Source organism: Equus caballus, chromosome 7 (genome assembly GCF_041296265.1).
Source record: "Equus caballus isolate H_3958 breed thoroughbred chromosome 7, TB-T2T, whole genome shotgun sequence".
Lineage (NCBI taxonomy): Eukaryota > Metazoa > Chordata > Mammalia > Perissodactyla > Equidae > Equus > Equus caballus.
Window position 1 is genome coordinate 13,288,781 of NC_091690.1, and position 576,716 is coordinate 13,865,496.

At 36.2% G+C, this 576,716-nt stretch overlaps 3 protein-coding genes, 1 non-coding gene and 1 pseudogene across 13 annotated transcripts; 2 read left to right on the forward strand and 3 right to left on the reverse strand.

Moving 5' to 3' along the window:
• Positions 1-45,187: 45,187 nt before the first annotated feature.
• Positions 45,188-56,966, reverse strand: MMP13 (matrix metallopeptidase 13). The gene is given in 10 exon segments (NM_001081804.2): positions 45,188-46,564; positions 47,251-47,354; positions 49,137-49,296; positions 50,257-50,390; positions 51,399-51,516; positions 52,926-53,087; positions 55,360-55,485; positions 55,669-55,817; positions 56,492-56,733; positions 56,820-56,966. Coding segments are annotated over 10 exon segments (1,419 nt in total). The 5' UTR covers positions 56,943-56,966; the 3' UTR covers positions 45,188-46,463.
• A 59,690-nt stretch (positions 56,967-116,656) lies between these two features.
• LOC100061423 (proteasome activator complex subunit 3 pseudogene) lies at positions 116,657-119,247 on the forward strand (annotated as a pseudogene).
• Positions 119,248-151,965: 32,718 nt separating this feature from the next.
• Positions 151,966-178,328, reverse strand: DCUN1D5 (defective in cullin neddylation 1 domain containing 5). Of its 6 annotated transcripts, none has more exons than XR_011440432.1 (8): positions 177,873-178,328; positions 175,640-175,731; positions 170,460-170,530; positions 169,956-170,047; positions 155,121-155,229; positions 154,930-155,034; positions 153,234-154,555; positions 151,966-152,305 (listed from the first exon to the last, which is right to left on the reverse strand). XR_011440432.1 is itself a non-coding variant. In XM_001498937.7 (8 exons), exons 1-8 carry the CDS (start codon positions 177,956-177,958, stop codon positions 152,250-152,252), a joined length of 714 nt encoding a protein of 237 aa, XP_001498987.2. In that variant the 5' UTR covers positions 177,959-178,328; the 3' UTR covers positions 151,966-152,249. The 6 variants fall into 6 exon arrangements, 5 of the variants coding, with proteins under 5 accessions (XP_001498987.2, XP_070128827.1, XP_023500488.1 ...); XM_001498937.7 differs by having other exon boundaries at positions 153,234-153,336; XM_070272726.1 differs by lacking the exon at positions 177,873-178,328 and adding an exon at positions 156,572-156,657 and having other exon boundaries at positions 153,234-153,336.
• A 12,787-nt stretch (positions 178,329-191,115) lies between these two features.
• DYNC2H1 (dynein cytoplasmic 2 heavy chain 1) lies at positions 191,116-483,477 on the forward strand. 5 transcript variants are annotated; one of them, XM_023644714.2, is made up of 90 exons: positions 191,116-191,645; positions 195,347-195,517; positions 195,939-196,074; positions 197,796-197,914; positions 198,924-199,068; positions 199,845-200,077; positions 202,073-202,207; positions 202,313-202,426; positions 202,545-202,656; positions 203,003-203,127; positions 204,494-204,669; positions 206,688-206,883; positions 210,775-210,870; positions 214,538-214,690; positions 215,306-215,404; positions 216,531-216,670; positions 216,755-216,983; positions 218,381-218,508; positions 222,471-222,586; positions 223,248-223,375; positions 226,382-226,531; positions 227,269-227,474; positions 228,401-228,556; positions 228,650-228,764; positions 229,347-229,517; positions 230,512-230,894; positions 232,508-232,640; positions 232,744-232,861; positions 234,508-234,620; positions 236,382-236,501; positions 239,566-239,716; positions 241,463-241,668; positions 242,841-243,023; positions 243,392-243,574; positions 245,249-245,472; positions 246,210-246,325; positions 248,923-249,122; positions 249,932-250,196; positions 251,526-251,733; positions 254,449-254,578; positions 257,213-257,368; positions 258,533-258,792; positions 259,606-259,852; positions 260,787-260,938; positions 261,977-262,121; positions 263,353-263,455; positions 264,034-264,201; positions 269,389-269,519; positions 270,998-271,246; positions 271,837-271,945; positions 274,575-274,688; positions 275,772-275,914; positions 280,427-280,511; positions 282,559-282,713; positions 284,212-284,349; positions 289,199-289,312; positions 289,896-290,056; positions 290,962-291,085; positions 291,867-291,988; positions 294,718-294,804; positions 297,264-297,390; positions 304,858-304,999; positions 305,579-305,688; positions 310,766-310,786; positions 312,206-312,304; positions 313,235-313,358; positions 319,654-319,817; positions 321,471-321,590; positions 322,412-322,546; positions 324,087-324,230; positions 327,929-328,018; positions 335,756-335,821; positions 337,606-337,656; positions 338,482-338,559; positions 340,835-340,966; positions 342,266-342,338; positions 353,158-353,318; positions 356,285-356,410; positions 358,805-358,915; positions 363,279-363,434; positions 368,062-368,137; positions 371,740-371,948; positions 374,916-375,020; positions 396,274-396,390; positions 418,583-418,792; positions 428,790-428,879; positions 450,925-451,034; positions 453,960-454,041; positions 473,895-474,011; positions 482,931-483,477. In XM_023644714.2, exons 1-90 carry the CDS (start codon positions 191,451-191,453, stop codon positions 483,087-483,089), a joined length of 12,945 nt encoding a protein of 4,314 aa, XP_023500482.2. In that variant the 5' UTR covers positions 191,116-191,450; the 3' UTR covers positions 483,090-483,477. The 5 variants fall into 5 exon arrangements, 4 of the variants coding, with proteins under 4 accessions (XP_023500482.2, XP_023500484.2, XP_023500483.2 ...); XM_023644716.2 differs by having other exon boundaries at positions 264,055-264,201; XM_023644715.2 differs by lacking the exon at positions 310,766-310,786.
• On the reverse strand, positions 464,646-464,833 carry LOC111774474 (U2 spliceosomal RNA). The gene has a single exon (XR_002809478.1). It is a non-coding gene; the product is annotated as a U2 spliceosomal RNA (small nuclear RNA).
• Positions 483,478-576,716: the final 93,239 nt, after the last annotated feature.

A 576,716-nucleotide genomic window follows, 5' to 3' on the forward strand; every position in this document is an offset into this window, starting at 1 on the left:
GAAAAGTTAACTAAAGTAACAGTTTTCAACCTTTCAACACTTTCAACACAGTTTTAACACTTTCAACCACAAATGCATCTACACTCAGTAAGGAAACATGAACAGCCTGGAGAAGAGCTGATGTTGATGGCAGAGACGGCTCATAGAGTCTCCTCTCACCTTCTTCCAGAATGAGCTGGAACTTGACTGTCCATAAGGCAGAGAATGTCAGAATAACTGCTAGAAATCTGCTGCCTTCCAAACTAGTGCTCAGTCCAAAATTGTATCAGGGAATTCCTTAACCCCAAAACATTCTTCCAAAGGGGAAAGTTGTAGAATGCTGGTGAAAAACCTAGAATGTGTAGGGTTTGGGAGTGAGGACCATAACACTGGGTGTAGCCCAGAGAAAAGAAGTAGAGGGAGAAAGTAGGGAGAGTAAAAGTCACCCTGGTTTCTTTGTCTTATCCCTTTTCTCCCCCTAGCAAATGGCTTTCCTTCAAACAACTATAAACTCAGACATAAATGCAGCAGGAAGCAGATGTTGTATGTGTACATCACAAGGCAGAGACAATGTGATGACATCCACATACGTATTATTAGTCAATTGCTCTCCAACAACAAGGTAAATTCCTGAGGGCAGAGATAATGCCTCAGATATCTCTCAACTGATTTTGATTTTGACTTTGCAGCCTGGTTTAATAGGAAGAGCGAAGCTTTGACTTGGCCTCAAACCTCAGCTACGCTACCTATGAACTATGTGGCTTTGGACAAGTTATTTAAGTTCAGTTTCCTCATCCATAAATGTCTGTTTTGAGGATTAAATAAGATGATGTATGAAACTGCTCAGCACTGTGCCTGGCACATTAACAGCCTGTCCCTAAGTGTTGATTCTCTTTCTTTTGTAACACCTAGAGATGTTAATCTCAACATTTCCTTCATTCTTGCCCCCCATAAAGAGGCATTTTAGACATTCTCCCCATGAAATTTTAACATCAGAGATATATTACATATCTATTTATGTTACTATATGCATATCTATCCTCTATACATAAAAAGATAAGATTTTTTTTTGTCTCCAATGACAAATTTTCCCTCACTTTGGGGTGATATCACTCCCACTGAAACTGCATGCACTATGGTAGCATATACACTACATCACTGGGTCAGTAAATGACCTATGGCACCATTCTGCGTGGCCCGACATAGCTTCTCACCAAGGGACTGGTAAAAGGCACAGCTTGTGGAAGACGTCCATAAAGCCAAGAGATCTGTATTTCAGAGACATCAGACACTGTATTTTAGATCATAGAAGGCAAGTCTGTTGACCTTTGTGTCAGTAAAAAGTAGTGGCATTCTCACAAATGATTGACCAGCTATGTTTGTGGGTTAGAGCGACTCAGAGAGAAAACAAATCAATGGCTAAAGCTGAGGAGACAAGTCAGAGAGAATCTGCACAATTCTCTTCAAAGGCGAGGCAAGATGATTTTTAAATTACTCAATTATTTTTTCCTATCCTTCTCGCCTTTCCTTCAAGCTCCACTCAAGCAACTAGCCGACTCTGTCTCTTGCCTCAATGTTTGTGACCCTGAGCACATTATTCACATTCTGACTTATTTTCAAGAGCATAAATTCACTGAAGTGGATATGGTTTGAGAAGAGAGGGATTTTTTCCTAAACTGAGCCAATGCTGAGAGTGGTGGAGGAGTCTGTGGGTTCTGGGTGCCATGAAGAACTGGACGCCACTCACAGTAGCACTGCAAGGATGTGGGTGTGACCACAGAAGGAATCATCACAGGATGCAGCAGGCCTGGGTCTGGTGCTTCTAGCTTCTTTGAAGCGGGCATGCCACAGAAGCAACAGTCGCAGAACTGAAAGAATATACAGGCTAGGAGAATCAGCATGGAGGAGACGGGGCACCAGAACGATTGAAGTTGAATTTCCTGCCAGCCCAATGAGTTGGATGCTCAGAACTGATGTTAAATTTTTTAAAAAATGCATTATTTCTGTCACAGCTAGACTGAGAGTCATACATAGTACATATACAGGCTACCTAACATGGTCCTTTCTCCATAGTGGGTATGCTATATTATCATTATTATGATTAATATCTTTTAAGTACAATCTTCTAAATGTTTTGTCTCATTTGTCCAGAAAGTGTATAAACTTTATGAAGTAGCAATAATTGTGGACCCTTTTTTGGGCCTTCAGAGAATGCAAAGGGATAGTATTACCAGGCAGTTAATACGTAAGTGTTTGACTCTAATTGAATTGAAATAAAAACATGGAGATGCCACCACTGGACCTAGCACAAGCTGGTGCTCACATTTCTGCAGCAGGCAATCTCTTTTCTATTTTGTACTCAAATCAGGAATGTCTAACGCAAATTTATGAAATATTTAAATGCCCCCCCTACCTCAATTCCTGAGCCATTCCTATCCAAACAAATCAGAGCTCCCAAAAACCTCTCTTGCTCTCAGCTGCCTTTCAGCAAATCTTTCCACAGGGTATTGTCTGATGGCTCCTTAGAGAGTTACCTATATCATGGGCATTTGCCATAAAGAGCTCTGAAAACATAAAGGATTTCAAAATACTGAGGTAAAGCTCTCTCCTGGAAAATGTGGAGAGCCATCACTAGTTTCTACTGGAAGACTCTGAAACATCACGGCTAGCTTGTGAGAGAGAGAGTTTTCTAGTGAAGTCTGTTCCACTGGAAACCTTCCTATTATCCAAAGTTGGGGTATAATGGGGTCTTGACCAAAAGTAAACCATGTGGGTTTCTGCTGGAGAATCACACAGACCCATACGAAGGAAGAGAAGGTGGGCAATCCAGGAAACGGAAGGCAAAAAGAAGGAAACACACCCACAAAGAAACGCACCCACACAGAGGAACAGAATGAAACCACATGGATGTTCCTTTACAAAATCGGAAGTAGAATTCTCTCTGCTGCAGGATGGTTAAATGGTTACCTAACGTATCTCAGGGACAAACACAGATAAAGAAGAGAGGCCCTTCCTTAGCACCAAGGAAATTCGTGAGCTCAAGTTTCACATCTTAGTTTCATAATGAACAACAAAGCTCTTGGGCTTTTCCAGCCAAAATCAGCCTAAGAAGATCCACTCTGTGGAGACAGCAAGGAACTTCCTCCTTTCTAATACCAAGTTCATTGGATGATTAATAAACCATGCAAAGAAGTGTGAATCATACTCAGAATTCATTTTATAAATGCAAAATTTCTCCCGATGAGTGAGAACAATGTCTAAACAACCTTGTTTTAGGCATAATTCAAAGAAGTTGAAGGAAGTCTGGCGTGCATTTAGTCACGTTCTTGTCTGCTTTGGGAAAGACTCTGATCTGCTTTTTATTAATCCAAGTGGCAGCCTGTCTTCCAGGTAGGGCCCAATTCTGCTAACACAGCTCCCTTAAAGCCTATTCCTTTGCTTCAAGCCCTGTTCAGGCAGCTGGCAGGCTCTGTGCTTTTTGCTTCAGCATGTGATCCTGAGCAGATTGTCCGCGTTCTGATTGCTTTCCCAGAGCCTAAATCCACTGAAGGAAACCAGATTATGTCACCCTAAAATATGTCTCTTTGACATAAAAATTATTCTGAGCCGAAGACAATTAAGAAGCTGCAAATACAGAAAAAGCTCCCCCTTTTTCTGCCTAAAGGCAAGAAATAAATTCTTCTTTTACTGGAGACAGACTCTGAGCCCAGAGAAGGCACCAGAACAATCTGCAGACAAACCTTACTCTATCAGTTTCCTCATATATATTTACCTTCCCACAGTTTGCTGTCCTTGGAAGCCTAAAATTGTTTTCCTTTGTCTTATAATTTCCCTACACACTTATTGTTCTTTGTTGAAGACGCTATGTAAGCTGGAATTCTACACCGCCATTTTGAGTTACTTTTTGTTTAGGTTTCTCCCTGGCGACGTGCACTGCATACATTTAATAAACTGCTTTTCTCTGTTAATCTGTCTTGAGTTCCAGACGAAAAGTTCAGATGGGTACAAGTGAAGTTGTGCCTCCCCTACACCACTAAAGTGGACTCAGTGTGCCTCTTTCCTCTCAACTTCTAAGCCACTCCATTGGTGCCACCCACACTGACACCTACCCACATGCCGTACCCTTGTTGAATCTGCCCAAATAAGGTGCATGATATAGAGACTACAATTTGTGTGCTTTTTATGAGTTATTTCTGAGAAGAATTGATTTAATGGCTACTGGAATTATACACTGAGAATGAGAACTGCCACCTAAAATAAAAATAAGAAAATATTTTTCTTTTTCGACCATGAAATTTTAAAAATTTTCTCAGGTTATGTAAATAATATAGGCTAGTCATAAAACATTTGAATCATAAAAGATATAAGAAAAAGAGTAAGGAATCAAGTTTGTAAAATATAAAGAACAGAATAAAATATAAATTAATATTCCACTAGTGAGATAACTGCCATTAGAGTTACCATTCTTTTATGCATCTCTTTACGCATATATGCACATAAAGCTAATTTTATATAAATGAGTTCATATCATGCATGCGGTTTTTTATTATGGACAACTTCCTTTTTCAGTACAGTGGTTCTTTTCGTTGTGGTTAATTTGTTCCTTTGTTTTGCACACATCCCTCTTCTCTTTTTCTCTCTCCACTGAATAACTCATCTCACCCTTCTCTCTGGTTCCTCTTCATTAATAATCTGGTATATAGTCTTCTATATTTTTTCACTTTGCTCATATTGTGTGTACACACACAGGCATACACATATATACATACGTAAGGGGGAAGGAGGTTTGTCATGATTTGTTCTATAAGATGGAATTGTACTACATAGATTTTTGATTCTTGCTTTCCTTACTTAATGATCACATCATAGAAAAACCTCCAAATCATCCAATATAGATCTATCTTGTTCGTCTGAAAAAATCTCTCTATCATATTCTGCAGTTTAGAAATACCATGGTTTTCAAGGCTTTTCTTATTGTTGGATATATACTCTGTTTCAGGTGTTTACCTCCACAATACTTGGTAGGGAATCTTAAGCCTACTCTGCTCTAGCACTTTTCTTCTCTACCTTTGCAGATTTGTTAAAGTAATTTTCTGTTTCTTCTTTTTTGTACTACTAGTCTAGTGACTTGAATGCAGCAGTGGGTCAGAATCTTTTGGAGATTATGGGTCTCTTCAAAAATCTCATGAAAGTGGTAAAGCCTCTCCAGAAAAAATGCACTTAAATTTTTAAAAATTGCTTATAGTTTTAGTGGCCTTGGGTGCAAGTGAAGAATCTCTGAATTTGAGAAAAGTTCTGCATAACAAAGAAGATTTTTCTCCTGGTTGTAATCATCCCCCAAATCTCCAGACCTCTTCCTCCTGATGGTGACCTGTAAACGATTAGGGAGTAAAGGCAGGCAACCGAGAAGGCGATGTTCGCATTCTGCTCTGTAGAAGCTCAGGGTACCTCAAGGCCACTGACTTTACATCCTGACTTGTGTGAATTTGGGGGCTACTGTGGAGGCGATTGCTGCCCTCCATACGGCTTAATTATTAAGTGCTTATCATTCATGTATTTATCATTCACATTCACATATTTATTCTCATAAACTTATTTGTCATTGTTAATGTTGTCTTGGTTCTCATTCTTATAGAAATAATGGGTGTAATGATTCCTTAGACCCAGATCTTTGAATGATGCATGCAATATAAATTCCCTACACCTTTTATGCTTGCTTATTAGGCCAACATTTGAATGGCAGAAGTCAGTCCCAAACTCCAGCCAAGAGCTGCCTTCACTCGCCTGTTCCCATGTACACAGAATAGGAAGAGCAATTGTATCATATGCTCAGACTGAAGGATGAGAGACCAGAAGCCTTTTTTTTTTTTTTTTTAAAGATTTTATTTTTCTCCTTTTTCTCCCCAAAGCCCCCCGGTACATAGTTGTATATTTCGTTGTGGGTCCTTCTAGTTGTGGCATGTGGGACGCTGCCTCAGCGTGGTCTGATGAGCAGTGCCATGTCCGCGCCCAGGATTCGAACCAACGAAACACTGGGTCGCCTGCAGCGGAGCGCGCGAACTTAACCACTCGGCCACGGGGCCAGCCCTGAGACCAGAAGCCTTTTTGAGTGCCAGCCCCTGTTTCTGTAGTAACAGTTGAGAAAGGGGCTGGAGATGCTGAGGCTAGAGAATCAGACTCCACATGTCACCTCTCCTGTATCTGTTTCTCCTTTCTCATCTGTCCCCTAATGGTTAGAGGCCAGTCCAAGGCCATAAGACATCAGGGACAGACAAGGTCAGATGTTCTACTGAGCCAAGGCTGGAACCTTACCACCAATGATGCATATAGTATCACATTCGGAGTATATTTTGCATTTTAGCAATATATAGTTGTAAATAGCAAACTTCCTCTTTAAGTGACAAGTTGATGGGATCATTACTTTACATTTAAGAAATACACAAAGAAGAAAATACAATCCTCATGAGTCTAAGGTGGCATAGTATTCATGGAAACCACAACCTCCTCATACCAAAGAGGTGAGATATTAATGAAGGAATACTGAACCATTTATGTGTGATGAGGAAGGGATCCCTAAGTTACCAAACAAGCACATTGAAGAGCAGCCTTAGGCCAGGCTATCTGTGACACGAAGAAGGCACCAAAGAACGGAGATGATTAAGGCCAGTGGGTGGTCCCTGAAGCAAGGAGGTAGGAACTAGGGGAAACTTTAGAGTTAATGACCATGCAAATTCAATTACTAGATGAAGCTTCACCAGGTTACCTTAGGCACCAAACTAGGGAGAAAGGAAAACTAAGGGAATACCATTTTAAGAAAAGCAAGTTAATGCCACATGCTGCTAGTAGCAGACTATCTCAGTTCCCCAAAATCCTGTGTCAGAAGATCGCATGCGAAAATAGCCATCAATTGGATTTTAATGAGTCAACCAATCATTCCTGTAAGACTGGTACCAAAAAGTAAACCCAAATTCCCTGGTATAATCATTCCACGGGAAAATCCACTGTTTGAATATTTCATATTGCTGTCTGTTTGACTTACCCCTCTATTTTTCCGTGGGGAAAACCTGTGCAGTGAGCAAATACTGTAATTTCAATTTGAAGTTCCCTTATTTTGGTTGGCACCTCAGCAGCAGTGTTTGGCTGGGTTTCAATCATGACAGGGATTCCTTCACATTTTCCCTGTTACTTAAGAGTACCAGGGCCTGGCTGGCTTTGGCTTCTCCTAGAGCCTCTTCTGCTTTTCAGCGTTTGGCATGTCTGACCCAGTAGCATCTCTTATTGACTATTGGGAGCTCAAACCTAGGAAAGCTTGTGAAAATATAAAAGAGGGGGGTTGTTGGAAAAAATGACATTAATAACGTTAACGAGGGCATTCTCTGTGGCAAACACTAAGCCAGACACTTTCTACACATTGTGTCATTCAAGCTCATAATGACTCTAAGACGTTGGTATTATTCCCATTTTGCAGATAAGGAACATGAGACTCAGAGAGTTTTCATAATTTGCCTGTGGTCAACTAGCTAGTTAAGGAGGTGGAATTTGAATGCGGTATGTCCACAGTTGTGAACTCCAGAGTCTGAGGCCTTGAAAGTGCTCCTCAGAGCCTACCCTAAGATCGTGTCCTGATATTACGAATGCTGAAATCATCCTCCTTATCAGACAGAAACAGAGAAGGATTTTCTTATTATGTTTTGTTCTTGTGTTTTAGAAAGAGCTGGATTTGGAGCAATTTTTCTTTTAAATAAAATTTTGATTGATATATAATATACATACAGAAAAGTGTAAAAATTATAAATGTTGATCTCAAGGTATTTTCGCAAAGTGAACACAATCATGTAACCATAATTGAACTATTTTATTTACTTACTGTCTTTTCTTCAGGAGTTTCTTAAGTTTCCTGTGGCTTTTCTGGTTATTGACTATTAATGGAATTTTTTATTAGGGGATGTCTCTTTGGAGAGAAACTAATTCTCAATTTTCATCAAGAAGGAATTCAGCCCATCCACATCTGGCACCAACCAAAACCCAGCCATTGCATAAGTAGGGATTTTTTTACACCTCTCTGAAGCAACCATCTTCTTTCTTCACTGGCCAAAAAGACCACAACTTAGTGCTCTGTGATGGCCCTGAATATGCTTTATTCCTCTCATTACATACATATGTTCAGGGAAGTGAAGGGATATACGTCCTCTTTAAAAACTCTTCCAAGAACTTTTTGATTTTCTTTGATTATCTCCCAGTCTAAATCCGCCTGTTCCTCTCAATGGTACCACACTCCCCACCCCCAGGACTGAAACTAAGGAGGGCCAGGGGTTTTTTTTTTAATTCACTGATATAGCCCAGTAACTAAACCAGTTGGCCTGGCATAGAGTAAGTATCCAACAAATATTTGATGAAGGAATAAATGAGTGAAGAATACTTGCATTCACCCAATCTCAAAACCTTTTAGTTATTTAACAAATATTTTATTAACCTTCAGGGTGATCTGACACTCTTCCTTTACTCTCTTCCCACTCACCATCACCTTAAATCAATTTGCAAGCTGTATTATTTCATGTACTATTTGTCACATTCATCCTAGTTCTTCTTTTTCTAGTCACATCTAGTCCATACACTTATCCTCTTATACCTAGAGTCTCAACACCCTTTTCATTAGCCTTTTAACGCCATTCTCTGCAAGACACATTATTGCCAGAAATTTTCTCCTACGTTCTACCTTTTCTTTTTTTTTGAGGAAGATTCACCCTGAGCTAATATCTGTTGCCATTCTTCCTCTATTTTGTGTGTGGGTCACCACCACGGCATGGCCAATGACAAGTGGCATAGGTCTGTGCCCAGGAACTGAACCTGACCACCAAAGCAGAGTGTGCCAAACTTAACCACTAGGTCATGGGGCTGGCCCTACCTACATTCTCCTTTTTATATAGTATCCCCTTTCTCAAAAATTCTTAAACTAAAAAAGGTCATCTCAGAGTAGGAGGATTACAAATGATTTCTAATTCCTTCTTTGTATGTTTCTGTATTTTCCAAATTGTCTAGAATAAATTTTTTAATTCAGATTTCCAATACATATAATTCTTTTAAAAGATAATATTCTCTCAACCACTAATTCCACAAGTATTTACTGACTGTGTGCCAGGCATGGTTTCAGGTTCTAGAGAAATCGTTCTTGTTCTCGAGGAGCTCACAGTGTAATAGAGAAGACAGAGAAGTAAACAGATATGTACAACCAACCTTACAGGAATCAAGCAATGACTATACAGCCACACAGCCTAGGGGGTAAAAACAGAGGAGGGACACACGATCTTTCTTCTGAGTCAGGAAAGGCTTCCCAGAGGAAGTCTAAGAGGAGTCTTAAACTCTCACTTGAAGTGAGAGTATAGTGTAGAAGCCAGGGGTGAGGAAGGTGAGGCGGGGAGAGAATGCGCAAAGCCCAAAAGAATGGTTGGAGCGGGGGCGGGGGGGGGGGGGTGCCTGTGTGTGTGTGTGTGTGTGTGTGTGTGTGTGTGTGTGTGTGTTGGGGAGGGCGAATATCTCTAGAGAAGGGACTGCAGAGGAAAGCCAGGGCCCGGATTATGCTAAGGAATTCTAATTCTATCCAGAGAGACTACGAAGCGCTTCCTCTTCTCTCTTTGATTTCTCCAATTCATAACCTTCTTCTTCCTGATGGATACTCCTAGCAATTGTCCCATCTCCCTTCTTCTCTCTGTAGACTACACTCCTGGAAATTGTGCCTTTGCTTTATACTTTCTTGTAGTTCCAGTTAGAGCCAAACACACAAATCAGACCTCGGGATGTGTTTATTCAATTGATGGTGGTTTAAAAACAAGACCCAGGCAGAGTTTTAATACTTTAATACCTGCCCTGAGATGGATGTGTCCACATGTGGTGGGTGTGGCTGGGATTGTGTAATTTCCTGGGGGGAAAGCTTGTTTTCCACCAAGGTAAACCCTGAAATTCTTCCTAGAACGTCATTCCATTAGCTTACAAAATTATACCCCCTCTTAAAGGCTAATTCCTTAATGTAGAACAAAGCTTTTCTTCATTTGTTTTTACTTCAATTTGAAACAATCTCAGATCCTTTTTTGGTGGTTTGATCCTTTTTGTCCTAGCCAGAGGACAACGATGATGTGAGGCTGAGATGAAAAATCAGGAGTCTGGGATTGGCAGGAGTCTGGGATTGGCAAGGGAAGGTTGATAATAAGGATGGAAGCCACCAAGTCAGAAGACAAATTTTCAGAACTACTTAGTGGTATAGGGCAGTAATAGAGCTAATCTACTAGAGCACTCGTTCTCAAAGTGTGATGCCAAGCCAGCAGCAGCAGCCTATTCTGGGAATTTGTTATACTTGCAAAATTTTGGCTCCTTTCCCAGCCTGACTTAATGAGAAACTCTAGGGTGGGGTCCAGCAATGGTGCTTTGGGGACCACTGCTCTAGAATTTGAAGGGAGGATCTACAAGAGATTTGCACTAAAATCTGAGTTTAGTTTTCTTCTCTTTCTTCCCCTCTTCCATGCTCCCTAACAACAAAGATAAAAATAGGTAAAAACTAGGCATTTCTGAGATCTATGAATGACTGGATTTAAAAAGGTTCTATTTAAAAGTCCCACTCAAAAACAAAAACAGTTTCTCGGTACCTATGATGTCCCAGCCACTACCTGAGGCAGGGTAGATACAAAGATGAATGACTATTCCTGCCCTAAAGGAGGGCTGCCAGCCTGTGTCTGTGTGTCTGCGTGCATGCATGTGTGTCTGTGTGCGTCTGTGTTGGGAATGAAAGTGAGGAAGACTTTTTGGAACTGATGAGTCAGTTGGGAGACTATGTCAGTGAGAAGGTGCACTCCAGGCAAAGGACCAGCCTGAAGAAAGCCACAACAATTTCCTTTTTGGCATCTTAATCCTTAAAGATACAGTGGAGCTTTGCAGGAGTCAAATTGGATAGGTGTTTACTTTTTTCTGCTTGGTTTCACTTTGATTTCACCTGGATGAAAAGGAGAAAATTGCTTCCTAATTCCTCCCTAATTCCTCTTCATTCTAATCAAAGTGCAACCTTGCATCCAACTCCTTTTTTTTTGAGGGAGATTAGCCCTGAGCTAACATCTGCTGCCAGTCCTCCTCTTTTTGCTGAGGAAGACTGGCCCTGAGCTAACATCCGTGCTCATCTTCCTCTAATTCATATGTGGGACGCCCACCACAGCATGGCTTGCCAAGCGGTGCCATGTCCACACCCGGGATCTGAACCGGCGAACCCTGGGCCGCCAAAGCAGAACATGCGAACTTAAACACTGCGCCACTGGCTGAACCCCAACTCCATTTTTCCAGCTGTCCTTGAAGAATTTCCCCAGGGCTGCTGTTCCCTCTGGTTCTTCCTGAATCTCTCATCCACTTAAAGGACCAGTTCCTCTCAACCTACAGTTTCCTCAAGCCAGGCTAATCCTGAGCAAAAGCATTTTTCCTAGTCAACATTTACTGTGCTTGCTTTTTGCCAAACAATGAACTTGGTCTCCAGGAGGTTTCCAAAACAGTATAGGATACCTGCCCTCAGAAAACTTACAACCTAGTAGGGACATAACACCTTGACAAAAAATAACAATATAGACTGCAAATAGTTCGTCAAAGAATTATACAAACCTTAAACACTGTAGGAAGACAGGGGTCGACAAGCTATGGGCCAAGTTGAATCCAGCCTGCTGACTGTTTTTGAATGGCCTGCAAGCTAAAAATGTTTTTTCTTCTTAAAAAGGTCAAAAAGTCAAAAGAAAAATAATACATTGAGAGACATGAAAATTATATTCAACTCAAATTTCGACATTCTAAATAAAGCTTTATTGGAACACAGACATATTCATTCAGTTATATGTTGTCTACAGCTGATTTCTTGCTACAGTGGCAGAGTTGAGTAGTCATGACAAAGACTATATGGCCTACAAAGTCTAAAATATTTATTATCTGACTCTTTACAGACAAAATTTTCTGACCCATGCTATAGTACAGGGGTTTCCAAATTATTTTATAAGAAAATAATATGTTAAACAGAAAAGTAGACCTACTTGCTCAACCATCACCAACATTTTTTCCTCGCTCTTCATCTTTCTTACTTTCCCAGCTTCCCAGGCACCTTCAAGAAACCCTAAGGCTCCAAGTTGCAAAACACTGCTATAGGAGTTAGGAGCAGGAAGAAATCTTCTGGGGTAGTTAAGCAAGCCTTCTTTGGAAAAAATGAGCATTGAGCTGGGCTATGAAAATTGGATAAAATTAAGAAAGGAGAGAGTCAAAGCTTAGTTTTCAAAAAGTTAAAAAAGTGACTCATATAAGGATTTATTCCATTCATTAAGAGAGAATCAGTAGGATGGTAAAACTGGTCCAAAGACTGTTTGAGAAATTGTGTGTTTAGGCATTGGAAAGAGAATGTTAGAATAAGTTTAGGTTAGGGACAAAACTGGTTAATATCCTTGAAGGCAGGAAAACCATAACCACCAGGGTTACCTTTTCTACTGGACAGAAATCCTTGATATTGCCAATAGGCAAAAACTTACAAATTAACATGTAGTTTCACAAAGTCTAGACTTTTAGTCAATAGTGAATAACAAAGCAAATAAAAATGCATTCTTCTACATGATTAATAACCCTTAGGTGGACTAGTTCAACAATGCTCTGATAAGACATTGAAAGGACATGCTGTCCTCTCTTCTCATTAGTTGTAAATTTGTCTACTTTTTCTTAACAAGAGGTAAAGGAGAGTATTCCTTTAAGATTTTGTTCCCAGTAATTGTTGAGAGGCAAGAATGTACATGAATTTTTGGGTCTATTTTGGATGCAGGGCATTGAAAAACAGCAGCCAAAGACACCTGGGTTCTATTCTAGGAGTGGGAGTGAGAGGACGGGGTGGAATTTGTATTTTTAAGCAGAGCTTCTTTCTTTTCTGTCAGGTCTCTAACCTACACTATTTACTTGAAGGTCTCAGCTAGCAGTCCTTCAGCTCCTAAAGGAAGTGTTAAGTTTTAATTTAGCCTTTAAAACATCTCTAAAGGGATGATCCAAAAAGCCCCAAAGAACCAAAGAAATGAAAAAGTGAATTCATTTTGCCAATCTTATTGATACAATAATGGCATCTGATTATTGTTTTGATTTGCATTTTCTTGACTGCTAGAGAGGTTCAACATCTTTACATATGTGCTTTTCTTTGAATTTCCTGTTCATATCTTTAGCCCATTTTTCTATTGAATTATTTTCTATCTTATTAATCTGTAAAAGCTCTTTTATATTTATAAAGGAAATGGACTCTTTGTCTACTATATTCACTGCAAATATTTTCTCCCAGTTGTCATGTGGACTCTATTTATGATGTCTTTTGCCATTCCAAACTTTTTTTTAAAAAAATTTATCTAATAACATCCGTCCATCTTTTCTCTGTTGGTTTTAAGAGTTACTGTGCTGCTAAAGCACGTCTCCCATACCCTTAAACTTACAGGTATATTCTCCTAAATTTTCTTCTAACATCTTTAATATTTTCTTTCATACATTTGGATCTGTAATTTATCCAGAATTTAATTTTATACGTGGTGTGAATAGAAAGTTAACATTCTTTCCAGTACTATTTTTCAAATTAACCGTTAAGTCCCCAATAGGATTAAAATGCCTCCATTGTCATATATCAAGTTCTCTTATATACTTGGCTCTTCCTCTTACTGTTCATTCTTTTTCATAGATTAATTTCTAAACTCTTATTAAAATTCATGTTTTGATTGCAGACTAAACTTCCTTCCAGTTCCTGTAACTGGGTATATGATTCAGCTACTGACAGCCGTCTAGACATCTTCATTGGAAAGAGGCTGTGGTATTCCCCAAAGGCCTGGGAACTGCTGCATAGCTGTACAGCTCCCTCCCAGGATACTGTCAGTGTGGTTTTCCTTTTCACATACATCTTTAAGTGGGCTCTTTATACAGGCTCATTCTGTCTAAACAAGATTTAACTAACCAGCAAAATTTTTGAAGGAAAGTGGGTAAAACATCAAAGTCTGGCTTGTGACTACTGGAGGGTGCTGTTTCCATACAGAAACTGAGCAGGTACACTTTCATTAATACAACATTCATTCAGTATTGGTCACCTTGCAAATCAATGTGACAGGTACCTTCTAGACACTGAGGATACAACAGTAAACAAAACAGACAAAAATCCATACCTTAATGGGGAAAGTTGAAGGAGATTTTTTTTTTCCTTAAAAATTGTTTTTTCAATTGGGGTATAACATATTCAGTGAAGTATACAAGTTTGAAGCATACAGCTCAATTAAATTTACATGTGTATATACCTGTGAAACCACCACCCAGATCAAGATAGAATATTTCCAGCTTCCCAGAAGGCGTCCTATTCTCCCTCCCTCCAAAGGTAATAAGCCTCCAGAGGCAACTGCTATTCTGATTATGATCAATATATATTAATTTTGCCAGTTTTTGAACTTCATATAAATAGAATCATAGTATGTCCTGTTGCATCTGATTTTTTTCACTCAAAATTTCATCTGTGAGATTTACCATGTTGTTTCATGTAGCTGAAATTTATTCTTTGTGTTGTGTGGTATCCCAGATTATGAATATAGCATCATGTTTTTTAAATCCATTCTCCTGGATATTTCATTATTTCTGGTTTTTGGATACAGGGAATAAAGTTGGTATGAACATTCATATACATGTGTATGGGTGATCATATTTCATTTCTCTGAACTCAGGAGTGGATAGACTGGGTCAATTTACTATATATATTTTATATATAGTCTTTTATATATTATGGTGTCTTTGGCCATTCTGAACATTAAAAAAATTTTTATATGTGATAGTATCCATCCATCTTTTCTCTTCTAGTTTCTAGATGTCCTATGTTGTTCCCATATATGTTACATATATAAAATATATATACATATGACAAAGAATTCATGTACAGAATACATAAAAAACAATTCAGGCTTTCTTCTTTTAACATGCAAAAAACTTAAACAGTTACTTCACAATAGAGACTATTGAAATGGTCAATAAGCATGTGAAAATGTGCTAATCAGGAAATGTGCATTAAAATCATGGAGAAATACCACTACACCAGGCTACAAGAATGGCTATGATTAAAACGACTGGACAGTTCCAAGGGTTGGCAATGATTTGGAACAGGTTAGAATCTCATATATTCCTGGTAGCAGTATAAATTGGCAAAACCATTTTGGAAAATTGGTCATATCTATTAAAGCTGAATATAAGTATATCTTTCATCTGAGTAATAAACCAAATTTTTAAAATTAAAAAAAATATAGTATGTTGGAGGCCTAAGCACTGTGAAGAAAAGTAAAACTAAGAGAATGAGGAGAAGTTTTGCAATCTATTTTCAGTTATTCAGCATTTACTACGTGCTGGGTCTTGTGTAAGTAACTGGGTATGCAAAAGAGGAAAAAGATGAAGCTTCTGCCTTGAAAGAGCTTCCAAAATGAGATGTCCATGTAACCAGCTAATTGTGGTAGCAGAGCACGGGTACTCTTGTTTCTCCCAGGTCTGTGCTATGAGAGGTCGCATTAGGAAGGAATGGAAAATTCTGACTAGATCAGTCCAATCTCAACTCTGAAACTGAGCAGTGGAGCACATGGGGAAGAGGACTGAGCTTTGCAAGGGAAACTGAAGGCATAAAGTAAGAGACAATGTAGCTGAGTCTATGGAACCATGAGGGGTAGTATATCTTAGTGGTTAAGAGCTCAGAATGGATCCAGGATGCTTGGGTTCAAATTCTGGCTTTGCTACTTACTAGTTGTGTGACCTTAAGTACATCCCTCAACCTCTTGAAGCCTACTTCCTCCTCCATAGGATATAGTACCCTATTCACTGGGTTGTTGGGAGGAGCACATGAGTTAACATCTGTAAAGCACATAGTACTTGGCACAGAGGAAAGGCATTGTTACTACTGTGGGGATGAATGTCTGCCTGAGTTACACAGTATGTTCCTTATACAAATTCAGCTTTATAAATATTGGTCTATAGGCACACGATAAAATTTTAAAAGGTGACATAAATTTTGTGTTAAAAATGGGATCACAAAAGCTGAAAGTATGCAGCAAGACCAGGATTGTATCAACAAGAAAGCCATTTTGTTTTCAATCTTCAGTTGTCTCTGTTAGTTTGATTCTTTTTTACTTTTATTTTTTTGAGGAAGATTAGCCCTGAGCCACCATCTGCCACCAATCTCCGCTTTATTGCTGAAGAAGACTGACCCTGATCTAACATCTGTGCCCATGTTTCTCTACTTCATATGTGGGATGCCTGCCACAGCACGGCTTGGTATGCAGTGCGTAGGTCCATACCTGGAATCTGAACCAGTGAACCCCAGGCTACAGAAGCAGAACATGCGAACTTAACCACTGTGCCACCAGGCTGGCCCTGTTGGTTTGATTCTTGATCAGTCAGTTCACGGGATTGCAGTCTTATTTGTGCTTTTTCCTTCTTTATTGCCATCTAAAACTGTCCGGGAAGTGATCCAAGCAAAGACCAGTGATAAAGGGCAGCTGAGGCTCAGATAGCTTAAGTTAGATGCCAAGAGTTATATTTTTTGAGCACAGGTTAAAAGATTTTAAGGGAATTATAGTAATCTTAGTGCAATGTGTAACCCCTTAGTTACATCAATAGTATCTGGGAGCTCATAGAGATTCATTATCCCCCAGAGTCTTACATTAGTCATTTATGCGTAGACCTGGAGTACTGAGATTGATGTACAACAGTGGTTGTGCATCTCAAGGTGTGGTCCCCAGACCAGCAACATCGGCACCTTCTGACAATTTGTAAAGTGTTAATTCTTCAGTGGCCCTAGACCTAAGACTTCAGAAACTCTGGGGGTGAGGCCCAACCATCTGTGTTTTAATGAATCTTCTGAGTTATTCTGATGCAGAATTAACATATAAATATATTATTAGAAATAAAATTATTATAAAAATAGTAAATGTAACAAGTTATTATAACATACATTGAATACATATTTAATAATATATTATACATAAATATATATAATAAATTATTGTTATTAAAAATAAACAAACAGCAACAACAGCTTGAAGCAAATATAACAAACCCAGATTATCTAATAGCATACTCACTGCTGAGGCTTGCAGGATATCAACTGGAGTTTGCCTTTTATGACAATGGATCGTGGGTGAGAGGTGAACGAGGGAAGAGTGGCATGACTCGACAGTGGTGGTGGTTGTGAGGCAAGCCAGGATGAGTAAGTCAAGAGAATAGAGTCAGAGGCTGGATCCAAAAGCTGCCTCCAAGATATTAGAACTAAAGAAACAAGAGGAAACCAAAACACGAGACTGCTAGGGTCAGAATTGTGGAGAGGAAAGCAAATGGAGTAAGACATAAATGATGAGATGAGTTTGCTCCACCAAGGTTCCACTCTAATATGGTTCTTGTGAACCCACTTGACCAAGGATAGATCTTTGAGAACATGAAAAGCAGTGACTATAAATATGTGATTAAAGCACATAACATTTATTAAAGGCATAATTTATGTTAGGCATTACGAGGCTCTATCAAACACTAAAAATGGAAACGAGCAGCATAAATAGATTTGAGGGGAAAAGTATAAAGTTTCAAAGAAACAGTCTAGTATTTCAAATCTCTTGAATGCAGAGTAGAATTGACACAGATTATCAGTAATTGCCAATTAAGATTATTAGGTAGAAAAGAACTAATGAGAAATTATTATTTGGATAACTACACTCAGACAATGGGAAGCTGCCATTTCTTAACCTCTCATTAAGCTCACTTAACATGTGATTGAGTATTGTTATTATTCCTTATTGCCTGTGGAATAATGAACCTCAGATGTCTAAAACTATACAGCTTCTAACTGGCAAAGTCAAGATTCAAAAACAGAATTTGACTCTAAAGCCTAGTTTTTGTAACCATTTTGACAGTGAATTGTCAATGAACATTTTATTTCCTCAAAAAAATATTACTGAATATCTATTATGAATCAGACTTTTTTAAGGTGCTGAGAATGTAATGATGTATGTAGGATGAAACTTACTTTTTATTTAGAAATGGTGAACCCTATGTGACTTCTCCATCATATTAAAAAATATAGAGTCTTGTTGGAATCAATCTTGAGAATAAAAACAAAACAAACAAACAGTAAAATTAAGCACAGACCATATATCTGAAAATTTTACCTCTACGAAACTGTGTTCTAAGTGGAATTTAATGATATATAAATTTTTGAGTATTGAAGGAGAATATCTAGGAGCAGTTCAGGCCATATAGTTGTTTGTTTTAAAGTAATTTTTTTGGTTACATTAGTTTTTTATTAATTTTTATCAGCTTCATTGAGGTATAATTTACATACATAATTATATTGAGGAATAATTTGCATACAGTAAAATGTATATTTTGGTGAGTTTTGGCAAATGTATACAAACTACCTTCACAATCAAGGTATAAACCATTTGAGAAGTGATGTTAATGAGATAGTAGAATAGGAAACTTCAAACTCTCCTTCTCCCCAGACAGACATTGATTCAATGATAAAACATGAACCAATTCTGGTTTTGAAAATCCAGAAAGCTGTGACGAGATTTCTGTACCCTAGGCGAGTGCAAAACTAGCCTCATCAAAGCCAGTAGCAAAATTTGTGGCACTCACTCACCATAATGCCTCCTCCTGTCTCCGCACAGTGGATAGGGAGAAAACTCACAGATCCCTCCTTCTCCCTGAAGAGAAAAAGAGAAAATTGGACTCCACATCCATTGTTCAGACTTTCCAGGGAGCTGCCCAAGTAACTGGTTTATATGTTGCCTGAATTTAAATGCTAACAAGAAAAGGCATAAGATTTGGGGCCTCTGAGAACAAAGGCAATAGTTTAGAGCACTCACTCACCATACTCTCTCCCTCAATCTCAATGCAGAACAAGTGGGAGAATAGCTCCAACTTCTGGCTTTTCCCAGGGGAGGGAAAGTGTTGGAGCATGTGCCCAATCTTCTAGCTTTTCATGGGGCTGCCTGAGGGACTGGTTTCTGTCTTGTCTGTCTCAGAGCACAGATAAGACCCAGTAATATAGATGCACAGGGGCCTCTGGGAACAAAAAAGAGCTTGGCAGCATGCTGCTGCTCCGGAAGACCCATGGTACAGCAAACAAATGTTACAGTTTGACAGACTTTCCCTTTGTTGGGGAAAGTGAAGAGGGGAGCATAAATTTAACATTTCAACCTTTGATGGTACTGCCTGTGGAACTAGTTTATGTCTTCTTGCCCAACTCAGTGCTTATGAGACCCAGCATACTCTAGAAGCCTAGGAGCCACCAAAAAAAAGAGATCTAGTGGATTGATGTAGCTCCAGAAAACCTGCATTACAGCAGGCAGAACCTGAGGAAACAAGGGATTACAAGCTCTTGGGGAAAAAAAGCCAATCTAATTCAGAATTTCCATGCCCAAACCCAGAGAAGACACATTCACAGAAAAGGCTTGAAAGGCTCCCAGTATTTCTAGCAGAGCTGATTGGTGAATGTTTTTACCTGTACAAATCCAGTCCATAAATACTGGGAGAGGTAGCTATTTTTGGAAATGTGTGGATCCCAACACAAAGTTACAATGTACATGAAGAAACAAGGAAATGTGACCCAATCAAAGAAACAAAATAAATCTTCAGAAACCCTAAAGAAACAGAGGTATGTGAATTATCTGACAAAGAATTCAAAATAACTGTCATAAAGATACTCAATGAGCTCAGGAAAACAATTTGTGAACAAAATGAGAATATCAACAGAGAGAGAGAAAATATAAAGAAGAATCAAATGGAAATTCTGGAGCTGAAGAATGCAGCAACCGAATTGTAAAATACGCTAGATGTGTTCAACATCAGATTAGATCAAGCAGAAAAAGAATCATTGAACTTGAAGACAGGTCATTTGAAGCTATCCATTCAGAGAAACAATTAAAAAAATAAATGAAAAGGCATGGAGAAATTCTAAGGGACTTATGGGACATCATCATGAGGATCAATATACACATTATGGGAATTCCAGAAAAACATGAGAGAGAAAGAGGCAGAAAGCATATTTGAAAGAAAAAAATGGCTGAAAGCTTCATAGATCTGGGGAAGTAAATGGACATTGAGATCCAAGAAACCTACAGATTCCAGGTAAGATGAACCAAAAGAAGTCTGTACTGAGACACATTATAATCAAATTGTCAAAAGTCAAAGACAAAGTGAGAATTTCGAAAGCAGCTAGAGAAAAGTAACTCATCACATACAATGGAGCCCCCATAAGACAGTTGGTGGATTTCTCAACAGAAACATCACAGACTAGAAGGGAATGAGATAATATATTCAAAGCACTGAAAGAAAAAACTGCCAACCAAAAATACTATATCTGGCAAAACTGTCCTTCAAAAGTGGAGAAATAAAGACTTCCTCAGATAAACAATAGCTGGTAGAGTTCATCATCACTAGATTGGCTTTGTGAGGAGTGTTAAAAGGCAATTCTTTAAGATGAAGCAAAACGAAGCTAGACAGCAACACCAAAGCATATGAAAGTGTAAAGCTCACTGTTAAATGCTAACATATAGACAAATACAGAATATTGTAATATTGTAAGAGTTGTGTGTAAATCACTTAATTCTGGGACAAAAGGTAAGAACAAAGTATAAGGGCCAGCCCCGTGTCTGAGTGGTTAATTTCACTCGCTCCACTTCAGAGGCCCAGGTTTTCATGGGTTCAGATCCTGGATGCAGACCTAGCACTGCTCATCAAGCCACGCTGAGGTAGCATCCCACATAGCACAATGAGAAGGACCTACAACTGGAATATACAGCTATGTACAGGAGGGCTTTGGGGAGAAGAAGGGAAACAAAGTCTAAAAATAACTATAACTATAAAAATATATTAATGGATACACAATACAGAAAGACGTAATTTGTGACATCAGTAACATAAAGTGAGGGGAAAGTAAAAATGTAGAGTTTTTGTATGCAATTGAAGTTAAGTTTTCAGCTTAAAATAGGTTGTTGTAACTATAAGATGTTTTGTGTAAGCCCCATGGTAACCACAAGGAAAGTACCTATGGAAGACACACAAAAGAAAAGGAGAATAGAATCAAAGCCTGTCACTAAAAACATCAATGAAACACAAAGGAAGACAGCAAGAGAGGAAAACAGGGACAAAACAACTACAAGACAGATAGAAACAATTAATAAAATGGCAATGGTAAGTCCTTCTCTATCAATAATTACTTTTAATGCAAATGGATTAAACTCCCAAATCAAAAGACATAGAGTGACTGAAAGGATAGAAAACAAGATCACTTTACATTCTGTCTACCAGAGACTCACTTTAGATTTAATGACACACATAGGCTGAAAGTGAAAGGATGGAGAAAGATATTCCTTGCAAATGATAACCAAAAGAGAGCTGAGGTGGTCATACTTATATCAGAAAAAACATACTTTAAGTAAAAAGTTGACACAAAAGACAAAGAAGGGCATTACATAATGGTAAAAGAGTCAATTCACCAGGAAGATATAGCAATTATAAATATATATGGACCCAACATCAGAGCACCTAAATATATGAAGCAAATATTGACAGAACTGAAGGGAGAAATAGACAGAAACACATCAATAATAGGAGACTTCAATACCGCACTTTCAATAATGTGAAAACTAGATTTCTACAAAGAATGAAAGTGGACCCTTATCTTACACCAGCCACAAAAATCTCAAAATGATTAGACTTAAATTTAACAAGTGAAACTATAAAATATCCAGAAGAAAACATTGGAGGAAAGCTGCATAACATTGGTCTTGGCAATGATTTATTGGATACAACACCAAAAGCACAGGCAACAAAAGCAAAAAGTAGACAAGAGGGATTATGTTAAACTAAAATGCTTCTGCATAGCAAAGGAAACCATCAATAGAGTGAAAGGCAACCTATGAGGTGGGAGAAAATATTTGTAAACCATATATCTGATAAGGGGTTAATATCCAAAGTGTGTATGTACAGAACTCCAACAACTCAAAATAACAAACACTAATAACCCAATTAAAAAATGGGCAAAGGACCTGAATAGACATTTCTTCAAAGAAGATATACAAATCACCAACAGATATATGAAAAAATGTTCACTACTCGTCAATGAATAATCAGCACCACTAATGACCAGTGAAATGCAAATCAAAACTACAATGAGGGGCCGGCCAGCGGTCGAGTGGTTAAGTTCGCGCACTCCACTTAGACGGCCCAGGGTTCACCGGTTTGGATCCTGGGCGTGGACCTAGCACCATTCATCAGGTCACGCTGAGGCGTCCCACATGCCACAACTAGAAGGACTCACAACTGAAAATATATACAACTACGTACCGGGGGGGCTTTGAGGAGAAGAAGGAAAAAAAAAAGATTGGCAACAGATGTTAGCTCAGGTGCCAATCTTTAAAAAAAAAAAACTGCAATGAGACATCACATCCACTTGTTAGGATGACTATTATTAAAAAACAAGACAAAACAGAAAACAAAGTTGATGAAGATGTGGAAAAATTAGATGCCTTGTATACTGTTGGTGGTAATATAACGTGATGCATCCTCTATGAAAAATGGTATGAAGTTTCCTCAAAAAATTAAAAGTAGAACTACCATGCGATCCAGCAATACCAATTCTGGATATTTATCCAAAAGAATTGAAAACAAGATCTTGAAGAGATATATGCTCTCCCATATTGATTGCAGCATTATTTACAGGAGTCAAGAAGTGGAAACATCCTAAATGTCCATCAAAGAACAATAAGAATAAAGAAAATGAGGTATATATACATACAATGGAGTATTATTTAGCCTTAAAAAGAAGAAAATCCTGTCATACACTCAACATAAATGAACTTGGAGGACATTATCCTATGTGAAATAAGCCAGTCACAGAGGGGCAAATACTGTGTGAGGTATTCCACTTATATGAGATATCTAAAATAATCAAACTCCTAGAAGCAGAAAATACAATGGTGGTTTCCAGGGGCTTGTGGGAGGATGAAATGAGGAGTTGCTGTTTAATGGGTATAGAGTTTCTGTCATGCAAGATGAAAAAGTTCTAAAGATCTGCTGTACAGCAATGTGGATATAGCTAACAATACTGCACCATACACTTAAAAGTTTGTTAAGAGGATAGATTGCATGTCATATGTTTTTTACTACAAAAAAAAAATGGAAAAAAATAGACATTTCTCTCACTACAGGACATTTTTGTCTTTAGAAATATTAATCGCCACAGCAATATTTTTTGTCTTTCCCTGTGGGACAGAATGTATCCGTTCTATCCAGAGTATTTCAACCCCTCACTCCTGGTATGAAATACAATCCCAATCCCAGTATTGAAACTTTATATGATAACCAACCATTGTTCAAAAGTATGGGCCATATTGTCCTCTAATAAATGTAATGTACTAGAAAAAAAGAGACATAAACCATTTCTATTACCTAAAAAAATTCCCTTTCTCTTTTGCATCAATCCCCCTCCCCCACTCTCACTCCCTGGAAATCGTTGATCTAATTTCTGTTTCTGTACTTTTATCTTTTCTAGAATGTTATAGAAACGACTCATGCATTATGTAACCTTATGTGTCTGCTTTCTTTCATTTAGTATGTTTTTAAGATTTATCCATTTTGTCACATATATCAGTAGTTTGAGGGTTTTTTTATTATTACTGAACAGTATTCCAATTTGTTTTGACTTTTTAAAGAATTTGGTTGCAATCCTGCTTGCAATAGTCTACCCAAAAGACCTGATATCGATGCTTCCCAAAAGCAAACTCAACACCTAGGAAACAGAAGTTGTATTGAATCATGAACAGGTTTGGAGGGAAGTGAATATCCAAAGTCAAGCAGACCTCTTTGCTGGATGATTTCTGCTTTGTTGATTCTGCACACTCCTCTTTTAAGGCCTGTGGTGGATTAAGAAGGTTACTGTGTAATCCAACTTTTCTCCTTCAAAGCAAGAAGAACATCAGCGTGCAGTCTATCATTTAGTGAAATGAAGCTCTTGCTCACTGGTGGAGGGGGAAATAAAAGCAAATTTTAAACTTATCATCCAAATAACTGGTTTTGAATCTTGCCTGAGCATAAAAGTATCATTAGAAACTTAAAACATATACACACACCAATCCCCATCCCTGACTTTGACATTAGAATCTTCAGGTTGGTCCTGGAGTGTGAGTATTTTAAACATGGTGATTGATTCCAATGAATAAACAGAGTTGAGAATCCCATGTTTGAAAGTCTCCTCGAGTCTGTGAACTTGAATTCTCTAGTGTAGAAGAGGCTTAAGATTCACCTTTTCTCATCTATTTCCTCCTCTTTTCCCTAGATGAGGCGAAGACAAATCATCTGTGGAGAAGCTTGTGACATCCACATTCACATTTTGTAGGAGTGGGGGCAGGAAGCCAGGAAACACAACTCTACAGGGCGAGAATCCCTTATTCCCTAGATGTGGCCCTCCTAGGCTGGAGGCCAGAGAAGCTGCCCCCGCTCTCTCCCACTTTCACCCCCTCCCATCCCAGCAGCCTGTAAGCCTGACTGGTAGTGTGGGGCTACTGAGCCAGGTTGGAAACTGGATTCTGTCCTACTGCATCCATTGAGAGGGAAGGCCAGTAAGGAGCCAATGTCAGTCATGAAGAAAGGCTGAGGACAACTTATTGGTTTACTTTTAGGCATAGCACAGCGCTCAGGGTGGTACAAGCCACACAAGATTGTGAGGGATAATTAGGTCTATGTGACCAAACTGCTGGACTGCAGTGTTCAGTGTTTGGCCAGCTCAACGAATGGACTCCATAAGCTCTGTAACTAATCTTCTGCATAAATTATACAAAAATGGCCGCTAAAATTGCTCCCAGATTATCGCATAATAAGGAATTGATTTGTTGTTGGCATATAGACACAGATTTTCTTTTATCACTGCCTTAATTTTATGGTTACTATTACTGACCATTATAGAGGAAATGAAACCGTTTCCGGATACATGAGGCATTGCTGCAACCAGACTAAATTTACAGTGAAATAGCTGACCACATCTTCTTAATTATTTGAAAAGTTCTAAATCATGCACCAAAGGTTGAAGAGTTCTTATTTTCTCTTCCTCTTTTGCAGAAGAGTCAGAATGATTTAATTTAGACTTTCCCATGTTTTCTTAGCTGACATGGTTTAGGTAGAAATGAGGGTAAATGCAGAAATGACTTCTTAAAAAGTTAATACAAAAGTAGCATTCAACAACGTAAGTAGCAGCATGAGATTTGGGAAAGAGCATGTACTGGGCATAGAGCTCTCAGTGCCTGCTCTGCTCAAAGCCTCTTCAGAGTCAATGCCCAGAGTGGTCTCCTCAGCCAAAAGTCACCATGCGTCTGTGGAAAATGTGACCTGCCATTATGGCTACATATGATTAGCTCAGAGAGGGATGCCTCTCCCAAGGTGCTCATGGGCTGGCAGACAGTCTCTAAGACATGGACATAAAAGTTCTGTCCAACAGTGGGGCTCTACAGAACAGTGACTAGCCAATGTACTGGCTCCTCTCTCAGAGGGAGTTTGAAATGTGAGCAGGTCCATTAGTCAGTAGAGACAGAAGTAGAATCAATATAAGCACACATTAAACTTTGAGTCACTCCTTGAATAGAAAGTTAAAGTAGGGACTCCAAGGAGTCAATTAGCACGAGAACCTTTGACTATGAAGCCAGACAGTGTGCAGGGTTATCCCAACCATTGGTAGGGAGTAAAGGGGAAGGTTCCAAGTGGAAACCCACTTACAATACATCTAAATATTTAGAAATTATAAAACAAACCATGTCCATGGCTCAGATCTTATTCTCACCCAACAACCTGCAGCTTATTCCTCAGATGTGGCCCTAACAGACGGGAGACCAAAGTAGCTGCCCTCCATTCTTTCCCACTTCCACTCCCTCCCATCCCCAGCTGCCTGTGAGCCTGAATGGTAGCGTGGGTCTGCTGAGGCAGGGTGGAAGCTGGACTCTGGCCAGGACTCCTTGGCATGACTGGCCCTGTTCAAACCTAGCATGGGGACTCCTCAAGTCAAGCGTCCTACACTGTATAGGTGGCCCTCCCCATTGCCTCACTTTTCTGACTCAAGATTTCCAGGTAGTTGTAAGCACCTCTCCAAACTACATGACACCAACAGAGAGGAGCAAAGGAGAAAAGGTACCCAGGGAGCCTCATCAGCAAAGACACCCACATCACACGATTTGGAGGAGACATCCTTCTCACCCAACCCCACCGCTCACATATATATGCTGCCACACCCTCAGCTTTGCCTGTGCTGACTTGGTGGGCCAATTCAACTTGTGCATTCTTCTGCCACGATGCCGTTCATTCAATGGGGGAGCAAAATATCAAAAAGCCTTCTTAGAATATCAAATAGAAGAAAATGTTTTATACTTCAATGTTTTTGATATGCAAGACATCCTAAGGTATGGGATCCAGTTTGGGGAACCTTCTTGCCCTGCTCAAAGAGTGGCACTAGCTGTATGCCTACAGAGCTTCTGCCTAACTTCCTCATGTCCACAGGCATCCTCACCATGAACTCCCATTATTGGACGACCCAGAGTTTTCCTGTGCCCTGTACTTGAAAGAACCTAATTACAGGGCACTAGATCACAAGAAATGAGACAAATGACGGTACCTCTTTCCTGCTCAATTTGTCTATATATGCATGTCTATGTGTGTATATAAGCTCATATATGTGTATATATATATCTATATATGCAAACAAGGTTTTCATTTCCCTGCCATCCACTGAATACAGAAAAGAAAACAGATAATTATGATGCAAAAAAGAGAGTCATGCTCCTAACCCAGACTTGGGGTCAGGGAAGGCTTCCCAAATGAAGTGACAATTAAAATGAGATCTGAAGGTTGAAGAGGAAGTTAGCCAGGATGGGAAGAATGGTATATACTAAAGCCAGAAAGAAGAAAGAGTATGACATCTTCAAGGAACAGAAAGAAGGATGATTGGAGCATAGAGTACAATGGAAAGGGGGAGGGGGAGACAGGGAATGGAGGGCCACAGAGGGAAAGACTAGGTTAGAGTGGCATTTATGGGCATGAGGCCAGACCAGGCGATGTTTGTAAGCCGCACTGAGGAGTTTGGAACCATTTGTGGGTTTTAAGCAAGGAAAAGACACTTTGTTAAATAAGGAGGAACTGACTGGACCCTTCTGTCTCTTCCCTGAACAAATGTCTTATGCTACTAGATGACTGGCCTCTGGTGTATGTTTGCACTCTTGACTAATTTGGAACTAATCTGGAATTTTGCTTTCCTGTGAATATTAATAAAAGAAAGCAATGAATATGTCCTAAGTATAGAGTAGGAGGAAGTAATATTTTGACTTCTTTAAATAATGTTCTAAGCAAAATTAACTGATTAAAAATACCTCTAAAAAACAAAAAGATTTTAAAATTCCACATCCTGTTTCTTTCCCGGTGTGTTTTGAGTCATCTGTATAAACTTGTACTGGAAAACCTTATATATTTCTTTCTGATTGATTCTTCAACCTAGAACGTAATTCTTTCCCATTCAAAGCCATCCCTGACATTCGCATGCTGGATGGGCATAGAGAAACATTTTCTGTTAACTTTTGTTCAATCATGAACTCCTATGTACACTGTAAACATGTGAGTTACACTCTCAGAGGTATTGGAGAAAGAAAAGATGCACCTTTTGATCGAAACGATTATGACCTAATCAGGGGGAAGACCAGTTAAAAGGAGAGAGAAGCTCAAGCCATGAAAGCAACATTCAAGCAGGTATGGAACGATATCACAAAAAAGCTGAGAATGGGAGTTAGTGTGTCTCAGTGCATGGTCTGCTGGCATCTACTGAATCAGAATCTCCAGAAGTGTGACCTAGAATCTGTATTTTTAATAAGACGCATTTAAGACACACGCTATAATTTAAAAGCTACTAATACGTGTTGCAGAGAATGAAAAGAAAGGAACGAAGATTTCATTTTCCTTTCATTCAAAGAAGAGCCTGAAGACCTCAAGGAAATTTAATCAGGACATGGGTTGGATGAGTCACAGTGTGGAGGAAGCCACTGACTTTCATGGAACAAGTTCCCTTCTCTTGGATTGTCATCTTTTTAAGATTTGGCAGGCCACGGGGGATGCCCTCAGCTCAGATTCTTTTGGTGGGACACAAAAAAGGAGTAAGACCATGATTCTTTGTTGTGAAAGCCAGTGTACAGGACATGGCCACCTGGATTCCTAAAAGTATTTGGATCCATTCATTTCAGATCTGTTTTGCCCATGATGTCTTCTTCCCCTCCCCAGGCCTGCATTTTAAAAATAGAAAGGTTTCACTTGAGATCTCCTTGAAACAAACTTGTCCCTTCAGTGGACGTGTCCAGCAGCAGCTTGAAAAGCCTGGTAGTTTCACTTCTTGGGGGGCCTGAGGAGAGTCACATTCTAAAAATACGAGGATTGCCAAAATGAGCCAAGTTCAAATTCCCTGCAGCCCAATCAGCAGGTCAAGGGTGGTGGTGGAGAGCTCCACTGACTTCAACATGCAAGAGTAGGGGCAACAGCAGAGTGCCTTAGCCATCGTATGAACTATAAATTTCTTTAAAACTTGTTGATTTTATTTACATTTCAATCTGTTCTATGTGTTAGAGTAAAAATAATCACATCTTCTCTTTACATAGAACCTGTCAGTCTACAAAAAGTGCTCGTAGAACGTCTCATTTATTTTTCATAACTTGGGATGTCCCTTAGTCCATGGACACTGGAGTTGGCTTGACCAGGTGATATGGACACTGATATCAGTTTCCCTACATTAAACCCAGCATATATGGGGTTAAAACCAAAACAGTGATTCCCTACTTGCTCCCTGGCTTCCTGGCTCCAGAATCCACTATTCTCCATGGAGACAGACACTGCCAAGGAAGAGCACATGGATTCATTATCTCCTCCCAGCAAAGAGATACAGGCTGGTGGGAAAGCTGCTGACCAGCAAGGTCACGGGCTCCCTCTTCTCTGCAAGTAGTCTCAAAGCCAAAGATAGGCTGGTGGGAAAGCTCCAACCAGCAAGGCCATATGCTCCCCCTCCCCTACCTAAAACCCCAAATAAAAACCCTTCCTTTTAGCTTTTTGGGGAGTTTGGGATTTCAGTATTAGCTGCTCTGTCTCCTTGCTCAGTACTGTGCAATAATAAAATTCCTACTTTCTTCTACCACACCCGGTGTCAGAGATTGGCTTGCTGTGCAATGGGTAAGCAAACTCACTTCAGGTTCAATATCACAGGTACTCTGGGGTTTTTCACTTGAAGGTCATAATTTTTTTTCAGATTTTCTTTCCTTAGCCATTTCTCTACTACCAGGCTGTCTCTCAGCGGCTTTTCCCTAAGTCTTTTCCAGCTCTTTAAGTCTTAGTGTGAACTGCTATGTCCAGAACTGCATGAATTATTAAAAGATATTTTGCACAAGCATGGAAAAATACTTTTATTAAAAATATGCCTCAATCATCTCATATACTGTAGAGTCAACATGTTGGAGTGGTTAAGAACCTCAGCTTTGTGGTCACACAGACCAAGCCCTAACTCTATTTCTTACTGGCTGGGTTTTTAGGAAACTTCTTAACCTCTTCAAGTCATGGTTTTCTTGTCTGTAAAGTGAGTTTAATAACAGACACACTGTATATGTCTGCTGAGAGAATCAAATGAGATAATGGATATAAGACACTCAGCACAATGCGTAGCTCATGGTGTGCTCAATAAATGTTAGATACTAATTATAATATTGTGATTATTAAAGGATAAAATAAAATTAATGAATAAACCCTGTCTTCAAGAGGAAAATCTGTTACTTGTCCCCTTTAAGATGGAGACAAAAACAACTGCAAATAATCATAAAATAGAGGAGGGCGTGTACTGCACATCTGGCTTTGTTTTGTTTTGTTTGTTTGCCTGCACAATATCCTCTCCTCTTTCTTTTAGTAAAGAGCATCTCTCATTACTTTGAAGAAATCTCTCTTCCCTGTCTCATAGGATCACTGTGTTATGGAACTGTGTCAGTCCAGTTCAGGCCCAGTGCCACCCATCCCTACCAAGGGTGACCAAGGGTCTTAAGCTGAGAGAACTCAACTCTCTTCCTGAAGATTGGCTCTTGAGTGGAGTAACACAAGACGGAAGCAGTTGAGTAGAATCATTTCAGTGGCCTTTCCCACAGAAAGTCTGGATTCCTCCTCCTGAGATATCAGGACTGTGTTGGAATCTATCCTTTCTGATGTCTAGGCATTCAGCTTTTCTTTCAATTCTGTGAACTACCGTGAATCGTTAGCCAGAGTCAAGTTTTATATTGTTTGCACTCAAAGAACCCTGAGAGACCCAAAGTGGAATAAAAGCCAAATTAAAGGGAATAAGCGTGGAGCTCAGAGGGCAGAAGGAGAAAGTAGCATATCCAACAGGCATCAATCTAGATGGATCAGTCACTCCCTATCTCCATTTCCACTTCTACTCTTGCCATAAAAGGACTCCCTCTGCTTTCCTTTCTGCATGATGGTCTCTGCCCACTCATAACTTTCCTGCCTCATGGCTTCTGCCCAACACCTCTTCTCTGTTTGTCCACGTTCTTTTCCACCCTGAAGTCTGCAGATTCCCTCAAATCTTGCATTTAAAATTCTCTGTAATTAAATTTAAATTACAGGAGAAAGTATCTGATTGGTTAATCAACTGCCATCTAGTGTAGAATACCTATTAGACAAAGTTCTTGCCAGATTGACTTAAAAGTCACTGCCCAGGCTATAGATGTCTAGCCAGATGCTTTGACCATGAGAGTGGGATCCTATGTCACAGAGCATGGTGCTCCCGTGTATGGAACTGTGAGGAGAGGGCTGTGGATTTAGTAGACACGAATAGTGCTGTGTCCAGGACAGGCTCCAGGGTAAGTCATTTAGATTTATTTTATAGGCAATGAAAAGCCACTGAAGATTTTTAACAAAGGCTAACCACTAGAATATTGTTTAGAAAGATCAGTGAATAATTGTGTGAGGAAAGGATCACCAGCAGAGGCCTCAGGGAGAACAGTGTGGAGGTGACTGTAATCGTCCAGGTTAGAGGCTATCCGGTCTTGACCTGGGGCTTAGGCAGGGCCTTACTTCCCTCCTTGGGGAATAGAAAAAAGAAGCTGTTGAGGATGGCATTTAGAAAACTAGGCAAATGGTTGGAGGAGGAAAGGAAGAAGGAACTGTCAAAAATAACTCTGAAGTTTTGAATTTGTATGACAATACCAAAAATAGTCATAGAAATTTCAAACTGGCTTATGGGAGGATAGGAAGGATGAGTTCAGCTTTGGACATAGTCATAACTCAAGAAGGAAGGGGCCCTGGAATGATCAGAATCAGTGATTTCAAAACTTTATGCTTTTAATTTTAGTGTGGATACTTTTCTTCAAATGAAATCTTAAGTGGAAGTCCAAATGAAAGCAAAATTATTCTTGTTGAAGTAGGATTGGGTAGGAGGGTCCCAGAGCCTTCCCACTCAGGTCTCCTTTTACTACTTCCCTACTCTTAACACATACCTAAGGGGGCCTCTTTCATGGTGCATGGAAATGGTTGGAAAAACAGTGCTTCAGGACCTGGCTGGTGATGCAATGGTTAAGTTCGCACGTTCTGCTTCAGCAGCCCTGGGTTCAGATTCCAAGTGTGGACCTACATACTGCTTATCAAACCATGCTATGGAGGCATCCCACATATAAAAAAGTAGAGGAAGATGGGCACGGATGTTAGCTCAGGGCTAATCTTCCTCAGCAAAAAAGAGAGGAGGATTGGCAGCAGATGTTATCTCAGGGCTAATCTTCCTCAAAAATAAATAAATAAATAAATAAGATTAAAAAAAATAGTCCATCTTTTACAAGTGAGAAAACTACTGTCCAAAGAGGCAAAGTGAATTGCCCAAGGGTACACAACCGGTCAATGACAGATCTAGGATGAAAACCCAGGCTTCCTAATGCACAATTTATTAATGGACCCTGAAGCAGAAATGAGCTTGATAAGTTTAAAGAACAGAAAGGCACCAGTGTGGCTGAAGGGCAGTGATATGATGATGAGGAGATAAATGGTAAGAGGTGAGTGATGTCATGGAAGCAAACTGGGGCCAATCAAGTACCCTCTTGCTTTGTGAATTTGGTGTGCCAGCAAGACCTTTGAATGGAGAGGTCCAGCAGACCCTGGAAATTCGGATCAAAATCAGGCTAGGGATACATGTTTTACAGGCTATATCTTCTCAAGGAAGAGCCATCTGAAACTCTGGAAGTGCATTAGGCAGCCAAAGGCAAGAGTTCAAGCAGACAAAAAAAAGGGCTGATTAGAGAGACTTAGGGGACATTTATGGGAAAGAGGAAAAATATCACAGAATTAATAGAGCTAAGAGAAACAGCAGCTAAGTGCAAGCTCACAGAAGCCATGGATGCCATGACCTTCAAAATTGGGAGAGTGTCAAATGCTGCTACGCCCACCTAACCAAAGTCAAAGACATGAGGGATAAAGACTCTAGGCTCAGCAACCAGGAAAACACAGGTGCCCAGGAGACCTGAGAACACAGTCTTCAGAGTACTGTGGTGCTTTTGGTTGAAGCCAAATACCAAGAATTTGAAGAGTGAATTATGGGTCAGAACAACTCAGTGCCGTTATAAATTATGCTCTGGGCACTTACGTATGCTGTAGCAGCTCTTGGGTTTGGGAATAGAGAGGTAAGTAAAGAATCATCAATGATAAGGGATGAGTAAACACTCCCCTACCCTCAAGCAGCATATTGCCTTGTGGAAGAGACAGGAAGAGGAACAATCTAGGACAGTGTGTTGGAAACAAGTGTATTCACTATTGATCACACCAGAAGTTTAACATTAAATGTGACAATGATGCAACTTCTCAGGATTCACTCATTTAGAAACATTGGCACAATCATTGTGTTATCAAACCTGGGTGATGTGGAGTCCCATAGTTCCGCATTTGGGTCAGCTTTCAATTTAATTTGGCTAACATTTCTTCAGAACCTTCATGTGTAAGGCACAGCTCTAGGCACAAGATACGATCCCAACCCTCAGGACTTCTACAAGCTAGTGGGAAATGGGTATACTGTAAGAAAAACAAAAGTAATGTGCTCTGCAAGTTCACAAGAGGGAGAGCTCAATTCTAGCTGAACTCTAGCTGAATTCATCAAGTAGTAGCATTTCAGCTGCATCTAGAAGGTTGGGTAGGCCTTTGCTAAGCGCTCATGTTCAGTCATTAAAACCAAAAGAACACAACTTCACAATGGCTAACAGGCTGAGGGGTCCCCGCCTATCTTACTCATTCAACTAGGCTTAAGGACAAACTAGGGGGTTCCAATGAATGTTTGCCCACTGAAATAGGAGCAGCATCTTGGAGTGACACTACACTCGGGGTATATATGCCTCATCATCATCTTCCTCTGAATCTTCTGGATCACAGTACATTTACTGGAACTAGCTTGATGGCAGCACATCTTCCAGAGTGGTGAATAAATTACATGTACCATCACAAGAAATGCTGTGAGTGGAGCAAGAACATCTGGGTTACGAATTAGGCGTTTGCCTTAAAGCTCTTCTCTATAATAAAATTTCTTTATAATATAATGGGTTTTCCTTTTGCCACAGATTAGTCATTTTTAAAACTACAAATGAAACACAAGATCCAGCTTGTTTCAGAGCTGTATTCCCCGTCAAGTTTATACTGGCTTAGCCATCATGTAATAACAGAATTCTAAATTTATTGGCATAACACCTAAGAGATTCCAATTCAAATGTCGAGGCTTTAAAGAAATAGGTTTTAAAGGACTACTGAAAACTAAAGGAAAGGATAAAATATTTCTCAGTCTGGAAAATACAAAAGATGCTTTTCTATACAATAAATCAGCTCTAAATGCAATGTGTGAACTTAACGTGGCTTTCTTTCCTATCCATTAGTATTTGTTACTCGATGATTCCTTGGGTTTAAACGTGGGGAAGTATAAGCTAATTCACTCAGAGTGAGATAATTTAAACAACAATTCCCATTGATGGAAACCGAACTCCCCACTGCACAGATCTTAGCCCTTAGAGATCGTTGAAGATTGCAGGAATGTTTGTGCTCTTACTGTGGCCTATGCTGTAGGAGAATAGGACTAGATGGTTACAGCATCTCCCTTCCTGAGTACACCCACATACACACACAACAGACAGCATATTCCACTTCTATACTCTTTAATTTGTGTCCCACTTTGGGAAGACAGGTTTCCCAAGTGTCCTTTGGGCACAGCAGTTTATAGCAAGATAAACAGCTGCAAAGGACATAGTCTTTCCTTTCCCCAAGGCTCCTCATTTCCTCCCAATTCCCCTTCCCTCTCTCCCTGCCCTTTGTAATCCCAGCTGCTGCTGGGCAAGCCCTCATTTAGGCCAGTGAGTGGCATTTCATACATGAGGTTGCTTCCGAGTCAGAATAAGACCATGAACCTGGGAAGTTTTTTCATTGTTATTATTAAATGTATTTATTCAACATAAACCCTTCTGGATCAATTAATTGTTGAATAACAAGTTGTAAATTTAAGGAAATCCTACATTCCAGTCAAAAATATTTTGTTTCAAATGCATATTTTTTTCTTTAAAAAAAGCAAGAGAATGTTTCCTATGATCAGATTCACAATGGCACCGCTCTGAGGTCAGCTCTCACCTCACCTAGGGTCCTCTGCTAGCAGACCCTCCCTCTAACTGGCAGGGCGGGCTGGCTGGTGAGGATTCCATCTCCACACTCCTGTTCATGAGCGTTGAACCCAAGACACGGTTCAACATGACTGTCTCTGGAGCAGAATGACTGAAAGATTCATTCAAGGTCATACAACTGACCCTGGCCTGCAAGGGATGTCATCTAGTCACGTCCTCCAAACAGCCAGGGCTACAGGAGCCACCACTCGTGGGGACCAGCACCCACAGAAAGACGCATTGAAGTCGCTGCCCTTTGTTGTAGGTAAAGACTGAAACTACTCAGCACCACAAAGATAAAATGAACATCTGTCTTTACTTTTCTTAATACAGTGACTGGAGATTACAACAGAACTGCACCACCCCAGACAGCTGCTACATAGGGAGTCTCTGGAACTTTTGGCACTTTCATTAGGGATAAGAAAGGCGACCCAATCGATTTCAGGAACCCATTATTTCCCAATCTACTCTGCCCCTGCTCACCAATTATGTTCCCAGTGGGTCAAGGACCACGAGCATTTACCTACTCTGTCATGGAAGATTGTTTAATTGCTATTTGTAAAATTACACAGATCAAATAACCTGGTATTTTGTAACTATAACCTGCTAATCAAGTCACATGATTAAATAACTATGTCCTGGCATTTTTTACTTAAATTTCTTGCTTGGGTGGCTTGGCTCAGTTTTATCCCTAAACCTAATTTCAGTTGCTCCCTGAGAAATACACCAACAACCTCAGTAAGCAAAATTAGTCTGCTGTTTACACAGAATCACAATGTTTGGTGAATGAGGAAGTGATGAACAAAAACCTAAGCAGTTAAATTTTATTCTGAGAAATTTGGAAGACAATCTTATCAGTGGTAACTTGCCAATTTCTTTGAGAGACTCAACCCTGACAGTTAGTCTTGAGGTCAAACACCGAGAGCCTTCTCAAGCTTGACTCAATTCTGATTGTCATGATTTCGTGTTCAGTAATAAGCATTCAGCTGGCATAAGACCATTCTTCCACAGGGTGTGTTTTCACCCCCTAGGTTCAAAGTCTTAATTCTTCTTCACTAAGTAAAGAATCATCAATGATTACACTGCCAAAAGGAACACTTTAAACTACCTTCTTTCTTTGCCCTAGGAATTATTGCGAGTTGATAGCGCCCACTGTCAGTTGGGGTTGAAGATGGGCAAAGAGGTAGGTCAGCACATCCTCCGGGAGCATCAGACACACTTGTAATGCTGTAAACTAAGGGTGTGGCTGTGTCCATGTGCTTTCTATGAAATGACCACACCCACTCCATATGGTTTTAAAACAATGGATTCAGGCCTAGAGGATTTAGCATTTTCAGTTACGATGTGAATACTCAGAGCTGATTCAATTACTGATGCAGAAACAAAGTCAGGCACATGGCTGGAAAAAATGACTGCTGCGCTTCAGCTGACTGGGTCATGCGACATGGTTAAGTTGTGTAAGTATAGGAAGAAACAGGTTTAGGAAAGGACTGGATGTCAACAGTTTCTATCCATGCCCACGCTGAGGATCCAGCAGAATTTTAATCAGATGGCTACACTCCAGAATGCAGTGACTCTGTCAGCCCATCTAGTCCTCACTTTTCCTTGGAAGAGATCCCTGAAGACTGGCTAATCTTCCTTGCAATTTAGAAGCCACTAGGTCTTTCCCCTAGGTTTTGTGTGTACTCAGGAAATACACAAAAATTTTAAAACTAGCCTAAATAAAACCTCTAGTAAAGAAAAACTAGTTCTTCCAATAAGCCTTAAAATGTATTCCATGGACAAGTAATAATGAATACTTGTCAGGTGCTCCTTCCTTTTTTCTAAACTCCTGCATTCCCATGCTAATCGCCACTATTAGTACGGATGGTACAGCAGTTGACTAGATGGGCTTCATGGAGGGTAGAAGGGCCTTTTGATGCCACCACCACACAGGAAGAACCCTCTGTTTGCCCAGAACCCAACAACGTCAGGCAAGGCTTATGAGCTGTAAAGAAGTGGATGATTGATGTTTTTATTTTTAATTTGAGAGAGCTCCTTCTTGGAATTTTCAAAGCAGACTTCCACATCTTCGAGGAGCACAGCAGATATACAGACACTTAGTCATTGACTAAACTGAAGAGGGGTCCCTTTAGGTTGTGTGAGCAGAGGAAGTGCTTAAGGATTACAGCTGTAAACCTGAACGAATGACTTCAGCTATTGGTTTTGAGGGTGTGTTTCCTGTCTCTGATTGAGTTAGACCCATCACTCCATCCCTCTACCAGCCATGACCCACCCCTACTGCAACCTTCAGCATTGTTGATCGGTAGCAGCTGTTCTTGACTGAGCACTTGCTCTGTGCCCGTGAGTCTACTAAGTGCTATATGTGCATTATTTCAGCTTAGAACATAGCTCCAGAGATGGACTATCTGGGTTCAAATCTCAGATCTTCCTCATACCAGCTGTGTGACTTAGGACAGTTTCTTAACCTCTCTGTTCTTGGTTGCTCACTCATAAAATGGGGACAAAAATAGAACTTTTGTGACAATAAGTAAATTAATACACATGAAGTAGACAGCTTTGGCACATAGAAAAGTATAAATGCCCAATACTACTATTACCAACCACACTTTAGAAATGAGGTTTATGATTGAGACTCAGAGAGTTTGAGTCTGTCTCAGGGTTTCACACCAGTATCCCGGGTGCAGGTTAAGTACTGCCTTGAGGCACAATGTTTTATAGGTAGTTATTTGTACATATTATAGCATCGGCTCCCATTTCTTCCCTGCAGCCCCCGACATAGCCTCCCGGTCATCAAACTAACTCTCCTGAGGGTGGAGACGACACATTCAGACAGCTGTGCAGTTTCTGCCAACAGTCTCTCCATGCTCCATACCTTGGAAAGAAATAGCAAAGGTTTGGTGGGCTGGAGTGGTGAAAAGGACAAAAGAACTGGGGAGCTGAGTGTTCTCAAGAGGTCTGGGTTAGATCTGAAATAAAGTGAAGGGAAAAGGAGGTTAACAGATTGAGAAGAAGCGAAGGGACTGACAGTACCTACCCCACTTCAGGGGGTCCTCTTCGCTCTCCTCAGGCTGAAGTCTTCCAAGGAGCAAGGAGGTGGCCATCTAGCTCCTGTGTCCCCTCCCTTCCTGCTCTGTTCCTTTCCGTAGCCTCCAGCTACAGGTGGCTACTGACCACTGGAAAAGTGGGTAGTCAGAAGTGAGATATGCTGTAAGTACAAAATGCACACTGGATTTCAAAGACTTCACATGAGAAACAGAATATAAATGATCTCATTGTTAATTTTTTAAAATATTAATTATATTTGAAATATTGATATTTTGGATATATTGAAATAAAAGATATTAAAGTTCATTTTTACCTGTTTCTTTTTAATTCTTTTTTTTTTTTTTTGAGGAAGATTAGCCCTGAGATAACTACTGCCAATCCTCCTCCTTTTGCTGAGGAATCCTGGCCCTGAGCTAACATCCGTGCCCATCTTCCTCTACTTTGTACGTGGGATGCCTACCACAGCATGGCGTGCCAAGCGGTTCCATGTCCGCACCCAGGATCCGAACCGGCCAACCCCAGATCACCAAAGTGGAATGTGTGCACTTAACTGCTGCATCACCGGACCAGACGCCTCTTTTTAATTTTTTAATGTGGCTACTAGAAAGCTGAAACTTACATATGTGAATTGTGTTACAGTTCAATTGTAACACAATTGAACACAATTGAATGGGAGGCTGCTCTGGACCATGGGTCTCCCGAATTCCTCCCTGCCAAGGCCTGAATGGCCTCTTCCATCAGCCTGTTTTACCAAAGGTAGAACCCTCAGTGGTGTGCAGACCCTTAGTGGTGCCCAAGGGGCTACCGGATGCAGTGGATGTGAATGGATCTACAGGTTGGGGTGTCCATACCCACATGTGTGAGGTCCCTTGCAGTGCCAGACAAAGCCAGGGACAAGAAGAGAAGATGAAGTGGGGCCTTATAAGTGTTAGTGACAGACCTGGGCTCTGGGTAAAGGTGGCCTTGAGGAGGACGTCAAAGAACTTGTATAGTTCTAGGAGATGACGATGAGACAGCTGGAAGGAACAAAGGTTTTGATTGGCTTTTGTGCTGACAATGTTCAAGGTGAGGCTATGGGGTTGGGGCTCAAGTGCTGTGGTGGTGCAGGTCTTTGTAGTCGACAGCTATTCTCTTTCTGAAGAAGCCAACTTGTTGGATGAGAGTGAGAAGTAGAAGAAAGATCCAAGATGTTTGGGACGGACCAAACAAAACTGAGATAGTTGTTTGTATTTGTCTCGATATTTATATCTTCGCCGAAGGAAGAGCCCAGCCCCTCATCAATAAATAGTGGGACGCAGCCTCTGGGCTGAGGCAAGGACCAGAAGAACTTAGCCCCTAAAGTCTGGCAAAAAGACGGCAGTATCCACTGGGCACAGTTTTAAAAAGCAGGGAGTCTGGCAAAGGGAACAAAGGAAGGGTACAGTTTATAGCAAAAGTAAGGCCTCAATCTTGAGCAAAACACAGAAATTAAATTGTCAAAACAGGATGGAAAGCCAAAGTTATCCTGGCAAAGAAAATTTTTTTTCTGAGTCCCAGATGCTTGAACTGGAGCTCAGCTGTCAGAAGAGGATGGCTACTTGAAGCTGAGAACCTGGTGGGGCCTGACAATTATCCAAGGTAAAACAGAGGCACCGACTCAACTCCCCCTGTACCGTGAGATTAGTGGTATCCTTCTGATTGAATTAAGTGTATTTCACGACCTCTGATGAATAATGGATGTCTAAACACATAGTGTCCTGGTAGAGGAAGGGAGTAGCGGAATTAACAAACTGGAGGGAGAGGAGTGGGATGATTTTGAAGGTCCAATCTCCAACATTATTGTATGATCTTGGAGATATCATTTCCTCTCTCTTGGCCTCAGTTTCTTATTTGTAAAATGGAAGACTTGAATCAGATGATCTAATTGGTTCCTCTAAGTTTTTTCATCTTAAGTACACACAGGACACACAACATTGCCATATCCTTCTACTCCCTGAATTTGCCACATTGAAAGATTTCAGGCAATGTTTTGAACTTAGATGTAAATATTGAGCAGAAGCATATTACGTATATAGAATGTATAACGCAAGTCTAGTAAAATAGTTCTGAGTTCTTAATTCATCTTCCAGTTAATCCCAAAGAATTCCTGGGTAATTTGTTGCCTATGGACTCTGCTTCCATCACCAGGACTGCAAAATACTGCCCGTTGTTCCACTTCCTCATTCCCTGCTTCCTTGTCCTTTATTTTACCTTGCTGTTATTCAAACCATAAACCAGTTTAGATGTTCCTTATGAAACTGGGAATACAACTACTTAGGCGGTATCTTAGTTATTTAGGAATAAGTTTTGATGAGCGGATTCAGAAAAGTGAGCCTGGCAGGAGGCAAAACAGGCACTGTGCTCAGCTCAAAATGATCCAAACTGGAGTTTGCCAGAAGCAGAGCCAGCATAAGCATACACACTGTACCCTATGTGCTCAGAGGTACTTAGAGCTCATAGAACTTCTTTCCTGGCATTGCTTTGGGAGCAAAATCACAAGCCACTGGGCACTCGTTAAACTGAGGTACAGGCTGGCCAAAGTACAGGAACCAGAAAGGCCGCACCTTCAGCTGAAGAAAGCAACACTCCTTTTTAGATAGAATTGGAAGGGTCACATGAACCAGTTTGCTTGCGACCTGTCCTGTGCTGGCTGTTAGTGCCCAGGCTCTTAAAGGCAAGAAAAGGTTGTCAAGAAAAGGAAGGTTATTGTGTCTGTAAATATTAAAAAACAAATAAACCAAAACACTTTTAGCTACTAATTTTAAATCCTTTTGGCACAGCAGATGAGGACATAGCTAAGGATGCTTGGATGATGTTTTTGAATTCAGCACAAAAGTTAGAAAATGGAAACAAAAATTAAAGAACTATAAGATACAGCAGGTGGGTTTTGAATAATGTGAGTCCAATTCCATTACAATCCAGATTTGAAAGTCACAGATTCACTGGATATCAAGTACTTATCATTGTTCCTTGCTCTGTTGATATGTGGTGACATTATTGAATGATTGTTTTTAGTGGGTTATAATGATTTTAAATATATGGAAGAGAAATTTTCATTCTCTCAACACGTAATTTTAGGGACTAATTTTGACCATTCAAGTCAGATAAGATACCATAATAAATTCTTACAAAAATGGCCATGCTGTTGTTATAAACACAGCACATCTTTGATTTTCCAGAGGTCCTTAATAGCTGTAGTCCAATTTGAGTGCATGTGAGCAGTGAAATAGAGAAAAGTTAAGAAATCCTAAATCAGTATTTCCTGTGCTCTAGAATACCAGGCAGGTATAAAAGTCCAAAAAGATTAGAAAAACTAAACCATGTGAGAAAGAAACTGTGGAAACCTTAAGCATTCTCTTCCCCTAAACTTGACATTGTCCCCAGGTAATAGGCCTGGTCACTTGGTGTTTTCTTCCCTCTGCTGCCAGCTAGTTTGGTTGCTCTTGGAGTGCCATTGTGTTCTCTGTGTACATTGCGTGTTTTGTGGTTCACGTTGGAGTCTGTCACCTGAGATGATGTACAAGCCCTAGCTCCAAGGGACCTGCCGCAGGTCTCGGAGGCTTGGCATGACACAACATCCTGACTCTCACCTCCATGAAGGAAGCTTTAGAGTTGAGGAGATAAGTGACAGGAGCACATAATGACTAAGGAAACTGGAGCAAGCTGTTCTTGAATTCCTGCTATTCAACCTTATTTGAAAGTCAATGGCATAAAGTCGAGAATTAAACCATCAGTGATTTGGCCAACTTCCCCATCTCTACACTAAAGAACAAAGCACTGCTTTTGTGACATTCAAATTATCTGACATTTCCTCATTTTCAAAAAAGTCTTGCTGGTGCCACCTAGTGGAACGATTATGAACCTCATAACTTCGTGATGAATCCTTAAAATCAAGGTATTTTCTGTGACTGGCAATTAAACTTGGTAGCTAGGTCTGGTGGCTATCTTTCCATGAAGTCTGCTATATATGTATTGGTGTTTTTATTCTGACATGAGGATGTGGAGATCAAAACATTATTTTTAATTTAACATGAAAGTTCTCCCAGGATAATTTCAGGGGCAAAATCTTGTTACATCAGCATGGGATCTTGTCAATTGCTCCTATTTCAAAAACATGTGGACTATTGGTTCAGTTTGAGGGGTTTTTCAAACTTTTCACCCTCATGATCTGATAAAGAGCCTACTACCAGCTGCAATTCAACTTGAGTGCAGTGCATTTGCCAGGAACACTAGCTCTGGGAAATGCACTCCAACATTTGTGGACATTGTATTACTTCTCATAAGACATTCATTTGGTCTCCTCACATCATTCATGAACATCTGTGTGAACAAGCTACCTATATTTTAACTGTAACTTATTTCCTAGCAGACCCTGTGAGACCAACTGCTCAACTCATAACGAACTCTTTTTAAGTACCACCCTCCCCTTTATTGGTAAGCTCCAAATAGACATTTGGTATAACATGAATTCGCTGTTCTGGCCACAATGGAAGGACATTGATCTAGGTAACACCAATCAGATTGGAATTTGGTATTGAGACTGGAGCAGAGATGCAAGTTGGGAAATAATCCTGACAATGTATCTTTATCTATCCATTTATCTATCTATCCATGCATGAGTGGGAGACTATGCAGACAAATGATAAAGCAAATGAGAAAAATTTTTCTGAAATCAAGTTGCACATCTTTTTAAAAATTAGAGTAAAAGAAAGTAAATGATGTTCCATGTTCAGATATGTTTGGAAAACCTTGTTTAACAAAGTTAAACAGCTTCTTTGCCACAAGACTGCTTGTAGCCTTTAATATGCTGGTATGCACTGTGAATCTTCTGGGGGACACAGTGTTCCCCAAGATCTTACCAGGAAGCTTTGAGTACCGTTGACACCTGTGTAATCTCCCTCAGAAAAGGAGTCACAAGGAACACTTCTTTAAACATTCTCTCAGGGACCGGGGGAACTGAGGGACCTGAAGAACTTGTTAAAACACAGATTTCTGGGTCCCAAGCCAGAATTTTTCATGCATTAGGTCTGGGCACGGAATATGCACTTCTAACAAGGCTCCAGGTGATGCTGATGCTGCTGGTCTGCAGAACACACTTTGAGAAGTACTGCTCTATGCAACCTTGCCTACGCAGAGAGGAATTAGAAACCATCCACCTGGAGTTTCCCTGACTGCTAAGTCGTCTGCTTGAGACTGGGCTGGTGACAGTGTGTGGCCTTTTCCTACACCAGGGCAATTCACTGGGCTCCAGGCCAAGAGAGAGGCCTTCACTGGGGAAGTACTTCCCAGGACTTGTAGCGAGACAGATGCTGACCTTTCAGAATAATGTTGATAAAAACACCTATATGCTCCAAAAGTTAATGCTTCCATCAACTGACTCAGTTACCAGGCACTAGCTATTCCCATGCCAATCCCTAGAATAATCCATGATATTTTTTTGTTGCTGTTTCTTGATGTACTGCTTTTCATTTGTCATTGTGAAAGATAGGAGACACATGGTTGGATCTAGGGGCTTCCTGGGTACAGTTTAGCCATTCACACTCTGCCAAATCATCATAAAACACTCCTGTAACTCTCAACTAGGCTCCAACAAATCCATTCCAGTCTGTAGAGATGAGCTTGGAGCCCTTTCCCTGATCCCCTTCACTGTCCGAGGTCACTCATTCTTCATGTTGGTTCCAGTATCTCTTCCATTGTAAAGCTTTTCTTTTCTTTTCTTTTCGAAGATTGGCCCTGAGCTAACATCTGTTGCCAATCTTTTTTTGTCTCTTTCCACTCCCCAAAGTCCCCCAGTACATAGTTGTATATTCTAGTTTTAGGTCCTTCTAGCTCTGCTGTGGGGGACACCACCACAGCATGGCTTGATGAGTGGTGCTAGGTACATGCTAAGGATCTAAATCAGCAAAATCCTGGGCTACCAAAGCCGAGTGCACGAAGTTAACCGCTCGGCCACAGGGCCGGCCCCTGCAAAGGCCTTTTTTTTTTTTTTGAGGAAGATTAGCCCTGAGATAACATCTGCCACCAATTACCCTCTTTTTGCTGAGGAAGACTGGCCCTGAGCTAACATCCATGCCCATCTTCCTCTACTTTATAAGTGGGATGCCTACCACAGCATGGCTTGATAAGCAGTGCATAGGTCCACACCCAGGATCTGAACCTGCGAACCCCGGGCTGCTGAAGCAGAGCAGGCAAACTTAACTGCTGCGCCACAGGGCTGGTCCCCTGTGAAGCCTTTCTTGACTGCCCTCCTGTGCCCGACCATGCTATATATGCAGTAGGTAAAATCCCTCTTAGTAAAGACTCTCAGAGCATCCTTTTTCTTTTCTTTATCATAGCTGTAATTTACTTACTTGATTAATATCTGTCTCCCCAGTTAGACTGTGAGCTCCAAGAAAGTAATGAGGTTTTGCTCTTCAATGTATCCCCAGCATCTACTTAGGTTCTTCACACATGATAGGAGCTCAATTAATATTTATTGGATGGATTGATGGTTGGATGAACTATGTTCCACTCCACGTGCAAACCTTAGACATTAAGAATCCTATGAAATTGCCAAGGAAGATGAAATGTGCATAGAATGATGTTGGGGGGTACACTGGGAGGAAGAAATCAGCAGTCCTCTCTGCACCCACAGCAAGTGGTCGTTGCTCCCCTAAAAGAGCACTTAATTTACTGAATTTTGATTGCTTTATCTCCATAGTAGAATACAAAATTTTCAGGGGTAGATGTCAAGTTTTTCTGGTTCATCTCAAGATCTTAGGTGCCTTAACAGACACTTATTAAATGTTTGGGGATGGGCAGTGCTTAAGAAAACAAAAGAGACCTAAGGTCTTAAGCTCAGCGGACCCTGATGTTTCCAAATAGCTAGTGTTTGCCTTCCTCATTAGAGTTCCCTTTCTCCCAGTATTTCTTCAGCTTTACCAAAGCTGCTCATCCTCTCGTTTTAGACATCACAAAATTAAAGCCCAAAGAGATTAAATGACCTGCCCAAATTCACATGCAACATTCAAGGCAGAGTAAGCGTTAGAACTCAGTCTTCCTCACTCCAGATCCATCGCTCATCCCACTGCATTATCTAGTAATACTCTCACAGGGAAGACTCTGAGGACCCCATGGAGCTGATCTAGGGAAGCTGGCCCAGAAAGCAGGGCTCATCAGCTCCAGGCTGACCAAACTCTACCAGCACTTTAGTTACCTAGCCTGGTACAACTAATTCTGAATTCTGAACTTAGTCTTCTTACAAATGAACAAACGAAACAAAAACAATGCGTGAGCTACATTCACCAAGAAACATTGGCAAGCAAAAGGAGTAATTTAAATGAACTCTTTTTGTGTGAAGAAAGCTTAAATTTACACGAAAAGACAAAATATACCGTATAACACTGTCCATTGAAAATGTCTTTTTTTTATTATAAACGATATAAACACTTCCTAAGACATTTTGCAAACAAAATACATTTTCTTTTATTTGCCTGAGTCATTATGAACAAGATCTCTCAGTACAATGATTCTTCCCTCAATGGCCATTCATATACTCAGTAGGTGCCCAGCTCCAGGCACTGTAAAAAGTGCTGAGGGACAAAAGAAGGAGAGAAAAAAGACACTGTTCCACACCCTCAGGAGGACCAAATTTACGAACTACTTTCATCATTTTGCATGTCTCGTTTTTAACATATGTACTTCCAATTTATAAGATATATTTTAGTCTATATCTTTAAGAAATAGCCTATATATCCAAGGTACACTGGACAATTAAAACAAATATCTTGATAAAATAGGGTTAAAACACTACTTTTAGTCTTAAATAATCAAATGTTTTTCTAAAAAGTGATGCCGTGGTCTTAGATCATTTTGATAACAATATTAATTCTTTACTTTGATATTTTTGAAATACCTGAAAAAATTGATGCAAAGAGAGATTTTCTTTCTTTATCTTCTATAAATATGCAAAAAAATATTTGTCTTCTTTGAGAGTAGCCCTTGAGTCATTGTCAACAGTGAAAAATTAAAGAGAATCCAAATGCCACATCTACTGTCCTCAGCATTAGACCTTGTTTCCTATCATTAGTGACTTTATACTTCCCTAATGTGTATATGAAGAGGGACATGTACATCCAATATTTTCAATGCAAAACCCAAGTCATTTCTTTGGAAAGTCGTTTACAATATATTTATTACAGACATTTCCCCTTGATTTATCTTTGTTGGTGTAAGGCTACCATATGCTCCCCCCAATTCCATTTTTATACTTTTCAATAAAGATGATTCATTAACTATATAAATGTGATTTACTTTTATGTCTTTGCAAAGTTTCCTTATAAATATATTAAAAATATGCTAGCTCTCTTTGACAGACCATATGTCCCATGTTTAATGTGGGAAATACTGTCAGCTGCTGCTTCTGTATGGCACACAAGAATTAATGATCCTTAGAGATACTGAATTTCATTATTTTAAAACTCAATGTGGTTCCAGCCACGCATAGCTGTATAGATACTACATATTCAAAGATAACTTACTAAAGCTCGTTCACAGAACTAAGCTTTCCTCTGATACCTCTTCTTCTCCCTGCACACCACCCCCCCCATATCCCCCCCCATATCACTGGAAGTATTATCCCAAATGCTTTCCATGATTTAAATAACAATATTTAAAAGACATTTAACACCACAATAGAGAATTTGTTGGCATGACGCGAACAATACGGTTACTCCAGATGCTATATTCAAACTGTATGGGCCCGTTGAAAAAATAGATATAACCTATAAGAAAAAGACCAAAAAGAAAATTTGAGAGTTTGAAAATAATAAAGGTTTCCTCCAGCTGACATTAAAAGTCCAATCTGGTAGATTACACCTTTTTTTTTAGCATGTCAACAATTATCTTTATAAACCCTGCTAATTCTTTAATATGTTGCGTATAGTTTAAAGGGGGGAAAAGGTATAAAGGTTCCCAGCTCTCCTAAATTGTCAACTTGAATTAGTTGTTGTTTTGCCATGAGTTCTTGTTTTGGTGCTTGAGGTATTGATATGAATTACTTCTTGTACATTAGGGATAATATCTTTTTTCATATATAAGCAAAAATCATTATATAGCTATGATAGTTATTGGTCTTTATATGTAAATTATTCCCCACTCTACCCCTGATTTGAATTACTGCAATACTCTTTGCATCTTGACATCTTTAAGCATAATTTAAGGTAGTATGAAAAGTTTGGCATCTTTTATTCATAGAATTAGCAATCATTAAGTAAAATGCTCATTTATTCGAAGCATGCTATTTTTTTGTTTGCTGCCTGTGTAAGTAGTCACACAAGAATGACTAGTTCCTTAACTGCCATACATTTGTTAGCACATCTAAGTCCTGTATAAAAATCCCTTATAAGGGAAAAGAGTTTGAAGGGCTACAGAAACCCTCTATTAAGGTCAATGTAATGGAACTAGTTACCATTTTTCTCGTAGACAGCATCTACTTTATCACCAATTCCTGGGAAGTCCTCTTCTATTAGTCTGGGGTAGTCTTTATCCATCATACGGTTAGTATCATCATACCTATTTAAAAAAGAAAAGAAATTCTTAAGTACGTTGTATTTCTTAGAAATCACCTTAGAAATGATACAATGGCTATAATGGCACCTTCAAAAGTTGACAAGAATTTTAAAATTTTAAGTACATTTAAAACATCTGGTAGCTTTTGAAAATTGAGACTTGTACTACTGAGTGTATAGTGGATGCTTGGTGAGTATTTTTTGACTTGCCTAAAGGCCATCTTTGTAAAGACAATTACAAGTTCATTTTCATTTCACAAATTGCATATATGTTATAAAAGTATGCTATTAGGAAAGTGTTCTTAGAGTGAAATAAGTAGGTTTATGCATTGAACAAGTATCTTTTTATCTCCCTTACACTACTATGTGTAAGACAACTTGCTAAATGCAGTAATGGATACAAAAATATTTAAGGTTTAATTTCTGTACTAAAAAGTTATAGGGCCATATGGTGCTACTAAAGCTAGAAGGGGAGCATAGCTTTCCCCTTCCATAAGTACATATTCCATCCTCCTCCTCCTTCGCGCACACCCACACCCCAGCCAACCAAACACATTCTGAAATTAGCCTAGGAGAACAGCCTCCCATGATGTCCTACTGTTACTGTTAATGATGAGAGTTTTATATGTCCTTGAGGAATCTTCCAAAAGGTAAGAACCACTGAACTATCAAGAAATCTAAGACAAGTACACACATAACTGCAGCACTAGACAGTAGAAGCTAAGCATCACGAGAGAGTAACAGGAAAGGTCATGAGAGTGTAAGAGAAGGAAGATAACCTCAGAATGAGATGGTCAAAAAAGACTTCGTAGATGAAATGGTGTTTCAAGTTAAGTGGGATTCCAAGAGGGAAAGATTCAAGGAATGACCTCCCAACAAAGAAAATTGCATAAGGGAAGGTTATGGGGAGATCAAAGCACAGGGCATTTGAGATATGATAAACAATTCATCTTGAATCAACCACAGACCTCATATAGGATATGAGGACTGGAAGATAGAATCTGGAAGAAATTTTTAGAGCGGTATGAATGTTATTATCTGAAATAAAGAAGTCAAAAGACAAAGATAATATATGCAGGAATGTGTGTGGGTGTGTGCATGCGTGTATATAGAGAAAGTAAAGCTATCATATGAAACATTTCAAGTGTTGGGTACCTGTGAGATACTCTCATCTTCTAATATAGACATGGATCTGGGCTCTTAAATGTTGTCGATGTCAATGCTGTTTTAAACTCTACATATGTTTTTAATATTCCAACTCCACTAGTCCTTCAAAAAGGGCTGACTTTCAAAACTACAAGTCTAGCAGCTTCCTGGCTATCCTTTCCAATGGATCAGCAGACTGCAGAAAAGGTGGCCGTCTCTCATTCAGTCTGTTCCTGTGTCTATCCGTGTGTCCTTTCTGGCCACAGAAGAGGGAGCTATGCGTAAATCATGAGAGGATGTTAAGAAAGTGAATCCAGGAGAAATATCAGAAGGAGTGAAGATGTCAAAGTAAAAGAAATGGTTGTAGCAGGGTCAAGATACAACAAATGGCTAGGAAAGAAAAGAGAGGCTCAGAAGAGATGAAAATTCTATATATACATGTGTATTTTCAAGAGGACTTGAGACTTTTAAATACCTGTCTGAGGAGCTACTTGCAGGAGCTGACACGGAAGAGAAATTAATGTGACTGGCTTGACATTTTAAATAATGCATGAGATAAGAATTTCAGTAGTGAGAGCTGTTCGAGACTCATTTCCCTGTATGACACCAGATGGCGGGTCAGTAAATAAGGCTGCCATACCTCCAGACCTGGTTTCCTGAGAAGAAGAGAGTCTTCCCTGTGTCCTCAAAGTGAACAGCTGCACTTATCTTTTTAACGTCTTTTGGAAATCCCAGTTCAGATATTTTTTGAGGATAACCTTCCAGAATGTCATAACCATTAAGAGCCCAAAATTTTCGGCCTAGAAAAAGTGAAAGAAGGTTTTATTATCCAAGGAAATCTATTAGGACTTGCACGTGTAGACATTTACTTTAGCAAAGAAAGATTCATCTTATACATTTATAAATAAATTAGTGTTTGCAGTCACCATGTTTATGAAACATAGAAATAGCATTCTTCAAACAAAAAATAGGATTTAAGATCTTAATTTCCTAATTATGAGTACAGCCTACCAAATATCATATTTAATTTGGCAACTTATAGCCTCTGAACATTAAATTGGAGCTGGGTGAAAAGTACATTGATTTCTACAAGAATAAGGAACACAGTAGGAACAGTAAATTAGATTGAAAACTCAAATTTTATACCAGATAGAAAGCTATTTCCTTCTCCAAAAAGTAATTTCATTACAGCATTAATTATAATAGTCAAACAATAGAAACAATTTCAGTAGAATCTTATATAGTCATTATAAATTATAAACATAAAGATGGAGTAGCAATTTGGAAAATTTTCCAGGATGTCAAGGGAACAAGTACAATATTTAAATGTATATACGCTTAGGAAAACAAATACTTAAAAACAAGTATTATACATGATGGAAGGGCCAGAAAAGAAACTGAGAAAATAAAATACATTGACTTTTCAAAAAGGAGAATTACGGATAATTCTTTTTCAATTTTTCAAAATGTACATTGTTATGTTTGATCAGTAAATAATTTTTAAGAGGAAATGAAAAAAACTGACATGATTGTTATGAAACAAAGAGTAAATATGTTAAGTAATAGTGTCGAATTTTTACTTGTCAAATTTGGGGACACTTGGTAGAAAGGTTTCAGGTGCTTTCTGATTTTCCTTTTGTTGTATTTGGTTCTAATTTAGGGATATTTTCAGGAGTGATCATTTTACTAAGTCTCTGGTAGTGCCGAGCTCTTCACTGCCTGCTTTGGATATGTGGGAGGCTCACCGGCAGAAAGCTTACCTCTAAAGATGAAGATAAGGTCTTTGGAAGGATGCTCATAGGCAGCATCAATACGGTTGGGTAGTTCTGGCCAAAATGATTTTGTTAAAAACAGCTCTGCATCAACCAGCTGAGGATGTAGGCGCCAGAAGAATCTAACACAAGTATAAATACAGAGTTTGCTGTCACATTTTTAAGTGCAATAAATAATTGTTATTTATTCTATCCTGCGAGCTACCTGTCTCCACATCCATACAGATAAGTTAGAGACCACCATTCCCTATCGCCTGTGAAGGGGGAAAATTTTTCATTTCCCATTAAGTGCCAGTTAAACAAGCTATTGCTATCCTAACTCTGGCCTAAAGTATTAAAGTTTAAAATTTCACAGGGCCTTTGGGAAGGCCAAAAGTCCTTTGTAGGTTGAGATCATGCTTTGTTCAATTTTGCATATCTTGCAAGTGACAAGTAAATGTATCAGACACCGTGTTGGGCTCTGGAAAGAAAACATGAGTTACACAAACTATGTCTTCAAGATCTCACGGCCTGGGGAAACTGATACATGAGAAAACAGCTGGACTACAATGTAACTAGAGCTATAGCAGAGGAGGTGGGAATGCTGCTGGGTCACAGATGAGGGAGCAATTAATTGATGAATGAATAAAGGGACAAATAAGCATATTAGAACAATGTCAAAATTAAAAATTAATATTTCAATTTTTGTTACCTACAGGATTACGTGGTAAAGCCCTCCCTCTCTCAAACTTCAACATAAGTTACCAGAACCAAAGTCTTTTCACACCAAAAGGAATTTGGGTGGACATTACGAGTAACAGTTTACTAACATGATAATCGATTTCAACATTCGTCTGTTCTTTAAATAAATAAATTGGATTTCTATATTTACTTGATTATCTTTATAAGAAAAACTACCATCAAAGGTATAAAAAGAAGCTGCACAACACCAAGATTATCCATTGAAAAGTAAAATATTTATCCGTTATTTATTTCATCTGAAATGTGTAAATAAACTGCCCAAAGGTCTATTATTTTCACTGTTAATCTCACTTTTCCTTGGAAACTTGACCAGATGTCTTGGCAATTTGCAGACATGGCTTCACAAATGTTTGCTGCATGCAGGTTTTATAAAATAATATCAAGAGTACCTGTCTTTAAAGACCATTGTTTCTCCTCGAAGACTGGTGATGGCATCAAGGGATAAGGAAGGATCGCATTTGTCTGGTGTTTTGGGATGTTTAGGGTTCGGGTCTTCATCTCCTGGACCTGTAGTGATAAAACGAACGAAAGAAGTTACTGAGGATGATCTTACTGGTAACCTGATCCTGTTACTGGAGAGGGGGAGAGGGTGCCCTCCAGGGAGGGCAGGAAGTCCTGCCTCTCCTACATAGTAGTCCCGATACCCTGCAATCCTGCCTCCTGCCTCAGGGCTAATGAGATCTTGCCAGTGGGCCTGCACCTTCTGCTTTCATCCTTCAAGACCCCCTGAGAGCCACATCAATTGCAAATTTAGATTTCTTGAGATGTAATAGAAATGGGGTGAGAGGGGAGCAAAAAAAGACTTTGAGGAAATTTTCCCCATACTTTGCACAACCTATTGACAGAATGCTCTTGAGAAACACTTTCCTCTTAAAACCATTTCTGATGGTACATCGTCTCTGTGGGAGCCTTCATCTTGGCTCTTTCTCTTGCCTATTTTATCAGCAGTCAGCATCAGCTTAATGTTGCTTCACCAGTTTTCCACAGTGCAGCTGCATCTCAGTGACGAGCCAGGCAGGCCTTCAGCAACTCTGACATGACTCGTCACAGGTCTGGAACTTCTTCACCAGCTCATAATGAGAGCAAAAGGATTGCGGGGCACAACAGTAATTCCAAACAGCTTTTTCTCTCCCTAGTCCCTATTAGTTCAATCATCAAGTTCCTTGGTGACAATACTGTAGAAGTAATAAGAATTGTAAAATACTTGTGCATATTTACACTAACTACTACAGTAAATTTAAATCTAGAGGGTGAAATAATGGGTAGGGTGACATGAGCAAGTTTTCTGAGCTATGTGCTCTAGAAGTATTTTTACTGATGACTGTGCACTGTGGCTTTAACTCTATTTATGGCAGGTAATGTTGCTTCTTTGGGTTGGAGTTTAATTATTTTGTAAATATTATTAAAAATTTGGAAGGAAAACAAAAAGGAGAGATTCTCACAATGGTCACTGTAGATGTCGATTAAAAACTACCACAGGCCCCTTGTATGGTTTCTACTGTTGCAAATTAGAGAGTTTGAAAGAACACCCAGAATTTATAAAAAGTGGTTAAGATCTCACTTTCACCCTCAGCTGTGTTACTATAGAAACACTAAACTCTACAGGGCTTAGTTCTTTATTGGTTAAATGAGGAAAAAATATTTTCCTTTCTTGTGTCAGAAGTGTTTTGAGGCTATCAAATGTACCTTGCAATGTATAAAATACAAATATAAAGAGTTATATTCTGCAAAAACTGTGGGGAATGGACTATTTTCTACTTGAACAGGTGGTTTGGTTTGGAAAGAAAAAATGGGTATGTTTTCCAGGTTTTAATAACAAAACCAAGACAGCTGCATTGGCCACGGTAAATTCACTAATAATTTAGAAAATAAATGTATATATCTACTCTGCTTTTAAACTGATAAATTAGAGTTACCATAGAGATACTGGATCCCTTGTACATCATCATCAGGAAGCACAAAGTGGCTTTTGCCAGTGTAGGTGTAGATCGGAAACATGAGTGCTCCCGGGTCCTTGGAGTGGTCGAGACCTAAGGAGTGGCCAAACTCGTGTGCAGCGACAAGAAACAAGTTGTAGCCTGTAAGAAAACAAAGAAGCCATGGAAAAACAAGGTACTACAATGACCAGTTAACGGAAGGAATGTTATTTTCCTCGTCTATTTTGTATGTCACTATTTCCCTTTCTTCGCTATTTACTCACTTTTTTTGTGTGCTAACTGCGTTTTATTATTAATAGTTGTATTTACTCGGTTTTTCAAGCTAATATCTAGTTGCTTAAAGAAAGATTTGAAGTATTGATTTAATCCTTATAAATAACTTAATGCTTTCTTTGATTATACTGCCTACACAGTTAGAATGTCAAGGGATTGTTCTCGAGTAGTTAGTAATCAATAAGAATTTACTGTGAAGACAGTAGTAATCGTGATTTGCTCTTTGTCATCTCAGGTCAGATGAAGAAAGTGAACAGGGATAACTCCAAATGAGGAGTTATGGAAATCACATAGGGGGTTCATATATTATAGGATGCTGCCTAGAACATCATCTAAACAGGAGGCAGCATCCAAAAGGGGTGCTGACTAAGTATGGAAGAGTCATTAACTAAGGTCTCTGGGAATTTTCTTGGGAACAAATTCCAACTGAATGATCCTTTCCAGGATTTCTCTAGACTCTAGAATTTAAAGAAACAGAGACTCTGGACATGATCGGCCATTTTTCCTCTTCTCTAGAGAACTACTGTGCCACTGTATTTACGTTATTTCCCCTAGTCATTCTTTCCACCAATTTTTAGCCTCCTCGTACTAGTAAGTTGGAAAAAAGATAAAAGATTAAAATAAAAAGAACACATGAAAGCTGGAGCCAGTGATTTCAATTTGACCTTAAATACCCTTTGCTATCATAGCCAATTCGTGAAGAAAATGTGTACCCAGCTTGGTAAATCGTGCAGACCATAAGAGCAATCAAAGTTCACATAATCTGAGTGACAAGTAATTCTTCACTGAAATGACTAGTAATGGATAACATTCTTGGCCTTCAGCTAAAAATTAATCCTGATTAGCTTGTAGATGTTTTTATTCATTTCAGTAATATTTCAAACCCAGAACTTATGCAAGCACCAAAAGCTGAGGCTTATTGTGACTCTAACTTAGCAATACTAGATATTATTCTTTTTTTTCTGAAATCATTCTTACCTGTGAAATATTCAGAACATAAATATTTAAATTCTTGCCTTTCTTTCCAAAGACAGATTGGAGGCATTGGAATTGAGGCATTAATCATTTAAGGTCCAGTTTTACTCTTTGGAAAAATAATGTTTTTAATTTAAATGAATGATAAAAATTACCTACCTGTGAAGACTACTTCTAATTGTCACAACTAAGTATCAATACACCTCCAAAGTTAAGTCCTAATTGGAACAATCTTTTTTGTGTGTGTGTGTGAGGAAGATTAGCCCTGAGCTAACATCTACTGCCAATCCTCCTCTTTTTGCTGAGGAAGACTGGCCCTGAGCTAACAAGTGTGCCCATCTTCCTCTGCTTTATATGTGTGACGCCTACCACAGCATGGCTCACCAAGCTGTGCCATGTCCTCACCCGGGATCCAAACTGGTGAACCTTGGACCACCAAAGCAGGATGTGCAGACTTAACTGCTGCGCCACCGGGCCAGCCCCCTGGAACAATCTGTCTCTTCTTCCTGAATTAACATTCCCAATTCTATTGAGCTTTGAAGATTCAACTACTGACTGAATTCATTCCACACTCAGTTTTATTTTGCTCTTGTAAATACAACATTCATTTGGTCTGTCTCATGCTGTTTGGAGTAAGACACTCTATTTGTTAGGGGGATATTTATAAAATCAGTGATATAGGCAAATTTGAAACAAGTAAATCATATAACAGGGAACAGAAATTTGGCTGGACTCGTGCCATTAGTATTTCTACCAGGAGAAAAACTATTTCAATTCACATCCAACTCATCTATGACCTACATATCCAGCCCTAATACTTTTTACATATGTATTTGCAATAACCTGTACTTCCTCAGCATGCCTAAAGGTAATCCACAGTAAACACCTTGGTTGACAGGAAGACATTTTGGTCCTATTTCAAAATTAGCTGGTAGCCCTCAAGCCACTAAACTAAGTAGATTTTGCTCATTTTTAATGTTTCACATTGGTTTGTAGGAATGTCACTTGTAGACACTAATATGTACAAGGTAAATGTTTAATTATTTTAGAAAATATAATCAAATATCAAATATAATTCACAGTATGCTTAACTTCCTATCAATGGGGAGGTCACTGTCTAATCTAATCTAGTAATCATGAACTATATCTTCATAAGAAATATTACCTTTGGAACTGCTTGTCCAAGTTTCATCATCATCAAAATGCGCATCTCCACCATAATTTGGCCCCGGAGGAAAAGCGTGAGCCAGCAGACCAGAGGGTCCATCAAATGGGTAGAAGTCACCATGCTCTACAAAGCAAGCAAGAATTAAGAACCTAATTATACCTAGTAGTGTCTAGCTAAAATAAAGAACTGGTGAATTTTTGTTGAATTCTGTGAAAGGTAATGAATGACTGAAAAAAGGAGTAAAAGAATAGAACCAATTAAGGAGCAGACTATAAAAATGTTTCAAAAATTATTCTACATCATTACCTTTAGTTCCAAAAGAGATCATGATATCAGCAGTGCCATTGTAAAGTCTGGTAAAGTTCAGAGGTGTGACATCAGACCAAACTTTGAAGGCCTTTTTGAATGCCTTTTCAACTTCAGAATGAGTCAGATCAGGGGTATAATTCACAATTCTATTCAATAGAGAAAGTCTTAATTAAACTTTTGGAGGCTGAAAGCTATTTTAGAATATATTTCTTGAAATACTGCTTTGCAACTCAAAAAGTGATAATTCTTCTAAGAGGTCCGTTGTTTCAAAGAACTTATTAACTATGATGCCATATAAAGATAAAAAATGAATTAAATCAGATATTTGAATAAATCCAAATATCTGACCATTGGGCATGTTAAGTTTAAAGTATTCAGGTGTTTAATAAAATTTTTATTGCATGCTAAAAGTTTGGAATTGTATTGCTATAGCCTTAATAAATGAAATAGCTCTGTAAAGTTCCCAGAGAGTGGAACTCTCCATTTTTAGCACTGTTGCCGTAAATATGCTTGACATACTACATTTTCAAATTTTACTGAACCTACTTTTCTATTTTGATTTCATATTTAAAAGAAATACTTTGAGATTTCCAATGAAAAGTAATGCTGGGCTAATGCAACAATAATAGATGTTATGAGACAGTCTCATCAACAGCATGAAAGTTATTCCTGGACTGACTGAACTTCCAGTTAAATATTTAAGGCCTACCTAAAAACAAGGGACCATACATGCCCTGTCATCTGTAGCTTATGCTGAAAATTAGACATAATACTATTTAAAAAACTAACAAATATTAAAGAAAGATAGTATATGATTTACCTGTAGGTTAAATTCATTTTAGGCCATTTGAGAGTTCGAGGGAAAACATTGTATTCACCCACATCAGGGACCCCACATCTTGGTTTTTTCATGATGTCTAAGGTGTTATCATCAAGTTTGCCAGTCACTTCTAAGCCGAAAAAAGACTGCATTTCTCGGAGCCTGTCAACCACGGAGTTCGCTGCAGTCTTCTTCAGGATTCCAGCAGGATTAAGGGGATAGTAGTATGATTTCAGGTAGCGCTAGAAGAGACCAAAATGACCTGATTTTAAAAGAGAAGTGCATCTATGGGATGTATCACACCACCGGAATTGGCAAGATACTCTACCTCTGCAAGCTGGAAGTCTTCCTCGGACATGTCATCATCATCATCATCATCATTGGGAACAGGCAGGGACCAACAACGAGTCCAGCTCAAGAAGAGGAAGGCAGCCAGGACACCTGGGTGCATCTTGAATGGTTGTGCCTGGAGGCTTCTGCCTTTCCCCGGGCAACTACCTTTACTTTTATAGGCCTGCAATGGTGAGTCATCACTTATGGAGAGGTTTCAGCTTCCTAGTCAGTTGAAGGTAAACATGCTTACATGGCGATTTTTTTTTCTCCCAAGAAGTGTGGTTTGTGGTAGAATTTGAGGGAAACACAAAATGAGGGCATCTCTCGATTCAGCAGGGTCTCAAAAACCATCTGGCAAAATAAACGGCCTCAGCATATTTACGGATACTGTGGGAAGAAGCAGAGAGCAGTACATTTTTCACTTCAATTGGCAAAAATGTTTTTCCCTCTGCAGGAAAGCAGCTACTTTTACTTTTTCGGATAAGAATATCAAGATGGTGCATTTACTTCCATAAAGAGAAACCTAGGCCTACTTCCAGAATGGTTATAACCTGGTGAGTTCTAAACTTCCTTTTCTCTAGGGCAACTACAGAGGGAAATACTGTGTGTACCCGAGTGCCGTGGAACTGGACCAGAACCCAGTCGGGAGACTCAGAGCTACTATAGCATATCCATAGGACTGAGTGCTGTGGTTGGAATTTTGAAAGCACTCGTGTGACGTCTTAATGAACATGGGGTCCTGCTTGAATTTCCTACAGGTCCAGGCAGAGGTAGAAGAATATATTGGAATACAATACAATGGCTAACACATATTGAGGGATTACTACATGCTAGGTTTAAAAGGCATTATGTCATTTAATCCTTACAACAGCCTTATGAATTAGGTACTATTGGAAGGCTTGTTTTCACTTTACATATGAATAATCTGAGACACAGAGAAGTCAAGAACTTGTTTAAGGTCATGTAGTTAATAAATAGTGCTACCAGTGTTTGAATCCAGGCCAGCAGACTCAAGACTTCATGTTCTTATCCACCATCCAATGTGGCCTCTACCCCATAGTTTCTCAAAAACTGATCTGCCTCATTCTCACACCTCTGGGAGCACCCAGGAAAACTAAGGCTGTAGGTAAGCATATGGCCAATGTCAAGTTTGTTAATTTTTATTTTTTAAATTTGAGTAACAGAAGTACCTTTGATCCAACAACTCAGGAAAATAGTCCTCTAGGGGCCTCCAGTCTATTATTCCTTTCAGAATCTCACACATTTAATACCATGAAATTAGACTCCATCTTTGGTCCCCTACAGATGTAAAGGGATAGAGCAATGTTGGCCATAATCTTCCAACTGACTGGATAATTGAAAATGCAAGTTAATTTAATTGACAGAATGATTGAAAGTATAAGTTAAGTGGTTAAGAGTCAGGGAGAAGCTCAGGTCAGGATAATATTAAGACAAAGAGAAGAAGCATGAATACAAATTTAGGGTGAGCAGGGAAGGGATATCCCAACATATGGGTGAAATACTATGATCTGGATTAGCCAGCACCTCAGAGAAAACCAGAAAAGCCTATGAAATCTAAGCAATTGGTTGAAGGAAACTTATTATGCCTTTATCCAAAATAGAGCCAAATAGAGCCTTACAACAGATTATTTCCAATGAGTTCAAGATTAGATCTGGGCTCAGCCGGTGATGCAAAACAGTAATTTGTTTTGAGCCTCTTCCTCTATGACTTTTAATTTTGAGATTAAGTGAAAATTATCGAAAAGTTTGATTCATCTATTAAATTTACAGGAAATTAGTTCATTAGAAAGCATTCATTTTTACCAATAAATTTTTATAGTCTTTTAAAGTCTCATTAGATAATTAAAAAAAACTCCTTGAAGAAGTTTAAGAACAAATGACATTTTCTTTAATATTTGAATGTGAGAGAAAAGAATCAAATAGCCTAACTGTACGTATAGATTTTCACATATCTTTATAAATGTTACCACTGTAAACCAGAATTTTTTTAAAGCCCTTTTAGTTCTTAAATCAATGAATATTGACTGGGCATCAACTAGGCAGGATAGCGTGCTAGTCACTATGAAGACAGAATGAAGGAGAAGATGAAAGCCTTTTTCTTAGCATGATTACAATATTATCTTCCCCACAGAGGAACATTTTTAATGAGAAATGAAAATAAAGAAATGTCGCTATTTTTCAGCTTTAAAAATAATGCTCATTATTAAACAGCTTTAGTATTTTATTAGTTTCTCTTTTAATTTAAGAAGATAAATAGCGTGAAAGGAAAAAACACAGAAAGGTTAATGAGAACCTACTTTTACACATTCTGGAATTTTCTTAGTAGGGTACATAAAAATTCCTCAGAAAATTAAAGTAGAAATTGAGTCCTTAAGAAAATCATCAGACTGCTTGCCTATAGGCTATTGTTCATGGAGGAGTGATTACAGACGATGAGCAGGATGTGTCATCACCTGGAAATGTGTTGGCAAACTGCTTGCCAACACAAGTCCTTATCCCATGGTGTTAATTGTTAAAATGAAAGCCAGGCCTTCTGATTAACACCTGTGAAGTGGTTTGTGGTTTCAAAGAACACCTTTAACACAATGAGGCTGAGGTGGTATTTACAAAGGGTTCTAACTAGCCACCGAATCACTGGGAAATTTGAAAACTTGTAGAATGAGCAAACGCAACTGTAGACAATTGAGAATGTGTAGCTACCACTGATTCAGACATAAGCAATATGGGACTTTTTTAAACATATGTCATCATCAGTTTCTAAGTTCAAAACATCGCCTAAAAGAGAATCAAAAATGTCTATGAACAACCCTTACGTGAGGCACAGGGGAGGTCCCAGAATAGGAGTCATAGGAACAATGGGCAATGTGAGTTGGGTTGAAATTATGAAAATTCTGTAAGTCAAAGAACTTTTAAGATAAAAATTTTGGCTTCAGTTTAGAGTATTGGAAATTATCAATGTTGACAACGACACTTAGTAGTATCTTTATTTTATAAAAGGTAAGTGATTTGACTCTGTGCAATTACCTGAAGTAATGATTTTTGTAAATACTCTCTGATGGTTGGTTGGTTCTAGTTTCTGATATATATTTTTTTTCAGCTTGTAATCCCATGGAATGGGCTTACATTCTCTTAAAAAGGAGAACTAAACTAGAATTTAAACAATCATATTTACACCCTAGAATAAAGAGTAAGAGCGCCCTAACTAACATACTTAGGCACAGTCAACTGTGGCATAATCCACAAGTCAGGTGCAAAGCGCAGAGGCATTCCTTTTATATCCTGCAGCTGCAAAGCAGAAGGTCAGCAATTTAGAAAGTCATTTACTTTTAACTATGAATTACACATTCTTTAGAGATGCTGTATTCATACTGGGTTGATCCACAAAAGAAATAAACAGAGTCTTCAAGAAAAAAGAAAATTCTTTTTAGTTCTAGCTCGAGTAGTATGACATCTGAAAGTCAAGACAATTTCTTGGGACCGTTTTCTTCTATTTTTTCTATTTTATTTTTTATTGAGGTTATGAGAGTTTACAACCTTGTGAAATATCAGTTTTACATTACTATTTGTCAGTTATGTTATAGGTGCACCACTTCACCCTTTGTGCCCACTCCTTAAGCACCCCTTTAGGAACCATTTTCTAGTCAGTTTTAATTTTCGTTGCGTTTTGTTAAAAAGGATGGTTACTGAATGTCCCCCTCTGCCCGATCTAACCAAATACTGTAAGAGAAAACGAGGACTAGAACACGCATTCTAGCCCACCCCTACCCGAATGTCTTTGAAAAAGAAAAAATCTGGATTGTTTGGCAGTGAATAATAGAAATGAAAACAAGCTAGAGAAATGATGCCTTAGTGGTTTGAACAAGAAGTTTAAGTATATTTAAAGATTCCTAATATTTAAACAATGAAGCAGAAAGTCCACTTTTAAAGCAGGCTGGCCTCACCTTGTTACCTTAACTCGCTAAAGTGGAAGTTGGTACATACTTTTAAACAACGTTTCCAAAATTTTTCAATATTAGATTTTCTTATTTAAAATGTAATATGCAAAGAAGTAATACATTTTTTGCATAATGATTGGAAAAGAGGGAAAAATCTAGAAGAAAAAGAATTACTGTAACAACCCAAGATTTTTTAGATAACTCCCTGTATATATATATATCTCCTTAAAGTCGATTGATTTAGACCATAGTCAATCTTTTTTTAAAACAGTACTTTCTAGAATAGAAAAACTTGCCATCTTGTTGATATGTTGCATCTGCCTTGTTTTCAATTCCAGGAAAGCCATCGTCAATGAATTTGGGGTAGTCATCTTCCACAGTTTACCTTTCTTCATTAAATCTATCATAAAATTGAGAATGAACTCAAAGCTGCACAAAATATGTCTTAATTATACTATGCATTAAAGAAGTTAATATTTAAAAACTTTCTATATGCTCTAGGTAGTGGATTTCAGAAAATTATAGACAGAAATTCACTGCAACGTGAACTGCCAGTGAAGACTTCTACCTCAACCTGGCTACTAGGATGATTTCATACGTCTAGTACTTGTCTCAGTGAAAAAGTTGTTCATCCCAGTGTTAGGATCATGGACAGAGCACAGATTTCATGGGTGTCTCTGGGGAATCCAAGCTCACTAATCTCCTTGGGATATCCATCCAGCACTACATGAGGGCCCCAAACTTCTTTCCTGTTAATAACAGTGAGTCAAAAAAAGGCTTTATTCTTGGCAGGAAAGTTATGACCAAGCAACCAAAACATGTCTAAGGCAAGAAATGTAGTAAACAGACATCTAAATGTCAAAGAAATCCTTCTACCTATAGACTACAGGATGGGCACTTGTTTCTTTTACTTCTCCAATGATCCAACCCTCAACTAAGTCTATGGAGGCCATGTAGAGATTGAGAGCACAGGCCTTCGAATTGGTTATACCAGCCAAAATCCCAACTCTGCGATTTATTAGATCCCTGACATAGGGAAATTTGTTTAATCTCACTGATACAGCAGTGAACAAGACATCAAAATCCTGATCCTAATGAAGCTAATACTCTAGCAGGGAGGGAGAGGAAATTATAACGTAGTTTTTTCCTAAGGAGAAATATAGAGCAGGAGAAAGGGATAGGGAATAGGGGATCAGGGAGGAGTGTCTATATATGGTGGCAGGGAAGGGCTCACTGAGAAAGTGAAATTTGGGTAAAGACCTAAGGGAAGTGAAAGCATGAGCTATGGAGTTATCTGGAAGAAGAATGTTCTTGGCAGAGAAAACAGCAAGTGCAAAGGCCCTGAGGTAAGAATGTGTCTGACATATTTGTGGAAAGCAGTAAGGCAGCTAGCACGGCTGGAACAGAGTAAGGAGAAAAATTATTTAATCTTAACTATCCAAATGGGATCATCACACTACCTGTCTCATAGGTTATATGAGGATTAAATGACTTAATGATTGAGGAACATTAACAACAGTGCCTGGCACATAGTAAGACCCTGATATATTGCATTAATTCACAATAACTAACCTGCACAGCACCTAGAAAAACCATTATGCCAGGCACTCTTGTAGGCACAGGGGATACTGCATGAACAATATTGACAAGGAATCTTACATATTAGAAGGAAGGGAAAGTAGACATTGACAAAAAGTGATTTCAGATAGTTAAATGTTATTAAGAATGTAAAATGAAGTGACGCTAGAGAATGATGGAGACAGGACTAGGAGGATAGACACTTTCAGTTGAACGTCAAAGAAGCCCTCTCTAAGGAGATATGTTTAAAATAGACCAGAATGGGGTCTGGCCTGGTGGTGTAGTAGTTAAGTTCACATGCTCTGCTTTAACAGCCCAGGGTTCGCAGGTTCAGATCCCAGGCACAGACCTACACACCACTTGTCAAGCCGTGCTGTGGTGGCATCCCACGTATAAAACAGAGGAAGACTGGCACAGATGTTAGCTCTGGGCCAATCTTCCTCAAGCCAAAAGAGGAAGATTGGCAACAGATGTTAACTCGGGGCCAATCTTGCTCACCAAAAAACTCCCAAAAACAGACCAGAATGACAAGAGAGGCTCTGCCATGTGAATGTCTGGGAGTAGAGTATTAGTCAAGGCAAAAGGAAGAGTAAGCACAAAGGCACTGGGGTGGAAACAAGATTCTGTTCAGGAATAAACAGAAACGTGCTGGAACACAGTGAACAAGGAGGAGAGTGGTGGGCAAAGCTGAGCTGGGAAATTCGCAAAATGTTGATTTGGAGTGTTTCCCAGGCTATTCCACTGTTTACCTCCTAAGAAAATATTAGTGCCAAAATTTGACTTACATGTCCTTAGAGATAATTTTTTCTCCTTGTAACTGCATAATGGCATCAAGTTTGAAGTCTGGATCACATCTCTCTGGAGTATAGCCATTGAATGATCTCTTTCTTAGACCTAAAAGTAAGAAAATAATGACCAAACACGACCCCTTGACTTGCCTCAAATTGTCGCTGAATTCTTTTCAAAAGCAGAATCACCATTAGCATTCCCTTCTAGTTTTGATGTCTAGAATAAAATGTGGTAGGAAAAGTCTTCAGGTCATATATCATGGTTCATGCCTAGTTCTTACTCTCAAATACTGATGTGTTTTGAGGAAGGGTCTCTGGTTAGTTTTAAGGTGAAGTTGATGTCCTTAACTTCCTGGGCCCTCTTGCCAACTGGCCTCTAGGGAGGTTCAGCCAATGGGACTGAGAGTAGGAGGAGAAGAGCCAGGATTTCTTGTCCTCTCCCCTCTCTTCCTTGGGAGGTGTGGCTGTCTCCAGTTCCTTATAGACAGCTGCTGCCTCTGTGGTTCCAGCCACCCCTGGGCAGCCCCACCTGGGAACCAAGCCCCGACCCCCATCCCTCAGGCTTCCGGGCTGATCATGTCTTCTGCTCACAGTGTCCCTCCATCCCCAGAGGCTGATGGAGGCTTTGGGTGCCGCTAATTTCTAGGTTGTTTCACTTTTTTTCTGTTTATCTTCTTGGTTTTTCTATCGCCTATGAAATTTCATCCTCTGTTTAATACCTAACGTGGTTTCTGGTTCCTGGTTGGATCTTGACTGATACAGTTGACAATATGAGGTTTAAAATGGGAAAACAGTAACACATTTTCCAGTCCCAATCAGCACTGACTTACTGTATGTTCTTGTATAATGTATATCTTCATGTATAAATTATATATTTATTTTTAGATATAAATAAAGATAATAACAGCTACCTGTTGTGAAATTTCACAAATAGTGAGAAAATAAAATGAAATAAAAGTTTCATTTTGACAGCAAATGCAATAATTATCTACCCTATCCCCAAAGCCTATAGGCAAGGAACATTTTGTCCCAGGTCTGGCCAAAGACTGATGCCGTGCCCTTCATTAATTAGATTATATTTTAATTAAGCTATGTTTTGATTAGATTATGCATTTCAATTAATACATCTCCCATCATTAATAGAAATTTCTTTTCTCACACAAAAGTTGGAATAAATTTAATATAAATTATATGTTTTAACAGAATAGATTTTTATAAAATGATGCTCTATAGTCTGCACCAGCCGTACATTTGCTAAAGTGCAAAGCACAATTATGAGCTTTTCTTCTGATATGGGAAAAAAATTTGGAGAATCTTAGAGGTACACAGACAACTTAATTATTATAAAATGTGCCCTTTAAGATAAGGTTAAAAGTTTGGATTAAGAATAAATGGAGGCCAACCCGATCAGCCTGATTCCCTCCGATCCAGACTTGCCAACACTTGTGAGAAAAACACACCTCACTTTTACACGTCTTAGGACTGCATTTTCCAAAGGGGATGCTGTGAAACCTATTAATGTTGGATGCCCACCAATATTAATAATAGGAAGGAAGGAAGAAAAGGGAGAGAGGGAGAGTAAGAGGGAAGAAAAAGAGAAAATTTCTATGGTCAAATAAGTTTAGGAGATATGGGGTTAAACAACTGTGAACCAGTTTCTTTCCTGGAGGACTTCTCATAGCTTCAGGACACCATGGAAATCTAGGAAAGGGCTAGATCTAGGAGCGATTCTCTCAGTTAGTTGAGCTTGGAACACTATTTTCAGGTTGCTTTTTGCAGTATTGGGGATCCACAGTACACAGATTGGGAAAAGCTGTTTTAGAGAATTAGCAAAGCAAATGAATACTTTTAGAATGAGAAGAAAACCAGACTTCAGCAAACCGTAGAGAGCTTAGATACCTCTGATGTCATCCTCAGAGATCTTTCTCTTGTTTGGGTGGGTGTACGTCAGATGGGGGTACATCAGAGCTGTGGGGTCCCTGGAGTGGTGGAGGCCCCAGATGCGGCCAAAGTCATGTGCAGCAATGGCAAACAGGTGAAAGTCTATAAAGAAAGACAGTGTTGATGATCTAGGTAAATGCCACACAAAATCAGTTCTTCTAAAAGATTTTCTAGATGGACTCTTCAAGCCTTATTAATTACATCCCTCCCCTGTTGCATATATAGCGAAGAAGGACAAAAGCCCAAACCTGTAAGGATGCCTTCCTCAGTGGGCTGGGACAGCGGCCCTGATACAGCATAGGGCCCAAGGGATGCAGGTGGGAGCCACTGAGTTTCCGTCATTGGTTTTGTTGTGCCCTTTGATTCCTCAGTGGTTGGGCAGAGAAAAATTATGGTCACTTTACTTTTAGTGAAAAAGTAGAATATGTGGGCACCACGCAACTGTACAATGATATCAAAAAACTTAGTTTGGAATATCTAAAAGAAATAATGAATACTGTACTGGTAGTGTATATAGACCCTGAAGCCAGACAGACCAAAGTCTGTTTCCTCATCTGTGAAGTGAAGATAATAAAATCAGCCTTAGAGGATTAGTGAGAGAATTTAGTTGTAAAGCACATGGCACATTACAAGAGTTAAATAACTATAATAGAGATTAGCTTTTGTTGTTGTTTATGTTATCAATATCCAAAGCACCTAGCAATGCTTACTGTACAGTATACAAAGATTAAAATCTCAATTAATGATAATGGAGTCTATCCAAAGTTTACTTTGGCACTATGAAAACAGTTGCTGAGCTGCAAGCAACAATGGACACTTGAGGGAAACTCAAATTTGAGGCTTTAGGTTTTTTTAAAGCATTTAGCAATATTTGCATAAAAAGGATAAACATGCCAATTATAATAATTCCTGTTGATTCAGTCAAGCCTTCTGGCAGAAAGTACTTGGCAAAAGTAAGTATTAGTATGTAATTCATATAAACACACACTCCCTCCTAATTCCACATTTGCCCAAGTTAGGGAAGTTTTTACCGCAAGCAGTTGTAATGTGCATTAGGTTACTGTGAGGAATATGTTTTCTGTGCCAGCTTGGAGTCAGAGTGACATGTTCTTTTACTAATAAAAAAACAGAGAGACTGAAGATAGATATTTAATGCCTGTGTTGCTACCTCTTAATATAATATTTAGTCAAAATGTTAGTGAAGAGTAGGAATACGATATAAAGCAGTAAAACATGAAATAAAGATCATTGTTTTATTTCTGAAAATATGACAACGTGTTTTGTTTGTGGATCACTATAAATTATTTCCACCACCCTGAAGTTTAAAGGATCAACAATTGGTAAACTCTGTTAGACTTTCTTCAACCACAGGGTGAAAAAGCTGGGTCAAGTCAAACTTTGTAGTGTCACCACACGACCCTGTGGGGTCAGCTTCACCCTCCAAGACCACAGAAAGCATTTTGGTTGATTCTGTTTCATTGCCTTAATTGCTGTTTGGGGATATGAGATGGAAAACTCAATGTCTTGACCGCTTATGTACATACAATGGACAAAGCAATTTTCTCCCAAATGGGAGATTTCTGTAACTTTGACCACTATTCAAGGCCAATGATTACACAAATTCAGTGATTGGGATTACACCAATCCTCACTGAAGAAAGTTCACCTTTACCTTTGGAACCTTTTGTCCAGAGTTCATCATCATCAAAGTGAACATCACCTCCCACGCCCTCCCCAGGAAGAAAGGCATGAACCAGCTGTCGAAAGGACTCTTCCAGTGGGAAGAAATCTCCATGTTCAAAAAGGGAAACAATTCAGAACAACTCATAACTGTGAGAAAATTGTCAAGACAAAAGCAAAACCTACCACTTCTGGTAGGGCGTATTAAAAAATAGGAAGTCTTCGATGAAGACAATCTTTTCACTATTAGTATCACTGCTTCCAAAGAAGATCCTGGTGTCAGCAGTGTCCCAGGAGACGCTTGTGTAATTGAGTTGGGTCTCATTGTGCCAAACCTGGAATGCTGCTTGGATAGAATGGTCCACAGTGCCAGGGGAAAGATCTGGAGCATAATTAGCTATTTGGACTATCACACATTTAGTAAGCCCCCAAGTATGACATTTTAAAGATCGTTGTACTTTTTAAATCTATCCTTTTGATGATTTGTTTTATTTCCTTATAGAATCAGAAATATAAGGTACACCATGGTATATTAAAGTTTCTTTAGAGACAGCCTTATCTTTTGTGTGTTTACAAGTATTCTTGGTTAAAAAAAAAAAATCTAGAGGCCGGCCCCGTGGCCCAGCAGTTAAGTTCGCACATTCTGCTTTGGTGGCCCAGGGTTTGCCAATTCAGATCCCGGGCGCAGACATACGCACAACTTGTCAAACCATGCTGTGTCAGGTGTCCCACATAAAATAGAGGAAGATGGGCAGGATGTTAACTCAGGGCCAGTCTTCCTCAGCAAAAAGAGGAGGATTGGCGGCAGAGGTTAACTCAAGGCTGATCTTCCTCAAAAAAAAAATCTAAACTCAGTATAATCACCCAAGATTTAAAAATTAGTATAACACATTAATAATTTTAAACACAGTGTAAAATTCTATTTAATATAAAACATTTGAATGTTGCTTTAATTTCATTGAAGTACAAGGCAAGATAATTGAGTACGACTAATAAATTAACGTTCAACTTATGTTACATATCAATAAGTGATACACCAAGAGATTCAATTAGTGGTACCAGAGTTCTGAGACACAACATTAAAGAAATATTATTGTAAAAAAAATACTGAAGAATCATTAAGTTCATAAATTCTTGGAAAGAATTAGCTACTGCTTTCTATCTTGGTTTGCCTTTCAATTAAAACTAAACATTAGCATAGAAAAATATTAAAATGTTTCCTTTATCCAATATTTTACTAAATGAGACTTATGTACACTACTATACAAAATATTTAACTATATCAGCAGACTTGAAATCAATGAAGTTTTACTTTAAAAGGCATTCATTAGTAGAGAAATATCTTTCTGATGTACTTGAGATTGAATGCAAAAATCTTCCTTATTCATCTTCACATTCCTGGAAATTCAACCTATGCTTGTCACATATTAGGCACTCAATTAAAATGTGTTGAATGGATGCAAATAAAGGACAGGGTACAGGTGATTATCTACAGATTTGTTGCTGGAATTATCTCAGGTCTTAATCCTTTGCTTCACTTGAGTTGTAGTTCAGAATCTCACTTGACAAAGAATCAGCTCCATCCAAAATTATGGGTTCAATATTTGTTGTTTTTGAACTTTCTAAATTTCCAGGAAAATGATCTGTTGTACCATGCTACCTTTGTTAAGAGACAGCTGATTTTACTATTCCTTAAAATTTAATTCTCATTGAAACTTATTATACAAGGAAAATAAATGAAGCCATTAGTCCTCTATCATATTTTTTAATTTAAAAAATGCTTTTTTCTCAGCTATTTTAAGCCACCTAAAGAAGATTTATTAACTCGATACTCAAGGAACAGAGATAAAGCCTGGTTTGGAATACACAAGAATGTGATTTGGGGATAACATAGATTTACAGACCCCAAAAGGATCTCCAGAGACCTTCTAGACTAATCCCTTTATATTACATTGGAAAACAGGTTCAAAGACAATGAAAAACTTCCTCAAAGTCACACAAAGAGAGAAAGTTGATGCTACAACTAGAATCTCTGCCTCCTTACTAGGATAGTCCAGGATACATAATACTTAAGTCTATAATGTGCTGAAACTGATCCTGCCAGCTAAAGTAACATTACACATTGTACAGAGGAAAAATTATGAGCCACCTTTTTACCTGTAGGTCAAGTTATCAGTTAACTGCTTCCATTCTCTTAGGGAAAAAATGACCTATCCTCCACTATATTAGGGACCCAACACCTTAGCTGCTTCATAAGTTTTAAAGTTTCAGCATCCAGTTGGCCATCTGCTTGTAGACCAAAGAAGGCTTGCGTGCTCTGGAGTCTATTCCTCAAGAGCCCAGATTTCTCTTCTGCCCATGTGTCAATCTGAGGGGAAGTTGATGAAAGGCTTTCAAATAGTGCTAGAAAGAAAGCACACAATCATGTCCATTAAATAGGAAACCTACATGCTAAATTAGGAAAACAGCAAGAGGTGGGGCTGTTACCTCTTCCAGAAGCAATTCTGCGCTGGTGAGGGAATCTTGTTCTCTACGAGTAAATCAGGGACTGGTAGGGGCCAGCAGACAGTGAGATTCCAGAACAGAAAGCCCGTCAGCACAGACATGTTTGGAGTCTGCAGACTTTCATTTGGGAGTAGGGGTTTGGAGGGGGATAATTTGAACCTCTGCCTCATTGAGCCACTTTTATAGGGTCAAAATGTTGGCGTGCGATTCATTTCTTATCCCTATTTTGTTTGCACTACTTTCTGTTGAAGGACAGAGCAAGTATAGCACATTCTTTTGTCCAAAGTCAAAGTTTATGGATAAAATCAAAGGCTTCACCCCTGTTTAATGACCTTAAATGTAGAATGTAAGTTTGGCTTTTTTTAAGAATTTTTTTCTCTAAAAGTGGCTGAGCAATATGAAAACTGTCATTTGCCCCCTGATCATAGGAAAGAGGGAGGAGAGGAGGAAAGGAGAGAAGGGGGGAGGGAGGGAGGAAGTTGAGGATACAACAGGACTAGTCAAGATTGTAGGGCTAGGAAGACTTTTCTGAAGTCATGACCCAAGGACCCGCACTACTGGTTTGCCTCAGTTTGGGAACCCATCTAATCACCTTGCTGCAAGGACCATTTTAACCACAAGTTCAACCCTAAATGGGATAATATAATCCAGATGTAGGAAATGAGCCATTTGTTCAGTAAAGCACCACTGAGGATATGTGTCAATTTTTTCCAAAACCAAAATTCTTTCGAAAATTTCCAAAACATTGGCAAACACAAATGATTAAGTAGATCTGACCCCTTCTTGTATAAATATGCAAGCTGATGAAACTGATCAGGCAAGAGGTTAAATACAGAATTTGATCTAGTCTTCCTCCAATGATATAAACGCTTTACACATTTTGGAAAGTCCTACACCTGCCAGTTTCTGTCTGACTTCAGAGTGCTTTCAGCTTGAATAGCCAAGTACATTGCACAACCAGTAAAAATTGAGACATCCATTCTAATGTTTTATTTGTTCCCAAGGTATTTTTGCATTTTGCATATCCAGATTTAATGAACGATTTTGAACCAGTTTGCTCTGCCATTACTCTTTATCTTATTATAGAATCTGGTCAGTTGATGGGGATGGAGGCAGGTCATAATCCCAAAATTTAAAGATGACTTCCCCCCAAATTCTGGCATTAAATTGAGAAGTGCTTCTCAGAAACCAGTGGTGATCAAGGATGGCTTGCTGATGAGATCTAGGTACACTCATCCATTCTCATCCTATTTCCTGCTGTCCCAAGAGGTGGATGACATTCACATGCAGTGCACACTTCCTTGAACTGTACAGGACACCCATGTGTAATCTCACCTCTTTCTCTCCAATTAAAAAAAAAACTAGAAAGAACGGAGAGTGACATTATCATAACAGATAGCCTAGAAAATGATATAACAAAGTTAAAAATGTAAATCATTTGAAAAATTCACTACTTTACTATTATTCTTCATGATCAACTGCACACAATTAATAGAGACAATTTATTGAATTATGACAGCAAAGTGGAAGATTTCCCCCAAATGTGGGATATGAAGATGAGAATATTGAAATTAATACAGGAAATTCTATATAGAAAATCTTCACTTATAAATGATGAAAATAATGTTTTTATTTTAATAATACCTTATTTTAACAACTTATTTTGACAAGTTGTTTTAGAAATATAGTATGTATATTTGACATGTTAAATTTTATGTTCTATAATGTTTATAAATTTTTTAATTTAAAATGAATTAACTACTTAACTTCAATAATTTTTTAAATATGATAAATTCTGAACATGTCTTCAAAAATAAAACACAAGTATTAAATGCAGAATTTTATGAAATAAGTACTGAAACATCAGTTTTATTATTTGGTTTGCTTCAGAAATTTATTGAAATCTCTCAAGTGCTAATGAACCCACCCATTCTCTTGGTTTTTGTAGGGTTTTGCAATTTTTATTTCTCTTGTATAATTTTAACAGAGTAAGGATTGACATATAGGGAAATTTACCTGCAGGAATATTCTAGCATGTTCGCTGGGGGTATCTGGTCTGTGAGGGAGAAAAGAGTAACAGGCCAGATCTGAAGAGATTGTCCTTTAAGATCGCCCAAGGCTCATTGCTCTGTCTCCAAATAAACTAAGAAAACACTACTCTTGATTGTATTTCTCATATAGGTATATCTCAGTGGAAAAGAATACATACGTTATTCGATATGATTTTCTAATAATCATATTTTTACCTAGCAGTTGTGTTCCTTGGTCCAAATTAACATTGGAGTATTGATTTATCAGTTTCCCATGGATAGCTCTCGTCTGTACTGAATTGCCATGATCTAAAGACAATTTTTAGGTTAAAGGATTTTAGAACAGTAGAGACACAAGATGACAAGTGGTGGTTACCTGGTGAGCTGTGTAACTACTTTTCCATCCGAGACCAGCCTGACCAGGATTACCTACTATGAAGTGTAATTATCTACTCCTTGCTCTGCAGTAGAAATGCAATTGCCTTTTTAGCACACACAAGTTTGAGTCTCAGGAAAATGAATATAACACAAGCCAATCCCTGATCAAGAGGTAATTAATCAGGAGGAGGTTTAGAGATTTCTTTTTACTTGTCTAAAAAGAGGTCTCTGTGAACCTAATCTTGTTATAATTCATAATTGTTCTCCTGTGGGCTGCATGCTGTTTGTAATTAGTTTTCATCCCTTGAATTTGTGAAGTCAATGCTCAAAAATTCTTTGGTTGATGGATGGATTAAACAGAAAAACCTCTTGGCCCAAATTCAGTTTAAATTGTAAGTAGCCTTATTCAGTTAGAATGTTAGTGACTTACGATTATACTATTGACATTAATCCGTACGGTTAAAGAAGGTATTTACAATCTCTTGTAAGTTGATAAAATTTTAATGTACAAAGAGTCAGTAAAAACTATGAGTCACGGTTTCAACTCTAGCCAATACTTGTGGCTTACACTGAATGAAAATATAAGTGATATGAAGAATTTGTGAGCCACGCCCTTGGGGCAGGGAGGAGGGAGCTGCCCACCTTTAGTAAAAACTATGAAGTTGATTTTGTATGTATGAATCACCCTTGGATTTTCCACAACCACAAAAAAAAAAAAGTGAGAGAAAGAGAACTACACATAATAAATAAATGACTTTTTGTTTCCTTAAAAACCATTTAAGGAAGAAAAATATTAGTTCCAAAATGCAAAGCATTTTCAAAATAAAGTAGACAATTGCAAAAACTCCCATTTCAGGCTATAAGCAGTAGCAGTGCTTGTGATCTAGAGTGCCCTCTGTACAACAGCTGAAAATGTTAAGTATCAGTGTACAGCAGAAACGGGCCCTGAGTGTAATCTTGACAGTGTAACTTAAGGCCATGTGACTTCTGCCAAATTATTTAACGTTTCTGAGTTTCATTTTCCTCACCTGTAAACTAGGAATGAAAAAAGGCCTTCTTTCACCTCAATATGAGGACCAGAGATAATATAAGTAAAGCAACAAGATCTTACCTGACATATACAAGGTTCTCCATACTGATTATCATTAATGGCTGTTATTATTTGTTATTACTGAAGATTAGTCAATATTTCTTGAGCATCAATTATGCATGAAGCACAGTACCTAACGTTTTAGAAAACATGTAAGGAATAGAAGATGTAATCTTTTAGACACAAAACAGGGGAAAACACAAATCAATAAAATCCTTCTTACAAAGCAGTCTTTCTCTTGCCACATTCTAATATAGGACAATAGAAATAATCAAGAGCTAGAGAAGATGAGGTGGAAGTCTGTCAACTGAAACGTTCCTAGGAGGCTGTGCATTTTCATTAGGTTCTGCAAGGATTTGGTGAAGGGCTTGGACTGGTAGACAAAAGGGCAAGGCACATTTTAGGTAGAGGAAATGGCGTATATGGCAGATGTACAGAGACAAACAAGCTGTTTTCCAGTTGATAAACTATGTTCTTTCTTGTTGTAATGCATTCACAGGGGTCTTCTTCTTGGCCTTTCTTTTCACTAGCCTTTACCTTTGAGTACATAGTACATTGGGGTTTGACACCAAGGCCAACTTGCTGCTGGGATGCTTGGATACAGAGGCCTACGAGTGTTGGCAGGCTGTCTGCTAGCCAAAGAGAAAGGAAGAAAAGGGAGAGAAAGAAGTCAGAACTTGGTAACCTGTAAGGCCCAGCATCACTCAGAGATTGACCAAGTGGTCACTATCTGGGAATAGTTGAAAGGATTCATGGAGGCCCCCTTACCTTTAAAATATTTACAATCATCTAGGCCCTCAAGGAGAACTGAACTTCTTTCCCAATTCGATGACAATTCTAGTTGTCCAGTAGCAGCTCTGATGATTTTCCCACCAAACCAGTCATAACCTAGGGACACTGCCAGACTCAGCCTCTTTTCTCCTCTCTGTGTTTCTTTGCTCCTGCTTAATTCCCTACTGCCTATGCTAACTCCTGACTCTCCCAGTTCTCCTTCTTTCATGGTTTCTGTTTATTTATGGCTTCAAAATGTCTGTTCATTCTTCCTAGTTGTAGGTTTTTCAGTGTCTCTTTCTCTCTCTGTCCATGTGTGTGTCTGTGTGTGATACACTCTAAGAGAGAGAATTTGATTGATCCATTTAGGTATTCTCCAATATAGAATTACTCTTCCTGCAGAAAGTTTTCTGGTGAACCTATAAATAGCTACCTTTGGTTCAAGGGTCCTGGTTAAATTACGTGGCCAGGGGGACGGCCCTGTGGCCTAGTGGTTGAGTTTGGTGCACTCCACTTCAGCAGCCCAGGTTCGGTCCCAGGTGCTGACCTATTCCACTCATTGGCCATGCTGTGGTGGCAATGAACATACAAAAAACATAGAGGAAGATTGGCACAGATGTTAGCTAAGGAAGTGAATCTTCCTTAGCAAAAAAAAAAAAAAAATTAGGTGGTCAGGATGATGTTGTGGTGGTCAACATAAAGTATGGTAACCAATGTGTAAGGAGTCACTCCTGGACACAGGGCTGTGGGCATGGTATGTACTGAGTAAATCATTAACTCCCATAAAATTCTGAGGCTGTTCACAGTCTTCATTAAGGTTGGTTAATCTTTTTGTTACAATATAAACAATAGAGCAGGATGGGCAAAGAGGGAGAGGCAGTAGTCAAAGTTAACAATTCCCAAAAGAATTTTCTTTGAATCAATCGTTTAAAAAAATTTTATCGAGGTAACATTGGTTTATAATGTTATATAAATTTCAAGGGTACATCATTCTATTTCGACTTGCATATAGACTACATCATGTTCACCACCAAATCACTTTTATAGTAAGGAATTTTCCTGTTGGCTAATTTGTCCCTCTACAACTGTGCTGCATTGTATACTTTGATTATAAAAGCTAAATGAGAAGAATGAAAGTAATAGCTAATATTTATCTAGTAAGGAGGCTAATCTCATTTTATTTATATAACAATATACAACTACATTTTATTATTATCATTCCCTTCTTACAAATAAGGAAACTGAAATTCAGAGAAGTTAAGTCAACTTCTTAAAGCTAATAAATGGTAGGCACCAGGATTTAAACCTAGATCTTTCCTGGTAGGTGACAAAATCCAGCCAAATCATTTTCTCCTGGTTGTTAACAATATATACTGGTGACTCAATAACTTGTTTGCTTTGGGAGTCCCAGGCCAGCAAACAACAACTGGCCCCAAGGACCAAGTTGGGAGAAAATGAGTGTTGACCCAGACTTGTGATTTCCCAAGTAAGGTGTTAACTGTAGTACTTTTCACCTGCTGATATGCACTAAAGCATTTTTTTCTAGGAAGATTAGCCCTGAGCTAACGTCCGCCACCAAGCCTCCTCTTCTTATTTTTTTTTTGCTGAGGAAAGTTGGCCCTGAGCTGACATCTGTGCCCATCTTCCTCTACTTTATATGTGGGACACCTCCCACAGCATGGCTTGATAAGCAGTGCATAGGTCCATACCTGGGGTCCAAATTGGTGAACCCCAGGCCACTGAAGTGCAGCATGTGAATTTAACCACTGCTCCACCAGGCTGGCCCCATACTAAAGCATTTTATAGTAATCACTGAGTAGCTGTCTTAAAAATAAAGTGTAAACTTAAGTGTACTGCATAATTCTGAGCTTGATCATGTCTTTACTACTACGGATTTTGTCTTATATAAAGCCAAAGTTATCCAGATAAAATTAACATCCCAAAGTGAATATTGACTTATATTTGACACGTGGTATTTCCACACAACACTCTTAATCAGGCTTTGGGTAAACCTGTTCTAAATAATTAGCGGGGCAGAATTCTTCAGACTTTGAGCAGAAAAAAAATACCAAATCAAAAGTAAAGAGGATTTGTCACCAAATCCTATTCTCTATAAAGTCACCAACCCTAAATCAACCAGGAGAAAAACAGGAGATTAAAAACAAGCAAAAAATAATTAAATGTTCATCAAGATTTCATTATAAGATCTAGAATATTGTTATTGAGTCAAACATTTCACTCTTTCTGTTTTGAAGAAAGTGTCACATTAGGGAAACAGTTTAACATAATATTTTTTTTAGGTTACTGGAAGCCACTGTGGTGCCACCGACTGAAATTGGCACTGCTCTTCTGTGGGATGAAACGCCCTCCACTTCGGGCTTTTACATACACCAAAGCATATAATTTTTACCATACAGAAATTGAGCAATGCATTGGGTTTGTGTTTAGTAAGAAACCTGATGAAATTTCTGTATTTGCTTAAATTGACTGTTGGAGGGTTTCCCTGAACTCCTAATTCCAGGGACCGCAGGAAGTTAATGGCAATTGGGGTCTAACCCACCCTGGAGTTCTCCTTACTGAAAGTTCACCCCCTAATCCCAGGCTTTGTAAAGTTACATTTCTTGGTCCTTTCTTTTTTTAAGCCCAAAGGGTAAGAATTCAATATAGATACTAAACTGATCTCCTGACCTCATTCTAGTCCTGCTGGCTGCCATAAATAAAACACTCTTGACCTCAATCTTGACCATTTTGACCTAGTTCCTATGAGTGGTCACCTTGTCTCTTCACTGGACAAAGCCACAGGGATCCTGTCCAGCCACTGGGCAGGAAAGTCACCTAGGGTTGGAAAGTCAAACGGGAGACAAAACCTGGGGGTGGCAAGTCATTTCCAGGACATTGTACATGAGGGTGACAAATTTATAGACCATTGCTCATTGCAAGCCTGAAAAGCTGAAAAACAGCTGTAATTGTGCTTGTCTCAGGGCTGACACGTCTACTCTGATAGCAAATAAAGGCTAATGAGCAAAATATTATGACTCACATCCTGGCGTCAACATTAGAGAACACTTCAGGGTTAATTAAGTAACTAAAAAATAAATATCAAAGCAATATCAAGGTATATTTTTAATTTCCCTTGGAAAGTTGGGCCTATTCTTTCGTTCAGCTCACAAATTACTTTTTTTGAGGAGTTTGTGTTAACATAGCATCTATATGCGAAAATGGGTCTAATGCCTAGTTCAGTTCTCTTGCTGTGCTCTTTCTTAAACATGCACTAGGGGTGGACACATCTATTGCTCTGTGTTTTTGTTTTCTCTTTTCTCACTGTACTGTCTGTATGTCATACTGGGTCACATCTTTAAGTATAGATGTGTGCTTTCTTTAGCCCAAACAGGTAGTGCTTTTCACTGTTTTTGCCACTGCCCATAATTCCTTATACAGTTTTGCCTTAGAATCCACAGGGGGATGGTTTTAGGACCACAGCAGATATCAAAATCCAAAGATGCTCAAATCCCTTATATAAAATGGTGTAGTATTTGCATATCACCAATGTATGAACTCTCATATACTTTAAGTCAACTCCAGATTACTTATAATACCTAATACAATGTAAATGCAATGTAAATTGTTGTTATACTTTATTGTTTAGGGAATAATGACAAGGAAAAAAAGTTTGTACATGTTCAGCACAGACACAACCATCATAGGCCTTTCCATCCATGGTTGGTTGAATCCGTGGATGTGGAACCTGTGGGTATGGAGGGTTGACTGTATACATATTAGGTCAAGCCTTATGAAATTGTCATTTTTAATAGGTCAAAAACGGTCAATACAGGCAATTTCAAATGTTTCAACCTAATAATATTCATGTGTGAGTATGGACCTGTCTTATATAACATGTGTGACTGTATGTGTTTGTGTGTGTGTCTCAGGCAGAAGCACTTTATATATTCTACTTCAATTAATTTTTACAATATTCTATAAGATAGGTCAATGTCCTTAAGGTACACATGTGAAAATGAGAGCTAAAAGAATGTAACAACTTCTCTATCTGAGGTCTTCCAGGATTCAAATTTAGATTTCTCTCCCCATGCCACCGACTCTCTCCGGGCTTCCCATTATCAACACCTTGACTGGCTGAATCATCTTGACTTCAAAGCTGTCTTGGGAAGAGACCCAGCTGAGTGCTCCCAAGCTTGCAGGCTTCGCTTCTTTCATCCTGTCCCAGGATGTGGCACCACACAAAGGAATAAGTCAGCATGTTCCATGTCTGCTTATCCCATTAGCAAACATTGGTGAAATTAATTGAGTGTTTCAATGATTATGATACTTATTTCTACAAGAAATCTTGAATAAATTCTTCAGGTCATTTTTGGGGGCCCAGGTGTGGGCAAAATCTTGCATTTATTTTAGAGAAATGCTAGTTTTCCCAGAAATTTGAAGAAAAAAATGTGCTTATAATATAGTTGAGCAAAGGTGTCCAAACACTGTGAAATCTGGTTCTCTCCTCTTCCAAATTATAGAGCGTGAGAAGTGGTTTGCTGGCTTTCCGGTTCCTACTCTGGGCGTTTTGGGAAGTAAGACCACAACAGTCTAGATTTACATTGTTGGGATTATTTTTTTTTCAGTAATGGCTTATGCAAATCCATCCTTTCCTGTTGGTCTTTGACTGGTTTGTTTTCAACTGACATTTTTAGCTGAACTAAAGTTCAAAAAAAAAAGAGCTTTTATAGTAGGTCATGAGAACATTGTATAAAACCTTATTCAGAGCTTACATTTTCAGTGTCCGGTGGCAGCAAGGAAGCTGGCTTTGGGTGAGCAATCACAGCATCTTCAGGATTCTCTGAGAGGGGAGTAGGACAAGAAGTCAACACAACACAGAAAAGCAAACCAGAGGGAGGTCACCAGGAAAATTTCTCTGTCCCAAGGATCTAGTGTACTCACTGAAAATGAAGGAGTAAGGAGAGTCATTCCTAGCACAAACTTCATCAGATGGGTGGGGCCTGCAGGATTATACTTTTCTCAAACTGAGTTCTCTGCATGCTTGGTAGTTTACGCATGTGTTCTCAGGAGTCTGCAAGGTTCCCATGAGAATTTTTTATTTTGTGTTTTCACTTTAATGGTCATCTAAAAGTAATCAGCATAAGCATCTCCTGGATTATTTGGATGACCAACTTGTAACCAAGAGCTATGGCATCATTTCCGGGCCCATGTTTGCAGTTGCATTTATAAATTATTGAGAATTACTGCAAAAAGAACAAGGGAGAACTGAACAGGCCAAGTGAAAACTAAATGATGTCTTGAGCATTGTATGAAGAGAGGCTCTTAGATAGAGAATGGGTGAGAGAGTTTCATTCCGCCTACACATAATGAGGGCAGTCAGGAACCTATTCATATCGAGAGCCAGTACGTAGTTGCAGCAAAACTATACCAATTGTCGCATTAACTTAATGTCGTTCATTGAAAACATATTGGGTTTATAATTTTAAATGTATGTATTCTGTACATTTGTTTTGCTTTGATAGCTATACAAGAACCGTAGGTTTATGCAGTGTATAACTAATATTAGTTTGTACATATGTAAATGTATTCGTTTGCTAGAGCAACCAGAACAAAATACCACAAACTGGGTGCCTTAAACAACAGAAATTTAATATCTCACAGTTCTGGAGGTTAGAAGTCCAAAATCAAGACGTCATCAGTGCCATGTTTCCCCTAGAAACCCTGGGGAAGGATCTGTTCCAGGTGTCTCTCCCAGCTTCTGATGTTTCCTTGGCTTGTGACAGTGTAACTCCAGTCTTCACATGGTATTCTCCCAGCATGTATGCTATCTCTAAATTTCCCCTTTCTATAAGGACACCAGTCGTATTGGATCAGGGACCCGTCCTACTCCAGTGTGAGCTCATCTTAGCTAATTAACATCTGCCACTATCCTATATCCAAATAAGGTCACATTCAAAAGTACTAGGGGTTAGAACTTCAACAGAGGAATTTGAGGGGGATACAAGTCAACCCATAACAGGAGATAACATAATAAAAATAAGTCATTGTTAAAGAGCCAAGATAATATTTTTCCTTTAAAAGTAGTCCGCATATTGCTCAATTTTGAGAAACCATGCTCAAAATTATATCTTTCCAGTAAGAACAAAAATTAGAACTGCTCATTTGCCCATAGGAAGCCTTATAAAAAATCTTTAACTATTAAGAATAAATTTCTGATGAATGAAATCATAGAAAAGCTAGGAAAAAGTATAATTGAATATTTGGGCAGACCTCTTAAAAAGGATGAATCTCTCAACCTAGAGGTAAAAGAAAAAATCGCAATGGAAAAAGACAGGTAGGCTTGACGGTGTAAAAGTGTGAAAAAAAAATGTAGACTTTTTTAAAAAGCAGACATGCTGTGGAAAAATATGTACAACAAACAGAACAGAAAAGAGGATGATATGGTTATTTTACAAGGCACATACAAAATGATAGTTGAAGCATAAGACCTCAATAGATAAATAAGTAAAAGACAAAAAGAGACAATTTTTAGAAGAGGAAATGTGATTGAGAAACAATTAAAGAAATGGGAATTTTTAACTGAAGTGTTATTTGCAGACATACTGGCAGGTATAATTGGTGAAACTGGGACCTTGCCAACACTAGGGTAAATTGCTACCACACTTTTAGAAAGCACTATTGAAAACACTACAAATAAGGTTTCTCAAAGTTGAGAAATGTACAGATGACTTCAAAAATTTTTTTATTGAGGTGAAATTCACATAAAACAAAATTAACAGCTTTAAAGCGTATAATGTGACATTCAGTGCATTCACAATGTTGTGCAACCATGACATATATTGAGTTCCAAAACATTTTCATCTCCGAAAAGAAAACCTTGGACCCATTAAGTGGCCCTCCCACAAGCCCCTGGAAACCACCAATCTGCTTTCTGTCTCTAAGGACTTACCTATTCTGGACATTTCATATAAATGAAATCATAGGATATGCCATCTTTTGTGTCTGGCTTCTTTCACTTAGCATAATGTTTTAGAGATTCATCACCATGTAGCATGTATCAGTACTTTATTCCTTTTTATGGCTGAATAATATTCCATCATATATGTCTACATACCACAATTTGTTTATCCATATATCCCATTGATGGGCGTTTGAGTTGTGTCCATTTTATGGCTATTGTGAATAGTGCTGCTACAGACTACTAAGAAAAAAAATAAGATCCTATCTTTTAGATAGAAATTCTAATAAAAGAATTCTCTCCAGAGAGAATAACGTAAGATACAGGAATAGCTACATCTTTATGTTTATTGCAGGGTTATTATTGTAATTCACAAAAAATAAGTTTATAGTAAAAGCCAACCTGGCTATTCAATCTTTTGTTAGAACCTGTTAACTGGTTTGCCAATTATTCTGCTATTTTCTCCCTAAAATTTATTCTTCTAACAATAGCCTAAGTAAATGTTTTCCAACAGGAAATCAAATCGTCTCATTCCCTAGCTAAAATCCTCCAACTGTTTTCTATAAACAGAAAATTCCCTTGCTTATGAAGCACTGTGTAATCCTCCTCCAGCTTCATCTCTACCTGCCCTCTCTTCAGTCCATTGGCTTCCCCTGTTTCTGACTCAGGACTTTTGTTGTTCTCCTTAAGATTCTGTCACTTTTCTCTCCTTGGCTTCACTGCCTCTATTTCCTCCTTGCTCACTCATCACTACAATCTGACCTTTGTTCTACCACTTGACCAAAATTATCCTCCGGAAGTGACTCATATAAACAATGTTGGAATAAACATCCATAAACTAAATCTTTGTGAGGATCTCTAATGGTATCCTTAAAAACACATTGCTAAAAAATAGTTTAACATGTTTGATCTTTTCTGTCAAACCAACTCTGGAAACTTTTATCAATTTGGTCTCTGTCCCTGGTCATCTTCCTGCTCCTTTCTCCTCCCCTTCACTAAGTGTAACCATTCTCCAAGGTGTATAACATCTTCTGGCCTCAGCTCTTCTCTCTCTGTACTGTTTCCCTTGTGAAAAATGCAGTACAGGACCCAGGACTGCTCTGGAACTCAAGGATTAGTGACCTTGAGAGAACTGGGAATCAGCACCCTCAACACCTATGCACAAGTTTTCATGCAAGGCAGTGGCAGCAGAGAAAGTGGTTAAGGTGCCTTTGAGATGGCTAGATCAAAAGAACACAAGCTGGACTTATCCTTGAGCATTTGTGATTTTCAGCCACTGGGAGAATACACACTATAACATGAGAAGGCTGGATCTCTAGTGACAGGTGGAAACAAACTGCTGGTGAAATCCAAATATTAGTGTTAATGTGGTCTCATGTTCTCACAAGTTGGTAAAGCCTGAGGCCTTTAGAATTATGCCCGATCCATAGTTCTGTGGACCAGAGAACTCTGCAGATCACTTGTCGACTTGGACACCTGTCAGTCACTGCATCACACAGAGATTGCTTCAGAGTAATTGTTTGACTCATTGATGCTAATTAATGCCAAAAGCACACAAGAAGTTTCACAAGTAAACACTGGTACTCATTACATTCACCAGGGAAACCCATCATTTCTCTGCTTCAGCAAAGTTTTAAGGTCCCCATTTGAACATTTGCTTAATTCAAAATCCAAGCAATGCATATTGAGCACCTACCGTGTGTTAGTCCCTGAGCCAGATGCATTAGATACAAGATGGACCTGACATAGTCTCAGCTCTAAAAGATTAATAAATAATGTACAGAAGACATGAATGAAAGGAGCCCAACAAGTAGCACCTTCTCCACCAGAGTTGAGAACAAATTGAGGAGATAAGATTAAAAAAACCCCAAAAACATGTAAGTAATACGTCAACTTTATTGCCAACTGAGACTAGGCTGAAGCACAAGGCTTAGTGTGAAAGCCAAATTGGACTTTCTATTCCTTTATTCTCTGGTCTAGACCTTGGACCAGCCCAATAAGTGTAAGTTTAAGTCTGTAAAGTAGACACACTTCCTTCAGATTTTTTCTCCAACTGGTCAAATTGGAGAGGGAACAAGAAAGGAGGTCAAATATGCACCTTCAGAATCCTTGATATATTAACTCTGTCCACTTAAGACACATGGACCAAAAGCTGCCACCCACTGAGCAGAAACTTACTCCATGCGGGAAAGTCAGGGAGGAGCAAGAGGTCAGGAATGTTAAGGGAAAATCCTTCATGGAAACCAGGAGTGGAAAAAAGATACTCACCCCCAAGAACACATACACACAACTCTCTGTACCTCAAGTCTGACTGTGATATCTGTTCTAAAAGGGGTGTAAACAATGGCCTTTGGAGACAAGAAAGAGGAAGAAATTAATACTAACAGGAGGGAACAGTAAAATATGTATAGAGGAGGTAGCTGTTTAACTGTGTTGAAAAGATGAGTAGGGTTTGGACAGGTCTAACCAGAAAAGAAACAGTGGGGTAGGGAGGTAGAATGCAAGGCAAAGGGAACAATATAACTCCAAGTACACACGTGAACATTCATGGTGAGCCACAAAAACAACTATCCAGTGGTTTGGACAGGGTCATTTTGTGAGATCAGTTTGATCTGGAGAGTTTTTGAGCAGGCCTAAAAAGTAAACATCTTTCGACTTTTTAAATTATCAATCAATGTTCAAATGTGCTTCATCATGGCTGAGGATGGGATGAAGTTCAAGGCTAAGGGAGATTCAATCAGGGACGTGAATGCCAAAAATGGGGACAAGGATATCTGTAAGTCCAGGTTATTTGGTGATTTAAGGGGAAAAAACAGTGATAGACGTTATGATGTGATCATTTTGAAAATACATTTGTCAAAATGTCTCTCATTTCCTAGAATACCCAGCTTCATATATATGCTGGGTAGTATGGAGGGCATCAAGTAGGAGATGGAGATGTTTTTAAAATGTAGGTTGGGCGAAATTACGGAGGACTTAGAATAGTGGTTAAGTGAGTTTTGTACTTTATTCCATAGAAAATGGGAAACAAGAAAAGATTTTTATAATAAGTTGTTATGTGACAGGTGCCATACTAGTCACTGGTATAAAGCGATGCTAGACTTCCAAGAGTTCATATTCTAGTCAAGAGATCAACACATATACAGACAATTTCCATACAAGTAAACAGAGGCATAGGGTGACATAATCAGAGTTATCTGTCAGAAGTATCCGTCTGGCAACAGCGTGAAGACTGATTGGAGGCAGAACAAAGACTGGAGGCAAGGACTCAGTTAGCAATTGCGACAGTCCAGGCAAAGGATGAAGTGGATCACAGAGTAGTCAGGAGGACATGAAATCAAGCACACAGGCAGAAGCGTTCATTTTGCAAAAATCAATTCACTTCTTCTGAAACAGGTGAAAGAAACAAGCATAAGTAAAGATACAAAAAAATCATACTGCCTTTTAGATTTGCATGATTTAAAAATCATTTCCACATTTTGATTCAATAGGCTCTTCTTTTTCACTGATTGAAATGGAAATTATTCAATTTCCCAGATTCCAAACAAACAGCATACTTTTTTGTTTATTTAACTCCAATATGACCCAGCTGTGGAAAAATAATCAAGAGTTGGCTAGGGTGTCTGTTTGTACACTTAGAAAACTATAGGTTAGATTCTGAGGTTTTTACTTTGCCAGGAATCAGAACCGCAGTCATTATAAAATTACGAAACTGAGTAGTCAGGAAAGTAAGATGGGAAGCTCTTTTTGAGAGGAAAGGGAACGAAGGAAGAGGCACATATCAGAGTGGAATAGAGATGATAGGAGTAGACACTTGAAAAGAAGTTCCTATCTGTAGGTAGCTATTCAGCAACTGCTGAACAGTTCATAAATCAACTGCCTACATTGACATTTGTTCATTCATTCTTTCATTTGTTTATCAAATATTTGTTGAATGCCAACAATGAGCCAGGCATCCTTCTAGGTACTGGAGATAAAGTATTAAGTATAATAGACAAAGAATCCTATCCTCAAGGAACTTACATTTTAGTGAGAGAAGGTAGATAAGTAAAAAGCAGATAATTGGAAAAATAATAAGGACGTTAGATGGTGATAATTGTTATGAAGAAAACAGCATGGAAGGTTGGAAGGGATGGTCATTGCTGGGGTGAGTGGTGTGCAGAGAAGTCCTCACTGAGAAGTTGACGCTTGTGTAAAGACCTGAAAGAAGTGAGAGTGAACAATTAATACTTCTCCATCTAAACGTGCAAGGGCACCTAAGACTCAGCGTGTTAAAAACTATACTCACCACTTTCATTCTCAATGATGAGAATCAGGGTTAACGGACCTGTGTTCCCTGGGTTGGTGAATGGCGCTAGCATTCACTGGTGCCCCAAGTCATCCTGACCTTGTTGCTTCCATTAGCTCCCATATTCAATCTATTACTAAGGTCTGCCAGTTTTACCTCCTGAACATTTCTCTGCTTTGTCTCTTAGTTCCCAATCTGCCCAACCTCACCAGCCTCCAGACCTCCCTGCCCCCAGTCTTGCCCCTCTCACTCTATCCTCCACATCAGAGATCCTGACTGAAACTGATCTGTCTAAATTACAAACCTGACTATACCATTGCCTTGCCTTGAATGCTCTGCTGTCTCTCCATTCCTCTAGGACATTAACCAAGCCCTTTAGCATGGCGAACAAGACCCTCCAAGTCCTGATCCTTTCTAAATTCTACACCCATGTCTTCCTGTTCTTCTAAACAGTTAATTGTTCCTTTACAACACACAGCACATTATTTCACTGCTCCTTGCCTTTGCTTGTGGCATTCACTCTTCCTTAAATGTACTTCCCATCATTCTATGTGTGACTAACTCTAGATATCTTCCAAGCTCAACTTGACTACCACAACTTCCAGGGAGTCTGATCTCCCAAGCTTGCTTAATTGCATCTCCTCTTTGCATACTCCTAATGTAGAACATGCCACAGTGTAGGGTTATTATCTGTGGATGTTTCTATCTGCCCTACACGACTAAGCGGTTCAAGGGCAAACTGAGATGTTATTCATCTTCGTATCTCCTGGCATATTTCCTGTTGAAATTTTCAAATAAACTAATTTAAAGATAAAGTTCTCAGAATACAGGGAAAGATTATATTTTAAACCAAAGTCTGATGCTTCTTTCTACTTGCAAGTCTATCTACAAAACAGTAGCCTCAGGGGTTCAGAATGGTTTGTTCTTTACAATGTAGGAAGAGGGAGAAAATGCTACTCATTGACATTCCTCTTGGGGTCAAAGCAGAGACCACTTTGCGGCCTGGGTATGGGCAGCACTGGTCTGTGCAGGACAAGGGAGTGAATTTCTTGTTGATTCCAGAATCAAGACTGGAGTAGTTGAGCACTTAAGGTTGAAACAGGAAAGAGATCAAAGGGAAGCCAGGGGTTGGCAGAAGACTGTAGGTGGCCACTGTGAAACTTCTAGTAACTATTCAAATTTTACTAAGTTTATAAAATGCTTGGCGCACAAGTAGATAGTGTGTGTGCTCATGCGTGTGCGTGCTTTCATGTACAGGTGGGTATAATCTGGGAAAGGGACATGGGTTTATGTCCAGTGATGAGAGACTGCTTGCAAGGGTGCAGGATTGGAGACAGAGGGGACCATAAGCTGTCACTATTTGCAGTGTTTGGTTTATTTGAAGTAATGTCTGTCATATGGTTTGGGGTAATGCATGGACCTTTGAGTCAGAATGAGGTAGATTTCAATCCCCCATCCAACTTTCATCAGTTGTGTAGCCTGGAGCTAGTCACTCAACTTCTCTAAGTCTGAGCCTTTACCTATATGAAGGGGATAAACGATTCTACTTCTGGACTTCTAAAGAGATTAACCAAGTGCTCAGTATATTGAAACTGTTATTTTCATCAGTCCTGTGTTTTAGAAAGATGTACCTGATAGGGGTGCTAGGAGTGGACAGAAGCCAGGAGAAACTAAAGATAAACTGAAAGGATATTTGAGCAACTCTTCAAGAGAGAGGGGATTGAGAGTGTGAATGCAGGAAATGGCGGTGGGAATGAAAAGAAAAACAACTTTGAAGGGCAGGACTTAGTAGCTGATTGGATAATCATATCTGAGAGAAGGGAGGGTCTGAGATGGAGCCAAAGCTTTGCATTTCGGTGAGTGGGAAATGGATGGTGACGCCATGTTTTCAGCCATGCCAGTCTCCTCTGTGTTCACAGAGCACTCCACCCCGTGTCTACTCTCTGAAGCATGTGCTGTCCTCCTCTACAGTAACTGAGACCCCAGGCCTTGACTCAAGTCCCTTGTCACCAGATGTCTTCCCTGACCACTCAGATCCAGGTTTAGCTCTCCATTCTCCGATCAGCTGCTGCACCTCAAGTCACTTAGGAATTGGGTACCTAGCTATACCTCATTCCTTGTGTTTTAGATCTGACTTGCTGACTAAATTTCTTGTTCTCTGAAGATGAGAATGAAGTCTCACCCATTTTCCTATCATCATCTCAGTCAGATGTCCTTATCTATTCACTGCTTCTGTGACCTAATATTGATGGCTTCCTTTGTTCTGGACCTTCATGCAATAACTGAAAGTGATGATGTAAACTGTCATTTGTGAGAGTCCCATAAGGAAGAGAGTAAGTTTAAGAAAGGTAGGAGAAGAATCAGGAGACAGCTTCCAAAGAACAAACAAAATCAACCCAATACAAATATTTTGTACTCACGACTATATTCATCACCATCACTACCACCTCTAACATTTATGGCCCATCTACCACATGCCAGGTACATGGATCATCTCATTTAAACCTCAAAATAACTCCATAAAGTAGGTACTACCACTATCCTCATTTCACAGATGAAGAAATGAGATTTAAAGAGGTTCTGTAACTTCTGAATATTAACAGCTCCAAGTGGTGGAAGATAGAAACCCTAATATTATCACATAACTAGTTGAGTTGTGCTAGTAACCAGATTAAAATACTGAGGGAGGGAGGTAACTACAACAATATAGTATGTGGTGATAGAAAGAACACTGGCTAGGAATCAGGAGACTGGAATTCTGGTCCTGAGCAAGTTAAGATCTCTAGATTGCTGTTTTCTTCATCTGGAAAATGAAGGGGTTATACAAGGTAAACTCTAAGATGCATTCCAGCCCCAAAATTCCGCACTAGAAACATCGTGTACTTCTTTCTGTGATAAGAGGCTTAATAGCATAATTTTAATATAGATGCATATGATTCTAAGGGATTATTGGAATTATTAGGGGCAAATTAATCTGGGAAATGGGAAGGTCACATGGAGTTTTGAGAAGTGTTTTGAAACAAGAAAGGAAATAGCATGAAGTAGAGACATAAGGAAAAAATTCAGACTAGGATACGATCAGGAAAATGACTAAAAGGAACGAGTGGATGAGTCATGTGCACAGGACAACTAGCAGATTCGCCGGGCTGCAGTGGGAAGTACCATCACAGCAGGAAACGGGTTCAATTAGTTAAGAAAGGACCAGGTGGTGGACAATCTTGAAAGCAATGTGTAGAGGTCCAAATATTGGTAATTGGGGCAAAATCTCTGTCCACGAAGTTGTTTGAGTTTGGGCAGACAAAAGAAATATGACTAGATAAATTAATTTTTTCATCCGTTAACTTGTTATCTGGGTATAACATGAACAGAGCTATCCAACAGGAGCTTTTGAGAAGGAAAAGTATGAAATAGGAAGTTGTTCTGGCATGACACTCTAAAAACCACCTGAGCCAAATAAAATGCTTTGGGATATAAGAATATAAGAGTTACACTTCCTCAGAGCATGCTTATGAGTGTATGTGTGTGTGTGAGGGAGAGAGGGAAAGAGAAAGAGAGAAAAGTATCTGAATATGGTGTGTGCATAGCATAAATATAAGAGGAAATTGTTGAGGTCTGCGTGTTGAGGGGTTGGCCTTTTTTAAGTGATGGCTGGCATATTTTCTTAAGTTATTCCCAGAATGTAAATGAGCCAGCCTATCTTTCCAAATGCACCGCAAGTCCCTTAAACTTTGCTTTACCTTTCTGAAATCTTAGTCTTTAGGGAAAGGATCTTTATCCGAGAGGAATAAAATTAACAAAACTATGAAATTTTTTGGAAGACAGCTCCACTTATGAGTCATTAGAAAACAGCAGGGTTATTTCAATTAAAAATCTTAATAAAGTGATTAGCTTTGATAATAAACTAGGTAGGATAGTTCTTATCAGATTCAAGCGTTTTTGCTAGGAAAGTACACCATAAAGGTGCTTATTTTCTATTTTCCTGTTTCTGCAATTTATTTCCTTTAATTATAAAAGGAAATTTAAAGATTTTATTTTTTTCCTTTTTTCTCCCCAAAGCCTCCCAGTACATAGTTGTATATTCTTCGTTGTGGGTCCTTCTAGTTGTGGCCTGTGGGATGCTGCCTCAGCGTGGCTTGATGAGCAGTGCCATGTCCGCACCCAGGATTTGAACCAACAAAACACTGGGCCGCCTGCAGCGGAGCTCGCCAACTTAACCACTTGGCCATGGGGCCAGTCCCAAGGAAATTTAAATTTATATTTAAAATTTAGATTTTTCAATGTGTTTATAGGAAAGATTTCTGGGCACAATTGGATCACTATATTGGAAATGGAAGAAGGAAAATGTACTAATCTGAGTGTGTATTTACTCTATGCCATGCACTATGCTGGACACTTTATACACATTATTTTATTTAATCACCCTAATGCTCCTACGCAGAACAAAGAGTCTTTGACTTGCTTGCCTGAGTTGCACAGCTTGTAAATGAAAGCATAAGGATGCAAACAAGTCCAGGTTTACCCAACTTCAATGCCCTTGTCCCTTCTACCAGCAATAGATTCATACTACTGATTATTCCATTTTGCCACTCAGGTGGAAAAAAGAGGGACTTCCTGGGGCCGGCCTGGTGGCGCAGCGGTTAAGTTCGCACGTCCTACTTCGGCAGCCCAGGGTCACTGGTTTGGATCCTGGGTGTGGACATGGTGCTGCGTGGCACACCATGCTGTGGTAGGCGTCCCACATAGAAAGTAGAGGAAGACGGGCACAGATGTTAGCTTAGGGCCAGTCTTCCTCAGCAAAAAGAGGAAGATTGGCAGCAGATGTTAGCTCAGGGCTTATCTTCCTCAAAAAAAGAAAAAGAAAAAGAAAAAGAAGGGGTTCCTATCTGTTAATAAAATTCTTCGGTATAAAGATTATTTTAAAAATATAAGAATAATTTACAAGGGCTGTTTAGAATCAATTCCATTGAACTTTCTAATTTGCTTATTTGCTATTTTAGAGTTGGAAATTTAGGCAATTAATACAAGCAGATCTGTCTTAAAATAGACTCAGTTCTATCTTAAAATACATATCCAGAATCAGACTACTTCTCGTGACTGCCATTGCTACCACCCTGAACAATGCCTCCATCATCTCTCTTGTCTAGATTATTGCAATAGTTTTCTAACTGGTTTACCAAATTCTTTTTTTTTTTTTTTAAAGACTGGCACCTGAGGTAACAACTGTTGCCAATCTTCTTTTTTTGTTTTCTGCTTTTTCTCCCCAAGTCCCCCAGTACATAGGTGTATATTCTAGTTGTGGGCCCTCCTCGTTGTGGCATGTGGGACGCCGCCTCAACATGGCCTAATGAGCGGTGCCGTGTCTGTGCCCAGGATCTGAACCCTGGGCCACGAAGCGGAGCGCAAGAACTTAACCACTTGGCCATGGGGCGGCCCCTGGTTTACCAAATTCTGCCCTTGTCTCTTCTTCAGTTTATTCACTCAATACAGCATCGCAGAGGGATCCTTAAAAGTTCATAACACAAAACAGCTCTACTCAAACTCTTCAATGGCTTTCCACCTGCTAGAGTAAAAGTCAAAGTATTTAAGGAGCTAAAAGGTCCTACTTGATCTGGCCCATGGGTATCTCTTTGATCTCATCTCCTGAAGTTTTCCCCACCACAGTCTTTCCTCTCTGCCACACAGGTCTTCAGTTCTTAGAATACAGCAGGCATGACTCTGCTTCAGGGCCTTTGTTCTTGGTTTTCCTTTCCCTCTGCCCAGAATACTCTTCCTCAAGATATCTGCATGGCTTGCTTCTTTCACTTGGGTTTCACTGAAATGTCATCAGCTAAGTAAGACTTTCCATGATGACTCCACATTAAAATTACAACCTTCCCCACTACACACACACATCCTATCCATTCTTCCCTGCTTTATTTTTCTCCATAACACTATGCTCTTTTTCTTACCACCCATCCCTTCAACTTGAATATGGGCTCCCTATTGTCACTTTTATTTGCTGGTATTTCATTCACTGCTGAATATCCAGCACCTAGAACAGTGCCTGACACATGGAAGGAACTCAATAAATAGTTGTCCTATGAAAGAATATTTATCAATAATCCTTATTGCATGTCCACTAAATACTAGGCATAGATTCCAGTCCCATACCTATCCCTTAATAGCTGCTTATCTTAGAGAAAATCACTTAATTTGGAGGACCTATTTTTTCCATTTACATAGTGATGGTGTATAGTATAGTATCAGTTCAATTCATCAACTCAATGAAAAATATATCGAGCAAGTACTATGTACAAAGAATTAGGCCTGGCCTGTTGGAAGTGGGAGTAGATAAAAAAATGAAGAATGTTGGGGCTGGCCTGGTGGTGTACTGGTTAAGTTTGTACACTCCACTTTGGCAGCCTGGGGTTCACAGGTTAATATCTCAAGTGTGGACCTAGCACCACTGGTCAAGCCACACTGTGGCAGCATCCCACGTAAAATAGGGGAAGGTTGGCACAGATGTTAGCTCAGTGCCAATCTCCCTCACAAAAAAAAAAAAAGAAGAAAAAAGAAAAAAATGAAGAAGGCGTAATGCCTGTCTTCAAAATATTTACTTCTAAAAGATGAGTTAAAAGAGAAGTACAAAGGAAATATCAAGGGATCTCAGAGAAGACAAACATTAAATTTTATTAGATAATCTTGAGACAGATTCTGTGGCTTTTTTAGTCATTCGATACGAGTTGTGAAGGTTGGTTAGGATTTTGAAAAAGGGTGTTCTACAGAGGGAGTGAAAAATATCAAAGAAAAAAGACAATGAAATGGATAGCAATGAAAAACAAGAGCCTATCTAGTTCAAAAGAAACAGAGCTAATAGAAGAGAAGGGGGAAGTCATGGTGTATTTTAAGAAGGCGTATGCATTCTCAGGAAAGTATCGAGGCAATAGATCTGCATTAGCTAGAAGTGTGTCAATCACAAGTCTCAAAAAGCTCAAACCCTCAAGTAAAAAAGGGAGAATTCAGTACAACATCATTGTCTCATAAAGTCCAAGAATAAGCTTGCAGTTATGAACGATCTGAACTTAGTTTTGAACATTGCCTGGTTATTTCTACTTCCCTCTTCTGACCTCTCTTTTTGAGTTGCCTTCATTCTTCTTTCTTGTTTCTCACAGTTTATTCTGCCCTTCAATCCATGTGCCAAGCTCCAGCAAAATTATTTAAGAGATTGTTAAAGAGATGCCTTTTAAGCACTTGGAAAGAAGTAAGAGTTGATTGAAAGACAAAAATGGGTTCACAGAGAAAAGTGATGCCAAATTTATTACACTTTACTTTTTTGATGGGGTTATTAAATTGTAATATCAGAAAAATATTTTAGAGCACTAATGTCTTACATGATATGTAAATATTCCATATTTAGTTCCATATGTTAGGCATTTCATGGTCTGGCCCCTGAGCTACCTCAACAGTCTCCTTTGCTCCTCCCATAGCTACCCCTGTCCCATTGAATGTATCTGTCTCTCTCATTTGAGTGTAAGTTAAACTGAGGGTAGAGAATGTCATTTTCACCATCATACTTCCAGCATCTAGCAAAGGTTCTAGCTTATATCAGGCATTTAATTAATGTAAATTTGATCAATAAGTGAATGAATGAGATTTTGTAGATAAAAATTATGGTATAGGGGCTAGATGAGAGTCACTGAGATTTTCTGTTTGTTTGTTTGTGGGTAAGCAAATTTATTAAAAGCATATGTAGGTTCATGTAATAACATTAAGTTGTAGAAAGGCCCTTAGTTGAGAGTTATCAGGTCAGAACCTAGCCATATGCTATCCACCACTCCCATCAATAATTCAGATGGAGAAAAAGGAGGCATCTATATTACACCTCCAACAAAGCTCAAAGGGACATATGTGGAATGACAACAGCAGATATCAAAAAGATCTTGACAGGCTGTAGAGATGAAAAGCAATCAAGATGAAGTTTAGCAAAAATAAATATAGATCTTTGCTTTAAGATTCAAAATTAACAATAATGATGGAGACATGATTTGACAATAATTCAAAAGGGGAAAGAGTTTGAGAATAGAACCATATTTCAGTTAATTGCCTTCATTTGCAGCCCCATCTATTTTATTTTTGCATTTAAAAATATTCCAAGAAGGGATCCAACACTAGGTTGCCAGTGGAATTCATGTCACAAAATTGCTAAGAATCCCTGACCTACAGCTTTTATCTTTTTAAAAAACAGCTTTGGTGAGATATAATTCACACATCATAAAATTTACCCTTTTAAAGTATGAAATTCAGTGGTTTTGAGTGTATTAACGGAGTTATGCAACCATCATAACAATCAAATTTTAGAATACTTTCATCATCCCAAAAAGAAATCTGGTGCTCATTAGTCAAGCCTCATTCTCTTTCCCTCCATTGCCTGGCAATCACCAATCTGCTTTTTGTCTCATAGATTGCCCTATTCTGGGTGTTTCATATACAGGAAATTGTACAATCTGTGATCTGTTGTGACTATCTTTTTAGTATAAGGTTTTCAAGGTTCATCCATATTGTAGAATATATCAGTACTTCCTTTTACTCGCCAAATAATATTCTATTTTATGAGTATACTATATTTGTTTGTTCATTCATCAGTTGATGGACCTTTGGGTTGTTTCCATTTTTTGGCCATTATGAATAATGCTGCTATGAACACTCATGTGCAAGTTCTTATGTGGACATATGTTTTCATTTCTCTTGGGCAAATATCTAGGAGTGAAATTGCTGGGCCATGGGATAACTCTGTGTTTAAGTTTGTAAGGAAGTGCCAGATTGTTTCCCAAAATGGCTGCACCATTTTACAATACCAATAGCAATGTGCAAGAGTTCTGATTTCTCCTCTCCAACACTTGCTATTGTCTGTCTTTCTTATTATAGCTATTCTAGTGGGTGAAGTAGTATTTCACAGGTTATGTTTTTCTTTTTGTTTTGCTAGTAAAGATTCATCCTGAGCTAACATCGGTTGCCAATCTTCCTCTCTTTTTTTTCCTCCCCAAAGCCCCAGTACATAGTTATATATTCTAGTCGTAAGTCCTTCTAGTTCTTCGGTGTGAGCCACCACCACAGCATGGCTACTGACAGATGAGTGGTGTGGTCCCATGCTGGGGAACCAAATCCAGGCCACTGAAGCAAAGCATGCTGAACTTTAACCACTAGGCCATCAGGGCTGGCTCTTGTTATTTCATAGTTTTGATTTGCATTTTCCTAATGACTAATGATGTTGAGCACATTTTAATGTGCTTATTGACCATCTGTATATCCTCTTAGGAGAAAGGTCTATTTAAATTCTTTGCCCATTTTTTAATTGGGTTGTCTATTATTGAGTTGCAAGTGTTTTTTATATAACTTGAATACAAGTTCCTTATTAGATATACGATTTGAAAATATTTTTTCCCAATCTGTGGGTTGTATTTTTACTTTTACTGACTCTTTTTGACTGTAAAATTAACTTGGGACATTTGGCAATGTTGCTAGTGAAAATTAACATAATATTAGACTGTATTAATAAAAGTATAGAGTCCAGATCAAAATTTATCTGTTCTCTGCTAGTCTGACCACCTTGGAATTTTTAAATCAGTTTAGAGCACCAGAGTGTAGAAAGTACACCAAAAAAAGTAGACAAAATCTTCCAGGGTTGAGCAAGGGTTTGAAAACCATTCCATATTTCATATGAGGAACAGAAGAGGGAATGGAGTATACTTAGCACAAAACAAGGATTCCCCAGTTACGAATCCTCTGGAAAACAAAAGTAAAATAAATGGATGCCAAAGAAAGAGACACATTTGGAGTCTATATAACAAAGGAATTACAACAGTCACACAATGCCAAGTATTTATTAGGTATGTAGTAAATATTAGTTAAATAAATATTAGTTAAACTGATCAATGAAGGAATGAATTAGACCTATCCCAAAGTAAAACAAGCTGTTTCTAGGAGTAAACTCCCGTTAAAAAAATGTTCAAGAAAGTAAAAGACTACATGCCCCTCTTGTGGCAGAAAGGTTTCCTGCTTTGATAAAAAAGATTGGATGAGATGACTTCCAAGTCTGAGATTCTATCACTTAAATCCAGATCAGGCAGCTATCGATGGAGATTATAATTTTTCAATTAATTTTGAATTAGTAATATTCTCACAAGGAAAAATTGAGGGCATAAAGAGAACACAGTGAAACTTAGATCTTTCTCCCATTCCTGTATCCCAGTCACCCAGTGTCCTTCTCCAGAGGTAACCCCTGCTACTGTTTCTCATCTATGTTTATGAGAGTGTGTTTGACAATATATTTTTACACAAAAGTAGCTTGTTACACGTTTTGCATCTTGCATTTTTCACTTTAAAATCTATTTTGCAGATTGTAAATTATATCCCTAAATAAAGACTACTTTTATTCTTATTAAAGTCTGTACAGTGTCCCATAGTATGGAACTATGTTTATAGTATGGAACTAAGTTTATTTAACCACACCCTGTTGATGGATACTTATGTTGTTTTCTATTTTTGGCTGTTGTAAACAATGCTGCAGTGGATATACTTATGCATTCCTCATTTTGCCTTTGTGAAAATAATTGTCTTTATGATAAATTACTAATTGAATTGCTTGAATGAAAAGCGTTTGCATTTCTGTTTTTGATAGAGATTGCCAAATTGCTTTCCATTGTAGTTATATCAATTGACCCTTTCACTAAAAATGTGTGAGAATATCTATTCCCCCTCCCCATCAACCCCCAACTCAACACAGTGTTTATCTTTGCCAATATGATGGTTGGAAAATGGTACTCACTGTCACTTAATTTTCATTTCTCTCATTATGAATGTTTGAGTATGCATAATAATCTTTAACATTTCATATTAAAGAGCCATTTGTATAATTTTAAAAAATTCTTAGCTAGTTTGCTACTGGGTTATTGACTTTTCTCTTAGTGATTAATTTGGGTTCTTTACATTTTAAGAAATTAGCCAAGTGTCTAGGATATGAGTTGCAAATTTTCCCCCAGATTATAATCATATTTTGACTTTGTTTATGTTTTTCCCTCATGGAGTCATTTTTTTATTTTATGCAGCAGAATTAATTATCAGTGTTCTCTTTTATGGCTTCTGAGATTTATTTCAACTTAGAATGATCTGCCCTATTCCAGAAACATATTAAAAATTATCCTATGCATTTTCTACTACTTTTATGGTTTTGTTTTCCACATTCAAATCTTTGCACCATCTGGAATTTATTTTAAGTAGAGGTAGAGATTCAAGTTTTTTTTCTTTTTCCAGATGGCTACCTAAGATGTTTTATTGAATACAGATAATAGATGAATTTCATAGTTCTGAGTAAAATGCTCATAAATTATCATATAAATGATCACCTACAAGAGTGGCAAATACATAATGACATAATAATAATCGCAACAATGAAAATAATAACAACAACAATAATACTAGTTATACTTACATGGTGCTTAGTGTGGGCCAAGCACAGTTCTAAGCATTTTACACAATACTACTGGATAATTATTTTTAATCCTAGAATTGGCCAGGTTCACTAAAAAAATTGATGCAAGAAGTCAAATTCTTCTTGCATTCCAGGATGACCTGGTTACAATACGAATAAAATCAAAGAGAACAAAATTCTTCATCTTTACAGAGGAGCTGGGGGGAAGCTCCAAGGATTAAAATAATTTATTCCTTTAGGAAAATGAATAAGTAGGAGTTCAGCTAGTATTTGTGGAGTGCATGGCTTTGCACTGGGGAAATGGGATAAAGACTGGATTTGATCAGTCAGTGCACCACAATTACAGTTTGCATATGCCAGGCATCACAGAAACTCAGCCAACACACACAAGAACAACAGCACCAGCTGGCTCCATTCTGATGGCCATGCATATATTCTGATTGGTCAACGCCAAAGTTATATTGGTTGTTAAATATTTTGAATAGTACCACAACGCCAAGTACTATGGTAATTCTTTACATGCATTAAAAGTGCTATAGTATCTCCCCACACTTTTTCTTCATAGCATTTACTACAGTTACATACTTTTATGTAATTAGATTGTCTTTCTGCCACATTAGACTGTAAGTTCCCTGAAAGCTGGAACACATCTGTTTTGTTCCATATCTAGCAATTAGTAGGTGTTCAATAAGTATTTGTCAAATGAATGACTTCATAGATAGTTCTAGAAGCAAAGAGATCCAATTTCTAATTCATTCTCCACTTCTTCCTAGCCATTTGACCTTGGGCATGTTTCCTAGTTCTCTATACTTTAGTTTCCTCACCTGACAATGGTCATGGTAATAAATATTATTTAACAGGGTTTTTATGAGAATTAAATGAAATAATACATGATCATCATAATCATCGCATCATAATAAGTTCTTATATATCCAGGTCCTCTCAGACCTAGGAACATCTCCCTGTGGAATGTGGCCCCTATAAACACTTAGGTTTGAAAAGCCAGTCCTGAGATTACATATCTGAGTATTCAGTCTTCCCCCTAATCTTGTGACTCAAACTCTGTCATCCAAAATCTACCAAGCACAGAGTCAGAAGAGAGCGTGGGGCCAATCATTTCTTTTACATACATGTTCTGGTGTTGCCAAAGGTGTTTGAGACTTTTAAAACCACGGTGACAGACACATACTAGATATACTAAACAGAAAAGGTAGGAAAGCACCTGTCAAGAAAGCATGAACAATTTAATGACAAATTATATGTTGTTCCCTGAGGGTTTGTCATCCAATATTCTGTAAAACTAGAGGAGCAATTCATGGAATACAATCTCGCATCTGCCCTTTAAATGCCCTAAGATTTAGCATGATGGTTTGGCGGCAAGTTTCTCTCTTCTATGAGCTTGATTCTGTTCTAAAGTGCTTTAAAAACTACATAGAACCTACCTACCTTTCATGATAATAATTTAACAGCAGACTTCAAAATGTCTTTGGATAAATCTATAAAGTACATTTTGGGGAAAAAATGCTCGAGGGAGATCGTAAAATGACTGCACTCATGGTAAGTCTCTCTAGCTTGTCTTACTATCTAGAGTACTGCCTCACGGAGCAGAGCACATTAAAAGACTGTTCTTCAACTTTCCAACCTAAATGCATTCTGAAAGGTAGTCAGGAAAGATTTCACAAACTGTAATTATCTGAACTCACTCCAATGCCTTCATGCACTGCTTCTGCCTAAAGAACTCTTTGCTACAAATTCTGACTAAATTCAATTTGTTCATTCAATCAACAAATGCTTTTTAAATGGGTATTTCTATTAAAGAGTATTCTAGTAAGTGAGGATTTGATGAGTAAGACATGGTCCTTTCCGCTTAAGGGGCTTATAATCTAATAAAGAAGATAAACAAGAAAAGTCAGTGATAATAGTGGAGTTATTTTTAAAAGTTTTTAAGTACTCACATAAGTCACAAAAATTTATAGGTGACTCAGATGAGCACTTAAAAACTTTTTAAAATTAACCAGCTATTGATCTTCCTCCCGTATATTCAAAGTACTAAAAGGAAGCACTAGGGTATCTACTAGAAGAAAGAAGCAGGACGCCTTACCTCAGGGAGCTTCTTCACTAAGCATCTGTATCTTGATAACTCATGTGTGTTGGGAGGTGTCCAGTCCAGATCTTTCTCCTCAGTTTCAGATTGTTTTATTTGACCATCTACTGGACATCACCACGTACCGTTCCAGAGGCTTATCTACCTCGTAAGTCCCAAATGAAATTCATTATGGTTCCCCCTAAGTGTGTCCTTGTTCTGGTTTATGGCCCCATAGTCTGCCCAGTTACCCACACCAGAAACTTGAAATGGGCTTGGATTTCTCCCTCTCCTTAATTCCTCACAGGTAATCATTCAGAATACCTCTCAATGTTATCATCTACATATTTCCTTATTCTGTTCTTTCTCACCCTCTTCACTGCTACTGCCGTAATTCCTACCCTCATCACCTCTAATCTATACCCCCATAAGAGTCTCCTCAGGTGGTCTCCCTGGCTCCAGTCAACCCTCCTTCTAAAGCATTCTCTTCTCTGCTACTGAACTGATGGCTCCAAATGCAAATGTTATCATGGTCCTCCACAGTCCCAAACCTTTTAACGACTCTCAACTCCATAGGATAAAATCCAAATAAGACCTTTCATTATGCACAGACTAATCCTTGTCCAGCCATTTTTATTACCACCACCCCTACCCTTGCACCCTAATGTCAGCCAAATTTAAATATTTCGAGTTTCCTGAACACACAATGATGTTTCATCCTTCTCTGTCTTTGCACATGCTGTTCCCTCTGCCTGGAATATCTGTTCCTTTCTGTTCTACCTATCTAATGCCTAATCATCTTCAAAGACTCTGTTCAGGTACCTCCTCCTCTGTGAGACCTTCTCTGACATACCTGAGCTAGAGTTGATGCCTCCTTCCTTTATCTCATTGATGAAATTTGTATGAGCCTCTTTCTGCAATTTCTCACTGTATTGCCATTTTTTATATGTCTGTATCCCTTTCTAAATTCTAAGTGCCTTCAAACTGTATCTTTTAGGTAATTCTTGATATAGCAAGCTCTCTCTATATCTCTCACCACCTCCCTTGCCCAAACCACCATCACCTCTCCCCGGAACTATTGTGATAGATTCCTGACTAACCAGGTTCTCTGCTTCCACTGTTGTCTCCTTACAATCCATTCTTTACTCTGCTTTTGGAGAGGTTTGTTCTTAAGTGCAAACTGATCGTGTTACATATATATCCTTTACTTCTTAACATATGTTAGTGGCTCTGCATTGCCCTTAGGATAAAGATCAGAATCTTTAGCATGGCCCTTATGGCCCTCAAGACCTCCCTAGCCTCAGCCTGTGCTTATGCTCTCCCCCCTCCACTCTCTAATTCTGCCACACCAACTATATCCAGTCCCTGTATCTTACCATAAACACACATAGGGGTTTAGATTTTCTACTGAAGGAAATAAAGTCAGTAAAGATATTTGATCAAGTGGGTACCATGATACCAGAGAGAAGGAATCCACACATATTGATTGATTAGATGAATCCTGCATGACCAGCCAGAAAATTGGTGCAATAATCTGTGTGACTTGTGTGCTGGTAGTGCATACAAAAGAGGCAGTAAGAAATATGAGACATTTCAGGGAAAAATCTACAGGATTGGGTGCCTGAAGAATTATGGTAAAGAATGAATCGCATGAGAATGGTTCCCCTGGCTAAGAGGGAAAAACTGGAAGGGAGTCTTGGTTTGGAGGTTAAGACAATGAGTTCTACTGTAGACTTGTTAAGTCAAGTTAAGGGAGAGCTGACTGAAGGAAATGTTCCTATGAAGCCAGGGACTGTATAGCAAGATAGATGTGGGGACACGCACATAGTACAGAGGGAAGGGCAGAGGCTTGAATAGATCAGCTCTCTTGCGGAAACTGTATAGAGAAGAGGTCAGAGAGTCAAAACAGAGCCTGAGGGAGTGCCCAGAGCAATGAATCAAGAGGAATAGGAGAAGCTATGAAGGAAACACTATCAAATAGCTAGGCTAAGGCTGGAATATGTGATGTCTTAGAAATTAGAACAGAGGAGGTTTCAAGAAGGAGCAGGTGGTCGACAATATCAAATGGAGGTCATACAAGGTCATGGAAAACAAATACCAAGAGAGTGCTTTGGATTTGGTAAAAAAGACTATCATAAGATCCACTGTGAAAATGGTGGTGTAGGCAGACTTTGAACTCACCTCCTCCCACAGGCACAACAAATTCACAACTACTCTTGGAACAATTACCCCTGAGAGAGAACTTAAAACTGGATAAAAAGGACCCCTGCAACAAGGGACAGTGCTGACTGATGTGAGAGAGGCAGAAATTCCTTTCTGGAGAGAAAAAGCCACATTCTAGCCACAGCACTGCACAGCCAGCCAGGAGCAATCTTAAGGTACGAAGCCTTTCCTAGAGGAGTGGGGGAGCTGAGTGGGAGAGCTTTACCACAATAAGCAGCTTTTGGACTCAGCACAACCGAGACAAGTGTCATAAGATCTGGCTTTGCTGACTATTAACAACAATAGGGAATACCCTCAGAAAAGCTATTGGATATAAGGGGGAAAAGCCTGCACTTAAAGGGCCCACACACAAATTCACCCATTTCGGAAAGCAACCTAAAATCACCAGAAAGGAAGGTGCACAGTCCTTTGGTGAAAAAAGATACACTTGATAGGCTCTGGGTATGTCTTGGTGCGAGGTGAGACCTCCCTAGGCTGGGACCACCTCCTCAGGGACTGAGACAATGGCAGCAGCCATTATTGTGACCTAGTACAAGCATGCTGACACAGATGATGGCAGATGTCACTGGAGTTCTTCCCTTGGCATATTAGCACAATGGTCTGCCCCACCCACTAGAGCACTGGATTTTAATCTAGCTCAGCCAGGACAGGCAGCCCATCCTAGGGACTGGCCCCACCCAACAGCAAGCCCCCAGGCAAATTGTGGTACCTCATTGGCAGGGTGACTGGGACCTATTCAGTGGGGTGAGTGGGACTGCCTCTTCAGGGTGGTGTGCGCACGAAGGGTGGGCATGCATTGGCAGAGTGTGTGGGGCCTCTGCAGCAGGGTAAGTGGGTCTGCTTCAGTGGGTCAGGGCATTCACACTGGGCAGGACTGCTGTGATGGGGTGCTTGGGCCTGCAGGCAGTGGGGCTTGTCAGCTGCATCAGACTTGTGCTTCTCAAACAACCACATAGGAGATCGGTCTCACCTTCCAAAGCCTGAAACAATTGGGTGTTCCCATTCCTGGGGCCAGCCCCACCCAGCTGCAATCCTGGGAGAGTTGACAACAGCCTTGCAGGACAGAGGCCTATGACAATTGAAAGCCCCTGAGCCTAGCAACCAGCCACACTGGGGGCCTAGTCAAGCAACAGAAAAACTGCAACAGGAATGTGCTATTAGACCTTGCAGTCAACTGTGCTGGGGCTCCCCACACTCCATAAAGTGACTGAAGGAAGGGACTATAGCAGCCACACACAGCTGAACATTACAACCAACTGGCCAGGGGGAAGCCTAGCCTCCTAGGGCACCTGGAACAACAGCAGCCCTGCCACAACAGAAGGACACATGTAGCCCACACAGGGGACAGTCCTGGAATATTTGGAACTGGTGATGAGAGGAAAGCACACTCCTGTGTCTCATAAGGCCTCTCTAACATAAGGCCACCTCTCAAAGATCAGGAGACCTAGTGATCTACCTAATACATAGACATAAGCACAAACAAAGAGGCAAAATAAGGAGATAAAGGAATACATTCCAAATGAGGGAATGGGGCAAATCCTCCAAAAAAGAACTAAACAAAACAGAGATAAAAAATCTACTCGACAAAGAATACAAACTAATAGTCATAAGGATGCTCACTGATCTGGGAGAAAAATGGATGAAGTTAATGAGAATGTCAACAAAGACTTGGAAAATATAAAAAAGAACCAATCAAAAATGAGGAATACAATAATGGCAATGAAAAGCTCACTAGAGAGATTCAATAGCAGAGTAGATGATACAGAAGAATGGATGAGTGAGCTGGACAAAAGACTAGAGGAAATCACCCAAGCTGAACAGATAAAAGAAAAAAGAATTAAAAAGAACAAGGACAGTCTAAAGGACTTCTGGGACAATATCAAGTGAACTAACACCCATATTATAGGTATCCCAGAAAGAGAAGAGAAAGACAAAGAAGCGGAGAATCTATTTGAAGAAATAATAGCTGAAAACTTTCCTAACCTAAGGAAGAAAACAGACATCCACATACAGGAAGCACAGAGAGCACGAAACAAGATGAACCCAAAGAAGCCCACATGAAGACACATTATAATTAAAATGTCAAGAATTAAAGATAAAGAGAGAATCCTAAAAGCTGCAAGAGAAAGGCAACAAGTTACATAAAGGAAACCCCATAAAACTATCAGCTGACTTCTCAGCTTAAACCTTACAGGCTAGAAGGGAGTGGCATGATACATTTAAAATGCTGAAAGGAAAAAACCTACAGCCAAGATGGAAGGAGAGATAAAGAGTTTTCCAGACAAGCAAGAACTAAAGAAGTTTATCACAAGGAAACCAGCCTTACAAGAAATACTGAAGGGACTTACTTAAGTGGAAAAGTGATGACCACAAATAGGGATAAAAAAATTATCAAAAAACCCCAAAAATAAACAAAGCAAACAAAAACAACAATAAAATCACTAGTAAAGGCAAATATACAGTAAAAGTAGCATATCAACTACCTATGAAGCTAATATGAAGTTCAAAAGACAAAAGTATTAAGCCAGCCTCAGTGGTCTACTGGTTAAGTTCAGCATACTCCACTTCAGCCACCCAGATTTGGTTCCCGGGGGTGGAGCCACACTGCTCTGTTAACAGGCATGCTGTGCTGGTAACCAACATACTGAAAAAAAATAGAGGAAGATTGGCATGGATGTTAGCTCAGGGGGAAGCTTCCTCAGGAAAAAAAAAGACAAAAGTACTAAAATTATCCATTTTCATGATAAGAGGGTAACAGATACACATGCATAAAAAAGAGGTTAGATATGATATCAGAAACATAAAATGTGGGAGGAAGGGAGTAAAAGAGTAGAGCTTTTTAGAAAGAGGTCAAACTAAAGAGCCAATCAATTTAATATAGATTGCTATAGACATAGGTTATTATATATGAACCTCATGGTAATCACAAAGCATAAACCTATAATAAATATACAAAAAATTAAAAGAAAAGAACCCGAACATAATATTAAAGAAAGCCATCAAGCCACATGGGAAGAGAGCAAGAAAAGAAGAAAGGAATAGAGAAGAACTACTCAAATACCCAGAAAGAAATTAACAAAATGGCAATCAGTATATTCTTATCAATAGCTACTTTAAATGTCAATGGACTAAATGCTCTGATCAAAAGGCATAGCGTGGCCAACTGGGTTAAAAACAAGACCCATATATATGCCACATATGAGAGACACACTTCAGACCTAAAGACACTCGCAAACTGAAAGTGAAGGGATGGAAAATGATACTCCATGCAAATGTCAATGAAAAGAAAGCTGGGGTAGCAATACTTATATCAAACAAAATAGACTTTAAAACAAAAACTATAACAAGAGACAAAGAAGGGCATTACATAATGATAAAGGGAACAATCCAACAAGAGGATATAACACTTGTAAATATCTATGCACCCAATATAGGAGCACCTAAATATATAAAGCAATTATTAACAGACAGAAAAGGAAAAATAAACAGTAACACAATAATAGTAGGGAGCTTTCACACCCCACTTACACCAATGGATAGATCATCCAAACAGAAGATCAACAAGGAAACATTGGCCTTAAATTTCACATTAGACCAGATGGACTTAGTAGATATATACAGAACTTTCCATCCAAAACCCACCGAATACACATTCTTTTTGAATGCACATGGAACATTCTCTAGGACAGATCACATATTAGGCCACAAAACAAGTCTCAACAAATTTAAGATTGAAATTATATGAAGTATCTTTTCTGACCAAATTGGTACGACATTAGAAATCAACTACAGGAAGAAAAACTGTGTCAGATTATTTAGGAGGATAATTCCCCCAGTCTTTTTCATTTTGACTCCTTTGAACCATCGAGTATGAGAATACAACACACATACTTGTGCAGCCTAGTTGGAATACATTACTATATAACCTGTAACCAAAAGTATAACTTGCTCAATCAAAATTTTTTTTTATTCAAATATTTTTTGGAATAGTCTCCAATATTTCTTAAATTCACCAATCAGGGCTGGCCTTTCATGATCATATGAATTTTTACATATGGTCTTTCCTAGATTTAACAGTTGTGTATAGTTTGATAATGTTAAGGATGTCTATTGTTCTTTATGTATTGTTTATTGGTTAATAATATTTACACTTCTCATTTTATTGTGGTACTTATTTTCCCTTTCTCCCTTCTGTAAAAAGAAGTAGGATTTGAAATTTCTCAGCCCTTGGAAGTACTTTGTAGAATTGAGAAGTCAAGGATCATACTTTAATGTTTTATTGTGACATTTGGCTAGAAATCTTCTACTTCTCCTCTATGTTATATGTTTACACACTTGTTCTCTACTTGTAATCATCTTTACACTCTAGCTTTTCTTACTTTTTTCTCCAGTAGCAAATGCATGATTTAGCTTGTAACTCAATATTTTCTAAAATCCTCATCAGCATGCCCAGATAATAAGGTTAAGAAAAAAAAAGATCAAGTAATGTAAATCAAATTAGTACTTGAAACTACTCAATATTGGGTTCAAATTATAATACCAAAATTTGTTGTATATTATTTTATTTCATGTTTTTGTTTTGTGTTTCCTTTGTCTATATTTTCCTAATATTAAAATTTCATGACCCTATTGTTTTTATAGTTATTGATTAGTGTTATTTATACCAAATAATCTACATTGTCCAAAAGTAAAGTTTAAAAAAACGGAGAAAGAAATCGTTCTTGACTTTTGAGAGAGCCTCATTAGAAGATAAGGTGAGAATAAAAATCAGAGGAGTGCTAACGAATAGGTTATTATTAACCCCTGAAAACCAAAATTGTTTTGTGGTCTATTTAGTTTACATATTTTGAAGAGTTAAGAAGGCAGACCACAGTTCGCTCACCAGACATCCTGAAACACCTCTTTTTGTTCAAGAATAGGCTGCCATATTTTGTAAGTGGAGACCAAAGACCACATAAGACAACTCTCTTAAAAGCTCCAAGGTTGGGAAAACTGTGAAAAATCCCAGTATGAAGTGTTTTCAGAAGCTTTCCCCGTCTTCCGTTCCTGCTTATTCAGAAGAATATTTGCAGTCAGATGTTTTTGTAAATGATGTCTGCATTCAGTCATTGCAACACACAAAAATGCAGCTGGCTGCTTTCTTCCTGTTTATGTTTTGCTTTGAAGTAATTCAGACTCAAAATAGCTCAGCTCTCCAGCTTCTTAAAGTTTTAGAAAACACCTAAATTGTTATCCATTCATTCCTCACCTCTGTATAAACTAGTTATTGCTCAGGAATACCTATCTCCTAGCTTTCATTTGAGGAAATTAAGCAGTTGTGTCCAAAACCTCTTTTTAAAAATCATTTTTAATTCACCATTTAGTGAATTCTGTGCCAAACATGCTAGTTTCTGAAAAGATGAATGAGCTCCTGGCCTCAAAGTTGGGAACAACGTGTTCTCTCTCCCTCCATGGAAAAGGTGTGAATTCCAAGAAGAGCTGATATAAAGGTGTGTTAAGAGTCCCAGGTCAGTTTATCATAGTGATCTCCTATACCAGAAGGGAACACTGCAGAGCATTGCACTTCCCTGAAAATGACTTTGTCACTACAATCAGTAAGCAGGGTACGGACTAGTTGGGAGAGCCAAGGACTCTGTAAAGACAAAAATTTTTTCACCTGAATAGGGGCATGGCTTATACTTTGCTCTTTTCACTTTGGAGTGAACATTAATGATCTTTTTCTCCTCCTTCCTGGGAACCTACTCATGATTTGCTCTAAACTATGCTAAAATGAAGATTGTTAGAGTGAGTGGAGGTATTTGAATGTCTTTATCTAAATGAGTAAATGCATTCCTACTTTTAAATTATAGGGGACTGGTATTGGCCACCCCAAGATATGTGTCTTTGACATAAGGATTATTTTGGGCTGGTTACTTTTAAAAAACTGCAGACATGAGAGAAACTCTGAGAAGTAGAAGTTCCCCTTGGTTAAGAGACATTTACATTTGTAAAGGAAATCTCCATCTGTAAAGGTGTCTCTCTTTCTGTACCAGGAAGAAAGGGAGATGACCCTATCTCTAGAACCTCTGATCAATGCAGAAGGCAAGGACTTAAATCTGCATAATAACCCTACTCTTGTCTTCTATGCTTTTCAGGTAATCTCCCGTAACTGGCTCCCCCCACCCCCAACATCCTCCTTTGTCTTTAGCTGAGGATGGTATTTAAGGTGAGAGCTTCCACCATTTTAGTGAGTTACTCAGTTTTTCTGGGTCTCTCCCATGTATACATGTTATAAATCTTTGTTTAATGTTCTCCTGTTATTCTGTCTCAGGTGAATTTAATTTGTTATCTGGCCAGAAGGACCCAGAGTGGGTAGAGGAAATGTTTTTCTCTCCTACAAAATGAAAGAACTCAGCTCAGTTATAGCAATGACTTTCTTTTCCCTAGCTTCTGAGGGGAAATTTCAAGCAAAGGAAATCTGCCAAATCAACAAAACATTTCTTCAACATGTTTGATGTTTTCAACAGCAAGTCCAAAAGGTTGCCAGGAAGTTAGTTCAGAATCAGAATTTACTGTGCATCTTCCTTTATTGTATAATATTTAGAGTTGGTCATTTTGAGATGTCTATACAGATAATTGTCCTTCTGACTGTGTCTCTTCCTCCCCCAAATATGAATTGAGCCATTTGGTATTTGAATATAAATGATCATGATGATGCCATGGCAAATTTCTAAATTTGTGTTTTTTTGGCATTGGTAATATTTTCTAAACTTAAATTTCATTCATCCACTGTATGCTTTCAATATGTTAGCATTGAAAATGTAAGGTACATTAGGAATTCCCCTAAAATAAAATATTAAGTTCACCTGGGGCTACTTTGCTTTTACTTCCTGTTAGTTTAAACAGACCCAAACTAATTGTTCTCTAATTTCCATGTTTGTTAATTGAGCCAGATATTAGATCAGTTATTATACTACTGCTGATGATGCAAAGGGCAATCCAAGAACTCATAATTAACTTACAAGTTTAGCCTCGATAGTGAGATTCCGAGTTTCTTGTAGGCAGGAATTATTTTAAATGTTCTTTGAGTTATTTTGTCTCCTGTGTAACTACCAGGAATCAGTTCTTAAAAGAACATTTAGAGTCACAGAATTGGGGAGCTAAGAGGGATTTTATATACCACCTAGGGCAGGGCTGTTCAGTAGAAATACAATGTGATCCACAATAAGAGTCAAATATGTAATTCTAAGTTTTCTAGCTTTCACATTTAAAAAAGAAAAAAAGTAACTAATTTTGATAATATTTTATTCAAGCCAGTATAGCCAAAATATTATCATTTCAATGTATATTCAATAAAATTATGAGTAAGATATCTTACAATTTTTTGTACTAAATCTTCAAAATCCAGCATGTATTCTACACCTACAGCACATCTCAGTTTAGCCTAGCCACACTTCAAGTACTCAATGTCACATGTGGCTACCATATTGGGCAGTGTAGGTCTAGGGTCTAACCCCTGCTCTCTACAGATGAGAAAATGGAGATCCAGAGGTGAACTGACCATCTAATTGATGAACTGGAGAGTAACACTACAGAGAAAGAGATTGCATAACCTGAAATCACATGATTTCCCTATTGAGAAAGTCATGTTGACTTTTCCCATTTACTAAGCCCACGCAATGCCTCTCTTTTTCCTTTCACCTCCAGATACCTTAACCCAGGGGTCTGGGGAATGATGATGAAGTCACTGCCTTCAAGTATAGGCAAGCAACTTGCTCCCAGGAACTGATATTTGCCCTACTCCACATACAGATGAGACAGAACCACTTTTTTATAATAGTTGCCCTGACCATTCTCCGGATATGCATTTTTTGATATACTGACTAATTGCTTTTGAAGGTAAATATACTTTCAAAATACTCTCCATATTAAGGTCTCTCTTGCCCTATGGAGACAAGATTTCATCTCTTCCTGTTCACTATCTTGCTCCGTAGCCAGTCAAAATGAGTGAAGTCAGCAGTTAGAAAGGTAACCAAGAAGGTTTCCAAAAGGTCAAAGAGATAGGTCAGGGTAGAGGTGTGAGGTGAGTTCTTAACAATTTAGAATTTCTTCCTCAGAAACGTTATGGACAGGGAGTACTGTCTATGGCAGAAGAGGTATATTAAAAGAGCCACACCAGGCTGGACCTGGGCCTGGCGATATCAAGGGAGATGAAGGATAAATTTCATTTGATGATAAGTAGAGATCGTGATAAGTATCTAGTGATAAGTAGAGAGAGCCCAGGCACTCAAGCCAAGATAAGGGAAAGGAGTACCACTGGGAACTGAGAAAAGCAAAAACTATGATTAACGGGAATTGTTTTCTGCAGAAACCTTTCCAGATAATTTGTAAATATACTGCCAATAAGATTAAGGTATGAAATTTAATTGGGAGACTACGAATTCAAAATATCAATAGGCCATAGGACATGATTTGGGGAATTATAGAATAATGACAGACCATTCTGACAACTGCTGAGGACGCTGGAGAATAAGAATCTGCCCACATTATTGGTGTTTCTGCAGTAGCACTGCTTTGATTCAGAGAGAGAGAGCTCTTCAAGCAGAAAGCCACAACAAATCAGTTTATCCTCCCTTGATGGCAATACCGCCCCCACTACCACACACATAAAATATAGATCCAAATCTCCAGCTACCTCTTCTTAAGGTTTCAAATTCTAAATTCACCAGTGAACCCAGTGCAAAGGTAACTTTTTCTCGGAAGTCTCCCCTGACTTCTCCAGGACACAGGTTGTAGCCAGTTTACCACAGTGGACTTTCCATCCTCTCTGACTGTGGGTTAGAATCAACTGGTGAGAGTTAAAAAAAAAATTATGAAGGCAAGAGCCCCTAGACCAATTAAAACACAATCTCCGTGGTAAAGCCTGCCCCATCATTGGTATTTTGTTAAAAACAGAGAGACAAAGTCAAAATCTGCATTCTGAACAGAGAAACATATAGGTCCCTCTGCCCACCCCACTTCCCATCATCGCCCTCAGTTCTGGGAATCATAGCAATCAGGCTTACACTCCCAAGGAAGCCCAAAAGAAAAAGCCGACAGATAGTGATATTTGAAGGGTGGAGTGGGCAGAAGCAAAAAAAAAAGTAGCTGGGTTAGTACCCTGTGGTCCACCAATTAACCCTGTTCCTAGAGCTTCCAATCAGCTTCCTAGAGCCTCACCCTTAAAAATGAACGTAGAGCCAAGAAGGGCCCAATACTCAGGGAAAGACTCTAATGTGAAGGCTAGGGACCGAAACTTACAAAGGAGAAAAACGTTGGGGGAAACAGAGACAGTGCAGAAGAAAACTTGAAAAAATTACAATAAAAATATTAAAATCTTCAGAAATGTAGGAGTAGTTATTGCATTCATCAAAGAGTGGATGTTAAGAAAAAGGAGCATTCAGAAAAAAAAACTAGGAAATAAAAATATGCTAAAGTAGAAATTAACAAATAATAAAAGTATTGAGGGATAAAATTTGAGGACATTTCCTACGAAATGGAACAAAAAAGAACATCATAGAGTAAAAATAAGAAAATTATAGGATTAATCCAGGAAATCTAACAACTAAATAATAGTAGTTCCGTAGGGAAAAAATGGAGGGGAGAAAATTATCAAAGAAATAATAAAGGCAAATGTTGCAGAACAGAAGGATATAAATGAATCAAGCATAAGGATGACACAGAACTCAGGAAACAGGCGACCTAATACAAGAGAAGGAGGAAGGGACATCCCAGGATGATGGGTGCACACCAGAGTAGAGCGGACCATGAGAGCGACTCTCATGGGGGACGTCTCCAGGAAAAAATATGCCCCTGATAATTTACCTGATATGTTTGATTGAAAAATGTTTCAGAGTTCTGCCAGCTGGTTCTGCATAAATGAGTGATCAGTATATGAAAAGTTAAGCAAAAGTAAAAATGAGACAGTTTTTCTGTTTACCTGCAAAGAAAAAACCTTACACAATATCAAACATAATTATAGTACATTATGGGGCTCAGGTATGAACAATTTGTATGTGGTCCAAATGATGTAAGTACTTCATAGTGATTCAGCTAAAATTGCAAAGTCATTGTATTGCAGTGGTTCACAAATTGGGCTGCACATAGGAATCACGCAGGCAGCTTTTAAAAAAAATACTGATGTCTGCGTCCCAACCGCAGACATTCTGATTTAATTGTTTGAGATACAACCTGGGCCTTGACACTTTTAAAAGGCTCCCCGTAGGTGATTCCAATGTGCTCCATTAGGTGGATGAGGGTGAGGGAAGAAAAGAGGGGAGCCAGGGTGTGGTACAGGAGAGCTAAATTCTAATTTGTATAATAGGAATTCTTATTATCCAATATAAAAGTTTAAGTATAGACAGAATCCATTCCTACTCTTGTACAGCTCAGCTTCACTCACTTCATCCAGATCCCAGCTCTATCGGATCCTGCATTTACTGAAAATTTTGATATTTTGCTTACCATGGATTTTTTTTGCATAATTTTGATTTTTAAAATATTTCATTAAATGTTATTTATTTTGATTACTGAGTTTTGGGCCATCCTCATAAATATTGTACCTGATGTGAGTGCCTCACTTCCTTTACCCTAATTCCAGTCCATCCATGTCGGCCACAGGCAAGCTGATTTTAGATCAAGCACTCATTTGATAGAGGAGGAAACTGAGGCACAGAGATGTGAAGTGGTTTACAAAGATCACTGCCGGCCAGTGGCAGAACCGATACCAGAGCAGAGATAAAAATTCCTGGCTCAGCTTTCTTTCTGCCTCAGTAAACTTTCTTCATTAACTAGTGACACCACATCAAAAAACTTCTCTATCCTCCCACACTGCCAATTTGACCTCCTAAATATGTCTCCTTAATTCATATTTCTGTAGTTCCTTTGCTGGAGGTAAGGGCCATTTTAAAACATTGGAAATCCTGGGCATTCTGACCTTCAGGTTTCCATCCCACACCATGTGAAACACATAAAAATGTACCCACAACTCCACAAAATAATATTTCTTTTCATGTACAAAGGGCTTTTTATAATTTGTTTTGAAATTATTTGGCTTGGAGTTGGTTGGCTACAATTTCCTAGCAATAATTTTGCATTCTTTGCAACTCTTGCAAAGTGAAAAAACCCACCCCATTAATTCTTTTTGAAAGCAAAGTAATTTTTGTCACTGTTACATTACATAAGTAATTAAATGGACACAATGCGCATTTTGTGGAAATTTTAATTGAGCAGATCAATTTTTATTTTTGCAGTTTTTCATATTTTAGAGAGCATCCTTTTCTGTCCAATTCTCAATCTTTTTCATTGGTCTTGGAACAGGTCATAGATCCTCAGCATTGTTCTTATAGTATCAAAGAGATTGAGTCATCCTGTGGATCATTGCAATTACCTTCTCCTGATCTCTGTCTTAGGGACTTTCCATCCATCTCCCAACCTAGTTAGAGTAATTATGTACCTCTTTTGTTTCAAATTCCTTAATGACACACCACAGAAGTAATTTCCTTAAGTATCTAGCTTCTGCTGCCTCTTCATGGTCAGCACTTCCTCTTCCTTGTGGCACTCTCACCTAAATGACATAATTCTGTTAAAATGCCAAGCTTTATCTTGCCTGCTTGTCCATGTATGTGCAGTTTCTGATGCTTGGGGTTGTATTCCCTCCCCATTTATTGTGTCTCCTCACTCCAATTTCATTTATAGAACAGATCATTTTTCTTACTTTTAAAATTGAGTTTCCTTAGCATAATTTCTGTAATTGTATTTACGTTATCATATTGCTGTTTTTATTTGTTGGCATGTCTGTCTTATCTAATATTGCCAGCAAAGCGAGAATTACATCATATCCATTTCACATCCCCAGCTCCTAGCAAAATGCTTGGCCTGTAGTAAGTCAGCAATAAATTTGGCTGCATGAATGTCTGGAATGACAAAGCACAGCTGATATTGTAGCTCTCAGATCGATTGTAGTAACTGGCTATTCTTCCGTCAGAAACACACCCCAATTGCGTTGCAATGGAAACAAAAATGGAACCTGGACTAAAATCCCTGGGTCTAGTCTCTGTTTTGTCATTTTGTAGTTAAGTGACTCTAGGAAACTTATATGACATTCCAAACCTTAGTTTTCCCACCATTTCTATAAAATTAAGATATTGTCACCCCTGCCTATTTCACAGAAGTGAAAAGAAAATCAAATGATTCTTTGTGTAAATGTACTTGATAACCTCTCCCGGGCTCCACAAATCTAAGGCCCTATACTGACTAACTTGGTTCTGCGGTATCTCAGTGATGACCGCAGAGGAGGGCTCACTCAGGCCTCTCAGCACAGCGTGCTTGCCTCTCTCCCTCGGCAGTAAGGATAGCCCTCCTGTATGTGAGGCTCTGAGGAACAGGGCACAGAAAACCCCAAACCCTTAAAGCACATCACTAATTGTGGACTAATTAGGACCTGACCAGAGGAGTAACACCTCAGGGGAAACAAATCCTCCTTCCCTAGATCATAAATTTGTAACCTGCAATAGGAGATTAAAAATAAAGTTTCCAGTTTGAAAAGAGATTCAGTCATGCTTAAAGAGAAAAAAAGTACAAAAACAATCATTGGGAGGATGCTTAACTAGTGGAAACCACACTGCCCATAAAGTGTGGAGACCTGTGTGACCTTGCTCCCCAGCCCCTGCCCTCAGACTTCAAGACCCTCACAGCTGTAAAGTGAGGTTGGCTTCGGTAAGCCCCTGGTTCCCTCCAACTTGGCACTCCTCCGATCCCCAGTGGCCTGGGCTATCACAGTCCTGCCCAGCATTGCCTAAGTGTTCCCAGGAACTGGCAGAGCATGAAGCAGTTTCATGCTCAGTTGAGAAATATAAAGATGGGTCCGTTAATTGTGGCCAGAAAAACACATCACTTCTAACACAGAAAGAAGACAGAGAGTGAGGAATCAAACCAGAGCAGTGAGTCTGAATCACCAAACCGAAAACTATTTTCCTCTTAGAGGTTAGAAGCATGCAGTTTGGGAAGAGTTATATAAGGGTTTACCACTCCCTCACTCTCTGGCTTTTGCTCTGGTATGACTGCCTCTCCCAGACCACCTGGAAATTGAATGAAAAGAGCTCTAACTTGTATTTGAGGCTCTGTCGCCAAATCCTCCCATAACCCTAGGTAAGTCACTGACCCCACCAAGGCCTCCATGTCTTCAATTGTAAAATATTTGAGTTGAACAATGAATATATTTGTTAACAAATTAGATGAAAAGCAGGGGACAGAAATCATTAGCAACAGCAGTAAAGTATACCATTGATCATGTCAACAGAATATAATTTTTATTCACTCATTGAACAAACATTTATTTATTGTGCTAGGCATTATTCTAGATGCTATGGATATGGAAGTAAAAAAAAACAAAACAAAAAAAACAGGCAGATATCCCTGCCTTCTTGGAGCTTAAATTCCTTTCAGGATGACAGTAAATAAACAAATAAATGAAACATGTAGCATGATGGATGGTGATGAGAATTACAGAGAAAAAGGGCAGGGAAGAGACCTAGAGAGTCCAGGATGCAGGTGGAAGTGGAGTGGGGTACTGCAAAGCCCTGAAGGAGGAGAAGGAATGAGCCAGGGCTGTCAGAGAGGGGAGCCTTCCAGGAGAGAGAACAACAAACACCAACGAGGCCAGCACCATGCGAACACTACTGTGGCTAGAGCCATGGGCTAGGCAGAGAGTAGCAGAAAATGAGGTCAGAGGCTTAACAGAGGACGGATTGTATAGAACTTTGTAGGACTTTGGTTTTCACTCAGGGTGAGAGAGGAGGAACTGGAGGATTTTCAGCAGAGGAATAACTCAGCCAACTTAGTTTCAAAAAGGATACTCTGGTGAAGTGTGGAGAACAGACTATTGTGAACAAATACTAAAGCAAAGAGATCTGTTAAGAGGCTAGTACAATGAGGTAGGATGATGGTGGCTGGGATCAGGATGATAGCAGTGCAGCAGGAGAGAACAGTCAGATTCTGTGTATTTAAAAGAGCTAACAGGGTTTGCTAATGGATTAGATGCAGAGTCTGAGAGAAAAAGAGAAGTCAAGAACAGCTTTAAGTGTTTTAGGCCTGAATAACTGGAAGGATGAAGTTGGCATTTATTGAAATGGGAAAGCAGAAAACTGAAAGCAGAAAGAGGAGGTATGAAGAGGAAGTTTAGGGGTTTATTAAGTTTGAGATGTTAGACATACAAATAGAGATGTTGAAAAGGCAGTTGTATAATACAATCTTGGAGTTCAAAAAGGAGGACGTCAGACCTAGAAATATACATTTGGGAGTCTTCAGTTATAGATGGTGTTTAGAGTGATGAGGCTGGAGGAGATTACTAAGGGGGGAAAGGAGATAGAGAAGAGTTCCGAGGATTGGGATGTGGAGCATTCAAATGTTTAGTGGTCAGCAAGATAAGGAGGAACCAGCAAAGGAACCTGAGTGGGAGAGATGGATGAGGTAGGAGAAGCACCAGGAGAGTATAATATCCAGGAAGTCAAGTGAAAAAACAAAGTCTTTCAAGGAAAGGGATTAGTTAACTGGGTCAAATACTGTTGATAGGCCAAGTAAGATGAAGTGACCATTGGATTTAGTGATGTGGAGGTCATTACTAACTTAGACAAGAGCTGTTTCCATGATAACCTGATTGAAGTGACTTCAAGAGGGAATTGGAGGAGAACAATTGGACACAGTTGGTATAGATCAAAATTAAAGGAATTTTGCTATATAACAGAGCAGAGAATTGGAGCAGTAGCTGGAGAGGAAATGGTCAAGTGAGGGTTTTATTTTTAAGGTGGGAGACTATACAGCATGTTTGCCCTCTGATAGGAATAATTAAGAAGGAGTTGGAAGGGAAAAGAAAGAAAGATTGAGAGAGACAAACAGACAGACAGAAAGAGAGAGAGACAGGAGAGAAAGAAAGGAAGAAAGGAAGGAAAAAAGAAAGAAGGAAAGAAAGGCTAGGACAGGAAGAAGAAGGAGAGTGGGAGAAGGAGAAGATGCAGAGGGAGACGGGGCTGGCCCCGTGGCCGAGTGGTTGGGTTCGCGCTCTCCGCTGCAGGCTGCCCAGTGTTTCGTTGGTTCGGGTCCTGGGCGCGGACATGGCACTGCTCATCGGACCACGCTGGGGCAGCGTCCCACGTGCCACAGCTGGAGGAACCCACAACGAAGAATATGCAACTATGTGCCGGGGGGCTTTGGGGAGAAAAAGGAAATAATAAAATCTTAAAAAAAAAAAAAAAAAAAAAACTCTTAAAAAAAAATTAATGATGCACTGAAAAAGAAAACAAGAAAGAAGTTGCAAATACCTAAAATCAGAAATGAAAGTGGGGACATTACTAGCACTTATCAGAAATAAAAAGGATTATAAGAAAATACTATGAACAATTGTAAATCAACAAATTATATAACCTAGATGAAATGGACAAATTCCTAGAAACATGCAAATTAAATAAACTAATTCAAGAAGAAATAGAAAATCTTAACAGACTTATAACTGGTAAAGAGATTGAGTCAGTAATCAAAGACCTCCTAACAAAGGAAAGTCCAGGACCAGACAGCTTCACTGGGGAATTCTAACAAACGTTTAAAGAATAATTAATACCAATCCTTCTCAAACTCTTTGAAAAAGTACAAGAGGAAGAAACACTTCCAAACTCATTCTCTGGAGCCAGCATTACCCTGGTGCCAAAGTCAGATAAAGACATCACAAGAAAAGAAAATTACAGATCAATATCTCTTATGAATATAGAAGCAAAGATCCTCAACAAAATAGTAGGAAACTGAATCCAACAGCATGTTAAGAGGATTATACACCATGGCCAAGTGAAATTTATCCCGGGAATGCAAAGGTGGTTCAATTTAAGAAAATTAATCAATGTCATCACCTTAATAGAATGAAGGGGGAAAAAAACACATAATCATCTCAATTGACACAGAAAAGACATTTAATGAAATCCAACACCCTTTCATGACAAAAATTCTCATAAAACTAGGACTAGAAGGGAACTAGGAATAGCATAGAACTTCAACATGATAAAGGGCATTTATGTAGGAGGGCTAGCGAGGGAGCGAGCAGGCAGCGGGCGGGCGGCCGGCACGGAGGGAGGGAGCGAGACAGCATTGAGTGAGCCAGCGAGGGCGGCCGCGTCCCGAGAGCAGCTGAGATTCCTCCCGTCCCTCTGACCCTGTCCCCAGAGCCCACAGCGCCTCCGGTCTCCATCGGAACGGACACGGCCCGGCCGGCCATGGCCTCGTTGCTGAAGGTGGATCAGGAAGTGAAGCTCAAGGTTGATTCTTTCAGGGAGCGGATCGCAAGTGAGGCAGAAGACTTGGTGGCAAATTTTTTCCCAAAGAAGTTGTTAGAACTTGATAGTTTTTTGAAGGAACCAATCCTAAACATCCATGACCTAACTCAGATCCACTCAGACATGAATCTCCCAGTCCCTGACCCCATTCTTCTCACCAATAGCCACGATGGACTGGACGGTCCCACTTACAAGAAGCGAAGGTTGGATGAATGTGAAGAGGCCTTCCAAGGAATCAAGGTGTTTGTGATGCCCAATGGGATGCTTAAAAGCAACCAGCAGCTCGTACACATTATTGAGAAAGTGAAACCTGAGATTCGGCTGCTGATCAAGAAATGCAACACGGTCAAAATGTGGGTACAGCTTCTGATTCCTAGGATAGAAGATGGGAACAACTTTGGGGTGTCCATTCAGGAGGAGACAGTTGCAGAACTAAGAACCGTTGAGAGTGAAGCTGCATCTTATCTGGACCAGATTTCTAGATATTATATTACAAGAGCCAAATTGGTTTCTAAAATAGCTAAATATCCCCATGTGGAGGACTATCGCCGCACCGTGACAGAGATTGATGAGAAAGAATATATCAGCCTTCGACTCATCATATCCGAGCTAAGGAATCAATATGTCGCTCTACATGACATGATCCTGAAAAATATCGAGAAGATCAAACGGCCCCGGAGCAGCAATGCCGAGACACTGTACTGAGGCCAGGGCCAGGGCCAGGGGACTCTGTGAGTCTGGCTCAAGACCGACGTTGCCTTGGTTTGTTACATGACTATTGTGATGGGGAAACTGGCTGGAAATAGTAATCACACCTCTCTCTGTTTTTAGTTAGAGTCTAATGAAACTCTCATGTAGTTCTGTGACGTGTTTACCTCTTTTTTCAGGCCTCAGGAACTCTTCTATTTCTTTTCCTAATAACCCACACCCGACCTGTCCTAATTTCTGGAGAACTCCAGGTTTGTGTGCACAGGATGTTAGCACAAGAATACTTGTATTCTCTCCCCCACCACCCTCACCCTGTGTCTTGGGCTTTGTGTTTTCTTCCTTTTGAAGATTAGTTGGTTAGAAGCTGAGGGAACTGGAAGGAAAATGCTAGGTGTTTTTTAGGAACTGGGATTGGAGGTACCAGCTCCTCTCTTCCTGACATAAAGTTAGTGTCTCTTTCCGCTATGGGATGTTGGATCCTCCTTGCCACAGTTGCCCTGGTGATGATTTAGGATTTCCCATCTGCACACATCCCACCTTGAACCTGATCATGACAAGAAACATCTTAGACCTTCAGCCAAGTCCCTAGCTTCTTTAGATGTTTTTACAACTAGGATTTTCACATACATATATGTGCGTGATATACACACACATACAGACTCACACGAACACGCCTTCCTACTTCTTTGCCTGACCCCCGCCTCCCCTCACGAATCCTGTCTCATACACACCATTCAGAGGGTGATAGTTGTCTTAGTCTTCAACCACTGGGCCCCCGCCGTCTCCTGATATTCCAGCCTCTTGGTGTCCAGAGGTTGGTGAGTTGGAGGAGAACCGAGAGATGAGAAGCAGAGGGATTGGGGAAGGCCCCATCCTCTGTGATTCAAGTCTCTTTGGGCGTTATTGCAAAGGCCAGTCCTCTGACTCCTGGTTGCCTCTTCCCAGGCCAGTTGTAAATTGGGATGGGCGTGTGTGCAGCTGTGAGGGCCAGATGCTGCTTTTCCTGTTGGGCTTTCCCTTTGGGAAAAATATTTCTCTTATTTATAGTATTGTGCTCCCAGGGAAGGCAGTCTCTTGTGTGTATACATGTGTGTATGCACACACATGCATGTACACATTTTGTGTATGTGGAAAGCTGCTGGGCAAGTCAAACCATAGAAGAGTTGCCTCATATCTCTTGAATCTTCCAGAGATGTCACTTGTGAAAGCTTTTGTGTTAATCCTCATCAACCCCCACTTTTTTATTCTACCGCTACTGAAGAGTTGATATCTACAGTCAGCCTGCCGGTGACTCTCAGTGTCTGTTTCTGACTTTTATTCTTCCCCTGTCTCTGTCTTCCAACCCCCAATCATATTTCCACCTGGATGCATCATTTTGACTCCCAATATTCTATAGAGAAGGAGTGAGGATGCTGTCTTCCCATGAATAGTACTCAGTAACAAACCAATTGCATTTTAGTTGGGGAGTGCCCCCCCTACCCATCCTCCAGATCCCTTCCAGCTAAAACCCTTCCCTCCTCCTGCCACATGTTTCTCAGTTTCCCTTTTTGTTTGTTGGATTGTTCCCACTGCCCCTTCTTCTCACCCTACCACCCTTGGATCGTAATGTAAAATTCTTTTACCATGTCAAGAAATTATTAAAAATACAGGTACTTTGACCTCTTTCTAAAGCCGCAAAAAAAAAAAAGGGCATTTATGAAAAACCCATAGCTAACATCATACTCAATGGTGAATGACTGAAAGCTTTCTCCCTCTAAGGTCAGGAACAAAACAAGGACGCCCACTTTCATCACTGCTATTCAACATTGCACTGGAAATTGTAGCCAGTGCAAGAGAGGAAGAGACGAAATTTACTCTATCTACAGATAACATGATCCCATATATAGAAAATCCAAACGAATCCACAAGAAAGCTTCTAGAGCTAAGGAACAAAATAGCAGAGTTTCAGAATACAAGATCAACACACAAAAATCAGTTGTGTTTCTATATACCAGGAATGAAGAACCTACAAAGGAATTAAAAAAGTAATTCCATTTACAATCATATCTAAAACAATAAAATACTTGGGAATAAATTTAACCAAGGAAATAAAAGAGTTATGCACTGAAAATTATAAAAGATTGCTGAAAAAAATTAAAGATCTAAATAAATAAAAAAAATCCTGTGTTCCTGGATATAAAATAATATTGATAAAATGCCAATACTACTCAAAGTGGTCTACAGATTCAGTGCAATTTCTATCACAATTCTAACAGCAGGGGTAGGCCTGGTGGTACAGTGGTTAAGTGCTCACGTTCCGCTTTGGTGGCCTGGGGTTCACCGGTTCGGAACCCCGGGTGTGGAGACGGCACTGCGTGGCAAGCCATACTGTGGTAGGCATCCCACATATAAAGTAGAGGAAGATGGGCACGGATGTTAGCTCAGGGCCAGTCTTCCTCAGAAAAAAGAGGAGGATTGGCGGATGTTAGCTCAGGGGTAATCTTCCTCGGGGAAAAAAAATTGGAAAAAAAAAATTCTAACAGCCTATTTTGTAGAAATGGAAAAGCCAATCCTTAAATTCACAGGGGATTGCAAAGAATCCCAAACAGCCGAAACAATCTTGAAAAAGAACAAAGTTGGATACTCAAACTTCCCAATTTTAAGACTTGTTGCAAAGCCACAGTAACCAAAACAGTGTGGTTCTGGCATAAGGATAGACATATACCAGTGGAATAGAGTTGAGAATCCATACATAACCCCATTCATCTATAGTCAATTGATTTTTGACAAGGGTGTCAAATCTGTCCAACGGGGAAAGAACAGTCTCTTTAACAGATGGTGCTAGAACAACTGGGTTTCCACATGTGAAAGAATGAAGTTGGATCCCTACTCCACATCATATACAAAAGTTAACTCAGATGGATCAATGACCTAAAAAATCATAAAAATCTTAGAAGAAAACATAGGGGTAAATCTTCATGACCTCAGATTCAGCAATGGAGTCTTAGATATGACACCAAAAGCAGGAGCAATAAAAGAAAAATAGATAAATTGAACTCCATCAAAATTAAAACTTTTGTGCATCAAGGGCATTATGAAAGTAAAAAGACACCTCCAGAACAGGATAAAATATTTACAAATTAATATATCTGATAAGAGTTTCATATCTCAAATACGTAAACAACTATATAACTCAACAACAAAAAGACAATTTAGTTTAAAAATGGGCATCAGACTTGAGTAGACGTTTATTCAAAGAAGATACCCAAGTGGGAAATCACATGAAGAGATGCTCAACATCATTAGTCATTAGGGAAACGCAATCAAAACCACAATGAGATAGCCACTAAGATGACTGTAACCAATAAAACAAAAATAATAAGTGTTAGTGAGGATATGGAAAAGTTGGAACCCTCATAAACTGCTGGTGGAAATGTAAAATGGTACAGCCACTGTGGGAAACAGTTGGGTGGTTGTGCAAAAAGCTATACAGAAAATTACCATATGACCCAGGAATTCCACTCCCAGGTGTGTACCCAATAGAATTGAAAACAGGAACTCAGATATTTGTAACCAATGTCCATTGCAGCATTATTCACAACAGCCAAAAGGTGGAAATAACCCAAGTGTCCATCAACAAATGAATGGATAAACAAAATGTGGCATATACATTCAATGGAATATTATTTAGCCATAAAAAAAGGAATGAAGTTCTGATATGTGCTATAAAGTGGATGAACATTGAAACCATTGCTAAGTGAAATAAGTAAGACACAAAACACCAGATATTGTATGATTTCTCTTATATGAAACATCTAGAATAGATGTCAAATTCATAGAGACAGAAAGCAGATTAGAGGTTACCAGAAGTTGAGGGCTGAGGAGAATGGAGAGTTATTGCTCCATGGTTATAGAGTTTTTGTTTGGAGTGATAAAAAAGTTACGGAAAGAGGTAATGGTGATGGTTGCATAACATTGTGGATATAATTAATGCCACTGAATTAAATGGTTAAAACAGCAGATTTTGTTACATGTATTTACCACAATTTTTAAAATTAATAATGTAATAGGCCAAAAACAATTGAATCATACACTTTAAGTGGGTGAATTGTGTGGTATGTGGATCATATCTCAATAAAGCTGTTTAAGAAATTAATTATGCAGAAGAGAAAGGGGAACAATTCCTAGAGCCCTGTCCCTGAGTAGGCAAGAGAAGATGAGATCTCCTACATGCCTGCGGAGGCTTGGCTTAAATAGGAACGTGGATAATTCATCCATAGGGACAAGGATGTGAGTCAAAGAACATGGACACAAACGCAGGTAGTAGGTTTGGGGGTTGGGAGCAGGCTTGTCAGTCTTAGCTACCTTAAAGTTACCGTCAAGTTAAACTTTTCTTCGAGTGTTTATTTCATTCTGCCTTGCGGACCCTTAACTGTTCTTCCCCTTACCCAACATCACTCGACTGCAAGTTTCTTAAAGGTGAAGACAATGCTTTATTCATTTTGAATTTCCATAGAAGCTACTATAACGTGCTCTTAAAACATTCAGAATGAATAAGTAAATTATGGATACAATACATAATTGGCTCCTAAGAGTTCAGTTGGTTTTCATTTCCCATCTTCAGTTTAGTCCATATTCTCTACTCCTGTGTTATATATAAGTCAAATGTGTTTGGTGAGAAATTTTCTTAACATCCATCCAACCCTAGTCATGTGACAGTATTCTCCTATTCCTGTTTAAAATTGATTTTTGTTTGTGCAGGTCTTCTGTTCTTAACTGGAATCTCATCAAGTGTTGCCCATTGCAAAGAGGGGTGTGTGAAATCCTTGGGAAAAAAGTGACCCAGCCTTTGGAGAACTGGATATCTAGTTGCAGAGAGAGAATACACAAGATAGATTTAAAATGCTTATGAGGGGCCAGCCCGGTGGCGCAGCGCTTGAGTTCACACATTCCGCTTCTCGGCGGCCTGGGGTTCCCCAGTTCAGATCCGGGTGCGGACACGGCACCGCTTGGTAAAAGACATGCTGTGGTAGGTGTCCCATGTATAAAGTAGAGGAAGATGGGCATGGATGTTAGCTCAGGGCCAGTCTTCTTCAGCAAAAAGAGGAGGATTGGCAGTAGTTAACTCAGGGCTAATCTTCCTCAAAAAAAAAAAAAATTATGAACATTATGGTGAACAAGTGCTAAATAATGTGACAACCAGTGTAAGTTCCAAAGGGCCTCTCCGCTTTGGGCCTCCACAGTCAGGCAGAATGAGTTAGAGAGGACTTCCTGGAGCAGCAGAGTTTTGAGCATGTTAAAAAAGATAATGAACATAGATTTCAATGGAAGAAGCAAAGAGCTTCTCAGTAGGGTAAATGACTAAAGTGTACAGATGTAATGAGGAAGCCCAGTGAGGGACAGGGGCTAAGGAGGATAAATAGAAAGTAATCGTTTTGTTTTAACAAGCCTGAAAGTTAATGACTTAACGTTTCAAACTTTAAGTCATGATTCTTGTGTAACATTTCATTTAAAGTATAACAGATTGAGAAAAGGAATCCAAAAATGATTCACTAATTCAATGACACAATCCAAGAAATGTTTTGATACACTCGAAGGAACTTACTAAATCATTATTATTCTGCCGTATGTTCTTATAAAGTCTAGATTCATCACAGCATTTTTTTTGGAAACTGTTTTAGAGCTAACCTGTATTGGGTGCTTACTATCTTCCACACACTGTTCTATGCGCTTCACACACGTATTTTGGTTAATTTTGCAACCATCCCATGACGTAAGCCTTATTAACCACCCATTTCATGGTTGAGGAAATGAGGCACAGAGAGGATAACTTAACTGTCTCAAGGTCACACAGCAGTTCAGGATTTGAATCCAGGCTGAGTCTGCCTTTCATATAATAAGTGTCACCTCTCCTTCAAAGCAACAATGGCAGTCAGACAAATTTTCCCTCTCAATAGATTCATTTGATGGGGACAAATTTATACACCAAAAATGGAAGAGGTAGGAGGCAGAAGAAGAATGAGCTAAGGGAAATAGTCTGTAATTTTAAAACATGTAATTACTGGGAAAATATTATTAAATAAAAAGGGCACTGTGTATGATAATACCAGATAATTCAATATGAATATCACATATATATATATATATGTATTTTTTTCTTTCTTGAACAGTCTCAGCCAACAGGAGATTTACTGAGCTCTTACTATGTAAGCTGCTGGAGGGAATAAAAAGCCGCATGAGTCAGTTATTGCCTTAGAGGTGTCTATAGTCTAATGAGGGAGCAACAATGATAAATAATGAGCATTAATCTCAGGCTAACAAAGTCAATCCTATTCTTGAGGCATAAATACCATGAGAGCACAGGGAGGAAAGTGGTTAATTCTGAGTGGATGATGGAGAGATCTTCAAAGAGGAGCGGGCCTTTGAGCTGAGCTTTGGAGGATAAGCAGGATTTTCAATAGGGAAAGCAGCAGGGGAAGCACAGTCCAGGCATGAGCAAAGGATGGAGACGTGGAAGATCACAGACTAGTCAGATGTGAGTACTGCACAGGTGGAGAAAGGTATGGAATAGGAGGCTGGAGACACCCTAGAGTCCTGGTGAGGGAGGGCCCTGAATGCCACCACGTCGAAGCGAATGGACTTAATATTTAGATAATGGGATTTGGCTTGTGTTTTGAACTATAATGTAAACTCTTTGGGAAAAAAAGCAAAAACAAAGGTCCATGTCTCAATCATCTCTGAATTCCCAGAACCTCATACAACATCCAGAACACAATACGTACACACAAGATAGATGAATGGATGGATGGATGGATGAATGAGGCAGACTCAGTACAGGCTTTAAAATGACAAATGACTGAATTTAATGATTAGTTGGATATTTGAGCATCATGGAGTCAAAGATGACTTCAAGGTTCCTAGCACAGATTATAGAGAGTACAAAAGGATGAGCTGGTTTGAGGAGATGGGAAATATTTTAATAATCTGCCATCCTTCACCTGAAAATGTGGAATGAGGGGGACCACACACATGGCACAGAGGAAACAGGAAGGCATAAAAGTGGGTCAGCAGAATCTGAAAGTCCCTGTGTCTATAAGTGGGATTCAGGGATATTCATCACCCTCCTGGGCCCAGACAAGCTTCTTGTAGGGTTTGCTCAGAGTTATCAGTTGAATGAAATGCCCTTGGGTGTAGGGGGAGGGTAGGGAGAGAGTGAATTTCCTTCAAAGCTTCCCCCTCTTCTGTCCTCCGGTTTACCCAACATAGCCATCCCTGTCTCCCTCTTGGCTCACCTCCTTCCTCCCCTAACAATACACAGAACCACCACTACGCCATAGGCCCATATACCTGGGAAACAATCAGACTGGCCAGAAACGTCATTTTTAGATTACACAATTTCTCATAAATCTTATCATATTCTGTCTAGATTTTTATTATCTGTCTATATTTCTGTCTATTATCTGTCCATATTTCTGTCTAGACTTTAAAAGTCTGCAAAGATCACTGTACTCTGAAGGAAAAGGACCAAGTATACATGTGTATGGAAAAAGGCAAGGGTGCTTTACTGAAGAGAAAAACTATTAACAAAAAGAGTGGAAAGTGATACACCTACCGTAATACTGTGTTCTACTTAACTGTTTACCCAGAAAAACGTTTAACAAAGGGAGGCTTATGTGAAACATAAGAGTCCACAGATAACCCCAAACCAACAAAGAATTGTGGTGTTATTTTGGCAGAACTAGTTTGACTCCTGTCTCTGCCACTTATTATCTGTGTGCTTTCAGGCAAGACAGCTAACTTTGCTGAGCCTCAATTTTCTTATCTGATAAATGTGTTTAATAGCATCTCCCTTCTAGAGTTATTTAGAGGAGTAAATGAGATGACCCATATAAAGTTTTCAGCATAATGTCTGGTGTAAGTAGGAGTTGAGCAATATTAGTTCACCCTTTCCCTTCGTAAGCTGATTTATAGGAAACTGAGTCAAGTTGATACATAGAAAGAAAGAAACTAAAAGGATGCTTGCAATTTGTAGGTAAATTCAGACAATGTGAAAATAAAAGGAATTAAGGGACTGATACAACTAAGTAAAATACCGACTAGGGACTGGCATACAGATTTCAAGTATCTTTCAAGTTGCTCCTGCCAAGTCCTCCTCCTCCGGCCCCGCTCCTTGAATCTTGATTACTAATCATACCGTTGTAGACCTTCTGGAAGAGGGAAGGAAGAAGGGAATTCCAGCCAACAGGCACTGGCATGCTACTGAATTGCCGGTCTTAATTGGAATTTGGTGAGATGATTGCTAAGGTCGCCTAAAGACTTTGAAGATTTTTTTCCAACCTTGCGAATACAATAATTGTGTAAAATCAATACTGATAGAGCGCATTTTAACCTCCACAACTACATTTTTGCTGATAGAACCTTTGCTGTATTTAAATATGGAAAGCACTGCAGGCCTCTAGTTCTAGTGCAGAGCAGTTGTTTTGGGGAAAAGTCTTTCATTTTAATTCATTCTCCACAACTTTCCTACCCAGTTTTTCTCCCCTCACAACCTTTCTTCTTATCTCTTCTCTGTGCCTTCCAGCTGACAAGTCATAGTTCATTTATTTATTTATTCATTAATTTAACAAATACATTCTAAGTGCCTGCTATATTCCAGGTACTCTCCTAGGCACTGACAATTCAGTAATGAGTGAGACTTAAGTCCCTGCTTCCATGGAGGGGACAGAGAATAAACAAATAAACACATGAAAACATAATTACTGGTAATGGTAAGTGCTGCAAAGAAAAATAAAGCAAGTGGTAGAGAGTGACTGGGAGGTGGCTACTTGCTTTAGCATCACTTTTATAGTCTCCCAGGTGCCCCAGGCTACAAGATTGCCCAAGTTTCATGGCCCTGTCCTAGTCACCACTTACCAGACTGGAGTCAAGATGTGCACCTGCCCAGTGTGACGTCCCCAATCTTCAGTGCCACTTGATTTCAGTTAATCCCATAAACAGATATGAGAGCTGGAAACTTTTTGACAAATGAACACGTATTTGGTTTATAATCAGAAGAAAAAAAATTCAAGTTTATGTATAAAAATCAGAATCTATTACACAAAGATCGAAGAGAAAGATAGTGTTTTCATGCCTTTAATGCTACAGTGTTCTCAGGGACTCATGATAAAAGAAGACAGGAATAACTTGGATACAAAGATGAATGGATAACCCAAACCCTGAATGCAAACAAAATTGAAACCTGAGTCTGCATTAAATCTCTCACAGGAGCATCATGCACAGAACAAACTTTCCACACCAGGGAGCGTAAAGATTTGGAAAAGGCAGCAGAGAGGAGCAAAGGAAGAGGTCTAGATAATCCACTAAATTAAATAATTGGCAGCCAAAGAATTGATTTTAAATTATCTAGTAACTGCTTCACTGAGAATTGAGGCAGTATAAAGTCAAGAGCACGGGTCTCAAAGACAAATCAGGGTTTATTTACTCCACCCTTTATTGGTTGGGTGACCATGAACAAGTTATTTAATCTTTCTGAGCCTCATTTCCCACATCTTGAGCTTAGAATATAATGATGCCAACTTGATAGGGTTGCTATAAGGACATACAGAGAATTTTTCAGCGTCTAGAACATAGTAACTGTTAAATAAATAATAGCAATTATTATTATTTTTAAAAGTTTTCAGCCTCATGGCTTCACTTAGACTCTATCAGTCTTTTTAGATGAGGTTAATATTAATATGCTACATTTTTATATTGTTTAAATTAAATACATTTTAATAAAAGTATTGCCATTTCACTGAAGAGATATAATATCTAGATAAGTCATAAGTAGGAAATCTTAAAATTCATTATCATCTCACTACTTAGGAACAACTAGAGATATATATATATGTATATATTTTACATCTTTACATAAATCAATTTATAAAAATGGCATCATACTATTTATACTGTTATAATCTACTTTTTAAATTTAATAATAGAGAGTGAAGATCTTTCCATAACGATTCATGTAAATTATTTTTAATGGCTAAATTGTATTCCACTGTAACAATAAACAGTTTACATATCCAATGTCCTATTTGTGAGCATTTAAATCTCTACCAATTATTAGATGCAATGAAAAATCTTACAGGTAGTCTTGCTGCACACTCTTAATATTTTTAACTTAATTTAATATATATTTTAATGTTTTTAAAATTTGGATGTAAAATTTCTTGCCAAAATGGTTGTAAAATTTCATTGTCTTGAAAACATTTTGCTAAGTTACCTTTCAAATGGACATGTCAGTTTATATTCTTATCAGCAGTGTGTGAGCGGCCTTTCCCTGCACCCTCAATCATGCACTATTATTTCCTTCTGTTATCTTTGTTGGTTTGATAGGTAAAAATAGGATGTTGTCTGAATTCACAGTCTTTTACATATTGATGAGGCTAAATATTTATGTTAATTGGCTACTTGTAACTTTTCTTCTGTAAACTCTTAGTTTAAATGCTTTGGATATTTATAAGTTTGTGTATTCATCTTTTTCTTTTAAATTTATAAAATTTTTTATATACTAAATAACTTCTTGTCTGTCCCATGTTACAAATATTTTTGCCTAATTTGTCATTTGCTCTTTAAAAATCATTTTATTATATTTTAAAGTCAGGTTAATTAAGACATGATTTAGAAAAAGTTAAATTTTCCCTTTTCTATGAATTTTAACAAAAGCATACACTCATGTAACCATCACCACAGTCAAAATATAGAATCGTTTCATCACCCTCGAAAAGTTCCCTCTTGCTCCCTCCTTCCCAAACCTTTCTCCCTAGTAACCATGGGTTTGTTTTCTGTCCCTATAGTTTTGCCTTGCCTAAAATATCATATAAATGAAATCATAAAATATGTAGCCTCTTGAATCTGGCTTTGTTCACTTAGCATAATGCATTTAAGATTTATCCGTGTATCAGCAATGTTTTCCTTTCTATTGCTGAGTAGTATTCATTCTTTGCATGTCCACAGTTTCATTCACCAGTTGATGGATAGTTTGTTTCCAGCTTTTGTATATCATGTTCAAATGTATGCTGAACTTTGTAAGAAGCTGCCAAACTATTTGCCAAAGTGGCTGTGCTATTTTGCGTTCCCACCAACATTGTATGAGAGTTCCAGTTACTCCAAATCCTTGACTGTATTTGATATTGTCAGGTTTGTTTTCCTTTTCCTTTCCTTTTTTCCATTTTAGCCATTCTAATTAAGTGTGTGCTGGTATCTAATTGTTTTTCTCTCATGAATAAAGATGTTGAACATTTTTTCATGTGTTTATTTGCTGTTCTTACATGTTCTTTCATAAAGTGTTAAGATCTTTCACTTGTTTTAAAAATGAGGTGGTTTGTTCTATTATTATTGAGTTTTGAGTGTCTACATATTCTAGATGTCAGCTCTTTATCAGATATGTGCTTTGCAAATATTATTTTCCCAGTCTGTGACTTGTCTTTTCATTCTCCTAATAGTATCTTTTTGAAGAACGTCTTTAATTTTTATTAAGTTAAATTTGTCAACTGTTTCTCTTGTGATTCATAGTTTTTGTGTCTTATCTAAGATATATTTGCCTATAGCAAATTTGCAAAGATTTTCTCCTATGTTTTCTTCCAGAAGTTTTATGGCTTTAGGTTTCACATTTAGGTCTATAATCCTTTATTCAGTTCATTTTTGTCTATGGTGTAAGGAACGAGTCAAGGCACTTTTCTTTTTCTTTTTTTTTTTGCATATGGATGTCCAGTAACATTTGTTAAAAAAGACTGTCTTCTTTCCACCGGATTGCCTTAGCACCTTTGTAATAAATCAGTTGACTATACATATGTAGATCTGGGCTCTATTTCTCCATTTATCTCTGCATCTATCCTTTTGCCAGTACCATATTGCTTTGATTACTCTCAATTTATAAGCCTTAAAATGAAGTAATTGGAATTTTTCAACCTTGTTCTTTTTCAAAATTGTTTTGACTATTCCAGTGTTTTTGCTTTTCCACATAAATTTTTGAATAACTTGTAGATTTCTACAAGTTGGAATTGTTTGGAATTAAATTGAATCTATAACTCAATCTGGGGAGAAAATTGATCTTAACGAAATTGTCTTTCAATCTGTGAACACAGTATATCTCTTCATTTATATAGGTCTTTTTTTCTCTCTCTCATCACTGTTTTGTAGTTTTCAGCACACATTTTGTTAGATTTTTATGTAGATATTTCATATTTGTTGGTACTATTGTAAATGATACTTTAAATACTTCCCATATTTATAGTAGCTTTGCATTTATATATTTATTGCAATTTCTGTATTTTATTTATTTAAGGATACTTCATCTCCTTTATGTGTTACCAATATTTTTGCCCAGTTTACCATTTACCTTTTAGTTTTGCTTATAGCCAAGTATTTGTCTTTTTATACATGGTTCCACCTTTTGTATAAATTCTTTATATTTCAAATAACTTTAATTACCTTTATCTGTATTATTTCATTTTATCTTGATGAAAAGTACAATAACTTACAAAAAGGACATTGTTATTTCTCTTCCCTAGTTTATTATACTGATATCAAAAGATTAATTTCTCAAGGTTACACAGTTTGTTAAAGGCCTTGTTTAAACTAGAATCTTTGGTACTGTGGTTCTCTTATAAATACTTTTCAGACCTTGCACTCATAGTCTAATAGAAAAAACAAATAAATAAAATTAATAAAGCTTCAGCGGTAGACTAGAGAAAGTACAGTACTTAACATCTGAGGTGTGGTCAGGTCAGTACTGGTTGAAATCCTAGGAGTGCCGTGTAGCAGACACAGCCCCTATGTCACCTGTTAATTTAGTTCTTGATTGAGACAGAACTTACAGGACTGCGTTTTAAGACTTCCTTTACATTACTTTCTGATTCATGTATTTTTTTCTAATTGAAGACTCAGAGATTACATCTTGTTATAAAATGACTACCAGATGGGGTAAACCAATGTTCTAAGTGTAAATTCATACATTTTCTTAACTGAAAAATAAAAAGTAGCACTCAAAATAACCCAAATACAAAAGATATCATCATGAAACTTTTTGAAAAACTGGCATGTGGCTTAAAATGTAATACACTATTAATAGTACACCTGGACTTGCCATAAAGACTATTGGTAAAATGTATCAATATATATAAAGAAATGCAGCTACTGATTACTTTCAAATTAAGATCACATTAAGCCTTTAAAAGAGTGACACGTTTTCCACCCCAGAAGATATTACTAGTTATCAAAATACAGGAAATAGCAGGGGATTTTGTAAATGGTTTCAGGAAACAAGAGGCTATCTCCTTAAGCTAAACATAAATGCAGATCAATGACCTCATTTAACTCGATTCCCAGAAAATCAAACTAAGCCAAACTTGCCCTCTCTTGTGACAAAAGCTAAACTGTGACTCAAGAGCTAAATGCTGATTGTAAATAAGACAAAGTTTACAATGATTTAATAGAATATTCTTAGTCTTCTGAGGCAAATAGACTAGCCTTATAAAATATCACAAACCATAATGATTCAGAAGGTTCTTACTTGGGTCTTTGCTGATCACCAAAATTGCAATCAATCCTCTAGAAAGAAAAGACTCCATCTGATGATGACTGACCCGCTCTCTGTCAACAGAATTTAAACAAAATATAATTGTTTTGGTTGTAGAGATTTCAGTTTTGTTTTATTTGGGTAGAGAGACAATATGTTTCTTTCAGCTTTTTTTTTTTTTAATGAGGTCTTTGGACACAAAATTTTATTCAACACACTTATAAATATTCTTTTATTAAACTTTGGTCCAAAGAAGGGAAGAATTCAGGTAGGAAAGGAGAGGGATAAGAATAGGAGAATTAAAGATAAACAGGAGCCTATTCTCAATAATGCATTTAAGAAAACTGTTTAACTTGAAAAGATTGATTGAGCAGAGAAAGTAGCAAAAAAGAGGAGCCAGGAAGGAAGAGGCAGGTGATGGAGGAGAGAGTTCTTGCACAGATGTACATCCCATAGTGAGCTAGACAGAGTAATTAGGTAAGGAGTTAATGAAGCAAAAGTCTAGAGAAAGTAATTAAACAGAAGTTATGTGAATACTTGGAAAAGAAATAGGTGATAACTATAAATAAGTATGAATGAGTTCACTAAAATCAAGTCATATTGGCAGAGCTAATTTCCTTCTATAACAGGGTTGTTAAATTAGTAGATGAAGGGAATACTTCCATCAATTTAGGAGATATCTGACAAACTCTGTCTTAGTACTTTTAGGAATAAGAACAAGAAAATGTAAATTGGATGTTGGCCAAGTTAGGTGGGCAGGTATCTAGTTAAATAACCATATCCAAAGCATATTACTTAATGGATCTATGTCAATTCATTCATTCATTCTCCAATTATAAACTCTTATTGGGCAGCTACTATTTGCCAGGCAGTGTGTTAAGCCTTAGAGATACTAAGAAGACCAAGATGTGGTCCCACAATCTATGAGGGAGAAGCAGTTCTATCAAAGATAACTGCAATAAACTATTCAGTAACTATGAGAGTAATCAAGATTAGAGGGAAATCTTTAATGAGAAGAGAAGACACAGGGTTCTTCCCAAGCATTATCTTATTCAATGATTTTTCCAATAATGTAGCTAATTCCAGAAAAAACTTATCATTTTTGTAGATGTCATAAAACTTGTAGAGATAGCTATACACTGGTAGGTAAAAACAAGAAGTCAAACGATCTCAATGGCTGGAATGGTGGGCTAAACGAAAATCAATTAAACATAAATAAATGCAGCAACCTACATTTAGGTTAAAAAAACACAACCACATGATTACAGGACCCGGAAGACCTAGCTTGACAGCAGCTAATATGGAAAGGACTTAACTCTTAGTCAAACCCAAACTCAACATATATTAGCTGTGAAATGTAACGGATGAAAACACTTGTGTAATTTGAGGTCACATTATTCAAGCAGCATATCTGAGCCAAGGACTGTCATGATACTGCATTCTATGCTGGTAAGAATGATTCTGCAGTGTGGGGTCCAGTTCTGGGGCACACTTCACGAAAGGATTTGACATATTAAAGAGGATCCAGCAGGAGGCAACCAGGAGGGTTTTTATATGAAAGTCATTCATTTTATATTTTTCAAAACATGTAAGTAACTGGAGCTCTTTAGTCTAAAGAAAAGAAGAGCAAGGAGACATTCCATTTTTTTCTTTAACGATGAATAGAATTATTCTGTGAAGTCGCAGAGGGTGAAATAGGAACAACTAGCTTTTCTATTGGGATTTATTCTTTGCAAAGAACTGTTCTGTGCATTGTGTAATTTGATTCTCATAATGACCCTGAGAGTTAGGCAGTACAGGCACTACCAATTACCACCATGTTATAGGTGAGGAAACAGGTTCAGAAAGGTTGAGTCTTGCCTGAAGCAAAAACAGTGGAGTCCAAATCCCAATTTTCTAATCCCAGAACTGTGCTTTTCCCACAATACCATGCCATCCTTTCACATAGAAGCAGATTTTACCTCAGTAGAAGGAAAGCTGTTCTAATAATAAGAACTACACAAGAGTGAAACAGACTGCCTCACAAATTAATAATCTTCCTTTCCCAGAAAAAAGCCAAACAAGGGCTGGAGGACTTTGTGTCAAGAACATTTTGGAGGTGACTTCTACTCATAGAGGAGGTTGGGTCAGGTGATCCCCAAATCCACTCAAATAAATGTTTACTCTGAGGAAAAGAGAGAAAGAGAGAAAGAGAAAGAGACAGAGAGAAGGAAAGGAAGGAAGGAAGAAAGGAAAGAAGGAAGGAAGGCAGGGAGGAAGGAGGGAAGTGAGGAAGGAAGGAGGGAAGGGAGGAAGGAAGGAGGGAAGGAAGGGAAGCTTTGGAGAGATTCAAGGTGATATTCATGAGTTATCCATGGAATTCATTCATTGATTCAGCAAAGATTCACTGGTTACTTACTATGTGGTACCAGATCCTGGAATACTGATAAGCATATGGGACTTGAAAATAGAAATCTTGGTATTAAGTTCAAGTTCACTCAGTTACCATCTGTGTGCTTTTTTGAGTCTACATTTTCCCATATGTCAACTGAGGATTATAAAATCCACCTTAAGAATTGTATGGATTGGATAAAATAATATTTTCAAAGTACTGAGCACATAATAGGGGCTCAGTAAATTTAGTTCCCTTCTCCCTTTTAAGTACGAGAGGTGCCATGAAGTTCCTAGGAGATAGTTTGTGTGAACTGAACATGACAATAAGACAGGACTTGGATATAGAGAACGTGGGAATGCAAGCAGAACATCTCTTGGTGGTCACATTATTTAGTTGGTCTGAGGGTGACCACTCCGGCTTGGCTTAACTTTGTAAGAATAGGGGAATGTGTTAATTCACAAGCCTAGGGTACAACATGGTCTGGAACTTTATTTGAGCTTGAATTCTCAATCTAAGATTTATTTCTTTTCGCTGATTTTTGTACACAGTTGAGCAAATTGTACTAGTTTTTTATTCTCAGATCTGGAGAAAAGGAGATATTTGTCTGTTGGATGCTCTTATACATGAAACGGACACAGGAACATTTTCTTAGAGTGATTTATACATCCAAACAATATCCATCTAAACATGATTTTAATCAGAGAAAAAGAAATCATTTGCCTAAAAATAGGGAATTTTCTACTTAGTAGATATATCAGTTAGACATTTCTGTTTTGAAAATCAAGCCTCTTGGCTATATCCAGAGTGGTTTCGGATGTAATGTTTTGGAGAATTTTTAACTTCATATTTTGGTTAGAAATCAGAAAACCTCAGGAGACAATGGCTCCTCTGTTATGAAAGATTGTTAGTTGGTACCTAAGCTCACCTAGCTGTGGAAACCAAGCTTGTAAACACAATCTCGCTCAGTCCTGCTGAACCATTTCTCCAGAAATAAGACTGGGTGAACACTTGTTTTATTTATTTTTCCTCTTTTGCTTTAGTATATAAATTAAATATTTGCCCAGTTCTCACATTGAACCATTAACAAAACTGTGAATTCTTATTGAACACAGAACTACTTTACTCACATTCATCTCCTACTATGTACCCAGAAGGGTAAAAGACACCAAAGAAATGTAAGTAAATCTATGATTAGGTGTTTTGCCATGTTGAGAATATATATTTAATACACATGAAGCAGTTAAATAGCAATATAAAATTTATTCAGTGTTCATAGCAACAAACATTTACTGTGTACCTAACCTATTATGTGCCATGCACGCTCATCCTTGAGAAACTTAGGTGGAGGTGGAGGGTGTCAGATATAGACAAACTTGTAGCAACAGTATAATGGAAGATGGGTTTCATCAGAGTTGAGGACTACGGGACTATCAGGAGGCTATGGCAAGATAAGATTGTGTGTCTGTGTACACACCCACACACACACAGAAGTTTCTAGCTCTCAAAAACAACTGTCTTATTGAGCCAAGAAATACTCTATCTGAATAGCTTGAAAATTACATAATGCAAAGTTTAGCAAGGAATGCAAAACAGAACTGAAAGAACAATTCTCAACTCCCAATTATCTAAGAATTACCTGGGAGCATGGTAAATGCAGACTTCTAGCTTCACACCAAGTCCTTCTGGTTCAGTAGGTTTTGCATGAGGCACTGGACTCTTCAATTTAAACAAACCAGGTGATTCTGATGCAGATATTATGCAGATCTTATTTTGAATTATTCTACCAAGGGAATAAAAATTAGAAAGAATGGGACACAGCTTTTTCTTTTCTTTTTTTTTTTTTTTTTGGGGGGACACAGCTTTTTCAATTACAGACTCCAAAGATTTAAAACTCCTTGAACAACAACAACAAAAAATTCCTTAAAAAAAGGAATTTTTATGAAATAGCTATTTTTATAAATCTAAGTAATTAACCATGAACATTACCACATTTCCTCCTTACATTTCATCCAGACAGTAACATCAACTGCAAAAGGAGTGAATTAGGATCATCTCTAAGAGAAACTTTCTGACAAAAAGAGTATTTGACTGGTAGAATGAATTATTAGAGAAGAGTAGAGAACCCTCTTCCCCTGATATAATTAGGCTATGACTACATAGTATCAAAACAGCCATTTGAATGAGGTAAGGTGATTCTACTCATCAAGTGCTTCCTAAGGAGAATCCACTATGCATACAACCCTACGGTAGACACTTGATGGCACTGGGGACAGGCGATGGGATTATTGCCTGAGTGAGGTCTAAGTTGTTGAGGAACCTGATATATCACTTAATGGAAAATACAAAAACGCACGAAGCACACACGTAGGAAACAATAAATGTATTATATAGACCATGAGCATTGGATTCGTTCAACAAACCTTCATGTGCTCTGGATTCATCTAAGAAAAGAGCAAGAGTTGGAGCCTGAAGGATAGATAGACTTGGGATTGTTAGAGAGAAGAGGAAAACAGTATTAGCAAAAGCATAGCACACTGTTTTGTCTCCCAGGCTGCAAGACAAGTGGCTAGTTGAATTGAGCAGTTGTTTTGAGGTCGCCAAACCATATCTTTAGTTTTTCAATAATAAAAACCAGTAAAGAAAGGAGTTGAGAGCAAGGAGAATAAGATAAAGACAAATAGAGGGGAAGATAAATCCCAGTACAGAAAGAAGAATTTCTACTGTTAGGCAGACAACACATTTCCTGACTGAATACCCCTGGGTTTATATAAAGTAATATTCAGAAGAAAACAGCAAACATTTATTGAGCACTCATCACGTATCAGACATTTTTCCAAGCATTTACATATATTAATTTCTTCAATTCTCCTAAGAACACTGTAAAGTAGGAACTCTTTCCACTATTCCATCAGAGTTCCTAAGAGCCCAGGACCCTCTAAAACAAGGAACTTTAAATCAAAAATTAACTTCATTTGGGTATTTTCAATACTTCCTGTCTTTTTTTTCCTTCTTCTCCCCAAAGTCCCCCAGTATATAGTTGTATGTTCTAGTTGTAAGTCGTTCTAGTTCTGCTATGTGGGACGCTGCCTGAGCATGGCTTGATGAGTGGTGCTAGGTCCACGCCCAGGATCTGAACCAGCAAAACTCAGGGCCCCTGATGCAGAGCACACGAACTTAACCATTCGGCCAAGGGGCCAGCTCCTTAATTCTTCCTGTTTTCATGCATCAAAGAAGTTTGCTTTAGGAAAATATCCTTTACTTTGAAATGTCATTTTTAAGAGTTACCATCAGGAAGTTCCCATTGAATGGTCAATACATATTTTACATATATTTGCCTTATGTACACATTTAAAAATTATTAGTATTGATGAGAAACAAAGTATATGAACACACCTTGGTCTAAGAGAATGAGAAGTCAATTAATGTGGAACAGAGGAAGCACAGAGGGCAAATCAGAGGAAAGCCACTTAAGAATTAATACACAAGGTTTAACAGAGTAAGCTAGTGACCTAATGGAAAAATGTATCTACTGTAATCTTGCATTTATGGTAATAGACAGTTCTATCAGTAACAAGTCAAGTGGGTTTAAGAATTACAGCTTCCATTACTTAAACTTCCCAGCAGTTCAGAAAAATCAACAGAATTTTTTTTTTTTTTTGCAACTGGGTTTTAGTGTGACTCTTTTGGATAATGTTTATAGTTCCAAATATCTTTGATCTTCTCCCAAATAACAAATGCAGATTCCACTCTTGTTTAGTAATTACAAATTTTCCTCTAACATTAGGAAGAATGGCTTCCCAGAAAATTGGTTTCCCCACATGTACCAAGGAAGTTGTCTCCTCGTTGGCTGAATAGGTTCAACCAACCAAGTGGTTTTAAAAGTTAGTCAATACCATGTTAATCACAATTGTAGAAAATTTTAAGGTGATGTTTGTTGGACTAATTTCCAATTATGTCTAACAACCAATAATTTTGTAATTTCTGTAAATTCACAATTAGTTACATGCATTACATATAATCACCGCAAGTATTGATGTGGTTAACACCATTTGAAATTGCTGAATAGCATTTTAGATTTTATATGCTTTGCCATGTCTTATCTTATTAGAACCTTATGACAAACTCTGGAAATCATCCAGGCAAATCATCTGGCCTTTAATCCAGAGCTCTTTCTACTACTAATAGATAAAGATTATGAGAAGGCAGAGAGAACAGGGAACTCTCAGTTATTAGTGAACAGATTTTTTAGTTTATGGTAAAAACTGGTCTTCTCCAGCTTGACTTTCGCATGGGTCAGACAAACTCCACAAAGTGGATGTATAAATTCCCCTGACATATTTATCTCATCTGTCATAAAACATGGGACAGACCATTCTCCCAGAAGTGCCTTGTTTTATATTTAAAAGAAGTATTTACTGATTAAAATATCGATTTCTGCTGATCTCTCATTTACTTTTAGATATTATTGGGATTTTTCTTGACCATTTCTATTTTTTTAAGTAGTTGAGTAATTTTCTAAATTTGCATGTTAAGTGGTTGAAGGCTGTGTCACGGCTTGAATTTGGCTCATGATGGTTTCATCTTCCTTGTTGTCATTCTTTCCATTTAATTACTCTCCGGAAATTGGCTTGTGGAGAATATACAATTTTCCAATAAAGTAACACCATAAGTATTTGTTTATACTTCTGAAATACTTCCTGTTCTATTTTTTTTCTAGTCTGTTTATATACATACTTAAGAAGTCTGAACAATTTGCCTGTGTTCCCTTGACCCTACGGGCTTCTTTTCATGCCTTTTTCAAATCAACGAAATGGGATCAACTCATGGCACCTACAACAATAGTCGGTGTCATTTTACTTTGCCTTTTTCCATCACTCCCATATACAAACTCTGCTCTATATTTCTGTTTCACCTGTGTCTCGATCAATTCAGTGACCACCGCCTATATCTAAAGGCAGTTGCTTAGGTAAGATGTAGAAAGTATGGAAGGTATATGTACTTTAATAATTGGAGGGAAATAACATTCTAAGTAGTTCTGAGCAAAGTCTATATAATTGATACAATTGCATGTAAATTTATACTGAGGACTGCATTAAACCATAGCTTTTATTTTTAAGAAAACGTATCACTTTAAAATATGACAGAAGGTTTCTAAATAATCACTTTTCTATAAGTCTTACAGACAATTAACTTTTTTACGTTAAGGAAAGATGTTTTATGAGTATTAGCGGCATCTTGAAAATGAAGTCTTCCCAGAAGAAGCAATATCTACACAGGGATTCAGGGCTTCGAAGGCTAAGTGAGAGTTAGCCAGATGGAGGACTTTCAAGGTGGGGATAGTAGCATGTGAAGGAACAGTGCATTTGGTAATTGCAGGAAGTGTAGCGCTGTGCTGTAATTATACTGTATCTCTATTTCAGCAGTGGATGAAACCTGTATAATAGATAATCTTTGTGCATACTATAAATATACTAGGTAGAGGGATTACTGACTGGCTGAATGGCCCCTCCCCAAGAGTGAAGAGAAAGAAATTGATGTAAATGGGAGGAAAGGTTTTAATTGGCTTTGTCCAATTTTATTTATGAGGTTAAAAATAAGGCAAAAGTGTAATTTGAAGAAGAAATAGCTTAACAGTGACTAATATATAAAATTCATAGATAGGAAGCTTTAGCTAACTACAAATTCGGTGAGACAAAATGGTGCAACTTAAGGATACTAATTAGGGGGCCGGCCCTGTGGCGCAGCAGTTAAGTGCGCACGTTCCACATCAGTGGCCCGGGGTTCACCGCCCCGATCCTGGGTGCGGACATGGCACCGCTTGACAAGCCATGCTGTGGCAGGCATCCCACATATAAAGTGGAGGAAGATGAGCATGGATGTTAGCTCGGCGTCAGTCTTCCTCAGCAAAAGGAGGAGGATTGGCAGCAGATGTTAGCTCAGGGCTAATCTTCCTCAAAAAAAAAAAAAAGAAAAAAGAAAAGAAAAGAAAAACGGATTTCTTTTCACTTCGAGAATCTACAGTTGTACGGATGAGAGTTTTACAAAATGAGAGACCCAAGTGACCAGAAAGAATACCAGACTAGAAAGAGAATTTCTGAATTGAAGTCTGGATGTGTCCTTTACAATCCATTCAATCTTGGGCAAATCCTTTTGGGATCCGTTTTCTCTGTCTCCAAAGAGAGAGGGTTGGACTAGACATTCTATATTAAATTCCTAATTAAAAAAATAAATTTCAAAATACAATTAGCCTTCAAGAATTTGACACCTATCCTTATGTCCCAAGTTCCTAGGCCACAGTAGGACCTCAATAAATATTTCTGAATGAATGAACGAATCAGTGTTACTTCTGCAGAGGGCTCCACTGTATCCTAGGACTACCATGGGCAACAGTGGGGGAACTGGCAGGGAAAATGCCCTGCTGTTCGGGGTCCAGGTGAGAATTCCTGTTTTAAGGTTAATTCCTCTTCTTTCATTGGGAGGATGTGTATAATCAGCATAGGAGAAAGTATGCTTCTTTGTATAACCTTTATTTACTTTTCTAAGTTACAAAAGTAACACCTACTCACTGTATTACCGAAAATGCAGAGAATAAAGTAAAAATTAAAACTCCTGGTAATTCTATCACCAAGAAGCTATTGTTTTTCCTATTTTGGTTTATAGGCTTTCAGTCTTTTCCCTATACATTTACATTTACACTGGAGTAAGCAAGCATACATACTACTTTAAAATCTGTTTTCTCCCCTTTGATAATACAGCATGGATTTATCAAGGTGGTATACTCCATTGTATGAACATACTATAATTTCTATAATTAATTTCCTATGATTAAGCTTTTGGGCTATTTTCTTTTCCTCCCCTCATCTATAAACTATGTTACGTTAAAAAATTTTTGCAAATTTCTAATTTATTCTTAGGGTAAATTCCTAGGCATAGAATTGCTAGGCGAGAGGATATGAACATTTTTAAGACTTTTGAATATATCTTCCTAAATGCCTTCCAGAAAAGTGTCTGCCAATTTATATTTCCTTCAGCAAAAAATAAAAATTCCTGTTTCCTTGTGCCCTTATCAAGAATGAGTATTGTTGATTGAAAAAAATCTGTGCCAATTTGGGAGGCAAAAATGTCAATTGCTTTAATGTGCATTTGCTTTTTTTGTTGTTTGTTTGGTGAGGAAGATTGGCTCTGAGCTAACATCTGTGCCAATCTTCCTCTATTTTGTATGGGCTGGGGCTGCACCATGGCTTGATGAGTGGTGTGGGTCTGTGCCCGGGATCCAAACCTGTGGACTCAGGCCACCAAACTGGAGCTCACCAAACTTAACCACTATGCTACCAGGCCGGCCCCAATATGCATTTGTTTTCATTTATATTTGTTTAATAACTTTAATATTAGATCAATATTAAAAATAGAACCGTACTGGAATGTCTGCCATACAGTGGAAAAAAATACACAAGATAGACATCTTACATAAGCAAATCATTTATTTATCTATTATCTTCATTTATTCACTTATTCCATTTATTGAATGCTCTCCCTATACTGTGGATAGTTCTAAACAATGGGCCAATATATATAATCCCTGCTCTCAAGGAGATCACAGTTCATTAAGAAAACAAATATGTAAATTACACGTTATAATACAGTGTTATCAATACTCTAATAAAAGTATACACAGAATTGATAGTGGCTCAAAGATGGGCAGGAAGGAAAGGATGTTTCTTAAAAAATAATAAAACTCTAAAAAGGAAGGAAACCCACAGTGACTACATGAGGCAGCAGAGATACAGGGTATTTCAGACAAAGAAAGATGCTGAGACTTTTGGACATAAGGGAGAAGTTCCCATAAACCCAATTTTACTTCATAAAATTAAAGACCCAGCTTACTATTACCAATTCATACATTCCAAGTTCAAAAAGAATCATATTTTCTCTTATTCAGCTGGTGGTTCGTCAACTTTTCTTCAGTTATTGTGCAACATTAGACTAGTCAATATAACCATCTTATGACCAAATTTAAAACAAATTACCAGTTAAGGAAGAAAAAATGACTCATTAGTAAGTAAAGATGCAAGCACTTAAAGCAAATGAAGCATCCATCCTTCAGGAAGCTTTTTTTTAAAGCTTTTCTGCATGGTTTATCTTGTGGTTTGCCTCTTTCAATAAGGCAGCAACCTTACAAGTAATGTCAGTATGACAAGCTCATGACTTATTCACCTCTGACATAACTTCACAGTCTCATAGGAGTTTCCAACTGATTCAAAAAGTCTTTCTTCTGATGATGAGATTCGGTGGCTTCACGTATTTACATTTCTTCCCATAAGAGTTCACAGGTTTGTTGGCAGATGCAGGAGCTGACATTCCAGCGGCTCCATTCTTTTGATTAGTCATTATCTTTTATTCTTCGTAATTCAACAAACATTTATTTAGAACCCACTGCACTCAAAGCATAGCATTAGGTTTTACTTAACATTTTACAAACACTTAGAAATACAGTATCAATATGCACAACAATCTTACCTCCATTTCCCAGAGGAAGAAAAGGGAGCTACAGTAATTTGAAGGTGTCATAGCAAGTAAGCAGCAAAACAAGGACTCAGAACACACATCTTTACACTCCAAGCCCAGGGTCCTTTTCACATCGTGCCTTCCTTACTGGTCTCCCTGTTCCCAGCCTCTTTCCTCTCCAGCTTTCTAACTCATGTTGTTAAAACATCAAAGTACCTCCACCTTCTTCAAGTCTCACTGGCTCTGAGAAGCCATCTTGACCACTTCAGTTCACACAACTCTTGCTCCTCTGAACTCCTATAGCTTGTTGCTCATGCTATTCAACTGGTACTAACTCAGAAAATGCTTAGTGGGATCTCTGTCTTCAAGCATGAAATAATTTTAGTGCCCATTTAGCAGACACTGTGCCAGGTTATGTGAGAGTACTCTGGTACTTCCCAAACTTAAATTCTATTCAGTTCTATATACATTTTTGACAACCTACCTAATAGGCACTATACTAAGAGTTGAAGATACAGTTTCTTCCTTCAATGGGAAGTAGTCTAATGGGAATGTAGATATATTAATTTTTATGCACATATGTGTACATTTGTTCATTCATTCATTTGTTGATTAATTCAGTAAGCACACCTTTATTTTACTGTCCATGTGCTGCTGCTGGGCTCTAAAGGATAAATGAAACATAGGCTCTATCTTTCAAATAACTTGCAATTAGGCAGAGAAGACAGACATATAAATGTTTTCATTCATTTAATAAATATCTATTAAGCCCTTAGTATGTGGTGGACACAGAGTGAAGAACACTCATGACTAACAGGATCTCTGCTCTCAGAGCTGTTTCTCCTTTGAGGATTATAATCTTCACAGGGAGAGACTAGGAACTGTACTCCTTTTTTTATCCTATGTAATAAGGGACCATAGTGAAGCCTCAGCCCATAGACATTCATTCATTCATTCTTATATCTATTCCAAATCTCTCTTGGTAGTTCTTACCTATCACTCCCTTTTAGACCAACTCTAGAGAATGAATCTAAGACAGAATTATCATAAATTTTATAGTTTAGTATAAACATTTCCAATGATGCATGATGTTTCATCTTATTCTATACTAAAACAACGCTATCCACTTATTGGCTTTTATACAGAAAATGAAATAGAAATTTCTAAATAGAGATTCAGAGTTTTCTGCCTCTATTACTTTGCTCACATGTTTGACAGGCCAAGGTGCAAATGTGGAAACAGTGGTTTTCAAAATATGCAAGTCAGAGACCTAGGGGTTCCTTTGAGATTTCTAAGAAGTGACAGTGCCAGTGGAGGTGGTGAGTGGAGAGGATTTAGATTTCCCTACTTCAACCAGAGCATGTCAGGTAGCTTTCTGTTTTAAATACTATGCTTCCCAATAAACTTCTTTTGGAAAAGAGTCTTGCTACTTAAATTTCTTAAACACCTGGTTTAGGAGAACCAAACAATGTAATAAGACATTATAGTATTTTGGTCTTATAATTTTTAATATTGTCTTTTAAAAAATAGAGTCGTTTCTACGAGATCAGAGTGATCTACTTTTAAAGACAGCTACACAGCTAATGCTGCTGAGCACTTATCACTTGGCGACAAGTTCACTGTAAATTGATCATCTCAATTAGTCACATTTAATACCCCTTTAAAGAACATTCACTAAACCACCCCATGTTAACAGAGCAAATAAAATAAATTAGTTTATATCATTGACATTAGAGGCTAATTTCCTAAGAGATTTGCACTTCTAAATGTATCTGACTTGGTGAATCAACTTTTTGCCTTTTGATTTTACTGTATATTAACTAACACTTAATGAACACAAATCCATACTACAAAGTCCAATTGATCTGTTTTTCCAGACAGGAGTTTAGCTAATATTTACTGCATGCATTATTTCATTTCATTCTCACAGCAATCTTATGAGGTGAGGACTATTATTCTCATAATATAGATAAGGAAATTGAGGAATTAGCATGTAGACATAGGGACCCTAAAAGGACCGGGGGAGCAGAAGGACCATGTGTGGGCAAACTTTCTGGGTAAAAAGTGGGAAAAAGAAAAGGGTGCCCTCATTCCAAAAAGCTCCATTTTACCTCAAACTTCTCAAATTGATATAAGCCAGACAGTTGTTCATCTTCCACATTTATCCTGCTTCTCCACTCCAGTGACCATGAAAAGCCTAGACCTCCAATCTCTAGGGATGTCAATAGGTTGTTTCTACTAACTGCTCTTGACCATGGGGGTAGATGGAGACTATTAGGAGTGGGAGTAAAACGGGAATCATCTCCAAAACCACTTTTAGACATGTTTGTTAATAGGAGAAGCTTGATGAAAGGTAAAAAGTGTGAAAAGAAAACAGATTTCTGCAAAGGCCCCAATTCCCTGATTCTGCTAGTTTTCTTTCCTGTCTCTTTTCATTCATTTATTCATATATTGTGAACTAACATAAGTACTAGGCACTATGACGGGCACTTGGACGTACCAAAGATAAGACAGGATTTCTATTATTGAAGGAAAAAAGACATTGAAATTGATACAGCACTGCTACACTAAAGCTTATTTAGGCAGGGAACTATATTTTACTCATCTTTGTAGCCCCAACCCTTACCACAATTGACAGCACAAAGTTAATAGCTCAATACATTTCGTGAGCAAATGTCTTCACGTCCAAGATTTCTTCTGACTGGCTTCAATTTCGCTTATGATTATATATGTATCAGATCTTAATATAATTGTAGAAAGCTACGCTTGAGTTTCCTTGGACTTTATATGCAAATATACATTAACTTTAACTACCGGCCCTAGATGTACTAAAATCAACCATTAGCCTTATTTTATGTTTTCCCAGACAATAGAAAAAATATACTACTTAGTAAACTTGTCACTTGAGAAACAAGTGCACTCACTAATTGGGAATGAATATTGGTACTATGGCTAAATTAATCCATTTATAGCTCTTCACAATCTAGAAGCAAGCCTGCCCTCTAGTGCTAAAACTGTCAAATTGAATCAGATCAGCAATCTCCAACTACCACAAAAAGAAGGAACTAGCACTTCAGATATATTTTTAAAATGTAAAACTGTATTATCGCAAAAGAAAAAGCTTCATTCCAAGTAGTAATAAAATTACATTCCCCCTTTAAGTTTTCCATATGCTTATATATTATTGATCTTGCTTTTTAAAGTTCAGGGTTTCCATAACATTATAGAAAGTACTGTCAGCCCTCCCTATCTGTGGTTCCACATCTGCGGATTCAACCAACCTCCCATCGAAAGGCCTACAATGGTTTTGTCTGTACTGAACATGTAGAGACTGTATCATTATTCTCTAAACAATGTAGTACAACACTTATTTACATAGCATTTACACTGTATTAGGCATTATAAGTAATCTAGAGATGATTTAAACCATATGGGAGGATGTGTGTGGGTTACATGCAAATATTATGCCATTTTATATAAGAGCATCCCTGGATTTTGGTATCTGTGGGGGTCCTGAAACCAATCCCCCACCTGGACACCGAGGGATGACTGTACTGATTTTTGCGTGTAGGAGAAAATGTTAACATTACATTTCTACTTTAACAAATCCCAAAAGTAGTCCTAAATTTCACTAATCAAATATCTTCATTCAGTTCTATTCTCTGGCTACACTTACTTTCTACGTGATTTCACCCATATCCTGACTTAAAGTAGGGCTATATACCCATGACTTTCAAATATATATCCAGCTCAGACCTCTCCCTTGAACACGACTCAAATACCCGACTGCCCACTCTACATCTCCCTCGAGACATCTAACAGGTCTATCTACCATAACATGTTCAAAACTAAGCTCGCCATCTTACCCTCTCAAACCTGCTCCTCTGAGTCTTCCCCATCTTAGTAAATGGCCACTTCATTCTTGGAATTCTTCAAGCCAAAAACATTGGAGTCATTCTTGACTCCCACATTCCATCCATCAGCATACTATTGGCTTTACTATCAAAATATATTATTTGACCACTTATTTACATTGCCCTCAGCCTTATTCAAACTACACTATTTCTCGTCTAGATCACTGTATTAACCTCCTATCTAAGACTACCCACTTCCATCCTTGCTTTGTTCAGAACCCTAATTGCTTCCCATCTCACTCAACAAAAGTTGAAGTCTTTAGAAAGGCCTACAAATGCCCTATATGATTACCAACAATCAGGTGCTATCATTACTCCCAATCTCTCTAACTTCACTTTCTAATCCTGGCTAATACTCTCTTCTTGCTCACTAGTCACAACAATCTCCTTACTCTTTCTTTTTATTCATTTATTTTTTGAGGAATATTAGCCCTCAGCTAACATCTGCTGCCAATCCTCCTTTTGCTGAGGAAGACTGGCCCTGAGCTAACATCCGTGCCCATCTTCCTCTACTTTATATGTGGGATGCCTACCACAGCACGGCTTGCCAAGTGGTGCCATGTCCGCACTGGGATCTGAACCGGTGAACCCCGGGCCACCAAAGCGCAACATGTGCACTTAACCACTGTGCCTCCGGGCCAGCCTCCTTGCTCTTTCTTGAAAACACCAAGCACTCTACTGGCTCAGCCCCTCAGCATGTAATATTCCTTCTGCCTGTAATGCTGTTCTCCCATATATCCATATGGCTCAATCATCCACTTCTTCAGATCTCTGCACAAAGTCACTTTATCAGTGTATACTCTATTTAAAATAGCAATCCTATACTCACACACTCCCCAGACCCCTTGACTTACTTTCCCCTAAGAACTTTGTCACCATATGATAAACAATACATTTTCCTTACCAATTAAAATGAAAATCTCATAAGGATTAGAAACAATTGTCTGTTCTCTGTCCTATATAACTATATAGGACATATAGGACTATATAGTATATATGCTATACACTCAGGCCTAGAACACTTCCTGGCATATAGTAGATGCTTGGGATTTATCGAAATATTTAGTCCAAGAGGAATACGAACGTCTGATTATAAAAACAAATGGTAGAATAAAACAGGAGATCTCAGCTATTTGTTTATGCAGGATGGAAAAAATTGGTTGACAAAAAAACCTGTTTTCACTATTTTTTTTTCCAATCATTAGGGTGTATTCATTTAACATTTATTAAGTGCTGTGGATAGGGGCTCAGTTTGAACATAACAATACTGGCAGGTATTATTAGCACTACTTTACAGAAGATGAAACTGAAGATGACAGAGGTCAAGTGACTTGTCTAAAAGTGACATAACAAGGATGTGACAGAGGAAACCAACTCAGGTTTCTGATATTACTTCTATAAATTCTTTCTCAATATTCAAAATAGTTTCAAGAATGATATAAATCCCAAACAGGTACATTTTTTACATTTGTAGCTAAAATTAACTGTATGAATTTGCTGTAAGACATTTGATTTGCATGACAGGATAACATACATAAAGTACACGAGGTAAACTAACTTCACCTAATTCAATACACACAAAAATTTTGCTAAGTTAATATTAAGCCTCAAATGCCAAGCTGTTCAAATAAAGTATTAGTCTTTCGTCTTTCATGGTTCAAATGCAATTGGTAGCTATCATATGAAAGCATATTTTATCTTGACCTTCAAAATATGTGAAGGGCTTTTATCCACAATCTATTTTCTAAATGGAAAAATAAACTATAGATTATACTCAATTTACACACACACACACACCCCACTGAATTTTGTGTAAATCCGTCTTTAGATATATCCATTTTGCTTTTTATTAGTTTAAAAAAATAATTATAAGTATGGTATTTGAATATTTCATAATACCCACAATTTTAACTTAAAACAATCCATGAAATGTGTGGAACAATTTTTATTAATACTTTAAAGCTGATAAAGCCAAAATGCAGAAGGATAAAACTTCTTCAAAATGATATAATTTAGGGGAAAACTAAGAAGTTTTCAACAAAATTATTTTACTATAACTCTTCCATTTATGGACCATAGATCCATAAAATAAATACAACAAAGCTCCAATAAAATTGGCATTGTAAGACAAGATTCCATATTCACGTTAAAGTCTAACCTATTACTGAATATATTTAAAAAAAAATATTTAACACATGGTAAAACAGAACCCATGCAAAAATAAGCCATATTATAAGAGTTCTAATAAATTACAAAATAAGAAGAAAATGATCAAATCAATAACAACTGGTCTAGGAAAGGAGCAAAGGAAGCACACTATCAGTAGAAAACACAAAAGATTGTAAGGTGGACATAGCAAATTTATCATGTTTTATTAAGACTGATGTTTGGGAAAAGGTAAATAAACTGTACTTCAAAAGATCGAAAGATTTGCTCCAGCGAAGTAAAATTTCACTAGGAAAATCTCTACAATGAAATAATGAATTAGTGATAATTCACCTTCATCTTTCCACAATCTATAATCCATATAAATTTTTCATAAAAGACTGTTTTTTGGAGGCTTCCACAGTACTACACATAGGTAACTAGGTCCGTTAACAAAAAAGACCAAGTCTTAAGCAACCTGTTTGGTTGTTACCAAACACTTATGAAAGTAATAGAACTCTATTCAGTAACAAAATCACATGATCCAGAATATTGAATAATCTAGACTAGCCTTTCCTATTGAGGAAATCAATGAGATTTTGCTCTTATTTCTTTTTACCTGAAGAGAAAATGATCCCTTCTTTAAAACGTTTCCTTGTAATGATTTCCAGTATCATTCAAGAAGTAATACTTACTTAGGAAAGAAGAATTCCTCTTTAAGAATAAGAATTCTTCCTTAGGAATAAGATTAAGAGACTATTTTGCCTTTTTTCTTACTTTAATAAAGAAATGCATTTAAATTATGTATTAAAATATCCCCAACTTATTTGATACTTTAGACATTTGCTAAGCACATGAGAGAGGTGCTACAAAACTTTAGGCTACAGGAGCCTTGAAAGCTGGGACAAAACTTTATCAGACTATGAATTATCATCACAACAGTTTTAAGTACACTTCTTCAAAAACGCAGTAAAACAAATTAAGTTAGCATTTCTATCATTTGCTTCTCAGGCTGAGCACATAATTTATTTCAATAAATCCTTTCATAATTTCACATTAACAATTAGGCAGAAAGAACATGTTTTGTTGAAGGAATACTTAGTTCAAAGTGAAATGTTTCATTGCTAATACACCTCATGTTCTGAATCTACGCTACTCTACATAACTTGTATGCCTTAAAAACTCTAGTTATCTTAAAATTCTACTTTCTTCCTTCACTCCCCGCACAAAGTGATGGCATTCAATATTGTTAAAGAGAAATTTTTGGTTTACTAGATGAAAAGGCATTTGTATTTAAGAGAGATACTCCTCAGAGTCAATCTAACATCTCCATGGAAGGCCCTCAAATTCCAGTTTAAGAAACACTAATCCATAGTATGTCAGAGTAAAACCCAAATCCACAAAACCTACAGATTATACATAAAAATACTCTTACTCTTCAAAAATGTATTATGTCAAGAATTTTAACAGCAGCATTTAAAAACAGGAAATCATTAGACAATAAAAGACAACCATGCTAATGCAGAGTCAGATCAGTACATGACAAGACACCATTTTTTTATTTACCATTCATGTAAGACTATGTTACCTGAATTCCTGGCAATTTCCTAAAGATACCATGCTTGTTAAAAATTATTGGCTCCAAGGAGTAGGAGGACAGTCTGTCCACCCTCTAACAGTTGAGATTCAACACCTGGCTCTACTTTCTTACAGTGGTATTACATTTGTATGCTATTCTATAAGAAGCAAACCATTTCCAATTATAAAGCACCATTGAGTATTCCATCCCATACAAAGGAAATAATTCTAAAAATTTTACAACAGGATTCCTGGGAAGGCACTTAAAGCTAACTAGTCAAAAGAGGAGCCACGACAGTTAGGGGACTTCTTTTTTACACTGCAGGCTCCACAACACTCTCCTCCTTGCTTATACCATTTAACCTCTTGATCTTAAGTTTCTCAATAAATTAAATGCTCTTCAAATATAAATCAAGAAAGGAAAGACAAGAAGCAAGAAGTCCACATCCTGACTGATGAATGAGGCAGAGTAAGTCTGCTTCCAAAGTAAGTGAATGTTATGACTCTAAGGAGGTAAGAAAACTAAAAGGAGTAAGAGAGTAAAGCGAGCATGGCTTGGGTAGGATTGGGCTGTTGACTTTAAGAAAAAAAGTAAGTTTCATTTTAATTTTCAGATTCAAAGTCATAAAAGTATCTTTGGATAAATATGCAAAGTAAATAGTTTCGTCTATTTTATCTTTCTAAAGGTCATCTATAAGTTTCGAGTGTTCCTTATTTTATTCAAATAGTGGACATGACAAAGATATTACCATTAGGTCAGGCTATAAACTGACAACCTATTAGATTTCACTTGAATTATATGTTATGGAAATAGACAAAAAAAGGGCAATACTCTTCAAGTTCAGAAGCTGTGCCTTAGAAAGAAGAGTCAATTAAAGATTCAATATCTAAAATGGAAATGCTTTACTTATAATAAATTTGATATTAAAACATCACTCATGATGTTAAGTCATAATTGTTGGTATGATTAGTTCTATTAATTCAGTAATTCTAATACTTAAGAGAAGCATTCCAGGAAAATTATCCTCATCGATAAGATATTTAGAAAAAAATTTTTTTCCACTATTATATCAGTGTTTTATAAAGTTGCACAAAGTGATTTCATCAAGAAGGCAAGTAAAACAGCAATCTTCTACCAGCTCATTAACCAAAAAGCAAACAAACCATAAATCTTCAAAATGCTATTCTCCCTTAAGTAATCAGTACCGAAAATCACTCATCAAATAAATTCATCAACAAAAATCAACCTTTACCTTAAATCCCAATAGAAACATCTTTATTATGGAAAAATAATCTATTTACTTCTCTTCACTCATACAATGAAACTAGGCGTGTTATTGAGGTTGTGACTGGACTGTGAATGTCAACAAAGTTTTCATATCACTGGGATATTGGATGGTTTGAAAAGGAATGTACAAACAGCCCTGCTGCTAGTCCAAAAGATGCCTTTTATGTGAATTAGAAAAAGCTGTCCTTTTCTCAAGCGACTTTATTGCCAACAGTCAGAAAATGTGATAATTAGCAAAACTGTGATTGTACCAATGTAAATGACACTCTTGAGTTCTGCATAATTATACCCAGAGTTCTCTCATGATTCCGTATTCTATTATCTTCTTTTCTTATATATCTTAACTAAATCCACATCAGAGCTAAGGTTCCTTTAAGACACAAACAAAGGGCCCTCAACAAAACTTCCCATATCACAAAATGACTGTTAAAGAAGATCATATATATACCAATAATAATGACAATAATGATGATGATACAACTTCAATATTGGTCTTAATTCTCTCGTAAGGCTTTCTGATTTTGAGACCACTAACAAATGAACCTTGCCCTTTCAAATATAAATGGACGTTTTTAACTCACAGAATACAGAAAACTTAAAATTCACATTAAGAATGTACACGCATTGCTGACTGACATAAGTATTTAGTGGTCAGAAAACAAAATAACTGGACATAATCTTTCCAATTCTAAACTTTCCAGGTAAAGTATGTGCATAAGATCTCAGCAGCTTTCACAGAAAACCAGAGCTGAAAGTTGAAGCACTTTCAATATCCAGAAATGTATTTTATTAGCTGCATCAGAATATCATTATTCCAGAAGTCATGGCCGATAAATATTCTTCCTAATTGTGCAGAGATGAATATAATGAACTACACCATCAGCAGACTATATCGCCAAATATTAAGATTGTTTTAAAATCTTTAAAATTCCATAAATTCCTGGTGAGACAGAACCTCTAAAATTCAAGAATTAAAATTTACAAAAATAAATACCACTCTGACACTCAAGGGACATCTTCACTTTAAGGCCTTTGTCACAAATCCGAATCTTTATTGTTGTGAAATAAACGTTATAAACATAACTCAAAACAAAAAATTCAACATTCAGTCTCAGAGAGGTGTGGCTCAATGCCTATCACATGTAACAAGAGAACTTCCTTTAAAAAAAAGGAAAAAAAAGTACTCTAAGAAGTCTTTCATATGAATGAAAATGCACCCTTTGGATTTTGTTTTCCTCATCTCATTAGCTTCTATACACGTGAGAATCAAAAGGTCTGCATTTTCTTCACAATAGTTCTTGCTATGATGTTTGACGGACTTTTTGCCACTCAACAAATTCATCAAGAAGAACAGGCCCTAGAAATAAAGAGACAATTTTTGTTAGGATTCAGTGAACTTATCTCTCCAACTATAAAATAAACACCCCTCCAGCTCTGTGACGACCACAGGGGACGGACTCTCCCCTTCCTCGGGTGCTCCGCTTCCAGCCTCCCTCTTCTACTCAACGTGCTCTCTTAGCCTTTTCTTTTCTGACGTAGGGACTTTTCACAATGGGAATGTGCAGAACTTCCTTCTCAAGGTGTTAAGTGTTTTAAGAACTCTCCAATAACTAAGTACCTTTACAAGTAACACTTCACAACATCAAAACAATGCATGTAACCAAACTGGTGGTGGGAGCTGAAAACTTAATTTATAGTTCTAGAGAATTAATTTGGCTTATCTAATTTATCATTACTTCAAAGATCTGTTGTATGGCTTTCTAGCCTTTCCACCGGAGACTATGCACAGACATTTTAACTTGAAACATTGAAAAACTGTAAATATTTCATTACCTGTTTACACAGTAATTTCTAAGGGAAGTTATTTTGACATTATTTGCCATATTGCGATTGGGTACTATGATATTAACTTTAAAGCTCTTTCTATTGTAGCTGATGTTTTGCTTTCCTATTTTCAAAATCATGACTACATTTTTCTTCCATAGAAAAATGTCAGGAAAGGCAGGGACAAAATTTTAGCTTCTAGATGCAGAAATTATTATTAAAATTAAGCTATAATGTTCTGTTACTGAGGAATTGAAAACATTTCATTTATCAGCACAGATTTTATAACATTGCTCAATCTGAGCTCTCTGTCTCCCTTCTACGCCTCCTCCACATAACTAAATAATAAAAGTTACTGTTAGGAAGTTTAAATCCTTTATGGTAATGCTACACAAATAAATATTCTCATTTAATGGTTTTAAGAATTTTATTTTCATAGGAAAACATTACATTATACTTACAAGCACCATCTTCATCATAGTTACTAAGATCGGCATGGACTGTTCTGCTGAATTCTAATACATTGTACCACTGATCTTTGTTCATAACACGATATTTTGATTGCTGTAGAAAATTATATAAATATTGGGATTACAAGACAAGCATTACTTCCTAGGGCTTGACTTTAATAAATTTAATTATAACATTTTTATGATTTGGTCTTTCCTAAAAATTATTCCTCTCAATTAAATTGTGTTTCTTAAAAGAATCCTCAGGGGCATTTATATGTTAATGTCGTCCAATTTATTTTCTCCTTTGGTTCTCATTCATTTTTGAGGAATAACAGGAGTTTCAAGGGTGCTAATAGTAAGGTTAAATAAAACAATGAATTTTTACCTATGTATGTATTTGTGTAATCAACAAAGAGATCAAGACATACAACATTTCCTACATCCAGTAAGTACCCTCAATCTGCTTCCTAGTAAATCACTTCTTTGCATGAGATTTACATTTAGTCACATTTTGAAATTGGCATCTTTGGAAGCAGTGGAAAGAGTATAGGCTTGGGTTCAAATCCCACTTCTGCCACTTAATTAAGCAACTTTGGGAAAGTTACTTAATAACAGAACCCATTTTCTCATTTGCTGAAGTGGGGATAACAAGTAATTCAAAATGGTGTTATAAAGATTTTAAAAGATAATGTATGTCAAACAGTCTCCCCATAATAAATGTTTGAAAATATTTAGTTCTCTCAGCTCCCTTTAGAGGTGAATATTTTTACACTGTTATGCCCAAAGCTGCTAATAGGAGGAAGACTGAAAACATCCATCAAAAACATCTATGCTTAAAGATTTAAATGCGCAGAAAACCTATTCACATAGGACTTTTTCATACCAGCCTCTTATCACAAGCTTTAAACAAAACTACTCTGGGGAACTTGCTATGATAAACAACCAGCTTTATGAGAAATTATTTTCAAATCAAAAAGCAAAAGCATCTGTATTCAAGAAATGGTGAGAATTATACCAAAAAAAACTAAAATTGAAAAGGCATGAAAACAAATAGAAAATCAAAGAAAGTAATGGAAAAAAGAACAGTATCTTCTTAAAACCACTGCCTGAGGTAGGTGCTATGATAAACCTTCTAAAAGAATACTTTCCTTCATAAATTTAGCATACATTTTTTAGTAACCAGTACATTTAAGTACACTATTATAGTCATTCTCATATTTGTGGATATAAAATATTACAAGTTTTATTCTAATTCTTTAGATTGAGTCTTAGTGAAAATGAAAGCTTTATTTCTCCAGTTGGTTCTCTTACGTGGATTTCAGCCTTAGATCCTGTAAGAGAAGGAAACCTGACTCAGAAACTTGAGATTTGTGCACTAGCATCAATTCTCTCCTGCCAAAAGACCAAGAAACTAATTTTGCATGAAGAATGTCTGTGCTAAAATATATTTCTTGAAGGTTTCTTTTTTTATGGGGGAGATGCAAGGGATGAAATCAAAATATCATATAGACAATATATTAATGAATGTAAAATGTCTAAAAATGACAGCAGATATGTACACATATTAATAGAAATTTTCTACTACTTAAGGAGATATTTTAAAAAGCATCGTATTAAAAATCGATTTGTTTTTCCTCAATAAAGGTATATTTCTAATCAGATTAAGTTTTAAAATAAAATTTTCAAAGTGAAAAAACACACATACCTCCAAGTACTGGTAAAATACTGAAAACAGTGGCCATGTCCTCCCAAGCAGAAGAGCTAACATAGATTTAGCAGTATCAATATCAAGGCTTCTCTGATCTTTATCCTAAAACATAAGTAAAAAATTTTTCCTAAGTGTGGTCTCAAGATTAAAAACATACTAAAATCACAAAACATGGAAATTGCACCTACCCTTGCAAAATCAAAGGCATATCTGTAGATATTCTTAAACGAAGAAATATCATTCAACTGTGAGCGCAAAAAGTCAAATTTGTTCTGTAACTTTTCTGTGCAGTCACACCTTAAATTAAAAAAAAATCAAACATTATATAATCAAGAAAACTAAATAAAAGTATCTTTAGGGGGTTAGAAGGAATACATTAAGAAACAAGTGAGCTCATTTACAAAGTTAACTTAGGTTTAAAATTCTGATACAGAACTTGAGAGTAACAAACTAACTTGTCTTGTATCTACTAATGCAATAAAAAAGGAAAAAGAAAAAGGAAACCAGGCAATCAATGAAAGTTCACTCTGATGAATTTTCTTTAAAAAACAAAACAACTCAATCAAAAAAATCCAATAAAATCACAAATATCTCTTAAAAAGAGATGCATTAAATGTGCCTTTTAGCATACACGAAGTTAAAAAGATGGCAGAGTAAATGAAATTAATCAGGTCTCTGTCATGTATTTCATTGGAAAGTTCTTAGGCACTAGAGGTTGATGAGAGAGTTAGCCATGAGTGGTTTTAAAAGTGTAGGATGTAACACAGAGGAAATTAATGCATATTAGTGGTTCAGTCATAAATTCAGATTCCTATATTTTTAGTGAACAAAAAAATTAAGGTAAATCAATGGCAGGACCTAACTGCAAATATGGTACATATGCAAAAGAACACAAACAACTTATACATTATTTCTAAAGATAAGACATTAAATATAAGAAGATAAATAGACGAATGCTCAAAAGTCTTCACAGGCTTTTTGACTCTCACTGGGTTGATATATTCTACTATTTAGCAAGAAGCAAGGCAGACGAAGCCTTTCACAACTGATATAAATCTCCAGTCTCATCTCCTGCCAGGTCCCAGTATCCCTGCTGTGCTCTAGTTATATTTCACTTACCATTCCCAAACGCCACTGTTATGCTTTAGCACGTATTATCTCCTCTACTTGAAATGCTGTTCCCTCCAACAGTTTGACAAAATATTACTCATCAAAATCTAACTCACTTTTTGCTATCTCTGAGAGACCACTCCCTTCAATCAAATTAGTTGTGCCATCTACTGTGACCCACAACAACTGTGCTCAAAACTGAATGTTAGTACTCATCATGTACTATAGACACCCAGCATTCTCAGACTTAACTAAGACTTTTACTGTTCTAAATCAACAATGTGACTTGTATAAATTACAATTTTATTAAGGTGTAAATATTTTCGATAAATTTCTAATGTTGCTTACATCTTGCATTCTTAGAGTAAGTCAAATTTGGCCATGTTATCTGTTGTATATATTGCTAGATTTTTTTGCAATGTTCATAAATGAGACTGGCTTATAAATTTCATTCTTTCGCATTCTTTTTGCTAGTTTTGATAACAAGCTTATAGCATAAGCCTCACAAAAATGAAATGAGAATTATTACCCTTTTTTCTGTTTTCTGAAAAGTTTACTGCACAGTGGAATGAGCATTTGTCCAAACTCAGCTGAAAAACCACCTGGGCCTTTTTACTGAAAGAAGGAAAGACTTTTAACTACTAAATCAGCATTTTCACAGGTTATAGAACCATTCAGATTTTCTATTTCTTTTTGAATCAGTTTTGCTCATTTATATACTTTTCTGATACTTTATTTCACATATAACTTCATTTAAATATGTCGATTAAAATTATTTATATTTTCTAATACGTATCATTACATATTTTTGCCTTTTGTTTTTCTTGACCATCTTGTCAGAATTTCTTAATTATCTCAATTGTAGGTAGCTTTGCTGTCTATTTTACTTATGTCTGGATATCTTTATATCTCCTTTCTTCTTCTAGTTTGGGTTGATTCTTTTTCTAACTTCTTAAATTAGATATTAGTTCATTCAGTTTCAGGCTGGTTTTCTCTTTTAATATAACATTTATGACTATAGATATCCCTCTAAGTACAATTTTAGCTTCAGCCACAGTTTTGATAGCCATCCCGGGTGGTCCAGTGGTTAAGATGGTGCTCTCATTGCTGCGGCCTGGGTTTATTTCCTGCTCAGGGAACCATACCATCCATCTGTCAGTTGTCATACTATGGCAGCTGCATGTTGCTGTGATGCTGAAAGCTATGCCACCAATATTTCAAATACCAGCAGGGCCACCCATGGTGGACAGGTATCAGCAGAGCTTCCAGACTGGACAGACTAGAAAGGATGACAGGACATCCACGTCCGAAGAAATTGGCCATGAATAGCAACTGGCTATGAATAGCAGCGGAGTATTGGCTGATACAAGCACTGGAAGTGAGAGGATGGTATGGAAAGACCAGGGAGAGTTCTGCTCTGCTGTACACAGGGTCACCAGGAGTCGAAATCAACGCCACCAGAACTAATAATAAACAGAAGGAGTTTTGCTAGGTATTATTGCTTACAGGTATTCACTTGTAAATGACACCTTGACAAGAGTGGTAGGATAAAAGCCTTACTAGAATAGGTTTAAGAGAGAATGAGAGAGGAACTAGATAAAATAAGTATAGACAAATGCTTTCAAAGAATTTGGTTCTTAAAGGAAGCAGAGAAAAGGGACACTAACTATAGTTGGACTGGGAGGGCAGAGGTTTGCTTTTTTTTTAATAGATAAAAGAAATAACTTCCGCTTCCAGGAAGCAGAAGTAAATGTACTTTTCCCTCTCTCTCCTGCTAATTCAACCAAAAGCCCTGGACATTACACATAAAACAACATAAGAAGAGTGAAAGAATTCTGAAAGACCCTGAGAGACAATACAATCGTGAGATCCCTGGGTTGTCTTTTTGCCTCATCTATCCTAGACTTGGAGCTGAAGGAGTCAGCAAACAGAAATGCCAATGGGGCAGATAAAAAAATCCCAACAAAAGCCTGCTCTGCCTCTAGCCGAAAGCAATTAGCCTAGCAGGACAGAAAACTTTCAGAAAAAGAACACTCTTCTCCAGTCAAACACCACAGAAAAAACTGTGACTCAACCCCATCAATGCCAGCAAAGAGTGAATGGCGACCTGAATGGTCCACCCTCATCAGTATATAAGGAGGCCTCCCTCTCAACTCCTGCAGAGTTAGTGGAAACTACATGGGGAACACGAACTTCCACTCCCACCAGGTAGTAACAAGCCCCCTCCTCTGCCCTTGGGTAGTGTCAGAGGAGGCCGTGTGGAGAGTCAGGGCTTTCACCATCACCGCAGCAACAAGACCACCACCCCAGCCGGGTCAGTGGAGATTTTGTGGGAAACAAGAAGGTATCAGTGGAGCCCTAGTGAGGGCCTGGAACTCTCACATGTGCCAAGAGTAATGAAGACTTCCCTCCTCGGATGTCAATGGATGCTGAGTGGGTAATTTCAATTTCAACTTGTACCTGGAAATAATGAGGCAGTGACCCCCAATTCTCCTGCCAAGGTTGTGTTAGAGGAAGTTAGCTAAAACAGAAGATTTAAATAAGATCCAGAGTTTCATGACATACCCTCAAAATTTCCAGCTTTCAAAAAAAATCACTTGTCACACCAAGAACCAAAATCTCAAATGGATGCCAAAAGACAACCAAGAGATGCAAACACCAAAATGATGGAGATGTTTAGAATTATTTGACAGATTCTAAAGCAGCTATTATAAAAATGCTTCAAGAAGCAATTATGAACAAAATAAAACAAATGAGAAGCTAGAAAGTCTCAGCAAAAACAAAGTCTAAGGAAAAAATTTAACAATATAACAAGAATCAAATGAAAAGTTTTGAATTGTAAAATATAGGTCAGACTTAAACCTTAATGTATCAGCAATTACATTAAATGTAAGTAGTCTAAATATACCAATTAGAAGACAGAGATTGACAGAGTGGATCAAAAAAAAATGATCCAACTCTATGCTACATAGAAGGAACTGACTTCAAATATAACAATATAGGCAGACTGAAAGTAAAAGAATAGAAAATGAGATATCATGGAAACATTATTCAAAAGAAAGGAGGAATGGCTCTATTAAAATCAGCTAATGTAGAAATCAGAGCAAAGAAAATAATCAGAACAGAGAGAAACACTACATAATGATAAAAAGGTCAATCCATCACAAAGACGTAACACTCCTAAATGTGTATTAAACAACAGAGCTACAAAATATGTGAAGCAAAACCTTATAGAACTGAAAGGAGAAATAAACGAATCCACAATTATAGTTAGAGAGTTCAACCCTCTTCTCTTAGCAATTGATAGAACTAGACAGAACTTTAGTAAACATATCAAAGAATTCAATGCCATCAATCAATAGGATCTGACATTAATAGAACACTCTACTCAATGACAATAAAATACTCTTTTCAAGTGCCCACAGACCATAAACCAAGGTAGACCATACCTGGAGCCATAAAAATAAACTTTGACAGATAAAAAGAATTAAAATCACAGAGAATATGATCTCTGACCACAATGATCTCCAAACAATTAGAAACTAAACAGCAAACTCCTAAATAATCCATAAATGAAGTCTCAATGAAAACCAAAAAATATATTGAACTGAATGAAAATGAAAACACAACATATTAACTTTTGTGAGACACAAAGCAGTGCTGAGAGGGAAATGTATAGCACTACATGCAAACATCAGAAAAGAGAAAAAGTCTCCATAGATAATCTAAGCTCCTACCTTTAGAATCTAGAAAAAGAAGAGCAAAATAAACCTAAAGCAAGCAGGAGAAAGTAAATAATTAACAACAGAAATCAATGAAATTGAAAACAGAAAAATGAGAAAAATCAACGAAAAAAGAGCTGATTCTTTGGAAAAGATCAATAACATTGACAAGTCTCTAGCAAGAATGACAAAGAAAAAAGAGATAAAAATTACCAATGTCAGGAATGAAACAAAGGATATCATTACAGACCTGTAGATATCAAAAGAATATCAAAAGGATATAAATTTGACAACTTAGATGAAACAGACCAATTTCTTGAAAAACAAAACTACCACAACACACATTATATAAAATAATTTGAGTAGCCCTATAACTACTAAAGAAATTGAATTCAAAATTTAAAAAATTCTAAAAAAGAAATCTGCAGGCTCAGATGGTTTCACTGGACAATTCTACCAGTCTTTGAAGACGAATTATACACAATCTCTTTCAAAAAATAAAATACAAAGAAAAACTTCCCAATTCATATTCTAAAGTCAGTATTTCCTTGACATCAAACCAAAGATACCATTAAAAAAAAAACAAAAACGAATCATCACAAGAAAAAAATTTTGCAACTGCGTTTGGTGATGGATGTTAAAGAACATTCTGCAACATAGAGGAATATTAAATCATTATGTTGTACTCCTAAAACTAATATAAATGTTATATGTCAATTATATCACAATAAATAAAAGAAAATTACAGACCAATATCCTTCATGAATCTTTAACAAAATATTAGCAAATAGAATTCCGCAGTATATAAAAATAATTATACACCATAAGAAGGTCGGATTTATTCCAGGTATGCAAGACTAATTCAATATACAAAAAACAATCAACGTAATCAGAATATTAAGCTAAACAAAAACTGCAGGATCATATGATTTAATGCAGAAAAGGCATTTAAAATATTTAACATCCATTCATGTTAATACTCACAGAAAAATAGGGATAGAGGAGACCTCCCTTGACTTGACATCTACAAACAACCTATAGCTAATGTACTTAATGGTGAAAGAGTGAATGTTTTCCCTCTAAGATCAGGAGCCAGGAAAGGATGTCCACTCTCACCATGCTTATCCAACACAGTGGGAGAAGTTCTAGCATTGTCAAGGTAAGGAAATAAAAGATATACAGACTAAATAAGAAAGAAAACTGTCCCTACTATCCTATTTCATGTCATAATCATATGACATGATTATGCAGAAAACCCAAGGAATACAGAAAAAGCCTTAGAATAACTGAGTTCAGCAAGGTCACAGGATACAAAACAAACATACAAAAATCAACTGCATTTCTATATATTGGTAATAAATACGTGGATGCTGAAATTCAAAACAATACTGTGACTCAAAATAAAAATATTTAGGTGTATTTCTAACAAAATGTACTTTTATGCTGAAAACTACACAGGACTGACGAAAGAAATAAAAATTTTTTTAGATATAGAGAAAATTATTCTAAAATTTTTAGAAAAGCAAAGGAACTGCAATAGTTAAATCAATTTTGAAAAAAGCTGAATCAATCTACCTGATTTCAAGATTTAGTATACAGGTACAGTAATCTAAATTGTATGGTATTGGCAGAAGGTTAAGACACAGATCAACAGAATAAAATAGAGAACCCACAAACAGACCCACACAAATATGTCCAACTGATTTTTGACAAAGTTGCAAAAACAATTCAATGGAGGAAAGAGCTTTTCAACAAATGTTACTGGAGTCTTGCATCTTTTAAAGAAATTAACTCAGAATGCATCACTGATTTAAACGTAAAATGTAAAAATAAAAGCCTTCCAGAAAAAAAACTTTAGAGAAAACCCTCACGATCTAAGGCAAGGCAAAGAATTCTTAGACTTGACATCAAAAGCACAATCAATGAAAGGAAAAACTGATAAAGTGGACTTCATCAAAATTAAAAACTTTTGCTCTGTAAAAGTCCTTCTAAGAGGATGAACACACAAGCTACAGACTGGGAGAAAATATCTACAAACCACATATTCAACGAAGAACTCATATCTAGAATATGGGGAAAACTCTCAAAACTCAACAGTAAAGTTAAAAAAATGACAGTGTAGTTTTTGTTTGTAGTTTTGTTTGTAGTGTTTATTTGTGGGTTTTCTGTGTGAAGGAGACTGGCCCTGAGCTCACATCTGTTGCCAATCTTCCTCTTCTTTTTCTTTTTTCCCTACCAAAGCCCCAGCACATAGTTGTATATCCTCGTTGTAGGTCACTGTAGTTCTTCCATGTGGGATGCTGCATCAGCACGGATTGATGAGTGGTGTGTAGATCTGTGCTCAGGATCTGAACCAGCGAACCCCAAGCCGCTGACGCAGACCATGGAAACTTAACCACACAGCCACTGGGCTGGCCCCAACAGTAAAAATTTATCCACAATTTCTCTTAGCCTTTCTTTCCTATTTTCCTCAGCTATTGTAGGTCACTTTGATTCCTACTTTATTTACATCTTCTTTGTAGCTCATCCATTGAGGGTTTTTTTTTGAGGAAGATTAGCCCTGAGCTAACTACTGCCAGTCCTCCTCTTTTTGCTGAGGAAGCCTGGCCCTGAGCTAACATCCATGCCCATCTTTGTCTACTTTATATGTGGGATGCCTACCACAGCATGGTGTGCCACGGGCTGCCATGTCCAGACCCTGGATCCAAACCGACGAACCCCGGGTAAGGGCTGCGCCAGCGGGCTGGCCCCCATCCATTGAGTTTTAAATCTTTTCTATTCTTCACTTTTAAAAGTTTAATTACTTGAAATCTGATTATCTGAGACCATTCCTCTTCTTTCTTTCAACATATTAAATGCAGTTATTTTATACTGAGATTGTGATAATTCAAAATACTAGTCTTAAAGAGTCTGATTCTGAAGTTTAAGATCAGTTTCCCAATATTTTTAGTGATTTTCGATTGCTAACTAATGATCTCTGACCCTTGTTCTGCAGAAATTGAGGCTTCCTTTCAAAATTTATTCCTGTCAGAAGAACTGCTTCCACTACACACAAAGGCATACCATAGCCTGGGACAATTCTAGAATATATTTTTGGCTTGTGTCATGCCATGAATTCCAGCCCTAAATCTGCATTACAAAAAGCTTTTGACTAGGAATTCTCTTGGGTGGAAGCCCTTTACTTCCAACTGTATGCAGAACCAAGCCCAAGCAATCAAGTTTCCGTCTGTTGGGTAGGTTTGGCACTAATGACTTAATGTGGGAGTTTTGATCTGATTCTCACCCTACTCAGGCCTCGCAATTTGTCTCCTACTCACAATATGCAGGACAAGTTAACAGACAGACTAAGTGACTAGGAATAGGTAGCTATCTTCAGGGTAAATGTCAGCTCCAGAGATCCCTATGGAATCACCATCCTTCAACATTTCTGGCCTCTTATTATTTTCCTTAATTTATACTCAAGTCCAGATGGGCTTTTTTTTTTTTTTTTTTTTTTTGAGGAAGATTAGCCCTGAGCTAACATCTGCTGCCAATCCTCCTCTTTTTGCTGAGGAAGCCTGGCCTTGAGCTAACATCCGTGCCCATCTTCCTCCACTTTATATGTGGGATGCCTACCACAGCACGGCTTGCCAAGCAGTGCCATGTCTGCACCCGGGATCTGAACCAGCAAACCCCAGGCCGCCAAAGCAGAACGTGCAAACTTAACCGCTGCACCATCGGGCTGGCCCCAAGATGGGTTTTTTAAAAGATATTTTTATATTCTACCCAACATTTAAGTGTTTCACATAAGAAATGGTTTCTTCACTCATTTAGTCTGCCATACTGCCAGAAATGGAAATCAAAATTTGGATAAGTTAACTGTATGATTTGCCTGGGGCCTAGTTCCTTACATACAAATGAGTGTATAATGTTTCATGCAGAAACATACAAAAAATTATTCTTACTATTTATTAGAAATTTATTACTTACTATTTCAATCAGTGGCTTCTATGAGTAGAAAAACTTTTCATTATGTGAAAAATGAAGCTTTAATGAAAGGTGAAAATGCAGTTGACTTCTACCAGAAGAATATGCAAAAGAAACAAACCCTGGAGCCAGCCCTGATGGCCTAGTGGTCAAAGTTCAGTGCATTCTGCTTTGGCGGCCCAGGTTCAGTTCCAAGGTGTGGAACCACACCACTCGTCCATCAGTAGCCACGCTGTGGCACTGGCTCACACAGAAGAACCAGAAGGACCTACAACTAGAATATATGACTACATACTGGGGCTTTGGGGTGGAAAAGAAAAAAAGAGGAGGACTAGCTCAGGGTGAATCTTTCCCAGCAAAAAAAAGAAACAAATTCTTAGATTATATGCTACTCTAACGCTGTTTGAAAATCTAGACATGAAGTCTTTAAGATCTCCAGTTACCAGTTGACAATATTCACAGGATACTACACTTTAAGTAACTAGTTACATTTACTCCCTTCCCTGTAATGATCTATCCTAACTAGGGGCCTCCTTTTCCAAATTATTGCAGCTTCTTGAGCAATGCTTTTCAAATTTTTTAAAGTAATGTGACTCACACTTTCACACAAAATCTCATGCAGAATCTCAATAGATTTGAGATTCTGAAGAGCAAAAAAGATAAAGGATGCCTCCCTACAATTAGAAGTTCTTCTTACTACCACCAGAGTTTGAAAATCATTCTCATAGCATAACACAGAGTATGGCATACAGAAGCATTCCAAAATTACTCATTATATAAAGTATGAATACCAAAAACAAACTACAAAGTAGATGATACATTTATTTAATTGTAAAAAGTTTCAAAATTCCTAGCTGGGGAAAGGTTAGTGGGAAATTGTAGTTCAAACAAACTTGTACAGTGCCTACGTAGTGACTAACAAGTCACTAAGGAGATATGAATCAAAGAAATTATGATCTTTTCCAAATATTTTACATTCCACAGGTACACACGGCAATAATATTACTTAGGATGTGATCTCAATAAGCTTAAGACAGAGATAAAATGAAGAACAAAGTGTCAAGTCAAACAGACTGGTTAAAATTCCAACTTGTCCATTTCCAGCCATGTGGCTTTAGGCAAGTTACTTAAGTTTTTCAGCTTCAGTTTCCTCATTTTAAAATGAGAATAACAATAATAGACAACTACAAGATTAAATGAGAATAAATGTGTTAAATGCTTAGCACAGTTCTTACAGTGATATGTTCCTTTTGAGGCAAATAGCTTAAAAATCGCCTATACATTGGAGGCTCTGTTCAAACTGTTTCATACCATTCCTAATGGCCTATGTAAATCTTGAGGAGAGAAAGAATCTAACAGAACAACTGACAATGTTTTTTTCTTGGAGAAGAGCGAAAAAAATATGAGCTTCCATATTTATTATTAACATTGTAAAGTCTGTGAATGGACCTAGCAAAACCAGTGAACATACCCAAGAAGTCACTAACACTACACAATTCTTTGTATTTAACTTAACCCCAAAATAGACTCAGAAGAGTTAATAATCTTATAACTTGGGAAGTTTAGAAAGAGTATTTCCCCTGAGCTAAAAAGAAATACATACTTAACTAGTATATCATGGAAAACAAGAGACAGTTTTTTTGAGTAACAACCAAAGAAAACCACACAGATTTTAGGGAACATGGTCACAACATGATACCACTCTCCAAGGCCACTGTGGTTAGAATGAGCGGAAATTGGTTTAAATTTCAACACTATGACTTGGAAATTAATTTCCTGAGTATCACTAAACATTTGATTAACAAGGAAGGCTTTTGAATTTCTGCTTCATTCAAGAGCTTTAAAATGAGATGAAATTATCATTCACGTATTAGATCTACGACATTCTCTTCCTTAATCATTAAGTCCCAATAAGCATGCTGTGACACACTGATGTCTAACAGGAAGAATTTCATTCACAAAGTTCTGGATTTAGAACTTTCTCTGAATGAGGTCTATCAATCAGAACAATACAGTCCACCTCTGGGGGTAGCTGAAAATGTGGAGATGGGGCATTCTGAAATAGTTATGACGACCCTGGGGGAGAGCAGCGGGGAAGGATGCTAATGGCAATTGGGCCTCAAATGCTGAATGAATGATAGTCACAAACCACACATGGCATGGCATCCCATCTACCCTACTCTTCCACCCCACAAAAAAATCGTATAAATGCTCCCCATTCCTCTCTCTCCTAAAAAAAGTCAAGCTAGGCTATTGTCTTTAATCTTCCAAGTCCAGGGCTCAATATGGAGACCAGAAGGTGTATAAATTGTAATCTACTGGTAGGCAGCATAGTTACTACTATTCTTGTCAGATGCTATGATTTTGCCTCTTTTTTTCATAATAATAATCAAGTACACTCTTCTTGAGGTTCTACGCCAGCATGCTATTGCCCCCCTGCTCTAACACCAGACTTTCAGCTAGCAGGTGAAAGTTCTCTGCTCCAGTAAGGTATGCCACAACAAAAACTCGCAAGTATCCTTGGCATCTTGCATCCATAGATGCAAGGAAGAGGAAGATCCATATGCAACATTTTGTGTATAGAAGCATATGTGCATCTTAATGGGGATAAGGTCCACAGTTTTCATAAGGTTCTCAAGCATCTATGACCTTAAAGCAACTACTCTATTGAAAACGATTCCCAAAATCTTTGATGACTTCAGTGCTCAAAAATCTGACAGTTCTCAATATGTATAACATATGGTTTAAACTCTCTCAACATGTTAACCAAAGCACTCCATAATGTAGCCATTATCCCAACTATCCAGAATTTAAACAACTTCTGCCAATTTTCTTTAGGTATCTTTTGATTCTAACAAACCAGCTACTTCCTTCAAACACATGCTTTCCTTTCTTAAGGCTCTGCTCACTATTTCCTCTTCAGAAACATGCTCCTATATCATCAATCATCAAATTCCTAATCATTCTTCAAGGTCCAGTTCAAATGCCACACATATAAAGATCTTCCTGTCATCTCATGAAAGTACTCTTATTAGCAGCTGTGCTTCCATGGTACTTGTCACATTCTACCTAGATTTACAGTTATAGTATTGTAATGCCTTCCTTGCCCTCTTAAAATTAACTAAAGGGCAGAAGCTACGTCTTACGCCTCCTTGTGATCACCAGTAGGCAGCACAGTACTTTATCTAATATAGGTGTTTAATATAAATAGCTACTAAATTAAATCCGATTTGAAGGGAAATTTGACTATTACTAAACAATGATGACAACTACGGAGGGCAAAATACCTGGCAAAATACCTGGAAAGGATATGGCAATTACATGCTGTGAAACTTGCAAAATGGCCATTTTAGTCTAATTATATACAAATTCATACCTATAATTTCTTTCACACAAAAGAGAAAGACAATTCAGTTATGGAAAGTCTGTATGAATAAACAGGTTTAAAATAAATGAACATAAAAAAAGTATTCTGAAAACTATTAAGCATTATATAAATATGGACTTTAATTAATCATGATTATTATAGTCCACTATCCTTAACCATAGTATACGTTTTAAATACCAGACTGTTTCTATTCTTTAGCAGACCTCTACTAAAGTTTCTAAGGGCTAAAACTAATTAGTTTGAAACAACTGATAACTATGTTAAGATAATTTAGGGACGATCAAATAACTAGGCCTAGGTTAAAATAAATCCTAAAAATATGAAAAATCTATAAAAGGAATCAAGTCTATGAAGTTTTATATTTTACGATTATATCTATGATATAAAATTAAGTATACAAGACAACTATAAATTAAAAAATTAAGACATATAGATTCCTTTGTCTCTCTTGGTTTAAATTTTAAACTATTTTATTCCTAGCAAGTTTTATTCTATTTATTTATTTATTTATTCATTTATTTATTTTTCTCTCCCCAAAGCCGCAGCACACAGTTATATACCCTAGTTGTAGGTCATTCTAATTCTTCTATGTGGGATGCCACCACAGCATGGCTTGATGAGGGGCATGTAGGTCCATGCCCAGGATCCAAACCGGTGAACCTCAGGCTGCGGAAGTGAAGTGCACGAACTTAACCACTTGGCCACGGGGCCGGCCCCCCTAGCAAGTTTTTTACATGAAGATTCAGGGAGTAAAAAGACTTAGTCAGTTGAGAAAAGATACTTTGTACTTCATACAGCTATCTAGATCGTGGGGGCAAAAAATAACTATTTTCTCAGTCAAGAGTGCTTGCCTAATTTGAGTAGCTTCAAGGCTCTATAGTATGAACTTCGAGGCAGATGGACAGGGGATAATAAATGAGTCAAACAGAAACCTCTGGGTCCATTTTAACTGCTACATAATTGCTTTAATTTTGTATAGCTTGTGAACCTCCTATAGAAAAGATGTGCAAATAAAAAATATGTTCATGGGGTTAGTCTACTTCTATTCTCGTACTTAAGGCAATATGGTGCTATTTATTCAAGAGTAAATACTAGAAATGCTTTATGTTTACAAATTTCTATTATACAAAGGCTCTTTATATCAAGTTCTGCAAAACCAAAAATAACTAGCAACTTTTTGGTTTAAAAGTATACAAACATTTGTCAGCTAGAAAATTCAAAAAAAGCAGTATACAATTAAAAAGCAGTAGGAGTAGTATAAAAAAGCAGGTATAATGCCAAATAAAATGTTTTTCAATTAATAAGCCACATCACAACTGATATATAAAGTTCAATAAAACAGACCGAGCAATATGAAAACTAGTTTATATTCTTTGGATATTCTTTTGTGTATTTTATCTTTCTCTAAAAAGCTAATTAAAGGTGAGAAATAGCCCAGAGAATTTCAGAATCAACATTATTTTTAATTGGCATGTTATGACATCTAGACTATGACAGAATTCAGTCTTGGTTGTAAACACGACGATTTAAAAAGTTAATAATGGCCCTCTATTTTATAAAGAATGCTAATGTACATACAAAAGAATGATGCAATAGGAAATACAGAATGGTAGATTGCTAATCAGGAAATTTAAATTCTGGGTCCTAGTTCTGCCACTAGGAAGCTATGTAAGTTTTGGCAAATATTTTCTTCACCTGAGTCTCAGACTCCTTATCTCACCTATAAATAATGGAAATGAGAGGGTTGATTTTATGTTCTATTCTAGAAATTATGATTTGGTTCATATGAGCCAAGAAGAGGTTTATGTAAAAAAAAAAAATACATATATATATATGAAATATCTATGTTAATGCTGGTTAAAAAGGAGAATTACACAGCACTGGACACTGAAAATTCAAATATAAAAATTTAAGTCCTATATGAACAAATACACTTAAAAAAAATCAGGTAATTTGAAATTTAAGGACAGGCAAACAAGGAGTAAGGGATAGTTAAGTGTGTTAATAAAAGCATAATCACAACAGGAAAGCACATGGCTAATTAACCCCCAGTTTTTGGCTCAAAATATTATAAATTAATGCTTCCTCTAACTATTTTAGAATATCAATAACTAGTAACATCCTGCATGAACATTAGAAAGATGACATAATATAAAATTAATACAGAATTACTAATTGATTCTGAAACTAAGCATACTTTACTCTGGAAAGCCAAAATCAAATTACTTTTATAAAGAAATGATTCCATAACTTATGAAATGGTTCAAAGGCAGCATCCTAAACTGAAAGTATAGAACCATAAAACTTATGGCTAAAGGTTGCAGGGGAGCCATACAACATTTCTACTTTTGTTCTAAGATTTATTTGGCAAAAAATGAATAATAAAAATATCATGTAACTCTATCTTCAAATTTCTTTTTTAAATTAAATATAAAATTGAAGAGGAGCAAGAGGAGGCCCCAGAACTTAGAACTGCACAAAGAATAAATGTCTTACATAGCAGAATTGAACATTCAGAGAAGGAAACCCTTTATTGCTCAAACAACCTGTGAGTAAACAACTTTGATCATGGACCTCTAATTCACCCACCAAGAGAGTCAATGAAAATTAATAGGACTGTACTGAGGTTCTTTCTTAGAGAATATGAAAAATGAGGTAACTATTCATTTTTCCAAGACCACAATATAAATTTTGTTAATTGCAAACTGATTGTTATAGATCAAACCAATTTGATTATCTTAAGGTGGAAACCTTACTCCTGAAAATTACGAAGCACAAAATATCAATTAAGATCTTCAAATAGGCCATCAAATTTGTTTTTTAAAAAAATGTCTTACTGTAATGAAGTCATCCCCTTTAACCATTCTTCCTTGGTAAAAAATCCCATGCTTTCAGCCTCCAATTTCCACGCTAAAACTAACATAATAATCTGGAAAGAACAGAACATAAAGGATAGGGGAAAAGTCAGCATAGAGATAATCATGTCTATATTTATCATGGAGAGCATTTTCATACAACTATTTCCATCCTCCAACTATTAAAGAGTACAACCTTTGGAATCATTAACTATAAAAAATTTAGATGGGCTAATTTCTTTAAAGTAAAAAGTTCTAACAGTTTCTGATGGTAGAATCCCTCTCACTCTATTATAAATGACATTTGTATCAAGAAAGAGAACACGTGCCCAACTTAAATTGATGAAAAATACCCTAAATGATCATCCACAACATTAAATATGAAGAAACAAAATCTTCTATAAGATTACAGTGTCCCAATTTTTAGAAATTTATGAATATGCCGTACCCCACTTGTATTCCATTCTACTTAGAAATAAAACATACATTTTCAGGTTCAACACCAATGTCTTCACAAAATTTTTCCATTCCTTCTGGCCCTACAACTTCATCAGGACCTTCAAAGAAAAAAATAATTTATATTTTATTGTTATAATTTAATATCAACAGAACACACAAACCACTGTGCTAAACGCATCTATGAATACACCATTTTTTGTAAATAACTAAATTTGAGTTTTGACATATGTTAAGTATAAATATTTGCTATAGGATTTAAAATTTAAAATTTCTGAAATATTCTTTGAACACACTAGAAAAATGAAATTAAAAAAATAAAAAAGGAAATAGCATTAACATCAATCACTAGTTTATACAATAACTTGAATCTATTCATTAAAAAACATTTACTGAGAACCTTCTCTGAAGAAAATTTTTGGCAATGCATGAAAATAAAGAAGTTTAAGAAGGTCTGAGTTTCTTATTCTACTAGAATGCGCCAGTACTGACCCACAATTCAAGACAGTAACGAGAAGAGAATATTTGTTTACTTACTAAAACAGAAGGTCACTCATTACTCTTTTGAAATAAACCCAAATAAAATGTAATACTTTAACTAAAGATATATATATTATGAAAATAATGACTCAAGGAAATTACTACATTCAATTCCAGAATGAGATAGTTTCCTTATCATTTTGGTTCTAAAACAGACAGCAAAGTATTAGTTGTGTCATCTTAATATAGAAACAAGTTTAATCCTTCAATTAGCTTCTGTCTATCACATGTTCAAAAATAAATGACACTTGTTTCTTATTTTTCACCCTTAGTAACGCTAAAAATAAGTCAATACACCAATTCTCATATTTTTATGTTATCAGATTCCAAAAATGGAGTAATTACATCATTGCTAGGTCTCTTCTGTGACTGGATAGATTAAAAGAAATTTGTGCTAACATGGATGGACCTTGAGGGCATTATGCTAAGTAAAATAAATCAGAAAAGACAAATACTGTATGTTCCCACTTATATGTGGAATCTACAAAAAACCAAGCAAACAAAAAACCAAACTCAGAAATACGGAGACTGGTGGTTGCCAGAGTCAGGGGTTCGGGGGGTGGGCAAAATGGGTGAAGGTGGTCAAAAGGTATTTCCTAAGTCCTGGGGATGCAACATACAGCATGGTGACTATAGTTAACACTGTATTGTATGTTTTAAAGAGGAGATCTTAAAAGTTCTCATCATAAGAAAACAAAAAATTTGTAACTGTGTGGTGATAGATGTTAACAGACTTATCTGGTGATCTATTCACAATATATAGGATTATCAAATCACTGAGTTGCACACCTGAAACTAATGTTATATCTCAATTAAAAAAAAGACTAAAATTTTAAAACAATAATGAAATATGATAGAAATATGTTTACGAAACTCAGCTTTTGAAAATATAGTCTGGAAATATTATTGTAAGGTAGCCAAGAGAAACTTGCTTTCTTAAGGACTAAAAATACTCCACTTTATAAATCATAGACTAGACTAAGGCCGCTCAGGTGGCATTTTACATCATCATCATTAGTTCTGAAGCACAACATGAAGCCAATGTCCTGTAGTTTTTCTTAATAGAAGAATGTAGTCATCCAGTATGTGGGCAATATATTCTGGCTGTTTCAGATGAGATCCAGGTTGCTAAGATGACGTTAACACTGGTCTGAAACCAAAACCCTTTTTTAATTTTTTGGTCTAAATAAGTACTGCACTTATTTATGCAGTGAGGTGTTAAAAGGTAAAGAGGGTGGTAATTATAGCAAACTTTCACTTCCTAATATATATTTGGAGGATTTTTTTTGAGAATGTGTTAATTATGTAATTTAAGAGGCATATATATACAATAAAGCTGTTAAAAAATATAACTGAATATGCGTCCTTATATATGGTTTGGATGAAGGTAAAAAACAGATAAAAAATCTAATAGAAGAAAACAAAGTTTTTTTTAAGGCATGATAGGAAAATATTCTAAATTTTTCAAATGCAACAAGAAAGCTGACTTGCCCTTGAAGCTGCCATCATTAGTAATTAGAAGAGAAAGCTGAAAAGTTATGCCTAGAAATATCAATTACTGTCATAAAATATACACTTCCTAGAAACTGGGGAATTACTGATTAAAATTTGATTAGAATCAAGTTAAATTATGTTATATAGAGATATGTAAGATACATATAAGACCTTTCCGTAAATGTTAAGTGACTTTCCCAAAGCAGTGCACATAATAACAGATCTAAAACTAAAACAAGGTCTATACCAATGTTCTTTTCCCCAATTGCATAATGTTAATTATACTTCTTGAAACACACTCTTCCAATAAAACTACTCCAAGGGTAAAACCTCTGGAGCTGAATTTAACTAACTCTTTCAGGCAAAAAAATAGGTTTCCGCTCAATTTAAGAAGCTATAGAAATGATTTAGGTCACTCTACCAGCTAGGTACTTTAAAGAGACCATGCAATTCTATCGCTTTTGATTCTTTATGGGACTTTAAAAGTGCCTTTTTACTTTCTATGCTTTTGTTTAATAACAGGTCCACTATATTATTGCTAATTTAAATATCACTCAAGATGAGAGGTCCTGTGAAAGGCCAAACCATCAGGCTTATCACATATGACTTACAATATTATATTAACAAGATTAGTGATAAAATATTTTTAAAACTAAAAAAAAAAGAAAAATTGATTTTTTCATATTTTTGTAACCATAAAGAAATGTTCCCTGCTGTATCTTCAGGGCCTAAAACCATGTTAGACGCAGCAGATGCTCAGGAAAAGCAGCTGTGCTGAATGAACCACACAGTACCTTCAACACGAGCTACACAGGAGCTACATTGTTAATTTTGAAACAGTATTGTAAAAATACACAACCAGTGTATCTGACACTGTAATACTATTACTCTTTAATAATAGCTAACATTTCTTGAGTTCTCACTGTATGCCAGGTACTGTGCTAAGTGCTTTACAAGTACTATCTCAGTAGGACCAATTATTGTCTCCATTTTAATAAGGGACATCCCCATTTTAAGATGGAACAGTAATTGTTTATTTGGCAAAGAATTGGTTCCTTCTTGTCAATCAGGTCTCTGCCCAAAGAAATCTTTAGGGAGGCCTTCTCTAATCACCCTATTTGAAAGTCCACCCAAACTTTCTACTTTCTATCCCTGTAAATCATCGCATTTGTGACCTGATAGCCCTCCACCATCTGTAATTATCTTGCTTACTTACCTATTTACTGTCTGTCTTCTCCATTAGAAGCCAAGTCCCCCAAGGGCAGGGATCTTGTCTAACTTGTTCACTACCATATTCCCAGCAGTTAGCACAGTGCCTGGCACACAATGAGTGCTCAATACTTAGTGAATGAATCATTCAACGAATGACAGAACATAAGTTAACCTCAAGTGCAGTTACAAATATCTTCCTTGTAAAAGGAAAATTAGTGGCCGGTACAGACTATTTAAAAAAACAAAAAAAAATTACAAGATAGTAGTAGTTAAAAGCATACAGTCAAAATAACCTAGGTTTGAATCCTGGTTCTTATCATTGTGTGATCTTGGGCAAATTATTTAATCGACATCTTAATTTTCTCATCTATAAAATAGGGATAACATGTCTACTTAACAGAATGATCATAAGGAAAAATTATATAATTAGCACAATTTCTGGAATAAAAACAGCAATTAGTATGTTGGCTATTACAAAAATGCTAGTATAGGAAACAAACGTTTAACTAATTGGACTCTCACGCTACCCAAGAAAGTCACTGGGAGAAGTAAAACAAGTAGGCATGAAAGATAAAAAAACTAATTAATTTTATGGTATCTAGTAATCTCTATAAGTGAACTAAGATGAGTGACCTTTTGATTCTATATCATGCGTATCAGCAAAACTGGCATTTTGAATAATGGGTCAACACTTTAAATGGAGGTCAGTAAGAAAATGAATTCTCTTCATTCAATTTGGGTTAGTGGTTGTCTTGGGATGCCAGTAATAGCAATTTTTCTGGTCTAGAAAGAATTTGTTCTGTTACTAAACAATTTTTAAATTATACTTTTGGGATCACTCAGCTGATCCTAACAGGGAAGTTACTGCCCCCCCCGCCCCAAGTAGTCTTAGTTTCCATACAGTCAGCCTAAACTTACACCTCAAGCTCAGAGTACACTTGAGAGCTTACCTTGATTAGCACTAAATATAATATAATGACTGCATATATACTGTTTTATTTTAAACAAACACTCTGAGAACGACAGTGATAAAAGAGGAAAAAAACCCAAACAACCAGGGAAGTAGGTAAGAGAAAAATAACTAGGAAAAGAGGGGGAAAAAAAGCTTTAAAATCACTAACTTGAAAAGAGCAAAATCATTCTAAAGGAAAAAATTTTCATATACACTTACGAAGAAGTTAGTAATAAATGGGAAATGAATGTTCTTTTTCATGTATATAGTTGCTTAACTCTTCAGCTTCATCCTTGGCTTTGACTTTCACCTCTAAACTATGGCCCCAACCTAGGCCTAGAGATTTTCATCCACCACTTACAAGATTTAGCTTAACTCCTTCAAGAAGCCTTCTGACACTTCTAAGCCTGGGTTATATATTCCTTCTATGAATTCTTATGGTGCATCTTCCTAACATAGCATATATCACACTGTATTAATATCAATCTGTTTACTTTCTTATTATTGTATCTCTAGTAGAAATGAATGTTAAATAGCAATCATTAAAGGGTAAATGTGTTGTGCAATGATATATCTGAGTTTTGAATTTTTTGCTGTCTCCCAAAAGTTACAGAAAATGTCAGTTTCTGGCTCAGAAATTTCAAAAGAACACTGACAAGGAAAGTAAGAACTATACAAAGTATAAAATGTTTTATTACATATTTTGTCTTTTTCAGAATACCAACTCTATTTTAGTCAACGGATGTAAACCAATAAGAGAATCTGTCTGCTTACAAATTGTATTAATAGTAAAAGAGTTTCACCCTTCCTACTATATACTGAATTATATATTTAAAGAAATAGCCAAAATGGCACCAAATTCTTAGCCTACCCACAATCCTCAGACTTGACCCTAATCTTAGCACACAGCACTAAGACACAGCAGGTCTGCAATAAATAATTCGTTAAGTGAATGAACCAAAAAACCATTTTAAAGCATGTGACTGATATCTTCTTATATTAATTTCATTACCTGCATACTCATAAAACCAAGCCAGGCACTTCTTGCTTGAAAAATGTTCCTCTCCACTTATTAGTCTAGCAGGGGGTTGGGATCTGCAATAGCTTAGAAAACACACAAATGCCTAAGAATTTTATCAAGTCTTAACTTTTAGCGAAAAGCTAAGTTCAATATGAACCACTTCAGTTCAAACTAAACAAAGTATTGTTTTACAGCTGGCGTTAGAAGAAAAAAATTGGAGTTGTTTAGTATTTGCAATTTGAAACAATAGTCTATACATTAAAATCTCTGGCTACCAAAACCCAAATGCTACTTTGCTCATTATCAAATTCCAAAAATATCAACTAAAATTATGTCCCCAGATTTCAAAAGATCACACAGAAATTCAACCTAATGCTCTCAATGCAGGACTGGTAGTTGGGAAAATAAAAATCTTTATAGTGATTCTTCTGCTGATTTGCATGGAAATTATATTTGTGAATAATAGATATACATTTGAAAACAAAATCTTACAAAGTATATTTTGATAATGAATCACTATTTCAAAATAAAATTATATATTAAGAGTTTATTTATCGTCTACTAAGCTTAAATAGATATTTAAAGATAAAAGATGATTTAGGACCTATGGGTAGAATTAAATTCCACAGATTTAAAAAAAAAGTTCCACAAAAAAACTCCAAAAGATAGAGAAAGTAGAAATAATTGGACTAAAGCAATTTAATCCCAGAATCTGTTTATCTTTTTCATAAAATCATTAAAAGTTAGGAATTTTATAAATGTCCTCTAGGAGTTGATGAACTTCAGAGAAACTTTTCTCAAGGAGCTCAAATAGTTATAATTACCATAATGACACAGAAATGCTATAACTTCTGCAACTGAGTAATGTAATGCAATGTAAAATAAGGGTACCATATTTAAAATTTTAAGTTGATAGAGCAAAGTATCACCTGAGTTCCAATAATATCGACTGCTCAGCTATTTTAATGTGCTTAATTTAAATAATTTTGATACATTATACACTTAAGATGGCTACAAGTTAGAACACTAAAAAAAACAATTTGCAAATTTCATAAAAACATGAGCTAGTGGAGTAACCATGTTAAATTGTAGTCTGAGTTACCAAGAGGTATAAGAAAACAGCATCACCTTTCATAGAAATAGCCCAAGAAATGGGCTATTTTGCTAAACACAGTAATGAAGGAAAAACATTCAACCAATTACGAAAAGAAGATGCAGACTAAATAGTCACCGACCTCACATTTTAAGCACATCCCTCTTTAAGGAGAGCTCTATTATAACCTCTTTATAATGCTAGCTACAGTCTTCTTTTAATGGTAGCATCTGAAGATGACACATCAAGTGTCAACTACTGATACAGTTAAAGATATCCAATAAGGGGAATTAACAAAACCCACTTCTCACACCTAAATTGCAATGAATTTTTGCAGCATACAAGGTTGCTGTGATGCCTCAATGACAAGATACAATGGGGTCAAAGAGCCATAACTACAGCTCTGCTTTGTTTTCTTTTTCTCTAAGAAGATACAGAGTACAATAGCTTTCAAGTTATTAATATTTATATCGAGAGCTAACAGTAACCTGAATGCTAGAGCAGAAAACGCAGGCAGGGCCTTTCCAACTCTGCACATAGGGACTTGGCGCAGGTGGAGGCACTATACTTCCAGAAAATGCGGCTCCTGCGATTTAAAGGCCTCCTGCTGGGCTCATCCAGGTCAGACCACGCCAAATATTACTGGAGGCCAATTATAGCACAGGGAGCTTTCCTTTCTTTCTGCCATCCCCACGGCAGTTGTCAGGTCAAGAGTGCTCATGCTCTGCTCCTTTCACCCAACGCTACAAAGAAATTTTAGAAGTGACCCTTCCGCGCATCTGTACTCACTTCTAGGTCTGGAAAGAAGGCCGGGGGTGGGGTGGGCTGGGGGAGATTGGAGGGAGTAGCCGGTCAAGGGAAAGAGCGCAATTTACGTACGCAGTCCTGTTTCCCCACCCTCCAGGGCACGCAGACTCCACTGGGAGGCGACTCTTCGGTCCCTCCATAGGCGCCAGGCGCACGCACCGAACACGCGGTGGAGCCGGCGCAGAGCCTCGCTGGGCTCTGCACCCACCTCCCGGGTTACCTCTTCCCCAGCCCGAGCCCCGGGGACCGGGCCCCCCTCCTCCTCCTCTTGCCATCCAGCAAAGGAGGAAGAAGGAAAGATTGAAGGGTGGGGGGAAGTGGTACCTGGAGATTTTACACTTTTTGAGGCCTCCGTCTTCCGCTACTGCCGCTGCCACCCCAGGGGATTTTCTCTTCTTCTTCACTGGCATCTTCCGCCCTCCCCGGCAGGGCGGGCCGGGGAGCCGGGGAAGGGGATCGCTGTCCGCTGAAGACTCCTCAGTGCTGACACCGGGTTCCCAGAGACAGCAGCAAGGGAAGGAGCAGAGTCGCCAGCCCGCACCAGAGCGGCCCGGGCCGGCCGCCGCCCGCTCCCAGGTCGCCTCCTCGTCCTCCTCTGCTCGGGGCAGGGGGTCCTCCTCGCCGGTGGACACTGCGGCTTGGTCACACCGGCAAGAGAGAGCGCGGCACCTCCACCAGTCACAGATTCCGAGAGCAGGAGGCTCCGTCTGACCTGGATGCGAATCGCCCAGGGCCGGAAGTGACGCAGGCGCAGAGCCGGTCGCCGGGAGGGGCGTGGCTCTGGGTGGCCCGGGCTCGCCGTCCGCCAGGCTGAGCGACGCTGTGTGGCCGTCGGAAGTGCAGAAATCGTGTACTGTTGGCCTGTTGAGCGCCTTTGGTTGGCCAGGCTATCCCGACCTTACTCGCGAAGCTTCCGCCTTGTCCTAATGCCGGTATTCACCCCCAAGAAATGTTTTATGAAACCACTAATACTCTGCAGTTGGCGTTAAAAATAACCTGGTAAAGTAAACCAAGTGTCACTTCTGAGCTCTTCCATTCAGTAGCTCAATTAAGCGCACGTTAGTTGTTCCCCACCCCTTAAATGATTGTTTTCTTTATGGGCCGGCGCTCAGGCTCCCGCTCTCCCACCTCCACTTCTCCGCCATACCTGACTTCCGCGTATCACCTTTCCCCTTAGAAAAACTTAGCTCTACCATTTCTATTTCTACAGAGATCACCTCTCAGACAAGAGTAGGTGATCGCTGACCCAGTAAAGAGGAATTTGGGGGACAATTCTAAGGGGCCTTTCCCCAATCCTTACTACCCAATTCACTTGTAATCGCTCCAGCTCCACTTAAGTATTCTTTATAAATAAAACTTATTGCATGTAAAGATTATATAGTAGAAAGTCGTTTTAGTCAATATATATGTGTAAAATAAGTTCACACCTGTAAACCAACTGTTATGGGAGAGGACTGAAAGTCTCTTTAAATTCAGTAACAGTTGATGTGGTTCTGGTGAGACTGCCTCCACCTTGGCACCCTCATCTGGCCAATCAGAATATCATATTTCCCTAGTGCCCTTAATTGGTTCAGAATGGACAGGGGACTCAAGACCTGCCAGTCAGTGCCATGACATGACATTGAACAATCAGGAAGCAACTTTATTTCCTATAGACTTTAACTTGAGATGATGTGGAGAATGAAGCCAGAACTCAGAGAGATAGAATCAAACAGAAGGACAAAAACCAAGACATGATTTTATGATATGAGTCCTGAATCTATGATATGCCCTGGTATTTTCAGATGCATGAGCCATTAAATCTCACTATTTTGCGAATGCAATTAAGTTCTGTTACTTACAACCAAAAGAATGTTGTTCTTGAATGCTGTAATCCTACAACCCAATTAAAAATGTGTGAGGCCAAAAAATCAAATCTGAATAAGATCAAGTCTCTAAAAAGAGATGCCATCTGTAAGTAGTGGATGGAGGAACATGTTAACAATAGAATCAGCAAAATCTAGATTGTCAGAAAATCTGCAGACTAAATAACCCAGATTCCACAACAAATTATTAGAGAGGGAGAGATAAATTTTAAAAGACAGATCAATCACTTTCCATATGTGGTTCTTATTTGAATCTTGATTCAAATAATTTAATCAATATGACATTTATGAGGCAATAGGAAATGTGAACACTAGCTGATATTGGTGAAATACTAGAACAGGCAAAACTTTTCTATAAGACAGCATATCAGTGATGCTTGGGGACTGGGATGGGATGAGGATGGAGGGGGAAGACTGACTGCAAAGAGGTACAAGGGAACTTTTTGGATAATAGACATATTCTATGTGTTGATTGAGGTGGTGGTATATATACTTGTTGAAACTCATTGAACTATACAATTAAAAATGTATGCCCTTTATTGTATGACTATTACTCCTCAGTAAAGTTGATATAAAAAGTGTGAACCCCCCCCCCAAAAAAACCCACAAAACAAAACAATGACAAAACACCATTAGAAATAACCAAGCTGATTTCTTCAATAAGTGAGCTGCAAAAGCTAAATATCCCTTTTTCCAAATAGGACAAAGGAAATGGAATAAAATTCTAAAGGATGAAGAGTAAGACCTTGGAGGACAATGTTTAAGGGATATCCCTCCAGAGAGCAGAATTAAGGCCTAATGATGGGTAAGAAACCTTCATAATGTCTGTCTAGCAGGATACCAGCATTGCTATGGACCAGTGACAACTATACATCTTTGATTCTTTTCTAAATAGGAATATTTATTGTGGTTATCGTGTCCACTCTCCACTGTTGTTTATTGCATGAGAGCGGGAAGCAGATAATTGTCTCTTAGTTCACAGGTCACTGGATGATAAAGAACTACTTCTAGACCTAAGGAAGAAGACCCGACCATACCTGTAGATTCTGGAGATTCAGCTGAATGCAGTGACTGGATAGGAGCCTACTTGCATCTATAGAATTCTCTGAAAAATAGATAAAAGACTGGCTTTATGTATGGTATTCATTCATCCAGTCTGTTATTCAAATAATATTTAATGATCACTTAACCCAGGAACTGTGCTGGGTTTAAGGATATAAAAGGGAGGCAGGACTCCTGCATTCATGAAGCTTACAGTCTGGAGGGGGAAATATATGCGGCCTATTTCTAGTCAAGAGAACGTTATGAACAAAGAATAGTGTCAGTAATCTATACTTGTCAATGACATTAAGGAGAGGGTGATTTCCAGGTTCATGTAGACCATTTTCTTCATTGTCTTCTCTGATCAGTATCTCTTGCCACCACCATACCTCCATTCTCAAAATGAAGCATTCCTTCATCCCAATTACTCTCACAGAAGGGGCATATTGATAGCATCACTGCCTGTGAGCAGGATAGAAATGCCTACTTATATGGTTTTGATCTTTTCTGATGCTTACCAAAACACGAATAGTACATTATTTTCCATCAAGAAGGCACCTATAATGGAGAAACAAACTATGACAGAGTACTGTGGTTCTCTGTCGTGTAGTAGAATTTTTTTAATGAAAGTCATGAGAAGGGAGGGATAAAGCATTTACTTTAAGCAGAAACTCATGTGTTCTGGTTTCAGACCCAAAGAAGATACTCAGTGACTTTAGGTAAGACACATAACTTCCTTTATCCTTCTTCTTATCCTACTGTTACATAGAAGGATATAGTGAAAAAACGACTAAATAATATCCATTTCTAAAGATGGTAGATGTATATTTATGCCAAATAGCACAGTAGGCAAAAAGACTTGAGCCTGAGCCATAGCTCTGTCATCTATTTGACATGTTGGTTATACACACATCCTTTAGCTCTTGGGGGTTATAGAACGAAGCCATTAAAAACAGCTTTTAAAATAGTTGTATTTGTATTAAAGCAGCCAAAAATAGTGCCCTAAAATGTGTTAATTTATATATTGTTTATTTTATTTCAGTTCATTTTTTCTTAACACCTCCTTAAAATAGGGCATTTCCACTTGCCAGAAAAACAAGCAACACAGAAATTAAGTGTTTTATGGGATGCCACATGTTATTGTGGTCCTGGATCTATAAAAATGCTCTCCATACATTAACACTGATTTTCAAAACAACCTTCTAGGTCAAAATTTTGTAAAATATTTCCATGCCTGTAAACCCAGAGAAGTGGGATGTTAAAACAGGACTTTCTGTTTTGGAGCTTCATTAAAGCCCATGAGAACTCCTAGTGTTTTAGAGAGGGTTAACAGTGCAGAACTATGTAACACAGACCATGTACCCCATATCTCCTAAAGCAGTGTGCCAGAGTACATCAATTGCAGCCTGACTGTGGCCCTGGTGCACTCTGGGACCTAGCCTGAGGCAGTACCACTATCTGGAACATTGCTTGTCATCATGACAGACAGACGGAAAGGAAAACATGGTGAACCCCATGCTGGCTGTTAAAGGTTCTGCTCTGAAGTGGCTTGTATCACTTCTGTTCAAGTCACACACCTGAGGCTACTCTTGAGTTCATCAAGATAGGAATGTGTAATCCTCTGGCAGAGAAGGGCACCAAATAAAGATAAATACAGTCTACAAGAGTATGGGATTAGAATGAGATTTTATCCAAAATCCAGGGAAGAAAGTTCACAGAGCAGTTTTAACGGGGCAGTAGGGAAAAGCATAAGATTGGTTTCTACTTATACCTCACTGTGGCAGATTTTCTTTTCCAAAGATGGTTGAATTGATATCTCTCAACCCACACGTTCTTCTAGACCCTTGCCACTCCCTATCAAGAATGGAGTCTAATTAATAAAAATAATGATAAATCAATATTGGCTCATGAATTGTGAGAAATGTACCATACTAATGTAAGATGTTAAGAATAGGGGAAATTGGGTGTGGGATATATGGCAACTTTCTGTATTATCATTACAATTTTTTTTGTAAATCTAAAACTCTTTTAAATACAAACTTTATTTTTAAAAAAGTCAAAGTCAACAGAAATCAATAAATAAAAATTTAAAACTAGTAGAGTGTGGGAAGAAAGTAATAAGTCAAGAGAGAGCCACTTAGGTTTGATGCCTTTAGAAAGGTCAGAATTCATAAAATTCTGGATGTGGGATCATAGGAAGAAAGCATTGTCTGGCCTATCAGGTGGCCCCAAACAAAGCACTTTCAACTTGAAATTTAACCAAGAGGACTAAGAATAAGTGCTCAGCAGGGAAATCATATTAAGATGGACACTTGATTTGCCTTCCAACATGTGAATATGTACCCCAAATGAAGAAAAGTAGTTCACAAAATTAAAATTACTGGCAGAGAGTGTATTGTTTTGATGACTTGCTGCAGAGAAGAACTCTTTTTGAATGAGTGGTAGAGAAGACCAAAAGTGAGTGCAGGCAGCTTGTGTGTAGGTGTGTTCTTATAAGCATTTTACAGTCTTAAGCATAGATGTTTGTCATGTTTTTGTCACGCTGTTTACTTCCCAAATTTAATATTGGAAAGATGGCATAGTGGAAATGGTTTCTTAAAATGAGAACCACCATTAGACTGATGGATTTGCCTTTTTTAACTTTGCAATCTCGTATAAAAAACATAATCACGTTGTGACTCAGTTTTGCCATCTGTATGATAAAATAATAATGTATGCCTTATCTAGACATGACAGCAGTGCATTGTTGAAAAAATAGGAAAATAAATGTGAAACTGCTATTAAAACTAAGGGGTACATAATGATGATCAGCTGGATACATCATTATGTATTCATACATAGTCCTTAGGGTCCTTGGGTCCACCCAACAAAAATGAAGTTCTACTGGTCTAGAAAGGGGATTTATTTAAGGTGGTCCACAGAATCAAAGGAAGGGATTGCAAAGAAGGAGGCATGTAAAAGGGGTGAGTTGCCCTATTTTTCCATCCAAATTCTGGTAATGGTGCTTTCCTTGCCATGTCACCATCACCTTTCTGAATGTCAAAAGACCCTGTCTTTAGTTTCAGGGATCCTAACCACGTTCTTAGCCATTAAAAATAGGGTTGTCTACACAGGCCAGTTTGAATAGCACTCAGCAAATTCTCCGGTTGTGGTTACGCATCACTTCTTTGGAAAATCCATAGGTGACATGTGGGCAGTTACTGAAGGTCCTCACTATTCAGCACACAGCAGATTAGTTCACATGAACTCATTCCCTCATCTCTAGCCTCATAGAGAGCTTCTCCAAGTTTGAGCCTGTCTAACTCTTGAATGTGTCTCCTAGCCAAGATAACCTTCAATTGTTATGGCATAAACTCTATGCTCTGCCTCTTTCAGGGCCCGGACTTCTAATGTGCAAGAGCCTTCTTGTCTTTAAAGAAAATATTGCTCATGGGAATCAAAAGTTTTGGCTTTCAACCGCATTTTTTTAATATCGGGGGTTTCAAGGGCATATTTTGAAAGTAAAACTAAACAACTGTTTTTCATTTCTGATTTTACAGTAATAATTCTCCTTGAGGCAATGAGAATGACAGTGACTATAATGATCATGAGGAAGAATGTACAAAAAAGAAAAGCACAAAAAAATTTTTTCAAGATATTTTCTCTCTATGGGCTAAACAACCAGAGAATTCTCTGACAATCTTCACTGAACTCTTCCACATTCTGTATGCAGCTAAGGCTTCCATCTGCACATCCTCCTGGTATAACCTACACCTGGGACCAGCTGCGTAATCTGCGAGGCCCAGAGCAAAATGAAAATGCAGAGTCCCTTTTTCAAAAATTATTTAATGCTCTGTGTAAGCATACTATTAAACCAAGTGCAAGCCCTTCTAAGCACAGAGGCTTGTTCGACTGCATACATTGCATGCTCTTGAAGCCAGCCTTGCACACACCTTTAAAGCAAGTCAAGGCCTGAGTGATCCACAGGTTCATCCAATGGAGCTCCAGGTTTCTGTGTCAAAGAGTGCTATGTGTTCATTAAAAGTCATTCTTTCTTATTCTGGAGACACAGTAAGATTACATTTCCCACCCTCTCCTGCAGTCAAGAATTGCCATGAAAATCTCCTGCATAAGGCTTCACTCTTTACCTGCTAATCAGCCAGATTCAAATAACTCAGGAGAGAATTCTACTATCCTAAGGGATAATGGAGCCACAAAATGGCAAAGGTCTAGATCCCTGAATCATCACATGGAAGACTGCCTGCCGAGGACCACAAAGAACTGTCAAATGAAGGAGAAATAAAGTTCTACTGTGTTAAGCCACTGAAATTTTGGGGTTGTTCATTGTAACATTTGCCATACCTTGACCAAATCTGTCAAGACGAAGCTATGCGACAATAACAAGTGACACTAAAATCTCAATATCTATGATAAGAACAAGTTTATTTCTTGTTTATGGTATGCCATGAAGAAGACTATACTCATCCTAGCTACTCAGGGAGCTAAGCTGATAAAAAGTTCATCTTGACTTCTGCTTCCACAATCACCACAGCAGTGGGAAAGAAGCATGGTAAATCATACATTGGCTTTTAGGTTTTCTGTGCATATGTGATATATCACTTTGACTTACATTTCAAAGGTCAAAACAAGTCAAATGGTTGTGACTATCTTTAAAAAGAGTAAAAAAGTGCAGTCCTACTATGTGCTAAGAAAGGGGAAATCCAGACATATTTAGTAAATGACAGTAATTCTACCACATGAATGTAGACATTGGTGATTGGAAGGAGGGTGCTGCCATACAGAACTTAAAATATGTTGTGTAGAGTAAGTAGTCAGGCAGCAAAGAAACAGAATGGCAGGCTGGTTAGCCACAGAGCTCTAGTGTGCTTCAGTAAAATATTTAGTAAAATTGTCCCCAGAGAGAAGTAGAAGTTGACCATGAGCCTAGTGAGACTCTAACTCTATGGGAAGTAGATGGAGGTAGAGTGTTAGCATGTTGGTTACAGTTATCTGCCTTTAGCAAGATATTACAAGAAATAGGGGAGCTCAGAGGACCACTGGTTGGTTTTCTAGAAGAAATAGAAGAGTACTAAGGGATTCTAGAGATCGAAGTCCTTTCAGGGCTAGAAAAGTTTACTGCTCCTAGACCCTGAGCAATAAGAGAGAAGACTAGAAAAAGTTTTAAGTGACAAAGGCACTAAAAGGTCTCTCAGTTTAAAAAAAAAACGTAGGGCCGGCCTGGTGGTGCAGCAGTTATGTTCGCACCTTCCGCTTCAGCTGCCCAGGGTTCACCGGTTCGGATCCTGGGTGCGGACATGGCACTGCTTGGCAAGCCATGCTGTGGTAGGTGTCCCACATATAAAGTAGAGGAAGATGGGCACAGATGTTAGCTCAGGGCCAGTCCTCCTCAGCAAAAAGAGGATGATTGGTGGCAGATGTTAGCTCAGGGCTAATCTTCCTCAAAAAAAAAAAGTGACATTCTTTTTGCAAAGATTAGGTTAAGAGTTTTAACCTTGCCATTCAAACCTCTTGTTTCAGATAGCCTCAAAATAGCTTCGTTAGCTTGAGAGAGAGGGGCATGTGTACGAGGAAGCAAAGAAATAAATTATTCTTGAGAATTATATATAGGAAAGAATTAGAATGTGGAATTTAGAATATGGAACTAAAAGCAAATACATCAGAAAGCCTACTAAGTTTTTAAAGGAATTGTATTGTTAAGGAAACCATGTGCTTAGACTAAAAAAAAAGACTTTGAGTCTTAAAACAACCATCAAGCTCCCAGAATTTCCTCCAGGAGGAAGTCCAGATAACTTACTTTTTTTAGTTTATAGGTTGCTGGACCATGAGGAACATATTTGAACCTCATAGAAGGGTGTGTGCATCACATGGAGATCTTAGATTCCTTTCCTTTCTCTAATAAAAGACTCCCCAAAATGTGTATTCATTGACTTCATAGCCCCATTTCTGACAAGAACACTACACATGTGATAGGAATCACTTTCGTTAGTTTCAGTGAATATGTTTCTTAAAGGTGTAAAATTTCAAATTTCATATTAGATATATTTAGGGATTAAAGGTGCCAAGCAATGCTTGGAAACTGGGAATTGTAACTTGGCTTCTTTTTCTGTAAATTTATCCTGAGCTATCCTGCTGAGTAAATTGATACTGCCAAGTTTTTGATGTTCTATTCTCATAGCAACAGGCTGTGATGTCAGAGGGTTATTTTATCACACAATTTATCCAAAAAAAGACGCTGGGCTGTGAAGCAGAAAGCTCTAATTTAACTGCATGTTATTCAACAATCCTTTTATGTAAATAAAAACGGAAATAGAACTAGAAAATAAAAGATTCAAAGTAATAGCTTATGTGAACATTTTTATTAATAGTTGTCATAGTATAAAAAAGCTTTCCCTTCTGCATTTTATATCAGTGGTTATGTATTTTTTAAACAATATTAAAGGGAACATTAGGGGAACAAAATTTGCTACCCCACAATGTGTCTCTTTGGGATGAGGGTTATTTTAAAGTGATTATTTTTAAGAAATGTAAAGACTCAGGAAGTTCTGCTTTTTACCTCCCTCTTAACTGGCTAAAGAATTTAGAAAAAGGGGCTGTTCCAGGAGAAGAGCTATGATCAAAGAATATAAGCTAGGTTTGGTAGAGTGGGAAAAACTTCACAAGGCCTGTATGATCAAAGTCCTCTGTATCCCATTGTCTCTGCATAGCATGGCAAATAATTGTTTACCAAACCATTGCTTTTCCCAATGTCGTACAAATTGTCTTCCTCCCCTTTGAACTCCAAATCCCTAACCCCTTCTCCTTAGCCTCCATTGCCTGAATTTCTGGGAACCTCATATCTTTGGGGTTCCCATACATATGTAATTAAGTTTGATTTTCTCTTGTTAATCTGTCTCATGTCAATTTAATTCTTAGACCAGCCAGAAGAACTTGGAAGGGTAGAGGAGAAATTTTTCCTCTCCAACAGCATTCAGTTACAAGGCTAAGCAAGACTGTTTCCTGTGAATAAAAGGTAAGCTAGATCACGCACACTGTAAAGAAAGCAGCATCAAAGCATCTAAAAGAATAATCAGCATCATTATAGAAGAAAAGATTACTTATTAATATGTTTTGAAATTTTTTAAACCAAGAACTTAAAAACAGTAGTTTCACTAGCATACTTCATGACACTGAAAGGCAAAATTAAAAGTATTATCTCAATTTATCAGACAAATGATTATCACATAATTTGGTATAGGTGCAACAGACTTCATTAAGACAGCATTCTATAGAGCAGTTTTACAAACTCCCATGCCCACAGGGCCTGGTAGGTTATATAAACTAGTGAAATGGCCTGGGTGTGAGACAGTGGGGTGGGAGAGTGCATGCTCTATATGCAGTTGGCTGGGCTAGATTAGACCAGAGCAACAAAGAAGCCAGTAGCTCATCGTATAAGACAACAAAATTTGTTTGCTGGCTCACAGGACACGTTGGTCAAGAATCAGCTGGAGACTCTGTTCTTTGTCATTAGAACAACCACTATCTAGGACGTTATTGGTTACTATGGCAGAGCAAAAAGAAAGAGTATAGCTTATTTTGCTTAGTCTGAGCAGTATTTTTTTCTTAGTTTGAAAGACATTTGAAGTTATGGTAGTCATTAGGACTGTTCCCAAATATTCTATAGCTCTCTTTCCTTTCGTCCACGAGGTCCAGTTGCACTTACCTGCTCATTGGCAGTTAGATGTGACCGTGTGACTTGCTTGGCCAAAAAAATATCAATGGAACTTATGTGCAGAGACTTTAAGAGCCAATAAATGCTTTGCCATATGGTTTCTTTTCCCTCAATAAGAATAAGATATATTGTTAATTAAAAAAATTGTGAGTATTCAAGAGAACTCTTACATAAGGTTATTATAAACTAAAACTCAAGAAGCAGAAATAATTTTTTACCAGGAAGTATAAAACATCTCAAAACAATACTTAAAAAAAAAATTTCTCCCAAGACTGGTGTTCTTTTTATTTTAAAAGACAACAGCTTTAAGGTACTGTCTCTGCCATGCCTCTTACAATCCTTGCCATTAATATTATATTTAAAATGAACTTTGAGATCTAATTTTTAATACATAATGAAGCACCAGCATTCAAATGAATAGTATTTAACATCTGATAGAAGATTCAAAATATTTAAATTATTTAATCATAGTATATTTTCTCATAATGAAACACAAAAGTACTATCTGCAAGTAACTCCACACTTTGATTTTGTTCTCCTCTGATGTCTGTTTCTGGTTGTTTTTGTCAGTGGGGATTGGGGAAGATCATCCCCACATTATCACATTTCTGGCCTATTCCTCCACGTCCTCAACCATGCCCAGGACTAGGTGGGGAGTGAGGTGGGCAGAAATGCGGATGAAAGAATTATCTTCCTCTATATGTTATAAACCAATAAACACTAACTCCCATGCTTACAAATCTACTTCCATTCTCCTCATATATTTTCAGTGCAATTGACTGCAGGAAGAATTGGCTCCCTATTAGTAAAGGTAACCAGAATAGTGACTATTCACTGACTTAGGAACAGAGTCCGAAGAAATAGAATTCCTTTTATTCTATAGAGACACGTGAAAATGTATAGAGGTAAATATATTTAAGTATTTGAGTTGAACATTAACTGTCATATTCAAGTTATAGTTCATTATACTGGTGATTGAAATCTGTAAATATCATGCTCTAGAGTAAGTTTCAGCTTCTGCAAATTTGAAGAAGAGGTTCTGAAATGGCATTCTTTTCATGTGCAGCCCCCCAAGACTGTCCAAGAATAGTAACTCGATGATTATTGCTTTAATATGAAAAATATTATAACAATCCTACAGTATTTTTTCTTTAAATTGAATGAGTATAAAGAATGTATTTAATAAGTGGGGCAATACTTTATAACTAACACTATATCTTTAATATAATTTGCCTAATATTTGTCAAGCATAATGGATAAAACAGGAAAAACCTTTTCCTCTAGTCACTTTCATGTTATAGATGGAGATACCTTAGAGATCGTCTAGAATGGCACTATATTTTGGTGGATAGCTGGCTGTCTACCACTGTGATACAGTGTCTAGATTGGTTTGGAATTGGGTATGAATCCTGGTTCTACAACTTACTGTCTCTGTGGCCCTAGGTAAGTTATTTAACTCAGATCCTTTCTTCTTTATTGAACCCTCATGAGTACAGGGACCTTGTCTATCCTGTTTTCTACTCTATGCTTAATTCTGGTTGTACAGCAGTGAGCAAGATACACAAAATCCCAACCCTCATGGGGTTTATATGTCAACTGGGGTTCCTGTTTCTTGACATCTGGGTTAACCTTGATTCAAATACTCAAATTTCTTATCTTGTGGAAGTCCAAAGCTTGCCCAAGATTTCTACAAATTCCTTGCAGGATGACATTCTCATGCTCTCATCTGCTTTCTAGACTCACGTTCCTACACGTGTTGCATTCTTATTCACGATATTGCTATGGATGCTAAATACAGCCATTTCTCACATTTCCACCAAGACAACTCACCTAGACCAAGCATTTGTGAGTAATGAAGACTTTCTTGAAGACTTTGGGAAGGGTCATAATGCCTATTGCAGAGCAAGAATCTCGGTATCCATATTAGCCATTTTTGCTTTTAAAACACATTTTGACTACTCAGTCACCCTGGGTTCATGTTTGGATTTTTTCCCATCCAGGGGTCAGCATCCAACTCATTGACTCCTCTCCCACCTCTTGGGTTATTTCATGAGAATTTGACTTCATTTCCCTTTATAATTTAGAGCAATTCAGCTGTCTTTAGTTCCCACTCCCAAATCTTAAGATGCTCAGCAGATAAAAAGACACTCTTTCTAATTCTAAAATTATATAGTTTTAGGAGGAAGTTGTGATTATTAAGGGCAAATAAAAAAAATCTGTATATGGTTATGTTCCTTAGGATGATCTAAAATCAGGGCTGAGATGATGACTGACCAGACCAAAAATCCTATGAGGGCAGGCACTATGTCTCTGGGGCCTAGTTCATTACTTGGCACATAGCAGCATGATTTTAGAAGAAAATGATTGAATTCAGAGTCTTTGATAAATACTGGGATAAATGACTAGCAGTTTAGTAGTTTATAGTGATGCCATTGGATAGAAAAGAACGAAGCCTGATTTCATATCTATATTTCTTCAGTATTTAGTTGTGCTTGTTATAACACAAATTAACAAGATCATTGTATGTTTTGGTTATTTTACAAATACGGCTGTGTGTTCAGGTAATGGCTGTGATGAAAAATTGGTGGTTAAATTTTTCTGAAACTAATAATACAATAACAAAATAAAAATAATGGTGGGAAATAAACCAAAGCAGAAAGGAGTGGAGGAAGATCAAGGAAGTAAATTAACATTGTATCGAACTCCTATTCTTTATCAGCTCTTCAAAAAACGAATTTTAAATAGTGATCTCTTAAAATACTTATTACAACCTAGATAGTATTTCCCCATTTTACAGGTGTGGAACCTGACGCTAACACAGTGGTTTGCTAACGGGGGCAGGAGGAGAGGGAGCACTAGAGCCCAGCTCTCCCAAATCCAGGCCACGCTGCGGCATTTGAAGACTAGCTCTATCTCTTCTAATTACGTGTTATAACAAATCAGTATAGAGAATAAAAGGCAGGTTCTGCGACCTGACACAAACTTGCCCGAATTCCTTACAATCGATGACCGCGGCGAGCAGCTAAGGAGCTCCGAGGTGGTCGATCGTCTCCGAGAGCTTTGCGTGCGCGTGCCCGAGATGGTAACGTCGCCTGCGCGCCGGCGACGGCGCCGCCGCAATGCTCCGTCGCCATAGCGACCGGTCCTGGCAACCGCGAAGCGCTGCGGGCAGGCTGGCAGGCTCCGGGTTTGAGCACAGCTCTGCTCTTCCCTGCATTTCCTTCCCGATTGGTTTCTTCTTCGTTCCCAGTTTTCCGCCCTCCCTCCCCTTTTCCCTTCTCCGAAATCATGGCGGGCGGAACTGGGGACGTTCGGAAGATTTTCATCTTCACTACTACCCAGAATTATTTTGGACTGGTGTCGGAACCCTGGGACCAGCCACTGCTCTACAACGGTCCTGAAATCAACAACTTCTTGGATGACGGGAACCAGATGCTCCTTAGGGTACAGCGATCCGACGCCGGAATCTCCTTTTCCAACACGGTATGGTTCCCTGCACCCCTGCCCTGATCTCTCTTAACGTCGCAGGCTCAGCCAGAGAGATGTTGGGTTCTTCTTCAGCCTTCTCGCGGGATCCTCTTCAAGACCCTAAGGCTGTCTCTGCCTTGGCTGCGTTGGCCTCGAGCTTCTGCGTGTAGTTTCCAAGCTTGCGTCCCCCATCTGACCCAAGGAGATGCCCTGTCCACACAACTGAACAGAACAATTATATTCTTTTCTAGTTTTTTTTTTAAAGATTACAGATGGATTATATCTAAAAAGAAAACATTTACTTTAATTATTAAATTGTTTTTCCTCCTTTTTAAAGTTCTTTGGGGCAAATTCTAGTGTATCTTTTTTTGGGCTAGCACTGCACTGAGTTTAAAGTTGCTCCGGGAAAAGATTAGTTTGGAATTCAAATCTTTTACTAAATGATATGATACAAAGTTTAAATTCTTTTTTGATGTACAACGTGTAATGTATTGATTTATTTATTGCACTGCTGCCTTGACTGGCCGAATTGCTTAAGAGATGATTGCATTTGCAATCAGGACTTACATATATATAAACCTCAGAGTAAAAAATTGCCTCACACATTAAAGGGGCCCCGTAAATGGATGAAAGTTAACAAATCATAGACATTTTAGACCTCTTCCTTTTGTGTTCACCCATATCCCTAGGTGTAATATAGTATTTGACACACAGCAAGTATTGGGTGCATTTTTATAGGATGGTTGAATCATTCACCCCATTTGCTATGAATCCTTTGTCCTGGATTTAATTCAGTCCTATTCAATAAACATTTTTTTTTTTTTGAGGAAGATTAGTCCTGAGCTAACATCTGCCAATCCTCCTCTTTTTGCTGAGGAAGACTGGCCCTGAGCTAACATCCATGCCCATCTTCCTCCACTTCCTATGTGGGACACCTGCCACAGCATGGCTTGATGAGTGGTGCCGTGTCCACACCTGGGATGCAAACCTGCGAACCCCGGGCCACAGAAGCAGAATGTCCACACTTAACTGCTGTGCCACTGGCTGGCCCCCAATAAACTCTTGCTTTGAACTCAATATATGCAAAACACTTTACTAGGCTTGGTGGGTTTACGATGGAAGATCACAGCTAACGTTTATATTTCTCTTTACATTCTGTCAGGCACTGTTCTAAGCACGTTATGTGTATTGGCTCATTTAATGTTCACAATAGTAAAAGATGGGTACTATTTTTATTTCCATTTTATAGCTGAGGAAAGTAATGCACAAAGGTTACATCCTAAGTGTTAACTACTCCACTTCTCTAATAGGTGGGATAATTCAGAATAGGACCCCGTGCTTCTCCCTTCCAGAACCTCACTCTAGAGTGGTCCAGGATGACATATACTCAACAAAGTATAAAATTGGGGCACAATGTTGTAAATGCCACTGAAAGATTCGAGTGTAATGGGAGAACAAGATAAGGAGAGGTTTGGATTTGTGAAAATGTATCTTGGATTAGTTACTGCGAATTGAAGCTATAACTTTTTTAAGTTAATGCTATTACTAGTAGAACCTAACGCTGTATTTTGTTTTTAGTCATACACCATGCTACAGGTTTTTAGTTATATTTGAAAATGTTTTCTTACGTCTTAAGTTATTCTGTAGATGTCTGAGAGTCAGCATGATTTAATAAGTTAACACATGTTTATTGAGTACCTTCTAGGGATCTGGCACTGTCCTAGGTGCTGGGATACAGCCATGAACACGCTGGAGTTTGGCTTCAGGGAGTAACATTCGAGCGGATAAAGATAGGCTAAATACATGCACACAGATATATAATGTAACATACTTTTGGCTATTGATAAGTGCTGTCACGATGAAAGTAGAGTAACGTTAAAGTAATGATGGGAGTGGGGTGGAGAACTGCAGTAAAATAGTGTAGAAGGTAGTAGTTGTCTGGATCAATGACCTTTAAAGTGAGATTTGAATGATAAATTGTAGGCAGATGTAAGATTTAGAGGAAGAGTGTTCTGAGCAAAAGAAATAAGTACCAAGGCCCTGAGCTGGGTCTCACCTTGGTTTCAAGGGATAGGGAAAAAAATCCAGAGTGATTGCTGAAGTTTAATGGATGACTGGAGCGTGTGGAAGATTTGGTGTGGGCTGATCGTTTAGGATCTTGTACACCATTTAGGTTGAAATAGGAAGTCACTGGTAATCTTAAGCAAGAGAGAGATGTGATCTGGTTTATGATTTAGAATAGAGGTTGGCTAAATTTCTGTAATAGGCCAGATAATAAATATTTTAGGCTTTGTAGGCTGTAAGGCTCTCTGTTGCAACTTCAGCTCTGTCATTGTAGAGTGAAAGTAGCCATAGGCAATATATAAATGCATGAGTATGGAAGAACAACTTTACACCTTGAATTAATAGTTGCCAAATTATAGTTTGTTAAGAGGAAATAATGGTTACCAATGATAGAGAAACTGGGAGGAGAGATGGCTAGGAGTCCTGATTCTCAATTTTCCTTTCCTCGGGGATTGAGGAGCAGCTGTAGCCACTGATCCTTTGCTTCAACTCTGACTCTGCTAGGACAAAACTCTGTCCTGACTGATGCCCTAGGGAGCTTCGGCCAATGGCTATAGCTGCTGTTTTCAAAGTATGGTAATAAAATGCATATTTTCTTTATCAGATAGGTGGGAGGAGGAAAGTATGAGTATGTACCATTTAATTACTAAAGAGTGAATTTTTCAAGTCTACATATCTTCAGCTTGTTATTCTCACTTGCTTGTAATTGGAATAAAATGATCATAATAGCAATAGAATTCTAATGTGTGGAAATGAAAGTTTGAGAAATGCAGCAACACCCCAAGTAAATGCCAGTTCCTTCCTAGTGGCTAAAAAAATTACAGTGATTAGGACAAAAGAAAAATAGCATGAAAGCTCACTCATCTATAAGGTGTTTTTCATGTGCAGTAGTAAACTTGTTTGAAGTTTTTTTTAATGCATAGACTTCTTTTCCTGGAAAAAGAAATGATAACAACTGTGAAAGTGTGTATATAATGCAAAAACTTGCTTTGGGCACCATGCTTTTCGGCTAATGAACTAATTCCTAGGAGCTGACCTATTCTGAACATGGTTGCTTTAGTGAATTCCAATTTAGCTCGTCCAGTTCCAGTTTTATCTAGTTATACAACAGTTTAATAAAGTTTGATGCTGAAATATTGTAAGGAAAAATTTCTGGTTCAGGTAAAGATGATTTTAGGAGATAGACAACGTAAGTTCGTTTTGGTATTTCTGAGCTTACATTCAACTTAAAAAGAGTACTTTAAAATGCTAGTTTCGGGTAATTAACATCCTTGTTATAGACTTTCTGGAGTAGAGTGGAGAAGTATAGTACTTATTAGTGTGTACTACCTGGGGCACACAGCTTTGATCTGTGATATTACTGAATCTGGCTGGAGTGGAGTAGTTAGCCGTGTATGTCAACAATATTTGTATAGTGCTTTCTGTTTGTAACTCACTTACCGAAGTAGCTTTATAATACAATCACGTATAAGTGGGGATACATTTTAAAACTGAATTATTCTTTGATTGGTTGTAATATACTATAATTATTTTTAAAGTAATTATTTTTCCAAGGGATAAAATTATAGAGATACAACATTTTAGGGAAACGTTTCTTTCAAATATTAACTTTTATGAAGATAACATTAAAAATTATTTGTTTATTACTTTAGATTGATTTTGCTGACACAAAAGATAAAGTGCTGGTGTTTTTCAAGCTACGACCTGAAGTAATTACTGATCAGAATCTACATAATAACATTCTTGTTTCATCTATGTTAGAATCACCTATAAATTCCCTTTACCAAGCAGTACGGCAAATATTTGCACCAATGTTGTTAAAGGTGAGTAAATTAAAGTAGCTGTATGGTCATTGTTTTTTTTAAATCTAGGTATTTTGATAAATGTTTACATAAACACAAACATAAATATTTATTATTTACTGTTAGTATCATTAGTATTTTAGTTTTTAATTAAAATATAATTTCTTTTTAATTTTTTTAAATTTTAAAGTAAGCTTTGTTGACAAATAGGGGAATTGGAGAAAGATATAAAATGCAATTCACATAAGCTCTTACACTGCAAGTGATCTTTATAAGTTTTTACTGTCGAAAGGACTTTTTTTTCTCCCTTATGAGATAGAAATAGTGTCAGGCTTTGAGTGGAACAGGTTTATTTGGACTTAGGTCTTATGACGGTGTTTTAGGAAGCCAGTTTGATTGGAAAGCTTTTGATCAATGTTTGCTCTTGTCTGTTTTTATTTAGGATCAGGAATGGAGCAGAAACTTTGATCCCAAACTTCAAAATCTTTTGAGTGAACTAGAAGCTGGGTTGGGTATAGTTCTACGAAGATCAGACACTAACTTAGCAAAACTGAAGTTTAAGGAAGATGACACACGAGGTATAGAACCATAGCTTATTCAAAGAAAGTCAAAATGATTGTCTTATTATTACATTAGTAAATTAGTGTATTTCTTCACAGATTTCTTTCCACATTTTAAGTCTTGTCTGAGCCTGGGCTTCTTTTAAATGAACAGATTTACGTGGATTTGGAGAAGAGCGAAATGTAATCTTTAACAATGTGCAATTCATGGAACTAGAATCTGTAGTTCATTCTCGTTATTTGTAGTAATTGTGTTCTATAAAGTCATCGTGAACACTGAATTAGCACGTACTGAACCATTGCTCCTAGGGGAAATACAGAGTTAGGTTCCTGTGAGCCTCTGGTCATCACATTTTCATTAACTGCTCAACACATAACCTTGTTTTATGTGTGTTTATGTTTAAAAACACTTTAATATATCTTGATTAATTAACATTGACCTCATGGCCAGCAGCACTGTAACTCATGCCTGAATGAAGCTTATCTAACACAAGTATTTTCTCTCTAAGGCACGTCATGATGTTCTTGTGCTTAGGAACACTGACAGCACTTCAGTACTGTGCTTGAGGGCCATTTTAAACAGTGAAATCACCAACAAAAAGCCCCAAAATGCAAAGAATGTGGCACTAAATAGACTAGTAAAAGGACATTTGTTTACACTGGGAGATAGGAAACAAGAAGGCAGTGTCACTTTGTTCAGCCTCATCTGGAAGTGAGTGTGTAGGTAGACTCAAATTTTTCACTGCCCTGCACATGTCTGAGAATGACCATAAAAACACTGAGTATGATTTTAGGTTACAAATAAATGTTAGCAAGTAGGTGAATTTGTAAATCCAGAATCCATGAATAATGAGATTTACCCTAATTGTATACTTTGCAAAGATGATAGGCCATTGACTTTTATTTTTAAAATGTATCTTCTCTGAAGCTAATTATAATTTCATTGTGGCTATAGATAAATTATTTTTCATATGAACAGTTAATATGAAATGCATGACATATACAAGTCATTATTTTAAAATATTGGCTATAGTTTTATATTTTGCTTGAATAGTAAATTAGATGTGTTTGAATGGGATTCAAATGGGATTCTGGGTCTGTGGGCAGACCCAGAAGGAATAGTGCATTTATTTCCAGTATGTGATTAGGCACTTAGAGATTGTCCAGTTCATTGGCAAATTTAAAAGTAAAACTATTTTAATTTGCTTATATTTTGAAATTAAATTGCCGACATTTATTGATTAAATTATAATCATTTCCACTTGGGATGCTATTCAATAGCATGAATGGTATTGGAATTAGATTTAGTGAAACCTTGTGTTGGAGAAGCAAACTCATAGATATGAAATGCAGACTGACGGTCTAGATATGGGTGGTTTGTAAAGGCATATAGGAATCACACTAGGCAACAAACTGATGTGAAGAATAAATGTGGTGCTGTTCCACAACTAGAAAGACCTGCAACTAAGATATACAACTATGTACCAGGGGAATTTGGGGAGATAAAGCAGAAAAAAAGAAAAGATTGGCAACAGCTGTTAGCTCAGGTGCCAATCATTAAAAAAAAAAAAAATTTGGTGCTGTTATTTTTTCTGGTGGATTTAAGAACTTTCTGTTGATAGAAATTATCAAACTTATTTTCTGTGCATCCTGAAGAATATAGGAAATATATCAGTGAGTGACCCAGATAACTTTCTGGCTTTTCATTTTCAAGTAATATTTCCTTTTCACTTTTTCAGGTATTCTTACACCAAATGATGAGTTCCAGTTTTGGATAGAGCAAGCTCATCGTGGAAATAAACAGATCAGTAGAGAAAGAGCCAGTTATTTTAAAGAATTATTTGAAACAATTGCAAGAGTATGTGATTCATACATAGTTATATATCAGGCTTTTGATAAAAGTACTTTAGAATTCAGTTTTCACTGGATTTACCTCTGTTTTAAAATCATGACTTGATAGTTGTGAACAAAATATATCCTTCATATGTAGCAGGGTTTACTTAAGATGTGTGTTTAACATGAGTACAATTTAGATATCCAAACTTTTAAAAAGGTGAAATTCTAATCTCTAGTAAATATTTTTCTGACAAACATAATTATTTTTCTTCAGGTAGATAGGGAAAAACAAAAACCTAATACACTAACAGAGGTTTATCCACATAGAGGTAATATGTTCTTTTGAAAGAATGTTCACTTTATTCAAATTAGCATTTTGAAGTAATCTGAAATATAAAAAGTCTTAGTTTTATATTTATTTGATTGATTATTTCTTGATGTATCTATAGAGAGGTTAAATAAGTGACCATTTAAAGTATGGTTGCAAAAAAGTCTGTTCTTTTCAAAATAAATATATAGTAATTTTCTCTTTGTTCCCAATATTATTTCAATAGTATCATTTTAAGGAAGTGTTTGAAATGGTTTTAAACTTTTTTTGTAACAATGATGAAATGTAGAATAATATACCTTATACTATGATTGTATTATTGGTTACATTATGCAACACAGTTTATGAGTGAATAAAGATATGTAAACTACAATGGATGGTGTATATATGACATTAAGGCCACCTTTATTGGGTAAATAAAAGAAATAAATCCAAATTTAAAGAAAATTAGGCCAAGCTAGAACTAAATGAGTAGACTTTTTGCAATTCTTATGTTTTCTTTTGGCTTTCATGAAATTTATGTTTATGAAGGAACTTATGGAAGTATTTGCATAAAGAAGTAATATATCATCTGGTAGAAGAAGGAGGAGAAAATATGGCAAATATTAGAGTTGTAGCAGTTGAAAAAATGTGAGAACGTTTTGACTATATTGCTCAAGGTACAATATGATTAGTTTTAAAAATGAATGCATTTTGGTTTTAGGAGTTTTATAACTTGGACGGTCTATCCTTATTGGAAGTGGTTGACTTGGTGGAGACTACTCGGGATGTTGTAGATGATGTGTGGAGACAAACAGAGTACGATCATTATCCTGAGTCACGGATGTTACATCTCTTAGATATCATAGGTACTAGTAAAGAAATAAACTTGTGAAATTTTGGAAGCCTATGTTACTTTGTTTTCTGTTTTTTCCTTTAAGTCCTTATTTAAAATGCTCCTTAATGTAATAGTTGGTGCTTAAAGTAACTCTTAAAGCAGATCATATACGATTATTTAAATAGATACTTGTCTGGAGTTGGTTATTTTAAATCATGAATGTCCAATTCTTTGACCATTAATACAGCTAAATTTCCATAGATTTTTAGTCCCTATGCATGTATGTGTTTAGACTTTATTTTGTAGTGAACTGAAAAGTTTTTTTACGTATAATGACTTATTTGTCAATATTAAAAGTGCATGTACTTTATGACCCAGAAAATACCCTGCTTATTATTATCCTTGGGAAATATTAGACAAGTACATGAAAGTATATATATGCAAGATATTTACTGCAGCATTGTTTGTAATGTAAGAGTAGAAACAAATAGCAATTGAGAATTGGTTACATAATGCTACATCTGTACTGTAGGCTCTGCAGCCTTTAAAAAAGTCTATGTGTATATTTCTACACTTGAAAGATGTACATGATATATTGAAAGATGCAAAAATACAAACAAATGTGTGTGTGCATATGTGTTTTTGAAAAATATTTGTTATTGACAGTGCTGGTCTAAGGGTGTGCATGTGGTGTTTCATAAATCCTTAGTTTGCTAATTTGTCTATTATTTTGTCACAGGCGTGTATTCTAGAAATTTTCTGTAAAAAAGATATTTCCATTCAAAAGTTTGCTTTATGTTTTATTAGGTGGTTCATTTGGAAGATTTGTTCAGAAAAAGTTGGGAACTTTGAACCTATGGGAAGATCCTTATTATCTTGTGAAAGAAAATCTGAAAGCTGGTATTTCAATTTGTGAACAGTGGGTGACCGCCTGTGATCATCTAACAGGTCAGGTGTGGCAGCGCTATGTTCCTCATCCATGGAAAAATGAAAAATATTTTCCTGAAACACTTGACAAACTTGGCAAACGCCTTGAAGAGGTATCGCTTGATTATTTGATCTTTGTCTTTGAGTGTAAAGTAGATCCTTGTTTGTTTGTGAATGTATTTTAAAACTATTAAGTACTATGTATCTGATAGAAATTATTTATACTTTTGGGAGAGAATAAGAGTTAAAGTTCATGTGAGATAATTGATGGCAGTCATCTGGTACAGGGCCAGGTGCCCACTGGGCACTAACTAAGTGCTGTTTTCACCTCCTTTCTTTTTCTTTAGTGTGTAACTGTTCAACTTGTAAGTTGTGAATTTCAATTTTGTTCTTCTTTGTTGTAAAAAAGATAATCAACCCACTTGTGCATGTATGGAGGCTCTCAGACATTCTCTTTGCTGTTGAAATTGTTTTTAAGTAGGGACAGCTGTTTAGGGAATACTTGGTGGAAATATTCAAATAACTTATGAGTTTCCGTATAGAACTTATATATTTAGCTTGAAGGGACAGGCAAAATGAGAATATGTGAAGATTGTAAAACTGACTTTTTCCCTTTATGCTTTGGGGAATCATAGCTCTTTGGAGATTTGTTTTGTTTTGTTTTTAAACAAATTTTATTTGAAAAATTTTCTCATTATAAAAAATTTCAAACATAGACAAAAGTAAAATAATATAATGAATGCCATTCTATCTGTCACCCAATTTCAGCAGCCTCTGACATTATTCAGTTCTTGTTCCATCTTTGTCTCACCTCCCTTCCTTTTTTTGCTGGAGTATTTTTAAAACCCACCTAAGAAATCATGTACTTTCACCTTTAAAACATAACCACAATACCACTATCACACCCAACAAAATGACAATAATTTCTTAATCATTTTAATCTAGCCAATGTTCAATTTTTCTGTCTTAGAAATTTTTTTTGCAGTTAACTTGAATCAGGTTACTTCATAGGCAGTGCTGTATAGTTCTTATATGTTAGACCAGGAGGCATATAGTGTCTGGTTTTCCCACTTTTAGTGAGTTAAGTTTGATCAGTGGGTTCAGGTATAATTGGCCTGATTCATCTGTTATAATGTTCTCCGTCAACTTTTTCTTTTTTATTTATTTATTTAAAAAAAAATTTTTTTTAAAGATTTTATTTTTCCTTTTTCTCCCCAAAGCCCCCTGGTACATAGTTGTGTATTTTTAGTTGTGGGTCCTTCTAGTTGCGGGATGGGGAACGCTGCCTCAGCATGGCTTGATGAATGGTGCCGTGTCCGCGCCCAGGATCTGAACTGGCGAAACCCTGGGCTGCAGAAGCGGAGCGCGCCAACTTAACCACTTGGCCCGGGGCTGGCCCCCCATCAACTTTTTCTTAATGATTTTAGCAGTCATTAATAATCATGAGGAGTTGCAAAATGGTTATTTTCTAATTATGTTGTTTTATCCTGCATTTATTAGTGATGATGGAAGAAATTTTCCTCATTAATTCTTTAGTTACCCTGAAATACATTTTGTACAGGAAAAGCATTATGGACAATTACTTCTTTCCTTTTATCTATCACTTTTTAGAACAATGAACAATAAGTTATTGTCACAGTAAGTTCCTTAGATGATCAATGAAATGGTTTTTAGTAGTATCATTATGAACCAATGGGTTTTAAATAGAAAATACCACAATTTGTTTTCCAGCTGTTTGTAAATTATACATAATAGAGTTGTTAATGAATCATTTCATTATTAGAAGTGCAATTTAATACAGAATAATGAAAATCAAGTTTTTACTTTATTAAGGAGAGATTCTAAAATTTTACTTAAATGAGCTTTAAACATAGTTTAAAAATATTTAGATTTTATATATTTTCACTAAATTTGAGTACACTGACTGACAGTAGTGGGATGATATAGTTATGTCTTTGAGCATCACTTTAATTATCTCAAGATTACATTTTCACTTTTATTGTTCATTTCAGAGAACCTAGTTTAAAGAAATTCTTGCCCAATATCTTTAAATTTTAGAACTATTTGTGCAGATTTAAATAAATTTATTTTAATATTTTATGTTTTAGGTCTTGGCTGTTAGAACAATTCATGAGAAGCTTCTCTATTTTTTACCTGCCAGTGAAGAGAAAATCATATGTCTGGCTCGAGTATTTGAACCTTTTACTGGCCTGAATCCTGTGCAATATAATCCATATACTGAGGTTGAATATATATGTGTTTATCTATATAATTTCCTGTCTGTATTGTTCTTTTTCAAAGCAGATTTTTAAAATATTAAAGTCTAATGATATTGTTAATTTGTTTAGCCCTTATGGAAAGCTGCAGTGTCTCAATATGAAAAAATTATTGCACCTGCGGAACAAAAAATTGCAGGAAAATTGAAAAATTATATATCAGAAATTCAGGATAGTCCACAGCAGGTAAAATATTGAAATATTTCACTTTTAATATTTCCTTTAAGCTATTTTAGGAGTTATATATGTATTTACCAAATCAATCCACTTGGGATGAACATATACCTATTTTATTTTATTTTAGCTTCTTCAAGCATTTCTGAAATATAAAGAATTGGTGAAGCGTCCAACTATAAGCAAAGAATTGATGTTAGAAAGAGAAACTTTACTGGCAAGACTTGTGGACTCAGTTAAAGGTAAAAGTTTGACAGAGATTATATTATTTGCTTGAGAAAATATTTTTGTAGGTTACCTTTTTCTTTGTTGCATACCATTTAGGATTAAGACTACATTTTATGACATCTATATGCTGAAGATTAATTTACTATTTCTGTTCTACATTACAGACTTTTTGAGTTAACTGGTTATTTTCTTTCTTTGTCTCACTTGATACGTGGTAAGGTCCCTGAGGGTAAGGGACCAACTCTTATTATTTTTCTGTCCACAACTTTTGAAAAGTGCTTGGTACATAGAAGGTATTTAGGAAATCTTTGCTGAATGTATGTAATCATTTATTTGATTTAAATTTTATATTAAATTTAGATGTTCGATTAGATTTTGAGACTCGATGCCGAGGAATTCCTGGTGATGCATCTGGACCACTTGCTGGCAAAAACCTTTCAGAAGTTGTCAATAATATAGTTTGGGTTCGCCAGTTGGAACTGAAGGTATTAGTTTCAATAAAAATTGAAAAATACTAATTGTAAAATGTGCTAAATTAATGTAGAAGATGCTATAGAACTCTAGTAAAAAAATTAGAAAACATTCTGTTTTCCTTGGCGTATCTATCTCATTTTCATGTGAAATGTAGAATTCTGAAAAAGGGTGCAGAGGAGGTTCTAATAACTCTAATGGGTTTTTGAGGTAATTATCAAATCATTTATCCTTCCAATTGCAGTTGTTCCAAGTAAGTGCCTTCTTAAAAAAAATATTCAAGATGAAAGCATCCTTTACACTGCATTAAAAAAAATTCTTTGAAAATATATCATTTTTAATTCTTTGAAATGTATCATTGCAAAATCCTGGTAGTTGCAAAGTCTATCTGCAAGTATGTTTATGTGAGTAAATCATTCTAGGTTGGATGGAAGTTAAGGAAAAAGTGAAAGGTAATTATGGCATTGCCTAAGGTAGTGGCAGCAATTTATAGATTCAAAGGACTATTATTTTAATATTATCAAAATTGATCTGAGAATCTTATGTACTTAATAATTAATATATGGTACAATGTGTTGTACTCAACTCCTATAATAAATGTTAATTGGTTATAATCTGTGATTAAGAGCAAGTGAACATAGAGTATTATAAAGGCTAGTATATTTGAGAATTCTACTTATTCAAGTTTGTATTTTTGATGTTTTATTTTCTGGACTATTCTGCCTAATTTTGTCAGTTAACTTTCCATCGTCCTACAGTGTTCTTTGTCCATTTGTGGAGGAAAGGCATTTCTCTCCTTTACTTGCCACTCAAATTGACCTAATTATTGTTTGAGCTATTAAGCAGAACATTTAGCAAAGGGCTCAGATTATTGCTTAACATATTTAGGATTACAGTCATGCACCACATAATGATGTTTTGGTCAGCAACAGACTGCATAACCCTGTTGGTCCTATAAGATTAGTACCATATAGGCTAGGTATGTAGTAGGCTATACCTTCTAGGTTTGTGTAAGTACACTCTATGATGTTTGCACGATGACAAAATTGCCTAATGACGCATTTCTCAGAATGTATCCCTGTCTTTAGGTGATGCGTGACTGTATTGCTGAATTCTTGGAGTTTCATCTGAATTTCCTTTATCTTACCCTTTAGATTATGCTTTGTATGTGTTATCCTCTGTGTTTTGCTATTCTGAGGTTGTATAATTCAGAAGCTAAGTAGGGATTGATGTTCTTGTATTCACTGACAGTTCTTTTATTTTACTGTTTAGATGAATGGGAAAATAATTTCTGAGTCACAGACCAGAGAAGGGGGCTCATTTTATGCTAAATTTGTTAGAATTTAAATAATAAATATTCTTATAATTTGGCTTTTTAAGGTGGATGATACTATCAAAATTGCAGAGGCTCTTTTATCTGACTTGTCAGGATTTCGATCTTTCTATCGAAATGCTGAAGATCTCTTAGACCAGTTTAAAATATATGAACAAGAACAATTTGATGATTGGTCCAGGGATATTCAATCTGGTTTATCTGATTCCAGATCTGGCTTGAGGTATGTATAAATATCCTAAACAGTGAAATCTACACACGAGTCTTTTTTTCTTATGCTATTAATCCAAATGGCAAGTGGAATTAGTCATTTCTGCTTTCTCCTTTCTTCAAACTTGCTGCTGTTCTTTTAATTTTTTGTTGTGTTGTTAGTTTTTGATTATCAACTTTTAAGTCATTAAGGTTGGAATCTTTGATGATATAATTATTTGACTGCCTTTCCCTTGCTTCTCATGTCTATGCCCGAGAACTGCAGATTCTCATTTTGGAATTAGGCTTTTCTTCTCCCATGGTTTTTTGTTATTAGTAATCATATATATTTTTCTGCGTTTTTCTGGTTATATTATGTACAAGTACTCATGCACATACACACACACGTTGTAAACTGTAAAATTTCATTAATTTTAAGCTCCTTGAGATGGAGAGTATTTCTTCATGGTGCCCAACATAATAAGGGTTTGGTAGATATTTATTGAACTGTATTGAACATAATTCAATTGGTTAACGCACTTATTCTAATGGGTATTTAAAGTAGATAGTCTAAAAAAACCGTTATTCTTCGTTCAGATAAACTTTTAGCAGCATGTTATTGTTTATATTTTTAGAAACTTCTCACTTTTTAATTTTTAGAAACTTGTTACTTTTTAAAAGTAACTTTCCCCATATTATGAAATTCTGTTTATTTTCCCTATACTGCTACGAAGGATAATTAAGCCCAAAGTGGTAGCTTCTTAAACTGAATGAATATTTTTTTGCCTTTTATCTTTCATTTTGGCTGTGGAGGAAGAATAGAAGAACCAAAAGTTGCTGGGGCATAATGATTATAACTTTATGCATTTAACTCTTTCCCTTTCTACCTTGAACCTAAAATGTGAGAGCTGCTCCAAAAGAAAAACAACAGGTTCTTTAGTCAACTAACTTTGGAAACTTTGCACACTTTTATCACTGTAGCTCCGGTCACTGTATTTGACAGTGTACCGAAGGGCTGAGAGCTCCTGTAAAGAAACCTGTGTAACTTTGTTCAGCCCAGTGTTTCCCATTTGACAATGAAACCCCCTGACTTCCCCTTTTTCTTGGGGGGGGGGGGCTAAAACCCATTGTGTCCTGTAGAATCAGTGTGTTTTGGAACATATTTCAGATAAGCTGGAATGTAGAAACTAATTTTGAAGATGTTTTGAATAAACGGAACAAGGGTCACCATTATAATTTTCTGACAGACTTCATGCTCATAGAGGAAAATTTTGTGCTAAATCATTATTTTAAGCCATTTTAAAGTGTCTGCTTTTTATTATACTTTATTTTGTGTTAAGTAGACTGAATAGATTTGTTCTTTGCTTTTCAGTAACTTGGTTTCTAAGATCTGCAGTTTCTCTTAATTGTGAAAGTGATTTGAAAGAATGAGCATTATATAAACCTGATTCTGAAAGACAGGTCATGAAAAATATAATACTGTTATGCTTAATTCAGCTCAGCATTTTCACAATCCATGCTGACTTGAGTGCCCCAATGTAAAATTTGCTGTTGTAGCCTTTACAAGAAACACAAAGAAAGGATAGTCTTAGTGAAACAAAGAGTAGAGGAATTAAACATTTGGTTATCTCTTCTCCTACCATTTTTATGTTCTTTATCATTGAGACTTTAATAAAAGTATTAAAGAACCATGTAGGCTGACTAAAAAAAAAACTCTAAGATACCTTTTAGCAAATGAATCAGAACCTTTTCTCTTTACGGTTGATATGATGTCAATTTTGAATCTTAGCTGAAGGTGAAGAGATTGATTTTTCTGACTTCAAAAACTGCTTGGTTGAAATATTAATGTGATGGTATACTTTGGATATTGCAGTTTGTTATCAAGATCTGAATTGTGAGATACTATGAAAAAATGATAACTTGAAAACTATAGTTAAAAAGTGTTTTTGCTTTAATTTTATATTTGCAGAAAAATTGTAAAAATGATTGTGTTTTTCATCAGTCAAAAGAGTGAGAACATGAAACTTAAAAGCCATTCATTTTGTTTTGTAGTATTGAGGCTAATGGTCGAATTATGGAATTGGATCCTAATGATGGATCATTAAAAGTGCATTATTCAGATCGGTTGGTGATTCTTCTGAGGGAAGTTCGTCAGCTTTCTGCCCTTGGCTTTGTTATTCCTGCCAAAATACAGCAAGTTGCAAACATTGCACAGAAATTCTGCAAGCAAGCAATTATTCTTAAACAAGTATGAAATTATATTATATGTTTGAAAACCTGGCTATTCTGTGTTTATTACATTAGAATATTTTTAAAGCTTTGTTTTCTACTTTTGATTTTTTCGTCTTAATAGACTAGCACCATCAAGTCCTGTGAAATTATGGTTTGCTAAATGACTACATTACAAAATTTGCTTTGTAAACTATATAGAAATTTATTAATTTGAGGGATTATTGTAATAACTTTTTTATTCTAGTGGCATTTGGAAAAGTAGAATATTATTCTTTCTCTTTTTTTTGTCTTTCTTTTATGTTGCTTGTATGGTCTTAAAGGACCTTCTAATTAAAGGGTCCTCTCCTACCTTCAAGGGACATATTCTTAGAGAATTACCAGGCTGATGGACTGGTCTCTGTTTTTGGCCATTTCCTTGGTCTACGTGTTCAGCACATTGTCATCATATCGTTTACATTTAAAACCAACTATTATCACCACATTGTCTACCTCTTTAGCACAGTATACAAGGTCCTCTTAATCACTCCCTAACTAACCTTACTGTTTGTGGCCTTCGCTGCCTACGTTCTTCCCCTCATGTTGCACCCTATGCTTCAGTAGTATGAAACTTGGCTCTTCTCTGAGTATGTCTCCATGCACTGATATCTGTTCCCTCAGATTGGAAAACTCAAAGTCATCCTTTAATTCCCAACTCAGAAGTCACTTTCTTTGTTGTATCTTCCTTTAGTTGATTGTTCTTTATGCTGTGTGTAGTGTGCAAATCACTCTGGATTTCTTTCAGTTTTCTCTCACTTGATTATTAAATCTTAGAGGGCAGGAACAGTATCTTGTGTATTTGGTCTTTCATTTATTCTTTTTGTTCAGCAAAGATTCATCGAGCACTTGTACTACCAGGCATAGTGTGGTGAGAATATAAAAATAAATATATTACTATCACTCTGGCAAAGGGTTTCTCAGCCTCAGCACTTTTGACATTTTGGACCAATTTTTTTATGTAGGATATTTAGCAGCATCCCTCGCCAGTAGCACCTACCTAGCCCTGACAATCGAAAATATCTCCAGACATTGCCAAATGTTCCCTTGGGTGCAAATCAGCCATGGTTGAGAACCACTGGTCTAGTTGGAGAGAGTAAGCTAAACATTGAGTTCTCATTAAATATCAGCCCTTCTGGTAGATGCCTTATTTATGTTATTTCAGTTAATCCCCCATTTTTCACTGATCTAATTGGGGATCAGATTTGTAACAGAGTTTTCCCAGTGCCACACAGCTAGTAAGTTATGAAGCTGAGATTTGATATCAAATCTCTCTGATTCCAAGGCCATATTTATTCCATTATAGTTCATATATTGATGACAGATATGTGAACAAGTAGGTACAATACTTAATATATTATGAGTATACTATGTTATCGATGTTCAAAAGCCCTGTGAAAGCATAGAGGTGGGAATTTTCAGCTATTTTCCTAGGTAGGAGTAGAGTTAGTGTCGGATAACTCTTTACAGAGGCATGATGTTTGATGTGAGTCAGGAACAATCTACATGTGTTCTCTCAAGAGCACAAGGAGGTAGGTGGATGATCATTTCAGAGAGAGGGACTACATTTTCAAAAGCAGAAAGGCTTGCTCAATTTTGTATCCAAAGTATTTAGTCTAGCACAATTGGAGCTCAAAGGATGAATGAATGGTCACACAGTATTTGTATTTACCCCTAGAAGAGCAATTAAGAAAAACTGTGTATATATACCTTTACTTATGAGCAGATATTTAGCTAGAGCAGGGAGTATGAAGGAGAATATTGGATGGATAGCAGTATGGCCAAATTGCTATAATGATATGTATTTTTTTTGCTTTTAGTTTTCCTGATTGGGGTTTTTCTGGGAATGCTGTTGTGGTACAGAATGAGTGGAGTGGGTATCCTCCACCAAATAAAGTATGTTTTTATGCATACTAGTGGAAAGAAGATGACTATGAAATTAAGAAATGTTTTTCAAGCACCTACTCTGTGCCAAGAATTTTGTGAGGTGCTGGGGATCCAAAAGTTAAAAGACAGTCTCCTTAAACTCCTTAGGCTCACTCCATAGTATCCACTTGATCTTCCCTGAACCTCTTGTTTTTCCCCAACAGACAATGTTGACAATGTTGACAATGTCTTCCTTTGTCCACCACTGTACCTTGTAGGTGTCTCTATCTTTTGATTAATTATTAATTCAACAAACATTTATTGAGTGCCTGCTATTTGCTAGACACTATTCTTAGAGCTATCATTCTGATATGGGAGCTAGACAGCAAACACATAGATAGATAATATAATGTTAGGTAGTGATAAGTACTTTGAGGAAGCATATAATGTAGTAAAAAGATTGTGTCAAAGACTGCTATTTTATTCAGAGTGGTCAGGGTAAGGGTTGATGAAAATGTGATATTTGAGAAGAGACATGACAAAGTGAGTAAGAGAACCCTGCAAATATCTGGAGGAAGACTATTGCAGGCAGAGGAAATGAATGACACACAAAGTTCCTGCGGGAAGACTCACTTAGTAGGTTAGAGTAACAGCAAGGAGGCCTACTTGGCTACAAGGCAATGAGGGAGGGGTTTGTGGGGCCTAAAGCCTGGTTTATGTAAATGTTTATGCAGGGGTAAAGGCAGGGGTTTTAGATTTGGATTTCATTCTTAAGCGTATTGGGAAATCATTGGAAGGTTTTTAGGTTAGAGTTTTGGGATTTTGGATTTTATTCTCAAATGTGTTGGAAAGTCATAGGAAGGTTTTGAGTAGGCTAAAGGTATGACATGACGTATGTTTAAAGAAGGACCACTCTGGCTGCTCTGAATACTGTGAATAGACAATAGGAGGCCATGATTGGAAACAGACTAGTTAGGAGATGGTGCACTGGTCTTGCCAAGAGATCAGGGTGCTTGGGTTGGGGTGGGATTGATGGAGGTGTTTGAAGTAGTTGATTCAGTATATATTGTGAAAATTTAGTCAATAGACTTCACTGATGTAAGATGTGAGAGAAGAATTAAGAATACCTCAAATATTTTTTCTGTCTTCGAAATGGATAAATCATTGTGTTTATACGATCATGCATCACTTAATGAAGGGACTACCTTCTGAGAAATGCATCGTTAGGCAATTTCATCGTTATGCGAACATCATAGAGTGTACTTACACAAACCTAGATGGTATAGCCTACTACACACCTAGGCTATCTGGTACTAATCTTATAGGGACCACTGTGGTATATGTGGTCCTTCGGGACCAAAATATTGTTATGCGGGGCATGACTACTGAAAAAGGAAGGAGCAGGTTTGGAGGGTCACAAGAATAAAGAGTTCAGTTTTTTTGCACTTAACATGCTCTACTGGTTTCCTCTATGTTCCCTATGGGACTGTAAACTTTTTGATTCCAGGGATTAGATTTTATAATCTTTGTTTAATTGGCTCCCAGGACATGAGTTGGCAAATTATAGGAACTTTTTTTTGACTGTATAAATTAATACATGCATAAATACTATATTGGAGATGAAAAAAGTATCTTTTGTTAAGTCTTAAAATTGAGAAGAGTTAATATTTGCATTCAAACAATTAAAAATGAAAATGAAAAATTGGGGGCTGGCCCGGTGGCACAGTGATTCAGTGCGCACTTTCTGCTTCTCGGCAGCCTGGGGTTCACCGGTTCAGATCCCGGGTGTGGACATGGCACTGCTTGGCACACCATGCTGTGGTAGGTGTCCCACGTATAAAGTAGAGGAAGATGGGCACGGATTTTTAGCTCAGTGCCAGGCTTCCTCAGCAAAAAGAGGAGGATTGGCAGTAGTTAGCTCAGGGCTAATCTTCCTCAAAAAAAAAGAAAATGAAAAATTGTGTGATATTTGTTATTGGTTATTGCTAATTGGACTTTTACTTCGTAGGTGGCACATTTTTACAATTCTATCGATCAACAAATGATTCAAAGTCAGAGACCAATGATGTTACAATCTGCTTTAGCATTTGAACAGATAATTAAGGTAAATGGACTTTTTCTGTTACTGTAATTAGATTTTAATGTAAAGTGTTTCTCATTTCTTAGTTCTTTTAGTATACTCTTCAGCTTAACATAGCCATTGATCTAAGGCTTTGCTTTGCTCCCCAAAGATTTCCTTTGGTTTTAACAAATAACATTTTTTCCAACTGTAGGTTTAAACAGTTATGTTTCACATATTTTGGTGCTGATTTTGATCAGTTGAATTAATATGTATTCTATACAGTTTGTATGCTTTTATATTTACTTATTCAGTCAAGTGTGAGATCCTTGTACACAAGACTCTTTAGTGCTTTTCCATCATCTCCTGATTTTACAATTTAAGATTTATTTCTTCTTTATCTTTGCTTATTTAAATATCTACACATATGAAGTTAGGAAAACTCACAGTAGTTTTTAAACTATGTTACTGTGTGACTGCTAACTGTTTGAAATTTACATTTTCAGTCTTCAGAGGCATGAAATATTTTAAAAAATAAGTAGAAGAGGAAGATACCCTTTTATTAGAAAGTGGATGACCAGTTGTGTCATGGTCCTCGAGACTCCCCCAGGTTCTGTGATTTGCTAGGAGTCCTCCCAGGACTCAGGGTGTAGTTGTCCTCACAGCAATGCTTTATCAAAGCTAGAGGTTGCAAAGCAAATCTGCAAAGGGAGAGGTGCACGAGGCGAAGTCCTGGGGAAATCAGGTGCAAGCTTTCAAGAGTCCTCTCCTCTCCCAGTGGAGTCACATGGGGCGTGCTTAATGTGCCTAGCAACAAGTTGTAACACATGTGAAATCTTGTCTTTCTAGGGAATATCATTAGCGACACAGTGCCTAGGCTTGTATTGAGGGAAGGAAATGTAGGTATCTTCTGCCTAATATGTACCAGAATTCCAGATTCTTGGAAGGTGTTCAGCGTAAACCATATTGTTTAGGTACAGTGAGCTACTCTTAAAAGTTAGCAGGCCCAGCCCCATGGCCGAGTGGTTAGAGTTCTGTGCACTCTGCTTTAGTGGCCCAGGTTCGTGGGTTCAGATCCCAGGCATGGACCTACTTCACTCACTAGCCATGCTATGGTGGTGTCCCACATATAAAATAGAGGAAGATTGGCACAGATGTTAGCTCAGGGCTAATGTTCCTCAGCAAAAAAAAAAAAAAAAAAAAAAAAAAAAAGAGTAGTGGGAACCCTCCACAATTCCAAGTTCCCAGATGCCAGCTAACGGCCCATCTTTTAAAGAGGGCTTTTAAGGGATAGCAGTCAGACCTGCTATGTTCTCTTTTCTGCACACTAGTTTTCAGGCTTAAAATTTACTAGAAGTTATATAATTCATATTATAGATGTTATTAAGCACATTTTTTTCTTATTGCCAAAGCTCAATATGAGTTTATAATGGAAAGTTTCAAAAATACAAGTAAACAAAAAGAAAAACATGTTTTATAATTGCGTCATCAAGAGATGATCATTCTTGACAGTCTGGTGTAGATCCTTTTAAACTTTTTTTGTGTGCATATTTACAAGTGTAGTTTTTGAAAATGAGATAATTGTTTTTGACTTTTTTTAACTAATAGATAATGTCTTAATTGTAAGCCTTTAGAACTTTTTCTTCTCTAATAAATGTCTTCAAAATAACATCTGTTGATATTTCCAAAGAGGAAACTTACTTTGAGAAATTCGGTTGTGAGAAGTAAATGATTATATTTAACATATGTTAAATAAGACATAGTAGTGGATAAAAAACTAGGGTGGGAAGAGAAAGAACACTACAGTTCTTTATAATCCTCTGGCCACTCACTATGTTGGACAGCAGGGTCTCGAATTTATTTTCATACTCTCTAGCAATACAACAGTAAGTAGTGTAGAGTAATTACTCATTAAGTATTTTTTAAGCTGATTCACAGAGTTATCCTATTGAATTTATTATAATTGTTTAGTTTCATTTATTCATCAGCTGTTTCTTGAGGGTCTGCTGTATTCCAGAGACTTGATATGCCTTAACATTTACCGCTTCAAGTGAAGTATGGAAACCTTTCTTCTATCTAGGTCTCTCTATCCTCTCTACTTTTATACATTTGTCTTAAGTATTTAGTATCCTCTACATACATAACAGTGTTACATCAGATGGGGTTATAATTTTTCTTCAATCATCAAATATGATTTAAGAAACTCATGAGAAGAAGGCTAGTTTATTTTATGTTCATGTTTTCCTCATCCCAATGTGTTTCTTTCCTTTGTGAAGTTCCAGGCTTCTCTTGTTAGCATTTCCTTCTTATTGAGAGAACTTTCTTTAGCCAGGCTGTAAGAGGAGGTTTGTGGGGCCGGCCCGGTGGCGCAGTGGTTAAGTTCTCACGTTCCGCTTCTTGGCGGCCCGGGGTTCGCTGGTTCAGATCCCGGGTGTGGACATGGCACCGCTTGGCATGCCATGCTGTGGTAGGCGTCCCACATATGTAGTAGAGGAAGATGAGCATGGATGTTAGCTCAGGGCCAGCCTGTCTCAGAAAAAAGAGGAGGATTGGCAGTAGTTAGCTTAGGACTAATCTTCCTCAAAAAAAAAAAAAAAAATAGGTTTGCTAGTGACAAATTCTATTAGTTTTTAGTTTTCTTTCATCTGAGAATGTTTTCATTTCCCCTCATTCCTGAAAGATATTTTCACCAGATATAAAATTCATGGCTGACAGTTCTTTTAACACTTTAAAAGTGTTGTTCCACTCCCTCCTGACCCTCATGGTTTCAGATGAGAAATCCCCTGCCTTTTGAATTTGCATTCCTTTCTAAGTAACTCCTTATTTCTCTCTGAAACAGTGAGGTATAGCATGAGGCCTGGGTGAGGGTGTATGTTCAGTTGTCTGCTAGGCCCTGCAGGTACCATCCTGACAAAAGTGGAGCACTGACTTGCACTGCTTCATTTCAGATGAGTAGAGTGGAAGTTCAGTGCCTCTTTTTGCCTTACTGACACTTTCCGGCGACAGTAGGGTACCAACTTGCAGTGTCTTGTTGCCTCCAAGCAGGGTGTAAACTCAGCTCCCTATGAAGCCCTGTTGCCATGCTTAGAAGTGGAGGACAGATTCACACTGCTGTGTTACAACAAAGCGGGGTGGGGGGGGGGGGTGGGGGCAGGGCCAGCTCAGCTCCCTGTTCAGCTCTGCCATTATCTTGACAGGGCAATTGGACTACTGTCTGCTTTTGCCAAGCAGGGTATGGAATGTTAGCTCTCTGCTTGGTTCCACTGAAACTGCAGAGATGGGTGGTTTTTCCATTAGTGTTGGGCTAGAGTAGGGTGCGTATTGCTTGAAAGGTTTTCTGTTGTTAGGCCACTGTTTTCCTGGTGCTTTGGCTAGAGGGAATAGGTTTCTGGAGCTCTTTCTTTTCCGTACCTGTGGGTGGTTCTAGGTTAGAGGCTTCTCCAGTGCCCTATGCTGGATATATGGGAGACAATAAAAGAAATCATATTCTTATTTCTACCTTTTGGTCTTTCTGTGCTTGTTTATTGTAAGAGGGAGAACTTGGAAGGAGTGGGACTGTTCAATCTTGGCTGGGTTGCTTTATCAATTATAAAATGGAAAAATTGTTATATTGCAGGTCAGTGTTAGGGATAATTGGATTTATGATGTAGAATATTGAATCTTTTGGAAAAAAAATGTATTTAAATACTAAATGTCATTTGTTGAACCTTAGAATTCAAAAGCAGGAAGTGGAGGAAAGTCACAAATTACTTGGGATAATCCTAAAGAATTAGAAGGCTACATCCAAAAACTCCAAAATGCTGCGGAACGACTTGCCACTGAGAATCGAAAACTGAGAAAATGGCACACTACATTTTGTGAAAAGGTATATTTTATTTATAAAATTGAATAAGCTGTGAATAGGATTATTTAAAAAGTAATTAGAATATAATTTTAAGTAACTTCTTATTTGGAAATAATTTGAAACTTAAAGTTGCAAAAATAGTATAGAGATTTCACACTTACCCTTCACCCAGCTTCCCCTATTGTTAACAACTTGTGTAACTGTAGTACAGTTATCAAACCTAGGAAATAGACTGTTGTGAATTTTACAACTTTTCCCACTCACGTCCTTTTTCTTTTCCAGGATCCTACCTTGCATTTAGTTGTTGTCTCTATAGTCTCCTCTCTTCAGTCTTTCCTTGTTTTCATGACCTTGATACTTTTGATGAATAGGGGTCAGTTGTTTTGTAGAATGCCTCTCCATCTGGGTTTGTATGATGTTTTCTCATTATTATATTGGGATTATACAGTTTTGACAGGAGTACCACAGAAGTGATGTTTTGCCTTTCTCAGTGCATCGATCGGGTATTGATATGTCTTATTATAGGCTGAGTTAACCTTGATCACTTGGTTAAGGGGCTGTCTGTCAGGTTTTTCCACTGAGAAGTTGCTATTTTTCCGGTGATACTTGGAGACTCTTGTGCTCTAATGTTAACAGGTGGTGGTTCTTATGAATATTGATCTGCTTCGGCAGCAACAGCGTTGGAAAGATGGGTTACAGGAACTGAGAACTGGCTTAGCAAGTGTAGAAGCACAGGTAGAGTATGTTTTATTTTGTGTCTATACTTTGAAATATGGCCTTCTCAGAATGTGAATGTGTGAATTGATGAAAAGTTCATAAAGGTTGTCTATAAATCTTTACTAATGAATTTCTAATAAATTTAGAATTCAAGTAAATTATATATATGGACCATAAATTAATAGTGCATTTACATTTAAAAATATAAAAATAAGTTTCCATTTGTCCTATAGAATGCTCAAATCCTCAATTCAGACTTTGTAGCTTTTCTGACTTGGCTTGACTATCTGTCATTAGTTATTTTTCTTTTAGGTGATTGTGACATCTGTAGAACACAAAGTTAGATTTAGGCAGAAGCCTAATGATTAAAATAACTTTGTTTCAGAATTTTTTTCCTTTTCTTGGGTAAAATTTCAATTCTATACACATTTTGATATGAGATGATGTATATGAAAGTGGTTAGCACAGAGCTTGCTACGTAGTAGGTGACAATGGGATCTTAGTTGGCTATGAGCTAGGTGTCTTACATGTTTACATACATTTTTCAGTTCGTGGAACTTTAAGAAATAACAAAAATTAAAGTACTAGAATTGATATATTTATGGTTATGTGGAGGCAAAGAGTGTATAAAATAGGAGAACTGAGCATTCTCAAATTTTAAATTCATCATGTTTTTAAATGTCCAATGGATTATTTAGAGAGAGGAAAGGGAAGAGAAGAGCGATACCTGATGGGAATTTTTGAAAAAGGGCTAAGAAATTCACAAAGTAAATCGTCATTCCTGTTCTTGGCTTTTTTTTAGCATCATAAAATAAAGTCCATATATAAAATCCATTTAATATTAGTTTGATTTTTAAAATTTTACTGATCTTTTGTGTGTTATTTGTAAGCACAAAGCTTAGAGATTTTCATATTTGACTCCATATAAACTCTCGTACTACACGTTGCAGTAAAGGGGTTGCATGTTTTAAGATATTTAAAATGAGGTTTTTTAATTATAATTTTACTTTATGTGATATGAGAGCATTAAATGAAAACCCCATTCTACCACGTAATTTTTATTTACTTATTTTTAGTTTTATTTAATTATTATCATTTTTTAACACCTAATTTTTAAATAAAAAATGTGACTATAACATATTAGGGATTCCAAGCAAGTGACATGCATGCGTGGAAACAACACTGGAATCATCAACTGTACAAAGCTCTGGAACATCAGTATCAGATGGGCTTAGAAGCGCTTAATGAGAATCTCCCAGAAATAAATATAGACTTAACGTACAAGTAAGATTTTTTAAAACCCAGTTCAATTTTTTTATCTGTAATTTTCTGATTATTTATATTTTAAAGTTATTTATTTGCTTTCAGACAAGGACGGTTACAATTCAGACCTCCTTTTGAAGAAATCCGGGCTAAATATTATAGAGAAATGAAGAGGTTCATCGGCATACCTAATCAGTTTAAGGGAGTGGGTGAGGCAGGAGATGAATCTATTTTTTCTATCATGATTGATAGAAATGCAAGTGGATTTCTGACTATTTTTAGCAAAGCAGAAGATCTATTTAGGAGATTGTCAGCTGTTTTACACCAACATAAGGTATGGAATGTAAATTTCTGTCCATCTGTTATAATATTTCATCTGATTGAATTAGTATTAAATGTACAAATCAATAGTTTTCTTCTGTGGCATAAAATAAAAATATGGCAAACCAGAGAGCCAGAATTGAGGATTCTTATACAACCTAGATTTATGCCACTCATGAGAAAAAAGTTACACTAAATTTTTTGGCTTAGACTATTTGAAGATTGAGAAACTAGTTCTTTTTTTTTGTTTTTTTGAGGAATGTTAGCCCTGAGCTAGCATCTACCACCAGTCTTCCTCTTTTTGCTGAAGAAGACTGGCCCTGAGCTCACATCCTTGCCTTTCCTCCTCTACTTTATATGTGGGACACCTGCCACAGTGTAGCTTGGCAAGCGGTGCATATGTCCGCACCTGGGATCTGAACTGGCAAACCCCGGGCCGCTGAATTGGAGTGTGAGAACTTAACCACTGTGCCACCGGGCCTGCCCCAGCTAGTTCTTTTTTTCTGGTTGTTATGTCAACTTGGAATATGACTCTACTCTGTTGTGTCAATTTTAATTTCTCTCTGGAAAATAGAAACTTTTCTTCATTCGTCCTTTCCAATACATGGAAAGAAGCCTTCAAAGTTAATGAAATCAAGATGATTTAACTTTTTCTTTTTTTTTTTTTTGGTGAGGAAGATTGACACTGAGCTAACATCTGTTGCCAGTCTTCCTCTTTTTGCTTCAGGAAGATTGTTGCTGAACTACCACCTGTGGCAATCTTCCTCTATTTTGTCTGTGGGACACCGCCACAGCATGGCTTGATGAGTGATCTGTAGGTCTGTGCCTGGGATCCAAACCTGCAAACCCCAGGCTGCCAAAGCAGAGTGCATGAACTTAACCACTATGTCACTGGGCCGGCCCCTGATTTAACTTTTTACCTTTGTGTGTGGTACCAATTCTCTAAAGGAAAACCCTAATTGCATTCATTACTCATTTGTATCGATCCTGAGACATATGACTGAGAATTCAGCCAGTTTCTTAAATGATACTGCAATGCTTCTTCTGTATTTTAGATTTCTAGAATAAATTGAATCTGGATACTTTCAGATTTGTAGCCTATAGTAGTCTTGGCTTTGCAGAAGTAATTCTTTGTATACATCAAATTTGAGAAGAGAATCTGAAAAAAGAGTTTTTGTCTCTCTTCAAAAAAGTTTGATGGTCTCTGTATTTTTGTATATTAAATTGTTTTTTCCTGTTCATTCTTTAGGCTGTGCAGCAATAATTATATTTACATACTTAAATTTGAAGTTTGCTTGAATACCTCACATTTGCTCCTTTTTATTGCTCTTAAAGGTTGAATCTTAATCTTTTAAATGTTAATTTATTAGTTCTATTTCTTTAATAATATGTTTTTCATTTGTTAAATAGGAATGGATTGTAATTGGGCAAGTTGATATGGAAGCTCTGGTGGAAAAACATCTTTCTACTGTACATGATTGGGAGAAAAATTTTAAAGCACTGAAAATAAAAGGGAAAGAAGTAGAACGACTTCCAAGGTATTAGAAGTTAAAGTAGTCCTTGTATCTCATAATAGTTTTTGCCACAGGATAGTAGGGGTACTCTTCATTTAATGGTATTGAAGTCAGGTCATCTTACCTCCTCGAGAGTTCAGCTAGGACTCTTGAGTATCATCAGAGTAGGTCCTTGCTGAGACCAAAAGAAATTTCTCTTCTGGAGATTCTGCTGGCTGAGACCAAGTTGGATAGAACAGCCTGGGGAAAGAGGCTTCTATCGAGATCTGGCATGTAGATCTGATATTTGATATGCATAGGCACAGTCTAACAATGGTAAGAATATACTGCTGAGAGCATACTAAAGGATATAAAGCTAGTGACATTTGACTGATTTTGGACTGCTCTGCTTCCGTTCAGAATGCCCTGGGAGGCACACAACATAGTGCTGCTTCTAGGTACTGCCTGAAATGTGAGGAGACCCTCTGAGAGGCATCTCATAACCCAGCTACTCGGGTATATCCCCCTCACTATCTGAAATTCATATCATTCAAACCACTTTTGAAATAAGCTCTATGAAAGGCCTTTTTAAATTGTGCATGCCACTTTTAGTAATTCATTTGCTCATTCTTTCAATAATTATTTGGTGAGCACTTATAATATGCAAACCCTTGTCCTGTGGGAGTACAAAATGAAGAAGACAGAGTACCTGACATCAAGTTGCTTGCTCTCTGGTAGTGCAATACGACACGTGTACTTGGTGATTAAGTCAGTACACACAGGGGTTAAGAGAGTAGGCTCTGGGGTTAGATGGCTCTTACCATCTGCTTGACTTTGACAATCATTTAGACCCCATGAACCTCAATTTCCTCAGCTTGAAAATAGTTAAAACTATAGTATTTATCTCATAGTGTTTTGTGGATTAAATGAGTAATTTGTATGTAAATTACTGGTACAGGGTAAGTTCTCAAAAAAATTCTTAGTTGTTGTTATTAATACCAGATAGAATAGTCTTTATTTCATGTTAGAGATTGAACTAAGGGCTATGGAAATTTACAGGATGATGACATCCCACCCATTTGGGGCAAAATCAGGGAAAGCTTTGTTAAGGTAAAAATACTTGAACTAGGATTTTGACAGGTAGGCAGGAGAATTGGAGGTTAAAGCAGAACTTCTCAGGAGAGAGATTTATGTGCTGAAAATAGGAAGTTGGTTAATTGAGAATTTGATTAGAGTTAATGTTTTGTTAGTGACTAGAGGAGATGTTCCTGGAAAAGAGTAGATAAGGTACAGATTTGGGAGAGTCTTAATTCTAAAATAGGGGATTTTGATTTTATTTGTGTTAGAATGGTTAGCTGTTGAAGGCTTCTAAACAGAGGTGTGTCAGTACCAAAGCTCTACATTAGGAATGTTAATCTGGAAATAAATGAGTTGTGTGGTGGAAGAAAGAGATCCTGGAGGGAGAGAAGTTAGTCTGTCACTTTCCCAGAGACCAGTAATAAGTAGTTGAATTAAATTGTTGGTACTCAAAATGGGGAGGAGGAAATATCATGAAGTATTAAGAGTCTTATTCTTGGAGAAAGATGAGGGATGAGGAATAGAGAAGAGACAAATGACCTGAGGGTTGGAGCTTAAATGATTAGGATAATGATAGCACCATTAATATTAGTTTGAAATAAGGAAAAGATAGTGCTTTTGTAATATTTCTCTATGAGATTTCTCTTCTCCTTTGGATGCTGTCTTTGATCCTGGTCTTGCCTGTCTTGTTTGACTTTATACTCTCACCTGACTGCTGAAGCCGTCTACTGCTGCCACTACTATTTATCTGTCCCTGACTGTAGACAGCTTTCCTTCTCATGCTTCCCTGCCAAAGCTAAACCAAACAGAAAGAATGCCTGTCTCACATTCCGCTTTCCATTTTGCTATTTCTTGCTAATAAATTAACATATATTTATCTAAGCTAATTAACACATACATACACACAGATGTTTATTTGTGGGTACTTTTTGGAAATATACCATAAGATTTGGAAAGGCATATTCTAATGATGTATTTCAGATACTGTTGTAAGGATGTAATTTTTGGTTAGGCTGCCTGTGGCTATCCATTCTATCTATGGCTGAATGGAGCCTCCGTTGGTTGTTATCATTATTTTCCAGTGAAAGGTGAATGTTAGTCTTGTCCACAGGATTCTGTAGTCAGTGAGACATCTCTGCTGTAATCATATCACTTTATGTTAATTCATTAGCAAAACATGGTATAATGTAATTTTTTAGGTTTACCAAGTTATCTGTCTTCATGTATCAAATGTTAGAAATCTTGACAATTTATATGCCAGGATTTCAAAAATCATGTAACTTCATGTATGAGGCAAATTGGCTCTTAGGTGTTTTGGTGGTTAAGAACTGGGTTTAAACCTCTCCAATTAGTGAGTGATTGAGAATAAATTAAAATAGCCTTATTTAGGGCCAGCCCGGTGGTGCAGCGGTTAAGTTTGAACATTCTGCTTCTTGGTGGCCTGGAGTCCACTGGTTTGGATCCTGGGTGTGGACATGGCACTGCTTGGCAAAAGCCACGCTGTGGTAGGCGTCCCATGTATAAAGTAGAGGAAGATGGGCACGGATGTTAGCTCAGGGCCAGACTTCCTCAGCAAAAAGAGGAGGATTGGCAGTAGTTAGCTCAGGGCTAATCTTCCTCAACAAAAAGCCTTATTTATAGGAGAAATAAGAGAAAATTACATTTTTATAATAAAACTGAGTATTTAGCACATATAAATTGCTTTCTAAGAGTATCACCTGGCTCCATGCAGTAAAAAGGGCAAGTAGCTTTCTAAATAGTCTTTGTGACCAAAATTTCCAGACTTTTTTTTTTTTTTAACTTTGTATAATTTAAGATAAATACGAGATTTTCCTCAGATGAATAAGTCTGGTTCAACTTCTGTTTGCTTAGAACATTACAATTTTCACTTAAGGGTACTTTACAAAGAATTAGTGTTTTTAAAAATATACGCCTTTTTTTCTGATTATTAAAGTAGTATATTTGTTTTTTAAAATGTTTGAAAGTGTAGAAAAGTACAATCACAATTGCTGTTAATATTTAATGTTTTGGACATATACTTACAAAATTTGCATTGGATTGTATCCTGTTTTTATTTAACACTATTTCATTAGTGTTTTACCATGTTATTACTTAGACCTCAAAAATGTGATTTTTAATTGTATGGATATAAAATAATTTATTTTGCCATTCCTGCATTTAGCTTGTTTCTAATTTTTCACTGTTATAATTAATGCTTTGGTGAAGATGCTCGTATATAAATCTTGGAGTCCAGCCTTAAAAAAATTAAGATAAATTCTAAAGGTGACGTTGTTAAGACAGAGGATATGCCTGTTTTAATACTATTTGGTATGTGTTGCTAAATTGCTCTTCATAAAAGTTGCATTATTTTATACTCTGACCAACAATTCTGAAAGTTCTCTGCCAACATAACTGAAGATATGAATTAACAATTCATTACATTTTTGTCAATTTGATAGGTATAAAATAGTATCTTATTGTTTTATTTTCTTAGTGCTTTAATAAGCTGTATTCACTTTCTATCTTTCTTTTCTTTCCTTTCTCATAGTTCTTTATACTTTGACTATAGGACAGTGCATTTATTTTATAAATATTTAAATAAGTATATTATATGCTGTGAAAAGTAAAGTTTGTAAATATTTTAAATATATTTATGTTGATACTTTAGTAATTCATAATGTGCTGCCATTTTTGAAACTAATACATTGGATGATTAAAAACTATTATTATAAGAAAATCATTGTTTAATGAAAAGCTTCATAATAGTGCATGTAAGGCACTTTTGCTAAATGAAATATCTGTGCTTAGAGATTACAATAATACTTTTGAGTTACTTAAAATATATTACCCAAAATCATAATATTGGAATGAGACTCTTTTCCTCTAATTAGTCTTTTTCATGTCAAAATATCTCCATTGGCATTTTTCAGTGCTGTCAAGGTAGATTGTTTAAATATTAATTGTAACCCTGTGAAGACTGTGATTGATGATCTCATCCAGAAGTTATTTGATATGCTTGTTCTTTCTTTGAGGAAGTCCATCCAGGGTAAAGACACGTTTTATTTTTATTTTTACTTGATTTTATATATAAAGGCATGTGCTTTGATAGCTATGAAATATCAATCCCAATGATGATTAAAATCAAAACTGATCTAGAAAACGTTATGAAATAAAATGTACTTAAAGTGTTAATTTTAGTAAAATAGGAAAGTCCATGTTCAACTCCTACGAGGTCTAAAAATTGAAGGCATTTTTATTATTTGCAGTCTGAGCTAGTATCAGTTTGTTGCATATGTTATTGAGAAAGATAGGTAATTCTGGTATAATGTATTTCTCCTTATTGCTTCAAACGACTACTGTTTTCCAAAATACCACACTGTTTCTTTTTCCCTTTAAACTGATATGTTGCAGCATATTATTTTAAAGACTGAAAAGTTCCGAATTTTGAGTAAAATTTACTGAGAATGAGTGCATTTTAACTTTAAATACGAAGTTTTAGTACATCCTGAAACAACTAAACTTTCATGAGAAGAAATTTCTTTGCTTTTCCCACGTTTTGAAATTTTATTGTGTGAAAGCAAGTGATAATTTAGGATTTAACGTGTTTCATGTAGTGATTACTTCTAACACTCCTTGATTTAGAAATTATGTAATTGAATATTTTTGGTGGTAATAATATTTCTTATATCTCAATGTTACCTATTCAGCTCATTTACATGAAATTGATACATTTGTCACTGAGGCTATGGAAGTCTTAACAGTTATACCCCAGTCTGTGGAAGAGATAGGTGATGCAAATTTGCAATACAGTAAGCTACAAGAACGGAAACCAGAGGTGAGAATCACAAAGTACAGTTATTTATTTATTTTTACTGTACTGGAGAAGTTTAAATTAGGTAATTTTGTGTGACTATTGAGAAGTATCATATAATTTCAATATTATAATAAAGCCCATATAATCTGATCCAATTGGTCAGCTAATGACTAGACTCTTGATGTTATGTTGATTTAATGAAACAGTAACAATAATGCTTATTATTGTTTTCAGGAGTTTTTGCAGTCTGTTTTATGATGTGGTATATTAGAGTAAGACTAAACTTAAATAATTCATGCTGTTACTTCTGGAGTTTTAATTTTAGGAGGCTAAAATATGAAGTTAGAGCTGAAATAGAAATACACACACACACAGGCACACATTCACAAACACACACATATGATGGAGAAGCTCATAATTAGAGACAAAGATGAAAGAGTGGTAAAGTTTCGTAAAAACAGTATCCAGAAGGCTGGAGCATAGAATAAGCAAGCCAAAATTTTATAAAACATATAGTGGATGATTTTAGTTATGTTTAGAAGAAAGAGGAGAAATAATTCGAATCAGAATACGAACTTCTGTGTATCCCTACTATGTGATAGACTTAAAATTATTAAGAGAATTAAAAATGAGTGAAATGATGTACCTTCATGGTGGAAGGAATTACAGATTTTATATGGTAGGCTTAAAGGTATAAAGAGGGTTTAAAGACAAATAAAATAATAGATTTGTCTAGTAGAAAGAATCAACTAAAGAAGGAATGGCATTATTAGCTGTGGCAGTTAGCATTCATTTATTTGAAAGATATTTATAGATCACCTGATGTATTCTAGGCATTGTGCTAGGAGTTGGGGTTGCAGTGATGAACATGCTCTATTCTCATAGAATGTGCTTTTGTGTGTATGTGAGAGAGAAAGAGAGAGAGGGAGACAGAAAGAAGTGTAAGAGGCGCTAGAGAAGTGAGAGAATGAGCATGCTCAAATGTTACTTAGGATGCTACTTAGGGCAGCTGATCATGGGAGACCTCAGAGAATTGACATCTGAACTGAGACCTGAAAGATAAGGAGCCAACCATTCTGAGATTTGAGGGCAGATCATTCTAAGCAGAAGGAACAGCACATAGAAAGATCTTAAGTTAGAGTAGGAGCTTGGTATGTTCAAGGAAGAGATAGAAGTCAATGTCAAGAAAGTTATTAAGAAAACGATAGCATTCAAGGAAGAAAATGGTATGAGGTAAAAATTGGAGAAGTAGGCAAGGACCAGATTATGAAGGTATTTTTTAGGCAATCATAAGGAGTTTCGATTTTTTTCTAAGTGTAATATAAACTCCTTATAGGGATTTGAGCAGGGGAGTGACACAATGTGGTTTACATTTTGAAGTAATACTCTCGCTGCTCTGTAGAGAATGGATTAGAGTGAGACAAAAGTAGCAGAGAGTCCATTTAGTAGGATATTGCAGTTGGTAGACAAGAGAGGATAGAAGCTTATACCATGTAGTAGCAGAGGAAATGAAGAGAACTGGAGAAACTGATATATTTTAAAGTTAGGACCAAGAAGATCTTCTGATGCATTAAGCAGAGGGGGGTTAGAGAATGAGAAATAAACATGTCTCCTAGGTTTTTGGCTTAAGCAGCTGGGATGGTACTGTTTACTAGGTTGAGGATGACTATAAGAGGAAGGTGTTTGGAGATTGGAAGTGGTGGGGATTGAGATGTCAGGAGAAGTTGAATGAGAAATATGGAATTTATAGAGTAAAGGTAAAGATTAGAGATATAAATGTGGAAGTCATCTTTATATCTGTGATATTTAAAGCCATGAGATTGGACTAGACCATCTGGTTGATAGCAAACTGTAGAGGATATAGGACCGGGTATGAGCGTTCCAAAACTTAAGAGATCAAGCATAGGAGGAGACAGCAAGGGAAATTGAGAATGAAGTGGGAGGAAAGACATGAAGTGTATCATCACAAAAACTAAGAGAAGAGAAATAGATGTTGTATGCTGGGAGCAACATGTGAGGCTGAAAGTGGCAAGAGATAGTATAAAGAGCTAGGTAGAATCTAGGTCATGTGAAAATCAAGTTCTTAGGCTTGATTTTCTGGATGCTGGGGAGTCATTGGTGGCTTTTAAGCAGCAAGATGTAGAATTGTGTTTTGATATGTCTGTCTGTTGGTTTGTGGATTTGAAGGAGTAGGAAAGGAGGCAGGTAGACTAGGAAATTGTTATATTGTCTTTATAAATTAACCTAAGTTCCATTCTCATGTAGGAAATTAGAATCCTACTCTATTTTTTCTCTTTTCTTACTAATTTTCCTAGTACAACATGGTTTCTTTGTCCATTGGTTTTTCTCTTTCTCGGATGGAACTGATCCTGCCCAGGGATTGCAAACTGTCATTGAGATATCTTTGAAATTCTTTTTTTGTCTATTATGTGTGCACAGTGATTTTTAAAAATCTTTCAATGGATTTTATGGCTTTGTTGAATAGTATAAGTTCAGGTATTAATTTATAGAACACTGTTGTTTTGCACTGCAAAGGCTTAGAAGTAAAAGGCTTAGAAGTAAGTCAAGCAGTTTAGCATCTGTTGACTTACACCCAGACTGTTTAACAGACTACTAATTCTACACGACTCAGTGAGTTTCAAGTAGAAACTGAATGCAGGGCTTGACTTGACTTCTTTAGTTGTCTGTTTCCTAAGTACCTTTTTTCATGATTTTCCTTTCTGTATTAAGTAGGATAATTTAGTTAACTTATGCTCTTAGATAATCACTAATCTTAGTTCTTTTAGAAGCCTCTGTATCATTTTCTTATGTATGGAACATTTATAAAAGGAACTTTACTTTGAACAGCTAGAATATTGTCTTTATGGATTTATGGTTTCATTCAGTCTCATATTACCACTTTTATTATCCCTTTTTAACTTCTGATGTTAGAGTGCTTTAGTTGAGTTTGTATATAATAAGTAAGCATTAGAAACTTTATATCTAGGAATTTAACAAATTATTCACATTATTTTTTTTAACCTTTAGATTTTGCCCTTATTTCAAGAAGCTGAAGATAAAAATAGACTTTTTCGAACTGTGGCAGGTGGAGGTTTAGAAACAATAAGTAATCTGAAAGCTAAGTGGGATAAATTTGAGTTGATGATGGAAAGTCACCAACTTATGATTAAAGATCAGGTAAGAACCTTTTAGTCATTTTGTTAAAATGGAAACTTAATTTTTTTCTCACTTAAGATTTCTTGCTTAGCTTTATTCCATTATAGCTCAGGTTTATGAGAATTTTATATTGCTAATGAAATTTACCTCCTTCAGTACTTCTCTATAGTAAAACACCTTATATAATGATGATCAATTCACATAGTTTATCTTCACTTCCTGCCATTCAAGAATGTGTGGAACATTATTTTCAGTGTTTCTTATGAATGAATTTGTTTCCCGACTATGTGTGGTGTCTTTTAAGGGTACAACCTGGAAGTTGCATATATCTGTTGCACTCAGATCCCATTGACCATTGACCAGAACTTAGTCTCATGGCCTTTAGCTGGATGGGAGACTGGGAAGTGCCCTCCTCCTTAACATTAAGCAACTGTGTCCTCAGGTAGAACAACTGGCAGCCATGCAACAGGCATATTTTCTTTTTGCATCAACTTTGTTGATAGTTGTAGTGGTTGCTGTTAATCACATGAATGACTTCTTAATGATGGTGTTTGTGGATGATCTCTTGTAAATTTATGGTCTAATTTTATGTTTTTGAATTATTTTATTGCTCTTGAAATCAGTAATTAAAAACAATCTTTTGAAATGTTGGTATTGATATTTCTTCACTTTTAAATAGAAAATGTTGGAAATAAAAATGTGAAAATAAAGTGGGATTTTACTCTGAATTAAGTTGTATAAACTCTATTGATTTATAGATTGAAGTGATGAAAGGAAATGTGAAATCACGTCTTCAGATTTATTATCAAGAATTGGAAAAATTTAAAGCTCGTTGGGACCAACTAAAGCCTGGTGATGATGTTATTGAAACTGGCCAGCAAAATACCCTTGATAAAAGTGCAAAGTCAATAAAAGAGAAAAAAATTGAGTTTGATGATCTTGAAGTCATAAGAAAAAAGCTGGTGTATGTTTTTTCTTTAAAACCGATAGTGTACATTTTGAAAAAAACAGTTTTGTGTCTGTGTATTATTAGTAATTTTCTAATATCTGTTATCTTAATATCTTTCCTTATAAACTTAACGTTTTTAAAATACAAATAATAAGTCTCATGCTACTGCTTCCTTAAGAGTTGTGGTTAGATTATATAAAGATATTAAGAGAAAAGCAAATTTCTGGTTAGGCCTAGAGATAGAATAGAAAATTATGTTTAATGAAAAATTAAATTAGGGAATTGGAATACTTGCTTTTTGTGATCTCATTGTATTTAAATATGGAATATATAAAATTAATGGAAAATTACTTTCAAAGCCTCTGAGAAAAAAATGAACCTAGCAAAATAATAAAAAGGTTTCAAAAAAATTTGTTGTTTTATGTTATAATAATATAAAGTATTAAATGTGAACAGTGTTTTAGGTTTTGTCTATTTAGGTAAAGTGTATCAATAAAATAATTGCTTGCATAGGTGAGTGAAGGTTTTAGTACCACACTTTTTAAATCGTGTTGCACCAGTTAGATGAAGGATATCTTATATTCTAGAAGTTAACTCTTTCAACTAAGAATATTATCTTCTCGGATTAATCCATAATTTATAAAATTCTGAATATATATGTTATGTGATATATATTGTTTACATAAAATATATTTATATATTACCAACTCCACTTAGACTCCTTTGTAAAAAATGCATATTAATGAATTTAAAAGAACCCATACCTAAGTAAAATTATCATGTAAAGTAGGCATAGTACCTACTATGTACCTCCGCTATCAAATACACATGCACACACACACACACACACACACACACACACAATGCAATTAAATAACATTGGTATTTCCCAGTCTTTCTTTTTTTAGAATCTAATAATATTTCACTGTTTTCTTCTATAGTGATGATTGCCATCATTTTGGGCTAGAAGAGCCCAACTTCTCTTTGGCATATAGCATCCATAAAGATATTGAGAGCTGTGCACAAATTTGGGCTCTTTATGAAGAGTTTCAGCAAGGATTTCAGGAAATGGCCAATGAAGATTGGATTACTTTTAGGTCTGATTCATTAACAATATTTGGGTTCTTATAGTTTGGTAGTGTTTTTTGGGATGTCAGTTTTATTTAAGATGTGTTTCTGGTATTTTGCAGGACTAAGACATATCTGTTTGAGGAATTTTTGATGAATTGGCATGACAGATTAAGGAAGATTGAAGAACATTCAGTAATGACAGTGAAATTACAGTTAGAAGTTGACAAATATAAAGTAAGATAGTTTTACTTATTCTACTGTTTAAAAATGTTGTTTGCAGCTTTCATATATCTTTTTATCATGTGGTAACTGAACTGTAATTTTAGTTTATGTATTTTTTAATGATTTCATTACATGAAAAAAATAGGAAGTATAGAATGAACCAAGAAATTATTGGTATTTTTTACTACTAATTCAAAAGAGGTTTGAAAAGAAAAAGTTTGAAAAGAAGCAATTTATGGTTAAAGTTATAAATTGGAGTGTTTATACATCCAATTTAGGATGTGGGTCATTTAGCATATTTAGGATGTAGGTCGTATCCTAAAATCATAAAAATAGAAATATTTTAGGTCATCTTTTAAAATATGGTAGCTAGAAAGGGAAATTTGCATGTATCCACAACAATGTTTAATAAAAAGTTTTATAGAATTCTGTTTAAGAATTTAATTTCAAAATTGTCTAATAAGATAATGGAGTAATTACAATTAGCTATATTAATTAAAATTTTTACTTTATCATAATAGTAAATAATAATTTGCATTTTGCTAATATATGTATATGTGTGTACAAATGTGTTTTTTCCTTCCTTTTTAACAGATCACAATTCCTGTCTTGAAATATGTGAGAGGGGAGCATCTATCTCCAGATCACTGGCTTGACCTTTTTCGTCTGCTTGGCCTTCCTAGGGGGACTAGTCTAGAGAAATTATTGTTTGGTGATCTGCTTAGAGTAGCTGATACCATTGTTGCCAAAGCTTCAGACCTTAAAGTAAGTATCACTTTTATAAGTATCTCATAAATCTGACCTTTGTTAACACATGATTTTGCTTCATATTTTATTTAAATGAAATGGCAGGTTAAATTATTTTCTTCCCTTAAAATAGTGACAATATTCTGTTATTCCATTATTCTTTCATTGATAATACATCTGAATCTGTATGGTTGTATTGAAACAATATAAACCCCTTCCTTGAGAGAGAAAAAACATGAAATAAAAATAGATGTCTTTCTTTATGAAAGGAGTCAGCTTTAATCAGAAAGCAAACAAATACAAATCATTTTACCTAAAATACATTAAAATTATGGGGTATATTGTAAATAGAAGCTAAAGTATAGAAAAATCCAGAGAGCTAAACCAAGAACCAATTTGCTAATCAGGTTTAGAAAAGGTCTCAGGTAAAAGTAAAACTTGCACGATTCTATCATAAGTGGCAGGCTTGCTGTGTTGTGTTCTGCCTATCAGTGTGAAAATAAAAGCACTCCTGGTGTCACATTGTTCTATTTCCTGGCTAGTATGTATACTTTTATGTTTGTTGATAATCCTGAAGCATATTTAGATAATCATAAGGTTATAAAGCATGACTGCTGCAGGAGATAACTCTGGATGATTGTTAATCACTTTAGATGTATCAGAACTTACAATTAGGTTACAGTAAAATTTCTGAGGTCTGCAAAATTTTAAATAAGCCACACTATTTTTGTGTTTTGTGATGGATGCTTGAATTTTTAGAAGTAAAAAGTGTAAGGTAAAACTTTGTGTATACTTTGGCCGTGTGAACCTGCGTACTTCGTATCTGATGTCTCTCGATGCATTAACCAGTAATTATCTTGGATTGTGTGTAAAATATACCCACTTACTTTTTTTCTTTTGGCTTTGTGGTGAAAAGCCAAATAAAAATATACTTTCTTATAAAGTAGATATCTTATAATTTATATGATAATTAATGTTGAAATAATAAATGTGGATATTTTGTTTTAAATAGGATTTAAATAGTCGGGCACAAGGTGAAGTTACAATCAGAGAAGCTTTACGTGAACTTGATCTTTGGGGAGTTGGAGCAGTATTTACATTGATTGATTATGAAGACAGCCAAAGTCGAACTATCAAGCTGATTAAAGACTGGAAAGATATTGTAAATCAAGTTGGAGATAATAGATGCCTTCTTCAATCCTTAAAGGATTCTCCTTATTATAAAGGATTTGAAGACAAAGTGTCAATTTGGGAAAGAAAACTTGCAGAGTTAGATGAGTACCTACAGAATTTAAACCACATTCAGAGAAAGTGGGTCTATTTGGAACCCATTTTTGGCCGTGGAGCATTGCCAAAAGAACAGACACGCTTTAACAGAGTTGATGAAGATTTTAGGTCAGGAGAACTATATAAGACATATACACTTATGGCAATTTTTTGTTTATGTTGTGAGATGTCTAATACAAGTTGATTATTTTTAATTATTTATTTTTAGTATCGTCTGTGTCTTCAACTTCTTTCTCTACTGGATCCTTCTGAGAAGCTATTTTCTCTCATTCAGCCATTTACTTCCTGAACCATTTTGGTCTCGTTTCTGTCTTCACCTATACCTATCGTATAATAGTAATAATTATATTACTAATATATCCCTAATGTTTCCTAAGGTTACCAGTTACTTTTCTGGTGTAAATTCATTGGGCATTTTTCATTCCTCATTTTACTTTATCTATGACTAGTATTTAAGAGTTGAACATTTCTTCTTTCTTGGAAAGTCTCTTCCCTTGGTTTCTTTGCTGCTGTCCTCTTCTGGTTTTCTGTCCTTAGCCCTCTCTAAACATTTATATGTAGACATTCTGCAGGTTTCAGCCTTGGGTTCTTTTCCAGCTCTCTTTTTAGGTGATCTTAACCACTCTCAGCATCAATTTTCTTCTATTTGCTGAGGTTTCTTCAACTTTTATATGGAGCCCATATTTCTCATCTGAGCTCAAAATGTACTAAATATCCTCAACATGTCAAAACTAAATTCATGAGTTTACCCTCAATTCCCTTCCCACAAATATTTTCTCTTTCTCGTTTCTTTCTCAATAAATGGTACCACCTAATTGCTCAAAGTAGAAACATACTGGATATCTTTGACATCTCCCTCCACTTGCAAATGCATTAAATTATCAAATTGTGTTGATTCTAACCTACTTTAATCTATTTTAATATATCCTTTATACCTCTATTTCTTTGATTTTATTCTAAAGTACTTTTGTCATCACTCACTTGGACTTGTGCCTAATCTTTTGACTTATTCTTGTCTTCTCCAATAAGTTTTTCACACAACAACTAGAGTAATACTTAAAAGTTAAGTTTTCTCACTTCTTGCCTTTATTTTTTTAAGTAAAATTTTAAAATGGTTTCCTGTTCTCTAAGGATAAAGCATGATCTGCTCCTTATCCATTTCTCTATCTTTTCTTGTGTTGTTCTCCTTTTTTGCTGTAGTGACTACAGCCTTTAATTTCTCAAACATACCAAGCTCTTTTCCAGGATCTTTCCCGGAAACTATTTCCCTCCTACTCACTGGTTTTTTTTTCTTTTTATTCATCATTTAGATCACAGCTTAAATTACTTCCTCAAAGAAGTCATAGGTTAGGGGTTGCCTTATTAACCACTTTGACAATACTTTGTACTTTTCCTTCTTAGCATTTATCATAATTTTATTTAAATATTTTGAGAAGTTATTTAATATCTTTCTCTGTCACCAGATCATTATCTTTCTGAAGTAGGGCTTAATATTTGTTTATCTAATGAATGAAATAAGAGACTTTGCAGTATGGGAGGTTAAAAATGGTAATGAGAAATTACTAATTTTTAGGATTATTTATTGGAAGCCTAGTGATATATTGTTGTTATAATAGTGTTACCTCTAGTTTGTTTTAAGCAAGTGAGAAAATAAATGTCTCAGTATCTCTCAGCCAAAACTGTTAAAATAAATGTGAAAATAACTTTTTTTTCTTCTGTAGATCAATAATGACCGACATCAAGAAAGACAATAGAGTCACAAGGTTAACTACGCATGCAGGAATCAGAAATTCTCTACTAACAATACTTGATCAGCTTCACAGATGTCAGAAATCATTAAATGAATTTTTAGAGGCATGTTTTTTAAAAAAATCTTTATGTAATAAATTATACAATACTTTAATATCTTAATTATTTGAAAAGAGAAGTCTATTCTTTCTGTTTTAATTTTTGTTAGGAAAAACGCTCAGCATTCCCAAGATTTTATTTTATTGGTGATGATGACTTATTAGAAATACTGGGCCAGTCTACTAACCCATCAGTGATTCAGTCGCACCTTAAGAAGTTGTTTGCTGGTAAGATTCAACATTTATTCAACAGATATTTGTTGAGTTTCAACTAACTGCCAGGCATAATGTTAGGCTCTTAAGTAGACTATTGAATGTAATACAAGTCGTACACTCAAAGAACTTATAGTTTAGTAGGGGACACAAGCTAGTAAGTTGACAAATATAATATATGACAATTCCTGTGGTTGACATAACTATGTGTGTTATAGCTCTATCTATGAAAGCATTTAGCTCAGTTTTGGGGCATCATAAAACGGTGATGTTTAAAGTGAGATCTGATGAATTTATAAATCTTAGCTTGAAGAAAGATGGAAGGCAGAGGGAATAGGCTCTGCAGAGGCCTGGAGGTGAAGGAGAAGATACCCTTTCATTTTTTGAGTTTAAGGTCTTCTAAAAGATGTCCAAGTGGAGCTACTCAATAGACAATTATTGTCAGTAGAGAGACCTAGGATGGAGATGTCAAACTGAAAGTCATCTGTATATAGGTAATAATTAAGCTGTGGGAATAGGTGAGATTACCTGGCGAAAAGTGTAGACTAATAGTGCCAATGCTTTGGTGTTGTTGAGTCACTTTATTTGGGTAATTGCATATGGAATTGGTTCGCTACAAAAATAATGACTGTTATTTTCTGACAATATTTCATTTGTTGGAAAACAGCTATGTTTTTCAAATTAACTTTAAAAGGTAAAAAATTTTCATCATCTTCACTTTTAATCAGGGATTAGCAAACTACAGGCCTACAGGCGAAATCTGGCTCACTGCCTGTTTTTTAAAAATAAAATTTTACTGGAACAGAGCCATGGCCATTATTAGCAATAGCTGCTTTTGTGCTACTGGCACAGAGTTGAGCAGTTGACACAGACATGGTATGGCCTGTGAAAACCTAAAATATTTACTCTCTAGTGCTTTATAGAAGCATTTACTAACCATTGTATATCTGAAGCTGTAAGGTACTTATAAGCATCTGTAACTGTGATTTGGGCTGTGGGAGGTAGTGGAAAGAGCTGTTGAAATCAGAAGGTTTATATTCAAGCTCTCCCTCTACTATTTATTAGTCAGTTATTAATTTACATCTCTGAAATTTAGTTTCCTTCTTTAAATTGGAAATAATAACTTACTGGGTTTTTCTGAAGATCAAAATTAGATAATGTGTTTAAGGTTTTTTTGTATACTATAGGGAATATGCATATATTCCCTATAGTATACATTATTATAGAATAGGATTCCCTTGGAGGAAGGGAGGTCCTATTTGCCCTCGTCCTTTCCTCTTGTCTTTTTTGTCTCATATCATTATAAGTGGGATCATCAGTATGTATGCTTATGTACTCATTTGTGTCGGGCTTCTTTTGCTCATCATAATGTTTTCAAGATAGCCATAAATATATTTTATTCCTTTTTATTCCTGGGTAGTATTCCGTTGTTTGACTGTATCACCGTTTATCCATTCATCCGTTGATGGGCATTTGGGTTGTTTACAGTTTTTGGTTATGAAAAGCTATTCTATTATGTTATATAATGGAATTAATATAATTCTATTATATTATAACATATATTGTGGGATATGTGTTATACATTATGTGGTAACCATTTGGCATGTCTAATAATTATGTCTTTAATCCTTTCTATTTAAATTCTTGCTTTTATATTATAGGCATTAACAGTGTGTGCTTTGATGAGGAATCGAAACATATAACTGCAATGAAATCTTTAGAGGGAGAAGTTGTACCTTTTAAAAATAAAGTTTTTCTATCAGACAATGTAGAGGTAAGTAATTCTTCTTCAAGTATGAAAATAAAAAGAATTAGCTATATGAACTTTGTTTCAAAAATAATTTAGTAAATTTGTAAGGTAAAGGTGGCTAATTTAAGCCTTTCAGGAAACTCATATCTTAAAAGATGATTTGTTAGGTTCAGAATGATTTGATATTAAGGAGAATATGGATTTTTAGTCTTTGGAAGGCAGCATGTAATTATGAAAAGAGCCTTTGCTTTGGAGTCAAAAAGACTTGGATATTTATTTTAGCTCCACAACTTATTAACTATGTGACTTAGAATCTCAATTTTCTTGTCTGTAAAATAGGAATCTTACTATCTGTTGCAAAGACTTTCTATTGAAAATTAAATGAGATAACTGGCTTTAAGTATACTATGTAGTGTTTGGAACATAAGTACTCCTAAGTCTTAGTTCTTTTTTCTCTTTAAAACATGAGCTGTGTAAGATGACTTAGGTGAACAAGTAAGCTTGAAACTAGGGCATTCATGGAACAACAATTGATTAGTTGGTTCTGCAGGACTGGAAGTAAACTATCAAAGGCCTATTATAGGTATACAACAAAAACTAAAAAGCAATAGGGTGCATCACATTGAATTGTAATTTTCAAGTTCCAAAATTATCTTCCAACTAGAAGGGGCCATGCCTTATCATGCATGTATCTATAGTTTAGCTAAATGTCTATTTCTGGTTAGACCTCAACATTTTATTGGATATCGAGTACATAAATCAGGAGATTGAAAGCATAGAAGCTTTGTTAAGTAGCTCCTATGTTTGGTGAAGAGTTTTGTTGTTTTGTTGTTGTTGTTTTCCTTTCTTGTAGTTTTGTTGGGACAAGATAAAGAGAGAGAGGAAGAGATTAAGTTTTAGCAGCTGGGCTTGAACAGTTTTGCCAGCAAGGGAAAACTGGAACTCTGGAAGCTCTTGTGATGATTCGCAGAGTAGATGTGCCTTGCACTCTTTAGCTTCAGGGCTTTTGAGCTGGGCAAGGATTCATGCTATTTTTAATACTGGAAAGTGTGTTAAAAAAAAAAAGCTAGAACTTAGAGTAAAGTAAGTAATGATGAAAACCTAGTTAAAGTTATGGTTTTTGCCCTTATATTTTATTGCAGATGATACAGTCTTTTAAAATTAAGTAGTGCTTCATAAATACTCATTACTATTTTTATCAGTTGTCATTATTATTTTAACTTTAGTTAATGTTCATTGTTTTATCTCTAATCAAGGGAGTGAAAAAATGTGTTGTTTTGACCTTGAAACAAAGTTTTGTTTGAAGAGGCAGCTTAACTCCCCAAATAATATAGTTCACCCTAATGAAGCAATCCTTTCCTATGATTGCAACTTTCTGAATATGAGATCACTGGGCTTGCATCACTAAGCCAGGGGACTTAGCTAGTCACTTTGACTCTGATTTATTAACCCAACTATCTAATTTGATTTGTCATAATGATGAAATGAATGGATTTTTTAAAAAATGTTCATATTGTATTAGTTTGTATAGATGAAGAGAGTGATAGCTAACCACAAATTTATGAGTTTTCACACTTACTATTATCCCAAAAGGTGAAAAAAATTGTTTCTTTCAAATTATTTATTAATAAAATAAATAGTTACATGCCATGTAACACATTTTGGGAGTGTGAGAGTCAGTAGGAAATTATAATTTGCCTTGCTGAAATAAAAGAATGGGATCTGTCAATAGAGTGTATATTTGTTTTATGATTCATATATATTATTTTCTGATTTTATTTTCAGACTTGGTTAAATGATTTAGCCTTGGAAATGAAGCAAACTTTGAAACAGTTGTTGACAGAATGTGTTACTGCTGGACGAAGTTCTCAAGGTGCAATTGACCCATCCTTGTTCCCTTCACAGGTAAGGGGGCTTGTGTGTGGAATATAGGTAGGCATGGTATCATGGAAAGATCCCTGACCTAGAGGTAAGAAGGTTCAGACAACTGGCATCTTTGTTCTCCTTTTATCTAACAGTTAACATTGACAAATTGCTTAACTTTTGAGTCTCAGTTCCTCAACTATAAAATGTAAGGGAAGAACTGCGTGATAGTGAAATTCTCTTCTAGCTCCATTAGTTTGTTATATTCCAGATGCTTCAAGCAGAGGGCATGCTGAGATCTAAGCAACCCACGCCAGTGGGGAATGGAATGGGGAGGGAAAATCACTCATGTAGTAGCTTCCTGGTTCTAGATGATTAGTCCATCATTGATAGAGAGGCACAGGATCCATAACGCTGTCCCCCATTCCTCCCATGGAATCATTTAAGAGGCTAGAGCTGGCAGGAGTTTAGCAGGGTGTTAGTGTAGGTCTGTAATATAGTCACAGCACTGAACTAGAACGTTGGCAAGGAAGCTGAGAGCTGAGTTGCGTGGTGGGTTATAGAGATTGCTGCAGTTCACTGTTCATAGGACCTCACCCCTGAGACACTGGATGATAGATTTGTATCTTACAAAACTTGTTGCAGCCTTATCAAAGTATAGCACTAGGACTTGTGTTAAATATCTGCCTCTTTGAGGGATGTTTATAGCTTGTCGAGACTAACACTACAGGTGTGAGACATCAGGACCTTAGTTCTTAGGGACTCTGAAAGGCAATCAATGAGACATTCTGTGATTTCTCATGGGAAAATCTACTCAACTGCTCAGAGTTCTTTGCTTTTCAGATCAAAACATTTAGTAGCTACTTGAAAAAAAAATTTATGTTGATTCTTTTAAAGCATGAGAAGTTAAATAGGAAGCTTGGAACATTTTAAATTCTGAGCCATTTTATCATTCACGTTATTTTCATCTTTTAGCATTTTGAGTCAAACTAAAATGTGTTTAAAAAACTTGTTAGGTTGTTAGAGAAAAATAAAAGTAATCATTAATGAATAATAACGCCATTGCAAAGTTAGAGTTCACCTACTTTATTACCTCTAGAAATGTTTCCTAGTACTCTGTCAACTTCCAGATAGGATTTAAATTGACTTAGAGTAAAAGACACAATATTAAACAATCTATAAAAGTAAGAAGTGCATAATAATTGGATTGGGGAAATGACAAATGTATCAGGAAATATACTAGGAGATACAGGCTAAAGAAAGTGGCTGGATTTGAACCTGAACCTTACCTTCTGGGTTCTTGAGCAGTCAAGTAAAAATGTGAATACTAAAAATGTAAATAGTTCATTATCTCTGTAAAAATGTGATCTACTAAAAACATAAATAGTTCATTATCTACCAAAACAAAGAATTCCAGTTTATTAGCAGTTCATGCCAAGAAAAAATTATCTCAAGAGCATTTACGTAAGGGTATTGAATGCTATAGCTGTTACATGAATGTCTGATACAGGTTATTATGCATTATTAATTCAGTTCTCTAAAGGCATTTTGTAAGGACCGGAAATAATGTAGAGAAATCACTTTCTGGTCTGGGAGGGAGGCAGCGTGGTAGAGTCGAAAGAATTTGGCAGACCTTGCTTCAAGTCCTGTCTTTGCAAGTTATACTCTGAGTGATTCTTTTTGACACCTAGTTAAGAGGGCGTAATAATACCTACATTTCCAACTCATTTTGAAGGTGTAATCATATGATGTTTGCAGAGCACCCTTAGTGACGATTACATTTTAGCTAATTAACAATGTTAGTGCCTGTCCAGATATCTTAATGGTAATGAGACTTGAGAATCAGCCAAGACAGTATCTCGACTATCATTTCTGTTAGCCTCTCAAAGAAACTATTTAGTAGACTTAAAAATTGAGATTATTGATGTACATTTATAATACAGAAATTCAGTAGTAGTACCTGAAAGGAAATCCATGTATATGAGTATTAGTTTGGAGCTGGCAAGTAAACATTTTCATATGAAAATTAAAGAGCAAAGTCTTTTCTCATAAAGCAGATTTGGATCTGCTAATTTCATCATATATGTGATTAAAGAGGACTTTGGGTTTTGTATTAACTATGGGAGATGAATTTTCCCTGGAACAAGTTACTAATTGGCTTTCTCTTCCATTAAAGCACCTTAATATGATGTTTATACAATGTTTAAGTTAGAGCAAGACAGCTCTTAGCCTGTTATGTTAAGTTATAAAATGTATGTGTAGATAATTAAATGTGTTAGTCTGATAGAGACATTTCATGATACTCATCTGAATGCTGAAAGGTATATATCAGAAAAAATCTATTCAATAGGAATTTGTCAGTGAGTTTAGTGTTTTTATATGATGATGGATCATGTCTTTAGATAAAGGAGGATACTGGTTTTCCTTGTTTGTTTAAGAACTGTATCAAACTATTTTAACGTAAGTATTCAAAGGCTGTGTTTAAATGGATAATTTACTTCATCAGTAGCCTTGCTATATTGGTACTGTGACAGAAAGCCTCAAGCATTGTTAACATTTCATGTTTTATATAACTATAAAGATATCTGTCTTGATCTATAGCTAGTTTCTGTTTGTAAGTATTAAATTGAACGCTTAAGACAGATCTTAAGATAAAATTGGAATTTTGAAATTGTAGACTTCATAGTATATTGAGAAATTATTTTGGAATGCTAGAAGATTACCCTTCTATTAAATAAAATGCATCATACTCTGATATCTTTGCATCCTACTGGTTGAAAAGAAGCCATTTATGAGGAGAGTCAAGGGAAGAAACTACAAAGGCCCTTCGGTTACAATAACCTCAGTGGGTTCTAAGAGCAGAAAATGGCCCTATAGAAGAATAGTAGGAGATGAGTTCTGAGAAGTGCGCTTGGACTGCATCACACGACGCTCTTTCTATGAATGTATTCCTCTATTTATATTTGAGGTGCCAGAAAGACATTGAAGTAGAGCGATCCAATATACAATTAGAAATTTGGGGAAAAAAAGGTGTCTCTCCTTAAATTTATAAAATATTTCTAAGTAAATTCACCCTTTAAAAATAATTATTCTCTTTATTCATTAGATATTGTGCTTGGCGGAGCAGATTAAATTCACTGAAGACATAGAAGATGCTATCAAAGATCATAGTCTTCATCAGATTGAAACACAACTGGTGAATAAGTTAGAGCACTATACTAACATTGACACAAGTTCTGAGGATCCAGGGAATATTGGTATGGAAAAATATTCCATTTTCTGCCTATTTTTGGGTTATTGGAACATTTTTTTGATATTCTATCTTAATTTATCCATTGTGTTTTTGGCTGTATATTTGTCTATCTATGTATCTATCAATCAATCATCTATGTATTTTGGAAGTTATGTTAAGAATTACAATATACATACTTTTATATTGTGCTTAGAATCAATAATTTCCTACTTTAAATGGAATGTAGAAACTACTTTAAATGGAATGTAGAAAGCTTACCACCATATAGGCTTTTTATCTTCCTATTTTTTATGTTGTAGTTGTCTTATATATTACATCTACATTCATTGAAAGCTCCATGAGGTTATGTTATAATTTTTGCCTTTAACCATCCATCATATTTTAAAGGACTCAGGAAAAAATAGTCTGTTATATTTACCTAGATGCTTACCATTTCTTGTCCTTCCTTCAAGTTTCCTTTTGGTATCATTTTCCTTCTGTTTGAAGAACTTCCTTTAGCGTTTTTTTTAGAGAAGATTTGCTGACTGAATTCTCATAGATTTTCTTCATTTGAGAATGTCTTTATTTCACCTTTATTGTCTTATGTGAATTGAGATTTTTTTGTTTTTTTGCATGTTAAGTGATTTTGGATTGTATCCTGGACATTTTGAATATTGCCTTATGAGAATCTGAGTCTTGTTTGAATCCTGTGGATAATGTTGATACTTTTCTGTTAGCAATTGCTCTTGTTGGGTTCAGGCGACAAGTTCCAGCCAGCCTCCTGTGGGTCTGTTCTGTTTTTAGTCTTGGCAATACTGTTCAGATCTATCCCACGTGTGTGCCACCTAGTGGTCAGTTCTCAGTCTCTGGTTTGACGTTTAGGTTGAGATTTCTTTCACAGTTTGGAGGTGAGCCCAGGAGTTCATAAACAAATTTATAGGGTCTCTTTTTTAATCTTCTCCCTCTCCATGATCTTCCCAGTATTTTGCAGTTCCCTTGGGCTCCTGTTTTGGTCCTCTTGCCAGAAATCTTGGGTGTCATGTACTTTACTCTCTCCTTCACACTTTCTGTGACTGCACCCATGTCTTGAGCCAATTGATGGGAGATTAGAGAGAGGAAAAGGGCAGTTGGGATTGTCTTGCTCTCTTGGGATCACAGCTCCTCTGATTTCAAAGGAAAGTTCCCTTCCCTTAGAGTTTTAAGTGTTTTTAGGTCTCAGCTGCCGGGGCTGTAGCTACCTGGAGACTCCTTTTCTGCTTCTCAAGCTTGAGCTAGAGGCCTTCTCTGGGAGCTCTCTCTGTCTACGCCAGTCTGGGTTTCTGGCTGCCTTGGGTTCAGGCTTAGGAATACCAGAGAGGAAAGAAAAAGAAAAAGGTAAATTAGCCACTGGTTTGGTGGCACTTCTAATTCTGATCTTATCCAAGTTACTCTACTTTTCAGAGTCATAAATAGCAGTTCGGTGCATGCTGTTCGTGTTTTATACTTGTGTTCAGAGGGAGAGACTGGTTGGACTGCACTAACTTCCTTGCCTAAGGAACCGGAACCCCTCTCCTGTTGAGTTTTGGTACCTTAGTTTTCACACGTGAAATTCTTATTTCTTACTAGAGAATTTGACATTTTTTTTGACTTGCGTGGTTTATGTTACTGTATCATTCAAATGCATCATGAAATTACCATTTAAATTCAGTAATAAATCACCTGTACCCATATAATCCTAAAGTACATAAGTCACAGGCTAACATTTTCTCCAATTATTTGTATTTGTGTACAGAATCTGGCATTCTGGAGCTTAAACTTAAAGCACTAATTCTTGATATTATTCATAATATTGATGTGGTGAAGCAGTTAAACCAAGTTCAAGTTCATACAACTGAAGACTGGGCTTGGAAAAAACAAGTTAGATTCTACATGAATAGTGATCACACATGTTATGTTCAAATGGTGGATTCTGAACTTCAGTATACTTATGAGTATCAGGTATGACTTGTGGCAGAAGTGTTTTATTTTTCCAGTTAGAAATTATTTACTTTAAAGGAAATTTTCTATTAGATGAAAGAATTATTTTTCTTTCAGTTGTAACTGGGAAGAATTTTTTTGTGTGTTACTGTCTTGTTTCTATTTCATCATAGTTAAAAAGATGTTACATTGGAAAAAATAAAAAATCATTCTATTTACAAAAAAGTTAAAGTAATCTCAGTGTTGTACTGAATTCTCTAAAGGTACCTTTTTATAGAGTAGCGTTTATACAGAATTTGAAATGTTTCTTTAATCCAAGGAGAATTGAATATAGACAACCTCAATGGAAGCAATTTGGTTTGTGCCTCCTTATGCAAGGCCAAAATTAGTGTAATGGTAAATATGCTAAAATTTGTTTACTAAATGTTTTCAGTTTGTAAGGTAAAAGAATTTTCAAACAAATAACCTAATTCATGTAATCTATTCTCAAAAAAAAAATCCAGCTGTATCCTCTCTGCCTTTTTCCATCATAATGAATCAATCATCAGAATATATTTGACAATTATGTTAATAAGCATATGTCAGGAGAGTTGCCAGCTGGGTCTTTCCAAAAGGAAATGTATTTTGAGACCCGAATCTGTCTATCTAAATTAAGGAAAAGGTCTATAAACTGCAGCCAGAATTGGAATCTCTTGTCCCTAAAATTTAGTAGAAATTTTGAGAATTATTTGATGTTAAAATTATTAATTTTATAATGAATTTTTCAAATTAATTATGCTTTGAGGTCTCAAATTGTTCTGATTTATGAAGATCATAAGATTCAGGGAAATAATTTACATGAATTTTAAAATACAAAATGGAATGATTATTGTATAACAGATTTTTGGATTTGTTTGCCCTAGAAGTACATCTTTGTGCCACTGTCAAGAAACTGAGAGAGTATTTGGAAAACCCAACAGTATATTAATTGAGGACAGAATAAAATACATGCTTGAGAAATAACTAAGTTTAATTCCAGTTTGTGCTTTAGAAAGTTTCTTTGACTAAAAAAATATTTTGGGTATTTTTCCAAGTTAAAAACTTTAACTTATTTTTTGCCTTTTTAGCTTTTTAACTAGAATCTCACCCCATATAAATATATGTAAATGTTGAATAGAAGGTGACTATTTGAACTTTGTACTTCCCTTGTGTAGGGTAATGCTCCCAAGCTGGTTTATACTCCATTGACGGACAAGTGCTACCTAACTCTCACTCAAGCCATGAAGATGGGGCTTGGAGGAAATCCTTATGGACCAGCTGGAACTGGAAAAACTGAATCAGTGAAGGCTTTAGGTGGACTTCTTGGAAGACAAGTTTTAGTTTTTAATTGTGATGAGGTAAAATAAATAATTATAAAACCATATAATAGTGTGTTTAGTTATATGTTTAGATTAGTTTTCATGTACTTATATATGAAACACTATTTTCAAATCACTCTACTTTTAAATCACTTGAAACAGAACTTGTTTTATTTGGAAAGTAAAATGTGTACTTTTCAGAACACTTTCACATGAATTATTTTGTTTATTCCTTGAAACCACCCTGGTTCTGAAAGAGGAGCTATTTAATCTTTACTTAAAAAAGAGAAAAAGAGGCAAAGATGAGTGAAATGATTTTCTTCTCAGGAAATGGCATAAAGTATTAAATTATTACTAAAGATTTTAGTGATTTTTTAATGAATATAATTTTTATTGTTATTTTTAAGGGCATCGATGTGAAGTCAATGGGACGAATATTTGTTGGTTTGGTGAAGTGTGGGGCCTGGGGTTGTTTTGATGAATTCAATAGACTGGAAGAATCTGTACTGTCAGCAGTTTCTATGCAAATCCAGACAATTCAAGATGCTTTGAAGAATCATAGAACAGTTTGTGAACTGCTTGGCAAGGAGGTATAGAATGTTGGGAATTTAAAGAATTAAAATATTTTATAAGACTTTGCGTTACTCATACTCATGCAAATTTTCTATCTTTATTTCTCCTGACACCCCTCTTTTTAATCTGTGACCAGTGTGTTAAGCCTTTTTACCTGTGAATTGTCTCTGAGATTTCTCACTCTTTTTTGGTCCCACTTCTATGATTCATCTTCAAACTTTCCATATTGAATAATTTAGTTATAATAATATTTGCTAGCATTTATTGAGCACTTACTCTGTGCTGGCACTGTGTGTATTGCTTTAATGTATTTTCTCATTTAATGCTCTCCATAATACTTGAGGAAAGTACTGTTATATTTTTTCTACTTTATGGATGGGGAAACCAGGGCTTGATAAGTTGAGAGTAAGTAGTGGAGCTGTGAATGGAACACCGGTCTGTCTAATTCTGAAGCTCATGTTTTTAATCACTATTCTATATGAATCTTAAAACAATAAGCACTTAGCTGTTCTTCTGTTCCTTACTCCTCCACATAGGTGATAAATATGTGTCATTAGAACATAAACTTATTTGTATAGAAAATGTAACTTTATATGTAATGTATAATGCTGAGCACACTGAGAGTTAAAAGAACTGTGAAATTAATCCTCTTATCCATAATAACTTTTTCACAATACAAGTTTTTCAGGGTAGACCAAGAAAAGTAAGACCAGTTCTAAATCGTTAACATGTTATTTACATTATGCTTAAACTCTTCACGAAGAAAAACTAAGTTTTTACCTCTCTGCCATCAAAATTTATTTCCTTTCATATTCATTTTTTTTTTCTTTCCTCCTTTTACAAAGCAGGAGCTGTCCGTTCTCCCAGCCAATTCTAATCTTTCTACCTATGCTTAGGAATCTGCTTCCCAGGGACTTCTCTTAGTTATCCCCTCTGCCATAGTTTCAGCCTTTCTCCTCTACCCATTGCTTGTTGGCTTTTAAACATAATCACATCTTTCCCTTCTTAGTAATATATAATATTGTATTGTATATAATAATATTAGAATATTTAATATAATTAAACGTAAGCAAACCTTCCCTTAATTCATCTTTCCTTCCAAGCAGCTCTCTTTCTCTTTTTTTCTTCATAGCTAGGTTTTTCTACTGTAGGTGTTTCTACTTCCTAATTGCCCGTTCATTGTTTACACATTCTAATTTAGCTTCTATTTTCAGTGTTTTGTTGAAAATGCTCCTGCTAGGTACTCTTATGATATTCTCCTCTTCCCTGTCATAGCATTTATCACATTATGATTGCTTCTCTGTAATATTCAATATGCTACATTTAAGCTCCAGAAGGCTATAAACTATTACTGACTTTAGTTGAGAGTTGTGTTGTCTCTGTGTTCTTAGCAAAGTGCCTAATACAAGGAAAGCTTTTAGTAAATGTGTTGAATGAATGGACAGACCTTCGAACTAGTACCATCTCTTAAATTTTCAGCCTCAAAAATCTGATTACAAAGAACCTCTGTAAAGTAGTGTAGTTGGTAAAGAATTTATTATATGTTGAGTAAGGAGTTGTTTAGCACAGTAGCAGTTACATTTTGTTAAGGTGTAAGATTTTGTGTAGAAATATGTCACAATAAATTTCTATTGGCACTATATTTTATAGTTTCAAATATTTGATACCTATATTTTAAATTAATATTTCAGGTAGAAATAAATTCTAATTCTGGAATTTTTATCACTATGAATCCTGCTGGAAAAGGTTATGGAGGAAGACAAAAACTGCCTGATAATCTTAAACAGCTTTTCAGGCCAGTAGCCATGTCTCGTCCAGACAATGAGCTTATTGCAGAAGTTATTCTCTATTCAGAAGGCTTTAAAGATGCTAAAGTATTGGGAACAAAGTTGGTAGCTATCTTCAATTTATCTAGGTGAGTTTTTTTTTTAAAATAGTTTTATATTTTGTGGTTCCAATGATTGATTATGGTTATTAGTGACCATTTTTCACATTTGTTCAATTTACCTTTTCAATGATTTTCATATTGGTGATTGTATTGTACTTAAGGTGTTGATAGGAAAGATTTTAATTTGAAAAATAAAAACATTTGGCTAAAAATTACTTGGTTTTTTAAAATACTATTAACTTGGTCTCACTTTTTGATGCAAAATATTTTTATTGTAGTGTTCCAGCTGAATGACACTTATCAAACTAATTTACCAGTTGACCACTCAAAACCTACTGTTTTTTGGAGGAAATCTTTTACAGTTTTTCTTTATCTTGTTTCTAGTAATAGAGATTGACTTTTAGCTTTGGGAAACCCAGAATTCTAGTCCATATCACTTAAGAGATAGTGAGAACTAAAGTGTCAGAGATTGAGAGCAAGATGGATTGTTTAACAACTTTAGGAATAAAGGTAACAGGTAATTGTCATTTGTTGTCGTCATTAAGATAATTAGCCAGTTCATGAAAGGTTTATCCTGATCTTTGAGAACCATCCATCTTCAGCATTTTACTTGAGTGATCGTTGTGTGATTGGTTCCTTTATGTACATTAGTGGAGCGCATTTCTGTGTGTAAATAGTTATATTCTGCTTTTCTTTGGATATTATGATAAAAAGAATTTCTTATAGCTATTTGAGGCTTTTTGATTTCCATGTCTTTACTTAAGGGAACTTTTGACACCTCAGCAGCATTATGATTGGGGTTTGAGAGCTTTGAAGACAGTTCTGAGAGGAAGTGGAAATCTTCTTAGACATCTGAAGAAATCTGGCATTAAACAGAAAGGTATGATTCATTATTCCAAATATAATCTTATTTTTTTAAATGTTTTAATGTAGAATAGTTTTAGATGTACAGAAAAGTTATAAATATAGTATAGAGGGTTTCTTAATACACTGCTTCCAGTTTCTCCTATTGTTAATATCTTACATGAATATGGTACATTTATCACAACTAATGAACCAATATCGATACATTATTTTTTAACTAAAGTCCATACTTCATTCAGATTTTCCCTAGTTTTTACCTAATGTCCTATCATAACTTTTAAATGTGCATTAAATATTAGATAGTTGTGATATTTGGAGGAATGGTCTAATCCACTTCTTCTCAATCTTTAATGTGCATTAGAATCACATAGAGGCTTGTTAAAACACAGATTGTTGCACTCCACCTCCAAAATTCCTGATTTAGTAGGTCTGGAGTAGAGCCTGAGAATTTGTCTAGTCTTCAAACAAGAACAGGGACCTTAGAAATATGTGAGGATTTTCTCTTTCAAAGAGATAGTATATCAAATAAGATTACTCTTTAAAAAAAAAATCTTAATATTACCAAAAATACTTTTTAACTTTAGAATAACTTTAGATTTACAGTAAAGTTATAAAGATAGCATTCCCATTGTTTCTTCTTTTATTTGCCAAAACTAAGAAACTGAAGCTGGTATATTACTGTTAGCTTCAGACTTCATTTGGATTTCAAATATTTTATCATTAATGTCCTCTTTCTGTTCCATGGTTGAGTCTAGGGTGCCACATTGCATTTAGTTGTCCTATCTCCTTAGTCTTCTCTGCTTTATGACGGTTCTCAGTCTTTGTTTTCATGACCCTGACAGTGTTCAAGTGTACTAGTCAAATATGTAGACTCTTCCTCAATCTGGGTTTTTTCTGATGTTTTCTTATGATTAGATTGAGTTATGAGTATTTGAAAAGAAAATCACAGAGGTGGAGTGCCCTTCTCATCACATCATGTCGATGGGTACATGATAACTGCATGACATCACTGGTGATGTTCCCTTTCATCTCTTATCTTAGTGTTTGTCAGTTTTCTCCACTGTAAAGTTATTATGTTCCCCTTTCCTTACTCTATCCTTTGAAGGCTGGTTACTAAATCTAGCTCACTTTCAAAGTGGGGAGGCAAGGATTAATCTCTGCATCTTAGAGGGGAGGGTATCTGCATATCAGTACAGACTCATGTATATTTTATTATACTTTATCACCTTTTTTCCCCACTTACATAAAATAAATGATTTTCCTCACCCATGGATGTGTGCCTTTATAACATGCTGACTATTGAGCCTGTTCTGGTTGCTATTAAAAACTAAGTTAAGGGGCTGCCCTGGTGGTGTAGTGATTAAGTTCGCTTGTTCTGCTTTGGTGGCCTGGGATTTGCTGGTTTGGATCCCGGGTGCAAACTTAGCACCGTTCATCAAGCCATGCTGTGGCAGGTGTCCCACATATAAAATAGAGGAATGTGGGCATGGATGTTAGCTCAGGGCCAGTCTTCGTCAGCAAAAAGAGACGGATTGGTGGCAGATGTTAGCTCAGGGCTAATCTTCCTCCAAAAAAAAAACCTAAGTTAAAACACTATGAAAAAAAGCCAGCATAGAAGAAAGAACTACATGAAATTACCTATTTGGACTTTAAATGACCAAAATATTCATCTTAAAAAAGGAAGCTACTTCAGCTCTATTATTAGGTTGGCATATACCAGGGCAGATATAGTTTTTTGGTGAAATACTTTAATTACTATTTTCCAATTGTATATCTCTGGTAACTTTTAAGAAATATTTAAACCATACCTGTGGTAAATAAGGGTGGCTTATTTATGAGTTCAGTGCATGATATAAACTGTAGTGCAACCAAGCCTCTTTATATGTACCTAAAATGGAAATATTAGACAATTATAGAGAAATACCAGACTAAAAATAGTTTTTTGCCTGTATGTGTATATATTATTAATCAGCACTTAATATCCTTGAAAAAATAAGAATCTGGCAATGATATTAGCATTTACATTTGGTTTAAGAATGGATTTATGAACCAGTTTTGAACAAGGCTGATCAAAGATTGTTGCTCAATTTGTTAGTTTTTAGTCTTAGGACATAAAATCTCTGGGAGGCAATATTGGTATATTTGGACAGATACATGAATTTAGAATTAGTTGCTCTGGGCTGTACTACTTACTGCTCTGCTCTCTCAGATAAGTCATTTAAACATTAGAGAGTTAATGTTCTCATATGTAAAATTAGAATAATAATAGTAATACTTCCTTCCTTATTTTATGCAGTTGTTATAAGCATCTCATCAAAATGGTAAAGTACTATGCAAATATAGGTGATAATGATTTTTATTATTAATTAAAGTCTGGGTACCCTGGATTCAGATTCTGTAGAAAACAGTCTGTAACTCTACTTAGCAATACTTATTTTTCAGCAAAGGTAGTAAGGTAAGCTTACCAATTCGCATGATAGCATATGTCTTTAAATGTTACTAAATTCTAGTGCATCATTTAATTACTAATAATGCATATCACGCCACTTAAAAACTGTTTTCATAGTCATTAAATTCATATCTAATAATTTTAAAATGAAACTTTTTCTCTAGTTAATGAAAGTCATATTGTGGTACAAGCATTGAGGCTAAATACAATGTCAAAGTTTACATTTGCTGACTGCACTCGGTTTGATGCGCTGATTAAAGATGTGTTTCCTGGAATTGACTTTAAAGAAGTAGAATATGGTGAACTGAGTGCTGCGTTAAAGCAAGTCTTTGAGGAGGCCAATTATGAAATCATACCCAATCAGGTAACTATGAAGACTATTTCATAATATATTGATCCTTTCTCCTAGTTAATTCCTTATTAACTGTCTTTATCCTTCAACCTATCTTTCGTCTGTCAATTTAAATCTCATTTGCTCAGGAAAGCCTTCCCTGATCTTCAAGTCCAAATTTAGGTCCCTTTTTTATGTGCTTTCATTACTCTTTTTCTATAAACTTGTTTAATGTTTAATTGTATATTTGAGTAATATTGATTCTCCCACCCCAGACAGTAGTCCCCATGAAAGGCAGGATGTGTGTCTATTTTTGCTCACCATTTTATTCCTAGTGTCTGCTATAGAGTCTGGCATGTAATAGAGCCATCATATATATTTTTGATAATTCATTATATATGATTTAGTTTCACTTTGACAATTTCTTAGAAGAATTTTTTTTAAGCGGTTTTTTAATGTAGCAAAAATACATGTTCAAAATGAACACTTTTCCCTCAGGTTTTTTGGGAGAGATGCCGGATATAAATGAATGAATAAACAAGTGAATAAAATAATGAATATAATATATTTGAATGAATGAGTGAAGAAAATAACATATTGTATTGTCAGATAGCTTGGAAAGCATACTTGTTTCTTTTAAAGAAATATTAGATTTAAAGATCACATTGTAAATGTGTTCAGATTTATTTAAGTATTCTTTTATTCAAGGCTTTATCTTCCACTGAAGAAATCAAGGGCTGAATTTGTATGTTTGGAATAGAGCAACTGTTATAGAATGAGAGCAGAACTGTGTATGATTGTACATTATACATCATATATGAACATATCTCTTTTTTTACTAGATCAAGAAGGCTTTAGAATTGTATGAACAATTATGCCAGAGGATGGGAGTTGTTATTGTTGGTCCAAGTGGTGCTGGAAAATCAACTCTTTGGAGAATGTTAAGGGCAGCACTTTGTAAAATTGGCAAAGTGGTAAAACAATATACCATGAATCCCAAAGCTATGCCTAGACATCAATTATTAGGCCATATTGACATGGATACAAGGGAATGGTCTGATGGTGTTTTGACAAATAGTGCTCGCCAAGTAGTTCGAGAACCTCAAGGTTGGTGTCTGTTGTGTGATTCATTGTTTTACTTTATAGTTTTTAGAAGATGATAGAACTGGTCTATAATGCTATCCTTATCAAGTCTAATATATGTCCATAAACTGCCTTATAATAATGTACGCTGATAGTTTACTTTGGAGGGACCCAAGACATGCTATCATTTTGACCTATACTCTATAGCATCTTTTATTATAATAGAAACTCAGGGTAATCTGGATGAATTGTAATTCACAACTAGATTAATTTACTGGATAAATATAAAATCTTTGATTTTGAATCAATATCATAATGCCTTATAGATATGCAAGATGACAAATTTTTATTTGGGATTAAAATTGGTGTGTGTGTGAACACTGTTAACTTAGTTTGAATATAGAGTTTTGAATAATTTTGAAAATTTAAGTTGTAAGACAGTAGTATATTTCTTGGTCTAAATTTTTTCGCTTGGTGTTTAAGACAATTTTGGTCAGAATCTGAGAAGACTCCCTACTTTTTGTTAGGTCATAATTTAGTTAATAGTTTTTTTTTTTTTTTCAGTGAGTGGAAGCTATAGAACTCTAAGACACTGGAAGAGATTTTCAATGTAGTTTCTTCATTTTGAATGTAGTCAGTGCTAGCATGCTAGGTAAAAACCAGATGTTACCTGTACTTGTTTCTCATAGTTTTGTTGGTGATATTTTCCTCTTTGAATTGTTTAAAAGGTCCAAGTACAAGTTGAAATGACTCTCATTTTATGAAGGATAGATAAAAACGTTTGTCTCTGGAAAGACTTGTGTACACAACTTGTTCACTGCTTCTCCCCGTTGAGGGCATATTTTTATATATCAAAGAAATTGGACAGTGGTGAATTTTTATTTCTCATTTAGGGCACTAAAAAGTAGGTTTCCTATATTTTCTAAAAGAGATATTACATACAAGCATTCATATATTCTTATGACATGGTAGAAGATAAAAGGCTGAAGAATATCTCACAAGGTTATGGGAATAGACATACCTAAGTCTTGCATACTATGTTTTCTTTTAGTGAGATTCCAGTTCTGTATGATCATTGATAAATAGAGCATTATCACATGGTATATAACTGAGTCTTTGGCCAGCTGAGCCAGGATTGCCCATGGGTTCTCCAGCACGTTTGTAGGACAGATTCACTTGAAAAATTTCAACATCTTGTTCAACATTTTGTTTTTTATATTCAGCTTCAGTAATATAAAATAATACCTATGGAAATCACTTCTAAAGAATAAGAGATAATTGTTTTATTCTTTATTTTTAATTATTATGACAATGTATTTTTATTTTATCTCCACTTTTTTGGTTTGAAAATAGATGTCAGCTCATGGATAATCTGTGATGGCGATATTGACCCTGAATGGATAGAATCTCTGAATTCTGTTCTGGATGATAATCGACTACTCACTATGCCCAGTGGAGAAAGGATTCAGTTTGGCCCAAATGTTAACTTTGTATTTGAAACTCATGATTTAAGTTGTGCCTCGCCAGCCACAATATCTAGAATGGGAATGATCTTTCTTAGGTAAACCATAAGAGCATTTGCATGCATATTATTTTAGTTTCATAGCTCGGTGAAATAACTATATATGAATAATTTATAAATATTTGTTTTCGTCCTTTTTGATTAACTTCTTTTCTTTTTGTTAGGTTTTAATTGATTCAGAGAGTTCCTGTTTTATTGCAATTGAATTATTTAGTTGATCACAATTTCTAAATAATTAATTTTGTTTGCTTAAGTGAAATAGCAAGTATTTAATTTGTTTTCTTTTTTCTATTTTATTTAAATGTTATAATTGACTTTAGAGAAGTGAACGTACTAGTTTTGAGCTAGAGGCTAAGAATTTAAAGCTAAGTAGCAATATTTCAATCAAAGAATCTTGGATTCATAGAATTTTAGGGCTAACCTAGGTTTAATAGGTCCTGTGGTCCAACTTTTAATTTTAGAAATTGGAAACCTCTTTACTTAATATTTTCTTTCTTATTCAGTGTATTTGGAAAAGGCTTAACAGAAATGAATAATAAACTAATGTTAGATATCATGTACAATAGTCACATACCAGAACATGGACATTTGAGCCAATTTCATTTTCCAAAATGAGTAATTAGTTTTCTTTTACTTTTTTTATTTATGTTTTAGAATTTGATAATTTATCATTATATGTAAAGTACTTTACTCTTTTTGGGCCTTTTGAAGCTGTGTTAGGTCTTATATGACACATGATAGTGCTATCAAGTTGGTTCAAATTGTTTCTAATATTATTTAATCACTTTCTTCTTTGATAGTATTGTAGGAAACATTTATATTTAAACTAGTCATGAACTCCAATTAATATTTTGAAATATTAATTATTAAAAAATATAGCAGGGGCCGGCCTAGTGGCGCAGCAGTTAAGTTCGCACATTCCGCTTTGGTAGCCTAGGGTTCACAGTCCCAGGTGCGGACCTATGCACTGCTTGTCATTCCCTGCTATGGAGGCATCCCACATATAAAAAAATAGAGAAAGATGGGCATGGATGTTAGCTCAAGGCCAGTCTTCCTCAGTAAAGAAAGAGGAGGATTGGCGGCAAATCTTAGCTCAGGGCTAATTTTCCTCAAAAAAAACCAAACAAAAAAAAACAGTTAAAAATACATTGGGTTATCTTTTGAGGTATTAAAAATAACATAGCATACAGCTTTGGTAGCAGTATCTCACACAGTTTATCTTATTTATTCAATGTGTTATAATCTTGTGAGAAAAATAGAATGAAAGAAAAGTTATCATTAAATTTTCAAATATGTATTGGATGCCTGTTATAGATATGACGTTGTTAGATGTTTTAGGAGGGGCAGAGCAAGAAAGGAGTAAAACTAACACTTATGGAGGGTTTGTCTTTATGGAACACACTTAAGTAGAGTAGATAAAATAAATGTAACAATTATAATGTAAGATAGAATATAAATGGAATACGTGGTAAGTAGAATGCCATGGATATTTAGCAGAAAAAAAAACCGCATGTTGCTGTAGAGGATTTGAAAATTGATGGTGATGCAGATATTGTTTGTAAGAGTTATAATGAATATGTATGATTTCATGTAAAATGCAAATACATATTAACATTTTTAGTTGCTGTTTGATTAGCTTGTACCTTGGTTTCAGGTTTCATTAATTTCTTCAGCAGATATTTGTTGAGCACTTGTTATGCAGTAGGCCAGATGAGAACCTTTTAATAGTGAAAGAGAATGCTATTAATTATGCTGGGACAACTGGTATAAATAGGTATTGTTTTGGACAAACCAAGACATATAGTTGCCATAGGCATTGAGGAGATGCCATTGACAACAAAGTCTTTATTCTGAAGGAACTTAGAGTCTTTGTTTTGTCTGTTTTGAGCTCATCTAATGTAATTTAAATATTTATCTTTGATCTTTCTGTTTTTCTTTTCCTTATTAGACTGGATGTAAATGTGAGAGGAGAAATTCAAGGGCTCAGTATTTACTAGTGCTGCTGTGAAATAGTGGTAGAAGATAGGAAAAATGACAAAATCGTGAGCCCTTGTCAATTCTAAGATTATTAATCGATGAATTGTTTTTACTATAATTTTCTATAATTACATAAGACATAATTTTGAATAAGATGTGAATATTGTATTTAACTTCAATCATTGAATGTTACTGATATAATTAAGTGCTTTGCTAAAAGAATTATATTTTACTTTAGGAAGATCTTGAAGTTTCAATAGTAGCGTAAGGATTTAGGTCGTTGGCTTTTTTTGGGAAATATTTTTAAAGATCTACATTAATACGCAGTGCATATTGAGCTCTAATATGCATTTGAATCACCCAGGAATTCTGTTAAAGTGAACATTTTGCTTCGCTAGGTCTCGGCTGGGATTTGGGGTGGTCTATTCCTAACAAGCAGACCACACTTTGTGTAGGAAGGATTTAGACCACTTTTTGGCTCATCTGTAGATATGTGATTCTTCTTTAATTTATATTTGTAATAATGCAGATGAAATCTATTTCCTTGTTTTACAGAAAATGACATGTATGTATATATACCTAAGCATATATATATATATTTAGAAGTAACTAATACTTACACTCATACACATACAGAAGTAACTAAAATCAACTCTTGTATACTAGTAGATATAATACATGTGTAGAGTAATGTTTATTGGAGCAGAAATTGACTTTGAAAGTAAATTGACAGTTTCTTCCTAAATAATTTCCTACATGTTTATTAATCTATTTCAGTGATGAAGAGACGGATCTTAATTCTCTGATAAAATCTTGGTTGAGGAATCAGCCTCCTAAATATAGGAATAATCTTGAAAACTGGATTGGAGATTATTTTGAAAAGGCTTTACAATGGGTTCTAAAGCAGGTAAGTTAACTGTAATATTTCATAATTAATCATTTAGGTGAGAAGGATGGTTAAGAGTATTGCTTACATAAAGCTCCCTTTTAGAGCTCTGCCAGAATATTGGGGTGGAGGGACAGAGAGGTATCTTCACTGCTCTCTCAATATAAGTCATAGCATAACTTTTTATTGTGTTAGTCTTAAAACACTTTAATTCTCTCACCCACAATATCTTGCACTGCTTACCTAAAAATCTTGGATATTGGAATGTATTGGATGAAGGATGAAGAGAGTATTGCTGTTTTCTAGGAGAGTTTTAAAAAGGAGATCACACTTGATTTTGAATTTAAAGCATGAGCAGAAGTTTAGCATGCAAAGACAATGGAGGTCTTTCAGATATTCTATGTAATTTTTTTCAACTTTTCTTGGTTTTTCTTTTATATCATTGCTTTTATGAAAAATGTAAACATATAAAAAATAAAGAAAATAAATAGCAGCGAGCTTTTGAAAGTATCTAATAATCTGAACTTGATTTAGAGATCAATACTTTGGGATTGAACAAGACATATAGAGAAATGGAGATCTCACTTCAGTTTTCTCAGTCTTTTTCTTTTCTGACTTTGTAAGGGTGGAAGATGGAAGAATCGAAATTTGTGAGGAAGTGATACAGATAAGATAGGTTTCCCTGTAGACCTCAGGAAAAGAACCACTCCCATCTGCCCTTAGCCTCACTGAGCTGTCTCCTCCTTTGTGCTTCCACAGCAATGTACAGTGTCTGTCAACTGTATTATAATGGCTACATTCAACTGTAAGCACTTTGAAGGCAAGGGCTGAGCCTCTTGTACTCCTTATTGTATCCCCAGAATCAAGTGTGGTAATAACAGAGTATGAATGAATGGGAGTATATGTGCTTAATGAAATACCTGATGCCTATGTTGTAGCACTGTTTCAGTAGATATGTTGTTACTTCATTAATTTAAATTGTACAGAGCCCAACAAGGCTCTCCAAAGTCAATACCTTGAGGTCATGTACTTGCCTGCTGTTAATGTTAGAATGAGAAATATAACACTACATGGAATATATTGATATATAGGGGTTCGTGCCTATAGAAATGATGACAGGATAAGATTATTATGCCACAGAGTGGATACCAAAGAATCATTTAGAAAATAAACTGATTCTATTTTGAGGTCCCTGTTATTGTTTGAAATTTTTTTATGTGTCAAGAATTCCTTCCTTCTTATTCTGTGCTTTATTCACGATGTTCAGATTCTGAGAGATATACCATAATGGATGTTCTAGCCAAATGCTGATTTTATTTATAATTAAAGCTTTGCTTTCTTCTATTAATTTAGCAAATTAGATAATCTAGAAGAAAATATGTGGGTTTCCTTTATCTTTGACTTTGAAGCCTAGAACTAATATTTAAAAAATATAATGTTTAAATTTAGAAGAATGGAGGAATGGGAGGAAAAGCAGGAAAAAGGGAGATGAATATAATAGAAATAATATAAATGCTAAGCATGGACTAAGCAGCTGAATCTTTACCCATCTCCTCCCTTTTTCCCACTCTTCTTCCCATGTCCTCATTCTTCTAAAAATATTTATTATTCAGGCAGAGGATTTTTTAAAAAAAATGCAAATTGGATCATTTTACTCTCTCACTTAAAAACACCATAAAGGCAGTGAAAATAAAATTTGCACTGCTTACCATGGCCTACACAATTCTGCATACTCTGGCCCTTGCCTACTTCTCTGACTTAAACCACTCTTCCTTTGCTTACTCAGCCTTAAGCTTCTTTCAATTCCTTAACTACACCAATGGCTTACCTTTGCATATATTATATTCTCTGTGTGGCCAGATCTCATCTTTCAGATGTTAGCTTAAATGTAACCTTTTTCAAAGAGGCCTTGAGCCCTCAATCTGAGTTACTCTCCCTCGAAACACTGTCTGCTGCTCTATAGCTCTTACAACTTAACCATCTCCTCTATTGGACTTGAGTTCCATGAAAACAAGTACTCTGTTTAATTCACTTTTTTTTTTTTTTTTTAAATACCTAGTACCACAAACAGATCCTACTGCATAATTGGTTCTCAGTAAATACTTATAGAAAGACTGAGAATTCTTTCTCCTCCAACCTCCCGGCAGTTACACAGAGGCCCCAGAGGCCTACAGATTAAAATCATCCACACTACCTCAGTCCAAGTTTCTTTTTAAAATTCTGTGTAGAAAGAAAGCTCAAATGGTTTTTTATTTAAGCCTGCTTTTACTAGCCTTTCTTGTCCAGTGTCATCAATCTAGCTCTTGCCTCTAGCTTGTTTTTTATCAGCAAGAGGAAATGAGGAACTATTCTTTTTAGACCAATGCTCATTGATTTACCTTTTCTTTTACATTCTTCAGGTTTAGGAAGTAAACAAACTATGTTTCTATTTAAGTAATCTAGCACTTACAGCTAGAAGTATAGAATTGTGTTTTTATGAATATTTCTTATTTTCAAGGTTTATATATATAAATTAAATGGAATCTAAACTTTCTATGAATAGAGGGATAAATTTAAAGATGATCCTTGAAAAGATATGTGACTGTCAATCAATATGGTTCTGACTTTACTGGTTAATATTTGCCTTTTTTCTGTACCGTGAACTTTAATCAACAGAATGACTATGTGGTAGAAACAAGTTTGGTGGGGACTGTGATGAATGGTTTGTCGCATCTACATGGATGCAAAGATCATGACCAATTTATTATTAATCTCATAAGAGGACTTAGTGGAAATCTGAACATGAAATCACGTCTGGAATTCACCAAAGAGGTAATGCATATTTAAAGCCTATATTCAGTCAACATTTTTCTTTAATTTTCATTGACTCTTAACTGCCAAAATACAGTGATTTGTAACTATAAGGTATAGAACTTTTTAATTTTGAAATTATGCATTCAATAGAAAAACAGTGCATTTATTTATGTATATATACATATATACTTATTTTCTCCTTTGAACTAGTTCATGATATTTTATTATATAATTAAAATTCTATAAAATAATGTTTTAATAGGTTAAAGTCTGGGCCATATCTTTCTTGTTAGACATTTTTGAACCTACCTAGCCATATGAATAAATATAATTATTTCATTCATTTTTCATCTTAGAAAAATATATACATTTTTAAATCATTTGTCTAACTAGAACAGTTTTAGCAGTTAAGAATGCTAGAATGAATTAATCATTATAAATCTTTTCTTGAATAAATGTAAAGATGCATTTCAACCAAGTCGTTTATACATATTAAGGGATTTCTTCCTGTTGGCCTCTGTTGAAATAATTGAGCGTATGTTCCTTGGGGTTGTCTCCAATATTATGTTTCCGCATTTTTATTATTTGGTTTCTTCTTTGATACCACCATTTATTGCTTTCTGTATATTGTTTCCCTTTCCATGGCCATTTTGTTGCCCCTGTTGCTAGATGCTTCTCATTGTTAAGACTCAATGCCCAATTGTATGCTGCTTTTAAGCAGTCTCTTGCCAAAGTTCAGAATAAAGGTGTTGAAGGTTAGCATCAGTGGCTAACTCTCTGCTTTTTATCAGTACAGATAACAGTTTTCAGTCTTAGAAAGAATAACAGATTGAGATCAGTGGTGGTAACACTGGAATGGGCAGTAGCAGAATATGGTAGAAATGAAAAGTCTAGGATTCCTACACTGTGTAATTTGTAATTTAATGTTCATGAGAACTTAGTTAAAAGTTGAATATATTTATACCTTTGTGTATGTGCAGACTAGATGACTTTTATTTATTTGCTGAAATGATCATTTAGAGAATAATAATTGAGATAAAATGTTATGTAGTAGGTTTAGTGTATGTGAACTTTGTTTTTCAACTAAGACAATTCACTCTGGGACATTTGCTTTGAAGAATTAAAATTTCACGTACTCTATTTGGACTTTGTGAAAACCCATTACAACTGTTTCCTCTTAAGGTTTTTAATTGGGCACGGGAATCTCCTCCAGACCCTCACAAACCAATGGACACCTACTATGACTCAAGTAGAGGACGATTAGCATCTTATGTGCTGAAGAAGCCAGAAAACTTGACTGCTGATAATTTCAATAATGGCCAAAGTCTTCCAGTCATTCAGACTCCTGACATGCAACGAGGTCTAGATTATTTCAAGCCTTGGTTAAGTTCTGATACTAAACAGCCATTTATTCTCGTAGGACCGGAAGGATGTGGCAAGGGGTAAGAGCAGAAAAGTGTTGATCAAAGTGAATATTGTAGATTTATGCTCCTCTCCTCTTTTAAGATGATTGTTAAATGCTTTTACCTTTCTTTTGGTTAAATTATCATTTACATTTTAATGAAGGACTCTTCTTTGCCATTACTTGTAAAAATAATATGACTATTGAGAAGAATACATCCTTTTTTCTGCCAGGTTGTGTTTTCTAATGGAAAGAGAGCAACGTGAGAAGATACCCTTGAAAAGAATCTGTGCATACAGTCAAACAGAAAGTGAATACCTTAGATATACTCACAAGTTGCTATTTGCTTTAGTTATAAAAAATGAATCTTGAAGTTAGCTATCTATTTAAAAATAGCTTTTAATTTAGTGCCTAGTGAGTGTAGTTTCTGGAAAATAAAAGAGACATGGATTATTAGTTTCACATTTCTAGTAGTAATTAAAAAATTCAATTCATAGTAATTTTTTTTTAACTTGGAGAACTTAATATCTTAAAATCTTTCAACTGTGGGGAAAACACTTGGTGTCTTTTATATATACTTTATCAAACTAAATTATTTCTGTGACCTTTGTTTTCTTTGCTGAAGAGTCCAAAGAATGCCTTAAAATATGAATTGATTTTTTTCCAGTCTGAAAATTAGAAAGTTACCATGATAATTATGGAAATCATATCAATCTTTACTACTTTCTCCTTAAATATCATCATACATAATCTAGAAACTGAAATATTTGTTATAAAATATAAATTTTATATTGAATATAAAAAGTATTTTATTGATTGAGTTTTCAAGTCAAATGTCATACATCTTTTATAGGATGCTGCTCAAGTATGCCTTTTCCCAACTCCGGTCCACTCAGATCGCTACAGTTCACTGTAGTGCACAAACTACTTCTCGACATCTCCTGCAGAAATTGAGCCAGACTTGCATGGTGATCAGTACTAATACTGGTCGAGTATATAGACCAAAAGACTGTGAAAGACTTGTTTTGTACTTAAAAGATATCAACCTTCCCAAGCTTGATAAATGGGGGACCAGTACTTTGGTAGCTTTCCTACAACAGGTGAGTCTTATTACTTGAAGTGTTTTGATATAGTTAGAAATAATTTAATTTCATTAACTTTTCTTATAGGTAGAAAATCTGCTTTCATTCTTAGAGCCAGTTTTATCTAGCATGTATCATGGAAATTAAACTCTTGAAGCTTCTCAGTCTTGTTCCAGGGCTACTTTCTTTGATCTTCCTCCCTTTAGAAGTTGGTATTAGAATGAGATGACATATGTCAGGAAGAGTAGAAACAAGCTTTACCCTATACCCATCACCTCTCCCTTGTCCTAAAACAAGGAGGAAAGCAGAAGCTGGAGATGGTGCTGGAGTTGGGGACGTTTTTGCTTCTTTCTTTAGGTATGCATTCTTCTGAGAGCAGTTAGACTTCCTCAGTCATGCCCCTTTTGGGCTGCTTTAGCCCATTGGTCTCCCTCTTTGCCTATATAACTATTGGAGACCATACATTCTCAGCCAATGTGGAAGATTTTCTTTCTTTATGTGATTTACATTACATTAGAAACCCTCAATTCTAAATTAGAACTTATTAAGCTTATGTAGGTTCAAATTTAGCTTTATTATGTAACTGTAGAATATAATAAAATATTTATAGGAAAAAAACCAAAATATTTTCCTTATATTTTTCCTGATTTCTTTGATTCTTTTTGAAAATTGCTGGTGGATTTATACTATCATCTGGATTTTAATGTTTGTTAGAGAGAAAAGCATTTTAAAAATGAGGATAATTCAGCTAACATTAGTTAAACATAGAGTCTTGAACAGTATCATTTTTCAATGACACAAGAATTTCAAATATATTTCAGTCTTATATTTTTGAGTTAGGTAGAGGATGATGATTGCATTTGGAAACAATTGAATTTTATGAAAAAAATACAATATCATCATTAGAAAATCTTAAGCATAAAATACTTAAAATACATTTATTTTCAAATAGGTATTGACATATCAAGGATTTTATGATGAAAATTTGGAATGGGTTGGTTTAGAAAATATTCAAATTGTGGCTTCTATGTCAGCTGGAGGAAGACTGGGAAGACATAAGCTGACTACCAGATTTACTTCTATTGTTCGTCTTTGTGCTATAGAGTATGTATCTTAATTAGTGTTTTAAAATTTCTTTTTTATTTGGGGAGACATCTTATATATTTGCATTTTATTAGTGCTTATCTGTTTATGATATTTCTTCAAAATGTAGGATATAAAAATAGTCAAACTTAAGCTCTGATATTATTTCTTTTTCCTGCCCTTGCCTACAGTCAGGCAGTAATTTAGGGTGATAAAGGCTTTAGTCAATGCTTCTTATATGTTAGAAATAAAATCGAACTGTTTTGTATCATCTCTGTTCTAAAATGTCAGTATCAGGAATCTGAATGGTGAATTTTAGATTTAAATGTTTTATGGGTTTCATAAAACAAAAATGCTATCAACTTTTATGAAGATCACTAAAAACAGAATATAAATCTGAACAAGGTAGAGTTAGGTCGTATTAGTGGCTGATAGCATTAATCCTAATATATCTATCCATCTCCATGCTCCATAATTGTTGCAGGACTCCTGAATTTTACGGTTATGGCACTGTCTCCGTTACATTTTTTCTTACAAAATCTTGTTTTTATGCTTTCATACTAATTGCACCTTCTTTAGAAATGTTTACATTCTTCTTTAGAACTGTTACAGCCACCAATTAAGCTCTATTTAAATAGATTCTGGTTTGAGATAAAGAAGTTGATTTTATTTGTTGTATTAGTTCTATTTTTATAGTTCTGAAGTGGATTACTGCTCTATGTACAGGCTGTACTTAAAATGCTTTTTCTTAAACAAAATTTTCCTTTTGGCCCTTTCAGAAGATTAGTGGTTTTTCAAACAATCATGTTTTTAGGTAACTTCATTGGAATCCTCTCTTAGGACCCTCAGTATTTGACAACAGATAATTAGGGATCTAATTTGATTGAAGTGAGAATTAGGGACCTTGAGCCTGGCCTCAGCCCCTGAGTAAACCTGAGATCTGGAGGTATCTTGGTCTCAGAGCAGCACAGTTTGAAAACCATTGCTATAACTTAACATTAAAATAATAATTTAGAATATTGATTTATTTCAACTTATTTCTTGTATGCCATTTTTTAGTTACCCAGAAAGAGAGCAATTACAGACAATTTGTGGAGCATATTTGGAACCTGTTCTACATAAAAATCTGAAAAATCATTCTATTTGGGGTTCTTCATCAAAGATTTATCTCTTAGCAGGATCTATGGTACAAGTGTATGAACAGGTATCTATTCATTTATATTGTAGTTTTCATGTCTATTGGTATCACCCCCAAAGGACTACCTTTAATCCTAACCTATGTTGATAAGCAGACTTTCTTTTCCTGTTATTTGTTAGACTTTTCTACTAGCGAGTAAGTTCTGTGAGGGCAGATGTTCTGTGTATGTTATTCACTATTATTTTCCCCAGCACAATTTCTGATAGACTGTTAGTAAAGACTGAATGAATGAATCAGTGGGTGAATGGTTATTCTGCTGTCAGCTCAAATTTAGCATATCTAGATCGGAGTTCACCTTTTTTCTAAAACTAGATCTTTCTCCTGACTTCTCTCAGTTTCTGTCTTCCAGGCTTCAAATCCGAGAGTAGTCTTTGATGTTTATCTCTTTCCTGTTACCTGTGAGCAAATGTCTAAAGTATCCTTCCTTGGTAAAGTGGGACAGTACTTGACAATAGGCATCAAGGATGCAGAAGGCATTTGTTGAGTACCTTCTCTTTCCAGTGCTAGTCCTAGGGATGCAAAGATGACTGAGTCTCTATTCTCTGGAAGGTCACAGTCTAATGAGGGACCTAGTCGTATAAATAAACTATTAATACAGCATGATAAGTATAACAATAACAGTATGCACAAGTTACAGAGATAGCATAGAAGATGGAGTCAATAACTTTGTTTTATGTTGTAGTTGTTAAGAGGAGGTGAAATATGATCTGAATTTTGAAAAATGAATAGAAATTCACACAGTGGCTGCAGATGAAAAAGGTCTTTTTAGGTAATGGGAATAGCATGTGAAAGTTATGGAAGTATTTGTGGAAGAGATTTTATGGTATTGGAGTAGAAGTGAGGAATGATAAGTTAGAAAGCAAGAAGTTCCTTTTTTTTTTCTGAATTAATTCAAATGTTAACTGATCAAAGCCAGAATAAGAGCGATGGCTCCATATGTGGAGAGGAAGGGACAGGCTCTTTACTGGTTATATATTGAAGAGTGGCACTTTGATTTGTTAAAAGTTCAAAATCTTTGGCAGTTTGTTGAAGCCTATGAACAACCTCTCTTAGATAATGTTTTTAAGTGTGTAAAATATAATATACAAGATAACCAAGGAAATCAGTTGTCTTGAAATACAGTTCTACCTGCTGGTGGAAATTGGCATTCCTGTAACTCTAAGGTGACTAAAAAATTTATAGCGTGATTACATGTTTAGAAAGTTGACACATCAATTTACTATATTTTCTTTTTCAGGTACGGGCCAAATTTACAGTTGATGATTATAGTCACTATTTCTTTACTCCTTGCATCCTTACCCAGTGGGTTCTTGGCTTATTCAGATATGATTTAGAAGGAGGTAAGTTTTGCTTTCATGATTTCAGATGACTTATCCTTGTTTAGAATGCCGCTGTGTCTCTGTTTGTGTGTGTGTCTTTAAGCTGTATATTGTATTTGTAATAGATACATTAAATGAGTATTATAGCTGGTTATAGTATTTTAAAATTATACTTAAAATAGTACTAATATTAAATTTAAATATTAACCTTGAATAACCTTAATATTAAAATTATAATACTGTATTATGTTTTCTCTTCTGAACTATTTATGATTGTCACTATTAAGACTTGATTTTGGGAAAAATTAAACCATTATTCTTTGTAGTCAAAGCATGTTTAATATGCTTTTGGGGATTGATATTTTTATTCAACAACTAGAGGTAATAGTGCTAAGTGTATCTGTCAAATAATCAAAAAAATTTACCCACTCATTAACAAAATGAATTTTAACTTTTTCCCCTTTCCTTCTATTTACCTGATGCCAAAATTATGGTAGGTAGATTCTCATTCTCTATTTCTTTCTAACATTATGTTGAAACAGACCATTTTCAAATCATTTGAATTTTATTACAATTAAAGAAAATTTTGCATTTTTTAGGATCCTCAAACCATCCACTAGATTATGTTTTAGAAATTGTAGCATATGAAGCACGGCGCTTATTTCGTGACAAAATTGTTGGTGCAAAGGAACTTCATTTATTTGACAGCATTTTAACATCAGTGTTTCAAGGAGATTGGGGCTCAGATGTGTTAGACAATATGGCAGGTAATACAGTTATAGAGTTTATGTAAATATATAAATGTTATAAGAACTTTAAAGTTATATTTCTTACTAGTAGCATGGTTTCATATATCTAAACAAATCAGAACTTTGGATAATTTTAATGCTGTTTTTACCAAAAGGGGCTGCTGTGTCTTTTTTGCTAGATATCAATAATTGTGTTCCAAACAAAATATGATGACAATAATAGTTTTCTCAGAAAAAGGGGATTTGGGTCATAGTGTTTTACATTTGAAATTCAGAATTGTGTTTCCTGAAGAATTTTTATTAATAGTGTTTTTTCTAAATAGCCATTTATGTATGAAACTTAAAGATCATTGTGAAAATCCATATTTGATTACAATGAACTTTTGCTTAAGACTAATGACCATTCTCATTCCTGTCACTACTGATAATGTCATTAGCAGAGAACTTCTTATCTATTCTTGTTACCAGCTTCACCCATTGTTATGATAAGCAAAGCATAACACCATTCAGTCAAAGCAACTGTGTTGCATTTGCAGCTATTACCGCTTAATAACCAGTATGCATTTTGAAAACGGGCAGTGGGAGTAATGCACGTTAAGATGAAAATCATCCTGGTAAAAGAGCCTTTGATAAAACAAGACCATAATATGGCAATATTTTCCAGTAAAATTGCTTTCAAGCTACAAAATGATTTTCTATTCTATTAGACTATAAAGCTAGGCTTCAAAAATATTTCATATAACACGTTCAAAAATATTTGATATAATACATTCTATATAGTACATTTCTAGATTTGATAGTGACCCCAGGGTCACAATTGCAGAAACAAAGGGAATCTGGAAGGTGAGAAGGACGTTGAGAGTGATAGAATTTTCTAGGTGCTGCTTGAGTTTTTGAATCAGGAAATGAGTTCAAAAGAACCTAAAGCAGGATGAAGTGCTCAGAGAAGCCTGGTAATAGTTCAGAGTTGGCTTGATTTTGAGTAAGGGTTTGTCACTGTGGCCTGTAGTTTTCATGGCTTAGTGTGGAGAGGCTTTGGTTCTTAAATGGTGCCATCTTTCTCAGCCTGAAAATTGGGTTAGTAGTGTTTCTTCTTGCAAAGAAAGTGGCACATCCTTTGGGCATTAAATAGTACTGGTGTCTTATTGGGTATCTGAATTCTCTAGAGTTTGGTATCTTTCAATCTTCTATCTAGGACTCCATAAATAACATATGCTTTTTTTTTTCACTGTTTTACTTTTCAATGGGGAGTTGTGCTTTTTAAAAATAGAGGCTTGATATATTAGATCTAGGCAAATAGGATTTTCACATAGTAGAATATTAATTTATTAATAATAAACTAGATACATTCTTGTGCTAAGAAACTTGTAATGTAATGGCAGACACAGATATGAAAGTCCTTGCTTACAATGATAGCTATTGCTAGTGTGTATAGATACCACAAAGATTTTTTCAAGCAGATGGTTAAACTGGTATTTACAATACAGCATGAAGTATTTTACATATAGTACAACTTTTCTGAATATATTCGGGACAAATGCTAGAGGAAGTTACTTTGAAATTTTTTAAGATACATTTTTTATTCGTGGATAATTGTAGATTCACATACAATTGTAAGAATTAATACAGAGAGAGCATATATATGTTTTACTTGGTTTCCCCTAGTGGTAACGTCTGGCAAAATTATAGTATAACGTCACAACCAGGATATTGACTTGATATATTTAAGATAGAGAACATCACCACAAGGATCTATCTTGTAGCACTTTTTAAATTTTTATTTTGCTGATGAAGATTCGTCCTGAGCTAACATCTGTGCCAATCTTCCTCTATTTTATATGTAGAATGCCACCACACCATGGCCAATGAGCGGTGTAGGTCTGTGCCTGGGATCCCAACCTGTGCCACCAAAGTGGGTGATGCCAAACTCAACCACTATGTCACAGAGCCGGCCCCTATCATGTTGCACTTTTGTAGTCACACTCACTCCCCTCTCATCCCCTGGAAACTGCTAACCTGTTCTGTATTTAATTTTGTCACTTCAGGAATCTTAATTTTCACTTAGAATAATTCTCTGGAGATATATGTGGGTGGTTGTGCGTTTGAATAGTTTGTTCCTTTTTATTGCTGAGAAGGTATTCGGATGTAGTACCATTTCTTTAACCATTTACTTGTTGAAGGACATCAGTTGTTTTCAGTATTTGGCTATTAGGAGGAAAACTGCTACAAGCATTCCTGTACAGCTTTTTGTATGAACATACATTTCGTTTCTCTGGCATAAACGCTCAGGAGTGCAGTTGCAGGTTGATGGTACTTGTATGCTTAGTTTTAAAGAAAATTGCCACGCTGTTTTCTCGAGTGGGTGTATCATTTTACATTCCTGTCAGCAATATATGAGTGATCTGATTGCTCTGCATCCTTGACAGCATTTGGTGTTGTCATTTTTTATTTTAGCCATTCTGATATGTTTGTGTTAATATGTCATTGTGGTTTTAATTTGCATTTTGCTGACAGCTAATGAAGTTGAACATCTTTTCATGTGCTCATTTTCCATCTGTATATCCTCTTCAGTGGCACGTCTCTTAATGTCTTTTGTCCATTCACTAATTGGATTGTTTATCTTTTTACTGTTGAGTTTTGAGAGTTCTTTTTATATTGTAGATACTAGCCCTTTGTCAAATATGTGGTTTGCAAATATATTCTCCCCCCACATAGCTTGTCTTTTCATCCTCTTAATAGGGTCTTTCACAGATAAAACGGTTTTAATTTTATGAAGTCTAACTTATTAAATTTTCTTTTTAAGAATCTTTTGGTGTCAAGTTTAAGAACTCTGTCTAGTTCTACATCCTGAAGATTTTCTTCTACATTTTTTCTAAAAGTTTTATAGTTTTAAGTCATTGGTCCATTTTGAGTTAATTTCCATATAAAGAGTGAGACTTAGGTCAAGATTTGTTTCTTTGCCTTTGGATGTCTACTTGCTCTAGCATGATTTTTTAAAAAGGCTACCTTTCTGCCTTGAATTACTTTTGCACCTTTGTCAAAAATTAGTTATATACGTCTATTTCTGGGTTTTCTATTCTGTTCCATTGAAGTGTGTATCTGTCCTTCCACCAATACCACAGTGTCTTAATTACTGTAGCTATGTAATAAGTCTTGATATTGGATAGACTGATTTCTCCTACTGTATTCTTCTTTTTCAAAATTATTTTAGCTATTTCACTTCCTTTGCCTTTCAATATAAATAACAGAATAATTTTGTCTATTTGTATAAACAATGTTGCTGAGATTTTGATAGGAATTCCATTAACTCTGTATAGTGGTTTGGGGAAAATTTACCTTTGTTATGTTGAGTCTTCCAATTCACAAACATGGTATATTTGTCCATTATTTAGATATTCTTTGCTTTCTTTCATCAGTGTTGTATAGTTTTCAACATACAAGTCCTGTACATATTTTGTTAGATTAACACCTAAGATTTTAGTTTTTTTGAGCAATTACAGAGAGTCAAACTGTATCTTAAAGGATCACTATTTATGTGAAGAAGAGGAGAAGGCATTCCAGACAGAGGAAAAAGAATATGCAAAGAGTCAAAGGCTTGAGAAAGCTGGAGTATGTAGTGGGGTGCAGAGGGAAATAGGTGATTCAAGCAGTCAGTGGAGCCAGATTGCAAAGGGCTTTGATTAGGAGTTTCATGTTTTAATTTTTTTCCTAGGCAGTGGGAAACTATATGCAATGTTGGAGTGGTGTGGCACAATCAGATTTTGTTTTTGTGCATGTTACTCTAATAGCAGTGAGGATATGGTTGAGGGGGCAGAGACTTGTAGCAGGGATACAAATTAGGAGGCCACTGCAATAGTCCAGGCGGGAAATGATGAGATGTGAAGATAATGAGTTCAGTTTTATACGTGTGTTTGAATGTTTGTAAACTTTTTGAGTGTCTGCTTATCTCTAACAAAAGTACAATGTTTAAATACAGATGTTCTATAGATAAGTGTTGAATGAATGAATGCATGTATTCTATGTCTATTAAGCAATTGGAAATATGGGACTAGACTATAGCATGAGAGACTTGTCTAGTGATAAGTAGTATAAGTTTTTGGTATAAAATAGTTGATAATTTAATCCACAGCATAAGATTAAATAATTCAAGGGTAGTGTTTAGAATTAAAGAATAACAGGCTGAATTTGGATCCCAAGGAAAATTAAAATGTAAAGGATAAGCAGAAAGCTGAAAAGAAATAATGGTTGTGGCTTGATGAGTGTGGGCATATAGATCCAATGAAAAAAGCTTCAAGAAGGAGATGAACACGAGTCATGTTGGAGTAATGACTACAAAGAAGATTTGTGTTTGATGATTAGGGCAGTAGTGTTGTTCCCAAATAAGAGTTTTAATATAGTGGTTCCTGCAGGTAGAAGATAATGGAAGAAAGATAATAAGAAGGTAATGTAAGAAACGTAATGATGAAGGGAAGGAGAGGAACATGAAGTAACTTGAGTCTAAGGAAGGTAAGGCTGTTGAGCTGAGCATGTGACAGGGAGGATACTTGATGGAACAGTCTCCCAGAGGAATTGGGCTGGAAATGTTCAGTAGAACGGTGAACAGATTTTCCTTGTATGGTAACAGGAATACTTCTATAGGCAAATTTAAGGGAGATTCATGGGATTTTTGTTTTCTTATTAAAATTTGGTTAATTTTTCTTTTATTTTAGAACTAGGGCTCTTGGTAGTGTTAATAAATCTATATTTTTTTTCTCAAGGAGAATTTTGAGATTGTTTTATTGCCGATTTTATATAAATCACTTTATTTTATTGCTGATTTTATGTTATTTTTAACCTACAACTTTTATGTGGAGATTCTGGAGAAGGAAAAGGAAAATGGGGCAAACTGAGAGTAGAAGGGGGAATCATAAGGAAAAGTTAGAAGGAAGCCATTTCTTTTGAGGAAAGAGAAGTGGGGGGTCAAAGATAAAATAGGGATACCATCAGTAACTTTTTAGGTAGAGTTTGGTATGGCAGTAAGGTCTTTGCATCTTTACTGATCTTATTGATCTTCCAAGGCATGCTTTAAAGTAATTTATCTTTGCTTTTCCATAGATAATCTTATTTGGACTAATTAACTTAAAAATAATTTAGTAATCAATATGTTTATTGATACTCCTATTACAAATGACACATATAAAATAAAAATATCTTATATTTCTACAGATAGTTTCTATGTTACGTGGGGAGCCCGACATAATTCAGGAACAAGGGCAGCCCCAGGACAGCCATTGCCTCCACATGGAAAACCACTTGGAAAACTAAATTCTGCAGATCTCAAGGATGTTATTAAAAAGGTATAATTAGAATCATGAATTTGAGTTGGGATTTGGTTATGATTATAGTCATTTTTAAAATATTTATTGCAAGCTTTTTGAGGACGTGGAGTGAAAGACCATAGAAAAGACAAAACTAGTTCTTATCTTTTGCAATTAGTTCATTGTGGCAGATCTAACTAGATACACATGTACTTACACAGATATGTGTAAAATTGCTAAGATACAGGTTGGCATAAGGTATCTGATCTTGGAAATATTAATGAGGCTTAATATTAATTGGGAAATCATGCTAGAGCAGTGGTCAAACTTTAGTGAGCATCAGAATCACTTTGAGAACCAGAAAGTATGCTGATTTTTGGCTTCCGTCCCGAAGAATTCTGATTCCATAGGTGAGGCCCAAAGAATCCGAATTTCTCACAGGCTCCCAGATGTAGATGATACCGCTAAGTCACTGAAACTTTGTGTAGCACTGTCCTAGAGAGGTTTTAAAAAAATTCTCTTTAAGTTTAATTACAATAAAGAAGAAACAATATTATATATGATTGCTTTAAAAATTAATATTTGTATTGGAAGTTAGTGTGGATTTTATATTAAGAGAAGCTTTTCATGGTCTGCTCAACTGATTGATTTGCCTCCAATGAATACTGCAAAGTTTGGGAATGTTGCAAGTTGTTAAATGTATGAAGTCTGGTTGTCCTTTCTCTCTTGCTTCACTCTATCACATAGTTGCTGGCGGGGCATACCAAGTGTGTGGGCTTTGGATTCCTTCCCAAGCAGTGCATAAGAACAAGAGTTCACAAAATAGTTTTTAGGCACTAGGTTTCTAGAGTTTTGGGATCATTTTATGGTCTGTGCACACTGATTTGATTTGTAACAACTGGTAAAATTTCAGAGATTTTGAAATTTTTATAATTAACCTGCTATCTCATACTGCAGTTTACTAATGTATTAGTAAATTAGTGTATTAATGGTATCCAAAAGTAACTGACTATTGTGGATGCTTGAAGTTGTTTGACATCATGTAAGTTTTTCCTAACAAATTGCCATAAAGCTGGATTACTGGATAGATAAAATGTAGAGTGTAAGATGACATGTAGTCACTTAACCCTTTTTCTAGAGTGTGTCAAAAATATAATATATTTTTATTTATTTGTTTATTTTTTTGAGGAAGATTAGCCTGGAGCTAACTGCCACCAATCCTCCTCTTTTTTTTTTTTCCTGAGGAAAACTGGCCCTGAGCTAACATCTGTGCCCATCTTCCTCTACTTTATATGTGGGATGCCTACCACAGCATGGCTTGACAAGCGGTGCATAGGTCTCCTCCCTGGATCTGAACCAGCAAATCCCCGGGCGCTGAAGCGGAACTTGAGAACTTAATTGCTGCGCCACCAGGCTGGCCCCCAAAAATATAGTATCTTAATCTAGATAATTAATGTTTTTATTATGTAATTAGGGCTTATATTAATGATAAAATATTCTTTGTGATTTTTTAAAAGGGTCTTATTCACTATGGACGAGATAACCAGAATTTCGATATTTTACTTTTCCAAGAAGTCCTGGAATATATGTCTAGGATAGATAGAGTGCTGAGTTTTCCTGGAGGTTCACTTCTGTTAGCAGGACGCAGTGGTGTGGGTCGTCGGACCATCACTTCTTTAGTCAGTCATATGCATGGAGCAGTGCTGTTTTCTCCAAAGATTTCCAGAGGCTATGAACTGAAGCAGTTCAAAAATGATCTCAAACATGTGAGTTACTCACAATCATTTACTTTATTTTGGTTTTAAATCACAATTAGTTATTATTCTAGAAGGCTTTAAAAACCTTTAGGTCTCTGATGTGCAACATAGTGTTTATTTTAATTTTGATGATTATTTTCCCCATGATTATTAGAAAATCATATTTTTATGTACAGATAGGAAAAGGTTCTTATTAGGACTTATAGCTCTCAGGTACCCCAGATTATGGGATGTTAGATGGAAATGAAAGATAAACAAAAGGAGGGAATTTATATAGGACGTATGTGGGTATATATAAAAATGATCCTCTACCTTTTGTTTTAATGTCCTAGCTGTGAAATAATTAAAATTTTCCCCAAATAGTATTTGTTCAAGGACTAGATTTACTTTCCAAACTATCTGGCTAAAGTTTGATTTTTAATTTTGATTGCTCAAATACGTATTTAATATATTATAATATTTTATTGTTGTATATATAATATATAGGCAATAAATGTATGTAATAAGTTAAAAATGACTTAGTTTACATACAGAAAAAGAATTTTTAACTGTGCCAAAAATATTTACTGGGTACCAAAATATATTGTCTTACTGTGCAGGTGCTGCATCTTGCAGGTGTTGAAGCACGGCAGGTAGTCTTACTTCTGGAGGATTACCAGTTTGTTCATCCGACATTTTTGGAGATGATCAATAGCCTTTTATCTTCAGGCAAGTGAATGATTTCTGTTCAAAGAAAATGAAAGTAAAAATTATTCAAGTAAAATTATCTTGTGTAAAATTATGTTTCAGAGAACTTTTGGCATAGCTTTTACTAAGGTGACAGGGGATTAAACATGCTCAGAGCAGGAGAATTGAAAATCTCATTTTTATAAAACCAAGGGATTGAAGAATTATATAAAAGTGATTATTAATATTGAATATTGGTGAATGTACCAAAAAATTGGCCCTCATACACTTTTGGTGGGACTGTTATCTGTTATAAACTTTTGGGAAAGTTATCAATCAGTACTTGTGTTTAAAATGTGCCATATCCTTTGATATAGCAATTCTGTTATCATAGAATTTTAACACACAGAAATAAAAGAACTAGCATGTAAGGAAATATGTATAATTTGTAACAAAAAATTTGATAGGACTTCACTGTCCATCATTTGTGGAATGATTGAATGATTATGATATGGCCTTAATATGGATATATGAATACAGATATATTCCAGATATATGAGATGTCATTTCTCAAAAAGAGGTATACTGGTATTGTCGCTGAAAAGCCACTAGACCTTTTTGGCGGTGTCCTTGGAAGAATACCTGCCATTTCCCATATTTCTTCCTTTCCTGAAGAATTTATGAAATTTATTAGAATCTTTTTATAATAAGTAATCACTGTTAATAGAATTGGTATGAGGTAGTTTAGTTTTAAACTTGGACCAAGAGTATTTTGTTATGTAAGTACAGTAAACCTTGTTAAAAGCTAGTTTCAATGTGTGAGTTGTTCCATTGTGGAGACCTGAGGACAAAGTTACAATGATGCTCATGTTCGACTCAGTTTTCATTAAATGCTTATTTTGCATCATGCTAGGTAGACTCTGAAATGAAATAATCTTTTCTTTAGAATTTAACAGCTTTGGTTGAAGAAAACATTTAATTTATAACGTGAGGTAATCTATACTTTAGTGCCCAAATGAGAAGTACAGATCGGGATTCTAGTTAGACAAGTGGTAGGTCAATTTTTGTTGGAGAGTTGAGGGGTGATGCCGTCGTGAAAGTGGTAGGTCTTGAGCAAGCTTGAAATGTTTGTGCCCTTTTATAGAATAGCCCTATTTTGATTTTTAAGGTGCATATCCCTGCATATTGCTTGAATTGTGACTAGATGGAGACCGTGTTCATGTTGGCTGAGATAAACTAGTAGACTAGATATGCAGGCTTTTTGTCCTTTTTTTGGTTTTGTTTTGTGAAAGCAACCATCCAGATAACCATTAACACAGTAATTATTGTTTTCATCTTAAGATAAATTGGCCTTTATTATCAAGATATAACTACAAAAATCATAAGTCAAGTTAAATTTTGGCAACATTTGGCAAAAAAAGTATTTGAAAAATACTTCCAGAGAAAGTACTCAGTAGGCCTTTGTCTCTTTTTCCTATTTCAAATTCTTATTCTTTATAGTGTGTAGTATGTACGTAGAGCTAGCTTTCTTTTCTAAATTTGAGGAACCAAATTTGGCTCCTCTTGGTTTGGCTGCAATTTAGAGAAAGACATAGAGCAGATTTATGTGTGCGTGTGTTTAAATATGTACAAGCTTGGGGGATGGGGACTGGTCTGGTATCTCTTGAGTTTCACCTAAAGAAAAGTAGGGATCAGGCTGATGGGCCATACATGAATGTAGTGCATTGGATGTGTAGCAAAAGAATTTTCACTTGATCTTATAATTTCTTGCAAACTATAAATATATTGGTTTAACAAATATTTATTAACCACCTGTCGTGTGCAAGACCCAGTTCTAAATACTGGATTTATAGTGGCGAACGAGACATGGTTCAGGCCCTTCTATCAAATTCTTGTAGTCTTAATCAACTTTGATTTGCCTTTCATCGTTGTGTTGCTTGATAGCAGGCCATGGACTAGTTCTCCTGATTTCTAGTCCAAGTTTATTCATTCATTCATTCATCTCATAAATATTTATGTCCCAGATACTTTGCTAAGAACACTCGAAAGTTAATATTGAACATGATCAAATATTTGTCCTCTGGGAATTCAGAATCTATTTGGGCAGGAAAGGGAAGTAATTCATTCATTATTAAATAATATGATAAATGCTAAACAGAGATATGTTTGGATATTTTGTGAAAGAGACAAAAGTGCTTTACTTAGCATATGGATAATCAGGAAAGGCTCATGGGCATAACAGTTGACAAAGTAGTGTCTTGAAAGATAAATAGTAATTGTTTTGGAAGATAAGGGGCAGAGGAAGACTGTGGGTATGTATTTCAGGAAGAAGGAGTATTTCATTATATTTATGGAACATGAAGTCCATTGAGCTAGAATACAAGGTCTTGTAGGGGAGGGATGGAGAAGAACGTGCAAAGGCAGATAAATGGCTAGATGATGAACTGTCTTGAATGGCTTGCTTAGGAGTTTAAATTTTATCAAATGAAGGGTACAGATGTAGATTTGTGAGTAATATAGAGGTGATAGGATTTGTGTGTTTTTGGAAATAAAGATTGAATAAGGGCAGATTATTTAATACAAAAATAGAAAAAGTATCATGTATGTAAAATGTGTTTTGAATTAGTGTAATGCAGCTAAAATTCAAAAGAAATGCAATGTTCTTCTGTAGGTGAAGTTCCTGGACTCTATACTCTTGAAGAGTTAGAGCCATTGCTGTTGCCTCTTAAGGATCAGGCTTCACAAGATGGTTTTTTTGGACCGGTCTTCAATTACTTCACATATAGTAAGTGACATAGAATTCATTAATCAATTCAAACTCAGTTCATGTGAAATAAATACCTTTTAATTTGCCTTATTTTCTCATTAGATTGGAAAGGTATGTTAAATCTTGGGTCCATTTGGTAATTTATACATTTTTCTTTTTTATGGTGCTTGTAGAAGATAACACACAAGTAGCCTAAAGGCTAACCTATAATAAAAACATGCTTTCAAAATTTTAGCAAACGAGAAAGATGAAAGTGTAATGTTCTTTGGAATATTTACTTTGCTGTCTTTTTTTCATGTGGTAAATTTAGTGCTTAGTGCCTCCTACCTTAGAGAATTATGAAACTATTTCAGTTGTGCCAGACTCTATAGTTCTTTTTAAAAAACTAAATGACCTTGGATTATTATAGAAGCAGTTTTATGTGTACTGTAGATATCTAAAACTGAATAAGTAGAACATAAAGCAATAGTAACACTATGCAGACATTACTACTACACTGATCTTCTTTTTGTTCCTAAAAGAACATTTATTATTGATGAAATAAAGTTAAATAGCTACCCTCCCTTCCCTCTCTTTCAAGTTTACAAGGAAATTCTACCGTACCTTTAAGAAACGGATTATCCCAATGCTATTTTAAACTGTTTCGAAATATAGAAACAAGGAAAATCTCCAAATTCTTTTTATGAAGGGAAAATATCATTGATATTGAAACAGGGAAAAGATATTTCTCCTAAAAGAAAGCCAGAGATCAATTTTGCTTGTGAATATTGAAACAAAAATCCTTGAGTGAAAGATTATAAAATAGAATCCAGTATCACATTTGAAAAATAACGTATAAAATAGCAATATAGTATATACCCTTATCTACTTCGTGAATATCCTCTGGATTATTTTTCTTAGCATGAACACATACACAATTATTTTTTAACCAAAATAAAAATTATACCATAATACTGTTTCACAGCTTGTTCTTTTTAACAAACATCTCCTACAATTCGATTTCAGAAAATTTTAATCTCATAAAACCAGACCATATATAGGTTTCTGCAATTATTATTGCTATAGTATTCCATGGTTATAATTTTCTTATGTATGTTTTAGGAATTCAGCAAAACTTGCATATTGTCTTGATAATGGATTCTGCAAATTTAAACTTCATAATAAACTGTGAAAGTAATCCAGCGTTGCATAAGAAATGCCAGGTGTTGTGGATGGAAGGTTGGTCAGATAGCAGTATGAAGAAGGTAAGTTTAGCATTTAAATATGGAAGTAAAAAAATAAGCACATTTTCTTTTTGAAGATACTGATTTTCATAATTTCCCTTTGGTGTTTGTTATAATATTACCTTATTCTTGACACTGAACATCTCTTGAATGTTTGAAAATAATTCTATTTCCTTCATACTCTTGTGTGATAGTTTAATTGAGTATAGAATTTTAGGTTGAAGATTTTCTTAATTAAGGACCACAGAGATATTTATTGTACTTTAAAATTTTTATGCATTTCATTAACTATCCCATCACAGGCTAACTTAAAATAAGAACATCACAGCAATAATTTTAGCAATTTTTTAAATTAAAAAAATTTTAAATCCCTTTTAAAAAATGTATAATTGCTGTGCTGTCTGTTTGGAGGGAGATGATTTAAAGTGTGGGCTCATAGCACTGTCTTAGTTAGAAGCTTCTCATATTGCTTTGTTTGAATAAATAATAGTTTTCAATATTGTCTCTGAATGATATTCATATTCTCAAGCATTCATTTCTTTGTGTTTGTATAATTAAAATACAGACTAATACCTATCATGATTCAGAGGAAGGTGTGTAATTTGGGATAATAGACAAGATTTTACAGATGAGATGATATTTTAGATAGACTTCAGTAAGTAGATAGAGGAGAAGAAAGTTATAGTCTAAGGAGGCCATGTGAACTAGAGGCATTCATTAAGAAGTAATGATGATTGGTTGCTTAATATGTGCCACTATTCTATATGTTGAGGATATAGCAGAGAAAAAACAGACAAAAGTCTTTGCCCATGTGAAATTTACATTCTTTTTTGGGGGATATCTGGGGAAAAGTTTTCTAGGTGAAGATCCTGAGATGACAGCTCACTTAGTGATTTTGAGGATCAGCAAGAAGCCAGTTCATCTGTAACAGAGTGATTAAGAGGGAGAGTAGTTGGAGATAAGGTCAGGGAAGTAAGAGGAGAACAGTTAGGGTGGGACTTTTTAAGCCATTATAAGAATTTTAGCTTTTCCTGTAAAGAAGTAAGGGAGCTTTTGGAGGCTTTTGAGCAACATTGTTGTAATGTTTTGATGGGATTACTCTGGCTTCTGGGCTGAAAAAACTCTATAGAGGGCAAAGGTCGAAGCAGTTACAAAGCTAATACAATAATCCAGGTGAGAGAAAAGAATGGCTTGTACTAGGAATGTAGTGATGGAGGTGATGAGAAGTGGTCGGATTCTAGATATGTTTTACAGTAAATAAAACAGGATTTGCTGACACATTATAGAATGTATAAGAGAAAGTGAGTCAAGAATACTTCCAAGTATGTTGGCTTGAGCACCTGGAAGGATGGAATAACTGTCAACTGAAAAGGGGGAGACTGTGAGAAGGGCATTTTGAGAGGAGAATATGAGGCTTTCAGGTTTAGATTTGTTAAATATGAGATGTCAGACATCCAAGTTGCAAAAGTTGAGAAGACATTTGGATATATGAGTCTGGAGTTCAGAGAAAAGAAAGATCAAGAATACAGATTAAATATTTGGGAATTATCAGACTTTAGGTGGTATTTAAAGCTATGAGAATGAATGATGTTACCAAGGGAGTGAGTGTTGTCAAAAAATAGGAAGGGGATCCAAGGACTGAACCCTGGGGCACTTTAACATTAAGAAGTGGTGATGAGGGGCCAGCCCCGTGACTGAGTGGTTGAGTTCACATGCTCTGCTTCAGTGGCTCAAGGTTTGGTCGGTTCGGATCTTGGGCACGGATGTGGCATCGCTCATCAGGCCATGCTGAGGCGGTGTCCCACATCCCACAACCAGAGGTACTCACAACTACAGTATACAGCTATGTACTGGGAGACTTTGGGAAGGAAAAAAAAAAAGATTGGCAACAATTGTTAGCTCAGGTGCCAATCTTAAAGGAAAAAATGTAAGAAGCTGAGATGAAGAGGAAGAACCAGCAAAGAATACTGAGAAGGAGCTGGGGACATAGGAGGAAAACCACGAGAACGTGAGGACAAGCAAAGCCAAGAAGCCAAGCAAAGACAGCATTTCAAAGGAGTAAGGAATGATGAACTATGACACACGAAAGTAGATGAGGCCTGGAATTGATTATTGGATTTAGCGACATGGAGGTCATTGGTGACTTTGATAAAGCAGTTTCAGTTAGTAGTTAAAAAAAACATATTGGAACATGTTTCGGAAAGAATGAGAAGAGAGAATTGAAGAGAGTGAATATGGTCCCCTCTTTTGAGGAATTTTGTTGTAAAGTAGAAGAGAGAAATGGATCAGTAATTGGAGGGAGAGGGAGTAAAAATAGTGTTTTTTTTAAAAAAATTTAAGATGGGACAAACTATAGCATGTTCATATGCTGTCGGGAATGCAAAAAGGAAGTAAAACATATGTTACTGGAGAGACAGGGAAAAACTGCTGGAGCATTATCATTGGGTAGTGGACAGCATATGGGTCTAGCGCACAGATGAATGGAAGCATCATCCATAATAAAAGGAAAGAAAGCAGAGTACAGAAACACAGGTCCATGTAGGTTGGCAGGTGTGGTATTGGAAAGTTTCAGAAACTTCTGATTGTTTCTATTTTCTCAGTGAAATAGGAAGTAAGTTTATCAGTTGGGAGAAAAGTTGAGAGAAGAGATTTTGGAGTCTTGAAGAGATACAAGAGGATATGGAAAATAGTAGTTTGGAAGAGTGAAAGAGTGAAAGGTTTAGAAGAATGGACTATGATAGGTGGCATTAAGGGTTCACTTGAGTTAATGATCAAGTTCAATTGAGGCCAGTCAGCATTATTGTGTGTTTTTTCTCTAGTCTTATGTGCACTCACAAGTACAGACCTGCAATAGGTGTGACTTGCACTTAACCAGGATTGAGGCTTTGCTACTCGAGTATGACAAAGCAAGTGAGGACCAAGGGAGTTGAGAAATTGTGATAGAAAGATGGTGAATGACAGTGTAAAGACGGTCAAATTAATAGATTGTAGATCTTAGTGGAGTCTGAGGATTATTGAGATTGCAAAGGGAATGTGCTGGGAAGATAGCAGTATAGTGATAGAAGAGTGGGATGTTTCAAAGTGAGATTATGGAATGATTTCACTTATGGTTAATGACATATTCTCAGGGTCTGACCGTTTGAGGTGGGGGTGAGTACCTGAGAAAAGTGGTGAATAAGATGACAGAAAAAGAAATTAAAGGAATTGAGAGGTGATGGTATTAATAGAAATTAATAGGGTTAATATACTCATTCAACTCTTTTTAGAAAGTGCCATTTTCATCTCTAAGGAGGCAAGGTGGAGGCAAAGGGAAGTATAGGTGAATCCAGGCAGGAAAACTTTACTAGTGTAGGATATTATTTAGGGATAGACTTTTTATTTTTTTTCCCTTCAGCTTTATTGAGGTATAATTGACAAATAAAAATTGTGTGTGTTTAAGGTATACATAATGATATTTTGATATATCTATATGTTGTGAAATGTTTACCCTGATCAACCCAATTAACATAAGGGATAGACTATTTTAAAGAAAGTGAGTTTCCAAAGAAACAAATTTCCATTGCTTTAAAAGGATAAATTTCAGATATTCTCACAGAGGCTTGAGTGTTTTGTCAGAAATCAGTGAAGGTGTTTGAGAAAAAACCATGGTCTCTGCCTCAAGACCCATGGCACTTTCAAGCTCTCCATTAGTTAAGGGATCTTTTGGTTTACATTTTATTCTGTCTGAGAAATTCAGAAAATGATTTTTTGACCTAATTACCTGGATTACTTGTGCTGCTTCTTGCTATTAATGTTAAGTGTATCATGTAAAAGAAGTTGAAGCTTTTTGGCTTAATTTTAAAATTTCAGTGTTCTACTACTTTAATTTTTTTCTTAGAAAACTAAGTTTTTTGTGTATATTTTTAAAATACTACTCATAAGATTATCATTTTTCTGTAATAATAATGATGTCTGTTTATGAAACCTTATTTTCTTATTTGTAATAGTGGCAAAAACCTAGCTATAGCTAGACAATGGATAGTTTTTAGAATTATCAGTTATGAAATTGTTAATTATCAATTATGGAATTATTTTCATTTACTTTTAGTTATTTTTTATTCAAGAAAGCTAAGAATCCTTGTGTATCCTTTTATGCCATGAAGGCATTTTATTAGTTTGATGCCAAATAAAACATTTAATTTTTATTATTGCATGATTTAAATGGCATTTGTGGTTATATTCTAATTCAATCCAAATTGTAATTTCTTTTATCTGGTATAGTCTCATCGTTTTTCAGTGAGATGTTGGAGCCTTTCCCTATATATCATTAATTTGCAATCAATTAATAGTTGATATGTGTCAAAATTTTGTCTAGGAAATAATGTCTTCTAAAGATGGCTACATTTATTTTTTCTCTTAGTCTGGAAAAAATCCTAGAAGAAAAGTGCAGTTGATACTTTTTTGTGTGTGTTAGAAGTGTTTAACCTCTGATACTGGATTATTTAAACTTTTTCGTACTGAATTGAGTTTTAAAGAAATGATCTTCTGTTTTAGATACCTGAAATGTTATTCAGTGAAACAGGTGGTGAGGAAAAATATAGTGACAAAAAAAGAAAAGAAGAAAAGAAAAAAAATTCAGGTAGTAGTTTGATGAAATTGATTTTATCTGATTTTAATTTGTGAAATAATTGCGATTTTCTAATGTTACAGATCCAATACAGATTCACAATCATTATCGATTTGAGTAATGCTAAACAAAGTTAGATTTCTTTTGATGCAAACTAAACTTTAAAGCCTTCTTTTTTTTAAAACTAATGTTTATGTCATTTCATATAGGACCTAACAGAATATCTATTGTTTGAATTTAAGAAATTAAAAAATCATGTTTTTGACATGAAAGATCTAAAGGGCCTGCTTATATTGCGTAGGGTCTTTGGTTAATAGCCTAAACTTTCCATATTAGTTTATCACTTAGATATGTCATAGCACTCAATTCATGCATGAAAAAGTTTTATGATATTCTTTGTGTATGCACATAATATTTTCTTTTTTTTTTTTGAGGAAGATTAGCCCTGAGCTAACTACTGCCAATCCTCCTAATTTTGCTAAGGAAGACTGGCCCTGAGCTAACATCCATGCCCATCTTCCTCTACTTTATACATGGGATGCCTACCGCAGCATGGCTTTTGCCAAGTGGTGCCATGTCTGCACCCAGGATCCAAACTGGCGAACCCCGGGCCGCTGAGAAGCAGAACATGCGAACTTAACCGCTGCGCCACTGGGCCGGCCCTTGGACATAATATTTTTATTAACTATCATAGTCTCATTATTTTCTCCAGTTCCAAATTAATTTTGAATGTAGTCTTTATTTTTCTTTTAGACCATAGCATATTCATTCATTTATTTATCTAACCATCTAGTCATCAAATATTTATTTAACTTGTTTTATATTAGATACTGGGCTGGATTCTAGACATGACTTAGGAGCTCATAGTCTAGTGATAGCAAGAATTATGTTATATATGAACATATATCTCTGACGTAGCAAAATGAGTGATGGTAGAATTTTATATGAAGTGCATTAGAAAGGGAAACCTCTAACTAACAAATATCATAGGAAATGGACATTGCCCAGACAGGCAATTAGGAATGGGTATTCTGATTAGAGTGACTAGCATGGAAAAGGCTTGAAGAAATAAAATAGGCCTTTTTAGGAAACTATAATTAGCATAAAGAGTTTAAACATAGAACGTATAAATAGTAGAATACTAGATGAAGAGGGAAAGTAGACAGGTAATGAAGAGCCTTCCATGTTGTGCTAAATTTGGATTCTGACTTGCGGACGATCTGGGGTAATTGGGAAATTTAGTAGAGGTGTAACCAGATTTTTGTTTTAGAAACAGAAATTTCTAGATCCATCCTTTTCTTCAGTTATTGGAAAGTAGATTGGTGTAGGGAGAAACTGAAGGCAATTAGACCACAGTAGAAGGCTATTGCAGTAATCTAAGAGGAAGGAATGGCCTTGGGGAAATATTAGGAAGTAATCCAAAGAAGGCTTGGTTATGTAATGGCTGTGGCATACAGGGAAGAAGGAGTCAAGGATGTTTCTCAGGGTTCTGGCTTAGAAAATTTATTTGACATTGATTTTATTAACTAAGGTAGAGAATATAGAGAGAAGTAGATTGAGGCGATGAGAGGAAGATCATGTGTTTGGTCATAGATATGTTGAATCTAATGTGAACTTATTTTTAATTTTTTGGCATTTGAAATCTTGTTTCTTCCTGTGTCAACGGGAGTGGATTGGTGTTATTTGGGTTGATATCTCTTTTCCATTCAAGCAGCTTTTATTGAGCTTATTTCTGGATTACATATGTTACATAGTTCCAATTAATTTATATGCTATGACAATCTGTAGTTTTTTCTTGCAGCAGTAAAAGTGTTCAGGGGAAATATATAACAGTGGAAGGATCAAGACCACTGAAATTAAATAATTCAAAGTTCATAAGAAAAATGGGAGCTGCGAATTGATGTGTAGGAATGCGTGTGTACTTTAAGCAAAGATGATATCTCATATTTATAGTTATTTGAGGGAAATATCTGGTATGAAATATAGTTAAGATTATTTTCTCTAATTCTTGCTGGATCATGCATATATTAAGTCATTTTTGTTTTCTGTCTCTTTCTAGTTGATCCTGATTTTCTAAAATCATTTTTATTAATTCATGAATCCTGTAAAGCATATGGTGCTACACCAAGCCGATATATGACCTTTTTACATGTGTATTCTGCCATTAGTAGCAGCAAGAAAAAGGAATTACTGAAAAGACAAAGTCATTTGCAGGTACAATATTGGTGATCTTGAGTTACTTTATCTATATACTGGGAACAAGGATTATATATGTCCATAATCCATGTTGCCCATGGCATATATTTAGTATAAATAAATATTGTACTGTATTAAATGCCTTAAAACAGTCTCCCTTACCTACCTATATTGCCCACTAGGTCATAGTAATAGTTTTTTTGGGTTTTTTTGATTCAATAATTATTCCTTTTCTTCACTAGATGGTATTTATATGCTTTTGATGGCTTATGGTGCTGTCTTTAAAAGTCTCACATGAAAGCATTTTTAGAAATTCAGAAATGCCAATTATTAATTAAAAGGTAATGTCCAAGATTATGCTTTATAATAACCTTTAAAATTAAAATTATGTTTTACAAAATAATATTATCCATGTCACTTCACTTAGTACATTCTGAACAGTTTTCGTTTTGTTTCTCTAATTATAGAGCTTAAACTTAAACATGGCATTAAAATGCCAGCCTCAGAAATTGTCAGAGAGCATTTCCTCTCCAAAGTTCTAGCTTCTCTTTGTTGGTGTAAAAACTAGGATCTATCTTAATTGACAAAGTGATCTTTATTCTTCTTTCTAATGACTCGTTTTTATTTATATTAAGCCACTAACTATATGTGCTTTGGGAGGGTTGATTTTGTGATTTAGTCCTCTATAGTGCTGTGGGTAAATTACTTAAACTTGCTGAGTTGCAGTTTAATTGGGTCAGTGGTAGTTGTAAGTGTATTAGATAAAAATACATGTGTAAGGAACCAGCATGATGCCTGTCTTCTATGTTAGGTACTCAATAAATATTGACTGCATTCCTTTTTCGCCATTGCTGTCTCCTCAAATCTTCTGATTTGTTAGATGACAAAAGCCCAACTCATATTATAGAAGAGAGGGAATATTTTTCATGTCCATTCCTTGGGTAATTCTTGGGCAGTGGGATGGGGTACCATAATGCCCAGGCCAGGGTCAAATAACCATACAAAGAATAGGTAAGGCATTTTGAATGATAGCCCACCAGAGCCATATGTGAGGCAGTCTCTTATAAAAAGATAGGTACTGGGCAGACAAAACCAAATCATGTCCAGTATAGGAAGCATGGCCCTTGAGTCCTTTTACCTCGTCAATGAGACTGAAAAATGGAAAAGGTTTACTGAGTTTTTTTCTTGTTTTCTATTTTATCTCCTGTCTACTGCAGTGGGTAAAACACCAAGTGTTTAAGCTACCAAGTATGTGTTGATCTGTTCAGCTTTCCTGTCATGCTTTAAAATCTGTTTTTCTTTTAAGCCTCTGTAGAGTCTTTTACTACATCTTAATGGGTATATAGTTGAATAAATCATTATAATTAGCAATAAGAGAAAACCTAAGTCCACTTGCAAATGTCTCATATGCACATATTTACCCTTTTGCTTGATTCTTTCTTATAGGCTTTATTTACTGTGCATGTATAAAATTCCTTTTTTTGTAATATGGCCAACTGATGTTTTATTGATTTAGGCTGGTGTATCTAAACTAAATGAAGCTAAAGCTCTTGTGGATGAATTGAACAGAAAAGCTGGAGAACAAAGTATATTACTTAAAACTAAGCAAGATGAAGCAGATGCTGCCCTTCAAGAGATCACAGTATCAATGCAGGTAATGTTTAGAGTGAGCACAGAACTGCAAACAATAGGGTGACATTTATGCCTGATGTTCATCAGTGTGAGAAATAACATTTTTACTTACGTAAATTTAAAAAATATTGCTTGTCTCTGCTGAGTCAGACTGATGGTATTGTGTACTTGAGATTTTGTGGAACAGCGTGGTATTTTCACATGTTGTTTTAAAATCATAACTATATTCTCCTCCATTCATCATATACTAATTTACCTAAACCCTATAAATATAAAAATATAAACATTTTTAATTGGTATAGATTTGTCTATAGTTGATTTTATTTGCTTATCCTCTGCTAGTTAAGTTGATATAGTTCCTTTTATGTTTCTTAAAATTATCTCCTTTAGGGCTCAAGGGTTTTCCCTGCCTTTAATATTCTCAAGATTTACAAAATTAGTCTTTATTCATTCTATTTACACTTTCATGATATTTTTTATATTTTTATTATATCTGTTTTTGCTATTGCCCTTCTTTTGTTGAACCCTTTCAAAGGAGATTCCTCCGAGTTCTTTCTTGGCCCAGGTCTTCTTACATGTCCTCATGCCCTCTCAGGATGCTCTTGCCTGTTACCTTACTTTTTACTGTCAACTACCTACTGACTACCACCAATTGTATCATTTTTGTCCTTCAGCCCTAATCCCTCTTCTGAGCTTCAGACTCAAATACCCAATAATCTGTCTGAGCTTCAGACTCAAATACCCAATAATCTGTTAGACATATCTTCTTGAAAGTCCCATGAGTATTACAATTTGAAACACAGTCAAAACTGAACTTGTAATTTTCCTCTCCCGTATTCCTTTCCTCAGGTTATGGTACTACAACATAGCTAATTATTCAGAACAGAACTTACAAATTATATTAGACTTCTGCTCCCTCAATCCTTATATCTAGTGAATAATTAAATTCTGTTAGTTTACCTCCTTGATTATGTCTCAAATATGTTTCCCCGTCTCTATGTTGGTGACTATTGACGTTACTTCAAGTCTAATGTCCCTTTTATTTGAATTAACTTCAATATTTATGAGACTAATATATATATCTCAATAAAATTAAATGGCACAAAAAGTCTTAAAAATAATAAAGTTGGAGGACGTATGATTTAAAGATTTACTATAAAGCTACAGTAATCAAGGCAGTGTGATATTGGTGTAGTGATAGACATATAGATCATCGGAACACTATGAAGTCAAGAAATAGACTTACACATACATGGCCAGTTGATTTTAAACAAGAATGCCAATTAAATGGGGAAAGGATAGTCTTTTAAAAAAAACAGTGCTGGAATGTTTGGATCTCCACGTAGAGAGAGAAAAACCCTCAGACCTTTACCTTACAACTTATGCAAAAATGAACCTGATGTGGATCATAGATCTAAGTGTACAGCATAAAATTATAAAACTTTGGAAGAAAACAAAGGAGAAAATCTTTATAATGTTGAGTGAGGCAAAGATTTCTTAGATATGATACCAAAATAGAAGAAAAAAATTGAAAATTGGACTTCATCAAAATTAAAAACTTCTGCTCTTTGAAATAAATTCTGAAGAAAATGAAAAGGTAAGTCAGACTGGAGAAATTATTTCCAAACATATGTGATAAATGACTTGTATCCAGAATATATAGAAACTATGACAACTTAATGATAATAAAACAAACAATCCAACTTAAAATGGGCTGAAGGTTTGAACAAATCCTCTATGAAAAGAATACATATAAAGGGCCAGTAAAGACCTGAAAAGATGCTCACCATCATTAGACCTTGAGAAATGTACTCCCCTTGTTTTCAGTATGAACCCTCATCTTAGTCCTTAGCTGTATGTGGTAATCCCAAGTCCAGAGCTTCTTTGACTTAATTTCTCTGACAGGTAACTTTTTTTCCAGACTCCTGTTAGTCAGGAAGGGGAGTGGTATGACTCAATGAACTGTGTGTTTAAAATTTTTTCTAAATGTTCTTCCAAGATTTCAAAAAGCATCAGCTATTCTGTAGTTTTCATTAGCCACCTAAAGTATTCTCTCATAGAGCCTTCTGACTTGTTTCATTCTTAACTGGATGCCTCTGCCTGGTCACAGTGGCCATCCTGAGATCGATCATTCTTCATCAGCATCTGGTCTACTCCCTTGTTTCTGTGGAGCCTATCCCCAAAAGCTTCTTGAGAAAGGATCCATGGGAGGTAAACTTGGAGATCACATGTGTGTGAATATTCTGCTCTGTCCTTGGTTGGTTATTTGTGTGCTGAGAATGGTATTCTAGGTTGGAATACATTTTCTTCAGGACGTTCAAGGAATTGTTTCATTTTCTTATATCTTCCATTGTGATAAAACACTCAAAAGCTATTTTAATTCCTGATACTTTCAAGGTGATCTGGTTTTTTCCCTCTTTTGAAATCTTTTAGATCTTTGTTTTCATTGTTCTGAAAGTTATAATCTGCCTTGGTTTAGGTTTATTTTCATTCACTGTGTCAGATACCATGTGGGTTCTTGCCACCTGAAAATTTATCTCCTTCAGTTCTGGGAAATTTCCTTCAGTTATTCTGTTGATAATTCCTTTCCCTCTATTTCTCTGTTCTCACTTTTTAGAATTCTTATTATTTGGACGTTGGGCTTCCTGCTCTGATTCTCTAATTTTCTCACCTTTTTTTCTCTTTTTGCTGTACATTCTTCAAAATTTCCTCAACTTTATTTTCTAGTTCTCCTATTGAGTTTTTCATTTCTGTCATATTATTTCCCAGGAGATTTTTTTAACCTCAAAATATTTATTTTTGGCAGTGTCTTTTTTTCTTGTTTCATTTTTGCAGTCTCTTTCCACTTAGCTCTCAGAAGCTATTTTATGAAATTTTCTTCTTTCCCAAATATATTTTATTATTTGGTTTTTCCTACTTGATTGCTTTATTCTCACTTATTCACAAAAGAAACTTGCTTTTTACATGTGGTCAATCTTCATTGGAAATCTGAGTAGGAAGGGGACTTATGTATTGTGAGCTCCATAAGAAGGTTACCTGGACTGATTCAAATGACATAATTTAAAGAAGATTTCACCTGCTATGTCAAAATAAATCCATTGGCTTATGGGAAATTTTCAAAAGCAATAACATTGCCACATAATTGATGATTATGTACATGTTCAGTTTTTCCAGATAATTTTATTGAGTACCTGACCTGGTAAGTAATATATCAGAAAATCAAATGTAATTTTCAAACTGCAAAACTTCAGCATAATTATTTTCTCAAGGCATTTTGGAACCAAATTAATGTGAATGTTTATTTAAAGCAGTCAGCTATTGTTATTGTTAAAAAATATTTGTCAAATACCTCTTACCTTTAAAGAATAATTTGAAATATGAAAAAAGTGAAAGCTACATATAGTATTGTTGATAATTGTGTATTTCCAAAAGGAAAATATTCAGCACTATGTGTGCCTGTGTACTCTCCAGCTGGTGAACATTAGTAATATACATTGACTACTATGCTGCTCTTTCTCTGGGTTGTTCCAAGAAGAGGTTTTTCTAAAACTATAGCTGTAATTGTGTTGCCTAACAGACTCAGAAGGATAACTTTGCATTTCAAATTGTAAGTTAATAATTTTGCTTGATTATAAATAGCAGACATTTATGTTATTTTGTAAAAAACAGTAGTCTGGACAGATAGCTTGCGTACCAAACTGTGCAACTTCTAAAGCTTGCAGCTCTGGGTCTGTGACATAAGGAAAGTACAAATTAAATGCTGTGGGAACTCAGAATAGGGATAACTTCCAATTGGAAGGGCAAATTAGTAAAAGAAGGATCAAGTGAGCTGGGCCTTTAGGGAAGATTTTGATGTGTGGAGAAGGAGAAAATAACTTTCCCTATTAGGAGTGGTAGCAGAGATATGAAAGTAGAAATGCTTGTGGAATATGGAAAATTCCAATTGAGCTGATGTATAAGGTACCTGAAGGTCAGAGGGGGATATAAGGAAAGGTTGGTTGGTTCAGTGATTGTCAATTTTGGCTGTAGTTTGGAACCACCTGGGATGTCTTTAAAAATTTCTGTACCCTAACTACACCCACATTAAGCAGTTAAGTATATCAACATATTTGGCAGTAGGACACCAGGCATTAAGTTTTTGAGCTCCCTGAATGATTATAATATAGTTGAGAAATACTGTTGTAAGGACTTTTGAAAGGTTTCTTGATGAATTTCCTCTTTGGTATTTGAATTAGTATAAATAAACCAAATATAAACATAATGTTCAAGCATTTTTATATATATGAGACCCTTGATTTTTGCATTTGTGAGCAAAGAGCTCATGGTATATACTTTAGTGTTCTTTGAATCTTTACTAATTTTTGTTAATATATTTGCCATCATATTATTGTCATCATTTCAATTAATTTTTTTCTAAAAGTATAGAAACACAAAGTTCTAATATACTATAGTTAGTCTCTAAGAATTATTAGTCTCTACTATTAGAGTTATAGAAGAATTTATTTTTAGTTTCCTCATTTATGAAATGAGCATAATAGTACTAACCTCTGGGTTGTTCGTTGCAAGTGTTAAATGTGTATTATCATCATTTCTAAATTATGCATTTCTGACTTTTTGATTTTTATATAATAAGCATTTACTGCTTTGCTGTTTAGAAAAAAATAAAACAAATAAAGCATGGAAACTTCCTGATAGTAAATACAGTTAAATTATATCATTGGTTTCCCAGACATTTTAGATTCTCGTGTCAATTAACATTGGAAAAGCATTCCATAGAAAATGTCATTTTAGAGTAACATAGTTTTGGTATTATGCTTTTAAATATTGAGTACATTAAAATTGATTGGAATGCCATTTAAATATTCCTGTAGGATGCTAGTGAGCAAAAGACAGAACTTGAAAGACTAAAGCACAAAATAGCAGAAGAAGTTGTTAAAATTGAAGAAAGAAAAAACAAAATTGAAGATGAATTGAAAGAAGTACACGTAAGTTTAAAAAAGGAAACATTGTAAGACCATTTAAGTTTTTGACTACCAGGTGTGTTTAGGAGTTTAAGCATCATTTGCTCAAGTTATTTTCTAATAATATTATCAAATGTGGCTTTCAACCAGAATATTATTTATAAAAGAGAAGCAGGAAGGAAAATCTGCCAAGAGAAGCAAATCAACTGATGGGAATTAAAAATAATCTTTGTTTTCCATAAACTATGTTGTTTTGACTGTAGAGGAAAAAAAGAGAATTGTAGGTAAATTAAGACAAACTCCTAGGCTCTTTTTCTCGAGAATTAATTAGTTAATCTTAGAATATAAAGAGCCTCTTGAAAATGGTAAATTGTTTCAAAACAGATTTTCCAAGTTAGACCATTGCAGTTCTGGTGGCAAGAACTCTTACTTTCTCAACTTGAACATTTTGGTACTTCGTGTGTTTTAAAGCATTTTGATATTTGAAGACAAAGGATATTAGTGACTAGAGTCATTTTTTAAAAAATGACAAATATTCAATAATTTGTAAAGAGTTAATGATCTTTTCGTATATATTTTTTCAATGTATGTCTTTTTTGTCTTTTAGCCTCTAGTCAGCGAAGCTAAGCTAGCAGTTGGAAACATTAGGCCAGAATCTCTTTCAGAAATTCGCTCACTGCGTATGCCACCTGATGTAATCAGAGACATTCTTGAAGGAGTTTTAAGGTTGATGGGTATCTTTGATACATCTTGGGTGAGCATGAAAAGGTAAGTTTTTGAATTTGTGAAAAATTTTATTATTGTACCAATGAATTACACATTCTTTCATATTTTAAAATATTTCTTATATTGCTTCTGAAACCAAACTTCATCTGATTACCTGATTACACACTTTGCCCTGATCTTTCAAGATATTCTGTGCAATCATATAGCAAGATCTATATTTTCCTCTCTCCAAAGTGATTGTTAAAAGTGTCAAAAGAGGAGAAAAGGAATGCCTTAAAATGTTTAAGAGCATCTAAATAAATATAATCATTTATTTGATCCTCACACCGTGTAGAGCATTATGTTTACTGTGATTTACTGATGAGGAAAATACAGTTATTATTCTCAAAGAGTCTTGTACTGTTGGCAGAGACAGAGAGCGAGCAAGAGCCCCATAAATAATACAAGAGAGATGTATGCTGGAAGAGAAAAGGCTGAGTAATAACTAACTATGCAGCCATGTAGCTTCAGGTTTCACATTATAACAATGGTCTTATAGTTTATGCTGATACTCAGTTCCATTTTAGGATTTAGGTTGAGGAGCACTTTAAATAACTTTCTTAGAAAAAGAGTCAGAAAAAAGAATAAAATTTTTCTTGCATGTCTTAGAACATATGAGTAACCAGTAGTTCACATAAGGGGATGTGGGTAGATTGGAATTCCTTCATTTCACTGCTCCAGGTTAGTAACAGAACATTAGAAAAGCTGTTGTACATCTTTTTGGAGTTCCTCCTTGTTGTCTATGAAAAATGATGGATAGTACATTAGAAGCTTACATACGTTAGTATCCTATTTTTTGTTGACTAATAGATTGAAAGTATTGCATACACTATTTTGTTAAATTGACATTTTTGTCAGAAATAGAAAATTTTATTTAACTCATTTGAAGTACTATGCTTTAATTTTAGTTTCCTTGCCAAAAGAGGTGTGAGAGAAGACATAGCAACCTTTGATGCACGAAATATTCCAAGGGAAATAAGAGAGAGTGTTGAAGAACTTCTTTTTAAAAATAAAGGATCTTTTGATCCAAAGGTAATTTTTAACAGTTATGCCATAAATTCCCTTTCCATGCTATATAATATTCTGCTTGTTAAAATGTGATGACTTTTCATTATCGATTGTTTAGATTGCCTGAAAACTAAAAGTTAAGAAAAATAAGCTGTAGGTATTATAGATAGAAAGAATTCACCAGCAGAATTAGGTAAACTGGAATCCAGGTTTGTGGGGTGCAGATTATCTTAAGTGGTTTTTGAATCTTACTATTTGCTGTTAATGGTAAGTTCCCAGTTTATCATTTTTTAACTTACAGCTTGCCTGGTATGCTTTCTTTCTTCCTGTGTACTTGTCATAAAATAACAAAATCTGTTAAAGACTACTTGTATCCAATTTCAGTGAGTAGTTTAACTTCTATGATTCTCGTATTTTTTTAGATCCCTTATTCAAAATATTAATAATTTCAAAATTGCTTTTATGTAATAAAGATGTATTAGCCCATGTACAGAAGAGAAAGAGTTGATGCTTGAACATTGTTGTGGGCAGATGTATATTGGTAATAAATGTGACTAACAGCGTTTTTATGTTGATAAAGTCATTATTTTAAAGATTGTGTTTGGTTCAGAAAGATTTATTTTGAAGCAAAAAGTAGAGATATCTTAATCAAATAACAATTCACCTTATTTTAGCTATACACCCAAAACTTCATTTTGGGGGATAAATTATTAAATAGGTGCTTAAGTAAAATATACTAGAATTAACTTTGCTTTTATTTGCAATTAAGTTAGGATGCTGGATAACTTGTGATGTACTTTTTCAGAATGCTAAGCGTGCTAGTACTGCAGCTGCTCCTTTGGCAGCCTGGGTTAAAGCAAATGTCCAGTATTCCCATGTCTTGGAACGAATTCAGCCTTTGGAAACTGAACAGGCAGGATTAGAATTGTAAGTGGTATATAAAATATAAACAATTCTTTTATTTTCGTCAATTTGATGACTTAGTTATATAAGGATTTCTTTCTTTCTTTCTTTCTTTTTGTGAGGAAGATTGGCCCTGAGCTAACATCTGTTGCAAATCTTCCTTTTTTTTTTGCTTGAGGAAGATTGTCACTGAGCTAACATCAGTGCCAATCTTCCTCCACTTTATGTGGGATGCCGCCACACTGAGGCTTGATGAGTGATGTGTAGGTCTGCACCCAGGATCCAAACCTGTGAATCCTGGGCTGCTAAGGTGGAGTGTGTAAATTTAACCACTACTCTACTAGGCTGGTCCCTGTGGATTTATTTCTTGTCTATGCCTAAAAAGGCACTTGACAATGTTAAGACATAGGATGAGTCAAATAAATACAATAAATTAGGTATTAAACAGAGCAAAAGAAGAAAAAGCAATTAGAAGGAGACGGATAATAGAACCAACTCATTTTTTTTTTCCTACCATCATTGTGTTATTGGAAGGATACGTTGGTGGAAGTTCCTTCAGAAAAATCTAAAGTTTTGTAAAGGAATAGTATTAAAATACCAAAAGTAAGTTTTGGAAATTTAGGGCTTTTATATTTATTTTCTCCTTCTAAGTTCTAGGAAATGTTTAATATATATTTTCTAAAACATTGTCTCAGCAGGTAAGGGGAAAATGTAACCATTGACTTTTAGGGCTTAAAATTTCAGTCTGCTGTTGTTAAGGGAACATTGTGTTTTATCTCATTTGTTCTATGTGCAGGCTAAGAGGTATATTATCTTCTTGATCAGTTTTTGACATTATCTATTCTTATTTTGGACAAGGAGATTTTTAGCTGCCTAAACTTCTTAATTTTTTCAACATAATTGTGTGTAATTTTTGTGTTCAATCATATTAAATGTTTATATTATTTTGACTACGTAAATATTTTTCACAGCTCAGATGTATCACGTTTTATGAGTATAGTTCCTTTCTTGTATACCTTTTTGTTATTCTTAATATTAATAATTGCTTCATTTTTTTCAATTGATTATTTCTTTCCATTTACATATCACATATTTATCCACAGTCTTTTTGTCAGACCCTAAAATGTGTTTGGAATGTATGGGTTCGGTGTATTTTTTCTTAGCATTACCCCTCCTAGAGCCTTTTGTCCTCCTGTTCCAAAGTAGGTTAGGTCTTTCCTAGGCCTGCTGCTTACACAGCTATTATCTTGAGACTTCTCTTCACCCTTATTCTGGAGATTACCTTTGTCTCTTTTCTGATTGTATTCTTTTATTATGAGTCCCTGTCTTTCTTTCTTTTTTTTGAGGAAGATTAGCCCTGAGCTCACATCTGCCACCAATCCTCCTCTTTTTGCTGAGGAAGACTGGCCCTGAGCTAACATCTGTGCCCATCTTCCTCTATTTTATATGTGGGACGCCTGCCATAGCATGGCTTGACAAGTGGTGCATAGGTCCGGACCTGGGATCTGGACCGGCGAACCCTAGGCCACGGAAGCTGACTATGTGAACTTAACCGCTGTGCCACTGGGCTGGCCCCCCTGTCTTTCTTTCCTGGTTGAGTCCTTCATTTTTCTAGAATGCATCCTCCACATTAGCTTCCTAAGAAAGCGTATATGGGACGAAAAATATCTTGAGATCTTTCATGTCTAAATTCATCTATATTTATACTATTATATGTGATCAGTAATTGGGCTGGGTTTAGAATACTAGGCTAGAAGTAGTTTAATCTCACAATTTTGAAGGCCTTATTTTACTGCAGTGGTTACCAAAGTGTGGTCCCCAAACCAGCAGCATCAGCATCACCTGGGAACTTTGTCAAAGTGCAAAGTGCATATTTTTGAGCTCCATCCAGACTTGCTGAATCAGACATGCTGGGGATGAGGCCTTGCAGTCTGTGTTTTGACAAACCCTCCTATTGATTTGTGCAGTGCACACATGCCCTGCAATATGCAGTGTGGACCGGCCATTTGATGGCAACCTCTCAATATTTGTGGGTGTTTGGCAGGGCGGAGGTCAGTCATTTCTCTAGAAGAAGCCTCATAGCTTGTGCCTAGGGCGTGGGTAAGAATGGATGGGGGTGGGTGAGGAGTATAAGCTTGACTCCAGAGATGTGTTAAGAGGATAGTCTGCTCTCAGTGGAGGAGGGATTCTGAGGACCAACTCTTTTTAATCTCGACTGTTAAACAATCCTCTGTATTTACATCTGTTAGTATCTTCAGAGGTACCTGCCGTCCACATTTGTTAAGCATTTTGAAATTTTTCTTTTGGCTTCTCTTCCTGCAGTCGTTTAACTTTTGGCTTTTATGTTCTTGTATATAAGTTATCACCTTTCAAAATTTTATTAAAATTACTCCTTTGCAATACTTTTTTTTTTCATCCTTATGCATGTGTATCTTTATTCCCTTGGTTTCATTTTGGTAGAATTTTAGAAGGGATAGAAGATAAATGAATATGTTTACTCTATGGTTTTTATCCAGAAATATACATGCACAAATGTTTTTAAATGTAGACTCCTGGAAGTGGTGTGGTTAGGTCAGTGAATACACTATTAATTTTAGCATGGTTTTCAAATCAAATTCTGAATAAAGGTATTATAACTACTGAATTATTAACAGTTTTTAGTGTCATTTATTTACTGCAAAGTTACATTTTAAGGTGCTGTTGCTGCTTTTGTTGATATATAAAAGTGAATAACCTATAAAATTGAATTTTAGAAATTTGAAGAAAACTGAAGACAGAAAAAGGAAACTAGAGGAGCTTCTTGATTCTGTTGGTCAAAAAGTATCAGAACTTAAAGAGAAGTAAGTAAAGTTTTAAAATGTCTTGTGGATATTTGAAAATATACCACCACTAATTTTTTAATTTTGAAAATCTTAGTTATAATCACTATTTTCACTTATTGTTGTGGTTTATCACCCTAAAATGGGGAAGGGCATAAAATAATATAGAAAGTATCCTTTTAAAGAATTTTTTTGATAAGAACAAAAATATTTTAAGTCTGCATTTGTATGGCTATCACTATGTATATTCCTAAGCATTGGAAAATTGAGCAAGAGGAATTAAATGTAATGAGTTAATGCTGAGACTATTTACATTTGGTATTCCCATTTCTTTATTATTTTGACTTTAAGACTATAGACTCTTTTATTTCAGATGATGCTGTAGGACCACCTTTTCTGTAATCTTCCAGAAAGGCACATGATCACGTTAAAAAACTCTGTCCTTTTAACTTTTTACCTTTTATATTGAAAAAATATTCCTTCATGCAAATATTATGTTCAAATTTAAAGACCATTTATGAATGTTATTAATCTTAAAACCTTTCATGTACCTCTGTGTTCCTGTGATTGCTGTTTAGTATGGGATAGAAAATATTGGTATGGGAATTCTTATAAATGTGGGAGCGTTTTCCTTTAAAAATTATGAAGATTGGAAAACTGGAGAATGTGTGATTAAATATAGTGTATGTTATCACTATACTACCAAAAGTTTGGAAGGATTATTATGAAAACCTTCGGAATTAACTTTGAATTTTAAGTGAAACAGAATGGCATTTTTCATTTTAGAGTCATTTTTAAGGATGAATTAATGCTGATTAACATGTAGCTACTTACTGTGATCCTTAATTAAGATTTAATTGAGTCCACGTTGTAAATGGCAATCTTATTCTCTTGTATATTTATGGAGAATAAGGGAGTTGAAAAACAAGCATGGTCTATCAATTTTTAAATTCTAATTTGACAAAATTAAGGAGACATTTGCTATTTTTAACATAATTTGTACAGAAATATGCAAGTCAATTTAATTCAGCAAATATTTATTTCAAAATTATGTACAAGATGTGGTATGAATTATTGAGGTGAATCAAGTTGTAGTCTCTGTTTCTAGATCTAGAGCATCACTGTCCAAAGGAACTTTATGAGATGATGGACGTGTTCTAAGACCTGCACTATCCACTATGGTGGCCACTAGTGATATGTGGCTACTGAGCTCTTGAAATGTAGGTAATATGACTGAGGAATTGAATTTTAAAATTTATTTAATTGTAACTAATTTAAATTTCAATAACCATATGTGGCTAGTGGCTGCCATATTTGACAACTCACTTTTAAAATTTTATGTCTAGGGGAGGAGGGAATAGGGCATGCAGGCAATAAAATGTACTGTAAAGTACGTGGAACTTAATATAAGACATGCTTGTATGTGAGTTTTAGCTCCTCTGCTGATGATTCCTGAGACCTGTGCAATAATCTTTTTGGGTCTAAGTTTCCATATTTGTAAAATGAGAATTAGAATACTTATTTTGAACTGCTGTTCTGAGAATTAAATGACATGCTATTTTGTGTGTGTGTGTGTGTGTGTGTGTGTTTGAGAAAGATTAGCCCTGAGCTAATGTCTGTGCCCATCTTCCTCTGTCTTATATGTGGGATGACTGCCACAGCATGGCTTGATGAATGGTGTGTACGTCCACACCTGGGATCCACACCAGCAAACCACAGGCCACCAAAGTAGAGTGTGTGAACTTAACCTCTGTGCCAAAGGGCCAGCCCCATGTGTGGGTTTTTTTTTTTTTTTTTTTTTGATGCTTAGCACAATCCTGGGCATTTTGTAGGCATTTACATATTTTTTGAAGGACTAAGTAATCATTTGAAATATTTCTATTATATTTAATAACATAAAATTGTACAAGTATTTTTTAAGGAAAATAAAAAGAAAGTTATAAACTTTGGCAAATGGGCATATAGGGATAAAATATATATGGATATTGAACTGGATATTTGAGGTGAGTTTCCAAATTTTATTTATATTTTTCATAGATAGATGTTTGAAGGAGTTAAGAGTGAGAGGTGAGGTAGGCATAAGGAAGGGGCTGGAAGACAGTCTAGGCAAATGGAACATCCTAAAGAAGGGCATAGCAGATAAAGGACAGGGCATTTTCTGAGAATATAAAATTCTTCGGATGTTGACATATAGTTTTGCTGGACAAACTGAAAAGATTGGCTCTCTTATGACAAGGCCTTGAATGTCCTATGGAGAAGTTTGTATATAACGTAGTAGGGCATCAAGGCCCTGTAAGAATGCTACACTTTAAATATGTGGTGGTATATGTGTCTGTTCTATTAATATTTTGGACGCAAATATTGTCAGTATTATCATTAATTACATTCTCGTATAAAAGTTCACTTTACTACCTAACAATAATTTAATAAACTCCCTCTTAAATCTTTTTACCTTTAACTAAATTTTAATGTTTTCGTAGATTTCAGAGTAGGACTTCAGAAGCTGCCAAACTTGAAGCTGAAGTAAGCAAAGCCCAAGAAACAATTAAAGCTGCAGAAGTCTTAATTAATCAGCTTGATAGAGAACACAAGAGATGGAATGCACAGGTTTGTTTAAGAGCAAGAAGTCTTAAAGAGGCTTCCTTTAAAGCAATGGAAATCTATAATGTAATGTATTTGTTAAAAACAATTAAAAAGAGAAATATCCATTACCTTTAACTGGCTTAAGATAAATGATCTAGATGTTAATGGCCATTATGTGAATTCATCTTTAAGCAAAATATCGTGCTTATAAGAGTGAATTTTAGACAAAGCAACCTGTTCTCTTTTAGTTTTCTGTGTTGCTGAGGGGAAGGGCAGGGGTGAAAATAAGTTGATGGAGAAGTTAGGACTCTTTAGAGATTTTTTTTTTTATTGAGTTAATGATAGGTTACAATCTTGCGAAATTTCAGTTGTACATTAATGTTTGTCAGTCATGTTGTAGGTGCACCACTTCACCCTTTGTGCCCACCCCCCACCCCACCTTTCCCCTGGTACCCACTAAACTGTTCTTAGTCCACATTTTTAAATTCCTCATATGAGTGGAGTCATACACAGATTATCCTTCTCTAGCTGGCTTATTTCACTTAACATAATTCCCTCAAGGTCCATCCATGTTATTGCAAATGGAATGATTTTGTTCTGTTTTGCAGCTGAGTAGTATTCCATTGTATATATGTACCACATCTTCTTTATCCAATCATCTGTTGATAGGCACTTAGGTTGCTTCCAAGTCTTGGCTATTGTAAATAATGCTGCAATGAACATTGGGGTACATAGGACTTTTGGGATTGCTGACTTCAAGCTCTTTGGATAAATACCCAGTAGTGGGATGGCTGGATCATATGGTAGTTCTATTTTTAATTTTTTGAGGAATCTCCATACTGTTTTCCATAGTGGCTGCACCAGTTTGCATTCCCACCAGCAGTGTATGAGGGTTCCTTTTTCTCCACAATCTCTCCAACATTCATTACTATTAGTTTTAGATATTTTGTCATTCTAATGGCTGTAAGGTAATATCTTAGTGTAGTTTTGATTTGCATTTCCCTGATGATCAGCGATGATGAACATCTTTTCATGTGCCTATTGGCCATCCGTAGATGATCTTTGGAGAAATGTCTGCTCATGTCTGCAGCCCATTTTTTGATTGGGTTGTTTGAGTTTTTGTTGTTGAGTCATTAGAGTTCTTTGTATATTATGGATATTAAGCCTTTGTCAGATAAATGACTTGCAAATATTTTTTCCCAGTAGGTGGGTTGTTTTTTTGTTTCAATCCTGTTTTCATTTGCCTTGAAGAAGCTCTTTAGGCTGATGAAGTCCCATTTGTTTATTCTTTCTATTGTTTCCGTTCTCTGAGAAGGCATGGTGTCCGAAAAGATCCTTTTAATACTGATGTCAAAGAGTGTACTGCCTCCATTTTCTTCTAGAAGCCTTAGGGTTTCAGGTCTCAGCTTTAGGTCTTTGATCCATTTTGAGTTTATTTTGGTGAATGGTGAAAAAGAATGGTCAATTTTCATTCTTTTACATGTGGCTTTCCAGTTTTCCCAGCACCATTTGTTGAAAAGACTTTCTTTTCTCCATTGTATACCTTCAGCTCCTTTGTTGAAGATAAGCTGTCCATAGATGTGTGATTTTATGTCTAGGCTCTCAATTCTGTTCCCATTGATCTGATCTGTGCACCTGTTTTTGTACCAGTACCATGCTGTTTTGATTACTGTAGCTTTGTAGTATGTTTTGAAGTCAGGGATTGTGTTGCCTCCTGTTTTGTTCTTTTTGCTCAGGATTGCTTTAGAAATTCGGGGTCTTTTGTTGTCCCATATGAATTTTAGGATTCTTTGTTCTAATTCTGTAAAGAATGTCATTGGGATTCTGATTGGGATAGCATTGAATCTGTAGATTGCTTTAGGTAGAACGGACATTTTAACTATATTTATTCTTCCAATCCATGTACATGGAGTGTCTTTCCATCTCCTTATGTCGTCATCTAATTCTCTCAGAAAGGCCTTGTAATTTTCATTATATAGGTCCTTCACTTCCTTAGTTAAATTTACCCCAAGGTATTTTATTTGTTTTGTTGGGATTGTGAATGGTTTTGTGTTCTTGAGTTGTTTTTTGGTTAGTTTGTTATTAGAATATAGAAATGCTACTGATTTATGCAAATTGATTTTGTACCCTGCAACTTTGCTGTAGTTGTTGATTACTTCTGAGAATTTTCCAATGGATTCTTTGGGGTTTTCCATATATAAGATCATGTCGTCTGCAAACAGCGAGAGTTTCACTTCTTCCCTCCCTATTTGGATTCCTTTTATTTCTTTTTCTTGCCTGATTGCTCTGGCCAGGACCTCCAGTACTATGTTAAATAAGAGTGGTGATAGAGGACATCCTTGTCTCATTCCTGTTTTCAGAGGGATGGTGTTCAGTTTTTGCCCATTGAGTATGATGTTGGCTATGGGTTTGTCATATATGGCCTTTATTATGTTGAGGTAGTTCCCTTCTATCCCCATTTTGTTCAGAGTTTTTATCATAAATGGCTGTTGGATCTTGTCAAATGCCTTCTCTGCATCTATTGAGATGATCATGTGGTTTTTATTCCTCAGTTTGTTGATGTGGTGTATCATGTTGATTGATTTGCGGATGTTGAAGCATCCCTGTGTCCCTGGTGTGAATCCCACCTGATTATGATGTATGATCCTTTTGATGAATTGCTGAATTCTGGTTGCCAAAATTTTGTTTAGAATTTTTGCATCTATGTTCATCAGTGATATTGGCCTGTAGTTCTCTTTTTTCGTATTGTCCTTGACAGGTTTTGGTATCAGCGTGATGTTGGCCTCATAGAATGTGTTAGGAAGTGTTCCATCTTCCCTAATTTTTTGGAATAGCTTGAAACAGATAGGTATTAAATCCTCTCTGAAAGTTTGGTAGAATTCCCCAAGAAAGCCATCTGGTCCTGGGGTTTTATTCTTTGGGATGTTTTTGATTGCTGTTTCAATCTCTTTCCTTGTGATTGGTCTGTTCAAATTGTCTGCCTCTTCTTGAGTGAGCTTTGGGAGATTGTAGGAGTCCAAGAATTTATCCGTTTCCTCTAGGTTATCCATTCTGTTGGCATATATTTTTTGTAGTATTCTCTTATAATCTGTTGCATTTCTGCAGAGTCTGTTGTTATTTCTCCTCTTTCATTTCTGATTTTGTTTGTTTGAGCTTTCTCCCTTTTTTTCTTTGTAAGTCTGGCTAGGGGTTTGTCAATTTTATTTATCTTCTCAAAAAACCAGCTCTTTGTTTCATTGATCCTTTCTACTGCCATTTTGATTTCAATAGTATTTATTTCTGCTCTGATTTTTATTATTTCTCTCCTTCTGCTGACTTTGGGCTTCATTTGTTCTTTTTTCTCTAGTTCACTTAGGTGTAGTTTAAGATTGCTTACTTGGGATTTTTCTTGTTTTTTAAGATGTGCCTGTATTGCGATGAATTTTCCTCTTAATAAAGCTTTTGCTGTATCCCATATGAGTTGGTATGGCATGCTATCATTTTCATTTGTTTCCCGGTAGTTTTTTATTTCTTCTTTAATTTCTTCAATGATCCATTGCTTGTTCAATAGTGTGTTGTTTAGTCTCCACATCTTTGTGCCTTTCTCAGCCTTTTTCTTGTAATTAATTTCTAGCCTTATAGTATTATGATCTGAGAAGATGCTTGTTATTATTTCAATTTTTTTAAATTTGTAGAGGCTTGCCTTGTTTCCCAACATATGGTCTATCCTTGAGAATGTTCCATGTGCACTTGAGAAGAATGTGTATTCAGCTGTTTTAGGGTGAAGTGATCTATGTATGTCTATTAAGTCCAATTGTTTTAGTTTTTCATTTAGCTCCACTATTTCCTTGTTGATTTTCATCTGGATGCTCTGTCAATTGATGTGAGTGGGGTGTTGAGGTCCCCTACTATTATTGTGTTGTTTTTAACATCTTCCTTTAGGTCTGTTAATAATTGCTTTATGAATCTTGGTGCTCCTGTGTTGGGTGCATAGATATTTATAAGCGTTATTTCTTCTTGATGAAGTGTCCCTTTGATAATTATCTGTTGTCCCTCTGTGTCTCTCTTTACCTGTCTTATTTTGAAATCCACTTTGTCTGATAAAAGAATTGCAACACCTGCTTTTTTTTGCTTGCTATTAGCTTGAAGTATTGTCCTCCACCCCTTCACTCTGAGCCTGTGTTTGTCCTTGGGGCTGAGGTGTGTTTCCTGGAGGCAACAAATTGTTGGATCTTGTTCTTTAATCCATTTTGCCACTCTGTGTCTTTTTATTGGAGAATTCAGTCCGTTTACATTGAGAGTGATTATTGATGCATGTGGACTTAATGCTGTCAATCTGTCCCTCATTATCTTGTTTTCCTGCATTTCTTTTCCTGTGTGCTTTAGCCTACCCATTTAATACTGCAATTTCTTATGCTGGGTTTCTTAGATTTTTCCTTATTTATGATTTGTGACTCTGTTCTGTATTTTATTTTAGTGTCTACCCTGAAGTTTGTATTTAGAATCTCGTGTATAATATAGTCTATTCTCTGGTGGTCTCTTACTTACTTGGCCAATACTGATTTAGACCCTTTGCTCTTCCCCTCCTAAATAATTATTTTCATTTCTTATTCCAACTTGCGTTATGAATTTGTAGTTAGAATGATAAGATCGTCCTTGCTTTGGTAGTTTCCTTACCTTTACCCTAATGCTATAGTTGAATATTTGCTATCCTGTTCTGGTTCTATCCATCGGTCTCCCTAGTCTGTGGATTGTGACCCCTTTCTCCCTTTTTTGTTTTTTCAGGTATGAGAGCCTTATTGAGGATTTCTTGTAGTGGAGGGCTTTTAGTTACAAATTCCCTTAACTTTTGTTTGTCTGGAAAAGATTTAATTTCTGCCTCATATCTGAAGGAACTTCTTGCTGGATAGAGTATTCTTGGCTGAAGATTTTTATCTTTTAAAGCTTTGAATATGTCACTCCATTCTCTCCTAGCTTGTAAGGTTTCTGTAGAGAAATCCGCTGAAAGTCTGATATGAGATCCTTTATAGGTTATTCTCTTCTTTTTTTTACTTCCCTGAGTATTCTTTCTTTATCTTTCCTTCTTGCCAATTGTACCACTATGTGCCTTGCAGTAGGTCTTTTTACATTGACAGATCTAGGAGATCTGAAAGCTTCCTCTACACACATTTCTCCATCAATCCCTAGATTTGGGAAGTTCTTTTCAATAATTTCGTTAAGCACACTTTCTGCTCCCTTTTCCTTTTCCACATTCTCGAGAATTCCTTTGATCCTTAAGTTCTTACTCCTCATTGAATCCACTATCTCTTGGAGATTTTCCTCATTTTTTTTAAATTCTTAGTTCTCTTTCTTCCTCTGTCTGGAACCATTCAGCCTGTCTTATCTTCAACTATGTTAATTTGTTCTTCTATGGTGTCTACATGGGCATTCAGGGAATTCATATTCTGTTTTATCTGGTCCATTGTGTTTTTCATCTCTAGTAATTCTGTTTGATTCTTCTTTATAATTTCAATCTCTTTTGTGAAGTAACTCCAGAACTCATTGGCTTGTTTCTCTATCTTTCTCTCTATCTCATTGAGTTTTTTGGTTATAGCTGCTCTGAACTCATTATCACTTAGTTTACCTAATTCCAAGTCCTCAGGACTTAATTCTGTGTTTTTATTGTTTTCCTTCTGGTCTGGGGCTTTTATAAATTGCTGGATGGTGGAGGAGCGGTTTTTTCGCATGGTGGTAGAATTCGGTTGCAGTTACAGCCTGTCGCCACTAGACGGGGGTCGAGAGCCATGTGTTCTGAGCTCTCTGCCTTCGGGCAACATGGTGGCGCCCAGTGCACTTTTCCGTGAGGGAGGGGCTGCTATTCTCGTGCGCCAATCTGGATTCAGATCAGTTCTGTTCTCTGGTCTCCCAAGGCCCTGGGTTTATGGGATCCCCACGCACAGAAGCTTTCCCCCGTCAGCAGGTTTCCACTGAACCAAGGGCAGGAGTCCTGGATGATCCCCCGGTCATGTGGCCCCTACCCCGCTCCTTCTCACACCCGTGCAGCAGGGATCGCTGACTCTAGGGGAGGGAGCGACGTTCTCTCCTACCTGTCCCAGCACCTCCGAGGCCGACAGCAAGGTTTATGTTCTCCGCCTTCTTGGTATTGTAGGTCTCTAATGTGTTGGCATTAGATTTATTCTCTCAAATTCAGTTTTTCCAATCCTTTGTTGTGTTTTGGAGGGGAGAGAATCCTGGGTCAGCTCACCCCGCGATTTTGCTCTGCCCCTTCTCTCCTAGAGATTTTTTTGAACTTACCTTTAGAAGAACAGTAATCATAGGATTTGAAATTGTTGGCCATTTATTTCTTCTTGAAATACTCAGTTATTTTGACTTTGTTAAAGTATTGTCTCTTGGTTTTTTGTTTTATTTCTTTAACCAGTTAGCTTCTCCTGCTCACTAGATTCTCCTCATCTCCTCCTCCAGTAATGTTTGATTGCCTTTAATATTCCCTTCCTCAGCTCCTTTCTCTGAAACTATTCTCAGATTATCTCATCCAGTCTTAAGAATATCACCTATACTATGATGCTAACCAGAACTATATTTCTAGACTGCTGAGTTTTTTTTAAATTCATATTTCCAACTACACTTTAGATTTTTGCATTTAACTCAAACACATGTCTAAATTAACATATTTTTTTCTTATCTCAAATCTCTTATTTCCTCTCTTTCATCAGGCATCTTTCTTCTAGGCATCAAAACTAAAAATGTGGTTGTCTTAGACCTTTACTTGTTTCATTTGCGAATATCCCTCATATTTTTCTTCTATCCTTACTACCAACCCTTTCCTTTTTTCACCTGAATTCTCCGAACTTGTCTGTCTCCTATCTGACCCTTTAATTGGTCCATTCTTCATTTGTCAGCTGAATTATCTTTCTAAAACCCAGTCTCCATTATATTACTCACTGCCTTGTTTAAACACTTTCAATGGCTCATTATTACCACAAGTTAAAACAGAAGCTCCTTTGCATGGCATGGGAAACCTTTGACAATCTTCCTCCCTCCAATCAACTCTAACATCTCTTTTTCATTATTCCTGTGTTGCTGCTCTTTCTGCTCACGCTTATGCTTTAGCCACACTGTGCTTTTATCTAATGTGTCTCTGGGCTTTATCTTTGTTTTGTGCCTTTCTTCGTGCTCTCTGTATCTTAATTGTATTTTACAAAGTGATGCTAATTCACAATATTTAACTGTGATTGGGATAAAAGTTCTGCTTTCATTAGAATCATTAAGAACTATCAATGACAAAAGTGTTCATCTTTACCAGTATTTTGGGACTTCATACATTTTTTTAGTATCAGCAGGGACTGAAGTCTTGTTGATATTTTTACATTTTGACAATTGTGTTCAAGGTGAGTTATTACATTAAACCAATAAAAGATTTTTTTCTGTAGTCAAAATTCTAGTTTATGAATTATGTCATTTTTTTCCATGTTAGAGCATATTCGTACATCACACTCTCTCTCTTTTTTCTAGGTTGCAGAGATAACAGAGGAATTAACTACTCTTCCTAAAAGAGCTCAATTAGCTGCTGCGTTTATTACATATCTTTCTGCTGCTCCTGAGGATCTGAGAAAAACCTGTTTGGAAGAATGGATCAAGTCAGCTTGTCTTGAAAGTTTGTATTTAGTTATTCATGAATTTGAAATTTCAACATACTAAAAGTGCATCTTTTGATTTTTGTCATTTTCCTTTTTTTAAATGAGGAAAATTTTCTCTAAAAGATACCATAGTTACTTTAGATTTGCCAAATTCTAAAAATGTTCTGAGAATTGTCCTGTTATAGTGATTCTTCTATTCCTAAAATCACTCTCTTGAAACTGAGACCAGTGAATTATTTTTGATATCGTATGAATGTAGTTAAACACTTTATTATTTTGACTTTTATAATAATTTCATATCATTAGATGAGATGTTGGCACTCCAGAATACCTTTTGAATTTTGTGGTTTTCACAAATTATCATAGTTGTGAAACATTCGTTTAATAGAAGGAATATAATTTAACTAAGTTCCATTCCTTTGCTTTTTTTTTTTTCCACTTTATTTTTATTAGTTTCTGATGCCAAATGGAGAAGAATGTACTGAATATTAAGGATGGTCATGGGACTTTTGAGTATATTTTAGATAATTTTATTCCCTTCCCTTCAAGTATAATATCATTCTAATGAAGTATTATTGATATCTTTAACTTTTCAGAATTTGATCTGAGGAGATTTCTTTGTACTGAAAGTGAGCAGTTGATTTGGAAAAGTGAAGGCCTACCATCAGATGACCTTTCCATAGAAAATGCTATTGTTATCTTACAGGTGATGAATCAATTTTAATTTTCTCGTTAGAAGTGTTGCTTTTGAAGCTTGTTCCAGGAGGCACTTTCTTCAAATTCTTAGGCTTTCACAGTTATTCTTTTCTTAGTTACATAAAAGTGAAAATATTTTGCTAATGAAAATCCAGTTATGATTCAGTTGGTGAATCTATAAGTTTCAGTATAGTTCATATAATTTATATAAAAGTATAAACTAAAGTGGCATTGTTTTGATGGCAAAATATTCTAAATTGAACTCGCTACTAGTAACAGAAATATTTTAAGGATACTTGACGTATTTGGTTGTATAATTCCTCCATCTAGAGTATATGATTTTATTTTTTGTTCTATTTTGTTTTGCAAAGCAAATTCATACAAAGTGAAGATGATATAAGTGAGAGATGGGTTATCAGTTAGAGGTGATCATAAGCATATTTTGGAAAATTGTTCTTTCATGTGTTGTATGTTCCCCAAAGGTCATTGGTTAAACTTGAAACTATTATAACCTTATTAGTAGTGAGTCTGAAAACAAAATTCCAAATCGTGTATACAAGGAAGTCATTTCTTTAAATGAAGTTTGATTTTTATTATTAACTTGGTTTAGCTTTCTGTTATGCAACTTAGAAGATAATTTTTTCCCCCTTGATAATGTGATTTTTTTTCTCTTCTTTCTATCTCAGTAGCTTGTACCCCATAACACCAGCTTTCCCCTTCCTCCCTGCAACCCCTCTCTGTGCCCACATACCAGCTACCTTATCCTGTCACTCCATAGTTGCAAGGAAAGCATGAACATTAAATGCTCCCCGTGAGGTAACATAGGCCATAGTTTTATAAGATTTGTATTGTGGGCCCTGTTCATTCCTGGATAGTTTAGTTTGATTAGACCTATTAATCAGCTGATATACTTTGGCTCATTACATTGGTTTCTTACCATCAGAGAAGTTGCTGACCAAAATTAAACAGTTTTGTCTTCTTTTAGCTTGATTTGGTTTGTTCTTTATTTTTTAAACATTTCTAATCATTATTTTTCACACTAGAATTACAAATCTGGATCTCTAAATATGTATGTAAATAAATTCATTACATTATAGCAAACTATGTGCTTTTTACCATATTTATTTCTTCCCCAAGGTTTTGTAGTCACCTCTTCCTTTTTCAGTAATCCAAGAAAGCAATCATTTGCAGATTTAAAAGACACTCAGTTTAAGTATTCTTTTTTTATTCCATAACAAATCACAGGCCTGGGCCTTTAGAAAAAACATATTTATCACATAATTTTTATTTTTTACTGATGATAGTAATTGAAAATATTTACTTTTGTATTCTGAATTGCTTTTCATGATGAATATACACAAAATTGCTTATGAAAGTAATTTTTAAAATAACCTTAGATTTACTTTGCATTTAATATTGCCAAGTTTCTTGTAGATACTTACAAGCATTTATATGATGAAACAAAAACCATTTGGAAAAATTTGTTAGGTTAATTAGTTATTTTGTTGAAATGAATTTCCCATTACGGTCAACACTCCATCTCATTTCTGAAGTATACTTGATTTAGAATCAGCTGTTGTAGGTAAGGATGTGATTGGGTAGCACGTGTCTGTGACATCTCATTAACATCACCATGTGATGTGTGTGAAATTAGAACTCTAAATATATACAAATTGGGTTTCTGGGAAGTCTTCCCTCAGCGAAACTGGCCAGGCATGATGAATAAAATGTATTTTTGATCCAGAGCTGTATCACATCTCCTCCTTAACTCTACTAGAGCTTTTCTGAGATTCTCCCTCTCAGCCGAGGCCTTCCCACATTTAAGGCCTCTAGTCACTCAGTCAGTTATTGGTACTAAGAAAAGCCTTTTATGTTCAAAACTATTCCTTTGCTTTTCTTACAAAGATACTTGAAATTCTCACATTTGTTTTAAGCTTTCTAGTGAAGTGCATGTATTGTCTAGGAGAGGAAATAGTGAATTATCTACCATTGGCCTTGTAACAAGGATTAGTTTTATTACATCAGCAAAAAGCTCATATGACCTATGTCCTTGAGGGGCAGGGGAGGAACTTGGCCATGGAAATTATATGTCCTAGATTACTTGGGAAGTGATTTACGCCTGTTGTCCTGATGTAGTTATTAATAGTTTTCCTTTTACTCTCAAACATTTCCTGGTTTGGGTGATAAATTCTATGATCTTTTTAATATTGTGGGACTCAGTGGATAATGAAGATTATAAGGCTACTAGAAACTATGGAGAAGGTGTGAGTGAGAAGCATCCAAAAAAGAGATGGAAAAGATAATTAATTTAAATTTCACAGGATTATAAATTTTCTTGGTTTAAGTTTCACAATATTATAAATTTTTCTTGTGAAATTATGTATTGAATATTTGGTTTTATTGTTTATAGACAGTTCAGTATAAAATTAGTTTTCTTTAAACTATTCAGAATTTGAGATTATTTTTCCTTCCTGCCATTCAGTGCATGCTGAGGAAATGCAAACCAATATGATATAGTCTGAAGAAATTGTAAAGATAAGTCACGTAGGGGAAAGTTATTTTTCAAGTAAACTCCAAATAATTATAATCAACACTTATGCAGTACTTACTATGTTGTGCATATATTACTATTTAATAATTAATACAGGTAAAGCTCTTAAACACTTAACTCATTAAATCAAGCCTGTCTAGTAGGTACATGTATTATCCCTTTTATAGATGAGGAAATTGAAGCACAGAAGGGTTAAGTTCCTCGTCCAAGGTCACATAGCTGTCAAATGATAGAGCCAAGATGCAAACACTCCCATCTAGCCAGTCTATGCTATAAAACTGCCTCTCTTACATGTAGGTACGTGTGTTTCTGTGTATGTTTAAGCTTATTTATTTTGTTTTATTCCTGTTAATATAATTTGCCTTAGCCAAACAAGAGATGGGGTTTAGTTTTATTTATAAAACATACTTCTACTCTTATTCTACTTATAGGTATTAAAAATAAAACTAAAATTATAGAGTGTCCTAGATGTTTTAAAAATAATCTCTTTCAAAAATATCCTCTGCCCAATCTTTTTTTTTTCCCCAAGGAGAGAATTAAAATAGATACGCTGTGGGGCCAGTCCAGTGGCATAGTGGTTAAATTTGTGCACTCCGCTTCGGTGGCCTGGGGTTCGCAGGTTCAGATCCAGGGAGTGGACCTACACACTGTTCCTCAAGCCATGCTGTGACAGCATTCTACATATAAAGTAGAGGAAGATTGGCACAGATGTTAGCTCAGGGATAATCTTCTCAAGCAAAAAGAGGAAGATTGGCAACAGATGTTAGCTCATGACCAGTCTTCCTCACCAAGAAAACCCACAAAAAAACACAAAATAGATGTTGTGTATCTCTCTCTCTAGCCTTTGACCTCTGTTCTGAGCTCCTGACTCATAGTTCTAACTCCCTGCTATATATAATTATCTAGAGCTTGAGCTTCCTAGGCAGCTCAAACTCTGTCCTTCAGTTAATCATTCTTTTTTTTTTTTTTAATTCAAGAACCTTTCTGTGGCCAAGTACAGTATATTTAAGCAAAAAAAGCAACTTGTGCTTTTAAATAACTGAGATGTTCAACAGAGTGAGACTAGCTTCAGGATTCAAACAATGTTACCAGGATATCACTCTCTCTCCATTTTAAGAGATGGATTCATTCTCAGATAGGTTCTCTCCACTCTGCATTAAGAATGGCCATTGGTGATTCCAGGCTTACTATTATCAGAGTTTATGTTCCCAGACTAAGATGTGTCTTACCTACTCCTCCCCCCAGCAGTTATGTCAGTCCCCCGAAAGGATTCTAATTGGTTAGCTTGAATCACCTGTTTGTCCCCAAAAGGATTCTGGTTGGTTAGCTTCAGTCAGCTGCTCATCTCTCGGTTTCAGTGCTAGATGATTGATAATCCCATCAGCAGTATATTGAGTGGGGCATGCAGGGTAGGCAAATGTGGCTGTCCACTCTAATAATCTTTTCTCTTCCTCCCCAACTCCCTATAACCTGCTTCTCTTTTATTTCCTACCAGTGGAGATGTCATAATCTTGGCCCAGTAATGCAAGTTGCAAATCTGCAAGGCGTTCTCACTATGTCTCTTTAATTTTACATTCAGTTTGTTATTCAACGTCTTGTCAAATCTATTTCTCAAATATGTCCTGAATTTATCCTGTTCTAACCAGGTCCACTGCCAGTGACTTCCTTTTGACCTTCATTATTTTGTTCCTGAATAAATAGCTTACTGTACCAGTTCATCCTTTGCCCCCATATCACTTTCTTCAGTGCTGTTAGAGTGATCTTTCTAAAATGTTAATCTGATCATGACAATCCCTGGATTAATATATTTCAGTGACTTCCCATTGCCTGAAGTATAAAAATTTCATTAACTATACATGGCATAAAAATCTCCTCATGATCAGAAAGACTTCTATTACTCCTGCCATTTTATATGCATCATCTTTGGCTACACTTTTTTTACTCCAACTATGCCACACTACTGTTAGTTTTCCAAATGCTCCAGACTTTCTATTCCTCTCTCTATCATGCTGTCATCTTTGCCTGAGATGCTTGTTCACTTCTCTGTCAGGCTAAGTCTAATTTCTCTTTCTTGCCTTAGTCTGACTTGAATTGCTTCCTGGCAGCTTCCCCTAACATCCACCTGTGATCCAACTGTAGAGCCTTGTGCACTCTTTGACTATAGAATTTTCATTTTTTGCTTCTTTATAGTATATAACGTCATTGAGGGTAAGGGAATATATCTTACTAATTTCTGTATCCCTCACGATGTCTTACTATAGTAATTATTCACCATATAGTAGATGAGTGAATATGTGAATGAATGAAAGCTCAACATTTTGGGTTCTATTGTATTTTGTTAAATGTAGAATTTAACTACATTTAATCGTGGAACACAGACCTAGCATATACCTTAGAGATTTTGTCTGAATCTCTGGAGAAGTATGAATAAGATGAATACAAGCTTATAAGTACTCTTTGAAAATTTTAAGCGTATTTTCTCTGCTAAAAACACGATTTTTTAAAAGATTATTTTCTCTTTTTTTCACTGCATCAGATCATTGGTTTGAAATCATGGGTAAGAACTTTTTTAAAATTTAAAGTAATTATTTTCCTGGTTAGGCAAAATCTAGTACATTTGTGAAATGTTTGCTCTTGAATGTTAGATCTAAAACCTAGGTGCAATAGTTAGTTATACTTAACCACCTCATTTTGCTAGGAATAGCACATTTATATGATGGAGCAGTAAGGGAAACCTCCAGAAATAGATGCTGGAGGAAGATCGTACAGTAGTGTGGCACTAGGGGAGCAGTGGGAGGGAAGTAGTCCATTCTGGGTGCAAGCCAAAAGGGGTACGTTGTCTGGAGAGAATTTTAAAACAGTACTAAAGCTGTTTTAAAGTCAGTTAGCTTTTTATTATCACCATGTGCTGGCAATTTTAAACAACGTTGCTGATAAAATGCTATTGGTGCCTGGGGCAGATGGTCCCCACCGTCATCCTCCTTCTTGGTATGTCACTGAAATAACGTCTATGTTCTTATTAGATATACCTCATTTCTAAGTCTCCATTTCACTTTGACTTTCATGAGTTGTCTTATCTCTATAGGATACAACTGCATTATAGTTTTCAAATGAATGTGAAAGTTTAAGAAAAATTAGGTCAGTCATTGTTATTTAAATCTGATTTACTAGATAACAATGATCATTAGATGACTTTTAAATTTATCATGTTATTTATTTATATATTTATGTATATTTAAGTTTATCATTTTTACATATAAGTATGTGTGTATATATATATATATATATATATATATGATTGGCTTCCTTTTCTCTGCTAAGTGGCATTATGTGTTGAAAGAATTTTCACTGGTTTCTAACTTTCTGATTGTTATAGTTTAATTAGTGCGGGATATTCTGTAATGAATTTAGTTCCTGGTTCATTAGGTAGTAAACTGTTAACATGTAATTTTCTCTTCTAGGACATTACTTTTGTAATATTAACTATGTACTGCTTTATAAGAACTAATGTCTTAAATATAAAGAATTATATTGATAGTTATTTCAGCAATACTTCTATGATTAGTTCATACTTCTCCTCTAAGATCTGTACAGTTTCTTCAACCAGAGAATATATATATAATTAGTAAATAACTTGATTGTGTCTTTTAAGAGCTAAAGAGAGAGGTGAAAATGGCATAAGATTGGGACTAGGGCTCTTCCTTACTATATTGTTAATATGCAATTTCTATATTACTGTGTAGTAAATAGGACTATACTCACTTTACTGTGGTTAAGTAATTACTTAATATTAATTCCTGATCACTGTAAAATTTATTAATGTGGGCTCTGGTACCTTTATTTCCTTCTTATGGTTGTATATTCTCCAAAGCCTGGGAGAAAAACTCACTCAGTAATTGTTTCATAATTTTTAGGAAATTATTTCCATTTTTCCATTTAATCAAAGTTTATAACCTTTGTTTTATTTTTGAACTAGAGTCGAGTATGCCCATTTCTTATAGACCCTTCTTCCCAAGCTACAGAATGGTTAAAGACACATTTGAAAGACTCGCGTTTGGAAGTTGTTAACCAGCAGGTGTGTATTATAATTTAGATCCCATCAAGTAATGGCACCTTATGGTGAAAAAAGCTCTGCGTCTGTAATCAGAAAAAATAGATTCAAACCTGAGTCCTGTAACTTACCTGGTGTGGGACCTGGCAAAAGAAATGAAACTCTCTCAGCTTCAGTTTTCTAATTTGTAAAAAAGGGATACAAATATTTGTTTGATTCTTTCTATGTGCTAGGCATTGATCTAAGCTCTGGGAACTGAATAGTGAGTAAAGTAGTCACAGTTTCTCCCTAGTAGGCTAGAGAGACAATTAAATAAGTATTTATGCTAAACTATGATTAAAGACACAAGTATAGGATCCTATAGAAGTAAGAGTTACTAACCTAGCTTGGAGAAAGTCTCCTGGACTTTCCGCATACTTGTAGTTTCTCTCAGTGCCTCTTATAATTTCCTATTCCTTTAACTCACCAATGAGCATCATTGATGAGTTCCAAGATTTGATATATTGGTCAGTGAAATGTAATCATAGTCTTTGGGTAGTAACTCCTCACTATCATATTTATCTTGAAAATTATTTTGGGTCATATTTTTTTTTTTAGGCCTAGTATATGATAACTCATTGCATATAGAATTTGAAACTTTGTTTCCACATCAATTTGAAATTATAGTAAAAGATTGAAAAAGGCTTTTTTATTGTTAATGTGAAACTCCTTATTTTTCTTATATGTCTATTTAAATTATTTATGAAATTTATTTGATAATTTATCCAACTAAAGTGATTCATCACAAAGTACTTATAACTAGAAAAGCAATCATGAATAATTTGAATTAACATACAAATTAAATTTTAAAATATTCATATTATTCCTATTAATATCTTCATTCATTATCTATAAGGACCTTTGCAAATATTAAAGTAATAAGGAAATTAATATGTATTCTTTTTTATCCCTTAGGATAGTAACTTTATCACAGCTCTTGAGTTGGCAGTACGTTTTGGGAAAACCCTTATTATACAAGAGATGGATGGTGTAGAACCTGTTCTTTATCCAATATTGAGACGAGATCTGGTTGCTCAAGGTAAATATTTGATAATTTCCAGAAAATAAGTACTTTTGAAATTTCCGAAGTAATTAACTTCATAACTAACTTTGACATTTTTTGTCTTGCCACTCAATCTAATGAAATAGAAACTTTTGGGTGGATGATGGTAATGTCATCAGAGTCTATTAGTAATAGCAAGTAAACAAATTCTTAAAGTGCCTTTACAGAAGAGGCACTGTGTCTGCAGTCTCCAAGACTTCTTCTAGGTACAGTGTTTTACTGGGAAGACTCAGCATAGTTGCACTCATGCCTAAGATTGATTGCAGGGAAAGGATACAAAGCAAAGTCAGCAAGGAGACAAGTCACATAGATGAAGTCAGGAGTCAAGAAACCAGGTGCAAGCTTCCGAGTCGTCTTCCACTATAGTCACACAGGATGTATTTAACTCCCCCAGGACTGAGCCGTGACAACATATATGAAATGTTCTCTACCAAGGAAGCTTATTAGAGATTCAGTGCCCAGAGTTTTTACTGGGGGCTGATTATGTAAGACATTCTGCTTAGCACATAGCAAAATTCCAGACTCTCCAAAGGAAAACAGGCATTCAGCATAAACCACATTGTTTGTACAAACAATTTGAGCACAGCAAACCACTTTTATGTGTCCTGAGAATGGTGAGAACCTTTCCAAAATCCAAGTTCCCAGATGCCAGTTATAGGCCTACCTTGCAAGCAGGGCTTTCTAAGTCTTGGGACTGCCATGTTACCTCTTTTCTGCAAAGTCTAACCCAGACTTTGACCATTAGAAAGTAATGCTTTAAACTCTAAAAACTTGTCATGAAGTGTATATGCATACATACATCAACACATACTTATTCACCCGTGTATACACATACTTACACCACACACATTGTTACCACTAGAAGGTTTAAATAGAAAATTCAAGTTATTGGGGCAAAGCAGAGAAATGGCAAAGCATGCACTATTTGTTGATCACCTGTTATCCCGTAAATCAATATGTTTGGCCTGGCAGTGGTTAATATGTTGTGAAAAGAACTCTAGTAGTGGGACTTTTGCCTTTGTCACCTGGAGTTACCTTCCAGAGTTCGGTCTCTGGTCTCCATCTTCTTTATTGGTGCTGACTCAGATCTGTTGAGCTAGCTCTTACTATGCTATCTTACAGGGGAGGTGGAAATGAGCCTTTGACGCCATCTGAATTTGACTCTTCAGCCTATATTGGGGCCTTTGAGGGCTCATTAAATATAAACCTCCATGAGCTCTGGTTGGTGTTAGGTTTTAGCAGTATCTGTGGCATTGTCTGAGAATGGGTGTTGAAAGATCCTCTGAAGTTGGATCTCATGAAAAGTGATACATTTCACATCATGATTGGTTCACATTATGAACCACTACTCCAGATAGTTGTGCAGGGTTGTTTGGGTCAATTTGCTTATTTCAGAATTAGGAAAAGAGACTTAATCTCTGCCCTCATCTTACTTTCTCCACCGTCCTCCTGGGTTGGATATATTCTTAGCACATTAGTGGAAGTCTGTTATCCTCTTTGAGTATACTTCCGATTGTCGTTTTCCAGTGTTGAGTTCCTCATGAATTGCCATTTTATCATTATGCATTTCCTTTGGAGACAGAAGATGGTTGTCCTAGAACCACATAAAACAAAGTCTGTGTCCAGTTTTGTTTACATCCTGGTGTCCTAAATCTAAGCAATATGAACTGCCTTTCTACATACTGAGGCAAAAGCAGGCACAAAAAATAGGAATAGAATATCCTTTTCCTCCTAAAATTTGTACTGTTCAAAACTCCACTCAAGTGTATATTGATCAAAAAGAAGAGCAAGGTACAGTTCCTCCCCGGATTCTCATTCTTTTGTACTTTCCGATTCCTGTATCTTTGGCTACCTGTTATAGAAGTCACAGGGCATCACAATGAATGTATCCAATTAATATATTTTTGTGTACAAGCACCCCAAATGTCAATATCTGTTATACATGTTGACCAACAAAACAAAACAAAACAAAATGTACTTGAGCCTGATCTAGATTCAGAAACCAAGATAACAGACGTCTAAGTTAGGACTTCCCCTGGAAAGAGAGCAGGAGAGCAAATCTTGTACTTGTGCCCAGTCATTCTGTCTCCATAGTTTTCTAAAGTACAGTAAAGGTTTTGTGTCCAGAAGAAAAAATTGGTCAAAATTAACTCCATTGTGGGTTAACTCCAAGGTAAATCAAGGCTTCATGCAGTTAAGACTGTGTTGGACTTTATAGTTCTACATCTGATGTTTTCTGAGAGTCAGATATGGGCCTTATACCCAAGGGTCTTTTTTAGACAATAAACCATTTACTTTGAAATATTTTTTTAAATGTTATATCAAAATAATACGTGTGGGTTACAAAATCAAATAATACAGAATGGCAGCGGTCTTCTGTCCCTCTCTTCCTCATGACTAGTCCTGCTCACCAGCGAAAAGCAGTTATTTTTCTATTTTACCATTTTATTGAAATACATATATATCCGTATATATATATACACACACACACACACACATAAATACACAGCTTATGAAGTTTTACAAATGGAGTACACCTGTGTAAGCACCCAGGTCAAGATATAGAATTTTATCAGCACTCCGGAAGCCCCCTTATTTACCACTCTCCCTAACAAGGATAACCAAACTCCTTACTTAGAACAACATAGATAAGTTTTGCTTGTATTTGTACATTGCATTAATGAGAAGGGAAAAAGCAGCCCCTGACTATTGTGGGCTGGGAGCTGACCTGGCTCTAACAGCTTGGCCATGGTGTTCTTCTGTTGAACATAAACCGTTTCACAGCACCAACATCAGAGAAGTCTCTCTGATCATACTCATGTCTGAGCACAAAAACAAGAATACTTTCCAAAACACAAATATAACCAAACATCTACTTCTCCCAGCTAATTTGAGCAACTGCTTCTTTTTTACCAATTATAACTTAATCTCATTTCATTTCTTTCACCTACTAGATAAAAATTAAAAGGATACCAATCATAGAATTATCTGCTCTTTCTGATAGCACCCATACCCTAGCACAATTACACTTTCTTTGAACCATTCGCAAGTCACCTAACATAAACCCAAATCCTATTTGATACCTTCTTACTAAGACAATGCATGGTTTCTCATGATGTTCACTCTTTCATTTCAAATTGCCAGAAAACCTGAGCTGAGGCCCTTTAAGCATTGAATTTATTTTGTTTTGTTTGTATTCTTTTTACTTTTTTTCAAGGTATACTTTTTGCTGAGGAAGATTGGCCCTGAGCTAACATCTTTTGTCAATCTTACTCTTTTTTTTTTTTTTCCCCTCCGCAAAGCCCCAGCACATAGTTGTATATCCTAGTTGTAAGTCATTCTAGTTCTTCTATGTGGGATGCTGCTTAATGAGTGGTATGTAGCTCCAGGATCCGAACCTGCCAACCCTGGGCCACCAAAATGGAGTGCACGAACTTAACCACCTGGCCACGGGGCCAGCCGTGTTTTGTTTGTATTTTGTGTGTGTGTCAACTTTGGTTAAATTGTATTTTTTTTTTTAGGTTTTTGTCTATTTCATCCAACTTGTCAAACATATTGGTGTAGTTTTTATGTAATATTCTCCTAACTTTTTGAGTTGGTTTTGTAAGATATCCTTTTCCTCGATATTGATATATTTTTTTCTCTTTTCCCTTGATCAGTCATGATAAGGGTTTATCAATTTTGCTAATCTTCTCAAAATACTAACTTTTAACTTTATTGATTTTCTCTATTGTATTTTTAAACTGATTTTTGCTCTCCGTTGTTTCATTCCTATTATTTTTCTTAGATTTCATTTGATCTTTTATCTAGATTCTTGAGATGGAAATTCAAAATATTGATATTTAGTCTTTTCTTTTTACTAATATATGCATTTATGTCTATAAATTTCCCTCTAAGCCCTACTTCAGCTTCATACCACAGTTTTGATTTCTTCTTTGATTCGTAAATTACTTAGCATTTTGTTGTTTAATTTTTAGGCAGTTGGAGATTTTCTCTTTCCTTTTTTGTTACTGATTTTTAGCTTAACTCCATTGTGATAGGAGAACTTATTTTGAAGCATTCAGTTTTTTGAATCCTGTTGAAGCTTTCTTCATGATCTGTAATTGGTTACATTTCATAAAAGTTCCACTTGAAAGTTATGTGAATTTTGCTCTTGCTTGTTTTTAGTTTTCTCTAATGTCAGTTAAATCAAGTTTGTTAATTGTAATGTTATCTTGTATATCTTTACTTTTTTTCTGTTTTTTCTGTCATGTATTGAAAAAATATCTTAAAGTGTCTATGATTTTGAATTTGTTTTGCTTTTAGTTCTGTCAATTTTTGCTGTAAATATTTTGAATCTCTGTCGATGTATATACTTGGAATTGTGATATCTTCCTGTTTGATTATTTTCTTTATCATTATAAAATGTCCTTCTTTATCTCTAGAAATGCCTCAAGTTTTAGAGTCTGATATTAGAATGGTTACAATAATTTTGAGGGAGTTAGTGTTTGCATGGTAATACTTTTCCATTGTTTTACTTTTAGTTTTCTGTTAGTCTTGTTTTATAAAGCATGTCTCTCATAAGCAGTACATCATTTGGTTTTGCATTTTCATTCACCATGCAGTCTTAATATTTGTAATGTAATTTAATGCAGTTAACCAATTCATGCAATAAATGATATAGTTTACTAGTTAACACGATTTTTTTAATCAAATATTTATTATTTTTTAATGGTTAATCTACATATAACAATATACATCTTTAACTTATTATTTTAATACAAATAAGTACCTTGCCATTTCTCCAGTACTTCATATACCCCCTGCCTGCCTTTGTGTTATTGTTGTGATACATTGTCATGCTCCATGTGATGTTACAATTGTTGTTTTTAAAATCTATATTTATACATATTTACCCTTTCTAGTGTTCTTAACTTCTCTCAGCATTTCCTTTATCTCCTCATTTCTATCTGGATTATTTTTCTTCTATCTGAAGGATTTCCTTTCATATTTTATGTAGTGAAGGCCCGTTGGAAACAAATTTCTTTTTCTTTCATCTTTGAAGAATTTTTATTTTTCTGGCTGACATAGAGCTCTGGATTGGCAGTTATTTTCTTTGGCACTTTCAAGTTTTTATCCCATAGTCTTCTAGCTTATGCCATTCCTGTTAAGAAGGCACCTGCTGGTTTTATTGTTACTCCTCTGTGATATGTCATTTTTCACTGGCTGCTTTAAAATTTGTCTTTGTCATTGGTGTTCAGTGATTTGACTGTGATGTGCTTAAGATTGGTTTTCTTTACATTTCTCCTGCTTAAGGTTTCTTAAGCGTTCCAGTTGGTGTAGAGATATTATATTGGGCTTTTCAATTTATATTTCTCTGCTCATGATTAAAGTTGAGGATAATTTTGATATTGTTCTTTAGACATTTGTATATCATCTTTCATAAAGTGCTTGTTGAATTCTTTTCAAATTAGCTTAAAAAGTATTTAAGTAATATTTTAAAATCTATTTTAGGGTTCTCAAAAGTTCCTTGCAATGTTTTTCTTAACCTTTTAAAATAATCTTTGATGATGTGTGTTTTGTACCTAAAAAATCAATTCTTTGTTGTGAGTTCAGAATTGTAAGTTATGGTATGAGTCTTGATTCGTTCCTCTCTATGTGTTGCACGGTGAATGTCGTTGTTTTATTTTAGAAGGTACTCCTTTACACCCTTTATGAAAACCTTGTTTTTTCTTAGTTTAACTTTTTGTCGTGAATCACTTGCGTATAGCAGTCTGAATAAATTCTTTTTGATGTTAATAATGAGTACCTTTGCAGTTACTCATTTGTTGATAATCCTGGGTTTTTACCAGTTCCTTCTGTCTTTAACTATTTCATCTTAAATACTAGTACAATAAGCACTTTTTAATTGCTGAATTTATAAATAGAGAATAATATAAAATTGAGAGTTTCTATTTTTTGTCATCTGTTTTCCATTATTGCAGAAAAATTTGGTATATGAAACATATAGTTAACGTTAAAACTGTACTAATATAAGTAGATACTCCTTTGATGCTTCAGTATCCCAGGATCACCTTACTGAATATTATTTATCTTTGCTTGCATAATTGATGATTAATAGAGCATTCTAGTTAATAGTATCTTGGGTAGCCTAAGTGTTGCTATCTTTAGGACTCTCTTGAAAAGCCTATAACACAAAGTATTTAGAAATACTAGAAAATTATATTTTTTAATGTCATGTAGCAAAATACAGAAGATTCAGGCAACTAATTGTATCATTTTAAAAAAATAGGCCCACGTTATGTGGTACAGATAGGTGACAAAATTATTGACTACAATGAAGAATTCCGCCTTTTTTTGTCAACAAGAAACCCAAATCCCTTTATCCCACCGGACGCAGCCTCCATCGTTACTGAGGTTAACTTTACCACAACGAGAAGTGGATTACGAGGGCAGGTAAACATGGACAATTATAATTTACCTTAGAAGTCTTTTGTAGCTTTGTATACTCATTAGATATTTTGAGTGGGAAGTTATTTTGTTAAATTGATTAGCTTTTAGACTTTTAAAAGTATACTTGCAAGTTAGGGTGAAGCATTCGGGTTTATTTCATTTATCATTTGTGTTAGATTTGTACATTTGTTGCTAACGTCAAATGGCTGCTTCCTTTGGTAAACTTTAAATTTTACAGTCTATTCCTGTCATATATGGTAGAATTTGAGAGCTGGAAGAATCATAGAGATTAAGATTGGCTACTTTATTTTTTATAATTGTGAAAACTAAAGTTTAAATGTGAAAATTGCATTTAGACCTATTCAGCTAGTTGAGTGGCTTTGATTCCCAATCTAACATTTTTTTCCCCCACTAGAACATATCCATTTTTGAATTCACTTTATTTGTGTGTGGCTTATTACAGGTTAGAATTATACATGAATTTCAAAGTGATTTTTTATATCCAGACTTTTACTTATATACTCATCACTCATTTTTTTCCTCTTTAAAGATACGACGACTGCTGACTTTTTGAGTATTATCCTATTTTTTACTTAGCTAGCAACAGTAGATTTTTCCTCTTTCGATTTAGATGATAGCATGTATATTTGCTACAATTTTTACTTTGTTGTAATTTTTAAAAATTTCCATTTAAAATATTTTTCTTACCATACTGTATGGCTTACCGCATAGAGTTTTATGATCAATATCTTTTGATGTACTTGATAAGACATAAATAAAACAATGTACAGAAAACTTGTACTCAAAACTTGGCAGAATTAATTGACAAAGTTGCTCCTTCTTTATAAAAGCTCTCCATATAATTGCTGAAACGGGCTATTTAGATCTTTAACAAAATCTAAATGAAGATGCTTATACAGCAGATTTTGAATTATATATTTTATGACTTGCCCATGTCATTTCCTAATTTAAATTTCAAAATGAAGAATTTAACATAGCATTTTTTAACAGCTTCATTAAGATTCAATTCACCTACCCTAAAAGTAACTCATTAAAGGGTACAATTCAGGTTTTTTTAGTGGAATTGCTGCGTCTTATGGTAACTTCATGTTTTGAAGAACAAACTTTTCTGAAGTGATTGAGCTATTTTACTTTCCCACCAACAATATATGAAAGTTCCACTTTTTCCACATTCTTGGCAACACTTGTTATTGTCTTTTTAATTGTAGCCATCCTAGTGTGTGTGAAGTGGTATCTCATTGTGATTTTGGTGATGTAGTATTTTAAGTAAGATATCTCTTTATTTCTTTATGTGAATACTTACCATTAGAAAAACACTAGCTTTCATAGTTTGTATATTTTTAATCTAATTTTAGAACTACATATTACATATTAATATGTTAATTAATGCAATTTCTGACAGCTATCCTATAATATGTAAAATTTTACCAGTCAATTTAACTATTCGTTTTGCCTTTTTTGTCAGAAATAATTGTGAAGGTGTCTCATATATTTAACTAGAAAGAATCAAATAAGGTACATAATATCATAATACTTTTAATGTTTGATCAGACACAGGGCCTGTTTGTGGGAAGTTTTTGTTTTGTTTGAACCTTATCACTAGAATAACCTTGACTTAAAAAAATTTTTTTTCAGCTTTTGGCTTTAACTATTCAACATGAGAAACCTGATTTAGAGGAACAGAAAACAAAACTATTACAACAGGAAGAAGATAAGAAAATACAGTTAGCCAAGCTTGAAGAATCTCTTTTAGAGGTAAATTTAGTTATTCAGGATATGTTTCATTACGTTTCTCTTTAGCAAACATAAATAGCAGTATTTTTGTTTGTTTTTTTGTTTGTTTTGGTGAGGAAGATTGGCCCGGAGCTAACATCTGTTGCCAATCTTCCTCTTTTTGCTTGAGGATAGTTGTTGCTGAGCTAACATCTGTGGCAGGCTTCTTCTAGTTTGTATGTAGAACACCACCACAGCATGGCTTGATGAGCAGTGCGTAGGTCTGTGCCCAGGATCCAAATCTGTGAACCCCAGGCCAACAAAACAGAGTGCACAAACTTAATCACTACACCACTGGGCCGGCCCCAGTATTGTTTTTCAAAAAAAAGTTAATAGTGCCTTCAGCATGTTTTTGGTTGTTCAGAGACATTTCAGTGTATATCTTAAAATCAAAATTCAAACAGAGAAAAAGATATTTTAGAATATAAGATTTTAAGGGTAATGTTTAAGACAGCAATTTTTAACTAATATTGTCTTTATACTGCATTATTTAGTATTTATTACATGCTCAGAATTTTAAGAAGCATTAAAAGGTAGCATGAAATTATGATTTAATCTGTAACTTTAAGTAGTCTTTATTTTTATTGGATTGACAAAATTAATACATGCACAATGCTTTGATGATATAGTATCATATAATGATTTACTATATTATTCTTATAGGCTCTGAAATTTTGAAATTCTTTTAAAATAATATGATTCCCATAAACATCTTCAAACTAATGAGAGTTAATATGGACTTCCTTTAATTGGTTATTTTAATATGTATAATAATATATTACTTTTGTTAATTTTTCCTACAGACACTTGCCACGTCACAAGGCAATATTTTGGAAAATAAGGATTTGATTGAATCTTTGAATCAGACAAAAGCAAGTAGTGCACTTATTCAAGAGTCACTTAAAGAATCTTACAAACTCCAAATTTCCCTTGATCAAGTAAGTATTTTCTTCTTTGTGATCTTACATCATGTTTTCTTAAACTTTTATGTTAATGTGATTTAGAAATGTAGAATCAGGACTTCAGGGGAACAGTGATTGCAAACAAAGAAAGCTATTCAAAAGCACCAGAGCCTTGGGTCTGATTCTTATTATTATAAAGAGGGTGCTAAGATGTTGGGGGCACCGAGTATAAGGACTACTGATCGCTGTACCCTGCTGGGTTCTACTAATTTCTGGCATAACATTATCTAAAGTTCTAGAGCTGCAGTTTTGTTCTGAAATTGAAAATGAGTGTATTGAAAATGACTATTAAAAGTATCTTTGCCATTTTGGGGACTTTTGTTAAAGCAAGTTGAATTTATTAATTAAAAGAGTTATAAGCTATTTTTTCCATTAAAAATATTTTTCTTTTCTGCTTGTCCTGGACCCCATGATAGTGATGATCTGAACTATTTTCTTACAAATGGTTAAAATTATTTTTACTTTATTCTTTTGATAATTTCCTTTTGCAAAATTCCAACCCTCTATCAGTACAATATATCATTTTCTCTCCTACATTCTAGTCACTGAGCTTTGCTTGAAGAAAGTCAGACAACCAAGCAGATTAATGTTACTATGAATTCCCAGGCTCCAACCTGACCTGGGCCCTCACTGACATCGTGTAGTTCTTTCTCGTTCACTTTAGTAACTTTTCCAAATTTTCTTTTTAGTCACCCCACCTTCTCCACCAGTGCTAAACTTGGCAGATGTTCTGACTGTCATGCTATGCCGAAAGGAGTTTGACCCTTCTGTGCCATCTCGTTCTGAACAGGCATTGCAGAGTTTCACACATAATTTTACCAGTCTCATATTTGTAATCCTGATGCTTTGATCAGAATGGCATGAAGAACCTTCTCAGAGTTCCATGCAGAACTTTGAGGCCATTTAACCCTATGATCCTCTCATTTTTATCATTCTTTACCTTCAGTCAGAATGAAAGCCCCTGTGAGTGTTGGCTCTTTCTGTGTTTATGTTGCTAGGTGCTTTATTACCTTAATGTGGACACCTGGTACAGTCTTCTTCTCTTCTCCAGATCCGTCAGTGTTCCTGTTGACACCAGTCCCACACACTGGATTCATAGTTCTAAGTTTTCTCTTCTGCGGAGCTGACCTAGTAGTGTCATGCCCTCCTGCATTATCTAAACTGGTTCTCTTTTGAAATGTAAAGTTGCATTATTTGTTCTCTGATCACAACCATTTATGATCTATCTTACCTTCTTTTCCCTAATGCAAGCTCTTGGTCTTCATTAAGATCAACCCATGAACCATTTCTGAGGAGTAGAGAAATATTTAAAATATATTGCCCTCAGTTTCACAAAAATAAGAAAAACTAGATCATACTATTCCTTTTAGTTACAGAATTCTATGAATCGTCATCTTCGTTTGGTGTGTGTATGTGGAAATAGTAAGGCTGTGACTAGATATGTGCATAGTGGTCTGTAGGTGGCAGCAAAGCACTAGTACTGAGGTGTTTTTCTCTCCCCAAACAATGACCACAGGAGCGGGATGCCTATCTTCCCTTGGCTGAGAGTGCCAGCAAGATGTACTTCATTATCTCTGACTTGTCCAAAATTAATAACATGTACCGTTTTAGTTTGGCTGCATTTCTCCGCCTTTTCCAGCGAGCTCTGCAAAACAAACAGGTATGCTGTTGGTAGCCATGTAGCTGAAACTGAATCACAGAGAGCACTTTTCTAGGTGCTTAATTTATAATAATAATTTCCTGAGGAAACTTGTTTAGGATTTTGTTTCAAAAGACCCAAATGTAAAAATTTAAAACTATATTTAAAAGAAACTATCTCCTTAATTGTATTTTATGTTCTTAACAAACTGTCCCAATGTGACGTTCTTCCTAGTGGAAATGATTTATGTTCTGAGTATAAATTAATAAGTAATAGATGATCGTTAAAAAAACTCAGATGATTCAGGAAGGTATAAAGATAAATTATCCACATAATGTCATTAGTTGGAGAAAACAACATTTAAAATTTCACTGTATATCCTTGTTGTTTGAGGCTGTGGTTTGTGTCAGGTATTATTCTAGATAATGGGGATACACACTTCCCTAGGGTGGGAGGACCTGAGGCCTAGGACTGCTGACTGCAGCACCTCTCCATGAGGCTTGCCTTCCCCATAGTGCAGAGTAGTTGGATTTCTTATGTTACATCTTGGGCTGCCAAACGTGTGTATTCCAGTGAACCAGGCAGAAGCTGAATCATCTTTTATAACCCAGTCTTGGGTCACTGTCATTTCTGCTGTATTCTATTGGTTGAAGCCTTCACAAGGCAACTCAGATTTGAGGGGTTGGGAAAATAGACTTCACTTCTTGATAGAAAGAGTGTCAAAGAATTTGGTGGTTATGTTTTGAACAGCTACAGACACTTAGAGTTTTGTTTTTTCAGTGTTTTGCTTCTCGATTATTTTCTTAGTTAAATTTTTAGATTTGAATGGCTGGGGCAAAAATGCACATTGGTAAGCCTTTAAACAAATACTAATTGTCCTTTGGAAATATATGCTATTGATGTGTTAAACTGATGCAATGAGAGTGCCTTTTTCCATCTACAACTTAACCAAGAATGGATATTATACGTCTTTGAATAATTGTCCTATTAAGTAATTGAAAAACATTGCATTGTATTTGTAAGTCTTTGATCACTAGTAAGATAAATGTAGGATTATTTTACATTTGTATTTCCTCTTCAATGAATTATTATTTTTTTACATCTTGTATTAATACTTAAAAAATTGAGTTATAAGAGACATATTGAGGACTTTAAACCTTTGTCATATGTTGCAGATTTTAACGTTATTATCTGCTTTTTCACTTTATTGCAAAAATATTTTTATGAGACCAGATTCATCAAATTATTCTTTATAATTTTTGTGTTTGGTATACTACTAATATGGGTGTTTTCTAAAATTATTTTTTGGAGGAGAGTAATTTGTTCTTGTAGTTAAATTAGGGAGCAAAATTTCATATTCAACTATGTTAAATCTGTTTTTCTAAGCCAAGATTATTATTCTTTCTATTAATACTTATTGCAGACTTACTATGTGTCAGCCATTTTTCTAGGTGCTTATGTTACATAGCAGAAAGGAAACAGGAAAAAAAATCCTTGTCTTCATTGGTATGACTACTTAATATTTTCAAGAATGAGTTATTTTAGAAAATCTTTACTTGATTATAAATAATGATTACATTTTTGCTGATTTATTTTCCACTAATGTGTCTCATTTGAAGTTCTTACATTCAAAAGTGAGATAAAATGACACTTAATGAAAAGCTAATACGTTGGGCAGAAGTTTTATTAGCAAAAATCTGTTTACTCAGTCATAGTAGACAAGATAAGCATTTCTCCCATGTATATTTGTAATGTCCTTTGCATAAACACTAGGTTTCAAGAGGCAAACAATAATTGTGGTTTTGGTCCTTAGTTTTTTAAAAATATTTTTGAATTTTAAAATATGTTAAATTTAATCAAACCGTTTATTAAACCTGTGTAGTGCATTTTTATAAGAAACACAGACTGGTATAAGTCTGTGAGAGTTGGTTCATGATATATAATTGATCATATTTCTAATTCACTGTGTCAGCAGATAAAACCAAGAGTCATTTATACTTACCTTTTTTGCATTAAAAATTTCCTGTTAATTACTTAACACAGTAATAACTTCATTTTAAATTCCTTTTTATCCTTTAGTCAAAAAATATTCATGTTAAAAATCAGTGACTCTAAAACTGGTATGAGAACTGATAGAGGTTAGAAGTTCTAAGTAAACTTCATGAGAACATTGATTATTTTGTACTCTTTAGAAAAGCTTATAACTTAGTACCTCCTCAGTAACAATAGTTTTGTGATAATATGGCCATTGAATAACATTGACCCTTGTGCATGTGTATGTATGTGTACTTATGTGTGTGCATTTGAATTTATTTTAAAAAGTAATATAATCTTAAGTATGTAGAGTAAAAAATTTGCTTTTTAGTGTTTTGAAAAGTCACTGGATCTTGTAGGTACTGTACTCTGTCTCACTGTAGAGTGTCTTTTAGTGGATCCAAGTCTCAGTTGCACATGTGATCTTTGTTAATACGTGGTGAAATGAGAAGGAGTGTTTGCCGTATGAACTATAAACAATGAGCTCTCTCAGTTAGAATATACTACTAACAAGGCCAGAAGCCTAGGTTTGATACATCTGAGTTCTAGTTCGTGATGTTTTATACCACTTTCATACATTACTCTGCTTGTCCTGGATGTATTTATCTAAACTATTAAAATTATTTTACTAGGTTTTTTCTGTTGTCGATTTTAAGCAGAAGGACGCAAGCAAATTTAGTCTAAATATTATAGCAGAATTGAACTTTGCAAGGCATGTATTCTCCAAGTGCTCCCTGAAGTGCGATGCAAAACATATATCACATTCAAGGGAAAGACCAGCCTCTACAACCTCCTTCTCCCCAATTTCTACCCCAATCCATTTTTCATTAATCAAGGGAAATAGCCATCAATGATATTTTTTCAAATCTTTGCAATCATGTACAATGGAAGTACAAAAGCGGGTAAAAAACTGAAGATGTCTATGAGTTTTTACAGAATAAATATCAAAGTTTTTTGTTCATCTGTATTCAACTTGGAAGGCATGGTTTAAGACTGTTTAGGTTCTTATATTGAGGATGAGAAAATTCTTTATAGGGTGGTTCTGGTCTTATTGTTTAGGGGCTGGATTGATGGTTATGGTACAAGTAACAAAATGACTTTAACCCAGATTGATGTAGTATTTTTAATGCCAGTAGGAATCAAAGTGGTAGGTCAAATTCAGTTCATATTGTATTATTGGAAATTAATGGTAATTTTCATTTATTGAAAGCTTTAATTGTATATATTAAAGAAAATTACATTCTTTTTAACTGTGTTAGTTTACAAGTTTAATACACTTATTTGTTTAATCTGTTGAGTTTGATTGGCAAACATAACTGTTCCAGAATTAGCTTTGAGTCTGGAGGAACGATTTATAAGCATGGTTAAACTATGAGGTACTTCTTAAAAGTTTATAAATTTCCTAATGGTTTCTTTCTTTTTTTTTTTTTAAGATTTTATTTTTTCCTTTTTCTCCTCAAAGCCCCCCGGTACATAGTTGTATATTCTTCGTTGTGGTCCGTCTAGTTGTAGCATGTGGGACGCTGCCTCAGCGTGGTTTGATGAGCAGTGCCATGTCCACGCCCAGGATTCGAACCAACGAAACACTGGGCCGCCTGCAGCGGAGCGCGCGAACTTAACCACTCAGCCACGGGGCCAGCCCCAATTTCCTAATGGTTTCTTAATCTTTAAATTGTAATCCACAGGATTCTGAAAATACAGAACAGAGAATCCAGTCTCTTATCAGCTCGTTAAAACATATGGTATACAAATATATATGCCGTTGTTTATTTAAGGTAAGAAACATTATATTTTTCACATATAAAATATTACTTGAACCTTGATTTAATATATATTTCAGTTAAATTATATGACTCCTTACCTACTATAAAGATATTAAAATTGGCATTTCTGATATTTTCCCAGACTAATATTCATTACTAACTGGAATGTCTTACTGCATTCTGGGATGTGGTAGGGAGAAAAGTGACAAATGAAGAAGGAGAGCAAACGCTGCATTAGATGATTTAGCTCTGAACATCCTGGTAGCCACTGAAGGAGGAACCTACAGTAGAATATGTAGGTCATTTTCTAGCTAGAGTTTCTCAACCTCAGCACTACTGACATTTTGGGCCACATTATTATTCGTTGTAGGGGGTTGTTTTGTGCATTTTAGGGTGTTTTCCAGCGTCTCTGACCTCTATGAACTGATGCAGTAGCACTCCCTCCCCCAGTTGTTAAAATCGAAAATATCTCTCGACATTGCCAAATGTCCCCTGGGTTGGGAGACAAAATCCTTTCCTTTTCATGGTATTAGGAAGTAAATTAATGCCTGAGTTATGAGAGAAATTTGTCACAGAGGTCTTCATATTATAAGGGCCCAGAGGAATATATAAAGAAACATATTTTAGAAATTTTTGAATATTACAGAAAACACAGAGGCTTTTCACTTAGGATTTTCTTTTTTAATATCAGTCTTAGGGTATACCTTGAAATATGTTGAAGAAGAGCTTTGTAAAGGCAATTAAGTGAGAGAAATAGAGTTGTTATGGTCCAAATATATAGGCTTCTTAGAAAAATCTTGAAAAAGATAGAGTTAATATATTCTTTGGGAAGGAATAGTAATTTTTGTGATTAGAGTGATATTGTTGAGGATCTTTACTTGAGACAGAATAAATCCTTCAAAGTACTTTCCAGGGGATATTATTGCAAGTTCCGAGAATTATGGTTGAACATTTCTGAAGAATTCCTTTTTTAATGAAAACTGTGAGTTTATATTTTTCTTTTAAATTTCTCACAGTTAACTATCATTCTAAAAATAACCCGTTTGGCCCTCAATATTAATTTGTATAAAATGAGGGATTGTAAGCAAATAATCTCGAAGCCCATTTTGTCACTAAAATGTTATGATCCTAGATATAGGGGTGACATATCTATAGTTTCATCTGGTAGATCTCAGATATCTCTAACATTTGCAGAATGCATTATCTCATATAGTATCTTAAAATTTTATTACACAAATAAAGCTTAAAGATGTTTTCTGAAAGAGTTTCAAACTTACTTTAAAAAGTTGAGATCAAGTTCACATTTCTAGATATAAGTATTTGTTTCGCCCACAGCCTGTTAGCAAGAAGTCTTCAACATCAAGCAGAATGGGTTTCAATTCCAGCTCCAACATCCTCTACATCTGAGTAACCCTCTTCTCCAATTCTTACTCCTTCCTTAGTGTATACCAGTTCAGGGTTTGAGTTGTTCTTTATAGTCCATTTCCTCTCTCTTCCTATTCATATGTACAAATGTATAGGTACAGTTTTTTATTTTCCTTGCTATATATTTTGTTTTATTGTGTCTCTTGTTGCAGTAGGTCCTAAAGATCTTTCCATAATATAAACATGGTAATCTCATTATTTTTAGTGATTGTGTGGTATTCCATATGGTTATATCCTACTTCATCGAACTACAACTTTATTGGTGGATATTAATTTGTATATTTTTTCTATTATGAATGACTGTAGTGAAATCCTGTACAGTATATTTATGTATATATGTACGTATTTCTATTCAGTAGATTTCTCAATGGAAGTATAATTGCTGGTCCAAGGATTCGTACTTTTGAAATTTTGTTGAATGTTATCAGATTGCCTTCTAAAAGTTTTTTATGAGTTAATACTTGTACCCACAGAATAATTAAGGTATCTCCTTCTTTGCATCCTTGTTAACCCTGGATATTACCAATCTTTTTAATTTTTACCAAGTTGTGGTTTTTAGATATCTTCTTTTTTTATCTTCTTTGAATTTTTATTAAACTTGTTTATTTTTGCCTTCCTCCCTTATTTTCCATATTTGTCTATTTTCTTGGTATTTTAGAGAACAAACATTGCTTTACAGAACAAGTCTACTTTATTATAATTATTGTTTTTATATTTTATTTTTTAATCATTGGATTTATTTTTTGATTTCTATATTGTTGAATTTGTATGATTAGTTTTTCAATGTAGCTTTAATTGTTTTATTTTATAGTTAATATACGAAGGCTGCAAAGTTTCATTTTGGTCACTCTCCTAACAATATATTTAGTGCTTTTTTACTTCCCATTAAAGACCTCTACACTCAAATAGGCTGTTACTTATGAAAATATTATGGAACTACTGTTATTTTAAGGTGCTACCCAAATCCTCTTTGAAAGTAGATATGTTATAAATAAATATTATTCTTGAAAAATGTTTTGTCGAAGATAAGGTAAACTTCCTTATTCATTCCAAAGATCAGTAGCTTTTCTTATTTGTTTCTAACCGATATATCTGTGCCTGAGTTTATATATTATTTTATTTTTAGTAATATAGTATATTTACTGACAAGATTTAAATCCTTATGTCATATATTGTGTGATGTAATTAAGGAAGGATATAATAAGTATTCAGTACCAAAATGATTTAACATATCAGTAAGGTATAGTGAGGGTTACTTCTTCCAAGCCACTTTACGTTTTAAAAATATATTTAAGTTAGGCTAAAGCTAGCCTTTTGTTGCACTAGGAGAGAGATTGTAAGGCTTACCATCATTCACATTTTAGTTAAAATCATTTAAAAAAAGCTATGGTTATAGTTCTTACAACATTTTTAATTCATGATGGAATGTCTTCTGTAAAATTTGTATCTCTGTATGAGTAATATTAAGTTTATTCAACATGAATTCGGCATTCTGTAGAGTTTCAGTGGTCAATAAAAATTCAGAAAACACATTAATTGTAAAGCAGTGAAGTACATTTCTCAAGATTTAGCACCATATAAACTTACTTAGGATGGAACGGATTTCATACTTTAATGAAAACTTTTTGGGTTTTTAGCAATCAGCATCACACTAAACTGCCTGCCAGAATTCCTCTGATGCTGATTTTGCTGTTGTGTTGGTGACAGCAGTATGGCAGGCAGCAATAGACTCTGGAAATAGAAAGACGAGATTATTATTACTGTTCGCATCACATTGAAATGAAAGCAACTTGACCTGGAACAAAAAATGACTGACTTGTTTTATAGCAGAAAATTTAGACTTTTAATAAACTAAACCAAATGGAGAAAAACTGTCTAGCAATTTCAATTTAGATTATTGCCTATGTCATTCTTTTTTTTTTCAAGAGATCAAAAGTGTTTATTTCAGTAACCTGATTATTTTAAACAGTTGTAGGATAAGTAGCATACTTAGTCCTCCAAAACTTAAGACTATGATAAACTATGTACAAGTTAGTACCTTTACAGATCAATTCTTCATCCCATTTTATCATTTAGAATAGATGCAAAATAATGAAAGTAGTTGTTACAGTATTAGATAATTTCTAATGACATTAGGTGAAAGTATGGAAGAAGCTTCTAAAGAGGGTTGGGGAAGCATGTATACTTACCGTTTCCCCTTCCTCATGGAAGTATTATCTAAAGGAGATCTGAAGTGGTATAGGAAGGATGTCTGGTGAGGTATGAATAGAAGTGTTTTCATGCAAATGCCTTGTAAGTTTATACCTGTGCAGCTTACCATACCTCTCTCTCTAAATGAATTTGCTAGTTGATTGAGTAAAATTCAGATAAATATTATATTTTAAAAATAAAATAATTATAGCATCTCATGATTATATTTGTCTTACAAATCATTTAATTTGGGTTCTGGTATTTTTTTCCTATTGAAATGTGCTTTCTTGTAATAAAAAAGTAGAAGTTTTCTGATTGGGTGTTTAGTATAACCTTTGACTATTAAGTGAATCTCGATAATTTAGATGATTTTCTTCTACTTAGATAACTTTGCAACTTTTAGTATTATATCCAACCCTTTACATTTTTTGGAGGCATAGTTGAATGTGCATAGAATTCTTCATTAAAATGTATGATTTAACTTCAAGCACAAATGCCAGTACTCAAGTTCTATGCTATATCAACTTCTTCGAGAATAAAGCAAGACTTTTCTTCATATGGTAATATCTACTTTATAGTTTTCATTGAATATATTTGAAAGCAATGATTATTGAAGAGTAGAAATAAAAGAAATGAGTTACTTAGCCTTTTTACTGCTTCTTAGTCTCTGAGAATTATGAGGTTTATGGAATACTTTTGAAATAAATTTTCTTTCCAATATTATATAGTATATCAGTTTACTGTAAAGCAGATAGTTATCTGTCACCTTTTAAGGCTTAAAACTGCATGAATTCACTCATGTGTGAAAGATAAACAACAACAACAACAAACAAACACATAGATATAGAGATTAGAGTGGTGGTTACCAGAGGGAAAGGGATGATGAGGGACGGTGAAAGGAGTAAAGGGGCATTTGTGTACTATGACCGGCAGTATTGGTCTTTGGGTGGTGAAGTTGATGTAGTCTACACTGAAATTGAAATGTAATGATGTACACCTGAAACTTATACAATGGTATAAACCAAGGTGACAGCAATAAAAAAAAAAAGTTAAAAAAAAAAAAGAATTACAGTGTTCCAGTCACCATATAAGTGCCTTACATACATTGTTATTTAATCCTGCAACAATCCTATTATATAAAGGAGGAAATCAAGATTTAGAGCTAGTAATCTTTCTCTAGGTTACTCGGATGTAGAGGATGTTGGAGCTGGAATTGAAACCCATTCTCCTTGATGCTGACGACTTCTTGCTAACAGGCTGTGGGTGAAACAAACCATTATATCTGGAAATGTGAACTTGATCTCAACTATGAAGTTGACTTTAAGATTCTCTCATATCATATTAACCCAGATCTAATAGTTTCACTCTTTGAATATTTACCAGAGTGTGTGATGGCATGGTATGGAGTGTGTAACTGACTTATACCACCTAGTGGTCTACCATCTCTTATTATTTTTTTTTCATTCAGCTAGTTAATTATGTAGATGATTAGTTGAGATTTTGAATTATAAATGTGCTTGATATTAAAGTATTTTGTGAACAGAACCCAGGTATACTAAGATAAATTGACATTGAATTAAAACACCCAAATTTTCTGATTTGATAAGCAGTGTTGATCAAAGATGTAAGAAGTGCAAAATATTTTTTCAACTCTGGATATTGAAAGTTTTTTTTTTTTTTTAAATAACTATTCAGAAAATCCTTAAGCTTGATTTATTCATTCTTAATTTTACTTCAATTTAATTGGAAATAATGCATTTTCTCTGTCTCTCAGTAAATTGTATTTTTAGGTTTATTCTTGAGTCATCATTGTACTTCATTATAATATTATCATTAAATACTTATAGCTAAAAAGATTCATTGGTACAAATGAGCAACCCGACACCTGCCATAAACAGCTTTCTTCTGCCATCTCCAGGTTAGAAAAATCATAGAAAAAGGTCCTGGCTGGCCTCGCTTAGGTCATACGGCATCCCTTCTATCATTATCTGTGAAGCAATATAATGTGATTGGCCCAACTATGATTATATGCTTATCCTTAAGGTCAGGATGTCTTCTGTAACCAGAAAATAGAGAGAAGGGTCACCACCATTACCCGTTTATTGACTACATATTATGTGGCCATTTTTTGCCAACATTTTGGAGTTTGTCCTCAGTAATAATTAACAATTAGATCACTTACTCCAGTGAATAATCTGAGAATCAGAGTAGCAGGGCCTTGCCTTCTCTCCATTAACACTAGAAACTACATAATTCTTCTCCGTTAAAAGGAAGAAATGACTAATAAATGTAATGCTGTGTATGTATACCTCTATAATGAAGAATTAACTATATTATTAAGTGAGAAGGCCTTCCAAGCAATACATTTATTGTCTTATTTTTCTTAATCATTATTTCTTTACCTTAGATGAGGAATGCTATCATGATCATTTAAAATATCCATTAATTTATAAAATAAGCATCTTAGTGGCTTATCTAGCTAGTCACTGTTCAATCCCAAACCTGAATCCTGACCTTTTAATGCCTGAGAACACTACACGTCTCCCCAAATGACGTGCCTTGCTTTTTATAGGTTTAAGTCACATGGTAGCTATTTCATACACATGGTAGCTGGTTGTGACTGGTTTTTTTCCCCACACCTGAGTGATGGTCATCTGCTTCCAGTTTTTGTATTTTTAAGATTTTTTCTTTGTTTTTTGATTCATTGACTATGTTATAGGTATGAACATATGTTTGTTATTTATTCACTCAATCAATAGACATTTGTTGAGTACTTGCTGTATGTATATACAACATATACTTTAATAAAATAAGTTATTTTGTGTTATTCAAGACACTGGATCTTTCCAACAGGAGGGTGATTTTCTTACAGGCAAGGAGATCACTTGCTGTTAGTATTTACAGGAGAGTCTTTTTTATGTAAATATCTTTTGCATTTATTGTATCTTAATATCCTTATATTTATCTCTATCTGTAGGTTTATAATCATACATACATATTAAATATAAACTGTTATTCACAATGTGGGAAAAGCTAACTAGAATGTTTAAATTAGACCTTGGTAGGAAAGATGGCATTTGAGTACATGGTTTCTTTTTGTTAGTAAACATTTACTGCTTTTTTTGTTTTTAACGGAAATGATATAAGCTTATTTTAGAAAATTTACAAAATACACTTAAGGAAAAAGAAAAGAAAAATAACATGTAATTGCAAAACTAAATCACTGCTAGAAATTTTGATAACTATTTTTCCAATGTTTTTGAAGATATATAGCCCTATATGTTTATATAAACATATTACCTCTTCTTCCACAATATGAGCTATGCTATATATTTTGAATTGAATATTCTTCTTGATAGACTTATAAATATTTACGTTGTTTCCGTTTTCCCTCCACTATAAATAATCTTGCAATTAATATCGTTATTTCTTGTCTAGGAGTACATTCAGGATCCTTTTGCATAAATTTCTAGAAATGAAATTTCTTTATTTAAGGGCACATAGAATGTTTAGGAGCATATTAAAATACACAATGACAAATTGAAGATTACTAATGCAAGAGGTCGTTTTAGTTAGTAATGATAATTTAAACCTCACAATTGGATGTCAGCTAGCTAAATAAATGTTTCTTTTTTTTTTTTTCAGTGAGGAATATTGGCCATAAGCTAACATCTGTTGCCAGTCTTCCTCTTTTTTCTTGAGGAAGATTGTCACTGAGCTGACACCTGTACCAATTTTTCTCTATTCTGTATGTGGGACGCTGCCACAGCATGGCGTGATGAATGGTGCACAGGTCCCCACTCAGGATCCGAGCCTGCGAACCCCAGGCCACAAAAGTGGAGCTCACAAACTTAACCACTATGCCACTGGAGCAACCCCTGTTTCTTTTTTTAATGAGATTTACGTGATGATTAATCCTTAGCACTTTCTCTAAAACTTTTAGTACTTTCTCTATCCTCCCTACCTGCAGCTTAGAAGTGTTGTTCTATGTAGACGCCATCTAAATAGTCATTTATTACTTTGATAAAAGTAGATAATTTGAACACAGAATACAGATTTTGTGAAATTTAAAGACTGTGCTTTTCCAAAAACACAAATTTACAAAAAGCAGATAACATCTGTTACTCCTTTCAGGCTGATCAGTTGATGTTCGCCTTCCATTTTGTTCGAGGCATGCATCCTGAACTTTTTCAAGAAAATGTAAGTGAAAGTAAAGGAGGAAAATGGTAGAGTTACATAGAAGTTTGATAATGGGCGGATTTATGGTTAGAATATAAATTACTTTGGGCTAGAAATTGTCTACCAACCAATTTTAACTTTTTACTAAGTTAGCAATTTAGTGTAAGATGCTGATTTCCGGTTCTGCTCCCCTTTGAGTGACCCCAGTATTCTGAAGTGATGGTATGGCAGACGAAGAAATCTAAATAACTTACCAGGCTGCCTAGATTTTTCTAAATCCAAGTCTACTTGTTCAGGACACCAGAAGACTCAGCTTTCTGATTTTCCTGGTCTAAGCAGTAGAACCAATAAATATAAAAAGTGAAACAATATGAGAATATAACTACATTACTTATTACCTCCACTGACTTCCTCAGAGTCAGCAGGTGAAGCAAGAGTGTGGGCAGTTCTCAGAAGCTTCCTTGAGCCTGCAGGTTTATGTTAATCATTTTATGTATAATTTATCTTCATCTATGACTTTATTTCTGGTCTGCCATATAATCCCGTCTAAAACTTGAAAAGAACTTCCTTCAAGCTAGAGCTAACTAATCCATCTCTGGTATACTTCTAATATTTTAAAAAATTATTTATAAGTGATTTTTCTCATTATTATGCTGTTAACATAAAGTAATAGTCCAGTAGCCAGGATGGGAGGGAATATATGGACAGTGCAACTTTGACCTAGTAACCTTTGGCTCTACTTGGTCAGATTTTAATTATGTTCTCGATTCCCCTCATTTGAATAGTTAAAAGAATGCAGACAATTCCACATGCCTGTGTTCTCTGTTTGTTTCTCTCATGCTCTGGCTGACTTGTAAAGTTTCTCCTAAATTTTATGAACTTGATTCCTCTTATTTCTTCTATAAACTTTGATGCCTTTCTCCCATCCTGTGTGTTTTTCATCATGATCAATATGTTCCATTATGTATAGGACTTACTATTCCCTATTTTTCCCTCCTGGAGTATAAATAAATTATCATTGGGAAAGGAGAAAATTTTTCTCTGACTCATATATAGTAGTAGTAGTCATTCCTCTTGTATTTGTTGGTGACTATATAATTTCAGTAGGAAGAGTGAGTGGTCAGGGTAGGGGGAGGCAGGAAATATGTTGCTTTGGTAATGTTTCCATATTGCTCTCAAATTTTGATATGTTTTTGCTTTATTTGCTGACCAACGTGTAACGGACAATATAGTAATGTCCATTATTATCTGATTGGAGAGGAACTCAGGGTGAAGACATAGATTTTCTTAGACACTAGATTCCATAACACTTGATCAATCTTGAGTCCATGGATTAATTTAAAAAAAGGAACAATGGCAGTGTTCTCTGATTCCTTTGGAAAAGATAAGTTAATGGAAGTACTTTTCTCTGTTTTTTCCCAACATATACAATTTTTAAACTTTTGGTGCACCTTATGCTTATCTATTAGTGAGGAATAGCATGTAATAGGACAAATTAATAGGTAGTGACAAATGATAATCAAACATGACACTTAAATTTTTGGCTATTGAGACTTACATATATATTATGTAGTTATATTTTTTTGTTTTAATAAAATTTATTCTTAGATTTCCTATTAATGTTTTATGTTGGCACATGAACTCATTCTTATAATATTAATGTACTGGAAGTGGGAAGATGTGAAAGCAGTTTTTTTACATGTCCTTAGAAAGCTGCTTTGTAATCCATCTTACAGGAAAAGTAAGAATATTTGTCACTGGTTAGTATTTTCATATTTTTGTGTTCTTCATATTTTCCTCACTAGGAATGGGATACATTTACAGGTGTGGTGGTGGGAGACATGTTGCGGAAAGCTGTAAGTAAAAATAATAAAATTATTTCACTCTTAGGGAAAATGGTTCTGGCTTTGACTTCATGAAATGTGATTTGCTTCAGAGGAGTTTTAAATTATTATTGAAATTATACTTTAATTAGGGCAATATGTCCTTGCCTCTATTACCCTGCTTTAAAATGGATCGAAGTATATGTTTTTGTCCATGAAGACGTATCTTTTTTTGAGAATAATATTAATTAATTACTAAGAAATTAATATAGTTTGTTTTTCTCAGTATATGCATTTTGTTCCAAGAACACTTTTATAATCCTAAGAAAATCAAAATTTATATTATAATAAGGAAATTTTCTTATATAACTGAAGTTTAAATATTACTTGTTAAAACTTTTGATAACTTCATTCAAATTTAGCTTTTTCTCTAGTAATTTTCTATTCGAACATATAGTGGATAATATTATTCTTCAAAGCGACATACCCATAATGGTAATGCAAAACCTAGATTATGTCTGAAATGCAAGATGTAATTTAAAATAATGTAATTGTTACAGGTTTTTTATTACATTTTTTTCTTAAGTTTCATGGAAGATTAAGCACAATGAAAATGTTTTATGTTGGCACATGAACTCATTCTTATAATATTAATGTACAACATTTGTCTAAATGGTTATCTATATTATATAGAATTTTACAATATTGACTTGTAAAAAACAGAAAAATAAAGAAATAATACATCGAATGAGGTGTTTTTTGAAAACAGAGTTTATAAAATTAGCTAGTCAATTTTTTACTTTTTTTAAGTGTGAATTTTACCAAATGTCCAAAGGAAAATAATTGCTCTTGTTAAAGGACTCTCAACAAAGAATACGTGATCAACTTCCATCTTGGATAGATCAGGAAAGAAGCTGGGCAGTGGCAACATTAAAGGTATTCCTTTTATACTATGAGGGATATTTAAATTTTTTCTATATTTGAGGGTTTTTTTAATGTTTTTTATGTGCTACTCCTTCATACTCAGTATTGATACTTCTGTAAATATGACATAAAACCCTGAGTAAATGGATATCAAAGAACTGTTCTAATTAATCCTTTAACCATTAATTAATTATATCTTTCATTCAAGGATGGGGATATAGAGAAGGAAGACCAGTTCAGAAGGCTAACTCCCAACAATTTTGTCTGTGCTCTTTACTCAGGCCAAGGATTTTTTTTTTTTTTGTGGGGAATGAAAGACAAATACACTTCTCAAAATCTATGCATATGTTTCCGTTATTTCCTTCCCATACTTTTCTTCACAATATTATAACATTGCAATAGCACATAGTAAAAACAATAAGAAGAGCTAGCATTTATTGATGACTTACTATGTTCAAAGCATTATGCAGAATTTGAAAATGTAATATCTCACTAAATATTTTCAATAGCATTATGAAGTAGCTACTGTTTCCTCTTTTAATAGATGAGGAAACTAAGGCACTTGCCTATGGTTACTTAGAAGTAGAGTCAGGAATCAAAACTGGGCTCTTTGCTGCTGAGTCTGGGCTTTTTACCACTGCTCTTTACTGCCTTTATTTCATAAATATTTGTTGACTAAAATAAATGGCTTCTGCTTTATATCGTTAATTGTTTTCTTTATTAGTCATTTATTTAGTGCCTACTACCAGTCAGCATGATGCCAGTGGAATGACAAATATTTTATAGTTATAAAAAGACTCTGTCCTGCACAAACTTACACTGTAGAAAATATAACAAATGATTACCTTGTGATGTGGTTGGTTCCATGCTAGAGCTGTACCCCATGGTGTCTGACATGCAGCCAGGGAGCTTCCTAACTGCGGTGTAGTCCATCTCAAATTTCTAGCCAAATATATGATGATTATATAAAGTGTTGCACACGGGAGGTAGTAGTGGTATGGCCCTATACATCAACAGTGCTAAAGTTAATAAACTGTCATTAAGTGTTATCCTAATAGGCTCAGATCATTTATTCAAAATAATTAAATTGAAATGTACTTAATTTTCTGCTGTATAAGTTTAGTTGATTATGTAATGAAATTTGGGCAATATAATGGATTATTTAGAAATGAACATAGATATTTGGATAAAACATCCATAGGCATACTGACTTTATGTTTATATTACATGAAGTTTTAATACTGTAGAGACAGATCTTCCAAATTCACCATTTTCTCCAGTAAGAATTCTCCATCTAGACAGATTTACATTTCTGATCTTATAGCCCACTGTTGAAAAAAGTTTGGGATACAGAATACTGTTTGAGGCAGAGGGAATGAAAAAATTGAGGAAAACCTGTGAGAGATGATATTGTTTAAGGCGAATATTGTGCTGAGTATAAATTTATGAGGAATCTTGAGTAGAAATTTATGAGTACAAATTTATTTATTTCTTTATTTCTTTCTTTATTTATTTATTTTGAGGAAGATTAGCCCTGAGCTAACTGCTGCCAATCCTCCTCTTTTTGCTGAGGAAGCCTGGCCCTGAGCTAACATCCATGCCCATCTTCCTCTACTTTATATGTGGGACACCTGCCACAGCAGGGCTTGCTGAGCAGTGCCATGTCCACACCCGGGATCCCAACCGGTGAACCCCAGGCCACCAAAGCGGAATGTGCACACTTAACGGCTGCGCCACTGGGCCAGTCCCCTATGAGTACAAATTTAGAACATTTAGAGGCAAAGGAGGCAACATGTTCATGAATAGGGGCATCAATGAATATGGTTTAGAAAAGCACGCTTTGTTAAGGATTTGATATTGATGTGAAATTTGGCATATTTTTGTAACCTCACATCGAACTCTATTGTGGCAGTGCTTAAAATTTGCACTTGTCTATGTTTATTATACCTTAATAAAAAAAAAATTGAACTCATTTTTAGTGAAAACATTCATTTCTCCACAAGGTGGAGATAGATGTGTACAAATGTTTTTACACAGAGAAAAGATTCGTTAACTTACAAGTATTGAATTAGTACTACATTAAAAATACTGTCTTTTATTCTGGATTGGATAAATCTACCACATTATTTCTGACTTAGAAATTATTTAGATAAGACAACGTAAAGTAGAAAACAAGTAATAAACATCTATCAATAATTGGTTTCCAGTTACTTTTTTAGTAATATATATACATATTTACTTGTATTTGTTTGTAGCTCATTACTATATATGGTTTTTTATTTTTTAGATTGCTCTCCCCAGTCTTTATCAGACCCTCTGCTTTGAAGATGTAGCTTTGTGGCGTACGTATTATCATAATTCAATGTGTGAGCAAGAGTTTCCATCTATTCTTGCAAAGAAAGTTACCTTATTTCAGCAGGTAAGTTATCTAAATGCATGAAAGTATTTAACATTTCTCTTGTTGTTCAGAAGCCATTTAAATGAAAGCTCTGTGGGCTGGCCTGGTGGCACAGCAGTTAAGTTTGCACGTTCTGCTTCAGCTGCCTGATGTTGGCCGGTTTGGATCCTTGGTGCGGACATGGCACCGCTTGGAAAGCCATGCTGTGATAGGCGTCCCACATATAAAGTGGAGGAAGATGGGCATGGATGTTAGCTCAGGGCCGGTCTTCCTCAGCAAAAAAGAGGAGGATTGGCAGCAGATGTTAGCTCAGGGCTAATCTTCCTCAAAAATTAAATAAATAAATAAATAAATGAAAGCTCTGCCTTTGTCACATAGCCTTAATGTAGCATATGTGGGGAAGAGCTTTCTGCTTTTCCCATCTTAATCTGGACAGTGAAATCACTGACAAAATTTCTGGGTAGAGTGTCTTCCCCTGTAGTGTTTCTTATTCCCTCTTCCTCTGACCCAAGGGTGATTTTACAATAGGGAAAATGTCTTACAGAGAGAAATTAAGGTATAGATTGTCCAGGTTCTTCACTCATTTCCCAGGGTTCTATCTAAGGAAAGTCCTCATGGTGAGGAACAGGGTTTTTCTTTTTCCCATTCTGTTTTAAAATAGAATGATGAAACCTATGGGTGGGTTCCACCCAGTCTTTTGGTGAGGCAAAAGGCTTAGAGCCGGAGAGCTCTATAGGAGTCAATGTCCAGGAAATGACCTTTCTATTTTCATCTTTCATTAGGCTGCTGGCTGTGGTTCTGTCCCCTTTGTATCTCCTTGGTGAATTCTGTTGACCAAGTGTGTTTAATAAAAAAAAGAAAAGAAATGAAAAAACACTTCATTTGAAAACTTAAACATCTAGAAATAGATATACATGATTCAGCATAAAATAGTGATTTGAAAATTTTAGGCAAGATTTTTGGGCCTCTGCTGTGCTTTCTTTAGAAGTGCCTTACCTATATACCCTATTTTCACCTGCCATTTGGTCCTTTATTAGATGCTGAAGACATAGCTAACCCTATGACCATTACATGCTGATGTTTACTTTTGGTGATAGGTTTGAGGGAATAAATGGATTTTAGTAATATTTTGACTATTAAAAACATGTCTTGATAATACGTACTGTGACAGTTTGAGGCATAATAAATGTTGTAGAACAGTGATAACAGTGTTCATATATTTTAATAAACATTTGTTTAATTAACTATCATTAACTACTGTTTAGTTAAAGCTGTTGTGGGACCTTTGTTATTTAAAAATACCCTGTACTTTATTTTAAGGTTCTTGTGGTACAGGCTCTTAGACCAGACAGACTGCAAAGTGCCATGGCTCTATTTGCATGTAGAACTCTGGGTAAGTCCAACTTTTCTGGAACTAGACTACTGACCTGAATTATTTGCTTTTAATTTACACTTTATTTTGTGCTGACCTTAGTTTAGAAGATCAAAAGGTCTTTTTCTTCATTGTACTTACCTTAAAATTTCTACCTGGTTTAAAAAAATAATTTTTTGTGTTGGATGTGACCATACTTAATGTCATATTAAACTTGATGCATTATTGGCATCCTATATTTAGTTAAGCATTTGAAGTTTTAAAAATTATTTTCTTATGAAAGCACTTTAGACTTTTAGATGTTTGTTCATGATTAGGATTTCAAAGTAGACAATCAAATGTTTGATTTAGACAATTAAAGTAAAACATTCTCACAGATACCATAAACTTAGGAAAGAAAGCCTTCAAAATGAGTTATTTTTGCTCTGTCTAAAACGAAAAATGAAGAATTTGTGTGTCTTTTAGATTATAAACAAACTGCAATATATTTTTGTCTTTTTTTTTTTTTTGAGGGAGATTAGCCCTGAGTTAACTACTGCCACTCCTCCTCTTTTTTTTGCTGAGGAAGCCTGGCCCTGAGCTAACATCGTGCCCATCTTCCTCTACTTTATATGTGGGACACCTACCACAGCATGGCATTCCAAGCGGTGCTATGTCCACACCTGGGATCCGAACCGGCGAACCCCGGGCCGCTGAGAGGCAGAACATGCAAACTTAACTGCTGTGCCACCGGGCCGGCCTCTTAAGTCTTTTTGATAGTCTTATCTGAAGATTAAAAGTTATCACTCATTTGGAAATAATAAACTATACCATATTTCCATTTGTGCAAGAAAATTTGGAAAAACTGTGAAAGGAAGACTATGAAAAGTAGTTTAGTTGAAGCACAAAGTCATCCAAGAATAATGGATCTTTACCATTGTAAACCACAGGAGGTTTTAGAATTATGTTGGAAATGAAAAATCTGGCAAAGTTGAATAGTATGCTGACAGCTTTTTCTAGAAAGCCTCCATTTATATTTAATTTTTCCATATATATGTAAATGAAATTTTATATAGAAACTGTTTTTATTAATTGTAACATATATATTTCAATCATGTAAGCCTAACATCATTTTATGTATATTTTCTCTATATTAGAATTTATTATATAAACAAAGTTTGTGAAGAGTTTTATAAAATTGAAAAAAGGTACTAGACCTTCCGTGCTTATCACTGACTGAAAAACTTTATGGTACTGAATAATGACTCCTTTATTATTTTGTAAAGCTGTTATTGTTGGTTATATCAGGGTATTATTGTAAGAAACTCTTAGTTTCAGATGATCAATTTTACTCCCATGAACACACTCTTTCGTAGAACTTGAGTGTTGATGATGGTAATAATCACAGCTAACACTGAAATAGCTCTTGCAAATGCCAGGTACTAGTCTCAGTGCTCTACGTGTATCAGCTCTTTCAATCCTCACAGCAGCTCTAGGAGGGGCTGTTTCTGTATCCGCCTGGAAATGAGGAAACAAGATCACACAGCTAATAAGCAGCAGAATTCAAACCCAGCTCCAAAACCTGTGTTCTTATTCAGTACTGAAGAAGTCAAATTTATTCTCAGGTTAGAGGGATATTGTTGACAGATGCTAACATAAAAAAGTCTGCTTAAACCTTAGATAAAGTTATTCCGTACACACACATCCATTCCTACGCCAACCTACTGTGTTAGTTTCCTAGGGCTTCCATAATTACCACAAACCGCGTGGCTCCCCGTGAAATCTGTAGGAGAATCCTTCCATGCCTGTACCTAGATTCTGGTGATTTGCTGGCAATCTTTGGTCTTCCGTGGCTTGCAGCTGCATGACTTGAATCTTTGCCTTTGTCATCACATGGCATATCCCTGTGTGTCTCTGTCTTCTTATAAGGACTCCTGCCATATTGGATTAGGGCCCAGCTTACTCCAGTATGACCTCATCTGAAGTTAACTAATTGTATCTGCAATGGTCCTGTTTCCACCTAAGGTTACATTCTGAAGTATTGGGATTAGGATTTCAACATATCTTTTTTGGGAGAACACAATTCAACTGATAATATCTACCAACCCAAGTTTTCGCATAATGGCTGTCTTCTCCTTCACCCTCCACCGGAACATGTATGTGCACACACACTTACAAATATTTTGAGGCTCCCTATAGACTGGTCATTTGGTTGGTTGGTGATGGGTATATGGAAATGGGTCTGAACATATGTACTTGGTGCTTTCCTTTTCTCAAGCATGGAGAGGAAATGTCCCTGTTTATTCATCTCTGGTAGAGTGTTTATCTGCTAAATAATTTTTACTCATGTACGCAGAATGTTTATCCACCTAACTCTTGCTTGCAAGTGACAGATATCCATCTCAAACTCACTTAAATAAAAAAGGGGGGAAAGTGTAACCAGTACTCTGAAAGGAGGAGGTAGGGCTGGCCTCTGGACCAGCTGGTTTCATGGACTCAAACAACATAAGGAGACTTTCTTTGTCTCAGCTTGCAGTTTCTCTTCTGTTTCTTTCCTCCTCTTTCTCTCTCTCCCTTTTTCTTTGTATCTTTATCTATCTCTGTCTCTCATGTTGCTTTTAGACTCTATGTAGGTAAATTCCTGCCTGTGTGCTGCCCTTAGTCTCAGGGTTCATATATAATCTGGGGGATAAGGCTGCCAACGTCCTAGGATTTAATTTAAAGCTTGTGATGAAATAAAACTTTCCCTCCCAACTTTACGATCAAAAATCCTAGAGAAGGACTATGATTTACTCAGCTTGGTGATATGATCCACTTTACAGCTCGTCCCACTAGCAATGTACGGAATACTAGTTTTCCCAAAAGAAGTCATGGTTGGGGGAGGATCTGTTACCAGACACGGGGAAAAAAACTGCTGGTACGGAACAACAGAAATCTGTTATAATCAGGTTGCATACAATCTGTTTTAACTAATTTTCGTATTTCAGTACTTTCATAGTAGACCACTAATTTGTAAAGTACATTTTGAGAGTCTGACTCCTTTAAGAGTCACAAATATCTAACTTTTGATTCTGAAGAGTGAAATAGTTGAACAAAGATGTTAGTGTCCATGTTAAAAAAAAGCTTATGAGCATACTTTATCTTGTAACTGAAACATTTAACCTGTTGCCAAATACACACATGGTGAGTAATAATGAATATTAGGCATATAATAAATATGAAAACCAGCTATCTCTGTATTTGCCACTTAAATTAGCTGATTGTAGTAGCCTTTTACTAGCATTTTTGAGAAAATAGAAGCAATAAGACAGGAATTCTTTATTTCTCACCCACTAATCTACCAACCACCTGCATCAGTACTCACATTCATTCTACTGGCCCTTCTGTTACTATGAATGAATGCCCTTGTTCCATTTAAGGGCCAACCCATCTACTTTTTCTTTTATCATTCTTGCCATTATCCCCTTCTCCTACGTCATCAATTTCACCTCCTTTACTTGGTCATTTCTATCAGCATACAAATATGTTTTAGTATCACCTATCTTAATAATGCCTCCCAAGACCGTATTTCTCTCTCTAGCTGTCATCCCATTTCTTTACTTCCTTCTACAGGGAAACATGTTGAAAGTGTGTCTGTAGTCGGAGACTGTAGTAACCCATTTCTTCAACTCTTATTTTGTCTTCAACTCACTCTGTTGGACTTCCATCCCTAAAGTTCCCCAAGATTACTCTGATTAAGGTTAGTAATGTCTTCTTTCAGAGTGCTATATCCAACAGCAACTTCTGTGCTTTTGTCTTATTTGATCTCTCAACAAAGTTGTCCATTCTTCCTTCTCGAAAAACTCTCCACTTTCTTCTCTTAATTATTATGTTTCTTCTTTCCTTCCTCCTTTTAGGCTGTTCCTTCTCACTTTCCTTTACTGGTGGCTTCTCTGCATGTCTTTTAAATGCGAACTCCTCTTCCTTCTACTGCAGTCTTGCCCTGGTTTCCCTTCTTTCATTACTGTACATTCTCTCTCTAGGTAACCTCACCCAGTACCTGGCTTTAAATGTCATCTGTAAATTTCTGATTCTTTCATCTCTTGTTTCTAGCCCTGATCTCTTCCTAGTAGTCAAAACTTATACATCCAAATGCTAATTTGATGTTTTCATATGAATGTCACATCACAGATATAACATGACCAATATAGAGTTTTTGATTTGTCCATACTAGCTTTGACTCAGTTACTCAAACCAAAAACCCAAAAGTAGTCCTTTCTCTCTTTTCCTTACTTTCTATACCCAATCTACCAGCAAGTCCTTTTGGCTCCAACTCTAAAATTTACTCTGAATTCATTTTCTTTGTGTCATTACAACCAACCTAGTGCAAACTATCATCATTTCTTACCTCAGTTGCTGCCATAGCTTTGCCTCTATCCTCAAAGTATATCCAGAATCCAATCACTTCTCACAGCTCCACGACCATGTACTACTTTGTTGAGGCCGCTATCATCTGAGCAAGATTGTTACCATTCAGGCTTCTTTTCTTTCCCACATCCAGTTTTTTCTCCACATAGCAGCCAGAGTGCCTTTCGAAATATAAGTTAGATTATATCATGCCTCTGAGCACTCTGTATAAAATTACATACTCACTGTTTCCTCTGCTCTCCATATCCTTCTTTACCTTGTTTATTTTCTTCCGTAAGTGTTATCACCATCTGACATATTGTTATTAATTTGTTTGTTAATTGTCTGTTCCCCAGCTAGTACATAAGCCACGTGAGGGCACAAATTTTGTTTTGTTCTTGGTTGTACCCAAAGGCTTTATACAGCTTCTGGAACGTAGAGGCACTATAATGTATGTTAAATCAGTGACTGCCTTCCTAATTGGTCTCCCTACTTCTGTTCTTGCTTCCTCTCTGACCCATTCTCTCCAGAAAGCTGTGTAATCTTTAAAAACTTAAACCAAATCATCTCTCTTTTTTTGCATACAATCTCCAAAATATTTTCAAAACACTTAGAAGTAAATCCAGATTCCTTATATAAGCTTACAAGACCCCACACAGTCTGACCCCCACTTACTTCTATGACCTCATCTTGCACCCCTCTTGCTTGTCCCCTGTGCATTAGTGGGCAAACCAGCCTTAGGACCTTTGCACTATCTGTTTGCTCTGTGTTTTTCCTTTTCTTTTTTTTATGGATGGCTCCTTTGTATTATTCAGATGTTAACTTAAAACGCTGCGTTTTTAGAGAGGTCTTTCTGGGCCATCTAATCAGGACCAACACTTCAACCTGTTTTAATTCTCCACATAGTACTTAACACTTTCTGATATATTTCTGGCTTATCTATATATTTATTGTCTGTTTCCATAACGATGCAAGTTTAAGTAAAACAAGGCAATTTTCAGAGAGGTTCTTAAGAATCTATTCTCATTTAGTCTTTTAAAATATGCTCTTTGTACCACATTGCACGTGGCCTTTCTTATTGACTTTATAGTTTGGCCCTCTACCAATTCTTTGGAATACTTCTGTTATGGTACTGTTTCATCTCCAGGTTAAATGGCATTTAAGGTTTAATGATATTTAAGGTTTAAAGTAAAAACCTCCTAATATTCATATATTCAAATGCTTTGAAAGTTTAATATACTTCTAAAACCATATTCTACCTATTTCAAAGCAAAAGTTATATATACTGTTGTATGGCTGGATGACTTTGTATCTGGTCAAGTGGCTTTATTAATATAGTTTTTAGGTAAAATTGGAGTTTTTATTATATGAGTAAGTTTTAAAAATTCAAATAGCTGGAGAATGACAAGCACTTATCTCTTTTTAATCAAATTTTAGAGACTTGATTTCAAATGTAATTTCTTGAGCATCATTCATATGGAAAGATTTTTATTAAGTTTTAGCAATCCTTTTTATGATCTATAAACTTTAAAATAGTAACTTATAAAGATATGTTTATAAAAGTAGATTCGATTTGAAGATTTAAGTTAGTAGAGCAATCCTTAAAACTTTTAGCACTGCCATTTTAGTATAATCCTACAAACCAAGCCTATGTACTAGCAAAATCTACATTACTTTTTAAAAATAACAGTTACCAGATGCAAATGTTCTGACTTCTGTAATTCTGATTTAATTTTGACTTTTTTATTAACTCTTCTGAGCAAGATATTATGCTGTGTGTATTGAGGTATTATGAGATGTGTTCCTGGGAGAAGCTGCAGTAGCTACAGGAACCAAGAACTTCTCAAAGGTTCTCCATCAAAAAGTCTTTTTAAGCCTTGCCACTTTCTTGATTTTATAATCCTCTGCTTCTCTTATCCATGTTAGCATCCCATCCTATGCACCTTGCTTCCATAGCTCATCTGTCTTGTCAAGTCTGTATCTAAGAGAAAAGGAAAGAAATAAGGAAATGTGTATTAATTTTTTTTTTGAGGAAGATTAGGCCTGAGCTAACATCTATTGCCAATCTTCCTCCTTTTGCTTGAGGAAGATTGTCGCTGAGCTAATATCGGTACCAATCTTCCTCTGTTTTATGGGGGATGCCAACACAGCATTGCTTGGCAAACAGTGCTAGGTCCACGCCCAGGATCCAAACCCGAGAATCTGGGGCTATGGAAACAAAGCGTGTGAACTTAACCACTATGCCACCAGGGCTGGCCCTGTGCATTAATTTTATATTGCTTCTGTAACAAATTAGCAGTTTAAAACAACATCCGTTTATTATCTTACAGTATTATCTTATAGTCCTGTAGATCTGAAGTCTAGTGGGCTCACCTGATTTCTCTGCTTCAAGTCACACAAGGCTAAATCCAGGTGTTGGCCATTTGGGTTTATACTAGGAGGCTCTAGGAAACTCATTCATGTTCCTCACAGAATTCGGCCCCATGCAGTTGTAGGATTGAGGTAACCATTTTTTTCTGTTGTTTGGAGTCCTTCTCAGCTTTTAGAGGCCACTCTAAAGCATTCTTTGGTTTGTGGTCCCCTTCCTCCATCTTTAAAGCTAGCAATGGTGGGTTGATTTCTTCTCATGCTTCACATCTCTCCTATCTCTTTCTCTGCCTCATCTTTCCTGCTTCTTTTTCCTGCTGCATCTCTTTGACTTTAGCTGGTGAAATTTGTCTGCTTTTAAGGGCTCAAGTGATTAGATTGGCCCACTTGAGTAATCTAGGATAATCTTATTTTAAGGATCATAACCTTAATTACATCTGCAAAGTCCCTTCATAGCAGTACCTCGGTTAGTGTTTGAACAACCAAGGGATAGCTTTAGAATTATGCCTGTCACAAGATGTTTGATTTTTTGTTTGTTTGTTTCCAGGCTTGAGTATTATTCCAATTCTAAAGAATATTTCCCATTTAGTTGGTTGATGTGTATTAAGTTATATAGTAGTTTTTGATTGTTCTCCTTTTTATTGATGTTTGTGGTTCATTTCTAGAGTTGTCTTTTTTTCTGATAAAGGAAGAGTAATTTTATACACCCAATGCTTATCAGTCTCCTTGTTAGGGAAGATGAAATGAATAATGAAGAATGGATCCATTATACTTACCACCTATAAGAGTTGGGTATTAATTTACTACTTTCGTTACTCAGGTACCTGAAAAGTGCAGGAGTGATACTTTTTCCTTTTTAAACTGCAAATTATTTCTTTTTTATTATCTCAATATTTTATCATAAAATAAAATACAATAAAGGTTTAAATTATTTAACTTAGTTTTAGTTCCTTTTTTTCTTTTGAAGAAATGATATTTTAAACATACATGGTCAAAATATAAGATCCCAGTGGCTTATAAGTAATCTTACACTATGATAATTCACAATGCAGTGAACATTTTTGGCTTTTTAATTTTAGTGAATAGTTTAAATGATTCACACTGACAGTTCTAGTGATATCATGAGTCAAAATTACTTGGGTTAATAAAACCAATGATTATATATGGACTCAGTTCACTTAAAATGCAACGAGGATTTTATTGGAGTTTTGTGGGCAGAATGGCTAACATGGCACTCCAAGTAACATGTCGCCTCTGTCACCTTAAATAGTATGATGTTTTTCGTGATTTTTTTCTCCAATCCAAAATATCCCAATACTTTGAAATATTGTTTAAAATGAGTTAATGAACATATATTTATCTTCTGTGGAATTTTAACTTTAGATGTAATAATTGAATAGGCTAGGCTCTGTATATAAAATGGCGAACAAATCAGCTATGAACAAATCCTGCCCTTATGGAGTTTAGTCTCTATTTGTTAAATTAAGAAATGATACGGTAATCTGCATTTTAACTTTTTTAAGACAATGTCTATTATTGGCATATGTTTTCCAAATAAAACACATTTCAGTCAGTAGTCATCTTATATGAAAATATCTGTACGTATTTTGACATTTTTCTCACAATACATCTAATCAGAGGTCTGCGAGAAGCTATTGAGGAATGAAAAGATCAGAAACAGTTTTATCATTGTCTCATAACAATGAGAATCATTGTTAACATTTTTATGTATACCTTTCTATTTTTTTTAGGCAGCTAGATGTGTACACATTACAATATGGAATCATACAGTCTATTGTGTTGAGTAATCTGCTTTTCAGTAAATTATATTTTATCTTACCATTTTTGTAACTTCGGTTTCAATATATGGCTATCAGAAATTATTCATTGAGGCTCCTAATGCCTTTCTCCAGTTTTTAACTAATAGCAACGGATCCAATGAAAATCCTTGTACATGCTTCTGCCTTCGTATCGTGAGTTATTTCTTAAATTATTATTATTTAAATTGCTAACTTAAAAGCTATGCACATTTTTAAGACTTTTAATGCATTTTATCATATCAGACAGTACATTTAATTGACCTAGAATGTTTATTGAGCTTTTGAATAAATAGTGAAAATACTTTTTATTACATTGCCACAAGTACATAAGAATTCTTTTCAAGGTCTTAAAGCAGGATGATTGTTAGCAATTTAAATTTAGTTAAAAATAGCATTCATAGGGGCTGGCCCCGTGGCCGAGTGGTTAAGTTCGTGCTCTCCGCTGCAGGCGGCCGAGTGTTTCATTGGTTCGAATCCTGGGCGCGAACATGGCACTGCTCATCAAACCACGCTGAGGCAGCATCCCACATACCACAACTAGCAGGACCCACAACGAAGAATATACAACTATGTACCGGGGGGCTTTGGGGAGAAAAAGGAAAAAAATAAAATCTTTAAAAAAAAAAATAGAATTCATAAAATATACCTCTAGAAGCAATTCATCAATCGTAAGTGGCTGTAGGGGTAAATTTTACCTGATATTAGGAACATTTCTGCCTTTGGAATTTTTACTTATCTTTATGGATTGCTGTTGTGAAGAATAGAGGGAAGTAGTTCAGTTGTGAAATTTGTCTTTTCAGGATAGTTGTCTAGAAATTCATTTTTTTGGCCCATCTTGATGGCATTGAATTCATATTTTAAAGTGTTTGCTACTGAAGTCCTTAAGCATGTCTTTTTCCTGCTATTTTAGAATTTCTGACATGCAATATTGTCTGTTCTTTTGTACTTTTTAGGATATAAGGAAGCCCTTCTTGCCTCAGTAGTCATTCTGTTACATTCTATTAATCCTGTTTTTTTTTTGGTGAGGAAGATTGGACCTGAGCTAACTTTTGTGCCAATCTTCCTCTATTTTTTGTATGTTGGACACTCCCACAACATGGCTTGATGAGTAGTGTGCAGATCTGCACCCAGGATCCAAACCCACGAATCCCAGGCCACTGAAGAGGAGTGCCTGAACTTAACCACTACACAACTGGACTGACCCCCTAATCCTCTCTTTTTAAACTCTTATGTCATACTGTTCTTTTTCGCTCAGTTCAAACACGTATGAATATTAATTGAAGTGGGTCTTATACAGCTTGGCTTTTACTAAATACATTTATAATAGAAACATTCAAATTTTAGCAGGAGAGATTTAAATATAATAGAAAAATTATAATTTCTTGTCTGTATAGGACTTTATAGTTAATGAAGAGCTTCAAAGTAGAAAAAAGCACAGATGAATTGTGTTGAATACAGTTAGCAGTTAGCAGCTGGGTGGGCTTTGACAAGGCATTCAATTTCTTTGAGTATTAGTTTCCTTATACATAAAGTAGAATACCTGGTATAGTGCTTAGTATCGAGTAGGTGATGAATAAATGGAATCTATTTTTATTATTATATCCTGTTTTTCTCCCAAATGACTTATGGATTGTTGCATCTATGTTTTACAGTTGAGAAAACTGAGGCACAGTACATTTTAGTGATTTTCATAAAACCACTCAGCTAACAAATGTAAACTTGGAGCTATATATTTCCTTCTCCAAACTAAGCATTCTTTTCATTCTATACCACTTTTCTTCTCTTAATTCATGGACATAAGAAATAACTCTTTATTCTATATCATGACAGTGAAATTATTTACCAGATCATTTGGAAGTCTGATTCCCTATATGCATGGTACAGAATAGGCACTCAGTTATCATATGAATGAATGAAAAGTTGTAGAAATGAATGGTTGGGTTCAGTCTACTCTTATACGGAGAGACTTGTATATTGAGGCCACAGTACTGATTGTTTTTTATGTGTTAAAGGTGGTAATCAGGGTACCTACCTCTTAGCATTATTGTAATAATCTGATTAGATGATATCATAGATGTAAAGCATTTAGAAAAATGCCTGGTACCTTAAGCATTCAGTAAATCTTAGTTATTACTAGTATGTGAACGATTTTAGAGTGAGAAAACTTTAATATGTGTGGGATTATAATTCACCTAGTTATTCTCTATTATATATCATGCAATCAGTTTTAATAAACTTTTTCTGATTCATGTTGATTTTACTTTTAATTTCTTTTATATGTCTTTTAGGACTAAAAGAGTTGTCCCCACTTCCTCTAAGTCTCAAACGTTTGTACAAAGAGACACTAGAAATTGAACCCATCTTGATAATTATTTCCCCGGGTGCTGATCCTTCTCAGGAACTGCAAGAACTTGCGAATGCTGAGAGAGGCGGAGAGTGTTATCACCAGGTCGGTACACCCTGCCCTGCTGTTTTCGCTAAAGCCATTGCTCGTCCTGCCATACTTGATCCTATTACTGAAACAGACATTTTTTGTTGTGGTAGGTCAAATTATGTCTCCCAAAAGTGTCCACGTCCTGATCCCAGAACCTGTGAATTTGTTACCTTACATAGCAAAAGGGACTTTGCAGGTGTACTAAGCATCTTGAGATGGAGAGGGTATTCTGGATTATCCAGGTGGACCCAGTCTAATCACAAGAGTCCTTACAAGGGGGAGGCAGAGCAGGCGGTGAAGAAAGAAGATGTGATGATGGAAGCAGAGGTCAGGGAGGTGAGAAGGTGCTATGTTGTTGGTTTTGCAGATGGAGGAAGGGCCCTCAGACAAAGAAATATAAGTGGCTTCTAGAAGCTAGAAAAGGCAAAGGAGGATTCTCTCCTGGACCCTCCAGAAGGAACACAGCCCTGTAGTACTGCCATTATTTTCAAACCCAGACCCCTTGATTTTAGAGCAGGGAGACTTCTGACCTCCAGAAGCCTGATCAGATAATAGAGCAGTCAAGGAAACTAATATGTGTGCTTACCTTTTGGGAATAACTTTAAAAATTTTACTTGGATGCTTTTATAATAAATCATAGCAATATTTACCTGCAAAAACTGAAATGAAAGAAATACATAAATTTTTGAGTAAAATTTATCTACTATAGTCCCTGTTTTTCCTGAGGTAAATATAGGAGCTTTAGTTTGTTCAGAATACCTCCTTTTTCAATTCAGTTTCCATGCAAGTTTGAAAATTTATTAATTGAACCTCAATTTTTGGCAAGTGAATAAATCAGCCTTTTCCATTGGGAAAATAATTAATTATGATTAAAAAAAAGCAAATACATCACAGCAACCAAAAATTGAAATATAAGGTTGTTCTGAGGAACATAAATAGACGATTCTAAGATAGCAGAGAATTAGGCTCAGTTGTGCAGGTCTTGCACTACCTGGAGAGAGTTTCATTCACTCCTAGTTATGGTATATTACTATATTCATTAGGACGATATTCAATAGTTAGTGAGCTGTCTTGAGGAAAAGGAGTCCTTTTCTAGAGGTTGTGTCTATTAGCAGTGACTTTGACAGAAGGATAAAACTATTTGCGTTCTCAGTAGATTTGACTATTTAAACTTCTGGAGTTTTGGGTACTGAACTTACAAAATTGTTTAATATAGTAAAATCTTTAAATATGGACATATTTACTCATAATTCTCCTGTTATTTTAAAATGTTTGTTGCTATGCTGAATATATATGCTGAGGGTAAGAATATATTTTTAATGCAAAAATATTCAAGAAACTGTGACGTGGTTGTTTTTGTGGCGGGGGCTAACCATCTCCTTAACATTTTCCTGTTGTGCTTTAGAAAATTTTTTCTTTTCCTTTCTTGTAGTAAATATTTTCTTCGAAGGTTTTATGACCCTTTACACTGTTTTCACACAATTTGTGCCTTGTGGAAAATTTTGAGCAAAATGCTTATCCTTTTTTTCCCTCTGATTCTGTGTACATGCTTTCTTTTTTTTTTTTTTTTTTTTTGCATTTTAATAATAGCAAACTAATTTGTGTGTCAAAACAATTCAACCAGTATTTGTTTCATCTCTCCTGTTTGCTTAGTTGTGGGTTGGACTTTGAAAATTAAAAAAAAAACAAAATCAATATATAGGTATTTATTACCTGTTTTATTGCATGCTTTAGTATGCAATGATTTAGACATGGTTCCCACTCTCAAAGACTTTATAGTCTTATTAAAAACCAAACTCAATACTTGTGTAAGTCAACTAAAAAACAGTGAAAATGCTACCTTGTGTTCATTTTGTAAAAAATCACTGGTTTGAAGTAATCTATAACAGTACTCTTCAAAGTGTTTGGACCATGTACCCAATAAAAAATTTGAACCAGGACTCCCAATATATGTATATTTGTAAATTATATATATACACAGATATAGCTATACTAATAATGCAAGTATTATATAAATTATCTTTAAAAAACATGGAGAAATTTGGACTTGCTATGGTAAGTGGCATATAGTTATTTTATATTCTTGACTAAAACTTTTATAGAGTCTTAGACTTGAGTAGTCACTTAGTCTCAGGTATTCACATAATACAGAAATCCCATGAAATGAATCTGTTATGTAGGGTCTTTCGGCTTCTGCTCGAATACTTTTAATGCTCGGAAGTTTTCTATTTTATAAAGTGGGCTACTCCACTACATGAGTATCCTAAGTGCAGATGGACTATAGGGATTGGAAAAATTGGAAGAGAATTCCAATGAGATCAGGATTCTCATTCCCGCTCCTTCTCCCTCTTTTCATTTCTCCCCTCCCCTTTTCTCCCTTGCTTTGTCTCTCCTCCCTGCCTCCTCTCTCTGAGAAGCAACAGAGGAGCAGAGGGCTAATTGCAGTCTTGAGGCCCAGCAACATGTTGAGATTCGCTAGATGATGAAGGACTAGGGAATTACACAGTTAAATAGTTAGACCAGTAGCTTGAAAGCCAAATATGTACAATGTTGGAGAAAGTAAGAGAAGTCAATTTCAAGACAGTGATAGTATTAATGTTAAATCCCTCAAAGAATTCAACATTAGTGTTTTTTTTTAAAGGACCATGTTTGACATGGTGAGAATGGCAGGAAATAGTAAGATGAGGAACAAAAAGACTATTCAGTAATTCTTTATACAGTTCTATAACTTGAAAACCAGTAATGACAATATGTTTTTCATAAATAGAAAAATGTTAGAAATGTGCCATTGACGTGGGGACAAAAGCAAGACAATTGTTGGAAAAGGCACAGAGTTTGATATTTCCTGCTGAAAATTTAGAGCCCTGATTACAATAATTGAGTCAGTTCAGTATGTATGGCAGGATGATTTGAATCTTTTAGATTGTGACATGTTATCAGATCTGTTTTTTTAGTTTTGTTTTCTGTTTTTGTTTTGGCAGGTTGCCATGGGTCAAGGTCAAGCTGATGTAGCAATTCAAATGCTAAAAGAATGTGCCCACAATGGAGACTGGCTCTGTTTGAAGAACTTACATCTTGTGGTATCTTGGCTGCCAGTTTTGGAAAAGGTAGATTCAGATTAATGTGATGCAAATAATATCTAATACACTCAATTCAGTAATTTCTAAGGAACATCAGTATTAAAATATGTTATGCATTATTTATGATGTTTTTTAAAAACTTAGTATTTGATGAGAAATCTTTTAAAATCTGTTAAGTATTTTCTTCTAAAAGATGTACATTTCTACAAACCAAGATGGATATTTTAATAGGATGTCTATAAGAATGTCTTTCTTAAAGGCATTTAATGGAAGCCAAGAAATTATTAATCAGGATTGAAGGGAGGTTTAGAGAATTTTTTCAGAAGAAAAATATGGCAATGCTTTAAAGGATTGTGGGAAGCCTATTTATACCATTACTTTCTCTTTGTGCTCTTGTTATGTTGTATGTAGATGGGGAGAAAAGATGTTGAGGAGCCAGAGGGGGCTGGAGAGCGTCCTAGGTGCTAAGGAAGCTGGAATGTAAACTGAAGTAATCATTTAATTTAAGTCAAATGGCCCCAGGACAAAAATAACCTTAAGAGAGAACAAATTGCTGGGTAGATTTTAAATGCAAACCTGGGTTTAAGTCTAGTGCTTATTTAAAAAAGATGAATATGGTCTTCGGTAGTTACAAATGACTCTGAAGGCAAGATGTTTCTTGAAGGCTATGTATGATTTAGCTAAGCGTAGGAGGAAAAAAAGACAACCATTGTTAATTCCATCAGCACAAGTAGAGACAGTGGTAGAGATGTGCATGCCTAATACACCAAGGATGTCCAAGGCAAAAGGATGAAAATTGACCATTCTTTTTCACCATTCACCAAAATAAACGCAAAATGGATCAAAGACCTAAAGCTGAGACCTGAAACCCTAAGGCTTCTAGAAGAAAATGGAGGCAGTACACTCTTTGACATCAGTATTAAAAGGATCTTTTCGGACACCATGTCTTCTCAGACAAGGGAAACATTAGAAAGAATAAACAAATGGGACTTCATCAGACTAAAGAGCTTCTTCAAGGCAAATGAAAACAGGATTGAAACAAAAAAACAACCCACTAACTGGGAAAAAATATTTGCAAGTCATACATCCGACAAAGGCTTAATATCCATAATATATGAAGAATTCACACAACTCAACAACAAAAAATCAAACAACCCGATCAGAAAATGGGCAGGAGACATGAACAGACATTTCTCCAAAGAAGATATACTGATGGCCAATAGGCACATGAAAAGATGCTCATCATCGCTGATCATCAGGGAAATGCAAATCAAAACTACACTAAGATATCACCTTACACCCATTAGAATGACAAAATATCTAAAACTAATAGTAACAAATGTTGGAGAGGTTGTGGAGAAAAAGGAACCCTCATACACTGCTGGTGGGAATGCAAACTGGTGCAGCCACTATGGAAAACAGTATGGAGGTTCCTCAAAAAATTAAAAATAGTCTATCATATGACCCAGCTATCCCACTACTGGGTATCTATCCAAAGAGCTTGAAGTCAGCAATTCCAAAAGTCCTATGCACCCCAATGTTTATTGCAGCATTGTTTACAATAGCCAAGATGTGGAAGCAACCTAAGTGCCCATCAAAAGATGATTGGATAAAGAAGATGTAGTATATATATACAATGGACTACAACTCAGCCGTAAAAAAGAACAAAATCGTCCCATTTGCAACAACATGGATGGACCTTGAGGGAATTACGTTAAGTGAAATAAGCCAGATAGAGAAGGGCAATCTCTGTATGATTCCACTCACATGAAGAATTTAAAAATGTAGACAAAGAGGGGCTGGCCCTGTGGCCGAGTGGTTAAGTTTGCGTGCTCTGCTGCAGGCGGCCCAGTGTTTCATTGGTTCGAATCCTGGGCGCAGACATGGCACTGCTCATCAAACCACACTGAGGCAGCGTCCCACATGCCACAACTAGAAGGACCCACAACGAAGAATATACAACTATGTACCAGGAGGCTTTGGGGAGAAAAAGGAAAAAATAAAATCTTAAAAAAAAAAAAATGTAGACAAAGAGAACAGATTAGTGGCTACCAGGGGAAAGGTGGGGTGGTGGGTGGGCACAAAGGGTGAAGGGGTGCACCTACAACACGACTGACAAACAATAATGTGCAACTGAAATTTCACAAGATTGTAACTTATCGTTAACTCAATAAAAATTAAAAAATATATGTATCAGAATGTCACAAAGATTTTACTAAGAAAAATTACTACTTAATAATATATTTATAATATATTTATATATATTTATAATATATTTATAAAGTATATATATTTTATATATTTATATATTTTATAAATATAAAATATATAAATAAATTTATAATATATTTATAAAATATATTTATAAAATGGAAATTTATGTATATATTTAAGTGTATTTTTATTGTTTTTATAAACAAGGAATTGAATACTCTTCAACCTAAAGATACCTTTCGTCTTTGGCTCACTGCAGAAGTTCATCCCAACTTTACTCCCATTTTATTACAGACGAGTTTGAAGATAACATATGAGGTAAGAAGATATAAAACTTGGACCACTAGTTGTTCAAGTGCAGTAATTTGTTCAAGTGCAGTAATCTGTGCATGCCTTCTAAAGCTCTGTAAACTACTATCTATTGTACAAAACACACGGAAACCTCCCTTTATGTTTTGACAAGGTATAGTATACATAAATAATAGCATAAGATGATGTTTATAAAAATGCATTTAAATTTTCCTTTCAAATTTTATTTTGTATCTTTCTTTGCTGTTTTTATCATAGTAAAAGACATAATATAAAATTTACCATCTTAACCATTTTTAAGTATACAGTACGCTAATGTTAACTACATGTATCTTGTGCAACAGGTCTCTAGAACTTTTTATCTTGCAAAACTGAAACTCTGTATCCGTTGAAGAGCAACTCCTCATTTCCCTCTCTCTGCACCCCTGGCAACCACCATTCTACTTTCTATTTCTATGAGTTTGACTACCTGAGATACATCATATGAGGGAGTCTTGCATCACCTGTCTTTCATGACTGGCTTATTTTACTTGGCATAATGTCCAGTAGTTTCATCCATGTTGTAGCATGTGATAGGATTTCTCTTCTTTTTTAAGGCTGAATAATATCCCAGTGTATGTACTTGGTACATTTTCTTTATCCATTCATCAGTCCACTGACATTTAGGTCTTCTACCTCTTGGCTATTGTGAATAATGCAGCAGTGAACCTGGGTGGGCAAATATCTTTTTAGATTCTATTTTCGATTTTTTTGGATATATACCCAGAAGTGGGATTGCTGGATCATATGGTAATTCTATTTTTAATTTTTGGAGGAACCTCTGTACTGTTTTCCAATGCAGTACAGCATTTTACATTCCCATTGCAACAAACAATTTCTCTGCATCCTTGCCAACACTTGTTTTTTTTTTTTTTCCTATAGTGGCCATCCTAACATTCTGAGGCAATATCTCACTGTGGTTTCGATTTGCATTACCTTGACAATTAGTGATATTGAACATCTTTTCATATGCTTCTTGGCTGTTTGTATATTTTCTTTGGAAAAATGTCTATTCAAGTCCTTTGCCCATTTTTTAATTGGATTATTTTGTTGTTGTTGAGTAGTAGGAGCTCCTTACATATTCTGAAGTTGAGCTGTAGGCATTTCTTGTCAGATATATAGTTTACAAATATTGTCTCCCAGTCCATAGGGTTGCCTTTTCACTATGTTGACTATTTCCTTTGCTGCATAGATGTTTTTAAGTTTTATGTAGTCCTGTTTGTCTGTTTTTGCTTTTGCTGTCTGTGCTTTTGATGTCATATCCAAGAAATCATTGCCAAATCCAGTGTCATGAAACTTTCCCACTATGTTTCCTTCTGGGAGTTTTATAGTGTCAGGTCTTACATTTAGGTCTTTAATCCATTTTGAGTTAGTTTTTACATATATCTCTTTTTTGTTTAGTTGACAGTTGTGTTTAAAAATTTATTCCAAATACCTGATGTCATACTTACGGTGTAAGGTAAAGGTTCAACTTCATTCTTTTGCATGTGGATATCCAGTTTTCATATCATTTGTTTTTGACGTAGCTGCTTTAGATTTTCAGTGTTTGTTTCCTTCCTTTCATCTGTTCATCCATCCATCCTTCTAGCATTTAATACCAGGCAGGTCCTCCCCCAACACACTATATCGAAAACTATATGTGTTTGGAAGGATATTATATAACTGGCCAAAGTCATAGAGAAAATAATAAACTGAATTTAAACTTTTTAAAACTGGGAAAAGAGGTTCTGCTTGCATTTTCTCTCAATTTGTAGAAATTTCTCTGTTTTATACAATCTTTTTTTCTGAAGAAAAATGTCTTATTAATGTTTATGACTACCTGTTATTTTAGATCAGTCCTTCTTATTTTTCATCTGGAGGTATTAGTCTCATTTAAGGAAGAAAAAGGTTAAGGATTAATTCAGGGAATGCAAAGATAATTTAATATTTGGAAAAATATTAATTGAATGAATATCGCTTCAATGTCTAGTTAGAGAAGCTTTCCAGAATCCTCTTCAACTATTCCCCCAGTACCCTCTTCCGCTAAACCATCTTCTAGAACTGGATTGTACATGCCGTGAGGGCAGGGGCTATCTTTTCTCTTGCTTTTTGTACTTAAGTGATAAGTACATATTGATAATACCAGCATATAGGAAGAACACAGTAAATATTTCAATAAATGAAGAGTTAATATATCAAGGGGGACTGATTCTTGAATGTTGTAACTTAATGTGTGAGCTTTTCTAGGATCCTTTATTTTTTTCCAATTATTTTATTGAGTTGATAATGGTTTATAACATTGTGTAATTTCAGGTGTACACCATTATTTCTCAGTTTCTGTGTAGACTACATTGTGCTCACCAGCAGTATTCTTATTTTTATCCGTCACCATACATATGTGCCAGGATCCTTTTTTAGAAGGTCATTTGATTACGTTTTTATGGAAATTTTCAGTTTCATTTAAATTATTGGTGAATTTGTCTTCTCTTCCTTAAATCACTATATAATTTTAACTATCCTAGGAAATAGTGCAGTTCATTATGTTTAAAATTATTATTACATATGCACATATATGTACACACATACATATATACTCTCTTTTAAAATTGTTAAATCTACATTTTATTGTTTATTTCTTTTCTTTTTTGATTAGTTGACAGTTCTTTTTAAAAATTTATTCCATTGGGGCCGGCCCAGTAGCTCAGCGGTCAAGTTCGTACGTTCCATTTCTCAGTGGCCTGGGGTTTGCTGGTTCGGATCCCGGGTGCAGACATGGCACCACTTGGCAAAAGCCATGCTGTGGTAGGCATCCCACGTATAAAGTAAAGGAAGGTGGGCATGGATGTTAGCTCAGGGCCAGTCTTCCTCAGCAAAAAGAGGAGGATTGACAGTAGTTAGCTCAGGGCAAATCATCCTCAAAAAAAAAAAAAAATTTATTCCAAGGAACTGATGTCATACTTATTAATTTATTTTGTATTCTTTTTCTATTCACTGAATTTCCTATTTTTTCTTTATTTTTTCCTTAGATTTGTATTTGCTTTTGTTCTCCCTGATTTCTTATGTTGAATACTTAATTGATTTATATTACTTGCATTAAAATTGAAATTACTTTAAGTCTGTGAATTTGCATTTGAGTACATATGTCTTTGGCCTTATCTCCTAATTTGACATTAATGTTTTTCATTTTGCTATTTTTCAAATAGTCTGTATTTGTGTATGATTTTCTCTGTAATTATATATGATTTATTCATTTTGCATAATCTTTAGTATAGTGCCTTTAAAAAAACCTCAAAGTGGTTGTTCAGTTTCCTATTAATGTCACGTTGTATTGAATAGTGCTAAGAAAATTTGGCCTATTCTATGATAATATTTTGTAAATGTTTCATAAACATCAAACATTTTCAATTGAAATGTGTAAATTTGGATATGTACTTAGTAACTCAATGGTATTTTTCTTCTAATTTTAAATAAAAATGTCTTTTTATTTAAGAGACAACAGGGTGAAAAGGATTGCAAAGGGAATGACTATTCTTTGTGGCAAATATTCTTAAAGTACTGACTTGAATTATTCTATTTATATAAGAAACTGCTTTGAAGAAAAATTTTACTTTTTAAAACAAGCTAATTAAAATAAATTGAGCAGACAAATGCACATTAATTTTTTTTTATTTTAGAAGAATTCTTTTTTCTGGAGTGGGTTTATTTTTCTCTTTTTCCAAGAATTCAAAATTTTTCTTTTCTTGGTAATATAAAAGTATGATATTAACAGATTCTAGACATGTGGGGAAGTGTTTTTGACTGAGTCCTAGTCCAATATACAATTTCAGTCCTGAGGTTGAATTTGTGTTTATGAACTTGGCAATGTCAGGTAATGCCCACTTTAACTGTAGTGGACTAATGTGCACTAAGGTTGGTTGACATTATATGTAAATAGTATGTTGAAGTCCTCATGGAAATTCAAATAGCACCTGGAAAGGGATAACTGGCATATAGTAGTCAAAAACACCTGCCCCATAAGAATCAATACCACATTTGTATTATAAATGATGATTTAGTTTCAGTAAAATACTTCAATGATCATATAAAACTTATTTGGTTATTTTGAATATTGTTGGTTATATAGGTTTTTTTAATTTGAAAAATTATTTTGGGTTTATAATTGAAATGAACTGTTAGGTCTAAAGAATTTAAAACTAGTTTTATATTAATATATTTTGAAATAACAATAACAATTTAAGTCAAACTTGGTAATGGTGAAAAATTTTCTTCATTAAAATATGTTCTGAAATATGTTACCTACTGATTTATTTGTAAGGTTGTAAACAATATGCTATCTGTTAATTTTTATCTTTAGTCACCTCCAGGTCTGAAGAAGAATTTAATGCGTACTTATGAATCTTGGACTCCTGAGCAAATTAGCAAAAAAGATAATATACATCGAGCTCATGCTCTCTTCAGTTTTGCATGGTTTCATGCTGCGTGTCAAGAAAGAAGGAATTATATTCCACAGGTAAGTGAGAACATGTCTTGGGTATATTCTAAGCTGTACATATTTTTTATGTTAGAATATTTTTGCAGTTTAGTGTAAATGGCTACAATTACTTTATAGTTTTGCTCATGATTCATAAATTTGTATCTCTATTTCAATCTTTTCTCTTAAACTTCTGGACTGTAGATAATTATCTACTTCACATCTCTTTGAGTTAAAGTGTTTAGAACGATGCATGAACAGTCATGAGCCCTCAATGATTGTTACGTATCATTTTTATGGTTTATATCTCAAAGTTCAAACAGTGAATTGTGCATGTCTGCTTTTTCTTTAGTGTATTCCTCTCAGTAAAAGGCATTGACATCTGTTTACTTCCTCAAGCTAGAAACCTGAGTTGTTCTTGAAATGTTTCTCTTTCTTAGCCTCTCAACCTGATTTGTTATCAAGTCTTGTTGATTCTACTTCCAAAATATAGTTCAAATCTTTGCATTTCTCCTCACCATTTTTTCCAAACCTCATCACCTCTAACCTGTACTACTTTGAGATAACCTTCCAACTCTTCTTGCTTTTTCCATTTAGTAGCTAGAATTATTTTTCTAATATGTAAGTTTGGTTATGTTGCTACTCTGCTTAAAATCTTCCTATTGTACTTGGGAAAAAATATGCTGCTTCTTACTGTGGTTCAGAAGGAAAGATTTGCCTATCTCTTCAACCTCCTCTCAGACCCCCTCTTCCCGCTTGTTCTCTACACCTCAGTCACACTGGACTTCTGTATGATCTTTGGTCAAGTGCTGTCTCACCATAGGCCCTAGTTGTTATTGTTATCACAATCAATAGCCACATTTTTCCATCATCTTGGCGGTCCTAACTGGTACCAGTGCTTCATTCTTTTTTGCCAAATGCCTATCTTACCCATAAATTACATCACTCTTCGATCTTTAAATTTTTCCTTGCTCTTTTTTCAACCTTGTCTACTTCTGTTGGGATAATCTCTCCTCAAACTGCCCTCCCCACTTGCGTTTCTTTTAGCCTCTCTATTTCAGTTACATGTCAAAATAAGAGCATTAGATTCTGGAGTTACAGACTTGGTTTGGAGTCCTGAGTCTAGAATTTCCTAGCTGTGTGACCTCAAGTAAATTTCTTTAACCCCAATAAGCAACAGTTTCCTCAACTGTAGAATGGGAGTAATGATCACATTTACCTTTGTTGTGAGGATTAAATGAAATAGTGTATGTTTAGAAGTACTTAACTGTGCTTGTCATATAATCTATCAATAAATATTTGTCAAACTGATGAAATAGTAAATAATAATAGCAATGTGTTGTTTCATATAATTTGTATAACACATTCATGGGGAGGGTATGCTTATTATTCTCATTTTACAAAGGAGGACAATGAATCTCAATGGTGATTAACTTGCTGAAGGAATCATGTCTAAAAAGCTGTAGAGCTTGGAAATGACCAGACCCATCGTCCTCTAAAACCTTTGCCCCTAATTTCTCTGATGTCTGTCCTTAGCCTAAAGGATCAATTAGTCTTGATGGATACACGTAGAATGGTGATAGTGATGCAGCTTTATTGAGAAAAGAAAAATTATACTTTTAAATGAAATTATATTTTATTTTTTATTAAGTAATACATGCACATGTATAAATTAGAAAGCTATGAAAAGGTTTGCAGTTAAAATTTAGTCTCCTCCCTCTTTATCCCTCTGCCACCCAGTGTCTTTTCCCAGGGCATCCACTGTTCACCATTTCTTGGATGTCCTTCAGGGATATTATGGAAATATACAAACATTTTATGTAGTTATAAACACACATATGTTCTTTTTAACTCAAATGGCAGCACGTTACAAATATGGCTCTGTACCTTACTTTATTAACCAATACATTGTAGAGTTTGTTAAATATTAGTACCCATTTAATACCAGATTTTAAAATATTATTTGTATTTATTATATTGATGTACATATTTGTAAACAGTTTTGTGTTGTTGGATGGGCATACATATTCTTTCAGTCTTAGCTCTTACAGAAAATATTGCAGTGGAGATCCCTGTACTTGCCTCATTTAAGGCTTATTCATGATGGCCAATTCCTAAATGTGGACTGTTTGGATCAAAAGATATGTGTATTTTTTAAAAATTCATAAATAGTACCAAAATGTTCTCCATAGAGAATACAGAAATTCAGTTGTACACACAAAAATATTTGAAAATGTTGCTTTTCTTTTACCACTCTGTTTGCTCTCATGAAAATCATAAAATTGGAGGTAAAAGTAGACAAATATAGAATACCATAAATTGCTAGAGATGGTGTCTTAAGGATATGTACTCCACAAACTCTGTTTTACCTCTTTTCCTCATTTGGTTTTGGTTTTTTTTTTTAAGGACCAAATCTCAGAAGTAAAGATCCACTACTAATTCAACTTAGTTTTTATTCCTCATGTTAGTAAAAGACTATTTTTTGCTATTTTTCATTGCAATGCTATACTTGGTTGCAGAATTAATGTCTGTTTTACACGTATATGTTGTACTTCTAATACTGTACTAGATGTGATGTTAACTTTTGTTTTATATTTGTTGTTCTCTGATATCTTGTTATTCTTGCTAGATTGTGAGCACCCTGACAACAGGCTTCATCTCATTCATCTTCATAAGAACACTTAACAAAGTGCCTAGATTCCAAGAGGGCTAAATAGGATTGGATTGGCTATCTAGAGCACCCCCTCCACAATTTACAACATTATTTCTATCAAAAAATAGGACATGAATAACAAAAATTACCTTTCAAATTTTTTGTACCGTATATTTTTAAATCATTAATCATCCAACAGTGTATCAGTAACTGTTATATAGAGAGTCCAGTTATTATTTTGGAATTAGTATTTCACTTGGAAATTGCTATATTAACAATTATTGATAGCAACATTCTTCTAATTTGAGAGTTTTAGAAGTATTGAGTAATCTTTAAGGTACTTTAAAAAGCTTTTAAACATTGCACAAATAAGATCTATGAGAGTGATATAAATGTTATTAATAAGACTGTTTTGAGTTGGTAGAAAAATTATTTCAAATGTTATAGGAACTTTGTTAACTGTTGATGGGTACATGCTCCTTATATATGTTTAATTCTTGGGTATAAAATAACTTAGTGAGTGAAGTTTAAATTTCTTTTGTTTTCTCATCATCTATGCTATTTTTTTCATAACTATCCAAACGCTAGTGACCTCCAAATTTGTATATCCAACTCAGATGAATTCTCTAAGCTCTAGATTTATATATCCCACTATTTATTTGACCTATCCAGTTGGATGTCTCAAAAATGACTGAAAACCCACATATTCTAGATCCAAGTAGTAGAACATAAGCTTTTTGAGAGCATAGATTTTGTCTTTTTTCTTCTTTGCAATATTCTCATTGAACAAAACAGTGTCTAGTATATAGCAGACACTCAATAAGCTTCTGTTGAACACTTTTATTCAATGATCTCATGATATCCCTTTCTAGACCACATATTCTTTCAGTGTTCCACTTATCAACGAATGGCACCACCATCAATTTGAGTAAGCCATATGCTTAGAAATCATTCTTAACACCTCTTTTTTTGGTATCTTCGCCTTCTGTTACAATACAGTACAAAAATTCTTTAATTCTTTTGTCCTGTCTGTCTACTTTTGCCTTTCTGTTTTATACCCCACCCCACCCCACCAGGGTGATTTTCCCTTACATCTTAGATTAGGTCAGATCTCTTTCTTATTTACACCAAGTGTGTGTCTTTCCATCAAACCTATTACAGTTTGTAGTTGTCCATGTATTTGAGTGAGTGAATGTGTCCATCCTCCTCCCCCCTCTCACATTTGACTGAAAGCTATAAGAGAGCAAGGATTGTTTATGTTTTGATTCACTCATTCTTTTATTCCCAGAGCCTGATATATAACACACATTTAATAAATATTTTTGGAATGATGAGTGAATGACTGAAATTTGTATCAATATTCTTAAATACTATTCAAGTCTAAATAGATTTTAGTTTGAACTTATTTTATTGGATAAAACTAATTAGTTACAGTTCATGGAAGCCCCATAGAAATTATTTTTAATTATTTCATATTATTCTCTACAAAATATAGATCTCTGTGAATATTCTTTTTACACAAGTATTTTAGTTATTAGCTGTAACTTTGTAATTTTATTTAGTTCTAACATGAATGCTTTGTAGATTAAATGTATGTAAAATAATACTATATGCCTTTGGGCCTTTACAAATTTTTGTAATATTTCTGTTTTCATGTTTGTGGAGAAAATCCACAAATCTGAAGGACAAAATGTGTACATAGTAAGTACACTCAAAAATTTACTATGCTAATTTGTTCTCTCTGCATGTGACTGTATTGCCACATACTTAAATGTTAAAAACTGTTATGGTGTTATAAGGTCCTTTGCATGCTGTGGAGGTCAAAATATTTCTTTTTAAAAAGATTTATTATTACTTTATTGTTTATTGTTTTTATTAAAAATTCTCAGGAGTTATCTTCTTTTTAGCATATGTTGAACATTCTTTTTAAGATTGTAAGGGCAGTGATACATACATATATAGCTTTGAACACTGCTTATAGTTCTTTAATATTTTTAAAATTTGTTTTCATAGGGCTGGACCAAGTTTTATGAGTTTTCTTTATCAGATCTTCGGGCTGGGTACAACATTATTGACAGACTCTTTGACGGTAAGTTCTAATGATGAAAATTTTTATCTCTAGTGTTAATGAAGATTTTTTTTGAGGTCTTATTAACAATATGATTTCTTCAAGAGTGACTTAACTTCCTATCATAAAATGTACTTTTTGCTTTTTATTCTGTGTTTTCTGTCCTGACTGCCATGCTTGTATTTTCTGAGAGTTCTTACATTAAATTATCAATTGTGGCCATTGGTTTTGATATAACACAGAGATTTCTGATTGATCTCTATCTCTCAGGAGGTCGAAAGCTGGAAGTACCTTGTCTTTACTTTGTGGGCTTCAGAAGTTTCCAGCTTCAACTGAATTGTTCAGATCTCTTTCAAGGAAACTGTTAAAATTCAGGATTGTGGTGCATTAAGGTCAATACCAAGGATCTGTACAATCTTAATTGTATGATTAGGTAGGAATCAGGAACCAAGGTATAAATAATAGATTGAAATAGGGTGGCAAACAAGACCATATAATCTGATCCCCTGAAACCATCCAGCTCTTAGCTTCCTGAAGACAGGGACAGTCCAATCCCTGAAGTTTATTGTGCAGGGCCAAGGCAAGAGGACACTGGAGTTTAGAACAATGGTGGATTAGTGAAGAGAAGACGTTGCTAGGAATCGCAAGTTTAAAATGTCCCAAACAGAACTCTTGATTTTTATTTCCCTCTCCCACCTTGCAACCCTGCCAAACCACTCTGCCCTGAGTCTGCCCCATTTCAGTAAATGGCATCACCATTCATGTGGTTGTTCAAGTTCAAAGCTTGTGAATCACCCTGGGTTCTTTTTGTTTTCTCATCCTCAAATATCCAGTGCTTTGGCAATTTCTCTTCCTTCCATGTCTAAATCACATCATGATTTTGTTTACTTCTTTCAACTTTATCAGTCCCTTGGTAATCAAAACAGTGTCTTCTTGCCTAGTCTAATTTCTATTTTAGCACCTTTTCAAAAATGTTCCACAAAGTAAACAAACTTTTTTTTTAGAAAAGTAAAATAAAGTATATAATTCCCATTTAAAACCTACAGCCGTATTTGTCTTATTTCTGTTTCCTGAACAAGCCAGGCTTGTTCATACTGGAAGGTTTTGGTAGGACTCTTCCTTCTGTCTGAAATGCTTTTCTCCCAAACTTTTAAGTAACTTTCTTCTTATCATACACATCTCAGCTTAGAGGTGTCTTCTTCAGAAAAGCTTTTTATTACGACCAACTCTAAAATAATCTTCTACTTATTCTCTATCCTCTTATTCTATTGTTTTAGTACATTAGTGCTACCTGATATTTTCTTGTTTATTTACTCATTTATTATTTTGTTTATTTCTTCCCATTAGAGTCTAATCTACATTAAAGCAAGGTCTTTGACTGTTTTGGTTACTTTGTATGTCCTTAGCACCTAAAACAGAGCCTCAGGGCCAGCCCAGTGGTGCAGAGGTTAAGTTCACACATTCTGCTTTGGCGGCCCGGGGTTTGCTGGTTCGGATCCCGGGTGTAGGCATGGCACCACTGGGCAAGTCATGCCTTGGCAGGCATCCCACATATAAAGTAGGGGAAAATGGGCACGGATGTTAGCTCAGGGCCAGTCTTCCTCAGCAAAAAGAGGAGGATTGGCAGCAGTTAGCTAAGGGCTAATCTTCCTCAAAAAATAAAAAAATTAAACAGGGCCTCATCCATCTTAGGCACTCAGTTATTGTTTTTTAAATTAATGACATGAGAAATTATTCTGTAACTTGTCTTTGGCAAAAGAATAAGGATAGACATCTGGGATGTGGCCAAGTCCCATTTTAATTTATATGTTTATGAGAGTAAAACTTTTAGGGGGTTGGCTCCATGGCCTAGTTGTTAAGTTCAGCACACTCCACTTTGGGGACTCAAGTTCGATTCCCAGACACAGACCTACACTACTTGTAGGTGGCCATGCTATGCCAGCAACCCACATACAAAACAGGAAGATTGGCACAGATGTTAACTCAGGGTTCAATCTCCCCCAGCCAAAAAAAAAAAATTTTTTTAATGAAATATAATGTATGTACAAAAAGTACATATATTGTAAGATTATCATTCAATGTCATTTCAAGATGGAACTCATTCATGTAACCAGCACTTTAATCAGGGGGCAGTTGGTATAGAAATTATGTAACTGTGTTATGTGATACCTGGAGCAACCTTTAAGCCTGAGTTTTCTGATCTGTAAAATAGGAATAATAGTAGCCACTGCCTTAGTTCAATTTTTTGAATAGTTTAAATGAGAAACACCACATGAAGCATTTAACATTTAGTACATTTAATATATTAAGTAAGCTGGCAATAATTGTTTACTGTTATTGTTGTTTTATAATTTGTTGTTCTTTTTTTAATCTTAAAATAGAACTTGTCTTGAGAACAATGAGTTAATGAGAAAAGTAAGAATTTCTCATAAAAATTCTGTAAAATATTTCATATAATGGCTATTTGTATTTTATAAGTTGGAAGGTACATTAATATTTCTGTATGCCCTGGTGACCTGCTTATGAATGAATGACATATGCATTACTAATGTATTTAGTGAACATCAAGGCAGAACTAGAAAACTGAGTGCTGGTGTTATCCCTTGTTATAGCTACTTAGCCACTGTTGATAGTAAGATATAAGCAGGAAACCACTTTAATTAGTCCTCCACCCTACAGGTGCCCTTGGTCTGCAGGAAGCAGCCTAAGTCACCTATGTCCCGAGGCACAGAATACCACTGCCATCAATCTTTGTGATTATCTCTGAATTTTATAGTAACAAAACAGAACTAAACTAGTAATGCTGGCAGTCATGTTAAGTAGTTAGTTTAAATATAATTGTGTTTGCTATATTTACTGCAGATCTGAAATTTAATTCTTACATTTTAATATTACCACTGAATTGTGATTAAGACAATGTCTCTGTTGCAAATGAAATAATATCTCATAGAAAAGTCCCATTATGGTTTTTTTGTACTGCATTTCTCTTTTATTAGAATAGAAAATGGACAATTGACTATAAAAATCCTAGTATTTAGAAGACTAATGTGTGAAGGTGTTCTGTAGTGTTTCTCCGTTAATCAGATTATTTTATGAACTGTTTTTCATTGCATAAAATTAGGTTTTGGATACGTTCCTCTAAGGTATTTCCAATTTAAGGAAACACTGTTGTGTGGCAGATAAGAGTATGGCTCTGGTTTCAATAGTACCTCATTCCAGTTCAGATCTGTGGGACTGTGGGACTTTCTGATTTTGGTGACTCAACGTCCCTAGGCCTCCATTTCTCCATCTGTATTATTGGATAATATTAGTACTTCGATGTTTGTTAGGAGGCTTGAGTGAGTTTATATATATAAATTTGGGAAATTCTACTTGACTAAATAATCTCTCAATAAATGTTAGCCATTGTGTGATTATATTAATATTAATTATTTTTATTAAAGAGTATCATGTTAATGTTAATGATCATTTTAAGGAATGATTTAACAGAATTAAATATATGATGTTATATTCTATAAATATAGCTTGAGACAGGACTTTACTTAATATTTTAGAGTACTTTTTAGCTTATTTCTAATATCTTAAGAATGAAACTAGTAAAAGTATTTTTTTTTTAATTATAGGTACCAAAGATGTACAGTGGGAATTTGTACATGGTTTACTTGAAAATGCTATTTATGGAGGACGTATAGATAACTATTTTGACCTTAGAGTTCTTCAATCATACCTGAAACAGTTTTTTAATTCTTCAATAATTGATGCTTTAAACCAAAGGAACAAGAAGAGTGTTTTTCCATATTCCCTATCTCTACCAAAATCCTGCAGCATTTTGGTAGGTAAAATTAATCGTTTTCAATCTAGTGCTAGATAGACACTCTAATCATTTCTTATATTATTAAATATATGTCTTTACTTTTCAGATGCACAAGTAATTAATTATCATTCACAAATATGGATTATTATTTGTTATGGCAATATGCGTCCTGATTCTCTAAACTCTAGTTAGCTGTCCTGTACACCTTTGGATACTTACTGAGGTTTGATTGGTGATAATAGGATGAGGTTTGTAGGTTCATCTTGATGGGAGTAACCAAGGATAACAGGACTGCTGTGAAGATCCGGAGTGGGAGAATACGCTACTTTCCACCTAGTAGGCGTGAGTGCTCTGACGGATTAAAGAATATGAGAGAAAGCAAATATTATTTAACACATATGCATCTTCACTTTCTATAAAATTGCTTTATAAATCTAAAGCAGTTCTAAATATATAAGAGGGATTCACTTTATCTGGCCTTCATGCCAACATTCTTGTTTATGTGCATTTATTTTAGCCAGCTGTAGCTTTTTGCTTCGAGTCACCATATGAAAGCCTCCTAGAATGCTGTCATCTTTTCCTGAAAACAGTACTAAATATAGCCCACCTCAATTCTAGCTTATTTTGCCACAAACCTAAATTTGTATAAATGCCCAAATAATGTTTTTATTCCATAGGGTATTATAATTATACATTTCTTCATGAATTACCAAGGTAATTATATAGTTCTCTCAGGATTGTGCCTTTTTCTCTAATCCATATATTTTTCAAGAAAATTCCTTTGTTTCAGCAACATACTTGTCAAAAAAACGAAAGCTTAAAAACCACTGTTAGGGCCTGGCCTGGTGTAGTGGTTAAGTTCGCGTGCTCCACTTTGGCAGCCCAGGGTTTGCAGTATCAGATCCTGGGCATGGACCTATACACTACTCATCAAGCCATACAGTGGCAGTATCCCCCATACAAAATAGAGGAACATTGGCACAGATATTAGCTCAGGGACAATCTTCCTCACACACAAAAAAATTAAATATGTTACTCTTATTGAATATTGCATCTATTATGTTTTTAAATATCCCATCTATTTTGTTTTTTAGTGTTTTTCATTCACTTACTCATTCAATAACATGCACTGAAATCTGCTCAATGATAGCTCTGTTCTAGACCTTGAGGATCCCATGGTGCATCTCTGGAGTTTACTTTCTAGTGGGAGAACCTTAGAGTGAGTGAGCAAACAGATGTATCACATAGTTATTTGTTATATACTTGTTTCAGATAGTGTACCTTGACAAGTCTTCTGTCTCGACAGTTTGAGGTTTAAATTGAAAAATAGAATTCATACGGAAAAGTGTTCATCATAAATGTACAATATAGTGAATTTTTACATGTTAAATACATGTGTTTAATAGCAGTGGGATCAAGAAACAGAACATTATGTGCTCCCCAGAAGTCCTCCTCATGTTCCCTTCTAGTTACTTCCTCACCCACGAAGGATACATTATCCTGACTTCTAACAGTCTAGATTAGTTTTGCCTGTTTTGGGTGCTTAATGTAAATGGTATCATTTGGTGTATATTCTTTTGTGTCAAAGAGAGGATAAATCAGTCTGGATGTGTAGCTATCTACTATTTAGGAAATATGTCAGTGTGTGTATAGTCCTAGGTAGAGAGAAGACTTTAGCCAGTCTAGATGAAAAAATTTCACAGCCATTTTGAAATGAATGAAGTGTATAAATACAAAGAGGGTAGTAGTTTTAAATTTATAGGATGATTTATGAGAATTAATGTTTACCTTTCTATCTAATTGAGTTAGATAGAAGGAGGAAGCAAAAGTTTCCCAGGAGAGAACACACACACACACACAAACACACACATACACCCATACACATACACACAGATAAATGCATGCATATATATAAGCATACACTCACCTACAGTCACGTAGACATACATATATATTTATCCATGTGCTCATGGTGATTGACCACCTTGAGGAAGTTTACAAAAGTTGATTTATAGGAGAGGAAAAATTTCAAAGAACAGCCTGTCTTTCCAAAATTTGACATATTTATAGGTCTTGGGCTTCCTGGAGTCCAACTCTTTCCTTGGAAATACTTCAGGGGCAGCTGCCAAGGATGAGAAAGGAGGATAGGAGGTGGGAGGGTTGCAGAAGATGAGTCTCTTTACCAAGAAACATGTTTCCTACTTCAGCAAGAACAGTTTAGACGCATACGCAATACCTGCCTTAAAGTAACTTGTCTTTTCATAAAAACAAACAAAACAGTTCTCATCTTTGGGTCAAACTGAATAAATCCTCTTGGTCTACATGTAGTTTCCCATCGAGAGTCTTGAGTGAATAATTGTTCAGATGCATACTTGACATATCAAGCCTTTGCAATGCTTAGAGTAATTCTTGGGATGAAATGATAGGATTATCAGTACATTTCATCACACCTCACCAGCAAACTAAAAACTGTGGAATTGTTTTAAGATAAAGCGATTTACAGAGCAGTGCTTGCATACCAGAGTGTGTGTGTATAGGATTCTAAAGTTCCTATAAGTTTTTAAAAAAGATTGCTGGAATATTTATCTTGATATAAGCAGAAGTCCGCTCTGTAGATTAGTTTTTGGTAAGTTACACGAAAAATAATTACAGGGCTTTCCTGAAAACATCTAACATAATATCTTACACATAGTGGGCATAGCCACTCAAATATGTTTGTTTTATTCAATTCAGGACCCCTTTGAATGTGGGGAGTTAAAATAAGAAAATATAGTATCAAGTAATTTAAGTATGAAGAAGTAGTAATAACAAAGACTGTTTCTCATAGTTGACTGAGTTAATATACAGACTGAAAGTAAGATTTACCTAGAAAATATAATATATGAATAACATAATTTAATATTTCACTGTATTCATTCTTTCCGATTTCAGTGGTTGTAAGTTCAATCCTTATTTAAGAGCTGTTTTTTACTTCTTTATACTTAGGACTATCGAGCTGTCATTGAAAAACTTCCAGAGGATGACAAACCTAGTTTCTTTGGTCTGCCTGCCAATATTGCTCGCTCATCTCAGCGCATGATCAGTTCTCAGGTAACCTAACAAAAGATCTACCTTTTAGAAAAAATGTTGCCTCTGAGCCTGAAAGAAACACCATTAAATTTTGTTTAATACTACAGACCTCACAAGCTTTTATTTAAAAATTTTATTTAATGCACTAGGTTCCAGTCTTACCTTAGGCAAATTTTAAATGAACCAAGTAGTTCTATTTTAATACATTTGTTAAAATTAGTAAAATAACATCAAACACATTCAATTTCATCCAATATATTTGTTTTATTCCTGTGATTTATTTTAAATGTAATTTATACAATTGAATATATGTCACTAAATTTAATATTTTCCTAACAAATGCCAGATATAGATATATAATTTGCATTTGTGTATTAGTTTATAAAAGATAAATATTTAAGACTTCATATGATTTTACTCATGATTGAATGTTATAAAAATTGGGGGAAGTATGGATTTTTAAATAATTGAGACGTAGAAAAATGTTAGCCATGAACAGTGTATATTCTAGCTTCTATTGACAGCAAATAATTTTAAGAAAAGCTGACATTTGTTGACCTCTTACTGTGTGCCTAAAAGTGTTTTAAGTGCTTTAAATTCAGAAACTTATTTAATCTTCATAAACTCTATGAGGTAAGAGCTGTTATATTTCTCTCTCAATAAATGAGGAAACTGGATGCAGAGTTAAGTTACTTACTCCAGATCATAAAGGCAGTAAGGGGCAGAACTAGAATTTGAATTCAGGGTGTCTGAGTAAAGATATGGCCTCTGCGCCATGTGCTAGCTGCCTCTCATGCATAGATGTAGTGCTAAGCTATGCACTCCAAATTATGAACCGTTACATAAGGTTATAAAGTTAGATTATGTCTCATTTAGCTGTATAGTTTTGTATGTTTTGCTATTTTAGCCAACATTTATAAAATTGCATAATAGACAATATAATTAATAATAAAAGAAGAGAGGAAACACTATCAATTTTAATGTTCATTCTCACATCTTTGTAAAAAAAAGCTTAAGCATATAAATATATGATCATTTATATAATGTATAAATAAGTATAAATGTTCTCTGGAACAAATAAGATCTTAGCTTCTCTTTATCTATGCTAGCTGAAGACACTTTCCAGTTCCTTTTCCCTTTTTCATACAAAGCATTAAGTCAGATAGTCTGTGAAAGACTGTAAAGTCCTACATGTCCCGTAGCTTCATAACGTATATGATTATACTCTAATCATTTCCCTCCATGCTTTTTAGCTGACCTGAAGTAATCATTTTTCAATACCACCACCAATAACGTATAGAATTATATATATATGTTTGTATCTCTGTGTGTATAATTTTACAATAATACTTAAGCAAAAAAGGTTAAAAGAATTAAAAGGTCATTAAAAGAATAAAAAATTATTTCACAGAATCCAGGAAAGCGTTTACTTTGGAAACTATCAATAGAAGTTCAAGAGGCTTGTCTTTAAAGCCCTGTTATTAACATAATGAGGCTTCCTCGACTTCTCATCTCAGTATCATTCAGCTTCTGAGAGAATCTGATTTAGCACAGCTTGGATCAAATATCTGATGAAGGGAAAAGAATTACATAGAATAGATATAGCCTTAGAGACTTTAGGCAAGGATACAGGATGAGAAATACAAAGTGCTCAGCATCTTTATCTTATGGAGAAGCCTGACAGGCCACCTATACACATGACTTCTTTTGCTTTTGGACCATGTATGGCTGCTATTGACAAGAGCTTGGAGTATGAGGGTCATCTTAGCACTGAGAAGTCATAGCCTTAGTTTCCAACCAGTCTTCTGTTACATTTTAGTCACATAGGTCCAGGGCTTGCATGCTAACATGCAGCTCCCCAGTGGAGTGCCAAAGATCAGGGGTTTCATAGCAAGCCAGGCAGACACACATTCCACATTTATCTTACCTCCATAGTTTCTAAGGAAATAGTTCTGTGGGAAGACAGACTCCAGCATTGTTTTCCCACACAGTCCTGAGACAACCCAGGCGTTATATTTACTTTTACTCACTCTAGTTAGTATTCCAAATAATTCTCCCAAAGTTATTTTAATATGATCGAATCTCTACTATTTTGTCTTGCTATTTAAGTTTCTGTAAATATTTGTTGGATGAAAAAGGATAACGTATTCTTTCTAAAGTTTTCTGATGGCACATACTCTCTTAATATTTGTATTTTAGCTGTCAATCTATTTTACTGTTTGTTTACTTAACTATTTAAAAGTTCTTTATTAGCATTTTTATACTTAAACGGCTTTCACACTACATCAATTCTTGCAACTTTTTTTTCATAATGAGAAACGTATATATAGTTGAATTAATAAAATTTCTATATTTAGGGCAATTCTAGAGATTTTCACTTCAAGTCATTTTTGGAGCCACATTTACAAGGCTTGTCCTTATTTGAAAGGGAATATTCAGATACTTAGAAGGCAGAATGACACTGAGTAGATTTTAAAAATATTATTGGTCATATATAAGTTCAGGGATGTGAGAACTGATCTTGAAGCCAGTATTTGATGATTTGGCATTTGAAAGGTCAAGGCCAATGCCAACACTGAATAGCCAATTATATATGAATATGAAGGCTGAAAATGAATTGAGTGCATCCATAATAGGCAGTAACCACAAGTGGTATTTACTACAGTGTTAATGATACTTATGTACAGGTGCTGTTGAGTCAAGAGTTACAAGCTTGTTTTGTGTGTAACCTGTTGCAATACACATGCCATATAGTATTCTCATCCACATCAGCTGTTACATTATCCGTTTTTCCTTCAACTCTTCCACCATGTTATAAATGTTGTATGGATGATGTTGCATTTGTCAAACTGTGAAAGTCACATGAAAGAGACTTTGGGTTTTATTTTTGATGGTGGGGAAGGGAAGAGATCAGTTTGATATATTAATTTGTGGTACCCATGCAATAATATTTATTTGAGATGTCCATGTAATATCTAATCAGAAATGTCTAGTACGAATTTGGTCTAAATAAACGTAGAGAATACCGATATAGATTTGATTTAAAAAGGATGTGACAAACTGCAGCACATTTGTGAGAGATGAAGCCATGGGAATCAGAGATTAGGGAGCATTGATAGAGTAGGAAGAGAAGATGCCTGAGGGTAGAACCCTGGGAAGTATCTACATTTAACATCTTTTTGGAGCCGGGAAAATACTTGAAAGGATTTTAGCAAGAGTAACTCCAGTTAGAAAATAAGACAGGCAGAAGAGCTTTAAAGGAAAGTTTCAAGCAATGGGAGGGGTGTCAGTGGCTTCTAGAGGGTGGAGGAGAAGGCCTAAGTGCTGAAGATTGATTACAGTTGAAACTAAGTCATGGGCTTTGACCAGTTTTTCAAGACCCTTTCTAGAACCTCTGCTGTAGAATGTTGGAGGGTGGACATCAAATTGCAGTGGTTTGGGTGGAGGAAAGTGAGTGAAAAAATGGTGCAAATAAATATAGGTGATTAATTTAAGAAGTTTGGCACTGACCAAAACCTATATCTCTGCCAGAAATCTTAAAGGAAAAGATGGTAATTTAATGGGAAAACAAGATTCAGGGAGAAATTGTTATTATTGATGTTGGAAGAGACTAAAACATGTTTTGCTTTATATGCTGTTATAGGACTGTGTACTCAAAGGTAGAGAATGTATTTTTTGCACCAATACTTATTTGCTGATTGTACCCTAGTACAATACTCCACTGGGTTTTGCTATGGTTTCAAAGAAGTAGTTTACATTTAAAGTAACTATAAATATTGGATTTTTTAGTTGATTTGTGAACAAAATGCTTTTAAAATATTTCTATTAGCTTTTTGGATGGAGGCATTTTAAAGTTCCCTTGTTTACCTCATTTCTGGAACTGCCCTTGCCATCATTTTTGGCTCATTTAAATATTTTGTTCAGTACCCAGTCCAAAGCTCACCCTGTCCGGGAAGTATTTGTATTGATGCTCTGGTATTTTTCACTTTCGTGCATGCTCAACTATCCAACATGAATTGCCTCCGATGTAACTTGACATTGGAATGGGTTTTGGAAATGTAGAGATGAATTAAAAATAGTCTCTATTTTCAAGGAATTCAGTCTAGTGGAGAAAAAGATATATGAAGAAGTCTCTCTGCAATATAAGGGGTGAAATAGAAGCATATATTCTAGTTATTTAAGTGCGTAGCCTGTGAATTTGTTTCTCAATGAACATATGCACTTTTCACTTTTAATTTCTGAAGAAGTTTTCAAATGAAGTAGATGATTTTTTTAATGTTTGGACAGAATTTGTGAAATTAAGACAGTTTGAGTACATGAGAAACACTTTAAAATTGAGCCACATGAAGCTCAACCAAAGAAATATTTAAAGCAGAAATTATCTTCTCGTACAATTTCAGAGTTACGAATGTTTGAAATTTTACCTTTTTCGTAGTAAAGAGTTCTAGTTCCTACAGCTTATTGTTTTGTTAAACAAAACAGATTTTTGTTTGAGAAAATGAAAGCTAAACAGAATTGTTTAATATTCAGAATCATGTTCTTTCTTCAAATAAGCTTTAAACTGTTATCATTAATGTCTGTCCTTGTTTACCAAGAGGAGGCAATATCTTCTGTAGGGGACATTTATTGATTTTTGTCCTCCCAGACGTATGAGATACTTAAAATAATGCTCAAGAAATAAAAGCTCCCATTATGTTGTGTGCTTCTGTAGGACTGTTAATGACAGTGCCATTCTCCTCCATCTCTTCCACATCCCTTCACCTCTTGAGCCAAAATTGAGCAAAAAACAGTAATCTTACATCTTTAGTGAAGATAGAGTGTGGCGCCAACAAAGTCACTCAGATTCCTTCCCTGGATTGATATTCAGACACTGAGACCAAAAAATGTGCTCTTTTCATTGGATTAGATAAATTGGAATATTAGAAGTCTATTCCTGGTGGTCGCCATAGTGAAAAAAGGAAGACTGTTGTAATCAACGATAAGTTAACCTCTGGGATAGAAAGAGATGGAAAGAGCATTGTTTCTACTCTTACAACAACAGGAGGAACCAAACAAACCAAGTTCATGACTTTTCTTGAACCTGTCAGAGCAACAACTAACTGAAATCTAAGGAGAGACAAGTGCCTGCAGGCGGTGACAAGACACAAGCATTTGCTTACTTGGAGCAGATGCAGCCAGGCACTGGTAAGAAATCAGCTGCAATAGTTAATGAATTGGTCAAGACCAAGTGCAGGATGCTAGAGTGTGAAGGCCACAGATAAAGGGGGAATTCTTACCCTCTTGCAGGCTTTTTCTCCATGGATCCCCCCCCCCCGCCCCCACCCCGATGAAAGTGCTTAGAAAGCCTCCTTTGTGGTGGTGTCCTGTGGGAGGGGAACAAAGTCACTTTGGGTGGAGGAGGGACATGAAACTGCCTCTAGCTGCTTTATGGAACAAAAAGCCTTAATCTGTGGGGAGGGGGACAAAAAAACAAAATAAAGGAAGAAAACCACTGTTGCCCTTAGGGTACTGGTGAAAACTCAGTGCAGCTGGGAGAAGGGAATAGGAAAGAAACTTTCTATCCTTCTGTTAGGGAAGGAATCTGTGCCTGAATTACAGTTTGGGGGGGCAGGAGCAATGTGAAGGCCACATCCTCAAGACTTAGGGACACAGTGTCTACCTAAGACTGAAGCTTAGTCCAAACAACAAGAATGCTGCCATCCATCCTCCCTCATTAACCACCAGGCTAATAAATCTCAAGTAATAAGTGGCAGTGATTCCACTGCCAGAAGGGTTGAAGAGTGCAGACAGACCCTCTCTGAGGCATATTAGCAAACAGAAAAAGCCCTCTAGACCTGTGGGAGAAAGTGGAAATCTGTGCTAGGCCCAGAACTACAGCTGGGACAGGAGAAAAGATCTCTTGAGAAGGTCATATCTCCAAGACCCAGAGATACACTGTCTACCTAAGACAGATACTTAATTAGAAAAACAGAGAATGGGCTAACAAACACTGAGTAAGTAATAAGTAACAGTTTTATACTGCTGAGAGAGTCACAAAGGATAGACCCTCTTTGAGGTACACAAAGAAGAAAAGACCTAAACATGAGAGTGGGGCAGACATTGATAAAAATCCACTGTCAAATCAACCCCCAACCTAAATAAAAGGTATCTGCAGAGGAATTTGAAACTTGTGGAGTATTAAGGGTAACTCTAGCAACAACAACTCTCAAATCTAACCCAACTTCTGACTTAATTAACACAAACTCCCACACTACAGCCCTAACACAAGGAAAGACATACCCACGTCCAAGCATTAAAACTACCTTAGTCTCTACTGGTCTTCACAAGATGTTCATCTCTCAACAAAACATTATAGGACATATGAAAATGCAAGAGAAGAAGGTACACTCTCTTGGGAATTCTGTCTCTTGAGAGAAAAAAACAGTCAATAGAACCAGACTTAGAAATGACATGGATGTTGGGATAATCTAACAGGCAATTTAAAATAATTATAATTTGTATGTTAAATGTTCTGATGGAAAAGCTAAACAATATGCAAGATCAGATGCTAATTTCAGCAGAGATACAGAAACTATTAGAATGAATAGAATGTATAAGAACAAATGAAATGAAAGTGCTAGAAATAAAAAGTACAGTAGCAGATGATAGCTTCAACAAGCTAATCAATAGACTTGAAACAGCCAAGGAGAGAATCAGTGAGATGGAAGATAGATCAACAGAAGTTACCCAGATTGAAACACAGGAGAAAAAAAAGAGTGAAAAAAAAATAGAACAAAGCATCCAATATTGTGGGACAATATCAAACAGTCTAACAATTATGTAACTAGGATCCACAAGTCCATGAAACTCAAAGAACACCATGCTGGATAAATCCCCACTGCACCCCAAGAAAAACAAACCCACCCAGGCATAAAATACTTAAACTATTGAAAACAAGAGACTGAAGTACTAAAGACAGCCGGAGAGGGGAAAAAAAGACACTACATACAAAGGAACAAAGATAAGTGTTAGAGCAGCCTTCTCTTCAGGAGTTGAATTAAGTCAGAAGATAACAGAATGGTAACTTGAAAGTTCTGAGCAAAAAAACCTTTCAATGCTGAATTCTACCCACAGCAAAATATCTTTCAAAAGTGAAGAAATAAAGTCTTTCTTAGACAAGCAAAAACAGAATTTATTGTGAGAAGATTTACTCTGCAAGATTGTTACAGGAAGTTTTTCAGGCAGAAGAGCTGTGATACCAGACAGGATATTGGATCTACACAAAAAAATGAAGCACTCTGGAAATGGAATAAATGAAGTTTAAAGTAAATTTTTATTTTAATTTCTCTGAAAGATAACAAAGTGCCCAAAGCAAAAATAGTAGCAATCTCTTATGTATTTATAGCATTTGTGAAAGTAAAACGAGCAACAATAGCACAAGTTTAGGAGGAAGGGATTGGGAGTAGACTGCTGTAAGGTCCTTTCAGGGGCTGTGGAACAGTATAATAATAATTTATGGCTGACTAAATTAAATGTACTATATAATTATATAGCATAATTATAATTATATACTTATATAATTGCATAATTAGATAATTTATATTATATACTTATATAATTATATATAATTAAGTATACGATAAGCCATAGGGCAACCACTATTTTCCTTAACAGGAAATAATAAGTTAATAGTGGAGAAATTTGAAATGATAAAAATGCTCAATTGTGGGGCCAGCCTAGTGGTTAAGTTCTTGCGCACCGCTTCGGCAGCCCAGGGTTTGCAGGTTCGGATCCCAGGTGCAGATCTACACACCACTCATCAAGCCATGCTGTGGCGGCATCCCACATAAAAAATAGAGGAAGATTGACACAGATGTTAGCTCAGGTCCAATCTTCCTCACCAAAAAAAAAAAAGCTCAATTGCAGATTATAATTGGATATTAGCATATCTTATGACCTTTGGGAAAAGAATATTTTTATCCATATTGCAAGTAATGTGCTGTATAGAATCAATTGAATATATAATACTGTAGGGGAGGAAACAAATCTTTTTCTTCTATTCTTCTAGATTCTCAGTTGGGGCTTTGTAAGAAAAGAGAGATTAATAAGAGAAAAGCATACAAATTTATTTAATATAAGTTTTGCATGACATGGGAGCCTTCATAAGGAAATGAAGACCAGAAGAAACCATTAAACCTGAGCGTTTTTATGTCAGGTTTGATGAAGAGTGGAAAGTAGTGGGAAAATGTGATAGGACAAAGGGCTATGAGCTAAGAAAAGTAACCTGGGAGAAACTTACCAAGGGCTATTTATTCAGATTTCTCAGTGTCCTTCTGTCTTCATAGTTTAGGATGCTCCTTTCCTCCAGATATAATGAGGACATCTATCACATGAGGGTCTTATGACCTGCTTCAGGGGAAGGTCAGAGAGTCCTTCCACCTGCTATTTCTCAGATTCCTTTAACTTAAAATATTCAGTATGCCAAGGTGCCATATTTTAGGATAGTGTGTCCTGAACCCCGCCAGTACTCTTTTGGTAATCTTAATGATGAAAGTGTCTTGAGTAAGCCACGGGTTTAGGAAAAATTTCTAGGGCTATGGGAGACTTGAACATGTTTCTTGACTGAGAGAAAGCAATCAGTTAGAGGTAGAGATTGGATATGCAAGAGGTGGGGTGACTTATGCAGACAAGCTCCCATAGGAGACTCAGGCAGGTATGTTAGCCTTGTAAAGCGGAAAGGATAATTGTTTCTTAAAGATGAGATGAAGAAGAACATGAGTAAACAAAAAGAGCTACTTTGAAACAGAGGGGGAAATTTGGAGATTCTAATGCCCTTGGTTTCCTAGATCTTCTCATTAAAGTGTGAGTTTAGTTTAGGAAAGTGGGAAAAGTTTATATAAGTCTCTGTGGTTGCAGTTTGTCAGAGGGAATCAGTTAGTGATGCACCAGATAATGCTCATTGAGAATGGATCACCTGAATTTGTAGTGAAATGTTTTATCCTTACCTTCTTTCTTCAATATCTAATTGTTTTCTAGTTGTGGTAACATCTAGTTTTTGTCTAGTACTTTAATGATTTGTTGAAGATACTTTTTGTCTTTATAGATCATTAGCTTTAATGTTATATTTAGACAAGTTTAGTGCTGATGTGAATTATCCGAAAACCATTTTACCAGTGAGATTTACTAAAATTTTATCTCTAAAAATATTAATATTGGGGCTGACCCCGTGGCCGAGTGGTTAAGTTTGCGTGCTCCGCTGCGGCGGCCCAGGGTTTCGCTGGTTTGGATCCTGGGCGCAGACATGGCACCGCTTGTCAGGCCATGTTGAGGTGGCGTCCCACGTGCCACGACTAGAAGGACCCACAACTAGAATATACAACTATGTACTGGGGGGATTTGGGGAGAAAAAACAGAAAGAAAAAGAAAATAGATTGCCAGCAGTTGTTAGCTCAGGTGCCAATCTTTAAAAAAATAAAAAATAAAAAAAAATTAATATTGTCAGTCTTTTTACTACTAGCCATTCTAGTATGAAATATTTCATTATGGTTTTAATGTACATTTTTCTAATGACTAATAATATTGTGCAACTTTTAGTGTGCTTATTGATTATTCATATATCTTTTTGTGAAGTGTCTGATCACAAAAAATTGGTTACTGGTTGTCTTACTATTGAGTTGTAAGGATTCTTTCTTTGTTTCACCCATTGAATTACCTTGGGTCCTTTGTGAAAAATCAACTGACCATATATATGTGGGCATATTTAATGGACCCACTACTATTCTGTTCATTTGATCTATAGGTCTACTAGTATGTTAAAGCAACATGTCTTGATTACTATAATTTTGTGGTCAGTCTTTAAATCGGATAATCTAAAGTCCTCTGAGTTTATTCTTTTTTAATATTGTTTTAGAATCAGTTTGTCAATTTCCATTGAAAAATTTACTGGGATTTTGATTGGGGTTGCATTGAAACTGGAGATCAATTGGGTGAGAATTGAAATATTATCAATATTGGGTTTACAGAACTATAAACATGAGGAATCTTTTCAATTTGTAGATCTTTTAAAATATATTTCTGTGATCTTTTTGAATTTACTTATCTTTTCTGATGCTGTTTTAAATGATATTGTTATTCTGTGACAAAGTTCTAATAGCTTTTTTTGTTGTTTCCGTAGGTTTTTCTATGTAAACAATCATGTTGTCTGCAAATAAGGACACTTTTACTGCTTCCTTTCCAATCTGTATTATTTTATTTTTCTTGCCTTTTAAATGTGACTAGGAAGTCCAGTACATGCTGAATAGAAGGAATAGACGTTGCATTGTCCTTATCGTGGAGAGAAAGCATTCTGACCGTTAGGTGTGATGTTAGCTGAAGATTTTTTATAGATGTCCTTTATCAGATTGAGAAAGTTTACTTCTGTTCTTACTTCTTAAGTAACTTTATGTCAAATGCTTTTTGTACGTCTACTGTGATGATGGCAGAGATGTTAGCTCAGGGCCAATCTTTCTCACCAGAAAAAAAAACAAAATAGAAATATGAAAAAGGTAGGAGTTGTATGAGAATTATGATCTAGGAATGAAGTAGACAAATAGGATGTTTTGAGGAGATACAGCTCTGGTCATGAGACATTAACTATGAGGAAAAAAATATGGAATCAAAAGTTGGTTTTTAGAATCCTTTTTGTCCGAAAACAGCTATATAATTTTTATATTACTAAAATCAGATGAAGTACTGTGTGCCAATCCAACCATCACATTACAAACCAAGCTATGTCAGTCACACAGCTTTACTTACATCTCTTTTGAAATTGTCATTTTTGTCTTCACCCCATACGATTATTTAGGTTTTAGGGTGTATCTAGTGTCATCTTAATCTATGTTGATGATGATGATGATGATGCTAATGATGGTTTTGATACCTAATGTGCCTCCTGTAATAGGCTTTGTCCTAAGCACTTTACATGTATTATCTCATTTAACTCTCAAAATAAACCTATGATATGTGTTATTATTGAACTCGTTTTACAGTTGAGGAAATTAAGGTCAAGAGAGGTCGTTATTTTTCCCAAGATGACACTTTTAGCAAGTTCATGAACTGGAACTTAAAGATGTCAGTGAATACTAGTTCATACTAAAGTGCTATTCTTAAAATAGTCTTCAACAAATCACTCCCTCGTTTTCTTTTAAGCACTAGCTACCTATTCACTTATTTTTTCCTAAACATGGTTTGAAGTTCCAGAACTTTATTTTTTTTTCATAGACTCAATAGCAGTTTCATAGCAAAATTCTTAAAATCTGTTATATTTATTCTTACAATGTAATGATGGTTTTTCTATTGTCAAAGATTTGACGATTAATTGCTAATGTAATAATTTTAGCAACCTTTCAGTGAATGACTTTTGTGAGCTCAGCAGCTGTGGTTACTCATACTCAGCAGCTGCAGTTATCCTGACTCAAATGGTTTTTCATCAGTTATTGGAGAAGTCACAAGTTCCTGATAAATTCATGTTTTGAAATTAGGAAGCTTAAGATGCTTTTTTTCTCTCAGATATCTTTCCATTTAAATACATAAACTCATGTTTCAGGAACATATTTATTAGTTACAACTTTGCCAATAGTACCATCAGCAAAGAGAGGTAATATATATACTTTTATACACGGTATAGTAATTTCTTACTTCTAATTGCAGGCAAATCTGAGTTTGAATACTCATCACGTTTGAGTTCTAAGACCATTTCAGACAAAAGCAAGTGAATTGAAAGACATTATCAATCTGTTTACTTTTGTAACAAACACAATGATTTTATGTTTACTACTTTTGAATGTTTACAAGAAAATGCTAAGTTCAAATATTATTAACTTGATTTTTTACTTTTATAGCTTATCATTTAGTAAAAAATAAAAATATCTCTTGGTTTGAATAATGGCAATTAAAAGGAAAGAATTAAGCATTTATATTTATATTACCTTTCCTTTGTGAACTGTATTTCATGGTAATAAAAGAAAAGTTGATGAAAGAAAGTGCTTCTTTACTGAATAATCCTGGATAGTAAATATAAAAGGAATGACAGAATTTTAAAAATTGCTATTTTACAAGCCCTAATAAAATAATTGATTCAGATAATTGTTATCAAAGTTTCAAATCATTAGATGGAAGGTGGATGGGGGAAAAAAACGAGAGGGATCAGCTGTTACTGCTTATACCCATTCCTCAATCTTTGTATCACACAGAGGAGGCATTCGGACACTGTGTGCCTCCTGATGTGATGCAGTGGGAAGCACAGTTTCCAAAGTGTTCCTTCCCAAAAAAATGAACCTGAATCTCATCCAGCCTTTGGAACTCATTTCCACTCAACAGGAAACAAAGAAGGTAAAGGAGAAAATTAAATTACACCAATGGATCTAGACTGTGGGACCTTCTGCAAGATAACTGACCCACTTTTATCAACAGGTTAATGGCATGCAAAAAAGGGAGGGCAGAAAAACTGCTGTATATTAAACAGACTTAAAATACTTAACAACTATACGACCTTTCTATGGATACTAATTTGAACAATCCAATTTAAACAAATTTTGAGACCGTAAGGGAAGTTTAAATATGGACTGGGTATTATATGACACTGATGAATTTTGGTTAATTTTGTTAGGTGAAATAATAGCGCTGTGATTATGCCCATTTATTTGAGCTACAGACAAAGCATGTAGGAGTTAAATAACATGTGGCCTGGAAGTTGTTTTAAGATACTTAAGGAATAATAACAACAAAATAAAAGAAAATAAATTAGGGATGGATGAAGCAAGTGGAGGAAGATCTTGGCCATGGTTGAATCTGCATGATGGGTATCTTTGTGTATCTTTGAAACTGTTCTTAATGAAATCAATTTTTGTGTATCTTTGAAAATGTTCATAGTAAAATTAATTTTACAAAGTTAAAATAAATGTGACAGATATTTATATGTGTCTTCTTTATCTTGTCACCCAATTAAATGTAGACAGCTTTTAGTACTTTCTTCCAAAATATTCGTGGTAGGAGGCAGCACGCTACTACCACCATAGGTATTGAAAATGACAGACACTCCCTTTCCGAGCCCGCCTCATAGTTCAAGCACAGGCATGACAGGCCCCAGCTCCAGCGTGTGAACAGGGACCTAGTGAATCAAAGAGATGCTTTCCCTGCCTCTCTTGGGAAGAAGTGGCACTGGAAGCAAGTTCTAATTCCTGGGTAGCATCCAGAGCCAAGACCAGTGATGACAGTGAGAAATCTACAGCTTCTATGATCAGTGGCAATATCAACTTTTCCTTCCTTTTCCTACTAGAATAACCAGTGTTTTTACTGGCCCTAAAGCCTGCTTTTCCACTTTCCTGGTTATTCTATGAACTACCTAACATTGTTGTAATAATTATCTTTTTTCAGTTTTGTACAGCTTTGTTGAGGTTAGTTGCCGCTGAATAAACTGTAACTATGTAGAGTGTATGATCTGATAAGGTTTGACATATATATACCTGTGAGGCCATCACCACCTTGAGGGAGTGAACATTCCCGTCATCCCCAAAAGTCTTCTCTAACACTTTGTAATCTCTTCCTCCTGTCTCCCCTGCCAGAAACTACAGATTTCTTTTTTTTCTAGTAGATTAGTTTGCATTTTCTTGAATTTCATATAAAAGGATTATACAATTAAGGATTCTTTTCTGTCTGGCTTCTTTCTCTCTTTTTTTTTGAGAAAGATTAGCCCTGTGCTAACATCTGCCGCCAATCCTCTTTTTTGCTGAGGAAGACTGGCCCTGAGCTAACATCTCTGCCCATCTTCCTCTACTTTATATGTGGGACACCTGCCACAGCATGGCTTGACAAACAGTGCATAGGTCCACACCCAGGATCGAAACCGGCTAACCCCAGGCCATCAAAGGTAGAACGTGCGAACTTAACCACTGTGCCACCAGGCCGGCCCCCCTGGCTTCATTCAGCATAATTCTAACATTTGTCTTTGTTGCATGCATCAGGAGTTTGTTCCTTTTTATTGCTGATTAGTAGTCTGTTGTATGGATGTACCACAATTTGCTTATTCCTTCGCTCGTTGAAGGACATTCATATTGTTTCCAGTTTGAGGCTACTAAAATTAAACTAGTATGAACATTTATGTCTTTGTATGAGCATATACTTTTATTTCTTTTGGACAAATACTTAGTTGTGGAATGGCTGGAGCATTTGACAGAGCCATGTTTAATTTTATAATTAACTGCTGAACTGTTTTCAAACATGGTATATAAATAAAAAGATAAAAGTATTAGGAGACACAAGGTCTTATATATGTGTATGTGTGGGTGTGTTTCTATATAATGTATTTATATATTCTCTGTCTGTCTTATTTGTACTTCCATGAATAACAAAAGTATAATTTTACTCTCAGCAAGTAGGATAGTTAGAGCTACTAATTATACAAAGTGCAAAAAAGCATCGTAATTACATCTCTTCAAGGCAGAGATGGATCCAAACATTTCGTATAATTTAGTGATTAATTCCGTGTCTGAGTTATTTAGTATTTACCCGAATTATATATAAAACATTAATATGTATGACTTACAATGAAGCATTTAGCTTATTACCTCAAGTAATATATACCTCGGTATCTCTTTTTTCCTCCCCACAACCCCTGTCCATGGTTGTATATTCCAGTTGTAAGTCCTTCTGGTTCTTCTATGTGAGCCACCATTACAGCATGGATACTGACAGATGAGTCATGTGGTTCCACACCTGGGGATCCAACCCGGGCCACCAAAACGTAGCATGCCAAATTTTAGCCAGTAGGGCTGGCTCTATACTTCAGCATTTGAAAACTGGTATATTCACTAGTCTTAGTAAAATTTAAACATCCTTTGATGAGAGAGTTCATCTTAATTTGCTTATGTTAAAATTCTACAAGCTAGGAGGTCTCCTGAAATTTATTTTCAGGCTTTTAATATCATATTGCCTTGAAAAAGTGATGATGTGAGTTCTTTACATGGTCAAGTGCCTGTACATTTCACTTTTGATCTTGAGTGAAATCTCAGCTCACAGATCGCCAACATAAATTACAGTTTGGTCTTGTATGTGAGTGGCATGAACATTTTTATTGAAAGACATGAGAGACATAGAAAAAGGGGTTTTCCTCCTTTTATCCTGCATATATTAACATTGCAAAGATAAACCTCTGGATATTCTCCTATATCTCACATGCTAGCGTACTGTTTCATTTTTGCAGCATGTGGGAAGATTTAGTATGGCTTGTTGCATCCTGATGTGTTTGGTAACACAGTTGAATATATTTATTGTACCTAGCCGGAGGAAGCATGAAAATGTTTGGGGGTGGGTGATGAGAATATTGACTAAGTAAACTTTTAAGTGCTCCCAAATAATGATTGAAAAAGGACATACTACTTGAAGTGAAGTTAAAAAAAAATTTAATAAATTTTTGCTCATTTTAAATACACGCAAATAGAAAAACATACAGTATGAATATAATATATAGTATATAGTTTATATTATATGAAAAGCATTATAAATTCTTTTTTTCCTGTAAATTGTTATACTGTCTGAGAAAGATGATGATTTAGCCCTTTTCCTTTCCAATCTTTTTACATTTAATTACTTTTTCTTCTCTTCTTGGGATACCAAGATCCTTGTGTGCAATATGGAATAAAACTAGTGATACTCAGCTTTCTTATCTTGCTCTGATTTTGAAGGAAATGCTTCTTAACATTTTATTATTGATTATAATATTTGCTATGTTTTGTAGATACTATTTCTAAGGCTGTATTAATTGACTTGGGCCGCCATAACAAAATGCCATGGATTGGATGGCTTAAACAACAGAAATTCATTTTCTCACAGTCCTGGAGATTGGAAGTCCTAGATCAAGGTGCCAGGATAGTCAGTTTCTAGTGAGGACGCTCTTCCTGGCTTGTAGATGGCTGTCTTCTCACGATGTCCTTACATGGCTTTTCCTCACATACATGTTTGCAGAGAGAAGGAGAGAGCTCGCTCACACAAGAGCTCTCTGGTGTCTCTTCTTATAAGAACATCAATCTTATCAGACCAGGGCCCCACTCTTATGAACTTATTTAACCTTAATTACTTCCTTAGAGGTCCCATCTCCAAATACAGCCACGCTGGGGGTTAGAGCTTAAACATATGAATTTTGGGGGGGACACAAACTTTCAGTCCATAACATAGGTTAAAGGAGCTTTCTACTATTTCTGGTGCTTCAGTTATTCCTTGCTGCATAGCAAATTATCTCAAAACTCAGTGACTTAAAGCAATAATGTTTTATGATTTTTTATGATTCTGTGAGTTGGCTGGGTTATTATTCCTCTTTGGTTTCATCTGAGTTCACACATGAGGCCTCCTTCATTTGGAGAGTTGACTGGGCTGGAAGGTTCAAGATGGCCTTACTCCGTTTGCAGAGGGCACTGGCTATTGGCTGGGGTGACTTGATTTTCAACTACTTGGCCTTTCATCTACCAGAGGCTGGCGTGGTGTTTCAAGGTTCCAAGGCAAGAGAAGAACCTGCAAGATCTCTTAAAGTCTAGGGTTGAAAATTGCAGATCTTTTGCTGCATTCTCTTAGTCCAAGCAAGTCACAAGACTAGCCCAACTTCAAGGAGTTGGTGAAATAGATATGTCTAGATATGGGAGGAGTGGAATATTACATTGCAAAGGGGTGTGATTACCAGAAGGGATAATTTTTCAAGGGCTGTGATAGCAATCTGACACATCTTTGCTAGGCTTGCCTAGGAGTAGTTTGCCAGGAATGTATTGATGAATTTCATTGACCATATGTTCTCCCAATATTGAGATAAATATAGTATTTTTCTCTCTAATCTGTTTATGTGGTACATTGTATTTTCTATGATTGAACTATAGATTCAAAATCATCATGTATACCTTTTTTAAAATATTGCTTGATATTTATTTATTTGCATCTATATTCAGGAGTAAGACTGATCTTTGAATGTCTGTTATCTTTGGTATAATGTTTTTACTAGCCTCTATTACTGATTTGGGGAATGTTGCCTTGTTTTCTAGTCTTTGAAATGGATAGTGAAAGATTTGAATTTCTGTTTGACGAATGTTAGTAGAACTTTTATGTGAACTGCTGGTGTCTGGGATTTACTTTGAGATAATATCTTTTACTTCTTATTTAATTTCTTAAGCAGCTATAGACCCATTTAGTTTTTCTATTTTTTCTTGAGACTTTTATTAATTTCTAGGAATTTCTCTGTCACCCAAATTTGCAACTTTTATTGCATAAACCTATTCAAAATAATCTCCTATTGTCTTTTAGTCTTTTCTGTATCTGCAATTGTATTACTTTTAAAATTAGAATTTTAAAATAAATTTTTGCATTCTCTTATTTTAGCTATCATCTATCTATATATCACTCAATCTAGTCAGAGATCTCGTGTTAGTCTTTTTACTAAACTTTTTTTAATCTGATCTCTTTTGTACCTTTTTCCTATTTTATTAAATTTTTTCTTGCTCATTATTCTGTACTTCCATCTACATTCTCAACTTCATAATTTATTAAGTTTGGCTCAATTTTCAGCATTGGTTCTTTTCAAACATAAGCATTTACTGCTTTAATTTTCCTCAAGAATCTCATTCACTGCAGTTCCATAAGTTTTGATATGTGGAATTTTCATGATCACAAGTATTTCAAACAGATCACATTATCACCCTGAAGCCAAGGCAGAGAAAAGCAAGTGTCCCTAGTCGTTCCTCTGCAGGGCAGGTTGTTCTCTAATTATCCTTTTGGGTCCTGCTTTTTTGAGGGTTCTAGATTTCTATTTCCTACCTTGGGAAATGTAGACCTTATGAACTCAAGTGAGGGACATTTTACAAGTAACTGACCAGCATTCTTGCAGGTTTCACCCAAGGTCATGAAAGACAAGGAAAGACTGTCACAGTTTTGGGCGATACTGCAGATAAATAACAACTAAATATAAGGTGGTTTTTCTCCTGAAACGAAAAGAGAACATTTGTGGAAAAATTTGCAAAATCTGAATAAAGTCTATAGTAGTGTAGTTAATAGTATTTTACCAATGTTAATTTCCTCATTTTGATAACTGTACTATGATTATATAAGATGTTAACATCACGGAAAGCTGGGTGAAGTGGTGAATGAGAATTCTCTGTACTATTTTTGTCACTTTTCTGTAAGTCTAAAAGTAGTTCAAAATAAAAAGTAAATAAACAAGACAAGCTGTAGGCCTCTTGGGATGGGCAGATGCCCCAGCAGAAATGCTGGCTTCAGAGTTTACCTAGATCTCTAGATTAGCTCTCCTCTTTGGCTCTAGCATTTAAAGATTTCCCTTAATTTCCCTGATATTTCAGTCATAAATTTTAAGTTTTTTGTTGATGGTGGTGGTATTTATTCATAATTTTTAAATGTACTGTGTTAGAAAATGTTCTCCAGACATTTAGTCTGCCATATTTCCTGAGACAAAAATGTAATTTACTTAATTTCTTTGACAATCCATTTTCTCATCTTTAAACTGGGAATGAGAGTTTATTTTTAAAATCTGTATTTCTTCTCATTCCAGGAAAGATTATACTGGAGGTGACTTACAAAAATATAAATAATCTACTAGTATAAAATCAATAGTTGAAGAAATCAGTCAAAGAGAAAATTAGGAAACAAAAAGAAAATAAAACTAGGGAAACAGTTTATGCCAAAAGAGGACAAAACAAACAACAAAGCTCATGCTCTGGGGTTCTGTAAAGTTGATATTGTTAGATCAGAAATTCTGGGCCGGCCCCATGGCCGAGTGATTAAGTTCGCGCCTTCTGCTTCAGCGGCCCAGGGTTTTGCCAATTCAGATCCTGGGCGTAGATGTGATGGGGCTCATCAGGCCACGCTGAGGCGGCCTCCCACATAGCACAACCACAGGCACTCACAACTAAATATACAACTGTGTACCGGAGGGCTTTGGGGAAATAAAGGAAAAATAAAATCTTAAAACAAAAAAGAAATTGTCTGTGCTTCATAGTATCCAAAGGAAAATACAGTTGTCTGTAAGATTTAGTGTCTTACATTAAAAACACACCAATTGCTCAGAAGAAGCATAGGTATTTCTGAAGCATCTCTCATTGTTCTTTGGAATGAGGACAGGCGGAATAGGAGTGTCAGCATCTCTTCTGTTGCTTCCTTACAACCTTGTAGATGCCCCACAGTGTTCCAGTGGCATAATGCAAACTGTTGGATAGAACATGCAAGAAATGATGTAAATGTGTTGTTCATGGGAAATTTTGTCCGCTTTGACACCATTTTGAAGGAGTATTATTGAAAAAAAATCTTTAATTGGTTTAAACCATGAATGATCTGTGCTTTGTAAAAAGATAAATATGTAGGATTTTGTAAAAACAAAAGATGACTCATTGTTATAAGTTATAGCCCTATTCTCACTATAAAAATATTTTATTATATATTTGGACTCCCTTTCTATTATTCTCTGATTATTAAAGCTTACATAATGATAGTGTTATTAAGAAAAGCAAGCTTCACATGTTATTTTTTCTAGGACAGAAAACATGACCTTTTCAGGGCTGGTAAACATTTTATTCTTAAAATAGTTTTTAACATCATGTATAAAAAAATATTTGAACCTTTTTTCCTTTAGACATCTCGCTGCATTCTTATTTGTTTTCTGTCATATTTGGCAAATTTAAAACACAAATAAGTGATAGCAAATTTTACCCGAGTTAAAATAGCACTTCTTCTGACTACCAACTAGTGATGTTTTGCTGTCTAGCAAAGCTGATAAATTAGGTGCTGTTGTAGGGTTCAGCTAGAGCAAATGAAAATAATTTATCAGAAAAACAAAGAAAATGAAACACTGAATCAGCACAATTTTTTCGAGATTAGAAAATCAATCAAAAGCTCTAGAAGTAACTTGGTTTTACAGCATGATTGTGGATGTTTAACAATTAAGTAGTGCGTTCATTTCGAAAGATTTATGGCCCTTATTTTATTACAAACTTTACTAATACAAGAACTCAACAAAATTTGAAATATAGCCCAATCTGTTAAGAAGGGAAAAGAACTTACATCTCTCAAAAAATGAAACAGAAAAGTAGTCAACATGCTGCAAATGTCGATGTTTAAAATACTAGCTTAGGAAAGCATATGGCTGCTAGCTTTGGGGTTTATTTTGTTTATGTTAGATAAGCAATGAGATAGCACAGCTTTCTTATTAAGTTGAAATATTTGCAAAGAACAATCAGTGGATACCTCACTGATTTTATATACACACTCCAATATCTATAATACAATATTTAGCCTACTCAGTAATATTCTGGATCATTCTTAGCAAATGATTTAGATTAATGTTGTTAACATGGAAGTCATTAAACACTGTTTTAGAAAAGAAAATGTGAGTGAACTGATTTTGATGAGAATGAAGATCAAGAAGCTGAGAACAAGGAAGTTACAGAAGTGAAAGCCCTAAATAGGACATATTTGTTTACCCACCTCATTTTAACTAATTGATTTATACTGCTTTCATTTGAGTCTTAAGTTAAAGGAAACATTGAGATGACAACTTAAAGTTAATATAGAGCCTTAAAACTTAGATTTTTGATAATTTTTATCAATCAATAATTACTTAAAATTGTTTTGCTCTTTTAAACAGTTTGCTGTGCTCTTTTGTGTCTTTCCTGTCATTTCGTATTTTCAAAAAAACTATCTTTATCAGCATTTTGAAATTATGAAATTTAAATCAAACTGAAAAATATTTTAGATTTCAGAAATGAGCAAATAAGACACTAAGAGGTTATTAATAGTGGATAATTAGAGCTTTCTGGCTAAAGAAGCAGCTTTTCAAATAAAAGCCATTATGATATGTAATTTTTATAATGGCTTCTCTCAATTTTAAGTTATGTTTTTTGATGAGGAAGATTGTCCCTGAGCTAACATCTGTGCCAGTCTTCCTCTATTTTGTATGTGGGTCACCACCACAGCATGGCTTGATGAGTAGTGTAGGTCCACACCCAGGATCTGAACCCACAAACTCGGGCCACCAAAGCGGAGTGCACCAAACTTAACCTCTAGGCCATGGAGGCAGCCCCAAGTACTTTTGTTTTGTAACTGCTCAAATAAATCATTAAAATATTGTCAATTCAACAGAGAGAATGGGATGAAAACTTGTTTATATTTGATCTTTATTTTTATAAAATAAATATGGCTATTTTTGTACCTATGCTATTTCTCTCTCTTTGACTGAAGTCATTTTCACTTATTGTTACATGTTATTTTCTTTCAGGTTATTTCACAGTTGAGGATCTTGGGTAGATCAGTAACAGCTGGTTGCAAATTTGATAGAGAAATCTGGTCTAATGAACTTTCTCCCATCCTCAGTCTCTGGAAGAAACTAAACCAGGTTAGTGGTGGAATAGTCTTCTGATTTTTTTTCTTTTCTCTCCCTATCCTTCTTTTCCAGTTTTATACCCAGATTGTCCCTGTTGGTAAAATTTTGCACTGATCTGTTCTTAATATATATAGTATCCTGGAAAGAGATGGGAGAAATAATACTAATTAGAAGTAAATCAGCTAAAGAAGCAGTGTCACCAGGATAAGTTGTTTTACCCTGGTAATATGCTGTTTCATCTTTTATACCTGCTATATATTTTGCTCATTCTTGCCTTTCCTCTCCTCTTTCTGTAAAGTCAACGACTGCTATTAAAGGTGAAATTTTTCAAAGGAATCAAAGTGCTCAGGAAAAACAACGGGAATCAACTTGTTTTTATATTGTAGAATAGTTATTCTATAGTTGCTTGCTAACTAGGCAAAGCCATTAGAGTATTATGATTCCTATTCTTATTGAATAGGGATTTATTCTCTGGAATTCAAAAAATATAACTTTGCAATTCATATGTTTATATAAAAATACCTATATGTCAAATCTAACCTTCTTCAATAAGAGAAGTCAAATTAGGCTTGTATCAGAACCTATGAAAAAGGTTAAAGCTCTCTAAAAATTCAAAATCCTCAAACCTTACAGTATTGTAATTTTGAGTTATTATGACTTAGTCTCAACAATTGGTGATTGTCAGGAGTCTCCATAAACAATGATCCCCACTACCTGGAATTGTCACTTTTATTCAGATCATTATCTTGATAAAGCTTTATATAGCTAGCTTGAGGAAAAATTAGAGAATGAAAAGAAATACTACTATCCTCTGGCATTCTAAACCCATGCTCCACATGTCTCCCTGAGTCATATAGGTAATCACATTGTACGTATTCCTGACTCTGAAGTCATGGCCCTGATCTCTGTTCTTCATACCAATTCCTATTGAAGTTACTATTCTTTATCCATCTTTTCTGAAACCAACCTTTGCTTATCTTTAAATTAATAACCAAATTTACATGAATTTTCATTTCTCTCCTTTAGCAGTTCATTCTTTATCTCCGTGTTTGATAATGTTCTTCTCAAGATTCAGTTTCTTGTAACAGTTTCCAACTTTTTTTAAATATGAAAGTGACTATTATGAATTTTCTAATGATTTTCTAGATCCATGTAATTCTTAAAATGTGTACACATATACAAGCATATATATTTTCATGTTTGTATATTATATAATATAGCTATTCTGAGAAGAATAGTGTAAAATTATTTTCAAAGTCTTCACTTAGAGAATAAGATAGAAAGTGAATGATTTGAATAGTTAACTAAGTTTATCCCTTACTAAATAACAAACCTATTGTAGAAGTGATCCTACTTATTACAAAGATCTCATCCTACATTTTAGAGACATTGTCTAAGTAGCTGTTGGAGACTTTTCTTCCCTCTGAAATATAAGTGAACTTGTTTGACCTAATTTCCAAGTTTGAATAAGACTGAAGCTCCTCCATGATTTTGTTAGCTTACTTCTTTATAATTTTCTGTCTTTGCTTCTGAATTTGCATTGTTCATGTTGTTTTTACCCTACATTAGATCTGGCCTTAAGGTGAAACTTCTGCCCCTATATTTCACAAAAATCCAGTCATATTATTTCGTAGTGTTGGGGAAGAAAAATATCTTTTTCTTTCTACCCTTTTAGTTTCTCAGCTGGGTCTCTGTTACAAAAGACAGGTTAACAAGAGAAAAGCACACAAACTTATTTAATATATTTTATTTGACATGAGAGCTTTCATAAGAAAATGAAGACCCAAAGAAGTGGTTAAACCCAAGCATTTTTATGCCAGGTTTGATGAAGAATGCAAAGTTGTGGGAAAATGTGATAGTACGAAAGGTGTATAAGTTAAGAGTAGTAACCTGGGGAAAACTTAGCAAGGCCTGTTCGTTCAGATTCCTCTCAGCCTCTCTCCATCTTCAGATATACCTTTCCTCTGGGGAGGGCACCTCTCCCATGAGGGTCTTATAACTTACCTCAAGGAAAGGTCAAAGGGTCCTTCCTGCACTTGCTGTTTCTCAGATTCCTTCAGTTTAAAACATGTAGTATGCCACAGTGTCATACTTTGGTGTAGCATGTCCTGAGTCCTGTCAGTAGTTTTAATGAACATCTGTGAAGTTGCAAGGGACAACTCACATTGCTGAGTATGTGGTCTTCTACTAACTCGCTTTCCTTTGGACTACATTCTCTTACATTTGGGCAGCTCCTAGAGTTGACTCTTCCAACTGTGAAGTTTCCAGAAATACGTAGTTTAGTCTTCCTTACCCTACCTGTTTATCTCCATCAGGCCCACCAGATTTTATTGTTGTCCCCACCCCCATCCACCTACTCTCTGCTAACACATACAGATACCTTCTCTGTGATTCTGAAGAGTTTTTTCCTATTATTAAATAAAGAAGACCAAAAGAAGTGACTTAAAATATATAAATTATTTACCTCCCAAGACACAACACAATATTAGAAACTCAAATTAATTCTCTGCCTCTCTTTTCACTTGGAGTACTGTTTTTTATAGTCCTTACTAGTCAATACAAATACCACTTTATCTCTATAGCTTTCCAGAGCTATGCCTTGCAAACTCTGGGGTAATAAAAGATGAGTAAGCAATTGCCCTATCCTTTAGAAGCTCACAAAACATTTAAAGTGTAGGTTCACAGAAATGGTACATGTAAGAAAGGATCACTCTAGCTCTAGTTTCATCTTTTGCTTATTACGTGAGCCTCTTTTTAGTAATCTCTTGAAAATTTACTTTCCTCGATTTCCAATTTGGTAGTTATTTCTTTGTACAAAGCAACATGAGTTAAATAATCTCTAATTGAAAAAGATTATAATTTTTCTTTCCCAAGATAAAACTCTTAGTTACTAAGTATTGTGCTTTAATTTTAATAGAAAGAACATATTTTAAGTATGAGATAATTTGCCATGGTACATAATGTCATTAGGACATAACTGTTTTTTCTTCCTGTTTAAGGATCAAGTAAATATGGTTTGTTAAAAGTTCTCACTAGATGGAATATTTATATCCTATTGGAGCTGGCTATTTCCCTTTTGGTGAATAGGTTGAAAAGAATTTGTTCAGAGACTCTCTGGAGAACTGTTTCTCCAAACCTGGTATGCAGCTGGTTTCACCTCTACAGCCGTTTCACTCGGTTACAGCCAACCTCTGTTCTGAATGGATGGTCCTTGTGTCTGCTGGTAGGGACCTAGCAGTTAAATGTTTTTAATGCTCACCACTGATCTAACATAATATGGTATAAGAATATGGCTTCTAGAGTCAGATTACTGGGTTCAAATCCTAGTTCTAGTGCTTACTAGCTGTGTAACTTAGGAAAACACTCAACTTCTCTGTGTCTCAATTCTCATCTATAAAATGGGGATAGTGATAGTGTTTGCCTCATAGCAGTCTCATAAGGATTAAATGAGTTAATACATGTAAAGCTTTTATAATAGTGCCTGGTATACTGGTATATGTGAGCATTCTCTGTTAACTATTCAGTTAACTTCTGTTGAAGGTATAGAGATTTATAATATGTGACCACTACCTCATTTGCCCCTTTTCTAAGCAAATTATTTTTATTACTTGTATAATTATATATTATTCAGTCACTCATTCAAAATATTTTAATTGAACACCTATTTTGTTTCAGTGGTTTTACGCTAGGGACTGTGTTGTGGGCAGAACAGTCATGGTACTTAACCCATGGAGTTTACAGTTAGTTTGTAAGAGATACGTTTAAAAAGTTAAACAAGTAAATAAGCAAAGAAATCTAGTATTAAAAATGATTGCAAATGCTGTAGAAGGGAGGGACAGGTGCTATTATAAAGAAAAAGAGAGAAGACCTATTTTGGCCTGGATAGTTAGGGAATATCTTGCTAGAGAAGTGAAATTGAATCTGAGAAGTGAGCAACAGGAAGATGCCAGCCAGACAAAATTGGAGGGGAAGACCATTCTAAGCGGAGAGGACAGCATGAACAAATTCTTCAAGAAGAGAGAAAGCGTGGCACATTCAATAAGCCTGAAAGGGAGTCAGTTAGGTTGGAGTACAGAGACTAAAGGACAGAATGGAATGAGATAAGGGGCATGATTAGGATAGAGTAAGGAGTTTGTATTTTATTCCAAGTGCAATGGGAAACCATGAAAGAGCTTTACCTGGTAGAGTAGCTATGATCCTGTTTACAGTTTCAAAAGATCCCTCTGGCTGTTGTGTAGAAATTAGTTTGGAGTGAGGTTCAAGAGGAAGTAAGGAGAACAATCAGAAGGCTTTTGCAGTAGTACAGGTAAAAGCTGAAGGTGGCTCAGATTATGGTAGTACAGCAGAAGGAGAGAAGTGTGTGGATTCAAGGTAGATATTGGAAGTATTACTGAAAGAATAGAAATATGGATTTGGATGTTGGGGTTAAAAAAAGGATATGTTGGTTTTCTGAATTTGGTGACTGGGTAGAGGTGGCACCATTTACTGACAGGGAAAACAGAGAGGAACAAATCCTGCAAGGGCCTGGATGGAATAAGCAGTGCTGCCTCAGAGATGATCAAGAGTTTAATTTTGTACATCTAATAGATAGTTGGATATACCAATGTGGAGCTCAAAATGGATGTTTGGACTAGTGGTATAAATTTGGAATGTATTAGCATCTAGGGAACATTTAAGTCATTAGAAAGCATTATATCATCTAAAGAGAGAGGACAGTGAGGGAGAGAAGAAAAAGGGCTCACTAATGAGCCCTGAGGAATCCAACATTTAGAGTTATTGTCTGGAAAGGAGTGATGAGACTATTAATGAGGGGAAACAAAAACAAAAAGTTGAACAAAGCAAGAACAGAGAAGACTGTGGTGTCACAGAAACCCTGAGGAGAGTCTTTCATTAGGAAAGGAATTGTTAAGTACACCAAAGTGCTTCTGAGAGGTTAAGCAAAATGAGGACAGAATTGATCATTGAATTTCAGAATAAAAATCATTGGTGACCTTGACCTTGATAAGAAAAATTTAGATGGAATGAGGAGCCTAGAAGTTAGGTTTGAAAGGCTAGCTAGAAATATGAGACAAGGAGAGAATATGTACAGACAGTTCTTTCTATAAACGTGCTACCAAGGAGAAGTAGATAAATAGAGTGATTGAGTTATGGGGCCCAGTATGTTTTTTCTTAAAGATGGGAAGTATTAGAGTGCTTTTAGGCTAGTAGGAAGGAAGTAGAGGAAGTAGTTGAAGATGCTGAAGAATTGAGCAAAGTTCTTAAAACTTTCAAGAAAATAGAAACAATGATTTTTGCTAAACAAGGGATCAGTGATAAATATAGAAACTTCATGAAACAATGATTTTTGCTAAACAAGGGATCAGTGATAAATATAGAAACTTCATGCCTCTTTTTTTTTCCTCCTTTTTTCCCCCAAATCTCCCCAGTACATAGTTGTATATTTTAGTTGTGGGTCCTTCTAGTTGTGGCATGTGGGATGCCGCTTCAACATGGCCTGACGAGCGATGCCATGTCCGCGCCCAGGATCCGAACCGGTGAAACCCTGGGCCGCCGAAGCGGAGTGTGTGAACTTAACCACTTGGCCATGGGCCCAGCCCTCTCTTGCCTCTTAAATATATTTTTTAAATACATATTTTTTAGAGATTTAGGATAACTTGGTATAACTACTTCTCTTAGTGTTAAACCATCTGAAGACTAGGCCTTGCCTTGCTTTTCTGTTCCTGCTACTGGCTACATAGAATTCTACTGTTTCAGCAATTAGTAGATTATTTGGTATGTGCATTTCTTTTTAATTATTAGCTCAAAAGGGATATATGAAGTATTCTTCCCACTCTTTACAACTATTTATATAGCCCCAGCTATTCCATTTCTCTCTTCTCAATGTCACACTTCAATCCAGTCAAGATGTAGCTCAAGGCCAATCTTCCTCACCCAGAAAAGTAAGAATAATAATATTTGTATTGAATAAGTATGTCATTATTTATCATTTGATTATACTCACGAGTATTAAAGAAAAAGTCATTTTGTTACGTAATTCCATTTTTAAAAGTCTAAAACATAAAAATTGGGCCTAGTCCCATGGCTTAGTGGTTAAGTTTGGCATGCTCCACTTCAGTGGCCTGGGTTCAGTTCCGGGGCACGGACCTACACCACCCATCAGCGGCCATGCTGTGGTGGCAACCTACGTACAAAATAGAGGAAGACTGGTATAGATGTTAGCTCAGGGCGAATCTTCCTCAAGCAAAAAGAGGAGGATTGGGGGCCGGCTTGGTAGTGTAGTGGTTAAGTTCGCACACTCCAGTTTGGTGGCTCAGGGTCCGTGAGTTTGGATCCCAAAGCAGACCTACACACCACTCATCAAGCCATGCTTTGGTGGCATCCCACATACAAAATGGAGGAAGACTGGTGCAAATGTTATCTCAGCGACAATCTTCCTCAAGCAAAAAGAGGAAGATTGACAACAGATGTTAGCTCAGAGCCAAGCTTCCTCACCAAAAAAAAAAAAACAAAGAGGAGGATTAGCAACAGATGTTAGCTGAGGCTGAATCTTCCTCAGGAAAAACAAAAGTCTAAAGCATAAAAGTAAAACTAATCCTCTTACATTCTTAGCACAACATTTAGGACCAGTATGAATGTACAAAACACAAATAATGAATTTTTTTCTCCTTTATATCTTGAGGAACAGTTGCTTTAATAGTATGTGAAGTTACTTTTTATATTTTCATAGGATGGAGGTAATTCTTCCCTGTTCTTTTCTTGCAGAGATGGGCATATGCAGTTTAGAAAGTTCTAACTTCATTAAAACTTAACACAAACTTTTTGTCTTTTAATTTTTATGAGCCAAATATGTATAATGGTCCATTTCAGTAATCCTATATCTCCAACTCCACCTCACCCTACTCGCACCAAATCTCTTCATTTCATACAAATATTAGAATATATTGATAAATTTATGAGCATTATTCCTTAGTAAGGTACGCCAAAAATCACTTTGCTTTTTAAGTTTTCATTGTGAGAACTAATAATATCTGTAAAGTTCCCTGCTTTCAGTTCTTTCACTGTGGGACTGGTTGCCTTACCTTCCTCTAATTAAGGAAAGGGCTCTCCTGTTTGTTTACAAAGAAATCTGTTCACTTAGTAAGTTAGTGGAGTTAAGCCCTTGGGAGACTAAGTAGCGAGAGATTCTCAGGCTACTGTGATGTCTAGGACTGCTTAGATATGTCAGATTTTTACTTTCAAGTGGAAGGCTAAAACCAAATAAATATAGTTTAAGCATTGCTTTTAATAGAGAAATAAACAGCATGTGAATCTATGAACTGTTTTCTCTCTGTTCTGAAATTTGTATCTCATTGAAATGAAAAGAATCAGTGGTATCTGGCTCAGAGGGAGTAAACTCTAATTTTAAGCCAATTCCAAAACAATATTTTAAAATGTTGTTCTTTGTGCAGTAACATTTCAGGGGATTTTTACATCTGAGAATATCTTTATTTCATCTTCACATTTAACTGATAAACTGATAGTATAGCTGAATCTTTTCCTTCAATGCTTAGAAAATATTACTTTTGTCTTTTTATTGAATAAGTTTGCTGTTAATCTAATTCTTGTTTCTTTATAAGTGATTTGGTTTTTTTCTTCTACAACATTCTATCTCTGATCTTCTTAAATTTCACCATAATATACATAGGTGTGGATTTTTGTTTTGTTTTGTTTTTTTGCATCTCTCCTGTTTGATTCTCTGAGAGCTTGCAATTCCAAAAGCCAGGCTTCCCACTTACACCTGTTTCAATCTATTCCCCCCACTAGCTGGACTGCATGCTATGTAATGTCAAGTACCCTGCTCTCTATGGCTGGTGCATGATATTGCTATTTTTAGCCCCGAAGTGGTGACATGGCAGGCAATGATTCATTCAGCACAATGTGAGAAGAAAAGTTTACACCTAAAAACGCTGCCTAGCCTGGCCCCAGCCATGGCACCCAGCCTTCTTCAGCTAAGTTACCACATCCTCCCACTTACAAACACCCAAATCCCTCTGTCTCCCAGATGTTTCCCATTCTTGTTGTGCCATCTTCTCGGTTCTCTATCTTCTTGTTTTATTGAAGACAGGATTTAGAAGTGGGAGACCGTTTGCCATTTTTCCAGAAACAAGCGTAACTTTTTACACTTCATTTTAACTCTTATTTGTAAGATAAATGTAGATTCTTTAAAAAGTTATCTTTTTATAGATAACTTTTTATATCTTTAAAAAGTTATACTTTCTCCAAATGATATTTCATGTCATCACATTAGTTTTTCTAAAGAAAATCTTTTTTTCACAGTGTGGCTCCATATCCAACCTTGCTTGTAAGCCTCTTTTGCAGTAAGGCAGAGCTCAATGTTTTATGAATAAACCATGGTAGATTCTGTCTGCCAGGACCTTCCAAATGCTGTGTCCTTCTCCTGATCTCCTAGTTACGCTAAACCAATAATGGCCAGATAAAGTCCCAGCATTTTTCAGAAGCTCTTCTCAACTGTTACTCATTTCCCTCTCCATGTTCCTATAGTCATAATTTATAACTTATATAATAAATTCTCATAAAAGTTGTATTTTAAATTAGACAAATGAAGATATGGCACGTAAGAATAGAAATTCTCTTAGTTGGGGAGAGTTTTTAAAATTTATACATGTAAATGTTTCAAATGAAACAACTTAAAGCCACATTCCTATTTTAGAGTTTTTCATAATTATTTTTATCAGGTTATGGTTAATTACTAGCTACACTTAGAATAATTACACTTAAGCAACAAAAATAAGTAAATTTTGATGAAATGTAAATAATAGTCATCTAGGTCCTAATCTAGCTAGATGACCTTAGCCGAATCACTTCTGAACTTTTTCCTGTGTAAAAAAGGAGTGCTAACCTGGTCTCCGCATTCATTTGTTCATTCACTCATTCATTCATCAAATATCTACTGAAATGCCTGCTGTATGCTAGGCATTATGCTAGGTGCTATGATTCATTAAGAGATGATAGCAGTGCACAAACATAGGTATTACTATGTTCTTTGGGAGGCTGGGGGAGGGAATGATTAATTCTGCTGAGAGGAAGTCAGGAGAGGTTACCTGAGTAAGGAATTCTCTAGATAAAAAAAGGTTACATGATGAGTAAGAAATTCTCTAGATTAAAAAAAAGAGAGAATGGTATTCTAGGGAGAGTGAAAAGTCTGCCATGTTTGTTATTCTTACCTGACTGGAGTGAAGAATGCTTAAAATAGAATGGCTGGACATAACAGCAAAACCTTTAGTAGGACCAAGTTGGAAAGGGTTTAGTGTCGCTTTATCCTGTAGGCAGTGGGGATGCAACAAAGCTAATAAGGGGATGGGAAGGTGATATGAAAAGATCTGTGTTTTGTAAAGGCCAAATTGATGGTGACGTAAACAGTGGCTTAGAATGAGATACAAGAGGCGTGGAAACCAAGTAAGAGGAAATTACAGTGTTCTGAGAGCAAGATGATGGGATCTTCATCGAGTATTATGCCAATGTGAATGTAGAGTAAGGGAAGAATCAAAGATATTTCAAAACTAGAATCAATCTTCGCTGGGCTATTGTATGTAAAAAATAGATGTGAACACAGTTTGCAAAACATAGACTCTTCATGTTTAAAGATTAAACGTTTTTTCATGGATTAAACATTTTTTATCATTTTTATTTCTTTAAAGATTTATAGATTTTTGAAAGGTAAGCATAACAAACCCTAGTGGTGCTGAGGATATCATATTCAAGATCTTTTATTAATGTAGGCTTTCATGCTTGAAGGTTAAGATTGTCTAAATTTTAGAGACCATATTAGTAATTATATCTTTTTCAGGAAAATATATAATGTATACAAATATATAATTATAACTTTTAATGTTACTTTGTGTTAACTGTTAATTCATATGTTATATCATCTTTTAAATAGTTCAGATGCATAATTTGGTAACATCTCATTTTTGTGACATTTTTCTTGGGATTTCTACTGAAATAGTAGTTTAAAAAACAATAATTTGAATAGCAAAATACTGAAAAGCAAAACACATAAAGAATTTAGTCTCATTTACTATTCTGCATGTATGCATTTGAAAGGTCAGTCATGCTTTAAAATTCACCCAGCAATTTTTAATACCTGGTTGATGATGATAACTGGTGAGAATTACTGACATTCTGACCAATTTACATTTCCCTTATATAGCTTGAGAACTCCCATTAATTCTCATTTAAATTACTTTGCGATAAGAGATACATGTAAAACTGTCTCTTTTAGGCTGATCGAATTTATTGAGAGAAAAATAAGCGATGGATTTTTTTGGTAAGCACTAATTGAACCAGTTGACCCAGTAACTATTATTTCTTTGTTCAGACGGGTAAGTAGATTTGTGTATCTGTCAGATTAAACTTGTAGATTCAGAATAGCTTAATTTCAAAAGATGCACTGAAATTTAATAAAATTAAAATCCAGAGTGCTAGAATAAACAATTAATAGAACTAGTATTTTTTATATTCTTCAACTAAAAATAGCTTTTAAATTGATTATTTCTTCCTCCCAGACTCTTGTCCAATTTTCTTTCTTTTATTTATTTATTTTTGCTGAGGAAGATATACCCTGATCTAACATCCATGCCAGTCTTCCTCTGTTTTTTAGTATGTGGGCTGCCGGCACAGCATGGCGACTAAATGACTGGTGTAGGTCCACACTCAGGAACTGAACCCTGGCCATTGAAGGAGAATGCACAGAACTTAACCACTAGGCCACCAGGACTGGCCCTCTTCTTTCCTTTTAATTAAGGTGAAATCATATAAAATATGATTACTATTTTCTGGTTTTAGGAAATTTAAGGTAGGGAACATATCTAGAATATATACCATTATTGGATAAAAGGATTTCTCATTTGGATATAGAGCTGTTTTTGTGCTTTTGAAAACTTCTGAAACTCAGCAAATATAATCCACGGTTTCAGCAAGTTCCAAGTGAAGATTTCTCTTGAAATTTAGTTTTTAGTAAAGCTTTAGCTACCACCACCCCCCTAAAAAAAACCTGATAAGTTTTATTTCTTTTGATAAGAAGAAATATATAATTTATAGTGACTTGCTTTTTACTTGTGGGATTCCAGTCAGCTAAGCACAAAACACAGCAGGTATTTCAACAGATGATATAATATAGGGAATTGGTTATACAAGTGTTAGAGGGCTGAGAAAAAGCAAAAAAGGAATAGTTGAATAACTGAGATATTTGCAGGAAGCAATACCTTCCCAGGTTTTAGGGGAACAAAGAGAAGAGTCTGAGGTAATCAAAACCTAGAAACTTAGAGAAAGGCCCCAGAGAGCTGGGGCTCAGACTCAGGACGGAGTGCTGCCTCCTCAGAAGTACTGTCTGTCTGAGGGGGTGCTGTGGCTGATTCTCGGGTCCTAAAATAAGCTGGATGCTGGAACCAGCTGCTGCTGCTAGGGGTTAAGGGCTGCTGCTGGGAGGATGCTAAGAAGAATCAAGCAACAGGAAAGATGAAGTTCCTTTTCTCCTATTCCTACTTTCCATTCTCCTCTAGAAATTCCATTTGTCAGAACCTAACAGGACAGCAGCTGGCAAAGGAGAACTTTAGTTTTCGGAGTCTCAGCCTCAGCATCACAAAGCTATACACAAAGAGAATAGAAAGAGGGGTTGATTTGGAGCTGAGAGATCTCTCCTCTCCAAGGATATGGTGTGCCTCTTCATTTGTACTTCCTTTGCTTTAGTCTCTTCTTTTTGCAACGTTCTGCTTCTTGATTTGGGGGTTTGATTCAGTAATTCCCCCTCACCTTTTTTTCCTTAATCTAAACACTGAAGGCTATATTACTATTTTAACTGTATCCTACACATTTTATATGTATATACAGTTTTCATTATTGCTCAGTTTCAAATATTTTCTAAATCCCATTATAATTTCATTTTCTGTAATCCAGTTTTTATTCATAAGTTGCTTTCTTGGTTACCTTTTAGTTATAGATTTCTATTATAACTATATTGTGATCAGAGAATGTGGTCTTATGACACAAATCTTTTGAAATTTATGACCAAATTACATCTGTTAGATCAAGTTTTTAAAATGTTTTGCTCATATTTTATATATAATGGTTTTTTACTATCAGTTTTTGAATTATACAAATTATATAATTATAGAAATGCTGCTTCTTCCTGATAATTTAAACTTTATCATTGTAAAGTAATTCTCTCATAGTGTTTTTCCTATTTTTCTTATGTTAATAAATCTCAGCTTTTTTTAGTTACTCTTTGCTAGATGTATCTTATTTCAGACTTTTACTCTCAATTTTTGAATCATTCTTTTTATGGATATATCTTATAAAGAGCCTATAGCTGGATTTTCTTTGGTCTTTCACTGGAACATTTAGTCTGTTTACATTAATTTGGATTACTTTGTATTATATCTTATGTTTTATATTTTTCCTACTTTTTTTTCATTCTTTCCTTGTCTTCCTTTGGATTGATTATTTTCTCTCATGTTTTTCTCTCTTAGTTTACAAATTAACACACGTTTTCTACCTTTTTAGTGGTATCCTAGATATTTTATTGTACATACATAGCTTATCAAAGTTAAACTAAATATGTTTACCTACCCGGCAAAGAATTCAAGAAGCTTGGGACATTATACCCAACTCCAACTTTATTTGCAATTATTGTTGTGTATTTCAGTCTTTTTTTATTGTTTGCATTTGATGCCTGTTTGGCTTTGCCCCACATTTATCACTTTCACTGTCCTTTATTCCTTCCTGCAGCTCAGGCATTTCCATCTGAGTCCACCTCACTTCTGCCTGAAGTACAGAAAGAGTTCTTTGGTGTTTTTATTTATCTGACAATGCCTTTAAATTATTCTCTGTTTTAAAATGTATAAAATTTTTCTATATTAACGGCTGTTGTCTCTCGTTATATTGAAGATGTAGTGAGAGATAATTCTACTCCCTCTGGTTTCTCTTGTTGCTATTGAGAAGTCAGTTTTTGTTCCTTTGATCTATCTTTTCTTTCTTGCTGCTTTTAAGATCTCTTTGCCTTGGTTTTCTGCACTTCTACTCTGATGAGATTCAGTGTGGATTTGTTTACTCTCTCTCTTTAATCCATCCATTCAATTCATTTTTAAATCTTACTTATCACTTGATGGGCTTTTTGAATTTTGATTGCTGCTGTTTATCAGTACTGGCAAGGTATTGGTTATTCAAATACTGACTCTGCTTTACTATTTCTCTCATCTGGAACTCTGATTAGATATATGTTAGACCTTTTCTCTCTATTCATCATGTGTCAACTTATTTCTCATATTTCCCATTTCATTTTTTTATGTAATGGCATTCTGGATAAATTCTACAGATCTGTCTTCCAGTTCATTCATTTGCTAGTATTTCAACTAAATCTGATCTAATATTAAAGTTTCACAGTTTAATTATATTTTTTCATTTTTAAAAGTTCTCTTGGTTTCTTTTCGAAATCTGCTTGTTGTTCACAACTTTCTATCATTTCTAGAAACATTAACATAATTGTTTTGTGTTCTGTATGTGATTATTCCAATACCTGAAGTCTTTGTGGATTTGTTTTGACAAATAGAAATGGCAAGTAATAGGATATATTGGAATATATGAGGAAGCCGTTTGGTGTAAACCTAATTCGGCCTGACTTTGTCTTTCCAAAAGGGCCTGACTGAGGCCGTTGAGCATGCATTGTATATCTGCTTTAGAGATTCCCTATGGCAAGAGCAAAAGGCCCTTGAGATAAAGGTGCAACTTCCCTCCCCCTCCCAACGTTGGCATCTCCTTAAAGATTAAGCATCTTTCTTTAGGCTGGGAACCGATTGCAGCGCTATCTGTGACCCCCCCCAGCCCGAGGCAACACACCTGCCATCCCGCGGCGTTCACTGAGACAGCAGACCTATCTGCCGTTTCCATCAATCGCTGTGCTGACAGAGCAGCCTCATGGCTATTCTAAAGGGACATTTCAATCATATGTGAAACATACTCTTTGAGGGTGTATAACCAACCTGTATACCCCCACTTCTTTGGAGTGCTCTGTTCCTTTGTGGAAAGACTCTCCCGGGTTATAATCCTAAAATTTAAGCTCAGAATAAACTCACCCAAATTTTCATTTATAGATTGGTTATGGATTATTTTCGTTGACAGTTTCTTCTCTACATTGTATATGATAACTTGATAGTAGTGCCTTATTTACTTGTATAGTATTTTGTGTTTATTAAATCCATGGGCTAGTAGTTATTTTGGTAACTTTACCTGTAGGAATTATTTGTGGTCTAGAATTAAAATGCATTCTACCATCCAATTTACAGTGTAGGTTTAGGGTTAGGTTTCGGTCAGGTCAGGATCATGCTTCTTTCAAATAACTTTGAGATACCAGTAGTCTGGAAACCATATAAGTTAAATATCTTCTTGAAGTTTATTGCAACCTCAAGGTAGTGGTGCATAGAACTACCACTAAATTTCTGATTGTGACAATTATTTTTGAGGAGAGATCCCCACACATAGTCTCCCCCCTCCAATTAGTACCAAATTTTAACATATGCAGTTTTCTTTGTAGCCCTTGGGCAGAAGGGCAGTTTATTTCTATTTCACCATTCTACTAGCAGTGTGGTCATTTGGGGTTTCAGTTTTTTGCAGGTATTCTTTTAACCTCTCCACCTTGAGCAGATAGTGGACTTTATCTCTGGTCTCCAGGCCTGTGTCCATGACTTCTAAAATTCAGGTTCACCAGCATCAGGGAACTTGAATGGCTTGCTTGCCATTCTCTCACCCTTAATGTGGAGAAATAAAAACCTTTCTGGATTTCTTAGGATTCCCGTAAGAAGCCGCAGTCTTATGTGACTCTTCACATCATGAGAATTAGCTTTGTAACCATTTGTCTAGTTAATTGCTCAGATCAGAAACAATAATGAAACTTCTATTATCTCTCTAAGAGGGCCAAAAGTTACAGCCTTGACTAAGTTCCTGTTAAGCCCCAGGGTGCTAGAGAGACTAGAGTGTTATCTCCCTAGGTATTTACATGTTAAAAGGGATAAAGCATCTCTAGATCACTTGGCTCCTGGAGAGATTTTATTTACACACCACAGTGTTGGTTAGAATTCAAACCCATTAGTATCCTAGAACATCCTCTTTGGAGGGGAAGAGGACAGTTGTCTCCTTCCTCTTTAGAAGTAGAGAATAACCGCTTCTCCCATCCCTTGTATTCCGCACCTGTGGAGTATCTGGCTACTTGCTTAGGATAATTGATCTAGGCCTCATCTGGTCACCCCAAAGGTAAGGCCTAGGACAACGGGGTAGGGGCAACACACATTATTTACCGTGAGGTAATTGATAAATAATCTATCTCTAATCTAGAATACCTTGTGTTCACACACAGGATGAAATTAATGAATATGAAGAGTAAAACCCCAAAACTTAGTGTTTGAATAATTATTTCTTACTTTCTTCTCAGCTTGTGGTTGCATTTGGGTATATTTAAGAAGATGCTTTAACTTATTCAACGTATTTAATTGTTTTCAGCAGTATCTAGTTCTGCTAAAAACAGAAGTGGAAATTCTCTACTTCTTATTTCGAGCAATTATAAAATAAGTTCTGTGTGTCTCTTAAGTTATTATGCTTTGTTTGTAGACTCTTTTTCTGTTAAGTAATGATATTGTGCAGTGTTGGAATTTTTTTTAATTTTCTCATTGAATCTGTACACTGATTGTTGAAATGCTGTTACTTTTAGCCTTAAAGTTATAAACCAGTTTTCTCACTCTATTACAATAGTTGGGCTCTTCTCAAACTTTAAAACAACACACACACACACACACACACACACAAGAACATTTTGTGCTGTCTTATTGTCTTTCTAAGAGTCACATAAGCATAGCAAAAGGCATTCCATTGTCATGGAAAAATATACCTTAGGAGGTCATGGAAGAAAAGATAAGCTATTCATTTTAGGTCCATTTTGAACAAAATGTCCTTCTATTATTTCCTCCAAACAGGTACAAATTCTCAAATTCTGTGACATTCTTTATCATTCTTCATAATCCACTCTTCTCTATCACTTTTTTTATCTTGCTGAAACTGATAAAATGTAACAAAATAACTTCACATAGAAATGCATGATGTGCCTGGCACATAGTCACTACTCTAGAATGTTAGTCACTCTTCCCCTTAAATATCACGGTCTCTATTAGGTCTCTTAATGTGAGATTGTGTTATCATTCTATTATTCTACTAAATTACCTCTTTTCCTGATAGCTTCACACAGCAGCAGTATCATTTCTCTGGCCAAGTTGTGTAACAGATAGCCTATTAAAGATACTTTCCTAGAAACAAATATGGTTTTATTAATATGCCGTTTTTGTATTAATTACTGAGTTTTGAAAAAAATTTGTCATTTTGTTTTACATACTCAAGTTATATAGGAATAATGGCTTTCTGTCAGAGAATGAAAGGATACAGACAAAGCTAAAGGTCCTCTTGACAGTGATGTCTGAGAATCCTATACCTCTCTCCCTAGGGGTAACTACTGGGTTTAGTGTTTATTAATATCATAGTATTATAAATAAAAGCCATGAAATTCTCAAGGCATATAAAATTAGCAAATTTATATTTAAAACAAAAGCTCCTTTCTACTAGCATTCCCTAGCTGCTTCTCGATTTTTCTTTTAAAAAGATGTAACAGCTTATGACATCAACTTCAGTGCATCAACTCAAAATACCCCCCTCCTCTATCTTTCAGCCTTGGCTTTACTTACCCTACTAGCCACCAGCAATTTTGCCTTCTATTTTAATTCTTCAACATTTCTGATTTAAACAATTTATTGGGTAGTTAGCACACATTTGTCCTGGTTGAGCTCTGCTTGCTCAATTAAGTAGTATACCTTTAATTCTAACTAAATTATATGAAATGAGCATTAAAACATGACTGCTTTGGTTTTCTTTGATCCACCTGATAACCTGATATGAAAAGGAATAGTTGTCGCCAGGTTTAGGAATCTAAGCTATACATATAATATATATGTGTATATATATATATATATAATTATGTACATATACATATAATGTATGTATTATATACGTGCAATTATAATATTATATAAATATATTCTGAAAGATCCGATGCACTGAAACTGATAGGATATGTATCTGTGTGTATGTATACATGTATGTGTACACATACACACATACACACACGCATATGCCGTGCTCTCCTCTGTGTTGGCACCATTTTTCATACAGCCTCTCTCTTTATTGTCACAAAATGACTACACCTGTTCTCTACCTTATGCTCTCTTAGGTTCCAGTGAAAAGGAACACATCTCTTTATCAGAAAACCCAGCACAATTCTTACCATGTTTCATTATCTCTGTTTGGTCGTGTGCTATCCCTGAGCCAATCGCCATGGTCAGGAGAAGGCTCTAATTAGTTAAGCTTTATTAAGTCACATGCTAATTTGTGGAATTGAGTTGAGTCAACTCCACCAGAAACGTAAGGACTAAGACTTGGGAAAGGTTGTTTCTTCCCCAGAGAGATATTAGGAAATGATTTTCTAAAGAAGAATGAAGGGTTACTGGAGGGCAAAAGTAAAATTTCTACCACATGAAAATGAAGATATTACCACCTTTTCTATAGCCCTTATAGAGCCATCCCACTTTTGTTTGTTTCTATATCTGATTTTCTCTTTTGCTTTCTAAAACGATTGTGGGTTGAGTCTTTTAATGTCTTCCTCTGTATCATAGAAAATGTATCTTGGACAAAGACATGATCATATGACAAGGAAAAAAAATACCTCTGTCCAGTTGCTGATTACTGTTTTATAAGCCATGGGTAAATATACACATAGAGACTGTAACTCGTGTCTTGTTATTTCATTGAATTGCAGATCTGGAAAGGACTCTAATGTTATCTAGACCAGTATATGAATCTCCATAGCATTTTGAATAAATAATAAGCTGAGAGGTTGGCAAACTACAGCTTATGGGCCAAATCTGACCTGCCACCAGTTACTGTAAAGACAATTTTATCGAAACCCAGCCACACCTATTTGTTTATATACTGCCCGTGGCTTCTTTTGCACTACAACAGCAGTTGAGTAGTTATGACAGAGATGTTATGGCCCACAAACCCTGACATATTTACTGTCTGGACTAACACAGAAAAACTTGCTAACCTCTGGTCTAGTCATTGCTTAAATTTCCCTTGGTGACAGAAGGTCTCTCTCTTCCTAAGAGAGAACCATTTCCTGAAAGCTCTAATTATTAACATAAGAAAAATAATACTTCCATGTGTCATCCATTTTATGTAAATACATTTTAATGTATCCCACTTAGGAAATTATTTCAGTTAAAACACAAAAATCTTGGATTCATACCTAAATTGCACCAAATTAGACTAATTTTTCTTACCCAAAAGATATTCCTTGCCTAATAATTGGGTTTGTTGTTGTTGTTGTTGTTTTTATGGAGGTAACAGTGGTTTATAACAGTATATACATTTCAGGTGTACATCATTATATTTGGACTTCTGTATAGACTACATTGTGTTCACCCCCAAAATCTAGTTGCCATCCATCACCATACAAATGTCTCCCTTTATTGCTTTTGCCCTCTTCTCACCTCTCTTCCCCTCTGGTAACCACCAATCTATTCCCTGGGTCTGTATGTGTGTTTGTTGTTGTTTTTATCTTTCACATATAAGTGAAATCATACAGTATTGCACTTTCTCCATTTGACTTATTTTGCTTAATATAATGCCCTCAAGTTCCATCCACGTTGTCGCAAATGGCAGGATTCTATATTTTTTTTATGATGGGGTAATATTCCATTGTATCTATATAATACCACATCTTCTGTATCCTTTCTTCCGTCTTTGGGCATTTAGGTTGTTTCCAAGTCTTGGCTATTGTGAATAATGCTTCAGTGAACATAGAGGGGCATATATATTTTTGAATTAGTGTTTTTGTGTTCTTTGGATAAGTATCCAGAAGTGGAATAGCTGGATCATATGGTATTTTTATTTGCAGTTTTTTGAGAGATCTCCATGCTGTTTTCTGTATTGGCTGCACCAATTTATGTTTCCACTAGCGGTGTATCAAGATTCTCTTTTCTCTGCATTATCTCCAATGCTTATTTCTTGTCTTTTTAATAATAGTCATTCTGATAGGTGTGAGGTGATATCTCATTGTGATTTCATTTTGCATTTCCCTAATAATTAGTGATGTTGAACATCTTTTCATGTTCCTGTTGGCCATCTGTATATCTTCTTTGGAAAAATGTCTGTTTAGATCCTCTTCCCATTTTTTACTCGGGTTGTTTGTTTTGTTATTGTTGAGTTGCATGAGTTCTTTATATATTTTGGATATTAATCCTTTATTGGATATATGATTTGCAAATATCTTCTCCCAAATGATAGGTTGTCTTTTTGTTTTGTTGATGATTTCCTTTGCTATGCAGAAGCTTCTTAGTTTGACATATGGTTAAGTTTTAAAATATACATAACCTTTTTCCCCTAGCAGCTCCAAAATCAAATAATGATTTTCTCTGAATTCTCTTAGCTTTTTAATAAAAAGATGAACTTTAAAATGTCAAAGCCATTCTTTGAATGTACACAGTTCAGTCAATTGTATTCACTCATAAAAGAAGCTTTTCTTATAATAATCGACTAAATATATGACTATCATCCTTTGATAGATTCACCAAAAATCATCCTATATAGATGTTGTAATTTACTCTTGGTGATTTTAGCTATATTTGAATTATAAATAATAATTTGAGATCTTTTAGTCTTAAGATTATATAACACTCTAACATGTTACTACTGCTATAAATCTTTCCTACACTTCATTCTTTTAGAATGTATAAAGCATATTTATTTTTAGAGTTAGAGTTATCTTACTCTTTTTTTTTTTTTAAAGATTAGCACCTGAGCTAACAACTAATGCCAGTCTTCTTTTTTTTTTTCCTGCTTTTTCTCCCCCAAATACTCCCAGTACATAGTTGTATATTTTTTAGTTGTGGGTCCCTCTAGTTGTGTAACATTTTATTAACGTTTTGTGAAGGCTTGTAGGAAATATGTTATAATATATATTACAGTACACTTTGCTATCTTCTGCTATATTTTTTCCCCTCATTAATTTATCACAGCTTATATTCTGCAGCTTGCCTTACTATTCTTCATTTTTTCTTCACAATGTTTTTTCGTCTTTCATTAGTCAAATACTTTTTGAGACCTTACTGTATGCTATTTTTCCCTCTGTTCTTTTGTTCTTATAGCTGAACTTATAGCATTTTACTTGATAGTCTCCAGATCAACACTGTGTGATAGAAATATAATGTGAAACTGAAATGCAAGCCATATATGTAATTTTAAATTTTCTAGTAGGCACATTTAAATAAGTACAAAGAAATAGGTGAAATAAATTTTAATAATATATTTTATTTAACCTGATATATCCAAAATACTAGCATTTCAACATGTGATCAATATAAAAAATTATTACTGTGATATTTTACATCTGTTTTTCATATCGAGACTTTGAAATCCAATGTATGTTTTATACTTGCTGCACATCTCTAGACCATAGTGCTTACTTGAACTCTCTTTGAATTTTAAGTATTCTTGATCACTACTCTTCTAAATAAACCTTTTTAAAAGTTCAGTACAATAAGCTTTCTATTTTCTTGGATTGTAGATAGATGGAATATTGCTTGAATGATCTAAGATTGAGTGTTCCTGTATAAAGTAACAGTGCAAACTGCAAATTTGTCACATCAACTTAATAAAATGGTTAAAATCCACAAAATCTACTTTAAATAAACTAAGTCATTTTCTAATCTTGCTTAGTATCAGATTGATAAATATTTAAATATCATATATTATTCACTTCCAGGACTGTTATTTTAACAGACGGAATTATGGAAAGTCTACAATGCAAATTTTATGTCAGTTTTATTACTTAGTTGATTTAGGTTAGAGATGTGTTTAGTATTATTTATTCCATGCTCTGGCTCAAATGGTTAATTCTATTTCAATCTCAGGGTAATAATTTTAATTAATTTTTGATGTTATAGTTTTTTTCTTTTCTAGATTTGGTTTTGAGTTTATGACCAATTATTTATTTAAGTATGTACATTTATATGTATATGTCTCAAAAATGATTTCAGCAGCTTTAATATTTTAAATATAGCAATAATAGAAATAAAAATGCCTAAATTTGAGCTCATAGCCTAAATCTGTCTTCAGGAATGATCTTATGCCAATAAAATTTATTTAACGGTGATTTGTTTAATGGTAATAGTCATGCTAGATCATCATATTATTTAATTATTTATCATGCTAAATAGATGAAAAAGAATCAATGCTCTTGTAGAATATAAGAATGTGACAACCATTAGAACAAAGAGAAGGGATCCTTAACGAGGATTGTAAGCAGCGTATATAAAGAAAATTAGGATAATGGATAGTAGGTAAGAGAAAGGACTTCCGAAATTTATCTCTTGACAATTCTTTGACACTTTTAGAGTACTATTGAAGGTGAATTTTTGTCTTCTTAACCACATAAGCTGTTTAGAAATAACCAAAATTCCTTGAGTTTTTGTTAATAATTTGATATATGTAATTTATATGAAATTTGATAAAATTTCGTATATCAGAGCCTCTGTTAAAAGTATAGATGTAGAAATAAATACTTAGATATAATATTCACTAGTCTTTAGTACAAGATTTTCAGTGTGGTTTTCTAATATATATATATATATATATATACAAGTAATTTTCAAATTGGATTAAATGTCTGTTCACATTTTATTTCAAAGCCATAATTTCTTTTGCTATCTTTATATTGATAGAGTTGTAGTGTAGCTGTTCTGCTCTCTTTGCATTGGCCTATATGGTGCCATTCTTTCCATTTTTCCTACTATATTGGCTACTGCTTCTCAGTGTGGTTACCCTTTCTTAATTCCCACCTGCTATTCTCATTTCCCACCCCACACCACTTTAAATGTTGGTGAACTCCAGAATTCCCTTCTTCTGTAATTACAAATTTAATACATTTGGCCATTCATAAATCAAGAGTATTTTAAAACAGGATAGAACAATAAAAGGTTTTAATAACTCTTGAAGTATTTTACTATATCAGTGGTTTTTGTTACTTTTCAGTAAATGTGACGTGTTATTCTTTTAGAATTCAAACCTGATTCATCAGAAAGTGTCTCCTCCTAATGATCGACAAGGATCTCCTATAGTATCATTCATCGTTCTTGAACAATTTAATGCCATTCGCTTAGTACAAAGTGTTCACCAATCTCTTGCTGCTCTCAGCAAAGTCATCAGAGGAACTACATTATTGAGTTCAGAAGTACAGAAATTGGCAAGTGCTTTGTTAAACCAAAAGGTAAGCCAGTACTAAATATTTGTGTTTCTATTTCATTACTAAAAGTGACTCTTTAAACATGTATACATTTGTCAGAAGTCTTACAGTTAATCATAATAGAAAACCCAAGTTAAACTAGCTTTAGCCTTATAGGGATTAATTGGCTGATGTACCTGAAGGATCCAATGGTAGCTAGCATTAAGTCAGCTTGATGCAGGAGCTTAAAGTTGTCATTAGGATGTCAGCTTCTGTTATTTATCTATCTATCTAGTCATATTGTGTGTGTGAGTGTGTGTGTATAAACACATGCATATGCATACACATACACACATCCTCCATGTTGAGTTCACTTTTGGGCAGATCCTCTATACATGGTGATATCCTAGCAACCTGAGTCTTATATCCTCTGATTTACGAGTCCAACAGAAAAAGCATCTGTTTCCTGGTAACTCAAGCAATCTTGGCATTAGCTTTGATCCAAACTGATTGGCTTGTGTTTTAAGCCTAGTTCCATACTAGTTCTGTGGGCAGAGTATGTAAAACTCTCGTTGGCTAAGACTTCAGTCAAATTCCTATCCCAGGAGCTGGGGATGGATTCAGCTCCATCAGTAACACATATACTGCAAGTAGGGGAAGGATAGTTACCCTGTAGAAAATCAGGGTACTTTTAGAAGAAAGGGTAATCAATACATCTCGTACTGAATAATTGGATCATTTTAAAAGATAGCAAAATCCATGTATTCTCGATCTGTTGGATAGAAACAAAAAATATGGAATATCTTCCATAGATTAACTTTAGCTATTTGGAGAATATAAACCTTGCAGAACTTGGGATCTGGAAAAAATTTCACTAGAATCTATAGGAATTTAGAAGAAAAGTCTTTGTTTTTTCCTGCTGTTTCTCCTCAATATGGAGAAACATCTCATAGTCAGCCTTAAAGTCTTCTCTGTTTGAATATAAAAAATAGGCTTCCTAGAACTTCGTAGATCTTACTGATTAACATAAAAAAGATTTCTGTCTTATTCAGTTCAGGCTGCTCTAACAAATTATAGACTGGGTGGCTTAAATAGCAAATATTTATTTCACACAATTCTGGAGGCTGGAAACTTCAAGATCAAGTCACCAGGAGATCTGGTGTCTGGTGAGGCCCACTTCCTGGTTTGCTGATGGTTGTCTTCTTGCTGTGTCCTCACATGGCAGAGAGGAGAAAGGAAGCAAGCTCTCTCCTGTTTTCTTTTGAGAGCACTAATCCTATTATGAGGGCTATTATGAGGTAATTATCTCCCTAAAGCCTCATCTCCAAATATCATCACAGCAGGGGTTAGGGTTTCAACATGTGAATTTGGGGGGACACAAAGTTTCAGTCCATCACAATATCCAATTCTTTTCCACATATACAAAAAGACCTTCTCCCACAACCTATGTTCCTTTCCCTTTCCCTTGAAAAAAATCAGCTTTGCACTGTTTACTGAATTTAAATAGTTTTTCCTTTATGTACAAATTACTATCCTGTTAATCAACAGGATTGTCAAAATACTGTATTACTGTATTATACTACAAATTGTAATTAATTTGTCTTTAATTTGAAGTAGGTATATCAATCTTGAAAGCTCTTTGACACAATGAAGGAACCAATGGAAAAGGATCTAAGAGCTCTGAAGAACTTTACATTAATTAACTCGTTTAATCACCACATTAGCACAAGATGGTGCTACTATTATCCCCATTTTACTGAGAGTAACCTGAGACAGAGGAGTGTTAAGTAACTTAACCACAGTCACACAGTGAATATGATACTGAACCTCTTAATCTCAGGTTCCTATGCCTGATGCGCGCAGTAAGCCAAACACTGAGACATGGTGCTTGGAGATGGAGAAAGGTTTATTTGAATTGGCCAAAAGGAGAAGGTGGGAGGATGAGTCTTCTCAAATCCTCCTTAACAAGAGAAGAAGGCAGGGGGTTTTGTAGGGCTGAGGAGTGTGGCAGTAAGAGTTTCAGAGAAACAACCAAAGGGATAATCCCTGTTTTTTTCACTCCTAATAAGCCTCTGGGCAATCTGACTTCTGGGCATCGATGGAGGCTGGGGGCTGGTTATCTGGTGATCCTTGAAGGCATTCTCTTTCATCTGTAAAACAAACTCATAAATCCTTGTGACCCTTGAGTTACCCCTGAGGTTAAACAGGAAAACAGCATATTGACGAAATTAACTTCTTTTCATAACAAGGTGGAAAGGTAATCTTATCGAATATTTACAGGTACCGGCTTCAAGTAGTGACAGAGTCAGGATTTGAACCTAGGCAGGTCTCGTTGCCATAATAAATGTAAATGATTTAAATTTATTTATCAAAAGATAAGTACTCATGAGAGTGTATTTTTTACTGTTCTGTTTTACACAAGTCACGTTCTTATACTTGCTGTTTAAGGGCAAAATATATGATATAGACTAATTTACAGTTGAATTAAGACTAGAAGGAGAATAGCAATAATATAAGAACATGGTATACAATGAAGTGTCGTAAAATTAAGGTAAGATCAGATTTTGAGGTCTTTAAGCCAAAAAAAGGAGTTTGGATTCAATGCTGTAGACATTAAGAATATTTTTATGTAAAAATAATGCCTCAAAATGACCAAGAGTGTGGCCTCTGGAATAAATCTGCCTGTTTGAATCCTCTTCTACCACTTAGTAGCTGTGTGACCTTGGGCAGGTCGCTTAAACCTCTCTAAACTTTACTTTTCTCATCTGTAAAATGAGAATAATAAAGGTACCAACTTCATGAGATTGTTGTGAGAATTAAATTAAATCATGGATAAGGTGCTTGCCTCGTAACCAGCACTTTATAAATATTAGTCTTTTTTAAATCATTACTTTAGGAGAATTTCATAATGTAAAGAACAGCTTTTAGAACATTTCTCTGGTAACATTGTGCAAAACGAATTTATAGAAGTAGGGATACCATGTGGGTTACTGTTTATTCATCTCAGTAAGAGGTGGCTAGGCTGTAGGATAGGGTAGTTCAAGAGGATTCTATGTGGTATTAATGAGAAATATGAGAGGCAATTGGCAAATGTGGTCTTTTGTTTTGCTTCTACTATTAATTGAAATTATTAAAGGGTGAAGCATAAACACTTGAAAAAATGAACAATTTAACTTTACATCATTTTTTATGATTGTAATATAATGTGGCTTACATTAGATCATACTGAAGGACAACAAAGAACTAAATGAGCTTTATTATATGAAACACTTTCCTTGATTAAGACCAAAGGATATTTTAGAAAAGGGGTCCTAGATTTTTAATTCTTTATAACATTTCTTTCTCTTCTATTGACCCATTAAGATCTGCTAAGTATTTCTGTATTTAATATAGCAACAGGACCTGATGACTTATTTCTTAATTAAAATGTGTTTATGTAGGATGTAGACAATCGCATTATTAATTTATTAAATTAAGTATTCTGCATTACACTTTGAATTAAGAAATACAGCCTTTGAAATATCACTATTTTTGAGATATTTTTATAATTGGATGAAAATGAATTTGTTAAAATTCTTTCAGAGGATGAAAAATGTTTTGCAAAGCACATTTAAATTGTTTCACAGACAGTGTTTGGAAATATTTCAGGGTGTTCAATGAAATTCAGATGAGACTAGGCTGACTTTCACTAAGGGAAAATCAGTAAAATAGTTTCTGGCATTTACTTTCTAATGAATTTTACCAAAAATTGTGAATTTAGTACTATCCCATTTATTTCAGGGTGAAAACTTGATTTTTTATTACATTTGAATGTGACAGGTTCTGTATTATGTGATATGATTTAATGTAATTTAGTGCTTGACATTTTCTTTACTGTGTCTGACATGATTGCAGTAGGAATTTTCCTAGAGAGAATTATGACTCTTTTATTTCCTTGACAGTTTCTGGTGATCTGAAACTTTCTTTGTAAAAAGTCACAGTACTTGTAATTTGTTAAAATACTGTTATTCTTGTATTACATATTAGGACATAAGCATTAAATCATAATTTAAAAGATACAACAAAAATTAAAAAGATACAACTCTAAAGTGCTTCGTCTTTCTTGCTAAGAGAATTAAGGGAACTAAGAGAATTATAGTTTTGTAGAAATTAATAGATTGTATTGCTTTTTTAAAAAATTATTTTAATAATACTCTTGTAAAGCCAACGTATGTATTGGCTATACATTTCAATTTATCCTAATGTTTTGGGTAGTAATACTAATGGCTTTCTAGTTTTTTAAATTGGGGAATCCCTCAACAATATAGCAAAATTGCTAGTGGATCCTAAGTCTTTTTAAAAGTTTCTGAACAACTGGTTTTTAGCCTTTTTTGGATCACTGACGTCTTTGAAAATTGAAGGAAAGAGATGCACTCTCTTAAAATATGCATATATATATATATATATCTATATACATATACTTACAGAATTTTATTTTATAACTTCAGGACATGTAAGAGTTAAGCTCTCCTCTGCTATACAGGTTTTTCCTTTCATTCCTTTCTCTACCATGGCCTTCTTTATAGCAGTGTTTCTCAAAGTGGCCTCCAGACCAGTAGCATCAGCATCGACTGACAGCTTGGTAGAAGTATGAATTCTTGGGCCCCACTCCAGACTACTGAATCAGAAATTCTAAGTGTATTACCCTGCAATTAGTGTTTTATCAAGCCCTGGAGATGGTTCTGATGCATGGTAAGGTTTGAGAAACGCTGTTCTGTAGTCAGAACTCCCGTCAAAAAGGACATTAGCACCTGCCACATCACCTTTCTGCCATCTCTTGCTCCTCTTTGTCCACATCTGTGATCACCTCCATCATTGATCTTCAAGTCTTTGGGGGGAAAGAAAAGATGCTAATTCTTATAAAATCGTTGAGGACTCCATTTTTTCTTAAAGATTCTCTTTTTAAAATTTGTTTATGTAGCTTCATGCAAATAATCACTTAGGAAAGTCATACCCAAACTCTTTTACCAAATGATAATTATTAATGTTGAATAATTTGTGTTTTTCCATTAGAATAAAGTAATAGCTTATGTTTTTATATAACACTTTACCAGTTATAGAGCACTTTTGTAGCCCTTATCCAATTTACTGTTCTCATCATCCCCCGTTTACTTAGATTAGAAAACTAAAACTAAAAGGAGTTGCTATCCTGGTAAAGTGTCAGAACCCATACTGCAATCTTGATGTCATGTTCCCTAGATCAGCGTTCTTTCCATTTCCTCTCTCATTGAATATTTTGTTAATTTGATAATGCAGCTAAGTGGTAGTCATTGTTATAATAGATAGTTATCAGCTTTGTGTTGACTGAACTCCACATGCTCCTCTCCAAAGGCCTACCAAATACTGCAATGTAACTCTCCCACCGCCTCATCTCTAGCTTGACTTAGGATCAGAATTTGATTGTATAGACTTATAAATCAATTCCTACTGATCTATGTAAGAACAAAGAGAATATCAATATATAGAAATCAGTTGTATTTCTATACAATAGCAATAAGTGCTATCTTATAGCATTTATAATATCCAAAATGAAATTGTCAGCAATTCCATTTATAATAGCATTGAAAAGAATAAATACATGAGAATACATATAACAAAAAAAGAGCAAGACTTGTACACTGAAAGCGGCATAACAGCCTTGAAAGAAATTAAAGAAGATTAAAATAAATAAAAAGTTATCCTTTGTTCATGGAGAAATAGAAAACTGACTACATGGGTACAGAATATTTTTAGAGGGGGATGAAAATGTTCTGGAATTAGATAGTGGTTATGGTTGTACAACCTTGTGAAACTACTAAAACTCCTAAATTGTGTACTTAGAATGGGTGAATTTTATGGCATGTGAATTATATCTCAATAAAAAAAGAAGTTTTTAAAAATCATAATGAAACAGTACTGCACACCCACTAGAATGGCTTAAATTAAAATGACAAATCGTATTAAGTGTTGACATGGATGAGAAACAGCAGGAACTCTCATATACTGCTGATAGTTTGGCTTTTTCTTAAAATGTTAAATATCCACTTAGCATATTAGCCCACTATACCACTCATGGTGTTTACCTAAGAGAAGTGAAAGCATATGTCCATGCAAATATTTATGAATGTTCATAGAAGCTTTATTTTTAATAATCTAAAACTGGAAACAACCCAGATTCCAACAGATTAAATGATAAATTCCGATGTCTCCATAAAATAGAAAGCTAATCAGCAATAAAAAGAATGAATACTGATTTATGTAACAACATGAATGAATCCAGTGTTGTGCTAGCAAATGTTAACAAATGCTAGCAACTGGATCTCTATAAAAAGAAACCCTGATCTGTAGCATTTGCTGATTTCCGTGGTGTAAATACTCCTATAATTGCTGATTTCAAATTATCAATTCAAGGTCACTGAACAGAGTTGGGAAGAGATGCCCATTAGCACACTATGACTAATATTCCTACCATACAGATACAATAGATAAAAATAATCTCAAACACATAGATAATAAGTCATAAAATAATTAGGAAGTGATGAGTTTTGAATATTTGTTTGGTTTGTTTTAAATAAAATTTATTTAGTTGTAAATTCTTATCATTTTAAATATTGGCTAACAACTGGCTTGCATAAATCATAAAATTTTAAGAATCAGCTCTCATGAGACTTTATAAGCTGATTCTGTTGCATCACTGGAAAAATCTCAAAATAATTATACATAGCAAAAGAAAGAAGATAAAAAGTAATTTTTTATTTATTTGGTATATAATTCTAGAAAATTCAAACTAATATTTTTTCCAGCTTTTTTTTGGGAGGGGGAGGAAAGATTAGCCCTGAGCTAACTACTGCCAGTCCTCTTCTTTTTTGCTGAGGAAGCTTGGCCCTGAGCTAACATCTGTGCCCATTTTCCTCTACTTTATATGTGGGATGCCTACCACAGCATGGTGTGCCAAGTGGTGCCATGTCTGCACCCGGGATCCGAACTGGCGAACCCCGGGCCGCCGAGAAGCGGAACATGCGCACTTAACCACTGCGCCACTCGGCGGGCCCCTTTTCCAGCTTTTCGAAGTACAGTTGACCAATGCAGACTAATACATGTTAATAGCAGATAGCAACTGGCTGGAAAATAGGCTTTTGAGATAGGTCTCATACATTATAAAGGGGAACAAAGGAACTTTGGGGGTAATTGTCAATAATTTTTGGTTATATTTTGAGTTCACCCTACATAAGTTTAATACTATTTAGAGCCTAAAGTGAATGTATTATTTTTAATTTAGGAATTATTTACCAAAGCTTAATGTAGCTTGGATGAATCTGTACAAGATTTTTAAACACATATGCACGTAAGCACACAAAATCTATGGCTAACCCAATGATTGTTATCTAGTTTGTGTTTCTACTAAAAGCCAGTTAATATGATATCAAAGGTATAACAAACTAATGGGCTGAACCCAAGTTCTTTTGTTTCACCTGAAGGAACTAGTTGATTAATTGTATTAATGCTCAGAAATTACTGTTAAGACTGGCTCAGTAATTATTTCATGATATTCTAATTTATATTAATTAACCACTTACTCTATGATCATGTGAAAAATTACTTTTGAAGCATTATTATGCCATTTTGCATTGGTAGTCATTTCTAGTTTAAATAAAAAATTTTAAACAAAAATTCATGAACTTGTTTTTATTGTTATGTTTCATTTAACATGTTTAAAACGTATGGCAAATTATGGAAATCAAAACTCAGTATTTTTAGTTTTGTGATATTTACTGATCAATATTAATACAAACCCTCAGAGCCCATTTAACTCTGCTCTTGAGGTGAGGTTAATTAAAATCTCTGTTAAAATATTGATACAAATTATTTTAACCTCAACATGCCTACATACTACGTATACAAATACATGCATTTAAGTATGTCAACATGATATTGTCTAAATGAATGTATCACAAAAAACAACACAGAAACAGTTTGTAGATTCTTAAAACCTCAGGGATATAAAAGCATAGAAATTTGTTATTGAACATTATCTTGAAATAAATTTCACAGAAGTACATAAAGACAAATACTAAAGAAACATCTATTTTAAGAAGTATACACATCTTGAATAGAATTTCTCATTCCTCACCAATAGCCATTTTCAATCATCAGATTCTTTCCTCAAGATACCTTTATTGTTTCAATATATGATACTACTCGTCACAACAGCTCTATGTTTTACCTATTATCTACTTTGTTTATTTCCTTGCTTTAGTTTTTTGGTAATTCTGGGTTAATTTAGTTAAATTTTGGTGCTAACGAGGTCAGGATTCAATCCCTAAATTGACCACTTTGCTTCAAATTGTTGTGCGAATTTGAACTTTTTTTTAATAACTTGAATGACCTTCTAATTTATCATTCAAACCAGTATAGTTTGAGAGTTAAACAGCCTCCTTCCTGGGTTAAAACATCATCTTTTTTTTTTTTTTTTTTTTTTGAGGAAGATTGGCCCTATGCTGCCCATCTTCCTCTTTTTGCTTGAGGGATATTGTCACTGAGCTAACATCTGTGCCAATCTTCCACTGTTTTTTTTACGTGGGACGCTGCCACAGTGGCTTGAAGAGTGGTGCTAGGTCTGCGCCCAGGATCTGAACCTGTGAACCCTGGGCACTGAAGTGGAACGTGGGAACTTAACCACTATGCCACCAGGCCAGCCCCAAAACATCATCATTTTTTAAAAAATCATTTATTTTAAACTTACAAATCTGAAATTTGGGTAGGCCTTGGTAGAGAAAGCTTGTCTCTTCCACACAGCTCACTCACATGGCTGACAAGTCAGTGCTCTTGGAGCTAAGAGCCTTACTTCATCTCCACATGGGCCTCTCCAAAAATTGGGTTTCACAATGTGGTGGCTGGGTTCCAAGATCAAGAGTCTCAAAACACAGGAAATACAAGCAACCCATTTCTTAAGGCCTGGACCTGGAAACTGGCTCAGCATCAGTTCTGTTCTATTCACAGGACCCTTATTTAAGGAGAGGAGCACAGCTTTCAGTGTCTGTCACTTGAGAGAAGTGTCAAAGGATTTGGGGGTCACATTTTAAAATCACCACACCTGTTTCAATTCAAAGCACAGTTCTGGCACTTATCCACCATATTCCTAAGAAGGCTTACTTTACTCATCTAAAGTAATTAATTGATCTAGATGTTTCCTAAGGTCCTTTTCCATTGTAAATTCCATTATCTTATAATTTCTATTTTCCATACATTGTTTATACTCTAGCCTAGAGTAGTTTCTCAACTATAGAATCACTCATTGTTTTGGGTGATTCCAATATTCCCTCCTTATTACTACACTTCAGAAAAATAAGCTGTTAAGAAGCTTGAATGATATTTACATATTATTTGGAAAACCCTTACAGAAAAGGTATAATATTATAATGAACATGAACTTAAAGAATATTGTGAAGGAAAGAAGTATGCATTAATGGAGAATGCAGTTAATAGTAGGTCAGATATTAAAAAGATAACTTTTTTAGAATGGTTTTATTTAATTTTAATTTAGAATCTTTCTTCTCTTTTCATCATATATGTCAGTGTGGTTTTATGGATAAAATTTCCACTGTACTGCTCTATTTATAGCTTAAAGAAATTCTGTAGGGACCAAGACTGGTTGTTTTTTATCTTTACCACTTAAAAATGAATTTGTCAAACTTAATTTGATTTCATTATGCACTAAATATTGTTTGAAGAAAACATGGTTTGCAACTTTCTGTATAGCAGTTTATGTTCATTTGTTTATTCTTTCAAGAATTTTTGCTTTAAAAAAATCTCCTCTTAGAGAAACAGATTAATTCGTTCTGTCTCTATCATTTAATTTTGATGAGTTAAGATCAAAGAAAAACATTTAACTTAATGGAGTGAACTCATGATACACATAATGCAAATTATGCCAAAATATTTTCTCCATCACGCTAATGTTAAAAGTTCTTTTATATAGAATAGTGTGTATGTACACTTAATTTGGAACATTTTTAAATTGCAGTGTCCCTTCACATGGCAGAGCAAGTGGGAAGGCCCAGAAGATCCCTTACAATACCTTAGAGGTCTTGTAGCTCGTGCCCTTGCAATACAGGTAAGACTAAATTATTTAATAATTGTATTGTATGACTGTATGACTATTGTGTTATAGACGCGCATGTGCAGATAACCTTTTTTGCTAGCAACTAGTGAGAATATTATGATTTTGTACATAAAGCACCATAGATTCATTTCTCATTCTGTCATCTGTGATTTTATATAGCACTCTAAAAAATAGAATGCTCTTTCTGCTTAGTGTGGCTTTTTGTAATTTTTGAGAATTTACACAAAAATCTATAATTTTGATATAGATGGATCATATAAATGCTAACTGAAATTGATTTATAACTGTGACTGATTTGCTTTAGGGTATATCCTTCCTATCGGGAGCTGCTATTTTTCTTTCAAAGTGTTCAAGTTTTTTCACAGTTACCCAGTCAGGTAACTACAGGAAAATTGAATAGATTGAGGAGTGATACAGAGGGAGAGAGAGCGATTTTTTTTAAGAAACATCAAATAGTATAGATTAGTTGGTGCTTGCAATATACCCCTTCTCCCGTGTGGTTTTTGCACTGTCTTTACTGCCTCCTCCCTCTGCTCGTTGTGCCTGCTTCACAAACAGCATTTACCACATCAGCTTCTAATATCATGTGAGTAACTTAATCACTGCCCTTCTAGATGCAGCAGTTTTCATCTATGCTTTTCTTTTAGTCTAAGCGCATGCATCTGTCTACATCTTTAACTTTGTTATCACTTGCTACTGCTCCACCTTTGAACCCCTAAAATGTTCATATCACTCTTGGACCACACCACATTTCACTCTCAATTTCTTGCTTCTTAGACATTCCAGATTCATCCTGCTTGGTGTTCTCCCAGTCTGTTCACTGTCTTTCCTCATCCTGCCCAAGTTAGCCTGGAATCCATGGCTTGTAGCTTTAACCATTCTCTTTCTGGCATCTTCACTTATCCTAACTTTCTTTCCCTCGTGCTTCATCCTTCCTGAAAACCATTGAACTTGGATTAGTCTCTGTCTATACACAAGCTCCTGAGCTCTGCTATTGACACTTCAGATATAAAGTGTCCAGTATTGGATGGACCCTGAGCACTGCTCCTATATTCCACAATGATTGTCTCAAACATTCACTTCTTTCCTGAAGACACCGTTCTGTCACTGCCTCCCGTTTCCCTTAGCAGAATACCTTGCTTTACAGAGAAAATTCAAGCTATGAAATATGACCACTTGAAAATTCCTACTCTTCTCTCCCACCTGCAAATTTGTCTGAACCCACTCTCATCATCTTTGTTCTAATACAACAGAAGTTGACCTTCTGCTGTTTAAGGCACATCCCAAGACCTTTATATTCAATTCCATCTGCTCTCATTTCTTTAGACACTTCCTCCAGGAAGGTCTTCACTTGTTCTTCCGTCTTTTCATCTTTTCTTCTTTTCTTACTCTATCCTGTCAGCGTACAAATGGGACTCCTTTGAAGGAGTCAGGACTCATCTGAATGTTTGTTTGACTTCTAGTATAAGCAGTCTCTGGGCTGTAGGATTATTGGAGAAATAATTGCTGGATCTGAAAATGAGAGTAAAATTAGCAGGTAGAGAAGAACCAGGCAAGCACTCTGATTTACTCAGGTTTCTATCTGCTGTGTATATGCCTGGACATAATTTATCAATAAATGCCAAAAAGAATGAAAGGAAGGAAGGAGGAAGGGGAAAAGGATGGAGAGGGCAGAGAGGAAGGACAAATTAGTCCATCAGTGATCTTAAAAAAATATAGAAATGCTCTGAAGTTCTTGGTATGGTATAATTGCATAGCTGTGATAATTTATCACTTCCTGTATTTGTCCGTATTGTTTGCTTTAGATTATTTTTGTAAAGGGCAGAAACTTTTTTTATATGCTGCAAATGGTAGCCTGTTTTACACTGTATGTGTAAGTACACTTAACGAATTATGCTATGTGCATATAACAATAAATAGATTGATACTGAAACTAATTTTTAAAACAACTTTACATGAATTGTAATTTGTCTGGCATGATTATTCTTACTGAGTATATGGAGTACTCGTCATCAAAACTGAAAACTTTTCCGTTCTGTAATTTTCTTAAAAGCTTTATAGTCATTTAGCCTTAATTCTAATGATAAAATACCCTCAAGATAGAATTTAGGCTTGACCATAGCTTATCTTTTGTCCTTCCAACCAGTGAATGTGTAATATTCTTCATTTCTATCACCACTTAGGAATATGGAGGGTTTTTTTATTGTTTTGTTTTTCTGCCTTAATTTTTACAAAGATGTCCACCTCCCTAAGGTAACCTTTGATGTTTGGGATTCACTTTCCATCTATTCAAGGGTCTGCCAGGTCCTTTGTTTTCATATGTACCTTCTCTGTTTCATAGAGACATCCAGAGCAACTTGTGAAGCTGGAGAAACCATATGGCTACCTAGGTGGAGAATAAAGGGATGAGAACATGGGTGGGCAGGGAGAATTAGAAGTACTAGTTGCAAAGATCTGTGAAAATGGCAGCTTTTGGTTTCTTATGAAAGTGTAACGATCAGACTGAATCCAAACTGGTACACAGAAGCTTGAGCCCAGTTCCAGCCCTAGTTAAAGATCCCAGAGCCTTTCATTTTAGGCCATAACATATAGGGAAACCGAACAAGCTACTGAGTGTCATATACAGTGCCTATTCATTACAGGGGTTTTGTACCAATAAAGTGAGACTGACTGGAGTCAAGGATGGCTTTCATTTATTCATTCAGTCAAGAATATAGTAAGCAGCTGCTGTATGCTAGGTTCTGAGTGAAGTACTGGAGATAACATGCTCAATAAATTGATATAGTTCCTGCCTCACAGAATTCATTTCTTACATTCATTCACTTTACAATTAAAAATTCTAGGGGCTGGCCCCGTGGCTGAGTGGTTAAGTTTGCGTGCTCCGCTTTGGCAGCCCAGGGTTTTGCTGGTTCGGATCCTTGGTGCAGACATGGCACTGCTTGTCAGGCCATGCTGAGGTGGCATCCCACATGCCACAACTAGAAGGAGCAAAAACTGAAATATACAAGTATGTACTGGGGGGATTTGGGGAGAAAAAGCAGGAAAAAAAGAAGATTGGCAACAGTTGTTAGCTCAGGTGCCAATCTTTAAAAGAAATTCTATCTTGGTTCCAAAAACTGTGCTGAGATTGCTGAATGTAGAATGGTAAACCAAATAGATATACGTTGTGTCAATTTTTAGAACTTAGCTTCTGGTAGGTTCCTTGTGTTTTGTTTTAAAATTTATAATGACTTTTTGAACTCTGCACAGTTTTTTTGTCCTAACTCAAGCCAGTGGCTGGAATACTCATATAGTATCAAATCTTGCCATTTTTTTCTTTTTATGGTGAAATTTTGTTGTTTATATCAGCTCTTAGGGACCTTGAAGTCTGGGGAAATCTGAGCAATGAAGAGAATTAGTTATTGTTCTTGTTATTATTAATAAATATCATTCAGCATGACATATAAACTATCCTTAGAGTTATCAGGAAAGAAAGACAACTAAATAAGCGACAACAATCAAAACAATAAAGCAAGTACTATAGGAGTAAATAGTGATTCTAGGTTGTGGTACCTCTGCTTAGGGCTGTCTCCTGTCCCCACGGTCCCCAATTTTGTCCTCCTGCAATAGCCTGAATTGTCTGAATTAGGCCTAAGTTGAGCACTAGGTACTAGACTGCCTGAGTACTCCTTCTACCAGCAGTTGCTAACGTTATGTTACTCCTTCCCACAGCTCCCACCCTGCAATGCTAGGAAGCAGATTTTTCCTCTCACTCTTGTGTTTTCCTGACACTCTTTTTAGATGCTGCTTCCTGTCTTTTGTTCAAATTAATATTCAGGCACACAGTTTCTAGCACGTCTATTAAGATGTTTCCTGTTAGCTTAGCCACTAAGATTGCTTCTTTAGCTTTTTACATTGCTTTTACTTCTATTGCCCACCTCAGGAAGACTGGTTCTTCAGTGAAAAAAATCGGTGAGCCCCTAGCTCTTCCTTCTTGTACTTTCACCCTTACTATCTTTAAGGAATTACAATGGCATTTCTAGATCCAGAAATGTCTCATTATGCCCTATTTGGGTTCATATAAATAGCTCTTCTCACTTCCCTAGCAGTAAAATGTACTTGTTACCTAATTTGAACTTTAGATCATTTTCTTTTCTTTCAGTGTACCACTTCAAACATATGTTTAAACTTTTTAAATGATCCAGTGAAGGATAGAAAGAGAAAATGAACATTTATAAGAACTGAGCACATATTGGATGCCAGGCATATATGTGTTTTACGTAGAATCTAGTAAAATGACATATGAGGTAAATGTTTTTTCCATTTTTAAAGATAGGAAAAATAAAACCCCAAATTCAAGAATAGTTAAGTAGTTTATGAAAATTATGTGGTAAATGAGAGAACTCACAACAAAGTACCATTTCTATAATAACCTGCCAGAGTTTTTGCTCATATCATAATCCATTAGCAACATTTTTTAAAAATGGTCACATCCTCCCCCTTGAAATCTTTTTATAAGTTGGCCTCCAGTTCACCACACTCTTCTGTTTTCTTCTTATCTGTCCGCTTTGCTGGCCTTTCTTCTCCTTCATCTCTAATGTTGGATTCCCTAGAGCACAGCCTTCTGACCTTTCCTATCTGTACTCCGCCCCTAGTGATCTCACAACTTTGAAACTCATCTAAACTTTGATGATCCTCAGATTTAAGCTCTAGCCCAGTCCTCTCTCCTAACTCTCGTGCATACTCAGTATTTTTACTCGTGTTTTTAATAAACATCTCAAACTTAACATATTCAAAATTGAACTTCTGCCATTTACCAAAACACTTGTGCTACCCAAAATCATTCCCATAAAAGTAAATGCCAGCTCCATCTTCTTGTGGCATAAGCCCAGTCTTGGAACCCTTGTTAACTCCTCTCCTCTCATAGTCTGCATTCTACCAGAAAAATTATCTTGCTTCTGTGTTCAAAACATATTCAGAGACACCTCTCACCACTTTCACTGCTACAACCTTGACTGAAGTCATTATTAATGCAGCTGCCACCTAGCTAGTCCTGCTTCCACCCTTGTCCCCTTTCTAGTTGGTTCTCAACCCAGCAGTCTAAATCTTCTGGTTAAAGCGTAAGTCAGATTATATTATTCCTGTCTTGGAAATATCCCCATGACTTCTCATCCCATCAAGAGTAACGAAATCCTTAAAACAACCTACAAGTTAAGATCAGGCCCATTACCTCCATGATTTCCTCTCCTACTTTTTGCTCCCTCATTTACTCTGTTCCAGCCATACTGATCTCCTTGCTTTTCAGTGAACAACCTGGCACACTCCCTCTTTATTCTTGCTGTTTCCTCTACCTGGAATGCTCTCCTCAGATATCTTTAGGGAGGTTTCTTTATCTTCTTCAGGTCTTTACTCCAACATCATCTCCTCCCCAGAGGCTTTCTTTGACCATCCTATTTCAGATTGCACCCCTGTCCCTTCCTTGATGCTTTTTATCTTCTTTCCCTTCTTTATTTTTGCCCATAGCCTATATCTCCACCTAATATTCTATACATTTTACTTATTTGTTTTATTTATTTATTTTCTATGTATTCCACTAAAATGGAAGCTTCATAAGGATGAGATTTTTGTCTGTTTACTGCTCTATCCAAGCATCTAAAACAATGGCTCACACAAATAGACTTTTCAATAAATATCTGTTGAATAAGTGAATGAGTCAGTCAACCTTAGGGTCGTTCTTAAGCAAACTGACCTCAATCTCTTTCATGTTTCCCAGTCATCAGGCTTTAGCCTCCTGAGATGTATTCTGTAGTATCCATGATTTGTTTCTGAGATTTTAGCTTCTATCTAAGTCTACCCAATAAACATTATAGTTTAACTTTATATTCTTATTCCACAATCTAGTATTTGAAGACTTGTTTTATTTTCTCATAATATCCCATACTTTAAAAGCAATCATATTAAAATTGCATTGTTTATTTTTCATTCATTTTCTGAGGTGTCTTACTCTATTTTAGAAGGTTCAACAGTACTTTGCGTGAAAAAGGAAACTATCTTCCTAACTCTTTATTTTCTCTATTTTCCCATTTAGTAACTCTTATGGTCCTTAATTCCTTTAGTAACTCTTACAGTGTTTTACACATAGTATGTACTCAATAAAATTATTCGTAGACTTACATAAACGAAATTGAAAAAGTAGTCTGTATGTGGTTTAAAACCTCCAGCACCTCTATTTTTATATACTACGTTCAGCTAGAAGAGCTACCTTATGGATGTTTTTTATTCATATGTATTCATTAATTTATTTGTTCATTCAGTGAGTATTTATTGAACTTTTATTGTGTGCCACCCACTGTTCTAAGTGCTGAAAATACACAGTAGTGAGGAAAACATGAAATTCCTGCCAACAGGAATCTCTACATTTAGTGAAAGAGATAGATGATAAACAAATAAATATGTTCATATTAGAGTTATACAGAAAAGTGCATCTTGGCAAAATCCTGAGTTTTAAGATTAATATACAGCCAAACTTTCAACTAGATTGTCACCATCATAGAATGAACTTAGGGTATATGTTTCAGATTTTATTCAGTAATGTATAGCTATTACGATAGCAGTAGTATTACTGACTTTTTAGAGTCAGATTTTGTACAAGGACAGTAATTTCTCAACACTGGCAGCTGATAAATTCTGCCTGTGGTCAACTCTCCTGCACATTTAGAATGCTAAACAGTAGTCATAGTCCATGACGATCTGCAGTTTTATAGAAGCAATTCTGTCAGCCATGCTGTTTGTACTGCTTGCAGAAGATAAATCTGGGTTCAGAAATGTGACAATATAGCAACATAATTGGCTTTCAAGATAACAAAATCTTCCCTGAATTTTTATCTGCATCTCAGTTTTCATCATATGCATACTAATTTCAGCAGCTTCCTGGAGTAACATAATAAGAGGATCTTTACAGCAGAAAACATGCAGAGAATACTTAAACTCTTATGACAAGTTTGGTTTCTTGAAGAATCAGCAGGTTCTAGCAAACAAACTACTTTCCCTGCAAATAACCAGTTGTTAATAATATCTGCTGTTGGTGCCCCTATTTTCAAAATAGTGTTTCAAGGCTTTCCTTGGTTCATGCAGCCATTTTTACCATTTAAAGGCTTCTATTACATCTTGTTTAAACATAGTTTCTTAGTATATAACAAGACAATAGCAAAATGTCTTAAAGTCATGTAGGTTTATCTTTGGCTAAAGAACAACAATAAACGTGGTTGACAGGTTTTTCTGCTTTAGTCAGTATGTCTGTCCTGTCAAATATTGTCATCATTTCCAGAAGCACAATGGAAGGTTGTGAACAAAGCGTGTGTACTTTTGATTCCTAAATCAGTCATAGCTTTTACCACATTTGTCCCATTTTTGATGATAATTGGGTCCTGATTTTCCATTCTAGAATGTATCTTCTGTCAAGTTCACTTTGTAGTTAGCTATTTGTAACTGGAAAGCACTTCTCGAGAAAGGAAAGCAGTGATAGTGTTTCATGTTAATTTACACGTTGTTACACTTTAAAAGCACTTTGGAAAGTATATGTTATCTAATTGTCTATTGCACATAATATTGAAGTAAAGTATTTAATGATACTACCAGTAATATTAACTTGTTTGTATATAGTAGAAATAGCTTAGGAAAATATATTTCAGTACATTTTCTAGGAAGAACCTTTAATGTAAGATTCACAGATTAAACAAATCTCAAAACTCCTTGTACTTCCTGTCCTGAAAATGATTGGTAATCTCTAGCAGTGATTTGTCAAGCATTTTTTTAACCTCCATGGATTCAAAACCTCAACAAAAAATTGTTCCTAAATAAGTATTCTTCTTAATATCTATTTTTTTGAAATTTTGTGAGAAAATAAATATTTGATGTATCTAAATTTTTTTACTTTTTTTATTTTTGTGTCTGGAAGATGAAATATATTGGATATTTTTGTAAATGATATTAGAGGTTATTATGTATTAGAGGTTCTATATAAAAATATTATATATTAGAGGTTATTTTGTAGGTATCATTGTTATTTCATCCTCACAAGTTAGTGAGTATTCCCAATTGGGACTTCTCCTTGAAAGACCTATGGTTAAATAGAACTAAATAACCCTATAATTAAATTTTATTCTTAAAAGTAATCTTATTTAATGTTGCAAATGCAAATATGTCAGACAATTTTAGGGAGATCTGGATTTCAACATAGCCAAATATGTGTATCCTACTTTATATTAGTTAAATTTTTATTAATGTTTCTTGACTAAAATGCTTCCAACATTATTCCTTAATGCTATTGCATTCTCTCCTAAAGATATTTTATTATCACTATGTTTATTTATTGAACTCTAGAGTTCTTAATTTTTGTTACATAAAACTAAAGTTTTCACAATCATTTTTTAAATTTTAGTCTTGCAATGGCAAATACATGTTTATAGTTTAAGAGAATTTCAACCTTTAGAGCACATAAGGGATTATTTTCACTCCAAGTGGCAAATAAAATACTTATATGTGTATGATAGTAAATAATCTAACATTTAAAATAAATGTGAATGTCATGCCTTGTTGACATTAGTAACATTGTCACACTTATTAGATAGGGTAGTAACATCTGTGCTTATACAAATATTGCTATTGTTCATTTCTGGAATGTCAGAAGAATTTTAAAGTAGGCATCTATTTATTGGACCTACATAAAGGTGAAGGCAAATAATAGATCTTGGCCAAATATTGAAGCTGAACTGAACTTTATTTCTAATAAATATCAGGATTCCATAAACAAACTGATGTAGATTAAAGTTGCTGGAAAGTGAATGGATTAGAAAGGGTGACACTTTGGGATGAGTGGTCAGTAAGACCTCTCAGGAGGTGATATTTAAACAGAGACTTGAATGAAGTAAGAAAAACAAACCATGAACATATCTGAGGGAAAAACAAATCTAGGCAGAGGGACCAGCAAATGCAAAATCTTTGACACAGGAATGTGCTCTGCTTGAGTAAGGAATGAAAAGGAAGCCAGGGTGGCTGGAGCATGTGTAAAAGGAGCAATGCTCCTGGAAATGAGGATTAATGGGTTGCCAGGAACCGTGACATATAGGTCCATGCAAGCTTTGGTAAGAGACTTTAAATTTAGTTTCAATGCATGAAAAGTCAGTGGATGACTGACAGCAGGGGATTGAAAGATTATTCTGTTGGTGTGTGAAAAATAGACTATAGGAAGGAAGAATTGAAGCAGGCTAACTAGTTAAGAGGTTATTGCAATAATCTGATGAAGTTATGATGGTGTTAAGGATTAGGGCAGTGGAGGTGAAGAAGTAGTAGGATTTCTATATTAGACCTGTGGATTTGGCTGTGGGACATGGGAGAAAGATGTGAAAAAATGATTTCAAGGTTTTGGCCTGAACAATTAGTTGAACTTTTCATTGACAGTTGAAGGATACTGGTGATCGAGCAGATTTCTTAGGGAAGTGGGAAATGGTCTTATAAGTTAAGAGTTCTGATTCAAGCATGTTAAGTTTAGCTACCTTTTTGCCATCATGGTGGAAATGTCAGAGAAGTAAGTGACAGGAGACTGGTTGAAGTAGAACAGATGAAATTGGGAGTCATCAGCATGTAAAGATGGTCTTTAAAACCATAGGATTGACCAAATAGTGGGCCCTGGTACACCCCAGTATTGAAAAGTCCAGGAAAGGAAAAGGAGTCAATAATGGAGCCCAAGAAGAGTTAGTTAGGAAGACAGAAGAAAGACTGAGAGATTGTGGTAATCGAGAATCCAAGAGAAGAAAATGTTTTAAAAAGATCAAAGTTATCAACTGTGTCAAATACTGTAAGTGAGATTAGACAGTTTTTTCAGAGATATTTTTTATGAAGTGGCACAGATAAATAGGATGATAGCTGATGGGGAAAAGGATCAAGGGAGTGTTTTTTGTTGTAGTTTGGTTTGGTTTTAATAGGGGGATATTTCACCACATCTGTATCAAATAAAGATGGAAAAGTTAATGGTGCCAGACAGAAGGAAATCATTTTAGGAGTAAAATTCTTGGGAAGACAAGAAGAAATAGATCACTGTGTATATGTGGAAGGATTGGCCTTAAATAGGAATTTGAACTAATCATGCTTATAAACTATAATAGATCATTAGGAAGAGACCTATAAATCGGGTGGACTATTTAAATCCCTGGTTTGCCACACTAAAAATTAAGTACTATCTAAAAGGCCATTTCTGATAATCTTGTTTCTCACAGTAGTTCAGCTTCTATGTGAACTCTGCATGTGCAGGTTTGACTCATTCAACTTAACTCATTCCTGTCTTTGGAAAAGTCAGGGGAAACAGTCAGTGAAAAACATGGGTAATCAAATTTTATTCTCTGAAATTTTATCCACAAATTGGTAAAAGAAAATCACAAGATTCTGTTGAAAAATAACACTTCCTTGTGTCAAACATTTAGCCTAGAAACCCAGATTTATGGTTATTGTTTTTTCAAATTACAAAAAATACCATATGTTTAGCTAGACTGTCCAGTATTCTAATAGATGGATATGTTAAAGGTAGAGGAAGAGTAAAGATTTCCTTTTTCAAGAGTAAGATAAAGTATATTCTCTTTCCAACTAGATAAGACCATGTCTATTAAGTTAATAAAGTTCTACAAACTAACAAAAATCTTCTCGTTCAATTACTCAGCCATAAAAAAAGACTGAATCATCCCATTGCAACAGCATGGATGAAGCTTGAGGGAATTATGTTAAGCAAAATAAGCTAGACAGAGAAAGAAAAACATCATATGATTTCACTCATATGTGGAAGATAAACAAACATGTGGACAAAGAGAACAGATTAGTGGTTACCAGAAGGGAAACAGGTGGAGGGGTGGGCAAAAGGGGTAAAGGGACACATATGTATGGTGACAGATAAAAACTAGACTATTGGTGATGAGCGCAATGCAGTCTATTCAGAAACTGATATGTAATAATGTACACCTGAAATTACATAGTGTTATAAACCAATATGACCTCAATAAAATAATTCTTTTTAAAAAATCCTTTCATTCAAGACAGCTCTAGAGGCTAAAGTTTCCCTGAGACTCTTTGTACAGCTTGAGGCTTTTTTTTAAGTCAGCTATACAATGTGAGGGACCACTAACAGAACCCAATTAGAAAGTGGTTCAGATTTTAAAAATTAGACCAGCTGACTTTAATTTGTAGAAGTAAGCCTTCTGGGTGTCTACCATGCTCTTACCAAATCCATAATAGAACTTAGTTTGTCCCTGAATCTGTATTCATTACCAAACCACATGGCCAGACTTGTTCTTCTTAAAAGGTTTATTGTAGCTAAGTTTTTATAAGCAATGAGAAGTGTGTAACATGCTTTCAATCTCATAAACACCTAAGTTTATTACTAATGTTTTGTTTCTTTTGTATATCTCGTTAATTTGGGGAAGATTTTTTTGGTTTGTTCCTTCTCCGTTTTATTAATTCAAGATTTGGGGTGTTTTTGGTTTTTGGACAATTTTGACAAATATCTTTGCCAGATATTTTTGACAATCCAGAAAATAAACAATAAGGTGTGACCCAAAGTACTAGGAACTTTTTGTTTTTGTTTTTTATATTATTTGTAATTACCTGATAAATGTTGAAGGAATACACTTTAGTCTTTTAAGATACCAGAGACAAAGTTATAAAGAACGCCTAACAAGTAAGAAGTCAATTACAGAGTTTGAAAATCCTTCAGAAATCTTCCCCTCCTCACCCCTCCATGGAGGCAGGTTCTGTGCTCACTGTGCCATGGGTTAAAACAGGAAGAAAATGAGGCCAGCCCAGTGGCACAGTGGTTAGGTATGCACGTTCCACTTCGGCGGCCCAAGGTTTGCTGGTTCGGATCCCAGGTGTGGACATAGCACCGCTTGGCAAGCCATGCTGTGGTAGGAATCCCACATATAAAGTAGAGGAAGATGGGCACAAATGTTAGCTCAGGGCCAGTCTTCCTCAGCAAAAAAAAAAAGTGGAGGATTGGCAGCAGATGTTAGCTCAGGGCTGATCTGCCTCAAAAAAAAAAAAAAAAAACAGGAAGAAGACATTAACCTTGTATAGAAAAATTAGGATATTAACTTTAAAGAAATAGTAAGCAAAAGGGGAAACTTACTATATTATCTAGAGTGCTTTCCACTGGAATGAATATGAGTGTGTTCATGTTGTATATATGTTTCTCCACAATACCAATTAGCAGTTTCAAATTCTGTTCATAAATTAGTATGTGGAGAAAAATCCTCTTAATAGTGTTTCTAAAAAGATATCTTACAGGAAAATATCTCATTTCCCTCTGGCTCCAGATCTACTGCTAATGCTGACATTCATGTTCTACAAAATGGTTAGCATCTTCATAGGAAATTTAGAGTGAATAAAAGGGTAAATTATCATGAAACAAGGTCTCATTGCCAAGTATGATTTCTGTGCCTTAAGAAGGTAAATGAAAATGATTAAGAAATTTTATCCATTTTGCAAAGGAACTGGATTCACAATGAGAGAGGGTAGTGCAAAGAGATTTCTTATGGCCTAGGCAACTTTCAGCATATCTCTAGATGTGATGGAGATGAGAATGGCTAAGAACATCAGAATTTCTTTATAAACATATAACGTTGAAGCCCCTCTCTAAAGCCAGCACTTCTCTCTCTCTTCCAAAGTTGTTTGGTTGAGATAAATTGCCTAGAAACACGGAAAGGGGAAGTGAAAATTTAGGTTTTTAGACTATTTACTTTGAAAAACCCATGGGGCCGGCTCCGTGGCCGAGTGGTTAAGTTCGTGTGCTCCGCTGCGGCGACCCAGGGTTCGGACGTGCAACTAAGATATACAAGTGTGTATGGGGCGGGTTGGGGAGATAAAAGCAGGAAAAAAAAAAAAAAAAAAGATTGGCAACGGTTGTTAGCCCAGGTGCCAATCTTTGAAAACAAAAGAAAAACCCTCAGAGAAGCAACACAATGAAGTCCTTACTTTGAGAAAATTTTAACCAATTCCATGAAAACATAGAGCTGTGACTTACCTTAACCATAGAGTCTCCTTTTTATTCTCAATTCCTAGTAATAGGATATAGAGCTCTAGAAATAAGATATAATATATAAAAAATTAGTTGCATTAAACTGGCAGAATTAGGGAAGACATCTTTGATATGGTGGTATTTGAACGGAGATGTGAAAAAGGTGAGGGAATTGCCCTGCAAATAGATACTTGCTAGAGGAGAGTTTCAGGCAGAGGCAACAGCAGATACCCTGAGACAGAAGAGTTTTTGAGAAAGGGAGGCCAGTGTAACTGAAGGAAAGTAGACAAGGAAAAGGTGGTCAGAGAAGTCAAGGATTAGAATGAATTCTCGTGTGCTATTGTAAGGACCTTTGCTTCTACCGTCAGTGAGATACATGTGATAATTATGTTATTATCATGTTATTATTATGTTATGTAATTTTATTTACTAGTGTGATCATTATCATTATTAAAGCAGTAATTTTACTCTTTGAATTCTGTTTTGTTCAGCCTAAACCCTAAAATTTTCCTTTACAAGATATGGCAATTTATAAGCTTATTTTTTTCACTGAGTGATATTAAAATAAATCATTAAGTATTATTTTTACAAATTGATATATAGTTTCAAAGTTACCAACTAAAAGGCGAAAATTGTCAAATTGGATAAAACACAATTCAGCTGTGAAGGCTATCTGGCATCAGGGCATTGCACTTGAAATATAGACACAAATAGGTTTTAAACAAAATGAGGCAATAAGATATACCATGATAAAACTAGTCAAAAGAAAGCTTTTGTACTATATTAATATCAGGCAATACAGGTTTCAAAGCAAAGAATGTAGCAAGGAATAATGAAGGTTATTTTACAATGATAAAGTGATCAAGTCATTAAAAGAACATAAAACTAAAATTTTACACATCTAATAACAGAGTTTCAAAATAATGAAACAAAAACTGATAGAACTTTGAGGAGAAATAGATAAATCCATGATTAAAGTTGGAGATTTCAAAACACCTCTTTCAATAATTGACAGAATAAGTAGAAAATCAGTTAAGATATAGAAGACTTGAACAACATTATTAACTAATTGATATTTATAGACCATTACATCCAACTACTGCAGAACACCTTCTTTTCAAGTACACACAGAATCTTACCAAGGTGGATCCATAAAGTAGTCTTGAATCATCTAAAAGGATTTAAGCCACACGAAGTATGCCCTCTGACCACAATAGAATTAAGTTAGAAACAAATAACAAGAAGATTTGTAGGAAATCTTCAACAGTTGGAAGTTAAATACCTACTTTTAAATAATTCATGAGTCAAAGATATCAAAAAGAAAATAATGAATTTAGCTAAAAAAAATCAAACCACAGCACGTTAAAGTTGGGAGATACTGTGAAGAATTGAAGTCAATGTAAATGGTTAGCAGAACATTAATGGATAAAATCTTAACTACAATTTTGGTTGGCAAGTTAACCTTATTAATATAGCATGTGAGGCAAGAAATTATTTTTTTAAGGATCACATACATAGTCAAAATGCTTAGAGCTGCAGGAAACTGATCCAACTCAGTCTTCTCTTGAACTCCGATTTTACATGTCAATCTCAAAAGTCTACTGAAAGATGACTTGAGATTGAGACTCAAAAGACTGAACTTGGAAGAGATCACTGAATTTGTTTTCTCTCCCATGCTTGTAGAATCTAACTCCTAAACCTAGTGCACAAGATTTGAATAATGAAAACCTACGCCCAGGTTTGAGTCTAGGAAAAAATGAGACTCCAGGAATGGCATATATTTAATAATGTACTCACTGTTTCTTGAAGTTAGTACAACAAACTCTGGGAAGAAATAGCATACTGGTTTTTAATTATTAATTCTTAGGTTTTAATTCCAATACAATTCCTGGTAATCTACCTTGCTGATGAGCTGCAGTTTATTACCATCTATTCATCCAATGAATTGAGAAATTTGTTATACCCAGCATTATTAACATGCTAATAACTTTTAATGTTTTGTTTACTCCAGTCGAAATAATGAGTGGAGGTACTTGTTTTTATTCTGGATAAATTAAATTTTAGTTCTGGATGAATTTATTCTCAGATACTCAAGCCTCTAAATATATACTAAGTAATTTTGAAGAAAAGATGAAGGAATAAAAATATGGCACATTGAGAAGACAGATGCCTGAATTACTTATTTGCCTTAAACACTTTTTCTAAGGAAGACAGTGCATTAAAACAAAATAAAATGGCATCAGTTTATTAATGCGTTTCATTTTATACTAAATAATTGCTAATTCACATGAATGAAAATAGTAATTAATACACTGAAGGCCAAACTCAGCTGAAATGATGTATTATGATATGCCTTCATCAATATTTTTCTATGTATTCAAGTAATGTTTTTACATAATTACATTCTGTAATTATGTGTAAACATTGTGTACATTTTTACATTCTGATAAATATATTAGCTCATGAACATTTTCCAATATCATTAAATATTCTTCAAATATCAGTTTTATTGCTATGTAATTTTTTATTGTATTGATATACCATAATTTAATTGGCTTATTTCTATTATTTGCTAATTTCTGTTATTCTATAATATATTATTTTATAATTTCTATTATTATTATACTTCTAATTTCTTAAAATTATAAATAATTTTAAATGAGCAAACCATGTGTAATAGTCTCTTGATTATTTCCTTAATTTACATTTCAAGAAAAGGAATTAAAGCTTTCATGCATTTCATCAAATTGCTTTATAGAAGTATTGTACCAGTATACACTGCTACCAAAATTTTGTCCATGTTACACACTTAGCAACACTGGAGCATTATCGTTTCTCACTTTGCTATTCTGATGAGCTAAAAACATATCTTAGTTTTTAAATTTACATAACTATTAAGGATGATCCTATCTTTCATGTTTCAATAAGCATGTAAACAACCTACCATTGTGTTGACATTATTAACCCATTTTCATATTTGTAGAAAATATTTTTCCAAATTTACTATTAATGGCTTTTACTTTTGTTTATGGTATTTTTGCATCTACAAAATTTTTTATAATCTAACATATTTCTTTTCCTTTTTTCTATTTAAAAAATGTCTACCAATCTGTAATCAGATACATAATCTTTTTTTTCTCCTCTTAAAGTGATTTTCTTTTTGTCCCCCATTAATCCATGAAATAACATTGTGTTTTCAATGCTAAGTAGCATAATTTTAGGCCAGAATTTGAATTAAAGATTGAACTTTTTTTCCAAACAGTAAACTATTTTCCCCCAGTACCGTTTATTGAATATTTCTTCCCTTCCCTGGTGATCTCTGTTGCCACCTTTATAATATATTAAATTCTTACATTTTTTGCTTCATTATCATCAGAGATTGAGGCTCAGCTTCTTTGTAAATGTGTATGAACACTTGAAAGGAAATGTTTTTTGCTGTGGGGTATAACTGATACAATTGGATTTACTCCAATCATTTGATTAAATTATTTGTTTTTATGCTTTTAGGCCCTTTGGGTTTTTCAAAAGGTTGCTTATTATATGCATTTAATTTTGTTACAATAATCATTTAGATTTAATTCTATATTTAACTGATTTCATTGTTTATCACCTAACAGCTTTAGCCTCTAACTTCTACACCCTTGAAAATCTTAGTGTTGTCTATATATAAGACAGCTGGAGAACATTTTTTACTAATGTTTAAAAGAAAAAAGATACAGAAGTATGGTGTATTTATTTTCTGAACTCTGGCCTAAATAAAAATGACACTCAGTTGTATTCATAAATAAATGGTAGGTGAACTAGATATAAAATTCTTGAAGGAACAACCTTTTCCTTCAAAATTCTATGTTTATTGGTCCTTATACAAGTAGAACTCTCAGGAGACATTATTCATTTTTTTTATATGGTTTCCCACTTAACACCTTCCATCACAGTTACTTATGCATGTTTCATCTCCCCTAATTAGATGATAAGCTCCTTGCTTTCAGTAAGTGCTTCTGAGTGAGTAAATGACTGCCACTTGAATTCATACATTCTGCTAGCATTCTTAAATAAAATATTGCAATATTTTAAAACTGCCCTAAATTACCTGGGAAAAATCATTCGATTATGTTATAGTAAGGGGAACTATCCTCAATGATCTCTATAGTTCATTCCAGTTAAGAAGTTTTACTGAATATGATTCTCTGTATGGTGTATGTATAATATTCAAGAAATTGCCCAACCCTTTAAGTTGTTCAATTCTGTTAGCTGTTTATTTGCTTATCTCCATAATTACATTTATTATATATCATTTAGAGAATTATAGCTATATAGTCCATAATCATAGGAGAGGCATACATAGGTCTTATGTTCAGTCTCAAACCTAATCCTTTAAAAAGAGCATGGCCCGTAACCAGGAGTGGAGTAGAGAAGAAACATTTACTGAAAACATTTGCCAGCTAATATGCCTACTCCTTCGCTGAAAGCCCTATCCATATATACATATTCCTGCTTATTAAAGATCATGCTTGGGGCCTGCCCAGTGGCGCAGCGGTTGAGTTCGCAAGTTCCACTTCAGTGGCCCAGGGTTCGCCCGTTCTGATCCTGGGTGCAGACATGGCACTGCTTGACAAGCCATGCTGTGGCAGGCATCCCACATATAAAGTAGAGGAAGATGGGCATGGATGTTATCTCAGGGCCAGTCTTCCTCAATCAAAAGAGGAGGATTGGCAGATGTTAGCTCAGGGCTAATCTTCCTCAAAAAAAAAAAAAGAAAAATCATGCTGTTTAAGTCTTTATTTACATTCCTATAAATTAGTATAAATGTAGGGTTTTCTTAAATACTTTTTTTTTTTTTTAAAGATTTTATTTTTTCCTTTTTCTCCCCAAAGCCCCCCGGTACATAGTTGTGTATTCTTTGTTGTGGGTTCCTCTAGCTGTGGCATGTGGGACGCCGCCTCAGCGTGGTCTGACGAGCCGTGCCATGTCCGCGCCCAGGATTCGAACCGACGAAACACTGGGCCGCCTGCAGCGGAGCGCGCGAACCCAACCACTCGGCCACGGGGCCAGCCCCTTCTTAAATACTTTTTTTAAAGAGCAGTTTTAAGTTTACGACAAAATTGAGAGGAAGATACAGAGATTTCCCGTATATTGCCTGCCACAACACATGTGTAGCCTCCCCCGTTGTCAACATCACTCACCAGAATAGTACATTTTTTACTGAGGAAGGATCTACATTGACGCATTATAATCACCCAATGTCTATAGTTGACCTTAGGGTTCACTCTTGATGTTTTATATTCTATGAGTTTAGACAAATGTATAATGACATATATCCATCATTACAATATCATACAGAGTATTTTCACTGCCCTGAAAATCCTCTGTGCTCTTCCTCTTCATCTCTCTCTCCTCTCCGACCCCTGGCAACCACTGATCTTTTTATTGTCTCCATGGATTTTCCTTTTCCAGGTATATTGTTGGAATCATACAGCATGCAGCCTTTTCAGATTAGCTTCTCTGACTTCGTAATATGCGTTTAAGTCTCCTCCATGTCTTTGTTCTGGATATTCCACAGTTAATTATCCACTCACCCACTTAAGAATGTCTTGGTTGCTTTGGAAATTATGAATAAAGCTGCTGTAAACATCCACGTGCAGGATTAAATGTATTTTTTTAAAATAAAAAATGGGGGCCAACCTGGTGGTGCAGTGGTTAAGTGCTCACGTTCCAGTTCGGCAGCCTGGGGTTCACCGGTTCAGATCCAGGGTGCAGACATGGCACTGCTTGACAAGCCATGCTGTGGCAGGCATCCCACATATAAAGTAGAGGAAGATGGGCATGGATGTTATCTCAGGGCCAGTCTTCCTCAATCAAAAGAGGAGGATTGGCAGATGTTAGCTCAGGGCTAATCTTCCTCAAAAAAAAAAAAAGAAAAATCATGCTGTTTAAGTCTTTATTTACATTCCTATAAATTAGTATAAATGTAGGGTTTTCTTAAATACTTTTTTTTTTTTTTAAAGATTTTATTTTTTCCTTTTTCTCCCCAAAGCCCCCCGGTACATAGTTGTGTATTCTTTGTTGTGGGTTCCTCTAGCTGTGGCATGTGGGACGCCGCCTCAGCGTGGTCTGACGAGCCGTGTCATGTCCGCGCCCAGGATTCGAACCGACGAAACACTGGGCCGCCTGCAGCGGAGCGCGCGAACCCAACCACTCGGCCACAGGGCCAGCCCCTTCTTAAATACTTTTTTTAAAGAGCAGTTTTAAGTTTACGACAAAATTGAGAGGAAGATACAGAGATTTCCCGTATATTGCCTGCCACAACACATGTGTAGCCTCCCCCGTTGTCAACATCACTCACCAGAATAGTACATTTTTTACTGAGGAAGGATCTACATTGACGCATTATAATCACCCAATGTCTATAGTTGACCTTAGGGTTCACTCTTGATGTTTTATATTCTATGAGTTTAGACAAATGTATAATGACATATATCCATCATTACAATATCATACAGAGTATTTTCACTGCCCTGAAAATCCTCTGTGCTCTTCCTCTTCATCTCTCTCTCCTCTCCGACCCCTGGCAACCACTGATCTTTTTATTGTCTCCATGGATTTTCCTTTTCCAGGTATATTGTTGGAATCATACAGCATGCAGCCTTTTCAGATTAGCTTCTCTGACTTCGTAATATGCGTTTAAGTCTCCTCCATGTCTTTGTTCTGGATATTCCACAGTTAATTATCCACTCACCCACTTAAGAATGTCTTGGTTGCTTTGGAAATTATGAATAAAGCTGCTGTAAACATCCACGTGCAGGATTAAATGTATTTTTTTAAAATAAAAAATGGGGGCCAACCTGGTGGTGCAGTGGTTAAGTGCTCACGTTCCATTTCGGCAGCCTGGGGTTCACCGGTTCAGATCCAGGGTGCAGACATGGCACCGCTTGGCAAGCCATGCTGTGGTAGGCGTCCAACATATAAAGTAGAGGAAGATGGGCATGGATGTTAGCTCAGGGCCAGTCTTCTTCAACGAAAAGAGGGGTATTGGCAGCAGTTAGCTCAGGGCTAATCTTCCTCAAAAAAAAAAAGTGCTTGTTTGTTCTTCACTATAAAGTTTGCTGTTCAAACACTTTATACACATTAAAAGAATATTTGGTCTTTAAACTTTACCAAATATACTTTGCTGTAGTCTATCTTTAAGCTTAATAGACTAACAAGTTATTTTTTTCTTATGGACTAAGAAAAATATTTTTCTTAAAGAAGCTTTTCCTCCTTGACTAATTAATTCAAACTTTAATAAAGTAAAAATCTGGCTATCAGCTACATACTAATTTTTAATTAATTTAAACATATGCACATCCATTTCTGGCAACAACTCTTGGAGTTTTTGAATTCAAAATTAATTTTAAGGAATCAATGAAATAGTATAACTTGAAATATTTATAGAGTAAAAAATAGTTGTTTTAAAATAACAGGAATAGTAATTCTCTGCAATAAAAAAGGGTCATGCAAGCATACTTGTTGACTATGTTTAGGTAATGAAAATAGAAGGCAAAAATATAATAAAAGTATTTGATAGGGAGTAAACAATACTTGCTATGCATAATTTTAAGTTATTTAATTGAAGTAGATACTTTATGAAATGTTATTGTTATAAAGGATAACACCCAAGGAGAAATAATTATACTTTGTTAGAGAGATCTCTTTTTAAAGTAGGTCTTTTCTGCTTTTGAAATCAACATATTATCAGTTGTTAGGAAGGACATAGGAACATTTTTGCTACAGAGTAGGAATGCTAGTCAAATGCATTAAGATGTTAATACAAACACACTAGCTTTGGAGATTTTAATTTCTTGTATTGTAGACCCATCTGACAGATGTAAATGCTAGGGTGGTTAACATGGTGTTACAGTACATGAGACACAGCCTTTCTACACAGTAATAAATAAACACAATTTTTTCCTAGACTGTCTATAAATCATGCAAATGAATTACTGAGTGAATGAGAATTCTGCAAGTTTTTAATAGCTGACATTACTGTGATATCATCTCTGTGCACCAACTGAAATAGACTGATTCAGAACGCATCAGTAAGTTGTTTATCTCTTAAGGCACATTAGCACCTGCGGGAAATACTACAGAGAAACAAATCACCAAAGGCTTCCTGAGTTTATTACCTGGCTCAAAACAGTTACTCTTTGACCTTGGGCAGGACCCTTAAGCTCACCATGCCTCCATTTTCTCATTGTAAAATGGGGATATTAATACTAACTTTCAGGGTTGTAGTAAGCACAAAATTGGTTAATACAGGGAAGGCGTATAGTAAGTCTTGCACAAGACTATGTAGTTTTTGTCATTTGTTCCACATGGCCATTCTTTATTCTACTCATCAAACATATGTTATGATGATGTGTATTTCTCCAAATGGAGTATAAGTTGATTTACAAAATAGCAGATAAGTAGAAAAGATTATTTAAAAAGAAATTTTAACAAGAAATTTTTTCTTCCTGGACATTACCTTCCCCTATAGTACTTGATTCAGTAAGGTGGCAAGTTTACTGTCAAATCTGGATCTGGAACTCTAGTTCAGTTTGTGTTGTCAGGACTTGGGGACCCTGGGAACTCTGCCGTTAGACCCAGACATTCAGTCCAGTCTCCTGAGCACACCCTGAGAGGTGAGTCTCACCAGGAGAAGTGCTAGCCCAAACTGAAATATTATATATTAGGTTAATTTTTGTATTTTAGACATTTATTTTGAGTAGATTTTTACCAACAAAAGGTTGTGCAAGGAAGCTTTTTTCTGATGGATGGATATATTATGTCAAAAAACTATAACAGATCTTACAGTGTACATTGGAGATCTTTTTTTTTTCTAGACACCATTTCAAGAATTTGGAAACTGCTTAACTTTCTCATTGAAAATGACTTCTGCATAATAATTCTTTAATATATTTCTTTATCTTTCATGTTTACAAGGTTTTTAAAAGTGTGTTTATATATTTTTCCTCCCTGTAGAACTGGGTAGAGAGAGCTGAAAAACAAGCTCTTCTCTCTGATACACTTGACCTGTCAGAACTCTTCCACCCAGACACATTTCTCAACGCTCTTCGCCAGGAAACTGCAAGGTAAATAAAATGCAACACTTTACTTATTTGTCTGTGAAGGTAATTATACTTAGCTGTATTTACTTCTGATCACATTCCCTTGATTGTCAAGAAGTAAATTCACTGTTGATTACAGATAGTTGTATTATTTTATAATACTTGACTTTTAATGTCAATTAGCTTTTAGCTTAAAAAGTGTTGCTTTTAATTATGATGTGTTTTTTATTAGAATTGAAAAAAGATAAAATTTAAAACTTTGGTCACTTATTTATCTAGATCTGTTGTGTCCAATATAGTAGGCAGAAGTTAAATGGAACTATTTAAATTTAAATGAGTTAAAGTTAAATAAAATTTAAAATGTAATTTCTCCATCATACTAGCTACATTTGAAGTGCTCAAAAGCCAGATGTGCCTGGTGGCTACCATTTTGGACTGCATGAAAGCATTTTTATCTTCACAGAAAATTCTGTTAGACAGTGCTGACTAGGCTTCTTGGTTGGGAACAATATTTGATGGTTAAGATCAAGCTCTTTTTTATAACAAATTTGGATTATCGTATCATACATAGTCTATAATTTTTAACGTTAGAATGTAATAAAAGAGACACTACCAAAAATATACTGGAAGGGCCTCATCTCCCACCACCGGAGGTCAGGCATGACCCTGTAGGCAGTTGGGCCATTGATGGTTTCGGAGCAGTGAAAGGAGATGATTAGATTTTTGATTTAAATGTGAAATTTAATGACTCTGAAGAATGGGCAGGGAGGAGAGAGGGAGGATTAAAAAGCTCACAGAAGATTCAGAGGTTTCCAGCGTCTCTGCTTCGTGTGTGAAGATGGATTCCAGGGGAGAGTGACATCAGCATCGTGGCAGAGTGAACTCTTTCTTAAGACTCTCCCTGCTAAGATACAATGAAAAGCACCTTCAGAAACCAACAGAGGACATTCACACAACACAATAGATGTCTGAGAGACCCACGCAGCCATATATCTGAACATAGAGGTGCTGGAGCCCCGGGAGGAAGTGGAAGGAGATAAGGGACTCTCCTCTCCTCCCTGGCAGCAATCTAGGCATAGAACTGTGCATGGCTCTGAGAAGAGAGTGGGGAGGGTCGGCTCTCCACAGGGACACCTTTGCTCTCAAAATTGCCTCCCAGCCATATACTGTAAAGCTATAATAATCAAAACAATATAGTACTGGTGTAAAAACAGACACACAGATCAATGAAACAGAATTGAAAGCCCAGAAATATAACCAAACATCTATGGACTGCTAATCTTTGACAAAGGAGCCAAGGACATACAATGGAGAAAAGGAAGTCTCTTCAATAAATGATGTTGGGAAAACTGGACAGCCACATTCAAGAGAGTGAAAGTAGACTGTTATCTTTCGCCATACACAGAAATTGACTCAAAATGGATCAAATACTTGAAGGTAAGACCTGAAACCATAAAATTCCTAGAAGAAAATATAGGCAGTACCCTCTTTGACATCAGTCTTAGAAGGATGTTTTCAAATACCGTGTCTCCTTGGGCAAGAGAAACAAAGGAAAAAATAAACAAAAGGGACTCCATCAGACTAAAGAGCTTCTGCAAGGCAAAGGAAACCATGAATAAAATGAAAAGACAACCCACCAACCAAGAGAAAATATTTGCAAATCACATATCCAGCCAGGGTTTAATCTCTGAAATATATAAAGAACTCACACAACTCAACAGCAAAAACCAAACAACCTGATGAAAAAATGGGCGGAGGATCTGAATAGAAATTTTTCCAAAGAAGACATACAGATGGTCAGTAGGCACATGAAAAGATGTTCAGCATCACTAATAATCAGGGAAATGCAAATCAAATCTACACTGGGATATCACTGTACACCCTTTAGAATGACTGTAATCACCACGACAAGAAATAACAAATGTTAGAGAGGATGTGGAGAAAGGGAACCCTCATACACTGCTGGTGGGAATGCAAACTGATGCCACCATTATGGAAAACAGTGTGGAGATTTCTCAAAAAATTAAAAATAGAAATACCATAGAACTCAGCTATCCCACTACTGGGTATTTATCCAAAGAACTTGAAATCAACAATCCAAAGAGACTTTTGCACCCCTTTGTTTATTGCATTGTTATTCACAATAGCCACAATGTGGAAGCAACGCAAGTGCCCATTAACTGATGAATGGGTAAAGAAGATGTGGGTACATATATACAATGGAATACTGCTCAGCCATAAAAAAGACAAAATTGTTCCATTTGCAACAACATGAATGAACCTTGAGGGTATCATGTTAAGAGAAATAAGCCAGAGAAAGACAAACACCATATGATTTCACTCCTATGTGGAAGATAAACTAACACATGGACAAAGAGAACAGATTACTGCTTACCAGAGTGGAAGTGGGTTGCAGGGTTGGCATAAGGGGTAAAGGGACACATATATATGGTGACTGACAAACAATAATGTACAACTGAAATTTCACAATGTTATAAACTGTTATGACTTCAATAAAATTAAAAAATATACGTATGTATATACCAGACAAAATTTAATTGTTTAGTTTGGGGAGATTTCAATTTGTAATGCCTCAGAATCATGTTATAAATATCAATATTTCAGTACAGTTAATAAACATTTCTTGAACACCCATCATGTGCCTGCATTTGAGGATGATGGTCAAAATGGAGGATGTAAAAATAGAAAACAAAGGCTCTATCCTCAAGGAAGTTACACAACCTTGAAGAGGAGACTGACATAATCAGTTAACTTTAAAAACTTAGTGTGAAGTCTATGGTATTGTGCGTAGCTTAAGAGATCTGATTACTTACACGTTGTAAATATTTCAATTTTAAATAAATAGGAATGTATCTATCTTCTATTACATTTCATATTCTAATTCTGAGAATTGTTTCTTTCTGACATTCGATGCTTTACTTTTTACAGGGCAATGGGCTGTTCTGTGGATAGCCTTAAATTTGTAGCTTCGTGGAAAGGTCGACTGCAAGAAGCAAAGCTGCAAATTAAGGTATTAGACTAATTTTAGATGTTTTTCTGAGTCAAAAAATTATATTATTACCAACTATAATAAAAAGATTCTGAAACTCCAATCTCAAAGTCACCTATCTTGATAGTGTAAAATCAGCAGCGGTAGATTGTATTACCTGTGTGAAAAATCAAAGTTAAAATTTAGTATGCAACAACGTGTACAAAATACAGCCTCTTCTAATGCAAGGAAGAATCTTAGGGATACAACCTATTTGAAAATGTAACTTTTGGTAAAAAGTGATACAAATCTTGAAGTTCCATTAAGTTAGCTATTCTAAAATTCAATTCAATAAATATTTACTATACAATAAAGTATGGATGAAATGTAGTATATAAAAAATAGACCAAATCTTGTCCTCAGGGAGTTTACAGTTTGTGCGTACGTTACTTCACTGTTAAAATCAATCCATTTATGTCAGAAAAGATCAAGCCATCTTTTGCAGTATAAATTTTCCTATTTAGCTTTCCTGTGAAAAATCCTTTACTTTATAATAATAGATAATCATTCAAATGATAATGACAAACTAATTAAAAGGCTATAACGGAAATCCTTGCCCCTAAAACTCTAACCTTCTTCCACATCAGTAGCATTTTCTACTATTTCTTCTTTCTCGTTTCCACGCATAAAATTGCCCTCTTAACATTTTTTCCAATGCTAATAAACACATTGCATGTTGTAGTAGGATGATCTCTATACATCCATATTGGTCTGTTTTCTGAGACAACAATGTTGCTGAAGAAAAAATCTGTCTTATCCATCTTCAGATCCTCAGTCTCTAGTCCAATATATCACATATAATTCAACTTGTTAAATAAATTAAATGTAAGACTATAGTTCTCTAACTTACCGAACCGTAGGCAACTAGCTTTTCAGAAGTTCTTTTTATACGGCTCTAGTTCCCAGTTCAACAATTTGCTTTTCATATCACTGCTACTTTCTAACCTAATATGTAATTTATTTATTATGTTTATTATTTGTTGTCTATCTTACTCCACTGGAATATAAGTCCCATGAGAGTAGTCATTTTTTCTCCAGTTTTGTAGTGTTTCAAATACCTCAAACAATAGCTGATACATAATAAGCACTCAATTAAACCTTTGTTGAATCATTGTGTTGAGGGCCTAAAATAGGAGAGGCACTGTAGTAGGTGTTATTAGTATCAGCTATAATGTTGTAGTGTCATAAATTTGATCATTAAAAATAACCTAGATTTTTCTCTTTGAGCTCTATAGATTGTTACAAAATTCTCCCTTGAAGCTGAAGGATTAGGAAGGTTCTCTTTCATTCCTTGGCATTTTGTTTTAACGTTAGCCCCTAGCCCATACGGAGAACTACCTTAGCTCTTACTGGTGGTCATACACTGTTGTCCAGTTGTTAAGGAGAGGGAGGGAACATGTGACGTGTAACCCAGGAACCGAACACTTCACTTGGTTGTATGGTCTCTGGCAGCTATGTAGTATCATTATTCAGACATAGGGTTATAAAAAGCAAGGGAAATAAGTTTTATTCTGTGTCAGGGTGTGTTAATATTTCAAAACTGTGTTACCTGTTCTTACAAAATGGGAATAAAATCATCTACAATGTGAAAATCCCAAGCTTATATGTTATATTTTGTAGATGGGGAAAAAAAGCTGACAGTTAGTGAAACAAGCTTTTAATCTTAATTCTCCAAAAAAGAGCCGTGTGGCTTTTTTTTTTTTTATTGAGTTATTGATAGGTTACAATCTTGTGAAATTTCAATTGTACATTAATGTTTGTCAGTCATGTTGTAGGTGCACCACTTCACCCTTTGTGCCCACCCCCCACCCCACCTTTCCCCTGGTATCCACTAAACTGTTCTTGGTCCATAGTTTTAAATTCCTCATATGAGTGGAGTCATACACAGATTATCTTTCTCTCGCTGGCTTATTTCACTTAACATAATTCTCTCAAGGTCCATCCATGTTATTGCAAATGGAATGATTTTGTTCTGTTTTGCAGCTGAGTAGTATTCCATTGTATATATGTACCACATCTTCTTTATCCATTCGTCTGTTGATGGGCACTTAGGTTGCTTCCACGTCTTGGCTATTGTAAACAGTGCTGCAATAAACATTGGGGTGCACAGGACTTTTGGGATTGCTGACTTCAGGCTCTTTGGATAAATACCCAGTAGTGGGATGGCTGGATCGTATGGTAGTTCTATTTTTAGTTTTTTGAGGAATCTCCATACTGTTTTCCATAGTGGCTGCACCAGTTTGCATTCCCACCAGCAGTGTATGAGGGTTCCTTTTTCTCCGCAACCTCTCCAACATTTGTTGCTATTAGTTTTAGATATTTGTGTCATTCTAACGGGTGTAAGGTGATATCTTAGTGTAGTTTTGATTTGCATTTCCCTGATCAGCGATGGTGAGCATCTTTTCATGTGCCTATTGGCCATCAGTATATCTTCTTTGGAGAAATGTCTGTTCATGTCTCCAGCCCATTTTTTGATTGGGTTGTTTGATGTTTTGTGGTTGAGTTGCGAGAGTTCCTTATATATTAAGGATATTAAGCCTTTGTCAGATATATGACTTGCAAATATTTTTTCCCAGTGAGTGGGTTGTTTTTTTGTTTCAATACTGTTTTCATTTGCCTTGAAGAAGCTCTTTAATCTGATGAAGTCCCATTTGTTTATTCTTTCTGTTGTTTTCCTTCTCTGAGAAGGCATGGTGTCCGAAAAGATCCTTTTAATACTGATGTCAAAGAGTGTACTGCCTACGTTTTCTTCCAGAAGCCTTATGGTTTCAGGTCTCACCTTTAGATCTTTAATCCATTTTGAGTTTATTTTGGTAAATGGTGAAAAAGAATGGTCAATTTTCATTCTTTTACATGTGGCTTTCCAGTTTTCCCAGCACCATTTGTTGAAAAGACTTTCTTTTCTCCACTGTATGCCCTCAGCTCCTTTGTCAAAGATAAGCTGTCCATAGATGTGTGGTTTTATTTCTGGGCTTTCAATTTTGTTCCATTGATCTGTGCACCTGTTTTTGTACCAGTACCATGCTGTTTTGATTACTGTAGCTTTGTAGTATGTTTTGAAGTCAGGGATTGTGATGCCTCCCGTTTTGTTCTTTTTTCTCAGGATTGCTTTAGCAATTTGGGATCTTTTGTTGCCCCATATGAATTTTAGGATTCGTTCTTCTAATTCTGTAAAGAATGTCATTGGGATTCTGATTGGGATGTCGTTGAATCTGTAGATTGCTTTAGGTAGAATGGACATTTTAACTATGTTTATTCTTCCAATCCATGTACATGGAATGTCTTTCCATCTCCTTATGTCGTCATCCAATTCTCTCAGAAAGGCCTTGTAATTTTCATTATATAGGTCCTTCACTTCCTTAGTTAAATTTACCCCAAGGTATTTTGTTCTTTTTGTTGCAATTGTGAATGGTATTGTATTCTTGAGTTCTTTTTCTGTTGGTTCATTACTGGAGTATAGAAATGCTACTGATTTATGCAAATTGATTTTATACCCTGCAACTTTGCTGTAGTTGTTGATTACTTCTAACAGTTTTCCAATGGATTCTTTGGGGTTTTCTATATATAAGATCATGTCGTCTGCAAACAGCGAGAGTTTCACTTCTTCCCTCCCTATTTGGATTCCTTTTATTCCTTTTTCTTGCCTGATTGCTCTGGCCAGGACCTCCAGTACTATGTTAAATAAGAGTGGTGATAGAAGGCATCCTTGTCTTGTTCCTGTTTTCAGGGGGATGGGGTTCAGTTTTTGCCCATTGAGTATGATGTTGGCTATGGGTTTGTCATATATGGCCTTTATTATGTTGAGGTAGTTTCCTTCTATGCCCATTTTGTTCAGAGTTTTTATCATAAATGGCTGTTGGATCTTGTCAAATGCCTTCTCTGCATCTATTGAGATGATCATGTGGTTTTTATTCCTCAGTTTGTTGATGTGGTGTATCACGTTGATTGATTTGCGGATGTTGAACCATCCCAATGTCCCTGGTATGAATCCCACCTGATCCTGATGTATGATTCTTTTGATGAATTGCTGAATTCTGATTGCCAAAATTTTGTTTAGAATTTTTGCATCTATGTTCATCAGTGATATTGGCCTGTAGTTCTCTTTTTTCGTGGTGTCCTTGTCAGGTTTTGGTATCAGCGTGATATTGGCCTCATAGAATGTGTCAGGAAGTGTTACATCTTCCCTAATTTTTTGGAATAGCTTGAAAAGGATAGGTATTAAATCCTCTCTGAAAGTTTGGTAGAATTCCCCAGGAAAGCCATCTGGTCCTGGGGTTTTATTCTTTGGGGTGTTTTTGATTGCTTTTTCAATCTCTTTGCTTGTGATTGATCTGTTCAAATTGTCTGCCTCTTCTTGAGTGAGCTTTGGGAGATTGTAGGAGTCCAGGAATTTATCCATTTCCTCTAGGTTATCCATTCTGTTGGCATATAGTTTTTTGTAGTATTCTCTTATAATCTGTTGTATTTCTGCAGAGTCTGTTGTTATTTCTCCTCGCTCATTTCTGATTTTGTTTATTTGAGCTTTCTCCCTTTTTTTCTTTGTAAGTCTGGCTAGTGGTTTGTCAATTTTATTTATCTTCTCAAAAAACCAGCTCTTTGTCTCATTGATCCTTTCTACTACCTTTTTGGTTTCAATAGTATTTATTTCTGCTCTGATTTTTATTATTTCTCTCCTTCTGCTGACTTTGGGCTTCATTTGTTCTTTTTTCTCTAGTTCAGTTAGGTGTGCTTTAAGGTTGCTTATTTGGGATTTTTCTTGTTTGCTAAGATGTGCCTGTATTGCGATGAATTTTCCTCTTAATACAGCTTTTGCTGTATCCCATATGAGTTGGTATGGCATGCTATCATTTTCATTTGTTTCCAGGTATTTTTTTATTTCTTCTTTAATTTCTTCAATGATCCATTGCTTGTTCAGTAGTGTGTTGTTTAGTCTCCACATCTTTGTGCCTTTCTCAGCTTTTTTCTTGTAATTAATTTCTAGCCTTATAGCACTATGATCTGAGAAGATGCTTGTTATTATTTCAATTTTTTTAAATTTGTAGAGGCTTGCCTTGTTTCCCAACATATGGTCTCTCCTAGAGAATGTTCCATGTGCACTTGAGAAGAATGTGTATTCAGCTCCTTCAGGGTGGAGTGATCTATATATGTCTATTAAGTCCAATTGTTTTAGTTTTTCATTCAGCTCCACTATTTCCCTGTTGATTTTCTGCCTGGATGATCTGTCCATTGATGTGAGTGGGGTGTTGAGGTCCCCTACTATTATTGTGTTGTTTTTAACATCTTCCTTTAGGTCTGTTAATAGTTGCTTTATGAATCTTTGTGCTCCTGTGTTGGGTGCATAGATATTTATAAGCATTATTTCTTCTTGATTTTAAATTTATTTTAAAGATTTTATTTTTTCCTTTTTCTCTCCAAAGCCCCTCTGGTACATAGTTGTATATTCTTCATTGTGGGTCCTTCTAGTTGTGGTATGTGGGACGCTGCCTCAGCGTGGTTTGATGAGCAGTGCCATGTCCGTGCCCAGGATTCGAACCAACGAAATACTGGGTCGCCTACAGTGGAGCGTGCGAACTTAACCACTCGTCCACGGGCCAGCCCCCCACCCCGTGTTTCTTTTTAAAGCAATTAACGGAGTAAACGTTTGTTATGAGTGTCTCTGAAAACCTATGTGTATGTGTGTATTGTTTGTTTTTCTTAACATGATTTGGATTAGATTTTATTACGCAATATTTTTAAATTAGAAACAAAGGTATATTTTAATATAAAGTTCTCTACTTTTATCCAATAAAGCAGAATTCTTTCATTTTTCATTTGGCATTCATAAAAGATATTTTGTTAAAAACTAAAATATTTAGGGGCTGGCCCCGTGGCCCAGTGGTTAAGTTTGCGCACTCCGCTCCAGGCGGCCCAGTGTTTCGTTGGTTCGAATCCTGGGTGCAGACATGGCACTGCTCATCAGACCACGCTGAGGCAGCGTCCCATATGCCACAACTAGAAGAACCCACAACGAAGAATACACAACTATGTACCGGGGGGCGTTGGGGAGAAAAAGGAAAAAATAAAATCTTTAAAAAAAAAAAAAAAACTAAAATATTTACAGGTAAATATATTTAGGAACATTGTTATATCATATACTTACAACTTTAAGTAAAAAAGCCAGGCCTACACAAGTGATTTAAAATTCAACAGAATTTTTCTTCTCTGGCTCCTCATTCATGTGAACTGTTTTAAAAGCACATTTCCTGACTTTCCTACCTGCAGTTTCCAGAAATGTTTATCAGAAAAGAAGTCTTTGTAGGCCTCTCACTGTTGCACTTGGCAAAATCTATAAGTGAAATAATCTATTTAATTCCTTTTAATCATATTTTTCAACAAAAGGATTATTTCAATAGGAGAACTTTGGACTTGAATTATATTTGAATTCCACTGTCACTCTACAATTTAATTGGTTTTGAGTTTTTCAATCTCTACCGCCCTAGACTGAAATAAACCAGTGAAATGTTTAATCAAGGCTGTAGTTCCCCAAACCAGTCAATATCTCAAACCCTCCAGACCTACTTAGGAAGAACATGTATGTATATTGATTTTTAGATCCTGAACGTGGCCCTCTAAAATTTCCTCACTACCATAATTGATTTATTATTTGTTAAACAGCAGTTGTAAAACTTCCTACTGGAAAATCCTAAATCAAGCTCCTGTTCAGTTTGCATGTTCAATCTCACCCGAGGCTGCGAGATGATTGCCCTGGCAAACTGGAGAGCTCCCAGCTCCCTCCTTCACTGCTGATGCCGCCACACACACAAGGCAAAACTACTGGTCTTCTGCCTCGGCCAATCAGGCTTATGAAACACATATATGACCTGGCAGAGTCAAATAGCCACTTATGCTTGCCAGTTGAGTTCAGCTGCTTCATGCCGGGCTAGGGTCCGCCCATATGGCACATGGTTCTTATACTATTCATATTTCAATTCCTTCCTCATAGAGCCCATCAGGAAATGGAAGTTAAGAGTGAAGAAATTAGACGTTTAGACATTTAAGGTTTCATTAGGAGAATGTGCTCATCACACCTGGCAATTAGGAGCTGCAGACGCATCCTCCCTGAACGAACGTGAGCTGTGGAACGAGCCCAACAGTGGAAAATCCAACCCCAAACACCGCCCCCCCCCCCGAAAAAAAGCCCTTAAACTATTCAGATTAAGACATTCATTTCTGATAGTTTTTATTTTTAAAAACTGAGCACCTGATGTGAATATGCTTATATAGTCATTATCAAGTAGATTGTTTTAAAAACGGGAGCACTGTAAGAGTGCTTAGTAATATAGTTTTCTCTAACTGTACATCTCTAAAATGATTTGGCATAGGCGAACTAATATGATATAAAACGAGTTCACCAAAAATGATTTTTCTTAAGAATTTAAATGACTACAGCAAACAAAGCTTTTAAAACTGTTTGATATCCTCATAGTATTAACAACTTTGAGTGTCTTAACTATGTTTCTACCAGTTTAAAGGATTTTTAATTCTTAGTTGACTGTGCTCTTTAATAGTTTTGCCAGTTGAATGCTATCTTCTCATGCTCCCCAAATATAGCAGGAGGGTGAGAACTGGCTGCCATTTCCTCATTTGGAAGTCTTTCTTCTATGAGACTTTCTGACTTTAAGTGATACTGTATAGAAAAAACTCAGTGTGCTGGGATTATGTACTAAGTTCCATCATCTGTTCCAGTCCTTCTCCAGCTTTCAAAAACTGCTGAGAAACCTGTTCGTATTTCTGGCTGGAATGTAACTTCTCCTAGCATGCTTTCCTTTCCTCAACGTATTTCAAGCAATATGTGAAATTTTATATTTTCTAATAGTTGCATTTAAAAAAGTAAAAGAAGCAGATGAAATTAATTTTAATATTATATTTTATTGAACCTAGTATATACAAAATATTGTTTCTTAAACATGTGATATTTTAAAATTATGATATATTTTACATTCCTTTTCCTTGTAAAAAGTCCTTGAAATCCAGCATATGTTCTATGTTTACAACACATCTCAATTCAGACTAGCAACACTTCATGTGCTCAGTAGCCCCATGTGGCGGAGTGGTTACCATATTGGACAGTAGCTCTAGACGGAGAAGGTAATTCCCTAGAGAAAATTTAAATATCCTTTAGTCTTCAAGGCTTTTTAAAATCATTTTAAATATTTTCTTTTATTAAACATTTCAAACAAATAAAGAAAGGGAGAGAATAGTATAATGAATCTGTATATTCAAAGGTTTCAAGATTTAGAGCCGTTCCTTTGTCTCTTTCTTATTGTTTTTGCTAAAGCAAATTACTGCCATCATTTTAATTTACTCCTCCCTTTCTCAAAAAAGTCCATATTTTCTTAAATAAGTACAATATATTATCACACATACAAAAATTAACAATAATTCCTGGCATCATTTACTACTCAGTCTGTAACAGTATTTACCAATTTGTCTCAAAAAGAACTTTTTCTAATAGTTTGTTCAAATCAAGGTCCACACATTGTGTTTGGTTGTTATGTACATATGTCTTTTAATATCTAGACAAGGCTTCTCTTTTTATTTCATCTCACTGTTTGTTACAGAATCAGAGTCACTTCGATAAAATACTTCACAGGCAGCATTGTGTGCTTCATTTTGCATTACATGATGAGGCACACAATGTGTAGTTTTCCTGTTTTTAGTGATGCTAAGATTGATTCATGTGTATAGGTTTGTGACAGCCTCATTCCTTCGTGACAAAACTTCCCATCAGTCTTCCATTTAATAGTTTTAACCATTGATAATCATTGCCTGACTAATAAAAGGTCACAAAACTAGTTTTTCTAAATCTGTTATTCCTTCTGCATTTATTAGCTGGAATTCTTCTGCAAAGAAACCTTATCAACTACGTCTCTGTGGTTACCTGGATACCATGAAATACATTTTATATAGAAAATAAAGGATAAATGCTTATTTGTTTCATTTAAACTGGGGAGACTCAGAACATGATATTGTTACACTATTTCCTGCAGTGCCCAGGGACATGTCTTCTTTGTTTGAGTGTCAGAGTGAGCTTCTTATATATTTAATGTGTTTTAGTAAATTGCATATAATATTCTTTTTCATGTGCAATTATCCCTAACCTTTGGCTTATATGTAGAGCCTCTCCATGTTGACCTCTGTATCTTTCTTGGTAAACCTTTATAGCAAAGTATAACATCATACAGTAAACTGCACAAATCTTAAGAGTGCAACTTTATAAATTTTTTAATAAGTAAACAGACCTATGAAACCATTGTGCAGATTAATTTTAATATTTTAGGGCAATTTTTTTCCTCAAGACCTCTTTCTATAATTAAATAGGCCTAACATATTCAGTACAAACTATTTTTCTTTCATTATAAGACATATGTTTAAGATATCCTCCTAGATATTTGTCTACCTATTTTTCTTTCCTCATGTTATATGTATAATGTACCTTGATTTTAAATAGTTGAGAACTTCTGATGAAGATGGCCCAGAGCAGTCATGGTTCATCCCCTCCGCTCCAAATGTATAATAATGATAGATAAAATATAAAAAGAAGAAACCACAAACATAGTCTAGCTTCAAATATAAGATAAGTATTTCATTGAATCAGAAACAGGACAGAAAATAAAATTGTGCCTAAGGCTGAAAATATAGGTCTAATGATCTCCAAGTTCAGAAGTAGGAAGCAGTGATCAGAAGTGTGGCCCCTCCAGTGTAAAAGGAGTTAGTAGTGCTGTGTGTGAGATGGGGGCTGAAACAAGGCTCATTGCTTAAATGCAGAACTGGGGTTAGGCTCTCCAGTTCCCCAATAAAAGGAGACTGGAAATGCTGTTACAGAATCACGGGGTGAGTCTGTGACATTATAGAAAGCTCTAGGCCTAAGAAAGCTGAAAGACATAGCCTTAACATTAGACATTGAACCACACTACCTACCAGATCAATTGCTAGACCTGCAGTGTCCCCAACAGCACCAGAACAGAACCCCCAAACTTGCATTATGAATCTTGTAGTTATGCAGATGTGGAAAGGTCATTACAGAGGTATATGGGACAAAAATAAAAGACCCCTCAAGATGAACCTAGAGACCAAAACGCAAAGTGAATGGGAAAAAAACAATCTAATCCTGGAAAAGGAAACTAGCAAAATCATCAGGTGAAACATCTAATCATTTAGTTTGTTGTTAATTTTTTAGAAAAAATCTGACAAAAATGTTAAAATATTTATTTGAGTTTCCTTAAACAGATACATGAAGGAATAACTTTCACTAAAAAATAGCAAGAACTTACAAAGTGGAAACAGGCAGAGATGATACAGTTATAGTTGGATGTGAAAACCAATCAGTAATCTTGGAAATGAAAAACATAATCTTTAAATGAAAAATTTGATAAAATATATTCTACATTAGATGCAACTGAAGAAGACAATAAATTGGGAGTTAGTCCTAAGGAGTAAACCAAGAACTTGTCACAAAGGCAAAGGGTTAACAATTAGGAAAGAGATGTCGTGAGATATAGAGGATAGTTTAAGAGACTATCCAACTTCTAAAAGGGTTTCTGTTTTTTTGGTGTGCCATTCCTGGAGGTACTGCAATACCACCGATGCGTGAGTGCATGTAGCAGGCACCTATTCCATCTGCCTGCTCCAAAAATCCGTTTAATATATTATCCTCAGATGGAGGACGTATCAGGTATTGAACTGATGAGAACAGATACTACACTTGATCTTAGCCAAAAGGCCAAGAAGCAATAAAAAGTATTTCTAGGAGTATAAAACAGAATGGCAGAGAAGCAAAATTTTTAAAATGATAGGGATTTTCCAGAATCAGAGAATTATTAGAGTTCTCAGTTGAAAAGCACATGCAAAATACTCAGAAAATAAAGAAAAGTAAATTCAAGTTCACACCTAGTCATACTATAGTAAAACTATACAATATCAAGTTTAAAGAGAAAAATCATAAAAGGTACTGTGTAGAAAAGTCAGATTTCCTATGAAAAGAACCCCAAAATACACAAAAACAAAAAACATCAAGCTGACTTCTCATCAGGACAATAGATGCCAGAAGACAATATACAAATTGATGAGGGAAAATAATTAACTTCAGATTTTATTCCCACCTAAAATATGATTCAATAACAGAAGCAATAAAAAGACATTTCCAGAAACCCAAAGACCACAAGGGCTTACTACTCTCAGAGCCTCAATAAAAGAAGTATTAAAACATGTACTTCTACAAAAAAAAAAGCCAAAGAAAAAGCAATGTATACCAAAAATAATAGTGAACCCCAAAATTACCAAGATAATATTAATATTTCAGTAAATTAAGAAACATATTTAAGTAATTTAAATGAAGTATTGACTGTAAAACATAACTTTATTATGTTTAAAACTAAAATTCTAAACAGGAATAATTAGATTAGGAATAATATGCTACAATAAAATCTGTGTCATCTTTAGAATTACTGAATACTTAAGTATTTACTAGAATTCATTAGAAAATTTTCTAGTTATTTAAAACATATGGTTAAGCACTTAAAAATAGATATATAATCTGATGCGGGATCGGTGAGCCGAGGAGTCGAAAGAAAGATTTCTTAGACTCTCAAGATCTGGCAGTAGTGCTCTTTTATTTAGAAAATAGTGTGGAATAGCATGGGGACAGGACCCATGGGCAGTCAGAGCTTCTGCTGCCGCCGCTTCTGCTGCCCCCGCTGGCATGGGGACAGAGCCCATGGGCAGGCAGAGCTGGTGCGTGGGGACAGGACCCACGGGCAGTCAGAGCTCCTGCTGCTGCCCCAAGTTGAGGGTTAGGGCTAAATTTAAGGCATAGGTATGTGAGTTATCTCTTTACAAGACAAAGAATATGTAAAAAAGTTAAAATGGTAGATAAGAATCAAACCGGATTGAGTAAATGGCAGAAGTCACCGCTTGAATTTTATCCTTGGCTAAAGACAAAGGAGGATCTGTCGGGGGGAGGGTCAGTTACATGAGGTTGCCAGACAGTAAACAACTTAAGTTCTTGCCTTCCCCATTAAGAGTTTCCAGAGATAAGGCCATCCCCCCTTCCTCCTGGCTCAGAGAGGGAGGCATCTTCACAGATAGAGGTTTCCCTTAGAAATGTACATGTTTCCCAACAAAGGAGCAAACAAATTCCAGAGAGGGAGGCATGGAGATTTCCTTCACAAATGCAATTGTCTCTGATCAAAGGGCAAACAAATTCCACTCCTTGGAGCCTGCTTCTTATCTGTAGTTTTAAAAGTAACCAGCCTAAAAATCCTCATCATAAACTGTTTTAAAATTAAGCAGCCTAAAAATCCTCATAAGCCATTTTAAAATTAAGCAGCCTAAAAATCCTCATTTAAAACATATGGTTAAGCACTTAAAAATAGATATATAATCCATAGCAGAGAAGGAGACAAATTAAGCAAAAAAAAATTATAAGGAGGAAAAAGATGTAAAATAGTAGAAATAACTCCAAATATTGTGTATGACTAATAACAATAAATAAACATAGTAACCTCACCAGTTAAAAGATAGAGTGGCCGGCCCCGTGCCAAGTGGTGAAGTTTGCATGCTTTACTTCAGCAGCCCGGGATTCACCAGTTCGGTTCCTGGGCTCAGAGCTGCACACCGCTCATCAAGCCATGCTGTTGTGGCACCCTACATAGAAGAACTAGAATAACCTACAGCTGGGATATACAACTGTATACTGGGACTTTGGAGAGGAAAAAGAAAAGTCAAGTTTAAAAACAGAAAAGGTTATCAGATTGGGAAAAAAGATAGCATCCAGTTATATGCTGCTTAAAGAGATACATCTAAATCATGACTACACAGGTAATTTGAGAATAAAGGAATGGAAAACTACGTGAAAGAAGAGCTGAATAGTGGAAATATCACTCATGTTCACATATAGAAAGTCAGTATGTTAAAGGTGTCAAATTCTCAATATCAATTTTAAAAATTTAATACAATTTCAATCAAAATCCTAAATTTTTTCTTTTTAGTTTATGGTGTAAATTAATATTTTCAGTGAGCATTTGCTCAAACCACCCCACAACTTAGTGGTTTACAACAGTAGCAATTTATTATTTTCTCACAATTCTGTCATTTGGCTGGGCAGTTTCTCTGCTGATTTTACTCAGATTTGCTCTATATTGGCTTTCAGCTAAGTCTGCTAGACTGGAGGGTCCATCCTGGGCTCCCTCACATATCTGGTAGTTGGTGCTAGTTATGTTTTGGGGTACCTCAGTTCTCTGCCAAATGGCCTCTCCTATTCCAGTAGACTAGTAGAGCTTTCTTACATGGTGATCTCAGTGCAGCATTCCAATAGGGCAGGGCTTCTTAAAGCTGTTGACGCAAAATAACCAATAGCCATCCTATAGATAGAAGAAATAAGATGAGTTTTACTTGAGCCCGAATGAGGATTATAACCCTGGAAGGCCTTAGAAAGCAAGGCCTTCCAGAGAAGCATGGTTTTCAGTACAATCTTATATCTTTTTGGAACAAAGAACATATATTAAACACACCCAGGATCCATTGTCATTAAAGTTTCAAAGAGGTATGTAGTTTCAAATTAGCAGGTCAATGTGACCTTAATGTCTGGGTATAGGATGGGGAGTCTGCATTCTTATCTTAAGAGAGTTCATTCTTTACTTTAATGGTTCAGCAGATCTGCAATGTTTGATAGGCCATAAGTCAAGCTTGTTAATTCAAGCCAAACCAGTTTTGAACCCAAATAGTCATGCCATATACCTCAGTATGTGAAAATCGCTTGTCAAAGTCTAGCTTCAAGAAGTTGCGTACAGTCCTTCTACTTTGTGTTGGTCAAAACAAGTTACAAGGCCAGCCAAATTCAAGGGGTGGGAAAGAAACTCCACCTCCTGATGGAAAAGCAGTGTAGGGGAGGAGGACATTTCCTCTCCCCAAATGGGGGTTCTTCTAGCTGGAGAACGAATTAAATTCACATGAGACAGAATAGCAAGAGAAAATTAAACAAAGCTTTATGAGGAACCATGGCCCGGGGCCTTTCTTCCCGAAGGAAGAAAGGGCACCGAAGAAGTGGGGTGCACAGAGTGGTTATATAGCCCCCAAACGGGGTGTTTCACATATGATTGAAATGTCCCTCCCACAATAGTCACAAGATTGCCCTGTCGGTACAGTGCTTGATGGACACAGCAGGTAATGGTCTGCTATCTTGATGGGCGTAGCAGGAGGCTAGTCGATTGTCTGGAGCTGGGCGGTCACAGGTGAGCGCAGCAGCAATCGGTTCCTAGCCTAAGGAAAGATGCTTAATCCTTAAGGAATGCCAAAGTTGGGAGGGGGAGGGAAGTCAGTTACAGGAGGTTACCAGACTAGCACAATAAAATGCAGATTTAAGTCATTGCCTTTGGTATTGATTAAGAGTTTTTGGAGAGTAGGTCATCGCCTTTCTTCTTCCTGGTACAGAGAGGGAGGCACCTTTTACAGATAGAGATTTACCTTACAAATGTAAATGTGTCCTAAGGAAGGGCAAGTTCCATTCCTCAGAGCCTCCTTCCCTGTCCCAGTTTATCAAAAGCAATCAGCCTCAAATAATCCTGATGCCAAAGAGACATATCTTGGGGTGGCCAATTCCAGGTCCCCACAGCAGCAAAGTTTACATTGCAAAGGGGTATACATACTAGGATGGGAGGAATTGGGGGCCATATTTTGCAACCTGCCACAATGTGGAAAGGCTATAGGAACAAGCACAGCAAAAATAGATGTGAAAATAAAGAATACAGTCTCAAGATTTGCCTCATCTAAAGCTATGGTAATTGAGACAGTATGGTATTGGTATAAGGGAAGACAGAGCAACTAATGGAACAGAATAGAAAGTCGAGAAACAGACTCAAGTCTGTTTGGAAACATGGCAGAAACAAATCAGAGAAGGAATGGAGGAACTATTCGATAAATGATTCTGGGACAATTAGCCACTCAGGGAAAATTATAAAATTTGATTCAAACCTTATATCATAAACAAAAATTAATTATGAATGGTTTAAGAAGCTAAATTACGGAAATAAAACTCCTTTTTGGAAAAGAAGACCTTTAGAAACAAAAACATTGGAAAATATCTTTATTCCAGATCTCTTTAGACACACCAAAAATAAAAGTTTTAAGGGAAAAAGCTGGTAAATTTGCCAGCTTAAAGTTAAACGACCCCATAGAAAGTGAAAATACAAATACAGGCCACAAACTGGGAAAAGACATTTGCATCTTCTGTAAATGACAAAAGATTAGTGCTTAAAACAGGTAAAGAACTTTTGCAAATTAGTTCTTAAAAGCAATCCCATTGTGGGGAAATAGGGAAGTAGGCAAAGGGTTTTAATAGGCAGCTTAAATGAAGAGGAAATCTAAATGGCTAATAAACATAAGATACTTGTTCTCACCAATAATCAGGGAAATGAAATTAAACCCAAAATTTGATACCATACTGGCAAAATTTATAAGTCTCAACAAACCAAGTATTGGCAAGGTTGTGGCATAATGTAAATTCTTGTACATGACGGGCACATAGATCGGTAGAATTACTTGGGGAACAATTTGCCAGTATTAAGTAAAATAAAATGTGAGCATATGTGTCAAGGCAGCAGTTTCATCTTTGTACCTAGAGAAATTTATGCAGATGTCTATAAGGAGACATACCATAATGTTTATTGCAGTGCTATAATAGTAAACAGTTGGAATGACTTAAATGTCCATCAGCAGAAGAATGGATAAATAATTTGTTGTATGGATAAATAATTTGTTGTATGTTAATACAACGAAATACTTTGAAACTGTTAAAAATGAAAGAACAAAAAGGATGCACCTAGGGGCCGGCCCCGTGGCTGAGTGGTAAAGTTCGCACACTCTGCTTTGGCGGCCCAGGGTTTCACCAGTTCGGATCCTGGGCGCGGACATGGCACCACTCATCAAGCCATGCTGAGGCAGCATCCCAGCGTGGTTGTACACATCCCACCATGTGCTACATGGTGGTAGCACAGCCAGAACCAGAACCAGAACCAGAACTGGGGGAGCTTTGGGGAGAAGAAGAGGGGAAAAATAAGATTGGCAGCAGATGTTAACTCAGGTGCCAATCTTAAAACAAAGAAAAAAAGATGCACCTAGACCAGTGATGAAGGGAAAGAGTAGGTTACAAAATGGTATGTAAAATGTTCCCTTTACGTATAGTTCAGAAACATGAAAAACAATACCATTTATTGCTTATGGATACATATATATTTAACAACTATGTAAAACTAAATTCAGGATAATGACTAGGTTTGGTGAGCACAGAAGAGGAACAGGAAAGGCAAGGTGTACACAGAGGACTTCAGCTATATCTGTGATGGTTTATTTGCTTAGAAATGTGGAACAAACGTGGCTGTGTGTTAAAGTATAATTAAACTGAGTGGTAGGAACTTGTAGGTTTAAAAATATTTTTAAGATTTTCTGTGTGTTTGAAATACTTTTTAATTTTTAAGAGGAAGGTTCTGGCAAAAAAAAGCCATAGGATAACTTACCAAAACAAAACTCAGAGTTTAACATGAAATTCACTTGTTAAAATCAGAAGTGTTCAAGAAATTCAAGATCATATAAAATAAATTAATGGCTTTAATCCTGTTTTTAGTGAACAAAGTCAGTACTGTTGCTGTTGATAACTCCTTTTGAGACAAGAAGCTGAGTTGAGTAAGATTGTGAATAGCCCTTTCAAAATAGATTGGGGTATTGTAGTTGGTTATTTGGAATATACTTAGGCATTTCTGGTCTGCCTGATCCACACTATCCCTTAATAAGTGGTTTTGAAACTGTAAACAAAACTAAATGTGGTTTTTTTTTTAATTTCTCATACTTTTGCGATTGCCCCTTTGTTTTCAGCTGTTTTAATTAGAGGTTCAAATGTGAATAACATTGAGTACAGATTTCTTCTTTTTGGTTTAATGATTTTATTCTGGTTCTGTTCTGATAAATTGAAAGCTATGCATTTATAAGCAAAACAAGAATAATTAGAGGAAATGATTTTATGACAAGAGATGCACATTTAGATCCCTTAATTATTTGTGTTTGACTGAAATAGTACATTTGTACAGATGTCAAGAGGCAGCCTCAACAATGTGGTTCTTTTAATATAACATAAACAAATGAACTCTCATTTCAATAATTGTTTTTTGCATCCAAGGGATATGTGTCATGCACAATAAGGCACTAATGGCTAAAATAAACTTCTAACAAACTTTTAGTGGAGTATGAAGTATGACCCATAAGTATATGCATAAGTATAAAGAGTATTTTAATACGGTTTATCATTTAATGGGGGTGAAAAAGAGAATGAAAGTACAGCATTGATGAAATTAGAAAGCATGCCCTAACACATCACTTAGCTCTTTGATGTATAAATCAAATGGTAGAATAGACTCAATTATCTAGAATAAATTTGGAAAATATTTTGCAAAATTACATATTATAGGCAAGTTTTTTGACTAGAATTATCCAAATGATTTCCACTCAAGCTTTTATTTAGCCTCACTTAAATGGATACACACTATCTAAAATAATTGTAAATGTCTAGAAATTAGAAGATGGATTAGATTAAATAAACAATAATAGCTAATACTTATTGAGCACTTACTATATATCAGGCAATTTTCCAAGTATTTTAAATATATTGTTAGAGGAGAATTCTTATTTCCCACTTCTGTTTTCTTCTGTGTGGAGGGATATTTACTAATGTTGATACCCCTAGACTCTCTCTACCTTACTCCTCTCTTCCCAGGAAAGGCGTCACTTTATCAGATTATGAGTTTGAAATAGAAACCCAGGGCCGAATACTGCGCCTTCTGTATGCTTTTCTCTTGGGTGTACACATTCTGTTCTGCTCCCTCAGGGCAGGCTCTGCACCTCACGCAGCTGGATCCTTAGCTTAATACTGTTGTAACTAGAAGTTAAGCCCGCCAAATTCTTGAGTTTATTATTAGGAAGTCCATTTGCCTGGCGACCTGTTATCTCTCCAATCTCTCTTTCAATAATAAAGGTAATATTTTGGGCCTGTCTGATTTTACTCTTTCCTTTAATGCAGAACTCCAGTTGGAACAAAGCTACCATTTGTTGATACCACTCTAATCCCTGATATATTATCATTTTATTATATAAACAATAGGATATTGCTTTTTGACGTTCTTATGTTTTCATTCCATTTTAAGGAAAAAGAATGTCTTTAAATTCCAAAAATTTATTTTAAATTCCAAAATAGAGTATTGATGGAGAGTGTTGAGAGAAAAGGACAAATTTAGAAGATGTTTACTAGAAGTGACAGGACTTGGTAGTTTATGGCATGTGGGAAGTTCGGGAAAGGGAGCCAAGAATGTCTCCCAGGTGTCTGATTAAGCAACTGCCTGGTCAATAGTGCCAATTACTGAAATAGGACTCCAGAGAATAGTATGTTTCACCCCTCCCACCTCCTGGTTTGCAGAGGAAAATGATGAGTTTATGTCTCAGTATATGCATATTATAGTCAAGTTGTGGCACTGTCAGTGGGGACTACTTTTACAAATTTCCGTAGAGACAAAAAGCTCAAAACTCAATAAAATTTCTCAAAGAGGCATTAAAAGAATTATCTTGCCTGAAGAATTTCTAGCACTGAAATTAGCAGGTACTCTCTAAATTTTTATTTACGTTTTTTCAAGGCCAAAATACTTCAGCAACTCTTGAAGTGGCCTGTATGTCATCATATCAATGGTATAGGACAGAGAATATTGAACTTAAGTATTCAATAATTCCATTTTTATCCCTATATTATGTTATATATCTACTCTATATTATATTCTATTTTTATTTTATCTTTCACTAGCAAACAGGTTGCTTATCTTTTCTGGGATACAGCAACTTACTGTAAAATTAGCTGTTCAAAACTATTTGTCAAGGCATACTCTCCTAGTACAGCCTCATACCTAATCCATTCCCTGACTATATAATACAGCTGAAAATGATTTTAACTCTTCCAACTTAAAGTGTTCTCTAGTCTCTCAAGTTCTACAGTGGTTTCATTTAGTATGTTAAAACTTAAAGGTACTATGTAAATTTATAAGATTGTTTATATTTTCTATCAAGTTCAAATTGTGAGAATATGGATATGGCTCTGAATTCAAAATACTGACTCTACATTTTTTGCTGTTAGATAAACTCAGGGTAGATTAACACTGCAGAAACTGAAAGAATGAACACTTTTAAATAAGAAATGTGAACTAATATTACCAAATAATTATATTTTTATTTTTGCAATTTCTTAAATTTATACCAAGGCCAATTTAGAGAAGATGATTAACTCCTTGTCCTTTATTCTTCTTTCAGCTCTGCATGGCTTGTCAAGAAGTTTTTGCATTAAAGTTTCTGAACTTTGTTCTGTTCTTTAAAAACTGATGTCAGGATTCTAAACACATGTTCTTGTTCTCTAATTATGCTTTTCTTTCCCCCTCCTGGAGAAAGAATGACTTTTTACCTTTTGCCGTTATATTTCTATTAATCTAGTGCCAAGGCACCTGCAGTTATATAACTGATAACATTTGTAAGTACTTTTTTCTAAAATATTCACTAAAATTGAGAATTCAATCTAAAGAAAGTTCACAGTGAACACTGGTCCAGGTCTTCACCTTTTTTATTCACAGATAAAATACCATAATCTTTGTTTTCACATTATTTGTAATACATAGTCACAATGCAAAGTGCTGCCTTTCTTTTAAAATATAATACAGTAACTCCTGACATTTCAGGCTTTAATACATATTTTAATGGTTTATATGTTTCCATGGCAGATCAGCGGTTTATTACTAGAAGGTTGCAGTTTTGACGGAAATCGACTTTCTGAAAATCAGCATGATTCTCCTAGTGTATCATCAGTTCTCCCTTGTTTTATGGCCTGGATTCCACAGGTAATACATTTTTAACAGATACAAGTTTTAATAAATTCATTCTAGATTTTATCTTTTCAATCAGATATTCTTGACCTATGTATTTTTTGTTTACTTTCTAATCTCTCTTGCATTTGAACAAATTTACAGTCAAAAAATATTGTGTCCTTTATAATTTTTAAGATGTATGGGACATTTTAAAATCTTCATTTTGTTGTAGAAAGAATAACATTTTAGTTTTTAATTTCTAAATAATTTAAGCCTAGTAAGAAAGCCTTTAATGATAGTATGAACTACCATGCATTATGTTCCTATTATTTTCAGCAATGTGCTAAATGCTTTATCTACTTTACCTCATATGCTCTTCAGAGCAGCCCTGCAAGGGATCTTGTTATTCCCACTTTCAAACGAGGAAATGTGTGCACACATGGGTTAGATGACTTCCCTGTAGTTAGGCATGCAGATATTGACGGTATCAAGACATTATATCATACTGTGACACTGTGCTGCTGATAGGCAGATGAAGAAAACAGGCTTGACAAAGACTTACTTGGTTAACTTTTTCCCTTTTTAAAACCTTCAATTATTGAAAGAACTTTCAGCAGTGGAACTTGGGGGATATTTGCCTTTAAAGGAAGACACAGATATAGATGAGGCACAGAACGAAAACAACAATAAAATTTTAAAATCTAAGTGTGAATATATGTGGATAAACTTTAAAGTTTTGATTCTATATCTAATGACCAGCAAAACTGTTTCATATACTGCTTACTACAAGAAAAATGAGTTTTCTTATTGGGAAAGAGTCATTAAATTTCCCAATTATTGTAACTCTCTTTGTAAAATAAAAATCAACACATCAGAATATTTATTTTAAAAAAAATTCATGAAGCTGTAGCAATAATTAGCAGTCATTGCACAGAGAGCTAAAAGATCGTCCACTTCTGTGAGAGCCCCCATTTCCTCCTCATGTCAGCTTCATTGTCTCTAGTCTTAGAGGGAGATATCACACAGAGAAAGAAGTTGAAATAATCTTTATTTTATTTCAATCTGACTGTTAATTCCTATAAGAAATTTCTATCAAAAAGTTGATAAATTATGGATTACACACACTGGGTGGGTGAACCAAATTGAAAGTTATATACAAAAGTTAAACGTAGAATTTGCTAAGGGTTGTAACCATAACAAGTAAAGTTGTATATGATGACAGAGATGAATTCAAATGACTCCAAACTATGTGAAGTGTTAATTCTCTGGCAAACAAAATTAAAAGCTATATAATGACCTTGATAGGGAAAAAAGTAGGACATGTATAAACTAGTTCACTTAATGACAAACCCCAGGGATAAAAATAGAGCATGGAGAATAACCGAGTAGGCATGAATGCAGAAGAAAATGACCTGGAGCATTACCACATAATCGACCATAAGCTGAATGCAAATCAGGAATGTAATGTTGTTATGGAAAAAGCCAGTCCATTACTGAGTTGTATGAAAAGCAACATGACATTACACGACTCAGAATTTATCCCTCCAGAATATTTTACTTCATATATTATTTCTATCCAGTTTTATTCCTCACACTTTAAAAGATCAGGATTAGAATAGAAAGCTAAAAATTAATTTAACTTGAAAATAACTCATGTAAAGAGAGGTAAAATGAATTGGAGTATTTAGCCAATGAAAGAGATGGCTAAAAGATAATATGAATATTTTATTATTTTTATAAAAGAGATTTCCCCGTGGGCCTTTGCACTTCTTCGTGACACGTAATGGAAAGATTTATGGTGCGTCCCCACCTCCCTCTGCCTTCACAGTGAGCCTCTTCTTTCCATATAATCTCACTGCTTTCAGACTCTTTCCTATATCAGCTGAGAAGGAGAGAATATGAGGCATATTACTAAGTGTTTCAGAACACAAAATTTTGGAGTCTAACAGACTAAATTCCATTCCCAGCTCCCCAAATTGTGAGCAGGGTGATTTGGGGCAAGTTACCTAAGCTCACTGGGCCAGTTTCCTCACTTGAAAGAGGAGATAATCATATTTCTATAGGACCATGTTGAGGATTAAATAATTTCCTGTGTGTGTGAAGTATGCAACACAGTGCCTCATACATGGTAAGTCTAACTTATCCTGATGCCAATATTTTAAAATGTTTCACATTAGTATGATGATTATCTTATTTCGTATAGTGCTTTATACTTTACTAAGTGCTTTTAGTCATCATTAATTACTTGTTACATTCCTATATACCATATATTATGCTGAACACTGAGGTTACAAAGATAAATAAACCTCTTCCATCAGAGTCTTCTCTTGACTGAGAGAGCAAACAGGGAAAGAAACTATTACAATTCAGAGTTAGAAGTACAATAATAGAGGTTTACATAAAGTGCCAGCAAATAAGGGAGGCCTCAGCTCTATCATGTGTAAGCAGATGGGGAAAGTCAGATGCCCTCACAGAGAGAGAAGGCAGCTTCTCTCAGAAATATAGTCATGGCATGAGTAAGAAAAGTTCGAGGACAAACTCAAAAAAGGTAGGGCCAAGGCATTCCGGATAGAAGGGGCATGTTTAAATGCATGGAGGTATGAAAAGAACGTAGGTTATTCTGGGAACTGCAAGTATAGTACATCTGGAATGTATGGTTCATGTGGAGAGTGATAGGGGATGTGGTTAGAAAAGAAAGCCAAGACCAAGTATGAGAAGCCGTGTAGCCATGCCAAGGAGTTTAGACCATCTTATGGTCAGTAGGAAGCCATTCAGAATTTAGAACAGGAGTGTGGTAAGATCAGATTTGTAGTTTTGGAAAATGAGTCTAGCAGTGAGAAGGTGGGTGATTGGCACAGAGTGAGGTAAAATTACATATACCTTTCATAGCAATCCTGTGACTTTGATAGAGCAGGTTTTCTTTCTGTTTTGCTGATGAAGAAACTGAGAATCAGGTAAGGGAAGTGGTTTGTCATGGATCCCGCAATGGTAGCACTAGTGTTTGAACAATAACAGTTAGCATTTATTCGTATTGATTGTGTGCCCAGCACTGTGAAAAGTGTTGAGAATACAAGATATTTAGACCTTCCAAAAACTTTTGAAATCGGAACTGTTATCTCCATTTTAAACTAAGAAAACTGAAGCTTAAAAGATCGTGTAACTTGACCCAGGTAACGTAGTTAATAGGTGGGCAACTAAAATTCAAATCCGGGTTGTCACTCTTAAATCTTAGGCCTAATACTGAAACAACCTAACAGTATAAATCAGATTTTGGAAAACTAAATCCCACAGGCTAGATCCAGTGTGCTGCCTGTAGCCCTGTGAGCTATGAATCGTTTTTATGTTTTTAAATAGTTGAAAAGCTCAGAAGAATAATGTTTCATGATGTGAAAATTATATGAATTTCAAATTTCAGTGTCTATAAATAAAGTTTTGTTTGGAAAACAGCCATGCCCACTTGTGTAGATATTGGCTGCGGCTGCTTTCAGACTACAGCAGCAAAGTCGAATTGATGTATCAGAAACCAAATGGCCCACAAATCCTAAAATATTTACTATCTGGCCCCTTAACAAAATATTTTGCCTATTCTACATAAACTGTTAAACTCTGCAACTTCGGCTTGAGTTAAACATTATTTTGTTCAAGAAAGTGTTTTTTTAAGGCAGCTGTAGCTATTTTTAATAAATTTTACAGAACTAAGGGAGGGACATTAACATTTTAATGCATTTTACTGGGAGGGAGGGAACCAGCATAAAATCAAAAGAAGCATCAACATCAATTTAGGTAAGGCAGTGAAAAAGAATTACTTTTGCCATTTACTCTTACAGCTGCTTCATTGCAGAAAGACCAGAATCGTTTGATAAACTTGGATGAAATGACTAATCCCTTTTAGGCCAGAAGAAAGCCTTTTCACAAATTATTTCCACAGTATTATCTGGCACCTAGTAGTCCCGAATAGCTTCATTTCAGCAGAAACGTGCCCAACAACCCAGTCATTTGCACAATGTTGCAGTAAGGTAGATAGCACCTCTGTTTTTTAAAGAACATTTTAGTTTGCATAAGATTGAAGGACTTCTTTGATATTGTTTTAGGATGTGGTAATACTTGGCAAAGGATATTAGCAACAAATATCCTCTACTATTGCTTCTATTGTAAATACAATATGCTTTGCCAATTAACAAAATTAGAATTAGGAATTCTCAAGGGGAATTAAAAGTCAGTAAAATGCTGGTAAAAATATTTTCCTGGTGTTTCTGTTTACTGTTAATCTATGTACACTAAGATAATATAACCTATACTCACACTATTCATTTATACATTCATTCATTCATGATGCAAGTTCTTAAAGTTGTTCCACTTTCAGCTCAATACTTGTGGTTAAATTAATATAGGTCCAAATTAAGATTTTCCTAAGGGATTTTACCCAAAAAAACATTCATCTTCTCCGAAGCATTTCCCCAAAACTGTTTTATACGTTATTCCATAATGGTTCTCTGTGAAAATTTGAGTAAATAAATTTAATAAACAAAATATCACCTGCCCTTGGAAATTCATGATGTGTTTGAGAATATTAAAAATCCTAAGAAGGCCCAAAGATTACCTACCACACAGCCTTTTCATGCACCTGTGCCCCATCCTTCATCTCGACCTAGTGTTCTGTATAATACAGTTTGGGAAACGCTACGTTATGGAATAGGTCAGTCAGAGGATGCTCTGTTCTGACGTTCCACAGGAAGTCATTTTCCTTTGTTCTGTTTTTCCCGTAAAGAATGCTACTTAGGGTTTATCAGCCCCACAGTGACCTGGAAGCTGCACCCCAGCCTGAACCCCACAGGCCTAGACCTTCCAGTAGGCATCGCAATTGACAATTCAATTTCAGAAACAATTTCATTTCCAGGGAAAATATGACTATAAAATGATTCCACAAGCCACTCACAAAAACAGTCTTTACTTTATATTACTTTTATCTATATTAAAATATTATCACCATGTATATCAGAAGGTGTACGCTGAAAGCTCTGACTTGTATGCACTCTGGTTTAAAAATAATATTTAATTAATATCTTTTTCTATGTGACAGTTTTTTTCCTTAAAGACTTATTATGAAAGCAATGCTGTTAGTAGCATATTATTGAAAAATACAGGGTAAGTATTTCTCTACTAAAATACGTTTTAAAGAGTAGCTGGACATTCTTGACAGAACAGTCTTTCAAAATATTCATAAGTTATTTTGTTTCCTAACTTGAGATACTTATTTTTTCCAGAATTGTAATACTAAATTATGCCACTTTTATGTACATTAAAGCTCTGATTTCCTAATATCTTCTTTTCTAAAAATAATTGTTCACTGACTTGATTCATAAAAGTTCAGAAGGTATGTATTAGAATAAGTTAGTTCGACTTTATGCATAAACCAGTGAGAAATATATTTTGATTTGCCTTCATATGTGTTTTAGTATAATGATACTGACATCGGCCAAATAAATAAAATTTTAGTTTCATCTAAATATTTCAGCCAAGCAGGGTCTTATACTTTGTCTAAGAGAAACGTGTTCAAGAGGGAATTGTGTCTTAAGAATTTAATTTAGTTAAACAATATCTGTACAAGATATTGTTCTGATGGTGAGAATGCCTAGGTACTTGGCCCTGCTACTCTGGTATTTATTTATTGGTGACCTAAGAGCAAGTCCATTTGACTTTTTTACAGAAAGTTATAACATTAACCATTTAAGAGATTTTGAGAAATGACAAGCAAAATTTTAAGAAGCAACTGTGGTGCTTTGCTTTTAACTGTAGCTTTGGGTAGAAAAATTTGTATCCTCACTTTAAAATGAACAAAAGGCCTACAACCAAAAGCAGGTTTGGAAGGATTTGGCAATATATACATAAGCTAGTAAACTGTTAGTGAATATACAAAGAATCAACTTTGCGTTAACTGTTAAGTTCCTAATTTAAAGAGAAAATTGCCTGGCATTTAAATGAGGAGATATACAGAAAATCTCCTGAATAGAAATGAATAGCAGTGTAAAACATTAAAATGAGATATTTCTATTTTCATTTTTGACCATAGAAGTTATGGGAAGAAAAGCATATATCAGGTGGCAAAAGAAGATAATTTAAGAGCTTTCCTGGAATTATAGATAGGCATTCATAGATTCAGATCATTTCAGTCCAACAAATATGTGATGTTTGCCTGCCCTTTGCTAAAGAATTTAAAGCCAACACGAAAAGAAAACTTGTACTAGGTTATTAACTTTAAGAATGGCTAAGGAGTTATGAAAATTGCAGGAATTTCTGAATTCTAAAGCTTTGCCATTTAAGCAAAATTGGAAAAGAGGGAAGCGATTAGGCAATGACTAATAATGGTTGAAATTCTCTTTACTCCAAATCCTATATTTTTTTCTGAGGCTCAACTCAGGATTCATTCTCTCCATTAATCCTTGTTAACATACCCCAGAGTTGTGTTTCATTTATAATGATTTTCTAAAATACCAATTGTTCCAAAAATTATATCGTGTATATTTGATATGTATTGTTGTCTAAACTAAATTTTAAGCTTCAAAGATGATTATTATTTTCTCTATTTGAGTATATAACTGAAATGCTTGTCCTTTATAATTCTAGGCACAGCATTAGCACATAAAATGCTGTTAAATGAATGGATAAATGACAGAATCATCAATACAAACATAGAGAAAAATTAGAAAAATTCAGGGCAGATTGCCTTTTTATCTATTTGCACGATGATTCTCTGTAAAGAATGAATTTTGTATTATTAGGTTAAGGTTTAAGAATGTTAGGAATAAATGAGTTTTCAAAGGAACTTAACTGATTCATATCAAGGACAAGAAGAGTCAGAATAGTATTTTTGTGTGCGTATGTGTCGGGGAGAGATATGAGGATTGGAAAAGATAATGAAATTTCATATGATGTCCACTTAGACTTAATAGAATGTTTGTTTTAAATTTTTCCATGATGGAAAAGATATTTCTATTTCCATCATAGCACTATCCACAACATGTAGTGTATGCTAAAAAGCTGGGATTCTTTTTCTAGTCGGTGTGAGAATTAGGGAGTAAAGAAAAGATATATGTGTGTGTGTGTGTGTAGTCCAAAGAATTAGTGATATGTGGATAAATAATACTTTATATTTGAGCTCTTTACTACGTCATTGGATTCTTTCAACATCCTATTAGGTGGACAAGTGTTGTTTATCTTTCTCCTACAATAGGGAAACTGATGCTTAGAGTAACCTACTTAGTGTCAGGACTTCTTAGACAAGTACTCCAGAACCTGAAAATGTTTTGTTTGCATAAATGTCTTCTCTTTTGAAAAATAACTATAACAGCGTCTTTAGGTGCTAATATTCATATGCCGAAACCTTTGCCACTTCCTAACTAGGTTGCCATGGTAAATTCTCCATAGGTTTCTGATTCATCACTTGTAAAATTCTGAAATGAGTCTAACTTTTCTCTTAAGTTTCATTCCAACTCTTAAGATATAATTCATTAATTGAATAAAATTATATAAGTTCAGAAAAGCATCAATCCTAAATTTGAATTGGAAATAGTATTATGAACTCATGATGTTTTTCTTTAAAAATGTGTATTTCTAAACTCCAGTCACTGAAAAATCCTAGAAGGAGAATGATAGATCATACCTAGCAGCCAGATTACCAATCTGTAAGACTATTTCTCATTAAAGGAACCAAGGATCCTTAGAGTAACAGCTAATTTGATTTCTGGAACAGGAAATGTGTAAGATGAGCTTGTAACATCCTATAACATACTAGAAAGCAAGAAAGCTATTGAAGATGACTAGAGACACATCAAAAAAAGCTCAGGAGCCAACTTACAGAGTTCCCACTGTGCAAAGACCGAGAATTTGAACATCAATAAGATAACAACTGCATTAAATTGAAGTATATCAAATATATTTTAATCTACCAGTTCATAATGGTACTTTTAAAAAGGAGGGGAGGGTCATTGATCACCTTTATAGTATACTAGGGAACAAATTCCTTATTTTGAAAGCATATGAATAAACGGAAATTAGATAGCATTTTATCCAACATTTCCCATATGAACTGTACCTCATGATAATCAAAAGATTGATAAGTCGAAGTTTCTCTTTAAAACGATATATTTCTGCCCAGAAATGAAAAAGGAACGATAGAATTAGATTACCATTTTTTAATCTTGAATGTAATAATGATTGTCAGTGGCTTCTAATATCTGAAAAGAGAGACGACCAAACATAAGCCTCTTAATGGAGGTACACAGTACCGCCTACACGGTGTTTTTGAATCTGCATCTGAGCACACCTCCAGATCCACTTTGCAAGAATACAGGGAACAGAAGAACCGGATACTCTGAGAATGGAGCCAACAAAAGTCAGACTGTGGAAAATTCTTTGGTATGGCTTCTTCAGCAAACAAATTACAAGGAAAAAAGGAGGAAAAATCTATAAATTTAGGAGACTTGAGACATCAACAAAATGTAAAATATGGGCTTTATTTGAATTATGGTTCTAACAAAAAGTCTTTTAAAAATTATAGGATAATGAGATCATGGATATAAAGTGACATTAAGGAATAATTGTTAATATTTTCATGTGTGATAATAGTGTGATATTTTTATAATTTAGTAATAGACATATTTAAGTATTGATAGATAAAATTTTATAATGTGCAGGATGTGGTTCAAAATATTCCAATATTTGGGGCAAGGGGAAGGTTATAAAATGAAACAGGATTGTCCATGAGTTAATAATTGTTGCAGCTATGTCATGGGGGTTTATTATGCTAGTCTTTATTCAAAATATTTCGTAATAAAATGTTAAATAAATATTATTATTTGGGAAAGTTTGTGTTTGTGCCTTTGTTTATTTAGTCATCTGCTTCAAAAGAGTATATTGCTGTATTTTAAAACAAAATTAATTCTTTTTAAACAGGGTTCATATGGTCCATATTCCCCTGAGGAGTGCATATCTTTGCCTGTTTACACAAGTGCTGAAAGGGATCGCGTGGTAACCAACATTGATGTTCCGTGTGGGGGCAACCAAGACCAGTGGATTCAGTGTGGAGCAGCTCTATTTCTAAAAAACCAGTAGAAGCTAATGACAACAAAAGCTGTCTTAGCAAAAAGAAACATTTTTTATTTAAGCTTTAAATAAAATATGTTGTCAGTCTACATGTGAAATGTTAGTTCAAAATATTAGCATATAGTTACCCTATGTTGTTGGTTGCCTTGGGTTTTTATTTTAATGGGTAATGACAGCATTGTGCACCTTTTAAAGTAGTATCTTAATGAAGTTCATGTTAAAATGATGTACCCTTTATAACAGTAAATATTTCTGTGAGGCAGTTCACTTTTCCATTGGCTCAAAATTTTAATGTTTTAAGTAAGAGGTTTAAAATAGTGTATTTAAGGAATCAGTAATAAATATTTTGGCTATCATTTTTGTATCATAATTATTTAATAAAATGTAAGCTCATTAATATTTTTTCAGTTTTTCATGGTTTTAGATATACATATATATGTTCTCTTTTTAAACATTGAAGAATGTATTATACTTTAATTAAAATAGTTCAGTTACAGCATCTCAAAGTAATTCAAAAGAAATGGGGAATAAATAGCACAGAAACCAGGATAAAACTTTTACAAATACAATAATTAAACGATGAAAAGTTGTAATTTCTCCTGTATATTACTTTTTACCATTTGTTTCTATGAAACAGTAGAATTCCACAATGGTTGGAAGCTTAAATAAATATATTTTGTTTTCTAATTTTAAAGTTTATGAGAAATTTGAACACTGTCTCTGCTTTTAAGAGATTTAAGAGATGATAGACAGTGAAACATAAAAATAGTCTCACTATAAATTTCTTTATCTGATATTAATATTGTTATACTGGCTTTTCTTTTGGCTTTTTATGTAGGATACAATAGATAAAAAGAAAACATCCATAGAGGAAAAACATAGTATAATGAAATAAGTAATATGGAACACCAGCAAAGGACTGTGGAATTCCAGGGGATGGAGTGACTAACTCTACTTGCTATATGTATTATTTAATCAAAGTTTGGTAATAATGGGCTCACTTATTTTCTTTTCCTTTTCTTTTTTCTTTTGGAAAACTTGCTTTGAAAATATAAGTTACAAAGGATAACACATTTGTTGTTCTTCCAAAATGGACAAATATTACATGCTGTGGTGGTTGCTTTGGATTTTTTTCAGAAATTTAAAATGTTTTAAATAATTTCAAAACCAGTTGGAATCCTTCATGTTCCTTCTGCAGTTCCATTTTCATCTCTCCTGCCTCCGAGGCACTACTAACATGTATTTGCTGTGTACACAGGCCATGTTTTTAATATTAGGGCAAAATGTTTGACCAAAAACAATGTAAGAGTTTTTTTTGGATGAATGGGAACTCCAATCGAAATGATGCAGGCTTGGTGAGTCAAGGAGTCAAAAGAAAGATCTCTTGGACTCTCAAGGTCTGGCAGTACTGCTCTTTTATTCAGAGAATAGTGTGGAATAGCATGGGGACAGGACCCGTGGGCAGTAAAGAGCTGCAATGTATTGAGGGTTAGAGCTAAATTTATAAGGCATAGGTATGTGAGTTATTTCTTTACAAGACAAAGGAAAGATGATGTAAAAAGTCATTAAATGGTATCAGTGCAGGTGGGGTCTGGTTATTGTGTGGTCGGATAACTTTAGATATGTATTGGGTCATATAGATCGGTGTGTAGGCCAGGATGCCCTGGGCTTCTCTCCCTGGGGCAGCCCTAATCCACACCATAAAATCCACTGGGTCATAGAGATTGGCATGGAGGCCAGGACACCTTGGGCTTCTCTACCTGTGGCAGTCTTGATCCACATCAAAACTACCTAAAATGTCCAACGGACACACTATTTGAGGTTCTCAATGAGTAGAAGCAGCAAACAACAGTTTTCCATTCCCAGGTCCCACAGACGTTGTAGTGGCTCAAAACAAAACATGGAACAGCTGTGTATTTGGTAAATTCAAGACAGTGATTCTCAAAATAAAAACCTTAGCAAATCAGGAACAGGAAGGAACTTCTTTGCATGAAGAATGAATATCTATGAAAAACCTATTCAAAGATCATTCGTAATGGGGAAACAGAAGCATTCTCTTTAAAACGAGGAAGACAAGGCTTTTCACTTCTATTCAACATTGTTTAGAGATGCTAACCATCACAGAATGACAAGAAAAATACAGGCAGAACAATGGAAAAGGTAAAAGCAAGTAGAGAAAAATATGTTTAGGAAGAAGATACCAGCATTCACATACTTCCTCCCGTCAGCCCTCTGTTCATCTTTCAGTTTTTGCAGTCATTAAATGCGTATACATGCCAAAGTAAAAGTTTTAAAGAGCAGAAATTGAACTCATGGTAAGCATTTCTAAACAAGAATTCTTTAGAGGTTTTATTTTTTTCTCTTTTATGGTTGCTGTTTTGGGTTTTATTTTTTTATTTTATTGATGTCATAATAGTTTATAACATTGTGAAATTTCAATTGCACATTATTGTCAGTCACCATACATACGTGCCCCTTAACCCCTTGTGCCCAGCCACAGCCCCTTCCCCTCTGGTAACCACTGATCTGTTCTCTCTGTTTATGCGTTTGTTTATCTTCCACATATGAGTGAAATCATACATACGGTGTTTGTCTTTCTTGGTGTGGCTCATTTCACTTAACGTAATACTGGAGGTTTTATCTTTTATTCTGAGACTTTCTGCTATAACTCCTGAAAGATGTGGAGACTGATGTAAGAAAACAAAAATAACAAAATCAGTGTAGTCAAGTGGGGACAACTTCTTCCATTCACTCATTGCCATTTTGTCAAAATAAAGTCTAGATGATTGATCCTGTCCCACCCGGCTCCTCAGGAAGTGTGAGCACAAAGGAGTCCTGGCAGGAAGGCAGCTGTGGAGCAAGCGAAGTGCAGGACTGTGTCAGGCCCTCGGGACACAGAAAAACAGAAACAAAGTCCTGCAATGTGAAGGGTGTTAAACTCGAAAGAGTCAGTCCATCTCGCCCTTGTTTTTGACCCTCTTCCTTTAAGCACCCTGAGAGCAGGAAGTATACTTTTCATGCTTTTATTTCTGGCACTTGCTTATGTTGGAGCTCAGTGTACATTTATTGAATCAATGCTTCCAGACAACTTAATCATCAGATTTGTCTCCAGATTATTTTAGATTGTTCCCAAAATCAAACCCATCCTCAAAGAATGAGTTTTTTCCATCATTAAGGATAGTTGAAAACTATCCAAAGATTCTTAAGGAAATCTGAAAGAGAAGTTCCAAAAATATCTGAGCAAGGGTAGCGTCATTGTCCCTGTGTGATCACTTTAAAGAAGGCAACTACTTTGCATGTGTGTCCTTGAATCAAAAGCCTTAGGAAATGAAAAGGATGTTAGAGACTGTCTGGTTGGATTTTTATTTATTTTGTTTCATTTTTACTCTACAATCCTGCCTTTCTAAATGTTTGACTGTTCCTTGTGAACTTGAGATTCTCTAACATTTCAACTAGGAGGAAAATTAATTATTAAGGTTTCATGACAGATGGGTTTCATGCTGACAATCGGCGAATCTTTATTATAAGAGTAGAGGTATACCTGTCGAGGCCCAAAAGCTCAAACCAGTTCCCTTCCTTAGTATACAGAAGCCCTTCCAGATGGTAAGACTGCAAATTTCTCACTGAAAAAATGAGTACACTCAAATAGTTAAGTCACTGGTGGGAGAACAGGAAAAATAAGCCTAACCTGGAGGAAAACAAAGGTGAGCCTGTGGAGAATACATGTCTCTCCCTACGTTGATCTTCTCTATACGTGTAGACATGGCAATAGGCTTTTTTTTTTTTTTTTTTACAAAAGAAAAGGGAAAAACAAGTATCAACCAAGTATTCAGCTATCACCACTATGAATTCTGATTATGTCTATGTCTAGTTTATCCTTCCCTCTCTTTTCTGCTTTCGGAGAACCATGTCAAAGGGAGTAAGTCAATAGAAACTTAATAAGATAAAAGCAGAGACGGGAAGGTGGAATGTGGTAAGATTCAACACACTGGATAGATGATCTTTGATTTCTCCTTGTTTTTGGAAGTGGATTCGTTATTGGTTAACAAAGTAAGGGTAAAGAGTGAAAGTTTGTGTTTTACAGGAAGATCACAAGGCAGTGAAGATACAAACGTAAACCATACAGAAAAAATAATGGAATCAGCTCATAACCTAGATATAAAATTTGATGATTTATTAAAGGCAATGACACCCATGTGACTTGGAAGTTGGCTTTATTTCTATTTGAGATAACAGTTATTAAAATGGGAATTTATTTGAACAGAGCTGATTCTGCTGTAGTGGTAATATCCTTAACAATGCTGCAGCTGCTGACTGGTTTGTAATTTTAGCTACTTCCCTGCCCATAAAGCACTACTCTCTCTGTGTTAGAGACTGCTACTTATCTCCCAATACTCATTCTCCTCTATTATCATAATAATACAGTGTTTATATCATAATAATACAGTGTTTAACTGGATACTCAGAATAAAGACTACAATTCCTTATTTCTCTTATATTCAAGTATGGCCATGTGACTCACTTCTGGCCAAGAAATTGTGAGCACAAATATCACAGGGCGGCTTCTAGGTGCCTTCTTTACAGGATGTAATCACTGTCATTTTCTCTCCATCTCTTCCTTTATTCTGCTGCCTAGAACAGGGACACTGCCATCTTGGGCCATGTGTTTGTGGCCACAATGGGTAGAGCAACAACATAGAAGGAACCTGGGTCTCTTTGTGGAGCATAGCTGCCACCCCTGGACCATTTAACTCTGGACTTCATTTACACAAGAGACATTTAGCAAGTCTAGATGGGGCAAATAAATGCCACCTTGCTGGTGGTATGGACAAACAGAACAAGACTGACTGACCTCAGACACTCCCTCCAAAAGCAAAGGCTTGACTCAAATATTCAAACTGGACTGAGAGCCCTAAGTTAGAAGCTCTTACAACCTGTGCCCTCTGACTGATGCAGCTCCCACCTGGGCAGGCAACAACTGTAAACAAAACTCTTTCCAGAGACACCTTGTGTACTTGTGGGACTGCACTTCTTATGGAGAAATCAGACATTAACCTGCCTCCCTCCCCAAAACACTTGCACCTTATGGGTGGCCATAGGAGAGCTGCAAGTATATAAAGAAGCACCGTCAGTAGATCATTTATCCCTCAACAATTGCAGAGATCTTTCCAAAATGAGTATACCTTTGGTTACTTGGTGGAGGTTCCCTGAAGGACAACTGCTTCATTGTTTATGTGCCCTCTCGTGGACAGCTTTCCCTATAATGAGAGTCATCCAATTAAATAAGGTGATATGAAATTTGTTCTTGACTTCAGCTGAAGTGATCAGTGACACTATCGCAGTCCTGGAAAGCATTCAGGTCAGCATCAACTTATCATTCAGAGAGGCTATGCTGTCTTTGCATGATAAGCATCTCTGGAATAAATTCTATTTGGTCTTCATATGATAATTAAAAATGAAATGCTTGAAATGTAATGTTAGTGAACAAAAGATATAAAGTATTTTATACAATGTAATTTAATGTGAAATATGTGTAAAAATGTGTATATAGCATATCCCAGAAGGGGATATTTTTAAATATTAAATGATTATCTATAGGTAGAAAGATGAATGATAAGTAATTTTTGCTTTACTTTGGGTACATTTTTACATTTTTCAAATGGTCTGAGAAAGTATTGCTTTCATAATTGAAATAAAACACTAGCTTTTAAAAATTAAAGAAAATCAATGAGTTAAAAATGTGAACTTGAAAAAACAATGCATGAAAGCTATTCACATTCTGAGATAATTCCCTTCAGAGTTCCTTTATTTGTGAGCTTTCTAGTCTATTTGTAGTTTGTCTTATTGTGGAAGTTAATTTACTCAACTTTTTATAACCTCAAGTGAGAGTTCATTGGGATTTGTATATAATTAGTATTTGATTAAATTGTTTTGTTTTTTCCTTCCCAAAGCCCCAGTACATAGTTGTATATCCTAGTTGTAAGTCATTCTAGTTCTTCTATGTGGGACGCCACCACAGGATGGCTTGACAAGCAGTGTGTAGGTCTGCTCCCAGGATCTGAACCGGTGAACCCCGGGCCACCAAAGAGGAGCACACAAACTTAACCACTCCACCAAGGGGCCAGTCCCCCGATAAAATCGTGTTAGATCAAAAGCAAAGATGGCATCTCTACCTTAGCATATAGCTACAATCAGAAATGTGTGCCATTTCAAAGTTTAATATCTGTAATAATGAGAGAAGTGGTGAGTCAACAGAAAGTTTAACTGAAGTCACTTTACAAGCTTATATTTAATTGTACAGCAGCAAGAGTCCTGGACTTGGAGTTTGGACCCCAGGCTGCCAGCCTTAAACTGGCCCCATCAGTTTATTTACGCCAAGATACCTGATCCCTCTGAGCTAAAATTTCTCCATCTATGAAATGTGGATCATTATTTCCATTTCAAAGTATGATTTGAAGGTCAAATGAAATGTCATGTGATAACATTGCATAAACTAGCATAAATTTAAATTTAAGGTTGTGTTATATCATCTTCTAGGGACTGGATATGAATTTAAATGCTTAAATAAATCATAAATCACAGTTTTATATAAAATATTAATTCACTAATTAGAAATAAAAAAGCTGAGAATGATTTGATTACAATCTTAAGTTTTATATTATCTGATTTATTTGTGATTATGTTTCTAATGTTGAACATCGAGTCTGTGTTCTCAAGATGAACCACAGTTTAATCAAATAGCTGTCATTTGTAGAATTTTGTTCAAAACCAATAGACAGTGTATGACCAATATATAAAAATAATAACTAAAGCTTAGATAGCACTGACTACGTGTTAGGCACTACTCCAGATAGTTGATAGATAGATAGACAGACACACAGACAGATAGATAGATATTATGTTCATTATAATGTCCATTTTACTAATGAGAAAAATAAAACACAGGTTAAGTGACAGGCTCAGCTAATAAATTGGCACAGTGGCAAGGGAGAAGACTCACTCAGCTCTCCCTCCCCTCAAGGAAAGAACAAAGTCAGCAAAGCTGAATTCTCTAGCATCTATCATCTTGGAACTGAGTGTGCTAAAAGGAGTGAACAGGGATATTTCAGCACCACATGTTGACCAATTCTTCATCTTGACAAATATTTGCTGCGGCAGAGTTTCTAGCAAGAAGATAAGATGAATTGACAGTGCCAGTCAAAATACTTGTTGCATTACTTATTTTCATTGAAAAATCACCTTTGTAAAACTCAGGAAGAAAATACGGGGGAAAAAATTCTTTGAATTGTGAACTCAGCTCTCCAAACTATCAACCTAAGCTTCCTTTACTCCAAACACTGAGTGTCGTCTGCATGCACAATATGGTTCTAGGGGCCCTGAGGGCTTCCTGACACTGTCTCCTTCACTATATAAAGGGAGCAATGAAATCAAGACTTTCTTTTTGCTTATAAAGAACATTGAAGTAAATCAAACACAGATAGATGTAGTGTATATATACACTATAATGAATAATAGAATAAACACCTGTACCTAAGACATGGCTTAAAAAGAACATTACCAACACCACTTAAGCTCATTGATATATTTTCACTATCTCATTTCCCACCCTCTATCCCAGTTGATTACCCTAATTTTGTTTTTTCTAATTTCTTTGGGTTTCTTCATAGGTTTTCTAAATATGAATGAATCCCTAAACCATATTTGATATTTCTGCTTAACTTGACAAATATTTGCTTCTGATCTTGGACTGGCCCCATCACTTTTATACAGTTTTTATTTTTATGTAAATAGTGTGTATTTTGTGACCCTTTTTCAGTGTGAATGTTTGAATTGACCACAATTCACTTATCCAGTCTCCTGTTGAGAAACATTTGAATTGTTCTCGTTTTGTACTACTACAAACTGTGCTGCCATGCACATTCTTAGTCTCCTAGCATGCGTTTACAAGACTTCCTCTAGGGTATACACCTTGTAGGGGAATTGCTGAGTCTTCAATAGGAAAACCATCAAGTTCATAAGATAATGCCAAATAATTTTCCAAGTGATTAAATAACTTCCCATATATAATACACTTGAAAGAGTGCCTACCACTAGTTTTATTATAGTCATAATTATTAACGTGGTTGAACCAGTTTACCTTTCCACCAGCAGTGTCTATGAGTTCTCGTCATTCCACATCCTTATCAATACTTAGCATTTCTGCAAATCTGGTAGATATGAAATGGCATTGCATGATAGTTTTAATTTGCTTTTTTCTATTTGCAATAAAGTGAAGCAACTTTTCTTATGGTTATTGTCCATCTGTGACTTTCCTTCTGTGAAATACTGTTTTTATCTTTTACACAATTTTTCCTATTGTGTTGTCTTTCCTTATGTTTTACTTTGATGAATAAAAGTTTTTTAAATGAATGCAGTAGAATTTTTCAGCCTTCCCTCTGGTTTGTTTTCCCAGAGCAAGGTCGTTAAGATGACATGTTTTCCTTACAGTTTTGCTTTTTGTTAGTAGAATGACCTTAAACTGTAACCTTAAATAAAGCCACGTGCAAATCCAAAATTCAGTTGCATGTCATTTTCGATATCCATAACATTACATGATTCTAAGAAAATGAAAGAAGGTAAAAGTCCATTAATTTTTGTTAAAGGAGAAATAAAAACTCTAAGACAAGGTGAGCCTTAAGCAGAATTCTGACTGCTGGGCAGGAGCTCCATGCAAACACTGAGGATATCTCTATGTGCATAGGTGTTGGGGCAAGATTGCTGGTGCAGGGTTTTAACGCCAAAACCACAAATTGATTCAGGCTCAAATTAGGCTTAGAATAAAGGGTTCTGTCTAGAAGGTATAATGAAGTAACAGGCTTTGCATAGTCATGAATTCACTAACAGCCTGCTTTGCTTCTAGTCACTCTTCTGAGAAACAATTGATTTCCTGCCCACTCGCTATCTTGCCAAGTCTCATATACTTAGGTGTCTGTAGATGCTTTTTCTTAAATACAAGCTTTGTCAATTCAAAGGCCATTGTTGTCAATAGCACGAATATTTGCATATTTTGGGAGTTCACAAATTTCAACTGTCATCATTAGATAGGAAATTCATGTCTTAAGTTATCAAATTCAAATGTGTGTAGAGTTAGACTGAAAATGCAAGTAGCTATCTAAGAGCCAAAGAAATGAAAAATCCAGTGAAATCCGAGAGTTGAATTGCAAATTTTTGTGAGTAGAGTAAAACAGGTAATGTGTATAACTTACATTCATGAGCAAAGGCTTTCTATGTAAAAATTAAATTTTGGAGCTCATGATATAGTGACAATAAAAGAGTGCAGTATGACATCCAGGATAATGAGAGGAATTTTCTGGACACCTGTAGTCTAGGCTTTTGCTGAAAATGAAACTGTTGGAGAGTGATTGCCCAGGAAGCTGTAGGAGACAGGAGGTACGAGCTACAGCCAGAGCAGAATAGAGGCAAGGAGGGTCTGGCAGGCTTGGTGATGGTCACGTTCCCCCATATCTCCTGTCTTCACGTTATTTCTTTTATCCCTCACCCCAAGGCTTCCTTTCGTATCTTCTTCCCTGTGAGTTTCCATTTCCATGTGAACCCAGGCTTGGGGCCCTGGAATTGCATGGCCCAAGCCAAAACTAGGGGCACGGGAAAGAAGGGGAGGGATTGGTAATCTTTTCCGAAGAGCAAGCAGGTTTTGTGCCAGCTCACTTCTCTGGGGCAAGGTCTCCAAGCTAGGAAAATAGGACACTTGATCACATGTGGCTGAAGCGAAGGGATCTTATAAGAGGCTGAGTAAAATGGCTATTTAAGGAGAAATTTGTGCAAAATTAGACTTTGAGAGTCTCAAGAGGTAATTTTCAAGATCAAATAGTCCATGATAATAATAGTAAGGGTCACATACGTGTAATGCTTTATCATTTGCAAAGTGATTTTACATATATTATCACAACCACCCTGTGATGACTGCAGGCCAGGTGTTAGATCGGAGGAGTTGTCTGAGACTTAGGGAGGTTAAACAGCCTGTTCAAACTCAGGACCCAAAACTTCCACCTCTAAAATCAACTGGTAATACTTATATCCCACACTGCCAGCCAGTGGGAAAGACCCATTGCCTAGTTCCAGCATTATTTCATTCCTAGGATGAGCAGAACAGTTTCTGATTGCCTTGTTAGGAACCTCCCGTCTGAGAGCTCTGTATTCTGAGAATTGCTCCAGCAACAGATATTTTCCTGAGACTATGGACCTGGGACCTTATGGAAAGAAGAGATTAAAGTTAACCCTTGGAGAACTCAGGATGGAATAGGCAGAAATTTACTATTTAGTGCACTACCTTTAAACCTGTCTCAAAGTTGTATATATCTCTCTATATATATGTATGTAAGGTTTTATATATATATATATAAAATAACCTATTCTCAAAGGACTTTTCAGTTTGTTACCTCTCTTCCATTCAAAGTTTGAGCAAAGATAAGCTCTGAAAAGAGAACGTCACATGAGAAGAAGGAGCCATTCAAAAATGGCTCATTGACTGTGTTCTTCAAAAATATTAATGTCATATTAAAGCAAGCTGGGGAACAAGTTCAGATTAAAGGAAACTAAAGAGACACGATAAGTAAATACAATACAACGTTCTAGGCTGCATCCTGTACTGGAGGGAAAACAACACTGGAAAGAACATTCCCGGGCAGGTAAATTGACAAAATTGAAATACAAACAATAGATTAAATAAAAAGTTCTGGCTTAATGTTATATTTGCTGAAGTTGATAACTATACTATTTCTTTGTAAGAGAATATTCTTTTTCTTTGGAAATACATACTGAATTATTTAAGAGTAAAGAGCCATGATGTACACAACTTATTTTCAAATGTTCAGGAAAAAGATTTAACATGTATGTGCATATAGAGAAAGCAAATGAAACAAAATAATAAATGAATCTGGGTAAAGGGTATAGGTAATCTGTACCATTTTTGCAATTTAAGATTAAAATTATTTTCAAATAAAAAATTTAAGAAAATACCTCATCGACTTTATCCCACTGAGGGTAACCTCCCCTTTGAGAGGCTCTGACTTTGCCTTCCACCAGTGTCACCACCACACTCAGCTCCCAGAAGTGTGTGATTCCAACTTTCAAACAGCTGCATCAGGGTTTCTCCCAGACAAAACCATAGGAAGCTCTTATTGGAACGGAGGGCCTTACATTTTCAACAAGGGTTTTACAAAATGCTGAAAAAAAAGCCAAAAAATAAAATGAAATAAATACACACAACCTTAAATAAACAGAAACAAAGAAACATGTTTACAACATGTAGGTTTCAGATGCAAAGCATCACATGTAGATTTTTTTGAGTCAGAAACCTCTGAGCTCAAATCGTCGCTTTGTCACGTGCCAGCTGTATGCCTCAAGGTGGTCAGTTTACCTCTTTCTTCTTCAGTTTCCTTAGCTGGTACATGGAGATAAATATCCCCAGCTCTCAGGGTTGTAGTTTAGTACAATAGACCATATTGTGATAAATCTCCAGTACATAATAGGCACTAGATAAATGGCAGCTATGTTAAGAATATGAATAGAATCAGCTAAGAACTTTATTATACCTTACATTTCTTTATTCAGAAATAGCTGCATTCTAGTATTTGATGGACTGATCCAATTTGTCTGGCACATACCATTTTGTAAATTAATTAGAGCTGATCTTCCTGGGTGCATTCAGCATAATCCCCACACAAGAATTCCCAGGCGCTAGCCCTCATGAGATGGAATGCTTCAGTCCTCTTCTTCTTGCATGTTGATGGCATCGCAGTCTCACAGAAGCGACTGCAATGTCCTACACAGAAAATGAGCCACCAAGATGGCTGACTGCCTGTCATCTCAGCTCAAGGCCATCTTTCCTACTTCTGTCTTTCTACCCTACAGCAGAGTAGCGCCACCTCCTCAGACAGCTGAAAGGCTCAGGACCACTCCAAGCTTGATCTGACTGCATCCCACCCTTCTCAGGAGAGCTTTCCTCTTGCTTAGCCCCACTCCCAGTGCTCAACTGGCAGATTTCTCTTAAGTTCTGTATTTCTCTTCAAAGCTTTTTCTATATTTAGATAGACCTACCCCCATGTTTGATTCACATTATGCCATGTTGGCTTTTGGAACTCCTCCTCCATTCTTTGTTTCCTCCTTAAAAATCAAGTTGATAGTTGTACTTTTCCATAAATAATATAATCTGTTCTTAGCCTCCATCGAAATAGGAGCAAAAACTCAGGTGTAAATCCTTCACTAGCCTGTGCCCTGTGCATTATATTAAACATATGGAAAGAAATCTTTGGTTACACTCAAAGTTTGAACTTTATTTGGCCTTTTTAACCTGCCAACCAGGCAGATGATGGCCATACTGCACCAGACTCAAGATGGAGGCAAGGAAATTCCCAATCCAAAGCTGAAGACAATGAAATGTGAGCTCTTATCATATAGCCCAATGCTAAATCTCAATAAATGACTTTAATGGGAAAGGAAATGATAAAAAGGTTTTGACACTTGGTATACCTAGTTGCAAACACATACTAATATATAGAAGTGATTTTAGACAAATTTATTATAAGAAAAATATTTGATCTCAAATCTCATTTTTCCCAGATGATGATCTTAAGAAATAACAAGTTTTTCTAGCTTGATGTAACAAATTCACAGATGAGGAGCAAGAAAATCTTTTTGAAAAATATGATAATCAACATTTTGATTCTTTGATTTCCTTACCAAAATGAGAACAAATTAATCATCTTCATTTATAAAGAGTCAGAGAAGAGATTTCAAGAAGGGAACATAAGAATTACAAAAATAGAGAATGTTAGACCTGAAGGTGCTGGTAACTGAATGTCAACCAACTGCCCTACTTGTTGCTTCTCCAAACTTCTTCCACTGGCTGCCCTTAGAGCTAGGATATACCTTGTGTACTATTTGAATGTCCTATACACTACACGTAGTGTCTTTAGAAACCTGACTTTGAGAAACTCCATAGAAATAAACAAAACGAGATTTTATCCAAAAGATGCAAGAGGCATCCTTAACTAAAAACAAATATGAATGGCACAGACTTACTGAAATTGCATTATGCAGACTAAAGCTAGAGGCTTGCAGAAAATACAAACACCAAGAAAAAGGGCTTTTCATATTCTGTTCAGAGTAAGAAGAGAAAAAACTACTTGGGATTTATAGAGTTGTTTAGCAGATGATTGTAGATTGTCAACTCCTGTTTTGATTATTTCTTCTTTATCAAAGAGAATAACCAAAATATTTAAAAGAGTAAAATTAACACTTGTTAAAGGCAACTGAAGCACAGAATTCATAAAAAGATGCTATGAAATCACTCATCTGTGCCAAATAAGTAACTGTCCTCTGGAACCATGTTGTGGGCAACATATAGAGGAATTTACCAAAGCAAAATTAAGAATATTTAAAGAATAGTCAAGAAGGTGAGAGATACTGGGGGATGATAGCCATCAATACTATCATGGTTTTTTTTCTTTACAGAGAAGAAAGTAAATGATACTGGATACCAGAGATATCCAGTAGCGATATAATGAAAACTACATAATTTTAGTATTACCTAATATCCACGTTAAAAAAATTAAAATTAAAGATGTAAAATTAATTTTAATAATACATTTTAACCCAATATACCAAATATTTTATAATTTCAACATATAATCAATAAAAAATATTGAGATATTTTTATCCTTTTTCATACTAAGCATGAAATCCAGTATCTTTTTCACCTTCATTTTTGAAAGAAATTTCCAGAGTATAGATTTCTCTATTGATAGTTTTTTCTTTCAGTTCTTTAAAGAGACATTCCACTATCTTCTCACTTGTACTGTTGTCTATGAGAAATTTGTTGTCATTCTCAGCCTTTGTTCTTCTGAATGTAATGTATCTTTTTTCTCTAGCTGCTCTTAATTTTTTCTCCTTTTCACTAATTTTGAGCAGTTGTATACTGATGTGCCTTGATTTCATTTTCTTCATGTTTCTTGTGCTTAGAGTTCCTTGAGCTTCTTGGACCTATGAGTTTCAATTTTCATCACATCTAGAAAAAATTTCACCATTATTTCTTCAAATATTTTTTCTGCCCTACCCTCCTCTTTTCTTCTTCGTGGACTCCAATTAGATGTATATCAGGCTGCTTAAAGTTGTCTCACAGCTCACTGATGCTCCTTTCAGTTTATCTTTTTCATTATTTTTTCTGTGTTTCATTTTGACTATTTTCTATTGCTATGTGTTCAAGATCACTAATTTTCTTTTCTGTGTTATCTAATCTACTGTTAATCCCCATCAGTTTCTGTTTCACCTCACACATGATAGTTTTCATCTCTAGAAGTTTGATTTGGCTTTTTTCATGTCTTCCATGTCTCTACTTAAATTTTTGAACGTATGGAATACAGCCATATAACTGCTTTAAAGTACTTGTCTACAAATTCTAACATCTGTGTCAGTTCTGGGTCATTATTGATTATTGTCACTTATGACTATTTTCCTGCTCTTTTACATGTCTGGTAATTTTTAATTAAATGCCAGACATAAATTTTATCTTTTAGGATTCTTGGTATTTTTTTGTATTCCTTTAAGTATTCTTGGACTTTGTTCTCATATTAGTTAAGTTACTTGGAAACTATTTGATGCTCTTAGATCTTGCTTTTAACTTTTGTTAGGCAAGACCAGAGTACTGCTCATGCTAAGGCTAATTATCCCTTACTACTGAAGGCAGTACGTTCTGTGTCCTCTACCAAATGCTGTGTGAATCTTCAGGTTTTCCAGTTTTGCTGGTGGGATCAGGCACCATTCCAGGCACTGTTACCTCTAATCCTTTTCAGTGGTTTTTTTCCCCATGGCCTCAGGTGGTTTCTTCACACAAATAAGCTGATCAGTACTCAGCTGATTACTCAACTCTCTGTGCATCTCTGGAGTTTTCTCTCTGTGCAACTTCCTTCTCTCATGTACTCTGTCCTGAGAATGCCAGCTGTTTTGATTTCCCTGAACTTCCAGCAACATTTCTGCCATTATAGAGTTGACCAACCTCTGCCTGGGTTTTTTCCCCCATGCTGTATCTTAGAGACTCTCTCAAGGCAGTAAGATGGGGCAATCTTAGGCTTCACTGTTAGTTCACATAATTTTTGTTGTTTTAGGTGGAAGGCTAGATGTACTGTTGCTCCATCTTGGTTGGAAGCAAACATCCTATGCAATTTACTATAGCAATTTCATTCAACAAACATTCATTGAGCGTCCGCTTTGGTCCGGGAGCTGTTCATCAGGGCCAAAGGCATCCAGAGTTATGTCCTGATGATGTCTGGTGATGAAAGAGGAAGGAGTATAATGAGGAAATGGTGAGAAGTACAGACTAGTCAGAGATTTAAGGAAGTAGCAGGTGAGAAGCTAAGAGCTGGTTTGTAAAGATTTCTGAAGAAAGTGAATTTCTGAGTGAAGCGGAGTTAAAAATCCAAGTCCAAATGACAGAAATATTTTATCTGTGCCCAAATCTGTGCAGTCTCCAAGGACTCACCTGTCTAGCCCTGGTAGAAGCTTTTGTGCTTTTGGACTCCACAGCTGTCTTTCATTGGAGGCAGGAGCCACTAACTCCTCCTTATCCTTTTGGTTTTTCCCCACCTCCTGTGTGAGCTGAGAAGGTTGAAGAACAAGTTCCTCAGAAGGCAGAGGGGCATCCCTCCTGGCTGTGTGAACAGAGTGTGGAATCCTCTCCCACCTCGTACTTCTCCCTGTTCCCTCTGGCCTCTCACACAGATGCTCCACTTTCCAAATTACATGTCCTCTTTTCTCTCAGCTGTGAAACGCATCCTTGTTTAATCAAGTCCACTCCTCCTGCTCAAAGGGTATGGTGGAGAGACCAATATTAGATATTGCCTTGGGCCCATTTTATTAGTTTTGTGACTCATGGTGATCATATCTTTTTGATAACATCCAATCCCAAGTTACTTTTGAGGCACTGTGCATTCTATGGGTATTGGGTGCCCACAGTGGGCAAACACTAAGACCTAGAAAGAGGACTAAGTTTGGTTGCACATTAGCATCACCTGAAGAGCTTTTTAAAAAGACCTATGCCAGGGCCAGCCCCATGGTGTAGTGGTAAAATTTTGATGTGTGCTGCTTGGACAGCCTGGGTTCACAGGTTTGGATCCTGGGTGTAGACCTACACCACTTGTCAGCCACCCATATCACATACACCACAGCTAACCCATGTGAGGCAGGAACACACATACAAAAAATCTAGGAAGATTGGCACAGATGTTAGCTCAGGGCTAATCTTCCTCACCATAAAAAGAAAAAAGACCTATGCCTATGCCCTGTTTTCATCTCGGATCAGTGAAGGTGGTTCCCAGACATTGATGTTTTTTAATAAACTCAGTAAGGCCTCCTAATGTGCTTCCAGGATTGCGAATCACTGGAGTATTAGATAGGACAGTTAAGAATGTAACGGGTGATAAAAATTAATTGGCTTAAAAGTAAGTGGTAGGAAAGCTTATCTTTACATCATACTAGGAAGCCTAAGTAGAAAACAGGCCAGGGCCATCCCTCTGAGTTAAAAAGACTGAGAAAGTTTTAGGAAGGGGGTGTATAAGATTCATTTGTATGTCTTTTTTCCCCCTGTGTTGCAGTGTTATCTAATTCCACTCCGTTGACCCAAAACTTTAGCAAAGTTTGCTCCGCATCCTGAGTATATGTACTTTTAAGAGTGAGAAGATCAAAGGCTGGTCCAGTTGGGTGACAAGGTATAGAAAACAGACACCAAGCGTAGGCGCAGCAGTGGAAGCAACAGGAACTTGGAATAGAGGAGATTTGGGAAATCTCAGCGCCTTCCACATCACCTCCCTTAATCCCCCAAGAATACCTAGAAATACTAGTTAGAAAGCATGTTTTATTTAAATATTAATAAACAGCTTAACTCAAAAAGACTTTTCAGTTATAAATACAAAGTTTGGAAATATTACACAATTCAAACAACAACAACAAATATTTTAAAATGTCTTAACTTTTTCTCTCCAGAAGAAAGACAGCCCAAAAAAATAATCGGTAAGAAATTTATTTCAGCATTAGCTGAAATGGAAAAAGTGTCAGTCAAGGTCAAATTAAAATCAATGTTATCTTAATCCTTAATGCAGTTTTCTCAACTCAAACATCAGCTTTTCTAGGGTCAACTCCGGAGACAAGCTCTGGGGAGATCTAAAGCAAAAGAACATGTTTAAGTGTTTTTATTACTAATGTGGGTTGCATTGGTCCTGCTTATGTCACTGTGTTGTTACATTTAAATTAGCTCTTTGGTCCATATTTTACATTATAACTTTCTTTAAATGTAAAAGAAGTTTTTATTTTTTGATACTATTAACCATTTTTATGTCATAGCAGCAAAGTTTAAATCTTTTCAAATGGAAAACAATGAGCATTAATGAGGGTCACAGAGATGCTAAGTGAGAAAGGAGGAGTGACAGAGAGAATCAAAATGAAACAAATGGATCCAGACCACATTGAAATAAAAACTATTTTAGGATATAGATAGACAGCAAAGTTAGCAATCTGCTGAGGAGAGCAAGAAAGAAAAGGCCAAAAGTTAGGGAGTGACAAGCTGCCCATGGTAGACATGGAAGACATCACTGACGAGGTGACATTCGAGTCAGTGAAAGCCTGCTATGTGGATAAAGGGGGCTGTGTGTGTTGGGTACTGAAGGGAGTGGGGACAGGCATGTGACATTCCAGCACCTGCAAAATGAGAACATGAAAGTCATACTCAATGTCCCTTCCTTTATGAAATATTTTCTGACGGCCCCTCAGTCTTAGTTAGATCTCTTATGCTATATAGTCTCCTGCATAATTTGTTGTTGCACTTATTACAATGGTAAATAATTTATTTGATGACTGCTTTGTTGGGTATGGAGGAAGCTGAGGTTTCTAGCTTGGGTGCTGTTCCATCTGAGATGGAGCCAATAGGAAGAGGAGCAGGTTCAAGGCTGGAAGATTAATGAATCTGGCTTTGGACATATTGATTTGAAGATGACAGCTGGATATTTGTGTGTAAATGCCCAAAAGACAAAAGGAAATGTGGAGTTGGGCCTCAGGAAAGAGTTTGTACATCATTGACAAATCAGTGACAGTTGACAGCATGGGAGTGGGTGCAGTCTCAATGAAGAATGGAGAGCTCCAGCAGGGTGTGCACTGAACCCCAAAGATGGCCTGTTTTCAGGAGGCTGAGATAAGAGAAGCCAAAGAAAGACCCAGAGTGAGAAGCAACTCTGGAGGAGGAAGAGAACGAACAGAGCATGTTTCTCAAGGTTGTCTGCAGCCTCCGATGTACCTGAGGTGCTTATTTAAAAGATGGATTCCTGGGCCCAGACCAGACCTTCAGAATCAGAATGTCTGGGAGTTTCATTTGGAATGAATGTCTCAGGTTATCCGTGTGACAGTCACTATAGTAGGAAGAAATGTTACAGAATCCAAGGCAGAAAATATTTTCAGGAAAGACGTAGGTAGTATTTTTAAATTCTACAGAAAAGTCAAATTTCATAGAAAAGTCAAATAAAATCTGGAATGTAAACTTACCACTGGATTTTGTAGTTAGCTTATTGGAGCCTCATTGAGAATGAATTTTGTAAAACAGTGGAGGTAAACACATCTAGCATTTCTATGCTTTCTAGATTGTAACTCCCTTTTTTTTCTGAAGGAAAAAAATAAATTGAGGGTAAAAATTTTTGAGACTTTTACAAATCTATGTCTTTATGCTATTTCTTAGAAATTTTATGATTTTTATTTCTATAGCACTGTTGTGTCACACTTTCCCCTAAGAAATCTCAAACCTGTTTCTTCTAGCCATTAAGTGAAGGTACATTTTTTCTTTTCTATTTCTTTTTTTCTTTGCTAAGGAAAATTCACCCTGAGCTAAGATCTGTTGCCAATATTCCTGTTTTTTTTGTACGTGAGCCACCGCCACAGCATGGCCTCTAACAGACGAGTAGTGTAGGTCCATGTCAAGGTACCAAACCCAGGCCACGGAAGCAAGTGCTCTGAACTTAACCACTAAGCCATCAGGGCTGACCCAAGGTGACCTTATGAAAAAAAAAATCACTTTTGCAAATCTTTTTTTTTCTTCCTTTTAGTTCAAAGATAAGAAGAATTTCTTTTTTCTTAAAGATTAAGAATACTACTAAAATGTATTCTGATGCTGGAGTCTGCTTGTTATTTCTCTTTTGGAACCTAGAGATCAATTTTAAGTTTTCAGGGTTTCTTTAAGTTCTGGAAAGTTTTCTTCAATTACACTCTTGATAAATTTCTCCCGTTTGTTCTGTGCTCTCCTTTAGGAAATTCAATTAATCCTGGGTTGCTTCTTCGTGTACTGTCTTCTACAATTTTGTCATCCTCGCTTGATTGTCATTTTTGTTATTTTCTTTTGTGGTCTGTATATGTTTACTGAGTCTGTTTTCTGTTCCATTAATCTGTTTTTGAAACATGAATTCTACTACTCATGATTCCAATGAGCATTTGTTTTATCATGGAACTAGTCCTGATCTCTTCTTGTTTCATAACTTTGCTGCTATCTTCAGACCCCTGAAAATAGATTATAGATATTTTCTTTAGATTAGATGTTTCATTCTTCTGCTTCTTGAGGAAAACCTACACGATGGATTAGAACTGGTTGAAATACAGGTTTTTTCTGCCGTCTTTTATTTCTTTTGGGTTGCCACTTCCTTACTGGAGTCAGATTGCGTTTCCTTCCTTGCTCGTACTTCCTCTGTCACTTTGATAACCCTTGGCCACCTGGCCAGACCTGTTGCCTCTGATTGTGCAGTTTGTGCTGGCTGAGTGGTGAGGGGGCCTGGACTCCAGTTTGCACCCAGCTTGCCCATCTGAGTGCTCTGGGGTGGAGCTTCAGCCCCTCTGGAAAGGGGCATCTCTTTCTAACTGTCACAAATACTCTAATTCTCACAGTGCTAGCAGTGGCTCTTTTTGGCCATATGGAAAACTGCTTAAAATTTCATTCCAGGAATTTGCTCTCCAAAGAAGACTCTACACCTGCAGGGGTGCCTATATTTCACCAGCGTTTGGTGATGGCGACACCACGGGCCCGAGCACATGTGGTTTGAACTCACACGCCATGCAGCAAGCAGAAGGCAATGGTAAACCTCTGCTGTATTTTTCTTTTTATTTTTCTTTTACTCTTTCTTTTAAACATTCTTTTACCTTGAAAACCCTCTGATGAGATAGTCCAAAATGAAATAGGAGATCGTGCTGGGAGAAGAGACTCCCAGGTTGGAAGGTGCTCAAACAGTTACTGGGGAAGAGCAAAGAACAAGTAGAAAAGCTCTGTCGCTAAAGATGCAACTAGACTAAAGAGGAAAGGATGTCTGGTGGCTGAAGTGCACAAAGTGAAAAGGAAGTCCGATGGTGTACCACACACATTATCGGGACACAGAAGGTGAGAAGCATGAACCAAGGTAAACTGGAAATTGTAAAGCAAGAAATGGAACTTTTAAACATTTCAGTGCTTGGCATTAGGGAACTAAAGTGGAATGGAAGGGGACACTCTCAGTCAGACAACTACAAATGTTCTACTCAGGAAATGACACACTGAGAAGAAACGGAGTGGCTCCACTACTGAGGCAAGATGTGGCACAGGCAGTTAGGACTGTCATGCAAAGTCTGACTGAATAATATCAGACTTCTGGGAAAACCTATTAACATAGCCATCATATAAGTCTATGCTTCAATGACAGATGCTGAAGAAGATGAAATTCAAAGTTCTTACACAAATATCCAAGAGGAAATTGACCATACACCAAAACAAGACATGCTTACAATTAGAGGTGACTGGAACACAAAAATAGGAAATAAAACAGAATCAGACATCATTGGAAAATTAGGACAAGGGGCCAGAAATGAAGCAAGAGATTGGCTTGTGAATTTCAGTGAAGCCAACAATCTGTTCATGGCAAATACATGCTTCAAGCAACTGAACAGACAACTGTATACACGGACATCAGCAGATGGCCGACATAGAAATCAAATAGACCACGTAACCAGAAGCAGGAGATGGAGAAGCTGTGTTCCCTCTGCCAGAACAAGGCCAGGAGCAGATTGTGGTACTGACCACGAACTGTTAATAACAATTGTCAAAGTAAAGCTGAGGAAGAGCACAAGAACCATAGTGCTAAAATATAATGTAAACACATTCCCAACGAATTTAAAGTTCACATAGAGAAACAGATTTGCGGGCTGGCCCCATTGCCCAGTGGTTAAAGTTCCATGCACTCTGCTTCGTTTGCTTCGGTGGCCCAGGGTTTGCAGGGGCGGTTCCCAGGTGCAGACCTACTCTACTCATCAGCCATGCTGTGGAGGCACCCACATACACAATAGAAGAGGACTAGTACAGATGTCAGCTCAGGGTGAGTCTTGCCCACCAAAAAACTAAGGGGGAAAAATAAACCCAAACAGATTTGCATTGTTAAACTTAATTGACTGAGAACCGGGAGAGCTATGAACTGAAACCAGAAATATTGTTAAGAATAATATTATTTAGAATTTTATTATTATTTAGAATTTTAAGAAAATTATTATTAAGAATGCCAAAAGACAATGCCTGAAGTAAAACGGAAAGAAAAATCGAGGTAGATGACTGAAGAAACTAAAAATTGCTAGAGACAGGCAAGAAGCAAAAAATAAAAGGTGGCAAAAGTAGGGTTGGAATCCTGAATGCAGTTTTCCAGTGACTATCAAGTAGAGATAAAGAGAACCACTATAATGACTAACACAAAGAGATAGATGAGAACAACATAAAAGGAAGAACAGAAGGTCTCTTCCAGAAGATTCAAGAAATCAAAAGGAAATTTAAACCTAGATTAGGAATGCTGTATGACCAACAGGGAAGCACACTGTCTGATCAGGAGAAAATAAAGGGAAGGTAGAAACAGTACCCTGAAGGTCTATATGGAAGAGAAAAAAGGATGACAGGTTCCTTTGAAGGAGATTCCTCTGAGGAAGAACCTGTAATCTTAGAAAGTGAAATGAAAACTGCCCTGAAAGTAACGAGAAAAAATAAGTCACCAGGGGTAGATGGATACTGATAGAATTATTTCAAGCTGCAGAGACTGAATCTGTGAAAATCCTAACAAGAATATGCCAACAAATATGGGAAACAAAACAATGGCCTGTGGAGGGAAACACTCAATGTACATCCCAATCCCCAAGAAAGGAGATGCCAAGCGGTGTAGTAACTATAGGACCATTGCTCAGATTTCCCACGCAAACAAAGTGATGCTCGAGGTGCTACAACAAAGCTTTTACCTTAGATGAAGCAAGAAAGGCCTGATGTCCAAGCTGGATTTTGAAAAGGGAGAGGAGAATAGATCTAATTGTGATTATTCATTGGCTACTGGAGTGCTCCAAAGACTTTTAGAAGAAAGTTAGTCTATGTTTTATAGACTTCAGTAAAGCCTTTGACTGTGTGGATCATGAAAAGCTATGGGCTGCTCTGAAAGAAATGGGCGCAAATCAGCACCTGATGCATAAATCGTATTTTGGACAAAAAGCCACTGTCAGGACAGAATATGCACAGACAGAATGGTTCCCTGTAGGCAAAGATGTCAGACAAGGTTGCATTTTATCTCTCTCTTTTTAATTTGTACACAGAACATATCATATGAAAAATTGGGCTAGACTCAGATGATAGAGGAGTGAAAATTGGTGGAAGAAATATCAACCATCTAAGATATGCAGGTGACACAATCTTACTGGCAGAAAGCAGTAATGATTTGAAAACATTTCTGACAAAAGTGAAAGTGCCAAAGCAGGCCTGCATTTGAATATGAAGATGACAGAAATCATGACTACAGAAGAACTCCCAAACCTTAACATAGACAATGAAGACATTGAAATCGTTAAAGATTTTGTTTGCCTTGGTTCAGTCATCAATTTAAATGGAGACTGCAGCCAAGAAATCAAGAGAAGACCAAGACTTAGAAGGGCAGCAATGAAAGAATTAGGAAATATCATCAAGAGTTTGGAAGTATCATTAGAGACTAAGGCCAAGATCATCCACACCCTCGTATTCCCAATTACTATGTTCAGGTGTGAAAGCTGGACAGTGAAGAAGGTTGACAGGAAGAAAGGTTGATTCATTTGAAATATGGTGTTGGATGAGAGCTCTACGGGTACCCTGGACTGCCAGAAAGACGAACAAGTGGGTCCTAGAGCAAACTAAGCCTGAACTATCGTTGGAGGCAAAAATGATAAGATTGAGGCTGTCCTACTTTGGGTACATTATGAGAAAGCAGGATTCCTTAGAAAAGTCAATAATGCTGGAGAAAGTAGAAGGCAGCAGGAAAAGAGGAAAACCAAGTAGGAGACGGACTGACTCCATAAAGGAAGCCATAGGCATGAGTCTACAGAAGCTGAGTAGGGCTGTTGAGGACAGGACATTGTGATCATCACTCATTCACAGGGTCACCAGGAGTTGGAGCCAACTTGACGGCACATAACAACAGAAGACTCTACATATGAGGTTGTAGCAGCAAGCTGTGTAGCACGTCAACGACCAGGAATAATGGCAGAGAGCCGTTCACTTCCAACCACTTCACCTACTCAGCTGTCAATCAAGTGCTTCCTGACAGATTTTAAATTAGAAGCTATTTTTAAATTAGAAATTAAATTTAATTTAAATCTGAGGCCCACTCTGTTTCTCACTATGGTCATCTGTTTTAAGAAATTTGAGGTGCATTTAAAAAATAACACCAGCTGCTTTGCTAAACCTCCTGAGATCAGCCTTGAGGGTGGAGCTGTGAGTTATATGGTTGTGACAGCTTCTGTCTCATCTGTTGCCAGGATTGATTTGGCAGATCTGACCATCGAAGCAGGTGACCCATCCTTTTACCGTGCTTCATGTGTTCCTATGGAAGCTGCATAATCACTTGTGCAGGGTGACTTTCCCAAAATAAGAAGCTATTAAGGGAAAATATGTCAAAAGACTGATTTTGTGAAAGAGGATTTGGATTTGATTATTTTTATGATGTCCCTTAATGAATCATGCCTCCTTGTGTCCACCCCCTTTGCAATGTGCCTGCTGCTCCTCCCATCAGGAGGTATAATCTATCCCCTGTAAAACTCTGTTTTGACCAAAAGAATGCAGCAGAAGTGATGTCATGCATCTTCTGAAGGTAAGCTTGAAGAGAACGTGCAGCTTCCTTTTTCATACCTTTAGGTCATTGCTGCCTTGTGAACAAGCCTAGCTAGCTTCCTTTCTCTGCCTGGAAGAAGAGGAATCAAAGAGAAAGACCCAGTGGAGACACAGTCTCAGCTGTTTCTGTGGAATACTTGATTTCAGCCCCAGCTTAACTGCCAGCTGAATGTAACCTCATGAATTAACTTGGGTCAAAGCACCCAGCCCACCCCCAGAATCCCGACACCTAATGATCACTGTTGTCTTAAGACACTAACTTTAGAGATGGTTTCTTACATAAATAGAGAAAAGTGATAAAGGATTTATCCTGGTTGATCCCAGAAAGCAGAGCCTGCTTCTACTTTTTAGGGGAGCGGGGATGAGGGCAGAAGGAGCGAGGCAGAGAAGGAGGGAGAGCAGTAGAGAGATACATAAACCTACATGCATATTTGTACGTAGGGATTGACATTTTTTCCACAAAAAATGAGGTTTGACTACTTATTATATAGTAACTTGCTTATTTTCATTTTTAAAATTATATCATCATGCAACCATTTTGGAAACCATTTGGCAACTTCTCGATGTATTAAAATAGTTATGACATGATCCAGCAATTCTACTCTTAGATATATACCCAAGAGAACTTAAAACAAATTGTCCACATAAAAACTTGCACATGAATGCCCATACCAGTGCTATTCATAATAGCAAAAAATGTTAACAACCTAATCTTCCATCACCTGATGAGTGGATTTTTTAAAATGCGGTATATCCATACAGTGGAATATTATTGAGCAATAAAAAAGAAACAAGTACTAATGCATTCTATAACATGGCTGAACCACCAATACATCATGTTAAGTGAAGGAAGCCAGTCATGAAAGACCGCATATTATGTGATTCCATTCACATAAAATGCCCAGAATCAGCAAACCCATTTGTCTTAGTTCATTCAGGCTGCTACAACAAATTGTTACAGACTGGGTAGTTTATAAATAGAAGATATTTATTTCTTGCAGCTCTCGAGGCTGGTCCAAGATCAGGATGCCAGCAGGTGAGGTCCCTTCAGGGTCACAGGTTTCTCAATGTATCCAAAGGGGCCTAGGGAGCTCTGTGGTGTCTCTTTTATAAGAACACTAATCTGATTCATAAGGCTTCACCCTCATGACCTAAGCACCTCCCAAAGACCCCACCTCTTAATACCATCACGTTGGGCATTAAGATTTCAACATATGAATTTAGGGGGATCCAAACATTCAGACTACAGCACCATAGTAAATTAGTAGTTGCCTGGGCTTTCGTGGTGGTGGGAGGGTAGGAAAATAGAGACGGACTGCTGATGGGTACAAGGCTTCTTTTTAGGGTGATAAAAATGTTCTGGAATTATTGGTGATGGTTGCACAAGTCCGTGAATATACTAAAAGCCACTGAACTGTATACTTTAAATGGATGAATTTTGTGGTTTGCAAATTATATATCAATAAAGCTGTTAAAAATGTATCATGCACATTTCACAGGTCATTACATATAAAACTAGTGCATTGTAGTTGCAAAATAACATTCCACAGTCTGCATCTAGGGTAATTTAATTTTATCATTCTTCAGTTAATGGAATTCAGATTTCTTTCCAGTTTTTTGCTATTAGCAACTATGCTCCAATAAATATTACTGTAGGTACATGTTTTTACTTCTCTAGGTTAGATAACTACAACTAAAATTATTGAACAAAATTGTGTGTACCTATTTAATTTTAATAGATGCTGCCAGATTAATTTTTGAAAAGAAAATAGCAATTCACTCTTATACTAGTAGTAAACAAGACAGTTCATTTTCTTATACTCTCACCAACACTGGATGTAATCAATCTTTTTAACTGTTCTAAATATGGAGATAACAATGAGTCATTAGTGTTTTAATTTGCATTAAAAGACAGTGAGATGAAACACATTTTCATATATTTATTAGGTATTTGCATTTTTTATTTTGTATCTTTTCTAATATTTTGCCTGATTTTTACTAGATTTTTTGTTTATATCAGTTTTACTAATATGAATGTCTTCCTGATATAATTGTGGTATTAACCCTTGGTCTGCCATATGTTTTCCAACTACTTTTTGTCCCCATTCTTTCTTTTGTTTTTGGTTTTGCTCAGTGGTCTATTGCTGTATGGACAATTTCAATTTTTATGAGATAAAATCTATCAGTATTTTTCTTGATAGCTTCTGGGTTTCCTCTATAACTTAAGAACGACTCTCTCTCCACCTCAACCGCTAAGGTTGTATGAATAGAAAAATTTAATATGTTTCATGTTTTACAATTATTTAATCCAAATTTTTATATATGATGTGGAGTACGTGTAAGTTTTTAATTTTTCCAGATGGTGTTCCTTTTACCCAGTAAGCACAAATTCAGCTTTGTCTTATTAACATGTTGTGCTGGGGTTATTTGAGGAAAAAGCATCCAACATGGTAAAATCCAGAGACTGAACCTCAGGCTCCATCTTGGTCAGTCTTCCGGCTGCTTTTAACACGCTGATCAGTCCTTTTTTCTTCTATTCACTTGGCCTCAGGGATACCAGAGACTCCTGGCTTTTGTCCCACCTCACTGGCCCCAATAGTCTCTGTTGATAAATGTACCTTCTCTCAACCTCTAAATGTAGGAGTACCAGGTTTAGTCCTCTGGTTTCCTTGTTAGCTCATGACTCCCAAATTTATAACTTTCTTCTGAATTCCAGATTCATATTTAATGTTTACTCAACATTTGTCTCAAATGTTTAAATGTCGTCTCTAATTTGAGCTCTTGATTCTGATTGCATTCACCAACCCCTTCCCACCAATAGAAAAAGAAAAAAGCCTGTTCCGCCCTTATGTTCTCCATCTTAGAAAAATATACCATCATCTACCCAGTGGCTCAGGTAAAAATCCTTGGAATTAATCCTGATTCCACTCTTTCAAATCCCACGTTCATCCTATAAACAAGTCCAGTTGGCTCTGCCTTCAAGATATGTTGAGAATCCAACAACTTTTCACCATCTCTAACAGTTAGCCCAAGCCACCACTATCTCTGTTTCTCCTGGAAAGTTGCAATAGATGCCAAACTGGGCTCCTCATTTCTGCTCTTGTCTTCTATGATCTACTTGCCATAGAGCTGTCACAGTGACTCTTTTACAAAATAAGTCAAATCTCCTCCACTCAAACCACCCCAGAGGCCTCTCATCTCACTCAGAGTAAAGCCAGCAAAGCATGACATTTTCTGACTCTGAGCAACCTTTCCCACCTTGTCTTCTATGATTCTTGCCTGTCCTTATTTCTGTTCCTGGAGTACAACAAAATTCACCCACCTCTGGGTTATAGTATTTGCTTTATTCTCTTTCAAAAACATCTTTCATTCAAATATTTGCAAATCTTAACCTTTTCCTTTCCTCAGATCTCTGTTACATGTCACCTCTTCCAAGAGGGTGTTCTGACTCCTCTGTTACTCTCAATTTTCTTCACTTGCTCTATTTTTCATCATTGCACTACCTGGTAATATTTTGTGTATCTATTTGTATATTTTGTATCATCTTTTTCACCTACTACAGGAACGTTCCTTAAGGACAAACTTAGCTTGTCTTGTTTTTATTGTATTGTAGCTGGCACTTAGTTGGCACTCAACAAATATTTGTTAAATTGATTTATCAATTAGGAAATTGTTGGTTTGAAAAATTAATTAACTGCTTAACTGAAATGCCATATTTTTCATCTACTAAGTTACCTAGATCGGGTTCTGGTCATTCTGACCTCTTCCACTGATCTATTTCTACCTATTCCTGGCTCATATTTTTTGATAACTACAAATTACAGGTGTTTTAATATTTGGCAGCATAGGTCTCCTTTGACTATTCATGTTTTTGAAAGTTTTCCTGTTAATTCTTCCATATTGATCATCAAATATGGTCTTTATTATCATTTTGTACAGTTATATAAAATATACTTTTGGAATTAAGTTAAATTTATATATTAATTGGGAAAGATTTAGTAATTTTTTTAAATATCAAATCTTCCCATTCAGAAATATACCACATACTCAATATATTCAGGTCTTACTAGTTTTATAGAGTTCATAATTTTTCCTGAACGTTTTAGCAGTTATCACACTATATGCATATTTTATTGCTAATATTAATAAAACTCTTGATTTTTAAATACTTACCGTTGTATCCACCTACCTTAACAGTTTTGTTGGCTCTAATAGGTTTTCTAAAAATGAACTTTTTATTTTGGAATAATTTTAGATTTATAGAAAATGCACACATCCCATACTCGGTTTCTCCTATTGTGAATATCTTATATTACCATTACTTTGTCATGACAAAGAAACTAACACTGATACATTATTATTAACTAACGTACAGACTTTATGTGTCTTTCACTGGTTTTTCCACTAGTGTCCTTTTCTGTCCAGGATCTAATCCAAGATAACATGTTACATTTAGTTGCCATGTCTTGTTAGTCTCCTTTGGTTTGTGACTGTTTCTTGTTTTTTCCTTGTTTGGGGGAGTATCAGTCAAGCGTTTTCTAGAATGTTCATCAATTTGCATTTATCTCTTTTTGTCATGATTAGGTTGGGTTAGGGACCTTCTGATCATATCTTTTCTGGAGGTACATGCTATCAACATGACGTATCACTGGTGATGTTGACCTTGATCATCTGGCCAAGGTAGTGTTTGCCAGGTTTCTCCACTAGAAAGTTACTTTTCTCCCCTTTCTATACTCTGTTTTTTAGAAGGAGGTCACTAAGACTGGCTCACACTGAAGACAGAAGGAGAAATTAAGCTGCATCTCCTTGAGAAGAGAGTACCTGCATGTGATTTGGAACTGTTCTGTAAGGAGGTTTGTTCTCTTCTCCCTGTTTGTTATTCATTCATTCATTCATTCAATCAATCATTTACTTATATACATATGTACTCATGGATATTTATTTTAGACTTTGGGTTATAATACAATGCTACACTATTTTGTTGGTCGAGTTGTTCCATTTTAGCCATCGGGAGCTATTTCTGATTGGCTCCTGTCTCCCTTTGATACACCCCCTCTAATAGGTGTTCAGTTGAGCTGTTGGAATTTTGTTACATATACAGTCACATAAACTTCAAATATCTAAAATTTGCCTCTTCTATTCCTGATTTTAATGACTATCTCTGTCATTATGCATCCTAGTTTCCTATGTTTCAGATGAGAAATTTGATGCTATTCTAACTCTCTTATCTTTGTGAGTAATCAGTTCTCTCTGATTGGAAATTTTTTAAAGTTTTCCTTTGTCGTTGGAGTTTAGGAATTTCACCAGGATATCTAGGTATGTGTCGTCTTTCGCTAATTTTGTGTATGATTCGGTGAGTCTGAAACCTCAACTTTTTTTTTTGTCTCTAGAAACTTCTATTTATTCATTGAATATAATGGATATACTCTGTGTTTTTGTACATCAAAGCTTCTATTTTCACACTTTAGATCATCTGAATCTATCCTTTATGGCCCTTACCTTTTCACTCATGCTTTCATGACTTTTTATTTATACTTTCTGTTGTAAATTTCTCCTGTCCGATCTTCCAGAATAGTAGAGCTTTTCTCAGCAGTGACCATTTTTTTAACCTCTTTATTTTTTAAAATTTAAAAATAGTTTTTAAACTTCCCAGAATCTCTTATGTTTTCTATTTGTATCACCTTAAGAATTCTTTTTATATTTTTAGCATAGTTTTCTTCTGTTTATTCTCTTAATTCTGACGTCTCAGGAGCCATCTGTCCACGTTATTTGGCTTCGTGTCCTTTAAGCTTCCTTCCCTTTGTGTTTATTATTAAGCTGTTATCTCTGAGCTCCATGCCTACCCTTCTATTCCTTGCTTTGTGAAGTTAGGCCGGGGTCTCTGCAAAACACTTTTTCCCTTTGTCAAGCGGCTCCCTGCTCAGTTTTGCCCACAAAAGGATACAGAGGGAGACTGGGTGACTGGAGTGGGGAAAGGACACACTCATTCCTGGTTGCTTCTGTTCTTGTCACTGTCGGCCCCAGCAATGCTGCCTTTTCCTCGCAGGGGCAGTTGGTTTCAGTAGCTCTTGTTGGTTTCAGATCTCAGTTTTATTCGCACTTCCAGAATCAGCCTTGTGAACCCCTCAGAGATTCTCCTACTACCTAGATCATGCTTTTCTCCAGAAATTTGAGTCCCAGTTCCACAGGGCCGCTCTATAAGCTTTTATTATGTTAAATCCCATGAAATTGCTGGTATTTGAACATTTTGACCTAAAAACAGAGCAATTTTGTATAATTCAAATCAGGACCAGCTTCATAATGTGTGGAGCCCCGTGTAAAATGAAAATGAAGTGCTTCTTTTTAAAGCATTGTTAAGAATTACAAGACGGTGACAGCAGAACATGAGACCAAGCATGGGACCCTTCTGAGTGAGGGATGCAGTGTGACTGCCTAAGTTGTACACCCATGCAGTTGGCCCTGGTTCAGACTAATAGGTTCTAATAAACCCAGCCACTTCCCTTACTTCCTCTGGCCCTCTGGAGGGGTAGCTGCCTTCAGTAGCTACTATCTTCAATAGTTACTGTCCGTTACCTCAGTCTTCCCCTTTTTGCTGTTTCAGTTCTCCAATACTTGTTTAAACAACTCCCTTTATTAAATTATTTCTACTACAATAACTGATGTGTTTTCTTTCTTCCTGAGTGGACCCTGACTGATCCCTCTTAAGTTACTTATGATATTTATTTTCCTCTCATATTAGCAGTTGTGTAAACAGGGACCCCTCTGTTAAGGTGGGGGTGGTACGGGCATTTAGGGCTATCAGGGAAGTCCAGTTGTCCAGTTATTTTCAATAAAAGGGAGTCAAAGCACCAATGTCAGAAACGTACATATGGAGATATGTTCAAAGCAGTTAAAAAGACAGGATACAAATGCTGCTTTGTTCTTACCTAGTTCAGATTTTAGTATTCTGTCAGCACGTCTTTCCTACAGAAATTGCTCTACCCAGACGTAGATTTTTATGCTTGCTTAAGTGGTGTTGACATTGAATTCCAGTGTCTGTATAAGACTAGCAACACTGCGAACTTTTTAAAGACCTTGCTGAAATCTGCACACTGCCACCAAAAATCTTTTCGTATTGAAAGAGCACTGTTATTCTACAGGAAAACAGTAGCAGTTGTGGACTGTTAGATGCCTGTGTTCTGTAGGGCCAGAATGCAATATTAGCTTTTGCTCTTAAAGAGAATGTTAACTTCCAGAGCATTAGATGGGATCCATGTTTGTTGCTTAACAATTAGACACATGTTGGCTTGCATCTCCATGTGAGCCCTGCATTAATCACAGCCTGTTGTAACCTAACTGCTGATTGTTTTGAAGGATAGGGAGAGTGCATCTGTGATGCAATGAATCCCATGCATTCAAATTGCCATTAAAACAATGGAAGTTAAATCACGGCAGCTAAAATGAGGCAGCTCCATACCTGGGAACACTAATATGCACGAACATAACCCCTGTATGAATGTGCTTGGTGGAGAAATGTTTTTATCTTGTTAGGGAGCACCCATTGATGCAAATTTGAGAATGAGAAGCTATAATCATTAAAGGTAATTTCGTTTCTGAGCTATTTACAGAGACAGAAAATATTACGTAGCCTTTATAAAACTGTAAATTACACCTGATTTGAACTTCATTTGCAACTCTGGAGTGTGAGAGAACACTGAGTTTTCCGTTAAATACAAAAGCTTAAATGAGAATTTGGCACCCAGGAGACAGCTGACTGACAATACACAATCTCACGGAGGCCAGAGTGGGTATGCACCAGCACAGTTCGTCAAAACTCCGCTCAGCTGCTAGCTCTTCCTGCGTTCATCAGAGACCAACAGGGAGCATTCGGGACAGAAGATTCATACGTCAAGACTTCAGCTCGGCCTTCCTTGACACTCCAAGCAGATTAATGCATGACAGATTTCTGCAGCCGTCACTAGGCCAGCAGGAATCGACAGTGGAGATGACAAGGACATCTCTGGCTTTCTGTGTCATGGCCTCTTGTTCCAGCAGAACTGGCAAGGCTGCCACCGAGGTTATTGGAGTCATAGAGTTTGGGGAGAAATACTTTGTTTCAAACATGTGTCAGAATGAGTCTACTTCTCCCTGACACTTAGAGCCGGTCATCTGTTAAACCATCACAGTCCAACACACACCACTCCCCCGACGCTTATATTCAGTATGTGTGTGTGTGTGTGTGTGTGTGTGTGTGTGTCTTTACTTTGGGAAAATAAAAATCCTTTTGTTCCTGATCTGATTGAATCTAAAGTCTACCCTGAGTAAAACTTTACCTATAAAAATTGCTACACATAGACATTCCTAATAATATTGTCCAACACCTGCAGCTGTATCACAGCCTTCACAGAGTAAGTGCATGTGACCTTATACGCATATGGAAGTTGTGCATCCTCACACTGATTTTTCACTTGTTTAAATATATTTCAACCCAAATTCAAATGAGGCAAAGTAGATTCAACCGTACAGTTAGTTTTATCCAGAATCTTTGTGTGCCTTACTTTGTAACCCACTTTCAAACAAGTCCTGTGTGTGCCTTGGCTGACAATAAACTTGCCAAGGCTTTGTTTGTTTGTTTCAGATTATGTGTCCCGTTAATGCCTTACTGGGCTGTAAAGAATTGCTACCTTCTCAGCCTCACTCCAAATTGATTTTCTGAGCACCTGTTGTGGACAAGGAATTCGCAAACTCCTAAAGAACACATAAAGGGAAGTGCTCATGCTCTTTCTAGTTGGATAATGGGTATTAAATCACCACTTTAAAGCACTGTTTCCATGGCAGGAAAGCTATTTGAGACAAGAGCCAATGCAGCAAATGTTAAGGTACCTGAGATTGTGTTGCCAGGGAGAACTGATACAAGGCAAGTGCTCTTGAAATGTCTCCACTTCTTTTATCCAATAAGAAATGCCACAAGCTGGAAACACTTGTGAAAATATTTGTAGCATCTTCTCCGGATGTGAGCACTTCACTGTATGTCCCAGGTGAACTTGTGCTAGTTGGTTCATGTTCAGTCTAACGTCCAGCCGCTCTCCGTATCCTAATTCGTAGAAATGACAATGCCTCATTTGAATAGCATTTTACCGTTTTCAGTGGTTGGACCTACTCTTGAGGCAGACAGTCTGGATTCAAATCCCAGCTCTGCCTCTTATCAGCTGTGTCAGTTTGTTCAAGTTGCTTATCTCCCAGGTACTTCAGTTTCTTTATCTACAAAGAGGATAAAATTAGTACTTATGGGGGCCAGCCCTGTGGCTAAGTGGTTAAGTTCATGCATTCTGCTTTGGTGGCCTAGGGTTTCACCGATTCGGATCCTGGGCGTGGACATGGCACCGCTCATCAGGCCATGCTGAGGCCGCGTCCCACATAGCACAACCAGAGGGACCTACAACTAGAATATACAACTACTTACTGGGGGGCTTTGGGGAGAAGAATTTGAAAAAGTAGATTAGCAACAGATGTTAGCTCAGGTGTCAATCTTGAAAAAAAATTAGTACTTACGTGATAGTTATTTAAGAATCAAATGACATATGAAAGGCACTTAGAACAGTGGCTGCACAGAGTTAAGTTTTACATATATGTTAGCTATTAGTGTTATTTGATCTTTTTATTAAATCTATGAGGTAAATTTGAATAATTACCTCTTTCAAATGAGGAAACTGAGGTTTGTGATATTGAATAAATGATTTCAAGCTCATTTCTAGAAAATGTCAAGTGTCCCTCCCACTACAGTCATGTGTTGCCTAGTGATATTTTGGTCAATGACAGACTGCGTATACAATGGTGGTCCCATAAGATTAGTACCATATGGCCTAGGTATGCAGTAGGCTATACATTCTAGATTTGTGTAAGTACGCTCTATCATGTTCAAATGACAGCAAAATTGCCTAACGATGCATTTCTCAGAACATATTCCCAGTGTTGCCAGCCCTGATGGTCTAATGGTTAAGATTTGATGCTCTCACTGCCATGGCCTGGGTTCATTTCCTGGTCAGGGAACCACACTACCTGTAAATCGGTTGTCATACTGTGGGAACGGGTATGTTGCTGTGGTGCTGAAAGCTACGACACTGATATTTCAAATACCAGCAGGGTCACCCATGGTGGGCAGGTCTCAGCAGAGCTTCCAGACTAAGACAGACTAGGAAGAAGGACCTGGCCACCCACTTCTGAAAAACTTGGCCATGAAAATCCTATGAACAGCAGAGAAGCATTGTCTGGTATAATGCTGGAAGATGAGAGAATACCACAAAAAGACCGGGTAGGGTTCCACTCTGCTGTACACAGGGTCACTAGCAGTCAAGTTGACTCAATGGCACTAACAACAAATCCCCATTGTTAAGTGACACATGACTGTACTGTGCTAGCATATGACAATTATAAGTGTCTAGAGGGCAGAGCCTGTGTGGTCCTTGTCCTCTGTGTTGCCTCCGAGGACGGGGTTTGCCTCAAGGTACAAGGCTGGCATAATCACTGGGGTAGAGGAACTGAGATCAGAACCCAGAAGGAAACAGAAAAGAGAATGTGAAGTGAGAAGTTGACCTGGCAAGGACAGATCCCGCTGTGGACTACTCAGCATGTTTTCAGCGTATCATTCTCTGTCCTCTTCTCTCCTTCTGTTTGTAACCCTTTGGTCAATCATGACCTGGTACAAAGGGCTATGGTCGTTTTTATGGAAAACACAGATGTCTGCATGGGGCACCTTGGCCCTCCAGAACTAAAACCATGAACTCAAGATTTTAAGAAGAGGCTTAAATATTGAATCGGTGGGGTGTAAGTTCCACATGCACATCATACCCAGATCATTTGTCATCACCAAAGAGTGGACAAGGATTTTTCTTGTCTCTGGGCTCAGGGCCCTCTGGCCTCCGTGCTCTATGTCTGTTCTACATCTCTCCGGACACGGCACTGTCTTCTTGAATCGCACCTGGAGCTGTCTTGGAGCACGGCTTTTATCTTTCCTGGGAAGTGTCACTGCAGGTTTGTGTGGGCACCATGCGTCAACCCTGGCCTCCAGCCCCCTTCCTTACTCTTTCGCTCACTTGTGCTTAAGCCCACCTCCATTCACCCCTTAACAAAAGCTCTCATGGAGGCCCCTTGGGAAGAATCATCTAGTGTTTTGCTCCAAGTGCTTCTCTTGTGTGGAGAAGTCACTCTCAGCTAATCTGCCATCCCCAGGCCCCCGAATTCTAATGAGTAATATATTCTTAATTTTATTACATCAAAAACATAAAACTCTTACACATCGCTCTGAGCCTCACATCCTTTCTTTCTACTCAGAGGCGATTAGAGTCGGGACAATGGACACTACAATAACCAACAAAGGAAGAAAAATAGGGTGCTTTCAGGATTTTAAATGTTTCATTCTCGTGTTTTATTTTGTTTGTCTTATTTAGTTATTAAAGTCCTGTACTAAAGCAATTGTAAGTCATGGTGTCTGCCCTGAGTTACACCATACTTGGAAGACTAAAGGACAGCAAGACTAAAAATCTCTCCCATCCTGTGGCATAAATTTCACAAAAATAATGATTAGAGTCATTAATTAGGTATTTATTATTAAGTACATCTAATATAGAATGGGAAAATCACAGCACCTACATTAGGATCACGTGACTTAGGATCCGGAGAACACATAGAACTGGGCCCAGTATGTGGAAGTCTTGGTCATTGTCACTTGTTTCATTATATTTTGTAATCCTGCTCTGTTCTCGCAACAGCTCTGAAAGGCAAGCATTGTTATCTCCATTTCACAGAGGAGCAAAATGAGCCATTTGTTCGTGCTTGCAAAATTAGAAAGCATGAGTGTTGAAGTTCCAGGTATTTCTAATGCTAAAGCTTGGGGTCTTAGCATCATATGATGCTGTGATCTAAGTGACCCTGGCTGGTAAGAAACTCCAGAGGAAAACACAGCTCCTTTGTCTATATGGGTTTGGTCTTGGTAGAATTTGGATAGCAATATGTGAAGTTGGTGGATAATGCATTCCCACTGAAGGTATTGGGGCAAAAGGGAGGGGCTGGCAGGTGGCTCTCAAAAATACAATAGAGGTCAATGTATGGTTTATAGAGGTGATCTTTAAATTACCATTTAAAAGACTTCATTCTCTGGTTATTATAAATCATCATCTGCATTTAGCACACACGTACATGCACACACACACACACACACACACACATATGTTTTAACCTCTGACTGATGCAGGAAATTGAATGAGAAATCTTGTTCTTCCCTAGCCATGGGGAAACGTCCACCCTGATTTTGAATTATCCCATGCTGTGGTTCACCGTACATCTTACTACTTCTAGATATTCTCTTTTTTTTAAATTTTTTTCTTTTTTCTTTTTTTTCTCTTTGAGGAAAATTAGCTCTGAGCTAACATCTGCCACCAATCCTCCTCTTTTTGCTGAGGAAGACTGGCCCTGAGCTAACACCCGTGCCCATCTTCCTCTACTTTATATGTGGGACACTTGCCACAGCATGGCTCAATGAGCAGTGCATAGGTCTGCACCCAGGATCCCAACTGGCAAACCCCGGGGCCACTGAAGCAGAACGTGTGAACTTAACTGCCACCCCACCAGGCTGGCCCCATAGATATTCTCTTTTTTTCCATTTAGTTTTCCTTCTTTTCCTCTGTCCTTCCTTCCTTCATTCAACAAGCCTTTGTTAAATACTTACTATTTGCCAGCATCAACAGATTCAGCAGCCCCGATTCCACCCACTCCTCCAGAGCTTTATCACCCTTCTCCATCACCACGTTTCTCATTCTCATTCAGGCCTCTATCCTACCTCACCAGATTCTTGTAATAACCTCCTAAATGGTCGCTTGCCACAACTTTCTAAGTATGGATCTTATCGTGTCCCTTTCCGACTAAGAAACCCTTGATGGCTTCCTACTGCCTAATAAATTGAGTACAGACTCCTTTTTGTGGCGCTCAAATCCCCAGTCACTCTGGCTTCTGACTTTTCTTCATCTATCAACTTGTAGGACTGCCATTTCTCTCATGGCCTTTGCTGGATTCCAAAGTAAATACCATCTCACCAAGCCTATTTCTTCCTTCTCAATTCCACCTGCCAGTGTATGGTTGCAGTTCGCATGTTACCTTTGATCCCAGTCACATTACCTTCTGTGGCCTAAGTAATAGTTAACGGTGATACTAGGTGTTCGCTTTATCTATATTAGCTCCTTTAATCCTTACCACAAGATGATGAAGTAGGTGATTTAGTATCTCCATATTACAGATGAGGAAACTGAGGCTTGAGACATATTGGCAATATAGGATGATATAGAGATATATCCCAAAATAATCTCCTCTCAGACGAGAGTCTCACCTTGGCTTTTGGACCAGGAACTTGTCCAAGGTTACATAGCTAATAAGAAATGTGGCAAAAATTTGAGCCCAGACTGTGTGATTTCAAAGCCTGATTGTTTGATCACAGTCTGCTCTCCAAAGAGGCTGTGAATGCCTGAGTTAAGATATTGACTTACTTGTTTCTAAATTCCTACACAGCAAAGCAAGTTGACTGATTGAAAGAGTGAAAACTGAGTGAGGGAAAGTTTGAGTTGATGCAGAGTTCTGGAAAACCTCAGAGAGGTGGAAGAAAGGGTTAAGAGCATAGATAGCCCATTGTTGACCTTGGCAGTGTTTCAGTGGCATGACACTTTGGCGTGTGAGCAAGAACTCTGGAGCAAACCTACATTAGACTTCTCATATTTGTCTTAGCTTGTCAGCATTATGTGGTTAAAAAGGAAAGATTTGAATCCTCTGGAGAAAGATTGTTTTTGACCTGCTCTCTGCTGGTTCTCTGCCGACCTGTATTGTCACTCCACACGCCACAAACCTCTGCAGGCCTTGCTTGCAGCAAGCCCAGAGGACTCCAGGGACACCATATATCCTTGTGGACTTGCTTAATTTCTCATCCTAAGAGAGGCGGAAAGGTGGACTGCTGAGGACCCCTCCCTTCTTCCCCCAATGTGTCTTTTATGAGACCTGAAAATTGGCAAAGTGACCTTGAGAAAGCTGAGGGAAGAATTGAGAAAAAGAGAAAACAATTGCTTTTCTTTGTACAGGAGCTAAAACAGAAATTGCCTTAATATTAACAATGCACAGAACTTTATCAGCTGCCAGGAATGGATAGGTTGCCTTCTGTTTCGTGAGAAATATTCAAGATAAATAACTTAAATAATATAAAAGTGAAAAAAATTTTAAAAAGCTTCCAAATGGGGAAACATACATTTGAGCCAGGCCTTTAAAATGTGCCTATGAACCATTGTTGGACTCGACCCTGGGGAATCCACAGAGGAGAGGAAATTTATATGAGAAAAAAGAAGAGAATGTGCCTTTTTCATGGAATGACATCAAGAGAATTAAATAGATTATTCTAACTGAGTCCTATTTTATTATAGAAGATGGTAAGTAATTTATCTATGTTATGGGCGTATTGTTAGAAATTCATCAAACAAATTGTACTATAGATATTCTTTTAACCTTTTCATGTTTAAAGAATGAAGGTATTCCATTCTAGATCCTTAAAGAAGGTCCTACAAAGTATCATATATGTTACCAATTCCGTTTGAAAAGAATTACTTTGAAAGAAAGAGTAATTGTATAAAGAACTACAGACTTTTAACATAAATGACTGCAATGTGGTGGGTGACGGAGGGAGCAGAGGAGTGGAAGGCATGAGTGATGGCGGTGTTCTGAAGTGAGAGAGTGGAAAAGCCAATAAAATTATCTTTAGTTATATTCAAAAATATTTTAAAGTTAATTCCTGTATTCAAACTAATAACAACCAACCAACCAAACCCTACCAGCACCTTATAAGGTTGAGCGTCACTCTTTTTGATTGGGAGACAGAATAGCATAGTGGTTAAGAAAGTAGGCTTGGAATCAGCCTAGACTTACCAAATCATTATTTGGTTAGACAGTCCTTAAAAGAAATATCTAGTCTTCAAGATTTTTTTCCTTCATCGCAAGATGGCCTCTGGTTGTTTGATAGATGGTGCTGGTGGTGGGGTTGCTGTGTGCTCATGCTGCGCTCTGCATGCACACCCTTATTTCATCCATAACTTTATCGGGGGTGGGCTTTTATGATCCTCACTTAACAGTTTAGGTGTCAAAATATGTGCAAAACAGGTTCATATGTTCTATAAAGCATTCTGAGAGAAACTGAAGACCCAAATAAATGGAGCAGTGACTATGTTCATGGATTGGAAGACTTAATATTGTTAAGATGCCAGTTCTCCCCAAACTGCTCTATAGATACAATGCAGTGCTAATAAAAATACCAGTAGGGCTTTTTTGGGGTAGAAATTTTAAAAACTTATCCTAAAACTTGTGTGGAAAATCAAAGAACTTAGAGCAGTCTCAACAAATTTAAAAAAAAGAACAGCAACGCTGGAACTCTTATATTACTCAATTCTAAGACTTATTATAAAGCTGTAATAATCAAAACAATACAGTAATGGCATAAAATAGACATATAGATCATTGGAACAGACTACAGATCCAGAAATAAACACATAATTATACAGTCAGTAGATTTTTGACAAAGTCGTCAAGGCAATCAATGAGGAAAGAAAAATATTTTCAATGAATGGTGTGAGACAATTGGACAGCTGTGTATAAAAAAATGAACTTCGACCTTACCTCACTGTAGGCACAGAAATTAACTAGAAATTCATCATTGACCTGAATGTAACTGTGTAAGAAAACATGAGATATTCTCAGTAGTCTCAAGTGTGGCAAAGATTTTACGGGATGACACAAAAAGCTTGAAATTAAAAGAAAAAATTCTTAAATTGTACTTCATAAAAGTTTGAAACTTTTGCTCTTCATGAGATACTTATGAAAATGAAAAGACACACATTGACTTAAGATAAAACACTTGGAAAACATAAATCTGACAAAGGATTTTAAAAATATATATAAGTAATTTTACATCTCAATAAGAAAACAAATTACCCAATATAAAAACAGATAAAAATTTCAACAGACACTTTACTAAGTAAGATATACAGATGATGAATAAGCACATGGAAAGACTCTCAACATCTTAGTTATTAAAAGAATTATAATTAAAACCATGAGACACCACTACAAACCCAGTAGAATGTCTCAATTTAAAAGGACTCCTCAAACAATTGTTTTTGAAAATGAGAAGTGCCTAGAATTCTTCCAAGCCACTAGTGAGGATGTAAAATGGTACAACCACTTTGGAAAACATTTTAACTGTTTCTTAAAAAGCTCAACATAAATCTACCAAATTACCCAGCTATTCCACTCCTAGGTATTTACCCAAGAGAAATGAAAGCACTTGTCCACATATAGACTTCACAAAACCTTATTTGTAATAAGAACAAACTGGAATTAACCAAAGCGTCCTTCACAGAGTGAACAGATGAATAAATTATGGTATACCCACACAATGAAATAATACTCAGCAATAAATAGCAATGAACTATTGATACATGCAACATAGATGAATCTCAAATTATGTTTATTGAAAGAAACCAGACAAAAAAAGATATGTTTTGTCTTTATGATTCCATTTATGTAGAATTGTAGAAAATACAAACTAATCTATAGTGACATAAAACAGACAGTGTGGTTGCCTTTGGATTGTGGTGGGGTGAGGTAGGGAGGAACAGATTTTAAGGAGCAAAAGGAAAACTTTTGTGTGTAATGTGTATGTTCATGATCTTGATCGTGGCAATGGTTTCACAGTCGTATACATATGTCACACTTATCAAGTTACACATTTTAAACATGTGAAGTTTATTGAAGCTCAATTATTCCTAAATCAAGCTTTAAAGTTTTGAAAAAATTAGAACGAAATTGTTCATTATAATTTTGGCAAAGGCCTATTTTCTGAGTCTTTAAAAAATGAACTTGATTTTACATAATTAATATAATATTAATAAGTTTTCTGTCTTTTTTTCTTTAACACTACAAGATATTCCTGGTATCCTTATAAATTCTTTATAAACATTCACATTGAAAGACTCATACTGTGGTAAACTGTATTAGTCACTGTGCTGACACTGACATCAGTCTTGGCCATGGACTTGCTCTAATCAATGAAATACGACTGAAAGTGACATGTTGTTTTGAGAAGATTTAAAAGCATGCTGTCTTTCTATGCTTTCATCAGCAACACATTGTTTTGATTATGGGCATTTAACAATATGTTTAATATCTGGTAGTCCTTGTCCTAATCAGGCTGAAAATGTTTGTGCTGCTGGGCTGAAGTTTGACAAATCGGAAAGCCAAAGACATGGCTTTCCAATCTTTTCATTCCTTTCTGCTCTCTCTTCTTCTCCTCCTTCCTTCCTTTCGATGAACATTTATTACATACCTATTATGTTCCAGGCACTGTACTTGGAATAAATACAAAAAGGTGAGAAGAAGACATGGTCCTAGCTCTCATGGAGCTTGCAGCCTACTGAGGGAAACGAAAAACACACCAGCAGTTTGATGAGTTGGGATAAATGTGTTTACCCATATGAACACCAACCAATCAAGACACAGAACATTTCCATCGCCCCAGAAAGTGTTTCCCGCCACCTTCCAGTCAACCCTCATTCCACATAAGTAACAAATGCTCTGATTTCTATCGTTATAGATTAGTTTTATCTGTTCTTAAACATCGTATGAATGGATATATTCTCCGACATTATCTTCTAGTCTAGCAGTGTTGTGTTCTTTCCCTTAAGCTAGTGGGCCAGCCTGTATGTCACCAGAAGCAACAAGCCCTGTCGCTGCCTCTTTCTGCTTCACTCTATCTCCCCCTAGACTCCAGCTCTACCCACAGAGGAAAAGGCCAAATATCTATGTGCCCTTCCCAAGCCTCTGGGCCAAAGTCCTGCTGCTTGTTTCTCTGCCTCAGCCTGGCTAAACCGGCCCCTCTTAGACTGGGAACTGTGCTCTGAGTTCAGGTTGTCAGATCCCAAGTGCAATAGGAAATGTACGGAAGGTTTTGAATACTTACCTATACCTACAGGGAGAGAGAAGCAGATGCCACTTGAAAGAGGCTGATTAGAGAACATGTTTACCAACAGTGTACCTGATTGGCATCTGCAGCATGGCAGCCAGACCATCTGTTTTGGTTAATGCAGCCTCAAGTGCAGCGCATAATGAAGTTGGGGTCAGGACTGTTTTGTGCGAGTCTGTGGATTATGTGTGCTGCTTCCAGCTAGGTGAACAGTTGGGGGGCACTGCCAGGACCAGGAGGGCAGGCGAAACTTCTCTGCCAAAATGTGTCAGGAAAAAAAGGAATAGTGTGCTCTATTTGTGTCTCTCTAGGGGGATCCTAAGTATGGAGGGAATGCAGAGCTGGAGCAGTGTACGGACAGAGAGGGATGGCAAGCAGTGAGAGATTTAGTCATTCAAAGTAGATGGTTTGTACCACAAGCAGGAAGGAGCTCTGAAAACAAGAGAAAAATCAAGATGGACTGACAGGAAAAAATGGAGATAGAGACATAAAGATTTATGACTCTGGTAACGATTTGGCATTTATACAATGGAGACTCCCCCACCCCAACCCACTTCCAGCTCACGTGTGGTAGCTTTGTTTAGAGTGCACTAAAATAGTGCACTTTTGTGTAAATATAATCAAAGTACCTATGGATTTTATGACGATTCCCTTTTGTCCTTGTACCTCCTGAAATCCTGCCCTCATGCCAAAGTCCAGACAAGATTCCTGGTGCATTTGGACAATCTCTCTACTCAAGCTTGGCTACAGCTTTAAAGCAGAAGATTGACAAATTGCATGTTGCTCTTGCCTTTATGCAATATATTATGTAACATGTGCCTATATCAAATTTTATACAACTTAGAAACACCCCCAGAAGGTCGCTGTTTGATAATACAGCAGTATTTCTCAACAGTTCTTAATATTTAACCTGTTTGACCAACGTAAAATACTCACCCCATCCATAATATTACTTGAAGTTTATGAATCAGTTAGATATAGTAACTAAAAACAAAGCCAAGCCAAGCCAACTTGATGTCCATTCTCAAACTGCATCCTTGTGTTTTTGGTATGTTATTCTAAGTGGACGCCCCCACACCCACTCCCAGGTGGCCTAGCAGCTCCCATCTTGAGACTCAATGGATTAATAAGTAAGGTATCCAGTGACAGGTATGCTTTTTACAATTTATTTTTTAGGATTTCACACTAGGTTAAGTCTCCATATTTATTCTTTACTGTTTTAATAAATATACTATTTTGTTAGAAAACTATATTCTGAATATGCACAGCTTAAATCTTTTTCTTAAAGTATGTGTTTCTGGTTCAGAATAATCATGGCTGGAGGAGGTTTGCCCTATTGAAATCAAAATATCCAAGGTCCCCTGAATACTCCCTCCAGCAGCAGATTTCAACACCTTATGAAGTGACCTGAATGTATGGCACGGTTACAGAATGGCTCCCTGGCTCCTCCCTATTATAGCCTTGTGAACGCCTGCCTTTTCATACATTGCACGTTGATATCCACTGTCTTTTGTTGAAATTCAAACTTTGGCCCTTAGCTGATAAGCATTTTGAGCTGTCACATGGTTGGCCATCTTTGTTTTGCAGTGTTTCTGCAGTTATCTGGATATTTCAATGCCTTTTGCCCTTATTTTATAAAAATAAGTGTATACTAGGAGAAATGAAAGTGTCTACACCAGCATTAAACAGCACAGTACTTATGAACTCAGCCTAATTGAGATCATCATTAGATGAGCTGAAGCAGTGACTTTTTACCCTCAATTAGATGCCTAATGAATTAAGCTGGCTGACTATATTAATTATGAAGAAAAGGAACGAAATTAAAATTTAGAAATATGTGAAATGTTGGAAATACGTGTTGAAGATTGTTTCTAAAAGGCAAGGTATTAATATTTTTATGTTTTAATTCCATGGGAATAACTCAAACACACACAGACACACACAAGTTCTTCTTTTTGACTTCCAAAAGTCGCTTTTTAAATATATTTAAGGACGCGTTCCATAACAGTGATGGAAATTGCTTGTATATCTTATTCTTTAAAAGGGAGTTGAAAAAACCACAACCTAATTTGTATGCTTGGTATAGGGCATCATTTTCATGACACATTATAAACAAATAGATGATGTCACCACTATTTTTTCCCCATGTCAAAAGTGATAATATTCAATGTATTTAGCAACTGATAGAGACATATCAGTGCTGTTGGTCCTATTGATTTGGAGAGAAGAAACCTCTTGAGATGAAACTATGGTATATTTTGCAAATCTCCTTAAAGCCACAATACAATTATTGCATTCAGTAATTGCTCAGTAAAAGCTGTAAAAGGATGCTAAGATAGTCTTGTGTCTGGATCTTTACCGCGTGAGAATATTTCAAGTAAATTCTATCCTATAGGAACTGAAGATTTCTTATCTAGTCTCTATAAATATCATTGTGGCTATAAAACTTGAAATGATTCTCTTCCCTTTGCATAATTTGGCTCATTTAAGGGATTGGTGACTTCCTCTTTTTCTGAGGTTCTAGACTCTTACTTCCTCTTACTTTCTATTACCATAGACTCTTGCGTGTTCCTCAAGTCCTGGGCTCTTAGCTCTTTCTAATCATAATATTGATACTGATGATTGATTTCAAACTCTAATCATGTTTCTGATTTGTAGAAGGTATGGGAAGACTGTGACCATGACATTGACTAGATGGAAGTTTAGTTACCAAAAATAACTTATCAAATGGGAATACTAACTATGATGGTTAATTTTATGTGTCAACCTGACTGGGCTTCAAGGTGCCCAGACATCTGGTCAAATATTATTCCAGGTGTTTCTGTGAAGGAGGCTTTTTTGGATGAGTTTAACACTTAAATCAAAAGGCTGAGTAAAACAGATTGCCCTCCCTAATGTGGTGGGCCTTATTAAATCAGTTGAAGGCCTGAATAGAAATAAAGGTGGACTGTCCCCCAAATAAAAGGGAATTTTATCTTGCCCCACTGCCTTGAGCTGGATCATCCGTTTTGTTCTCCCTTCAGACTGGTATTGAAACATAGGTTCTTCTTGGGTCTCAAGCCTGCTGGCCTTCAGACTGGACTACACCACTGGCTCTCCTTCTCTAGCTGACTGCAGCTCTTGTAACTTCTAGCCTTCATATTTGTTTGAGGCAATTCCTTATAATCAATCTCTTTTTATATATTATATATACTATTGATTCTGTTTCTCTGGAGAATGCTAACATAATAACACTGACAGAAATATTTTTTGCTCAGAAACTGTCCACAAATCCACAACTCGAAAATGATGACAATCATTTTGTTTGCATTAGAAATCCTCCCTAAAGTGTGTGATCCCTTCCTCCTGCTACTGCAGCCACTGCTCTGGACATGGCTAAAAACTTGTTTTCAGCCACAAAAAAATAACCTATGAGTCTTCTTCACGTGGAGAAATTCCATGCTGTTATTATGACATCACACAGGGTGATGCAATGTAAGAACCACAGAAGGGCCGCTGAATTCACTCACTCTCATCTTCAAATCAGAAGGCCACATTCTTTGTCTCTATGAGTGGGGCTGCTGGTCTCCAGGCGGGAGCTGTCCTGGGAGTGATCATGAAGCCCACCTTCTATTGATTTCTCTCCTTGCAGCTGGGATCCCTCAGGTGGCTGTATGACATTAATGCATTACCACATTTTTACCAGAAAAGGAAGCTGGAACTACGTGGGAGAGAGAGACATGTAGACAAGTGGAATTTTCAAGGAGGAGGCTTGAACGCATCAAATTTTAAGGTTTTAAGGATTATGTTCACATTCTTCAAATGTATTGACAAAATGAGGTTTTGTCACCAGTACATGCCCTGAGCTGCTCAAAGTTTCAAAAGTGCTTATCACTGCCTCAAGGTTGTTTCTCAGAGCTGTTTTAGGAAGAGAGACCATCGTCAACTGGCCTGAAGTAGACCGAGCCCCGCCACAAGAGCAGCGTCCACGTAGACGGCTCGGGAGACGACCTAAAGTCACCCTCTCCTTCATTTTAACGCTGAAATCTCCACGCCAGGAGAGGGGCCTAAGCCTTATTGGCATAACATGCTATGTATGTGAGAGCATGTTTTCAGACTGCACCTGCGCAAGCTAATACCCACCTCTACACGTGATAATAAAGTTTCCCTTTTAGATATTTGTTCACCCAAAGTAAAAGACACCTGCTTCCCCTTGTTCAGGAAGCCATGGCTTTGGAAAAAAATTCCATGTGGTTTCCTTTATTTGCAGCAAATAAATTTTACTTCTTGTGATAACTACTTCTGGTGAAGGCTCTGATTTCAACTAACCAAGAAGCAGACCCAATTTAGTCTGGTAACAATATCTAGTGGTTTTTTTTGCTGAGGAAGATTCCCCCTGAGCTAACATCTGTCACCAAACTTCCTCTTTTTGCTTGAGGAAGATTCTCCCTGAGCTAATATCTGTACCAATCTTCCTCTATTTTGTATGTGCATCACCGCCACAGCATGGCTGCTGATGAGTGGCGTAAGTCTGAGCCTGGGAACCAAACATGGACCGCCAAAGCAGACCATGCCAAACTTAAACACTAGGCCACAGGGCTGGCCCCAAACAATGTTTAGTCTTTTTAGCCACATTATTTATACATTTTGTGTGACTGTTGGGAAAGAATATATTACAGACTCATTAGTAGATATAAAAGAGTATCGTTCTCCAGATTTTTTCAGACTCAGATACCTCTCACAGTAAATGTTTGTTAAGCTGAATTTTGAAACTTTAGTTTCATCTTTGATTCATCCCTTTCAGTAACTGATTTCAATAGTTATCAGCTGTATTGAGTTTTTTCATCTAAATGACTCCTATATGTATCTTTTTATCTCTTCCATTTGATTCTGTAATGAGTAATGGTGGCTACAGGACTTAAAAATATATCTGGATAAGCAGATCCCGAGGTTAGGATGGTGAGGTCAAAGACCATAATCTGTGTGTGTGTGTTTGGTATTTTCCATATGTGATACTGTGATTTATAACATATGTTTAATCATTGTCCTGATTTTGGCTCACAGCTCACAAAACCCTTGAAATTTCCTGAGTGATAAGAGCAATGCAAGCATCTTTTGTTATAATATTTGGTCTCTTGTCCTCAGTTTTTCAAATTGCTTCAGAGCCATAAAGGTGAAATGGGTATCTTGTTATTCATAGCAGGACCCTTTCCACCACAACTGGGTTTATGTTAACAAGGTGACTTTTGGGAAGCCACTAAGGATGGGGGCTGGTTGCCAGGGAGTCAACCATGAATAGAATGTTGGAACTTTCAGTCTCCCCACCCCCTCCACCTCTGGGGAGGGGTGAGGGGCTGGAGGTTGAATCAATCGCCAATAGCTAATGATAGAATCAATTGTGCCTACGTACTGAAGCCTTCATAAAAACCCAAAAGGACAGGGTTTGGAGAGCTTCCAGGTTGGTGAACATGTGGAGGTGCTGGGACAGTGGCACACCTGGAGAGGGCGTGGAAGCTCTGCACTCTTCCCACACACACCTTGCCCTATGCACCCCTTTTATCTGACTGTTCCTGAGTTACGTCCTTTATAATAAACTGGTGATCTTGTAAGGAAAATGCTTGAATTCTGTGAGCTGCTCTAGCAAGTTAGGCAAACCCAAAGAGGGTGTTGTTGGCAACTTCAGTTTGTAGCTGTTCAGTCAGAAGGGCAGATGATAACCTGGGTTTGTGCCTGGGGCCGGAGGAGGGGGGAGGCGCAGTCTTGTGGGATTGAGCCCTTGACCTGTGGAATCTGATACTATCACCAAGTCCAGTGTCAGAACTGAGTCGAACTGTAGGACACTCAGCTGCTATCAGAGACTTGCTTATTGATGGTGTGGGGAACCGCCCCCCCCCCACCCCACCACATCGGAAATGGGTGATCAAGACAATTTTACCGTACCACATTGATGAATAGGTGGTTATTGCACAATAAATACTTTAAAAAATTTATTTTAGAGATTTACTAGACTCCCTGTTGTCTTAATGCTTTGTGTAAGCAGTAAGCTCAGTTCTAATGAATCTGAGGTGCGGCCTGCTTGATTCTGAGGCAGGTGGCCTAAAAACCACACTGAGAAACAATCACCACATCCCCTCTAATTTGAGATAGGCCCGGCTGAGCTAAATATTTCACCTATAGGTTAATGATGATAAGCAGTTGTCACTTTGAGGTCACAAAGCACCTATAAATCACTAACAATTGATGTAATTGTATTTAATAGAATTTTAGATTTCATTTTTTATGAATTGTAATTCTTAGAAAGTTAGAAATCTATAGTTAGGTTGAATGGAATGTTCCCAAATGTCCCATACTTAAAACTCTCTGGGAAAAATAAAGTGTGCTGTAACAGATAAGTGTCTTTGCTCATCTGAATCCTGTAGATCTTATATTGACTCATAAATAAAAATGTACCTTAGAAGTGACAGGTTCTCTTTTGATTACACCTTTCAGAGCAGGGTTTGGTGACTCATGGCTTGTCGCAGCGAGGGAGCGCAGGCAAGGGAGACCAGGCTCAGGTTCTTCGCCCTTTTGCATGAGGGTGACAGGTGGTGGGGAAGCTGGCCAGTGCCATGGGCTGCAGATAACATGAGGAGCATATCCACAAAGGAAGAGACCACCCAAGGAAGGATAGGGTTATAGGCTTTGTCGAGGAGTTGGGGAACCAAGCGCTGGAAGAGGAAATAACTTTTCGAATGAAATAAGAAACCCAATTGTAGAACCAAGGCACATTGTTGGGGGCCAGGAACAGACTTGCTTGAGGCTCATATTTGATCAGAGAGCCTGAGAACAGTTACCACTTATCATGCATTTACCATATACCAGGCACAGTGCTAACCATTTTATACAAATTAACCTCTTTGATCCTTGCAAAGCTCAATAGAGTAGAAAGGCCATCCTATGGATAGTAAACTGAACTTTTGTGTGCTTAATTCACATTCCTATCTGAGGTCACCCTAAGTGGAAGACTTGAATCAAAATGCCTGTGCCTCTGAGGGACTGCAAAGTGGGTGTGATGTGAGCATATGTGTGTTCTAGGGTATGTGTGAGTGTATGTGTGTGAATCAGGGTGAGCATGTGTGTGAGCCAAGTATGTGTGAGAGGGTGTGTGTGAATGTGTATATAGGGCAGAGTGGGAGAGGAACCCAGTGGTTCCCTTCTGGTCACTGAGGGACTGAAACTCAGGAACAGAGTGAAGACCCACGGGTCCCCTTGATGTCAGGTCAGACTAAGGGCAAGATTGACGCAGTGTCCAGTGGACTGGGGTCACGAGGACAGAAAATGTACCTTTGCTTTACTTCTTGTCTCAAGTCAGGATGGGTTGGGAACCTGGAGGTGAAGAACAGTGGGCCTAGCTAGTAAATGGTTATACCTGGTCACACAGGCAGTTCCTCCTTCTAGAATAACTTAAATAGGAAAACTAACAGCTTCAGATGAAAGATTCTAGAATAATAACCAACTCCAATTCTGTGGTTTCTCAAGTTACCTCTATCTCAAAGTGTTTTCTGAGATCCTACAAATAGAAATCTATAAGTAAAATGAAATGAAACAGAAAAAGGAAGAAATTCCATAAGCCTAAACACCAAGGTTCCTAGAAATAGAAATCATGCTTCACGTGTGGTGCTGCATCTAGCAGAGTGGGATGGATGCACTTAAGACTCACTACAAACTCTCCGTGTGTGCAGCTTTGTACACACCTTGTTCTCATTTCAGAGTGAAGTACGCCTGAGACTTGGTGCTCATGATTTTATAGAAACCATTTCCAGGACTGATTTGGTTTTTTATTGAACAAAACTAAAAACCTGAATATTCAACTCGTATAGAAAAATGAGACTGCTCATCAACAGCTGTTTGGTATAAATTAAAAAGTTATTCCTAAATCATACAAAAGCCACTTGAGCTTTATATGATTGTAATGAAGTCCAAAGCTCTATCAAGCCCCCAAATTTAATTCATTAGTATCTGAAACTGACAATGTGTCAAGGATGCTGATTAATTAACCTGATTTTGCAAGCCAGGCATGGACTATGAGTGACTTTCTTTGACAATTTCCATAAAGATTGCAAAAAAGAAACCTAGCTCTGTGATCTGTCCTGTGTCAGAAGCAACTCAAACGGAACCTTCTTTTTAATTATGGCAGTGTGCACTGTCCCTCCTCCCATTTAATTCTGCAAATTTACTCAGACATAAATGGAATTCGGAAATGCTCAGGATCTATAAATCCTTCATTCTTGTTATTTCACCTCTTGTTTGTTCTTCAGATAATTCAAAAAGATGAATTAAAAGTTTGACACAGCTTTGGTCGTCACTGAACAATTCAAGTATCAATTATAAGGAAATGGAATCTTCTTTGATGAATAAATAAGACTAATATTTAAGCATCTGATGATCTTGCACATTCTAGGACTTGAGTTGCAATGATCCATTCTCAAGTGGTAAAAATTCATTATCTTCAATTAGACACTAAGATGATGCGTATCATAAACTGAGCAGAAGAGCTAGAGATGGGTAACGAAATAATTTCTTTTATCCTCTAAATACTTTAAGAGAATTATCCAGCGCCTTTCCAATGATATTTTTCTCCTCTTATAGAGGCACAAATTTAAATGGAACATAGTTATTGATTTGAAGTCATTGTCTAAACCATAATTACCAAATGAAGTTTAAGTAGCATTTTGAATGTGAAACAGAGCTACTATATCCTGTAGACGTATCATGGATTATATTTTCTAGTGGTTTTGATTTCCGTTTTATGATTTAGTATTTTATGACAATATCATTCCCCTTAATTCCAACCCCATTACCAAATCTTATTAAAATTAACCAGAGAACTGTTAGCTCAGAGAGTTGATCCAAATAAGTCCAAGGCAGGAGTTACAAAGTGTTTTCTGGTTTGGCAGCCTGTCCAGAAACAAACATGGTTCCAGAACTACAGGCTGTGTCAATAACCCAGTGATAGTACGTGCGTGTGTGTGTTTGTGTGTGAGATGAATTCAGCATGCTTCTTTGGGGAACTTATAACGTGCCAGGCAAGGGAGATACATAATGAGAAGCATGTGTCTTGCCCTCAAAGAATGCAATGCCCGGTGGAAGAGACAGTTGATTAACCTAGAATCTAGAATACTGGTCTACAATGTCTTATCTTAAAGCCTTCCTATTTATAGTTTTTATTTACTACTTAATGTGAATATTTCTATATTTCACTGCTGAAATATTACTGTATTCAATTATAAGGTGCTGCTGTATACCCCATTGCAAATTTTGTGTAATATTCAGTGTATGTACCACATTACTTTTATACCATATGAAAAATGATAAGTCCCGAGACACATTTGGCCCCCAAGTTTTCAGATAAAAGGTATAGATCTGAATAACATGGTAAGTGATTCACACAGTATTACATAAGAGAGAGCAGGGATGCTTAACCCAGATGGGGAGGGGGAAGGGCTGGGGAGGAGGAGGAAGTGACACTTGAGATGTCTCACTGACATTAGAACTGGAAGATGAGTGGGAAGGGGAAGAGGTGCATTCCAGAGAGATAATGTGCTAATTGTGGTGAGGTGGTAGGTGAGAGAGAGAGAGAGAGAGAGAGAGAGAGAGAGAGAGATTTAGGTCAATATTCTGATTATCCATTGCTGCATAACACACCATCCCAACATTTAGTGGCTTAAAACTGCAATAATCATTCTCTTTATTCATGAATGTGAAAATTGGTCAAGATGTGTTGGGGATAGCTCATCTCTGCTCCATGTGACACCAGCTGGAGCAATTCAGCTGTGGCTGGAGAATCTGCTTCCAAGAGGACTCACTCACATGATTGACAGGTAGATATTGGATACTGAATGAGAGTTCAGTTGATAGAAACTGCCAGCTAGGCTGTGGCCTTGGTTCCTTTCAAATTTATCCATGAGGCTGCTTGGGCTTCCTCATAGCATGGCAGCTGGGTTTAAGAGCAAGTTCTTCCCAGAGTTGGGAAATGAGAACTGCTATTCTCTTAAGGCTCAGGCTCAGAAACTGGCGCAGCATCACTTCTACCATTTACTGTGGTTAAGCAGTTATAGAGGAGAAGGGACATAGATCCCACTTCTCAGTGGGAGGAATGTCCACAAATCCATGTCTGTCTTTAATGTACCATAGTCAGCCTGATTGGAGTTAAAATGGGAAGAAGAAATGGGATTAGTGGGGGCAGGGCAGGGGAGTTGAGGGCAGGATACTCCATCATTCTATACATTCAGCTCTACCACCAAGAAAGTGTATTCCCAGCAGAACTAAAGGAAAATAAAAGTAGTTGAATTTTACATTACTTCCACTCTTATAGTTAGCCTCTCTCCCTTCCATTTCCATACTGCCTTCCACACAAAAAGGGGCTGAGGATGAAGGGGAGGGGATTGTTTAGTTAAGTTTGGGGAAATCACCTAGAATTTGAATCCCTTCCATTTCTCTCATAGAATAATCTCATCTCAGGAAACCTATAAGTGGGCTATCCGTGGGACGTGGTATGCACTAGCCAGCTTGTCCTAGCTTATGAGAGCTTATTGTGCACACTTCTTCCAATTCTGCATTCAGGGACATCACACTGGTAGCTTCAATCTAGCTATGATGGGGGTATTTACACCACAGAGACTGGCACAGGCTATGAATCAGGGCTTCGCCCACCCCACCTCCAGAATTTATCAGCCTATCACTGCATCCAGCCAGCCTGACCTGGCCAGGAATCTACAGAAAGCAAAGCATAACAGAGACTTGCCTTTGGAAACTTTATAGTCCAGCTTTCTGAATAACTATTAGTGATGAAAAAAATTGAATGCAAGAATGAATAAAATAGTTTCAATGTCAAATGGACAGCACTGATATGGATAAATTAGGCAAAACAGAAAACATGGACAGGCAATGGTACAGTCACAACAGAAGTTAAAAACAAAACCCATCTGGGTTGCAGAGGAATCTGGTGGCCTAGGAAGTGGAGGTGCCAGGGGGAGAATTGCTGTAGGAGGGAGGGGGTGAGTTCTTTCAGAGGCTGGGGGTAGAGAATGGCTGCTCACTGCCAGTTCCAGGTACCTGTGTCCTTGGCCATAGGAGACTCTTCCCTCCTTTCTCAGAAGGAGGCAGGAGAAGCTTTAACACTGTGTTTCTGTGAAAAGAACAAGATTGCATTTGGAACGCTATTCACTTCCAGCTAAAAAGAACAGCTCGTAAACTGTAAACCAGGAATTGCAGTGTCAAAACAGATTTCCAGGAGCTGGAAGCTGCAGCAGCCAGAGTGCTCTCTAAGCAGGTTGGGAGGAAATTGCACACTTCTGCATCAGCAGAGAATCCGGCTATATTCTTGGGCTCTGGAGGCGGAAGCATTACTGTAAATAAAGATATGGGTTTTCACTTAGGTAGTATTATTCTGAAAAGCAATTACATTAGCATTTTCCCTACCTCTGCTCTCAATGGGACTTGACTCTGCTCATCACTGATTACACCAGCATTATCAACTGCACCACGTGTCCTGGGGTTCCGGTGAATCTTTCTCTGAGAAGTATATTAAATAACACTTGTTTCTCCAAACACAACTCTCCTACAAATAAGGCCATAGTGGGAAGCATTAAGCCTCCTGTTCTTCAATGTCCCTCTGATGTGAATCTTTTTGTCTGCATCATAAACTAAAAATTTGCAGATTCTTCAAGTTATCCAGGAAATGTGCATAAACTATTCCCTCCTCCTCTTCGCCTCCTTAATCCCCAAACATAAAAGGAAGGCTCTGATTGCAAAATCCAAGGCAATGTGTACTAGGCGAAGTATTCTTCTGTTTATGCTCTGCTGCAGAAGCCTGGAGCACTCATCAGGGGAAGCAGAGAACAGAAAGGTAGAGACTAGTTTGGGGAGGGATGGTGATGGTGGGCAGGTAGTTGTTAGAAATAAGGCCCATTTTAGGAATGCAGAATTGGCACCTAGGGATAATAGGACATTCTCTGTCATGGGTCCATGTCATTAGGGAGAGCTGACTTGTCTTCTTCCTCTGAGTCATTGGTGACAAATCTGAGAATTCTCCTTAGTGGAGGACTTGAGAGGTGAGGGTGAGAGGACAGGTGAAGACTCCAGCCACCACTCTTCTGTGTGCTCTGGGGTGCAGGAGTATGTCAGTCAGTCTCATGGAATGAAGGCAACTCTTGTGAGTGTTTTCTCTAGAAGAAGGTCGTGGGTTGGAAAGGAAACAGGGTAGTTAGTAAGGTGTAAACTCTCTTTGATTCATGGTAACTTTGGCTAGAGGGACACAGGGTTCTTTCCCTCTCTGAGAGCTTCTTGGCCCTGCAGTCTGTTTCTGCCCCAGAAAGCCAACACCAGCCATCTAGATCCTTACTGACCTCACCTAGCCCTTCTGATGGTGGAGGTAATGGGGTTCACTGGAGTCTATTAATTTCTTAAGTTTATTTTATAGTTGTGTTATGCAATAACATAAGTCACTCCCCACATCAGATTTTCAAAAAAGAACATAATTAAATCACCCACCTCTGCATTCTATGCATCAATGGGGCAGATACGGGGAGGGTTGTCTAAGGCCAAGAATAATGAATTACAGTAGAAAATCTGTACGAAATACTAATGACCAAGGAGGAACATGCAAAAGGAGAATAAAACAGTGGGGCGTCCAGGAATTTGTTGTGTGTGCAATGTTCTCGAAATATCTGGGAACTCAAAAATGATAAGGTGTTTTCTCTAGTCTTCCAGCTTCACAGTAAGAACTTAGAAAAAAGGAAGGAAGGAAGAGAGAAGGAAGGAAGGAAAGCAAAACCAGCTGTTGTTTATTTGTTTGTTTCCAGCTCTTGGTGGAAATATCACAATCTTCACCTAACATCTTTAGACAAAACTCCAATCAGAAGTTAGGAACCACAGCTCCTCTAATTATAATCATTCTTCATCTAAAAGAAGTAGTAGTATTTCTCTACTTCCCACCACAGTCAACATGTAATTGTATTGTGCTAGTTGTGAGACTACCCCACACCCCCAGCACCACAGAGCAGGACTCACAATTCTGAGGGGGGAGCTACTCAGCCCATGGGAAGATTTTCTGTGATAGATCTTTCATATACAGTAATTTTTTTCATAGCTGGAGCACAGGGCTTCAGGGCCCAGGCTACTATTTAACAACCTTCATTCTACAAACATTTATTTTGTGTCAACACCATTAATTTAGGGGAAAACAATTTTGTGTGGTTCACCTTCATGGAGGAGGAAGATAGGAAATGAGATTTGAGATGAAGCAGGATCTTATATGTCATGCTAAGGAATTTAGATGTCATCTTTCTTTCTGCCTTTCTGTCCACCCTTTCTCCCAAAAATACTTTCTGATGTCCTATTACTGTGCCACTAAGGTAACACAGGTCACAGGTGAACTAGCTGAATTATTGAACTATGAAAATGATATGATCCTATAGGGATTTGAAAATAGTATTCTGGAAATGGTGTTGCAGGTGAATTAGAGGAGACAAGATTAGAGGCAGCAGACCTAGATAGCCAACCACGATAAAGGCCAAATGAGAAAGAAAGCCCTGGAATAAGGCAGTTGAGAGAATTTAAATATGTAAATGTAGATAATAGATTGAATACTTGGGTTGAAGGGGATGAAGAAGTCAATGACAATTCCTAGTTTCTAATTAGGAGACTGGTGGTGTTCTCTCATCCTCTACTGTTTTCAGCAGCTAAATATCTTCCTTATTATCACATGTCTTCTGGCCAATAAAAGCAAGTCCAAGGGCCATTCAAGGCATCTACTTTGGACCCTTCTCACTTTTACCCAAACAACTCTGGAAATACCCGCCCCCACCTCCGTCTGAGCAGTGGTCCTCTTGAATGTACTCACCCATTCAGATGCTCCCTCTGGCCCCCTGGACTAGGCCTTCAGACCTGGCTGACAGCTCTGTCTCTCAGTCTTCTCCAGATGGCTGTAGCTTGGCTGTGCTTCTGTGGGTCCTCCCATCCCACTCTGCTCATGTGGGTTCCCTGCCCCAGCTTGAGCTACTTAGAACCCAACTCATGCACCAAGAGAGAGTCTGGTGCCCTCCCCAAACAGGGGCTTCACAGAGAGAAAAGAGAAGGAAGACGACTTGAAGGAAAGATAATCACAAATTTATTTTAGGTTTGTTGACTTTGACATGCTGGTGGGGCTGGTACACCGAGGAGAGAGTTGGGCCATTAACACCATTAGAGTAGATGAGATCAGTCCTTGAGAGTGAGAAGGGAAGCAGGTCAAGGAAGGATGACAGGCATACTGATGGAAGAGGAGACAGAGAGAAACAGTAGCTGGAGAGAGAGAGAAAGGAAACCAAAGGAGAGAGAGATTAGTTGTGTTAAATTTCAAAGAGAGGTTCAGTGGGAAAAGGACTAGACAGAGTCTTACACTGGGTGTTGGATTCTAAAATAGACAAGAGCTGGTCCCTAAAGGAAATTTTAATATTTCCTTCTAAATTCAAACACTGAATTGCCTCATCCTCTCTCAGAGAACTCTTAGCCAAAGATCAAATAAGTTGAGAAAGAGGGATAGTGACAGTGAACATGGCTAAGAGACACTGCCAGGTGACTTGTATATAAAAACCACATGGTGCTGTCAGCATCAGCACAGGTTAAAGGGCCAAAGAGAGTTTTAGTAAATAGTGAGGAAGGATGATTGCAATTAAACCAAGATCCAGTTACCAGTTAGTAAACTCATGGCAAAACTTCAGTTAATTTTTAATTCCCCATCTATTAGAAATATTCTGATATAATACTGAATATAACCCCCAACTACAAAGAAGGATTTGTGTGTGTGTGTGAGGAAGATTAGCCTTGAGCTAACATCTGTGCCAATCTTCCTCTATTTTGTATGTGGGATGCTTCCACAGCATGACTAATGAGTAGAGTATGTCTACACCTGGGATCCAAACCCACAACCCCAGGTCACCAAAGCAGAGTGCACAGAACTTTAACCACTTGGGCACATGGCAGCCCCTACAAAGAAGGGCTTTTGAATAATCCATTGGTTTACATTATTTTCCTCAGCATTTCAAAGTTTATCCCCTTTAGCAATTTTCATTACTTTGACTTTGAGCGTTCACTGTTTTATTATCATGTGTCTAGGCGTGGATTTGTCTTTATTTTTTTCTGCTCAAGTCTTGGCATGTTCTTCTAATCTAAGGACTGATGTTTTCCATCAGTTTTGGAAATTTCTTAGCTATTATCTCTTTGAATATCATCTCTCTTTGATTTTCTCCATTTTCTTCTTCAGGAACTCCAACATATACCTGTGTGTGTGTGTGTGTGTGTGTGTCTCTATCTGATGTTAAGCTCATATTTTCCTTCCCATTCATTAATTCCCTTTAATTGTATTACTGTAATCACCATTTTAGAGTTGTTTTTATTTTTCCTTTATAAAATTTCTATTTTGTCATTTTTCAAACTGCCTGTTCATTTTTCCATACTCCTTGTCTTTTCGTATGATTTTTGTTTCTTTGCCTCTTTGAGCATTTTCAGCTTACTTATTTTGAAGTCTCTCTCACATAATTTTACTAATGTTTAGATCTTGGGGTACAAATTCTCTTATCATGGTAGTTTATTTATTTTTGTGCTTTATAACTGTTTATTTAGATCTGTAATCTCCCATTCAGGCTGATTGTCTTCTCTGGAGTTGTAGGGTTGTGGGAATGTGTTAATGGAAAGTGTTGAGTTTGCCTCTGTCCAGGGCCTGTAGACTACATCTGGCCTGGACTGTGCTTTAATCTTGTACCATAAGAGAAGGATTAATTCTGACCTTTTATCCATGTGTCTTGATGCTGGGAAAGTCAGACCTTAGCAGAATGCTTAAATTTGTAAGCTTCCTTTACAAGAGATATATTTTACAATATCTCAGAGGTAATTATTTTTTCTGTCAGGGCCCTTATTTGACAGCAAATGTCCAAGTTCCTTTCTTGGGTGGCAAACAAAGGATTCTTCTAGAATCCATTCCACAGGATCAGCCCCACAGGGCTGCCAGATTTACACAGATAGTTCAGTTTCCCGGTCCCACAAGAGAGGGACACATGACCCTACTTGGGTGGCCATTGTAGCTGTTTCAACCTAAACCCCCTGTTAGAGTCTCAGCTTTGATGCCTCTTAACTATTCTGGCTTTGAGTTTCTTCTTCATATCTGGTACCTGGAAATTTCCCTTTCTTGGTTTTGAGATCAGTTCTATATTTAATTAGGGAGGGAATTACATTTTATTCAGAATTATTATGTTTACACATTTACTTTAGCCTCTGATATTGACCGGAAGGTCCTCTGATGACATAATCCTTAGATACTGAAACATTTGAAATAAACTTGATGACTACCTTTATTCTGCACACACCTTTACTTAAGGGATCCCTCCACAAAACCAGGGATCAGTTTAGTATCTGAATCTCTTTGGACAGTCTCCTCAAAAATGTGCTCCCACTTATCAGGGGAAAAAATACCCTAAAGAATATGCATATGGATGAAGATTCTGTGTTTCTTACATGATATTCTATAAATCACTTTTCATAATTGGAAACACTTTCAAAACTATTATGTTTTTGAATCTGACAAAGGAGATTTGGTGGGCTTTTTCTTCCCATCTGAATGGAAATGAAGTGGGGGAGGCCTGCAGAGTGAGAAGACATGGACCGTGGAAATGAAGTAACACCAACATTTATAGGATGAGCAGAGGAGGAGGATCCCATGAGGAGGACTGAGGAGGGAATTTCACAGGGGTGGGAGCAGAGCCACCAGAGCATGGCTGCTTGGCATACAACAGAGGAGAGATTTTGCAGACAGTGGTCAATAAGGCCAAAAGCTGAGAGAGAGGGAAGAAAGATGAAATATTACCTTTTTTTTTTTTTTTGCAAATTGAAAGCCATGGTGACTTTGGAAGAGCAATTGTTGCAGAGTGTTGGGGTCTTTTAACATGCAATGCATTAATGAATGAATGAAAAGTAAGAATATATCTAGCTTAAGTAAGAATATATCTAGGCTTAAAATAAGCCTAACTTAAAAGAAAAAGGGAGAAATGGTTATTAGCTGTAGTAAAATACGGAATTAAATTATGTTTTTGAGGTTTGTGCTGGGTGTTGATGGAAGGGAAAATTCTAAGGCTTAAAGGTAGGGAAAAAATTGAGTCGGAAAGGCTAGAGGTAGAGACGAAGGAGGCAATTACTGATAAAGTGACTTCCCAGGGGAGGTGTTATGCCTGAAACAGAGAAGATGATCAATGAATATTTAAATGCATGAAAAAAATAGGAAAGGTGGAATTCTATGTTAGGTATTTTAAAACTGGGGAAGTGAGGAGGCATGGAGAGAGATGGAGAAAAATACTATGTGTGTCACTTCACTTGCTTTTAGCTGCGAGCGCTGAACATACCATTCTCATGTAACAAGGAGACCAGAGATGAGATAGACTGAAGGCTGATTAATTCAGCAGTTCGATGACGCCATCAGTGACCTTGGCATTGGAGTTTGTGGAGAAAAACAAAAATTACACTCTTTACTCCTTATTTAAGTTTTTAACTAATAGGGAGATACTTGGGAGTAGGACAAATGAAGATCAAATTTCAGCTTTAGTATTGAGAGTGAATTTGAATGTGCCTTAGAAGAGTGACTATCATGAATTTCTTAATAATGGACACGAGATAAAACAGCCTTACCACCATTCACCAGACAAACCCGGATCACACCCCTGGGGTAATCGCTTCACACACAAAGAAAGGAAGCAGAGCCGACTGTCCCATTACTTTGTAATTTCAAAAATTAATTTGATTGGAGAAAATAATCAGACATTATTCAAAGCATACGCAACATCTTACACTTAAAAGCGTAATTGAAATCTTTGGTTACTTTGTTCTTCAATATATTAATATTTCTGAAAACACATTTGCTTATTAAATTCTTTACTTTGAAGCAGAGTAAACACGCTCAAAATCACTTCTTTCTGCATATCCTCTCCTTGGGTGCTAGGGAAACGAACTAAATTTGGAGAAGCTCTCTTACATTTTAATTAAGGATTTTTTTCCTGTTCACATAATTGAAAATGAAGAGTGATGAGTCGTGTCTTCTGATCAAGATGCGTGTTGCCCTGACCTTGGGAAAGTTTGTGTCTGTGTAAATTCAGGTCTCAATAAAGTGAAAATAAATCTAGGTTATTTTCTCAGAAAAGGAAGGCTCTGCTTAGCGAAATCTAGGAAATCAGCCATCAAAGAGACAACTTCCAGATCTTTGATTTACAAACTTTCCTGCAATGAATTTTAAATAAGTTTTCTTGTGGTAATAAAGAATGTTAAAAATTCCCAGCTCTTTCTGGAAACATTGAGAGCAGAGAGAGCATATAAAGTTTTCTGACAAATGCTTATATGAATTCACTTTGAGAACATCTGCTTCTCTTCCATGGCACCTGATGACATTACAGCTGTGGCTTGAAAGTAAACACAGAGATCAATTTTCTTTTTAATAAAGCTTTCAGCTTCAAATACATAGGACAGAGAATGATGGCAGGACTTGGCACCAGAATACCAATCAGAGAACACTGCACATTTGGGAATCTGGTCTTCCTAAGGAGAGCTGGGTTGAGATCCCACTTCTGACACCTTGCCAGGACAAAGCCATCTTGGTTCAGTCCCATACCTAGCCTGAGCTAACAATTTAGTAGACAGGGATGATCCTATGATTAAAGGGCAATAATATTAATAGCAAATATGTACTAAATGATTATTATGTACAAGCTACTGTTCTAGATATTTTCCATTTGTTAACTCAATTACTCCTCACAGTGTCCAAAGCCATGATTGAAAACCACACAACCATCCGAAAGGCCATAAAATCATAATACCTGAAGTAAATGGAACACCTACCACGTGCTTAGTTTACACATTATGTCACATGCTTTACACACATTACACCATTTAATCCTCAACCAGGTATTTAGTTGCAAACAACAGATGCTAACTCTGATTGACTCAGCAGAAAAAGATGCTACTAAAAGGAGGTCTGCTTCTTTGGATATACCACAGAGACATTTGAAGAGCTGGAGAACCAGGCTCGAGACTGAACTTCCTAGAACAATACCCACGCCACATGAACTGAGAAGAAAAATCACAGCAGCTGCTACGGAAAAGTAGATTTTGGTGCACTGCTGTCAACTTCTATGCTAGAAAATGAACTTTACAGCAGATGCTTCCCCATTAATGTTACTGTCCTTTCTTCTCTATGAAATTTCAGCCACTGCTACTACTGCTGCATCACCAGTTCATGAAAGAATAGAAAGATGTTGGGCAGCTGATGTCACTTGGCTCTACTCTTGTTGCAAAAATGTTTAAAAAAATAATTATCTAGCATTGTCAGCTCCTACCTCGGGAGACGGTTTTTATTCCACATCAAGTGCTTAAACCTAGAAAGGAGTTCAGAGGAATAACAAATATCCACTCATAGTAATTTTGCAAGGAAGGTCTTATTATCCTCATGTTAATGGATCATGTGACTAATATCCAGAGAGGCTAACTGTCTTAGACTGGGTTCTTGCAAACAAACTCCAAGGTAGAAAATTTTGTGCAAATGGTTTATTAGAGAGTGCTCTCAGGAGATACATCTCTGAGGAAATGAGAACAGGATTGGGCTGAGAGAGAAGTTAACTTCAATGCTATTTCAACTGAGACCTCAGTCAATCCTATAGGGAGCGCCATTGCTGTGATGACAACAGAACTGTCCAAAATTAAGGCAAGGGGTGAAGCCTTGTATCTCTGGGTAAGTCAGTGTTTGGCCGTAGGATGCCTCTTGGGTGGGTCAAAACCTCAACTGACGTAATTCCCTGTGTTTGAAAGGGAACAATTTACTGTTGTTGTCTTGCTTTTGAATGGCAATGAAATAATTCAATGCTGACTAGTTCTCACAAAAAGACTAGTAGAGGAACAATGGTATCCATCTCTCTTCCTTTGGTGGAATCTACATTAAACACATTTAAATATTTTAAACACATAACATTTGAAACTAAAGATGGACTATGTCAAGTGTTATTGAAGATGTGGAGAAACCAGAGCCCTCATACATTGCTGTGGGAAAGCAAAATGGTGCAGTTGCTTTGGAAAGTCTGGCAGTTCTTCAAACTTGAAGCCCGGTAGTGGCTTTCTGTATCCCTTTCCTCCAGCAAAACTAATGATTTTGTACTATATGAGTCCCTTTCAACTAAAATATCTAGGGTGACTTTAGTTTCACGCGCTGATACATGACTGATATAACCTAGAACAAGGGTGATAGTATTCATTCTTCACCTAGACCGCTTCATTTAGTTCTGGGTGTTGTGCACAGAGGAAAACAGATCAATGAATCGACCTAGATAAGGGAGACCAAGGTGGTGGCAAACTTGAACCATGCCAGTCAAGCAAAAACTGAAGGCGCTAGATCAAATTTATGAGGAACATGATGGCTGTTTTCAAATACTTTAAGTACTCTATATAGAAGAACTCCATAGTAACGTAGGAATAACTAGGACAATATTGTGGACAAATATAATAAAGAAAGCTTGCCTTTCCAGGCATTAAGATTCCAATTGCAGGAGGAGTTAAATCAGAGGATGGATGACTACTTGGTAGAAGAATCATGGAGGAGATCCGAGGATTCTGAAGTGAGCAAGTGTTGAACTAGATGATCTTCAAGTAGAAATAGCAAACCAGCAGCTCATGGCCAAGTCTGGCCTACGTAATGCTATAAAACAGATGGATTTGGCTGTCAATATTTATGATTTGAGATTTATGTCAAGATTCACATAAAAATCTGAAATTTCAGGTTTTCTTGGGGAAAAAATTCAGAAAATATGGTAACACTGGGCCTGCATTCCCATTTGGCAACAATTGGCGTTGCTGAGGACAGATCGCTTTCTTTAGTCAGGGCAAGCGTCTTCTGGTTAACCACAGTCCCGATATTCCTAACTGTTTTGGCTTTATCTCCCATCTTTTATTTATGCTACCTGCCTGGAATCTGAGTTTGCTTCCTCTCCATCCTCAAACCCAAGAGGCTCTGATTCTTTGATGCTCTGATTCAAAGGCCAGTTCAAATGCTATCTCTACTAGGAAGCTTTTCCTGCTCATTCCAGTTAACTGCCCTTACTCTCTTCCCTGAGCTCCTCTAGCTCATAAAGCATTTGCCACAACTTTCTTGAATTTTTTGCTTACAACTTTCCAATAATATAGTTAGATGTTTGAGGTCGAGGGACTCACATAGAAGAGGCATCTGTAGATATTTGTTCAACAAATGTCCTGCATCGACTGTCAATGCTGCCCTTTGACAAACTGATTAATTTCACTGCAGCTTAGAAATAGCGCTTTCTACACAAGGGAACAGGGTGCCTGCTTTCATTTTAAACTGCAAAGTTTATTTTTGAATTTGAGTTTTATTTCCCCCTGGAATTCTGAAATCTTGAAACAAGTGGGAAAGAATAATTTAAATAGACTATGGAACATCACAGTTATTAGTCATTTTACTAGGTATCACCAGAATGTACCTTTATCATGAAATCTATTAATTGCTTTCTTTCCTTCATTGAGAAATTAAGACTTAAGACTGCCTCATTCCATCATGCCTATAGTTTGCATTTGAATTCATAATTGCAAATTTATGATATTGTACTAGACATTATTTTCTCAAATCACAATCATTTTTTTCTTGCAGATGAACAGTTTGTTACCTTTGATCTAATCAAACGATTGAGAAAAATAGTACCAATTTAATTCTTGGTAATACTCTTTATATCATGAATGTAATATGTATATATCGTATATATCAACATTTTTCAAAATATATTCCACGGAATACCAGTTTCTTGAAATGTCCCCCAAAAAATTCCATTAAGAAATGGATCACAGGGGCCAGCCCTGTGGCTGAGTGGTTAGGTTCGCGTGCTCTGCTTCGGCAGCCTGGGGTTTCGCCAGTTCGGATTCTGGGCACAGACACGGCACCTCTCTTCAGGCCATGCTGAGATAGCATCCCATACAGCACAACCAGAAGGACCTACAACTAGAATATACAACTATATACTGGGGGGCTTTGGGGAGAAGAAGAAGGAGGGGGAAAAAAGAAGATGGGCAACAGATGCTAGCTCATGTGCCAATCTTTAAAAAAAAAAAAAGAAAGAAATAGGTCACAAACATATGATATCATACCCAAAATAGACTGAACCATGACATTTTTTTAAGATACGAAACCTTTAAAAATGTTACAAGAATTTCTGCTTCCAAAGATGGACTATTTCATTTATTCTGGAAATTACTTACCACCTGTGTTTTCTTTTAATTATGCAGTTAAAAAAAAGTCTAAGTCCTAATCGTACTTATCCTTAGGAGAAAGTAAAGATGCCTACAGGTCCCAGGAAGTTGCTGGATAACTGCTTTCCACACATGAAGACGGGCCTATGCAAGGAGCTCCTCAGCAATAAAGTCTGAGGTCAGTCCTTATACTCCAGGCTTTCAGAATAGCTCCTATGGTAGCAGCTGGTGGTCCATGTCATGATTTGTGAAGAATGTATAGGTGAAGAGCGGAATCCATTCCTTGAGGCAGGAATGGGGCACTAGCATTGTTGCTACTGGAAAAGACAGCTATCGTCAGTATGAACAAAGAGGCAGTAAATGAATTAACTAAAAGACAAAAAACTCCAATGAAACAAAGTTGGTGTGGGAAGTAGAAGAGAAGTTAAAAATTCTACCTAGAGAGTTCAACAGGATATTTCATCATAAAATTAGAGTAGGACTTCATAAGACGGAAAACACTAGAGAAATCTTGGAAATTTAACACACACACACTCACCACCCCACCCTATATTCATACATACAAAGCAACTCAAACAAAGGATGAAAAGAAGAACAGACTTGGCTAGAGATTGGAAAACAGAGCGAAGGAATTCTCCCTCAAAGTAGCACAAACAGACAAATAGCTTTTAAAAATATGAGGGAAAAGTTAAAAGACAATTTCTGGATTGGCTGAGGGAGGAACTCTATAAATTCTCTCACCAAAAAGAAGTGATGAAACAGAATTAGCACAACCAACCATTTCAGGACTCTGAATGTTGACCAAAGGCATCCAACAAGAGAACCCTTTGTTCAGGAAAAACCACTAAGCCTTGGTAAGAACTGTGAGAATCTGTGGCATTTTAGCTGAGGATGGCACCATCCTCACCCTCCCTGCCCCAGCACCATGGTGCAGTAGTTTTCCCAGGGAAGGCCATGAGGACTGGCAGCTTCAGTGTTGGACAGGACTGAAGTTACTTGAAAAAAACCCATGTCCAGGGACATTATTGAAAATGATAATAATCTTAGGTGGCAATCAGGGTCATCTAATATTGCAGCTAGCCTGAAGCTGTGATCCTTTTAGAGGTAAGCAGCAGACTGAAGACCAGCCAGAAATTAAATGGAGAAATTTGGGTTTTAATAAGCTCCTATATATCCCTGGTGGCCTGGAAGGCTGAGAACACGCACAAGGCTGCATGCGTGCTCTGAAGAGCCTGGAGAGGTCTCTAGCTACCTATGTATCCCTGGCTAAATGGGATGCCTCAGGCAAAGGAAAGAGAAAAGTCAGAGAAGACTAGAAAACTGTCTGAATTTTGAATGTATTCTTCAACCCAAACACAGATCCATTAGTTAAGGGTGGAAGATTTACTGGCTTAAGGTGCTTAAGCACAAACTCTGACCAATCATTGTTGACCACTAATCTAGGCTGGCCCAGCAGTGACCACTTGAATGCCAGGCTTAAAAATAAAAAAAGGAATTAAAAAAAAATGATGAACAGGGACTTCTGCAGCCACACACTGTTGGGGAGACAGAATCTAGAGACTTAGTCAGGACAAGTCACCAATCAACAACAAAAAATAGCAGCAACAACCAACCATCCAGTGTGTGAAAAGAATCTAGAGTTGCTACAGTATTATCCAAAGGTAATATTTTTTCAATAATATTATGTTTTCAACAAAATATGAGATGTGAAGAAATATGAAAGAGTGTCCCAGAAAAAAATAAAAATTGTCTCTGAGTTCCCCCTGGTGTCAAACTTAGTAGACAAAGACTTCAAAGTAGATGTAATAAATATCTTAAAAGAACTAAAAGAAGGCATTATTAAGAATAAAATGAAAGCATTATTATAATGAGTCATCAACTATAGAATATTAATAAAGAGAGATATTTAAAAAGGATCAAATAGAAAATCTAGAGTTGAAAAATGAAATAACTGAAATGAAAAATTCACTAGAGGGGTTTGATCTGAAACACACACAGAATATTCTCCAGGATGGATCACATGCTAGGCAATAAAATAAATCTCAGTAAATTTAAAAGGATTGCAAACATTCAAGGTATATTCCTGACTACAATTGGGTTAAAATTAGAAATCAATACCAGAAGGAAATTTGAAATTCAAAAATATTTGAAAATTAAACAATGCTCTTCTAAATCATCAAAGAATAAATCACAAGAGAATTAGAAAATATTTTAAACTTATTGAAAATAAAAACACCACAAATGAGATGCAGCTCAAACAGTGACTAGAGGGAAATTTATAACTTTAAAGACATATATTAGAAAAGAAGAAAAATCTCAAAACAATAACCTAAGCTTCTGCCTTAAGAAACTAGAAAAAGACGAGCAAATAAAACCCAGAGCCAGCAAAAGGAAGGAAATAATGCAGACTTGAGTAGAAATTAATGAAATAGAAAACAGAAAACAATGGAGAAAATCAATTAAACTGAAAGTTGATTCCCTGGAGATATTAACAAAATATTAACAAAACTGAAGAAATATTAGCAAGACTGACCAAGAAAGAAAGAAAGGAGACTAGATTTCCAAACTCAGAAATGAAACTGAAGGCATCACTACTGACCTCACAAAAATTAAAAGAATTGTAAAGGAATGTTAGGAACAATTTTATTTCAATAAATTTGACAACTTGGATAAAATGGACAAATTCCTAGAAAGATACAAATCCCTGAAATTGTCTTAAGATAAAATAGAAAATCCAAAAACATCTATAACAAGAAATTGAATTAGTACTTTCAAATCTTTGCACAAAGATAAACTCAAGTCTAGATGGTGTTTCACTGGTGAATTATATCAAAAACTTAAAGAATAAATCATATTCATGCTTCACAAACTCAGTAAATAGAGGAAAAACTTCCCAGCTCATTCCTTAAGGCCAGCATTACCTTGGTAACAAAGCCAAACAAGACATCACAAGAAAACTAAAGACCAATATCACTCATAAATATAGACACAAAAATGTTCGACAAAATATAGCAAATGGAATCCACAAACATATTGAGAGAGTTATGCACCACGATGAAGTAGGATTTACCCCAGGAATGCCAGGTTATATTAGTTATCTACTGCTGTATAACAATATTACCACAAACTTACCAGCTTAAAACAACACATGGATTGTTTTAATTATCTCACAGTTTGATTTATTATCTCGTAGGTTTTGTGGGTCAAGAGCCAAGACACAGCTTAATTGGGTCCTCAGCTTAGTATCTTAAGAGGCTGCAATTGAGATGACATCTGGGGCTGCAATTTCATCTGAGACTCAACTGAGGATGGATCTTCCTATCAGCTCACTCAGGTTTTTGGCAATTCTTTACGGCTGTAGGGCTGAGGGCTTCAGCTACTTTCTGGTTGTCGGCTGGAGACCACCCTAAGCTCCTGGAAGCTGGCTGCGTTTCTTTGCCACATGAAATTCCTCAATGTAGCCCCTTGCCTCTTCAATGCCATCAGGGGATAGAAAGACTCCAGCAAGACATGCATTACAATCTTATGTAATCATGTAATCTCATACATTGAGTTGTATTTACAGTATTTTATTTATCAGAAGTAACTCACAGATTTGGCCATACTCAAAGGAAGGACACCACACAAGGACATGATTGTGACTGTGATGAACATTAGGATGTGGGGATCCTGGGGGTCACATTAAGATTATATCCACTGTAGTTGGTTTAACTTCTGAAAATCAATTAATACTATATACCATATCAGTAGATTAATTTACCCAAATCAATTGTATTTCTATATCCTTCAATAAAAAATCCAAAATTGAAATTAAGAAAACAATTCCATTCATTATAGTATCAAAAAGAATAAAATACTCAGAAATAAATTTATCAAATATAAGTATGAGGTGCGTACACTGTATGTAGTACATACACTACAAAATATTGCTGATGGAAATTAAAGATCCAAGTAAACAAAAAAATTCTATGTTTATGGATAGGAAAAATCAATATTGTTAAGATGGCAATTCTTCTCAAATTGATCTTTGGATTCTGAGTGACGAACTTGAAAAACAGTAGGTGAAATAAATTAGTTCTTTGGTTCATCTCCTACAATGAGAACTCCAGAAGTGAGCGGTCCAGCATTGGTATGGCAGCTCCATGAGGTCATCAGGGGCCAGCCTCTTTCTGTCTTTGCTTTAAAAAAACTTAGTATCTGACATAACTTCGTGAAGACTAGACAATTGTTTTCATGAGTCATCATCGCGTTTGCAGTCTATAAAGGAAGAAGGGGAAAGATCAAGAGCAATTGTGTAAGGCATCTAAGTCAGCCTACTCTTTAAGTAGCTTTCCCAGAAGCCCTGTCTAGTGACTACCACTTACTTCCCATTGGCCAAAACTGGTTACATGGCTATTCTAGAAGCACAGGAAGCTAGGAAATGTTGTTCCTAGACAGGCACATTGCCCACCAGAGTGTAACTGCTTCTGTTATTAAGGAAAGGGGAGAATAGCTACTGGGTGGGCAAATAGCAGTGTCTGATACAACTTGTATTTAATTCAGGCCGAAACATACCACTAAGTCAGAGACATCAGCTAAAGAGAGTCATACCACAAATGCTGAAAGCCAAAACAGTTCTTTTTAGGGTAAAATTAATCCATTGTCCTTTTGTTAATGGAACATGGAAATTATTGTTCTATTTTTTCTGTTATTTAAATGAAATACTTGGCTCTATTCCAATTTTAGAAGATGGGCCTTGGAATGCTTCAAATTGCCCAATTTTAAATTAATTCTGCTTTAGTAGTATTTCATAAAAATGAATATAAATCAGAACAAAACTGTAGGGTATAGCAGGTTTCAAAATTTCTTTACAAAACAGCAATGCACCAGTAATCACAGAGCAATAAAGAAAAATTAGAGAGGTATATCACAAGGGAAGAAATAATGGAAACCATTAGAGACTCAAAGAGCGGAAAGGTGCCAGGAGAAGATGGATGGCTCCACAAGTTTTATCATAGTTTTCCAAAAAATTACAATAATCCACCAGCTAGTGAAATCATTTAGTGAAATCATTGATACAGACCAATTATGCCCCACAAGAAATGAGATGATCATTTTCCTGTTACTGAATTCAGAGAAAGCAGTAGGAACATAGATACATCCTGCCAGTGAAAACTACGAATGGTGATTATAAACATTTTCCAAAATGCAGTAAGGTGTCTGATTAAGGTTGTACACAGTGGAACAAAACTTTATTGACATTGTAGCGTTAGGAAACACTACAGTCACTGTGACTACAGACATTCTCTGGGCTATATTTTAGCAAAAGTGGTTGACAGAGTGATGAATTACTTCTAGATTCTCATGGGTAGGTTTACTGGGAGAAAATGACCAGTAGGGCCAAGATGATAGAGCTATGATTGGACAAATTCATAGGGTAAAATCAAAAACTCTCGTGGTAAAGAGAGAAATGCAGACCAGCTGGACTTCTAGGCATGATTGCCTGCTTCTGTGTTTATAAAAAAATGTCTAAAACAAAATACTTTTGAGTGAATCCACTCTGGGGATGAAGAGTATCATCAGTGAACTTAGAGGGATGACTATGGAGGTGAAACTGCCAAACTCTCTGGCTGCAGGACAGAGGATGCACTTCTGCCCCATCATCAGGCCAAGCCATTCTCCTACTCTGTTCCCTATGCCTGGAACACAGTTCCCTCCATATGTGTCTGACTAACTTGAAATGTGAGCAGAAATGACATACGTTGATGTATTGCTTCTGGGAGGAAGTATTTAATTACCAGTGTGAAACCTGCAATATTCTTCTCTTGCTGAGGTGACTGTGGAGTTTGGAGATCCCTGGCTGACCATAAACAAGGAGCAGAGCTCCCTGCTAACCCACAGTGTACGAATAGAGGGGGTTTATTTGTTCTATAGCATAACCTCCTAGCCTGTCCTGACTGATACACTTCATATCAAATCATTTAAATTACTCTTTTATGGTACTGTTTATAATCTGTAATCTCTGCATGTGTTTTAGTCTTTGTTGTCTGCTCTTGAAATGTAACCTCAGGGGCTAGCCCGGTGGTGTAGTGGTTAAGTTTGCACACTCTGCTTCAGTGGTCTGGGGTTTGCAAGTTTGAATCCCAGTGCGGACCTACACACTGCTCATCAGGCCATGATGTGGCAGTGTCCCACATACAAAATAGAGGAAGATTGGCACAGATGTTAGCTCAGTGACAATCTTCCTGAAGCAAAAAGAGAAAGATTGGCAGTGGATGTTAGCTCAGGGCCAATCTTCTTCACCATAAAGAAAAAAACAAAAAAGAAAGAAGTATAACCTCTATGTGGTCAGGGACCTAATTACTCTTGTTCACTGATTTATTCACCAGAACCTAACATATTATCTGGAAAATAGTAAATGTTCATAAATGTTTGTTCAATTAATAAACACAGTCTTTAAATAAGAAATAAGGATCCCTTTAGCCAAGGTACTAATATTTCTTAAATACCTTTCCTAAGTATATACCTACATCCATATTTCTAACACTTATCAGCTGTGTGACCTTGGGGAAATTACTTCACCTTTTGTATCTGATGCCTAAGATCATCTACAAAAATGGGGATGATCAGATAACTATCTCATAAGGTTGTTGTGAGGATTAAATGGCTAATATAAGTAGAACAATGAAGCATATTAATGAATATTTCCTACTAAAAGTGATATAAAATAGACATCCAGGGCAATATGCCTGACAAACTATATTTTCTATCTTTCCTCATAGCTAAATATATGTTTTTATGATCTGGCTAAAGAAATGTAAGTTGAAATGTTGAGTGGGACATTTGGGAAGGTGTGTTCAAAAGGAGGAGGTGAACTCTCCTTCCGCTTCTTCTTCCTGTGGCCTAGAATGCGGATGTGATGGATGCAGCTCTAGCTGCTGTCTCGTTCCCTGAGCTGAAGTGGAGGCAGGAAGCCATGTACAGTGGAGCAGAAAATAGGAAAGCCTAGGTCCCTGAGGATTTCGTGCAGCAGCTAGTGTTCTAGCCCTGGACTATTAGCCCTGGACAGTCTGCCTTCAAACTTCATTTCTTTAGAACAATAAACTTACTTGTTCATGCTACTGGAGTACTTGTAACTAGCAGACAAATTAAGCTTCTAACTGATATACTCCTATTGTATGTTGATAGTCTATTTAATTATTTTTCCCAGATGAGACTCTATTTGTAGAGGGGTGTGTGTGTGCATGTGCATGCGCGCCTATAAGAATACATATATATACATCTTCATGGTGAAGATCTTTATGGCAAAATCTTTTTCGCTATTGTTCCAACTTCTCTGCTGAATGAAATGGCAATGAGTAATGTAAACCTAGACTTCTCATTGTATTCCTATTGCATTTATTCATTTATTCTATAAATTTTTACTTAGAAATTATTAAATTTGTCTAAGCATTGGGGATCAAAGACCAAAATTTTGCCTCTATCCTTAAGGATGTCAGAACCCAAAGACAAGGACAGAAGTACAACTATCTAGTAACTGTGTAAATGTAAGTAATGTAACCAATAGACTATAATAGGCTACTTAGGTAATATACAGAAGGAAAGTATATGCCCAAAGGGTTGGAGATTGAAGTATATCATGAAGGAGATAGCACTTCAACATTCAACCGGAGGTTGAGGATTGGCAAAGGCACAGAGAGAAGAGAGGACAGGGCGTTCAGAGAACCATAAGGAGGTCAGCAGGGATAGAACATGACGCAGAAATATTCAAAAGATGAGACCAGAGAGGTGAGTTATATCAGGTGAGGACAGTTAAGGGCGAGGATTTTGTTCTGGTCCATGAGAATCCACTGAAATATTATACAGGGAGAAGGGAAGAAGTGATCTGATCAAATTTGCGTTCTTAGAAAATCAGTTTAATGGCAAAGGAGAGGAAACATTAGAGTGGATTAGAGTAGCGTGGCAGGGAAGCCAGTTTGGAAATAATCGCAAGAATCTAACAGATTAAGGAAGAGGGAGGGCCTGAAGGAAGGAAATGGAAGTAGTTAAGAGGAGGGGAAGGATTAAGAGCTCTGTTGAATGTGGCATGTACAGGGCTGGGTGGAAGACTTCATGTGTGGGAGTGATGGCTGGAATAACAACTGGGTCTCTTGCTTAGAATAAATGCTGCTGTTCATCAAGATGGAGGAAGCAAGAAAAGTTTACATTTATGGGGTTGAGGTAGGATATGGAATTCAGTCTTTGTCTCAAAAGAGAAACTCTTTAAGATTATTTAAGCCCTGAATGGAAGAGATTTTATTGCCAAAAAGGGAGTCCAATCCAACACAGAATCTAGACAATGGAAGATGAGGTTGGGAAGAAAAACTGGGTAAGTGTTTTAAAGTCAAAAGATCATCTGTCAGGGTTGGTTTTCCCAGGAAGCTCTGAGGTGGAGATTTGTGTTCAGGTGTTTTATTGGGGACAGCTCCCAGGAATAGCACATGGAAAAGGGCAGGGCTAACAGGACTGGACAGAGGGAGAAGCTGAACTGCAATGCAGTTCACTGTGAGGATCTTGGAAGCTGAGATGCCCCCTCAGAGTTGCCACGAATTTAGACCAGGGGCTGAGTCTTTGTACATCCCTCCCTGATCAAACTGTCCTAGAGTGCGAGTTACCCCATGGGAAGGGGCATATCCTAAACATGAGGAAACTTTCTTCCTGGACAGGGACTCAGATGTGAGCCATCAGCAGGCTACACTCTGGGCAGCTGGAGAAATTAGTACATTTGGTCCGGAAAGGGGAGATGTAGGCCACACATTAGGTCAACCACTACACCGCGTCTGTCTCATTTTAGAAAAACTAAGGTTCTGTGTGTTGCCGATTGTGCGCTGATAGTTGTGCTTGAACATTAAATGTTGGGCTGAGAGGATGAGCATTCTGCCCCATCTGTGGAGCACTCATCTTGGGAACGGGATCCAGTTACCTCTGCCACACATATGAGGTGCCTGGTTAGGTGATATGACATCTAGGTGTTCTGCGCTGCTACCAACAGTCTGGGTGCCAGGTCAGGGTTTGCACTCCTTTGGACTAAGTCCCCATGGTTGTAAAATTCCCATGGGAGAATAGACTCTCAATCTTCTGCTAATTTGGCCTATAAGACTTTGATTAGTTTGAATTTGATTAAAAACCCTGAAAGATAAGTAAGGTTGAAGAATGCCCAAAACATTTGATTTTGTGTGACTTGTTGAATGCTCATAATCCTGGCAGAAATAATGAAGTTGAGAAAACAAGCTGGTTTTAGTAGGATAGAACACATGATGGATGAAATGAAAATTTGGACGTGTTTACAAGGGTGTGGACAGGTTGACTGGTAAAATAAAGATTGTCAACCCTTGGTCCTCGCTCAGGCAGGACATGAAGAAGATGAGGGAGCTATTCTTTCCTCTGTGTCCCCATCACACTTGGATGCATTATGTTTAGTTGTTCATGTGTCTGACTCTTCTTACTAAACTGTGAGCAGCTTCAGGAAAGTTCTAGGCATCTTTCTATTCTTGAAACCTGACATCATGGTGATGGTATGGAACAGAATAGGTGCTCAGTATTTGTTGAATGAAATTGTAAATGAATGAATGAGCAAAAGTGAGTGAGGAGTGTGTGTGGTGGCTGAGACTGATTCAATGCTTCATACGTATTTAACATATTTTTCTTAAAAGGGTTAAAAATGAGTGTTAAGTAACATGCAGACCCATCCGGGAGTGGAAATCCTCCAAGCCAGAGAGTCCCCTCAGCATGGTCTTGTGCATTTCCCCAGCACAGGACAACAGTGCAGCAGGGAAGCAGAAGAGACTGGCCACCATACCACCCTTTGACTCATGGCTCCATTAATAAATCAGGAAGAGACTGTACATTTGGCACATCCCTTCTTTCCTAACATGTGGGAATACTGGGAGACTTTCTGTCACAGTGTCACAGGATCCAGAAGGACTCATTGAGTTGAGGAAATGTCTGAAAGTCAGTTTTTGCTTCTTAAAGAGTAGCCCTAAGCATATCATTTAACTTATAACATTTGATGTGACTGTTAATTCCCTGAGATATTTACTATTTCCTCTTCAGTTCCATTATCTTCCCAGGCACTGAAATCTAATTTATTTATTAGTAGTTTTACCTGATCACTGGCTCATAGTAACTTCTGAAAATATGTATTCTGGGTTCCAATCTCCTGACACTTCTGGGGCTTCTCTAAGTACCCTCACACTCCTACACTTCTCAGACAAAATACTTCACAGTTGACAAGATGCTTTGTATAAATTTCTCAGATTATAAATTTACATACCACATTCAGACGTGCAAAGAAAGTACAACTTCTGTATTTTTCGTAATTCATCTAATCATCTTAAGAAGCCATCCCTTATTGAGTAACAGAGGGAAGAGGATACTAAATTTAGCCCAAATCTGTAAACTCAGTTGAATTCTAAATTTAAATAACATCTGATATATAATTCAGTCTCTTTTGGATAAAACTGTTTTTATGCTTCCTCCATTTCTGCTTCTCTCCAATATGGATGTAGAACCATGGGGTGGGGGCTAGGGGCTAACGTGACCACATAGAGGCAGGCAAGAGGAGCATTCCCAGAGCTAAGTGCTGGGTCCTTGTAGCATCTTCTTGGCTCCTCTGGACCCAGACAATGCCATGTCTCCTCTGGTCAGTGGTGTCCTACTAGCATCTGATGGTTAAGTCTATAGCTCGTGAACTCAGGATATTTTCTTTCTTGGTTCAGTCAGATCCCAGCAGAGTCAGAGCCTAAGGATTTAGTCCTCCACTTTGGTCCTTGCTTGGGCTGAGTGGTCTCCCTGGTATCTTGCTGTAGCTCTCACTTGGGGACCACTTGCTCCCAGTGCAGCCACCTTTCCTTACAGTTCACCAGCCAGCATTATCAACTACTCTCCATGTCTGCTCTGGAGCATGCAGAAATTGTGGAACTCCTTCTACGCCGCATAGGATTTAGGAAGATTCTAATTATATCATACTTCTGTTTCATTCTGCTTTCACTGCTTAACAAAGGTTGAATCCTCAAACTTCTCTTCTTGCCATTCTCTACTCACTTCCTAAAAGTGGTCTCATTTAGCACCATGGCTTTAAATATCGTCTATAAGCTAATGACTCCCAAATCTGTATCTACATCCCAGACCTTTCCCCTAGACTCTAGACTTGAATAACCAACTGCCTCCTCAACATCCCCACTTGGGTGTCTAATAGGCTTTTAAACTTACGTGTCTGATATGGAACTCTTTATCTTCCCCCCAAATCTACTCCTTTCTCAATTTTCTACTCAGTAAATGGCACCTTCATGCTTTCAGATACTCAAGTATGATATGTTAGCATGATCCAAGACTTTCTCACACCCCACATCCAATCCATTGGGAAGTCCTTTTGGCTCTCCCTTCAAAATACATCCAGACTTCATGAACTTCTTAGCACCATTCCCACTACTACCTTGGGTCATGATACCACCCCCTCTCTCCTAGATTAGCTTCCTAATCAGTCTACTTGTTTCCAACCTTGACATAAAATCTACCATCAATATAGCATCCAGAGAGATGTTTAAAAATGTAAGTCATGTTATTCTTCTGTTGAAAATTTTCCAAAGGTGTTTGCTATTTCATATGCCTGACCCCTCTTCCCCCAGATATCCACATGGCTTGTTCCCTCACTTCCTTTAGGCCTCCGCTCAAATATCACCTTTTAGTGAGACTTTCCCTGACCATTTTAATGGTCATATTTTTCCCAGTTTTATTGAGATATAGTTGACATATGGCAGTGTACAAGTTTAAGCTGTATAGCATAATGACTTGACTTACATATATTGTGAAATGATTACCACAATAAGTTTAGTTAATATACATCATCTCATACAGATACAAAAAAAAAAAAACCCCAAAACTAATGTTTCTTTTCTTGTGATGAGAACTCAGTATCTGCTCTCTTAATAACTTCCAAATAGATCTTACAGCAGTGTTAACTGTAAGCATCATGTTATACATTACATTTCCAGTACTTATTTATATTATAGCTGGAAGTTTATACCTTTGACCTCTTTTATCCAATTCCCCCATCCACCACCCCCCGCCTCTGGTAACCACAAATCTTCTCTCTTTTTCTATGAGTTTGTCTGTTTCTTTGTTTAGATTATACGTACAAGTGAGATCAAACAATATTTGTCTTTCTGTGTCTAAATTATTTCACTTAGCATAATGCCCTCAAGGTCCAGACATGTTGTTGCAAATGGCGGGATTTCCTTTCTATGGCTGAATAATATTTTTCATGGTCATCTTAAAATGGCAGCCCCTCTCCTGCCAACAACTGAAATTCTTGACCCGTTTAATGCTTTACTCCTCTTTCTAGCACTTATTTTCACAGACCTGTGTTTGTTCATTCGTTGTCCCTTTCTCTCAACTAAAAGGTAAGGGTAAGAACTTGATTATGTTAATTACTTTATTCCCAGTGCCTAGAAGGGCACCTGGCTCACAGTGACTGCACAACAAATTTTTGATGATATACTGTCTCCACTATATTGCTTACATCATAGTATAAGAAAAGTCCAAGAGCTTTTCCAGTATTGCTTTTGCTCCAACCCCAATTCTGGGTCTCTCTGATGTCATCCAGTGAGCTGTTGGAAGAGTCGCTCTTTCTCTCTTCTACCTTATGATCTAGGGGTGTATTTTTTTTCCATCTATGTTGTGAAGAAAGTAAGATGGAATCTTAATATTGCAAATTCAAAGTATATGAAATTTGGTATTATTTTAAAGATTTGACTAAAATTTAAGTTTAGGACAATTCCCAGAACTGCTTCTACAAACACACTTAGCTTTGCCTGATGTGTAAAAGAACAGGGTTTAGCGACCGGCCCTGCGTCCCAGTGCTTACGTTCCTGTGCTTGGCTTCGGTGGCTGAGGGTTTCACTGGTTCATAGCCTGGGCGTGGACTTAGCACCACTCATCAAGCCATGCTGAGGTGGTGTCCCACATAGCAGAACTGGAAGGACCTACAACTAGAATATGTAATTATGTGCTGGGGGGCTTTGGGGAGAAGAAGAAAAAAAAATAAAAGGAAGATTGGCAACATGTGTTAGCTCAGGGCCAATCTTTCAAAATAAATAACTAAATAAAAGAACATGGTTTATTAGATGTAGGTATAAAATAGAGAAAGAAGAGGGAGGTAATAATCACAACATAACTAATCCGGTTAAAAGCTACAATTTATTGTATGCTGACCTTGTGCCAAAAACCTATGTATGCTGCCTTCACAATGGCCCTAGAAAGTAGACATTAATAACTTTGTCTTACAGATGAGGAAACCAGGGCCTGAGTCATTAATAATTTGATCAAAACTCATGGGTTTAATAAGGGGCTGAGCTGGGATTGCTGACTCTAAATTTTTTCCACTGTACCATGTTGCATTCAAAGTTGTCTCCCAAAGGATGTCAGCAGCTTATTTGTTTTTGAAAACTGTCTGTAACATTGTTTGAAAATTATTTTAAAAGGCTTTCAAAGAAGCACAGCACGACGGCTTCTTGTATCGTGAACTAAAAGAGCCCACAATTTTTGTGACTGTGCATGTCATCAAGCTTATTTGTCTAACATTATGTGCTGGCTAATGATCATATTGCTTCACCAATTACCGTGATTATAGAAAGATCTTTCATCTGGAACGGTGAGGGTGGCCTTTGGCAATGCAGAGAGGGGAGAGTGGACAACACAGTACATCACAGTGGGAAGTGGGTGACCTGCCTCCATCCTGAGCTTCCACAGAAGCAGCAGGACAATGAAGGGAGAAGAAAGGTAATTACCTAAGTCTGAGTGATGACTGCTGAAAACCATCCTCCCCACAGTGGTTAGAGCCTGGGTTTTATGGCTTTACATTAGCACAGCAGGACCTAATGCTGATAGCCTGAGGGCGAAAGCTCCATCTTTCACTTTGGCGCTCATGCCTCCATGGCAGTTTCTCACAGTCCTGCTGTGTTTCTTAAAGGCCTCACAGGGCAGTCATCCATCAGGGGTGGCATTGATCATACCCACTCATAACTTAGGCGTGTTACCTTAAGTCACATTGCACTGCTTCTCTGAAGGTGCATTAAACCTTTCTCTCTTTTACTGGGATGCTGTTCAAATAATAGTGATGCACACACAACAACACTTTGGTAAATGCAGCCTGCTCTTTCCTAAAGTTGTAAGCTTCTGCCTGCCAAATCACAGGCTAGAGAAAAATAGGCTCCACAAATCACTCTGCTCAGTGATTTGAAAATAAACTTAAATGGTGTGACTCATTAGTATTCACAGGTGGAAAATAGTACCTGTTATTTGTGCTCAGTTATTGAAGCAGTGGAGAGGTGATCCTGTAAAACAGGTGGAAGTGGCCTCCAAAGTCATTTTCAGTTGTAAAGTCTCTATACGATACATTCTTTCCTAATTAATATCAATTGTACATTCTACAGTATATTCCCCCAGCACTTCCGGGCCGTGGATGTATTTATTATTATCTCGTTTGAGAAGGAGGACAGTGATTGACAATGATTCTCTTTACAAATCCCAAGTGATGTATAATTTGGTTTTCTAATTGTGCATGTTTGCAAAATCTGCTTTCTATTCCTGCTAGATTACTGAGTTGAAAGGCTCGTCAGTGTGGAATTATGTTTTCTCAATAAGGTCTTGGGTCTGCTTTGTGCCTATAGTGATGACAAAATTTGAGCATTCTCAGCATTATGGGGTTCTCACACATAGGAACAGGCAATTATAATGCACTGTTATAACTGATACTGTAGCTATGTCAACAGAGGGCAGTGGAAGCCAGCTGGAAGCCAATAGAAGCTTCACTGAGAAAAGTAACACTTGAGTTGGCTCCTGAAGTGTGAGTGGGAGCCTGACAAGCAAAGAGGTGAGAGAGAGAAAGACACTTTACACAGCATGAATGGCATATGGAAAAATTTTGGAGCAGCAAGCCTTATTTGGAAAATGGTGATGTTTGCTGTGCTTACAGCAATTACGCTATCTTTATCATATTATTCCAGTAAACAATGCTCCAGTTGGTCCTTTTGTTTCATGACTTATGTGGAATTTGAGACGTCACTTAAACCCTAACAATAATCACATGGTGCTTATGATAGGGTGAGTACTAGGACAGAGGGGAGCCCTGAGGCTTGCTAAGAGCAAGAAGCAACTTCTGCATGAGGTTTGAATTTTGGGAAGAATTCTCTCCTTGCTCTGTGACTCATTTTCCCCACTAATAAAACAAAGGCATCAATAGCCCTCTGTCTAAAGGTAATCAACAAGTGAAATATGACGGGGGCCAAAGCCAGTAGATTGATCCTCCTCCCTGGGGGCTCAGTAATGTTTCTGGGGGAAGGGGAGGCAGAGAGAGGTGCCTGGGATTTACCACTGTGGCTTCTTTGAGATATACTGGTGCAGCACCGTCTATGTGAACTCTGGAGCATACGCTCACAGGGGTACATCAAGGCTCTGGGAAAACAAAATGTACCTCTAAAAAATATGTTGGGAACACACATCTGGAAAATGCTTGGAATCTAGGATACGCGTATTATCCCTTTATATACTCTCAGAGGATTTGGGGTAACTAACTTTAGAAAAGAAAATCATCAGGAAAATATACTCACAAGTCTTCACAGCTTCTTTCAAATGGGTAATCCACAAGTTAGAGTGAGCAAATTTTATGTTCAAGAATAAGATCAATTCTCTAGAGGGAAAGAATAATTTATTGCCACAGTGGAAGAAAAGGAAGATGAATGAGAGTGAAACTGTGAAAACTTCTTTCTGAGGGTGCAGCTGTGGGTTTAGCTTTTCCCTGGATTTTCCATGACACTGGTATTGAGGCTGACATTTTTCACCATGTTTTCCTCGCCATAAGTAATTTAAGTATCCCAAAAGCTCTAACGAGATAACACATGGAGGATCCAAGGGTCCTTTTCGATAATGCTCAGAGACACAAGCCATAAGGGAGCAAAGAGCCTGAGGCCCCTTTAGTAAACCAGGTAGACAGGACAGCAAAAAGCCCTTTCTTCTCACCTGCTTCTTGTACATCCCAAAGTGCTGAGCTTTGCATTTCATACAAGAAAGCCACCTCAAACTCAACCCTCAGAGGGAAGATTAAGTTCTTCGTCTGGCTCCCACAGGCCTGTGGACAGTTCTCAACATGGCAGAGAGAGCCTTGAGGCTTAGGAAGGACAGAAACAGTTACTGGGTGAGGTGAGCCCCTTAGTTTCCATTTGCCTTTCTTTGCACAGAAAAGTAGGGCTCCTACTTTCTCCCTTGAATGAAAGGCAACATAAATTGATTATAAAATTGTTGAAGAAGAAAAATGGTAAGAAAAAAATAACTAATTTACCTGATTTATGGAGGTCATTAACAACCTACTAGGATGTTCTGATTCACTTGAGACAGTAAATTTTATGTGACAAAGATGACAGTTGAGAAAAAGTAAGTGGGAGAATGGAAAGGAACAACATTTTGTTTTCTCCTTGTCCTCACATTACATCTTCCTCGCTTCTTACTGTGGAAACTCCTACCCTTTTCTATCACATATGCCTCGACTCCTTTCCAAGTTGAAATTGAACCACGCTGTCTTGTCCTTCATTTGACCTAATGGGTGAACTCAGTTCTCTTGACAGTCTTGTGGTTTGGGTTTTCAATTTTCTTGCTGTATCTAATAGTCTCTATTATATGCTGGTCAAAGCATTGACTTTGAGATTAGATGGAATCTTCCCTATTGGGAGATAACAATTTGCTTGGTTGTGAATGAAATAAAATGAAATGAAATGAAAGTGAAAAAATCATGCAGAGCTGAAGGCTGTTTATCTCCACACTATCCTTTCTTCATTTCTTTTCTTTACTTTCAGATATAGCATGACTGAGTCTGTGAATTGTAAGGGACCTCAGTGATCAGCTAGTCTAAAAGAGTTTCTAAAAGAGTACATGGTATGATTCTAGATTCTATAAAGGGTAATTATTTTTTAAATTTTAATATATATTTATTTTAATCTATATTACAAAAATTTGAATAGTGCAAGGAAACCATGATTTCAAGGATATTATTGTATAGGATGAATATGTACATGGATATGGCAATCATCATAAGGATAAGGATGACTAAAGTTTGGGAAACACTGACATCTACTTTTTTCTTTCAACAGTTGAGGAAACCGAGGCCCAGAAGACAAGTGACGAGCCCAAGTTTGCAGAGCGAATTCCCTGTAGACCTGGGGCTTAAATGCAGGATGTGGGACTCTTCATCAATGCATCCTTTTCTTCATTTTCCTAAATGTGTAACACTGTTCTTTCCTATACCCAGAAATCAACAATCGTTTTGCAACAATATTGCTAAACCATGTATCTAACTTCTATGCTTCAGATACAAAAATATACTTTGGGAAAAATGTTTAACGGGATACCTAATTGAATATTGATTTTGATACTGAATACTGAAAAAGGATTTTTAAAGGCAGTCCGTGCTGTACTTGACTGTGAAGTCTGAGGGTCTTGATCGGCCGGCAGCCCTTCACGTCTATAGTGTGTATAATTCTCTGTAGTAGGCCTGTCATTTTCTTTGGATTATATTCTAGAGTTAATCAAGGACAGACAACTTTAACGGCTAATTTGGATATCACAATGAGACCTGTTTTCTATGAAACCATGTTTGCGATCCACATCTGATTATTCTGTCTTTTGCTTCCATAATTTTCACCCTATGTCTCTGCTACAATGGACTTGTAACAACAGTAATCATAGCCACCGCCCATTAAGCCCTTCACTAGATGCCAAGCATTGTTTTAAGTGCTTTTTGCTCATGAGTAAGACATTTGTACTCATCCAATCCTCATACCAACCCTATAAGGCAGGTCCTATTGCTATACCCAATTTAACAATCAGCAAACTGAGGCACACAGAAGTTAAGCAACTTGCTCAGTATTGAAGAAGGAGTAAGAGGGTTTTGTCCCAGGCAGTCTGCTCTTGGTCTTCTGTTCATAGCAGACCCAATAATCTTGTCCCAAGTCTTTAAAAAATGTCCCTATAAATTTGTATCAGCTTGTACACTGTGTAGCACTGAAAACTCTGCATAGTCTGTATAGTTGGATGGTAAAACTTGTTTTAAAAACAGCTTTGTTTTCTAATCTTCATGTTGTTTATAAAAATACTGTCACATATAATTTGACAAAGTCCCTTAAAGAGGATTATGGGGGCTTAAAATTGGTAGGGTAATTAAAATATATCTTATGCAAACTAACTTTTGAATTAGGCAAAGCAGAATGGATAAGTGAGGAAGTGCAATGAAAAGGGTGATTCAGAGTGAAAACAGCAATGACTAACAAGGGTAATAATAATGACAGCAGTGACAATGTGTTAAGAACTTAATGTGTGCTTAGCACTATGTGAATACTTGTTTATATACTTAAGTTCTCCCAACAACCTTTTGAGGTATCTGTCTTCATTCTAATTTTTTTTTTTTTTTTGAGGAAGATTAGCCCTGATCCAACGTCTGCTGCCAATCCTCCTCTTTTTGCTGAGGAAGACTGGCCCTGAGCTAACATCCGTGCCCATCTTCCTCTACTTTATATGTGGGACACCTGCCACAGCATGGCTTGGCAAGCAGTGCCATGTCCGCACCCGGGATCCGAAACAGAGAACCCTGGGCCACCAAAGCAGAACGTGCGAACTTAACTGCTGCGCCACTGAGCTGGACCCATCATCATTCTAATTTTACAGGTGAGGAAATAGAGACTCGGAGGGGTTACATGTCCCCGTGATCCAGCTGGTGTTAGCAGAGCCATGGTTTGGACCCAGGTCAAGTTGACATGCTTCCCCTCTTTTTATTCCTGGGAGCTCATAGTGCATCTCTGGCATCTGACACCATGTTCTTTGGTTCTGTTTTTGGTTTGAGTCATGAGAGAAGAACATTCTGAAAATTTTTCCTGCCTGGATGAGTGGCTGACCCTCTAGTTTCCAAGTTAGTCAGCAGGGTTAAGGAGGCCTTTGGGGACCTCTCAGCAAGAATTGCTTTTACAAATCTCCTAAGTGGCTCCATCTCAGAATTCATAGTACCATCTTCATTTTGATTTAGCCATTCTGATTCCTCTTAAGTGTCATCCCGCTCCATTAATCACTTTATTTGTTGGGGAGATATGGGTCTGGATATCCTCTGACCTATTCAGAAATCAAATATTAAGTATATGCCATTGCAGAGGCATTTTGGGAGAAAATGATCCACAGGCTCACAGGGTTATTCTAACTCTCTCCTGATCAAGGTAGCCTCTCTAAAATAAATGTATAATCTTCCAGAGCAACAATTTTGAAAGCAACATATTCAATTGGTTGTCTGATTCATTTGGTAAAAAAACCAAAAATTTATAAATTTAATGTAAATAAACCTTTTGTACACAAGCAGTAAGAAAAGTTCAACTTTCCAAGAATAGTCCCTTTGTTGTTTTGGGTTTTTTTCAAGTTCCGCCCCAGATTGGGCTGAGAGCTGTCTCTGTAATTCTGAAATTCTGAACCATGTATTTCAACGTGACCTTTCCAACCAATAGAAATGAAGTTTATTCCCTCTTCTACATGACAGCCCTTCACATATTTGAAGGCAGCCTTCTTGTTTTCTCCAAATTGTCTCTTCTTATTTGAAGATTAATTAGAAATTCCTTAAAACTTCCTTCCTTCGTGAAAGGCTAATAAGTGGATACTTCCTCCAGAAAATTTTAGTGTCCTAGATAAACACAGCCTTGTTCATTTCTGGTTTAAAAAATAGGGAATGTGCAATGGTAGAATACCACTCGGCCTCTTTTCTCTTTGCAAGGCAGGCTTTAGGACGATGATAAATATTTGTCTAAACTGTGCAGCTGAGCCATATGCAAATTTGCATAATGGCACTCCAGGTGACGTGCTGCATGGTAATTACTTGTAACTTGATAAAGCTGGATTTGAGCAACACACTCATGACTGGAGGCACCGTCAGCAAACCAGGAGCCCTCAGGATGTCTCTTGTCACCTTAAACGGCATTAAGGAAGAGGGGAGATGTGGCAAGAGACAGTGGGAAGCTGGTTTACATGACTTCTCCAAGGTCACAAATATGTGTGATTTCAAAGAATTTCTAAGAGTGGTAGAAGATATTTGTTTACAGTACAAATGTTTCGATTTGATCAGTCCAAAATTTCAGGGTCTTTGCCAAGACTGATTTGGCCAGACAAATGAGTGAATGAGAGGAAAACATGTATTAAACACATGACATGCCATGCCCTGCAGTGGTTGCATGAAGGAGAAATCCAGGCTGTGCTAACCAAGCTTCCTGCTTTTCTGAGGAGCATTTGTCTTCCTGGAAAAACACTTCCTTTTAGGCAAAGATCCGACACTTTTCTACAGAGCTCTAAGGAAGTTGATCAAATCAAATCAACAGATTCAACAATTCAAGTAAAAAGCATTGTGTTAGGTGCTGGGAAGAAGGAAATGAGTAATACATTCCTTGTTACTGTTTCTTTTTTTGTACCAGTCTCTTGGATTTTGAAATGATTTGTATTGCTATGAGATAAATAAAAATTCCTCAAAAGCTAGGTGATATGGCAAATGTTGATACAATGTCAAGTTTAAAAAGGATAGAGGACAGAGATTGCTTTGAGAGCCTGTGTAGAGGAGTGGGCGAGAAAGCACAGCTTTGGAGTGTGAATTCTTGCCCCACCACTTGCCTCGGCGCATGATATGACCTATCCGGACTCTAGTTCTCTTATCTTTGATGTGGAAATGATATACAGCTGTTACCTCACTACCAATGAGATAGTGAATGTACAGAGTTTCAGAGAACCCTGGCCCATAGTTCAAGTTCAACATATATTGGCTATTTATGTGGTATCTGTACCATGCCAGAACATTGGAAATTATGTAAACACTTGGAGTGAAGCTAGAAAGGCAATGGAAAGTTAATAGTTGGTTAATCAATATGAGAATATTTGAAGGGATCTGTCTTTCAATTTGTCTTGAAAGACTGTGTGATAAATACAGATTATAAAATAAAAACTAAAATTAGTATATAAAAACAATTTGAAGGAGAAAGCAAAGACACAGTCTCCACCCTCAGGGACGTCATAGTCTGGTGGCAGAGACACAAGTATAGGTACACACTATAAGTGTAGTTAGTAAAAGCTAGAACAAAGGAAGGAATGATGAACCCTGTGGGAGTGGGAAGCAAATGACCAGAAATATTTCCTAGAGTCAGTAATGTCTGAGAGGCAGTCAGCAGGAGCAATAATGGTGTCAGGGGTCAGTAGTACAGAGAAGGGGGGCATTCTAGGCAGAAAGGCCACAAGTAACTATGGGTCATACAAACCCTCATGCCAGATGCTATGAGGCAGAGGTGAAGATTAGTGTGACATATGTTGGTGCTAGTTTGTGGAGGGTCTTAAACATCATGCCAAGAAGCTAGGGCTTTGCTATTTACTCTGTGAGTTCCTTCACCCAAACATGTTTCTTGGAAAATGTATATGCTATGAGGATGTGTTAGACATCCTGACATTGTCTTCCAATGCTTAGTTTCTCAGTATATCAAAGAGGTGAGAATGACAACATTTTAACTAAGATGATTTGTGGGTAAAAGAACAAGCAAAAATGTGCTAATTGGGAATAGTAGTGTCTGAACTACTAAAAGCCATGCCATTTTATCTATTTCGTTTGGATACTGGCAGTGAGAAGAAGGAGCTGTGACCTTCCTCAACAGCATCGCCTACAGCATCCTCATGGAAATTAGCATAACCAGACAGCTTTCAGACTCACAGGTAAAGCTGAAAAAAATGTATAACATTTGAAAACAGAGTAAAGTTTATCCCTCCAAACAAATCAATTCACCTTTAATTACTGATATAAAAATGGATCCAGTTCAAAGTAGCTTGGCTCTTCCACTTACAAGTGAACTAGAGTTTCACTTATACAGATTTTGACAAATATGACTTTAAATGCAGTAAATTCATTTTATAATAAAGCCCAAAGAGGTGGTAACTCCTGAGATTGAGTGTTGGAAGAAACGCTGGCTTTTGGAGTGAGTGGCCTGGCTATGAGTCCTGGCTCTGCCATCACAGGTCTGTGTCATGTTAGGTGGAGTCATAGGGCAATCTGAGCCTCAGGCTCCAAAGACATAAAAACAGGATTAAAACAATGCTCCGTCAACCAAGACTGATAGAGGAGACTTTCCCTCTGCTCTCTGCTTTTAGAAATGAAGCAGGGATCATGTGATGGGATGACACCCAATCTACTTATGTTAGGTTGTGAACTTGTTTGCATATTGAACATCCCATAGGAAGCTTCTTCAGTTATCCAAAGTGATATGCTCTTTTCCATTGTCCATGAAGCACAGGGTGCTCTTGGTCCATCTTTTGTTTTCCAATTTCTGATGGGAAAATGACTGCATGTTACGTACTAAGTGCCATATGCTCATTTTAAACACTTCACATATATTAAATCATTTAGTAAATCTTATAAAATTTGAGTGGATTTTATTGTCTCCATTTTAAAGATGAGGAAACTGAGGCATAAAGAGGTTAAGTAACTTTTCATGGTCAGGTAACTAATAAATGTTGGATCTGGAGTTTAAATTCAAGTGGTCTGACTCCAGACTCAATACGCTTAACCACTATACCACATTGCCTCTCTTAGAACTGTGGGTTCTTTCCTTTACTATAATAAAAGAAACAGCATCATCTCTTAGCCTCAGTGTCAGAAAGTGATGGGGGTGGAAGAAACTAACAATGACCCATCGAAATCGACAGCTTCTTCTCAGATCCAGTATTACGTGCCATGGGATGTTCCTGGCCTAGTATTGTCAGCACAAATCTGATTTTTCAATAAAGGCCAGAACTCAAAATTTTCAAATGTGTTCTGTTGACTTTTAGATGCTTCAAACTAATTATAAAATTATAAGAACTCAACACAAGCCATCAGTGGTTCACAGGACAACAGTTTATAGTGCTGGTTGAGAGGCGTTAATAGCATCGTGGTTACAAGAACAGCCTCTGCAGCCAGACTTCAAGTTCAAATGCCCACATCACTACTTGTGAGTGAGTGAGTCATCACTCTCTTTTGCCTCAGTTCCTTTGTTTGTAAAATGGGGTTCATGACATAGATGGGGATAGATGACTCAAATTATTTGTATGAGGATTAAATGAGTTAAAATAAATAAAGCACCTGAACATGCCCAGCACACGGTAAGCACTGTATTAGTGCTTATTATTAGCTATTGTTATCATTCTGTCCCATGACATGATACCAATCTTCCACAATGGATGAGGAACTTGTATAGAACTGGGTGGCAAGTGGAGTAGGAAATAAGTTAGCCTTCTTTGGAGAAGAATGTTCTATGAGGCCATCAAATGATTAACATTAAAAAATTATCAAATTTCATGATGTTAATACCTCCATTTCACTTTCAATCTAGTTTCTACTTCAATTTTTATCAAGAAGAGCCCAGAGAAAATTATTTCCTCATAAAAATAAAACAAAATGAAAACTGATTTTTCATTTTTACTTTTCCTTCTAGTTTTTAAAAAAATCATAGTTTCTCCTAGTCCTTTCCAGGGAATAAAATTAGCAGAACAGAGAATAACCCAATATTGAGTTCCCAAGGTGCACAGAGAGAAGTGCTTAATCCTATAGGAAGCAATGACTTATTCTGGAAAGAAAAATACAAAAGAAAAGAGAAAAAAAACAAAAAAAGAAGAAAAAGGTTCATCAATTTCTGAATGACGGTAATTAAACTCCAGTAAGCAGCTACCCAGAACAGTTTTCTGTCCAGATGACTTAAGGATATGAATTTGAATTGGGATAAAGTCACAAAGATTTCTGCAGTGGTTCTCAATCTTTAATATGCTAAAGAATCACCTGGGAGCTTGTTAAAATGCAAGTTCCTGGACCTTATGCTGGAGAGTCTGTCAATTTAGGTGCGAATGGGGCCCAGGTATACATTTATATTAATCAGAACACTGCATTTGGAGAAACAATGTTCTAAAATAAGAGCTTAGGGTGTTAGAAAATGTGGTTACCTACCCAACAACCACTGCTTCTGCATTTTTAACTAAAACATTCTTCAGTATCATGGGCCCTCTCTCGGTTCAAGGGGATGAATGTTGATTTGGTCAAACCAGGGAGTGTAATTCCGTTCACTTGACAGGCATAGGCGTGAGATGTCACTCTGGGCAATATGATAAAATGGTAAGTCATTTGGGGAAGTTTCTCATTTTGATTGAAGAGAGAAATGCTCCAAGTCACTCCTTTTTATTTTTTTCCTTTGCCTCTGGATGAAGCTGTGTGGGGAAATAATACTTGCAGCTCCTTAATCCATATTCTAGCATAAGCAGAGTAGACAACACACCGAGGATGATGAAGAACAAAGATGGAAGAAATATGCGTTCTTGATAACATTGTTGCTGATTAAAATAGCCTTTGAAATATCTTGCCTCCAGACTAGTTGAGATAATAGGCTTCATATAATTTAAACTGCTTTTAATTAGATACCCCGTTATTTAAAGCTTAGAGCATTATGTGATACAAATTTTGTTCCAGAATGCTGTAAGGAACAGACCATAAAATATAGAAGTTGCTGAATGAAGTAGATAGAATGGAGGACAGTGATGGCCGCACCTCCCCAATCTGGGAAGTTGGAGACACCTGTTATGCAGTCGCAAAATATTTGGTGCAACTACCCATTGTTTCTTGGAATGCAAATTACATTCTGATCTGGCTTTAGTTTAGAAGAAATGGAAGGAAAAATTCAGTGTATGGAGACTTGTTGGCTGTTTATAGACTCCTTCAGTAAGTTTCTACGGGAAAGACAAATTGTCTGAGTGTGGCCCCTGTGAGAACAAAGAGGAAAAAAATGCCTTTGCTAAAAGAGGTATTTTATGCCTATAGTCTGAAAACTGCGTTGACTGAGAGTCTTTTAATCTGAAGTCTCGCAGTGTTGGAAAAGTCAGTTTCTGCCCCCCAAGCTAAATCTAGTTTATGAAGCAGCAGGGAAACAAGAGACTTATCAGAAGATAAAATTAATAAGTTTGGTGCCTCAGGCCTCTTGCAAATATCCCCCGTTATTATTTCTAAATGAAAGAGATGCAAGTGTGTCTGCAAAGATCGAACAAAGGTGGGAGTTTCTCCAACAAAGGCTATGCTTTTCAAAGGTCTTAAGGTAGAGGCCATTAAACCACGGATGAGGAAGGTCAGGAGGCAGAGGTCAAAGGACAGACAGTGGGTAGGAAACAAAAATTCCAGAATTAGCAACCACATTGAATAAAAAGTTTTACCTGTGGTAACTAACCCCTGAAAATGACTAAATGTCTGCCAAATTTTTGTATCACTGTGTTGCAAAAGAAAACCTGATCCTGGCCTAAACGGCTTATGAGTAATTAACATCTAAGGCAAAACTGAACCAACACGAAGTAGGTGGCTAAATCTGTGCATACTTCAGAAAAGCTGTTTCATATTGCTTATCTCAGATATAGTCAGGAAGGATGAGCTACCCAGAAAGCAGAACCAGTTTTATGGAGGACAGGAGACAAGGGAGACCATCCCCAAGGGCAGAACCAGGTCTACTGAGGACAATGGGCAAGGGACAGTGCCCGCAGAGGGCAGAACTCAGGCTTCCAGATCAGCTATCCTGGGAGTTGACCGTGCTGGTTGGGCAGAGTCCTCATCATTCCTGTCCAGATGAGCAGGGACGAGTTTGCACCAGCGTCTGCATTGCCTCTCATTCTACCCTGTCTAAATGGAAGTTTTTATAGCAGTTATCTTCTTCCACCTCTCCCAGTGTGCATTTGTGTGTTATGGGTAGATAACTTGTCTTTTAGCCATAGAGTTGCACATAGGGAACCAATGAAGAAACTGCATCACCCAGATGTCCTGGACCTGCAGCCAGATGCAGCAATTAGATGAGACTTGAGATTTTCTCCCTTTAGGAAATGGGAGAATGAGTGTCATGTAAGTGGGAGGCTGTTATTTTTAGCATAAAGAATGGTACATGTGGGGATTGGGTAGTCAACGGAATAGAAGGTGGTAAACTATTGTTGAATACTCAACAGCTCTTTCTGCCTCCTGTCACTGCAGACTGCCTTGTTTAAAGACTTCAATTTTCTTCTGGTATTAGGAATACATATGCTTCATGAGGCTTCTCTCTAGCCTTTGGGGGAATAAATTTTGATAAGACGAAACCAATCTTGGCAATGTCACTATCAGTGGCAGTCATTAATTTAAGTGTGGGCTGTGACTACACCGTGGTCAATTAGACAGCAAGAAAACTCTCCTGAGAGACTTCTGGGAAACACTGCTTCCTGCAGAAATGAGAGGTGTGTGGAGAAACCCTCCTCCCACCTCTTTTAGCCTCTGGAAGACACCGTGGGAGGAGAGTCTCAGCTGGGGCAGTCATCTTGCAACTCTATTGGAACTACTGAGCCATAATGACGGAACCAAAAGATAGATGGAACCTGGGTCCCAGATGGCGTTGTGGAGCCTCTAAATGAGCCTTGGATTATTCTGGCACCTGATGTCTTGTGGAGTGAGATAACGAATGCCTGGTGTTTAAGCCATTAACTGGGTTTCCTGTTACTTGCAGCATTAAGCATCCTAAACAAAAGAGAGAGACAAGGCCTTCCTTAAATACTACATATAGGGCCAATATGAAATGTTTGTTTAACACTCAGTTTCTTGAGTCAAATAAACACCTGAATTTGAAGCCAGACTCTGCCACCTAGCAGCTTAAACAAGTTGCCTAACCTCCTTAAGCCTCAATTTCTTGGTTTGTAAAAATGGAGATAATAAAAACCTACTTGATAAGATTGCTGTGAGGCATGAGATAATGTACATGCAGTAAGCATTCAATAAATGTTAACTGCTTTTCACTATTACCATATTGATAAAGAATATTCTAGCTTTACCCTGAAGTAGAAGCTGTTGTTAGTGTAGCATACCAGCACTCTGATTTAAAGAGTGTTCCCCTGCATTTTAAATAAAACAAAAATGCCAGTTATTCTGGGCTTCACTGCATCAGACTTAGGCTGCTAAAGAAAAATAGGAGCAAGTTTCTTTTGCTGCAGTGGAACTTTCTCAGCTTTGCCTATCTCCCAGAATTGCTGGGTTAAGCAAGCATAGGTGACTTCTACAATTATCTAGGTGGCTTAGTTGGAATGCGTGATTTCTTGCTGATCAAGGTAATTGATGGAGAGAAGGAGATGTCTGAACAGGGAGGCTAAATTACTTTCACCATGGTACTAGGCTGTGTTGGTATTACTGTTGCTATGTTGATTTAAACCACATAATCATTGTTGCCATTCTCTGTGCTCCTGGGAATTGGATATGTCTCCATAAAGGATGGTACTCCATGCATCCATGGACCACACTGGAGGTTCAAGTCCAACCAAGGACTGGTGATGAGATGGACATATTTGAATGGCCCAAGCAGAGATGGAAGGGAAGGATGACCTTCTCATACATTATACAATTCCTGAAAAATTAGATTATGCCTCAACAAAATATTGGCAAACAGAATAAGCAATATAGTAAAAGGATCATATGCCATGATCAAGTGGGATTTTTACCACGGATGCAGGGATGGTTCAACATACATGAATCAATGTGATACACCACATTAACAAAAAGAGGGGATCATCTCAATAGATACTGAGAAAGCATTTGACATGATCCAACATCGATTTATGATAAAAACTCTCAATAAAAAGGGTATGGAAGGAAAGTACCTCAACATAATAAAGGCCATATATGACAAACTCTCAGCCAACATCATACTCAATGGGGAAAAACAAAAAGTCATTCCTCTGAGAACAGAAACAAGACAAGGGTGCCCATTCTTGCTACTCTTATTTAACTTAGTACTAGAGGTGTTGGTGAAATCAATTAGGCAAGAAAAAGAAATAAAAGGTATCCAAAGTGGCAAGGAAAACATGAAACTCTCACTGTTTGCAGATGACATGATTTTTTTTTTTTTTTTGGTGAGGAAAATTTGCCCTCAGCTGACATCTATGGCAATCTTCCTCTATTTGTTGTATGTGGGATGCCTCCACAGCATGGCTGATGAGGGGAATAGGTCTGTGCTGGTATCCAAACCCTTGAATCTGGGCCATTGAAGCAGAGCACACAGAACCTTAACCACTCGGCCACAGGGCTGGCCCCTGCAGACCACACGATTTTTTATATAGAAAATACTAAAGAATCCATTGGGAAACTATTGGAAAAAGTCAACAACTACAGCAAAGTTGCAGGGTACAAAATCAACTTACAAAAATCAGTTGCATTTCTATACTCTAATAATGAACTAACAGAAAGAGAACTCAAGAATACAATCTCATTTACGATTGCAACAAAAAGAATAAAATATCTAGGAATAAATTTTATCAAAGAGGTGAAAGACCTATACAATGAAAACTATAAGGCATATTGAAAGAAATCAATGATGACATAAAGAAATGGAAAGATACTCCATGCACATGGATTGGAAAAATAAACATAGTTAGAATGTCCATACTACCTAAAGCAATCTACAGATTCAGTGAAATCACAATTGGAATCCCAATGACATTCTTCATGGAAATAGAACAAAGAATCCTAAAATTTATATGGGTAACAAAAGACCATGAATAGCTAAAGTGATCCAGAGAAAAAAGTACAAAGCTGGAGGCATCACAATCCCTGACTTCAAAATATACTGCAAAGCTATAGTAATCAAAACAGTGTGGTACTGGTAACAAAACAGACACACAGATCAATGGAACAGAATTGAAAGCCCAGAAATAAAACCATACACCTATGGACAACTAATCTTCAACAAAGGAGCTAAGAACATGCAATGGAAAAAGGAAAGTCTCTTCAAAAAATGGTGCTGAGAAAACTAGACAGCCACATGTGAAAGAATGAAAGTTGACCAGTATCTTTTGCCATACACAAAAATTAAAATGGATTAAAGACTTTAAGATACGATGTTAAACCATAAAACTCCTGGAAGAAAATATAGGCAGTACACTCTTTGACATCAGACTTACAGGAACCTTTTTGAATACCATGTCTACATGGGCCAGGGAAACAAAAGAAAAAATAAACAAATGGGACTTCATCAGAATAAAGAGCTTCTGCAAGGCCAAGGAA

Bases quoted from the DNA above. Each gene is read 5' to 3' on its own strand.
- DCUN1D5 (XM_001498937.7), bottom strand. From the start codon at position 177,958: ATGCCAGTGAAGAAGAAGAGAAAATCCCCTGGGGTGGCAGCGGCAGTA. The intron at 170,048-170,459 runs GTATGTTTTATT...TGTTCTTTCCAG, and splicing joins TTGGTGTTGAACCTGAAAAT to ATTATTATGTTAGTTTTAGC. The intron at 152,306-153,233 runs GTAAGTATAATG...CTTTATTTCTAG, and splicing joins CTATGATGAAGATGGTGCTT to GGCCTGTTCTTCTTGATGAA.
- DYNC2H1 (XM_023644714.2), top strand. From the start codon at position 191,451: ATGGCGGGCGGAACTGGGGACGTTCGGAAGATTTTCATCTTCACTACT. The intron at 254,579-257,212 runs GTAAGTTAACTG...TTTAATCAACAG, and splicing joins TACAATGGGTTCTAAAGCAG to AATGACTATGTGGTAGAAAC. The intron at 358,916-363,278 runs GTAAGAAGATAT...TTTTATCTTTAG, and splicing joins GTTTGAAGATAACATATGAG to TCACCTCCAGGTCTGAAGAA.